The sequence below is a fragment of the Indicator indicator genome, chromosome 17 (genome assembly GCF_027791375.1).
Source record: "Indicator indicator isolate 239-I01 chromosome 17, UM_Iind_1.1, whole genome shotgun sequence".
In the NCBI taxonomy this organism is placed as follows: Eukaryota; Metazoa; Chordata; class Aves; order Piciformes; family Indicatoridae; genus Indicator; species Indicator indicator.
This window is the reverse complement of record NC_072026.1, coordinates 23,189,965-23,757,799: the sequence shown is the minus strand read 5'-3', so window position 1 is coordinate 23,757,799 and position 567,835 is coordinate 23,189,965. Positions and strand designations below refer to the sequence as shown.

The 567,835-nt window shown below is 48.9% G+C and overlaps 4 protein-coding genes across 4 annotated transcripts; 2 read left to right on the top strand and 2 right to left on the bottom strand.

The window, feature by feature from the left end:
• Positions 1-13,838: 13,838 nt before the first annotated feature.
• HPRT1 (hypoxanthine phosphoribosyltransferase 1) lies at positions 13,839-38,830 on the bottom strand. Its single transcript, XM_054388503.1, has 9 exons — positions 38,804-38,830; positions 36,601-36,707; positions 34,487-34,670; positions 28,409-28,474; positions 26,706-26,723; positions 22,713-22,795; positions 18,751-18,797; positions 16,209-16,285; positions 13,839-14,525 (listed from the first exon to the last, which is right to left on the bottom strand). Exons 1-9 carry the CDS (start codon positions 38,828-38,830, stop codon positions 14,478-14,480), a joined length of 657 nt encoding a protein of 218 aa, XP_054244478.1. The 3' UTR covers positions 13,839-14,477.
• A 28,537-nt stretch (positions 38,831-67,367) lies between these two features.
• On the bottom strand, positions 67,368-89,447 carry PHF6 (PHD finger protein 6). Its single transcript, XM_054388616.1, has 10 exons — positions 89,310-89,447; positions 89,004-89,105; positions 84,409-84,542; positions 84,023-84,066; positions 72,356-72,522; positions 72,020-72,163; positions 71,156-71,260; positions 68,965-69,098; positions 68,178-68,307; positions 67,368-67,862 (listed from the first exon to the last, which is right to left on the bottom strand). The coding sequence occupies exons 1-9, from the start codon at positions 89,445-89,447 to the stop codon at positions 68,178-68,180; spliced, it is 1,098 nt and encodes a 365-aa protein (XP_054244591.1). The 3' UTR covers positions 67,368-67,862.
• Positions 89,448-166,929: 77,482 nt separating this feature from the next.
• GPC3 (glypican 3) lies at positions 166,930-411,923 on the top strand. Its single transcript, XM_054388590.1, has 8 exons — positions 166,930-167,092; positions 180,704-180,865; positions 271,829-272,523; positions 309,669-309,802; positions 314,117-314,242; positions 332,860-332,980; positions 367,034-367,190; positions 411,760-411,923. Exons 1-8 carry the CDS (start codon positions 166,930-166,932, stop codon positions 411,921-411,923), a joined length of 1,722 nt encoding a protein of 573 aa, XP_054244565.1.
• A 30,751-nt stretch (positions 411,924-442,674) lies between these two features.
• On the top strand, positions 442,675-550,166 carry GPC4 (glypican 4). Its single transcript, XM_054388620.1, has 9 exons — positions 442,675-442,843; positions 491,063-491,221; positions 513,336-513,727; positions 533,510-533,675; positions 544,176-544,306; positions 544,502-544,648; positions 545,067-545,203; positions 547,407-547,582; positions 549,949-550,166. Exons 1-9 carry the CDS (start codon positions 442,675-442,677, stop codon positions 550,164-550,166), a joined length of 1,695 nt encoding a protein of 564 aa, XP_054244595.1.
• The last annotated feature ends 17,669 nt before the right edge of the window (positions 550,167-567,835 follow it).

The window sequence follows — 567,835 nt, the reverse complement described above, 5'->3', positions numbered from 1 at the left end:
GAAGGTGGTGAAGTTTCAGGGCATCTTTGATTTTTGGTTGCATGAAGTTTCATCCATTGGAATAGAAAATAATTGTAAGTATTGATAGTAATAATTGAAAAATAATAATCATAGTAGAATTGAAAAATAATAATGATAATAATAATGACAATGGATGCTTTAGATTTTTCAAAAGTCAAAACAAGCCAAATAAAAATACTGTGAGGAAAAACTTTTTAACAGGTTTGATGAACTGTTGGCAGCTGAACTCAGCTGATAGCATTGCAACTCCCACCAAGTCCTTGGATGTTCAGCAGCCCCTAAGAGGAAAGTACAAAGTAACATTTCCCTGGAGACTGTTGGGAAGGGCCCGGAAAGGGCTGCAGGATGGGCTGCAAAAGCAGCAGGGCTGCTGCTAAAACTGAAAGGAAGATTTGCTGAGGCCAAACTATTTGGGAGAGGAGGGGGGAACACAGTTAATTTCTGATTTTTGTTGCTAGAACTGGTTTGTTTGCACTGTGTAACTGCTTGTTTTCTTATAGTTACAGATTTTCTGATAGCACCCATGAAGAAAAAAAAAGACTCTGTCCTGTGGTGGTAATGCATGCATGGTGAATGGCTTCATTGTAGAGTGTTCTTCAGTGCCTTTTGTATCATGGTTGTTTTTTTGTTTTTTAAACAAATTAATATATATATATATTCATAATACCATTTGGAATGTCAACATTCAGTGGGCTTTGAGGAGATGTAGCAGCACATCATGGTTTGTAGGGACAAGGAGATACAGACCATTCTGGGCTGCCTCATTACCTCAAGGATAAGACAAGAAAGTGAGCTTCTGGTTATCATAGATGTGGAAGCTAACACATTCCCATGTATCTGTTTAGCCCAGTTGAACACCAGGTATGTGTAGAGAATGTTTTCTTGGAGCTTGTATCTGTGCACAACCTTTGCAGCTACAAATAAAGTCCCTCTGAGTGTGTGTGTGTGTCTCAGCGGGGCTGGCCCTGCAGGCAGGAAGGACTTGGAGCTCCTTTTTGTTCTCCATCGTGGGCATGGGCTGAGGTTGGCTTCAGCCCTGTGCCTTCAGCTGGCACCTTACCCCCTCACCTACTGCCCTTTGCTCCTTTCCCTGGGAAAGGACCAGCCACAGTCCTGTGTTGCCCTGTGCCTGGGAGGGAAAGGGAGTGCCTGGAGGCGGTGGAGAGGCAGTAGGATGGAGAGCTGTCAGCAGTGCTCTAGCAGCACGTAAATACTGGAGTTTGGGATTGCCTGTTGCTCTCCAGTATTGCATTGCTGCTTTAGTGAGGCTGGAAACTGGTCCCTGCTGCAGGAGCTGGTGCTCTGGCTCTTGGGGTGCCTCCAGAGCACCCCCATGGTGCCTTCCAGGCTGCTGCTCGGGGGGCTCTCAGATCCCCCACCAATAAACCACTGCGGAGGCAGCAACCAACGAGGGCTTGGTGTCGTTACTGGGGGGATGGGTGAAAGGGGAGGGACCTGCACGCTGACAAATGTGCTGGGGGGTTACTCCATGCCCCACCCCAGGGATGGGAGTGGGCAGAGAGCAGTGTCGGGGCAGAGGGGCCTCGGCTGGGAGCTGGTCTGTGGGGAGGGAGGGCCTGGGGTTGTACGGTGGCAGTAGGTGACAAGCTGGTCCTGGCCTCTGGGTGCTTTCTCCTAGCTGCAGCCTGCCTCTAGCAGTTGGGATGGGGCCGTTATGGGGGTTTCAAGGGCTCGCAGGAACGGCTTTTCAACTGGGTGGAAAGAAGGAGGGGCCCACAGTTGTGCGTGGGGTGCTCTAAGGAAGGGATCAGCTTTCCCCAGACAAGCAGCACCCCCGCAGCCACCCCCAGGGTACCCAGGTCAGGCACAGCCAGGGTCGGTGGTGCTACCGGTGTGCAGCAGCTGGCAGCATTTGGGTGATAGTGGGAAGAGGGGTGGGTCTGGAGGGCCTGGGGCTGAGGGTTTGTCCGCAGTGCCATCCCTGCAGCAGTCAGCACCTCTAGGGCAAGCCCAGCTCTGGAGGTGTTTCCAGCCCGGGTGGATTACTTCCTTCGCCCTTAGCATCGCACCACTTGCAGCTTCCTAACCCTGTCGTGAGCAAGGGTTAAATCCAGGGACCAGTGTGGGGTCGGGGATGCTCTTCCTGGGAAGGGCCGGGATGGTTCCTTTGTGGTTGAGCATGCATCTTCCGTGGTGGGAATGAGGTCACCGATCCTCTGACTGACGGTGCAGCATCGCTGACCTTCATCGCAGAGGCTGCTGTCGAGTGCTGACGGTTCTGAATCCCCAAAGATTTGATTTCTTCAACTATTTTTTAGGAATATAAGGTCAACAGTTGCGGGGTGGGGAAACATTCTCTTGCTGATTGACAGCTTAATCTTGGGGGTGGGTGCTGGTACCACCAGGAGACTGACGCAAGGAACCCTCCCCTCAGCACACAAATGTCGTTTCGAGCACAGCACGAAGGGGGTGCAAAAGCCCTTTGCATTCAAGGGAGCAGCTGCTCAAAGCCTCCTACCCAAACCCAGGTCAAAGCCACTCTCTTTAGACCCAACCAACCCATTTCAGGTACTGTCTGGTACCTGCAGAACAGCCTATGACTGCTTGCTACAAGTCAATGCCACATAAAATCCTTTTTCCCAGGAAAACAATTGGATTAATAACCTGGATTACAGGAAAATTGGTCTGTGGAGTGGCTGATTGCCTGCTTCTACACTCGTGTTAATTTTACACCAGGTTTTTAAAGAGAAGTTTTCTGTTGTCAGCAATTACAGGTGAAGTGTAGTTCAAAACCATTTCCCTCCCTCTTTTTGGCCTTTTTGCTGTGATCAGTTTGATTTTACCTGGCTAGAAAAAGAAATTCCCAGTGGTCAGTTTAATTTTACTGTAGAAAAAGAGATTTCCAGTGATCAGTTTGGTTTTACTCAGCTAAAAAGAGATTCCCAGTGATGTTTGATTTTACTGTAGAAAAAGAGATTCCTAGTGATCAGTTTGATTTTACTCATCTAGAAAAAGAGATTCCCAGTGATCATTTCGATTTTACTGTAGAAAAAGAGATTTTCAGTGATCAGTTTGATTTTACTCAGCTAGAAAGAGAGATTCCCAGTGATCAGTTTGATTTTATTTGGCTGGAAAAAGAGATTTCCAGTGATCAGTTTGATTTTACTCAGCTAGAAAAGGATATTTCCATCTTGTTCATCAACAAGATACTCCTAAAACTGCTTTCAGGCTGTCTCCTGCCAACCAGCCACAGTGACAATAAGAGGGCAGTAAAAGCATCTCGGAGCAGCGGGTAAGAATGAACTGCGGGGGCTAAATCAAACCAGTAGGAAAAACAATCCCAGAGGGGTAGAAATCACGCCTGTGGAGGTGGCTGACCTGTGAGCACGGAGCACTAAAAGCCAAGGGGGTCCCTGTCCGAGGGCGATGGCTGCCGTGGGATCCCAGAGGGATGTGCCCTGGTCGGAATATCTGCAGGGATGTCGGGACCAGGCAAAGCAGAGTCCTGCGGTGATGGGCAGGCAACATCAGCTCCGCTTTGCTGCTTCCAGCCCCTTGTCTCTGCTCCAACTACCTCAGGATATTGCCATTTACTAATGAAGAAAGCCCAGGGGGGAGCCACCCAGCTGTGCTTTGCTGTCGAAGAAGCTGGGGAAGCTCCTGCGATTTTTTTTTTTTTTCCTTAACTATAAAAGTTCGCCTTCAACGTGTTAGAAGGGTGACTTCGCTGTTGCATCCGAGCACAAAGCAACCAACAACCCAAAGCAACAACCAAGCAAACCAACACCCAAAAAAGCAAGGAAGGCAGTTGCAGAGCACCCCTGGTCTGACTTCAGTCACCCAGAGCTCCCCCTGCACCACGCTGCGTGACTGGGACAGCCGTGGGCAGCATCGGGCAGACTCGCAGAGGGGCTCTGCATAGGCACAGCAGCCTTCGGCAACGCCGCTCTGCTTGCACAGGATAAAGCAAGATGGAATTATTGTTTGTTCAGATGAGAAGTTTGCTGCAGCAGGAACAAATTCAACTGCTGTGGAGGGAACGAAAAAAAAAAAAAAAAAGATCTTTGAGCTTGCTCAGTGATTTTGAGTGTGATCTTATAAAGTAGCTGGAAGAGGGGGCAGTTCCCTGGGGTGGGTAAGGAGATGCAGCACATGGTGGGTAAGGAGACACAGCACTGCCTGGCTGGCTGGGTTTAGGAGATAGGCACCAGACAAGCTCATTAACTGAACATTTCTACAGCAATCTTCCTTTTAATTTCACTCAGACCAAAACCCTCCCCCATCCTAAGCCTGTTCCGTGACCCTGCTCACAGTACCAGGTACCTCCATTAGAGAGGCAGTGGTGTGGGAGGCAGAGGAGGTGCTGCAGATTACTGTAAACACTGGAAGAAAAAAAAATAAAAAGCAACCCTCAAAGCCACCTTATCTACCTTCAGTGTTCTTCTGCTCACCTCCTTTGATGCAGCAGGAATTTTTGGCAAAGGATAGGGGCTCCTTGTGGTATCCAGCGTTATCTTGCCTTCCTTGCTCTTCTTGTCCCCCCCATCTGCTTTTCCTCAGCTCCCATCCCATGTGCCAGGGCTGGCCTCTGGAGGTGTTTGTGCAGTGCTTGCACAACAGCAGCTCCCAGCGCTGGGCATGACTACGTTCAGGTCTTGCTTTTTGCATCAAGGCTGAGAAGAGGAGCTTTCAATGTCACTTAGGACTTTCAATGTCCCTTAGCAAGGGTCATTTTGTCCATGCCACAGCTGTGTGCACAGGTGTGCAGCTGGTTCCCGTGGGAAGCAGGCAGTGCCCCTGGTGCAAAGCTGCATGGACAACATCTCCTTGGGTTAAATTCCAGGTGAAGGGCAGGAGCCACCCAGCAAAGCAGAAGCCAGCTCACCTGCTCCCCCAGGAAGGGCTTGCTGAAGCGGGAGTACCATGGCCAAACCATGCTGCTGGTGCCCTGATGACTGTGTGGTTCTTCACTGCAGACTCATCACGTGCAAGAAATTGTAACTTAAACCTTTTCCTTTCTGAAGCAGATGCTGCTCTGGGCAGTTTCTCACATGAACACACTCTTGTGTGCCAGTCAAGTGGCAGAATCATAGAATTGTCAGGGTTGGAAGGGACATCAAGGATCATCCAATGCCAACCCCCCCCTGCCATGGGCAGGGACACCTTACACTACAGCAGGTTGTTCACAGCCACATCCAGCCTGGCTGAAAAAACCTCCAGGGATGAGGCTTCCACCACCTCTCTGGGCAACCTGTGCCAGTGTCTCACCACCCTCATGGGGAAGAATTTCTCTGTGACATCCAATCTGAATCTCTCTATTTCTACTTTTGCTCCATCCCCCCCACTCCTATCACTCCTTGACACCCTCAAAAGTCCCTCTCCAGCTTTCTTGTAGCCCCCTTCAGATCCTGGAAGGCCGCAAGAAGGTCTCCTGGGAGCCTTCTCTTCTCCACACTGCACAACTCCAACTCTCTCAGTCTGTCCTCATGGCAGAGCAGCTCCAGCCCTCTGCTCATCCTCATGGCCCTTCTCTGGGCACATTCCATCACCTCCAGATCCTTCCTGTAATAGGGATCCAGAACTGGACACAGTACTCCCGAATAGCGAAGGCTGCTCAAAAAAGGACTCAAGTAGAACACAGAATAATTTCTGAACTGTCCAGAGTTCTCATGCCTTATGGCCTGTGAGAGAAAACAGCTTCCCCCTCATCCTGCCATGACCTGAGTGTGCAGGACTGCTGGGCAAGGTGTGATGGGAGGGAGGGGACTGGGTGCCATGGGAGATGCAGCTAGACAAGAGCGGGGGTTGTGGTTATTCATTACTACAAAGCACAGGATGGGGTTCTCAGTGCAAACCTCAGGAGTTCACACTGCAAAGGACATTTCTTCCTCCTCTTTTGTGTTCTCTGCTGTTGGGTACTTTGCGCTTTGTGTATGAAATAATAAGGGAAAAAATAAGAAAAGGAAACTGGAAAGGAAAGTTCTGATAAAGGCACTTAAAAGCACTCACATCCCCATACCCTCTTCCCCCCCCTGCCTAGGGCTGGCTTTATCACACTCCAGCTCCTCAGATGGAGACATGCACTAGCACTGGCACCAGCATTGGCACCAGCTCTGGCAGCACTGCCCTGGCACCTTCCAGCCCCACAAATTGCCCAGAAGATAGTGCAGGAAAGGCAGTGCCTGCTAGCAATGCCAGGGAAGCCTGTTCCCAGGGAAAAGGATGTTCTCCCTCACTGAAGGGCAGCTGAGCCAGTCCTTCATGCTCATGCCAAACCCTACCTGACTGTTCCACAGGCTGCACACCAGCCATGCTGAGGACAACTTGCCTGAGGGATGTTGGGGCTCAAGCCACAAAGCAGCCCCACACCAGCATCTGTGGCTGCCACACCACTTCCAGGGCATTGCCACACTCTCCCATGTGTCTCTGGAGCTGACTGAGAGGATATCTGATCAATGCTGATCAATAGCTAAAGGGTGGAGGGCAAGAGGATGGGGCTGAGCTCTTTCCAGTGGTGCGCAGTGACAGGACAAGGGGCAGTGGGCACAAATTGCAACCCAGGAGGTTCCACTTGAACTTAAGGAGAAACTTTTATGTGAGGGTGCTGGAGCCCTGGAGCAGGCTGCCCAGAGAGGTTGTGGAGGCTCTTTTGCTGGAGACTTTCAAAACCCACCTGGACATTGTGATCCTGTGCAACCTACTGTGGGTGGCCCTGCTTTAGCAGGGGGCTGGACTGGATGATCTGTAGAGGTCCCTTCCAACCCCCACCATTATGGGATTCTGTAATGGATAGAGAGATGTGCTGCTTGCAGTAGCAGGATTTAACAGATGAAATAGTTGCTTCAGTGCTGTGTGTAGCAAAATACTGTTGGAGAACCATACTTGGTCTAAGTCTCTTCCAGAAGCAATCCTGTAGCATTCCCACGGGTGCTCCTGAGCTTCAGGATTGTAAATTGAGCATAGCCAAGCTACTGAGCTGTAAGAAGCCTACCCAAGAGCTGGGACTGGAGTCCCTTATTTAATAGCTAGCTCTGTATTTGCACACAGACACTCTCTACAGAGGTGTCTTCCTGACTACACTTGTGGAGGGCAGGGCTGGGGAATCACCACCTACAGGAGGGCTCAGACTGCCTGGGAACCCTCCCCAGCCCCTAATGCCCAAAAAGCTGTTGCTTACACACACACAGACTTGCTGTAGGCAACACAGAGATGTACAGCAGACACAAGATGGTTGGCTCTTTTCCTGTTTATAGTGAGGAAAAAAAATACTGATGCCACCAAGAACCACTTGTTAGAGGCATACCAGCCTCTTACTGGAACAGCTAACCCAGCTGCAGCTTGCTTTACTCACCACCACAGGCCTGCCTCTGCTCCGTGGTCCTGCATTGGCACCTTTTGAGACGCTCCAATCCACCAGCTGGGTGTTTTGCTGGAGCAGAACAGCCTGGAACAAAGCCTGTACACAGAAGTCTTTGCAGCCATTCACAGGTATCCCCAACACACACTTTTCACCAGCATTTTATCCCCTGGCAGGGATCCTCTTCTCAGCTTCCAGAGGGATGGAAATCCTCACTGCCAGTTCTGCTATCCTGCTGAATCACTCAGGGCTTTTCTAGCCCGATCTTCACCTTGCTGCCCGCAATGACCGTGGCCTTACTCAGCGCTGCTGGCATCTTTACAGAGCTAGGAAGCAGTTTCCCCATTGAAACAGCCATCAAAATATATCTGCTTGTGAAAATAAATAAACTCCTTAAACACTAAGAAAAGAAAAAAAAAGGAAGGAAAAAGGGGGAAAGGAGGAAAAGAAAAATTTGAAAGAGAAGAGGGGAAAGGGAGGAAGAAGGAAGAGGGGAAAGGGAGGAAGAAGGAAGAGGGGAAGGGGAGGAAGAAGGAAGAGGGGAAGGGGAGGAAGAAGGAAGAGGGGAAGGGGAGGAAGAAGGAAGAGGGGAAGGGGAGGAAGAAGGAAGAGGGGAAGGGGAGGAAGAAGGAAGAGGGGAAGGGGAGGAAGAAGGAAGAGGGGAAGGGGAGGAAGAAGGAAGAGGGGAAGGGGAGGAAGAAGGAAGAGGGGAAGGGGAGGAAGAAGGAAGAGGGGAAGGGGAGGAAGAAGGAAGAGGGGAAGGGGAGGAAGAAGGAAGAGGGGAAGGGGAGGAAGAAGGAAGAGGGGAAGGGGAGGAAGAAGGAAGAGGGGAAGGGGAGGAAGAAGGAAGAGGGGAAGGGGAGGAAGAAGGAAGAGGGGAAGGGGAGGAAGAAGGAAGAGGGGAAGGGGAGGAAGAAGGAAGAGGGGAAGGGGAGGAAGAAGGAAGAGGGGAAGGGGAGGAAGAAGGAAGAGGGGAAGGGGAGGAAGAAGGAAGAGGGGAAGGGGAGGAAGAAGGAAGAGGGGAAGGGGAGGAAGAAGGAAGAGGGGAAGGGGAGGAAGAAGGAAGAGGGGAAGGGGAGGAAGAAGGAAGAGGGGAAGGGGAGGAAGAAGGAAGAGGGGAAGGGGAGGAAGAAGGAAGAGGGGAAGGGGAGGAAAGAAGGAAGAGGGGAAGGGGAGGAAGAAGGAAGAGGGGAAGGGGAGGGAAAGAAGGAAGAGGGGAAGGGGAGGAAGAAGGAAGAGGGGAAGGGGAGGAAGAAGGAAGAGGGGAAGGGGAGAAAGAAGGAAGAGGGGAAGGGGAGAAAGAAGGAAGAGGGGAAGGGGAGAAAGAAGGAAGAGGGGAAGGGGAGAAAGAAGGAAGAGGGGAAGGGGAGAAAGAAGGAAGAGGGGAAGGGGAGAAAGAAGGAAGAGGGGAAGGGGAGAAAGAAGGAAGAGGGGAAGGGGAGAAAGAAGGAAGAGGGGAAGGGGAGAAAGAAGGAAGAGGGGAAGGGGAGAAAGAAGGAAGAGGGGAAGGGGAGAAAGAAGGAAGAGGGGAAGGGGAGAAAGAAGGAAGAGGGGAAGGGGAGAAAGAAGGAAGAGGGGAAGGGGAGAAAGAAGGAAGAGGGGAAGGGGAGAAAGAAGGAAGAGGGGAAGGGGAGAAAGAAGGAAGAGGGGAAGGGGAGAAAGAAGGAAGAGGGGAAGGGGAGAAAGAAGGAAGAGGGGAAGGGGAGAAAGAAGGAAGAGGGGAAGGGGAGAAAGAAGGAAGAGGGGAAGGGGAGAAAGAAGGAAGAGGGGAAGGGGAGAAAGAAGGAAGAGGGGAAGGGGAGAAAGAAGGAAGAGGGGAAGGGGAGAAAGAAGGAAGAGGGGAAGGGGAGAAAGAAGGAAGAGGGGAAGGGGAGAAAGAAGGAAGAGGGGAAGGGGAGAAAGAAGGAAGAGGGGAAGGGGAGAAAGAAGGAAGAGGGGAAGGGGGAGAAAGAAGGAAGAGGGGAAGGGGGAGAAAGAAGGAAGGAGGGAGGGGAAGGGGGAGAAAGAAGGAAGAGGGGAAGGGGAGAAAGAAGGAAGAGGGGAAGGGGAGAAAGAAGGAAGAGGGGAAGGGGAGAAAGAAGGAAGAGGGGAAGGGGAGAAAGAAGGAAGAGGGGAAGGGGAGAAAGAAGGAAGAGGGGAAGGGGAGAAAGAAGGAAGAGGGGAAGGGGAGAAAGAAGGAAGAGGGGAAGGGGAGAAAGAAGGAAGAGGGGAAGGGGAGGAAAGAAGGAAGAGGGGAAGGGGAGAAAGAAGGAAGAGGGGAAGGGGAGAAAGAAGGAAGAGGGGAAAGGGAGAAAGAAGGAAGAGGGGAAGGGGAGAAAGAAGGAAGAGGGGAAAGGGAGAAAGAAAAAAGAGGGAAAAGGGAGAAAAAAGGGAGGGGAAGGAGAAAGAAAAGGGGGGGAAAAGGGGGGGAGGAAAAAACCTGAAAATAAGGAAAAAGGAAAACAAAAAAGGTGCAAAGGCAAGAGGGAAGAAGCAAAGCAAAGCCCGTGTGCTTTTTTATCTGCTCATAAAGGTGCTTTGCATGCCACTGAGCAGCGCCCGGGCATGAAGGGCAGCCACAGCACATCCCTCACCGAGTGCTGAGCACTCAGCTCCCGCAAGCGGTGTCGGCGCCTCCCGGCTGGGTTGGGGCCGCTCCGCGGGACGTTCCGTGTCCTGCCCATGCAGCACTGCTGCAGTCGGGATCCACACTTCCAAGGCAACTTCAACATCCTCATTGCTCTCCACTTCAAACTCAGCATTCACCTCCAGCTCAGCAGATTCTTACCAGTGTGACTTTGTGAAATTAAATAAATTCAAAGTCATTAAGCATTAAGAAGAAAAAAAAGGAAGGAAAAAAGAGAAAAGGAAAAAGGAACAAAAGAAAATCTAAAAAGCATAAAAAGGATAAAAGAGAAAAATGGGGAAAAGGAGAAAAAAAGAAAAATTGGGAAAAAAGGAAAAAGAGAAAAAGAAAAAAGTAGAAACAAAAAAAGGAAAACAAAAATAGGGGGAAGGGAAAACGGGAAAAAGAAAGGAAAACGGGAGGGGGGGGAAAAAAGGAAAACGGGAGGGGGGGGAAAAGAGGAAAACGGGAGGGGGGGGAAAAGAGGAAAACGGGAGGGGGGGGAAAAGAGGAAAACGGGAGGGGGGGGAAAAGAGGAAAACGGGAGGGGGGGGAAAAGAGGAAAACGGGAGGGGGGGGAAAAGAGGAAAACGGGAGGGGGGGAAAAAAGGAAAACGGGAGGGGGGGAAAAAAGGAAAACGGGAGGGGGGGAAAAAAGGAAAACGGGAGGGGGGGAAAAAAGGAAAACAGGAGGGGGGGAAAAAAGGAAAACAGGAGGGGGGGAAAAAAGGAAAACAGGAGGGGGGGAAAAAAGGAAAACAGGAGGGGGGGAAAAAGGAAAACAGGAGGGGGGGAAAACGGAAAACAGGAGGGGGGGAAAACAAGGACAACAGGAGGGGGGAAAACAAGGAAAACAGGAGGGGGGAAAACAAGGAAAACAGGAGGGGGGAAAACAAGGAAAACAGGAGGGGGGAAAACAAGGAAAACAGGAGGGGGGAAAACAGGAGGGGGGAAAACAGGAGGGGGAAAACAGGAGGGGGGAAAACAGGAGGGGGGAAAACAGGAGGGGGGAAAACAGGAGGGGGGAAAACAGGAGGGGGGAAAACAGGAGGGGGGAAAACAGGAGGGGGGAAAACAGGAGGGGGGAAAACAGGAGGGGGGAAAACAGGAGGGGGGAAAACAGGAGGGGGAAAACAGGAGGGGGGAAAACAGGAGGGGGGAAAACAGGAGGGGGGAAAACAGGAGGGGGGAAAACAGGAGGGGGGAAAACAGGAGGGGGAAAACAGGAGGGGGGAAAACAGGAGGGGGGAAAACAGGAGGGGGGAAAACAGGAGGGGGGAAAACAGGAGGGGGAAAACAGGAGGGGGGAAAACAGGAGGGGGGAAAACAGGAGGGGGGAAAACAGGAGGGGGGAAAACAGGAGGGGGGAAAACAGGAGGGGGGAAAACAGGAGGGGGGAAAACAGGAGGGGGGAAAACAGGAGGGGGGAAAACAGGAGGGGGGAAAACAGGAGGGGGGAAAACAGGAGGGGGGAAAACAGGAGGGGGGAAAACAGGAGGGGGGAAAACAGGAGGGGGGAAAACAGGAGGGGGGAAAACAGGAGGGGGGAAAACAGGAGGGGGGAAAACAGGAGGGGGGAAAACAGGAGGAAAACAACAGGAGGAAAACAACAGGAGGAAAACAACAGGAGGAAAACAACAGGAGGAAAACAACAGGAGGAAAACAACAGGAGGAAAACAACAGGAGGAAAACAACAGGAGGAAAACAACAGGAGGAAAACAACAGGAGGAAAACAACAGGAGGAAAACGAGGACAACAACAGGAGGAAAACGAGGACAACAACAGGAGGAAAACGAGGACAACAACAGGAGGAAAACGAGGACAACAACAGGAGGAAAACGAGGACAACAACAGGAGGAAAACGAGGACAACAACAGGAGGAAAACGAGGACAACAACAGGAGGAAAACGAGGACAACAACAGGAGGAAAACGAGGAAAACAACAGGAGGAAAACGAGGAAAACAACAGGAGGAAAACGAGGAAAACAACAGGAGGAAAACGAGGAAAACAACAGGAGGAAAACGAGGAAAACAACAGGAGGAAAACGAGGAAAACAGGAGGAAAACAAGGAAAACAGGAGGAAAACAAGGAAAACAGGAGGAAAACAAGGAAAACAGGAGGAAAACAAGGAAAACAGGAGGAAAACAAGGAAAACAGGAGGAAAACAAGGAAAACAGGAGGAAAACAAGGAAAACAGGAGGAAAACAAGGAAAACAGGAGGAAAACAAGGAAAACAGGAGGAAAACAAGGAAAACAAGGAAAACAGGAGGAAAACAAGGAAAACAGGAGGAAAACAAGGAAAACAGGAGGAAAACAAGGAAAACAGGAGGAAAACAAGGAAAACAGGAGGAAAACAAGGAAAACAGGAGGAAAACAAGGAAAACAGGAGGAAAACAAGGAAAACAGGAGGAAAACAAGGAAAACAGGAAACAAGGGGGAAAAAATAAAGAAAAAATGTAAAGAAAAAAATAAAAGAAGGAAAAGGAGAGAAAGAAACTGAGACTAAGCAAAAGCAAGAAGTCCCCAGAGCAGAGGCAGCCACCTGTGGGAGCAAGGCAGCAGCGTCAGTGCTGCGTGGCAGGGGAGCACTGCCAGGCTGCACAGCAATGCCAGGGGTGGGACAGCAAAGCCCCTTAACATTCCCCATCACTTCCCCTGCACCCCTCTGTGCTTCGTAAAGCTCTGGACTACAATGGATGGCAAAGGCCACAGACAACCTTCAAATGCAAGATTTCTTCTGTGCTTGAACAATCTGTGCCTGGGTTGTGTAAAGCTGCCAAGGTGCGAGGGAGCCCCCAGCCTTCCACCTGACAGACCCCACCCAAAGGAACAGGGACAGTTCCAGCTTCTCTCAAGTGAGGATTTACCTTCCTGCACTGCAGGCAGAGGTGCTGTGAAGGGCTGCAGTAAGTCAGATCTGTCTTATCAAGGGTGAGAGGGTGGAGACCTTTTCCTCTGAAGGGTGGTCACAGAGAGTAACAAAAGCTTTTGAAGGAGGAATCCCTCCAGGGTGCTAAAATCTCTCTGACAAGTGCCTCTGTGGAGGTAAGTGCAAGAAAAAAAGGAAAGAGAGCAAAGTGCCTGCTCCCCAGCATTTGGAATGTGGGATCCATCAGTAAGGTTTGGTTTTGTTGTTTCAGTGTTGACTTTTTCCATCAGACACAGAAGAGGTTGTTAGGAGGCAGACCTGGGCTCCTGCAGCATCACCTGGGCTCTTGCAGCATCACTGAGGCAGACCTGGGCTCTTGCAGCATCACTGAAGCAGACCTGGGCTCCTGCAGCATCACCGAGGCAGACCTGGGCTCTTGCAGCATCACTCCCAGGGCCAGCATAGCTCAAGAGCATCTTCCCAGACCTCTTCTGCAAGCACACCAGGTTCACACAGGAACACATACAGGCAGGTTTTGAATCTCTCCAGAGATGGAGACTCCACCACCCCTCTGGGCAGCCTGCTCCAGTGCTCCAGCACCCTTAAATTCAAGAAACTCCTCCTCAGGTTTAGGTGGAACTTCTCATGTTCAAGTTTGTGCCCCTTGCCTCTTGTCCTGTCACTGGGCAGCTCTAAGGTCCCCCTGGAGTCTTCTCCAAAATGAGTGGCATAGATGTCTGGGGCTTATTTTAAAGAGACAACCTTTATTTAAAGTACTTTGCTTTGTAGAACTTCAGAAAGTAAACATTACAGGTTTTTTTTTTTATTATTACTTTTTTATCTTTCCCCACAAATATATTAAAACTGTTTCCATTTTAAAGGCAGTTCCACTGACTGATGGATAACTTTAGAGAGAGAGGAAAAAAAAGAAAGAGAGTCTGACAGGCAGCTCAACTACAACTATATTCTAAACATTCTGTTTTGTCATCCTATCTCCTTAAAAAAAAAGAAAAAAAAAGAGGAAAAAAAAAAAAAAGAGACATTTTTCCCTCAGACTTCCTTTACAGCAATAAGGCAACTCCAGGAGACCTGAATGAGCTCCTTGGAGATTACAGATACTGTAACTGGCTGCTCCTCATGCTTTAGAGCACCCAAAGATGCAACTCTCCATTAAACCACAATCACATTTGTGCATTAAAATACAAAAACTTAAATTACAGAACTGTGGTTTGGTTGGTTTTTTTTTGTGTGTGTGTGTGGTTTTGTTTTAATATTACTAATACACTTGCCTAGCATAAAAATATTTTACATTTACAGTACTTGAACTATCTCTCAGTTCTGGGTCGATGAGGTTGAAGCAATTTACCACTGCAAGAGTTTATCAGACTCTGGAGCTCAACAAACAGCACAACCCAACCAGGGGCAGCAAGAGTAGAGTCATAGTGCAAATCAAAATAAGGAGTGCAGAGCTGCACTGCTTGCTTTATGTTTTTTCCAAACAGAAATGAACAAGAGGAACTCTTCTATGATACATGCAATAAATTATAGTAAGCTGGGGCCTTCTACAATTTTTAGCTGGTGTACCAGAGGTGAAAGATAGGACTCAGTAAACAGACAAACAAAAGTTTCCAAGCTCTGTTGTGGTAGCACTTCAAATCTGCTCTCATGCTTTGTACTTCTGCTTGCCTGTCTCGCTGATCACACAGATGTGCTGGAAAACAAGCAAACAGAAAGCTCCTATTAGGACACTGCTGGCAGGCACCAACACCTCACGCCCTCATCACTCAGTGATGTGGTTAGGAATAGAATGCAAGCATGCTACACACGCTTCAGTGTGAAAGAATCACAGAAGGGGTTGGGTTGGGTTGGAAGGGACCTTAAAGATATCTTGTTCCAGCCCCCTGACATGGGCAGGGACTCCTTCCACTAGGCCAGGCTGCCCAAGGCTCAGGGCCACCTCCCACTAGCCTGGGTTGCCCAAGTCCTCCTCCAATCTGGCCTTGAACACCTCCAGGGAGGGGGCATCCACAACTTCCCCAAGCAACTTGTTCCAGTGTCTCACACTCTTGTGATCCTCTTTATACAGAACAACTTAAGCCTCTGTCTTTGTCTAAAAACCTCACCATTGCTTGCTTTCTCCTCCCCTCAATTGTCCCACCCAATATATGGTGGTTTGGTGACACCCAGATCACACAATCATAGACTGGTAAGGGGTTGTTGGAAAGGGTCTCTAGAGATCATCAAGTCCAACCTGCTGCAGTCAGCGCAGGTCACACAGGAACACATCCAGATGGGTCTTGAAGTCTCCAGAGGAGACTCCACAACCTTTCTGGAGCCTGCTCCAGGGCTTCAGCACCCTCATAGTAAAGAATTTTTTCCTCATGTTGAGGTGGAACACCCTGTGTTCCAGTTTGCATCCCTTGCCCCTTGTCCTATCACCAGGCACCACAGAAAAGAACCTGGCCCCTTCTTCTTGACACCCACCCTTCAGATGTTTGTAAACATTGATGAAATCCCCTCTCAGCCTTCTCTTCTCCAGGCTATACAGGCCCAGGTGTCTCAGCCTTTCCTCATCAGACAGATGTTCCAGTCCCTTCATTATCCTTGTAGCCTCCATTGGACACTCTCCAGTAGCTCCCTGTCCCTCTTGAACTCAGAAGCCCAGAGCTGGACACAATACTCCAGGTGTGGCCTCACCAGGGCAAGGCAGAGCAGAGCAGGAGGAGAACCTCCATCCACCTGCTGGCCACACTCTTCTTAATGCACCCCAGGATACCACCGACCGTCTGGCCACAAGGGCACATTGCTGTCCCATGGACAATTTATTGTCCTCTGGGACTCCAAGGTAAAGACAGCATGGAGCTGCTTCCCAGCATGTCACCCCTTACCTGTACTGGTGCAAGGGGGCTGTTCCTCCCCAGGTGCAGGACCCTACACTTATTCTTGTTGACCCTCATGAGGTTCCTCTTTAGCCAGGTCTACAGCCTGACTAGGTCTCACTGAATGGCTGCACAGCCTGATGGTGTCTCAGCCACCTCTCCCAGCTGGGTACCACCAGCAAACTGGCTGATGCAGAATTAATGACTTAGAATAAAAAGATCTCTCTTCCCTAACTCTTTCCCACTTGTTTGTAGCAGACATCTGGTGAAATAAGAAACTCCACACTATTCCATAGGTGACAGGAAATGTGTAAGCTTCTACTCTGCAGGCAGCCAAATTCATGTTGGTTTCCCAAGAGCTCCAAAAGGCTGTCCTTGCTGCTCTAGCTTTTGCTCTCATTGTTGCATCACCAATGGAACATGGTTTACAGAGGAGGGAGACTGATGTGGGGAGACTTCCTTCCTCCTCCTGAGTTTTAAATGGACAAAAACAGATGGGAAAAAACCCAACTTACGTTCAAGTCTCTGAAGTATTCATTGTAGTCTAGGGCGTATCCCACAACAAATTTGTCTGGCACTTCGAATCCAACAACTGGAAAAGACCGTAAGTCACCAGCACGTTAGAAAAGAACTTCCTAGAGCTCACTAGACCTTTGTACAGAGGCAGCCTGGCATTCTGTAGATAAGTTAAGCATCCTAACCCATTCATTTCTTCCCCTCAGGTTGACATTTGGGCTATTTTACAGTTTTAACTGACTTTACTGATTTAATTTTCTCAACTAAAGGAAAAGCTAAGCAGCTGTGTTTCATGGCTCCCACGCAGCAGCACGGTGCTAAGCACTTCAATCTACATGACAGGGTATTCCCATCACAACAAAAGCTGCTCCCAAATTTCCTGCAGCTTTGTAAATACACACACACACACACACAAAAAGAGCCAATGCTTCCCAGCACTTCCTAGCAGCTTGATGTGCCAGTGGAGAAGCAGTAGAAGTGATGAGCACAGCACAAGTTCCCCTCCCAGGATGATTCCCAGCTCTGGGAGTGGGACCCATGCCTCGGGTAGGGCTGCAGGCAGGGCAGCCTTTTCATGCCACAAATGATGACACCATTGATGTATGGCACATTGGGTTGCAGCTTTGAGAAGGCAGAACTCTACCAGAGGCAGCTGCTTCTTGTAGCAGGTAAAAAGGATGTGGAGGCCATCAGAGGAGGAGGTCTTTGCCTATAGCTACCCCTGACTGTTGCTGCTGAATCTTCCAGATGAGCTTTGCCACTGACTGGGGCTGATGTCTAGACCAAACATTTCCACATCCCCTAACCTTGAATTCCCTTCCTCTTTCTGCTTACACTCTAAACACCCTACCCTTCCTGAATTCATATTTTGCCTTCCTGTTTTGCATTATGCAAAGCAGTAATGAGGAAGCAGGTTCAGTCACCAGCTCCTCCAAAACTATGGATGTGCAAGTCCAAGAGGACTTTCTGTGGAACGTTGGGAGAGTGGCCACAGAGTAAAGTGAGTATCAGACCCACAGTTACTGCATGGAAGCCAATCCTTGGTCCAGATGGACTCCACTCCTGCAACTTGCAGCCAATGCTGTGATATGTAGGAGCATACCCTGACTGCTAAAGCACATCTTAGCTGCTGGCTCCATGGCACAGAGGATAGTGAAGAGCAAAGAGCACTCTGATCTTCATGGAGTCACTTAGCAAAATTTCAGAAACAGGTGGTGGGTTTTGTGTGTTTGGTTGTGAGCTTTTATTTCCCAGAGAAGCTGCCTAAAAAGAGGACATCAGCTGTTCCACAGGTTGCCTAAGCAGTCCTTAGGGCAGTTTGTGGGTGGTCAGGCAGTATCAGTCTGATCTGTCCACTCACACCATAAAATAACCCCAAAAATATGAAATAATATTAAAATGCAAACTTTCCAAACTGCTTCCTCCCCTGATGCTACAATAAAAGACTCCTGAGCACAGGAAAGCTGCACAGCTTTTCTCTCCCTGGCTGCAATGAGGGTCTAAGGGAAAACAGGGAGATAAATCGTGCAATTCAAAGACAAGGCTGGGTGGGCTTCTGGAAAAATGAAGATGATTTTTCAGATCTACTTGGCCTCACAACACAGAGATAAAGCAGGGCCCAAGCCATTCCTGCCTTCTTGTCTCTCCTTTCAGAGCTCACGTGGCCTGCACTGAACAGGTTGTCACCATGGACAGATGGCAAAACAAGTCACCTGCTGCAAGATGCTCAGCAAGCCAACCATTAACCCAGCTAAGCCTCTAATGAGATCTGGGGAACAAGGAACATCCCTGCCTGAGGGGGACACCTCAGCTGAGCTTTAAGGCATGGAGAAAACCTCATTCCAGAGCACTGGAGGACGAAAAGGGTGAGACTCTGCTGCTAAATTCACTCCTCTTCCACAGTGAAAGCACATGGCCCAGATGAACAGGAATCTGGCCTTTAAAACACATAGCCCTTCCCAAGGCAGGAGGAGCTGTCTGGTACCACTGCCTGCTGTGGATCCTTCTTTATGGTCTTGGAAGAGACCAGGAGGGGTCAGACAGGTGAAGGTAAGAAATGAGTAACTCAGATGCCCAGACATTACTGGTTTGTGCCAATCTTTTGTCACTGTAAACCTTTCTCAGATCTGCTACCTCATGTGATCCTGGGGACATTCACACAACATGAGGTGGCTCCATTTATGCACCTGAATCACCCCCAGAAGTGTCAAAGGTAAATCTAGCAGGTTCTGCATATCAAAGCAGACTGACTACAGTCTGGGGAGAATTTGCAGATGAAAAGGATGCAACCTGGAACCAAAATATCAAAGTTTGCTATTCATGTAGTAAAAATATTACCAAAAGTTAAGAAAGAAAGGATCAGATTAGCTCTGTTTAAAAAAAAGGCATTCCAAGTAATTTAAATTCTCTAAGTAAGAGCAAAAAAAAAAAAAAAATTAAAAAAATTACTTGGAATGTCCTTGGGCTTGGACCAAAGGGTACAACAATACACTGACATGCTTTTAAAAATGAGTAATAAAAAGTTGTCAAGGAGTCACTTACAGTCTGGCCTGTATCCCACACTTCGAGGAGTTCTTTTTACCAACAAACTGTCAAAGAAAACCAGTGTCAAAGTGAGGCATGGGAAAAGCACCAGGTACAAAGAGAAGAGACTGTTTTGATGACAGACAACTTGGATCTGGCCTAAATGTGCCTAAGTGAAAGCATAACTACACATATTCACATCCACATCCAAAGCAGCAGATCCAGAGAGGTGATTCTGCCACTTTGCTCTGCTCTGCTGAGACCTCCCCTGGAGTGCTGTGTGCAGGTCTGGAGCCCTCAATATAGGAAGGATCTGGACTTGATGGAGAGGGTCCAGAGGAGGGTCATGAAAATGCTCAGGGGGTTGGAGCAGCTCTGCTGTGAGGACAGGCTGAGGGAGTTGGGGGTGTTCAGCCTGGAAAAGGGAAGCCTGCCAGTACCTGAAGGGGGTTACAGGAAGGCTGCAGAGAGACTGTTTGCAAAGGCCTGCAGGGACAGGACAAGGACAATGGCTTCAAACTAGAGAAGAGCAGATTTAGATTGGATGTTAGGAACAAGTTCTTCACTATGAGGGTGTTGGAACATTGGAACAGGTTGCCCAGGGAGGTGATTGAGGTTCCATCCCTGGTGATATTCAAGGTGAGGCTCAACGAGGCCCTGGGCAGCCTGATCTAGTTGGGGATGTCCCTGCTGACTGCAGGGAGGCTGGACTGGATAACCTTTGGAGGTCCCTTCTGGCCTGGACCATTCTACAATTTGGAACTATTGTTTGTTGGTGCAGCTGATCAGAATGAAAAGATCAAAATGAAGAAATCAAAAATGAATCAAAAGAATCATGACTGGTTCACAACCTAAAGGGTAACTATAAGAAGGCTGGAAGAAAGAGGGCTAGGAGATACTGCTTTGGATGGATTTTCATTGTGGAAGGTGACTTCCTGGGTTTCATAGGTGTTAGGAACTTCAGGCACAGTTTAGCTCTAGGTAAAGAGGTGACAACTTGGGCTCTGGCCAGACTAACTTTTTTCATTAGTATTCTGAAGCAAAAGTTCAGCTGCTTAAATGTAACCTCAATTGCACTTGCACAGTGTGTCCTCAACTGCTTTTCACTGGCAGTGCTAATTACCCCCATAAAGCACAGGTAATTGCTTCTGATGAGCAGCTCATACAAACCAGCTTCACTTTTCCAGACTGAATAGTCAGAGGTGTAAAAAGCATAGAGATACAGAGCCAAGGGTATTGTAGTAAGAAGAAAGTCCTGCTAGCTTAATTTGATTCACTCACTATCCATTTGAGCAGTTCTACAGCCTCAGAGGCCTGCCATTTGCCTATTTTTGTGATACAGGCTTTGGGAGGATGGCTGAATGTAAGGACTGAGACCAGCAGAACTCTGGGCATTAAACACAGACTCTTCTGGATCACTCCTGAAGGCAGGGCTTCATTTGCCAGAGTCACAGTTTCCATTATTAGACAGTTTCTGAAAGTTCTAAGTTGTGAGACTTCATTTTTTTTTTTTTGAGACTGGGTGTAGGATTTGAAGGAAGAAACTCCCAAATTGTATTAGCATTAATTCCCATCTCCCTGCTGCAACTGCTTCACTGTCAGACAGAGAGAAAATAAAAAAAAAGAGAAGAAAGAGAAGAGAGGCAAGTGAAGTAACTACAAGCTGTCTAGACTGATCATATTCACCTGCTCAGCTCTTTGGCAGACCCAAATCACTGCAACAGGTTTAAGCACCAGGAAACTGCCCTTTGCTCCTGCTCTATTATCCTTGTACAGTGCAGTGTTGTTAGGAGACAGGAGCAAGTATTTAAAGTCTGCCACACTTCAACCAGCCAGGGAGAAATCCGCAACAACCTCACCTTCAGCAGGTCACCTCCAGATTGTCAGCAAGAAGAGCTATTCTCATAGGTCTAGCAACTGCTTTGGCCATTGTTATGGCAACACAAGTGATCAGATATTACAACACAGCTCTGCTTTCCCTCTAATCCCCAGCCATGGTTATGCTTTTATTGTAAAACACACACCCACAGCAGAGCAGCACCAAAGGTGCCACCTAAAAACAACTAGGAAGAATGTTAATTGGCTAATAATATAATATTCTCCTCACTATTTCTTGTTAGCTACTAACTGATTAAAGATGTAGCCAAGTCAAAAAGCCTGGAAGAGCATATCACAGAATTACAGAGTCCCAGAATCAACCATGTTGGAAAAGACCTCAGAGATCATCAAGTCCAACCTATTACCTAATCCCTAACGCCTTCTGACAACTAAACCATGGCTCCAAGTGCCACATCCAACCTTTTTTTTGAACACCTATGGCTGAGTAACTCTCAGGGAATGACCTCTACAGCTCAGCTGCACTATACAAACAATGAAGTTAGTGTACAAATCAAGTTAATTCTATAATTAAAGAAGGAAAAGTGAAATCAAACCAAGCCAAACGTCTCTATTGCACAGGTACAGCACTACAGCTCACTGAAGTTGCAGACATCTGCATGACCAGAAACATGTTTGGATAGATACTACACACACATAAGTGACAACAACTGCCTTTTTTTTTTATCCCCTTCTCTTGGAAAGGTCTAAATGTATGAATCAAATTTGTGTTGAAAATATCCCCACTGACTTCAAGAGGCTTTTGTGGAGTTTTACTAAGCCCAAAAGATTTAAGTTCTTCTATATACTTCTAAACCTAAACTAGGTTTCAGTGGTAAAAGCCTAGAGATCTTACCATAACATGATAAGGCAAGACAAGCACCAGGCATGCACAGGCTGTCCCCTTCTGAAGCACTAAATTCTTCCAACAAGAAGGTTAGAAAGAACTGATGACACAAACCTGGGTGGAGTGGCTGACACACAGGAAGGTTGTGCTGCCATTCAGGGAGACTTAGGCTGGAAAGATTGGGCAGGGAGAAATTGAATGAAATTCAGCAAGGGCAAGTGTAGAGTCTTGCAGCTGGGGAAGAAGAGTCTCATGGAGCAGGATAGGTTGGGGACTGAGCTGTTGGAGAGCAGTGAAAGGGAAAAGGACCTGGGGGTCCTAGTGGATGGAAGGTTGACTATGACCTAGTAATGTGCTCTTGTGGCCAAGAGGGCCAAGGGCATTCTGGGGAAGATTAGAAGGGCTGTGGTTAGTAGGTTGAGAGAGGATCTTCTACCCCTCTCCTCTGCCCTGATAAGGCCTCATCTGGAATATTGTGTCCAATTCTGGGCCCCTCAGCTCAAGAAGGGCCTCAGGGAACTGCTTGAAAGAGTCCAGTACAGATTAAGGGAGTGGAACATCTCCCTCATGAGAAGAGACTGAGGGAGCTGGGGATCCTCATCTTGGAGAATAGGAGCCAGAGAGGTGACCTCATTCATAATGCAGAGCCACAAAGATGATTAAGGGAGTGGAACATCTCCATCACGAGGAGAGACTGAGGGAATTGGGGATCTTCAGCTTGGAGAAGAGGAACCTGATGGGTGACCTCATTCATGTTTATAAAGATGTAAAGGAGCCAGGATCTTCTGAGTGATGCCCAATGAAAGAACAAGGGGCAATGGGTAGAAGCTGAGGCATAGGAAGTTCCATGGAAACAGGAGGAAAACTTTTTTCCCTATGAGGATGACAGAACACTGGAACAGGCTGCCCAAGGGGGTTGTGGAGTCTCCCTCTCTGGAGATATTCAAAACCTGCCTGGATGTGTTCCTGTGTGATCTGCTCTAGGTGCCCCTGGCAGGGGGTTTGGACTGGATGAGCTTTCAAGGTCCCTTCCAGACCCTAACATTTTGTGACTCTGTGAACAGTGTTTCCCCCCCAGCCTTTTGAAATTTAAACAAATAATAAACTCCAGCAGACTGCACCATATCAGACTCCTGCAGGAATGTTCCCTTCAATTTCTCACATATTCTACCTCCCCCTCCCTGCCCCCCATTTTTTAAACACTTTTAAACTCTTTACATGAAATACAGCACAAAATAACCATCATTAAAATTTTTACCTGGCTACTTTCACCATCTTTGGATTGTATTGCTTAAGGAGAGACAGCAATGTTTTCATTGTTTTACCAGTATCAATTATATCCTGAGGGAAAACAAAAACAAAACTCAGGTCAGAAAGAATATTAAAGATCCCCAGGCAGCATTTTCAAGCTGCTCATCCACAGTAGCATAAAAACCTGCAAAATAACTGATGGTGATGCTAACACCATGGTGTGCTTGCACAGCTGTGCTCAGTACAGTGATCATGCCCATTAACAACAGTTGTTAATTGCTGTGGGTTAACTGTGACTTGGAGAGCAGTTACTGAACCCTGACCTCCTCGGCTCCTTTTGGAGGTTTTTATGGCTTGTGCTCCTGGTTTGTTTAATTTGAAGATGCTCAAAGCAATATTAATCTTGCCACTGAGCTCAGTTGTAGAGACAGATGTGTCCTAGGCTGCACCAAGAGGAGTGTGGCCAGCAGGTCAAGAGAGGGGATTCTGCCCCTTTGCTCTGCTCTTTAGAGACCCCACCTCCAACACTGCCTCCAGTTCAGGACACAGAGCAAGGAGGACTGGATGAGTCCAGAGGAGGCCACAAGGATGATCCAAGGGCTGGAGCACCTCTGCTATGGAGATAGGCTAATGGAGCTGGGGCTGTTCAGCCTGGAGAAGACTCCAGGAGGGCCCTAGAGCTGCCTTCCAGTACCTGAAGGGATTCTACAGGAAGGTTGGAGAGGGACTTTTCCTAAGGGTGTCTATGGACAGGACAAGGGGGAATGGTTTTATCCTGAGGGAGAGTAGGTTTAGATTGGATTTTAGGAAGAAGTTCTTTACTATGAGGGTGATGAGACTCTGCAATAGATTGCCCAGAAAGGTTGTGAATGCTCCCTCCATACAGGTGTTCAAGACCAGGTTGGATGAGGCCTTGAGCAACCAAATCTAGTTTAGAGGTGTCCCTGCCCAGGGTCAGGGTGGTTGGAGCAGATGGTGTCTTCCAACCTAAGCCCTTCTATGATTTTATGTGTACAGCAGAAAGAAAACAAGGGAAATTAAGCAGAATAACTTATTATTGCAACTAGAGAAAAAAGGAGTGCAATTTGCATTACAGATCCAAGAAACAGCTGAAGGAATTGCATTGGGAATAGCTGGGTGCAGTTCTAAAGTCTACACTCAAACACACTGAAGTGAACTTGGACACATCACCTCAATCCCATCCACTGCATGTAGAAGCAGAAAAAAAAAAGAACACATGGCTTACAGCAGCAGACACAGACTCCTCATTTGGTCTGAAATAATCACAGCATCTTTAGAGGGACAGTCCCCACCCTGCCCTGAAATCAAACCTATTTGGAGTGAAGCAGGGAGATACCACGGAAGCAGCAATGGTCTGGTTTCAGCTTATTTTTCCCTGACTCCCAATTAAAATAGAAATCAAACAACACAACTCAACAGGGCACCCATAGTAATCACATCTTGAACACTGAGTGCCTTTAATCGTGGCTATAAGCTCAACAGTGAGGACACAGTAAATAAACAGAAGTAGCTGCTTCCGCACTCTGAACTAACTCCAGAACCTCTTCCTGGTTTTATACTCTGACGATCTGCTTATTGGAGGTGAATCTCTATTGTGCTCACTTTTTTTGCACATGGAAGGGATGCTGTATAAAAAAAAAAAGCCCAGTGCTCTGGAGCACAAAGAGATGAACTCCATAATAAATGTGCTTTTTTATTGTTTGATGGTGTGATTGGAAGAAGGGTTCCTATTTGACACTGTGTCAGACAAGTCACTGGATAGATGAGTCACTGAACAAATGAGAAACTAACCTAGTTAGCTGTCTGGGGCTTTAAAGACACAGATTCATCTGAAATGGAGCAGATCCACAATGAAATGCATCTGCCTAGCTGAAGCAAAATACACTTCAAAGGATGCCACTGGTCACAGATGCCTGCTGTATACAAACTGTTTGGGTAGGAGCTTTGGAACTGAATGTGCTTCCTGTGGAATAATGAAACCTCAGATTTAAAAATAAAACCCAGCCATACACAAACTCCCTGTTTTATGAGAGGACACATCCTTCCCTTTGGCTGCTGAACCAGTTGCCATAGCTGTTTCTTTGTTTACAAACAAATCATTGCCATTATTTGGAGTCTTAAGACATAGAATCACACAATTGTTTTGGTTGGGAAAGCCCTCTAAGATCACTGAATCCAACCATGGACCTAAGACCACCATGCCCACTAAAATGTGCCCCTGTGTGCCATGGCCACACATTTCTTGAACACCTCCAGGGATGGTGACTCCACCACCTCCCTGGGCAGCCTGTTCCAATCCCTGACCACTCTTGCAGCAAAGACAGTTTTCCTCATCTCCAGTTTAAATCTCCCCAGGCACAGTTTCAGCCATTTCCTCTCATTCTATCACCTGATACCAGGGAGAAGAGACCAAGCCCCACCTCACTCCACCTGCTTTCAGGGCATTATAGAGAGCAATGAGGTCTCCCCCCTGCCTCCTTTTCTCCAGTCTAAACACCCCCAGTTCCCTCAGCTGCTCCTCCCCAGCCCTCTTCTCCAGACCCTTCCCCAGCTTCGTTGCCCTTCTCTGGACAGGCTCCAGCACTCAATGTACTTTTTGGAGTGAGGGCCCAAAACTGAAGCCAGTACTCGAAGTGTGACCTCACCAGGGCTGAATACAGGGGCACTTTTCCTGTCTACTGCTGCCTGCTTCCCTATCCTGAAACTGGCAATCTTACTCCAGAACAGCCTTTGTCAGAATAGTACTGAACAGAACCAACACTGTCCACCAAGACAGAGGTCTGAAAGCAAGAATTAACCACAATACCTATTATGAATCATACTGAGGTGTAATGCCCCTGATACCATCCAAAGAACCACCTCTACTCAGCACTGGTGAGGCCACACCTGGAGTACTGGGTTTGGTTTTGGGTCCCTCACTCCAAGAATAGTGCTGGAGGGTGTCCAGAGAAGAGCAATTAGGTTGGTGAAGGGCCCTGAACACAGGTTTTATGAGGAACAGCTGAGGGAGCTGGGGTTGTTTAGTCTTCAGAAGAGGAAGCTGAGGGAAGACATCATTGCTCAAGGACTACCTCAAAAGAGGCTGGAGCCAGGTGGGGATTGGTCTCTTCTCACATGCAACAAGTGACAGGACAAGAGGAAATGGCCTCAAGTTGTGCCAGGGAAGGTTCACGTTGGATACTAGAAAAAATCTCCCAGAAAAGGTTCTCAGGCACTGGTACAGGCTGCCCAGGGAGGTGGTGGAGTCTCCATCCCTGGAGGTATTTTAAAAGATGTGCAGATGTGGTGCTGAGGGACGTGGCAGTGGTGGGATTGTGAACTCTAGGCAAGCAGTTGGACTTGATGACCTCAGAGGTTTCTTTCAGCCTCACCTCTCCTATGATTCTGTGACAAGACAGAGGAATGGGAACCTGGCAATTGCAAAATACTAATTGAGAATTCATAGAATCATTAGGGTTGGAAAAAACGTTTAAGATTATCAAGTCCAACCAGCTGTTGGTGTTCTCTGTGTCACCATTCCCTAAGCAAATGACACACAGGGACACTGGATTCAGACCTGTTCTTCCTATATTTTAGGATATTCCTAGGAACTTCTTTCTACCTCTGCAGCTTTAATTTCCTAGCTTGCTGTCCTAAACCCAGAACAAGAACATCCTTAGTCACTTTCTTCAGGCTACTTTTCAACATTTAAACAAACAAACAAGCTATTTTAGAACTGACAGAATCCCAGAAACTGAAAGAAACTGCAATCAATTTTACATGGAGATTGTCCTTGTTAAATTTAGCAGCTGAATGCAATTTGAGAATTCAAAGCAGAGCTAATTTCAAGTTCAGAAACCACTTGCAAAATTCAGGGCTAGAATCAGAAGCTGGAAGCCTTGAAATCAGGGATTGTAGGTTTTCTGGCTTAAGAACAACTGTTAGAAGATCTCTCTTACCAGTCACACAGTAGACCTTCAAAGTGGAACATAATACTTACTTCTACGATCAAAACATTCTAGTGGGAAGGAAAAAGGAGAGAGAGAGAAAAAAAAGAGATAAAAATCCATTAATATCTAAGGAATATGTCACGTGAAAATACATATTAATCCCTACAACTTATTGTTTTTATTGCAGTTAAATATTTGCAGCACTATTCATGTTTACACATGTAACAGTGAATTCTAGGCAATTAACATTTGTGATGCTCTAGTAACAAGCAGCTGGCAGTGGGATTCTCCTCCACATCTCATGCTGAGTACAAAGTGGTCTTTAAATTATTTAGACTTTGAGGATTCTAGATATATGTAAAAGAGATCAACAGAGAGTCTACACAATCCAGAGAGGTGATTCTGCCACTTTGCTCTGCTCTGCTGAGACCTCCCCTGGAGTGCTGTGTGCAGGTCTGGAGCCCTCAATATAGGAAGGACCTGGACCTGATGGAGAGGGTCCAGAGGAGGGTCATGAAAATGATCAGGGGGTTGGAGCAGCTCTGCTGTGAGGACAGGCTGAGGGAGCTGGGGGTGGTCAGCCTGGAGGCTCTGGGGAGACTTAATAGCAACCTGCCAGTACCTGAAGGGGGCTATAAGAAGAACAGGGAGAGGCTGTTTGCAAAGGTCTGTGGGGACAGGACCAGGGGCAATGGCTTCAAAATAGAGAAGAGTAGATTTAGATTGGCTATCAGGAAGAAGTTCTTCACCATGAAGGTGATGGAACACTGGAACAGGTTGCCCAGGGAGGTGGTTGGGGTCCCTTCCTTGGAGATATTCAAGGTGAGGTTCAAGAGGGCTCTGGGCAACCTGATCTAGTTGAGGATGTCCCTGCTGAGTGCAGGGAGGTTGGGCTGGATGACCTCTGGAGGTCCCTTCCAGCCTGGACCATTCTATGATTCTACAATTCCCTGATTTTATGATTTATGCTGAAGTGTGGAAAGATCCCAGATGTGTAAAGAGAAGGGGAAAGCCATGGCAAAGCAGGAGGTACTGATGCTTTAACCCCAGACATCTGGCTCAATGATCTCCACAGAGTCACTGGAGAAAAGCACATTTCCAGTTCTCCCATTTCCTCCTCTTATCACATGAACCTGTTCTCTGTAACAGGAAGCTTCTGGACTACACATCTCAACAGTAGGAATTCTCATCACTACTTCACTGAAACACCAGCACAGCAAATAAATCATGCTGCTGTCTTCTAAAGGGAGTTTGTAAACAACAGCTCACACAAGATTATTCTTCTCAGGCACTGCAGAAAAACAAATCTCTTCAAACTCTCTTGATACTGAAGATGGTGAACATAGAATTATAGAATTGTCAGGCTTGGAAGGGAGCTCAAGGCTCATCCAGTTCCAACCCCCCTGCCATGGGCAGGAACACCTCACACTACAGCAGGTTGTTCACAGACACCTCCAGCCTGGCTGCAAAAACCTCCAGGCATGAGGCTTCCACCACCTCCCTGGGCAACCTCTGCCAGTGTCTCACCACCCTCATGGGGAAGAACTTCTTCCTAACATGATGAAGCTGGTTCAGACTAAACCAAGGGCTTTGGTGGGGCTCATCCACTCTCTTTGTGTACAGTGGCAAATATTTAAATGCCATTTGTCAGTTTTCCCTTCACACCCTAAGAGAGCAGCCTTAAAAGCATGCAGGTAATAGGAATTCTCTTAGTGGGTTGGGTTGGTTTCAATCATACAAAGAGCCACCATACCTTTCCAGTCAAGGTTGAGAGGTCATCTCCACCAATGACTTTTATATCCCCAGTTGACTGGTCATTCTAAGAAAGAAGAGGGTGAGGATTAGTATTAAAATAATAATAATAATAATGATGATAATGATGATAATAATAAATTTTCATAATAATTCTAACAATAATAATTTTCATAATCATTCTAATAATTTTCACAATAAAGATAACAATAATCAGTTTCACAATAAAGATAACGATAATCAATTGAATAATAAAGGTAATAAAGGTAATAATAGTGGTAATAACAACAATAACAACAATAATAATAACAACAAACATTTTCATAATAATTCTAACAATAATAATTTTCATAATAATTCTAATAATTTTCACAATAAAGATAATCAGTTTCACAATAAAGATAACAATAATCAATTGAATAATAAAGGTAATAATAATAAAGGTAATAAAGGTAATAATAGTGGTAATAACAATAACAACAATATTTTCATAATAATTCTAACAATAATAATTTTCACAATAACTCTAATAATAATTTTCACAATAAAGATAATTATTATCAGTTTCACAATAAAGATAATGATAATCAATTGAATAATAAAGGTAATAATGATAAAGGTGATAAAGGTAATAATAATAGAAATAACAACAACAACAATTATAACAATAATTAGAACCACCCCCCCTACCCTGCTTTGGATAATAATAATAATTAGAACCACCCCCCCACCCTGCTTTGGAAGGGGCTTGGACTCAATGATCCCTGGGTGCCCCTTCCAACCTCTGTGTTCTGTGATTCTATGATGATGATGATAATGATGATGATAATAATAATGATAAAATATCATAAAATTAATAATGGTTATATAACAATATAAAATATTGCATAATAATTAATATACTTATATATTATTATATAATATATAAATATAATTATATAATGATGATGATGATGACAGAATAACAAGAACTTTTTTTCTCCCTTTCAGAGACACCCAACAGCATCTCTCTGCCAACTAAGAAATCAGAAGTGCTCAACTTCAACGATGGCATTTCAGTTTAAAGATTGTTTGACAAGAGATCTGCAGAAATGCAGGCACCACCTCTCATCTCTGACTATTATACATACACATGGATCTAAAAAGATAGGATTTGCCATGCATTCCCTACAGATATGGAAATCAGGCAAAAAGCATCCCAGTTTCCAAGCTGCCTGCTGCTATATAGCTGCTCATTTCCATTTTAAACTTTAATGCTTCAGAAAGCCTTCCTCTTTGAATAAGCAATCATAACAACAAGAATAGCCAGCAAAGGAGGCACAGCTTCAGATTTAGAAACAACACAAGCTACAAAGCCAGCCAGAAAAAGCTTATGTTTGCTTTGCTTACAACAAATATTGGTAGCATATCAAATTACTTCTTACAGTAAGGGAACAGCAACATAGGTACAGCTCTGCAGCACAGCATGTGGCTTCAGTAAAGCTAAACTTTGATACAAACATAAATTAATTGCTATCTAAGTTAAAATGTATTGGAAATAAATTCTTTACAGTGAGGGTGGGGAAACATTGGGACAGGTTGCCCAGTGAAGTTGTGGCTGTTCCCTCCCTGGAGGGAACCAAGGCCAGGGTAAGGGGTTGGAATGAGATGATCCTCAAGGTCCCTTCCAACCCAAACCATTCTGTGATTCTATGTTCAACATGATTGCTGCAAGACCCAGCAGACAACTGCTGCTGAACGCCTGAGATAGTGGTTGGATCAAGCACAAAAATGTGATTTAGTTAAGCACTGTATCCACAAAGCCAAAGGACATTTCCTGTGTTCACCCTATCTTAAAATTATCTTAAATAACAGCTTTTCCTTGTTTATGTTAGAGGATTCTCTCTTATCTGTTCCTACACTAAGAGGGATTTCATCTTCTTTCCATGGAGCGATGTAAAAAAAAAAAAAACCAACAATAAAAATCATTCCTTGCAAAACAGTGATGGAGAAAGATGGGACAGGTATTTGTTCCACTAAAATGATGTGCACAGATGTCAGACTCGTAATTCTCAGTAAATGCATAAGATCAGGTTCCTGAGTTTGAAAATCTGTTTGGCTACAAAGCAACACACTGCACTCAGAAGAAGAACACCACAAAGCTACAGGCTACTGCAAGCCTTTGGATTAGGCATAGTAAAGTGTGATGATCAGCAGAGTAAAAAATCTAAACTACAGATGTTTTCCTCTTCCCTCCCACCCATAAACATACAAATTGCTACAACTTTTTAATGCAAACCATCAAACCTGACTGGCATACAAACCTGCATTCCTATGCAGGTACTGAGTTCCTGAGCAATGAAAGGATAAAAAACAGTTAAAAAGAACTTCCAGCTCTGGTTGTAACCAGATTGTCATTGGAAAGAACTTTGTTTAATAATTAAGCCACATTTTAATTATGTTCAGAAGCATTATTTCTGATATCAGGCCTGGTAAGACAGAATCACAGAATGGTAGGGGTTGGAAGGGACCTCTGGAGATCATTGAACCCAATCCCCCTGGCAAGGCAGGTTCACCTGAAGAAGGTCAAAGACTTCAATGCTTTGTGGTTTAACATGTAAGAGTCCTACTCTTTTCACTGCCTTCCCATTGTCACTGATGGAAAACAATAATGCTTTATAAGGCCATAAACCCTGACTCAAAGTGACTTCAAGACCACCTTTCAGAAGGTCTTTTAAGCTCCTGACAGTATTTGCTCCAAGGCTTGATTAACAGCTGTGAGCTGAACAGCTAACCAGAGCTGACCGTGACAATCCCTCTTCTCCCAAGCAACAGTGCAACACATCCACTGCCTTTTGGATGCCCTTCATGACTACATGAGGGATGCTTGCTCATTTCCAAGCTGAAATGCAGGAGACTGGTGAAAAGCAATGCATTCTTCTTGTAGCACAAACAGAATAAACTGTTTGTCAAGAATACTGAGATCTGGATCTGTTCATAACCACTACCTTTCCATTTCTTACCAGCGTGCCAGATCATTACAATTCATCCATAAGGACTCAAAAAAACAAAATGATGTTATGAGCAAAGTTTAATCACAGCTTGATCATGTCAGTATTCTTGGGAGAATTATTTTTGGGTGCAGAACAGTATGAGCTCTGAACTGCAACACAAAACCTTCTCCCCCCCCATATGCTTGTAAATATTAAATGATGGGTTTGAAACAAGAATGGAACCTAATTACATCAATTTTTGAACCATTACACAAGTTCAGCTGCTTTGTTTATGCACCCAGGGTATTTTTAACATCTTTTATCCCATCTGTAAAGACAGGCAGCATGATCTAGTCGAACAAGAAATCTAGCTCCACTTTTAACTGTTCATTAGAGTTTGTGATGGCTTTCACAATGCCAAATGCAGATTGCTCCTTCTAGCAAAGCACAGATTAAAATAACTGAGCTGATTTGGCATTCTGACACTATTAGTGATGGAAGACCCAGTCAATCTGTTACATACATGTTCATGTTAGGACAAACTTATCCAGTCTGCCAAGTTATGCAATTTAAAGGACGTAAATCTGGATATTAATAACCACCTAAGAGTCCACAGAAATTAAATGCTTGTAAATACTGTAGTGGAGGCATCAGATAACAGGAGCTTCTCACTCATCTAGAACAAGAAACTGACAAAATCAAACCACCACACCCTCCCCCATGCCAACACCTCAGGCAAAAAAATTTTGCTTAGGCAGCTTTCTGTCCAAATTTCTCCTCTTTTCATCTATTCATATTTACTACAAACTCAAGCTTTTAATTTCCATCAAAACTATTTTGCTGCTCACTCCCCTGTGAACATCAAGGCATGGTATAGTTCTGGGGAGTAATAAAAGCAGCTGTAGTAAAGAAATGAACCAAAGCATACCAAATGCATCACTATGAGCAAAGAAAACATGCATGTAGTAAGGCTGACTTGCTTTTTAACAGGGTTTTTTTTTCCAGGTGTTTCTCCCATAGTTTTTTCCAAGTTAGTCAGAAAGTGGAGAGTGTGAAAAGGTGTAGCCTTACTTAGTCAAGTAAGTTATTGGAAGGGCTCCTTGAAGGAAGCAGAAGATACACATTTTCCTCACCAAAATAAAAAGTAGGAGTCATCATTTCCTATTCTCTGAAGAAGAGAAGGCTCTAGGGAGACCTTTACAGTGGTCTTCAGGAGAGCTGGGGAAGGACTTTTTACAAGGGCCTGTGGTGACAGGATGAGAGGCAATGGTTTTAAACTACAACAGGGTAGATTTAGATTGGATATTACAAAGAAATTCTTTACAGTGAGGGTGGGGAGACACTGGAACAGGTTGCCCAGGGAGGCTGTGGATGCCCTCTCCCTTGAAGGTGTTCAAGGCCAGGTTGGATGAGCAACCTGGGCTGGTGGGAGGTGTCCCTGCCCATGGCAGGGAGGTTGGAACTGGATGATCTTTAAGGTCCCTTCCAAACCAGACTATTCTACGAGAGTATAAATATATTATCCTGCAACAGAGACATTCAGCTTTCTCTTGTGGCTTTTACAGGCAGAATATAGAGGCATGTAGTAGCATAGTGGTTAAATGGGCAGGCTGCAGGATCCTGAACTCTGGGAGGAGCAGAAGGAAAGGGTGTCAAACAGCTCTCTCCACTGCTGCAAATACGGTGCACAAGCACAGACAGCACCTTGTGAGGTACAACCAAAGGCTGGCACAAAGCTTTCTGCCCAGCCTTGCCTTCTTGTTAAGGTGCATGACTAAACTACTGCGTTGAGTTCAGCAAATGTGAGCAGGGTTTCCAGGTAACCCCTGGACAGTCAGTTGTGTGTATGCCTCAGGTAGCCAGAGCTGCTCCTCCTGAAAACTGACTTGACCAAAGCCCGGCACAGTGCTGGGCTTCGCCACAAAATGTTAACAGCAATCATGAATTTATGGAGTTCTTTGACAGCTCCAAACTAAGTCTGCAAATAACTCCATCTCTGGTTTCACAGTTTAACAGAATGAAGGATGAAGCTGAGTTTCCAATTTAGTAATCTCTATTTTTTTTTTTCTACTGGCATGAGCACTCAACTACAACTGGGACAAGTAGCCTGTGCTGCTGATTCGAACACAAAGTTGCTGAGACAGAATTAACAGCATAACCTCACAAAACAATTCATTCAAACACTCTGAAATAATTATTTCCATGCTACAAGTGGAACAAATCATAAATTCCATCCTAAAAACATGAGACTAGGCTGTCAGTGAAAGAATGACAGAATGGTAGGGGCTGGTTGAGACCTCTGGAGATCACTGAGTCCAACCCCTTGCCAAGGCAGCTTCACCTAGAGAAGGTCAGGAAGGACACAGTACTAACATACATCTGACATCTGCTTCTTCCTTTGACCTGCACAAAGACAACCTCATGCTTTCAAATGTACACATCACCTCATGCTACAGAACATTCAGTTTCCCTATAAAGTTAAATCTTTGTGTTCAGAATGAAGATGAATTATTGTGCAACAATGCAAACCCCAGGCAACCTGTGTCTGTTCTTGACAAGGTTGTGCCATAGTCAGTGGCCGTTAATCATCAATCCAGGGGGTTGAATCTAGTGTTTCCTCAAGGTCAATCACAACTGATTTGTTCATTGTTTGGCTGAGCCAAACAAAAGATGGGGTAGGGAACTTGGGTATAACTATTTTTGTAGCTTTCAAGTCTTCCTGTCCAATGAATGGTGTCCAAGCTACATAAAAATTCCCAGAGTTACATTTATTGTAACCATAGTTGCAGGAGAATCCTTTGTATTATTCTAGAGGCACAGCTTTAGAGGTGGGGTAGTGGGCAGAAGGAACTGCTTAAGAAGCTAAGAACATGGAAACTGTCCCTCTGCTCTGCACAAAGATTTTAGAAGGCTGCAGATACATCAAGGTCTAAAAGAAAACATTATACAATGAAGTAGAGAAAGAGTAAATTAGTTTGTGACTCTCAATTCCCTTCATTATTTAATAGTAGCACATTCTGGCAGTAACAATATTAAACCACCTCTGCTGCTAATTTGAAATTAGTCAGATACACATAAAAATTTCACAGTACTGCAGAGATACTTACACAATAACTCTTCAGCCTAATGAAGTCGACAGTCATGGGGATTGATTTATCACTGTTTCTGTTCAGTGCTTTGATGTAGTCTAATAAATCAGCAAAAAATTTATAGCCACCTTTGAGTACACAGAGTGCTACAATGTGGTGTCCTCCCATGCCCTTCATAATTTCTCGTGCCAGTCTCTCCGTCCTACACAAAACCAAGAAAGAGTTAGCTGTGGGAACACGTTTCACTTGCTTACTAGAGCAGCAGCCTTTTCTACTGCTACCAGCAGCAAACACATGCAGCAAACCTGGAAACACATTTTTTTTTTTGCACAGAAATATTTGCCTACCACTGTGGGCACTTTCACACACTTTCACATAGCTAAGTTTTGCTTTTCAAGGTTACTCTAACAGTGGCACTTCCAAAGGCCTCTGTTTTCAAATGTCGCCCTTGGCCAAAACAAATCTTAACACCATGAAGCTGTTTCACTGCCAGAGTCCAGCACAGAGCTGCAAAAATGGTTAGGGGAGTGGAACATCTTCCTTACCAGGAGAGACTGAGGGAGCTGGGGCTCTCTAGCTTAGAGAGGAGGAGACTAAGGGTGACTTCATTAATGTTTATAAAGATGTGAAGGGTGAGTGCCAAGAGGCTGGAGCCAGGCTCTGCTGGGTGATGCCCAATGCCAGCACAAGGGGCAATGGTGGAAGCTGAGGCACAGGAAGTTCCATGGAAACGGAAGGAAACATTTTTTCCCTATGAGAGTGACAGAACACTGGAACAGGCTGCCCAGGGGGGTTGTGGAGTCTCCTTCTCTGGAGAAGGATATTCAAAACCTGCCTGGACGAGTTCCTGTGTGACCTGCTCTAGGTGACCCTACTCTGGCAGGGGGGTTGGACTGGATGATCTTTTGAGGTCCCTTCCAGGCCTTAACATTCTGCGATATGTGACATGAAAGATATGAAGGTGTGTCTTCTCCTTCCAAAATAGGAAGGGGAAAGCTTCCATGCAAGAAGCAACATAAGCTAACCAACGAACCAGGCAGCAACCTGCGCTGAGGAGCAAGAAAATTCTCAAATTGTAAACCGATGCATTTATGTTTATTTGCTGAGCTAGACTGCCAGAAATTTGTCCTGACTGCAACATACAATACCAGCAAAGCAGAGCAAGAGAACACTGCACCATTTTTTTTCCTGCAATCATTGTTTCTAAATTTATTTTGTACTTTATTTTAGAAAGCAATATATCTATTGTGCTGCCAGCAGGTTTGGCAGAGGAAACTGATCGTTATAAGATTGCATCAAGTTAATTGATGTGACGCTACTTTGTCCAATTTTTCTCTCTACAAGGACTTCCAGTGCAAAGGCTTTACAGTATTTTTAACACACACATACACACACACTTGATAGGAATATTTATTGTATCTAACCAAACAGCACTATGCAAAATCTAGATGCATTCCTGCCCACAAGATCGCCAGGAAGATCCATGCAGCACCACTTTTAAATTGTCTGTGTGTCTCCAACAACTGGATTTGTTGTTCAGTCTCTTAAAGGGAATTAGCAACCAGCAACCACAAGATAAAACCAAAATTATAGGGCTTGTGCACCCATGTCTGATCACACAAGATAAAACTTTCACCGTACATACTCCAAAAAGCACAGAAGTGACAGACTGGTATTTGCAGAGGCTAATGTCTTTCCCAGAAGGTAGAAGGTGGCTATCTACCCTATGAACATGCAAAAGCCCAAAACAATGTGATTAATAATTTACTTTTATTAATATCCTAAGGAAATTCAAAAGACTGTAATTGTTTCACTACAAATTATGTCTTCTAATTATGTTTTAAGAAGGTAAACCATCAAAGAGACGCTGGAAAGAAAGTTTTAGATTGCCACATACCACAAAATCTCATTTGGGAAATCATGATGAAATTCCAAACATTAGCATAACTGCAAACAGACCAACTCTCAGAAGCCAAAACAAGAAAGAGTTAATTAGCACTTGTAGTTCTTAGCCTCTAATTAAATGTAATCTATTTAGACAGTCACCAGGCAGTAAAACTATCACTGGAAGATTGTTTATTCCAGCATCAGGGAATCAGCTGGAGCATTGCACTGTCTGAAGTCAAACCAACCTGTCCATGATGAGCCCATGAGGAATATAGACTTTTTCCAAGTCATCTGCATAATGTTTAGGTATGCAGAACAAGTCCAGGTCGTAACCTTGTTCATCATCGCCAATCTGAAAAGGAAAGAAGGTGAGGTTTCCACAAAGCCTTATAGAAAGTCTGTGGGGAGAAACTGCAAGTCCTCTGCTTTCTTCAGTAAACTACCAAGCCCATAATCATCAGGATCACCTTGCTTTCCCTCTCTGTAACAACATTAGTCACACCAAGTGCTGCATCAGGTGCAGCCTAACAGAACCTAAGCTCACCCACAGCTGTTTGAAACACCGCACGAGCTGTTGTGCAACACAACGTGAGGCAGAAATGATGTCCTAACAACATTCTTCTACATCAGAGAGCAGGAAAATGAAGCTGCTACTTACTGCACCACAAGCAGTCTTTTCATTCCACTAAAAAAAACCACCAAACCCTATTAAGGAGGTTTTGAACACCTTTGTGTAATACAACACCTGCATTTGCGATTAAGCAAGCAGAGGCTTTGAGATGGACATCTTCCAAATCTCCACAACAGCAAATCACAACCAAACACAAGAGCCAGTTTCCAGGACAGGACAAGACAGCTAACACGTGCATGACAAGTCATGCTGCTGTGCAGCAAACCTTCTTAGACCAGCCATCTGCAAACTGGGAAGGTTCAAGATCTTTCAGAATGTGAAGTGAAAGCCTTACTTCAGCAGCTTGTTCTGCACGGGCAAATTCCCTGGGTGGAACAGCCTGCAATACTAGCAAGTGTATACTAATTAGGACAAGGGATTAGCATATGTATATAATTATAACCAAACACTGTAGAGGCTGGGGGCATATTGTCACAACAGCCTTTCCCTGAACCTTAACCCTGCTGCAACAATGGCATTGTGGTTTTTAATTATTCCACTCTCCAGTTATGCAGCTTAATGATTAGGTGTAAAATGAAGAATTTCAGAAGGAAAACTGAAGTGGCAGTTCACCAGGACAGGCATTTTAAGTATCTATCTTGCTTACTGTTGCCCTTGCAGGACATAATCTTATTTCTGTGTCCAAGGAACCAGTTACCTGCCCTGTGATCAGACAGAGACAGCTGTTTACACCGTTTTGTTGTGTAAGCCCTAACGAGTATTTCTCCTTCCCATCCAAAACAGCTCCACCAGACCCTGTATGAGCTACCCAGGGCCCTAGCTCATGTGAGTCCCCGAGCAGTGTCCCTGCAACCCAGAGCAGGCTGTGACTTTAATAGCAGGTCCTCCACCCACTAAATGCATGGCATTTTGCTGTGGTTCAGACCCATCGTTACATCTAGAATGTCTACTAAACATTCCTCGCTGCTTTTGCTAGGGAATGGACCCTTCCTACGGATTTTTATCAGCTTATTTTTATTGACTGCAGGGATTTACAGTCACAACCTCGGGGCCGGCAGAGCTCTCAGCCCATGAGACGCCACACGGATTTCATGCGCACCTGGCTTAAAAAAAAAACAAAACAAAACCAAAAAATAATTATAAAATGAATACGTAAGAACCTTAGCAGATACGGCAATGACAAAAAAAAAAAAAATCCTCCGAATGCTCTTCCGCCAAAATTACATCCTAACTTAAGCACCGAAGCACTCTCGCTGCCAAGCCGGTGCCTCCCCAGCACGCTGCGAAAAGCAACAGGAATAGGAAGTTGTGCAGCGCAGGGCTCTGCGTGCTGGAAGTTGTTTCACCTTCATCTCTCGAGGCGGCAACTCCGGCTCTGCCCAACGTCCTCCGCCTTTCAGTCCTTCCGAGACGCCACCCGGGACCGCGAACCCTCCCTGCCGGCTTGCTGCCCGGCGGCCCGAAGCGGGCACAGAGGCCTCTGCAGCGCTCGGGGCACGGGACCGCGCCATGCCCGACTGAGCGAAGCCACAGAGCCCCGGGCCCAGCGCCGGGAGGCCGTTGCTCCCTTCAAGGTGACTCGGCGGGGCGGCGGCCCCCGCCGCTGAGGAACGACTCCTGCCCGGCTCTCTCATAAATCACCAGGGTTTTTGGGGGGCAGGACGGACCACCCCTCACCCCGGCGACGGCAGGGCGGGAGTCACCCCCGTAAGGCGCCCGGCAGACCCCGGCTCGGCGCGGAGGCGGCGGCAGCGGGCAGGCGTCCCCGCGGTAGGGGGGGAGGCCGCGGCGGTGGCGGCGCCGAGAGCCGCACTCACCACGATGCAGGGGCTGGGGGTCGCCATGGAGCGGGACGGCCCGCCGGCAGAGGCTGCGGGCGGCGAGGTGGAGCGGCGCGGCGGTAGCGGCAGCTGGCGGCAAGGAGGCGCCGCGCCCCGCAGCGGCCCCGGCGCCGCCTCCGCTCCCTCCGCGCTCCCCGCCCTCAACATGGCCGCGGCGCCGCCGCTCGCTCCGGCGGCCTTCACTGGCCCCGGCCCAGCGACGGCACGGGGATGGAGAGAGCGATGGGGATGGGATGAGCATGAGCGTGGGGCGGCCCCGCCTCGCCGGCAGCCGCCTCCCGAGAGCTGCTCTCGGCCGCTACCCCGGTCTGGGTGGTCTTTGCTCGTCGCTGGTGCCCGCTCCTAGCCTGAGCCGTCTCCGTGCTAAAAGGACCTTCAAGACCATCGAGTCCAACCATCAACTCACCACTAAACCATGGCCTTAAGTACCATTCCTGCACATTTCCTCAACACCTCCAGAGATGGTGCCTCCACCAAGTCCCTGGGCAGCTTGTCTTTCTCTCGCTAGGGCTGTCCCCATGCCGGGAGAGGGGCAGGAGGCCCCCGGGCACACACCTATCCCTATCCCTATCCCTATCCCTATCCCTATCCCTATCCCTATCCCTATCCCTATCCCTATCCCTGGGTCTCCAGAGCTGAGGTGTCCCTCTCCTCCAGCACGATGTGGGGATGTCCAGCGGTCCCTTCATGTCTCCCTAGGAAAGTCACCCGTGTCCCTGCGGGGGAATGGCGTGTGGAATGGCGGTCATTCAGAAACCCAAGCACAGGGGATGCTCTTCCTTCTCGTCCCATCATTGAGGTTGGAAAGGACCTTCAAGACCATCGAGTCCAACCATCAACTCACCACTAAACCATGGCCTTAAGTACCATTCCTGCACATTTCCTCAACACCTCCAGAGATGGTGCCTCCACCAAGTCCCTGGGCAGCTTGTTCCTATTTTCCTAATATCCTACCTAAACCTCCCCAGGTGCAACTTGAGGCCATTGTCTCTCACTAGTTTCTGTGGAGAAGAGACCAATCCCCACCTGGCTCCAACCTTCCTTCAGGGAGCTGTAGAAAATGAGAAGGTGTGTCGGTGTGAGCTGAAATCCCCCCCCCCCCGACAATAACCAGGCTAGCTCAGTCTGGAAGCAAATGAAAAGCTGTATTTACAAGCAGATGAAATGCAATGAATATGTACAAATATACAAAATTCACAACACTTACAAATATATACAATCAACAGAAAAACACACCCAAGCTCCCTTTGCTTCCCCCCCAAGGGGACCCTCCCAAAGGGGGCCTCCCTCTCCCAGGAGCTTCCCCCCCCAGACCCCCCTGGACAGAGAAGCAGAGTTTAGTTAGAGCAGAAAGTTGTTAACTTAGCTGCCAAGGTCAGTACGTGTTATCTTCAGCCAGAAGAGAAGAAGAAGAAACAGCAGCCAGACAGCTCAGCAACTGCCCCCACTGCCGAACGCAGAATGTGCAGAATGCCTACTTTGTTTTGGGTAATAGTTCTTAAACATTTCTATCTATCCAATGGAAGTGTTTAGAACAATCGTTATTTTGCTTTCTTACACCCAATAGTGAGTTATTTACATTCTTTCACTTTCTCTGTTCTGAACTTTGCAAGGAAAAATTAAAAAGACAGTTTCAAACCATCACAGTCCACCCCTTCTAAACAATTCCATTGGCTGCTACTATCATTTATCTAATCTAAAATAATATCTACAACACTAGGTGAATAAAGACCATAGTCCATTCTGGCTATCTCAGATGTAGATGATTCAAAAGAGTCAAATCACAGGAAAAACAGCAAACAGCTTGTTTCCTCGCAGATGGAGCGAAGGAAGGAACAGGGACTCTCAGGTGACTCAGGGCTCTCAGGGTTCGTGCACCGTAGATCTCATGGACTCTCCTCTTAGGCGCGATGCTGTGTCTGCGCAACACTCTGAATTTAACCTCTCTCAGCCAAAGTTAGATTTCTTTGTGGAATACACTGAATTTCACCATTTTCTTGCATCACCCAATAGGTGTGACCAGGACCTTCAGCAGAAACCACCCCTCGGGCAGGTTTGGCCTCTCCTGAAGGAGAAAATACCCAAACAGTTTTGCCTAACAGATTCTTTTCTCTGATAACAGGAACTCTATCACCTTCTTCCTTTCGCAAGAAATCTGATTGGGCAGGTCCAGCTCGATTCACTGATCCTCTACTATTCACCAACCAGGTTGCTTGTGCTAAATGTTTCTCCCAGTTTTTCAAAGATCCACCCCCCATGGCTCTGAGAGTGGTTTTCAGCAAACCGTTGTAGCGTTCCATCTTTCCTGCAGCTGGTGCGTAGTAGGGAATGTGGAATATCCACTCGATGCCGTGCTCTTTGGCCCAGTTTTTTACAAGATTGTTCTTGAAATGAGTTCCGTTGTCTGACTCAATCCTCTCTGGAGTTCCATGTCTCCACAGGATTTGTCTCTCCAGGCCAAGAATGGTGTTACGTGCAGTTGCATGAGGAACTGGGTAAGTTTCCAGCCATCCAGTGCTTGCCTCTACCATAGTCAGCACATACTGCTTACCAGATCGAGAACGAGGTAGAGTGATGTAGTCAATCTGCCAGGCTTCACCATACTTGTACTTGGACCATCAGTCACCGTACCACAAGGGCTTGATCCGCTTTGCCTGCTTAATAGCAGCACAAATGTCACAGTCATGGATGACTTGTGTGATAGCATCCATGGAAATGTCAATGGATCTGTCACGAGCCCATCGGTAGGTTGCATCTCTGCCTTGATGTCCTGACGAGTCATGGGCCCACCGAGCTAAGAACAGCTCACCTCGGTGTTTCCAGTCAAGATCAGGATCAGGATCAGAGTTTGTGTCCACCTGGGAAACTCTTGCAGCTAGATCTGCCTGATGGTTGTGGTGTTGTTCCTCAGTAGCTTTGCTCTTAGGAATGTGAGCATCGATGTGTCTCACTTTCACTGGGATTCTCTCAATGCAAGCAGCAATGTCTTGCCACAGATCTGCAGCCCAGATTGGCTTTCCTTTCCTCTGCCAGCCATTCTTCTTCCAGTCTTTCAGCCAACCCCACAAGGCATTGGCTACCATCCACGAGTCAGTGTAGAGATAAAGCTTTGGCCATCTCTCACGTTCAGCTACGTTAAGAGCTAGCTGGACAGCTTTTACCTCTGCAAATTGACTGGATTCTCGTTCTCCATCTCTCGCTTCTGCAACTCTGCGCGTTGGGCTCCACACTGCAGATTTCCATCTCCGCTTTTTCCCAACAAGACGACAGGAACCGTCTGTGAACAAAGCATATCTCTTTTCATCATCGGACAGATCACTGTAAGGAGGAGCTTCCTCTGCACGAGTTACTCTCTCCTCTGGAGGTTTAGCACAGCTTGTGCCTTCTGGCCAGTTTGTGATCACCTCCACCAAACCAGGCCTTTCGAGATTTCCCATTCGAGCTCTCTGTGTTATTAGAGCCATCCACTTAGACCAGGTAGCATCTGTTGCATGATGTGGTGAAGAACCTTTGCCTTTGAACATCCAATTCAGAACTGGCAATCTAGGAGCTAGAAGAAGTTGTGACTCAGTTCCGATCACTTCAGAAGCAGCTTTCACTCCTTCATAAGCAGCTAAAATCTCTTTCTCTGTTGGAGTGTAGTTTGCCTCTGAGCCTCTGTAGCCACGACCCCAGAAACCAAGAGGACGTCCTCGTGTCTCCCCTGGAGCTCTTTGCCATAAGCACCAGGTTGGACCATTGTCACTCGCGGCTGTGTACAGAATGTTCTTAATGTCTGGACCAGTTCGGACAGGTCCCAGACCCATCGCTTGGACTACCTCTCGCTTGATCTGGTCAAAGGCTGCTTGTTGCTCAGGACCCCATTGGAAACTGTTTCTCTTTCGAGTCACATCATAGAGAGGTTTCACAATCTGACTGTATCCAGGAATGTGCAGTCTCCAAAATCCCACTATGCCTAAGAAACGCAGAGTTTCTTTCTTGTTGGTGGGATTTGCCATGGTGGAGACTCTGTTTATCACATCCATTGGGATGTGACGGCGACCATCTTGCCACCGCACTCCCAGAAACTGGATTTCTCTGGCAGGTCCTTTCACCTTGTCTCGCTTGATAGCGAAACCAGCTTGCAAGAGAATGTCAAGGATTTTGTTACCTTTCTCGAAGACTTCTTCAGCACTCTCACCCCAGACGATGATGTCATCAATGAAGTGAATGTGTTCTGGAGCTCCACCTTTCTCCAAAGCATCATGGATCACTGCATGGCAGATGGTTGAACTGTGAATCCACCCCTGGGGCAAACGATTGAATGTGTACTGAATGCCTCTCCAGGTGAAAGCAAACTGAGGCCTGCATTCCTCTGCTATGGGAATAGAGAAGAAAGCATTAGCAATGTCTATGGTAGCATACCATTTGGCCCGCTTGGATTCCAGCTCATATTGGAGTTCCATCATGTCTGGTACAGCTGCACTCATGGGTGGAGTTACTTCATTCAAGGCACAGAAATCAACTGTCAGACGCCACTGTCCATTCTGCTTTCTCACAGGCCAGATTGGACTGTTGAAAGGTGAATGAGTTTTGCTGATGACCTTCTGACTCTCCAGCTGACGAATCAAGTTTTGAATGGGCACCAAAGAGTCACGGTTGGTTCTGTATTGTCTGTGATGCACAGTTTGAGAAGCAACCGGCAGCTTTACATCCTCTATCTCATGTTGTCCCACAACTGCAGATTCATCTGAAAGCTCAGGTCTAATGGACAACTTCAATTTTCCTCCATCAATTTCTACAGTTGCTATTCCAAAAGCCCATTTGTAACCCTTAGGGTCTTTAAAACGCCCTTCTCTCAGAAAATCAATTCCCAAAATACAAGGTGCATTAGGACCTGTTACAACAGTATGTTTCTTCCACTGCTTCCCAGTTAAACTTATATCAACCTCTATCTTAAACAACTCTTGAGATCCACCAGTGACTCCCTGAATAGTTATAGATTCTCCCCCTTGATAATTTGATGGTATTATGGTGCACTGAGCTCCTGTGTCAACCAAGGCCCTGTACTTCTGAAATTTTGAAGTGCCAGGCCACTGGATGTACACATCCCAATAGATTCTGTTATCTCCATTATCCCTTACCTCCCCCTGGCGGAAGGCAGGGCACCCCTAATGGTGGGGATTACCTCCACATGTACAGCTGGCACAATGTCCAGCATCAGAATTAGGATCACTGTTGGAGCTATCAGAGTTGTTCTGGGAAACTGAGGAAGCGACAGCTACCCTCCTGGTATTGCTACCTCGGGATCTGCCCCTCTGCAGCTCCCGTAACCTCTTGAAAAGATCAGAAGTTGGTTGACCATCCCATCTGTTCATGTTCTCACCAAACTGATCACGCAGAGTTATCCAGATACTGCCACGTGATTGCCTCTGCTGTCTGTTTTGGTTTGACCTATTCTGGAATGGCCTTCTTGGAGCACGTCTGTTCCTAACAGCTGAAACTTGTATCCATCTGGAGGAAGAGGAATCAGAATCATCCCCCTTCATCAAGTTGGATATGGAGGTTTTAAATTCCTCCTTCAGCTCTTTCATGCAATTCTTTATTTCTCCAGACAAAGTTTCAATGGCTGAAACCAAAGAAGTACGTGCGAGACTATCCTCCAATTGCCTCATTTGGTCAGTGAAATAGCCAACAGTGGGAGGCACTCCACCATAATTTCTTGCCACAATCCTGCTTGCCAGAATAGTAGCATAATTAGGAGGAGCAAGCTTAATGAGCTTTTTGGCAAGGCCTGTTCCAACAGGAATTTCATCAGGATTCAGAGTCTTATGATCTCCATACATTACTTCTCTCACAGCAAACTCTCTCAGACGCTTGATTCCCTCAGCTATTGTGGTCCAAGGCTTAGGGTTCCATGGTAAATCATCTCTGCTGGGGTACCTCAGCGAGACTGCCAGTAGGAGGTGTGCCCACAGAGAAGCTTTACCAATGCACTTGCCTAGATGCCCGTCTATGCCTGTATCCTTTGAGAGCATCCCCAACTGAGAGGCCGACTTGTCACCTACCACCAATGCTGGGGCTCCCATATCAAAACACCTGGCTAGCCAAGACAGGACTGGCTCGTTATCTCCTCTGATGTAATCCTTCCTCACATGTCTAATTTCCTGTCTGGGTGCATTAGCTGACTGTATGTCATCCTCATCATCATCATCATCATCATCCTGAGGTCGCTGTCCCCATAATCCTATTTTAATCCTCCGTTGAATTTCCTTGAGTTCAGAGGCACTGCCGGCAGTTGCTAATTCAGCAGGGTCTACATCTCCATCATCCATGTGGGGTCTCAAGAGGTCTGCCAGAGTTTTAAGGCTAACCTTCTCTTCCTCACCAGAAGGATCTTTCTTAACAGAGGGACCCTGAGTAGAAGGACCCTCATCTCCATCTGCACCATCTCCTGCAGCATCTGCATCTCCTCCTGCAGCTCCTTTCTGCTTACAGTGGCCACCAAATTTACTGGATTGGCTTTCACATTCACAGCAGAGTTGGAGGGAGTAGAGGAATTTTGTGCAGGGTTAGCAGGAGCAGAGGGAGTCTGTGCAGGGTTGGTAGGAGGTGTGCTTTGAGATCCTGCAGCCACTGCTGCGTCCATCTGGGCAGCAGAGGGAGGAGGAGGAGACTGTGCCTCGTTAATGGCATCTGCCTGCACAGCTATGTCTGTGCAGCCATTTCTCTCTGTGTAACTATGTCTGCCTGCACAACCATTTCTCTCTGTGTAACTATGTCTGTCTGCGCAGCCATTTCTCTCTGCGTAACTATGTCTGCCTGCACAACCATTTCTCTCTGTGTAACTATGTCTGCCTGCACAACCATTTCTCTCTGTGTAACTATGTCTGTCTGCGCATCCATTTCTCTCTGTGTAACTATGTCTGCCTGGACAACCATTTCTCTCTGTGTAACTATGTCTGCCTGCACAACCATTTCTCTCTGTGTAACTATGTCTGTCTGCACAACCATTTCTCTCTGTGTAACTATGTCTGTCTGCGCATCCATTTCTCTCTGTGTAACTATGTCTGCCTGGACAACCATTTCTCTCTGTGTAACTATGTCTGTCTGCGCATCCATTTCTCTCTGTGTAACTATGTCTGCCTGCACAACCATTTCTCTCTGTGTAACTATGTCTGTCTGCACAACCATTTCTCTCTGTGTAACTATGTCTGTCTGCGCATCCATTTCTCTCTGTGCAGCTGTGTCTGTTTGTGTACCCCTGTCTGCCCGTGTATCCCTCTCTGCCTGTGTAATCGAGTCTGTCTGTGTCACCGAGTCTGTCTGTGTAACTATGTCTGCCTGTGTACCTGAGTCTGTTATCTCAGATTCTGGCAAAGGTCCTGCAGCTACTGCTGCTGGCTCTGAGTCAAAACTATCGGCAGCTTTCTCACAAACCTGAACTGTGATTTCCTGGTCACCGTAATCAGAATCAGAAACCAATTCCGAACCTCTCTGAGCTTTTCTATGTTTCCTTTTACATCTACGCAGGTCGGAAGAGTGAGTAGCCTTACGTCTTTCTTGACACAGTGCTATCAGCAGCCATATGATTATTCCAAGAAACAACAAAATTAAGGCTAGCACAAGATATCTAGGGTACCACTGGTTCCAAAGACCCTCTGTAGTTGTAAGAGGAGTAACAAACTCAAATGTGTCTGCTAGCAGATTCATAGTTGAGTTACCATATCTTCTAAGCCCAATAAGACCACAACAGAATTCAACAGCATTCAGTAACTTGTTCTTAACCCAAAGAAACGACTTATATGCCACATATCTCACAATCTTGTCTATCATGCAAGAAATGGCCCATCTGTAGACAATCACACTGATAATAGATAAAATAGAATGACTCAGAACCCAAAACAGCTTCATTTTGCTTCCTAATCTGAGCAGGAATAAATCATACAAGCAATCGAGCCCCACGTTGGGCGCCAAAAATAAAAAGTGAGTCGGTGTGGGCTGAAATTCCCCCCCCACCGACAATAACCAGGCTAGCTCAGTCTGGAAGCAAATGAAAAGCTGTATTTACAAGCAGATGAAATGCAATGAATATGTACAAATATACAAAATTCACAACACTTACAAATATATACAATCAACAGAAAAACACACCCAAGCTCCCTTTGCTTCCCCCCCAAGGGGACCCTCCCAAAGGGGGCCTCCCTCTCCCAGGAGCTTCCCCCCCCAGACCCCCCTGGACAGAGAAGCAGAGTTTAGTTAGAGCAGAAAGTTGTTAACTTAGCTGCCAAGGTCAGTACGTGTTATCTTCAGCCAGAAGAGAAGAAGAAACAGCAGCCAGACAGCCCAGCAACTGCCCCCACTGCCGAACGCAGAATGTGCAGAATGCCTACTTTGTTTTGGGTAATAGTTCTTAAACATTTCTATCTATCCAATGGAAGTGTTTAGAACAATCGTTATTTTGCTTTCTTACACCCAATAGTGAGTTATTTACATTCTTTCACTTTCTCTGTTCTGAACTTTGCAAGGAAAAATTAAAAAGACAGTTTCAAACCATCACAGAAGGTCACCCCTCAGCCTTTTCAGCCTCCAGACTAAAGAGCCCCAGTTCCCTCAGCTGCCTCTCACAAGAATGTCCATGTTCTTGGAGGGGCTCCACTGATAGACTCCCCACACAGGACATTAACACTCCTGCCGGGTGTTGCTCAGGCCCCTCTCCATCACCTGTCTTTCACCATGGCTTTATGGCACCTTGAAAGGAGAAATAAAGAAGAAAGAAAATTTGCCTTCCTACAAATTATGGGATTTGGTGGAGTATTGTTTTCCTCAAGCATGGGAAATCCATTCCCCAGTCGGGGTGTGGGGAAAATACACCTAAATACTCATGAGACCAGCACGCAGGGATACTGGGGTGTTGGGGCACCTCAGGGTCCTGGGCAGGGCAGGGCTGCCTGCTTTGACCTCAAAACACTAACGATGCTGGCAGCTTTGTGTCAGGATAGTGGAGATAACCCAGTGTCATGCTTCAGGCCTCCAGCTGATCATTTGCAGGAGTCAAGTCCCTGGCTGCATAACTGAATGTATCAGTAGGATATTTCTCCTCTGCTTTCCTTTGCAGCTTTAGAATTCTGATGTAGGCAGAATCATACGAATGATCAGGAGGCTGGAAGCCCTCTGCTGTGAGGACAGGCTGAGAGAGTTGGGATTGATCAGCCTGGAAAAGAAAGGCTCCAGGGAGACCTTCTGGTGGCCTTTCAGTGCTTAAAAGGGCTGATCAGAAAAATGGGGACAGACTTTTTAGCAGGGCCTGTTGTGACAGGACAAGGGGTGATACTTTGAAACTAAAAGAGGGGAGAGTCAGACTAAAGAAGAATTTTGTTTCTCCGAGAGTAGGTTGCCTAGAGAGGCGGTAGAAACATTCCAGGTCAGGTTGGATTGGACCAGAAATCTAATCTGGTTGAAGATGTCCCTGCTCACTGGAGGGAAGTTGGACTAGGCGGTCTTCAAAGGTCCCTTCCAACCCAAAGCAGTCTGTGATTCTGTGATTAATGTAGGCACAGCTACCAGCTGACAGTTGCTCAGCATGGTGCAGGGAACCCTCTGCAGATGCCACGATGTGTCTGACAGAGCAGGGACCTGATTTAAAAGGAGGGGCATTAGTTGGAAGTAAGTGTGCCTTTTCCCTAGGCCAGGAAAGTGACAGGTGACACTTCCCCATCCATAAATGAGAAGGGATCCCCTGTCACCTCCCTGCACAGGGTAGACAGAAGATGCCCCTTCCATTTGATGCAGGATAAGGCTCAACTGTGCCTCCAGATGCTGTCCACATCTTTCATTGTCTGAAAGAGAAAAGAATTGATCTTGAGGTAAAATAATAAGCATTGAAATGTCTGCATAGCTCTAGTGGTCTCAAATGGGAAAAGAATCTCGAGTGCCAACTATTCCTGTAGGTCTGGAGTGAAGGACAGGGCAACAGTGCAAGGGGGAATTCATGGTTGCTTGTAGTGAACAATTACGTGTCAGGTGAAGACTCCTCCCTTCATTCTCTGAGGGATGGAGACTGAGTTTTATTTTATGCTGCATAAATGTTGCAGCCCCTGTTCTGAGGGCAGCTGCTGGACGTGTGCAAGGAGCAGCATTCCTTAGCTGACCAAGCCTCATTCCATGTGTGCCAGGAACATCCTCACGTTGGCACCATTGGACTGGAACATGCTGCAAAAGCCACCTCCTTGACATGCTGACACCTCTTATTGGGAAAAGATTTTAGCTAATCTATGTGGTTGGGTTTTACTGGTTAAGGGATTGATAACAAAGAGTGTAAAAAACAGCCACTCTGAGTAATAGTTACTGGGGTTAGGCACTTGGGTCAGGAACAGTTTGAGGGGTTTAGGGCTGCTAGGGACTTTTGCTTCTGTTATCTAGCTGCTGCTTCTGGCTTTGGTTTAGGGATGCTGCTAGGGATCACAGGATGGTAGGGGTAGGGAAGGACCTCCAAAGGTCGAGTCCAACCTCCCCTGCCAGAGCAGGGTCACAGAAGCTAGCACAGGTGGCACAGGAATGCATCTAGATGGGTCTCGAAAGTCTCCAGAGAAGGAGATATGCTCAGGACTTCTACTTCTGTTAGCTGCTTCATCTGTTAAGGGCTTCTGGGGCTTCTTCTGTAAGTGGGACTCTGAGACTCTGCAATGCTGGGAATTCTACAACACAGCAATAAAGGTCTTCTGGGAAGACTTCTGAGATTCTATGCTCTCTGCATCTCTGGAATCTCATTGCGATATGGCAGTGGGGTTCATGCCATCATTTGTCACCCGATGGCCTCCAAATCAGGGAGTACAACACATAAACACTCTGTCACAAGGATAATGGTTCTTAAAATTAACTTTATTTGGACAGGGCTGGAGCATTCACCTCTTGCTACACAGCTAGCATTATTACTGTCAACTCAGAAAACAAAAAAATCAATGAAACAACCGATTCCAGCACATTTCAACTAAGCAAACAGGCACAATCCCTAGCAAACATGGGGTTGTTGCAGCTAGGTGTGCAGCTACAGTTTGGGTGGGTGAGCTCTGGAGTGAAAGGAGCCTTTATCAAATGGCCTGGAGCAGCAGAGTGAAATACGCCCTGCAGCTAACTAGTATCAGGAGCATGTCATAGCTGGCCTGCTTCCAGAAGGCTGGGAAGAGCAGCAGCTGCCCTCTCAAGTTCAGGGAGAGCTTGACATTATTGGGCAGTAGACACTATCTGTCAAGAAACTATGCAGCTGCAGGAGTGTTTCAGGGTCTGACTTTGTTTTAGTAACTGAAGACACTTCTCATTACTGACCAATATCAATGTCTGCCACTGAGAGAAGCATCCAACGGCACCTTCTGACTGCATGCAAAAGTTGTTGGCTCGACTTCTGTGCAATTTCTCCCCATCAGACAAAAGCCTTAGTCCTGTTTTGCCCTTCTGGGTGAGCAAGTACTTTGTTCCTCCTGCCAACCAGCACATTTCATAGATCCAAAGCATTCCTGGTCCCGCTGGCACCCATTATGAAGGGAAGAACAGACTTACAGAGCAGAAATATTTGCTGATGCTACAGCAATTGGTTAGCTGAGATCAGCAGCAGGTTTAAGTAGATGATCAGTTTTGTTGTGGCTGGTATGGGGGCCACAGAGGTTTGCAGGGCTGGGTGAAGGGAGGGGGTTCAGAGGGATCTGGGAGCTGTGTGTTTTCTGGTTAGATGATGCACTAGGTGGGAGAGGCAATCTTCTGCTTTCTGTGAAATGTGCAGTTTTGTGGAAGGCGAAATAATTGAATATTTTATCTCTGAGAAGATCCCTGATTTCATAATTATTTCATCCTCTGTTGCCAGTCAGCCATACCTGAGTGCTTCAGGCTCAGCGACCCACAGCCTGGGGGAACACCAATTGTATAGAACTTCATTAAACAGGCTTTTAAAAGCCTTGCTCGGCAACCACATGCCCTAAGTGGCAGGACACCTGGAGATAAAAAACTGGGTATTCACCCTCTGGCAACACTTGAAATAGTCTGCTCTGACTCAGATCTGCAGGTCACCCTTTCACCAATCCCATTTTTTTCCTCTCAGCTATGCCATCGCTGCTAAGTGACTCAGGCAATCAGCAGAATTTATCTGCTGGGGGGTTTTGTTGATGTGTTGTTTTGGGGTGGTGTTATGTTTTCACATGACAAGCCTCCTAAAAAAAACCCAAAGAGCAAGGCAAAAGCACAGCAGATTTTCAGCACATTAACAAGTGAGACCAGCTTTGTGACCAGGAATCAGGCTGTGTAGACACAACTGGAAAAAAAGAGTTCAAGGCATGCTAGCCCCAGTTCTGAGAAAAGCACCAACATTCCTAATCAAAAGGAAAATCAAAAAGCAGTATCTCATTAGATGATAGAGAGAACATTAATGAAAACAGGAATTTGAGATGGAAGTTTCCTATCTTCATAGAATTGTCAGGGTTGGAAGGGAGCTCAAGGCTCAGCCAGTTCCAACCCCCCTGCCATGGGCAGGGACACCTCACACCACAGCAGGTTGCTCACAGCCACATCCAGCCTGGCTGCAAAAACCTCCAGGGATGAGGCTTCCACCACCTCCCTGGGCAACCTGTGCCAGTGTCTCACCACCCTCATGGGGAACGACTTCTTCCTAACATCCAATCTGAATCTCTCCACTTCTAGTTTTGCTCCATTCCCCCCAGTCCTACCCCTACCTGACACCCTAAAAAGTCCCTCCCCAGCTTTCTTGTAGTCCCCTTCAGATACGGGAAGGCCACAATAAGGTCTCCTCAGACACCTTCCTTGTCCAGACTGAATAGTCCCAACTCTCTGTCTCCATAGGAGAAGTGCTGTGGTCCTCTGCTCATCCTCATGGCCTTTCATCATGGCTACAGAGAAATCCCTCCACTCTGACTAGTATTTAAATAGCCTACAATTACTTTTGTAGCCTAATGTCTCAAATGGAAGAAAATCATAGAATCATTGAATGGTTGGGGTTGGAAGGCACCTCCAAAGGTCATCTAGTCCAATCCCTCTGCAGTCAGCAGGGCCATCACCCACTAGATCAGGTTGCTCAGAACCTTGTCAAGCATGACCTTGGGTATCTTCAGGGATGGGGCCTCAACTACCTCTCTGGGCAACCTGTTATGGAAGCCAGATGTACCAAAACAACATTTAGCAAGAGACAAACCCTTCCTAAGAAACTGGGAATAGATGTTCATTGCAAAATACCTATTTGAATAATGTTATTCCTGTCCTCCTTCTTGTTGACTTCGGCTGAAATTAGTCACCCAAGTGATTCTCAGTGGGGACAGTCTCCATGGATCTTGGAAAATGGTGTCTATCTGCTCAGTTATTTCAAGACTGGGGTTTCCTGGATGATGAGAGCTCTCCAAGATTTATTTTCCTGCTCAGCTAAGCAATGAGAGGTTACTTTACCAAAATGAAAATAAGCAAAACCCCTGGAGCTGTTGGTAGCTTCGTGTTTCACATGAATCTTTGCCTCTTAAGCCTTTGTAGGAAAAAGTTTTTCCCATTCCAGGTAGGGAGCTGGAGGAATTACAGACTTTTGCTCTTTATTCAGTAGTGCAAGGAAGGGTCACTGACACACCATGGAATCATACAATTGTTTTGGTTGGAAGAGAACTTTAAGACCATTGAGTCCAACCATAAACCTATCACCACCATGGCCACTAAACCATGTCCCACAATGCCACATCCACAGGTTTCTTGAACACCTCCAGGGATGGGGACTCCACCACCTCCCTGGGCAGCCTGTGCCAATCCCTGACCACTCCTGCAGCGTTTTTCCTGATGTCCAGCCTAAACCTCCCCTGGTGTAACTTGAGGCCATTTCCTCTTGTTCTATCACTGGATACCAGGGAGAAGAGACCCCCTCCCACCTCACTCCAACCTCCTTTCAGGGAGCTGTAGACAGCAATGAGGTCTCCCCTCAGCCTCCTCTCCAGACTAAACACTCCCAGCTCCCTCAGCTGCTCCTCCCCAGCCCTGTTCTCCAGACCCTTCCCCAGCTTTGTTGCCCTTCTCTGGACACACTCCAGCACCTCAACATCCTTTTTGGTGTGAGGAGCCCAAAACTGAACCCAGTGTTTGAGGTGTGGCCTCACCAGTGCTGAGTACAGGGGAGTACAGGGGAGTACAATCACTTCCCTGCTCCTTCTGGCCACACAGTTCCACATCCAGGCCAGGATGCTCTTGGCCTTCTTGGCCACATAAGCACAGTTCATACAGCTGTCAACCAGCAGCCATAGCTCCTGGGGGTCCAGGGCCACCATTTACACAATTACTACAAAACACTCCAGGTTGGCTTATCCCAAAACAATAACCATCCTCAGAAACACCAAGCTGGATGGCTGCAGACAACACCAGGCTTTGGTGTTGTCATTTATGGCATTTACCAGCTTCTGTTTGCAAACACCCATTTCAGCAGGACCAGACACACCACAGCTGTCACAACGCAGGGAGAGGCTGGCACTTGGCACTATGCATACCTAAAGACACACTAAAGTCCTGCCCAAAGGGATTTCCTGAATGCCAGCACGTTGCCAAGGTCCAGCAGAAACTGAAACAAGGATTATGTTAAAATGGCAGGAAGCACACTCAAGCAGAGCTGCTGGCATGAGCTCAGTGCTGCCAGACTTCAAGCACAACCCCATGTCTTAGGTTGACAGTTGGGCTTGATGATCTTAGAGGTCTTTTCCAACCAAAACAATTCCATGATTCTATCACTTATACATTTGGAGGCACCCAAGACATTGAGCAGCCCAATGACCATGCACATGGAGCTTCTTTCCTCCCACAGCTTCCAAGGTGTGGGCTTGCTCCTCTGTTCTCTCTCCAGAGAACTTGCTCCCCAGGCACAGGAGGGCTGTGAGAAGTAGCTTGAATGGGGTGGAAGACACACCTGAAAGTGGGAGACATTGGTTTTGTTTGAACCCATCCATCCCGACACAAAGGCTGAAGCCTGAGCAATGTTTAACTACCAGGAAGGTTCTTTCTTGTTTTGTTGTTGTTGTTTGGAACAGCTTTTTTTACAAGCTCAGCTTGGCTGCCTGAACAATGCAGCCTGATGAGGTTGTCCACTTTTCAAGCAGCAGAAGGTAAAAAAACAGCAGTTTTGTGTTTTTCTTCTTTTCAAGCATGGCAGCAGCTTTGTGCTTACTGCAAAGAGCTATGAAGGTACCTTGTTAGCTGTATATGCAGCATCTCTGCCACCACACGAGGTGAGCCAGCAGTATTTATCACAGGGGCTGGAAGGGACCTCAAATGCTCATCCAGTCCAACCCCCCTGCCAGAGCAGGGTCACCTACAGCAGATCTCCCAGGAACTCATCCAGGTGGGTTTTGAATGCTTCCAGAGAGGGAGACTCCACAACCCTCCTGGGCAGCCTGTTCCAGTGTTCTGTCACCCTCACAGGGAAAAAAATTCTACTTCATGTTCCCATGGAACTTCCTGTGCCTCAACTTCCACCCATTGCCCCTTGTGCTGTTTATCAGAGATGTTGTCACATGACACCAAAACCCCTTGCACAAGGACACCGTAAAGCCCAGGCTGACCTCCTTTCACTCCTCCCACCCTCAGTCCTTTGACTGAACACATTACTCTGAAGTCACCTGAGGTCCCCAGCAACCCCTTGCAAAAACAAAGCAGAACAAAGAGCAGGGCTAAAATCAGTTATGAAAATCAGATTCCTTCCTTCCCTACGCAGCAAGCACTGGTGAGAGGAACATCTGCTCTGTGCCAGTAACAAGAAAAAAATATTGCTGCCCTCATTCACAGAATCACAGAAGGGCAGGGCTTGGAGGGGAACCTCTGGAGGTGATCGAGTCCAACCCCCCTGCCAAGGCAGCTTCACCTAGAGAAGGTCACACAGGAACACATCCAGGCAGGTTTTCAAAGTCTCCAGAGATGGAGACTCCACCACCTCTCTGGGCAGCCTGTTCCAGTGCTCCAGTATCCTTAAATTCAAGAAGTTCCTCTTCATGTGTGGATGGAACTTCTTATGTCTACATTTTTGCCTGTCACCCCTTGTCCTCTCACTGGGCAGCACTGGGCAGCACTTGCCTCACATCTGGGTGACCCAGAAGCTTCTGGGTGACCAAAATGAATGTGACTGATGCCAGCCACGTTACTGTGCTGCCTCACTCAAAATCAGGTGGACTTTGTGAGCACAAGAGGGGACAGATGCCCACATGCAGCAACCTCCTAGGACTACACAGACATAAAAAGACTTCTAGCAGGTAGGCTGTGCATGGGAAGTGTTCAAGCTCCTTCACTTAGTGAGCACAGCCTCCATTGTTTTTTAGGCAATGTTTAAATGAAAGTGTGCTAGCAAGGAAGCCCTGCAGCAGGACTTGAGCCCAGGGTATCTGCATTGGAAGTTTGTTTCATAGATTCACAGAATGGTTTGGGAGGACCTCAAAGATCATCTTGTTCCAACCTCCTGTGGCATGGCCAGAAACACCTTCCACTAGAGCAGGCTGCTCAAGACCTCATCCTGGCCCTGAACACCTCCAGGGAGGGGGCATCCATGACCTCCCTGGGCAACCTGCTCCAGTGTCTCACCACCCTCACGGTCAAGAATTTTCTTCCTGTTTGTACCATACCTTCAGTTGAAGTCTGAGGGAAAGCTGGACAACTCCAAACAGTTTGGTGCTGGCAAGAGGTTCTCTCACTGGGGAAAGGGGAGTGAGAGTGAGATGTGAGGCTCTCCACCTTGCTCAGTTGCATTCTGAGGAACCAACAGGTTAATCTGCTACCATCAGGCACCTGAGTGCTGCCCCTATGTGCAAAGCCCAGGAAGCCTTTCTCAAAAGCTGTAGAAGTCTAACTGTGCCCCATGCCTCAGGAGAGCTGTCTGTACAGCCACAGGCAGCTGAGCCAGATGCAAGGACTAGTTAAAAAAAGGCAAACTAAAGCTGGAGCTTGTTGATACCAGCATGGACACGGGTTAACAGGTTGTCACATGAGGACAGAAACTCGAGAGAAGGCAAGAGGAGGCGACAAGGCTGCTTCAGCAGGAGGGGAGAAGAATGAGGAAAACCAGCAAGAGAGCACAAGGCAGCAACCCTATCAGATAACTGCTGCTGGAAGGCTCTTTGCTGAGGCCTGCAGATCCTGCTGGCACCGGCTCAATGCAGACTAGGCATCAGGTGGCAGAGCTCACACGCCGAGGCCCCTGCCTCCCATGTGGAATGTGGCAGCCGTTCAAGTATCTCAGAAATCTTCTCTGGGCAGACTACAAGGGAAGCAGAGATGAGAAGCACGTGCCAGGCTGGCAGGGAACAGCACTGCAGGGCTCCCCTCTCCTTTGCAAGACCTTTGGAGCTGTATGGCATGAGCTGGTATCAGATCCTCAGATGTTAAATGCTCTTCTAGGACTAACACTGGACCCCAGATTTGGGGTTGGGTTAAGGGTGCAAGACTGGGTGAGATGCATGGTGAAGAAAGTCAGATAGTTCATTCAAGGAGTGCTTTTGAACCCAGTTTATATTTACAAGGGGAAATAAGTGAATTTCTGGGGTTTCAAGATAAACAAGCAGGCAGCAGGGAGCCAGAATTCCTATGTACTGACACCCACCCAAATCCTGCTCGGCCCAGAGGGAAGCTCCTTCAGAAATCTCATGAGATATGGATGGGAAGGGGGAAGAGCTGTTCTCAAAAAGACTGCTGAGCCCCATAGCAAGGGGAGAAAACAACCTTTCTTCTGGGACACAGAAAACAGGACCTCATCTGAGCCCTCTTTCCAGACAGCTAGAAAGTCCTAATCAAAAAAAAAAAACCAAAAAAAAAGAGATTGATGCTTTTTGAACCTGTCTGGCTCCAGCCACTGACCCTACTTAGCAAACTGTGTGTTCAGTTAATTGCAGAGCAGAGCACCTGCACCTACAATTGCAGAAGTGTAAGATACCATAAACTGCTCCACAGGGATGGCAACAGGAGAATTTTGCTTCAAATAACACTTTTAATGATTTTTTTTTCTTTCCTGCCAAATCTCTGAACTTAGTTTTATCTCTGAGCTGAAATCCACTCCTCAAACTGTCCCTCTCTGCTATCTGAAGGAGGAATGCAAGTCTGACACAATGACAGCATCAAGAGTTTTTTAAATTCACCAAGGATTATCTAAGTCTCAGGTTGCTGAGTCTCTCCAGAGTCTGGACAGGTTTTCCAAAACTCAGTTCTCTCTTGGTGTAAATATTGTTTGGCATCATCAGAAAGGCTTTCCAAGGGGAAGTCAGACAGACTAGAGCTCCTTGGCTCTTTGAAGCCCTGCCAGGCATGTCTTCAATTACAAACTTACAGACAAGTGTGGTCCTGCTACTGATGAGAGTTTAAAAAGAATCTGAAGTACAATGACGCTGATCTTCTGTTTAATTGCTGCACAAATCAGATAATTGGATGCAGAGGATTCAAAGAAAAGCTGAGGATCTGACAATGCACAGTCAGGGGGGGAGAGGGGAGAAAGAAACAGCCACACAAAATTATTGCACTTGCAGTGATTCCTGTGAAGTAGCTGAAAACGATCCAGAGATTGAATTGTGTCGTGGGAAATATCCTTGCTACAAATGAGAAATTGTGATGTAAATGTGACCACTGAAGCAAGGAACAAGGAAGCTTGATGCTTAAACTGAAGCATCACTCTTCATAGTCAAAACCTATAGAATCATAGAATTATTTTGGTTGGAAAAGCCCTTTAAGATCATTGAGTCCATCCTTCAACCCAACCCCACCACGGCCATTAAACCATGTCCCAAAGCGCCACTCACTTTTTGAACACCTCCAGGGATGGGGACTCCACCACCTCCCTGGGCAGCCTGTTCCAATCCCCAACCACTCTTGCACCAAAGACATTTTTCTTCATCTCCAACCTAAACCTCCCTCAGCACAATTTCAGGCCATCACCTGATACTAGGGAGAAGAGACCAAGCCCCACCTCATTCTAACCTCCTCTCAGGGAGCTGTAGAGAGCAATGAGGTCTCCCCTCAGCCTCCTCCTATCCACACTAAACACCCCCAGTTCCCTCAGCTGCTCCTCCCCAACCCTGCTCTCCAGACCCATCCCCAGCTTTGTTGCCCTTTTCTGGACACTCCAGCATTTCAGTGTCCCTCTTGGAGTGAGGGGCCCCAAAATGAACCCAGGACTCAAGGTGTGGCCTACAGGAGAATGTGACAGGATTTATTTTGGGGCAAAATGTGGGCACTAGTAAGCAGACAAAAATCTCTGGAAAATCTGGCAAAATCAAGTACCTCACAGGCCTCAAGGACTGAATTAATCACTTCTGTCACACAGCACAGCTACCCAGAGGCTTGTGTCTTGTGTTGATTTTTTTCAACCCTGTTTCACTGAAGAAACTAACTTTCCAATTTCATATCATCACATCAGGATCTAAGGATGTTAACAGCAATCTGGAGAGTTTAACAGCGCTCCCCCTTTTTTTTTTTTTCTCTTTAGCACTGCTACTGCAGTTCTTACTCTGCAGCAAAGCACTTTATGGATGTGCCACCTGAGTATTTCAGTTTTAGATTAAAGGCCTCCTCCCCGCTTTGAACTTTCCCGACTTCAGGGACTGCCAGCACCAGTCTTAACTGTGATTTTAAGTAAAAAGAAGCAGAACTTGTTTCCCCAAGTAAGCTACCTGCACTCTGGAAGAAGCTAGAACTGATACAAGCAGCACGGAGTAACAAGAATAAAAGTGTTGCTGAGTGTGTGTAACTTGGGTGGCTTCTTGTTTTGGAGAGGTATGTAGGCTCAAAACGAGAAGGCAGCTGCATGGCTGCCTGCCAGAAGGAAGTTCACAGCAAAGCTGTTTGCACAGCAGCAGCCTATTTTTAGCATACAGTTAAGGAGGGTGTTTTTTCCTCCCCCTGCCCCAAAAGCTTTTGTAATACCCTCCACTGGCAAGCAGGAGCTTGGTGGGAGAGTCTTTGCACATCTTGCCTTCCAGTACCTGAAGGGGGCCACAGGAGAGCTGGGGAGGGACTGGTTATAAGGTCTTGGGCAATGGCTTGGAGCTGGAAGAGGGGAGATGGATGGAGACTGGAGATGAGGAAGAAATTCTTTAGAGTGAGGGTGGGGAGACACTGGCACAGGTTGCCCAGGGAGGTGTTCCAGGCCAGGTTGGATGAAGCCTTGAACAACCTGGGCTGGTGGGAGGTGTCCCGGCCAGCAGTGTGCACTGGGGTGTTGCATGTGTGCCAAGCAACCTGCACATCCATCCAGGGAATAAAAAGCAGGGCAGCACCAAGTCCTGCTGGCTGTCTGCTCAGCTGGAATGTTGTTTTAGGGAAAATAAAAGCAGAGAACTCACTTTAAACAAAGAGAAAATTTTTGGCAAGAAATCTGCCACAACACCTGGGTAAGAGATCAGTCACTCCAAACCCTGCATCACCATCCCAGCAAGTATGCACACAATTAAGAAGCATCAAGGAGCTACTCCCACCCCTATGTCTGCATAAATCATAGAATTACTGAATGGGTTGGGTTGGAAAGCACCTTAGAGATCATCTAGCTCCAAACCCTCTGCCATGGCCAGGGACACCTTCCACTAGCCCAGGTTGCTCAAGGCCTCATCCCACCTGGCCTTGAAATCACTGCTGCCACTTTGCTTATTCTTACACAATAGAAATGGACATTCAAGGTGTGGGACATCATCACTCAAAAAGCTGGGAGTGCTGAAAGTGGAGAGTGCTTCATGCTGGGTGGTGTCAGAAAGTTGGTGCCAACTATGTGGGCATGTGGCCCTCCATGGGAGCGTGCCAGTGTCCCCACAGATGTCATAATCACCACAAGTGCTAGTTTTAAGGGAAAGATGCAAAAGGAAAGGCATGGCTTTGAGCCTTGAGGTCAAATAGCTCAGCAGCTCTGCCAGTACAGTGTTTTGCTCCAGAAAAGTAGTTCTCCAACTTCCCTGCAGAGGTCTTAGTGTGAAAATCTAAGAGGATAGCCTTAGAAATATAAGCAAGGAGGCACTTCAGTTAGTCTAGTCCTTGGTTGGTGCACCAGCCCCATAAGATGCCCACTAACTTTTCTTTAAAATCCCAAATTCCAGAGATTCCACAACTTTCCTGCTGTCAAGGCCAGCTGCCCATTCTGATGTCTAAAGCTAAATGTCTCCCGCTGTGAGGTCACCTGTTCTTCTTGTCCTACCTGCAGCAGAGTTGGGAAGTGTTTATTTCCTCCTCCTTTGCAGATACCTCTTACTGATTTAAAAACCTCTCTCCCCCCACCTTGAAACAAATCCTGTCATTTATAGTGGTGAGACATTGGAACAGGTTGCCCAGGGAGGATGCCCCCTCCCTGGAAGAGTTCAAGGCCAGGCTGGATGAGGCCTTGAGCTGCCTGGTCTAGTGGGAGGTGCCCCTGCCCTTGGCAGGGGGGTTGGAACTAGATGTTGTTCAAGGTCCCTTCCAACCTAAACCATTTCATCAATCTATGAATCCCTCTCTCTGCTTTTCTCTGCTTAACTCCAGCTGCTCCATGTTTTCCTACAGAGCCTGGTGCTGACAGCTGGGTACTATGTTGCAAGGAAGACTTTCTGCTACCACATGATGAAGAAGGACCATATCATGCATCTTGCAAACTGTTCATACATTCCCCAGTGTATGTCTTTAGGTGTGTTCAGGAACAGGATGCTGTTGAATCACATTCAGCTGGTAACTGGCTGTAACCCCAAGAGAGCTTTCCTGTACAACTGCTGCCCTAGCAGCCTGTCCTGTCCCATCCTGTACTTGTTCAGCTGATGGTTGCTTCTGCTGAAGTGTACAAATATGCACTTGTCAAAGCCATTGCTGGAGTCACTGAATCACATTCTAACTCTTTTGAATTTATCAAGTTCATTTTGAATCACAATTGCCTTCTGCTTGATCAGGTGGCAGCTCACTTCTGGTGCTCCCTACAAATGTAATCAGCACATATAATCTAAACTGTGAATGAAAACACCAAACAACATCAAATCAGAGCAGAGCTGTGGAGAATACCACTCAATACAGCCTTGTCAGTCATCTGACTGCAGATGATTACTAATTAATAATTACTCTGACTAGGGGTTTCCAAACAGGCTTTATAATCTCCCTTTTAATTGGTTGTCACACCACGTGCTCCTTCTTCCTTATGGCAAGTCATTAAGAGACACTTAAGCTGTGCCCACTGCTTCTCCTCTGCTCAAGAAGCTTCTCACATTGATACAGAAGAGGAAACATTAGTCTGACACTGACCTTTCTTTTAAAACCTGATATTCCCTTTTTCATTAATTTTCCAGTTTAAACTATTAATCCCAAATTACAGTCTCACAGTATATCAGAGGCTGGAAGGGATCTCAAGATATCATCAAGATATATCAAGATATCATCCAACCCCCCTGCCAGAGCAGGATCACTTAGGGTAGTCTGCACAGGAATGCATCCAGGTGGGTTTGGAAAGTCTCCAGAGAAGGAGGCTCCACAACCCCCCTGGGCAGCCTGTTCCAGGGCTCTGTCACCCTCACTGTAAAGAAGTTTCTTCTCATGTTGAGCTGAAATCTTCTACGTTCAAGTTTGAACCTGGTGTTCCTTGGCTTATCACTGTGCACCACCCAAAAGAGCCTGGCCCCCTCCTCCTGCCCCCCACCCCTCAGCTATTGATAGACATTGATCAGATCCCCTCTCAGTCTTCTCTTCTCAAGACTGAATAACCCCAGGGCTCTTAGTCTCTCTTCACAGGGGAGATGCTCAAGTCCCCTACTCATCCTCATGGCTCTGAACAGACAGGTGGAAGCAGAGAGACAAGCTGAGCTTTCACTGTTACAGCATCCCCATTTGTCTCTAATCATTGCATCATTGAATCCTAGAATGCTTTGGGTTGAAAAGGACCTCCAAAGGTCATCCAGTCAGCAGGGACATCCTCCACTAGATCAGAGCTTTGTCAAGCCTGACCCTGAATATCTTCAGGGATGGGGTTTCAATTACCTCTCCGGACAACCTGTTCCAGTGTTCCACCACCCTCATGGTGCAGAACTTGTTCCTCACATCCAATCTAAATCTCTTTTCTCATTTCAAACCATTGCCCTTCATCCTATCACTGCAGACCTTCACAAATAGTCCCTCTGCGGCCTTCTTGTAGCCTCCTTCAGGTACTAGAAGGCTGCTCTAAGGTCAGCCTGGAGCCTTCTCTTCTCCAGGCTGAATAGCCCCATCTCCTTCAGCCTGTCCTCATAACAGAGGTGTTCCAGCCCCCCGATCATCTTCATGGCCCTCCTCTGGACCCACTCCACCAGGTCCATGTGCTTCCTGTGTTGAGGGCTCCAGAACTGGACACAGTACCCCAGGTAAGGTCTCACCAGAGTAGAGAGGCAGAATCTCCTCTCTCCATCTCTGGCCATGCTGCTTTGGATGCAGCCCAGGCCACCATTGACCTTCTGAGCTGCAAGTGCCCATTGCTGGCTCATGTCCAACTTCTCTCCCACCAGCAACCACAAGTCCTTTTCTGCAGGGCTGAAACTAATTCACCATAGAGGCTATTTGATCTAGGAAGGAGGACAAGCTGTGCTTGTGCTGCAATCTCTTACATATGGCAGAATAAGCAGAGCTTGTCTGAGAGGACATGAGAGTCCATTAGGACTCTGCTCTAATGAGCATGTGGACAATGAAAGTCTTTTGCTCCTGTGTCCCTGGGTCCTTCCTCCATTGTTCCAAGATTTCAGTGACCAGCTCTCCCAGCGCAGTCCCATCCACCAAACAGAGAAGGCTCCTCCCCAATATCCTGCACTTCCTCCAAAGATCCCAGCTGACTAAATTGAAACACACAAAGCCATACAGCAAATAAACATGCAATCTGTAGTTATTTCCAGGGCACCAAAAGCTATGTCATGAAACAACTCCCAACATCAACTTTTATCATCAAAGTCTTAAATTAACCTCTTCAGGAAACCTTTGCAAAGATGGAGGTGGAACCACAGTATCAATAATTCCACCTTATTGACAAGACCTGATCATTTGGCAGCTCTTCTTTGAAGCTGATGCATGACAAGTTGGTTGTTTTTTTTCCTGCCACAAAAGTCTGTGCTGCGATTTTTCCCAGGTCATAGTAAATATCTACTATGCTCATTAAATCAACTCCTTGTTTAAGGTGATGACATAGGAGTAGTTTTTAGCAAACAGAATCTTCATCAATAAGGCCAATAGCACCCTGCCTCCTATGGAGTCTTCCCATCACCTTTCTGGATTTTTTATGAACACTGAAAAAAGTATTTGGACAAATCCAGCATTTTCCAAGTGGCCTTTTCTTTTGTTAATCTCTTACATCACATTTACACAGTTCTAAAGTGCATCCTGGATGTAGCTGCTCTTCCGCAGTGTTACTAGATTACACTCTGCATTCCTTCTGCATCTTAAGTCTAATTTAATTCATGGCATCTTAAGTCTAAATTAATTCATGGCATCTTAAGTCTAAATTAATTCATGGCATCTTAAGTCCAAACTAATTCATGGCATCTTAAGTCCAAATCAATTCATGGCACCCTAATTCCAAATTAATTCATGTCATCTTAAATCCAAATTAATTCACTACTGAAAAAAAGAGGAAAAAAATTACAAAGGGGAAAAGTTCTTGAAAGATGACCATGGAACCCTTCAGTGAGCCAGTCACTTCACATTAACAACTACTGGTAAATACAAAGCAACTTACCCACTGCAGCAAGGTAAGCAGAATACACAAGTATGCAGAGTTAGCACAGAGTAAGTGGCATGCTGTCAGCAGGCATTCTCTCATCTCTCCTGGTAAAATGTTCATGGGCCTGTAATCTCAAAAGGAAATCCTGCATTTCTGAATTAAAAGGAGTTTGGCTAAGTTATGCTTTACAGAAAAAGGACAGATATGCAAAGATGAAATTCATAACTCATTTATTGAATATATATATATGCAAGGATACCAATAAAAAGAAACTAATACTGCAAACTACAACTTTGGAAGTAAAGCCAATATAACAGGAACAAAATATACAGAACATTATAGATAGGAATGCATTTACCCTCTTTCATACATTCCCTGTCTTTACAGCTAATGTAAATGTTAAGCTAGAGCAAAAGCTGCACATGTTAGCCTAACCTGAGTGCTTTTTGACAAGCAATGGTTCTCCAGGATCCTTTAAGGGTTGAGATGTCACTGCTGACTCATGAGTGTGCATACAGATACAGATACACAAACTGCTTCCACAAGTCTAGAAATCAAGAGCTGTGTTCTGTTTTGTAACCTCCATCACTAACAAGAGTGGAATCTCTTTCTGGTGAGATGGAAGAAGAGTTACAATTTGCTAGAAAGTACTTTCAGTTCTCTTCAGATTAATTTCATTTAATGAGGATTAATTTTCTTGTCAATCTGATTCAGCATATTAATATTTTTGGAATGCACTGATTATCACCTACCAGATAAGTCTGATTTTTCAAAGAGATGATCACCCCTTCAACTTTCACTCTGGTTTAGCATGAAGTTAATTTTCATGTGGGCAGCAGTAAGAAGCAAGAGCTCTCCCTTTCTATCACGTGTGAGTGCAGTCACCCCACTCTAGATCAGCACTGCTCAGATTGTACCTAACACTGACTTTGTGGAGTGTAGGAGTTAACTCCTCCTAGAGCCTTAGCACAGAACCTCCTGTGGATCAAGACCTGCTGAATGATAGACCTTTTGAACCCCTGATCTATTTTATCCTAGCTACCTGTGCTGACACTGATATCAAACCAACCTTTCACTCCTCCTTGAAATGGAGTGAGGGCACAGCTCACTATCACACCTTGAGACTGGTATTATACCAGCTGCATCCTCAAGTTAAGGTGAACAATATCCTTCTGATCCTGTCCTTCCTTGGTACAGCACAATGGCAGATCTGTTAACACAGAGACACAGTGAGCTGGGGAGATCTGGTCATACAGAGTTACAGCCAGCTTGGGGAGAAACCTCCCTTCTTGGAGGGTTCCAGGAGTCTCAAACAGCACAGGCTACCCTTGTAAGCACAAGAAGTGCCCAAAGGTCAAGGAACCCCCCCAAAATTTAAAGGAAAACCAGTTTCATAAGACAAGTTTTGTTAAATTCATGAGTTCTCTGATTGTGAGATGAAAGCAGAAGGTGCCTATTAAAACCAAAAATGTCTCAGTAACAAATAGGCTGCACTAATTTAACTAGCTAATTGAAACATACCTATTTCACCTAGAGAGCGCTTTCATTACTTCTAACATTTCTGGGAAGGCAGTAGATGCTCCAGAATAATCTTCAATATATGCTTGCAAAGGTTACATTGCTTTACCCAATTAAAAAAAGAAAAAAAAGAAAAGAAAAAAGAAAATTAAAATAAAAAAATTTAAAAATTTTCAGACTGTCTTGAAATTCCAAGCTAAAATACACATAAAAAGACAGTAATGGCAGTATTTTGTCTTTAAAAAAGGATGTAAATGTTGTATACTATCATACATTGTCATGCTTTCTTTTAAAACTACAATTAGGGATGTAAGAGAAGATGTACAGTAAATACACTGCTGAGGTACATTGCTTCTAAATATTAACACCACGACAGAATTACTCCCCAGCAGGTGATGCTACTTGGGAACATATAAATACAATTTTTACATTGTAAGGCACTTTTACCCAGCATACAGGAGTTGAAGTCAGTTCTGACAAATTTGAGGCTTGTTTAAAGAAAAAAGGTTTTCTTCTTTTGACTTTGCTTCCAGGAACGAATGAATGAATGACAGTTTATAGTCAGCCCATCTCAGCACAAAGAGGTAACAGGTAAACCAGCCACTTCACTTCTCTGCTACCTGAAGGGAACGTGCTGTTCTGGTTCTTCAAGGCATGGAAATGGGGTAATTGATTTCATAACAGGTGAATGATTGGCCTGGATATTATGCTAAGCAACTGACACACTAGGAATTAGAGCTCAGTCTCCAATACAATCAGTATGCTGGCAGATCTACCCCATGCAACCTTAGTTAAAACACAGTAGCTGCAAACAAAGTGCCTTTTATTTTTTGTTTTGTTTTGTTTATTTCCATGGGAGGGCCATGTCTGAGGCACGGAACCTAGAAGTAATTTAAACACTGGAGGATGTTATTTTGCATTCTAAACCTGTTCAGAGTGGCTGGAAAAAAAAATGCTCACCTTCTAGGAGAAACAAAACCCCTCGATAAGACAATTTCAATAATCCATCTGGCATTGCAATTCAAGTCACGCTTTTAATTTTTCCAAGTTACAAATACAAAATAAAAACCATCCATGGCATCATGGTTTAGAGCATTAACTGAATATTTTCTGTACACAGCCAATATTTCTTTCCTAAACAGCATTGTTCTCCAGGAAAGCAAACAGAATTGATTGAGTTCTAACAGGTAAAGCGTTAGAAACTCCAATATACAGTCATTGAGTCCCTCAAGACATCAAGGGAATGCATAAGAAGACAAATGACACACGTTAAATCTTTGTTTTAAAAATACAGGTGTAAAAAAGAAAAAAAAGGCTACAGAAACTCAGGTTACAAATGAACTGGTTTTGCAATACCAATCACAGAAGAACTGTAGCAGTTTATATGTCAAATCAAGTGTATTTTGCTTGTTTCCTTCCTTCTGATCCAGGAGTTTTTGTTGGGAGTTCAGAGTGAAACAAGTCAAAACCCTAAACAAACACTAAGGTGATGCGGTAGCAACAGACGAACAGGTGGACTAGATTCAGCTTTTTTGGTTTTATTTAAGTCTGAGAATGTGCTTTAACAGACCAATTGAAGAAGCTAGTAGCCATTAGAACTGACAAGGTGTTCTGAAAGCAGTCAGAGGACTGTGGTTTGGTATAGCCTAGATCTGATTTTTCTCTAAAGTAACATCAAACTCTAGCAAGTAGAATTCCATGATGTGACTGTTGACTTCACAGAAATAAGAAAAAAAAAAACCCAATAATCACTAAACCAATAAGGATGGTAAGGAAGGTTTCTCATATAGTGGTCATAAGATGAAAAAAATAAATACCAATCTAGCAAAAAAAAAAAGGTTGTTTCCTCATTCTTCTTACAGAATATGGGACCTTTATGCATATTCTGGACAAAACATGAAGTGTTCCACCCAACACAGAACACTTGAGGTATGGACGTCAGGTATGGTGGCTAAATTCCATAGTGAGTTAAGAGTTGTTACTCTCTGAAGTAAGAGATTGGGCTGCAGAGTTTTTTATCTGCAGTGTTTTAAATCACACTGAGTGAAGGGTCCTTTGCAAATGAGGGACACAGAAAGAGGTGGGGTGGTTGGGGAAAGAACGAACTACAGCCCTTTGGCATGAGTTCTAAAGCTCACACAGCTCAGAACCACCAGCTGCTCGAGTGAACCTGCCGTGAACAACGCTGGGCGGAAGGAGCAATCCCAACAGGAACAACCTGAAATGTTCAAGCAGTGCCTCGCCGCACACTGAGTCCTTTTTCTACTGTGTGCTTCCCAAGCAAAACCAGACAGCGGCTCCCTCATGTGCAGCCTCCAAAACTTGGGGATGAAGCAAATGCAAAATTCACAAAAGTACCAGCTTGGTGCCACCACAAACTTGTCCGTGTTGGGAATTCAACTAGATAAGACCTTCCCTCGTTGCGTTAATCCACTAAACCACTTAACACATTCCAAATCTTAAGGTTTTTGTTGTTTTGTTTTTATTTATTCAGTCCAGAAATATAGATCTTACTTCATTTCAATGTCTGCCTTAACTTTTGACACTGTACATATTACATATCATTTATATAAGGTTCCTTTTTTTTTTTTAGTTTCTTTTTGTTTCCTTTTTTTGTTTCTTTTTGTTGTTGTTTTGTTTTTGTTTCCAGACACTGCAGACTACAAACTACATAATATTGACATGTAAAAACTCTGCCACTTACTGAAGGCTCACACACATGAACGTTTCAGGCAGTTCAATGAAATTTCTAACAGAGCTGGGTAGTAAAAAGTTACTGACCCTTTTCTGAGTTTAGAAAACAGTTTAAAAGAATTAGTAGTTATGATGTCTTAGCCATTCCCAGTTCTATAACTCTGTCCCTTGAACCTGTTTAAAAAATGATGAAAACAATAGTAAATGGAAAATCAGAAAGAAAAGCATTCAGCAGCTCTGACATTACATCTACATTTAGCCACAAAAACGAGGCCCTCCCTTCCTAGACTGTGACAGGAGTTTAACTGGAGTTAAAAACCAAACCAAACCAAACCCAACCCAACACATCTCCCCATTTTCTCCTACAGTATGCCAATCAAACAGTATTTATCTGCAGACACTAGATTTAAATACTTCACTGCAATTAACTACATGAAATGTATATTGCATGTCAGGCTGGGTAACATCTGTCAGGAGTAACTTCCATACCTAGTTTCCATTGAGCTGCTGCTGAGGAATGTCATTGTGGTCAGTGCCTGATTTGCCACGGCTTTTACTCTCTCTTTCTTCATCCTCTTCATCTCTTTCATCGTTTCCACTATGGTTTTTACAATAGAGTCTAGCACAAGAAGAGAAACAGTGAGGAGTTTTACTGAGGTTATCAAAACAAGACTTTCCTCTCAACTAGTCTGGAGATGTGCTACAAGTCGATTGTAAACTCTTTCAACTCATTCCTGGTTTTCAGGCAAGCATCAGTTACACTGAGAAAGAAAACAAGCTTGAAGATCAGCCGACAAAACCGATCAGCTCTGGTTTTCATGAGCTGCTACTCTGCTGCTCAGAGAATGCCCTCTTGTGGGCACAACCATGCTGGCAACTCAACTGCAGCCCAGTCCCCAACACCAGCAGTTCAGCCAGTACCCAAAGTTCTGGGCTCCAAAAAAAAAAAAAAAAAAAAATTCCCCAAATAAGCTACAAAAGATATGAACATGGAAGAATCATGACACAGATTAGCCAGGGTTTCCTCAAGACAAATTAATTGAGGAGGAAATAGTTAAGTCAATGAATCATCTCCTTTCTCATACTACAATAACTAAGCTAGCAGAACAAGTGAATTATGTTGCACAACCAACAAATACTTAACCCCCCACCATTATGAAATGAAATAACATTCTCCTTTTTAATAACATACTTGACTGGCCAAGTTAGGCATTAAAAATGCCAGGAAATATCTTCACTTTCTCATTAGAAATTCAAGAATTAGGTAGGTCCTTACTTATAAATTCCTCGTGACATATTCTCAATGTATTTAGCTTTGTCTTCTACTCCACAGTGGTAATGGTATGTTTTTATGCAGGCTTTAATTTCACACCCAATAGTAGCACCAGGCTGGCTGCAAAGTGTGCATTTCTGTGCAGGAGAAAGAAGAGAATGGCACTGTTCAGCCTCTCAGGCTCTTGGCACTCAGGTTAGCGTTCATCATGTTTACGGCTACTGTTTTTGAGCAGAGTAATTTCTCTGGCAGATCATCCTTCTAGTGAAAAGGTACTCAAAGATCATTGTAAAATAGGATCTGTACAATCCTAACCTACTAAAATGTGAACTCTGGGATTTACAGAATCACAGAATTGTCAGGGTTGGAAGGGACCCCAAAGATCATCCAGTTCCAACCACCCTTCCATGGGCAGGGACACCTCACACTACATCAGGTTGCTCAGAGCCACATCCAGCCTGATCTTAAAAACCTCCAGGGATGAGGCTTCCACCACCTCCCTGGGCAACCTGTTCCAGTGTCTCACCACCCTCATCGGGAAGAACTTCTCCCTAACATCCAATCCGAATCTACCCATTTCTAGTTTTGCTCCATCCCCTCTGAGTCCTATCCCTACCTGACACCCTCAAAAGTCCCTCCCCAGCTTTCTTGTAGCTCCCTTCAGATACTGGAAGGCCACAAGAAGGTCTCCTCGGAGCCTTCTCTTCTCCAAACAGAACAATCCCAACTCTCTCAGCCTGGCCATTGCATTGAAAATGACTACATGATTGCACCTATTGTTGCATTTCCAAGATCATTTCATTGCCACTGAAGTTAGTGTGTTAATATATGAATAATCTTCAATCACACAACCACAGAATGGTAGGGGCTGGTAGGCACCTCCAGAGATCATCCAGTCCAACCGCCCTGCCAAAGCAGGGTCAGCCTAGAGCAGGTCATACAGGGACATGTCCAGGTTGGCTTTGAAAGTCTCTAGAGAAGGAGACCACAACATCTCTGGGCAGTCTGCTCCAGGGCTCTGTCACCCTCAGACTGAGGTGGAACTTCACGTGTTCTGGCTTATATCCATTTTTTTCTTGTCCTATTGCCAGGTGCCACTGAAAAGTCTGGCACCTTCCTTTTGACACTCACACCTCAGATATTTATAGATATCAGTAAGATCCACTCTCAGCCTTCTCTTCTCCAGACTAAACAGTCCCACTTCTCTCAGTATTGTTTTTTTTTCAAGGAACAACAGAGTTAGGAGTTGTTTTGTTCCTGCCCTCTCCTCTGTTTTAAAACCATCCTGAATTGTAGCAAAAACACAATGTGACATTTTACCAACATCCAACATCTCAGCTATGAGAAGCCCAACACAAGAGAAACGTAGACCTGCTGGAGGAAGATGATCAGAGAACTGGAGCACCTCTCTTACGGGGACAGGCTGAGAGAATTGGGGCTGTTCAGCCTGGATAAGAAAAAGGCTCCAAGGAGACCTTATAGTGTCATTTCAATGTCTGAAGGGCACCTCAGGAAAGCTGTGCAGGGACTGTTTAGAAGGGCTTGTAGTGTCAGGACAAGGGGCAATGGTTTGAAACTGAAGCAGGGCAGATTTAGGTTGAACACTATGAAGTTCTTCACAGTGAGAGCAGTGAAATACTGGAACAGGTTGCCCAGGGAGGTGGTTGAGGCCCCATCCCTGAAAACATTCAAGGTCAGACTTACGTAGCCCTGGGCAGCCTGATCTAGTTGGAGGTGCCCCTCCTGACTGCAGCTGGGTTGAACAAGATGACCTTTGAGGGTCTCTTCCAACCCAATGCAGTCTGTGAATCTCCTCTGAAACCTTAAAACATTTTCATACTAAAGCACCAAACCAGTCTGAAACACTTCACTGCAGGAACACTTTCAAAGGTTTTTTGTAGTTTCACACAAGTGTGCTTTTAGCAACACAGGATCCAAAGCTGCTACTCTCCTAGCTACAGGAAGGCTAATAACAATTTACTATGTACACTGACATACTATGTACATAACAATTTACCATGTACCCCAAATATGCCCAACCACCACTCACTTTTAGAGTGACTGCTATATGGCTACCTGTTCCCTAGAGCATCAATACACTCACAGTTTGTGTTTAGAAACAGATGGGAAAGATTGTTTCACAAAAGGGAGGAGCTAGAGCTATATATACACCTTAGCAGAAGCAGATACATACCATTCTTTTACCTCTCTTGATTTCCTGAAGTACAGTTTTAATATCAAAATCACCAAACTCTGCCCTTGAAGTTGTTGTTAGCTGGACAGTGCCAGAAGAGAACAACTGTAAAAGAAGCAAGGCAAAAGAATTTCAGATTACCAACAGCATTAGAGTATCTGAGATAAGCAAAAGAATTGCAGATCACCAACAGCATTAGAGTATCTGAGATAAGTTCACACTCCACAGACTACTTGGACTCCTGATTCATTTTGAGGTACAACAGGAACAACTGAGGTTTGTTATTCTAAGTTCTGCTTTATTCACAGAAGGAGTTATCTGAAAGCAGCACTGTCTGCTCCTGTTCAGCTCCTGAAATGAGCAGATACTTTTCAGGCTGGCAGGTCCACAAATGTGACCACCTAAAGGCATGGGTTTTCTAGAACTGCCATGTCCCATTCTACTTGAGTCACTGAATCCACTGGTCAGAAAATTCATCAAGCTCAGGGATTCTTCCCAGATTTTTATCTGTCTGAGGAGTAAATGTATTTTATTTTTGGAGTGGATGGTTGTACCTAAAACTGTTTTCTGTTTGCTTTCTAAATATTGTGTGTGCATTTAGACACTAGGAAGCATTTTTAACAAGCTGAAGAGTCTCCCTGAGTTAATTCCATCTCTTACCACATAGCCAACTTTTATCCATACTGCCTGCAGTGAAAATAAATGAATTGCTCACTTTGCAACACTTCACTGCTTCAAGAGATCATCAGCACACAGACAATACTCCTGCATAATTACATGTGAGGGTACTGTATTAAAGTCTACAATAGCAATTCAGACAACACTCACATAATTAGACTGGTTAACAACAATACTGTTACTCACCATGCACTTATAGTGTGCTGCAGCCTTTTTGGCATTAAATATATGAAGCTTTCCTCTAGCTTCATTTTCTTCTTCACCTGCATGACAGAATCCACATTTAGGTTTTGTATCACTGGGGCTGCTTCTGTGGGGAGACCTGTCTCTCTGAAAGAAAAACATTTTACTAAAATATACTGCTGGGTTACAAATCAGGTTGTCATTAAAAAAAAAAAAAAAAAGCCTGTGGCCACCAGCTGGAGGCTCAGACAAATGCAAGTACTAATCAAAATCATATTTGCAGAGAAGAAAAATATTGCAATTCTGTCTTCTAAGAAGTTTAGCATATTTACTGCTTACATAGGAACTGCTTTCTATTTCATCTGTGCCATGTGAGGACGTAGATCTAGTGTCTTCTGATTGCCCTTTTAAATTTGTTTTTCTTGGCTTTCCCTTACGACCCCTCCTTTTTCCTTTGGGAGGTGAAGGCTCCAACTCATGTTCATTGATACTTTCTTCTAAATCTGCTTTAGAAGTTAGAAAACATCATCAAACAACGTTCTCCAAAACTTCATGCAAAATGAAACAAACAAACAAACAGAAGTCTCAGAACAACAACAACAAGAAACAGACAAGAAAAAACATAACCTGGATTTGCTGTGTTTAGGTCAGAAGTAAAAATAGTAACTGTTCCCCATTTCTTACAAACATGCAACTGCAGGTTCTGAAAACATTCTTTACTTCTTTATCCATATCATACAGCTTTGCATCTTTATAACAGAACATATGAAGATGGTTTAGCACTTCTTTACAACTTTCAGACCCAAGATGTGTCCTCAGACACTGAAAAGAACTCATGGAAACTACACTGAAACCAAAAAATATTTTCAACCATGAAAAAGAAAAAGCTTTTAATCAAAGAAGCATAACTCCAGTGTTAATTGCTCTTGATATTATGGCAGTGTTTCTAAATAACACCTCTCTCCTTGTTTTATTAATTGATGCTTTATGAATTGACTCAAAAGACTTAAGAAAAAAATTCAACCCTTTTGGCTAAAATATTTGGTTTCAAAACAGAAATGCATTTTGCCACCATGAAACAAATCTAGAATTGCATTGTAGTTACAGTATGTTTTTACATCTACAGCTAAAAGCAGCCAGCAGTTTACAGAAAATCATCCACCCTAACAATATCTCAAATAAAATATTTACAGACTATTAAGAATCTAAGAATGTATATTTTTAGTACACAGACTGCACCAGGTTGGAAGGGAGCCTCAAAGGTCATCTTGTCCAACCCCCTGCATTCAGCAGGGAACATCTCCAACTAGATCAGGTTGCCCAGGGCCACATAGAGTCTGATCTTGAATGTGGGCCCCAACCACACCTCTGGGCAACCTCTTCCAGTGTTTCACCACCCTCATTGTGAAGAGCTTCCTCCTGATGCACAGCCTAACTCTCCCCTGCTCCAGTTCCAAACCATTGTCCTTTGTCCTGTTGCCACACACCCTTCTAAACAGTCCCTCCTCAGCCTTCCTGTAGGTCCCTTTCAGATACTGAAATGCAGTTCTAAGGACTCCCTGGAGCCTTCTCTTCTCCAGACTGAACAGTCCCAATCTTGCAGCCTGTCACCAAAGTGGAAGTGCTCCAGCTCCCTGATCACCCCACTGCAGCAGGTCTGTCTCTCTTGTGTTGAGGCCCCCAGAGCTGGACACAGTACTGCAGGTGAGGTCTCACCAGACATGCCAAAGAGGTTTTGACAAGTTCCTTTGAAAATGTCAGCTCAGCTGCTGATCACTTCATAGAACTGCAGCCCAGTATTCTGGCAGACTGTCCTTTTGACTCCTCAAAGCCCTACAGTTAACACAGATCAGTTCTGCAAACTGAAGATTGCTTCCAATATGATCTAGTTAGGTTATAGCTGATATTGAACAACCAGCTTTATTCAGTTGCTAACAACTTCCCTGATTATCAGCTGCCCACAGGAGCATCCTTTAATGTCTAAGACCCACCTCTGCTCAAACTGCAAAGGTATTTCAGCAGACTTGTGTAAAGAAACAATCCAAACCACAACCACCAGCATGAGCCCCAGGAACGGAAGGAAAACCTCAGCAGAAGGTTCAGAACAGCTCCTCTGTACATTAATGGGCCACTTGCCTGCTGTGGTATTATTATTATTACTTCATCATTGCTATGACACTCAGCATCATGGTCTCTGTATCCAGGCAGGATGTCTTGAAATATTTCGAGACCACAAAGACATCTTACTTAGATGTCTTTTTTTTTGTCTGTTATCACATAACAATCAAATCACATTTCTGTCTCGTGATTAACAGCAACCCAGCTGCACAAAAGTTTGAAGTCAAAGACTTGAACAGCCACCAACTTGGAGCAGCAGATAACTGAACTGCTGGCCCCAGGCCTTACACACAGGTATACCTTATTAAGCTTTACTCTGTCACATCTGTCACTAATCCCTCAGAAAGCTACAGCTTCTTGCACATTTATTCATGAAGGACAGAAGACTAATCCAAATGCATCACAACAGGTTACACTGAAACATAATTCCCCCAAAGCTTTACTCTGCTGTGTGCTTAGAAAGAGGCAAAAAATTAAATTAATACAAACCTGCGAATTATTTTGGCTCAAACCAATGGATTATGCAGCTGCACACAGCTATTCCCAAGTTGCTGCTAAATTACATCCATCTATCTGCTACAACATTCCTAAGCTTTTATATAGGAGCTATTCTTTCCTAATTAGATGACAAAAGCAGCATTTATTTTACTCTGAATAAATAAAACCCATGATGACATGGATGATCTAATGAAGTCACACATTATACATTTTCTTCTCAGCATTCGCTACCTCACATTATTTTTCATTTATCACTCCCCAAGCAAGATTATGCACTTTAGACACTGTATCTCTCAGACTGCAGAGAGCAAATCTCATTACAATCTCAAAACCCCACTCAGAAAATAATTTTATCTTGTCCCTCACCACTTGAACTCTCCACCAATGTATTAAAAGAAACCTGTGAATCATTGCCTCTACTTTTAGAATCACAGAATGGTTTCAGGTGGAAAGGATCTTCAAAAGTCATCTAGTCCAACCCACCTGCAGTCAGCAAGGACATCCTCCACTAGATCAGGTTGCTCAGAGCCTTGTTGAGCCTCACCTTGAATATCTCCAGGGATGGGGCCTCAACTGCCTCTCTGGACAACCTGTTCCAGCGTTCCACCACCCTCCTGATGCAGAACTTGTTCCTAACATCCAATCTATACCTACTCTTCTCTAATTTCAAACCATTGCCCCTTGTCCTGTCACTGCAAGCCTTTGGAAACAGTCCCTCTGCAGCCACCTTGTAGCCCCCTTCAGGTACTGGAAGGCTGCTATTAGGTGTCCCCAGAGTCTCCTCTTCTCCACCTCCCTCAGCCTGTCCTCATAGCAGAGGTCTTCCAGCATCCTGATCATCTTTGTGGCCGTCCTCTGGACCCACTCCATCAGATCCATGTCCAGGCTCCAGAGCTGGACACAGTATCCAAGGTGAGGTCTCAGCAGAGCAGAGAGGCAGGATCCCCTCTCTCCATCTCTGGCCATGCTGCTTTTGATGCAGCCCAGGCTGCCATTGGCCTCCTGGCCTGCAAGTGACCATTGCTTGATCCTGTCCAGCTTCTCACCCACCAGCACTCCCAAGTCCCTTTCTGCAGGGCTGCTCTCAATTTCATCATCCCCCAGCCTGGATTGACACTTACTATTGCCCTGACCCAGGTGCAGGACTTTGCATCTCAGAAAATTTAAAGAACAAGTAGATGGTTATTCTGGAAAAAAACCAAAAAAGTCTTGCCAAAATGTGAGTATTGAATTCATGAGCCTTTAAATAACATCACTAAGGAGTTAAAAACATTCCTTCCCAAAGAATTTCACCCTACTGTACTTGATAAAGCAAAACGCACTTCATTCACTGACATTCCTTACTTTTGCAGTCCATTCTGTATTGCTTTCCACATCTTAGTCCACCCATATTCTCCAAACAACATTAAAGCACACCCTGAATTCTCTACAGTCACACTTTCAAAAGTGGGAGTGAACCACAACTGCTTAAAAACCAGGCACACATTAGGCAAAGCAACTTTTTTATAACAACTACCACAGCCTCCTTATAAAATAAGTTCTTAACTGCTATTTGATTTAGTCAACAATTATTAGAATATTTAAGATGTAAGAAGTAAAAATGCTGGGTTTGGAAAAGATGGTTTCAGTGTCAGGTAAAATACCAAGATTTCACAGGTTTCCCCAAAGGAGAAGTCCTTTTCTGTGCTCAAAACTAGTACTTTCAAAACAGTTCAGCTCCTTGAACTTCAGGTGCTATGTGACCCCTTCATTAAAATAAAGTTCCTTGCAGATTTAGGTCTCCTGTACAAGTGACATGGACCTACACATTAATACCACTGGGAAGTGAGGATCTGCTCTGCCACATCTAACTGCAAGACTGATATCTCAAAACATTAAAGTTGCTCTCATTTTTAACAGCACTAACAGCACAAGAAGAAAGAGGTTGTAACCAGCTTTAAAATACTCCTGCCTTGGATGGTCTTTATTGTTTAATAGACAATTTGGTTTGTGCCCTACCCCTCCCCTCAAGCCCACTGCCAGCTTACCCTGTTTCCCTGGCATCTGATGGTTGGGTGTTTCCAACTTCTCATGTCAGCTTGAACTAAGGAAAACACAAAAAGTTGTTCAACTCCTCCCTGACCAGATGAAGTTTTATCATGGATATCACTCACACTCTGAATGCCCTGAGATTCCCTAGATGTTCTTCAGCTGCCCCCCATCCCATAGCCCATTACTGCATTGCTTTTTTTTAAATCATCACATTATTCTCAACCTAACTGTATCTAGTCTTGAAAGGAGGTGTCCCTAAGTGCTGTATCTGAAAACATAAACTTAGTATGCAACATGGTCTGAGCAGGAGGGGTGAGGGTAGAAATCAAGAGGAAAACATTCTACATTTTAAAAAGCATCTAAGAACACTATATTGTAAATTCTGATGAGCTAAAAGATGAGCAGCAACAAGCCCCAAATCTGAATTTTAGAAACCCATAAGCACTACAAAGTACCACAAAAGGAGGACTAGCAAAATGCTGTATTACATAAACTGTTAACAGGGGAGACTCAGCTTCAGAGAGAAATCTAAACATTCTCCTTTGATCATGATGAGAAGGAAAAAGGATCAAGATGTTTTGCTGTTTAAAAGAAGGCTTGGCAGAGAAAGAGATTGAGGTATCACTGATCTATTCTGTATCATGCCAGCTGGAAATATACATGGAATCACCCTTTCCCAAAACCTAGAGTAAAGCAAAGTAATAAAAGAACTATGTGATTTAAAGGTTTGGAAAGAACAAATAAAAAGAGGATGTGTATGACAAAAGCTAATACTTCTCTCTGGATCCACCTCTTACATTACCTTAAACAATAGGCTGAGCCAGAAGCAAAGGGGGCTAAGTCTGTGTGAGGAAAATAATAAACAAAACTGACTGGCAATAATCTATTTGCAAGTAGGACTGTACATAAAAAAGAAGCCAAAATGCATAATGAAGAAATGGCTTTGACATGCTGTTATGTAAATCTGCAATCACACAGATGTATTTCAAGTTCTCCAGCGTATTTGGGATAAAAGAGAAGCACTACAGATTACAAAAGATCAAAATTCATCTTCCTAGGTTTTTCAGAAACAGAATATAACAGAGAAAGAAAAAAAAGCACTTCAGCACGTTAAAGAAAGATGTCCTTAAAATCTGGCTGAAACCAAATAAGCCATGTGGCAAGGTCATTATTTTAAGTTGAAAAGAAATAAAAACCCACCAGAAAACCTTATTATCCCAGCTGTCAATCATAAAAATGTGACTGCATCTATAAGCATTAAAAAGAACCAGAGATTTGCATTAAAGAAAAAAACTAAAATCATAAATCTTGCAAGCAAATATTGAATCAGGTAAACTGATGATGAAATAACAGTAGCTTCTCTCAGCAAATTCTGTGAAATCACCAATCAAAATGATGAATAGAATTTTTGAAGGGAGAAAAGATTAATTAGATGAAACACATCTAAACTGGAGAAAGGAAGAGTTAAGAGGGGAAAAAAATTAAATGCCCCTTAGGTCCCACCACCAATATGTTTTCCCAAAGTACCAAATCAAGGAACTGATGACTCTTGTCCAAAAGCTATTTTTGACTGCATAACATCTATGTTATCAAGTCTTTGAGATTATTTCTTTAATGAAGTACACTTAACATGGAAGATTAATCAAATAGTCCTTATTAAACCATACAACCTAAATGCTTTTTCCACACAATCACTGGCAGAGCCTGAAGGCAGACAATACTCTCAGGTTATCTGCATAATCAGAAAGGGTGTGAAAACTGGCATAGATAAACCTTTTAAGTGTGAGTTAGCTGACCAAGTTTCTATTTGTATAATGCCCTGCCTAGATAGGAAGGAGAATTATAATGTAAACAAACACAGGGCAGCTCCTCAGATAGGACATTCAGTACTTTCTTCCTTTTCCATGAGCTGTGTACTTTTTTCCTTAGGATCCTAACACCATTGTGATGCTTCTGCAAAACACCTCCTCTCACTATGTATAGATTTGGTGCCACGTTCAGAGCAGCATTTTCCAGAAGACAGACAACAAGAAGGCTGAGTTAGCAGAGCCCAGGAAGAATTTGTTGCTATCCACCAGCAGAACTGAAATGACTCCCAACTGCAAGGTTACAGCAGCTTTTCTTTCTGGCTGTATTCATTCATCTGCACAGTGTTAGGCGAGATTCTGCTGTGAACAACGTTACACAAAGTGCAACTATGAACAAATTAAAGAATCCAAAGATTAAGTAATATTTAATTCTTTACTAATTTAAAGAATCCAAAGATGAATCAGGATGTCACCTAACTAGAATGTCAAAGAGTTCAGACAATTCTCCTGCCAGCCCCTAGCTTACACAGTGCTTTGAAAAAGTCCTCGGTCTGCTGTAGATTGCAGCATCTCTAAATAGATTTCACAGAGAAATATTATCCTGACTCAATATACTGAGCAGTATGAGAAGCAGAGATTTCATGTTTGATCTTTAGAATAACATGAAAAGGATGCTGAGACAGGGAATGTCCCTTATTTCCATTGTGGAAACATAATTCCCTGAGGCTTTGAGCAGAGCTACAATAGGAATTATCGACACTTTATTTTCTGACCCCACAGTTCCCAAGCATCTGTTTTAAACATTTACAATAGAGAGTCACATGGCTGTCTTCATTATTCTTTGTTTTACTACTATGTAACATAGAAGAATGAAACTACATTCTTAGCTTAGCTTCTATTAAACAATTCCTGATCAGCTGAATTTGTTTGAAATTCAAACACAGGGGCCAGGGTAGCTCCACCTTCAAGGAACTGAAAGACATCAGATTTTAATTCCTCCCCCCAACAATTATTTCTGGTACATTGGAATAAATTCCAACAAGCAGTTCCAAAACCTTAGTTCAACAATACTCCATTTTTCAAAAAGAATAAATGCAAATTGTATCAAACTGAACAGGAATTCAGCTATTAGTTAGCTGTGACAGTTGGAGAGCACTGGTAGCGATTCCTGTAACCTATTAGGCATTGAAAACAGACTTGCCTAAACTACAAATTAAATTACTACTTGAAGTTCAGGTCAGATTATTTTGTGAAGATTTGTAACAGCAAGACAAAGATCAAAACAGGAAGCTTTCAGTAGCTTGGTCCTCTGAGCAGGTGTCTTCCAATCTGCTGGCCCTATAGCCACAGGGTGAGTGTGAGAGCATCTCACTTTTACTGTGCTTTGTCCAGCTAGTTGTGAACACAGCACAGCAGAATCACTCTAGAAATAAATATACACAAAGGAAACACAGGACAAACACATTTTACCTGCTCTATGTCACCTCAAAGGCTAGGCCATACAGCTCAATTAGATAAACCCAACAAGAGAATCAATTTAAGGGCATGTGATTTTGCTGTCATGTTTTGTCTTTTTATATTTAAAGAAAACAGAAGGTAGTTCAGCAACTCCTGTCAGTTAAAGGAAAATTAACTCTCACCACTCATTAATTTGGTCTTGATGAGTAGAGAGATACTTAGTCTGATGAATTCTTGCACCACTTGAACTTGATTACAGCAATATATGAGAGGTTTTAATTGGGTAATTTTAATTCTAGCACAGGTCCTTCAACTGTATTTCCATGCAGCCTCAAAAACTGTTCCTTAACTGTTACTAAATAGTTAACAGATACTATTTTTAAACTCAAACTTCTAACATTAGCCAGACCTCAGAATTGAACAAGTATGAGACAGCCCCCCCCACACCTCCCCCACGCACTGATTTTATAGTGAAGGGAGAAAAACCCCCAAATCTCACTATTATGTGGGCAGGATTGCCTACAGAAAATAAACTGCTCTGGACTGCACCAAACCAAACACTCCAAAAAACTCTGCCAACATCCATTCACAGAAGTGACATAATAAAAATATTTGGACTGCAACAATTAAATTTGGATACAAAGAACAAAGGATAAAATCCCAGATGTTCTACATTCACTAAGAAAAAAAAAATCACCAGCATCCCAGAGTAGGAGCACTAAGTTTCCATTAAAAAGGATTGGTAAGTCCAGTGTCTTTGTGCACCTGCAGTGAGTGACACAAACACAGATGAGCTTTAACTACTCTGTTCTGAAAACAGTGTTGAGAGCAAGGATTCACAAAAATGAAACAGAAACAAGAGGTGGGGGGGAAACTGCTGTGATGCATCTAGCATCCCTACCTAGCCAATTCAGTCTTCTCTGCAAGTCCTTTCTGGTTTCACACACCACCAGTCTTTCACATTTAAATTCCTCACATTTTCCTCAAGAAACAGGCCAACAAAACACATATATAAAGCTTCATCTTAAAGCTTAATCTCACCATCCAACACCTCCCAGTTACCACTCCACTGAGCAAACTTCAGCACTGAAATACTGAAAAAAAAATCAACCCTTAAAAGCCTCTTCTAAGTCTGAAAACCACCCTGTGTGTTTCTGGCTTCCAGAAGCAATTGGTTTTCACTGCAGCAAAATATCATTGCTATACAAGTCCATAATATATAAATTCTATAATATTCTGTAATCTGTATCTATATAATAGCCTATAATATAGCAATTCTATAATATTCTATTCTATGTAATAGCCTATAATACAGCTATTCTATAATATTCCATATTCTGTGTCTATGTGATAGCCTATAATATACCAACTCTATAATATTCTATATTCTACATCTATATAATAGCCTATAATATACCAATTCCATAATATTCTATTTTCTACTCTACATAATAACCTATAATATAGCAGTTCTATAATTTCCATGAGACAGATGCAATATATATATATTTAGTATCTTTCATTTAAAGGTGGTCTATCACAAAAAAAAAAAAAGTGCCCCACATCCTGGCAATATCAAATCCATAATTGTACAAAATATTCTATGAATACAGTTCCCTAAACTACATGGACGAAAACCAGAACATATTCTTTGGGAAAGAAGAGAACATATTTCTTTGGTAAAGAAGACTAGGTAAGATTTTAGTCAAATATTAAACAAAAACCCACAGAAAACAAAAATATGAAGCACAGCTACACATATTTCTAGAAGTGCAAAGCATCACTAAATATTTCAACCTAAAGTGTGCAAAGTTGAATGTTAAGTAAGATACTGTTGGATTCTCTGAACTCAGGTGTTTCTGACTAATGTTATTTATTCCTCTTTCACCTACCCTCGAATCTAAAAGCCTCATTTAGTGTTTTCATAAACTGCCATTATCAACATTTAGGAAAAAAGCCCCTCTGCCACTAATTTTTGCCCTGTGATCTCATTCAAACATATCCAGATAAAATTTACAACCATCTGCTCTTAGGCAATGATGTTGTCTAATTGGAGACAATGCTTTCTGAAAGCTCTTAAAAGAAAAACAGCAGATCAGATCCTGCAAGGAATTCCAAGTAGAAAAAAGTAATCTATTGGCATTGGGCTGCATGCAGAATTGGAGGCATTTTTCAATAGAAGTCAAACACTGAATAAGAGCTTATGCCGAAATACCAGTGAAAGAGATTCATCTCTCTCTCTGAACTCAAGTATCTTTCATAATCAGTTTCTGCTAAGAAGCAAAACAAACCCCAAAGCAAAGAAATAATGTGCCAAACTGCAAGACAATGCAGCCCTGACCCTGTGGAGAGTTAATGTAACATTGATACTGCTTTTCTTGTTTCAATCTAGTAACAGCAAAATCAGAGAGTGTTTATAACAAAGCATATGACAACAATTGTTTAGAATCCTGGAAAGGTCTGGGTTGGAAGGGACCTCCAAAGATCATCCAGTCCAACCCCCCTGCGGTCAGCAAGGACATCCTCCACTAGATCAGGTTGCTCAGAGCCTTGTTGAGCCTCACCTTGAATATCTCCAGGGATGGGGCCTCAAAAACCTCCCTGGGCAACCTGTTCCAGTGTTTCACCACCCCCCTGGTGCAGAGCTAATATCCCAATATCCAATCTAAATCTCCTCTTCTCTAATTTCAAAACATTGCCCCTTGTCCTATCACTGCAGGCCTTTAGAAACAGTCCCTCTCCATCCTTCTTGTAGCCCCCTTCAGGTACTGGAAGGCTGCTCCAAGGTTTCCCTTGACCCTTCTCTTCTCAAGGCTGAACAATCCCAGCTCCACCAGCCTGTCCTTATAGGGAAGGTGTTCTAGTCCCCTGACCATCTTCATGGCCCTCCTCTGGACCCAATCCATCAGGTCCACGTCCTTCCTGCATTGAGGGCTCTGAAGCTAACTTTAAAGAAATGAATCAGTTTTCATTTGGCATTTTTAACTGCTTTCAATATCTTTCTGAACACTGCAGTAACATCCAAACTGTACCATTAGTATCTACTACTGTATTACCCTAAAAAACCCTCCATTTAGCAGAGACTTTATTAATTGATGAAATTTAAGAAAATCTTCAGTGAAGAGTCACATACTCCTCGTTAGATAAATACAATGACATTTCTGTTCAAAGTGATGCAAAGCATCAACTGACAGCTGTTTGCTTACCCAAATTCAGATAGAGTAGGAACAAGGAAAAGCACCTGCACAAATACACAACTGCACAACTAGTTTGGAATTTTAACCACCACTCGTGTACATTTGCAGCATATCATCCCTCATGCATTTCACAACTCTGCCCTGCAAGATGCACAGCTTTTATGGATAGAACCATATAGGATTTTTTTTTTGTTTTGTTGTTGTTTATCAAAATGACTCAAACAGATCTGTAAGGCAGGTCATTACAATCTTTTTCATTTACTAGTGGTCCTTCTTATTTGAAGAGTTAAACTCTTCTAATAGTTAAAAAAAAGCAGTATTTCAGGAACATTAGCAAAAATCAGCTGTTACCTGACAAAATATTTCAGATGTTAATATTGCGAATATTTAACTGCAAATACAAGCCAGCTTCTTCCCAGAAGGGGATGCATTATTTTTACCCAAACTTTGATTCATAGAATGGTTTGAGTTGGAAGGGACCTTAAAGATCATCCAGTTCCAACCCCCCTGCCGTGGGCAGGGACACCTTCCACTAGCCCAAGTTGCTCAAGGCCTTATCCAACCTGGCCTTGTATACTTCCAGGGAGGGGGCATCGACAACCTGTTGCAGTGTCTCACCACCCTCACTGTCAAGAATTTCCTCCTAATCTCATCTATCCAATCTTTCCAAGAGCCTAAAATTTATCTTTTAGGTTTTCTCCACCAAAACCAAGAATTTTGAGAGAAAATACAGAAATCAGATGTGCTTCCAAACTCATTGTTTCTCAAATTATAATAATTAAAAATAAAAACAAAAAGGTTCTCATTTTTACTGAAAACATTTCTAGCCTCCAGAGAAATTCAATGTAACCAAGTATCTTGCTACAATGGGAAAAATTTATATTGAATAATTTTACCTTCAGAGTTATGCGTAGTTTTCTTGTGTTTTCGACATAAAATCCTATAAACAAAGTAGTTGAAAACTGTCAAGTCAGTCACGATTCACAGATTATTTACTCATCTTTTCAATTTTAAATGCCAGTACATTTTTTTTTGTGCCTTCTCCCCCTTGTAGGACTCACTGATATACAAATCTTGCAGTGAAAATATGCTCTTTTTTTTTCTAGCACATCATTAGCGATCTTTTTGCAATAGTTCTGGTTAGATTCCAAAGTGGGGTGTTGTTTTTTTTTATTATTTATTTTGCTTTGTTGTTGTTGTTTTTTTTTTTTTGTTTTTTTTTTTTTAAACAATGTGAAATATAAAATACAAAAATAAACGTAGGAAAATAAATAATAGTTACATGTAAATGCCTTGTGAGGGTTTCTCTCTTATCTGAGCTTTATCATGCAAAGCACAGTAGTAGTGATATGTCTTGTGACATGTTTTTACATCACAGCCAATGGTTGCTCCAGGGCAATGGCATAAAGAGCACATCTGGAAAGAAAAAAAAGAAAGCACAATTCTTGTTACTGTTGGCTTAGTATTTCTGAGTTTTTAAAAGAATAGAGTTCAAAACAACATGAATTTTAAAATATAGTTAGCTCTCCTTGTGACAAAGTAAGTGAAGATACCCAATTAGCATTACTCTTTCTGCTCTCAGGTGCTTTTCAGAATTTATTTTAAAACCAAGGAGAAATTATTATGCAACAGTCCAATAACCATCATATGCTGATCACCAATTCAGTAGAGTCCTTCATTTCATGTGGCTCCTGGAACTGACACAGCTATTCACCACTCCCAAAGGATAGTCTGCTTGTACCAACCATTTCAGAACTATTAAAATCACAAACTGTACCTGTTTAATTCAGAATGACATTATGAAAAGAACCCCAAAACACTTTTTGGCAATGAAATTTGCAGTCAAAAGTACTGATGACCTCCAAATTTACCTTAGCCTCAGCAGATAACTTTATCTTTTTTTTTCTATATGGTTATTTCTTTAAGGCATTTCCAAAACACTGAATTTAGGGAAATATTTGGTAAATAGAATGATTTTATTTCTATTAGACTAAATTTTCTTCTTCATACTTATATTGTACAAAAGGTTAAATGGAAGCCTATTACAGAATCACAGAATGTTAGGGGTTGGAAGGAACCTCTGGAGATAACATTGAGTCCAATCGCCCTGCTAAAGCAGGATCACCTAGGGCAGCTCACACAGGAATGAATCACGATGGGTTTTGAAAGTCTCCGAAGGAGACTCCACAATCTCTCTGGGCAGCCTGCTCCAGGGCTCTGTCACCCTCACAGTAAAAAAGCTTTTCCTCATGTTGAGGTGGAAGTTCCTGTGTTCCACTTTGTATCCATTGCTCCTTGTCCTATCACTGGGCACCACTGAAAAGAGACCATCACCTTCATCTTGACACCCATTTCCAACTAATAAATTCTTCTCATATTAGACTCATCATTGCTTAGGCTACACCACCATGCTTTTAAATTGTTCACTCTCCTTCTTACACTGTGTTAGGAAGGAAATAATTGACAGCATCACAATATTTTCCTCTATTATTTTTTACTGACATAATATTTCACGCAAAATCTCAGAATTTTGCATTAAGCTTCCCAGTCAAGACAACTGGAGCTTTTTGTTTGCATCCTGCATGTTGTCTATGTCCCTTCTAAAAGGGTATAACCAATTCCAAACCCTTAAGAGTGCAGTGTAGGATATCCTCTACATATATCTTTGTGGAATACACTTTCTTGTTAGTTCTTGTTAGTCTCAAATATGACAAATAAATATACCAAAGTTATGTATCACCATCCTGGCTTTCAATTTTAACAAAGTTAAGAGTAAAAATGTCAAAGCTTTGGATCATCTCCATTTACTCCTCTGCAAGCTCTGAAATGGTACAGAGTTAGAGACTGTTCTCTAGTTGTTACCTAAACTGTATGGGCATTTAGCTCATCATTATACTTTATGGCTAATATATAGGAATGGTGGATTAAAGTTCTTTATAAAAGCCTAAGTTGAAATTATATCCAATCAATTTTAGTCAATACTTCAGTATTTTGAAAGCCAGAAATGAGTAAAAGTAAACTTTATTTTTATATACACCGTGATGTATGAACAAAACATGGTACAGGAATTTTTATAGTGATTTATTGGTCTGTATTTCCTGACAGTAATAAAGTATTTATTCCATTGATAAAAGTCCTGCTGTCTAGAAGGTCAACAGATGAATCCCCAAGGTGTGTGCCTTTGTGGCCAAGAAGGCCAATAGCATCCTGGGATGGATTAGAAGGGCTGTGGTTAGTAGGTTGAGAGAGGTTCTCCTCCCCTTCTACTCTGCCCTGGCAAGACCACATCTGGAATATTGTGTCCAGTTCTGGCCCCTCAGTTCAAGAATGACCTCAGGGAACTGCTTAAAAGAGTCCACTGCATAGCCACAAAGATGCTCAAGGCAGTAGAACATCTCCCTTATGAGGCAAGGCTGAGGGAGCTGGAGCCCTTTAGCTTGGAGGAAGCTGAGGGGTGCCCTCATTCATGCTGATAAAGGGCAGCGTCAAGAGGACAGAGCCAGGCTCTGCTCAGTGATGTCCAATGATAGGACAAGGGGCAGTGGGTGCAAGCTGGAGCAGAGGTGGTTCCACATGAACATAAGGAATAACTTTTTCACTGTGAGGGCGACAGAGCCCTGGAGCAGGCTGCCCAGGGAGGTTGTAGAGTCTCCTTCTCAGGAGACTTTTAAAACCCACCTGGATGTGTTCCTGTGTGACCTGCCCTAAGTGACCCTGCTCTGGCAGGTTGACTGGAGTAGATGATCTTTTGAGGTCCTTTCCAACCCCTAATATTCTGTCATTGTGTATCATGTATATGTGAAGTCTGACAGGCTGCAAAATAGGTAAGCTCTTAAGAAACAACAAAAAAACCCCCTCCCATGCACATACATAATGATATCACTGCCTTGTACTCCCAGATATTTAGACTTCAGAAGTTTTCATGACTGGCCTGTTAAGGTTTAAGCCTACCAACTTCTCAGATAAATATACCACCATCAGAAAGGCTCTATGTGTCAGTCATGATCCCTGCAGTAACAAACAAGTCTCACTTTTCAGTGTGTATCTGGTCAGCAGCAGCACCTCGTGAAGGAAGGCAACTACGTAAAATCTGCTGGCAGACAAATTTAGTCCAAGCTATCAATATAATTACTTAACCCAGTGCACCACGCTGAGATATTTTTTGCTCAGTGTGTTCCCACATAAAAGAACAGGCTAGAACAGAAAGCAGACCTTTGAGAGGGTATCTGGGCTAACTATAAACATTTAGCTTTAAAGGCTTCCTATAAAAGCCAATGGAGGAAGGCAGATTCCTCCAGAGCTGTTGTTCTCTGACAGCTACAGAGATAAGGGACCTCGGTTAAGATCTGAAACAGTCTTGTAAATTTTCTCCAAATAGGAAACATCTCAGGCCTGTGAATCTACCAGGTTAACCAGATCCAGTATTTCTGCAAAAAGCTGAACAAAGTGCCTGCTACATACAGCTAGAGAGCTCCAAGAATATACCAAACCATAGCATCACTGAAAGGAACACCAAAAGATTCAGAAGCAGAAAACCAGAAACCATCAATAATACAAAAAGAAATAACCCTCAAAAAAGATTTTAGACACCCAAGAATCAAAAAAGTTGTTTTTTTTTATGATCTGTAGTCCTATCATGTTCTTTGGAAATTCTTAATCACAATGTGAATGACTTGTGAAAAGTTACTTCTTCATGCTTCAGCTAATTAGAGCAGCAAATAAAGTGCTGGGAAAAAAATATTAAATCATTATTAAATAATTGCACTTCTACAATAATGATTTGAATTACTCTTAGTAGTCCAAGAACTGGTAAATACGTAAGAGAGCTTCACATAAGTTGAAAAATTTTAATGTAAAACAGTGAACTGATTTGCTTGAAATATATTTAGAAGCCTCATTCATTTTCCCCAAGTGGAAAACAAGCAGTTCTAAATTAAATGAAACAAAACCAAAACTAATGAATCACCTTCTTAAGAATTAAAAAAAAAAAAAAAAAAAAAGTCATTACTGCTCAATTCTGATGAATTTGGCAGAGCTGTAATCACTGTTGGACCCACATACCTCACAGACATCTATATTCCTGGAATCATCTATTAAGTCAATATAAAAGGAAGTAATAAAATTAGCTTTGGTAGCTAAAACCAGATTTTGGCAGCAAAACCAAGTACTGGTAAAGGTACAACAATACCCCCATGAAGTCCCTAGAATATGGGATTCTTTCTGAAATCTAACAGAAAATGTTAAATAGGAACTACTGGATTAGAAATAGAAATTTAGCAAATGGTATTGTTTAGGTGCAGCCCATCAGAAAAAAGGGGCATATTCTGTAAATCAATTTGCAGATATGCTTGAAAAAAATACCTATGTGCTACAGCCATCTACAGGGAAAAAAAGGACTGCAAAAATAATAATTCTAGATTTATTTTCTACTAATTCCATGATTAAGATACAAGTCTCAAAATAGTATGTTTACATGAGAGCAGAACTTGACTGAAATAAACTACTGAAATAAACAAACTACTTTTTATCCTTTCCTAAAGACACTTCAGGGGTTGGTTAACTGACATTTAAATTTAACTTCAATAGAAGTATAATCAAGTCCACTAAACTTTTCACTAGACCAGGTTGCTCAAGGCCTCATCCAACCTGGATTTGAACACCTCCAGACCTCCCTGGCCAACCCATTCCAGTGTTTTACTTTTTTTTTTTTTTTTACTTCAACATCTTCTGCAAGTCATCCATTACCTCATTGTTCACACAGAGGTAGCACTTTAAATAAACCCAACAGATACAATAACCTTGAACAACTTCATGGTAAAATTCACAGAAGGGAAGAAAACCTTGCCTTCTATTTTCAAGAGCCAAAAATAAACTTACCAGTTTTGTGCCTCTTTTTATTTCTTTCTGAATATCTTCAATTGAGAATCCACCAAGACTCTCATTATCAGTGTGTGAAGATACCAGTGCAGATGAGAACAGCTAGAATTACAAAAACAGAACTTTTTTTTAAGTTTTAAAGGTATAAGTGATATAGAACATTTAGACACATGAAACCCACAAAGATGTCAAATTACAGCCATTGATCATTTGTGCCAATGCCACAGCTGGGTGATTTTTTCATTTGTTTGCAGTCTTTTTACTAGCCCACGACCTTCCTTTCTTTTTTTCCTGTGGGTTACTTACCATACATTTGTGATGTGCTGCCACCTTCTGGTTTTCTGACATCAATAATTGTCCACATTCATTATCTTTATTAGATCTACAAAAACCACACTTCCTTTGTCTTGAAGAGACTTTTTTCTGTCCAACTGAGCTTGTCATGATTTTAAATGACCTTAGAATGCCACTTCAATCCTCTCAATGCTACAGAAAAAAAAGGTGTGATCAGCAGGTTAACAGCAACAAAAAGGCAATTTAACTTACACTTTTATAAACATAATTTCGGTTGCCTGAAAGTGCCTTGTCCCTCTTCATTCTTTTCTTTATGCTACTTCAATACAGCCAAACAAACATGCACCCAGCAGAGGCAGTTCTTTGCCAGCTTTTGATGAAATTTTATTGCCAAGCAGAGTCAGCTCTTTAGGTAAAAATGTTTGAGTATTAATATAAAACCTTGGGTACCAATATAAAACTTGGGGTATCAATATGAAACCTTGGGGTACCAATATGAAACCTTAGATATCACCACAAAACTTTGGATATCACCACAAAACTTTGGATATCACCACAAAACTTTGGATACTAAATAAAGCTTCAGTGGAAAAGTAGGAATAAGCTGAAAATATCATCAGGGGAAAGTTACTGCAGCTCTTTCATCCCATTCTGATAATTATTACTGCAAAAAGATTTGTAGAAAAGGCAGCACCTGTGCATGCAATAAAATTCATGCTACTGAACTTCTTCAAAAGACAAGCAAGAACCCCCTCAAGAGTCCAGCACAGCATCCAGAAAAGGTTTTGAGCATAAAAGCTCAGAGAGTATCATCAGCAGAGAACTAGCCTCAGATGAGGGTAGAGATGAGAAGATAAAATGTTACCATTTTAGGCACCTCACAGACGCACTGCGGCTAAGTCAAGCAGCATCGGGAACAAAATTTCAGCCCCATCTATGAGCAACACCCTGCCACAGAAACCTTGCAAGACCCACAGTTAATTTAGCAGTACCAAGCATCACAATTTTCAGCAAGCACGTGAGAGCTGCTGTTCTCATCTTAGGAAAGTAAAACTTAAAATTAAACTCGACATGAATCACAAACTTGACTCGAGGTCCGGATTCCCTAACCAGGCAGGAGCAGACACTGTAAGTTCAAAAGTTAAAATACCTAATGAGCCTTAGCTCAGCATTAAGTAGTTGGTGTTCATTTGCTTCTACATCTCTCAAGAAAGAAAATATTGTCCTCTTCAAACAGACTCACAGCTTTTTACTTTGGAGATTTGAGCCTGGCTGTCAGAATTTGCCACAACTGCAACAAAAGCATCCTCCTCAGCCTCTGTCTAGATCAGACTCATCTAAATAAGAAAAGTCCCCACACAGTTTGATATTTCTGATGGGGAAAAAAAAAAGGAAAAAAAAGAATAAATAACATCCAGCAGAGCAGAAATATATCTGGACCATGCTATACCAGTGAACCGCACGAAAACACATGACTGACTGCTGACATTTGCATAGGCAAACCTGTCTGCTTCCAGTGCTCTCCTAATACTAACACCACTCCTATTTCTCTAATTGAAAGCAGAGAAATGTTATTAAGTTTCTGTCAGTATATACTACCGTTGAAAGGCAATCCTGTTACAGTCCCACTCTTCCGTTTTGACAGATTGTCACAGGCTGAGGTTTAACTGTTTGTTCTCTAATGTTCACAAAACTCCTGCATCAAAAGGTGTCCTGTCCTGTATCTGTGGCCTTTGCTTTACCAACAGCTTCATTTGCTTTCTTTTAGAACCGGGAAGCAGTTTAGCAGTCTGTGACTGCAGACTCATAAGAAGAATGCATAGATTTCAGATCTTGCTGATTTGCACAAAAAAATGTGCCAATCTGGATAAACTAGTCACACCCTCTTGCAGTGGCAATAGAGAGTCTTTAAGTGTTAAGCACAAAAGAATTACTATACTGTATTCTTCTAAAGAAAACAAAACAAGACCATTCTGCAGCCCCTCCTGAGTAGAAAGAAGGAATGGATCCTGAGGGATAGATCCAAGGATGTTCAAATGTGTGTGAGTGTTAATTGTTTTATTTTCAAAAAACTTATTTAAAAATATTATTTATTTGGAGACAGGAAAAAAATACAAAGAGAAGTAGGAAATAATAACACAAAGCTTGGTTGCTCTCGGGTCATACTCAATAGCTGAACATAAATGACACAGTGATGGGTTAGAAATATATTAAGAAAATTCAAAATGCAAAAAAAATCTGGGTTTGGTATAAATTATTTGATATACACACAGTCATTTGGATCTACCTGTTTCATTGTGTGTTTGGTTTACATTAGCAATATATTGATGGCAATTAGAGCAGTTCTGAAAAGGAAGATCAGGAATTCCCTTCAAAACACATGGGCAGGTTGTAGTGACTTACAGGAGTAAGAATTGCTGCTCTAAACCCCAGCTATCCTTAAACTTCACAAGCAAAATCCTGGTTTAGAAAATGGAAATAATTTATAGGACACATAAAACTTTATTAAGTGGCTCTCCTCATCTTTCGTTTAGAAGTACTTTCCAAGAAGCAAGATGATAAAGAACCCTCCTCACAGCTTTTATGCCTTCTGGTGCACTAACAGACAGGAGAAGTTTGCATCACTACATCAACAGGAGAACCTGACATACCCTAACCTCTTCAAGTCCTCTTGCAGAATTCAATCTTTCAGGGCTCAGAGTGAAGTGAATTAAAAATAATGCAAATATTTACCTGATGATGCATGGATGTTGATGTTATTAAATGAACAAATAAAGTTAAATTAGCAAATATTGTGTTTTGGAATACTTAATTATAAATAACACTTGAAAAAGTATCTGAAATGCAAACAGAACAAAAAGCAGCAGAGGGGAAACTCAGATTCTTTTTACCACCAGATTAAATGACTCTGAAAGCTCTGAAGATACCTAAAAGTTTTCTTTCTAATCCTCCACTCTCTGCATTTGTGCTTCCTGTGTCAATAGGCATTAACACTATTTATACATTTCTAAAGACTGCATTAAAAAAAAAAACTGAGCATGAGAAATATTTCAGAAGCATTTAATCTGTAGACCTCTCCCTAAATTATGTTTGCTTTCTCACAAATGTGAGAAACCACAAACCAGGGATCACCTTTCTTTGTGACAAAATGCAGTTCTCACCCTGTCCATTTAAAAATATCAATTTCCTGAAAAAGATGATCCAAGGTACACAGCTGTAGCACGGACCCAGAATTCTCAATGCAGTCAAAATTCTTGTTTCAAGTTAAATCACCCAAAAGCAACTAATCCTGTTTGCCAGGGAGCAAACTACGTTTCATTGGAACAAGAAAAATAATGCAAGTTAAAGCCAGCTCAGTATTTTTGTTTTCCATGTTTGAGGAGCTAACAAATGAGTAAGACTTATAAAACAGTGTTCAAAGTATCAGCCTTGTGAGAGAAAGGCACAGACAGGATCAGAGAAAGTGGTGGAGTCACTGACTAGGAGATGATGCAGTAGCTGTACCAAAATGGAACACGTGTTCCACAACACACTGATTATTACACACAGAAATGTTCTCCACAGGCTTGGACTAGAAAAAAAAAAAAAAAAAAGGGAAAGTTAAGTCTACCCCAAAACCACAGAGGAAGAAACTCCTTCAGTGATTCTCCAGTCAAAAATTTGGGCTCATTTAGCCTTCGTGTTTCTTAACATCCACTAAAGGTCTTCACCCTGATGCTGCCTCTAACAGCACCTTGATTTTTATCTTTAAAAATAGCACATTTTGGCGAACTCATACATCTCATACCCTGATCTGCTAAGCTCCAGGCAACACAGTTTGTAATGCAGAAGAAAAGCGCAAGTTCAGTGACTCTCAGGCAAAGAAGGATGCTCTCGGTGCATGATGATGTCGTTCAGCACCAAAGAATGGAAAGTAACCTGGATTTTAATTTGTTTATTGCCTGAAATATCTTTCAAGAGCCTGTTTATAGGAGCTAAGGCCTCACTTGTACATCCAACAAAGGGATGGTGACCTCTGTGCTAGACTTTCTCAAGTAAAGTTTGTTTGGCTGTCTTTGCACGATCACAAAATTACTATTTTTTTTTAAAGATGATTTGTCTTTATCCATAAAGTAAATTTGAGATGCTCAAGGAAAACCTACACAAGAAATAGACAAGCTTTGTAAAATTTCATTACAGGTGCTGAAGTGGCCTGGGCTCTCAGGGAAGGAAGGCTACAGAAAATATCTGCCTTAAGTTGTTTTCAAGATGCTGACTAGAGGGACCAGATTCTTTCCTCAAGAAATCTTCAAGTGCTTTCTAGTTTCTAGGGTCAATCATCCATTATTGGGGGCATTATTTTGGAGAAGAGGGGCGAGGAGGGAAGCTGGGGAGAGAGGAGGTATCCTGTTAGGTGTGTAGTTGAGAATCCAAAGTCACAAGTCCCATGGAAATCTTTAACCGAGAGTTATGTTCACAGAGCATCCTACAGCCACTGTTAGTAGGATAAGAACTTATCCATACAACTTCTTTTTAAAAAATAATAATAAAATACATAGAGAGGGCAACGGCGAGGGGACGAAAGGCCCAAACCTCCAACCCCTAAACAATAAGAACGGAGTAGGTAACTAAAAACCCCACAGAAAGAGCCTGCGGAAAGGCAGAGCTGGCAGGCAGCACAGACCGTTCCGCAGGAAAGTTTACATTCTCCCACGGGGAGCGGGAGAGGGGCTGATAGCGGCACCTCTGCGGCTCGCTTCCCCAGGGGGGATCGGTGAGACTACGGTACCATTCTGGGCTTGGAGTGCCGCGAGTGTCCCCGCAAGGGCCCGGCCACAAGCAGCGGCGGGGCCTGAGCCCTGTACGACGGAGGGCCTCATGAGGGGGTGCTCGGTAGGACGCGGGGCTCTCAGAAAGCGCGATCCGTCCCTCCGTTCCAGCCCAAATTTTGGGGGAAATGGGACTCGGGAGACAAGGGGGGGCGGATCCTCAAGGGAAGGAGGGAGCGGGCCGAGGCGGGCGGAGCGAGCGGCTGCCGTCGGCTCGGCGAAGGGAAGGGGGGGCGGGTAACGGCACCGGGGGGGCGCCCCCTGAACAGACAGCGATGGGTGCCGAGACCCTTCCGGGGGGTGGGTGACTCGCTGAGGCCCAGGGACCGCCGGCGGCCGGTGGCGAGGCAGCGGGAGGGCAGGGCGGGCTCCCCGGGCAGGGGAACTGAGGGCGGGCGGAACAGAGGGATGCCGTGCCTGCCCCGGGAGCGCGGCAAAGAGGCGGTTGGGTGGGCAACGAGGCGGTTGGGCACTCGGTTGGTCACTCAGTCACTCACCCGTGTGGCGGGTGGGGAGCCGGGGAGAGGAGCAGTTCGGGTACACCCCCACCCCCCCCGTCACTGCCGGTCGCTCACGGCCGCTCTCTCGCTCGCCGGGACCGTCCCTTTCATTCGGGGCAGGGGACGCTGCGCCGCCGCCGCCACCGCCGCCGAGCGCAAGCACGCACGCACGTACGTACGTACGCACGCACGTACGCAAAAGCGGGCGGACGCACGCACGGCGCGCTCGGGCCACAGCAGCGCGACGCTGCGGGGCGGTGCTCGATTGGCGCGCGAGGCGGCGAGGCGGGAGCAAGCCGGGCCCTGGCGGCCCCTTGCGCGCACGCGCGTCGCCGGTTTCTCCGCCAGGCCCACGGGGGCGAGAGAAGCCGGGAAACGGAAGGCCGCGGGGCGGGCGGGGACTGTGCGCATGCGCACTGGACACCCGCGGCCGTTGGACGTTTTGGGCGGGGGGGCGCTGGCCGCAGTGCTCCGTAGGCGCGCGGCAACTGTGTGCGCCTGCGCAGTGGGCCGCGGGGCGGGCGGCAGCTGCGGCGGCGCCGCGCGAGGGGACTGGCTCGTGCGTACGCAGGGCGAGCTCGGAGGGCTTCCCCCCGGGGCGCTGCCTTCCGGCACAGCGCTTTAGATCCGCCTGTGGGGCCGCGTCCTGGTTGTCGCAAGAATCGTATTTTTGGGTTGGAGGGACCTTTAAAGGTCATCTGGTCCAGTCTTCTATCAGAAAGTGATAAGAGGAAATGGCCTTAAGTTGCACCAGGGGAGGTTTAGGTCGGTTGTTAGAAGAAACTTCTTCGCTGAAAGGGTTCTCAAAGACTGGCACAGGCTGCCCAAGGAGGTGGTTGAATCCCCATCCCTGGAGGTGTTTCAGAGAGGCAGAGATGTGGTGGTGAGGGACATGGTTTAGTGGGCGTGGTGGTGGTGGATTCATGGCTGGACTTGATCATAGAAGTCTTTTCCAACCAGAATGATTCTGTGGATCTCTGGAGATACTTAAACCCCTCCTGGATGCATTCTTGTGTGATCTACTCCAGGTGATCTTTTTCTGGCAGGGGCCTTGAACTGGATGCTCTTTTGAGGTCCCTTCCAACCCCTAACATGTGATTCTGTGATCTCCCTGCAGTGAGTTGTGTCCAGCCTGACCTTGAATGCTTCCAGGGATGGCATTCCTGCCGTCTTGCTGACCAACTTGTTCCAACAGAGTGTTTCACCACCCTTTCTTTTCCAAATGTTTCCAGTGATGGGGCACAACTAGATCAGGTTGTTCAGGGGCCCATCCAGTTTGCCATTGAATGTCTCCAGGGATGGGTCCTCCACCACATTCTGGGCAAGCTGATGTGGTATTTCACTACCCTCACTGGAAAAAATTTCCTCCTAATGTCCAGCCTAGATCTACCTGACTCTAGCTTTGAACCATTGCCCCTTTAAACACTGGAAGGCCACAATAAGGTCTTCCTTTTTTCCTGGCTCAACAGCACCACCTCTCTTATGGGAGAAGTGTTCCAGCCCTCTGCTTATCCTCATGGCCCTTCTCTTGGACATCTTTCAGCACCTCCAGATCCTTTCTGTAACAGACTCCAGAACTGGACACAGTGCTCCAGGTGTGGTCTCAGCAGAGGGGGAGAATCCCCTCCCTGGCCCTGCTGGCCACACTTCTCTTGCTGCAGCCCAGGCTCTGCTTGGCTCTCTGGGCTGCAAGTGCTCACTGCTGGCTCATGTTGAGCTTCTCATCTACCGACACTCCCAAGGCCTTTTCTCCAGGACTGCTCTTAAGCCAGTCCGTGTCTAGCCTATATCAGTGCTTGGGATTGCCCCAACCCAGATGCAGGGCCTTGCACTTGGTCTTGCTGAACTTCATGAGTTTGACTTGTGCCCAGCTCTTCAGCCTGTCAGGGTCCCTCTGGATGGATCCCTTCCCTCCAGTGTCAGCCACACCACACAGCTTGGTGTTAGTGAACTTGCTGAGGGTGCACTCAGTGCCACTGTCCATGTCACCAATGAAGAGGTTAAACAAGACTTGTCCCAGTACTGATCATTGAGGGACTTGACTTGTCACTAGCCTCCACTTGAACATCACAATACATGGATGATTTACACTCCTGTCCCTGCAGAAATTGTTCTGCCTTCTTGCTCTGTTGTTCTGTGCCTGTTACCTATTTCAATCTTGCTATGCTGTTCTTTTGCATTTCATTAATAAAAAGTTGTTTCTTCATTTAGTCCCAGAAAGCACTACATGTCACGAGGAAAATGTCTTCTTTCTCTTTGGTGTTCTTTGGTTTTTACTTTTCAGTGCATGCTAACTGAATATCAGCTATTGGGAGAAGAAAATAAAACAAAACAAAGTCAATTGCTTTATTGTTTTTTGTTTGATTTTTTTTCCTTGGAAAAAAAGCCTCTTCTAGTGGTTGTGCTTCCTTCCCAAGAGAATTATTCTTGTTTCCCTCTGGCAATATTTTTGTCCTTCTTAGGAACAAGGAGTTTTAGAGGGTAGCATTAAAAAATACACACACAGCTGAAGATAATTGTGATTGTCGTTTGCTGTGGCTCCTGTTGAAATATGTGCTGCAGAGCTAGGCAGCAAAGGCTTGCTGTGGAGGACCCTACTGATTTCATGCTCTAGCAAAAGGCTGAGAACCAAAGGTGTGGAGTGTGTGATGGGAGGGGAGGCAACATTTCACAGAATCACAGAATGGTAGGGGTTGGAAGGGACCTCTGGAGATTGAGTCCAATCCCCCTGCTAGAGCAGGGTCACCCAGAGCAGGTTGCACAGGACAGTGTCCAGGGTGCTTTTGAAGGGCTCCAGAGATGGACACTCCACAATATCTCTGAGCAGCTTGTTCCAGTGCTCTACCACCCTAAAATTCAAGAAGTTTCTCCTCATGTTTAAATAGAACTTCCTGTGTTCAGGTTTGTGCCTATTACCTCTTGCCTGTCACTAGGCACCACTGAAAAAAGCCTGGCCCCATCCTCCTGACAACCCAACCTTGAAGTATTGATAAGCATTGATAAGATCCCACCTCAGTCTGCTCTTCTCCAGGCTAAAAAGCCCCAAGTCTCTCAGCCTTTCTTCATAAGAGAGATGTTCCAGTCCCCTAATCAATAATCCCCTAAATTATTTTTATTAATTATCAGATAGTGACATTTGGTCCTATTTCTGCTTTTCCAAGCACAAGTGTATTCTCCTTTCTTTCACAGGGACCTTAAGGTAGCCAGTGACTTTATTCTCTTAGGGCACAGTGTTTAAGAGCACTCTAGGGATGCTGTACCTCACATGAATACCAAATTCTTCTGTGCTTAGTATCACTGAGAGCCTCAGCAAGGCAGAGGAATTAGTGAGCCCTAGAAATGGCACATCCAGCTGACTTCATGATGTTTTCACAGTATCACAGCACATTAGAGGTTGGAAGGGACCTCCAGAGATCATCCAGTCCAACCCCTCCTGCCAAGCAGGGTCACCTAGGGTAGTCCACACAGGAATGCTGTCCTGAAGGGTCAACCCCCCCAAACATGCCCTAGCCCAGACAACGGCTAAGCACCTGTGAATGTGCTAACCTGGACACTTCCTGGGGTCCAGATGGCCAAGGTAAATGTCTAGCACCTGTGATTATAACTGTAAGCACCCCTGAATGTGTGTGCCTCTTGCCACGTTTGGATAAGCCCCATCCCATAGGTCCAGCTCTCAGGTTTCTGTGTTACCAAAGGGTATTAATTGTCTTGGGACAATTAATTATTTATTATATATATATATATATAAATAAAAATATTTAAACCATCCTAGAAGTCAGGCAGCTTGCCTTGTGCTCATCCAGGCAGCAACAAGAGCGAAATGCTGCCTGAGTGGCAGCTGAGGGCCTGCTTACCACAGACAAGAGCTAAATGCTGCCCTGAAGAACCTGCTCTAGCAGACCAACAACTTCACCCAGGCCTTGCCCCCGGACCAGGGCAGAAAGGGGAAAAGCTCCAAGGGAACTGAATCCCAGAAGAGGCTACAGCCCAGCCAGGGAGCACACAAGAAAGAGGCTCTTAGCCCTCTCTGAGCCAAGGACAAGCTCCAGACTGTGACTGGGCACACAAGAAAGAGGCTCTTAGCCCTCTTTGAACCAAGGACAAGCTCCAGACTGTGACTGGGCACACAAGAGAGAGGCTCTTAGCCCTCTCTGAGCCAAGGACAAGCTCCAGACTGTGACTGGGCACACAAGAGAGAGGCTCTTAGCCCTCTCTGAGCCAAGGACAAGCTCCAGACTGTGACTGGGCACACAAGAGAGAGGCTCTTAGCCCTCTCTGAGCCAAGGACAAGCTCCAGACTGTGACTGGGCACACAAGAGAGAGGCTCTTAGCCCTCTCTGAGTCAAGGACTGCTCGAATCATAGCCACAGCCCCTGGGGAGATACCGGACAGAGGAGCAAGTGGTGAGTCCCCTACCAGTCTGCCATGGAATCCCATTTGTGGGAAACCCTCAGCTCACAGCACCTGTATGGCCACTTTGAATTGCTGTGTTGGAAAGGTTAGACCTGTGCTTAAATCACTTAACAGTGTAAAACACACAACCAAATAGTTGAACCTTGTGAATGCCTTTTTGTAAGTAAGTTATAGTGATGTTTGAAGATACCACCAGCAGTAAATATTAATTATAAAATATATAAAATATGCTTTTTTATTAAAAATGCATCCAGGTGGGTTTTGAAAGTCTCCAGAGAAGGACACTCCACAACCTGTCAGGGCAGCCTGCTCCAGGCCTCTGTCACCCTCACTGGAAAGAAGTTTCTCCTCATGTTGAGCTGAAACCTTCTATATTCAAGCTTGAACCTGTTGTTCCTTGGCTTATCACTGTGCACCACTGAAAAGAGATTGGCCCTTTCCACTTGACACCCACCCCTCAGCTATTGATAGACATTGATCAGATCCCTCTCAGCCTTCTCTTCTCCACACTAAACAGCCCCAGGGCTCTCAGTCTCTCTTCACAAGGGAGATGCTCAAGTCCCCTGAGCATCCTCCTGGCTCTCTGTTGGACTCTCTGCAGCAGGTCTCTGTCTCTCTTGAACTGGGGAGCCCCAAACTGGAGCTCATGAATAATGATCCCATGCAGCAGGATCACAGACGTAATTGTAATTCCAACTCCCAGGCTATGGCTGGACAATTGCTTGCAGTGGGCAAATGACAACACAAGTAGATTCTGACTTCACACTAAAATATTTTGACCGTGTTGGGCAAGGAGCCCAGCAGGCATTAACCACTACAGGAGCTTACAGAACTTCTCAGTGCCTTGTGTTTGGCAATTTCAGCACCCACAAAATCAAATCATTTACTTTCTTACATTTCAAGAGGACAAGAAATATCGTAATCAGGAAGCTAAAAAGACTGAAATGACAAAATAGAGCCTGTCATGTGTTCACAGATACAGCATTAACCCGGTTGCTTTCTAAAACTCAGGCTTGTATAGAAACCATTCATCTTTCATCAAAGACATGATCAGGTTTTTTTTATTTTCTATAGCCCAGCTGTAGTGGAGTACATTTTACAGTGAATTCAGTGTCTGCAGCTAGTTTGTTTGATTTCTTTCCTAGTCAAAAAGATGGGAAATAAACCCTCATTTATTTCCCACGAAGCAGTGCCTGGTTAAAAGAGAACCCAAACATTCTATAAGGTCTGTAAGAACGTACTGGGGGGAGCTATTTAAGAAAAGGCATTTTAAAACAGGTTGACTCCTTTAAAAAAAAACCCAACTCCTTAGCTGCTGTATTTCTGTTAACATGATTTAAGTACAATGCAAACAAGTGAAGTCATAGAATCATAGAATTGTCAGGGTTGGAAGGGACCCCAAAGATCATCCAGTTCCTACCTCCCTGCCATGGCCAAGGACACCTCACACTACATCAGGTTGCTCAGAGCCACCTCCAGCCTGGCCTTAAACAGCTCCAGGCATGAGGCTTCCACCACCTCCCTGGGCAACCTGTTCCAGTGTCTCACTGCCCTCATGGGGAAGAAGTTCTTCCTAACAACCAATCTGAATCTACCCACTTCTACTTTTGCTCCATTCCCCCAGTTCTATCACTACCCAACACCCTCAAAAGTCCCTCCCCAGCTTTCTTGTAGCCCCCTTCAGATACTGGAAGGCCACAAGAAGGTCTCCTCAGAGCCTTCTCTTCTCCAGACTGAACAACCCCAACTCTCTCACTCTGTCCTCATAGGAGAGGAGCTCCAGCCCTCTGCTCATCCTGGTGGCCCTTCTCTGGACACCTTCCAGCACCTCCAGATCCTTCTTGTAATAGAGGCTCCAGAACTGGACACAGTGCTCCAGTTATGGTCTCAGCAGAGTGGAGCAGAAGGGGAGAATCACCTCCCTTGCCCTGCTGGCCACGCTTCTCTTGCTGCAGCCCAGGCTCTGGTTGACTTTCAGGGCTGCACATTGCTGGCTCATGTTGAGCTTCTCATCCACCAACACCCCCAAGTCCTTTTCTCCGGGGCTGCTCTTAAGCCAGTGCGTGCCTAGCCTATATCTTCCAGGATTACAAAATGTAGAGGTTCTTTTCTCACTTAATTCATGCTACTTGGGTTAAAAAGAAGCTGGTTTAGACAATGCTCCAGCAGAGCAGTGTGTTAGCTCTGTGAGATGTTCTGATGTGCACCATGGTGTGTATCCATAAGAACACTACTGAGAAGTTCAGTGAGCTCAAGGTATGGCTTTTCTAGGTGCCACATTTGTACTGCTCTCTTCTGGGACAACAGCATGGCTCCATTAATACACAAACAGGAGCTCTCCCTGGAGCATGTCCAGGGAAGGGCAATGAAGCTGGGAAAGGGTCTGGAGGACAGGGCTGGCTGCTGAGGAGCAGCTGAAGGTACTAGGGGTGTTCTGGAAGAAAGGAGGCTGAAGGGAGACCTTCTCACTCTCTATAACTCCCTGAAATGAGGTTGCGGTGAAGTGGAGGTTGGTCTCTTCTCCCTGGTATCGTGTGGTAGGACAAGAGGAAATGGCCTCAGGTTGCACCAGTGGAGGTTTAGATTGGAGATTAGAAAAAAAAATGTCTTTGCTGCAAGAGTGGTCAGATACTGGAACAGGCTGCCCAGGGAGGTGGTGGAGTCATCATCCCTGGAGGTGTTCAAGAAATGTGTGGCCACGGCATCTGGGGCCATGGTTTAGTGTTTGTACTGGGTTGACAGTTGGACTCAATGATTTTAGAGGTCTTGTCCAACCTTAGTGATCCTATGACTCTGTGGTTCTATGACCTAAATCCAGATTTATCTTTCTGTGGTGACTAAAGAAATATTCTGTATCTTGAGTTTTCACATGATGTGGGTTGTATGCCTCATAAAGATGTTATGCTACAAGTCACTTTGAGGAGAATGTCTCTTCATTCCACTGCTGTTTATTCCTCTGCTTCCTCCAGAGGCAAAGGCTTGCAAGGAGGAGAAGATTCTTTCTACAGGCTCATGCAGCATCTAGCATGACAGTGTCCTGGTATAACAGCATCCAGGGCCTCTAGTTACTAAATTGTACAGACACTTAGGATATAAATTTTTTAGATGTAAGGACAGAAATCTGGGTTTCAGTTACTGGATTTCTTACCTATATTATGGTGTGGAATTCAGGATTTGACAAAGGAATAAGCTTGTCCTGCTCTTGCAGAATTCACAATCTGGTTCTTAAAAGCAGGTAAGTATTACAAATCAGTTATGCTATGATCACAAAGATCACAGAATCACAGAATGTTAGGGACTGGAAGGGACCTCAAAAGCTCATCCAGTCCAACCCCCCTGCCAGAGCAGGGTCACCTAGAGCAGATCACACAGGAACACATCCAGGTGGGGTTGGAATGTCACCTAGAGCAGATCACACAGGAACACATCCAGGTGGGGTTGGAATATCTCCACAGAAGGAGACTCCACAACCCCCCTGGGCAGCCTGATCCAATATTCCATCACCCTCACAGTGAAAAAAATTTTCCTCATGTTTCCATGGAATTTTCTATGCTTCAGCTTCCACCCATTGCCCCTTGTGCTGTCATTGGGCATCACCCAGCAGAGCCTGGCTCCAGCCTCTTGGCATTCACCCTTTACATCTTTATAAACATGAATGAGGCTTTCTCAAGAGGAGAGCTTCAGTGGGTGGTTCTGTTGTCAGGGCAAGATAAGCTAAGGTGTCCATTATGAGATTCATCCACTGCATCTGCACAGCTTTAAGTTCACCTGCACCAGGAGCTGACTCCAATTGCAGTCAAAGCATGAACCCATCCTGTTGTTAAGAAGTAAGTAGTTGTGCTTATGGTAGGTAGCAGGTATGTCAGGTACTTCATATCAAAAAGAGCTGTTACAGAAGACAAGGTCTTTCTATGAGTCTGGTGGGTCACTGACTCTAGATAAAGTGCCAGCAAGAAGTCAGAGTTTTGCACCATTTGTGAGGTGTGAAAAAAAAGAAATCATTACTCAGCTTCTTCTGTGTCCAGTTCTGGGACCCTCAATTCAAGAAGGATGTTGAATTGCTCAAACATGTCCAGAGCAGGGCCACAAAGCTGGGGAGGGGTCTGGAGCACGAGGCTGGTGAGGGGTCTGGAGCACAGCCCTGTGAGGAGAGGCTGAGGGAGCTGGGAGTGTTCAGCCTGGAGAAGAGGAGGCTCAGGGGAGACCTCATTGCTCTCTACAACTACCTGAAGGGAGGTTGTAGCCAGGTGGGGGTTGGGCTCTTTTCCCAGCACCAGAACAAGAGGACACAGTCTCAAGCTGTGCAGGGGGAAGTTTAGGCTTGATCTTAGAAAGAAGTTCTTCCCAAAAGGAGAGATTGGCCATTAGAATGGGCTGCCCAGGAAGGTGGTGAGGTCAATGTCTCTGGAGGTGTTTAAGAAAAGTCTGGATGAAGCACTTAGTCCCATGGTTTAGTTTATTAGTTAGGGTTGGGTGATGGTGATCTTGGAGGTCTCTTCCAACCTGGTCGATTCTGTCTGTGTAAAATGAAGACTCTGAGAGGAACTGCATGAAACATGAATGCTTCACATGTGGCTTAACCAGGTGGACTTCACCCCCAGCATCAATGGGTTTTGTAGGATTTGTATTTCCAAACCAGAAGAGAACCATTTCAAACAAATCTGAAGAGGATTTAACACAAATGATACTCAGTTTGATTTCTGCTGCAGCTAATTCAGGCTGCACTCTTGTTTTATATAGGCAGCAGATGTCTGTGTTTAGTCAGTAACCGGAACATGCAAGCTGCTGAGGCTAGAGGTAAGATCAATGTGAAGAGCAGTGAAGGACATCAGAATCATTTAAGTTCTAATATTTTAACAAGATTGGTTTTTTTTCTGCTAAAAAGTACACCAACATACAATAGCTAATGCTACTGTTATTTAAATAAGCACCTTTAAGCCTCTGAATTCAAGCAGTCAAAAGGGCTGGCTGGTTCTTGGAACCATTGTCAGAGCTATTGTTTCAAGCCATCTGTGGCTTATGGAAAACATCTTCTCCTCATTTGTATTCAATATATTGTTAAAACCCATCAGCACTTCCTTAAAAATAAACAAACAAGTCTCAGATTGTAGACCTCAGTGTTCCCCAACAGCTATGAATTTAATACACCCTTGTGGGTTTGGGTTTTTTTTGAAGAGCTGGAAGTATCCAGTAAAGATGTCTTAGAGCAGCAGTTCTGAGTGAACTTTCTGAATGAGCTTTCTGAAGTTTCTGAATGAGTCCAACACTGTATTTGTCTCTTTGTATGTTAAGAACCACTGTCAAATGTAACTGGAAACACTGGTTTGTGAGTACCAGCAATGGCTTTGTAGACTGTCCTGGGGGACAGTCTACAAGGCAGAGAGATTGGCCATTGGAATGGGCTGCCAAGGGAGGTGGTGGAGTCACCATCCCTGGAAGTGTTTAAAACAAGGCTGGACGAGGAACTTAGTGCCATGGTTTAGTTGATTAGATGGTGTTGGGTGATAGGTTGGACTTGATGATCTCAAAGGTCTTTTCCAACCTGGTTAATTCTGTGATTCTGTAGTATCTGCACTAGGTGAGTAAAACTGATGTGAAGTGTGAGTGTCAGAATGACATTCAAGAAGGATGGGGAGAGACTGTTTGCAAAGGTCTGCAGTGACAGGACGAGGAGCAATGGCTTCAAACTAGAGAAGAGCAGATTCAGATTAGAAGTTAGGAACAGATTCTTTGAGGGTGGTGGAACACTGGAACAGGTTGCCCAGGGAGGTGGGAGAGGCCTCATCTCTGGAGATATTCAAAGTGAGGCTTGACAGGGCTCTGGACAACCTGATCTAGTTGGGGATGTCCCTGCTGACTGCAGAGGGGTTGGACTGGATGACTTTTGGAGGTCCCTTCCAACCCAGCCCATTCTGTGATTCTATGACATTCAGAGTTTAAGCCATTCAGAGAACAGTCCACACTTCTGGCCAAACTCCCTCAAAAGAGGCAGATGCTCTGTGTATAGGATTTGAGATTTGCCTCTTGCACATGGATCACAGAATCATAGAATTGTTGTGGCTAGAAAAGACCTTTAAGATCATTGAGTCAAAAAACTGACCAAAGACTACCATGGCCATAAATCCATGTCCTGAAGTGCCATGTCCACATGCTTTTTAAAGACCTCCAGGGATGGTGAGCCCACCACCTTCCTGGACAGCCTGTCCCAATCCCTGACCACTCTTTTTTCCATATTTTTCCTAACATTCATTCAACCTAAACCTCCCCTGGTGCAACTTGAGGCCATTTCCTCTTGTTAAAACAGTTGATAGTAGGGAGAAGAAACCAACCCCCACCTGGCTCCAGCCTCCTTTCAGGGAGTTGTAGAGAGAGCAATGAGGTCTCCCCTCATTGCCAGCCTCCTCTTTGCCAGACTAAACACCCCCAGTTCCCTCAGCTGCTCCTCCCCAGCCTTGTTCTCCAGACCCTTCCCCAGCTTTGTTGCCCTTCTCTGGACATGCTCCAGCACCTCAATGTCCTTCTTGGAGTGAGGGCCCTGAAACTGAACCCAGGACTCAAGGTGTAGCCTCACCAGTGCTGATTACAGGGGCACTTTCACTTCCCTTTACCACCAAAAATTTAGATTCTTCTGACTTCAAGAGGAGGTGCAGCTGTGTGATCTTTATTAACTTCATTAGTGGTGTGTCTTTATTAACTGGGAGGGCAGGGGGTAGGGGAGAGCTTTTACTTTTCAACCACATCAGCAACCTGATCTGACCAATTTCAGGCTGGCACCACTGCCTGAGCCAGGGAGTGACAAATGTGTGGTTAGGGAGGGAACTCTCCTTCACCAGCAACACAACCCTAGCTGGGACTGACACAAGGGTGGGCAGGCAGTTTGTCAGGCTATTTTTTTAAGTACAATAGGACAATTTTGGTTTATGACCCAGGACAGTCTGTTGCTTGGGAACTCACCTGGCCACTCAAGATAGCTTTCTGAGAGCCTCGAGAAAAGTGAGATGCCTGATTAGTCAGAAAAGAGAATGATAGGGGTTGGAAGGGACCTCTAGAGATCATCCAGTCCAACCCCCTGCCAAAGCAGCATCACCTAGGGCAGGTCACACAGGCACATGTCCAGGCAGGTTTTGAAAGTCTCAGAGAAGGAGACTCCACAACCTTTCTGGGCAGCCTGCTTCAGAGCTCCAGCACACTCACTGTAAAGAAGTTTCTCCTCACGTTGAGGTGGAGCCTTCTGCATTCCAGTCTGTGTCCATTGCCCCTTGTCCTATCATTTGGCACCACCAAAAAGAGCCTGGCACCTTCATCTTGACACCTACCCCTCAGATATTTATAGACATTCGTAAGATCCCCTCTCAGCCTTCTCTTCTCCAGACTAAGCAGCCCCTCAGGTCTCTCAGCCTTTCTTCATAAAAGAGATGTTCAAGTCCCTTAATCATGCTTACAACTCTCTGTTGGCCTCTCTCCAGCAGATCCCTGTCTCTCTTGAACTGGGGAGCCCACTCTTAGTGCTCAACACACCACTGTCTTTCCCTCCCACAACAACAGGACACGACTGACTTGTTGCCAGACCTTGTCCCAGAAGCTGCTTGGCTTCAGGCTTAGCTGCTATAAATCAGCATGCACGGCTCTCAATTACTTTACACTCCAGCCACATTGTCTGTGTGAATGGTGTGTAACAGCCAGCAGAAAAGCTGCAAACAAAGCACGTGCTCTGCCTTTGTGCCTTATGGCAACAGCCATGGGTTTGCTGCACCAAAGTTGTGGACTTTCCAGCAAATTCCCCTAGCACCGCTGCACAGCCTTTGGGGATTGCTGTTAACCACCTGGCCAGCAGCACAGAACCATCTGAGTGTCCTCCAAAGTGTTTTGGTTGGTTGGTTGGTTATGTTTGTGGGGGTTTTTTTTGTTGTTTTTCAGTACTTCTGAAGAGTTGACAAATGGTGTTGTGGGGTTGCCTCCCTCCACACTCTTGTATCATCTTGGAGAGGATGAAATTTAGTTATCACATGAACTCCTGCCTGGCAGGAAACCAGCCCTCTGACAAGAGGTACAGCAAAGGCTTGGAATAATCAGGGGGATCTGTGTGTGGGCTAAAACTCACCAGTGTTTTACAGGTGGAATCAAAGAGTTCTTGCCAGTTATTAGCTTATCCCTTTGTGGCAATGCTGTGCTGTAGTTATCAGCAAGCTATTGATTGATTAAACTCCATTGAGTTCAAGTTTAACAAATGGAAAGCAGTTCTCGTTACAAACAATCTGGGAGGTACCTTTGAAAAGCAGCACAGCAACTGCAAATTCTGTTTTATTGAGCTTTTCCTCCAGCAGTAACTATCACACCAACAATAGGACATTTGGGACACTGGGAATGTTTAAGCTTGATAGCCTAGCCTGAGGACTGCAGTAAGCTTTAATAAGACTATCAAAATCATTGCCTGGAGAACCATTTAAGGTGGTTTCACTTGACACAGGTCTGAGATGGACAGAGTTTTATAGACCTGAGGATCAGATTCTCTGCCAGTGTACACTGCTGTGCTTCCCTGGACTGAACCTGAGCAGGAATTCTCATAAATAACCCTTTGAGTATGAAAAAAGAGAAATGTGTTAATCAGATTAAATGCAGTGCTGGACTTTTCAGTTTAAAATAGTAAGCTTTACCTTCAGCACTGTAAAAATCTAGCAACTGTGACAGTGCCAAATTTGTGTGCCAGTATCTCACCTTTTTTTTTTCTGTAAGCTAAGCAAGTGACATTCTCTACACAACAGAATGGAATAAAGTCACAGAAAGCATTTAAACAGCCCAGGAAAGCCCCCAAAGTGATCACTCCAAAGGGGTTTTAAATAAAAGTGGGTTACAGACTGTAGGTTTCTCCTTCCAGAAGTGATGGAAGAAGGTGTAACACTGTGAAACATCTGCACGAGGACCCCAAGGACTGAAATCAGTAAATGGCAGGGGAGGGGAGAATTAGGCCGTGGTCAATACCACAGGCAGGAGAAGAAGTTTTCATTTGTTTTAGCTTCAAGTCAAAGCTGCTTCTAAGTCATCAAGAGAGAGACAGGAATGCAGTTGTGGCTGAGGGTTTGGGAGGCAGAGGATGAGGGAGAAGATTGGCAGCAAGGATGCCCTTGGCCACCACTGCAGTTTTGCTTGACAAAAGAAGAAATGAATACTGAGCTGTGCAGAGCTCAGCTCTATGCAGAGCAGCCTGGAGAAGACAAGCCTCAAACACGGGACAAGAACAAAGGCCAAAGAAAGCTGCTTCAGCCTCAGAACTGGATGCTTCTGCTTAAAAGATCCTAAACAGTTCAGCAGCCTCTGCTCCTGCCTCCACTTACCCAGCTCCAGCCTTGACTGTAGGGCAGCAGTAACAAGATAAAATAAGTTTAAATCTTTGCAATTAGTTCTAATTTCTTGTATCTGTTTTTGGTTCTTTCAATTTGCCTCTTCCCAGTTTCTTTGCCAGTTTGAACATCCCTAACCCTAACCCTAACCCTGCCCCCCTCCCCTAAAACTCAGCCTCTTCTGACAGGGTAGTTTGGTCCTATAGCTTCTTATAACTTGATCTTTTTTTTTAAAGCTAGCTATTGTTTAATTACTACTTTGAAGTCAATTTAGCAGAAAAAAAATCCCTAGTTTAAGGTGGCTTCTTGCATCCCCACCAAGCTATTCAGCAGGGCATTCATCCAGGATACAAAACTGGGCTGAAGCTTTACAAGCTGAATGGATCACTCCAGTAGAGATTTAATTTCCATGAAATTCCTCCATGAAAATCCACTCACTCCTCTTAGATCTGACAGACAGGCACAGACCAGACACTACCTTTGAACTGGGTAATTTTTAAATGCATCCCACCCCTCTTTGCCCCCCCCCCCCCCCCCCATAAATATGAATTGCTGAGGCTCAGAGCACCCTGGCAGATTTTAAGCCACAGAGTGCAAGGAAGGGGTGAGGGGGAAGCAAAGTCAGCCACATGACTCCTTGATGGCCACACTTGGGGCAGTGAGGTGAATTAACCCAAAAGCCACCTGTCCTGCTATGGCTGACTCCACAGAGCTGTCCTCACAAGGGGAGCAACTTTGGCAGCTGAGGTACCCATCTCCCTGCATGCTTGTGGGGAGACACCAGGCAGAAACCTGTGGCAAGCCACTGCCTGGGTCAGAGAAGGTCCCCAGAAGTTCTGGATACCTCACCTTTATATAATAATAGAATCATAAAATTGTAGAATCATAGTCATTGAATGTTAGGGGTTGGAAGGGACCTCTGGAGATCATTACTTCTCTCTCTCATAGATCCATAGAATGGTTTAGGTTGGAAGAGACCTTAAAGATCATCTTGTTCCAGCCACCCTGCCACTAGCAGGGACACTTTCCACTAGATCAGGTTGCTCAAGGACTCATCCAGCCCAGCCTTGAACACCTCCAGGGAGAAGCTAAGCTGTTGCCCCAAGCACAGATGAGCCCAGAGCTGCTGCCCAGGCTGTTTCTTCTCTTGCAGGAAGAGCAAACTGGGTGTGAGAGCCACCTGCCTTTGACAGGCACCACATTATCTTCAGACATGTCTTTTCCTCTGGTTTTAAAACATTTCCACAGTCCCTTTGCAAAAACTGATGAGCATTTAGTGAGTCAGTTCTTCAGCCCCAAGGCTGGGTGATGAGAAGCCCAGCACAGGTCACCAGGGCAGCTTCCAGGGACCTCTTTCACCTGACTGCAGCATCACCATGACTGGGTCAGAGCTGAAAGGTTCCTGGATGCACAACATGAACCCCAGCAGCAGGCATGGTGGTGGATTTTCTTCTTTCTCTCCCCTTCCTTCTCCCAGCAGCTAACAGGGATTCCTTCTCTTGTGTGTGTTAGGAAATATTTACCCTGCAGTCATCTAGTGCATGGCTTCATGGTTGGGCCCAAGCATGGGTTTAAGTGGTTCTAAAGCTTTGACATTCCAGGCACACCAGAGTTTTTCAACATGGAGTTCACTTTTCACAGTTTCCAATTCACTCCTGATTTTCCCAAGTGCTGCTGTGTCCTTCCTCCTTCCCAAGCCTTATTTCCCATCTTCAGCCACTGCTTACACTCCACTCACAGTAAATCCTTGCTGTTTAAATGTGAGTTCCAAGCTGCTTCTCTTGCCTGGAGCAACTCTTCATTTAATCTCCAGTTTGCTGGCTTTTCACCCTTAAGCCTGGTTTTAAACCACCAACTTCCAGATCTTTCCCATCTGCTGCAGCAGAGGGGTTTGCACCATACCTGGTGGCTCAGCTTTTCCCTTCTGCCATTCACCATTCCTGCCCACCTCTCCCACCAACCCTGCCTGGGTTTCCACCAGAAGCTGGGAATGCCTCTGCATTCCAGGCACAATGATCCTCTGTTCCCTCTAAGCTTTCTTCAGCTCCAACATCTAAATCACCAGCCCCACAGCAGGCAGAATCCCCTCCTCTTTCCTTCTTGGCAATGTTTATCTTTGCACCTACTCTCGTTTAAGTTCATGTGCTTGAACAATGTGTTTTGGGGACCCATTCTTTTCCTTTTCAACCCTTTTTCCTCTACAATTTTTGTAATTGCTGTATTGTTGAGGATTTTTTCACTCCCTTTACTCCCTCCAAAGCCAATTTTTCAAACATCAGTGATTCAGAGTGATTGACTTGACTTAACAAAAAAAAAAAATTATCTGTGCTGAAATGAAGAGAAAATAGCTCCTCCCAGTGTTTTCTCTCCAAGTTTGTTTCCTATCACACAGAGGAAAAAAAAAGAAGAAAACAAACCACCCAAAAGTCAGAACAATATAATTGCACTTTGATGATGATTTTTTTTTTAATTGGAGAAAGGTTAAAAACTTTGAACACCTTTCTGTCAGAGTTCTGATGTAAGGGTGTGGTGAGACACTTGCAGACTGAGGTGGTTTTATTCCATGTAAGGGTCTTAGCAACATCACAGCACTGAGCTAGAGAGGAGCTTAGTTATGTTTGAGCTGCTGGTGTGATAGGAAAGCTGTTGGTATGGTATCTGTTGGAGGAAACATTTTAGAGCTACTCTTTCACTCCACCAAATCAATTGTGTATGGTTGGTGCACTTCATGGTTTACATAAAGCAAGATCTGGAAATAGGGTTTCTGATGTAAGGCTGTGGTGAGACACTTGCAGACTGAGGTGGTTTTATTCTATGTAAGGGTCTTGGCAACATCACAGCACTGAGCTAGAAAGGAGTTTAGCTGTGTTTGAGCTGCTGGTGTGATAGGAAAGCTGTTGGTATGATATCTGTTGGAGGAAACATTTTAGAGCTACCCTTTTACTCCACCAAATCAATTGTGTATAGGTGGTGCACTTCATGGTTTAAATAAAGCAAGATCTGGAAGTAGGAGTTCTAATGTAAGGCTGTGTTGAGAAATTTGCAGACTGAGGTGATTTAGTTCAGTGTGAGGGTCTTAGCAATATCACAGCACTGAGCTAGAGAGGAACTCAGCTGGATTTTAGCTGCTGGTGTGATAGGAAAGCTGTTGGTGTGATATCTGTTGGAGGAAATATTTTAGAGCTACCCTTTCACTCCATCAAATCAAATGTGTATAGTTGGTGCACTTCACGGTTTAAATAAAGCAAGTTTCATAGAACCTGTGTTTGAAACCTTACCTTCCAAACCGTATTTGTTGGTAACTCTCCCTTCTTCATTTAATTGCAGCACCACTCAGAGCTCTTCACAGGCATTTATTTTGGTTTACCATTTGCATTGGGCCCTGAGTATATGAAAGGCTGCTGCGATCCAGGCGCTAAGTGCTATTTAAGAGCTGTGGAGGTGTCAGACCTGATTATGCTGAATTACTAGAAAGCTATACATAGTAGAGACAGGCAGTGTATGCTGCCTCTGGTAACCTTGACAATTGCCCTTTAATCCTGACCTACAAGATTCCTGATATTCCAGTCATAGTCCATTCTTTGCATACAGACTGAGCAGAGCCAGGATTATACAGAAATGGCAGAAGTGTTTTGCTAGGCAAACAAACTGCTGTGGGAACTTCAAGGCTATCATCTCCAAAGCCACAGAATTTAAAACTAACTCAGGATGTGAATCAAAACCTCCAGAGTGAAAAAAAAAAAAATATATATAAAATTAAACTTGTGGAGTACATTATTATCCTATTTACTCAGAGTTATTGGTTCAGGTATGTTTCATTGCATGGTAATTGCTGAACTGAGGAGATGAAATAGCAGTTTAACGTGCTGCTAAAAATAGAAAAGTAGTAAACTTGGCCTGGATTTACATTAAAATCCCATAAGAACAACTGCATGAGGTGAAATATATTGACAAAAGATGGTGGTAACTGTTTGTCTGCTCTCAGACTTGGATGATCTGCACAGAATTTCAAATTGATAAGTATTATAAGTAGAACAAAATAGATGTGAGGGAGATTCCTGACACAGGCTGTGGCTAAGGGAAGGTAATAACCAAATAACAGCAGCACTCTTTCACTTAACCTGAAGCAAACACTTGGACAGCAATGAGTTCAGAGGTGCTTTATTTTATGTCGAGGCACTCCTGTATGGTCTGAGTATGAATAAATTGAAACAGAAAGGCTGCAGAAAGGTTTTCTCCTATTTTGGGTTCCATATAAACACCTCCATCACGCTACAGGAGGATCAGTGTGAATTGAAGGCAATTTGAAGTCCTGAATTTCCGTCTCCATTGACTGAGGATTAATAATCATGGAATTTGTCTTCGTCCTCTGTGGGATTTGGATTTTCCTGATCTAGCAGTTATTAGGCAGTAGTACAGTTCATAGAATCACAGAATGGTAGGGGCTGGAAGGGACTTTTGGAGATCAAGTCCAACCCCTCTGCTAAAGCAGGATCACCTAGGGCTGGTCACACAGGAACACATCCAGGTGGGTCTTGGAAGTGTCCAGGGAAGGAGACTCCACAACTTCTCTGGGGAGCCTGCTCCAGGACTCCAGCACCCTCACAGGAAAGAAGTCTTTCCTCATGTCAAGGTGGATGTTCCTGTGTACCAATCTGTGTCCATTGCTCCTTGTCCCATCACAGGGCACCACTGAAAAGAGCCTGGCCCCCTCTTCCTGACACCCACCCTTCAGATATTCATAGACATTCATAAGAGATCAGGGTATTGTAAGGCAGTGTTCAAGAATGGGAAGAGAAGAAGCAAGACAGGTTGAAAGAGGGGAAAAAAAAAAAGACAGAAGAGGAAGGAGACAAGGAAGGAAGAAAGAAAAGAAATCTACTCTGCTCTCATGAGACCTGAAGGGTCTGGTGTCCAGTTCTGGGGCCCTCAACAGAAGAAGGAACCGTTGGAGAGGGTCCAGAGGAAGCCATGGAGGGGGCTGGAGCACCTCCTTATGAGTATAGACTGAAAGAGTTGGGGCTGTTCAGCCTGGAGAAGAGGAGGCTCCAGGGAGACCTGAGAGCAGCCTTCCAGTACCTGAAGGAGGCTACAGGAGAGCTGGGGAAGGACTTTTGACAAGGGCTGGAAGTGACAGGATGAGGGACAATGGCTTTGAGCTGGGAGAGGGGAGACTGAGACTGGAGATGAGGAAGAAGAGTGAGAGTGATCAGTGAGAACAGCTTAAAGGAGGGTGATCCATATATTGAAGCAGGGGAAATACACCTGGTATTAAGGATCAGTGAATCTGGTCTGCTCACCAGGCTGGCACTACATCTAGCCTATGTTTGGGCATTCCAATGCCCAATAGAGAAATTGGTTTCATTTAATTCTGGTAAATTAGAAATGCCTTCCATTTCCAAGGCAACAAGGTACCTGAACAACAAGAATGAAAATATCTTCTGGGCATGGAATACTTCCTAGAGTTTGTTCTTTCTACTTCCAGGTGCCCTCCTTTTGCTCTGAGGAAAACCAGCACTGCATCTTGAGAATACAGGGTTGAATTCTTTGAAAGGGGCAAAGGGGAATATAAGGGATCCATAAAATATCTTTTAAAAAAGTCTTATCTTGTTTTTCAGGGCAGATTGAGAAAGCTTTGGGATCCCTTTCAGTACAAACCCCATTCATTTACAAACTGCAGTGTTTATGTTGGGAAGTGCATCCTGCTCTCTCTGTAAGCAAAATGTCTTTATCTTGACTGAGCCTTCTCCAAAAGGGAAGTAAAAAAAAAAAAAGAGAAAGAAGAGAATGGATCCCAGAAACCTCTGCCTTGCCTCCTAGGGAAAATAAGAACATTCAGCAGTCAACTTACTACGGCTCTAAAGCTTCTCCAAATTAGACTGTCACACCTATAATTTTCTTTTTTCATGATGAAACTAAAAAGGGCAACACTTGCTTACAGATAAAACACTTTTCATGGAATATTTTACTTTGGGAACGAGCTTATTTTCTGTCTCTGAAGGATGTGCTCAGCCTAACTCCTAAAGCAGAGGGGAGTCTGACAGTGAAGGCTCCAGCCCAGAGCATCAATCAATAAATCAGATGCCTTATCTCAGCCTCCAGCAGCAGTAACTCTTCTCTTTTCCAGCCCTTCTCCCCACCCAGGATGCAACCATGTGTTTGTTCACTTCAGCTTTTACAGCCCTGCTCCAGGCCTGCTCCAGCTTCCTGGATGTTAGGAAGAAGTTGTTCCCCATGAGGGTGGTGAGACACTGGCAGAGGTTGCCCAGGGAGGTGGTGGAAGCCTCATCCCTGGAGGTTTTTTCAGCCAAGCTGGATGTGGCTGTGAGCAACCTGCTGTAGTGTGAGGTGTCCCTGCCCATGGCAGGGGGGTTGGAACTGGCTGATCCTTGAGGTCCCTTCCAACCCTGACAACTCTATGATTCTATGATTCCACTGTTCTCCACCCAGTAGCTTCTATTGCTCTTGCTAGGGCTTTGAAAACTGCTTTAGACTACTCAAATGTGCATGTAGGAGGGGAGAGCAACTGCCAGCTTTCTTCTTTCACAGCACTGACTTTATCCAGGGCATGACACTGTCAAGCCACGGATTCCAATAATTAGGTGCTGGGCTACATCTCCTCTGAAAGAACTGTCTTGGTTTAGAAGCATGGTGTACTAACTGAAGCTGTGGGGTTATTGAGAACTGCTATTGGAAATAACATCTATTGAGCACAAATAATTTTAATTTAGGAATGGAGCACAGAGGTGTAAGAAATGTGCTCCTTTCTTTTTTGAAAGTTTTCAAAGAGGAGCAATTAAATCTCCTGACACAAATTCAGGTTTCATTAATCTTTTTAAAGGAGAGTCCTTAAGAACTATGATTTAACTGATTTGAGTTGTTAGCATTGTTGGAATAGTTGTTTAGAGTTAGTAGAGTAGAATTTGTTAGTGCTTCTCAACAAGATCCCAAATGCAGAGTAAAGCCCTTTTAAAATACACCAGAAAATTGAACCAATTCTACTTACAGCCAGATAATTAAAAAAAAAAAAAAAAGTTGCTTTTTGGTTGTTTTGGTGATCATTGCTTGAATGCTGAGGATTAATTCAGTGACTTTATGAATAGATATTTATTAATGTTTGGATATTCTAAGCAAGTGTTTAATGCTATCTTCTGCCTTAAACTGCAGTTTAAACTGTAATTTAACACTTTGTTTAATGTTGTCCTCTCTCTTGAGCTGCAATTTTAACTGTAATCAAGCAAAGTATTCAGCTGAAGTTCTGCTACACAAAATGCTCTCTGTGCCTTACCAACTTTAGGGTCCTTTAACAGCCTTTTTATACGGAATTTTAGGCTGGGAGGAACAAAAGGATGCACTTTTCACGACCCTGGAACCCTGTGACCACTGGAAAATCAAAAGCGTGGTGACACGAAGGAAAACCATTGTCCACAAAAATACGCTCTTCAAGGGGCACCAGGAATGCACAATAAAATCCCAGTTTCCTTTGTGTAGCTGTTTATGCCTATGGCTTGCATCATCCACAGCTCAAGAAAAGATCTAAACTAAGAAGGGATCCTGGTTTCTAAGGAAATTCCATATTCTGATTAAAAAAAAAAAAAACAACAAACCCAACAAGCAACCTCTATGTGAAATAGAATCTTCTAAGAATTCATCATCTCTTCACAAACGAAATCTCTAACTCTGAGGTAGGGAAAATCCTTCAGCCTGCTCTGCGGGAATCTGAGAGGTAGATTTAAAAAGTGATCTCAGCAAAGAGGAGCAGATGGGGAAAAAAAATGATTTGTCAGGACTGGAGGATTTAGTGAATTTGTTGCCTTCTAACTCTTGCATTACTAGAAGGTAGCAGCATGTAAAAGCTTAATGAGCGAATCAGCTCCACTTGGAGCTCAAAACACTTCAAGTAAAAAGACAGGAAAGATAAAAAAAGAAGGCAAGCAAACAAAACCCACACAAAACCCACACACAAAACCACACAAAAACCAGACACAAAAAACCCCACACAAAACCCCCACAAAATCCCTAAACAAAAAACCAAAGCAAAACAAACTAAAAACCCAACCAAACAAACCCAGCCCTCCAAAAAAACAAACAAAAATTACTCCTCAAAAAACCTAAACCAACAAACCACCCCCCAAAAAACAACCAACAAAAACCCACATAAAACCAAAGCAAAACAAAAAAAGCAAAGCAAAAAAAAAAAAAAAACCACCAAAAACCAAGAAACCCAAACCCAAACCCCTAACCCTCCTGGTTTGAAATTCTTGATTACCCCAAGCTGCTATTGAAGCTGGTAGCCTTTTTTTTTTCCACTGAAAACTGAACAACAAAAAAAGCAAGTCAAAATGATAGATAAATAAAACTATGTCTGAGCCTCCTGTTACAGTCTCTGAAAATAATTCCTTGTGTCATCTATTGTTATACAAAATTGTCAAAAGTTATTGTTAAGTCTTGTTTCTTTTTCTTTTTTGTTTTTTCCTCCCTCCAAGATTTTCTAATTCAACTTGAAATCAGTGAAGAGAAGAAAAAAAAAAAAAAACCCAAACACAAAAACCCCAACCAACCAAACAAAAAAACCCCCAAAACAGAAATCCATTGATTTTAATAAGCTTTTTATCAGGGGATGCAGCCTGGTAATTCATGCAGGGCACTGCCATTACATTTTCTTCTAATCAAATCGGTTAATAAAAATGTTTCCTGGTAAACTATGCAACTGCCACACTTTTGTTAGGCTATAGGTGGTACTGAGAGATTTGCAGAGCAGGGTTCAAAGCTGAGCTAAGTTTAGACAATGAAAATGGTCAGCAACTCCTTGTAAGCAAAAGTGAAATCAGCTCTGATTGTTCTCATTCCTTCTTAGAGGCTTTCCAAGAAAAGTGGCAAACGAGTAGTTGGTGAAACAAAACAAAAAAGTAAACAACACGGTTCAAAAAGCTAGAACTTTGAAATTCAGCATTTAAAGCATGGAAATGGAGAAGGTTTTTTAAATTTTTTTTTAATTTAAGATTATTTTAAATTGTGAGAATTGATGTGTGAGAATTTATTTATTTTATCAGTGCTGCTACATCTTAGCCTTTTATGTTGCAACCTTTGGTCACCTCTGCAGAAATATCTAAATCAATCCCTTTTGAAAAAGAGAATTAAACTGCCCTGTAAGCAGGAATTAATATTTTTATTTTTTTAGCTTTCTGTGTGATCTTTTTTTAACGATTATTTGGTGGTTGTAGATTTTCCAGCGGTACAAAACTCCTCACACTGGTGCTGCAACGGCTTGAAAGCAGCAGCACAGCAAAAGCCCTGCAGCTAAAAACTTCTTCAAAAGCTCAAACCTACAAAGCGACCTCTTGAGCCCTGAGGTACTTCATGGCAGCCTGCAACATTTGGACGACAAGTTGGACTTAATCCTAGTCGTGGTTTCAAACGGTTTGTGGAGTGATTTCATCTCTTTCCTACGAAGTAGAGAGTAAATTGATATGGAATTCTGTGTAATCCTGTAGCAAAAAGTAGAGAAAAATGAAAGAATTGAAACACTCCTTAAGGCTGATGCAGTTCCCTCCCCCCCCCGTTTAATCAAAACTTGATGTTGCAGAGGACAAAAGGAAGGATTAAAATCACAGACAAATCTTCAGGGAGAAAGACTAAAAACAGAGGCAAATCTTAAGGGGGAAAAAAAAATCGTGTTAGAATTCGTATTATTCTCACTGCATCTTCATAAAGTTTTATGTTTAGCCCAGTGAGGAACTATTTACCTTCCAGGCAAGCAAAGCACCACCAGAAAAAAACGTGGGGATGCCACAAGCCAGAGCAGTCATCGAGACTGCTGAACGCAGCACTCAGCAGCAGGAATGTAAGAGAACAGGATCTGGCTAACTGAGTGATTTAGGAAGGAAAAAGTCAAGCTAAAGCAAAATAAACAACTTAGAAAGGCATTTTTTTGTTTGTTTGAATGCTCCATGTTACACCATGGGGAAGGTACAATGGCTCTGAAACATCCAAATGTTTAAATCATCCAGAGGTGCACCTGGAAAATCCTGCTTCAGAATCTGTGGTTTCAGGCTGTTTGTTTTTTTCCCCCATGGAAATGTGTGGGAAATTGCAAATAAATTTAAATAAAATGAGTGTGCTCTTCTAATTTGCATTTAAATCTTTTCGCTTCCAAATGACACAGTTGTGGTTGGTTTGGGTTATTTTTGAGCAGAGCAGCTGAGATCCAATGCAGAGGTACACGGCAGAAAGACATACTTTTAAATCACTACCCACAGATCTTTTTGCTGCCTTTTAAATACAAAATTCGAGGTCCATTTTAAACAAAAGGACGCACTTTGTACGACCTTCGGAGCCTGTAGCCATTGGGGGAAATCAAAAGGATGGTGACACTAAGGAAAACCATTGTCCAGAAAAATAAGCCTCTCTGAGGGGCACCCAGAAATCCACCAGAAAAATCCCTGTTTCCAAGAAAATTCAAGCATTTCCATCAAAAAACGCCTGGTAAGATAAATAGAATGTCCTCATAAGCCACAGATTCTGGATAATACAAAATGTCTAAGCCCACAGTAAACAAAGCCCCAAGGAAAACTAACATCTCCTAACTCAGGCTTCTCAAGTCCCAGGTCATGACCCAGCGCCTTGTCGCAAGGTACCTCAAACGGCGTCTCTGAGCTGAAACTGCGCTCATTTGGTTTGGCAAAATCTCTTTTGGACTTTTTGCTGCTGGGCAAGGGGCTGGCAAAACTCCCCCAGACATCTCCTTGCCGTTAGGTGTGACTTTTTAGCATTAAGAGTGATTCGCTGCCATTTGGGATTCCAGCAGAGCATGTGCTGATGATCTGAGACAGCCCCCAGCCTGCTAGCTGCTTCCTTGCTATCTGCTCAGAATCTTGGGGCAGTTTCATTTCTTTCCTAAATTGTTCAATGAATCCATTTGGAAGCTCAAAAAAAGAAAAAAGAAATTAAAAAAAAAGAAATTAAAAATCAGTAGTAAATGCAATTGGCATTTTTATTTGGTGCATTTATCTTTCTTTCTCAAGCTTGAATCAATTTGGAAAATAATAATAATAATAATAAACAGCAAAAGTAACAATAACAATATTGATATTAGTAACAATAATAACAATAACAACTCCACCACCACAAATATAATAATAATAATAACAACAACAACAATATCATCATCATCATCAGGCTGGATGTGGCTCTGGGCAACCTGATCTAGTGTGAGGTGTCCCTGCCCACGGCAGGGGGGTTGGAACTGGCTGATCCTTGAGGTCCCTTCCAACTCTTAACAGTTCTATGATTCTATGATTCTATGATCAATAGTAAATGCAATTGGGATTCTTCCTCAGGGTTTTCAATAAATCAATTTGGAAATTAAATAAAAATAAAAATAAAACCCCCAAATCAATAATAAATGAATCTGGCATTTTTTTTCTTTCATTTCTCTTTCTTTCTCAAGTTTTTCAATTAATCAATTTGGAAAATTATCATTATTATTATTATCATCATCACTATTATTATTATTGCTATTACTATTAATAATAATACCATCACCAATAGTAAATACAATTGGGAATTTTTATCTGGTGCATTTCTCTTTCTCTTCCCAAGTTCTTCAATAAATCAATTTGGAAATCTAATACTGATATTAATACTAATAATATCAATGGTAAATGAAATTGGCATTTTTATTTGGTGCATTTTTCTTTCTTTCCCAAGTTTTTCAATTAGTCAAATTGGAAATTAAAGAAGAAGAATAGTAATAATAATAACAATAATAATATTTAAAAATCAGTAGTAAATGCAATTGGCATTCTATTTGGTGCATTTTTCTTTCTTTCCCAAGTTTTTAAATAAATCCATTGGAAATTTAATAATAATAATAATAATAATAGTAATAGTAATAGTAACAACAACAACAAATCAATAGTAATGCAACTGGCATTTTTATTTGGTGCATTTTTATTTGGTGCATTTTTATTTAGTTCATTCTTTCCTAAGTTTTTCAATCAATCAATTTGGGAACTAAAAAGAAAAAAAAAATAAATCAATAGTAAATGCAATTTGCATTTTGTTTTATAATTCTGTATTGAGACTCTTAATTTTTCAATTACTTCTTCTTCTTTTTTTTTTTTCAAATCGATTCCCTTCAGATTTTTCTAATGATTGCCTGGCAGAAAAATCCTTTCTGATAGATTCAAGAAGAATGAGGAATTTGGTGAAAAATAGGTGTGGCTATGATGACAAAGTCCTTTGCAGAGTGCCTGGTTTTACCCTGAGTCCTGCCTGTGGCACTAAACTCACCTCTTTTTTTTTTTTTTTTAATTCTTTTTTTATCTCAGTCCTGTAGGAGGCAGAACACAGCAAATCTTCCTTCATTTTAGGTGTCCTGAAGGCATTTTTGTTACTGAATGCTTTGCTAGGCACTACTGGCAGGGATGAATTGAACAGAAGTTCCCCACAGCAATATTTTTTCAGTTGATAGATACTTTTTCGAGGCTCAGCCTGCAAATATTTACAAGCAGAAGCAACTTGACTTGCAAAATATTTACCTGCATGAGTAACTTTAATCAAAAATATTTACCTGCACGAGTGACTTGACTCAAAAAATATTTACCTGCACGAGTAACTTCACTCACATAATTAAACCTTTAGGCATTCCCAGACCTTGCTTATAATTTCCATGAAAATCTAAAGAAAATCCTCCATGATTTTTCCCCAGGAGTTAACTAAAGGGCACATGGAATAGGTGGACCTGGGAAGTAAGTTATTGCCTCTCCAAATCTCAACCCATTGGCTGTAATTTTGACTTTCATCCTTACAAACCCCCAGTGATTAAAGTCACAGTGTCAGGGGGTCGTTTGGAGAGCTGAATCCCAACACTCTGAGTGTTTTCACTCTGGGTTTTTTTTTGTTTTTTGTTTTGATTTGGTTTGTTTTCTGCAAAGCTGACAACTCCTCAATGCAAACTGCAAATTTGCCTCAGCTGCTTGCATATGGCTTGTGTTTAATTAGAAAATAATTTAATGTAATGAGCTGCACAGTAAACCATTCTTAAACATTAACATAACTTGGTGTCCCGAGAGATGTGATTTACTGCCTTTCACCCAAGTGCCCTGTTTGGATGAATGAAGTCACATCTCAGAAGCACTGCTCTTAAAATACACTTAATAGGTTCATTTTTACAGTAGGAGTAAATGTGTGCAGACACAGGGAGTGTCTTTCCAAAGGCAGCAGCTTTCAGATCGAGAGAAGGAGAGATGAGTTTTTTGCACATCTTCTGCGGCAGGAGCTGGCATCCTGCCTCCTGTGCTCGAGGTGGCATTGGCAGGACAGAGGGCACTGCATCCACTTGCATATTGTTCTGGCTGGAAGCCAATTTTACTAGCTATGGAGAGGAGCTTTTCCTGTGGTGCCTGATCCTGGACTGCCATCAGATCCTGGATTGCCATCGGATCCTGGACCTCCACTGGATCCTGGACCTCCATGGGATCCTGGACTGCCATGGCATCCTGAACTGCCATTGGATCCTGGACCTCCATCCAATCCTGGACCTCTGTCCAGTCCTGGACCTCCATCAAATCCTGGACTGCCATTGGACCCTGGAGTTCCATCGAATCCTGGAGTGCCATCAGATCCTGGAGCTCCATCGGATCCGGGACCTCCATTGCCACCGCAGGGCTGCTGCTGCATGTTGTCACTGCCAGCAGACCACAACTGGGGAGGTGTGTGGGGTCCGTTTCAGCCTCTGGCTTCACCTCCGACGTGCCTCTGCCTCCCTCTGTGACATCAGTCGCGGTCCGGGAATGCTGCCCTTGCTCGGTGCTGTACTGCAGCCTGCGTGCAGCTGGGGGCAGAGCCACACTGGCTGCTGCTGGCAGCGGGGAGATGCCGCTTGCCGCAGGTTTTTGCAGCCGGAGCAGGTTCTGGAGGGAGCATTTCCACCCTCTTTCCTCGGATAGACTTCTCGTTACTGCGCTCTGATGCAGCAAGGCTCATCCCTCCTAGAAAGCAGAGCATTTTTGCCCAAAACGCTGTGTCTTTGCCTCTTTATATGCGAGGGTGATGGAGCCCTGAGGCAGGCTACCCAGAGAGGTTGTGGAGTATCCTTCTCTGGAGACTTTCAGAACGTGTTTGGATGCATTCCTGTGTGGACTACCCTGGGTGACCCTGCTTTGGGAGGGGGGGTTGGACTGGATGATCTCTGGAGGTCCCTTTCAACTTGTAATGTGCTGTGATACTGTGATACTCCAAACTGTATCCAGCCTTAATCTTATTTCCAGGCTGGGCTGAGGTGTATTCATGAATTCATAGAATTGTTTTGGCTGGAAAAATCCCCCAAAGTAGCACATTTCCCCACTATGCTGAGATAAATTCCACGTTCTTCCTCATGTTAAGACTTGTTTACTTCCTGCCACATTTTTCCTTTCTAGGCAGTCCATTTTCAGTTTGGGATAACAGGATCATCCTTCAAGCATGCACCTCCAAAAATGTGTTAATCTACTTGTTAATGTATTTTACCTTCTTAGCAGGGACCTAGAGCATGCACAACACATGCACTGGAAACCAGCATTCCCTCAGGATGAGAGGTGAGATCCTGTGTTATGCCTCTAGCCATAGCTCTGGGAACATATAGCAGGCTTAAACTGGTTTTATGCCCTTCTAATCCTTAGCTGCTCTGCAGGATGGAGTGGAGACACTGGTGCTCAGTCAGCCTGAGGTCTCAATGTGTTTTAATTGCCCTGTAAACTCCTTGATTTTCCAAAATGGTATTGCGAGGGGCAGCAGTCTCTCTGAGAGACGTCTCCTGCTGTCCAGCTCCTACACAGATGTTTGGAAGCAGAGTCACTGAAGGGAAGCTTTGACAAGCTGTACAATGAAATGCTTCCTCCAAATGGATGTAAGAGCTGCTTCACACTGCCCTGCTCTGCGGAGCTCATCCTGATGTACAGGCTTTTGAATTTAATGGCTACATAACACTGATTTCTCTCTAGGACATCTGCTTTCATGAAGTCAATGCTCTTGAAGATGTGCTGATCTTCATAGAATCATAGAATTGTTAGGGTTGGAAGGGACCTCAAGGATCAGCCAGTTCCAACCCCCCTGCCATGGGCAGGGACACCTCATACTACATCAGGTTGCTCAGAGCCACATCCAGCCTGGCCTTAAAATCCTCCACACATGAGGTTTCCATCACCTCCCTGGGCAACCTGTTCCAGTGTCTCACTGCCCTCATGGGGAAGAACTTCTTCCTAACATCCAATCTAAATCTCCCCATTTTTAGTTTTGCTCCATTCCCCCCAGTCCTATCACTCCCTGACACCCTAAAAAGTTCCCTCACCAGCTTTCTTGTAGCCCCTTCAGATACTGGAAGGTCACAAGAAGGTCTCCTCAGAGACCTTCTGTTCTCCAAACTGAATAGCCCCAACTCTCTCAGTCTGTCTTCATAGGAGAGGTGCTCCAGCCCTCTGATCATCAGTGCTCTGAAAGAATGATCTGGTGCTGCAGGGCCTCAGGGATGCTCTAGGTGCTGGTGGGGCCTCATGCAGCAGGAGCATGCTGCCAGTTACTCATGGTTTGTAAAGCCTGCCCTGCCTCTCTGCGTGTTTCGTACACTTAACAGACCACTTGAGAGCTTCTGTCTGCAGTGTGCATTTCTTTTTGCATTCAGCTGGAGGAATTCCATGTTGGAAAAGAAGTAACAGCTGGATTTTTGGCTGTGCATGATGACAAATCACCATCCCTCTGTCTCTTTGTAGAGGCTGTCTGTCAGGAACAGCTCTCAAAAATCTAATATCTGCATACACAAGCTGATCAGCTGGGGAAAGGAAAACATGTCCCTCTGTGCAAGAAGGAACATTTGGACAGAGAGTAGCATAAAGACCTTGTGACACATGGGAAACATGAGGACAAGCTCCGGGTGTCTCAGGCTTCTCATCAGGTCCTTACTTCAAACACTGTCCATGCCTATAGACTGCAGGGAAAAATGTAGGCAATATTTATTGTAGTGCATCCTGCAGTAACTGAGCTCACCAAAAATCTGAATTTTATGTGTGACCTGTAGCCAGACAGTAATTTATTGACTCATTTCTAAAATGCCACATGGTGCAAGAGGAGTGCACTTGAGACGGCGATGGCCCAGCTAGAAATGAGTTGTGCCTGTTTTGAAGCTTACACACAGTGAAGAAGTTCACACAAGTCCCATTCTGTACCACTGGCTTGAAGGAGTTTAGTGTGCACCACAAAGTCTGTGCATGACCAGGACCAAAGGTTTTCCTGCCCTTGTATTGGGACTGGGCTCAATCATCAGCAGGACCATTCATGTCTCAGTTACCCAGCACGTGCGTAGAACATTTGCAAGATCAGATTCATGGTGCAGCTTGCCTTTGGAGCTGGTTTTGATGGAAAGGTGATGGCTTCTCAGGACAGTCTGCAAACTCACATCCCCCTCTGCTGAAGGTGCTTGCAGTGTTCTAAAAGGCCTAAGCACGTAGCTAGACATGTGGCTCAACCAAAAATGAAGATTTACACAAAATTGAGGCAGCTCACAACCTGTTCTGGTTGGCACCTGTGGAGAAATCAAATCTAGGAAGCAATTTTACAGAAGGGGAAGTTGTGCACTGTTACAAAATATAAATTACTTCAGGATTAATGTGCAGGGATGCATGCATGAATTAAAATGTCATGGTTTATACACAAATAAGAAAAGCTATTGAAATACCAGTAAGATCTGGCAGGATTGAAAACCTCTCTGTGGGAAGGATAAATACATTTGGGCTGAAACGAAGCAGAGAAATCGTGATACAACAAAACCCTTCAGAAACTGTAATAAATACAAGAAAACCCTTCAGAAATGGTAAGAAATACAACAAAACCCTTCAGAAATGGTAAGAAATACAACAAAACCCTTCAGAAACTGTAATCCAACAAAACCCTTCTGATGAGAAAGGGCAAATCTCAAACCACAGAAGCTTTAATGAGGCATTTTGGGGCAGGTAAAATCCACGATCCTATCAAAATGGCAGAGGTGTGCCTCAAGATGTATTTAATAATTACCTAGAGAGTATGTCAGACAGAATCTGTGGCCAGTTTGGCTACTCATTCAAAACTCTGTCTTCAAAGGACTGATTTTCACATGAAGAAAATGCAAACCCTGTTACTGGGCAAGTTAATGTGAGAAGCACTTCTGATACAGCAGCTCAGCACCATACAAGGTCCTATCCTGTGAGCACTACATGGATCTTTAGTCCTGCAAGTAATTGCCTTTTCAATTAGACATCTTATATCCAGATTTCAGGATTTAACCCACCTGGAATCAGAAAGAATCATAGAATGGCTTAGGTTGGAAAGGACCTTAACGATCATCTAGTTCTGACCTGCCTGCCATGGGCAGGGACATCTTCCACTAGAGCAGGTTTCTCAAAGCCTCATCCAGCCTGTACTCAGTACTGTGAAGGGATGAATGCATTTAACTTCCCATGATGTAAATGAAAGAAGCAGCAACTCACAGAATCAAAACCTGCAGTAACTGCACAAAAAAGCTGCACAAAAAGTTTTTTTAAACCTGCTAGAAAATAATATAAACATAGAACAAACTCCTGTGTGACCTACTCTAGGTGATCCTGCTCTGGCAGGGGGGTTGGACCAGATGATCTTTCAAGGTCCCTTCCAACCCAAACCATTGTATGATTCTTTCTGATTTCTGTGATTCTCTGTGATTCTGTGAGAAGGATTAGAAAGCTAAATGCAGAAGATGGAGTATTTACCTAGCTACCAAACTAGGAAAAAAAAGAGGAGACAGCTTTTGTTCTTGAAATTCACATTTTGTTTTAATAAAGGTTTACAATAAATTTTTGATCACAAAAGAGATATTAAAAAGACAGGTTCAGGGTATCAGCATGCAGCAGGTCCTTTACAGGATATCAGAGATGCAACAGATGTGACTTTAGTTAATCACAGCATAGAATATTACACTAAAAAAAAATTAAAAACTTAAAATATTAAAAAATCAAAATCTTAAAATATTTTTTAAAATAGAAAGAATTATTAAAACTAGGCATAAAATCCATGCTGTTACTATCCATTTGTCTCTCATTTCACATGCAGATTGGTCTGACTTAGGAGAGAGTCTGATGATTTTATAAAGCACATTGCACAGAAGAAAAATGCAGATTAACAAAGCTTACTTGTACCTCATTTTTTTTTCTACTTACAACAGTTTTATAAATAAATAGAAATGCAAAGGTGAAGACCAGGTTTAAATCTGATTTACTAAGAAAATGACCAAATTGTGAAATCTTTCTAAGGAAACGTCTCTTATCAGCAATCTTTCACAGAGAGACGTGCAAATCTGTAGAAATTGTTCAGAAAACTAATCCTGACTTATTTTTTTTCATAGGCACCAAGGAAAAATTTGGAATTGTAATCTCTTAAATATTTCTTTTTTATTCTGTCCTCACAAAAAGAAAATAACTTTCTTTCTATGCATTTTTTTCAGCTGAATGCTTTAAAACAAAAGCAGCTCAGCAGCAAATGACAAATAAAGCCACAGTTAGGTGAAAAGCCCAAAGTATGCAGAAGACAGAATGAAGATGGATTTTTTGTAAGGAATTCCACTCCTGCAAAGATTTAACCAAAGCTGGGATTGTGTGAGCATTCCCAGAAAAAGCCAGCAGTCTCTGGAGGAGCAGGAGAATAACTCTGTAGCTAACCATTTTAAATAATTTTAAAAATAATTTAAACCAATCTTAAACTATTTAAAAAATATTTTAAACCCAATTTTTAATAATTTAAAAATTAATTTAAAACAACTTTAAATTATTTTAGAAATATTTTAAATAATTTAAAATATTTTTTAAAATCAGTTTTAACAATTTAAATATTTTTTAAAATAAGTTTTGACAATTTAAATAACTTCAAAAATAGGTTTTGACAATTTAAATAATTTTTAAAAATAAGTTTTTACAATTTAAATAACTTCAAAAATAGGTTTTGACAATTTAAATAATTTTTAAAATAATTTGGACAATTTAAATAACTTTAAAAATAACTTTTGACAATTTAAATAATTAAGATTTTTTAATTTAAAAAATAAAAAATATTTTAAAACAATTTAAAATAGTTTTAAAAATTAGTTTTAACAATTTAAAAATATTTTTTTCCTCTGCATTGCTTTTGTTTCTTTTTAAGATGACCTCATCTTTCCCAACATTTTCTTCCAAAAGTATAAAATATTATGTCTGAAAAACCTCCCACAGCTGACTAGAAAAATAGGGATTTTGGACCCTGATTTCATGCTGCTGTTTTGCAAGTTTAGGAGAAGACCTTCTTAAGGCTTTCAACTGTTCCCAGTTTGGAGGAATATGTGAGATTGTACTAATCTGACAGAAACCTGACAGCAACTGACAGGCAATTCTGGCTAGTTTGTTTTGGAAAAAATTAAAAAGAGAGAGAATTTTCTGTTTCACAAGGATACATCTCCTTACTTGTTGCTGATTCTCCTTTCTCTTATGCAGCCGGGGAGCTCAGCACAATTCACTGCACTTTCTTCAGCATGGATAAAAAAAGACCAGACAATAGTTCTGCTTCTTGAAGGAAAGAGAAGCAGAGGGGACAGTCCAAGGCAATCCTTGAATGCAGGGTTGAGTATGAATGAATCAGTAACCAAGAAGAGAGAGAAGAGGATTTGATCTGCAGCACTAAGAGAAGTGGACAGAAGGAAACAGAAATAGCTTCTCAGCATGCATGCATGCATGCACATGATTCCATCCCAGGTAAAGAAGAGTAAGAAAAGAGTGAGCTTTGTAATTTCACAATTAGTTCTGAAAGTGATTTTCAGGATTTTTTTTCCCCATTTTTATTTTTGTATCTCTGTAGAGTCTGTAGAGTCTTCAGAATGGTCTTCCTAACCTGGAACAAACCCTTAGCACCAGAAATGTGCTTTACAAGCACTACCGCCCATGCTAGCAACAGCACAAAACTCTGCACAGCTAACAGAGGAGGAGAATGGTTTGGCTAGATAATGCCCTTTAAAATATGAAGAAATGTTCCAGCACTTTTTTTTTCTTTGATTATTACTGGTGTTTTTTTTTTTTTTTTTTTTTTTTTTTAAGGAACTAATGTATTTGCAGACCCTAAGACTCCCTCCCAAGACACACAAAAACACAAGTCAAAGGTCAGTAGGAGGATGTAAAAATACCATTTAATCTTATCTGGGCAACACTTCACATAGCCTTATTTCACCATCTTCAGGCTCTCTGTTGAAAGACTAATTTCTTTCTGAGCTGACAGAAAAAGGTAATCAATTTGAAGCAAGAAAAGCTGCTAAACTGACACCTAACCTTATTCCTACACCAGGTCTGAAGAACAGGACGTGGCTTTTTATATTAAACAAAAACCTCAGCACGAAGCATGCAGTTCTTAGATAAAGTTTCCTAGTACTGTGTCATGTTTAGTGCTTATTTGCTACAAGGTTTGAAGAGTTTATTTTGACAGAGTTGGAGACATGAAGCACCTATAATTTGGAATTTTTCTCTCCTGTTGTGCATATATGAGTTACTGGGACTGTATTTTTTCATTACCCTGTCAATTCACTATTCCCTATCTGCAAGGGCAAATTTACACACCCATGCAAAATCATTGATTTTCTTGCTTAGCATTTTGCTCTCTTTCACCATTAGCGGCTTGAGACTTTCAGAAAAGTACTTTTGCCTGATCAGGAGAAAACACCAATTTCGAATTTTCCTGCATCCTCCATTACACGAAATCTCCCCTGCAGCTCCAAATCAGGAGTCAGTAGATTCCTTATCTGCCCCAGACTCTACGAGATAAAAAGTTTGCAAAGGGCAACCCGACCGAGCGTTTTGACCGACAGTGAAGAAACGAACGGCAGTTTTGAGAACAAATAACCAAACCACCTCCGAAGTAGGTCTGCTCGTGGCGAGGGAGCCCTCCCGTCTTGCCCCGGGAGCGCTTTGATACGGTGGTGGCTTTGTTTTAGGCCTCACACGCACACGCATGCAGGCGGGGAGGGAAAGCAGGGAAGCTCTGCAGAACTTTGCCCTTCAAACCTGAAAAGAACTTGGCTGCAGAATTGGGAAAAAAAAAAAAAAGAAAATAAAAGAAAAAAGAAATTAAACAGTAGTAAATACAGGCGGGACAAAAGCCCTTTTCTCCGTTGTGTAACGAATGTAATACTGATAGATTACTCCTGGGTTTCCATGGGGACCTTTTTGTTCTAACTTCAGATACCAATGATTAGGGTTAAATGAGGCACCTCGTATATATATATATATTTTCTTGAACCAAACAGAGCAGCCAGAGTAGTTCATTATCGATTGATTTGGGGAAGGGGGGGAGAAGAAAGGAGGGGAAAAAAAGACGATCTAATCCTTGAGGAACAGCGGCTGCTGGCAGGGCACAATTAGCACATTTTTAACATTCCTGCGAGGGCTGCCCGCCAAGGCAGGCTGACCGCTCTACCCTGGCCGGGGCCAGGGGTCCCCAACACTGCCTGGCCTCTGGCAAAACCCCTTGGGGTGCACCCTAGGGTGGTTCAGATGCAGCAAGACTTCTTGGGGTGCACCTTGGTGGGGTTCAGTTGTAGCAAGACCTCTCCGGGTGCACCTCGGTGAGGTTCAGATGCAGTGAAACTCCTCAGGGTGCATCTTGGTGGGGTTCAGGTGCAGCGAGACCTCTTGGGGAGCTTCTTGGTGATGTTCTAGCACAGGAAGCCCCATAGAGAGCAGAAGAGGGCAGCCGGCTGCGGCAGGGGATGTATCACTGCGGGCCTGGCCTGCTGCCGTACAGGCCAGTCTAGGCCGGGCCAGGCTCTCTGCTGCATCACTTCGGGGTTTTTCACCCCAAAACGGCCACAAGTTCGCACCCAGCAGGGGGCCCGCAGTGAGCGTGGCCACGCGTGGCCATGCGGAACTGCAGGGTCGCAGCGGTGGTTTGTATTTCCACGAAGGGAAGAGCGTGGAGAGCCGGCTCGGCCCCCCGCCACGCCAGGGCCCCCTCCGGGTGCAAAGCTGGCTGCCCCCGGCCGGCAGCTCCCCGACCCTTAGTGGGGCGGCCGCCACGACCCCATTAAAACACTCTCTCTAACGCTTTCGCCCCCACCACCCGGGCGAGCGGGCAGATAACCCGCTCCCCGCCGTCTCCCGGCCACGCCGTGGAGCGCTGCCCGTCCCAGGCTCTCTCCCGAGGTCTCCGGCCATCGCCATCCTCCCCAGGCGGGGAGGAAGAGGAGACCGGGACGGCGGTGGCTGCCATTGGCCGGTGAGCCGCGGCTGCAGCTGCAGGACACAATTAATTATGCTAATGGCGTGGGGAGCGGATGTACTTTTTTCCCCCCTTTATTCCTCTCTCTTTTTTTTGGCTGGTCGATGCGGGAAGGAGCCGCCCTGGGCTGGGATCACATGATATTGTCTTCGCGCCACTTTCGTAAAACCCTTTTTATTCCAGGGCTTTGCTCGGGCTCAAAGGTAACGTGTTTATCTTTTCATTTTCTTGTTCTTTCCTTTGCGCTTCGTTTTTCCTTTCCTTTCCTAAAGGCCGGCGTGACCCCGAGGGTGCTCCCCGTGTTTGCACGCTTTTCATAATTTATTATTTAATCTTGGGTTTTTTTTATTTTCGTTTTTACCTCCCGTGCGGCTCCCGAGATCCGCCGCAATCTCTACCGGGCGGCACGGATTGCCCGGGACTGGGAGACGCGCGGTCGGGCAGGCAACACTGAGCCCCCCAGATCCCCGTCCCCGCCGGGGTGGGGGGGCGGCAGCGCCTTACCGGAGCTGACCCCCACCCACCTGTAGGAGTGCGCGGAGCGCGTCCTGCCTCCCGCGTGGGCCCGCGGCTCGCACGCTACATTCCCGTACTCCGTACCCCGGGGCCACCCGCTGCAGGCGGTGCCCCCCTGCCCTCCACACCCCGCGCCCATGGCCGGCGGCTCCCGCCGTTCCAACAATGGATGGGGTCGCGGCGGGAGGCCGAAAGTTGGGGTTCCCCAGCCGGCCGCGTTGCTGTGCGGTCTGGGGGCGGCGGAGGCATGGGGGTACCCCTCCTTGCTGTCCCCCCTGCCCGTTGTACACCCCGCGTCCGGCCTCTGTGTGTGGAGTGCGTGTGTGGGGGGGTGGTGGGTGTCGCGCGCGCCGCCCCCGCGTGGCCGGCGCGTGGGGGGAGGAGGGGGGGGGGGGGGCGCGCTCGCGCGGGGTGAGCACATGGCGGCGGCGGCGGCGGCGCGCATGCGCGGGGCGCGCGGGGTGCGCTGGGGCTTGTAGTTGGTGCGGGGCCGGCCGGCAGGCGGCGCGCGGCGGGTCTGGGGTGCGCGCGCGCTCGCTAGCTCGCGGGCTGGCGCGCGGAGGGGGCGGGCAGGCGGGAGCCCGGACCACGCGCTCGGCAGCCGCCGCCGTCGGGGCACCGCGCTCCGAGCCCGCCCGGACACAGCTCGCCGTCGGCCGCGGGGAGAGAGCGGGGCGGCGCGGGGCAGGTAAGGGGTTGGCGGAAGGCGAGGGGTTGGAACGGCGGGAAGCAGCCCGGCAGTCCCCGTCGGGCCGGGACAAAGGGGCCGCCCGCCGCCGTGGGGAGCCGCCCTCGGTGTAACTTTAGGGCCGGGCTCGCAGCTCTGCCTTCCTGGGGAGGGTGGAGGAGCGGGCCCCGTTTGGTGGCGGGGCGGTGGGGCAGAGGAAGGGGTCGGCCGGGCGGCTTGGCGCGTTTTTGGGGCTTTGAATGGAGGACTGCATTTCCCACCGTGCTTTGTTCCGCCGCTTTCATCGCTGCCGCCCGGACGGGGCGGGCAGCACGTGGCGGGGCACCCCCACACCCCCTGCGCGGTGGGGCGGGGGGTAGGCAGCGTGCCCGGCGGATGCGGCACCGTGCTGAAAGCACCGGTGCTCAGCGCCGGCCGGTGGGTACCCCTCGGGGGTGCTCCGGTTGCGCACCCCGGAGGTAGGGGTCGCGGCGTGCACGTGGCGAGCGCGGTCGAGTAATCCCCCTGCCCGCCTTCCCCCTTACCCCCCTCCCCGAGCAGATGGTCAGTGCGAGGGAGATAACGGCGGACTGCGGTGCCCCGAGGGGGGAGAGATAATGCCCCGCTGGAAGTGGGGGCCCTTCCCCCGGCACAACCCCCCTCGCCATAAACACCCAGCGTGGCTCCGCTTCTGTCCGAGCTGCTTACAGCGGGGCAGGAAGGAGCTGGGAAGGGCTGAGCTGCGCTGCCCCTGGGCATCCCCAATTAAAAAAAAAAAAAAAAAAAAAAATAAAACCTTTCCACCTTCGCGGGTTCCTAACGCTGGGGCTTGACAGCGTGGCTCCGGAGGGAAATTTAAATTTCTTGATAGATATTTTAAAAAAATGCTTTCCCTTCCCTTCCTACGAGCAGGGTCGGCGGCTTTTGTGCCGCGCTGCATCATCTGGAGGACAGATACTCCATTATCTGGTGCGGGGCTAGGGGGGGAATGGGGGGGGCGTGGGATCATGTGTCACAACTTTTTTTCTTCCACTACTGGGTGGGAATGTTTGGTGGTTGGGTGATGCAGATACTCGGTGAAGCTGTGAGAGAAAAAGGTCAAGTAAAATGTCTCATGTGCTTGTAGTGAGGCACCAAACCCACGGGTGTGGGAAACTGAGATGTTTGGGTAGCTCTTAGGGTGCTTTTTAACTGCCACTAGAAAGCAGAGGAAGCCATTTTCACCTTAATTTTAAGCGAAGCGCTTTCCCTTGCGTGGTGTGCTCTCAGTTTAAATTGCCTTCTCAAAACCCTCAACCCATTTCTGCCCTCTCTGCTAGATCAAACAGCAAATCCATATCTGTGTTGTGCCACGTTAATGTTCATCTTCTCTCTTGGCAGGTACTCCTGGCTCCTGTGCTTCAGCTGAGACACTTCTGCCCCACTTTGGCTGCGCTGAAAGGAGGAGACCTTTTGAATGGAAGAGTTTCTCCCTGGTGATGGGCCTTGAGTTGTGCAAAAGTGCTTACAGTGCAGGTAGAGGCTAGGATCTACTGCAGTATAAGCACTTCTGGCATTACCGTGGCGATTCAGTAACGATGGTGGGGCATGGAGCTGACCAGGATTTGTTGTTCTCCTGCTGCCTGAAAGCCATATCTTTGCACGTGGTCCTTGTGTTAAGGTGCATCTAGTGCAGTTAGTGAAGTAGCGTAGAATCTACTGCCCTAAATGCTCCTTCTGGCACAAGCTGCTGCCTACACGTCCAAAATGACCACATCCATCTGGCTTTAGCTCAGCAATTGCACTTCAGGTTAAAGTGTGGTGGTGGTTGTGTGTTTTTTCCCTTCCATCCTTTCCCTCCCCCTTCACTGAAGGCAGTTGGCTCAGGAAGTAGTTTTGTCCTAGCAGTATCAAAGTGCTCATAGTGCAGGTAGCTTTGAAATGGACCTACTGTAATGTGGGCACTTACAGTACTGCTAGATAAAGTGCATCCTAGCTAGTGACAGTGTCTGGAGAAGACGGTGCTGATTACAGTCAGTTTTGCAGGTTTGCATCCCAGCTTACTAAAATCGCTGTGCAAATCCATGCAAAACTGACTGTGGTGGTGGAGAACCTGTGGTCAGTAATGGGGTTTGAAGCTTGTTTGTTTGTTTCCATTTTCCCTCCTTGTTTGTTTGTGTTTTTGTTTGTTTTTTGTTTTTTTTTGTTTGTTTGCTTGTTTCCCCTCACTCCCCATGGAAGATCTGAAGATAACCTTGCCGCTGGTTTCTCCCTGGGTGGGGATTTGTTGCATTACTTGTAGCTATGTGTAGAGTATTGCACTTGTCCCGGCCTGTGGAGGAAAGGAGGACTTGTCTTCGGGCTGCAGGCTGCCCCAGCTTTGCTCAGCATGGTAAGCTTTGTTTTGCTGTTGTCGGGTGGATCACGATGCAATTTTGATTAGTTTAGCAGGAGAAAAATTGCACGGTATCCATCTGTAAACCGCAAGACCTTCAGCGCTGGCAAGGGAGCTTTGGTCAGTAACCAGGCACAGCTCAGTCTCTACCAACGTCTAGGATGCCTTGCTGGTGACTCTCTGCAGCTTGGAAGCATGGGAAGAAAGAAAAACTTCTCCAAATGTTAAGGTTTGTTGACCAAAAATAACCCAAGCCCAACCGACCACTAAACGAAAAACCCCAGTCCCTGGAACAGTTGGAACAGGGGTCCAGGGAAGGGCATTTGGGGACTTCTTGATTAACCCTCTGGAACAGGGGTCCAGGGAAGGGCATTTGGGGACTTCTTGATTAACCCTCTGGAACAGGGGTCCAGGGAAGGGCATTTGGGGACTTCTTGATTAACCCTCTGGAAGAAGAGTCCAGGGAAGGGCATTTGGAGACTCTCTGATCAACCCCCTGGAACAGGGGTCTAGGGAGGGGCATTTGGGGGACTTTGTAATCAGCCCCCTGGAACAGTTGGAACAGAGGCCCAGAGGAGGGCGTTTGGGGACTTTGTGACCAACCCCCTGGAACAGTTGCAAGCAGGGGTCCAGAGAAGGGCATCTGGGGACTTTGTGTAAGAACATGTAAATTACTGTGGTGGACTTGCCAATAAAAAGATTGTTTTTAAAATAAAACCTGTGTTTAATAATGCCTCTGACTTGAAATATGGTTGCAGTAGACAAGTGGAAATACAGAGGTCCTCCCTTTCTAGCCTTGTTCTGCCTCCTCCAGCAGCCTCCTCCTCAGTTTGGAAGAAGGTGGATCTGCTATGGACCTCTTGCTGCTGCTGTTTCTGCTTATAGGAGGCTCTTTGCTGGTCAGGGAGATGTTGCTCCCCCAGGGCCGAAGGATGTCCTTAGATGCTAAGTGCCCTTGAGCAATAGTCACACCCTTTTTTTTCTTTTGCTCTTTGACTTGTTAAACCTTGAAGCTGGGAGTGGAGCTGCAGTTTGTCTTGAACTGCTGCCCTGGGAGTGGGGAGACCTTGGTTTGTCCCAGCTTCAGAGGCAGGCAAAACGGTATGAGCTGCTCTCACTGCAGGGGCTGGAGGTGAAGTTCCCTTGCACAAGCTGAATGAGCAACCTGAAATGTTGTGCTCTGCTGTTGAGTGTTGCTGGTGGGACAGTCCTTGCTGACCAAGTGATGAAATCTAGATGCTCTTGGGCAAAGGAGGGAGCTGAGCCTCAGCTGTGTGCTGTGGGTGTGTGTGCAGTGATGTGCCTGGGGGGAGCTGTGATGCTGAGGCTGCTGTTCCTTTGCTGTAATGTGTAAAATCTTGGGAGTTTTTTTTTTTTGGGTGGCCTACCTGCTAAGGGGAAATTGTGAGTGTCCTGGGGAGAGAGTTGCTTGGATGTTCAGACTTCAACTCTTTCCTGGTCTACCTTAAAAACGATGGTTGCATGCGCATTTTGTGACAGAGACTTGCTCCAGGGCTGCAGCTTCAGGTGGTTGCAGCTGGCCCAGCACAAATAGATGTCTGGTTGAGTGGGCAGCACCAGTGAGTTTACAACATCCCTCCTTCCCACAGATAAAATACTTGGAGCTCTGAAAAGATTGTTTGTGTCCCTGCCTGTGGCAGGAGGGTTGGAACTAGATGATCTTTAAGGTCTCTGCCAACCCAGACCTTTCTGTGGTGCTGTGTTTTGCTGATCTGGCTGATGGTGGCCAGTGCAGCTGGGCTGCTACCACAGTGGGTTCCTGATGCAATCCTGTCTGCAGGATCCTGTGTCCAGACAAGGTCCAAGGGGGTGGTTATGCACAGCAGGGAAGAAAATGTGCCAAGCAGAGCTGTCCTTGCTTAGCCCAAGCACAACCACAGAGCTCCTACAAGGGCTCCCCTGCTGCAGCTGGTGGCTCTGGATGAATTTTTTCTAACCCAGCATTTAATCTGAGGCTGAGTTGTAATCTTGTGCTCTGGAGAGCTGTGATCTGAGCTTCCCTGTGCAAACAGAAGGCAAAGATGTTCCCTAAGTGTAGATCTCTTCTGCACCACTTGTTGACAGTGAGGAAAAATGAGTTGGAGTATGTGCTAATTGTAATTTACTGTGGTGCCTCAACTGAGAGGAAGGCATCAAGCTGTGTGCACGCCAGGAGCGAAGCCCAAGTTTGCTACTGTCTTAATGTGCTTTTGGGAGATGCTCCAAGCCTGGCTTTGTATTGCTGACACTGGAGCTGTACCCTGGCTCTTGCACTAGGGCTTACTGATGATGCTTGAGTGAATCAGGTTTGTGTGGATGGTGTGGGTGCTGGAGGAGACTTGGTGCCTCCAGTGGATGTGCTTACTTGGCCAGTTTGGTGCGAGGTGCTGGTGTGGCCATCCCAGGATGTCTTGCTGCCAAGGGCTTCTGAGCACTGTGGTATGGCCAGAGCTTGAGCCTACCTAGACTGAGCTGTTAGCAGATGACCCATAGCTTCAGCAGTAAGCAGGGTGAGTGAGGGGGATTGTTGTGGTCTGATCCTGTTCCACATCTTCATCAATGACATTGATGAGGGGACAGAGTGTCTGCTCATCAGGCTTGGTGATGATACCAAACTGGGAGGCTTGGCTGAGGCACCTGAAGGCTGTGTGAGACTTGGACAGAGTGAGAGCTGGTGAGAGAGGAACCTAATGAGGTTCAACAAAGATAAGTGCAGAGTCCTGCAACTGGGGAGGAAGAATAAACTGCAGCAGGACAGGTTGGGAGGGGATCTGCTGGAGAGCAGCCCTGTGGAGAAGGGCCTGGGAGTGCTGGTGGACAAGTTCTGCGTGGCACAGCAATGTGCCCTGGGGGCCAAGAAGGCCAATGGGGTCCTGGGGTGTATTAGGAGGAATGTGGCCAGCAGATCAAGAGAGATTCTCCTTCCTCTCTACTCTGCCCTCATGAGACCTCACCTGGAGTATTGCATCCAGTGCTGGGCTCTCCAGTTCAAGAGGGACAGGGATCTGCTGGAGAGAGTCCAGTGGAGTGCTACAGGATGATGAAGGACCTGGAGCACTGCCTGATGAGGAGAGGCTGCTTAGTCTGGAGAGAAGACTGAGAGGGGATTTAATAAATATTTATAAATATCTGAGGGTTGGTTGTCAAGAGGGAGGGGACAGGCTCTGCTCAGTTGCACCCTGGGATAGGACAAGGGGCAGTGGATATTAACTATAGCACAGGAGGTTCCACCTTAACATGAGGAGGAACTTCTTCACTATGAGGGTCACAGAGCCCTAGAACAGGCTCCCCTGGGAGGTTGTGGAGTCTCCTTCTCTGGAGACATTCAAGCCCCATCTGGATGTGTTCCTTTGTGACCTGTGCTGGATTCTCTGGTCCTGCTCTGGCAGGGGGGTTGGACTGGAAGATCTCCAGAGGTCCCTTCCAACCCCTACCATCCTGTTAGTGAAAGCTCTCCCCTACCAGCAGAGGTGTCTGCTGCTCTGGCCAGTGTCCACACAAGCTGTTCCCAGCCACAAGCCTGCGGTTTGCAGTTGGGGTGGAATTTACTGAGAACTCAAAGTGCTGAAATTTGGAAGTGAGCTGAATGCTCCTGGAGTTGTAAACCAGCTCAGGCTTCAGGAGGAAGCAGGATCCTCTCTTCTCTTTAGGAGCAGCTTCTGCAAACCAATGCCCTATGTGTGCTTCCTACCCAGAGCAAGTTGTTGGTGGTGCCAGACTCTGGTATTCAGGCACTGGTGGGTGGTGCATCTCCAGAACCTGCTGAAGCTTTCCTCCATGGTGAGGAGGGGCTGACTCAAAAGAGTATCAGCAGTGCACAATTTGTAAGTCAAACACGTTGCTGTCACCACCTCTGTGTCTCCAAGGCCAGTGAGGTAGAGTATGGTATGAGCAGAGGCTGCAGAAGCTTCATGTGATGGTAGTGTGCTGACTCGTGAACCCTCAGTCACTCTGCATCTCCTGCTGAGGTGTCTGTCTCATCTGTGGCTGCTGCTGTCCTTTCCTTTCTACACCTGAGGAGCAATTTAAGGTTTGTGTGAATGACAAGAGGATGGTATAGTGAAGGATAAGACTAAATGGCCTCAAGTTGCACCAGGGGGAGGTTTAGGTTGGGTATTAGAAGAAAACTTGGCTGAAAGGGTTCTCAAAGGCTGGAAAAGACTGCCCAGGGAGGTGGTTGAATCCCCATTCCTGGAGGGGTTTGGAAGAGGCAGAGATGTGGTGCTGAGGGCCGTGGTTTAGCACCAGCCTTGGTTGAGGTAGAGAATGGTTGGACTGAATGATCTGAAAGGTCTTTTCCAAGCTAAACAATTCTATGACTCTGTGAGTTGCAGAAACCACTTTCTGAGCAGGTCACCCCTAGCCCACCCAGCCCTGGAGCTGTGTCAGACCTTCAGCCTGTTCCCTGCTGCTCTAATCCCTGTGTGACTGCTTAAGTTTTCACTGAAGTGAAAACTTAACACTTTCACTACTTAAGCTGAGAAATGCTGAACTTGACTTTTGAAGTAACAAATGACCTGCAGCACTGCACAGAATTGCCTTGTTTTAAGCCCAGGACATTGCTCTGGAGGATTTTTCAGGAGGTGTCCTTGCTTTCCAGGGTTGTGGATGCCCTGCATAAGCATGTGGAACCCAGGAAGAAGGGGGGGGGGAGGGGGGAAGGTACAGAAAAGCCCCATGAGCAAACCCAACCCCGAAGCAAACCAGCCCAAGAATGGTAGGTTGGGGCAATGGTTTGAAAGTAGAGCAGGGTAGATTTAAATTGGACATAATAAGTTCTTTACTGTGAGGGTGGTGGAACACTGGAATGAGTTGCCCAGGGAAGTTGTGGACATCTCACCCCTGGAAGTGTTCAAGGCCAGGCTGAATGAGGCTTTGAACAGTCTGGTCTAGGGGCAGGTGTCCCTGCCCATGGCAGGGGGTTGGAACTAGATGATCTTAAGGTCTCTTCAATGATTCTATGAAGGGATGAGATCTCCTCAGCCACGTATTCTCTGCTGCTTTTGCTGTGCTGTTTTTCAGTGAGAAGTTTGGGGTTTGTATCCCTGAGAAGTGTTGCAGCCACCTGGCTGTTGGTGCTGAGGGCCTGTGACTGTTCCAGGAGCTGTCCCACATCTATTTCTGAGGCTGGAAAGTCAGGAAGGAGTCAGCACCTGCATTTTGTCACTGGAAGAGGGTATAAATAGGCACCAGCACACTCAGATGTGAGGGCTTCTCATGGAAAGAGAGAGACACCTCTTGTTCTAGAAGCTTCAGGGGGCTTTTAGCTTTGCAGGGCCCAGGCTATTTTTACAGAGTGGGAATCTTTCATATTATTTCAGTCTCCTTCCTGCCACACAATGCTTGCTGTTACTCAATCTGCCTGTGGTTATTCCCAGCTGAAATCAGTGTTTGTCTTGTGGAGCATCCCATGGATGCTTTCCCCTTCTCTTAAAGGAAACTTTAAAAAAAAGAAATGATCATTCTGAAGTATCAAGAATGATTTTTAACAAAAGTACCTTCTGCTGTTGGTGGCCTTCAGGGTGAGTTTTCATACAGCATGTTCATGTCTAAGCTGGTGTGCTAAGCCCAGGTAAGCATTTCAGACTGGGGTGCTTGTTGCCCTTCATCTCTGCTTGTTCACATAGAATCATTTCAGCTGGAAAAGACATTTCAGATCATTGAGTCCAAACATTCTCTAACTCTGCTGAGGCTGGTGCTAAGCCATGTCCTCTGCACCACACCTTTGCCTCTTTGAAACATCTCCAGGGATGGGGATTCAACCACCTTCACAATTTACCTTGTCTAAAGTAGTTGCAATGCGTGTCCATGAAATCCAAATTTCATTTCCATTTGCTCTCTACAACCCCCTGAAAGGAGGTTGTGGTGAGGCTGGTGTTGGTCTCTTCTCCTAAGCAACAAGTGATAGGACAAGAGGAAATGGGCTTAAGTTGTGCCAGGGGAGGTTTAGATTGGGTGTTAGGAAAAATGTCTCTGCTGCAAGAGTGGTCAGGCACTGGAACAGGCTGCCCAGGGAGGTGGTGGAGTCACAATCCCTGGAGATGTCCAAGAAACCTGTGGCCATGGCACTTTGGGACATGGTAACAAGTGGTCATGGTAGTTGGGTTACAGCTGGACTTGATCATCTGAGAGTTCTTTTCCAGTTTTAAGGATTCTGGGACTCTCTCTGTTGTTAGGTTTAAATCACAGCTGACAGAAAAGTGGGAACATTGCTGATTTATTTAGAGTGCTCACTGAACCAAGTGCAGTGCAGATCCAGACCTGCTCTCAACCTGGACCTGCTGGCTGAGAAAGCAAATCCCTTTGTTGCCCTCAGTCTCCTCTCTAGCTGCACTTGTGTTCCCACTATGAAATCCCCTGTGAGGATGTGAAGACTGAGAGGGGATTTAATAAATGTTTATAAATATCTGAGGCCTGAGTGTCAAGAGGGAGGGGACAGGCTCTGCTCAGGTGCAGCTTGTGATAGGACAAGGGGCAGTGGATATCAAGTACAGCACAGGAGGTTCCACCTCAGCAAGAGGAGGAACTTCTTCACTGGGAGGGTCCCAGAGCCCTGGAACAGGCTGCCCAGAGAGGTTGTGGAGTCTCCTTCTCTGGAGACTTTCAAGCCCCCAATACCCACATGCATTCCTGTGTGACCTGTGCTGGATTCCATGGTTCTGCTGTGGCAGGGGGCTTGGACTTGATCTCCAGAGGTCCCCTCCAATCCCTAACATCCTGTGATGCACCAGAGTGACACACCTCCTCCTGGGCCTTTTACATCTGCTTATTGAGCTCAGTTACTGTGCTTCTGCAGTCAGTGCCAGCTGCTGGAGCAGGAGCACCTTTGCCATTGCAAGTGGGGCTTGTGAAGCTCAGGGGTCATTTGCCTAAGGAATGGGTAAAATTGTAGGGGCTTGCAGTGCTGAACCAAAGGGGAAATCACCAATGCTGGGTTTAGGTAGATGTATAGGATAGGAAATCAGCTTTTCCTGCTCTGGTGATGCAGAGCTGGAGTAAAGTGTTGTGGGTTTTCTTTTAAAAAAATTATTTTAGTTTCTCTCTTCCCCTCCCCCCCCCCTCCCGCCTTTTAGTTAGTTTCTCTTTTCACCTCCCTTTTACTCAGTTTCTCTCTTCCCCCCCCCCTTTTAGTTAGTTTCTCTCTTCCCCTCCCTCTTTTAGTTAGTTTCTCTCTTCCCCCCTCATCTTTTAGTCACTTTCTCTCTTCCCCCCCCCCCTCCCCTTTTAGTTAGTTTCTCTCTTCCCCGTCCCTCTTTTAGTCCCCCCCTCCTTTCCTGCATTTTTTTTTTTTTTTTTTTTTTTAAGAAATGGGAATGGTCTCTTTGGTGCAAAGTGTCCTTCTTCTGTTTTCTGCGGGTGGGGGGCACCAAACCTGCTTCCTCAGTAGGTGCCCTGCAGCAATAGCAAATGGCTGGCAGGGCCGATTGAAAGCTTGAGAGAGGTAACAAATCTCTTAGGACTTCAAAGGTCACGCTTTGTCAGCCAGCCTGCCGGCCTGCCCAGAGCTTCGCTGCAGCAATCAAAAGAAAATTAAGATCTTCCTGCCCTAAACACAGCCTCTTTCCTCTCCCAAAGCTGGACCACTCCTCCGCCTTCGTTAGCAGCAAAGCCTGGAGCCAGCAGCGGTGCAGATGCTCGTTAAGTGCTTTAACAAACACCACTCCTCAGAGCAGCACCGAGCCCCAGAACATCCATCTGGGATCGTTTCCAGTGCTCTGAGATAGGCACTTCAGTCCCTGAGAGCAGTTTGAAAATCCCAGCCCCTGTCCTTGTGCTGAGGTTAGCTCTTGGTAATGGTGATGTGGCTCCTGCCGCAAACTGATGCTGCTGGGAGCTGACTTCTCAACTTTCCACCTTTCTTGGAGGGTTTCTGCATAAAAAGCTTTTAGAATTACAGAATCACAGAAACATTCAGGTTGGAAAAGACCCTCAGGATCACCAAGTCCAACTGATAACTCTACAAGGTTCACCCCTGAACCATATCCCCAAACACCACATCCAAATGACCTTTCAACACTTCCCTGTGCAGCATATTCCAATGCCTGACTACTCTTGCTGGGAAAATTTTTTTGTTGATGCCCAGTCTAAACCTACCCAGTCACAGCTTGAGGCCATTCCCTTTTGTTCTATCACTAATTACCTGTGAGAAGAGACCAGCACCAGCTTCTCTACAATGCCCTTTCAGGTAGTTGTAGACAGCAACGAGGTCTCCTCTCAGCCTCCTCTTCTTCAAAGTAAACAGCCCCAGCTCCTTCAGTTGCTTTTTGTAAAATTTATTCTCCAGGCTCTTCCCCAGCTTCATTGCCTCACCTGGGGTGCTGCCCACGTGGAAACCATGGAGCGCTAATTTGACAAACTATTGCCACAGTGGCTAAACTTCTCTGCTAAATATGTGACCAGAAAGGAGCTAATTAGATGGGGAAAACCAACCAGAACTGGTGGCTATGTAGCAAGGGGACAAGGGACAGTGGTTTGAAATTAGAGCAGGGTAGATTTAGGCTGGACATTAGGAGTGATAAAATACTGGAACAGGTTGTCCAGAGATGTGAGACCTCATCCCTGAAGATATTCAAGGTCAAATGTGATGGGGCTCTGAGCAACCTGATCTAGTTGGAGATGTCCCTGCTGACTGCAGGGGGATTGGGCAAGATGACCTTTGAGGGTCCCTTCCAACCCAATGCATTCTGTCATTCTGTGTGGAAGGAATCAGGGACTAAGGGGAAAGTGCTGTGCCAGGAGGTGGAAGTTTTGTCCTGCCCATACTCTCCAGACATCACTGCTCCCTTGGGGAGGCTGCAGGACTGGCTGATATGGCTTCTCTCTTTCTTTTTTTCCCCATTTTCCTTTATTTTCTTATTCTAAGGGGTCTTTTGTATTGCCAAAAGTGTTCTGCTGTGACTGATGACAAATCTGGATTTGCAGTGACATAGAGGATTTATTCTGAATGATCCTGCTCTAACAGAGGGGTTGGACTAAATAATCTTCAAAAGTCCCTTCCAACCTTCACCATTCTGTGAGAAAAGGATACAGAAAGGTGTGAGAAGAATTGACTCTCTGCTTTCTCCTTCACCTTCTGCAAACTTCCACGTCCTTGTTTTGTGATTTCTGCTCAACCAAAATGATGTTGATGATGAAAACCTCACAAATCATCCTCAGAGCTGTGGAACGCTGTGCCTGAGGGTTACCCCTTCAATCCCAGAGCAGCACATGACATCTTAACAGATAGATTAGCATTGGTTTAGTTCTCTTGATCATGATACAGTGCAGAAAGAAGGGTGAGATGGCTGCTCAGTCTCTCCTGGGGAAACTTCATGGTAAGTGCTTTAGAGACCCACAGAATCATTTTGTTTGGAAAAGGCCGTTCAGATCATGAAGTACAACTGTTCTCTAACTCTGCCATGGCTGGTGCTAAGCATTGTCCCTCAGCACCGCATCTCTGCCTCTTTGAAACACCTCCAAGGGTGGGGATTCAACCACCTCCCTGGGCAGTCTGTTCCAGTCCCTGAGATCCCTTTTATTGCAGAAATTACTTCTAATGTCCAACTAAACCTCCCTGGTGGAACTTGAGGCCATTTCCTCTCATCCTGCCACTTGCTACTAAGGAGAAGAGACCAACACCCACCTGGTCAGCAGATCCAGAGAGGTGATTCTGCCACTTTGCTCTGGTGAGACCTCACCTGGAGTACTGCATCTAGGTCTGGAGCCCTCAATATAGGAAGGACGTGGGCCTGATGGAGAGGGTCCAGAGGAGGGTCATGAAATGATCAGGGGGTTGCAGCAGCTCTGCTGTGAGGACAGGCTGAAGGAGCTGGGGGTGTTCAGCCTGGAGAAGAGAAAGCTCTGGGGAGACCTAATAGCAGCCTGCCAGGACCTGAAGGGAGCTACAGGAAGGATGGAGAGATACTGTTTGCAAAGGCCTGTGGGGACAGGATGAGGGGTGATGGCTTCAAACTAGAGAAGAGCAGATTTACATTGGATGTGAGGAATAAGTTCTTTACTATGAGAGTGGTGGAACACTGGAACAGGTTGCCCAGGGTGATGGTTGAGGCTCCTGCCCTGGAGATATTCAAGGTGAGGCTCGACAGGACTCTGGGCAGCCTGATCTAGTTGGGGATGTCCCTGCTGACTGCGGGGAAGTTGGACTGGATGACTTTTGGAAGTCCATTCCATCCTGGACCATTCTATGACTCCCGGCCCCGGCAGGTTCCCTGGACAGCTTCAGTCCGGTGCCTTCATCCTCCCGGTTCCGCATTCACCACATGAGGGCAGGCTGCTGCTGAGCAAAGAACCGCAAGGACTGCAGCTCACCCAGCCACCTGCATCTCCAGCCCCAGCCTCTCTCCTGTTCGGGAAGGATTGGGCACTGCAGCCTCGGCACAGCTTCAGCCCCCACAGTCCAAGAGTCCTGCACTTGGGTCACAACAGCCCCGTGAAGGCTCCAGGCTTGGGGCAGAGTGGCTGGAAACTGCTCAGCAGAGAAAGACCTGGGAGTGCTGGGTGACAGCCAGATAAAGATGAGCCAGGGGGCGCCCAGGTGGCAAAGACCACCAGCATCCTGGCCTGGGCCAGCAATAGTGTGGCCAGCAGGAGCATGGCAGTGATTGTCCCCCTGGAATCAGCACTGGTGAGGCCACACCTGGAGTCTTGGGTGCAGTTTTGGTGCCCTCACTCCAAGAAAGACATTAAGGGGTTGGAGGATGTCCAGAGAAGGGCAATGAAGTTGGTGAAGGGTCTGGAGAACAGGGCTGGGGAGGAGCAGCTGAGGGAGCTGGGGATGTTTAGTGTGGAGGAAAGGAGGCTGAGGGGAGACCTCATTGCTCTCTACAACTCCCTGAGAGGAGGTTGCAGTGAGGTGGGGGTTCAGCTCTCCTCCTTAGTGACAAGTGACAGGATGAGAGGAAATGGCCTCAAGTTGCACCAGTGGAAGTTTAAATTGGATATCAGGAAAAATGAAAGAGTGGTCAGTGATTGGAACAGGCTGCCCAGGGAGGTGGTGGAGTCACTATCCCTGGAAGTGTTCAATAAACCTGTGGCCATGACACTGTGGGACATGGTTTCGTGGCCATGGTGGTGTTGCGCAGAAGGTTGAACTGGATGATCTTAGAGTTCTTTTCCAACCTTAATGATTCTAGGATTTTTGTGAGCTGTGGTGAATGAGGATGAACGTGCCTGTAGCCTGCACATTCAAAGTCCACCTGAGCATCATCATCATCATCATGACCCCTACTCAAGAAAACATCTCCAGTGTTTGCTGTAACTATTTCCCTGCCTCATTATTCCTCTGGGCAAACTCCATTTACTCTAGTGGCATCAGCTCTGCATAATAAATGTCTCTTCTCAGTGTGCTGCTGCTGCTCTGCCAGCCTCAGGTGAGTGGCCTTTGATCACCCTGGCACCTGCATCCTCCCCAGTGCAGGCATGCTCTTGGCAGTGTCACCATGCTGTCACCCAGCCCCATGGGGATTTACCACCACTGTCTCACCAAGCTGCTGGCTGCTGTGTGAGTTAGCTCAGCTCCTGTGATTTTAAAGAGAATGGAGTTCATTGAACTGTAGAAAGGCAAGGATTGGAAGGTACCTCCAGAGATCATCCAGTCCCAACCCCCCCTGCTTAGAGCAGAATCACCCAGGGCAGGCCACACAGGAACACATCCAGATGGGTTTTGCACCTCAGTAAAGGACAGATGTGGAGGTGCTGAAGTGAGTGCAGAAGAGGATGAGGAAGCTGTGAAGAGCCTGGAGAATAAATCTGATGAAGAGAGACTGAGGGAGCTGGGGATGGTTAGTTTGGAAAAGAGGAGGCTGAGGGGAGACCTCATTGCTGTCTACAGCTCCCTGAAAGGAGGTTGTGGAGAGGCTGCTGCTGGTCTCTTCTCACAGGTCATTAGTGACAGAACAAGAGGGAACAGCCTCAAGCTGCCACTGGGTAGGTTCAGATTGGACATTAAGAAATATTTTTGCCATCAAGAGTGGTCAAGGATTGGAATGTGCTGCCCAGGGAGGTGGTGGAGTCCCCAAGCCTGGCTGTGTTTCAAGGTGGTTTGGATGTGGTGCTTGGGGCTATGGTTTAGGGGTGAGCCTTGTAGAGTAGGGTTCTGGGTTGGACTTGGTGATCCTGAGGGTCTTCCAACCTGAATGTTTCTGTGATTCTGGGAAAGTCTCCAGAGAAGGAGACTCCACAACCTCTCTGGGCAGCCTGCTCCAGGGATCCAGCACCCTCACAGTGAAGAAGCTTTATCTCCTGTTGAGGTGGAGCTTCCTGTGTCTCAGTTTGTGTCCCTTGCCCTTGATAGTTAATAATGCTGCCTCTGACTCGTGTCTAGTCCTCTCCTTAACTCTTTTCTTTTTTTTGGATAGAAATGTCCCAGCAGATACCCAGAGGGAATATGTTGTTTTAAGCAGAAAGCAAGGTGGATTTCATAGAATGGAGTCCTTTGGGTAGGAAAAGATCATCAAGTTCTGTTTGTCAGTGTGGCAAATAACACTCCTGGGTTTATGACTTGGAACCAAAGGAAGAATGCTTGGGGTGGTGTCAAAGGAAGATGCTGATGTCTTTGTGGTGGCTGCACAGGGACTGAGAGTGGAGCAGGGGCAGACCTATGAGTGGCACCAAGGAAAGTCCTCTGAGATGTTTCTTCTCCCAAACCCTCTTCATTTGTGCTAACAGAACACTTCGCTCTCACAGGCAGTGTGAGCAGCAATTTATGGGTCTGAAGAAATCCTCCTGCTCTCACACCCCAGTGTCAGAGCAGCAAATGTCTGTTGACATGGGACAGGATAATCAGAAATGAGGACTGAGCTCATGCCCCACAGTGATTTCTGGTGGGGCAAAGGCTACCAGATAGCCTTAAACGTGTCAGAAGTGTCACAGTGACTGCAGTAAAACACAACACTCCACCTGTTAGCTTGAGAACTATTCAGTCAGAAGGTGTGGTGGGAAACCCCTTCAGCATGGCTATGTCCTGCTTGCCAAGAGTTCCAACAGATTTGTTGCCTTTTTGCAGGCTTTTCCAAACTTCACCTGGATAAAACTCCCTAATTTAAACCCCTGCTCCCCCATGTCCCACGATGGCTGCTTGGACAGGTGTCCGAAGGCTGCTGGTTCTTGGAGCCCTGGCTGCCCCCTGCTGTGAGTGAGTTTGTGCCATCCTGCTCCTGCTGCTTGAACCTCAGTTTCTGTCCAAGCCCCACTGTTGGCTTTGCATCACTCCAGATCATCCTAGTCACCTCATCCTAGATATGCTTCTTATTTGCTTGCTCTCTCCAATTTTTTTTTCATGTCCTCTTATGTGAAGCATTTTGGAGGACAGCTCCCAAGAGAGGTGGTTGGAACCCCATCCCTGGAGGTGTTTCAAAGAGGCAGAGGTGTGGTACTGAGGGACAAGGGTTAGCACCAGATTTGGTAGAGTTAGAAAATGGTTGGACTCAATGATTTAAAAGGTCATTCCCAATCAAACCCATTCTATGATTAATGTCTTCTATGACTGAGTGCACCCTCAGCAGGTTTGCTGATGACACCAAGCTGTGTGGTGCAGCAGACAGCTGGAGGGAAGGGATCCATCCAGTGGGACCTGGACAGGCTGGAGAGGTGAGCACAGGACAACCTCAGGAGGTTCAACAAGACCAAGTGCAAGGTCCTGCATCTGGGTCAAGACAATCCCAAGCACCAATCCAGGCTGGGCAGTGAGTGGCTGGAAAGCAGCCCTGAGGAGAGGGACTTGAGGGTGCTGGGGGAGGAGAAGCTCAACAGGAGCTGTCAGTGAGCACTTGCAGCCCAGAGAGCCAAGCAGAGCCTGGGCTGCAGCAAGAGAAGTGTGGCCAGCAGGGCAAGGGAGGTGATTCTCCCCCTCTGCTCCACTCTGGTGAGACCCCACCTGGAGTACTGCATCCAGTTCTGGAGCCCCTATTACAAGAGGGATCTGGACATGCTGGAAGGTGTCCAGAGAAGGGCCACCAGGATGAGCAGAGGGATGGAGCTGCTCTGCTATGAGGAAAGACTGAGAGAGTTGGGGCTGTTCAGTCTGGAGAAGAGAAGGCTCTAAGGAGACCTTCTTGTGGCCTTCCAGTATCTGAAGGGGGCTCCAAGAAAGCTGGGGAGGGACTTTTTAGGCTATCAGGTAGTGATAGAACTGGGGGGAATGGAATAAAGCTGGAAGTGGGGAGATTCAGACTGGACGTGAGGAAGAAGTTCTTCCCCATGAGAGTGGTGAGACACTGGAATAGGTTGTCCAGGGAGGTGGTTGAGGCTCCATCCCTGGAGGTGTTTGCAGCCAGGCTGGATGAGGCTCTGGCCAGGCTGATGTAGTGTGAGGTGTCCTTGGCCATGGCAGGGGGGTTGGAACTGGCTGAGCCTTGTGGTCCCTTCCAACCCTGACTGATTCTGTGATTCAGTCTGGCTGAGGTATTGCAGCTCTGGGGGAGAAACGTGTCCCTGGACACAACCAGCTCATGGGCAGAGGATGGGGCAAGCAAACACAACACAAACTCCTAGCACCATCCTTCTCTTTCTGATCCTCACTTCATTTGAGCTCTTTGAGCCTGGGTGTCTCTGCAGTTATGCCAGTGTGACCCCTGAGATGAATAAGTGAACCCTGGGAGTGAGGCTGCTGGAAGCAGAGAGGATGCTGGTGCTGATGGAGAGAGAGCAGCAGTGATGCGGTGCCCTGACTGCTGACAATTTCCTTCCCTCCTCCTGTATTTTCCCCTCCATCCAGGGTGACATAAATAATTGCTGCTGAGCAGCTGGGCTTTTCCCAAGCTGGAAGCAGGTGGTTTCTTTGGTGGCTTTGCTCTCACTGTTGCCTGTGATGAGTTGCAGTGCAGAGCAGCATCTCGGGAAGGAGATGGATGTGGTTGGATAGGTGACTCCTTGCCTCTTGCCAGACCTGGATGTGGCCAGCCAGCCACAGTGTGGGCAGAAAAGTTATTTCTTCTTGAAAGAGATTGTTCTCCTCTGCTATGGCTCTCCCATGGATCTCCAGGTGTAACCAGCTGGCAGGTGATGATGGAGTTTAAATCCGGAGCAAACCTCTTTGCAGGGTTGTGGGAAGTTGGTAGAAGTGGAGGAAAGCTTTCCAGACACTCTGGGGGAAATTCTGGCTCTCTGGTAATATTCAGGGACTGAAGGTAAACCAGATAATTACCACTAGTTTCATCTGGGCCAGGATCTGGGTCAGAGTGAATGGGGTTAAAGGCTCAGAGCAGTGATGCTAAGCTAAGCTCCACCACCCCATTTCCGGCACTGCAGCCCTGAGGACTAAGCTCTATTGTAGCAGGGTTTAGCCACATTAAATTAAGTTCTTTTGTTGCAGATCTACTGCTGTGGTTGGCACAGGAGCTGAAATGCCATCAGATGATGCATGAGGCATTTGAGTCACTCTGGCACAAGCTGTCCCCACTCACAGCCAATCCTCACTTCCCATGGGATGTAGGCTCACAGGTAACACACTGGGCTCCTTCCTCACCTCTTAGCCCAGTCAAGAAGCTGGGTATGGAAACAAAACTGGGCTTCCTGTTGCTAGTCTGGGAACACTGGTGATCCCTCTGGGTCCCTCTCTGTGGGCTGACCTCAGCATGCTCAGCTTGATGCCAAGCAGCATTACCGCCGTGCCACGCTCTGCTGCAGATCTGGCCTCCTTTGAAAGAGCTGCAATTACATCTTAAGACTCAGCACTTTGCTGCATCCAACCTTGTGAGCACTCAAAAGGCTCCTCCAGAATGGCATAAAATGTCCAAGGAGAGAGACCAGCTGACTTAGGCTTTTTTAAAACCCCTCTGTAGATGCATGGTCACTATGGGGACAGAAACCCAGGACAGTTTCTGTACTGATTGCTTTCCAAACCAGGTTCAAGTGCTGCCCCTTTGATGCTGGCTCTAGCAACCCTTTTATTTTTAACCATCTCCTCCTCATGGTTAAATACAGTAACTTCCCTTCAGATAAAAAAAATAAAAAAATCTCTAGCACCAATGTCCTTGAGTACTTTGGGATTTGGCCTGCGTTCAGGCCAATTCATAAAGCACAGCTCCAATGTTCTCGCAGTGCCAAGTTCGTGGTGCTCCTTCTAGCCAAGATGGGGAGAAGTGATTTCACAAATTCATACCATGCTTTGAGTTACAAGAGACCTCCAGAGGTCATCCAGTCCTCAGCAGGGACATCCCCAACTAGACCAGGTTGTGCACAGCCCCACCAAGCCTGGCCTTGAATGTCTCCAGGGATGGGGCAACCTGTTCCAGTGTTCCACCACAGTCATAGGAAAGAATCTCTTCCTAATGTCCAATCTAAATCTCCCCTGCTCCAGCTTCAAACCGTTGCCCCTTGTCCTGTCACCACAATCCCTTCTAAACAGTCCCTCCCCAGAGCTCTTGTAGGACCCTTCAGGTACTGGCAGGCTGCTGAGAGGTCTCCTTGTCAATATTGAGCTGCTGGGGTGAGCTGCTGCCCAGGTTGGTGCCTCTCAGGGTTGTGAGTGCCACAGGGGAGCCCTGGCTGCCTCTTGGACACAGTCCTGCAGAGAGGATGAGCTGCCCAGCCCTGCTCCTGGCTGGGACTGACTGCTGCACAGGGGTTGGAGCCTCTTCCCCCAAATGCACCTTGATTTGCACTTTTCCCAGGCTGTTTTTGGCTGTCCATGTTTACTGGCTGGCTGCTTGGTGGTGGTATAGAGAAGCTGTGAATGGCAAAGCTCCTGTTGGTATCCCCCTCTGCCTGCTGAGCCTCAGGAGGCTTTTGCTTTCCAACCACTCTGTCAGCTTCTGTATGGTCTCACCTTGTCTTCATCATGTCAGGGGGAAATGTTTCACTTTGAAGACAACAGAGCAAGACCACAACACATTTTATGCTAGGAGATGATTAGGAAGATGCTGAAGGGCTTGGAGCATCTCTCTTATGAGGAGGGGCTGAGAGACCTGGGGCTGGTTAGCTTGGAGAAGAGCAGCCTGAGAGGGGATCTGATCAATAACCAAAGAGGGGGGGGCAAGAGCATGGGGCTGGGCTCTTTTTGGTGGTGCCCAGTGACAGGACAAGGGGCAATGAGGACAAATTGGAACCCAAGAGGTTTCACTTGAACTTAACAAGAAAATTCTTGACTTTGAGGATGCTGGAGCCTTGGGGCAGGCTGCCCAGAGAGGTTGTAGAGTCTCCTTCTCTGGAGACTTCCAAAACCTCCTGGACATGATCCTGTGCGACCTGTTGTGGGTGACCCTGCCTTAGCATGGAGGTTGGACTACCTCTCCAGAGGTCCCTTCCAACCCCTACCATCCTGAGATTTTGGGACATGCAGCCTGCTTCATGATCAGAGGAAGCAAAAGGTAAAATCCTCAAATAAACCATTGTAAGAAACTTCAGACCTATAGTTAAACACCAAAGGAGCTTTGGTTTGCTCTGCTGTGTCACAGGGAAGCTCATGCAAGTCCTAAGAGGTGTTCTGAGTTCTCCATGGTAGTTACAGACCCTTGCCCTGCAAAATACTATGAGGGATGCATTTCTAGACTCTAGCAATCCAGCTGATGTAGACATGGCAATCCCTGAGCTGGCAGGCTGCAGCTATGGGCTCTCCATCCTTGACATCCTGCCACCCAGAGCAGGTCCTGATCTCCTGTGCTCCAGCTCAGCCAGCTGCTGCCTTCAAGTCAAACCCTGAAGCTGAGTATGGTTTTGTCCAAGCTCATCCTGGTATGAGGTTACTCTACTCTATGCTTAAAAGCTGGAAGTGGTGTTAATTTAATAACTGTTCTGTGTTTCCACAGCAGATGTTGACATTTCACTGTTGTCCCAGAATGAAATGTCAAGTTATTCCCGTTCAGAGCTACCCTTGGAACACTGAGGGATTCCATCTGCAGCTGTATTTGTAGCTGCCTGCTGCGGCAGTGTTTCTCAGCAGGTTTGTAAAGGGGCTGTGGGGAGTTTGTGTGGGTGCTAGGGAGTTAGACTCAGAGAATTGCTTTGGTTGGAAAACACCTCTAAGATCATCAAATCCAACCCAAAACTACCATGATCACTAAACCATGTCCCACAGTGCCATGTCCACACATTTCTTGAGCACCTTCAGGGATGGGGATTCTACCACCTCCCTGGGCAACCTGTTCCAATCATTGATCACTCCTTCAGGAAAGACATTTTTCCTAATATCCAACCTAAACCTCCCCTGGTGCCACTGAGGCCGTTTGCTCTCATCCTGTCACTTGCCACTAGGGAGAAGAGACCAACCCCCAGCTCACTGCAACCTCCTTCCATGGAGCTGTAAAGAGCAACAAGGTCTCCTCTCAGCCTCCTCTTCTCCAGACCAAACACCCCCAGCTCCCTCAGCTGCTCCTCCCCAGCCCTGTTCTCCAGATCCTCCCCCTTCTTCTCTGGACCTGCTCCAGCACCTCAATGTCCTTCTTGGAGCGGGGGACCCAAAATTGAACCCAGGACTCCAGGTGTGGCCTCACCAGTGCTGATTCCAGGGGACAATCACTGCCCTGGTCCTGCTGGTCACACTATTGCTGATCCAGGCCAGGATGATGGTGGTCTTCTTTGCCACCTGGGCACACCCTGACTCATTTTTATCTGGCTGTCAATCCGTGCAGCCAAAGCCACTGTTTTGCTGGGCATGTGCAGTGGAGAAACGAGAGATGGGTTTTGGAGCAGAGGGCACTGAGGGATGGAAGTAGGAAGGCAAACCCTGAGGTCTCCACCTTGTGATGTCTTCAGGTTGAATTCAGATGCCTCCAGAGCAGTGTGGATGAGTGAGGGGAAGTGGCAACAAGGAGGCAGTTTGAAGCTGTGCTCTACAGGAGGTCAGATAATCCAACCAATGGAGACTGAGTTAATGTCCCCTCCAAAAAAGGCCTCAGGTGATTCCAAATACTTCCAGAAGACAATCATAGAAGGGTCTAGGTTGGAAGGGACCTCCAAAGCTCATCCAGTCCAAACCCCTCTGTAGTCAGCAGGGACATCCCCAACTAGATCAGGTTGCCCACCTTGAATATCTCCAGGGCTGGAGCCTCAACCACCTCCCTGGGCGACCTGTTCCAGTGTTGCACCAGCCTCATGGTGCAGAACTTGTCCCTAACATCCAATCTAAATCTACTCTTCCCTAGTTTGAAGCCATTGCCCCTTGTCGTATCACTACAGCCCTCTTTGGCTGATCTCAGCCCAGTGGTGCCATGAAACCTCTTGCAGCTTGGCCAGTTCCCACCTGCCACAATCTGTGCCCTGGGGCTGACTTGAAATGACAGAGCAGAAAATATCCCTTTTTGTTTTTTGGATGATGGTGGAGGGTGGGAGCTTGCATGGACTTTGTTGCTTCCAGCTGTGTGAGGAAATGCTGCTGCTGATCATACAAGAGCACAGAGACTCCTTTATTTCTGCAGAGTCTGCAAATGAACAAAGCTGGGTAATAAGACATAATTTGAGGAGCTTTTGTTATTATTATTATTACATTTAGTGGTAGGGTTGATTCTTTAATGCTTTACATGTTGTTGGGTTGTTGTTTTTTTTTTCCTTTCCCTACCCTAGACAGATTAGCTTATATTACAAAAAAAAAAAAAAAAAAGCTATTAGTTTCCTCAGAAGATTGCTGAGTTTTCTTGCCAAATTGCTAAATTACCTTTTCAGTTTTATGGAAATGCTCTTTCATTTGTGCAGAATCCTCCCCTCAGCTGGTCAGGCCAATCTCATCATGCAAGACTATTAGGGGAACTAATTGGATTTGTCCCTGCTTGTACATTTCTATCAGGGGGATCTAATAAAGGTGGAAATCCATTTGGAAATGAAGCAGGCAGCAGCTTTGTGTTCTCAGCACCTGGGGGTTTGTGTGTGGGGGGGGTGGAAATTGGTGTTGCAGCTGCAGCCCAAGTGCAGCCCACAGGTATTAGCTGACTTTTTTTTTTTTTCCCCTTTGTGGACAATAAGTTCATCCATGGGACAGCAATCCATAGGACAGTAAGTTATCCAAGGGACAGCAATCTGCTCCACAGTAGGTTATCCATGGGACAACAAGTTCTCCAGGGGACAGCAATGTGTCCCTGTGGCCAAGAAGGCCAATGGTATCCTGGGGTGCATGAAGAAGAGTGTGACCAGCAGGTTGAGGGAGGTTCTCTTCTCCCTCTACTCAGAATCATAGAGTCAACTAGGTTGGAAAAGACCTCAGACATCATCAAGTCCAACCTATTACTTAATACCTACACCTCCTGACAACTAAACCATGGCTCCAAGTGCCACAGCCAAGCTTTTCTTGAACACCTCCAGGGATGGTGACTCTGCCACCTCCCTGGGCAGAACATTCCACTGGCTAATTACACTTTCCCTGCCCTAGTGAGGCCACACCTAGAGTATTGTGCCCAGTTTTGAGCTTCCCAGTTCAAGAGGGACAGGGAACTACTGGAGAGAGTCCAACATTGGCTGTGAGGATGATGAGGGGACAGGAACATCTGTCTGATGAGGAAAGGCTGAGAGACCTGGGGCTGTTTAGCAGGGAGAAGAGAAAACTGCTTACAAATCTCTGAAGGGTGGGTGTCAAGAAAAAGGGAGCAGGCTCTTTTCAGTAGTGTCCTGTGATAGGATAAGAGGCAATGGATACAACTGGAACCCAGGAAGTTCCACTTCAACATGAGGAAGAACTTCAATGTGAGGATGACCAAGCCCTGGAGCAGGCTGTCCAGAGAGGTTGTGGAGTCTCCTTCTCTGGAGACTTTCAGGACCTGTCTGGATGTGTCCTGTATGACCTGCCCTAGCTGATCTTGTTTTGGCAGGGAAGTTGGCTGGGATGATTTCCAGAGGTCCCCTCCAACCCCTACCATTCTGTGATTCTGTACCATGCAACTGGATGACCTCTGGAGGTTCCTTCCAACCCAGACCATTCTATGGTTTTGCTCTCAAAGTGAACTATTTTATTGATGAACCAGGGTTTTGCTTTCCAGGGGAAGCTTGAACCAAAGCTCCACCTTCACCACCATCACCACTCCCCTTGTGAATACTCAGTGCTGGTCCCTGACAGCATTGGGCTAGTTCCATATAACTCAACAATTCTCATTTGATAGAGCAGTTTCTAGCAGAGCCAAACCTCTTTCTTCCCAAGTTCTTCCTTCTTACTTTGCTCAGGTCACAAATGAGGACAAATCCCTGCAAGATCTTGGGTCAGGTCTGAATTCTGCTTGCTCCACTCTGCCACAATCAGCAGGACATTTACTGCTGGCCTCAGAGAAGGTGCAATGAGAGCAAGGGAGGGGGGCACAGGGAAGGAAAACCACTTGGCTTTAAGCATGTGCTGTTTAAATTATTCAGTTTCTCCTAAACCAGCCTGCTGAATAATGCATCATGGTCACTTTTATTTCTAAATGCTTGCACTTAGAGTGAGGCTAAAATGAAGTCCTAAAATACCACTTGTGCTTGGGTTGCTCTGGAGATGCCCACTGGTCCCAGCAGTGCTTTGGTCCTGGCAGCTCTGTTCTCCTCTCCCATGTCTTAAGGCTCTGGGTCCTGTGTTTGTGCAGTGCCACCTCCAAGTGCTGCCCAGCCATGTGCCCTGCACCTCCTGTACCTTCACACTGCTTTTAACCACCCCAAAGCACTCAAAATAACAAGCTCAGGCTCGTTTCTCTTTGCTGGCCAAGCCCTCTGGAGTGATTTGTCAGCAGCTTTATTCTGTCTTCATTAAAGTGGAGTTTTGACCTAATTTCATTAATCCCTGAGTTTATGGAGCACCTCTGAGGTGCCCTACACCGGAGCCACAAAGTGGTGATGGAGCATAGTGACTTGTTCCCCTTTTCTTTCCCATCCTGTCCCCCCCTCAGAGAGATTTCTGTGCTTGAGGAGAATTTCTGCTTGAGACACCCATAGCTCAGGTGTGGGGGTTGCAGTCTCAGAGGACAGAAGAAGTCAGGAGAAACCAGCTGTGATTCACACTTCCCTACTTCTCAATTTCTGCTTAATGTTTGAGATAATAACATTCACAACCTCCCCCACCCCCTTCCCCCCCAACCCTCCAAAGAGCTGTTTGAGAGGCCTGACATTTATGCATTGCATGCAGGAATGATTTAGCATTTCAAAACAACCCAAATCTCTCTCTCTCTGAGGTGATTCATTATTCTAACTGATTGGGAATGAGACAAATGTGGACGTCTGGTGAGGCTCCTTTTAAAAGCAAACGTCCCCTCTGTCAATACTTTGTCCTCCTCCACGGAGAGGTGAAAGCAGCAGGATAATGAGGTGGTTGCTACATGCCTTCAGATGCACAAGTGTTAAATCTTCCTGGCTTGGCTTGGTGTGGTTTTGATTAGATTATCTGGCTTGTGCAAGAAGATTGGAGCATCTCTCTCATGAGAAGAGATTGTGAGACCTGGGGCTCTGCAGCTTGGAGAGTAGGAGCCTGTGGGGGGATCTTCTTATTGCTGATCAATAGCTAAAGGGTTGGGGGCAAGAGGATGGGGCTGGGTGCTTTTCAATAGTGCCCAGGGACAGGACAAGGGGCAACAGGCACAAACTAGAACCAAAGAAGTTTCACTTGAACTTAAGGAAAACCTTTGCTGTGAGGGTTCTGGAGCCCTGGGGCAGGCTGCCCAGAGAGGTTGTGGAGTCTCCTTCTCTGGAGAGATTCCAAGCCCACCTGGATGTGTTCTTATGCAGCCTGCTCTGGGTGACCCTGGTTTAGCAGAGGGGTTGGACTTAGATGATCTCCAGAGGACCCTTCCAATCCCCACCATGCTGGGAAGCCCTCTGAGATCTGTTAATGTCTTCACAGATGCAAGTGAGAATGCTGGGAACAAAAAGCCCAATGTATGCTGAGCTCTGAGCTCAGCTAGCTGGGAGGAATGCTTGGACAGCTTATTGTGTAGCTGTTGCTGCTGCTGCCATCAGTTTGGGAAGGATCAGGCCACAAATGCAGCTGAAAAGAACTAATCAGTGCCAGGTCATGGTCTCCCAGTGTGATGGGCTGGAGCAGGGACAAAGGCCAAAGGAGCTCTTGATGGCAAAGCTTGTGGGACTCTCACCTGCCAGGCAGAGAAGGGCTCTGGGATACAGCCAGCCACACTCAGCACTGACATCATGTCTGCACTGGGAGACCTGGAGCAGTAAGCCTGGATGAGGCAATTAGTGCCATGCTTTAGCTGATGAGATGGTGGTGGGTGATAGGTTGGACTTGATGATCTTGAAGGTCTTTTCCAACCTGGTTAATTCTGTGATTCTGTGAGTAGAAGCCCAAGGAGGCCAAGAGAGCCTCTGAGGAACAAGAGATGTCTGCAAAAGAGGGGCAGATGGGTGCTGTGCCCCTTGTGAGCTGAAGGTGCAGCTAGTGAGCATCATGCTGCTTCCCTGGCTGCTGGATGGTGCTCACAGCAACTCCATGGAGTCTGGTGGGAACTTGGAGAAACTGGTTGCAAAAGCAGAAGCTCCTTTGGTTTGCAGTTTTCCCCTCTCACCATTGAGCAGTGACTTTTCCTTAATGGGAAAGAAGTGAGAAGTTCAAAGGGGAACGAAGGATGGAGGGGGAAGAAGAAGATACTGGCTCCCCCCCAGTGTCTTCCTTAGTTGCTATACATCAAGTAGCAGAGATGTTGCCCATCATGCTGCACACTACAGGAGCCCATTACTGGCCCCAGAGTCCCCCTGTTGCTGATGGAAGCTCTTCATGCTGCTTCAGATTGCTTGGTTCCAAAGTCTCCTCCCTTGCCAGGGCTCAGTGCCCGTTGGGACCACTCCAAACCCGCTGGCTCCAGCTCTGACTCCTGAGCTGTGCCGGGGAGCAGGAGGAATGCTGTGTCCCTACAATTTCTTCAATTATTGGAGATGAAAGTTGCAGGAAGTCACTCATCCACTCTTCTACCCTCAAAGCAGCATTTGGGGAGCAGTCTAATGCTTCTGACACCTTTGGCAGCACTTTATTACCATGTGACTGGAGACAGCTTCTGCGTGAGCCAAGCAGAACTACTCCTCAGTTATATCTCCTCACAGAGTTTTTGCATACAATATTAAGCATTAACATAATTTAACAAGGCATAAATCAAGTTTTACTGTGCTGCTACTGCAGAAGATAAAAGCACTCCTGGAAAGGCACCTGAATACCTTGTGACCTCCTCTGGAGAGGGAGCAGCTTCTGTATTCAGTGTAAGTTCTGTTGTTTCTGCCTCAAATCTTGTCTCACAGCTTGTGTGCTCTCCACATGGTAGAATGGCACTACCTGGGGCTGTTTAGGCTGGATAAGAGAAGGCTGAGAGGGGATCTGATCAATGTCTGTCAATAGCTGAGGGGTGGGGGTCAAGTGGAGGGGGCCAGGCTCTTTTTGGTGGTGCACAGCATTAGGACAAGTAGCAATGGATACAGACTTGAACATAGAAGATTTCAGCTCAACATGAGGAGAAACTTCTTTATAGTGAGTGTGACAGAGCACTGGAACAGGCTGCCCAGGGAGGTTGTGGAGTCTTCTTCTCTGGAGACTTTCAAACCCACCTGGCTGCATTCCTGTGCAGACTACCCTAAGTGATCCTGCTCTGGCAGGGGGGTTGGACCTGATGATCTCTGGAGGTCCCTTCCAGCCTCTGACGTTCTGTGATTCTGTGGCTTCCTCAGGGTGTGGAGCCACATCACCCTTACTTGGACCACCTGGTCTGCAAAGAGCCAGTCTGGCTTTGCACTTTGACCGAGTCCTGTGCACCCCACTGCCTGTTCTTTCACCTACTTGCTCTGTGCTGTTGAGCCTGTGCTGGGAATCACAGAGTCATAAAATCATTTTGATTGGAAAAGACCTCCAAGATCATAAAGTCCAATCATTCTCTAGCTCTGCCAAGGCTGGTGCTAAACTATGGCCCTCAGCACCACAGCTCTGCCTCTTTGAAACACTTCCAGGGATGGGGATTCAACCACCTCCCTGGGCAGCCTGTGCCCGGCTTTGAGAACCCTTTCAGTGAAAAAGTTTCTTCTATTATCCAAATTAAAATTCCCCTGGGGCAACTTGAGGCCATTTCCTTGTCCTGCCATTTGTGACTAGGGAGAAGAGACCAAGCCCCACCTCATTCAAACCTCCTTTCAGGGAGCTGTAAAGAGCCAGAAGCTCTCAAGTGTGTTTTTCAGGAAGGTTCTTGTGGGAGCAGAGAATCATAAAGTCATTAAGGGCTCTTAGAGGAAAAGACCTCGAAGTTCATCAGGTCAAACCATCACCCAACACCACCATGGCCATTAAATCATAGAATCATAGAATCAAGAAGGCTGGAAGAGACCTCAAAGATCATCGAGTCCAACCTGTCACCCTAAACCTCATGACTATCTAAACCATGGCACCAAGTGCCACGTCCAATCCCCTCTTGAACACCTCCAGGGATGGTGACTCCACCACCTCCCTGGGCAGCCCATTCCAATGGCCAACCACTCTCTCTGTGAAGAACTTTCTCCTCACCTCCAGCCTAAACCTCCCCTGGCACAGTTTGAGACTGTGTCCTCTTGTTCTGCTGCTGGTTGCCTGGGAGAAGAGACCAACCCCCACCTGGCTACAACCTCCCTTCAGGTAGTTGTAGACAGCAATGTGGTCACCCCTGAGCCTCCTCTTCTCCAGGCTAAACACCCCCAGCTCCCTCAGCCTCTCCTCATAGGGCTTGTGCTCAAGGCCTCTCACCAGCCTCGTTGCCCTTCTCTGGACATCTCCCAAAGTGCCAAGTTTCTGGAACACCTCCAGGGATGGGGACTCCACCACCTCCCTGGGCAGCCTGTTCCAATGCCTGACCACTCTTGCAGCAAAGACATTTTTCCTAAGGTCCAACCTAAACCTCCCCTGGTGCAACTTGATGCCATTTTCTCTCATCCTGTCACCAGCTCCTAGGGAGAAGAAACTGACCCCTACCTGCCTCCAACCTCCTCTCAGGTAGAACCAGGTCGCAGCTAAATGCTGAGCACTTCCCATGCCTGCTCCGAAGCTGTCAGGCTGCTCACTCAGTGTAGAGGTAGTTCACAGCAGTGCTCTGTGATTTTACATCCCAGATCCCCCTGCAAGCAGGTTGTCCCCAGTGTGACAGCCCTGGCTTGGTAGCTGTCAGCAGCACTTTATTTTCGTACGCAAATGCTCTGGGTTGGTCCTTTCTGGGCTGTCTCCTGGCAGCATCTCTTCAGCTGATTAATCACTGGGAGATGATAAATGAAAATATCAACTTGAGGAACGCCTGCCCTGTGCTCCCAGCAGAGGCAGTAGTGCACGGTGAATAACTTTCTGCCATCTCTTCTGCTTTGATTCCCTCTCTTCTGCTTCGATTCCCTCTGTAGAGCTGCAGCTCAAGCAGTTCTCTTGCGCTCAGGAGCTCGGGTGGTGCTCAGCCTCACTTGCTGCCAGCTGGAGAAGAGACAGGGATTGCAACTTGAGCAGTGGTGAGGAGTGTGATGAGCATCCTTCCTCCCTGAGGGCCAAGTGCCATGAGCAGCATGCCCCAAACATTGGCATGCTGTGTGTTTCACCCCTTCATGCTGTCCATAGGGTCCTCCAGAGATGGGGAGTGTGTAGAAGAGCTTCCAAACCTCATCAGGTGTTTGTGTGCCTTTGGTTGTACAAAGGGAGCAGAACTCTTCAGGTAACTGTGTGGTGAGCTGTGCACAAACTGGAACACGGGAGGCTCCATCTAAACATGAGGAAAAAATCCTTTGCTTGAAGGGTAATGGAGCACTGGAGCAGGCTGCCCAGAGAGCTTGTGGATTCTCCTTCTCTGGAGAGATTCCAAACCCACCTGGACATTGTGATCCTGGGCAAACTACTCTGGATGACCCTACTTTAGCAAGGGGGTCAAACTAGATTCCCCAGAGGTCCCTTCCAAACCCCACCATGCTGGGATTCTGTGTATCTAGGTATCTCTTCAAAACTTAGCCTTTATCCAGAGTTAAGAGCTGGTTTGGAAAGGTCTGGGTCAGGCTGGGATTTTATCCCATGAAATATTGTGCAGTTACAGTAAGTTTTGTGCCCTACAGCGGGAGAGAAACCTTTTCAAATGCTTTGTGCAAAAAGAGGGCAGAGGTTTTCCAAGGCTCTGGGAGACATTTCCAAAGTGAGTGTGACTGAAATGGGCACATACTTGCAAAAAAACCCCAACCCTTCCAGTTCTGAAGTACCTCATTTTTGGATAGGTAAAGTGATTTGTCTGTGCATTATTGAGGTACAGCTCCATTGGCATCTCCAGTGTCTTTTAAGAGATGCTGCTCTCTGAAGGCTTCTCTGCTTTTCTGCTCCCACCAAACTCCAGAGAGCTGGAGATTTATCAGCCCCTGCTTGTTGGGGTGAGGAAAAGGCTAGTGCTTTATGGATCTATCAGCGTTCCTGTGTGGCACATGGAATACAATATCCTGCCAAGGCAGGGAGGGATGTCTGCTACCTGACAATCCATCATTTCTCCCAGTGCCCGGTGGCAAATGCACTTTTCTTTTTTTCCCCATCAGTCAACATGCAAGTGCCTGTTACACAGCAAAGAGCTTCTCCCTTCTCCTCCTCCACAAACAGTTAAGAAACTCTGCAAATGCAGCTTTTGGGGGACGAAGAGGAAGATGGAAAGGGTCGTTTTGACAAGGAGAAGCCAGCACTGCCTGCAGCTCTTGTTTTCAGCAGGACATGTGGGCTCTCAAGCGATGCAGCTGGGCCATGGTCATCACCACAATAGGATCACAGCAGGGATGGGGAAACCAAGCCAAATGTGCCCCATGTAGGCTGCCAGGTACTTGTTGAAAAATGTGCAGATGTGTCAAGAGATGCTCCAGGTTTTGGTGGTTTTGTTGTTGTTTTTCCCTGCCCCGTGGTGATTTCCTCTGCTGCAGGCACAGCTCAGTTGACCTTGTCCCCATGGAGCTCATCCATCCCTTCGACAGTGGAAATGCAACGTGTTGATAAGCCTAGTGAGTGTCTACTGGGGAGTACCAATCCCCTTTCTCCACCTCTCCTTGGTGTTTTAATTGATTCAGGGTTTTCCCAGTGGAGAACTCCAGAAAGAGCATTTGATAAAATCAGCTAAACGCCATCCTGCCTCTCATTACTTACAGGCTGGAGGCAGGTAGATGATTAAGTGAGATTTTTATGGTGTGAGCAGTTGTAACAAGGGAAATTATCAGGTGGATATGAGACAATGACTTGGCTCTCACTACATCTGCTGGCAGATAACTAACCCAGTGACTTTGCTTCTGATCTTGGAACAAGTCTTCTGCTTTCTCCTCCAGGACAAACCTGCATTTGCCATCCTCCCACCTTAAAGGGGCAAATCACAGGGATGTGTGGCACTCAGGAAAAGGGCTTCAGACTTTCTCTGGGCTGGGTGTAGTCCTGCTGGAGGGGAGAGCATCTGCAATCATCACCTGGAGAATGCCTCTGCAGGCACAGGCTGGAGAGCATCCTTTGGGCTCAGGAACTTGCTTCTGACATAACTCCTTGTTGATACAGAAACTTTATTTGGCAGAGGGTCAGGCAGGTCCAGTAAGGACCAGTAATGATGTTTTCTAGTCTGGTTTGAAAAGGGACACCCTCACCTTAGCAGAGATTCCTAACAGCCACCTATTTGGCCCTGGCTGCATTTCTTTGCTGTAATGATGTGCTTGACAGTATCTGTGTACTTACCTGGAACAGTAAAAGCCTCCTGCACTTAAATGAAATACTCACAGCAGGTTTCAAGAGGACCACAGGAGATGCTTGAGTGCCTTTTAGACAACTGTAATTCAGACCATAAACTTAATGTGGATTGCAGCAGCCTATAGAGAGCAGCGCTTCCAGCACCACCCTTTGTGTTCTGCTATTCAGTTCAAGTGATTCCTAAAGCAATCCTCTACCATGAGCCCCAAACTGTTGCATAAACATAACAAATCCATCACCAGGTCAAGGAAGGAGATGCAGAGAAGCAAACTCTGCAGCGAGAGGCAACTCACATGTGTGACGGCTTCTCACTTAAAGGACCAGGAGAGATGAAATGGTGGAAAGAAACACAGAACCAGAGGATTGTTTTGCTCAGAAAAGACCTCTAAGGTCATTGAGTCTAACTGCCAACCCAACACCACCATGGCCATTAAACCATGAAAATCCTCATCTGTATCACCGAGTGTCCACCCACTCATTGCTCTGCTGAAACTGGGTATAGCTTGCACTGTGGAGCACCTGCACCTCTGGTGTGGTGGGCTGAAATCACCCCCAAAAGAACATTGCCAGGCTAGTTCAGATGGAAAGCAAATGAAGCTCTGTTTACAAGCACACTAAACCCTAGCAATATGGAATGCAATGAATATGCACAAAGTTACAGTATTTATATATATTTACAATTTATAAACGACACAAGAACCCCTCTCCCCTGGACAAAACCAAGAAGTTACCAACAGCTTCCTCCTCTTCCCCCCTTTCCCTTCCCCTGTACATGAGACAAAAAGGAGAAAAGCAAAAAAAAAAAAAAATTAGTACTTAGCCACAACAAAGAAAAGCAGCCAAGGTCAGCAAGCCAGCAGAAGCACCAGTTAGTATCTTCTAGAGAGAAAAAGTCAAAACCAGCAAGAGTTAATTTACCCAACTAACTTTATGTTAGTAATCAGACCAATGGTATTATTTAGCCCTTGTCATTATTTTCCCTTTGCATCCAATGGTGATTTATTTATATTCTATTGCTTTCCTACTCGATCCATGGAAAATTTTTCCTAGGTGCAGCCTAAAGCTACCACCTCTGGGCAAAATGGAATTTCTGTATTCCTCCCAGTTCTTGCAAAGCTTTCTTGCTGCCTGGTCACTGTCAGTTTTGTCAGCTTTGCTTGACAGACAGAATAAACAGCAACATGCTCTGACAGTCACAGAATCACACAGAATCAGAGAATGGTTTGGGTTGGAAGGGACCTGAAAGATCATCCAGTTCCAACCCTACTGCCATGGGCAGGGTCACCTCCCATCAGCCCAGCTTGCTCAAGGGCTCATCCTACCTGGCCTTGGACACCTCCAGGGAGGGGACATCCACAGCCTCCCTGGACAACCTGTTCCAGTGTCTCCCCACCCTCACTCTAAAGAATTTCTTCCTCATCTCCAGTCTCGATCTCCCCTCTTCCAGCTCAAAGCCGTTGTCCCTTATCCTGTCACTGCAAGCTCTTGTTAGAGTCCGTCCCCAGCTCTCCTATAGTCCCCTTCAGGCACTGGAAGGCTGCTTAGGGTCTCCTGGAGCCTTCTGTTCACCAGGCTGAACTGCGGCATCCTGTCCCCATAGGAGAGGTGCTCCAACACTCTGATCATCTTTGTGGCCTCCTCTGGACCCTTTCCAGCAGCTCCAGGTCCTTCTTGTGCTGGGGGCACCAGAACTGAAGGCAGTGCTGCAGATGGGGTCTGAGCAGAGCAGAGGGGCAGAATCCCCTCCCTGTGCTGCTGCTCTCCCTGCTTTGGATGCAGCTCAGCACACAGCTGCCAGTGACCATTGCTGGCTCCTGGGCAGTTTGTCATCAACTGACACCCCCAAATCCTTCTCAAGCCATCCTCCACCCAGCCTCTATTTGTGCTTGAGATTGCCCTGACCCAGGTGCAGGGCAATCACTATGGTTGATTAAGATCTTCAAGACCATCAAGTCCAACCATTATCTAATTCTACGTTTAGCTCTACAATGTATTCCCCAACAGGACATGGTGCACATTCCAGCTTATTAGTCTCCTATCCATAATATATTTTAACAGTCTCTTTCCTGGCAGGCCTTTTCTTAGAACAAATACACAGGTTGGATTTTCATTTTTCATCCCCCTTCAAAATTTCAGAGTGATAAAGAGCTGGTAGTGAGCCACCAGCAATAATTTGATCCTGGATTTGCACTGGAAATTATAAATATTATTTCCCCCCACCCTGTTCTCCTGTTAATGTTTGCTCCTTCACTGTTTTTTCTCTGCAGAAGCAGCATGGTGCAGGCTGGGGGTGAGCAACGAGGAGACAGTCTGGGCAAGCCCAGTTTGGGCAGTTTTTCATACCTGGTCCTTGCTGTTTTAAAGGAGCCTTCCCTCACTCCTCACTGCCTGTGCCCCACTTTGTAGAGCTGCCTGCTGGGCAAAGAGCAGCATGGCCCTTCCCCCTGCATGTGCATCACCAATAGAAGGTTTTTTTGCTGGGGGATGGAGCTGGGCTGTCCTGGCTGCAGCAAGGATCCTCATGTCACTGTAGCTGGGGGACACAGATCCTGTTGGGGCTTCGTCTTGGTGAGTAAGGGATTTCCAATGGCTCCAGCTAGAAACTGGTGGGGAAATGGCCTCAATGGACCAATACAATCTACCCAAGGATGGCTGCCTGTCTCCAGTGTAGCCACTCTGGTAATGTGTCTAGTGCCCACCCATGGGCACCCTGGGGCCCTCTCAGAGACCAGGTTATCCAGGGCTTCACTACTATCCCTGGGAGCCTGTGCTGAGCACTGCTTTGCTGTCACTGCAGAATTCCCAGGTGAGTTCCCTCTCTCTCTGTTGATTGAATGGACATGGGGCTGGTTGCAGCATGTGTAACTGAGCCCTGCCTTGCAGCTCAAACTGGGAACCAGGAGGGCTTAAGAGATGTTTCATGTGCAAAATGCTGGGCTGGATTAAGTAGCTGCTTCACTGGTGAGGGGTCTGGAGGACAGGTCTGGTAATGAGTGGCTGAAGAAACTGGGGTTGTTCAGCCTGGAAAAAAGGAGGCTGAGGGGAGACCTTCTGGTTCTCTACAACTTCCCAAAAGGAGGTTGGAGCCAGGTGGGAGTTGGTTTCTTCTCCCAGGGAGCAAGTGATAGGATGAGAAGAAATGGCCTCAAGTTGCACCAGGGGGAAGTTTAGGTTGGACATTAGAAGAAACTTCTTCGCTGAAAGTGTTCTCAAAGGCTGGAACAAGCTGCCCAGAGAGGTGACTGAATTGCCATCTCTGGAGGTGTTTCAGAAGGACAGAGATATGGTGCTGAGGGACATGGTTTAACACCAGATTTTTTTAGGGTTAGAGAAGGCTTGGACTCAGTGATCTTACAGATCTTTTCCAACCAAAACTATTTTATGACAAGAGGAAACAGCCTCAAGTTATACCAAGGGAGGTTTAGGCTGAACATCAGGAACAGTTTCTTCCCTGAAAAGGTTGTCAAGCCCTGGAACAGGCTGCCCAGGGCAGTGGTTGAGTCCCCATCCCTGGAGGGATTTAAAAGCCATGTAGATGTGATGGGGAGGGACATGGTTTAGGGGTGGACGTGGCAGCGCTGGGTTAACAACTGATGATGATCTTCAAGGTCCTTTCCACTCTAAGCAGTTTTATTCATGGAATCATTAAAGGGTTGGAAAAGACCTTTAAGATCCCGAGTCCAACCATTCTCTAACTCTGCCAAGCCTGGTGCTAAGCCCTTGTCCTTCAGCACATCTCCGCTCTGTGACACCCCCTATGCTGTCTGTGCTCGCAGAAACCAACCCCCAGCCTCGCGTACCCGTGAAGTGCAAAAACACTGAGCCGCCCACTGCCCGTAACCCGCAGCGGGGCCGGTGCCTTATCCTTCCCTGCCGGGCAGGGACGGGGCGGAGCCAATGAGGGGCTGGGGCGGGGCCGCGCGCCGGGCCAAGGTGGGCTCTTGGGGAAGTAACCAATCAGCTTGGAGGCCGTTTGGGCGGGGGCCAATGAGGGCGGGGTGGGGCTGAACCAGTCCGGTCCCGGTGATCCGGGAGCGCGGAGGCAGGCGCGGAGCTGAGGTCTGCTCCCGCAGCTAGGTCTCTACGTGGCTCAGCCGGGCTGAACTCCACTCCCGCAGCCCGGTCCCTGTGCGGCCCGGCGGGCGATGGGTGCCGCAGGGCTATAAGAGCGGAGTGCCCCGGCAGGATGTCCGAGAGCGGCGGAGCGTTGCTGCTGGTGTTGGTGGCTGCGCTGCTCGGTGCCCCGGGAGGCGCTCAGCTGGCGGGGGAAGCCGCTTGCCGCCCGGTCCGTGCCGCTTTCCACGTGTTGCAGCCCGGAGCCAAGTGGGTGCCAGAAAGCCCCGTGCCAGGTGAGACCGCCCGGCCCTGTGGGCTGCCGCCGTTCTCTCCCGGGGCTCGCCAGGGATGCGTCGTGCTCGGGGTGGGGGCCGTTTGGGTTCTTTGGATGAAACGGTCGCAGCTCCTGTGCGGCTGCGGAGCCGGGTGCGGACAGCTGTGCTTTCCCGGTAGCTCAGTGGTGGTGGTTACGGCCGCCGGGTTCCGCACTCCGGGTGCGCCCAGTTGCATCCCGCTAGGGTCAAACGGAGCCTTGCCGTTCCGTCCCTGGGGTGGAAACCTCCTGTGTTAGGCAGATCTTTTATGGCTCTTGTTATGTTTGGGGAGGATTAGGGGAGTGTCTTGCTGCCTAGCGGTGGCCGAAGGGCAAAGCCGGTCTGCAGGGCAGCACCAGTCAGTTGCTCTGCCCGGGGGTCCGGTGCGAGGTGCCCGGGGGAACGCGGAGCCGCTTTCATAGAACCGCGGAATCGTTTCAGCTGCAAAAAAGCTTTAAGATTATCAAGGCAGTGCACCGTCTCCCTGGCACGAGTACGATCAGCAGATCACCTGAAGGCGGTCCCGCTCTGTAAAGCCACCCTTAGACTGTCCAGTCCCTCATCCCCAGCCTCAACGGCTGTTACAGCCCCCCGAAAATGGGTCTGGAAATACGTGGCACGGGGTTCCCTGAGCTGTACCTTGTCGGTGTGATGATCCAGGCAGGAGCTTATTTGGGTTGAAAAAGACTTTTAATATTAAGTCTGACTGTTCTCTAACTCTACCAAGTCGGGTGCTAAACCATGTCCCTCAGTACCGCATTTCTGCCTCTTTTAAATGATCTGAACAAGGTGCAGATGCTCCGCAATTAGTGTTACAGGTGGCTGCCTGCGTGATACCTCCCCACACCTCCCCACCTCCGCCCTACGAGGCTCCTTTCAGCAGGTGTGCCTCGTTCCTGTTTTTAAATATAAGCAAAGCAGTTGAATTTCCTGCCTTTTGAAGGTCCTTTTTTAGGTTTTTGGGATGTGGGGAGCATGGGCCCCTCCATGTGGGTGCTGTGTGCTGGGAATGTGTGCACAGAGGGATGGTTTTGGTAGCTGCGTTAGACAGCAGAAATTCAGTCTCCTCCAATCCTGCAGCCTGGCGTCTGGGTTGTTGTAGTGCAGGAGCACGCTTGGAGGTGGGCAGCAGCACGACCTAACTACTGTCAGCTGTGGCTGATTCTCTGGAGTAGTAGGAGGATGCAATTCATGGCAACAGCTTGACTGGAGCTAGATGAGAGGGGCAAAGACAGGGTGATGGGAGAGTGCTTCTCATGGGTTTTTCTGAAGCTGAGGCTGGATGCCAGCTCATGAGCCAGCCTCTGCTTCTGTGCTGGGGTAACGACTCACTAATAACTGAATTCTCTTTTTCCTTATGCTGCCTGTCTGCGTTTGCTGGCTCTGGTAGATCCGGGGAGCTCGGGAGCTGCCGCGGTGGGTTAAAGACGCAGCTGCAAATGCCTGCCCCGAAAAAGCTAATTATCAAAGTATGGGAAGGCAGAGGTAACAGGGAAACGTGATAGGCAAGGGAGGTGCAGTGAGGTCATCGCTAAGCAGGAGCTGCTTCTCGCAGCGCTGTGCTCACTTCTGTTTCTTGCGTTCAGTATGGCACTGGCTACGGGAGTTGCTTCGGCCACGATCTGCTCCAGCTCCGGAGAGGAAGGGGAGAAGCAGATTGCATAAGGCTAGGACTGCACGCTCTGTCTGCTGGTGCAAATCCCCAATCCTTCAGTCTTTAGGACTGTAGCAATGCCTCATCTTACCAACAGCTGGGAGATCTAGAGGAAAAATTTCGATGTCAGCCCTGGTGGAAGCAGGACCTCCCTTGTCCCTTTCTATCCTTGCATCCCCTCTGCATATAACTTTTTGTCTGCTCAATACTCCCTTCAGAGTAGCTGCAGGAGCAGCATTTCTCTTTTCTCTCAATTCCATGGGGCCTCGATCTCGTGGTCAGTGCTGGAAATAGTTTGTGATGAAATGTTTGTATGGAGAGTTGAAGGGAAGAGAAAGAGCTGCTCTTATCACCTCTGAAATGACAAATTCTGTTGTTTGTTTGTCATCAAAGAAAGAAATGTCTTCCCTTCTTTTGTGAAAGTCACTGAAATGTTTGCTCTGATCTCTGGGTAAATTTCTTGCAGCATATTTTCCCAGGGAAGGGTGATAGAGGGGCAGGCAGCCGGTGTGCTTTCAGGAGGGGCTGCTGGGCTGTCTGTGCTGCATTGTGGTCTTGGTGGCATCCTCCATCCTGAGCTGGGCTGTGATTACAGCAGGTGCCTTCACTGAGGAGGCATTTTCCTCACCCAGCAGGGTTCAGGTTGCTGGAGGCACTTGGTTTGTATTCTTGCTCCAGTGGGAGCTCCAGCTGCATCCCTGATACTCAGAAGGAGTAAGGAGCCTGTCGCCTCTCTGCAGAGCCTGTGGGTAGCTGGATCAATATCTCGTAACAGGGCTGGTGTTTCAAGTGAATGCTTCCAGCTTGTTGTGGTGATAAAGTTGCCACATATCAAATCGAAAGTGGATTTTACATTTGCCTAAGTACATAAACTTGATCATAATTAAAGCAGTGACTGCTTGCTTATACCTTGGCTCTGGCCCATTCTGTGTGACTCTGGGTAGTAATTACACTTTGGAGCACTCACTTCCCCTGGTAGCAGCTGCATAAATCTCTGTAATAGGGGAACATCACTCAAAGACTATTTTCCAGGCTTCTGTTTATTGCTTTTCTGCCTTTCATACATCTGTCAATTAAAAACAAAAGTTTTGGAGTTCCCAGCCATAAATCACCACGGAATCAATTCTGAGAACCTCTCCCTATAGATCATAGCACACTGGAGAAACTGAGGGTTGAAACAACTTACTGAAAACGTGGTTGGGTTGTTTTTTTTTTTTTTTTTTTTTTTTGACACAAACAGGAAACAATCACTCCTGAAAACCTCATTTTCAGTTGGGGCTGAAGGTGGAAGCAGAAGAAACACTGCTGAGCTGCCATCCACACTGGAGGAATGTCTCATGGCTCCGTTTTACTAGCTCAGAGGTGCATGGGGAGGAGGGGCATGGGCTCAGTGCTCCCTGTAGTGGAGTCGGGGATGGAAAAAAAAAGGCTGTTCTGATGAAATTGGGGGATGTTTCATGCTGTTTCATGAGCAGTATTAACGGTCCAGGAGTAATCCTAGCTGAGGGTGTGCAGCAAGCAGAAATTCAGTCTCCTCCAATCCTGGGGACTGGGTGTTTGTTAGTGCAGGAGCGTGCTTGGAGGTGAGGAGCAGCACGACCTAACTACCATCAGCTGTGGCTGACTCTCTGGAGTGGTAGGAGGATGTAATTCATGGCAACAGCTCTACTGGAGCTAGATGAGAGGGCTTGTGCTGGAGAGGGGCAAAGACAGGATGATGGGACTGTTTCTCATGGGTTTTTCTGAAGCTGAGGCTGGATGCCAGCTCATGAGCTCTGCTTCTGTGCTGGGGTAACGACTCATTAATAACTGAATTCTTTTTCTTATGCTGCCTGTCTTGGTTTTCTTCTTTCTTTTGTCTTACCCCTGAATAATTTTTCATATGTAAACAGTAATGGGAATTTCCTTTTCTCTCTCACTTTCTTTTTTTCCCCCCCGGTCTGTTTTTCTCTCCTCTTTGCCATCTGCATTTCTTTGAGCTTGTGGTGACATTCCAGGTAATGGGACTGGTATGTGTGAGTAGAGAGGAATGAGCAAGTTGTTGCCTTGGCAAAACAGGGACTGGGAAGGGATGTCTCTGTCCCTGGTTGTGTGGAAGCTGAGGAATAGTTTTCTCAGCAGAAGTACCTGCCAATGAGTCTGTTTTCCTCCCCCTGTTGCAGAGTGCAGTTTCCAGCTTTTTTTGTGTGTTCTCTTTGGTGGAAGCAAATATGGATTCACCCTAAGAAAAGAGAGGACAAGAGGACATCAACCTTTTCCTTTTGGAGCTGAGGTGTAAAGCTTTACAACTGGCTCAGCTTTCTTCTCTTCTGTTTTTTTGTTGCAGCTGATATGAGGGCCAACAGACAACTGAAAAACTAAAAACCCCCAACTTTTTCCACTGGGCTCAATGTGCCTTTGCTCAGAAGCAGACTCCCTTTGTGCTGCTTCTCTTTTCTTCTCTTGTTGTGTTTTTCTTTTCCTGAGTGAGACTAATAACATTCCTCCCTGTGCAGCTTTCCCCTTTAGCTTAGTGTGGTGGTTTAAGATCTTAGTTTACCAGATAATTGAGTTTTCTGTTCTTAATTATTTCAGGTCTGCAAGTTGCTCTCTTGGTAGTTATGAGTGCAGGAGCAGAACCCTAAAACACAGTAACCTCCCCAGGCAGTGCTTTTATAGCAAGATCATTAATTTTATTTTGCTTCCCAGGGGTTAATTTTAACAACATCCTGAAGAGTGTTCTTCCCAGGCTTTGGAATGGCTGTAGGGTGTGTGCATGTGAGTGGAACAAATGTGGATGGTGAAATGGGCACCCCCAAATTAACTCTCCTGTTTCTGATGACAGGATTGTTGATGCATTTGAACCTTTGCTAGGAGGAATCTTCCTCTGTAAAACCTCTCTATTTTCTCCATCAGGTGATAGGATGAGAGGAAATGACCTGAAATTGTGCCAGGGGAGGTTTAAGTTGGAGATTAGAAAGGGTTTCTTTATGGAAGGAGTGGTCAGGCATTGGAACAGGCTGCCCAGGGAAGTGGTGGACACTGTCCCTGGAGGTGTTTAAGAAACCTGTGGCCATGGCACTCTGGGACATGGTTTAGTGGCTCTGGTGGTCTTAGATTGATGGGGACTTGATGATCTTGGAACAGGCTGCCCAGGGGAGTTGTGGAGTCTCCCTCTCTGGAGATATTCAAAACCCACCTGGATTCTGTGTGATCTGCTCTAGGTGATCCTGCTCTGGCAGGGGGGTTGGACTGGATGAGCTTTTGAGGTCCCTTCCAGCCCCTAACATTCTGTGATTCTGTGATCTTAGAGTTCTTTTCCAACTGAAGCAGTTCTATGAGTCTTCCACTAAAAGATGTGGTGGGGTAAAGCATTGTATTTGCTTGGCAATCAATCTGGCCAACTCCAAGACTTGGGGAAGAATCCAGAGTCAGATGGCCTGGTGAAACACAAGATGGACTAGAAAAATAAAGGCTGATAAAGCAGTAATAAATATCCCATGAATGACCCATTCTGTTCCATCTTTAATCACCTATTGAAGGGGGGTTGGTTTAGAATTTATCTCTTTAATTAGGTTCAACAAAGATCAGCACTTAACCTGGATTCTGAACATTTGTGTTTCCTCCCTCCTCCCCTAGATGCTGAGCTTTAAAAGCCTGTGGCAGATGCATGACTTCCCCCCCTCCCCCCCCACCCCCGTCACAAAACTTAAAAGGTTTTTAATGAGAACCCATATATTGAAATAGCTCGGGGGGAAAGCCCACTGGATTTAAAGGCTGAATCACTGCTTGTAGCTGTTTAAAGCATGGTGCTGACTGTGAAACAATGGGAGAAAGGAAGTTAGAGAATCACAGAATTGTCAGGGTTGGAAGGGACTTCAAGGATCATCCAGTTCCAACCCCCCTGCCATGGGCAGGAACACCTAACACTACATCAGGTTGCTCACAGCTGCATCCAGCCTGGCTGCAAAAACCTCCAGGGGTGAAGTTTCTACCACCTGCCTGGGCAACCTGTTCCTAACTTCTTCTTAACATCCAATCTGAATCTACCCATTTCTATTTTTTTCCATTCCCCCCAGTCCTTTCACTCCCTGACACCCTAAGAAGTCCCTTCCCAGCTTTCTTTTATCCCCTTTCAGATACTGGAAGGTCTCAATAAGATCTCCTCAGAGCCTTCTCTTCTCCAAACTGCACAACCCCAACTCTCTGTCTGTCTCTATAGCAGAGGAGCTCCAGCCTTCTGTACATCCTCATGGCCTTTCTCTCTCTTATCATAAAGCAGCAGCTTTCTTATGGCTAACATTAGCAACTCAGTGAGCCAAGAGGGTGGGGAGGAAGCCCTTTGACACTCCCAGACTGCAGAAGGTGAAGGGTGATGCTGTGTGGGGCTGCAGAGCCCTCCTGCTCCATGGGGAGGAGGCAGCAGTAATGGCACATGAAGCAGGGACAGAGTCTTACTCTGGAATTGCCTGGGGTGAATTAGAGGGGGCTGTTAGCCTGGTCCAAGCTGCTGTTGGATTTTTGGGGACTGGCTTTTGTGCCTGCATGTCTTCATAGATTCATAGAATGGCTTGGGTTGGAAGGGACCTTAAACATCATCCAGTTCTAACCCCCCTGCCATGGACAGGGACACCTCTCACCAGTCCAGTTTGCTCCTGGGCTCATCCAGCCTGGTCTGGAACCCCTCCAGGGAGGGGACATCCACAACCTCCCTGGGCAACCTGTTCCAGTGTCTCACCAGCATCACTGTCTTGTCTGCCTGTAGCTTACAACAGGATTTGAGCTATCCTGGGATGCTTAAAATCCCAATAGAATCCTTCAGCCTCACAGCTGCCTGCAGATGATCTCAAAGGTTGGTTTGGTGGGTTTTTTTTATTTGACATTTAATCCACTGAAATTATTTCCACTTCTGCTGTCCTAGCCACCTATCAGTGAGAGTAATTGTACATCAAAGTCAAATGTAATGCTTGAAATTGACTGCCACAAAGTCTTCAGTGAAAATTCCTGTGTCAGGAGGAGGAAGAAGGCAGAGTGGAATGACTGCAGCTGGAGGGATCAGTTCTGTCAGCCAGGAGCATATGCACAATTACTGGAGCATTTACAGGGCTGTTCCCCAAGATGGCATAAATGGCACAGTGAATGCCAGGCTGGAAGGGACCTCAGGGATCATCTGGTCCAACCTTTCAAGGTAATAGTAAAGTTGAAATGAGCTGGCCCCAGCACCCTGTCAGGCTGAGTCTTCAAACTGCCCAGTGGAGGGCAATCCACTGCTTCTCTTGGGAGATGATTCCAATGTCTGAATGGTCTCATGGGGAACCATTTTTTTCTGGAGTCCAAGGGGGATCTCCCAAGCAGTAACTTGTCCCCATCCCCCCTTGTCTGTTCCATGGCACTCCTTGTACAAAGGGAGTCAGAGGGCTGGAGCACCTCTCCTATGAGGACAGGCTGAGAGAGTTGGGGTTGTGCAGTCTGGAGAAGAGAAGGCTCTGAGAAGACCTTCTTGTGGACTTGCAGGATCTGATGGGGGCTCCAAGAAAGCTGGGGAGGGACTTTTTAGGGTGCCAGGTAGGGATAGGACTGGGGGGAATGGATCCAAGTTAGAGGAGGGGAAATTTAGATTGAATGTTAGGAAGAAGTTCTTCCCCATGAGGGTGGTGAGAGACTGGCAGAGGTTGCCCAGGGAGGTGGTGGAAGCCTCATCCCTGGAGGTTTTTGCAGCCAGGCTGGATGTGGCTGTGAGCAACCTGCTGTAGTGTGAGGTGTCCCTGCCCATGGCAGGGGGGTTGGAACTGGCTGAGCCTTGAGATCCCTCCCAACCCTAACAATTCTGAGAGTCTCCACCCTGCTGGTACCCACCCTTTATGTACTGATCTGTGGTGAGAAGGTCTCCCCTAAGCCTCAAGGCTGAACAACTGCATCTCTCTCAGCCTTTCCTCACATGTCAGGACTGCCAGGCTTCTGATTATTCTTGTGGCCCTTTTCTGGAGGCTTTCCAGCCTGCCCACATATTTTTTTCTTGTACACTGAGGGTCAAAACTCCACACTGTGCTCCATGTGTGTGCTGACCAACACTGAGCAAAGTGGGACAAGGACTTCGTTATCTCTGCTGGTGATCCCTTGTGGATGCAGCCCAGCATCCTGCTGGCTTTCTTTGCTGCTGCAGCAGCACTGTTCACTCATGCTGAGCTTGTTATCCACCAAGACTCCCAGGTCCCTTCCCACAGGGTTGCTCTCCAGCCAGGTGGATCTCAGTCTGAGCTGCACTCCTGGGTTATATGCTCCCTACATTTGTGCCTATTGAATTTCACAAGGCTTTTGCTACTCCTTCAGCCTGTCCAGGTCAGTGCTTGATGGTGCCAATGGAAATGGCTGAAACCAGCTCCTCATCCATGCCAGCTGAGTGTTGGAGGGTGAGGCTTCCATGCATAGCATTGCACCAGTGTTAGTGGCTGGACTTGTATGATCTTAAAGATCTTTTCCAACTGAACCAATTCTCTGCTGTTGCTGATCTTGCCTAGGTTGGTATGTGAGCATCCAAATGCAATTTAATAAAACCTGGGAGTAATCTGGGGGACACATTTTCCAAAAGAAAAAAAAAAAAAGGAATCTGTAGTGATTGATGATGAGAGGAGGAGGTTGTTTGCAAGGGCATTAGGAGGTGTAATGGCTTGAAACTTGAAGCAAAAGGGAGGTGTGTAGGTGGGGGAGATAAAAACAGCCTTAGCAGTGAGGGCCATTAGGCAACAGCATGGACTTTGCTATCTCCCAAGTGGGAGCTATCACTGGAGGTGTTTGTGTTAGATAAAATACTTTGGGGAGTGGGAGTGGGTTGGGAGGCAGGGGGTAGGATTTGATGACTCACAGGAACCTTCCCTTTGCATTTATAAGACCAGGAATGTGTGGCAGTTTAATTCATGCTGGTGCTGGTAGCCTTGTGGTGTGTTTCTTTCTGCATTCACCCTGCCTGTGGAGCACTCAGGGTTTGCCCTGCTCCTGGGCTGCAGGATCTGGGTCTCTTAGGTGGTGCTGCAGCGTGAGTGCAGAAGAGGCTCACAGAATCACTAAGGTTGGAAAAGATCTCAAAGCTCACAGGATGGTAGGGGTTGGAAGGGACCCCTGAAGATCATCATCAAGTCCCCCCCCCCCCGCCAAAGCAGGATCACCTAGAGCAGGTTACACAGGTGCACAACCACGTGGGATTTGAAAGTCTCCAGAGACAGAGACTCCACCACATCTCTGGGCAGCCTGCTCCAGGGTTCTGTCACCCTTAAGTTATAGAAGTTCCTCCTCAAGTTTGGGTGGAACTCCTTATGTTTGAGTTTGTGCCTGTTACCCCTTGTCCTGTCACTGGGCACCACTTGAACAAAGCTTGGTCCCATCCTCCTGACACCCATCCATGAAGTATTGATCAGCATTGATGAAGTTTCCTCCTCAGCCTGTTCCTCTCCAGACTAAAAAATCCAAATCTAATCAAATCCAACTATCAACCTCTCCAAGCAACAGCATGATCAGACCCCCAACATATCCAAGGAACAACAATGTGCTCTTGTGGCCAAGAGAGCCAATGGAATCCTGGGGTGTATCAAGACAAGTGTCCAGCAGGGCTAAGGAGGTTCTTCTGCCTCTCTACTCTGCCCTGCTGAGACCACAGCTGCAATCCTGTGTCCAGTTTTGGGCTCCCCAGTCCAAGAGAGACAGAGACCTGCTGGAGAGAGTCCAACAGAGAGCCATGAGGATGCTTAGGGGACTTGAGCATCTCCCTTGTGAAGAGAGACTGAGAGCCCTGGGGCTGTTTAGTCTGAAGAAGAGAAGGCTGAGAGGGATCTGATCAATGTCTATCAATAGCTGAGGGGTGGGGGGTCAGGAGGAGGGGGCCAGGCTCTTTTGGGTGGTGCACAGTGATAAGGAACACCAGGTTCAACCTTGAACATAGAAGATTTCAGCTCAACATGAGGAGAAACTTCTTTACAGTGAGGGTGACAGAGCCCTGGAGCAGGCTTCCCAGGAAGGTTGTGGAGTCTCCTTCCACCTGGATGCATTCCTGTGCAGACTACCCTAAGTGATCCTGCTCTGGCAGGGGGGTTGGACCTGATGATCTCTGGAGGTCCCTTCCAGCCTCTCATACATTGTGATATTTGCAGGTCAAAAAGCATTCAGGAGGCTCAGGGAGACCTTATTGCTCTCCAACTACCTAAAAGGAGGTTGTAGGTGGGGGTTGGTCTCTTCTCCCAAGCAAGCAGTGACAGACACAGGCTCTAGCTACTCCAGGGGAGGTTTGGGCTGGGTGTCAGGAAGAAATTCTTCCCAAAAAAGAATGATTGGCCTTTGGGATGTGCTGCCCAGGGAAGTGGTGGGTCACCATTCCAGAAGTGTTTAAAAAGAGACTAGATGAGGCACTTAGTGCCATGGGTTAGTTGATTTGGTGATGTTGGGTGATAGCTTGGACCTGATGATTTCAAAGGTCCTTTCCAAGCTGGTTAATTCTGTGATTCACTGTCCCCATTTCATTGATGTCTGCTGGGGCTAGGGTCAGCAGGGTAGGGTGATGGTTCCTGGGGGACTGAGGTCCTGAGCATCAGAACTTTTTTTCCTTACTCTTGGGATGTACAGCTGGGACTGTTTGGCTCTGCTCACCATCTGGGGAAGCCAGATCTAGAAAATAGCTGGCAGATGGGAGTCAGGCCCCCATTCCCTGGCCCCCTGCCCCCAGAAGGAGCTTGTCCCTGGTAGCTGATAAAAGCCTGTCCTGCCTTTATTGACCTGTTGCATTTACTGTGACGTTTCTGGTCACCAGTGTTAGTTGGCTGTCACTGTAAAGCATTTTAAGCTGTCAGAGTTAATTCCCAGGCTTTTTCCTCTACCTCCTCCTCCTCCCTCTCTGTGATTGCCCTGCTACAGCATGTGTCTGTCTTCACCAAAAACAAAAATCCATTTAAGGAGAGAAATTTGCTTAATTGCTAAAAAGAAGGATGGGATGTGAGGAGATGACCTTGCTGCTTCCTATTTCTAGCTTTGACTTGCATGGATCTCCTAATTGCTAGCTCTCACATTTTGTATTGGTGTTGCCATTAATCATGGAAGGCTTTTTTCTTTTCTTTTAAATACATTTTAATGTGCAATAAATGTTGGAGGAAATAAGCTTTGTATGAACAAGAAATTTCTGGCTGCATTGTGTTAAAGGGACCTGCTATGGCTTTTTGCAGTGTAAATTGTTCATTTGACTTGAGCAAACCTCTTTGACTTGCTGTTGTGTAAGAGCTTCTCTTGTTCTCCCTCTCTGCTCTGCTCTTTTGAGACCCCACCTGCAGCACTGCCTCCAGTTCTGGTGCCCCCAGCACAAGAAGGACCTGGAGCTGCTGGAGAAGGTCCAGAGAAAGCCACAAAGATGAGCAAAGGGTTGGAGTACCTCTGCTATGGGGACAGGATGCCAGAGTTCACTTGGAGAGAAGAAGGCTCCAGGGGGACCTTAGGGCAGCCATCCAGTACCTGAAGGGGCTCCAGGAGAGCTGGGGAGGGACTATTGACAAAGGCTTGGAGTGACAGAATGAGGGACAATGGCTTTGAGCTGGGAGAGGGGAGATGGAGACTGGAGATGAGGAAGAAATTCTTTAGAGTGAGGGTGAGAGGAGATCCTGGAACAGGTTGCCCAGGGAGGTTGTGAATGCCCTCTCCATGGAGGTGTTCTGGGCCAGGTTGGGTGAGACCTTGAGCAACCTGGACTGGTGGGAGGTGTCCCTGTCCCTGGCAGTGGAGGATAGAACTGGATGATCTTGAGGGTCCCTTCCAACCCAACCCATTCTGTGATCTATGATTAATGCCATGTCTTGCTGTCACCTGGTTTTGGGGTCCATCTTGTATTTTTGAAGCATGAAATCCCTGTGGATGTGCTCCTCTGGGGTGGGTTAGTTCCCAGACCCCTGTGACTCGGTCTTTAGACGCCAGCAATTCTGGCTCCATTGGGGATCTTGCTGAAGGAGTTTGTGCTGAGGCTGTGGGTGGAGATAGAGCTAGGATGGTGCTGTAGGTCCAGCTGCTTTCACTTCCTTTGCCATGTGTTATTTTGGAGCAGGGCTTGCATAGCTTTAAAGCTCCTTTCCACTGGTGCAGATGAAGAGTGCTGGGGAAGGGTTGGGGCTGGAGGGGAGGAAGGTTTCTGCTGTCTTTACTCCCAAGGGCTGGCAGCTGGTTCTCCCTTGCTGGTGTGCATGGCTCTTCTTCAGTAAGTACACAACTGAACTGACATTAATATTAATCCTGCTTTTCTAGAACACCCTGGCAAAAAATGACTTTTGACACTTTACAGTGCTTAGTGAGAGAGTGGATCTGGTAAAAGGTTCTTGAGGAGAAGCTGGAAGGCTGTGTGATCCTGCCCAGAGCAAGGGTGTGAATTACCAAACGTTTCTTTATGGAGGTAGGAAAAAAAGCTTCATAGAATTATTGTGGCTGGAAAAGGCCTTTAAGATCACTGAGTCCAACCAAACTCTGACTATCAAACCTGGTTCTAAACCATGTCCCTCAGCACCACATCTCTGCTGCTTTTCAGCACCTCCAGGGATGGGGATTCAACCAGCTCCCTGGGCAGCCTGTGCCAGTGGATGGGGGTGTAGGAGCTGGAGATGCAGCATGCTGGCAGGCATGCATAGCAAGCTCCTAGGGGCTAGCACTTGAGACCTGGCTAAATGGCAGAGCTCAGAAGGTTGTGATCAACAGTGGAGGGTCTAGTTAGAGACCTGAAGCTGGTGGTGTTGAGCAGGAGTCAGTACTGGGTCTGGTCTTGTTCAACATCTTCGTCAGTTTGCTGATGATAGCAGACTGGGAGCAGTGGCTGACAGCCCTTCAGCCTGTGCTGCATTCAGTGAGACCTGGCCAGGCTGCAGAGCTGGGCAGAGGGAACCTCATGGAGTTCAACCACGGCAAGTGTAGGGTCCTGCACCTGGGGAGGAACAACCTCCTGCACCAGGACAGGTGAGGGGTGACCTGCTGGGAAGCAGCTGTGTGGAGAAGGACCTTGGAGTTCTGGTGGACCAATTCACTATGATCACCAACGTGCCCTCATGGCCAAGAAGGCCAATGGTGTTCTGGGGCACATGAAGAGTGTGACCAGCAGGTCAGGGAGGTTCTCCTCCCCCTCTACTCTGCCCTGGTGAGGCCACAACTGGACTATTGTGTCCAGTTCTGGGCTCCCCCATTCCCAAGACAGGGAACTGCTGGAGAGAGTCCAACAGAGGGCCACAAAGATGCTGAGGGGCCTGGAGCCTCTCGCCTATGAGGAGAGGCTGAGAGACCTGGGGCTGGTTAGCCTGGAGAAGAGCAGCCTGAGAGGGGATCTGATGAATAGCTGAAGGGTGGCTGTCATGAGGATGGAGCTGGGCTCTTTTCAGTGGTGCCCAGTGATAGGACAAGGGACAATGGGCACAAACTGCAACCCAGGAGGTTTGATTTGAACTGAATGAAAAAAAATTTGACTTGGAGGCTGGTGGAGCCCTGGAGCAGGCTGCCCAGAGAGGTTGTGGAACCTCTTTCTCTAGAACCTTTCAAAACCCACCTGCACAGTGTGGTCCTGTGCAACCTGCTGTGGATGACCCTGCTTTAATAGGGAGGTTGGACTGGCTGATCTCCAGAGGTCCCTTCCAACCCCTACCGTTCTGTGATTCTCTGTGACTCTGACTCTGCCACACCAGTCTTATCCTTATCTCCTTCTCTGGAGACTTTCAAAGCCCACCTGGATGCATTCCTGTGTGGACTACCCTTGGTGACCCTGCTTTGGCAAGTGATCTCTTCCAAACTCTAACCTTCTATGATTCTGTGATCTTTTTGCCAAGCTGCTTGCTTGGGACAAGAGCCAGAAATGTCCTCCAGCTACCCAAACAGTAACTGCAGTGTTGCCAGCTGTTGGAACTGCTTTCCTCTGCAGTTCCTAACACAGATTTTTCTGCCCTCCTTGTGTCTCTCTGCAGGGTCTGATCTGCAAGTATGCATCCCCAAGGGCTCCACGTGCTGCTCCAGGAAGATGGAGGAGAAGTACCAGGCGACAGCCCGCCTGAACTTGGAGCAGCTCCTGCAGGCTGCCAGCATGGAGCTCAAGTTCCTCATCATCCAGAACGCTGCTGTCTTCCAAGGTGAGCACTGGGGGTGGCCCAGGCAGTTTCAAACCATCCCCTGGCAGTTGGAAGTGCAGGTGGCAAGAAGAGGAAGATACTTCTGCTCCTCTTCCTCTGGCAACTGGAAGTGCAGGTGGCAGGAAGAGGAAGATGCTTCTGCTTCTCTTCCTCTGGCAACTGGAAGTGCAGGTGGCAGGAAGAGGAAGATGCTTCTGCTCCTCTTCCTCTAGCAATTGGAAGTGCAGGTGGAAGGAAGAGGAAGATGCTTCTGCTCCTCTTCCTCTAGCAATTGGAAGTGCAGGTGGAAGGAGGAGGAAGATACTTCTGCTCCTCTTCCTCTAGCAATTGGAAGTGCAGGTGGAAGGAGGAGGAAGATGCTTCTGCTCCTCTTCCTCTAGCAATTGGAAGTGCAGGTGGAAGGAGGAGGAAGATGCTTCTGCTCCTCTTCCTCTAGCAATTGGAAGTGCAGGTGGAAGGAGGAGGAAGATGCTTCTGCTCCTCTTCCTCTAGCAACTGGAAGTGCAGGTGGCAGGAAGAGGAGATGCTTCTGCTCCTCTTCCTCTGGCAATTGGAAGTGGAGGTGGCTGAAAAAGGAGATGCTTCTGCTCCTTTTCCTCATCCCCTGGCAATTGGAAGTGCAGGTGGCAGGAAGAGGAGATGCTTCTGCTCCTCTTCCTCATCCCTTGGCAATTGGAAGTGCAGGTGGCAGGAAGAGGAGATGCTTCTGTTCCTCTTCCTCATCCCCTGGCAATTGGAAGTGCAGGTGGCAGGAAGAGGAGATGCTTCCGCTCCTCTTCCTCTTCCTCTGGCAATTGGAAGTGCAGGTGGCAGGAAGAGGAGATGCTTCCGCTCCTCTTCCTCTTCCTCTGGCAATTGGAAGTGCAGGTGGCAGGAAGAGGAGATACTTCTGCTCCTCTTCCTCTGGCAACTGGAAGTGCAGGTGGCAGGAAGAGGAGATGCTTCTGCTCCTTTTCCTCATCCCCTGGCAGTTGGAAGTGCAGGTGGCAGGAAGAGGAGATGCTTCTGCTCCTTTTCCTCATCCCCTGGCAGTTGGAAGTGCAGGTGGCAGGAAGCTTTCTGTTCACTTGGTTTGTTATGTTTGTAGACATTGGATATGCTTGTTTAGGACAAAAGTCACATGTGGTGGTTTGGTTTCTGCAAGGCTTGTCCCAAACATTCCCAGCATTATTTTGGTTGCAAAAGACCTTTAAGGTCATCAGCTCCAACCGTTCTTTAACTCTATCAAGGCTGGTGCCAAGCCATGTCCCCCAGCACATCTCTGCCCCCAGGGATGGGGATTCAACCACCTCCCTGGGCAGCCTGTTCCAGTGTTGGTTTGCTGTAGCTGAAACAGCAAATATGAATGGAAAGATTAAACCTCTTCAAGTGTAAATGGGAAAAAATAAATGAAAACCTACTTACCCTAGAGTTAAAATATCTCTGCAAGCACTGTCTTGCCTGATTTGTGCCAGTCCTGAAAACCCGGGGTGCAGTCACAACCATCTGGTTGTCACTCCAGGCACACCCTGAGTGGAATGTGAGTTTTGGACTTGAAAGGGCAGTTCATCAGACTTGGAGACTTGTGTGCTTTTGTTATCTTTAAGTGTAGTCTCCAGGCTGGACATGAGAAGAAAAAAAAAAAAAATCAATGAAAGGGTTGCCAGGGACTGAAACAGGCTGCCCAGGGAGGTGGTGGAGTCACCACCCTTGGAGGTGTGTAAAAGCTCTGTGGATGTGGTGCTTGGGGATGTGGCTTAGTGGTGGACTTTGTATAACAACTTTAAAGGTTGGAGTCAATGATCTTGAAGTCTTTTCTAACCTAAATGGTTCTGTGATAGAGGAATGCTTTTTTTTTTTTTTTTTGGTAGGTGGATGTTTTGGTTGCTTGTTGTTGTTGAAGAGGATCCTGCTGGCTGCAGTGCCAGAGGCTGTCCTAGCTGTAGAAATTGTGCTTGGACCCACCAGAATGGTGGTGGTCTGACTGTTCTGTTTCTTGGTACTGCTCATGGTAGGAGGTGAATTATCTCAAGCCATCACTAAAGGTGCTGGTGCTGGAGTGCAGTGTCTCCAATGGCTCAGTGGCCAGGTGGAGTGGGTGACATGTGGTGTCCTTCCGGGCTCCACAGTGGGGCCAGTGCTGTTTGATATCTTCATCAGTGCTGTAGACAGCAAGAGTGAGGGCACCCTCAGCAAGGCTGCTGATGACAGCAGGCTGAGTGGTGCAGCTGACATGGTTGAAGGATGGGATGTCATCCAGGGGGACCTGGACAGAGCAAGTGAGCTCAGGTGAACCTCATGATGTTCAATAAGGTGAAGTGCAAGGTCCTGCAGCTGGGTCAGGGCAATCCTTGTTGTCAGTCCATGCTGGGGGATGATGGAGTTGAGAGCAGCCCTGCAGAGAAGGTCTTGAAGATGCTGGTGGGAGAGAAGCTGGACAGGAGCCAGCAATAGGCACTGGCAGCACAGAAGACCAATGGCAGCCTGGGCTGCATCCAAAGCAGTGTGGCCAGAGCTGGAGAGAGAGGATCCTGGCACTCTGCTCTGCTGAGACCTCACCTGCAGGGCTGGGGCCAGCTTCCACACAAGAGGGACATGGACCTTCTGGAGTGGGTCCAGAGGAGGCCACAAAGATGATCAGGAGGTTGGAGCACCTCTCCTGAGAAGACAGGTTTAGAGTTGGGGCTGTTCAGCCTGGAGAAGAGAAGGCTCTGGGGAGACCTAGAGCTGCATTTCACTATCTGAAGAGGACCTTACAGGAAGGCTGAGGAGGGACTGTTCAGAAGGGCATGTGGGGATAGGACAAGGGCAATGGTTTGAAACTGGAGCAGGGCAGATCTAGGTTGGACATCAGGAGGAAGCTGTTCACAGTGAGAGTGGTGAAACACTACAACAGGTTGCCCAGAGAGGTGGTGGAGGCCCCATCCCTGGAGACATTTAAGGTCAGACTCATTGTGTCCCTGGGCAGCCTGAACTAGGTGGAGATGTCCCTTCTGCCTGCAGGGAGGTTGGACAAGGTGACGTTTGAGGGTTCCTTCTGACCTGCTGAGTTCTGTGATTCTTAATCAAACTCTGCCAGTATGCTGTTTGCTTCCTTCCATGTTGCCAGGGTAAGGGCTCTGAGAGCTGGTTGCAGGTCAGCAGGCTGGGGGCTGCTCTGGATTGTAGGGTGCCCACCACAGGGATGTGCCTGGGACTGACTTCAACTCTAATGGAGCTGCTGGAGCAGTCAGGGAAGAAGAGGCACTTGTGACCATTGCTGGAGCCTCTGTGGTCCCTGAGCATCTGCTGTAGGTCCTGCTCCCATGTGGTATTTCTGCTCAAAGCTGGAGACAGGTGCCCTGTGGCTTCAGGGAGGGGGGCTGCAGGAGTGGGATAGCTCAAAGCAGTGCCAGCTCTCACAAGCACACTCCGGCAGAGGAGTTGGAGGGGACCTCTGGAGATCATTGAGTCCAAACCCCCTGCCAAAGCAGGGTCACCTAGGGCAGACCACATAGAAACTCATCCAGATGAGTCTTGAAAGGCTCTAGAGAAGGAGACACAGGGATTTCTCGAGATATCATCTAGTCCAGCTCCCCTGCCAAAGCAAAGAGCAAGTTCTCCGTATGGACCTTGCATTGAGTCAGATCCTGGCATCAGCTGGAGATCCTGCACACAGGATGGTTAATTGCACTGTTGTCCAGAGCAGGGTGGCACATGGGTGTCCTAAGCCCTCACACTGCAGAGACAACCCTGCAATCCTTTAGAGTTAATTTGATTGTTTTTAGCCTGGCATCTAAAGGGGCTGCTGGTCTGACAAACAAACAAACAAAAAAATCTCACACAGATGTTATTATTTTGCACCAAATTTAATTTCTTCCTGCTGAAGCTGGAGTGGCTTCTCTGTTGATAAAGATCAAGGGGAATTGCCTGGCATTTACAGGCAATCTCAGCCAGGCCTCTCTGTTACAATGTTCACTTAGCAAAGTTTGATTAGATTATTAGTTTTAGACCCTTGGGCTTTTGCTTTATTGCAGTGAAGAAGGAAAAGTCCCAACCAAAAAAAAAGAGAAAATCCTTCTTTCACTAAATTCAAATGGGACAATTAGCTCCTGGTCTTACCTTGCAGGCATTTTGGAATCATATGGAGATGATTTAAGTGGTGATTGAATCCTTTGGAAACTGGCTGCATTTGACAGTGATGGAATGGGTTGGAGCTGCCTTGGCTGCAGTTTAGATCTCACTTGAGTACAGAGCTTTCTGCTTTCACAGGGTGCACCTCTGCTGGCATCCCTCCCCCATGCTACACCTCTCAGCTTGGGTTTTCAGCTGACAGCAGCTCTGTTGCCTGTCATGATCCTCTTCAGTGATGATCTGGATGAGGGGATTGAGTAAGTTTGCAGATGACACCAAGTTGGGAGCAGGTGTGGATCTGTTAGAGGGTAGGAGGGCTCTGCAGAGGGACTTTGCCAGGCTGGACAGATGGGCAGAGTCCAAGGACATGAGATAGAACAAGTTTAAGTGCCAGGTTCCACACATTGGCCACAACAACCCCAGGCTGGGGACAGAGTGGCTGGAGAGCAGCCAGGCAGAGAGGGTACTGGTGGCCAGCAGCTGAACATTGAGCCAGAAGTGTGCCCAGGTGGCCAAGAAGGCCAATGGCATCCTGGCCTGCATCAGCAATAGTGTGGGCAGCAGGAGCAGGGAAGTCATCCTGCCTTGTGCTCAGCACTGGTTAGACCACACCTTGAGTGCTGTGTCCAGTTCTGGGCTCCTCAGTTCAAGAAAGATGTTGAGATGGTGGAAGATGTCCAGAGAAGGGCAAGAAGGCTGGGGAGGGGTCTGGAGCACAGCCCTGTGAGGAGAGGCTGAGGGAGCTGGGAGTGTTCAGCCTGGAGAAGAGGAGGCTCAGGGGAGACCTCATTGCTCTCTACAACTACCTGAAGGGAGGTTGTAGCCAGGTGGGGGTTGGTCTCTTTTCCCAGGCAAGCTGCAGCAGAACAAGAGGACACAGTCTCAAGCTGTGCAGGGGGAAGTTTAGGCTTGGTCTTAGAAAGAAGTTCTTCCCAGAAAGAGAGATTGGCCTTTGGGATGTGCTGCCCAGGGAGGTGGTGGGGTCATCGTCACTGGAGGTGTTTAAGCAAAGCCTGGATGAGGCACTTAGTGCCATGGTCTGGGTGATTAGTTAGGGTTGGGTGATCAGTCGGATTTGATGATCTTGGAAGTCTCTTCCAACCTGGTTGATTCTGTGATTCTATGAAGCTTGGCTGAACCACCTCACTTCCAAACTTTCTGATGTGTCTTTTGACAAGTGACATTTAGTACTGCTCTGGGTTCTCATCCAAACCAGCCAGGGATTGCTTTGATTGGGAAACACCTCTAGGATCATTGAGTCCAGCCATCAACCCAACGCCACCATGGCCATTAAACCATATCCCAGAGTGCAATATCCACACATTTCTTCCACACCTCCAGGACTGGTGACTCCACCTCTTCCCTGGGCAGCCTGTTCCAAGGTCTGACCACTCTTGCTGTTGGGTATTTTCCCACTTGTGGGAGAATCCTGTTTCTCCTCCCTCTGATGCAGAACCCTGGGTGGTTCTGGCAGAGCAGGCACCATGGGGAGGATCTCACCTCCCCTTGCATACTGAGGCAGGATGAGGGCAGAGCTGTAACTCTTGGTCCTACCCAGGTGGTTCTGCAGGCTGCAAATCCCCCATTAGGCTTAAATGTAGCAGTTAAGGTTATTTATAGTTATTTAGACTCTCCATTCATATCTGTCAGGAGTGAAGGCAGTTTTGACATTGCAAGCTTCTATCAGGTTATCTTTAATCAGTTTAGAGGCACCTAAGCCACAAATGGATCAAATAGCCAAACCTAACGGTGGAGTCCTCTAAAGCCTGACTGAATTATTTATGGTGTTATGATGAAAATGTCTGGGTTTTATTGGGTTTTCTTTTGAAGAACTTGATTCTGCTTGAAGTCTGGAAGATAAAAGATCAGTGATTGTCTCTCCAAGTTTCTTATTCCAAATCCTTCAAGGCTTTCCTTTTCTTTTTTTTTTTTTTTTTTTTTTCATGAGCTGCTGTTGCTACTTCACAGTCAAGGTGAGGGAATTGAGATTTCTTTTATTCTGTTAAAGAGGTTTAAATGTTTAAAAAACAAAACAAAACAAACTTTTACCTTTAATTATGCCATGCATGAGTAAATCAGAGATCCATGTGACATCAATTAGGAGAGAAGCCATAGGCTGGGGTGGGAGGTTTTTTTTGTGCAGGTTAATCATGGAGAGTCCACTGATGGCAGAGCTGCTGTCATGATTTAATACTCCATCATCTCTGAGCCAATTAAGTCTGACACTGCAGGAAGGTGTTCAGGGTGTTGGCAGAAGAAAGAGCTTTGGATGAGCTTCCTCACCATGCTGTTCTGCAGGACTGGCACTTGCAGGGTGGGGAGGGAGTGTTTAGCCTGGGAAGAGCAGCCTGAGAGGGGATCTGATCAATGCTGATCAATAGCTAAAGGGTGGAGGTCATGAGGATGGGGCTGGGCTCTGTTCAGTGGTGCCCAGTGACAGGACAAGGGACAATGGGCACAAACTGCAACCCAGGAGGTTTCACTTGAACTCTAGGAGAAACTCCTTGACTTTGAAGATGCTGATGCACTGAAGCAGGCTGCCAGAGAGGTTGTGGAGTCTTCTTCTCTGGAGAGATTCCAAACCCACCTGGACATGGTGATCCTATGCAGCCTGCTGTGGGTGACCCTGCTTTAGCAGGGGATTGTTCTGGATGATCTCCAGAGGTCCTTTTGAACCCCTAGCACTCTGTGATTCTGTGAGGGGGGTGCTATGGGGCAACTGGGAAAAGTCTCTTAGCTTGGGAAGTGAATAACTATTTTTGGATGTATAAAGCAGTAGAGGTGAGAGATGCTGAGAGGCAGGAGGTTTTGGAGTTGAACCAGCCCTGAAGAGGGGAAGATGTGCCCTAGGGACCAGAGTGCCACAATAGTGTATGCACATGGGTTTGGCTGTTTAACCAGTGTACAGGTTTGCATTGTTGGCAGGGCTTCTTGCACAGCTTTTTTGTGTACCTGGAAGGGGGCTTCCAGTACCTGAAGGGACCTACAGGAGAGCTGCAGAGGGACTTTTGGCAAGGGCTGGGAGTGACAGGATGAAAGGCAACGGCTTTGAGCTGGAAGAGGGGAGACTGAGACTGGAGATTAAGAAGAAATTCTTTAGAGTGAGGGTGGGGAGACACTGGAAGGTTGCCCAGAGAGGGCACCTCCCTGGAAGGTGTTCAAGGGTTAGGCTGGATGGGCCCTTGAGCAACCTGGGCTGGTGGGAGGTGTCCCTGCCCATGGCAGGGAGGTTGGAACTCAGTGGTCTTTAAAGTCCCTTCCAACCCAAACCATTCCATGATCCTATGACAATGGTTAGCTGAATAAATGTAAAACAAATGAACAAAAGATTCCTAGCAGTAGTTCAGTGTGGTATGGGTGGGGGTGGTGAGCTTCAAAGGTGTTGTGAGAAGGTGAAGTCTTGCTTGTGGGCTTATACAATATTAAAGCTGACATTTTTGAGTTGGACTCAGAATAACTTTTTTTTTTGTTTTTAAAGATTATTAAGGCTCTAATTACACCTTGTAAGTAAATAAGCACCAGAAATAGATCTCTGGTGTCATCATCTAATTCCTGTGGTTAATTAGTCCTCTGCTTTAGCCTTGCTGCATCCTTCCCTCCACCTCTTTTTCCCCAGTGACGGTTCTTTCTGAAAATTTGTTTTGCTGTTGGTTTAATGAATTAATTTTAATTAATGTGTATTTAAACCAGGAATTGTCTCACTGGGTCAATTCAGGCTGCTATTCTGCCTCTGGCAGTGGTTCCTGCCAGATGCTTTGGATGCATGAAGTTCCTGGTGGAAAGCTGGTGATATGTTCCCCAGGTTGATAATGATGTTCTAAACCAGTGATTGCAGGTAGGTGGAAAGAGAGGTCTGCATAAGGAGAGCTCTCTGGTTGTCAGAATTGGTCCAGGGAGGTCATGTTTCCTTTCAAATAACTAGAAGTTATTGTTCATAAATCAGAGTTAATCTGTTTATTACACCAGCAGATGAAGCTGGCAGTCTGGGGTGGGCTATAATGCTTTAGCTTTAGGAGCAGAGCTGTGATAGTAGCAGCAGTTCCCAATGATTTGAAATTGGGGGGGGAAGGGGATCAGCAAAATGCAGAAGTTCTGTGGAGGCTCTGGGCATTAAAAATGACTGCTGAGGATTGATGGGTTTCTTTAACAAATTGTAAAATCCATCATGCAGGAGGTAGGGCACGAAACTGCCCTCCTGAGCTGCATAAACCATGGGCTGGTAAGTGTTGCATGACACGTGCTGCTGAGAAGGGAGGTTTGAAAGGGCTTGGATTTGCTTTTGTTTCTTCTTGCTGCCAGCATGGCATGGGCATGCAGCTTGCCAGGCTCTAGGTCTCTGGATGGGTCTCAGTGCTCCTCACAATACTGAGCCCAAGGCAGAGTTTAGTAGTAGCAGTGGGATTGTGAGCTCTAGGTGAGCAGTCAGAGCTGATGGTCATAGAGTCATAGAAATGTCAGGGTTGGAAGGGGCCTCAAGGATCATCCAGTTCCAACCCCCCTGCCATGGGCAGGGGCACCTCACACTACAGCAGGTTGCTCACAGCCACATCCAGCCTGGCTGAAAAAACCTCCAGGGATGAGGCTTCCACCACCTCCCTGGGCAACCTGTGCCAGTGTCTCACCACCCTCATGGGGAAGAACTTCTTCCTAACATCCAATCTGAATCCACCCATTTCTATTTTTTTTTCTATTCCCCCCAGTCCTATCACTCCCTGACACCCTAAGAAGTCCCTCCCCAGCTTTCTTGTAGCCCCCTTCAGATCCTGCAAGGCCACAAGAAGGTCTCCTCAAAGCCTTCTCCTCTCCAGACTGAACAGACAAAACTCTCTCACTCTGTCCTCATAGGAGAGCAGCTCCAGCCCTCTGCTCATCCTCATGGCCCTTCTCTGGACACCTTCCAGCACCTCCAGATCCTTCCTGGAACAGAGGCTCCAGAATTGGACACAGAGCTCCAGGTGTGGCCTCAGCAGAGTGGAGCAGAGGGGCAGAATCCCCTCCCTCACCCTGCTGGCCACACTTCTCTTGCTGCAGCTCTCTGGGCTGCAAGTGCTCACTGCTGGCTCCTGCTGAGCTTCTTATCCCCCAGCACCCCCAAGTCCCTTTCTTCAGGGCTGCTCTCCAGCCAGTCCCTGCCCAGCCTGTATCAGTGCTTGTGATTGCCCTGACCCAGACGCAGGACCTTGCACTTGGTCTTGTTGAACCTCATGAGGTTCATGATCTCAAAGGCCTCTTCTAACCTCAGCAGTTCTGTGGTTCTGTATGGGGCTTCCGCACTTGCCTGGGCTCCCTCTCCCCTGTCTCAGTCAATTCCGGAGTGGTCTCATTTCCCTTGATCTTCCAAAGTCCTGTTGCATCTCACACAGCTTTCCACAGCCCTTGCTCAGAGCTGCTGGAGAGCTTGGTGTGCATCTTGGGAGTGCCTCCATTGCAGGAGGGAGCTTGTTGGCTTTTGTTGCTGTTTCCCTGCCATCCCCATTTGGGCTCTGCAATGCACACCCACAGCCTCTCCTGCTCCCATCTCTCTTTCCATGCAGAGTGGGCCCCTCTAGGGTCCCCACGTTGGGTATCCATAGGTTGGGTGCTGTAGGAAGAAGCTGTTGGCAGAGGGCTGGCAGCAATTTGCTGGCACATCTGTGGAGGTGTGATAGGAGATGTCCCTAGCCTCCAGCTCCTGCTTTTGGATTTTTGGAGCCTGTGTGGCTTTGACAGGTACAGCTGTGGGAGGTTGCATGTGGTTGAGGTCCTTGCCCTGTGTCCTGCCTCTCTTTTTCTTTTTTTTTTTTTTTTTTTTTAATTCCTGCAGTTAAATCCTGCTGATGCCCTTCCCCTCATGGATGAAATGAGGCTTGGAGGTTAATAGAGGACTTTTTGGAACTGTCTTCCTGCTGCTTCAGCAGCTTTTAAACCGTGCTTGGTGTCTGGGCTTAGGGGTCCCCAGTTGGAAGTGTGCAGAGGAATTCCTGGATACCTGGCAATGCTGGGGTAATGGTTGGACCTGATGATCTTGGAGGTCTCTTCCAACCTAAACAATTCTGTGATCCCACTGCTGCCTTTGTGCTGTGAAAGGGGTGCCTGAGGAGTGTAGAGAGGCATTGACCATGGGCACCCTGGAGCTGTTCCCTGGGCAGGGCTGTGGCAGGGGCTGTACCCACTTTGTTTTTTCTTGTGTCTGTGATGCTCCACCTCCATGGGAGCTGTGGACCTTTTGGCTGTGGGGCCTGTGGTAGGGCTGAATCTCTGCAGGAGCATGGTGGCCTTGCTGAGATGCTTGCAGTGTCTCCTGCAGCTCTTCTGCCTCTGCTCTGAACCTGTGCTGGCAAAACACAAGGCTCTGCCTGCACTCCCCTGCCTGGAGCCTGAATCAGGAGCTAACCAAGGAGCAAGTTTCCTTCAAGGCTTCCCCTTCCACAAGTGGGCTGCTTTCTGTAATTACCTCTTGAGCAGCAACTTATCTCTTTTTTTAAGTACTAACATTCTTAAAACACGTCCTAATGCTATAAAGCAGTCAAATTACATCTTTCTAGCTTGCAGTAAGCTCCTATAAATGCTATGTTGCCCTTGAACGAGGTGTTTACAGAGCTGCTTGGTGCCATTCAATTAGTGGGTTTAGGTTTGATTTTTTTTTTTTTTCTCTCCCCCCATTTGTAATTCCAGTACAGAAATGAGCCTGGGTGGTATCTTCCATCTCTTGGTCTTAAAGGATAGATAGAAGCAATTCTTTATTGTGCAAGGGGTTCAAAATGCAAATGAGAGCTGGGAGGAAAGGAGGTAAAGGAGCCAGCACCCAGCAATAAAAAGCAGGGACTGTAAAGAAAACATTTTGCTAGATTGTCATCTACTTGACTTTTAAAGCAGCACTAAGAGAGAGCAATAAAGTGGCCAATGGTGCATTTCATCTGAGGGAAATGAACTCTTGCTGAGCCAATTAAAGTGTCGGTGTGCCGTGCTCTGCCATTCCCCCCGAGCAGGCTGCATCACCTCAGGTGTGTTTTACTCACTTGGGCTTCACCACTGATGTGAAAGCAATCTTGGCAATTTATCATCTTGCAGTTTTATTCTGGGACTATATCCATTTGTGGGGAAAGCACAGCTCAAAGAGTGAGGGCAGGCTGCCCAGGGAGGTGGTGGAGTCATTGGTTGCCCAAAATGGGGTCTGCAGATCTCTTTGGGAACAGACCCTTGCATGTGGCAGCATTGCTCCACTGGCAAGCTCCAAGACACTAGAAGCCTCTCCTCCCAGGTGATATCAAGCTTTTAGGGCTTGAATTCAAATGCATTTGTTTGAAACCTGAGTTCAGACTGCTGTCCTTGAGCAGCAAAAGATTTGAGCAAGATGCTGTGGTATTAGCACATTTCCAAGAGATTTGAGCAAGGTGCTGTGGTATTAGCACATTTCCAAGAGATCTGAGCAAGATGCTGTGATATTAGCCCATTTCAGAGTGATCTGAGCAAGATGCTGTGATATTAGCCCATTTCAGAGTGATCTGAGCAAGATGCTGTGATATTAGCCCATTTCAGAGTGATCTGAGCAAGATGCTGTGATATTAGCCCATTTCAGAGTGATCTGAGCAAGATGCTGTGATATTAGCCCATTTCAGAGTGATCTGAGCAAGATGCTGTGATATTAGCCCATTTCAGAGTGATCTGAGCAAGATGCTGTGATATTAGCCCATTTCAGAGTGATCTGAGCAAGATGCTGTGATATTAGCCCATTTCAGAGTGATCTGAGCAAGATGCTGTGATATTAGCCCATTTCAGAGTGATCTGAGCAAGATGCTGTGATATTAGCCCATTTCAGAGTGATCTGAGCAAGATGCTGTGATATTAGCCCATTTCAGAGTGATCTGAGCAAGATGCTGTGATATTAGCCCATTTCAGAGTGATCTGAGCAAGATGCTGTGATATTAGCCCATTTCAGAGTGATCTGAGCAAGATGCTGTGATATTAGCCCATTTCAGAGTGATCTGAGCAAGATGCTGTGATATTAGCCCATTTCAGAGTGATCTGAGCAAGATGCTGTGATATTAGCCCATTTCAGAGTGATCTGAGCAAGATGCTGTGATATTAGCCCATTTCAGAGTGATCTGAGCAAGATGCTGTGATATTAGCCCATTTCAGAGTGATCTGAGCAAGATGCTGTGATATTAGCCCATTTCAGAGTGATCTGAGCAAGATGCTGTGATATTAGCCCATTTCAGAGTGATCTGAGCAAGATGCTGTGATATTAGCCCATTTCAGAGTGATCTGAGCAAGATGCTGTGATATTAGCCCATTTCAGAGTGATCTGAGCAAGATGCTGTGATATTAGCCCATTTCAGAGTGATCTGAGCAAGATGCTGTGATATTAGCCCATTTCAGAGTGATCTGAGCAAGATGCTGTGATATTAGCCCATTTCAGAGTGATCTGAGCAAGATGCTGTGATATTAGCCCATTTCAGAGTGATCTGAGCAAGATGCTGTGATATTAGCCCATTTCAGAGTGATCTGAGCAAGATGCTGTGATATTAGCCCATTTCAGAGTGATCTGAGCAAGATGCTGTGATATTAGCCCATTTCAGAGTGATCTGAGCAAGATGCTGTGATATTAGCCCATTTCAGAGTGATCTGAGCAAGATGCTGTGATATTAGCCCATTTCAGAGTGATCTGAGCAAGATGCTGTGATATTAGCCCATTTCAGAGTGATCTGAGCAAGATGCTGTGATATTAGCCCATTTCAGAGTGATCTGAGCAAGATGCTGTGATATTAGCCCATTTCAGAGTGATCTGAGCAAGATGCTGTGATATTAGCCCATTTCAGAGTGATCTGAGCAAGATGCTGTGATATTAGCCCATTTCAGAGTGATCTGAGCAAGATGCTGTGATATTAGCCCATTTCAGAGTTCAAAGCCCAAAGCTTGCAAGCTGGATTGCTGGTGCCACCAATGTGTCCAGAAGTCACCCTGGCTTCTACATCCCCAGGTAATCCAAGGGGGGTGCTGCCAGCTCCACACACTGGTGTAGAAAGCTCTCACCTGCCCTCACTGAAACAAGCCTGGTCCGTTTTTTCTTGACATCCACCCTGCAGGTATTTGTAAACATTAAGATCTCCTCTCAGCCTTCTCTTGTCCAGGCTTAACAGCCCCAGGTGTCTCAGCCTTTCTTCCTCAGAGAGATGTTCCCATTCCTTTATCATCTGTTGGACTCTCTCCAGTAGTTCCCTGTCTTGTCTGATGTAGGGAGCCCAGAACTTGACACAATACTCTGGATGTGGCCTCACCAGGGCAGAGTACAGGGGGAGAATCTCCCTTAATCTGCTGACCATGCTGTTATTAATGCACTCCAAGAGACCTTTGGCCTTCTTGGCCACAAGGGCACACTGCTGTCCCATGCAGAACTTCCTGTCCACCAGCACTCCCAGGTCCTTCTCCATGGGGTTGCTTTCCAGCAGGTCAACCTCTCACCTGTACTGCTGCAGGAGGTTATTCCTCTCCAAGTGCAGAGGAGGCTGAGTGGAGACCTTCTCACTCCCTACAGCTCCCTGATCCCAGTGGGCATTGATCTCTTCTCCCCAGTAGCAAGTGCTAGGATGACAAGAAATGGACTTAAGCTGTACCAGGGGAAGTTTAGGTTGGATACTAGGAAAAATGCCTTTCCTGCAAGAATGGTCAGGCATTGGAACAGGCTGCCCAGGGAGTGGTGGAGTCCCTGGTTGCCCAAAAAGGGGTCTGCAGATCACTTTGAGAATGGACCCTTGCACATGGCAACATTGGGGGCTCCACTAGCAAGCTCCAAGACACTGGGAGCACCTCCTCCCAGGTGACATCAAGCTTAAAAAGCTGATTTCAGCCCAATATCACTTGAAACCTGGTTTCAAACTGCTGTCCTTGAGCAGCAAAAGATTTGAGCAAGATGCTATGATTGTAGCACATGTCAAAGATAAAGCCCAAAGCTTGCAAACTGGATTGTTGGTGCGACCAATGTGTCCAGAAGTCACCCTGGCTTCTATATTTCGCGGGTAATCCTAGGGGATGCTGCCAGCTACACACACTGGTGTAGAAAGCTCTCACCTGCCCTCACTACGAGGAAAATCTCCAACCTAAACCTCGCCTGGTACAGTTTAAGTCCGTTTCTTGTCATCCTAGCACTTGCTACTGGGGAGAAGAGATCAATGCCCACTGGGATCAGGGAGCTGTAGGGAGTGAGAAGGTCTCCACTCAGCCTCCTCTGCACTTGGAGAGGAATAACCTCCTGCATCAGTGCAGGTGAGAGGTTGACCTGCTGGAAAGCAGCTCCATGGAGGAGGACCTGGGAGTGCTGGTGGACAGGAAGTTCTGCATGGGACAGCAATGTGCCCTTGTGGCCAAGAAGGCCAAAGGCCACCTGGGGTGCATTAAGAAATTGTGGTCAGCAGGTTAAGGAAGGCTTTTTCCCCCTCAACTATGCCCTGGTGAGGCTACACCTGGAGTACTGTGTCTGGTTCTGGACTCCCCAGTTCAAGAGGGACAGGGAACTGCTGGAGAGAGTCCAATGGAGGCTACATGGGTGATGAAGGGATTGGAACATCTCTCTGAGGAGGAAAGGCTGAGAAGAGAAGGCTGAGAGGGGATCTTATTTACAAATATCTGCAGGGTGGGTGTCAAGAAACAGGGACCAGGCTTGTTTCAGCAGTGCCCAGTGATAGGACAAGGGGCAATGGGTACAAACTGGAACCCAGGAGGTTTCACTTGAACTTAGGGAAAAACTTCTTTGCTGTGAGGCTGCTGGAGCCCTGGAGCAGGCTGCCTAGAGAGGTGGTGGAGGCTCCTTCTTTTGAGACCTTCAAAACCCACCTGGAAGTGTTTCTGTGTGACCTGCTGTGGGTGACACTGCTTTAGCAGGAGGGTTGGACTGGATGAGGATCTCTGGAGGTCTCTTCCAACCCTTACCATTTTGTGATTCTATCATTCCATGATAGAATTCCACTCCAGACCCCTCTTCCCCCCCTTAAATCTGTTAGTTAGAAAGTGAAGATGAGAAACAAAAAAACCCCAACCCTCTGAGACAAGGCATAGCAAAAAGCAGTGCAGATCAATTGCAAACAAATTCCACTGCTGCTGAGCTCTCCCCAAATGTGTCATCTTCAAATCAGAGCAGTTAGGATGGAGTGTAATGTAGATTTTTTTTTTTTTTTTTTTTTTTGGACTGCAGTGAGACTGCCTCTAGGAGTGCAGCTCAGAGCTTTGGAATTCTCCATTTCCAGGAAACAGGTGAGGAACAGATTGCAGTAATACAGCATCTTTGTGTTGCTCACAGGGCTGTTATGATTGCAGTGAAAAATGATCTTGCTTTTCTTTGAAGGGGGAAAAGGAAATTGAAAGAGGGCTGATAATCTGTGTAAGGAGATTTGGCTTCCCCTAAAAGGGGAGGAAAGGAGGCGAAGGCTGCTGGGATCGATGCCTTCATTGGAATCTCTCTCATTAAAAATGAAATAGCCACTGAATTTCTGAGGAGTTAACTTGAAATGCCACACAAGCTCTGACTGCCTTTTAATTGTAAAAACTTATTGCAGTCACAGAATTGTTGAGGTTGGAAGAGACCTTGGAGGTCATGGTGGCCAACCCCTCGCCCAGAGCTCACGATCCACCTCCACTGCTGAGCCACTGCCACTCAACCACATCCCTCAGCACCGCATCCACACAGCTCTGAAATACTTCAGGGGATGGTGACTCCACCACCTCCCTGGGCAGCCTGACCCACTCTTGGAGGAAAGACATTTTTCATAATATCCAACCTTATCCTAGATTAAGAGAATTCTTTTGGATGGAAGAGACCTTTAAGATCCTCCATTCCAGCCATTGCCCAACTCCACCAAGGCTGGTGCTGAACCATGTCCCTCAGCAACACATCTCTGCTTCTTTGAAACATCTCCAGGGATGGGGATTTAACCGTCTCCCTGGGGAGCCTGTGCCAGGCTTGGAGAGCCCTTTCAGTGAAGGAAGTTCTTCTGGTGTCTCACCTAAACCTTCCCTGGCACAACTTGAGGCCGTTTCCTCCTGTACAACCACTTGTTGCATGTGAGAAGAGACCAACCTCCAATTTACTCCAATCTCCTTTTAGGGAGTTGTAGAGAGCAATGAGGTCTCCCCTCAGCCTCCTGTTCTGAAGACTAACCAGTCCCACCTCCCTCAGCCACTCCTCATAAGACCTTTCACCAGCTTAGTTTGTTTTTTGGGCTTTCTCCAGCACCTCAATGTCTTTCTTGTAGTGAGGACAATCTCCATATGCTTCAGTCTCTCATGTAAGTCAGCTCTTAAATGTATTGCCTCATGAATTCCAAAGAGGTCTTTAAATGGAAGAAGATGATATCCCTAGTCCTTCAGCACAGAGCAGGGCAGGGGGGGAAGTCCTGTTTGTGCCAGTGGAATCTTCCCTGGTTCACTTAGGTGCACAGCTTCATGGAGTCGTTTAGATTGGAGAAGAGCTTCAAGGTCATTGAGGCCAACCATGAACCTCCTCTACGAAGTCCACCACTAAGCCAAGCACCACATCTGCATGGCTTTCGCATTCATCCAGGGATGGTGACTCCACCACCTCCCTGGGCAGCCTGTTCCAATGCATCACCACTCTTAAAGTGTTGTTTTTCTTTTTTTTTTCTTTTTTTTTTTTCCCTAGTGTCCAACCTTAAACCTCCCTAAACCTGGTACAACCAAGTGCACCAACCTAAACCTGGTGCAACTTCAGGCCATTTCTTTCTCATCCTATCACTTGTTACTAGGGAGAAGAGACCAACCCCTCCCTGGTTCCAACTCCCCTTCAGGGAGTTGTAAAAAGACAGAAGGTCTCCCCTCAGCCTCTTCTTCTCCAGCTTCCCTCTGGATCAGGCTTTGGAGGTTGTTATTTATGCTGTCAGTTGTCAGGGAAGTGTTTTGGTCTATGACATTTGGCTGCACAGCTGTGAGTGAACTTCTTCTGGTACCCTTGGGAATGATGATCTACTTTGTGAGGGCTGGGTGGAGGTCTTTGAGGTGGCCTGAGAAAGGTTTTCAGGCATAATGTGATACATTGACCCCCCTTTGGCTGGGTAGAAGCAGGGCTAGGAGGCACAGCTGGTGAGTGGTTCTGCAGCTGAGCCTCTTCTTGTGTGGAAAAGGCATTAAAAAAAGAAAAGGGGGGGGGGGAAGAAAAGAAATTAAATATACAGTCTTGTCTAAAGAGATAAATGAGCAGGAGAATGCTTAATCTCTTGCACAGCATTTCTGATGACTGAAATGTTTAATCTAAGGAGGAGCTGGCTCCTGCTGTTAGTGCATCAGTATGAAATGAAGAAATGTTGAAAAGTTTTATGATCTTATTTGTTTTCCTGAGGAAATAGCTAGAGGCCAGCACTGAGAGGTGGTCTTCTGCTCAGCCTCCTGTGGAGGACAGGGTGATAAATGCTGATATTCCCTCTTTTTGCAGAAGAGAATCATGAAATCATTAAGGTTAGAAAAGATCTCTAAGCATATCAAGTCCAACCATCAACCCAACCTCATCATGCCCACTAAACCATGGCCCAAAAGTGCCCTGTGTTTTAGAACACCTCCAGGGAGGGTGACTCCACCACCTCCCTGGGCAGCCTGTTCCAGTGCCTGATCACTCTTGGAGGATATTTTTCCTAACATCCAACCTAAATCTCCATTGGTGCAACTTGAGACCTGTCATAGTTGTGCTAACTCTTGAGACAAGAGACCAAGCCTCACCTCACTGCAACCTCCTTGCAGGCAGCTGCAGAGAGCAATGAGGTCTCCCCTCAGCCTCCTCTTCTTCACCCTAAACACCCCCAGCTCCCTCAGCTGCTCCTCCCCAGCCCTGTTCTCCAGACCCTTCCTCAGCTTGGTTGCCCTTCTCTGGATACCCTCCATCCCCTGAAGAGCTGGTTGGAGGAGGATGATGTTTGACCATCAAGCTGTGTGTGGTGTGGTTCTTGCCTGCTCTGCAAAAGCAGTGCCAGGGGTGTATTGAGCAAAAGGTGTGAGAGTCTCACACCCTGGACTGTCCCAGGATTAGGCAGTGAGCTGCTCGTAGGTGAGATTAGGGGGGAAGGGATGATTGCTGTTGCTTGTGGTGCTGCAGGAGGAGGGCAAGGCTGCTTGGTGAGCCATGTGTTGGGCTTTACCCTCTGTGGAGACCAGGGGGACAACCAAAAGAGGATGACTTGTCTGTGAGCAGGTGGGGTGTTGCTGTGGCATGTGCTGGGGTGCTGAACACTGAGAAGCTTTGTGGGGTTGTGATCACAGAAGCATTCAGGTTGGAAAGACCTCAATGACTCCTATATGGCAGCACCTAAAACTGAACTGAGGACTCAGGTTGTGACCTCATCAGTGCTGAGTCAGGGGGACAATCACTGCCCTGCTCCTGCTGGTCACACTATAGATGATCCAGGTGAGGATGCTGGTGCCCTTCTTGGGCACCTGGGCACACCCTGGCTCATGTTCAGCTGGCTGTCAAGGAGCAACCCAGATCCTTTTCTCCCAGGTGCCTTCCCAGCCACTCTGCCCCAGATTTTTATAGTAGTCTCAACTCAGACAGCAAAGAGACTTCTTCACCCAAAGTATCTTGCTGAATGTGCAGGATCAAGGTGTCCATCACCCTACCACCACTGAAACATTCAGGTTGGGAAGACCGTCAGGATCACCAAGTCCAACCCAGAACCCCACTCTACAAGGCTCACCCCTAAACCATATCCCCAAGCACCACATCCAAACCACCTTGAAACACTTCCAGGCTTGGTGACTACACCACCTCCCTGCCCAGCACATTCTGTATGGTGCATGTGTGAGCAGCCCAGAACCTTCAGTGGTTTGCTGGAGGTTCACATAGAATCATAGAATAGTCTGGGTTGGAAGGGACCTCCAAAAGTCATCTAGTCCAACCCAGCTGTGCAGCTCCTAGCTGGAGGGGATGGGGAAGATGGAAGATGGGGAAAACACAGGGTGGGGAAAGCAGACATTGCCATGACCAGGAGGGTACTCACTCACTGCAAGTTTTATGATGTTAGTGTTGTGATCAATGAAGAAAGTGCTTACATATAAATGGAGAGTCTGGAGAAGGGGGAAGGGTCTGCCTCGGGGAGCACTTGTGCTGATATAGGCTTTGTTGTCCTTGGGAATGAGCTTTGTGCTGTCTGAAGGAAGATGAAAGGTTCATTTCCATCCAGAGTGGCTCTTCTCATCTGTGTTTGCTGAGAGCTGGCACTTGTGTGCTGGAACTTGCAGCACCTCTGAAGCTGGAGGTGATAAGCTGTGGAGGTTGTTTTTTCTCTACCCTCTCCCCTTTTCTTTGTTCTTAGGCTGTTTGTTTAGATAATGGCTTGGAAATTACATTAGTTAAACCTCTGTGTCACATTTTGCTACCAGTGAAGAATAAGTAATGCCTTTGACATTTGGGGAAATGGTTCATTTTTAATTTATTTTTTTTTTTAACCGATATGGTTCAGAATCTACTTCTTGAACTAATGGACAGCATAATGCTGTGTGTTTGGTGTTTTTGTTTTTGTTTTTTTTTTTTTTTAAGTGGGTTGCACAGAGATTTCTTTTTCTTTTCACCTTGAAGATGCTCTGCAGAGTGCACTGTGTTGCTGGTACGAAATAAAAGCAAATACTTCACATCAAATGGGAAGGCAGCCTTTGAACTGGTGAGAGGGTGAAAGCCGTTTCTTTCTCTAGCTTGTGATACTTCACTGTGACATAAGCATGAAAAATAATTAGGCTCCCCTAGGAAGTAAATATTTGATCCTGAAATGCATCTTGGAGCTAGAGAGCTGGGAGAAAGGAAACCTCTTCAGATGCAGATTGATTCTCATTGATTCGTCTCCCACCAGCAGCTAGATCACAAAACAGCATTCAGAGAACTGCACCAGAAGAACATGGTGGAGAGTGAAAGATTTGTGAACAAAGCAGACAGTCTCTGCAGCCTCTTATTTGGTTGCTTCTGTCCTGTGCATGAGAATGCAGCCTTTAGTTACAGCATCATGTGTCACTTTCCATGAGCATTTCCCTTTTGTGAAGGCACAGAATGAATGTCCCTTAATGAGCCAATGCCTTGAGTTAGAATGGACCTGAAAGATCATCCAGGTCCAACCCCACCTCCCACTAAGACCAGGTTGCTCAAGGCCTCATCCAGCCTGGTCTTAAACACTTTCAGGGATGAGGTTTCCACAAGCTCCCTGGGCAACCTGTTCCAGTGTGTCCCCACCCTCACTCTGAAGAATTTCTTCCTTGTCTCAATCTTCCCTCTTCCAGCTCAAAGCCATTGACCTTGTCCTGTCACTCCCAGCCCTTATCAAAAGTCCCTCCCCAGCTCTCCTGTAGCCCCCTTCAGACACTGGAAGACTGCTCTGAGGTCTCCTTGGAGCCTTCTCTTCTCCAGGCTGAACAGCCCCAACTCTCCCAGCCTGTCACCATAGGGGAGGTGCCCTCTGAGCATCTTTGTGGCCTCCTCTGGTCCTTCTTCAACAGAACAAATTGCTTCTTGCATTGTGTGCTCTAGAGCTGGATGCAGCACTGCAGGATGGGGTGCTTGGGTTTCTTTCTCTTTGTTCTTCCATGGCTGGTTCTTACACTTTCAAATGACAGTTAAGGACAGGACTCTTCAAAGCTCTCAATTTCATGTGACTGTTTGATTTTTCTGCTGTTCCATGCTGCTCAGTGCTGAGTGGTGGCATGTTTCTTCTGCAGGGAGAGAAACTGAAATGCAGAAGGAGCCTAATTAAGACCTGTTCTGATTATGTTCACTGCAGGGCAGCAATATGAGAGATGTAGGTCTGGGTTTGTGTACAGCCTCTTTGATTTCACCTTTCAACTCCCAGAGCTGGCAAGGCAAGGAGTTGAAAGAGCAGTGCCCAACTTCCAAGTACTTCAGGTTTGTCTTTAATAAAAAGGGGCAATAATGCACCAAAACCTGGGGTCCCTTTTAAAAAGCAGGAGGTCTTAAGGTTAACCCTCACTCCCTCCAAAAAAAAAATGTCAGCTCTTATTCTCTTCCCTCAAAGCTACAAGTGAGTTGGATCTGGGTACATTAGAATCAAAGAATCAGTCAGGGCTGGAAGGGACCACAAGGATCATCCACTTCCAACGCCCTGCCATGGGCAGGGACACCTCACACTAGATCAGGCTGGCCAGAGCCTCATCCAGCCTGGCCTTAAACACCTCCAGGGATAGGACCTCAACCACCTCCCTGCACAACCCATTCCAGGCTCTCACCACCCTCATGGGGAAGAACTTCTTCCTCACATCCAGTCTGAATCTCCCCACTTCCAGCTTTATTCCATTCCCCCCAGTCCTGTCACTACCTGATAGCCTAAAAAGTCCCTTCCCAGCTTTCTTGGACCCCCCTTCAGATCCTGGAAGGCCACAAGAAGGTCACCTCAGAGCCTTCTCTTCTCCAGACTGAACAACCCCAACTCTCTCAGTCTGTCCTCATAGGAGAGGTGCTCCAGCCCTCTGCTCATCCTGGTGGCCCTTCTCTGGACACCTTCCAGCATGCCCATATCCCTCTTGTAATAGAGGCTCCAGAACTGGATGCAGTACTCCAGGTGGGGTCTCACCAGAGCATTCTTTCAGGTACAGCAAAAAAAAAAACCCAAACAATCCCAAAACCCATTTCAAACTCATTGCATCCCCAAACTGTGACCAAAAGCTTCATGTTTATATAGATTTCAACAAAACCCTCTCAAAAGTGAAGCTCTGTTTCAAAGTGTGGGGAATGCTTCAGCTAATTAAAGGAAAAGGTCAGTAAGACTTTTTTTTTAAATTGTAGGCAAAAAAACCCCCACCAAACCAAAATCCACATACACAAAAAAAAACCCACAAAAAGCAACCAAACTAAAAAGCAAAAAAATGAACCCCAAACCTCTAGTCTCTCTTCTCTGCTTGCTTCTCAGAAGCAGTCAAATAATTTTGACTGAGGTGAAAATTTGCCTGAGGCAGACAAAAAGCATGTGAGGTTGCAGTCCAGATGGTTAGAGCTTGGTGAAATTATAGGTGAGTAGGAACAGGGTCTAAAGATCAGGAAGAAATTTCTAGGAAGAAATTCCTTGCAGTGGGGGTGGGGAGACACTGGAACAGGTTGCCCAGGGAGGTTGTGGATGCTTCTTCCCTGGAGGCGTTCAAGGCCAGGTTGAATGAAACTTTGGGCAACCTGAGCTGGTGGGAGGTGTCCCTGCCCATGCCAGGGGGGTTGGAACTGGATGATCTTTAAGGTCTCTTCCAACCCAAACCATTCCATGAGGAGAAGCATTAGGCAAGTTTAATGTGCCAGGCTAAGAGAGCTGGGGCTGCAGAAGGGGAGGCTGAGGGGGATGTGATCACTGCTTACAAATATCTGAGGGGGGTGGGTGTCAGGAAGATGGGGCCAGACTCTTCTCAGTGCTTCCCAAGGACAGGAAAAGAAGAAATGGGCATCAACTTGAACACAGGAAGTTCCATCTAAACGTGAGAGGGAACTTTGTGTCTTTGAGGGTGGTAGGGCGCTGGAGCAGGCTGTCTGGAGAGGTGGTGGAGTCTCCACTGATGGAGATGTTTTCCTGTGTGATCTGCTTTGGGTGATTCTGCTCCTGCCCAGGGGGATTAGACTTGATGATCATAGAATGATAGAATCAGTCAGGGTTGGAAGGGACCACAAGGCTCAGCCAGTTCCAACCCCCCTGCCATGGGCAGGGACACCTCACACTGCATCAAGCTGGCCAGAGCCTCATCCAGCCTGGCCTTAAACACCTCCAGGGATGGAGCCCCAACCACCTCCCTGGACAACCCATTCCAGGCTCTCACCACCCTCATGGGGAAGAACTTCTTCATGTCCAGTCTGAATCTCCCCACTTCCAGCTTTATTCCATTCCCCCCAGTCCTGTCACTCGGGGGATGATCCCCAGAGATCCCTTCCAACCCATTCTGTGTGAATGGGGATCCAATCCTGCCTCCCTGCTCTCTTCCAGGCTTCGCATGCCCCTTCTTCAGGAGAACATCCAACTTTCCAGCCTGCTCCCAAGGCAGAGGCACTGTTCATGTGGTGCTCTCTGTATCTCAGATGTGTTTGCTGTTCTACCTCCTCACTGGCTAATACTTTGTGCAGCCTGCTGGCCCCCTCCCCTCCTTGGCCATGGCTGGCAGCTCCCCGCAGCGTGCCCTGTCTCCCTCTCCCGGAGTGAGATGCTTGAGGAGGTCAGGCAGTGTTAACAGGCAAGCAGATCCCTGATTTTTGTTCCTGCTTATGGGCTCTGACATTTCTGGTGTTTCCTGAAGTGCAAAACGTTCCAGAGAAAAAAACAACAACTTGGCTTTTGCTGAAAAATTCATCACCTTGGCTCTTTTTCCCTTTTGCCCTGGGCTGTTGTCAGAGGAGGGAGCCACCAAGGGTGAGGGGGAAGGGAAGGTGGTGAAAGGGCAGCAGCAGCATTAGAGAGAGAAAAATCTGCATTAAGGTGAAAAGATCTATTTAAGCACTGATTGCTGGGGAATGGTGGCACCTCTTCAGAAGGAGTTGCCTTCTGTGCACTTACTGTCTACAGTTAATTTATACAGCTGGGTTTATCTGCTTCAGAAATTAGTCTTTCCTCTAATTACAGTTGAGGGAACATGACTTCCTCTGCTCTTCAGTGGTGCTCTCTGTTTCTCTGCTCCTCTCCATGCAAAAGCACACACCTTGTAGAGGAAAGTACCTACTGCTGCTCCTTGGAGTGTGTGGAGGTAGAGGTGGAGGAAACCAGCTGGGTTCTGTGCATGTGTGCACCTCTTGAGAGCTGGAGATGTAGTAAGAAGTACAAGGGGAGGCAAAACACCAAAGGGTTGCCCTGGTGATCCTTTCAGTGTTGGTTTTCCTTTTGTCCTTGGAAAGGAAGGGAACATCAGTGTAGACACTGGGGAATGCTGATGTAGGTTCTTGCTGAGATCTAGGCTTAGGGGGGACTTGTCCATCTGAATTACAATGATGTAGCCTTGGCTGCATGTAGCTCAGTGGTGGAATTGGCCATGGTTTAATGGCCATGGTGGTCTTAGGTTGATGGTTGGACTCAATGGCCTTAGAGGTCTTTGCCAACTGAAACAATTCTATTCTGAGACCACTGGATGAGTCCTGCTCTGCAGCTTATCTCACCTAAGATAACTGTTTGTACCCAGTCCCTCCAAGGGGCAGTGGTGCTCATGTCTGACCTTGCTTCTCTCTGGGGTTTGCAGTCCAAGTGTATAGAACAGGTGACAGCAGTTAAGTGTGGACAGAAAGGGGATGCAAAGGAGGTGCAATGATGGACGTGTGGAGAGCTGTGGGCTCAGCATCACAGCAAAATAATGTGGGAAGGAAAAACCTGAAGGCACAGAAAAAAGTAGCTTTGCTCATGTCTCTGGCAGCCCTTTAGGTGAGCATGGGAGGGAGTTTAATAGTCAGGCAGATTTCATAGGATCACAGAATGGTAGGGATCAGAAGAGACCTCTAGAGATTGAGCCCAACCCCACTGCCAAAGCAGCACCACCTAAAGCAGGTTGCACAGGAATGTGTCCAGGTGGGTTTGAGGAGACTCCACAACCTCTCTGGGCAGCCTGCTCCAGTGCTCCAGCACCCTCACAGCAAAGAAGTTTATCCTTAAGTTCAAGTGAAACCTCCTGGAGCCCATTGCTCCTTGTTCTGTCACTGGGCACCACTGAAACGAGCCCAGCCCCATCCTCATGACCCCTACCCTTTAGCTATGGATCAGCATTGATCAGATCCCCTCTCAGGCTGCTCCTCTCCAGACTAACCATCCCCAGGTCTCTCAGCCTCTCCTCACAAGAGAGATGCTCCAGGCCCCTCAGCATCTTTGTGGCCCTCTGTTGGACTGTCTCCTGTAGTTCCTTGTGCTTGAATTGAATATGGCAGTTTGATGGACATGGACCCTGTGTCACAGCCCTTCTGTTAGCAACAGCTTGGCCAGTTTAGGAGGCAGAGTCCATCACCACACTGTGGTTCTTCTTTTTTCCCACACTGGTTCTTTTTGTTTTTCCATGGCAGGATGCTCTGTTCACAGAGACTGGAATAATTGCTGCCTAGGAAAATGATGTGTGGCTAGCAGATCCAGAGAGGTGATTCTGCCACTTTGCTCTGCTCTGCTGAGACCTCCCCTGGAGTGCTGTGTGCAGGTCTGGAGCCCTCAATACAGGAAGGACCTGGACCTGATGGAGAAGGGTCCAGAGGAGGGTCATGAAAATGATCAGGGGGTTGGAGCAGCTCTGCTATGAGGACAGGCTGAGGGAGCTGGGGGTGTTCAGCCTGGAGAAGAAGAGGCTCCAGGGAGACCTAATAGCAGCCTGCCAGGACCTGAAGAGGGCTACCAGAAGGATGAGGAGAGACTGTTTGCAAAGGCCTGCAGGGACAGGATGAGGGGTGATAGCTTCAAACTGGAGCAGAGCAGGTTTAGATTGGGTATCACGAGGAAGTTCTTCACTGTGAGGGTGGAGCACTGGAACAGGTTGCCCAGGGAGGTGGTTGAGGCCCCATCCCTGGAGATATTCAAGGTGAGGCTTGACAGGGCTCTGGGCAACCTGATCTAGTTGAGTCCCTGCTGACTGCAGAGGGGCTTGGACTGGATGAGCTTTGGAGGTCCCTTCCAACCCAAACCATTCTATGGTTCTGTGAAAATGTCTGTTTTATTACTTCAAATGGTCTTGGAGAAGAAATGGAGGTGGAATGTAGGCTGATAATGTGCAAGAAGAGAAGGAACAGGTCTGGTACCCAGAATTTGCTTGGCCATTAGTACCCTATGAGTTTTCCCCCTGTGTCTAATGAGACGAGGAGCATTGGATGCACTTAAAAGGATGTGTGCTATTAAAATGATATCTGACAACTCTTCCTTCCCTCCTCATGATGCCTCTGTTAATGCAGGCAAAACGTAAATGAGGAGGATGCCAACCCTCCCTTTTGTCTTGAAGAGGTTTTTCAGCTGCCTGCTGAATTGTATGGGAAGGTGAGCAGAGTGTCAGAGCAGTGGTGGCACCCAGATGCTTCCAAATGCTTAATGGCACAAAATAAGGAGTCCTTAGCTTGTTTGTTTCCCTACTAGTAATGACCATTTGGGGCTAAGTCAGAGCTGCTCTTTCAAAATGCAGTTCTTTGTCCTTACTACATAATTGCTGCCTCTATTTTTTTTCTTAATGCATTGTGGTGGTGTCCTGTAGAATATTTCTTTCAGGTTTGTAAGGAGCATCCTGGCCTGGATCAGCAGTAGTGTGGCCAGAAGGAGTAGGGCAGTGATTGTGCTCCTGTGCTCAGCACTGGGGGAGGATACACCTCGAATAACGGGTTCAGTTTTGAGCCTGTCACTCCAAGAAAGATGTTGAGGTGCCAGAATGTGTCCATAGAAGGGCAATGAAGTTGGTGAAGGGTTTGGAGAGTAGCTGAGGGAGAAGGGTGGGGGTTGGTCTCTTCTTCCTGGTATCAGGATGAGAAGAAATGGTCTCAGATTGCAGCAGGGGAGGTTTGGGTTCATGAAATCCTATCTCCAGTCTAAGTCTGCCCTTCTTGAGTTTCCATCCATTGCCCCTCATCCTGTCACTGCAAGCCCCTCCCCAGCACTCCTGTAGCCCCCTTCAGGTACTGAAGGCTGCTTTAAGCTCTCTGTAATGTGATGGGTTGAAAATTTCCCCCCAACATGAAATTTGCCAGACCAGCTCAATTGGAAGCAAATGATAGCTGTATTTACAAGCAAAACTACAATCTCCAATGGAATGCAATCAAAAGGTACAAAATATACAATATTTACAGGGATTTACAATTAATGAACAGCACAAGGATCCCCCCGGTCAAAGACCAGGGGAGCTGCTAAGAGCTTCTCCCTCCCTGCCTTCCCCCTTCCCCCCTCACTCCCTTGTACACAAAAGGGACAAGAGAAAGGAAAGACAGAGAAGTTAGAACTTAGCCAAGACAATGCAGCCAAGGTCAAGCAGAAGCACAAAGTTAGTATCTCCCAGCCTGAGGAAGTGAGAAGAGAGAGAGAAATTGTTTTGCAAGCTAGATCTTATGGTAGATACTTCTCCAATGGCATTGTTCAGAACTGTCATCACTTTCCTTTTTATACCCAATAGTGATTTATTTACATTCTATCACTTTCTGTTCAAGATCTGTGAAAAATTTTAAAGGCATAGCCTAAAACTATCACATTCTCCCTGGAGCCTTCTCTTCTCCAGGCTGAACAGCCCCAACTCTCTCAGCCTGTCCCCACAGTGGAGGTTCTTCAGCCCTTCTGGTCATCTTTGTGGCCTTCTCTAGACCCACTCATGTCCTCCTATGTACCTTCCACAGCCAGGCATCTTGTGCCAGCCCATCCCTTCATCTGTCTTCTATAGATGAAGTTCTTGTCCCTCTCTACTCTGCCCTGCTGAGACGACAGCTGTAATACTGTGTCCAGTTTGGGGCTCCCCCGTTCAAGAGAGACAGAGAGCTGCTGGAGAGAGTCCAAGGGAGAGCCAGGAGGATGCTTAGGGGACTTGAGCATCTCCCCTGTGAAGAGAGACTGAGAGCCCTGGGGCTGTTTAGTCTGGAGAAGAGAAGGCTGAGAGGGGATCTGATCAATGTCTATCAATAGCTGAGGGGTGGGGGTCAAGTGGAGGGGGCCAGGCTCTTTTGGGTGGTGCACAGTGATAAGCCAAGGAACAACAGGTTCAAACTAGAACATAGAAGATTTCAGCTCAACATGAGGAGAAACTTCTTTCCAGTGAGGGTGACAGAGCCCTGGAACAGGCTGCCCAGGGAGGTTGTGGAGTCTCCTTCTCTGGAGACTTTCCAAACCCCACCTGGATGCATTCCTGTGCAGACTACCCTAAGTGATGCTGCAAGGGGGGTTGGACCTGATGCTGTCTTGAGGTCCCTTCCAACCTCTGATATACTGTGAGACTGTCATCCCACACAGCCCTGGGGCAGGGCTGTGACCTCCTTCAAGCTATTTAACCAACTCCCCAGCTTCAAACACAAGGTTAGCAGTGGTGCAGCAGGCTCCTAATTATTTCAAACCGAAGGTTAATGAAATAGTTATGACCAGGGTTGTGTAATGTGATTGCAGCAGCTAGATAATTAAAAAGTAAAAAAAAAAAAAAAAACAAAAAAAACAACAACCCAAACCAGCAGTACAATGCATCTTTGATGTGGTGCCTGGGGAGGAGACAAGAATCTTGTTTTATAATCACTTAACAGCAGTTGAATGAGCCAGGAGCTGCAGCAGGCTGGAGGGTGTGGGGAAGTGCAGTGCTGATGGAGAATCCACTTGGATTAAGGAACCAGCTCAGCAAACAGCAGCTGGTTAGCACTGCTGTGAGGGGGCTGGAAACATCAGGAGGTCACTGCACCTGAACTGCCCCTTGCAGAGATCTAGAGAGGTGATTCTCCCACTCTGCTCCGGTGGGACCTCACCTGGTGTAGTGCATCCAGCCATGGGACCCCCAACATGAGAAGGACATGGACCTGCAGAAGTGGGTGCAGAGGAGAGCCATGAAGGTGATCAGTGGGCTGGGGTACCTCCCCTGTGGGGACAGGCTAAGAGAGAGTTGGGATTTTTTTTCTGCCTGGGGAAGAGAAAGCTCCAGGGAGGACATGGACTTGCTGGAGTGGGTCCAGAGGAAGCCACAAAAGTGATCAGAGGGCTGGAGGACCTTTCATAGGAAGGCAGGCTGAGAGAGTTGGGATTGTTCAGCCTGGAGAAGAGGAGGCTCTAGGAAAGAGCATTGCAGTACCTGACAGGGAGCAACAGGAAGGCTGGGGAGGGACTGTTTAGAAAAGCCTGTGGTGATAGGATGAAGGGCAATGGTTTGGAATTGCAGCAGGGGAGAGTTAGGTTGGACATCAGGAGGAAGGTTTCTTCATAATGAGAGTGGTGAAATACTGGAACGGATTGCACAGAGATGATGTGGAGGCCTCATCCCTGGAGACATTTGAGGTCAGACTTGGCGTGGCCCTGAGCTTCCTGATCCAGTTGGAGATGTCCCTGCTGTGACTGCAGGGGGGTTGGATAAGATACCCTTTGAGGGACCCTTCCAGCCCAGTGCATTCTGTGAAGCTGTCCAGTTTGCTTGTAGCAGAAGCTGCAAGAGTGGCTGAGTGGCAGAGAAGAATGGGACAGAGATGTGAACAGATGTTGGATTCAATGATCTCCAGAGGTCCCTTCCAACCACTACCATTCTGTGATTCCAAGGGTGATCATCTGAAAGCTAAAGAGGCTTCTTACCTTGACAAGTCACTGATGAGCAGACACATCTGATTGCTATGTTGAAGGAAGCAATTTTGCATGGTAAATACTGTCCTGCAAGTATTTTATTTATTTATTTATTCATTAATCATTATTTTCCCCCCCTTTTTAGTCCTTTTATTTTAGTTTGTTTTTTGCTTTCCTGTAAAAGGAGGTGAGCAATTGTTCTGTACTGACAGCTGGCTTGTAAATCAGCTGCTTGCCAGATGAGGAGAAGCTGGAACTGCCTCCTAAGCACTTTCATGTTTGGTGATTGGGTTTAATTCCGGAATATTAAGAACCTCTTTGCATTGGTGCAAAGTTAAATAAACCACAGCCTCTGACAGGTGCTGAGACAGGCACAGGAGGAATCACTTCTCTGAGGGGGGTGGGGGGGATTTTGCTGAGAAAAAGGCTTGCAGAGAAACTGCTGCAGCTCCCAGGGAAGCGGGGGAGCACTGGCTTTTGGCTGCTGCTTTCATTGTTTAAGGTCAGCCCATGTTGATCTAAATTGTGCAACTAATTCCATCAACAAGCAAGGCTGTTTGCCTAGCAGCTGGAATTTTAAGCTGGGTGCTGCTTCGGCTGCCTCTCTCTCCCTGGTTTTGTGTTTAGGTTGCACCTGAAAAAATAAACTGCTGTCTGTGTGAGGAGTCAGTTTATTATGCTTACCTTGCTGGAGAGGTGTTGAGCTGCCTGTTTCCCTTCTGGCAACTTTTTTATTGGTGTTTTTATGGGTCCTTGCTGTAGTTGCCATTCATTTCGTGTGACTTCAGAGCTGGTCTCCCAGTTGCTCTGTTTCTTTGATTGCAGTGAAAGGAGACAGCTTCTTCTCCTTGCTTACTTGTGGCCTCCCTCCCCTGCTCACCAAAGTCCTCCACAGAGTTAGTTTTGATGCCTTTGCAAATATTTTCAGTGTAGAACATGGCAAGAGTGATGCTGAGTTGAGAATCCAGGGGCAGATCAATTTGAGAGCTGGACAGCAAAATGCCTCTTAGCTAAAAACCTCTGTTTCAGCAAAGCCCAAATGTCACAGCCTCCCTTTTCTCATAAACCCAAGCTGTTGGCTTCCAGCTGAGGTGACCAAGGAGATCTGCAGGACTGCCTTCTCCTGGGTGTCACAGAATGGTGGGGGTTGGAAGGGACCCCTGGAGATCATCCAGTCCAATCCCCTGCTAAAGCCAGGGTCACCCACAGCAGGATGTACAGGAAAGCAATGTTCAGGTGAGTCTGGAAGCTCTCCAGAGCAGGAGACTCCACAATCTCTCTGGGAAGCCTCCTCCAGTGCTCCATTCCATACAATGAATGTTGTTTCATGCCTAGTTGTGTTTTGCTGGGGCAAACTGACAAAGCAGCCAACAGCAACTTGGGATCATAGAACCATTTTGGTAGGAAAAGACCTTTAAGGGGTCACATAAACCTAATTACATGAAACAGTTGCTTTGGTGCTGGGTGGAGAAGTTGGTGACCACCAAAGGCTTGGATGTCAGCTCCCAGAAATCCATCTGCTCACTGCTGTTGAGCTTCTCTTGTGGCTGCAGTCAGAGCTTTGGGCTCTGTCACCCTCACTGTAAAGAAGTTTCTCCTCATGTTGAGCTGAAATCTTCTATGTTCCAGTTTGAACCTGTTGTTCCTTGGCTTATCACTGTGCACCACCCAAAGGAGCCTGGCCCCCTCCTCCTGACACCCACCCCTCAGATATTGATGGACATCGATCAGGTCTTCTCCAGCACCCTCACAGCAATAGAAGTTTCTCCTTAAGTTCAAGTCAAACCTCCTGGGTTCTGGTTTGTACCTGTTGTCCCTTGTCCTCTCACTGGGCACCACTGGAAAGAGCCCAGCCCCATCCTCTTGACCTCCACCCTTTGGATCTTGCTAGGCATTGATCAGATCCCCTCTCAGGCTGCTCCTCTCCAGGCTAACCACCCCCAAGTCTCTCATCCTCTCCTCATAAGAGAGCGGCTCCAGTCCCCTCAGCATCTTTGTGGCCTTCTGTTGGACTCTTTTCAGTAGCTCCCTGTCCCTCTTTACCTGGGGAGACAGGGAATCACTTTTCCCTTCTCTCTTATATTGCTCTGAAATCTAAACTCAGATAAGCTTTCATTAGGAGATGGAGATAAGTGTCTTGATAGGATCTGATCTTTCAGCAAAGTGATGATTACAGTGCAGGAAACTTCTTTCCGTTAATAGATATCTCCTCCATCTCCCTCTTTTTGTGTTCTAGTCAGGACAGCTTTTTTCTTGCTGTCTGCTTCCCTTACAAGAAAAGAAAAAAAAGGGGCAAAGCCAAAAGCAAGAACAAAAGCAAACCCAAACCAAACCCAAACAAAGAAAACACAAAAGAAAACCAACCAACCAAAAAAAAATAGCCAAACCAGAAATACTCCAGAAACTCCCAAACCAACCAACTAAAAGCCCCAAAATTCCAACCAACACCCCCCACCCCAAACAACAAAACAATAGAAACCCCAAACCACCACAAAAATTTGGAGAAGTAGTTCAGATCAGCTTCTTCCATCAAGATATTTGAGATGTGGTTTAATGGCCATGATGGTCTGAGGTTGACAGCTGGGCTTGATGATCTTAGAGGTCTTTTCCAACTGAAACAGTTCTATGATATTAGAATCCTTGAATGCTTTGGGTTGGAAGGGACCTCCAAAGGTCATCCAGCAGGGACATCTTCCACTAGATCAGGTTGCTCAGAGCCTTGTTGAGCCTCACTTTGAATATCTCCAGGGATGGAGCTTCAACTACCTCCCTGGGCAACCCTTTGGGTCTGCATCTCAAGCCTGCCTAAGGAAAAGCTCCCACCCCTTGGGGTGGGGGTCAGGAGGAGGGGGCCAGGCTCTTTTGGGTGGTGCACAGTGATAAGCCAAGGAACAAGAGGTTCAAACTTGAACATAGAAGATTTCAGCTCAACATGAGGAGGAACTTCTTTAGAGTGAGGGTGACAGAGCCCTGGAGCAGGCTGCCCAGGGAGGTTGTGGAGTCTCCTTCTCTGGAGACTTTCCAACCCCACCTGGATGCATTCCTGTGCAGACTAACCTAAGTGATGCTGCTCTGGCAGGGGGGGGTTGGACCTGATGATGTCTTGAGGTCCCTTCCAACCTCTGATATACTGTGAGACTGTGCAACAGGAGAGCTGGCCCCAGGGAATTGATTTCGTCCTGCCAAAGTGGCCAAGAGTGGCATTGCTGCAGCCACCTGGGATGGGAGAATTGCTGCTGTGCTCCTCGGAGGGCGGTGACATTTTCCTGTCTGTTTGGCTTTCCAGGTAGCTAAGATGTTAAATGGAACTGAAGCAAGGTTCTGAGATTTTTATCTGCCTTGAGCCTGTTGTCTCTGGTGTTGCCTTTCTGCTGGAGCCCTGCTAAGTGGTTAATAGGTGCAGTGGCTTCTGAGATTACAAGCACTTTGCTGCAAACCCCATTCTGTAGCTTGATATCCTCAGGAGAGAGCAATGCTGGAGTGTTGAGAGACTGGATTCTCTTTCACCCACCTCATATTATTATTACAAATCATATCTTAATGAAACAGGGATCCATGTGTTAGTGAAGCCCTTGTGCTGGCAAAGAAAAAAAAAAGATTAAAGACGCCTTGGAGTTGTGATCATGTTACAGTAATTGCCTGGGTGGTAGCTTTGAGGCTTTTTCACTTCAGTTGCTCCTTGTTGATTGAGCAACCCTTTTGTGGAGGTTATACATCTCAAGAGCTCTACCAATAAAGAACTAAATAGCCTAATAATGTTTCCAGACAGAGCATTGCTTCATTGCTTTAGGAGAGGGCAAGCTTTTGTCCAAACCCCAGTCCACCCTAGGAAGCCTCTAAGGACTTTTAAGACAGTCCCCCACAACATTCTTCTCTCTAAACTGCCTGAGCACTCACAGAGTCACAGAACTGTCAGGGTTGGAAGGGACCTCAAGGATCCATCTGAGTTCCAACCCCCTGCCAGGGTCTGGGACACTTTCTACTAGATCAGGTTGCCCAGAGTCGCATCCAGCCTGGCCTTAAAAACTTCCAGGGATCATAGAATGATAGAATTGGTCAGGGTTGGAAGGGACCACAAGGATCATCCAGTTCCAACCCCCCTTGCCATGGGCAGGGACACCTCACACTACATCAGGGTGGCCAGAGCCTCATCCAGCCTGGCTGCAAACACCTCCAGGGATGGGGCCTCAACCACCTCCCTGGACAACCCATTCCAGGCTCTCACCACTCTCATGGGGAAGAACTTCTTCATGTCCAGTCTGAATCTCCCCACTTCCAGCTTTATTCCGTTCCCCCCAGTCCTGTCACTACCTGATAGCCTAAAAAGTCCCTCCCCAGCTTTCTTGGAGCCCCCTTCAGATATTGAAAAGCCACAATAAGGTCACCTCAGAGCCTTCTCTTCTCCAGACTGAACAGCCCCAACTCTTTCAGTGTCTCCTCATAGGAGAGGTGCTCCAGTCCTCTGCTCATCCTGGTGGCCCTTCTCTGGACACCTTCCAGCATGTCCAGATCCCTCTTGTAATAGAGGCTCCAGAACTGGATGCAGTACTCCAGGTGGGGTCTCACCAGAGCTGAGTAGAGGGGGAGAATCACCTCCCTTGCCCTGCTGGCCACACTTCTCTTGATGCAGCCCAGGATGGGAAAAGTTGGGTGGAAACTGACTCCTGAAAAATCAACTGGCCAGAACACTGCTTGTATTCTGTGCAACTCCTCAAATCTAAGAAGAGAGTGGGCAATTTAGTAGAGAGATCTTCTAAACTCTTTGGAGAGGTAGAATCATAGAATGTGTTGTGTTGGCAGGGACCTCCACAGGTCATCTAGTCCAAACCCCCTGCAGTGAGCAGGGACATCTCTGACAAGATCACATTGCGCAGGGCCCTATCAAGCCTGATCTTGAACATCTCCACCACCTCCCTGGGCAAGCTGTTCCAGCGTTCTACCCCCCCCTCATTGTGAGGAACTTCCTTCAAAGCTCCAACCTAAATCTGTCTTGCTCTAGTTTCACACCATTGCTCCCTGTCCCATCACTCCATACTCACCAGTTCTGGTTGGCTTTTCCATCTGACTGTCTCCTTTCCATTCCCTCTTGTTGTATGGCTACTAGTCCCTCCCCAGCTTTCTCAAAGGCCCCCTTCAGGTACTGGAAGGCTTAAAGGAAGATATTTTTCTCCTAGACATGTTGGTTATTCAGATTGGTCAGAGGAAACATTTCAAAGTTTTTTTGCTTCCTGGTTGCAGCTGAAAACCTTACAAATATTTTTTTTTTCTTGCAGCTGTATCCGAAGTAAAGCCCTGATAGTGCTTTTTAGCTGTCACTTGCAGGGATCAAAGGATGTTTAAGTCATTTGGAAGGGGTGAGTTTGTCAGATTGCTGAAGGACAGCTTCTTGGGGAACAGCAGAAGCAGAAAGTCCCCACAAAGCTGTTAATGACATTTTGCTTTCAAATCCAAGCCAACACTGTAGCCCAGGAGCATGAAGTGTGGTGATATCTACAGGGCTTTGAGGTGTGGTGGGAGGAGGGTTGTCTGGAGCTGAAGTGTTTACCAATCCAAACATTTATTAGAAAGGCTTAGAAAGGCTTATAGGAGTTCAGTCTTTCAGGAAATTACCAACTTGCAGTGCTGCTGGCAGAGCTTGGTGTTTAGTTTGAAAAAGAGGAGGTTGAGGGAAGACTTCATTGTTGTCTACAGCTCCCTGAAAGGAGGTTGTGGAGAGGCTGCTGCTGGTCTCTTCTCACAGGTCATTAGTGATAGAACAAGAGGGAACAGCCTCAAGCTGTGACTGGGTAGGTTTAGACTGGACATTAGGACATTTTTGCCTTCAAGAGTGGTCAGGGATTGGAATGTGCTGTGCAGGGAGGTGGTGGAGTCCCCAAGCCTGGCTGTGTGTAAAGGTGGTTTGGATGTGGTGCTTGGGGCTATGGTTTAGGGGTGAGCCTTGTAGCATAGGGTTCTGGGTTGGACTTGGTGGTCCTGAGAGTCTTCCCAACCAGAATGTTTCTGTGATTCTGTGGTTGTATGGTGATGGACACCTTGATCCTGCACATTCAGCAAGATACTTTGGGTGAGGAAGTCTCTTTGCTGTCTGAGTTGAGACTACTATAAGTCTGGGGCAGAGTGGCTGGGAAGGTTCCCAGCAGAAAAGGATCTGGGTTGCTCCTTGACAGCCAGCTGAAGATGAGTCAGGGTGTGCCCAGGTGCCCAAGAAGGGCACCAGCATCCTGGCCTGGCAATGGTGTGACCAGCAGGAGCAGGGCAGTGATTGTCCTCTGTCCTCAGCTCTGGTGAGGTCACACCTTGAGTCCTGGGTTCTGTTTTAGGTGCTGCAATATAAGAGTCACTGAGGTGCTGGAGCGTGTCCAGAGAAGGGCAGCAAAGCTTTAGAAGGGTCTGGAGAAGAGGGCTGGTGAGGAGCAGCTGAGGGAACTGGGGGTGTTTAGTGTGGAGAAGAGGAAGCTGAAGGGAGACCTCATTGCTCTCTACAGCTCCCTGAAGAGAGGCTGAAGTGGGGTTTGGTCTCTTCTCCTTAGTAAGAAGTGATAGGACAAGAGGAAATGTCCTGAAGTTGCACCATGGGAGGTTTAGGTTGGATATAAGAAGAAACTTTTTGACTGAAAGGGTTCTCAAAGAGTGGCACAGGCTGCCCAGGGAGGTGGTTGAAGTCTGCATCCTTGGAGGTGTTTTAGAGAGGCAGATATATGGTACAGAGGGCCATGGATTAGCACCAGGCTTTGTACAGTGGGAGAATGGTTGGACTGAATGATCTTAAAGGTCTTTTCCAACTGCAGTGAGTCTGTGACAAGCTAAAAGTGGCCCCTGCAGGAGAGCAGTGTGGCAGTATCTGCCAGCAGGGTTTGCTGGCCTCATGGCAGAGTGCTGCAGCTCATTAATGCTGCTCCTTTCTGCATGGAGATGGACCCCAGCTGTGCTTTCTTGAACTCAGGTTCATCTGCTGGGGTCCCAGCTCGTTAATGAACTGTGGAGCCCAGCTCCTCAAATTCCTCAAAAGGCTGGGGATGACCTTTTGTGGCTTTTCCTTTGTGCCTGGAGGATGTAGCAGCTTTCCATGCTGTGGCAGGCTAGAAGAAAGGTGATGGGTTTATTTTTCAAGGAAGCTCATCTGTGCAGGCTTGTAGGCTGCAGAATGCAGGCAGTGCTGAGATTCCCAACTGGGCTGGGGTTTTACCTGCTCTGAACCATGTTTGTATTGCAAAGACAAAGCTCTGGTAGTGGACTTCACAGCATCACAGTATCTCAGAGGTTGGAAGGGACCTCAAGACATCATCAGGTCCAACCCTCCTGCCAGAGCAGCATCACTTAGGGTAGTCTGCACAGGAATGCATCCAGGTGGGGTTTGGAAAGTCTCCAGAGAAGGAGACTCCACAACCTCCCTGGGCAGTCTGTTCCAGGGCTCTGTCACCCTCACTGGAAAGAAGTTTCTCCTCATGTTGAGCTGAAATCTTCTATGTTCTAGTTTGAACCTGTTGTTCCTTGGCTTATCACCACCCAAAAGAGCCTGGCCCCCTCCTCCTGCCCCCCACCCCTCAGCTATTGATAGACATTGATCAGATCCCTCTCAGCCTTCTCTACTCCAGACTAAACAGCCCCAGGACTCTCAGTCTCTCTTCATAGGGGAGATGCTCAAGTCCCCTAAGCATCCTCCTGGCTCTCCCTTGGACTCTTTCCAGCAGCTCTCTGTCTCTCTTGAACTGGGGAGCCCAAAACTAGACACAGGATTGCAGCTGTGGTCTCAGCAGGGCAGGGCAGAGAGGTAGAAGAACTTCCCTAGCCCTGCTGGACACCTTTCTTGATGCATCCCAGGATCCCATTGGACTTAACCCCCAAGCACTGAGAAGCAGGAGACAGAGTGACTGCTCTCTAAACCTCCCTTTGGAGTGTTTTCATTGCAACCTAAGTGACTCTTGTGGTAATAGATGATAACTGAATGGGGCTTGACTTTTAAGAGCTGATGTTAAGCTTCCCCAGCTGGGCATGGTGTTGTGAGCAGCCAAACTGTGTGCTTGCAAAATCAAGGCTTAACCCTGCCAAGTTTTACTCTAGAATCATAGAATTGTTTCTGTTGGGAGAGATTGAGTCCAACCTTCAACCTAACCCCATGGCCATTAAAACATGTCCCACAGCACCATGTCCACATGTTTCTTGAACACCTCCAAGGATGGTGACTCCACCAACTCCCTGGGCAACCTTCAAGATCATCCAGTTCCAATGCCCCTGCTTGTGAGCAGGGACACCTCCCACTAGACCAGGTTGCTCAGGGCCTCATCCAGCCTAGTCCAGCATGGAAGTGGGCAAGGGAGCCCTGGGGCTTCTTAATCTGGAGAAGAGAAGTCTGAGAGGGGATCTGATCAATGTCTATCAATATCTGAGGGCTGGGGGTCAGGAGGGAGGGGACAGGGACAGGCTCTGCTCAGTTGTACCCTGGGACAGGACAAGGAGCAATGGATGGAAACTCCAGCACAGGAGGTTCCACCTCACCATGAGGAGGAACTTCTTTACTGTGAAGGTCACAGAGTCCTGGAGCAGGCTGCCCAGAGAGGTTGTGGAGTCTCCTTCTCTGGAGCCTTTCCAGCCCCATCTGGATGTGTTCCTGTGTGACCTGTGCTGGATTCCATGGTCCTGCTCTGGCAGGGGGGTTGGACTTGATGACCTTCAGAGGTCCCTTCCAACCCCTAACATCCTGTGAGCCTGTCAACCTGTTCCAGTGTCTGATGATCTCCAGAGGTCCTTTCCAACCCTATCATTCTGTGACTCACCCACTCCTCCTCCCTCAAACTGCTGCAGAAAGTGAGTGAAAGCTTTGCAGATGTAGCCAACATTTCCATTCTCTATCAGTCAAACCACTCTGAGCTCTGGAAGCTCTGAAAACCAGTAGCTGGATAAAACTTAGTGGAAAGAGTGTGTGGGGGGGAAATATCTTGTTCAGTAAGGGCTGTTTACAAAGTGCTGTGACCAACTCTGTCACCCTGAGCAGTGCAATGTGCTGAGCCAGCTTTGGTAGCTCACATACTTCAGGTGGCTTAAGTGTTTCCATGGCTTAAAAGAAGCAGAGGATGCTTTTTGATGTGTTGGGTTGGTGGTTTTTTTGGGAAGGGGGAGGAAGGAGTTGGTGGTGGTTGGCAGACTGCACAGGGAAAGGTATTTCTTGCAGTTGAAAAATTCTTCTGCTGTCTGTGCTCCACTTACATCTTAGATTTCCTGTGGATGGGTGTGTTCTAATTAATGCCTTCTTTTGGGTGTCAAACAACCTGTGCATTTAAAAGGTGGCATCTGGATTAACTCAGCTACAGGTTGGCTTTGGTGTGGTGTTTCTTTGGGTCTAAAACACCCTGGCAGTTCATCTCTGTGGCAGCCAAACAAGGAAATTTATGGAGGAAACCACTGTTCATTCCCAAAGTGTCACTGGTAAATGAAGCTGAGTTTAAGCTTTTGATTTCCTCCCCTCTCCTCTTCCCCCTCCCCCCCACCCCAACACCCACTCTTTGCATGATGGGAGGTCCATTTCTCAATAATGAAAGCAGTTTTCTTACAAAATTCAATTAAATGAAATATCAAACATAAATCAGAGTTGAGCCCTCATTGAGTTCCCATCTGTTCCTGTTGCTGCTCTGATAACACTGGGAAGAAGCAGACATTCCTCAAACTGCTCTTTTTGTTTCAATATTATTAGTAGTCCTTTTTTTTTCTGGAGGGAAAAAAAAACCCCACATAAAATAATAATGGGAAACAGTTAGAGAAGCTTAGTGAGCTGCAGAGCCAGTCTTTGATGATGCTGTGTCTCCTTAGTTAACAGATCATAAAGTCCCAGAATGGTAGGGGTTGGAAGGGACCTCTGGAGATCATCCAGGCCACCCCCCCCTGCTCAAGCAGGGTCACAAAGAGCAGGTTGCACAGAAACACTCCCAGATGGGGTCTTGAAAGTCTCCAGAGAAGGAGACTCCATCACCTTTCTGGGCAGCCTGCTCCAGGGTTCCAGCACCCTCACAGCAAAGAAGTTTCTCCTCATGTTGAGTTTTCCCTTAAGTTCAAATGAAACCTCCTGGGTTCTAGTTTGTGCCCAGTGCCCCTTGTCCTGTCACTGGGCACCGCTGAAAAGAGCCCAGCCCCAGCCTCTTGACCTCCATCCTTTAGCTCTTGCTGAGCATTGGGAAGATTCCCCTCTCAGGCTGCTCTTCTCATCAGAGAGATGCTCCAGTCCCTTGATGTAGATGCTCTGGATGCAATGTAGTAGAGTGGAGTGACCTGAGAAAGGACTTTCTGGTCCCTCTTCTACTTTACTGCAAGCTTAAATTCACCTCTGTCTGGCTGCTTGTCCACTTTGGCTCTGTGACCAGCAGGAGCAGGGAAGTCATCCTGCCCTGTGCTCAGCACTGGTTAGACCACACCTGGAGCGCTGTGTCCAGTTCTGGGCTCCTCAGTTCAAGAAAGATGTTGAGATGCTGGAAGGTGTCCAGAGAAGGGCAACAAAGCTGGGGAGGAGGGGCCTGGAGCACAGCCCTGTGAGGAGAGGCTGAGGGTCCTGGGGGTGTTTAGCCTGGAGAAGAGGAGGCTCAGGGCAGACCTCATTGCTCTCTACAACTCCCTAAAGGGAGCATGTAGCCAGGTGGGGGTTGGTCTCTTCTCCCAGGTAACCAGCAACAGAACAAGAGGACACAGTCTCAAGCTGTGCAGAGGGAAGTTTAGGCTTGATTTGAGAAAGAAGCTCTTCCCAGAAAGAGAGATTGGCTGTTGGGATGGGCTGCCCAGGGAGGGAGTGGGGTCAGCATCCCTGGAGATGTTTAAGCAAAGCCTGGATGTGCCATGGTCTGGTTGATGAGCTACGGTTGGATGATCAGTCGGACCTGATGATCTTGGAAGTCTCTTCCACCCTGGTTGGTTCTGTGACTGACACTTGGAGGTGTGACAGTCTCTCCCAGAGCACAGTGGGGCTTGTAGAAGCAAGGAATGTTTTTGGGAAAAGCTCCTTTCAGGGCTGACTCCATAGAGCATGGAATGGTTTGTGTTGGATGGGACCTTGGTCGTCTAGTTCCAACCCCCCTGCCGTAGGCAGGGACACCTTGCCCTAGCCCAGGTTGCTCAAAGCCTCATCCAGCCTGGTCTTACCCAATTCCAGGCATGGAACTGGGCAACCTATTCCAATGTCTCACCATCCTCATAGTAAAGAACGTCATCTTAATCTCCAATCTAAATCTACCCTGCTCTAGACTTGGAGCACAGCTGTTGGCCATGCCCTGGAGACTCTCATTCCAGTGTCACCTTCACACCTTTCTAGGGGGTCTAAAACTTCACATTTAGATTTGAAAGAGAATTTCAAGGCAGCACTAATGCCTTTATTTGAGACACTGATCCATTTGGATCAGACAGGAGGGTCAACAGCAAAATGTTGGGGCTGCAAAGCCCTCCCTCAACTCCTGAATTGTGAAAATCTTCTCTGCCAAAACCAGTGTTGTTTTTTTATCTTTTAAAGCCATTACTCCACTTACTTTATTTTTAAGTTGTTTTTTTTTTTGTGAGTTTAAAAAGCTGCTGGTAAAGCTTTTAGTGTGAAAGTACTTTATTTCCCTCCCCCTTACTCTGTGTTAAAATAAGATCATCTAAATGGCTAAGAAGGAAAGGTAGGTTAAAATAATCCAGATATATCTTGGGGGGGAAAGGAGAGGGGAAAAAAAAAATCTATTTCAATTATGTTCTGTGTGCTTTTAGTGGAAACTATAAATTCTAAAGAATTAAGAGAGCCATAAAGATAAGTGTTAGAGGAGAGCAGGGCTCACATTTCACCTTCAGAGATTAAAATATTTGCTGTGAAATCAGATGTTCCAAGGGTCACTGCCTTGCTTGTGGTCATTAATAGCAGGAGGTGACTGTTGGAAGAAGCAAAGGGAAGCCACTTCCCATAACATTTAGTGCAATTTACTGAAAATCCCTTTCCCCTGCAATGGTTTCTTAATGCCAGGCTGTGTGCTGAGGGCAGCTTGGCTTTGTGTTTCAGATTTGCATGTGGACAGACCATCTAAAGTGGTAACTGCCTTGCATGAAATATTGATTAAATTGGCATAAAATTAAGTTCTTTTTTTTTCTCTGTGTGTGTGTCTAAAAAACCAAACGAGTTTTAAGCAAAATGTTCACAGGCTCACAGGATGTTAGGGGTTGGAAGGGACCTCTGGAGATCTTCAAGTCCAACCCCCCTGCCAGAGCAGGACCATAGAACCCAGCACAGGTCACACAGGAACACATCCAGATGGGGCTGGAAAGGCTCCAGAGAAGGAGACTCCACAACCTCTCTGGGCAGCCTGTTCCAGGGCTCTGGGACCCTCCCAGTGAAGAAGTTCCTCCTCATGGTGAGGTGGAACCTCCTGTGCTGGAGTTTATCTCCATTGCCCCTTGTCCTATCCCAGGGTGCAACTGAGCAGAGCCTGTCCCTGTCCCCTCCCTCCTGACCCCCAGCCCTCAGCTATTGATAGACATTGATCAGATCCCTCTCAGTCTTCTCTTCTCCAGACTAAACAGCCCCAGGGCTCTCAGCCTCTCCTCCCCAGGCAGTGCTCCAGTCCCTTCAGCATCCTTGGAGCCCTCCCTTGGACTCTCTCCAGCAGATCCTTGTCCCTCCTGAACTGGGGAGCCCAGAACTGGATGCAGTATTCCTGGTGAGGTCTCACCAGGGCAGAGCAGAGTTGTAGCTCAGATACCAGGTGCCACTTCCCCATCCCCTGTGCTCCTGCCTTGCTGTGTCTCCAGGGCTTGGTGTCTCTGCTAAATGCTGTTCAGCTCAAATTCTGTGACAAGTAACAATTACTTGAGACAACTACTGGCACTGTGCTCAAAACCACTCCCAGCCTTTCATCTAACAGCGTTTTCCACCAGAAAGCCAACAAAGCAGAGCATGCCTGGCCTCCTCCTTGGAGTTATGGAGGGAGAGGATTGCAGTGAAATGACCTGCATGGCAATTCTAGATGTGAGAGTTGACATTGGAGCTGACTTTGGGCTTTTGGATGCTCCCTGGATTACAGTGGAATGATCTGCATGGCAATTCTAGATATGGGAGTTGACATTGGAGCTGACTTTGGGCTTTTGGATGCTCCCTTTGCTCATTTATTGCCTTGCTACTGGATTTCTGTGGTTCCCATCCTGTGCAATGTGGCTGTGGGTGTTCCTGCACTGCTAATACTTTTATCTTCTCCCTGTATTGCTTTTGCATAAGGCTTATGGTACTCCAGTTCACATTCCCTATCTTCAGTGAGATGGTTTTGATTGGAACAGACCTTTAGGATCATGAAGTCAAACCATTCTCTCTCTGTCAAGTGCTGAACCTTGTCCCTCAGCACCACATCTCTGCCCCTTTGAGACACTTCCAGGGATGGGGATTCAACCACCTTCCTGCACAGCCTGTTTCTTTGAGAACCCTTTCAGTGAAGAATTTTCTTCTAATGTCCAATCTAAACCTCCCCACCTGCAACTTGAGGCTGTTTCCTCTTGTCCTATCCCTTGATATCAGGGAGAAGAGACCAACCCCCACCTCACTGCAACCTTCTTTCAGGGAACTGGAGAGAGCAATGAGGTCTCCTCTCAGCCTCCTCTTGTCCAGCCCAAACCCCCCCACTTCCCTCAGCCACTCCTCACAATATCTGTTCTCCATTTATTCCCAGTTCCTGGACAGAAGTGGAATTGAGTTCCTGAAGGCAGGGAGCAGAGAAGGGTCATCTCCTCTGGGGTCTACATTCAGACCAGCCTGCTCCCCATTTAGCATGAGGACTAGCACTGGTTCTTTGGCTCCTATCACCCAGCAGTCTGGATAAGCCTTGTGTGTCTGGAGAAGCTGCACCAAATGTAGCTCCAGAATGGTTTTCTTTTTCATTTCTCTGGCCTATAATGGGAAAAAAAAAAAAAGAATTCCAGAAAGCCACCTCCAGTGCCTCAAGAGAGTGCAGACATTGCCTGCCATGTCTCATGAGCCACCTTTCTAATAACAGCCTTTTATTTCTGAGCCCCCCCAAGAGGCTGGCTGTGCTGAGGTGGATTTTGTTTTTTACATCCTGACATTTCTGCTTTGCTTTGCGAGAGGAGTGATATGCAGGAACCCAGCCAGGATGCTCCACTGACTTTCTTGCACTGAATGGCATAGACCCTGGGGGCTGCCTGGCAACAGCTGGGCTGAAAGATGAACATCTCAGTCCCAGGAGTCACCTGCTGCTGCAGACTGGTCAGCAGATACAGCTGTTCAGCTTTGTGCTTGGCAGTTTCTGGGAAATGGAAGTTAGGAGGGAAGGGATGCAGCAGGAATCAGCTTTTTCCTCTTAGCCTCCTGCTTTTGGAGAGAGTTCCCTGCACTGCAATGGACTGCAGGAAGGCTGGAGAGGGACTTTTCATAAGGGTGTCCAGCAATAGGCCAAGGGGGAATGGTTTGAAGTTGAGGGAGAGGAGGTTTAGACTGGATTTTAGGATAGAAGTTCTTCAGTAGGAGGGTTAGGGACAGGTTGTCCAGGGAGGTTGTGGATGCTTCCTCCCTGGGGATGTGTTCAAACCCAGGTTGGGTGAGGCCTTGAGCAGCTGAGTCTAGTTGAGAGGTGTCCCTGCCCATGGTAGGGAGGTTGGAGAAGATGATCTCTGAGGTCCTCTTCTGTGGTTTTTGTGCCACATCTTGTGTGAACTTGAATACCAGAATTATTTCTGGTAGTTCTCTGCTCAGGGATGCCTTGCTCACAGCCTGGTCTGCCAATAGATACTGAGCTTTATTTTTTTTTTTTTTTTTGGCTGGTGGGGTTGTGTGGTCTCAGAAGTGATGCTTTGGACTTGCTAGCCTCTGGATTGCCTGTTGCTTCAACCACAAGAACCATCATGTAGCTTTTGGCTCAAGGAGTGAGATTTAAAGTGTTGCTTTTAAAAACAATTTATTATTTTTTTTCTCCCATCACTTCTCTGTTCTGATCAGAAGCTAAAGAGTAGAAGTCAGCAGGATGGGGCTGGGCTCTTTTCAGTGGTGCCCAGTGATAAAATGGGAACAAACAAGAATCCAGGAGGTCTCACTTGAACTTACAGAGAAACTTCTTTGCTGTGGGGTTGCTGGAGCCCTGGAGCAGGCTGCTGAGAGAGGTTGTGGAGTCTTCTCCTCTGGAGAGGTTTCAAACTAGCCTGGAAATTATGATCCTGTGCAACCTGCTCTGTGTGACCCTGCTTTGGCAGGGGCTTGGACTGGATGATCTCTAGAGGTCCCTTCCCACCCCCACCATGCTGGGATGCTGTGATTAAAGAAAGACTGTGATAAAAGGGGGAAAAAATCTGCCCCTTAGGAACCTTCTGTCCAAGTATGACCTCTTCAGTCTGTTCACTGAATAATTTAAGCTGGAATGGATGTCTGGAGCTCATCTGGTCCAGCTGCCTTCTCAGGGAAGGGTTTATGGTTTCCATTGCCTGTGGTGCTCAGGGTACTGCCCCAGCACCCCTCTGTAAGCTCTGGAGCTGGCTTCTCCCATCATTGTGAGCTTTGTTTCATGTGATTTGTGTCTCCTGCATCTGAGCTCCTCTGCCCTATCATGATCTCTCTCTCTTTGTTGCTGGATTTCTGCCTTGGTGTGTTGCTGTTTTCAAAGCTGCCTTCTCAGATTGGATGTTAGGAAGAAATTCTTCCCCATGAGGGTGGTGAGACACTGGCACAGGTTGCCCAGGGAGGTGGTGGAAGCCTCATCCCTGGAGGTTTTTGCAGCCAGGCTGGAGGTGGCTGTGAGCAACCTGCTGTAGTGTGAGGTGTCCCTGCCCATGGCAGGGGGGTTGGAACTTGAGGTCCCTTCCAACCTTAACAATTCTATGGTTCTCCCTCAGCTCTGATCCGTGCAGGTTCCTGTGGGTTGCTATGGATTTAATTGGTGCCTGGCATGATTTTTTTCCTCTGTTCAACTTGTTGAATTGACTTGGGTCAGTAAGTTTACAAGGGGACACCAGTTAAACCAATAGAACCAGCTTGAAATGATTACCAGATGCCACATGCAAAATGCATGAGTTAGCAAAAATGGTTTAGGGCTTATGGGGCTCAGTAAAGTCTGCCTGCACATAACTGTGAAATAGTAAGCTTCATCCTGACTCCTGATATCATTAAATGTGATTAATCTCTGCTTCTGACACCATCCTCCAGTGAGCAATGCCTTGACCATGCATGATTCCAATGCAGAAGATTTTGAGGGGTCACAACAACCCCATGCAATGCTTCAGGCTTGGGGCAGAGTGGCTGGAAAGCTGCCTGGCAGAGAAGGACTTGAGGGTGCTGGTTGACAGCTGGCTGCATATGAGCCAGGGGGTGCCCAGGTGGCCAAGAAGGCCACCAGCATCCTGGGCTGGATCAGCAATAGTGTGGCCAGCAGGAGCAGGGTAGTTATTGCCCTCCAGTGCTCAGTGCTGGTGAGATTCAGTCCTAGGTTCAGTTTTGGGGCCCTCAGTCCAAGAAGGACATTGAGGGGCTGGAGCATGTCCAGAGAAGGGCAACAAAGCTGGGAAAAGGTCTGGAGAACAGGGCTGGGGAGGGGCAGCTGAGGGAGCTGGGGGTGTTTAGTGTGGAGAAGAGGAGGCTGAGGGGAGAGATTCTGTCTGTACAACTCCCTGAAAGGTGGTTGGAGTGAGGTGGGGTTGGTCTCTTCTCCCTAGTGACAGGTGATAGAAGGAGAGGAAATGGCCTGAAATTGTGCCAGAGGAGGGTTAGTTTGGATATCAGGAAAAATGTCTTTAGAGAAAGAGTGGTCAGGGATTGGAAGAGGCTGCCCAGGGAGGTGGTGGAGTCCCCATCCCTGGAGGTGTTCAAGAAATGTGTGGCCATGGCACTTTGGGGCCATGGTTTAGTGGCCATGGTGGTGCTGGGCTGATGCTTGGACTGGATGATCTTTTCCAGCTGTATGAGTCTGTGATTCTCTATCTGGACTGATGTGTGCCCATTTCCAGTGCCTGCTTTCACAAGGTGCATTTCATGCCTTGAGACTCTGCAGACCTCTCTCAGATGCATCCACCTGGTGCTTGTTCTCAGCCTTGGGATGTTTCCAGTTTCTCATTCTCCATGAGTGATGTACGCAGGTGCTACTGGAGCCTTCCTCTCGTGCCTGTTATGTCTTGCAGTCACTGGCACAGAGGCATGTGTGATAGAGACTCATCAGAGTCATCATTTCTCTGCATTCTGAACTGTCTGCTTTGTCTGTAAACCTCTTTTTGATCTGAGCCTGTTTCTGGCTACCTGACTCATTATTTACTTTCCTGTAGCACTTGATTCTGAAGATCAAGCTGCTCTCCTGTTTAATTCATGATCAAAACACATTAGTCTTCATATTTGTCTCACTTTTCAGCTCAGGATGCATAACAGCAACCTAAACCCCACCCAGCCTCCCAGTACTGCTGCTTGTCTTGATCTCAAACTCCTTGCAGCTCACAGTTTCTGCTCACAGCTACAGGTTGGCTGTTGTGGACTAGGTGTGAGTCTGTCTTGGTTTGTCACCAGAAAACCTTTGATCACAACCAGGAGAGAAAAATAATTTTGTGGCTGCTTCCTGGTACAGCACAGAATTACAGAATGGTGGGGGGGAGGGGGTGGGGGTGGAAGGGACCTCTGGAGTCATTGAATCATAGAGTGGTCCAGGCTGGAAAAGACCTCCAAAGGTCATCAGTCTGACCTCCCTGCAGTCAGCAGGGACATCCCCAACTAGATCAGGTTGCCCAGAGCCTCATCAAGCCTCACCTTGGATATCTCCAGGGATGGAGCCTCAACTACCTCCCTGGGCAACCTGTTCCAGTGTTCCACCACTCTCATAGTGAAGAACTTGTTCCTAACATCCAATCTGAAATGTGCTCTTCTCTAGTTTGAAGCCATTGCCCCTGGTCCTGTCCCTGCAGGCCTTTGCAAACAGTCTCTCTGCAGCCTTCCTGTAGCCCCCTTCAGGTCCTGGCAGGCTGCTATTAGGTCTCCCCAGAGCCTTCTCTTCTCCATGCTGAACACCCCCAGCTCCCTCAGCCTGTCCTCATAGCAGAGCTGCTCCAACCCCCTGATCATTTTCATGACCCTCCTCTGGACCCTCTCCATCAGGTCCAGGTCCTTCCTGTATTGAGGGCTCCAGACCTGCACACAGCACTCCAGGGGAGGTCTCAGCAGAGCAGAGCAAAGTGGCAGAATCACCTCTCTGGCTCTCTGGCAATGCTGCTTTGGATGCAGCCCAGGCTGTGATTTGCCTTCTGTGCTGCAAGCTCACACTGCCTGCTCCTGGCCAGCTTCTCCCCTACCAGCACCCCTAAGTCCTTCTCCAAAGGGCTGCTTTCTAACACCTCATCCTCCAGTCTGAATGCCTTTTACAGACTGCCCAAGGTGGTTGAATCCCCATCCCTGGAGATGTTTCAAAGATGGAGAGATGTGGTGCTGAGGGATGTGGTTTAGCACCAGCTGTAGTAGAGTTAAAGAATGGTTGAAGTCAATGATCTTAAAGGTCTTTTCCAGCCAAAACCATTCTGTGATTCTAAGCCAGCTCAGACATTCTCTCTGTGGCTGTGGTGGTGTGGGAAGGTGGCTGCACAGTGCTGCAGTGATGGTTACTGTGGTGCTGGGTTTTGGTGAGCTGGCATGGGGGCAATGTGTGTCCAGGTGGCCAAGAGAGCCAAAGGCATCCTGGCTGGGATTAGAAATGCTGTATCCAGCAGGAGCAGGCAGGGGATTGTCCCCTGGGACTCAGCTCTGGGGAGGCCACACCTGGAGTGCTGTGTCCAGTTTTGGGCACCTCAATGCCAGAGAGATGTGGAGGTGCTGGAGCCAGGGCAGAGGAGGGCAAGGAAGCTGGGAAGGGCCTGGAGAAGAAATCTGATGAGAAGAGACTGAAGGATGGTTAGTGTGAAAGAGAGGAGGCTGAGGGGAGACCTCATTGCTGTCTACAGCTCCCTGAAAGGAGGTTGTGGAGAGGCTGCTGCTGGTCTCTTCTCACAGGTCATTAGTGACAGAACAAGAGGGAACAGCCTCAAGCTGCCACTGGGTAGGTTTAGACTGGACAGTAGGAAACATTTTTGCCAGCAAGAGTGGTCAGGGATTGGAATGTGCTGTGCAGGGAGGTGGTGGAGTCCCCAAGCCTGGCTGTGTTTCAAGGTGGTTTGGATGTGGTGCTTGGGGCTATGGTTTAGGGGTGAGCCTTGTAGAGCAGGGTTCTGGGTTGGACTTGGTGCTCCTGAGGGTCTCCTCCAACCTGAATGTTTCTGTGTTTCTGTGAAGCATAGGGAGATAATTCAATTAAAAAGGTAATGCCTCTTCCTGGAGGCTCTAGCTGTTGATCCTCCCATCCCCTCCTCTCTTTTAGCCTGGTCTGCAGGTGGAGGGAGGTGCCTTTATTAATTGCAAGGGATTCAAGCCCGGGAAGTTGCTGTTCCCGCTGCAGGTTGTGAATAAACATAACGACTGGTTGGGTGCTGCTGAGCACAGTGATAATCGCAGAGCATTAAAGGACCTTGAGAGGAAATCCCTTCTGAGCACCCCAGGGCTGTGAAGGTCAGGGTTTAGCAAAGCTTGGAATTCCCAGGGCTTGAGATGCAGATTGCACACCAAGTCCCTGTCGGCCTCCTAACAGCTCTGAAGCTTTTTCCAGCACGCAGGGGCGTGGAAGTTTGGAGCATTTCTCTTGGAATTAGTGAACCATTCATGAATCCAGGTTGTGAATTGAGCTATTGCAGAGATCCTTTCATTCCATTTGAGGACTCAAGGGCTTTGCTGGTTAGCAGCAGTGGTAGCTTTCCCCCAACCTCTGGCATGCTGGTAACAGAACCTCCTGGCTGCCAGTTGTACACAATTACTGAGAGAAGAGGTTTAGCTGTTTGGGTTTTGTTTCTGTTTTCCAAACAAAAGCTTAGCCTAGGTAACTGCAGGGAGAGGCTTGAAAACCCAACCCAGTCTTTGCTTTGCAGGCTTAGATCTCAGCAGACAAATCAAATGAATTTGTCTTGTTTTTATTAAATGGCCTTGGGTTTATTTATTTATTTATTTTTAATCCTAATGACCTTTTTTTTTTTTTTTACTGCTTTGGCTTGGCACAAAGTGAGCACAGACTTCAGTGCTCATAAAGCCCCCGTTGCAGAACAACACTGCCTGTCTGTCCTGAACCCAGCTCTCCCCTGAGCTGATTTCCCCTGTCTCTGCCTGCATTGATCTTGCCACTCACTGCTGAGGGAGGTCTCAACCTGCTGTGCTTGTCCCTGTGCTGCTTGGGGAGCACTCTACTGTGTGAGCTGCTGGTGAGAGGGGACTTTTGGGGCATCCTGGTAGGGCAGTCTGCTCTAGGGAGGATCCCTGGCTCTCCTCTGCCTATACATCACAGCTCCTTGAACCCCCTGCCAAATTCTCTTGTGCCATGGGAGGTGATGGCATTTGGAGAGTAGATGCACTTGGGTCACAATAACCCAACAAATGCTGCAGGCTTGGAGCAGGGTGGCTGGAAACTGCCCAGCAAAGAAAGACCTGGGGGTGGTGGTTGACAGCTGGTTGAACGTGAGCCAGGGAGTGCCCAGGTGGCCAAGAAGGCCACCAGCATCGTGGTCTGGATCAGCAATGGTGTGGCCAGCAGGAGCAAGGCAGTGATTGTCTCCCTGTGCTCAACACTGGGGAGACCACACCTTGAGTCCTGGCTTCAGTTGTGTGCCCCTCACTCCAAAAAGGACACTGAGGTGCTGGAGTGTGTCCAGAGAAGAGTAATAAAGCTGGTGAAGGGTCTGGAGAACAGGGCTGGTGAGGAGCAGCTGAGGGGGAACAGAGGTTATTTAGTCTGGAGAAGAGGAGGCTGAGAGGAGACCTCATTGCTCTCTACAACTCCCTGAAAGGAGGCTGGAGCCAGGTGGGGGTTGGGCTCTTCTCCGAAGTAAAAAGTGACAGGATGAGAGCAAATGGCCTCCAGCTGCACCAGGGGAGGGTTAGGTTGGATCATATGAAAAATGTCTTATCTGCAGCAGTGGATTGGAAGAGGCTGCCCAGGGAGCTGGTGGAGTCCCCATCCCTGGAGGTGTTCAGGAAAGGTGTGGCCACGACACTTTGGACCATGGTTTAGTGGCCATGGGGGTGTTGGGTTGCTGGTTGACCTTGATCATCTTAGAGGGGGTTTTTATCAACTTCAATGATTCAATGATTCTCTGGCCAGACATGTATCACTGTGTTGCCCCTATGAGTGCCCTCCTGTCCCACCCACTGGCTCCATCCTCACCAAGTGGCTCAGCCCTTGCCCGTGGCAGCCGGCGGCGGCTGGGGGCATGCCCTGTCACTTCGTTTCCCCAGACCTAAGGGGATCACACTGCTGCTGCTGTGTCACTTTGACAGATTCTTGCACTCCACCTGCTGAAAGGCCTTCCCAGGGTTCCATTTTAACTGAGGTTTCTCATAAAAAAAAAAAAGACTTTTAAAAAACCAGAAACTCCCAGGAGCACAGCCTGCCAGGGGCTGCGGGAGGTGGGGGCAGGAGCAGGCAGCTCTGGGCAGCAGTTTCTCTTCAGCTAGCCATGGCTAATTTTAACAGGCACTGCAGGCAAGAGCTTTGCTCTTTCTGCCAGCAAAGTCCTGCTTCCTGAGAGAGCTGCTTAATTGCAGCAGTTTTGCTTGAGTCTGTTTGAAACTCTTTTTCTTTCTTTCTTTTTTTTGTTGACTGGAGGGTATGAAATGGAATTGGATCTCTCTGGAGCCTTGAGCTTGGTCAGTGTGGAAAGAGGGGAAAGTTATTGTCAAGTGGAATAGTGGTGAGAAACTTGCAGCAAGCTTTGCCTGGATTTAGACCCCAAAATACCCCTTGTGCTGCCAGGCATGTGGCTGGTGTAAGGGAGCAGATCTGAGCCTGTTGTTTGGGCTGTAGCTACTCACAGAACCAGGCAGCTGCTGTGTGGATGCATAGAATGGCTTAAGTTGAAAGAGACCTTAAAGATCAGCTGGTTCCATCCCCCATGCCATGGGCCACCAGACCAGATGTGCTGAGTCTAATGTGCCACTTACAAACTAAACCAAGAAAGCATTCTCTTCTTCCTCCCCTGATTTTTTTTCACCACAAAACTGTCTGTATTATCATAGGATCGTGAAGGGTGGAAAAGACCTCTAAGATCATCAGGTCCAACCTTCTGCCCAACACCTCTGTGACCACTAAACCATGTCCCAAAGTGCCACAGCTACTCAGTTTTTGAACACCTCCAGGGATGGGGACTCCACCACCTCCCTGGGCAACCTCTTCCGATCCCTGACCACTCTTGCAGCAAAAACATTTTTCCTAATATCCAACCTAAACCTCCCCTGGTGTAACATGAGGCCATTTCCTCTTGTCCTATCACTTTTTACTAGTGAGAAGAGACCAAGCCCCACCTCACTCCAACCTCCCTTCAGGGAATTGTAGAGAGCCAGAAGGTCTCCCCTCAGCCTCCTCTTCTCCAGATTAAATAACCTCAGTTCTCTCAGCTTCTCCTCCCCAGCCCTGTTCTCCAGACCCTTCACCAGCTTCATTGCTCTTTCTCAACCTGCTCCATCCCCTCGAGGTCCTTCTTGTAGTGAGGGCACCAAAGCTGAACCCAGGACTCCAGTGTTTGAGTCCAGGGGGACAATCCCTGTTCCTGCTTGTCACATTATTCCTGATCCATGCCAGGATGCTGGTGGCCTTCTTGGCCACCTGGGCACACCCTGGCTTATGTTCATCCAGCTATCAACCAAATCTTTCCCTGCTGGGCAGTTTTCAGCCACTCTGCCCCAAGCCTGGAGCATTCATGGGGTTGTTGTGACCCAAGTGTAGGACCTGGCCCTTGCCCTTGTTAAACCTCATACAACTGACCTTAGCTCCTTGATCCAGCCTGTCCAAGTCCCTCCAGCAACCCAACACTCCCTCCCAGCTTAGTGTCACCTGCAGGCTTACAGAGGCTGCCTCTGTCCCCTCATCCAGATCACTGCTAAAGACATTAAGGACAAGTGGTCCCAGCACTGAGCCCAGGGGCACACCACTTGTGACTGGCTCCTAACTGGGTTTAACTCCCTTTACCACAGCTCTTTGGGCTTGGCCATCAGCCACTTTTTTAACCCAGCAAAGAGGATCCCTGTGTAAGCCATGAGCCACCAGCTTCCCCACCAGCTTCCCCACCAAAGTCCTGTGGGAGACTCTGTCAAAGACTTTACTACTACAACTAGGCTTGCTTCAGTGATAATTAGTGAGACAGGAAAACCTGCCCCACTAAATCATGAGCTTAAACCAGAATCTTTGTCACAAAGTTGTTGCTTGTTCCTTGTTTCACCACTTGTGTGCTGCATGGTGCTTATGGGGCTGTGTTGGTCCAGAGTCACAGCTCTCCTCTGAATGAAAAGATTTTTATCTCAGTCACATGAGAAGAACATTTTACAAGGGAAAGGGACTTTATACAAGGGCTTGTAGTGATATGATGAGAGGGATTGGATTGGGGCTGGAAGAGGGGGGAGTGAGACTGGAGATGAGGAAGAAGTTCTTTAGAGTGAAGGTGGGGAGACACTGGCACAGGTTGCCCAGGGTGGCTGTGGATCACAGTCTCACAGTATATCAGAGGTTAGAAGGGACCTCAAGACATCATCAAGTCCAAGCCAGAGCAGGATCACTTAGGGTAGTCTGCACAGGGATGCATCCAGGTGGGTTTGGAAAGTCTCCAGAGAAAGAGACTCTACAACCTCTCTGGGCAGCCTGCTCCAGGGCTCTGTCACCCTCACTGGAAAGAAGTTTCTCCTCATGTTGAGCTGAAATCTTCTGTGTTCAAGTTTGAACCTGGTGTTCCTTGGCTTATCACAGTGATGTCCCCTCCCTGAAGGTGTTCAAAGCAAGGCTGGATGAAGCCTTGAGCAACCTGGGCTGGTAGATCTTAGGAAGAAGTTTTTCCACCTGAGGGTGGTGAGATACTGGCACAGGTTGCCCAGGGAGGTGGTGGAAGCCTCATGCCTGGAGGTTTTTAAGACCAGGCTGGATGTGGCTGTGAGCAACCTGCTGTAGTGTGAGGTGTCCCTGCCCATGGCAGGGGCTTGGAACTGGGTGCTCTTTAAGATCCCTTCCAACCTCAAGCATTCCATGAATCTATAATGTATTTTTTCAGACTAGAGCAGGTATTGTCTGTCTTGGGATTTTTAGCAAAAATTCATTCAAGAGACCTAAAAAATCAGAGAGGGGAAAAGACAAAATTCCATCCATCTATCTATCCATCTATTCATCTATCCATCTATCCACCCACCCATCCACCCACCCATCCATTTATTTAAAACATTTTGGTTTTCTTTCTCTCCCCCCTCTTCTGAGAGAAATTCAAATATTCTCTTCCTGCAGATGGAGAATGCCCCATATGTGGCATTCCCTGTGTGTGAGTGTGCAATTACACATTTCATCTTGAGAAGTTTGATGCATTTCTGTAGCCAACTGTTTGTCACTCATCAGCTTCAGCCCCCTCCCTTCTCCCCCTCTCCCAAGAGCCAGGGTCAGTCCTCCTTAATAGCATTTGAGGTTCTTTCTTCTCAGCTGACTGACAGATCTTGGCATGTTCATGTGGAGGGTGGCTTTGGGTGTTGGTAGATGGTGAAGAGCAGTTGATGGAGCAGCAGCAGTCGCAGTTAGGCTGTTTGTCATTAAGCTCAGGAAAGAAAGAGAAAAAAAAAGTGTCTAATTCTGATAATGAAGAACACAGAAGCAATGCTGGCAGCTTGCTTTAGCCCTCAATCCTTTGTTTCCTCATGGGAAACCGAAATCTGAAGGGTGGGAATGCTTTGGAGAGGTTTCATCAGTGGGAACTTTGGGGTACTTGTGTGAACCAGAATGGAAAAAAAAAAACCAAACAACATTGAAGCAATTAATAATAGCATTTTGCAAGAATCTTGGCTGCCTAATAATAATAGTAATAATAATGACAACAACAACAACAACAACAACAACAACAACAACAATAATAATAATAATAATAATAATAATAATAATAATAATAAAATCCCCTAGTGCAGAAGGTTGGTGAGCACTGAGGAGGTCACACCTTGAGTCCTGGGTTCAGCTTTGGGGCTCTCAGTCCAAGAAGGACATTGAGGTGCAGGAGCAGGTCCAGAGAAGGGCAACCAAGCTGGGTGGAAAGGGTCTGGAGAAGCTGGTGAAGAGCAGCTGAGGGGAGTGGGGGTTGTTTAGTATGGAGAAGAGGAGGCTGAAGGGAGACCTCATTGCTCTCTACAGCTCCCTGAAAGGAGGTTGGAGTGAGGTGGGGCTTGGTCTCTTCTCCCTAGTATCAGGTGATAGGAAAAGAGGAAATGGCCTCAAGTTGCAGCCAGTGAGGTTCAGTTTGGACATCAGAAGAAACTTTTTCACTGAAAGGGTTCTCAAAGCCTGGCACAGGCTGCCCAGGGAAGTGGTTGAATTCCTATCCCTGGAGGTGTTTCAGAGAAGCAGAGATGTGGTGCTGAGGGATGTGGTTTAGCAGCAGCCTTAGCAGTGTCTGAGAATGGTTGAACTCAATGATCTTCAAGGTCTTTTCCAACCAAAACCCTTCTGTGATTCTATGCCAGCTCAGACTTTCTCCCTGTGACTGTGGTGGTGTGGGGAGGTAGAGTTAGAGAATGGTTGGACTGAAAGGTCTTCACCAATCAAAACTACTCTGATTTTATGGCACTGCTGGAGCTCAGCACATGGGGACTGTGTTGGACTGCAAGAGCTGTACTCCTGCTTTGTGCTTTTTTGTTTTTTAAGTGAAGAAAACTTCTGTTTTCAATCCCAGGTGACTTCCCTGTGGATGCCTGGCATTGCCATTCTGTCTTGCATCACTCACCTGTTGGTATCAGAGGAGGGGGATCTGGGGGTGTGTTGATAGAAGCCTGATGAAGGATAAGGTGGATACCTGGGCTGGTTTACAGCTCCTGTTTGCTTCCAATGTGGCAGATTTGGGTGAGCAAGCATCCAGCTAACCCATCTGGTTAGGATTTAGAGGAAACAGAGGCAAAGCAGGAGAAAGCCTGCTCTGTCAGTAAGTGTAGTGTTAGAGGACACAGCAGGAACAGTTCTAATCCACCAGCTGCAAAATGATCTCCACCAGGAAGCACTTCTCTGCACTTTGCACTCTTTGTGCATGCACCTGAGTTGAGAATGGTGGTGTTAAAGCACCTGTGAGCAGAGTGGTGTGTATGTGGACAGGTGTGAAGGCTCTTAATGCCTTGTCCTAAAGGATGCAAGGGGAGGGGAAGTTCCCTCTCCACAGGCACAGCTGGGTGGACTGCTCAGAGCACTTGCCCATTGTTTTACTGGGATTTTTGGGTTCACTTGGGGCTACAAGCCAGGAATCAATCATTGTATAAAAGCTCCTTGTTTTGAACAAGGACCCCTTCTCCTTGTTCAACCTGGAGAAGAGAAGGTTCCATGGAGAGCTTAAAGGCTACAGGAGAGCTGGGGAGGGACTTCTAGTAAGGAACTGTGGGGACAGGCTCTTGGGCAATGGTTTTAAACTAGAGCTGGGGAGCTTTAGATTGGACATTAGGAAGAAGTTCTTTACTATGAGGATGGTCAGACACTGGAACAGGTTGCCCAGGGAGTCTGTGGATGCCTCCTCCCTGGAGGTGTTGGTTAGATGAGGCCTTGAGCGTCCTGGTCTGGTGGGAGGTGTCCCTGCCCATGGCAGGGGGGTTGGAACTGGATGATCTTTAAAGTCTCTTCCAACTCAAATTATTCTATGCATCATAACACAGTTAACAGCAGCAACCAGTTGCAATTCCAGGTCCCAGTAAACTGCTGTAAGTAGCACAGTGCAGCAGCACAGCTGAAGGCAGATGTCTTTTGTTGGTAGAGGTGTGGAGGAGGAGCAAGAAGCACAGATTTCCTGCTGCTGATCATTCTCCTTTCTGTCCTCTGCCCTCTCTACTCATCTCTGTGGATTACTTTTTTCCTCTCCTTTTGTCCTCAAGTTGAAGGCATCTCAGCCCATCTTGGCTGTTTTTGTTCCTGGTCCTTTGCTCCCCTTAAAGGTGTCCCAGGGCTGAGGACAGAGTGTGGGTATGACAGTGGGAGGACAGATGTGCTCCAGAGCACATGTCCCTTCATGACCTTCAGAAGGGTAGAACTTCAGGATTGCTAATTCATTTGGTTCACTATCTCCTTGGGTGCTTTCCAAGCAAGGGAATTCAGACATTGTTTAAAGAAAATACATAATAAAAAAATATTTCCCCCATGGGAACAATAACTGGCTAACAATTGCTGCCTTGCTGCTTTTATCTCACTCTTCTCAGCCCCCTGTGTGCTCTTGAGCAGCCTGGGGGCTGCTCTGATGTTGTGCCCCTTCCCATTGTCCTCCTACCAGCTGCAGAACAGAGAGCTTTGGGGACAGCTCCTGCCCCTCAAGCTGGGATGCCTGCCACATCCCAATGGCAGTTCAGTGCTGGATAGGAAGCTATTAGCTTAATCTGCTCCAAGAGGGTATTAAAGACCTCTTTGTAGGACACTGCTTGGGCTGCTGGTTCAATGCATGAGCTGATTGTGGAGAGATGAGGAAGAGGATTCCTGCCAAGGCAAGTTTCTAGCATTTCTTTTAGCAGCTTCTTAGCTGAGCATTCTTTGGTGTGTGGGTGATAAAAATCAGCCTGGCATCCCTCCTGCAGGACTGCAAACCATCTATTTTGAAATGCAGTAGATGTGCAGTTGCCATCCTGCAGTCTTAGGTTCCCCATTCTGCTCAGAAAGTCCTGACAATGATGCAGTCAACATAAACTGAGTGGATGCTGCCTCAGACCTGTGACATACAGGAACCAGATTTTTATTCCAACTTGGTTTTGTTGCCAGAGCATGAATCATAGAATTATAGAGTTCTCAGGGTTGGAAGGGACCTCAAGGCTCATCCAGTTCCAACCCCCCTGCCATGGGCAGGGACACCTCGTACCACAGCAGGTTGCTCACAGCCACATCCAGCCTGGCTGCAAAAACCTCCAGGGATGAGGCTTCCACCACCTCCCTGGGCAACCTGTGCCAGTGTCTCACCACCCTCATGGTGTAAAACTTCTTCCTAACATCCAATCTGAATCTCCCCATTTCTAGTTTTGCTCCATTCCCCCCAGTCCTATCCCTCCCTGACACCCTCAAAAGTCCCTCCCCAGCTTTCTTGTAGCCCCCTTCAGATACTGGAAGGCCACAAGAAGGTCTCCTCAGAGCCTTCTCCTCTCCAGACTGAACAGCTCCAGCTAGAAAGACAGTACTGCATCCAACTCTGGAGCCCTCAACCCAGGAAGGACATGGACTTGATAGAGCAGGTCCAGAGGAGGGCCACAAAAATGCTCAGGGGGTTGGAGCAGCTCTGCTATGAGGATAGGCTGAGGGAGCTGGGGGTGTTCAGCCTGGAGAAGAGGAGGCTCTCGGGGGACCTTAGAGCAGCCTGCCAGGACCTGAAGGGGACCTACAAGAAGGCTGCAAAGAGACTGTGTGCAAAGACCTGCAGGGACAGGACGAGGGGTGATGGTTTGAAAGGAGAGCAGAGCAGGTTGAGATTGGATGTGAGGAAGAAGCTCTTTACCATGAGGGTGGTGGAACACTGGAACAGGTTGTCCAAGGAGGTGGTTGGGACCCCATCCCTGGAGATATTCAAAGTGAGGCTCAACAGGGCTCTGGGCAACCTTCTCTAGTTGGGGATGTCCCTGCTGGATGCAGAGGGAGTTGGACTGGATGAGCTTTGGAGGTCCCTTCCAGCCCAGCCTATTCCATGAGCAGCCAGGAACTTCTTAATGTTCAAAGGGCTCTGAAACCCAATAATTCTACATGTCAAGTTAATGTGCTCTGGGAACAACGTGACTCAAGGACCTGCTTCGAGCATCAAATTGGTTCTGCTGCCACAAGGACTTGTGGGATTCTCTGAGGCAAGCAGAGTGGGGAGACTTAAGAGTTTATTGCATTTTTTATCACTTTCTTCTCAAAGTAGAATTCTATTTTATATTTTATTTTATTATTTATTTTTTACTTTAACTTTTATTTTATATTTTATATTTTATTTTATATTTTATTTTGTTTTATTTTACTTTACTTTTATTCTATTTTGTTTTATTTTACTTTACTTTTATTCTATTTTGTTTTATTTTACTTTACTTTTATTCTATTTTGTTTTATTTTACTTTACTTTTATTCTATTTTGTTTTATTTTACTTTACTTTTATTCTATTTTGTTTTATTCTTTTTATTCTATTCTCTTTTATTCTATTTTGTTTTATTCTTTTTTTTATTCTATTCTATTTTATTCTATTTTGTTTTATTCTATTTTATTTTAATTTAATTTAATTTCATATTTTCCCCCCATGCCTCACAGTATAGAAGGGACCTCAAGAGATCATCAGGTTCAACCCCCCTGCCAGAGCAGCATCACTTAAGGTAGTTTGCACAGGAATGCATCCAGGTGGGGTTGGAAAGTCTCCAGAGAAGGAGACTCCACAACCCCCCTGGGCAGCCTGTTCCAGGGCTCTGTCACCCTCACACCAAAGAAGTTTCTCCTCATGTTGAGCTGAAATCTTCTCTGTTCAAGTTTGAACCTGGTGTTCCTTGGCTTATCACTGTGCCCCACCCAAAAGAGCCTGGCCCCCTCCACCTGACCCCCACCCCTCAGCTATTGATAGACATTGATCAGATCCCTCTCAGCCTTCTCTTCTCCAGACTAAACAGCTCTCAGTCTCTCTTCACAGGGGAGATGCTCAAACCCCCTAAGCATCCTCCTGGCTCTAGTTTGCACTTTGTCCTCCCATTTCACCATCACATTGCCTGTACTCCAGCCACTGCCTGAATGCTCATTTCCAAATGGGTTTGGGTTTGTCATTCCTAGGGTGCAAAAGAGATGAATCACAAGTTGTAGTTCTCCACAACCTTGGAGCACAGAAGAGGCATCAATCATGGCAGCCTTGCTTTCCAGCTGCTAATTAAGTGTGGAGGTTTGAGCTGCTGATGTGTGGAGGCTTTAGGGCTGGGAAGTTTCTGTTCCTGCCTCTCACAGAAGAGTTAATGAAGAAAGGGCTTGCTCATAACTTTTCATGCAGCCATGACTGGATTTATGAGATGGTGGCACTGCTGGAATAATTAGGAGGTTTCTATTATTGATGGCTTGAACCTTCCAGAGAGATGTCTTAGCTGGAAGAGCTCAGACAAACAAGGACCATGCCAGTGCCTCATGCAATGGCTGGGAGTGTGCCTGAGCCCTGGGTGGGGGGAGGGCAGGTCCTTCCCCACGTCTGCTGTGTCCTGCTGAGGCCATACCTGGAGTGTTGTCTCCAGTTCTGGGCTTCCCAGTCCAAGAGAGAAAGGAAACTGCTGGAGGGAGTCCATCACAGGCTATGAAGATGCTGAGCACCTGTCTGAGGACGAAAGGCTGAGAGACCTGGGGCTGTTTGGCCTGGAGAAGAGCAGCCTGAGAGGGGACTGAAAAAGAATTATTCTGAGATTGAGGACTATGGATGGAGCCATAGATGGGTTATAGATTGGTGCTGACACAGGGCAAGGGACACGAACTAGAACCCAGGAGGTTTTGCTTGAGCTTAAGAAGAATTTTTTGACTTTGAGTGTGCTGGAGCTGTGGAGCAGGATGCCCAGAGAGGTTGTGGAGTCTCCTTCTCTGAAGACTTTCAAAACTCATCTGGACCCTTGATCTCCAGAGGTCCCTTCCACCTCCCCCCCCCTCCCCCCCCCCCCATTCTGTGTGGTGCCTGCCTGGGATCTGCAATCTGCTGGGAAGTGGAGCACATCATCAGATGAAGCTTCTCTTGCTGCTAGGCTAAACGTGGTCCTGTAGGAGTCAGGCTGGTTGGTACAGAGTGAGGGAAAGGATCTACAAAAGTGCTTAACTCTGCTCCCTTTTCCTTGGGCACTTTGAGGTGATGCCCAGGGTTAGGTGCATCACTTGCTGAGGGGTGGGGAGGTGGCACTGTGTACCATCATCACTGCCCCTGGGCCATCAGAGGAGAAGGGTTGAACCAGATGAGCTAGGAGGAATACTCAAATACTATTTGCTGGGGTCTGGGTTTTTTTGCCTCATTTTTTTATTTGCATTGATGATGCTTTGGCAGCACCCCAGGGAGCCCAGAGAAGTTGTGGAGTCTCCATCTCTGGCATTGTTCACAAATGCCATCTCAGGAGGCATTCCAAACCCACCTGGATGTGTTCCTATGTGATTTACTCTAGGTGGTCCTGCTCTAGGAGGAGGGATGGACTAGATGATTGTCAGAGGTCCCTTCCAGCCTCTACCATTCTGTGATCCTGTGGCCCTGCGCTAACGCCATGGTGCACTGTGCACCACCAGAGCTGTGGCCATGGAGCAAATGTCACTACCCACAACTGCTGATGAGTTTGCTGGTACCAAAGGAGAGTCCCTTGCCTCATGGTAGCAGAGTTGGTCTTGCAAGCTCTCCAGGGAGCCTTAGCCTGCAGGCAGCTGGTGAGGGGTCTGGAGCACAACCCTGTGAGGAGAGGCTGAGGGAGCTGGGGGTGTTCAGCCTGGAGAAGAGGAGGCTCAGGGCAGACCTCATTGCTCTCTACAACTACCTGAAGGGAGGTTGTAGCCAGGTGGGGGTTGGTCTCTTTTCCCAGGCAAGCAGCAGCAGAACAAGAGGACAGAGTCTCAAGCTGTGCAGGGGGAAGTTTAGGCTTGATCTTAGAAAGAAGTTCTTAACAGAAAGGGAGATTGGCTGTTGGGATGGGCTGCCCAGGGAGGTGGTGGGGTTGACATCCCTGGAGGTGTTTAAGCAAAGCCTGGATGAGGCACTCAATGCCATGGTCTGGTTGATTAGTCAGGGTTTGGTGATAGGTTGGACTTGATGATCTTGGAGGTCTCTTCCAACCTGGCTGATTCTGTGATTCATCAAGGGCTGGCAAGGCAGTGTGCTGGACCTTGAGCTCCCTTCCAAGCTGGTATTCTGTGATGGGACCAAGCAGCTCTGTGTTGTCCATCCTGACCCCCAGGGACGCTGGGGACTTTGGGCAGCCTTGTCGACCTGCTGTGATTTGTAAAGCGTTTTGATTAGGTTCCCCTCAGCTTAACCTTCCACTCCTCCTGCACGTGTGCCTTACTCACTGAAAGGGACATGGGGCAAATCTGTTCTTTCTGCCTTTGACTTATGCTGTCCTTCTCTTGGCCCTTGGTGTCATCAAGGAAAAAAAAATTGGTATTGATTGGAGGCTCCGCCGCTCCGTCGCGCTGTGATTTTTCCTCCTTGCTAGCAGAATAGAAATCGATGGGAGGCAGCTGCCTGCGAGCCAGGGCTGTCAGTTCCTTCTTGTAAACCCAGGGAGAGCTGGTCAGATCAGTCTGTCTGCTCTTCCAAACCTGACATGATTGAATTGTCAATAAAAGGCATTTTACAGGAAGGGAAGGGCTGGCTGGAAATGCCTGCAAGCCTCACTAGCTCGCAGGCAAAGCCCAGCAAGAGGCTCAGCTGTGGTTATGTAATGCCAGCAACCAGAAAGGTTTGGGGCTTTGTGTGCTCCTGACAAATTGGTGAGACCTCACCTGGACTACTGTGTACAGCTCTGGAGCTCTCAACACAGGAAGGACATGGACCTGATGGAGCAGGTCCAGAGGAGGGCCATGAGAATGATCAGGGGGTTGGAGCAGCTCTGCTATGAGGCCAGGCTGAGGGAGCTGGGGGTGTTCAGCATGGAGAAGAGAAGGCTCTGAGGACACCTAGTAGCAGCCTGCCAGTACCTGAAGAGAACTACAGGAAGGCTGGAGAGAAACTGTTTGCAAAGATCTGCAGGGACAGGACGAGGGGTGATGGCTTCAAACTAGAGCAGAGCAGATTGAGATTGGATGTTAGGAACAAGTTCTTTACTGTGGGCCTGGTGGAACACTGGAACAGGTTGCCCAGGGGGAGGTGGTTGAGGCCCCATCCCTAGTGAGACTCAACAGGGCTCTGGCCAACCTGATCTAGTTGGGGATGTTGCTGCTGACTGCAGGGAGGTTGGACTGGATGAGCTTTGGAGGTCCCTTCTGGCCCAGACCATTCTATGATTCTATGCACGTGGGGAAGCCTTTCATGGCAGCTTGTTTGACAAAAGAATTATCCTGAGGTTGAGGAATATGGATGACTTCTTCTGAAAGGAGGATGCCTTCTTCTGACATGAGGATGGCTTATATATTGGTACAGGCACAGAGCAACAGGCACCAACTGGAACCCAGGAGGCTTCACTTGAACTTAAGGAGAAACTTCTTTGCTGTGGAGGGTGCTGAAGCCCTGGAGCAGGTAGCCCAGAGAAGCTGTGGAGTCTCCCTCTCTGGAGACTTTCACAACCTGCTTGGACTAGGTGATCTCCTGAGGTCCCTTTCAACCCCCACTGTTCTGTGATTTCTATGAGCCCAAACTTCTTTCTTCCTGTGCAACCTGCTCTGGGTGACCCTGCTTTAACAGGGAGGTTGGAGGAGATGATCTCCAGAGGTCCCATCCAGCCCTCACCATGCTGGGATTCTGCAACCAGTAGAAATAGCAGAGGACATGTTTGAACTGAACTTAATGCCCTTTCAGTGCATTAAGAGAAAGGTTAGCTGTGTTTCTGTTTGCTTGGAAACAAAGGGTGCAGGGAGGAGTGGGATTGATAGGTTGCTAAAAGAGACTCTTGTCTAGAGTCTCTGTGATGAGGCAGGCTGAGAGAGTTGGGGTTGTTCAGCCTGGAGAAAAGAAGGCTCTGGGGAAGAACCTTCTAACTGCATTGTAATACCTGAAGGGGACCACAGAAAGGCTGGGGAGGGACTGCTCAGAAGGGGCTGTGGGGATAGGATGAGAGGCAATGGTTTGAAACCAGAGCAGGGGAGATTTAGGTTGGACATCAGGAGGAAGTTGTGCACAGTGAGGGTGGTGAGACATTGGAACAGGTTGGCCAGGGGATTGGTGGGGGCTCCATCCTTGGAGACATTCCAGATGACTTGATGTGTCCCTGGGCAGCCTGATCTAGTTGGAGGTGTCCCTGCTGACTGCAGGGACATTGGACAAGATGACCTTTGAGGGTCCCTTCCAACCTGATGCAATCTGTGGATCTGTTGGGCTGGTGGGCAAGGGAGTCAGGCAAGAGGGAGGGGAGTCAGGTGAGAGGGTGGGAGCTGGCTTGAAGGAGGGCAAGGGCAGATCTGTGTCCCTGTCACACCAGCTGCCCCATGCATCTCCTTAGAGACTTTCCCCAGGCTCTGCTGGAGGAATCCTTAGTCTCTGCTTTGCATTTCTGCTCCCTTTTTTCCCTGCTTGGTTGTTTCTCCTGGGCCTTGCTGATGGCTGGTAGCTTTTCAAGGATGCAGTAACTCAATGGCTTGTGATTGACCATGCTCTTAATCTCTTTATTGGGTGGCACCAATTTAGCTAAATCCTAAATCCATTAGGTGCTCTCCAATTGCTTTACAAACACTGGGAGGAGGTGTTTGCCATAAATCCAGCCTAATTCCATCAGCAGACAGGGGTTTAAAATTTCAGGCTCTGGCTGGAAGAAGAGTGGAGTGTGGCAGGAGTGGGTTTGCCCAGGAATGTGATGGCTGCTGAGCAGCAGTTTAGCATCTGCTTGTAGTGCTCTTTTCCTACCATCTAGCTGATGTTGCTGTTTCTCCATGGAGAGAAAACCTCTGAGAGCAGATGCATGTGGTAAGAAACCAGCCCCCTTCACACAACCCAGTGAGTGAGGAACAGAAAGTGATGTGCTGATTGTTTATATGGTTTAAAAAACAAACAAACAAACAAACCAGCAAAAGTGAAAGAAACTTGCAAACACTTTCAGCCTTCCCCATCCCTCCTCATTTATCCAGCAAATGAAGTGTGGTGGAAGCCTTTGCCTGGCTGGCAGTGGCCATCAGAGGGCTCTGGTAGGGAACAAGGGAATTGAGTGCACCCTCAGTGAGTTTGCAGATGACACTAAGCTGGGGGGGAGTGTTGGGCTGCTGGAGGGTAGGAATGCTCTGCAGAGGGACCTGGACAGGCTGGCTGGCTGGCCTGAGGCCAAGGGCAAGAGGTGGGTCCTGCACTTGGGTCACAACAACCCCATGAATGCTCCAGGCTTGGGGCAGAGTGGCTGGAGACTGCCCAGCAGAGAAAGCCCTGGGGGTGCTGGGTGACAGCTGGGTGAACATGAGCTCTTCTTTTTTCCTTGCCCACTTCATGTTGTTTTCATGCTGCTTTAGGCCAGCAGAAACACTTTGCACATAACAGCAAGCTGGGGGCAGGTGTGGATCTGTTAGAGGGTAGGAGGGCTCTGCAGAGGGACCTTGCCAGGCTGGACAGATGAGCAGAGTCCCAAGGACATGAGATTGAACAAGTCTGAGTGCCAGGTTCTACACATTGGCCACAGCAACCCCAGGCAGTGCTACAGGCTGGGGACAGAGTGGCTGGAGAGCAGCCAGGCAGAGAGGGACCTGGGGGTGCTGGCGCACAGCAGCTGAACAGGAGCCAGCAGTGTGCCCAGGTGGCCAAGAAGACACAAGCCCTGTGAGGAGAGGCTGAGGGAGCTGGGGGTGTTTAGCCTGGTGAAGAGGAGGCTCAGGGGAGACCTCATTGCTCTCTACAACTACCTGAAGGGAGGTTGTAGCCAGGTGGGGGTTGGGCTCTTCTCCCAGGCAAGCAGCACCAGAACAAGCGGGCACAGTCTCAAGCTGCACCAGGGGAGGTTTGGACTGGATGTGAGGAAGAAATTCTTCCCAGAAAGAGAGATTGGACATTGGGATGGTCTGCCCAGGGAGGTGGTGGAGTCACTGTCCCTGGAAGTGTTGAAAAACAGCCTGGATGAGGCACTCAGTGCCATGGTTTGGTTGATCAGATGGTGTTGGGTGATGGGTTGGACTTGATGATCTCAAAGGTCTTTTCCAACCTGGTGAATTCTGTGATTCTGTGACAGTAACTGTTGCTTATAATTCATTCAGGATTGAATGATTCAGGAAATTAGCTTTCCCCCCTTAATTTTCCTGAAGTTTTCTTAGTTCTCCTTGATTCTGCCTGAAGTTTGGCTGTTTCAGGCAGTGTCATCTGCTTCTGCTGCTGGGGAGGGTGGGCAGCCCCAGCCCTGGCAGGGGAAGTCGTGGCTGTGTCTTCCCAGCTCTGGCACCACTCAGCCTGCAGAGAAATATGTCCAAATTTCCAAGTGCGACATCTGGGAGGAATTATTTGTGGTTTGGGGCCTTTGGGACTCACATCTTGTGCTTATGTGCTGCTTGTTAGCTTCTGGGGCATGAATTGCATGGCAGGCTGAGAAATGGGGGCTGAAAACAAGACCCCTGCCTTTTAAAACTGGTTGTGTTTGTTGATAGCTAAAGGCTGGGACTGCCCCAAATCAGGGTAAGGCTACCCTGGTACTCTAAAAAAAAAAAAAAAAAACAAAACCAAAATAAATGCACCATATCTTAAGCTAGAAAGACTTTGGGAGACTTTGTTTAGTTTTAGTTTTGCTGGAGACGTGGTGCTGAGGGCCATGGTTCAGCACCAGACTTGGTTGGATCAAGAGGAGTGTGTCCAGCAGAGTCAGGGAGGTTCACCTCCCCCTCTACTCTGCCCTGGTGAGGCCACACCTGGAATGTTGCATCCAGTTCTGGGCTCTCCAGTTCAAGGGGGACAGGGATCTGCTGGAGAGAGTCCAAGGGAGGGCTCCAGGGGTGCTGAAGGGCCTGGAGCACTGCCTGGTGAGGAGAGACTGAGAGCCCTGGGGGTGTTTAGTCTGGAGAGGAGAAGGCTGAGAGGGATCTGATCAATGTCTATCAATAGCTGAGGGCTGGGGGTCAGGAGGGAGGGGACAGGGACAGGCTCTGCTCAGTTGCACCCTGAGATAGGACAAGGGGCAATGGATGGAAACTGCAGCACAGGAGGTTCCACCTCACCATGAGGAGGAACTTCTGCACTGGGAGGGTCCCAGAGCCCTGGAGCAGGCTGCCCAGAGAGGTTGTGGAGTCTCCTTCTCTGGAGCCTTTCCAGCCCCATCTGGATGTGTTCCTGTGTGACCTGTGCTGGATTCTCTGGTCCTGCTCTGGCAGGTGGGTTGGACTCGAGGATCTCTAGAGGTCCCTTCCAACCCCTAACATCCTGTGGGCTGTGAATTAGAGAATGGTTGGACTTGGATGATCTTTGGAAGCCTTTTCCAGCTGAAAGAACTCCTTGGTTCTGTGAAGTCTTCATAGGAAAGATGAATTTGCAAGCTGTTCTGCTGTCTCATTTGAGTGGAAGCTTGTGGTTTGCAGTTCCCATAACCTCAAGGCATTACGAAACAGTGATTGAAGCCCTAGGAACAATGTGAGCAGCATTAAAATTGGTGAGCTTGAGGGGGAAAAAAATAATACATTGTGAGGTTTCTCTTTAATTTACTTTTCTTCTCTTCCAGCACTACAGGTCACATTTTCAAGCATTTTCCCACAGCAGTCAGGGCTTGGATTGTTTTGGTTTTCAATTGCAAACCGAGGTCTTGGGTGTAATCTGCTCTTGCCAAAGCTAAGGAAGCTTCAGGAAAACAAGGGATTAGGCAAGATGGGAGAGCAGTTCCAGCAGCTGGGAATAGATTCAGCCTTTGTCAGGGGTGAAAAGGTGCTACCAATACCTCTTACTGGAGCGTGGGGAATACACCAGGTTGAGTCCTGACTGTATTTGTATACCCCAGATGGCATGGCATGAAAACTTGCAGCAGAGAGCAAGCTTCTCATTGCATGTGTGCTTAATAATTAGCTCTGTTTGAGCTCTGAGGGGGGTCGGGGGGGGGGGGGGGGGATACTCTGTGGGCTGATTAAACAAATTGGGCAGGAATTTAGATGGTACTTATCAGAGAATCACAGAATGGTTTGGGTTTGAAGGGACCTGAAAGAGTCATCCAGTTCCAGCCCCCTGCCATGGGCAGGGACACCTCCCACCAGCCCAGCTTGCTCAAGGGCTCATCCAGCCTGGCCTTGAACACCTCCAGGGAAGGGACATCCACAGCCTCCCTGGGCAACCTGTGCCAGTGTCTCACCACCCTCACTCTAAAGAATTTCTTCCTCATCTCCAGTCTCAGTCTCCCCTCTCCCAGCTCAAAGCCATTGTCCCTCATCCTGGCACTCCCAGCCCTTGGCAAAAATCCCTCCCCAGCTCTCCTGTAGCCCCCTTCAGGTACTGGAAGGCTGCTCTAAGGTCTCCCTGGAGCCTTCTCTTCTCCAGGCTGAACGGCCCCAACTCTCTCATCCTGTCCCAATCAGAGAGGTGCTCCAGCCCTCTGTTTATCTTCAAAGCCTCCTCTGGACCCTCTCCAGCAGTTCCCTATCTTGTAATAGGGGCACCAGAACTGGACACTGTACTCCAGGTGGGGTCACAGCAGAGCAGAGGGGAAGAATCAGCCCACTCATAAGGGTTAGGAATACAGGAACACAGCAGCTCCTCTGAGCAGCAGAGATGTAGGTGACACAAGAAGGATGTGGAGGTGCTGGAAGGTGTCCAGAGAAGGGCCACCAGGATGAGCAGAGGGCTGGAGCTGCTCTGCTGTGGAGACAGACTGAGAGAGTTGGGGTTGTGCAGGCTGGAGAGGAGAAGGATCCAAGGAGACCTTCTGGTGGCCTTCCAGGATCTGAAGGGGGCTCCAAGAAAGCTGGGGAGGGACTTTTGAGGGTGTCAGGGAGGGATAGGACTGGGGGGAATGGAGCAAAACTAGAAGTGGGGAGATTTAGATTGGATGTTAGGAAGAAGTTGTTCCCCATGAGGGTGGTGAGACACTGGCACAGGTTGCCCAGGGAGGTGGTGGAAGCCTCATCCCTGGAGGTTTTTGCAGCCAGGCTGGATGTGGCTGTGAGCAACCTGCTGTAGTGTGAGGTGTCCCTGCCCATGGCAGGGGGGTTGGAACTGGCTGAGCCTTGAGGTCCCTTCTAAACCGAACAGTTTTATGATTCTATGACACTTTTAGATTTTTAATGTTGTTAACCATCTAGGTAAATAGTCTACAAGTGAAAAAGAGTGGGAAATTCATGGGCAAGTAAAAAAAGTCCAGTGCAGACTTCATGGAGACTTCAGAGGCTTAGTAGGGTATTAAAGCTTCGTCCCAAGGGCCTGAAGTACAGAGGATGCTTGATTTGGTTTGTGCCTAAGCGGTCTTTGTTTAGCTGATAGCTGCTAACTTTGTTTAACTGCTAACACATGTTGTGCTCTTCCTGGTCTTGACCTTTCCCCAGTTCAGCTGGCTTCAGATGAAAGTGTTTATGGGGAGAGTCTGCAGCTCTGGCATCCTTGGGCTGTTTGTCTGAGCCAAGGGGATGGGGGGTTGCTGTCTGGGGGGAGTTATCTGCACCTTTGCAAGTTCTAATGACTCGCTGCAGAGGGTTTTTAACATCTTCCAAAGCAGGAAGCCAGCTTTGGGTTTGGTTTTTGTCACTGTGGTTTGGTTCCACTTTAGATTTCTTGGGCATGGAGAATGCCTTCATCAGTTTGTACCAGAAGGAGGAGGGAGGTTGGCAGAGCAACCTCTGACTTGGCAGAGCAGGCTGCTGGGTGCAAGGGTGAAATGAAAGGAGGCTTTGTGCCTGGCTCTGCATGCTGCAGGGAAAGGCTGGGTCTGTGGCTGTGGGGGCTTGCTTTGAGCTGCTGCTTCTGGGGTGCATTCAGAGGAGTGTGTCCAGCAGATCTAGGTGCTCTTCCCCCTCTACCCTGCCCTGGTGAGGCCTCACCTGGAATATCGCATCCAGTTCAAGAGGGACAGGGATCTGCTGGAGAGAGTCCAAGGGAGGGCTACATGGATGCTGAAGGGCCTGGAGCACTGCCTGGGGAGGAGAGGCTGAGAGCCCTGGGGCTTCTTAATCTGGAGAAGAGAAGTCTGAGAGGGGATCTGATCAATGTCTATCAATAGCTGAGGGCTGGGGGTCAAGAGGGAGGGGACAGGGACAGGCTCTGCTCAGTTGCACCCTGGGATAGGACAAGGAGCAATGGATGGAAACTCCAGCACAGGAGGTTCCACCTCAACATGAGGAGGAACTTCTGCACTGGGAGGGTCCCAGAGCCCTGGAACAGGCTGCCCAGAGAGGTTGTGGAGTCTCCTTCTCTGGAGCCTTTCCAGCCCCATCTGGATGTGTTCCTGTGTGACCTGTGCTGGATTCTCTGGTCCTGCTCTGGCAGGTGGGTTGGACTGGATGACCTTCAGAGGTCTCATTCCACCCCTAACATCCTGAGATCCTATGAAGTCAGGAAGAGCTTTTCCAAAGTCTGTCACAGCAGGTGGACAGCATTTGGGGAGCAGTGGCAGCAGCAGAGCAAGGCTGTCCCTTCTGCTCACTGGCAGCATTTTCACTCTGCCTTTGACTCAGGCTCCATGAGCCTGCTGCAGCTGTCATGCTAAGCAGACTTCTGTCTGCCTATGATGCTGTTGGCTCTTATCACTTGCTGTCCCATCTGTCCTGAAGATGAAGGGCCTCTGCCAAGTGTTTTGTAGTGGAAAAGCAGGTGGGGAGTGCAGGGTGGGGGTTGCAACATGGTGTGGTCAGCTGTGGTTTTTCAGGAATCATCCAATCATTAAGGTTGGAAAAGCTCCCTGAGACCTTCAGGCACAACTGTCAACTCAATGCCACCATGGCCACTAAACCATGTCCCCAAGTGCCATGTTTGCATGGTTTTTGAACACCCCCAGGGCTGGTGACTCCACCTCCTCCCTAGGCAGCCTGTTCCCAATCCCTGGCCACTCTTGCAGGAAGGTCATTTTTCCCAATATCCAAACTAAACCTCCCCTGATGCAACTTGAGGCCATTTCCTCTCCTATAACTTGTTAGCAGGGAGAAGAGACCAGCACCCATCCCACTCCAACCTCCTCTCAGGGAGCTGTAGAGAGCAATGAGGTCTCCCCTCAGCCTGCTCTTCCCCACATTGAACACCCCCAGTTCCCTCAGCTGCTCCTCCCCAGCCCTCTTCTCCAGACCCTTCCCAAGCTTCACTGCCCTCCTCTGGTCCTGCTCAAGCACCTCAATGACCTTCTTGTGGTGAGGTCCCCAAAACTTCCAGAGTAGAGGAGACTGTGGAAGGGAGGAGAATCCATGTGAAGGTTCAGAAAAAGCTGTTGCCTTCTCTTACTCAGCAGAATATCTCTGTAGAGGGAAGCATGCAAGCACTTACTCAAAAACTCAGCAACATTAAATACCTGAATCTGGGCCTTTTGAGACAGACCATGGTGCAGTATGTCTTTGAAATGACCCTCATGGGCTCTGCCATCCCTGTCCAGCAATAAACTAATTCTCAGGACTAATGGGCAAATTCTGCAAGGCATGAATTCCCAACTTAAATAGATTTATAGTAAGCTAATAGATTTCCCCCCGCTCCCCCCCCTCTTGCAACCTATTTGTGGTAGCATCATCTGAACATGCACAGTAATTGGAAAGGAAAAAAAGTCAGGTGATGTGATTTATAATCTTCTCTGACCTGCCTTTGTCATGCTTAGGGAAGGTTCCAAAATAAGCATAATGTTTGCAGTAAGGAAAGAACTTGAGTGGAAGTGTTCAGGTGGAAGGTGACAACCTTCATTTGGAAAAGAAAGAGTCTGGAGATATGAGAATCACGGAAGAGTGGAGGTTCAAATGAACTTCTGCAGATCATCTAATCCAACCCCACTGCTAAAGCAGGGTCACCCAGAGTAGGTTGTACACGATCACCATGTGCAGGTGGGTTTGGAATCTCTTCCAAGAAGGAGGTTCCACAACCTCTCTGGGCAGCCTGCTCCAGGGCTCCAGCACCCTCACAGCAAAGAAGTTTCTCCTTAAGGTCAAGTGAAACCTCCTGGGTTCCACTTTGTGCCCATTCCCCTTGTCCCACCACTGAAAAGAGCCCAGCCCCATCCTATGACCTCCAGCCTTTAGCTATTGATCAGCGTTGATCAGATCCCCTCTGAGTTTGCTCTTCTCCAGGCTAAGCAGCCCCAGGACTCTCAGCTTCTCCTTCTCACAGAGATGTTCCAGACCCCTCAGCATCTTTGTGGCCTCTGTTGGACTCTCTCCAGCAGTTCCCTGTAGCACATGAACTGGGGAGCCCACAACTGGTCACAATACTCCAGAAGTGGCCTCACCATGGCAGAGCAGAGGGGGAGGAGGACCTCCCTCATCCTGCTGGCCACGCTCTTCTCAATGCACCCCGGGAGACCATTGACCTTCTTGGCACACTGCTGATCATGGTGAGCTTATTAGCAAATTAGAAGCTAATAGACAGACTATCAAATGTCACCAAGAGGGTCCCACACTTATGCCCTGGGAGCTGCAGAATGGAGGGGTTAGCACACTCCAACGATGGAGATGAATCTTCAGCTTTGATAGATCATACATTCAGTGCTGGCTTCCACAGGCAGCCCTGGAAGTCTGGGGGCTTAATTTTAGTGGATTATGCTGCAAGTATCCCTAGCAGGTTCTCCTTCCCCTATACTGTGCCCTATAGCCTGGCCACATCTGGAGTACACCCCAGTTCAAGAGGGACAATGTCCAACACAGGCTATGAGGATGATGAAGGGACTGGAACATTTCTGGTGAGGGAAGGCTGAGAGACTTGGAGCTGTTTAGCCTGGAGAAGAGCAGGCTCAGAGAGGATCTCATCAATGTCTATAAATATCTGAAGGGTGGGTGTCAAGAAGAAGGGGCCAGGCTCTTTTTTGTGGTGTCCTGTGATAGGACAAAGGGCAATGGATGCAAACTGGAACACAGGAGGTTCTACCTCCACATGAGGAAAAAATTCTTTGCTGTGAGGGTGCTGGAGCCCAGGAGCAGGCTGTCCAGAGAGGTTGTGGAGTCTCCTTCTCTGGAGACTTCCAGAACCCATCTGGATGTGTTCCTGTGTGAGCTGTCCTAGGTGGTCCTGCTCTGTCAGGATCTCCAGAGGTCACTTCCAGTTGCTACCGTTCCATGGTTTTGGGATGTTTTTTTCCTTACTCCTTCTGTTATCATTATTTATAAACAAGCAGTGTTATTGATCAGGAGATTACATGTTGAACCATGTGGTTCAAAGCAGGGCTTGCTCTGTTGCTGAGCAGCCCAGCTGCCAGCAAACTTTTGGGGAATGCATCAATCGATCCTCTCCCTGTTGCTCTTTAGAAGCAGAACAAACTGAATTTTAATTCCGTGGGAGCAGGGCTAAAGTTGTGGCCCCCCTGCCATGTTCCAGGGATTTAAGCCTGTGAGGAACTTTGGAGAGATGAATGGTGCCATTGCTTTGCAGAGGGTTATTCATGTGCTTGCAGGAAAGCTCATCTGGAGCGGGTGGTGGAGCTTTGGATCGATTTCTGGCAGCGGTGGCTGTGAGCCTTGCTCTTGAAAGCCAAACCATCATCTTGAGCTCCAGTTGCAACAGCTGCCATGCTCTGACAGGGGACAGGAAGGTGACCATAAACCATCACATCCTTTTAAAATGAGTCTTCATCTAAATGGGGCTTTGAGCCAGGGCAAGCAGGATGCAGGAGCCATGGGGGATGCTGGGGCTGGCCCAGCCGTGGACTCAGCTGGTGCCACCAGGATGTGATGTCTCACCTTCTGCTTCTTGCCTGGGCCAGGACCTACCCAAGCATCAATTTGAATCACAGAATGGTAGGGGTTGGAAGGGACTTCTGGAGGTTATTGAGTCCAGCCACAGGCTCACAAGATGTTAGGGGTTGGAAGGGACCTCCGAAGGTTATCGAGTCCAACCCCCCTGCCAGAGCAGGAATGTAGAATCCAGCACAGGTCACACATCTAGATGGGGCTGGAAAGTCTCCAGAGAAGGAGACTCCACAGCCTCTCTGGGCAGCCTGTTCCAGTGCTCTGGACCCTCCCAGTGAAGAAGTTCCTCCTCATGTTCAGATGGAACCCCCCAGCCAGGGCAGGATCACCCACAGGAGGCTGCCCAGGACAGTGCCCAGGCAGGTTTTGAATGACTCCAGAGGTGGAGTGCTCATTACCTCTTGTGCTGACACTGGGCACAACTGAAAAAACACTGTCCCCATCTTTCTGACACCCACTCTTTAAGTATTGATAAGCATTGATAAGTTCTTCCCCCCAGTCTAAGCCCCAAGTCCCTCAGCCTTTCCTCATCAAGTGAGATGTTCCTGTCCTCTCATCATCTTCAAGGTCCTTTGCTGTACCCTCTCCAGCACCTCCCTGTCCTCAGGAAGCATTGAAAGAAGTTGGCTGCACTTGGATGATCCATGGTCTAATTTCTGTGTTGGAAACCCAGAGGGACATCAACTTAGAAATCACTAAACTGCTTTTAGAGAGCCTGGGCACTGTTCTGTGTTTTGGAAACAGCCTTTCCTTAGGGGGAGAGAGAGTCAGATGAATGTTGGCTGCTGTATGTTGCTGAAGAAGTTTGGCCAGCACAGGTAGGAAGCCAGAAATCCAAAATAAAGGGGCTGGAGGGACTTCAAACATCACCAACAGGTGCCCTTGAATCAGTGCAAGTCCTTCCTGTTACTCTAGGGATCAAGAACTGATCTTTTCTATTTGCTTTTCATCAGACAAGTGGAGAGAACTTTAAAAGCGAATTTGGCCAGGGGAGATTAGAAAGGAAGGAATTTGCTTCTTAAATAAATAGTCTGCTCTCCATTGTGGGAGACTTAACAGGCTGATAAAAGCCCTCTGGAATGAAAGGCAGCCTGGAAAACCCCTCTCTCAGATCTGCCTTGCTCTAAAGTTACTGAGACCAACACATTTCCAAAGGCTTTTTTGTTTGTTTTTTTTTTTTTTTGTTGTCCTTTGACTTTTTGAAGACCAGCTTGGACCCGGTGGCTTGCTTTATCTTCATTTATTTGGATGAGTAAAGGAATTTGCTAGACATGCAGGTTTGTGAGGGTTTCCCCCCGACCCTAGAAATTGCTTGTAACTTTTAGTTTAAGATAAACAGAGGAGCTACGCAAACTAGTGTCCTGATCTTTAGAAAGGCTGGGCTTGTAAATTTGGGAGGGAATTGCCCTTTGCTCGAAATGAGGCTCCTCATTCATCTTTTACCAGGCATGCTGCTTTTACCACTCTCTTTCTAACCCTATTAGGGGGAGTTTGGAATCTGCAATTAGTAAAAGATGGCTGAGGAGGGATGGAGGGGACAGGGGAGTGACCAAGTGCTGGCTTCCTTGTGTCTTGTCTCTGTTTGCTGATGAATTTTGTGGTAAAAATAAACCCAGAACTGTGCTGTGGTAAAATACTTGGCTCTGGGGTATCTCTGTTTGCTCAGTGACCCAGAGCAGAGGTTGTGCTCCCTTTCCTGGGGTTTTTAACCCCATTCCTGCTGGGCTGTGCTCCTTGCCTGGGCAACTGGCCCAAAATATGATGGGGATGGAGATTGTTGTCTCTGCAGCAAATTGGAGAGGCAAGAGAGACTAGAAGCAAAGAGCACAAAAATTTTGGAGTTGCAAACAGAATGCAAATAGTGAAGGTGAATGTGGCCCATGGAGGTGATATGAGTTCTGGGCAGTGAGAGAACAAAAGTGTGGTTGGTCCTGCCTTCAGTAATTTAGGTTTTGTTCTGTGGGGGTGGATCTCCCCTGGAGAGGGAAAGAGGAAAATGGGAAATATTTAGAATGTCTGTGTTTTGACATGTGCCTGATAGCAAGCTGCTCATCTGTTCACTGGGTTTGGTTTTGGGCTCCTCACTTCAAGAAGGACATTGAGGGGCTGGAGTGTGTCCAGAGAAGGGCAGCAAAGCTGGGAAAGGGTCTGGAGAGCAGAGCTGGTGAGGAGCAGCTGGGGGAACTGGGGATGTTTAGTGTGGAGAAGAGGAGGCTGAGGGGAGACCTCATTGCTCTCTACAGCTCCCTGAGAGGAGGTTGGAGTGAGGTGGGGGTTGGGCTCTTCTCCCTAGTGACAAGTGATAGAATGAGAGGAAATGGCCTCCAGTTGCATCAGGGGAGGTTTAGGTTGGATCTTAGAAAAATCTTTGCTGCAAGAGTGGTCAGGGATTGGAAGAGGCTGCCCAGGGAGGTGGTGGTCACCATCCCCGGAGGTGTTCAAAACCCATGTGGCCATGGCACTTTGTGCCATGGTTTAGTGGGCATGGTGGTGTTGGATTGACAGCTGGACTTGATGATCACAGAATCAGAGAACTGTTTTAGTTGGAAAAACAATTCTCCATGGGCATCAAGTCCAACCATTGACCTGACTCCACCTTGGTCTTCAAACCAGGTTAGGTTCTCAGCCTGGTGCTATGCTACAAAACGGACTTAGCTTCTCTCTCAAAAGCCATCCCTTTGAGGGGAAAAAAGGCAGTTGTGGGCCATACTTATATGCTCTTAGAGGTCTTTTCCAACCTCAGTAATTCTATGACTCTGTGATTCACCCCAAGATCTGTCAGCTTAAGATGGAACCATTTGGACCCCAGCAATCTCTTCCCTGGGGAGTAGATTTGTTTCCTGCTCCTTCTGCTCTCAGATGTCTCAGAAAGCACTGGACAAGGACAAAAACAGTTTCATTTGCAGTAAATCCCTTCTGCAGGAGCTGTGTTCACCCCACACAAATAGTGAGTGCAGACTTTGATGTTTTCCAAGGCCAAGATTTCTGTTTATCCTTGGGCACTCCTGTATCTGGGCTCTGCTATTCCTCTGCCCTGTGGTCCTGTTGCATACTGCATCCCTAAACTGGTATCCAGTGATGGAAAGGAGCCTGAACTTGAACCCCAATCCTTATGTGGGCTTCAAGCACAGGATCACAGGATGGTAGGAGTTGGAAGGGGCTTGTGAAAATCATGGAATCATAGAATTGTTATGGCTGGAAAGGACCTCAAGGCTCAGCCAGTTCCAACCCCCCTGCCATGGGCAGGGACACCTCACACTACAGCAGGTTGCTCACAGCCACATCCAGCCTGGCTGCAAAAACCTCCAGGGATGAGGCTTCCACCACCTCCCTGGGCAACCTGTGCCAGTGTCTCACCACCCTCATGGGGAACAACTTCTTCCTAACATCCAATCTGAATCTCCCCACTTCTAGTTTTGTTCCATTCCCCCCAGTCCTGTCACTACCTGATATCCTAAAAACTCCCTCCCCAGCTTTCCTGTAGCCCCCTTCAGATACTGGAAGGCCACAAGAAGGTCTCCTCAGAGCCTTCTCTTCTCCAGACTGAACAGCTCCAACTCCCTCAGTCTATCCTCATAGCAGAGGAGCTCCAGCCCTCTGCTCATCCTCATGAAGATCATTGAGTCCAACCCCCCTGCCAAAGCAGGACCACAGAAGCTAGCACAGGTTGCCCAGGAATGCGTCAAGATGGGTCTTGCAAGTCTCCATGGTTTGGGTATGGGGAGAGGTTTATCTTTCCTTGGTCTGACAGGGTAGCAGCACAACAGAGCTGTTTTTTTTTTTTTTTTGCTGCATAAGCCTCTTCTTTCCCTGTCCTTTCTTTTCCTACTTGTCCTCCCAGAGCTTGGAGCCTACTTCTCCCATCTCTTCTTCATCCCTACTCCCCTTGGTGTGGATCAGGACTCATGTTCACCCCTCCCCCCACCCCTGCCAGCCCTGACTGTTTGCATTTTTAACTTTGCCTTTATTAAACATTCAGGAATCTCTTCAGCATTCACACATCTGTCAGGGCACAGAGCAGAAAATTTCTTGGGGCTCAGGAAAGCAAATTCTACAATAGATCTGCAAGCCATGTTGAATGGAAAGCATCACAGCCAGGTGTCTGAGCACTGAGCCTCAGGAAGGGTTTTACTGCAGAGTCATTCTTAAGAGCTTTGCACTGAGCTTGTTCAGTTTTGAGCTGTATTAGTTCTTTTAGACTGTGGATTTCCTGTGGTGGAGTTGATATTCTCACACAGGGATCGTGGAACCATGGAATGGCTTGAGTGGGAAGGGACCTTAAAGATCAGAATCCCAAAAGATATCTGGTTGGAAGAGACCTCCAAGCTCATCCAGTCTAACCTTCAACCCAGCTCTGAAGGGTCAACACTAAACCATGTCCCTAAGCTCCAGGTCCACAGCCTGCTTGAACACCCCCAGGGATGGTGACTCCTGGGCTGCCCTGGGCAGACCATTCCAGTGTTTGAAAACCCTCCCTGGGAAGAAATATTTCCTAACATCCAGCCTGAACCTCCCCTGGCACAGCTTGAAAACCACCTGCCACAGTCAAGGACCCCTGCCACTAGATCTGGTTGCTCAAAGCCTCATCCAGCCTGGTCTTAAACACTCCCACAACTTCTCTGGGAAACCTCTTCCAGTGTCCCACCACCCTCACAGTAAAGAACTTCTTCCTAATGTCCAATGTAAATCTGCCCTGCTCTGGTTTCAAACCATTGTCCCTTGTCCTATCACTCCAAGCCCTTCTAACCAGTCCCTCCCCAGCCTTCCTGGAGGTCCTCTTCAGGTACTGGAAGACTGCTTGGAGTGACAGGATGAGGGACAATGGCTTTGAGCTGGAAGAGGGGAGACTGAGAGTAGAGATGAGGAAGAAATTCTTTCCAGTGAGGGTAGGGAGACACTGGAACAGGTTGCCCAGGGAGGTTGTGGATGTCCCCTCCCCTTCTCTTCTCCAGACTGAAGAACCCCAACTCTCTCAACCTGTCTTTGAAGGAGAGCTGCTCCAGCTCTCTGATCATCTTACTGGCCTGCCTTGGACCCTCTCCAACAGATCCATGTCCTTCTTGTGCTGGGGGCTCCAGAGCTGGACACAGTACTGCAGGTGAGGCCTCTCCAGAGCAGAGCAGAGGGGCAGAGTCACCTCCCTCATCCTGCTGGCCACACATCTTTGGATGCAGCCTAGGACATGGTTGGATTTTTGGACTCATCCCTCCAAAGAAAAGCTACTTTTCGGCATCCCCTCCAGCATCTGTAACCTTAACTTTTGCTGTTGTGAGATGTGGATATCTGCTTGGATACAGACTGCTGTGCTGACCTCCCTCCAGGCAGGAGTTGGTGCAGGTCAGAGGTGGGGAAGCTGCATTTCTTGTCTCCTCCTTTTGGGGCTTTTTAACAGCTTGTGTTGCTGGTGGGCTCTGTTGCTCTGCATTAACAAAGTCTTTGTGTGGAGCATATAAATAATGAATGGGTGAAGCACAGTGTGACTAATTGTCCAGAAGCTGGGCTGCTCCCCAGAACATCACAAGAAGGTCTTTCCAGGCTGTTTGAAGATGCCAGCTTAGAGCACTTTCATTAGAAACTTCAGGGAGTGTCCTGCCAGGGTACTGGAAAGCTGAATGATTAAAAAGAATAGGCACAGATAATCAGGAGAAGATTCTTCTCTGACCAGAGCATAATGATTTGGCTTTGCCTGGTGGGCAGCACTGGCTTTGGGGACTTGTCTCTTGGCTCCCATGGGAGTGAGGGTGATGGGCATGGGGCTGGAAGGAGCCCAACTCTCATTTAAAGGTTGGACTGAGCCCACACCAGGCTGTGTGGCCCAGTTGATATAGTTGGTGACAAACTCCCCAGGAGCCAGCAATGGTCCCTGGCAGCCCAGCAGGCAGCTGTGTGCTGAGCTGTATCCAGAGCAGGGAGAGCAGCAGCACAGGGAGGGGATTCTGCCCCTCTGACCCCATCTGCAGCACTGCCCCCAGCATAAGAAGGACCTGGAGGTGCTGAAGAGGGTCCAGAGGATGCCAACAAAGGCTGGACCACCTCTCCTATGGAGATAGGCTGAGGGAGTTAGCGTTGTTCAACCTGGAGAAGAGAAGGCTTCAGGGAGACCTGAGAGCAGCCTTCCAGTACCTGAAGGGGGCTCCAGGAGAGCTGGGGAGGGACTCTTGACAAGGGCTTGGAGTGACAGAATGAGGGACAATGACTGAGATGAGACTGGAGATGAGGAAGAAATTCTTTAGAGTGAGGGTGGGGAGATACTGGAACAGGTTGCCCAGGGAGGCTGTGGATGTCCCCTCCCTGGAGGTGTTCAAGGCCAGGTTGGATGAGGCCTTGAGCAACCTGGGCTGGGGGGAGGTGTCCCTGCCCATGGCAGGGGGCTTGGAACTGGATGAGCTTTAATGTCTCTTCCAACCCAAACCACTTAATGATTCTATTCCATTCTATGCTCTTTATGGTGGAGCAAAGGTAGGAAGTGCTTCAAATTTAGAAGAGAGAATAACCAAACAGTTCTGGGTTTCATTACTGCTACTTTGAAGCCAACCTTCCTAATCTGGGGAGCTCCAGTCCATCATTTTAAGAGTGAAAGTCTTGTAAAAGTAATGCAAAAAGCTGTGTTAGAGTGGTTAAAAAAAAGAAAGGCATTTCCTAAGCTCTAAACCCAAATGTGCTCAGAGAACCAAACCTTGTAAAAAGCAGCAGTGGCACCATCTGATGGGGTTTGTAATGCTGCAGACAAAAGTAATTAGGGCTACTTAGAAGAGCTCTCGTCTCCAGATAACGTCGTTAAAACCTCACAGTGCAGCGTAAATCATAACAGAGCAGATCTGGAGCCTGCCCTTGTTGCTGCCAGAGGGAAATCTCCTGCCTTTTTGTTTGCTTTCTGCCTCTCCATGTTTGGCAAACCTTTCCCAAGTTGGTAAATAAATGCTGCCTGCTGTTTGACAAATGACTGTCCTGCTTCAGCTCCCCACCGGTGCTTGTGGCAGCCAGGCTGTGATTGCCAGCAGTTGTTTCTCTCTCTTGGGGAGCATTTCTGTGGGTCTTGCAGGAGGCTGAAGCTGTCTGATTCATTGGAGATACTAAAAAAAAAAGTATTTCCTTCTGTAGAGCTCACTCAGGTGTGGGTGCCCATGGCTCCTTCTGCTGCTTCTGAGCTGTATCGTGGCTGCTGCTCTGCCTGAAAATGTTCTCACAGAATGTTAAGGGCTGGAGGGGACCTCAAAAGCTCATCCAGTCCAACCCCCCTGCCAGAGCAGGGTCACCTAGAGCAGATCTCATAGGAACTCATCCAGGTGGGTTTGGAATGCTTCCAGAGAGGGAGACTCCACAACCTCCCCTGGGCAGCCTGTTCCAGTGTCCTGTCACCCTCACAGGGAAATAATTCTTCCTTCTGTTTCCATGAAACTTCCTATGCCTCAACTTCCACCCATTGCCCCTTGTGCTGCCATTGGGCATCTCCAAGAAGAGCCTGGCTCCAGCCTCTGTCAAGTTCACAACCCCCAAAACTGTCAGTGTTTTCTTGATGAACCTTTGCATTCTATCCATGGATGTTTGAGGGGCTGAGCATTTGTGATTGTTAGATGTCTGGAAGCCCTGGGTCTGAAGGGCATCAGTCATTGTGCTTAGCTCAGTTAATTAACTGATTGATTTTCCACTTGTGGTTTTGCCCCTGGATGGAAACAGTTCCCCCTGGCTGAGAAATTCATGTGGCCAGCAGGAGTAGGGAAGTGATTGTCTTCATGTACTTGGCACCCACACCTTGAGTCCTGAGTTCAGTTTTGAGGCCCTCACACCAAGAAGGACATTGAGGGGCTGGGGTCTGTCCAGAGAAGGGCAATGAAGCTGGGGAAAGGTCTAGAGAACAGGGCTGGGGAGGAGCAGCAGAGGGAGCTGGGGGTGTTTAGTGTGGAGAAGAGGAGGCTGAGGGGAAACCTCATTGCTCTCTACAGCTCCCTGAGAGGAGACTGGAGTGAGGTGGGGGTTGGGCTCTTCTCCCTAGTAACAAGTGATAGGACAAGAGGAGATGGGGAGGGTTAGGTTGGACATTAGAAGAAGCTTCTTCATTGAAAGGACTCTGAATGCCTTTTACAGACTGCCCAAGGTGGTTGAATCCCCATCCCTGGAGATGTTTCAAAGATGGAGAGATGTGGTGCTGAGGGATGTGGTTTAGCACCAGCTGTAGTAGAGTTAAAGAATGGTTGAAGTCAATGATCTTAAAGGTCTTTTCCAGCCAAAACCATTCTGTGATTCTAAGCCAGCTCAGACATTCTCTCTGTGGCTGTGGTGGTGTGGGAAGGTGGCTGCACAGTGCTGCAGTGATGGTTACTGTGGTGCTGGGTTTTGGTGAGCTGGCATGGGGGCAATGTGTGTCCAGGTGGCCAAGAGAGCCAAAGGCATCCTGGCTGGGATTAGAAATGCTGTATCCAGCAGGAGCAGGCAGGGGATTGTCCCCTGGGACTCAGCTCTGGGGAGGCCACACCTGGAGTGCTGTGTCCAGTTTTGGGCACCTCAATGCCAGAGAGATGTGGAGGTGCTGGAGCCAAGGCAGAGGAGGGCAAGGAAGCTGGGAAGGGCCTGGAGAAGAAATCTGATGGAGAGAGACTGAAGGAGCTGAGGATGGTTAGTGTGAAAGAGAGGAGGCTGAGGGGAGACCTCATTGCTGTCTACAACTGCCTGAAAGGAGGTTGTGGAGAGGCTGCTGCTGATCTCTTCTCACAGGTCATTAGTGACAGAACAAGAGGGAACAGCCTCAAGCTGTGACTGGGTAGGGTTAGACTGGACAGTAGGAAACAATTTTTTCATGTCAAGAGTGGTCAGGGATTGGAATGTGCTGCCCAGGGAGCAGCCTGGCTGTGTTTCAAGGTGGTTTGGATGTGGTGCTTGGGGCTATGGTTTAGGGGTGAACTTTGTAGAGCAGGGTTCTGGGTTGGACTTGGTGATCCTGAGGGTCTCTTCCAACCTGAATGTTTCTGTGTGTGGTTCTGTGTCAAAGGGAAGACAGCACCTTTCCAAACAGCTTCAGTCCCTTGTGAAGCTACCCTTGGTGGTGATGGATGGGGCTGGTTCTCTCTCTGGAGCTGCTGTGCCTCTCAGGAGGAATGCTGCGTGGGAACGGCTCTCTGGGGCCGCCGCCAGCTCCTTATGGTTCAGCAGACTGCATCACATAATCTCTTAAATAAACTCATCGAGCCCCAGCCTGGGCTGGAGCCTCCTGCAGCCTGGGGAAGCCAGCAGGTTAATCCAGAGCTCCTCTGGCCCCAGCATCGGTCCCTTTGAAGCAGCTGCAGCTCCTTGTGGGGGCAGCTGGCTCTGGTGCTAAGCAGCAGCCTCATTAGCGGAGCTGAGGACGCTACGACTTCCTTCTCCTGCCAGTAATTCTCACTCAGGGCACTGCTATGCTCTTTTACAATTTAGTTTCTTTTCTCTAATTGCCAGTTTGCAGTGGCCATGCAGCTCTCCCTGGGCTGCCTTCTGGGGAACTTTAGCATTTTGAAAGGAGGATTAGTCTTCCCCTCCTGGCCGCTGGCACCAGGCAGTTAATTCCTCTCCAGGTGCTTGAATGAGAGTCAGGGAATCATAGAATGGGTTGGGTTGGGAGGGTCCTTAAAGATCATCCAGTCCCAACCCCCCTGCTGTGAGACACTTCCCACCAGCCCAGGTTGCTCAAGGTCTCATCCAACCTGGCCTTGAATGTCTCCAGGGAGGGGACATCCACAACCTCCCTGGGCAACAGAGTCCCACCAGCTGCACTCTAAATAAAGAGTTTGTTCCTCATCTCCAGTCTCAATCTCCTTTCTTCCAGCTCAAAGCCATTGCCCCTTGTCCTGTCACTCCCAGCCCTTGTCAAAAGTCCCTCCCCAGCTCTCCTGGAGCCCCCTTCAGGTACTGGAAGGCTGCTCTCATGTCTCCCTGCAGCCTTCTCTTCTCCAGGCTGAACAACCCCAACTGTCTCAGTCTGTCCTTCTTAGCAGAGCAGCTCCAACCCTCTGCTCATCCTGGTGGCCCTTCTCTGGACACCTTCCAGCACCTCCAGATCTTTCCTGTTGTAGGGGCTCCAGAACTGGACACAGTGCTCCAGGTGGGGTCTGAGCAGAGGGGGAGCATCACCTCCCTGTCCCTGCTGGCCACACTTCTCTTGCTGCAGCCCAGTCTCTGCTTGGCTCTCTGGGCTGCAAGTGCACACTGTGCTGTTAAGGGATTTACTCTGTTTCAGCTAGACCTGCAAACCAGCTGCTCTCAATTGTGGCTTTGGAAAAATCTCCCTGAAATAGAAAGAAGAAAGAAATGATTAAATTGTCCTCCAGCAACAAGAGTTTCAATAATGCCATGGTATGAGCAGGGAGGATTGTACCAGCTTTACACCTGAGCACAAACTTAAGGCCTGTGTGAATGTTGAGAGGATGACAGGGTGAAAGATGAAGGGAAATGGCCTCAGGTTGCACCAGGTGAGGTTTAGGCTGGATCTTAAAAGAAGCTTCTTCCTGAAAGAGTTCTCAAAGCCTGGCACAGGCTGCTCAGGGAGGTGGTTGAATCCTCATACTGGAGGTGTTTCAGAGAGGCAGAGATGTGGTGCTGAGGGCCATGGTTTAGCAGCAGCCTTGGTAGAGTGAGAGAATGGTTGGACTGGATGATCTGGAAGGTCTTTTCCAACTGTAACCATTCTATGAGTCTGTGACTAACCCACGAAGTTTCTTCCTCTTTGAAATGCTCAAAATCTGGCTGTGGGTCACTTCTGCTGCTGGCAGCTGGGGTTGAATTCTCTTGCAGCCAGCCCTTTGTGAGGAGTTTTTCAGAATAAGTAACTGCAAGGGCAGTTGGGGGCGAGAGATTTTTTTGTTTGTTTGTTTGTTTTGGAGGAGGGGGGGAGAGATGTGCAAGACTTTTTATTTTCCCCAATTTTATTATTTCTTGCATCTATTAATACAGTCTCACAGTATATCAGAGGTTGGAAGGGACCTCAAGACATCATCAGGTTCAACCCCCCTGCCAGAGCAGGATCACTTAGGGTAGTCTGCACAGGATGCATCCAGGTGGGGTTGGAAAGTCTCCAGAGAAGGAGACTCCACAACTCCCCTGGGCAGCCTGTTCCAGGGCTCTGTCACCCTCACTGTAAAGAAGTTTCTCCTCATGTTGAGCTGAAATCTTCTATGTTCAAGTTTGAACCTGGTGTTCCTTGGTCTATCACTGTGCATCACCCAAAAGAGCCTGGCCCCCTCCACTTGACCCCCACCCGTCAGCTATTGATAGACATTGATCAGATCCCTCTCAGCCTTCTCTTCTCCACACTAAACAGCCCCAGGGCTCTCAGTCTCTCTTCACAGGGGAGATGCTCAAGTCCCCTAAGCATCCTCCTGGCTCTCCCTTGGACTCTCTCCAGCAGGTCTCTGTCTCTCTTGAACTGGGGAGCCCAAAACTGGACACAATATTCCAGGTGTGCTCTCATCAAGGCAGAGTTGAGAGGTAGAAGACCTTCCCTAGCCCTGCTGGACACCTTTCTTGATACGTCCCAGGATCCCATTGGCTCTCTTGGCCACCAGAGCACATTGTTGTTCCATGGAGAACTTGCTGTCCACCAGCACTCCAAGGTCTTTCTCTGTGGAGCTGCTTTCCAGCAGGGCAACAGGAGGCTTTTTATAGTCCCTGTTGTGAGCTCATCTGTGATGGATGTATGCAAAAAGCTGCAAGGCACATGAAGCAGACCCTCCTAGCCAGTGATTATGATAAAAAATGATGTGCATGTCATGACCTCTAAAGCAGTGGGACTGTGTGTGCATGCTCTTCTGATAGGCTACTGCTTCCACACTTCCTTGCTGAAGCCTGGCTCACTCTAGGAGCTTTGCATAGGAGCTGGGAATATTTTTCTAATCATCAGAGAGTCTCTCGGCTCTGATGATAACTTGCAAAGCACTGAGGAGTGAGGGAAGGGAAAAGGGATGACTTTTTGGAAAGGAACTAACAGAGTAGAGGTTAAAGGTGAATGATGAGGCACAGCATGAAAATCCAGGCAGCATATGCAGGGCTGTTAAAAAAAAAAAACAAACCACCAAGCCACTGGTCAAAAAAGTTCTTAGTGTTCTCTGAAGCAAAAAGTCTTCTGGAGCTCTTGAGGATAAAGAAGGGGAAGAAAAAAAAGTTTCCTAATCCATTTGCCCTATTTAAAGAGACTTTTTTTTTTTTTTTGGTTTTCAAACTTTTAACAACAGTGCAACCAGAATTGGCTCTGCTTGCACACAGCCTGCACATTCACCCTGCCCTGTGTCAGCCAGGCCATTGTGAGAGCAGAGAGAGGAACTCTGTGTCCTTGCACCACTGCATCCAGTCTTGTTTAGTGTCTTTACCAATGATCTGGATGAGGGGATTGAGGCACCCTCAGTAAGTGAGGGGTCCCTGCCCCCATGGCAGGGGGGTTGGAACTAGATGACCCTTGAGGTCCCTTCCAACCCTGACAATTCTGTGAGTCGAAGCTTGCAGGTGGCACTAAGCTGGGCAGGAGTGTTGGGCTGCTGGAGGGAAAGAAGGCTCTGTAGAGGGACCTGGCCAGGCTGGATTGATCGGCCAAGGCCAATGGGATGAGATGCAACAAGGCCAAGAGCTGGGTCCTGCACTTGGGTCACAACCACCCCATGAATGCTCCAGGCTTGGGGCAGAGTGGCTGGAAACTGCCCAGCAGAGAAAGCCCTGGGGGTGCTGGGTGACAGCAGTTGAACATGACCCAGGGGGTGCCCAGGTGGCCAAGAAGGGCACCAGCAGCCTGGGCTGTACCAGCAATAGTGTGACCAGCAGGAGCAGGGCAGGGATTGTCCCCCTGGACTCAAAATTGGTGAGGCCACATCTCGATTACAGTGTTCAGTTTTAGGTCCCTCACACCAAGAAGGACATTGAGGTGCTGGAGAATGTCCAGAGCAGGACTACAAAGCTGGGGAAGGGTCTGGAGAACAGGGCTGGTAAGGAGCTGCTGAGGGGACTGGGGCTGTTTAGAGTGGAGAAGAGGAGGCTGGGTAGAGACCTTCTAGCTCTCTATAGGTCCCTCAGAGAAGGCTGGAGCCTGGTGTGGGGTTGGTCTCTTCTCCCTAGTGACAAGTGCTAGGATGAGAGGAAGTGACTTCAAGTTGCACCCGGGAAGGTTTAGGTTGAATCTTAGATGAAAATTCTTGACTGAAAGGGTCCTCAAAGGCTGGCATAGGCTGCTGAGGAGGGTGGTTGAATCCCCATCACTGGAGGTGTTCAAAAACCCTGCAGACTTGGCTCTTTGGGACATGGTGTAGTGGTGGTGGGTTTGTGGTTGGACCTTAGTGATTCTGTGATCCCTCAGTCCATGGCGTTTGGAAGGGTTGCTGTCATCTGGGGATGCAGGTGCTTGCTCTGGGCTTGCTGGGGCAGTCCTGACATGGGTGTCAGGAACTGTGGGCAAAATGTTTCGGTGGGATGCACAGCTGGGAGGTGTGGAGGCACCAGGTGGGATGGAGACACTTCTAGCAGAGCTCTGTTGGTAGCTTCAGCTTTGAGCACTGCTTATGCCAGAGCTGCCTGCATGTTGGTGTGGGGAGCAGCAAACAGCACATGGTCCCTGTCCCACCTGTATGCCTGTGTAGGGTGCATGCTGGAAGTCCCTGGAGATGTGATGGTCTCAAAAGCTCTTGAGTAACACGAAAGGTTGTGCAGGGCAAGCAGCAAGGCCTGGCCCTGCTCATGACCCCCCGTGGAGACAAGTTGTGCCATGCTTAGCTGCATCCCAGCCCTAACAAATGGGAAAGAAAAAAAAAACAGTTTGGGTTTTAAAAATTCAACATTCTCTTGAATTATTGACCAGGAATGATTTTCATGCAGGTTGAACCTGGGTGTGTGTCTGCAGAGTGATGTAGCTGGGAGCAGTGACATCGCAGGGGGTCGGTGACCTGCAGGCAGAGAGGTTGTTCATTACTGTTAGCATTCTCTGAGTGGTGCCCTGGAGGGTGGCACACAGCCTGCTAGAGAGTTGGCCAAAGCAAAAGGCTTTAGTGGTGGCCTCCCCTTCCAACGCTGTGACTTGCAAACTGGGGTGTGTGGGGGTTGGTTGTGTTTACATCACAGGAGCACAGGATGTCAGGGGTTGGAAGGGACCCAAAGAGATCATTGAGTCCAACCCCCCCCTGCCAGAGCAGGACCAGAGAATCCAGCACAGGTCACAGAGGAACACATCCAGACTGGCCTTGAAAGTCTCCAGAGAAGGAGACTCCACAACCTCTCTGGGCAGCCTGTTCCAGTGCTCTGTAACCCTTACAATGAAGAAGGTCCCCTTTGTGTTGAAGTGGAACCTCCTGTGCTGCAGCTTACATCCGTTACTCCTTGTCCTATCCCAGGGAGCAAGTGAGCAGAGCCTGTCCCCTCCCTCGTGACACCCACCCCTCAGATATTGATAGACATTTATTAGATCCCCGCTCAGTCTTCTCCTCTCCAGACTAAACAGCCCCAGGTCCCTCAGCCTCCAGTGCTCCAGTCCCTTAATCATCCTGTAGCCCTCTGCTGGACCCTCTCTAGCAGGTCTCTGTCCCTCCTAAACTGGGGAGTCCAGAACTGAACACAGTACTCAAGATGAAGTCTCACCAGGACAGAGTAGGGAGGGAGGAGAACCTCCCTGGCTCTGCTGGACACTCTCCTCTGAATGCCCCCCAGGACCCCCTTGCCCTTCTTGGCCCCCAGGGCACATTGCTGTCCCATGCAGAACTTGCTGCCCACCAGCACTCCCAGGTCCTTCTCCTTGGGGCTGCTCTCCAGCAGATCCCCTCCCAACCTATCCTGCTGCAGTTTATTCTTCCTCCCCAGGTGCAGGACTCTGCACTTGTCCTTGTTGACCCTAATTTGGTTCCTCTGTGCCCAGCTCTCACTCTGTCCAGGTCTCACTGAATGGCTGCACAACCTTCTGGCGTCTCAGCCAAGCCTCCAAGTTTGGTATCCTCAGCACACTTGCTGAGCAGACTCTGTCTGTCTGTCTGTCTGTCCCCTCATCAATGTCATTGATGAAGACGCTGAAGAGGACCAGACCCAGCACTGATCCCTGGGGGACTCCACAGGTCACAGCTCTCCAGCTGGACCTGGCACCATTGACCACCACCCTTTGGACTCTATCTTGTAACCAGTTCCTAATCTATCTCATTGTCTCCTCTTCCATCCCACACTTCCTGAGGTTGCTCCCTAGGATGTCATGGGACATAGCTAGGTGTATTCTTTCAACTTGGGAGCCCAGAACTGAAGGGCAAGGAGAAGGATTGGAGAGGCTGAAGGACTGGAGAGAGTCCAGCAGAGAGACACTAAGATGCTGAGAGGACTGGAATATCTACCTTAAAAGGAGAGGTTGAGAGACCTGGAGCTTTTTAGCCTGGAGAAGAGCAGCCTGAGAGGGAATCTGGTCAATGTTGGTCAATATCTAAAGGGAGAGTGTCAGGAGGATGGAGCCAGACGCTTCTCAGTGGTGTCCAGTGACAGGACAAGGGGCAAGAGGCACAAACTGGAACCCAGGAGGTTCCATGTAAACATAAGGGAAAAAAATCCACCCTTTGAGGGTGCCAGAGCACTGGATCAGGCTGCTCAGAGGGGTTGTGGAAAGTCTGGAGACATACAAACCCACCTGGATGTGTTCCTGTGGGTTTTGCTTTGGGTGATCCTGCTTTAGCAGGGGGGTTGGACTAGGTGATCTTCAGAGGTCCCTTCCAGTCCCTATCAGTCTGTGATTCTGTGGTTTTAAAAGCCTCCTGAGGGCAAAGACTGTGATTAAGGAAATAACTGCAGTGGCTCTGCTGCTGGAGACTTGCCTTCTTGCAAAGTGGAAGAGGTGGAGGCAGAAAGTCCTCAAGTCTTTGATGGTGGAGAGGCAAATGTTCAGTGATGGTCTCTGTGTAAGACCTGAGCTTCACAGGGCAGTTTGGCACAACCTGATGTGTGGACACTCTGTGGCCAGCAGTCAGCGTTGCTTTGAACCATGGAGCAGCTCACATCCAGGGCAGATGAAGTGATGGATCACAGAATTATAGAATGGTTTGAGTTGGAAGGGACATTAAAGGTCATCTAGGTCCATCTCACTGTCATGGGCAAGGACACCTCCCATTAGACCAGGTTGCTCAAGGCCCTGTCCAGCCTGGAAGGAGGCATCCACACCTCCCTGGGCAACCTGTTCCAGTGTCTTCTCACCCTCACTCTAAAGAATTTCTTCCTCATCTCCAGTCTCAATCTCCCCTCCTCCAGCTCAAAGCCACTGTCCCTCATCCTGTCACTCCCAGCCTTTGTCAAAAGTATCTCCTCAGCATTTCTGTAGTCCCCTTCAGGTACTGGAAAGCTGCTCTAAGCTCTCCCTGGAGCCTTCTTTCTCCAGGCTGAACAGCCCCAACTCTCCCAGCCTGTGCCCATAGGGGAGGTGCTCCAAACCTGGTGTTTGGGAAAGCTACAGCACTGCAGGAGCTTCTCAAATGGCTTTGAGGACACTTAAGTGCAGAGTGGGTGCTGGGGATTGAGTCCAAATATCCTCTCTGATTAAGCTCCTGTAAATATTTTCCTTTTCACAATGGATTGTCAGCATTTATTGTTTCCTGGTTTTATCCACTCTACAGTTTGTCAAATATTCATCTCTGTCTTAAATTAAGTCTCAAGACAGAATTCCTGTTAATGCCAGATCAATATGAAAGAGAGAGAGAGAGAAACTGCCGTCCAGCCCTTTTCTGGAATCAATAACTTCTTTAAAAGCTGTGTGACCAGCAGGTCAAGGGAGGTTCTCCTCCCCCTCTACTCTGCCCTGGTGAGGCCACAGCTGGACTATTGTGTCCAGTTCTGGGCTCCCCAGATCAAGAAGGACAGGGAACTACTGCAGAGAGTCCAATGGAGGCTAAAAAGATGCTGAGGGGCCTTGATCGTGGAGCATTCTGTGAGGAGGAAAGGCTGAGAGCCCTGGGGCTGTTTAGCCTGGAGAAGAGCAGCCCTAGAGGGGATCTTTTCAACAGCTGAAGGGTGGAGGTCAAGAGGATGGGGTTGGCCTTTTTCAGTGGTGCCCAGTGACAGGACAAGGGACAGCAGGCACAAACTGGACACAGCAGGTTTCAGTTGAACTTAAGGAGGAACTTCTTTGCTGTGAGGGTGCTGGAGCCCTAGAGCAAGCTGTCAGGAGATGTGCTGGAGCCTCTTTCTGTGGAGACTTTCAAAACCTGAGAAGCTCAAACTGTGCCAACAGTGTGCGCTTGCAGCCCAGAGAGCCAACCAGAGCCTGGGCAGCAGCAAGAGAAGCATAGCCAGTAGGGCAAGAGAGGTGATTCTCCCCCTCTACTCCATTCTGGTAAGACTCCACCTGGAGCACTGTCCAGTTCTGGAGCCTCTATTACAGGAAAGATCTGGAGGTGCTGGAAGGTGTCCAGAGAAGGGCCACGAGGATGAGCAGAGGTCTGGAACTCCTCTGCTATGAAGACAGATTGAGAGAGTTGGGGTTGTTCAGCCTGGAGAAGAGAAGGCTCTAAGGAGACCTTATGTGTCTTTCCAGTATTTGAAAGGGGCCTCAAGAAAGCTGGGGAGGGACTTTTTAGGGTATCAGGTAGTGATAGGACTGGGAGGAATGAAGCAAAACTAGAAATGGGTAGATTCAAATTGGATGTTAGGAAGAAGTTGTTCCCCATGAGGGTGGTGAGAGATTGGCACAGGTTGCCCAGGGAGGTGGTGGAAGCCTCATCCCTGGAGGTTTTTCTGGATGTGGCTGTGAGCAACCTGCTGTAGTGTGAGGTGTCCCTGCCCACGGCAGGGGAGTTGGAACTGGCTGAGCCTTGAGGTCCTTTCCAACCCTGACAATTCTGTGATTCTATGTTCCTATGCAACCTACTCTGGGTGACCCTGTTTTAGCAGGGAGGTTGGACTAGATGCTCTCCAAAAGTCCATTCCAGTCCCTACTGTCCTCTGCCATTCTGTGATTGTATGGTAACTAGGTTGGTTTCTCTGGCATTTGAAGGTTGGTTTCTCTGGCATTTGAGGGTTGGTTTCTCTGGCATTTGAGGGTTGGTTTCTCTGGCATTTGAGGGTTGGTTTCTTTGGCATTTGAGGGTTGGTTTCTTTGGCATTTGAGGGTTGGTTTCTTTGGCATTTGAGGGTTGGTTTCTTTGGCATTTGACTCAAGCCATGTGTGTCTTTCCCCTGGAAGCTGCTGATGCAGCTGAGGTTTGCTGGTGTTTGACCCAAGGTGGGTCAAGGATGGGAGCAGGCTTTTGCAGCAGTGATGCAGTGTAACACTTTCCTCCTTCCTAAGCTCATCAGCTTTTAGTAACTTGGTTTTTTTTTTTTTGTTTCTTGTTCTGTTTTGCAGAAGCCTTTGAAATTGTCGTTCGGCACGCAAGGAACTTCACCAACAGCATGTTTAGGACCCACTACCAGAGCATGGGGCCCAGAGCTCTGAAGCTGGTTGGAGAACTTTTCACTGACGTCTCACTGTACATCCTGGGCTCTGACATCAGTGTCAACACCATGATCAATGAATTTTTTGATGGCTTGTTCCCTTTAGTTTATACTCAGCTGATCAATCCCAGCTTCCCCCATCCCTCCGCGGACACGACCGAATGCCTGCGGGTGGCCGGCAGAGACCTCAAAGCCTTCGGTAACTACCCCAAGGTGATGATGACCCAAGTGGCCAAGTCCCTGCAGGCCACTCGAGCCTTCCTGCAGGCCCTCAACCTGGGCATCGAGGTGATCAACACTACTGACCACTTGAAATTCAGTAAGGACTGCGGGCGAGCCCTGCTGAAGATGTGGTTCTGCTCCCACTGCCAGGGGCTGCTCCTGGCCAAGCCCTGCACCGCCTACTGCAGCCTGGTGGTGCAGGGCTGCTTGGCAGGCGTGGGGGAGATCGATAAACACTGGAGGGAGTACATTGGCTCTCTGGAAGGGCTGACCAAAGGCATGCGTGGCATCTACGACATGGAGCACGTCCTGCTGAACCTCTTCTCCGTGGTGCGGGAGGCCATTGTCTACACGCAGAAGAGCGAAGGGAAGTTCTCCGCAACTGTGAGTGCTTAACCTCCTCCCTTGCTTCCTTCAGCTGAGCAGTAATCAATCAACCAACCAAGCAATGCCCCACCTTGGGCAGCGGTTAATTAATGTGGGGGGTTGGAAATTCCACCCCCCTCCCCCCAGTGTTCAGTTTGCCAGCCCAGCCCAGCTGGAAGCTGTACTTACAAGCAAAACTACGATTGACAGTGGAGTGCAATCAGTATAGAATTGTTAGGGCTGGAAGGGACCTCGAGGCTCAGCCAGTTCCCACCCCCCTGCCATGGGCAGGGGCACCTCACACTACAGCAGGTTGCTCACAGCCACATCCAGCCTGGCTGCAAAAACCTCCAGGCATGAGGTTTCCACCACCTCCCTGGGCAACCTGTGCCAGTCTCTCACCACCCTCCTGGGGAAGAACTTCTTCCTAACATCCAATCTGAATCTCCCTACTTCTATTTTTGCTCTATTCCCCTCAGTCCTATCACTCCCTGACACCCTCAAAAGTCCCTCCCCAGCTTTCTTGGAGCCCCCTTCAGATCCTGGAAGGCCACAAGAAGGTCTCCTTACAGCCTTCTCTTCTCCAGACTGGACAACCCCAACTCTCAGTCTGTCTCTGTAAGAGACAGGGAGGTTGTGGATGACATCCTGGAGATGTTCGAGCCCAGGGTGGACAAGGCCTTGGGCAACCTGATTTAGTGAAGGTTTCCTGGCCCATGGCAGGGGGATTGGAACTGGGTGATCCTTGAGGTCCCTTCCAACCCTAACAATCCAAAGGCCAGACTGGATGTCGCTCTGAGCAACCTGGTCTAGTGTGAGGTGTCCCTGCCCATGGCAGGGGCCTTGGAACTAGATGATTCTTGAGGTTCCTTTCAACCCTGACAATTCTATGATTCTATGATCTTTAAGGTCTCTTCCAACCCGAAGCATTCTGTGATACCCCAGCATCTTCAGTACTCCCTGGACAACTGTACTTCTCTTGAGTAGCTCTGTGTTTGTGTAGCTGAGGCTAAACTCCAGCAGTTTAGTCCTTGGTTTAGGACCAGGCTCGGTAGAGTTAGATAATGGTTGGGCCCAGTGATCATAAAGGTCTTTTCTGACCAAAACAATTCTATGATTCTGTGAACCCTTCCCCATCAGGGAAAAGGATCAGAAAAAGGAGAGCAAAGCTATGGGTTGACATGAAAATGGATTTAATGAAGCAAGAGAAATAATACCAATGCTAGTATAAAGTACATAAAGTTATATTCAGCTCAGTGGAGGCACAGCAGTCACACTAAACAGGAAAGCAGTTCTCAAGAGCAGGAGAAGAAGGAAGAGCAGCAGGGTGAGGAGGAGCCACCAAAGCAAGAGGTGGAGACCAAGCAGGAGGCTCCTCTCTCCTCACCAAACAACTGAGTTTAATGCCCGCTCAGGTCAGCTGTCCTGGCTGACTCCAAACTGTAATGACCTGCAGGCCATGCTTGGCCTGGGATTCAGTCCCAGCAAAAGCAGGGCACCCAGAAAGGCTGATCCAGCCCTCCAGGTGGAACTTACCTCCTTTGACATCATTAAAATTACTTCCAAACAGATGCCAAGTGCAGGCATGTACTGTGGCATCCCCTGCTTCCTGATTTCGTAGAACCCCTGAATGGTTTTGGTTGGGAAAGACCATGAAATCATGAAGTCCAACCACTCTCTAACTCTACCAAGTCTGATTCCAAACAATTTACTGTCTAAGAGCTGCTCTTCCCTCTTTCTGGTAGCTCATTCCAGTTTTAAGCTGCATTTAATCCCAGGGGTGAGGTTATTAGGAGTGAGCTGACTCAGTAAGAACATGTCATATGAATTTCTGAACTTCCCATGAAAGTCAGGCTTCCTTGTTCAGCAAATCCTGCAGCTCCACTGGGACACCCGGGACAAATGGACTCTGGTAACACAGCACTTGTTTTGCAGAGGAGGTTTTACTTGAGACACAGCTTAGGTGCTCTGTGCAGATAGGGCAGAGCTGGGGATAGAGGCAAGTGGGTGGGAATGCTGTTAGAGTTTGCTTAAAGCTAATGATGATTAAAATTATAGAATCATAGAATGATTTGTGTTGGAAGGCAACTTGAAGATCATCTACTTCCACCCCTCCTGCCATGGGCAGGGACACCTTCCACTAGCTCAGGTTGCTCAAAGCCTCATCCAACCTGGCCTTGAACAACATCAGGGAGGGGACATCCACAGCCTTCCTGGGCAACCGGTGCCAGTGTCTCCCCACCCTCACTCTAAAGAATTCCTTCCTCATCTCCAGTCTGATCTCCAATCTGAGAGCAAATGGCTTGAAATTGTGCCAGGGGAGGTTTAGGTTGGAGATTAGGAAAAAAAGAGCAGTAGCAGCGGAGTAATCCTTCACTTGGGGACATGGTATCCTACTGGGATTTGCACCTCCTTGGTTCCAATCCAGACCAAAATGGCAGGTCCGAGGATGAGACCTCTTGTGATGTGCTCATGCCCAGCTTCTGAAAGGAGCCACTAAGGGAATTGGGATTGTTTAACCTGGAGAAGAGAAGGCTGAGGGGAGAGCTCATTGCTCTCCACAACTCCCTGAAAGGAAATTGGAGTGAGGTGGGGGTTGGGCTTTTCTCCCAAGTAATTAGCAATAGGATAAGAGGAAATGACCTGAAATTGTGCCAGGGGAGGGCTAGGTTGGATATTGGGAAAAATGCCTTTGGAGCAAGAGTGGTCAGGGATTGGAAGAGGCTGCCCAGGGAGGTGGTGGAGTCTTCATCCCTGGAGGTGTTCAAGAAGCATGTGGCCATGGCACTTGGGGCCATGGTTTAGTGGCCATGGTGGTGTTGGGTTGATGGTTGGACTGAATCTAACAAGCACAAATCTATGATTCTATAAAAACTTGTCCACGTTGCACGAGCCTGTTGGATCTGGAAAGATCAACTGATGCATTCAGCTGTGAGCAAAAGCATCCAGCAACCTTTTCACTACCAAACCTGCCATGCTTGTGATCCCTGAGGCAAGAAGAGAAGTGTTGCCCTCCCTGGCTGTGTGCCAGGCTTTGCACAGGGAGGGAGGTGTTCAAAGAAAAAGCTTGGATGTGGCACTTGGAGCCATGATTTAGTTGTCAGGAGGTGTTAGGTAATAGGTTGGACTGGGGTTGTTTATCCTGGAGAAGAGGAGGCTCAGGGGTGACCTCATTGCTCTCTAAAACTACCTGAAGGGAGGTTGTAGCCAGGTGGGTGTTGGTCTCTTCTCCCAGGAAATCAGCGCTAGAAGAAGAGGACACAGTCTCAAGCTGTGCAGGGGAAGTTTAGGCTGGAGGTGAGGAGAGAGTTCTTCACAGAAAGAGAGATTTGCCATTGGGATGTGCTGCCCAGGGAGGTGGTGTAGTCATCATCCCTGGAGGTGTTCAGAAAAGGATTGGCTGTGGCACTTGGAGCCATGGTTTAGTTAGTCATGAGGTGCTGGGTGATAGGTTGGACTTGATGATCTCTGAGGTCTTTTCCACCCTTGTTGGTTCTGTGATGATCTCTGAGGTCTTTTCCAATCTTGTTGGTTCTATGATTCTGTGATGATCTCTGAGGTCTTTTCCAACCTGGTCAGTTCTGTGATTCTGTGATCATGTGCCTTGCTGTAGGATCCTGCAAGGGTAAGTGTCTGTCCTCCCACCTCCTATTTCCTTCTTTTATTGGCACAACAATAAAGCTGCCCTGGTTCTTGGAGGTGTCCTCATGCACAGTGAGGGAACGTGACTGGCAGTTATGTTATAGACTACCGAGACCTTGATCTCTCTCCAGAGAATGTGTTTATGGGAGGATGAGTAGATGGAGTGCCACTAAAGCCAACACAAACCATGGCAGTGAAGCCATAATCTGCTCATCCTCTGCCAAAGGAGAATGTAAATTGACTTCCTTTTAGAATGAAAAAAAAAAGTCATCACTGAGCATTGCAGAACCATTCAGTGCTTCCCTGCTCGCTGGAGCTGTTTGAATTCATTAGTGCCATGTGTAGGAAGGTATCTCTTGAAACATAACTCCTCTGGATTATTTAATACTTGAGTAACTCTTTGATTTGCTTCAGAGACCTTTTTTTGAGTCATCAAAGTGCAAGGAAAAAAGGAAAAATAATAATATAACCCCCTCTAAGCTGAGGAAGCCAATTGCCTGGCAATTGTCATGAAAAGAGAAAGGTCAGTGGGTTGCTAAAGTTTATTTTTAAAATACTGCTGTTGCTCAGCTAAGGCTCTTGTGTCAAGAGCCCACAGCTAATTTTCTTAGGAGTGAAGTTGTCAGCTGTTCAGCAGAGGAGTGAGGAAGCAGTAATGGAAGTGCTGAGGGTCTGAAGCAGAGCATTGCAGGTGGCCTGACTCCCATAGCTGGTCTGCACCTGGAGTAAATAGCTCTGCCTGTGAGGGAGAGAGTAGTGATAGAAACTGATCTTTCTTTCCTTTTCTTTCCTTTTCTTTCCTTTTCTTTCCTTTTCTTTCCTTTTCTTTCCTTTTCTTTCCTTTTCTTTCCTTTTCTTTCCTTTTCTTTCCTTTTCTTTCCTTTTCTTTCCTTTTCTTTCCTTTTCTTTCCTTTTCTTTCCTTTTCTTTCCTTTTCTTTCCTTTTCTTTCCTTTTCTTTCCTTTTCTTTCCTTTTCTTTCCTTTTCTTTCCTTTTCTTTCCTTTTCGTTCCTTTTCTTTCCTTTTCTTTCCTTTTCTTTCCTTTTCTTTCCTTTTCTTTCCTTTTCTTTCCTTTTCTTTCCTTTTCTTTCCTTTTCTTTCCTTCTTCCTTCCTTCCTTCTTTCCTTTTCCTTCCTTTCTTCCTTTTCCTTTCCTTTCCTTCCTTCCTTCCTTCCTTCCTTCCTTCCTTCCTTCCTTCCTTCCTTCCTTCCTTCCTTCCTTCCTTCCTTCCTTCCTTCCTTCCTTCCTTCCTTCCTTCCTTCCTTCCTTCCTTCCTTCCTTCCTTCCTTCCTTCCTTCCTTCCTTCCTTCCTTCCTTCCTTCCTTCCTTCCTTCCTTCCTTCCTTCCTTCCTTCCTTCCTTCCTTCCTTCCTTCCTTCCTTCCTTCCTTCCTTCCTTCCTTCCTTCCTTCCTTCCTTCCTTCCTTCCTTCCTTCCTTCCTTCCTTCCTTCCTTCCTTCCTTCCTTCCTTCCTTCCTTCCTTCCTTCCTTCCTTCCTTCCTTCCTTCCTTCCTTCCTTCCTTCCTTCCTTCCTTCCTTCCTTCCTTCCTTCCTTCCTTCCTTCCTTCCTTCCTTCCTTCCTTCCTTCCTTCCTTCCTTCCTTCCTTCCTTCCTTCCTTCCTTCCTTCCTTCCTCCCTCCCTCCCTCCCTCCCTCCCTCCCTCCCTCCCTCCCTCCCTCCCTCCCTTCCTTCCTCCCTTCCTTCCTTCCTCCCTCTCTCCCTCTCCCCCCCTCTCTCTCTCCCCCTCTCTCCAACTTTCTTTCTCTTTTTCTCTCTTTCTTATCTTTCTTTATTCTATGCAAGATTAAAACCCCAGCTCAAGTCTAAGCCCAGTTGGCATTTCCAAGGCAGTAAGAAACAAATAATCTCAAAGAAGAAGTCTTATAAGGGACCTGAGATTGTGTAGTTTGGAGAAGAGAAGGCTGAGGGAAGACCTCATTGCTCCCTACAACTCCCTGAAAGGAGATTGGAGTGAGGTGGGGATTAGTTGCATTTATTTATTGGGGTGGTTTTATTTTTGTTTTGTTTTGGTTTTTTTGTTTGTTTGTTTCTACCTGTGCTGGAATGAAAGTTTCTCTGTTAAACTTAGCAGCACATAGTGAGTTTCAGAGAATGTACCTGGAAGCAAACAGTTGTATTCACTGCTATCCTGTAAACAGGATTGTTTTGGTGACACCTTTGTCATATCAAAGCCTAAAATGCTGCAGGAGCTGCCTTTGAAATCGTGGGGCTTTGCTCTCATGCTGCCTTCTCATCTCAATCTCTTTTATACTGACTTTGGCCACCACTGCTTCTGTCAGCAAAGTTCAGTTTGCCTGGATGTTATTAAGGATAATGACCACTTATTTAATTGCCATTAAAATCCCCTGGTATTATGGAAAACTTCTCTTCCATGCCTGTAGTGATTATAGTCAGAATAACAACACCTCTGCCCTTGCCTGTCCTTTGGGCTGCTTTGGGTTTCCATGGTGTTGGTGGCACTTGTGCAGCAGTAGTTTCTCCTCCTGGTGAGGGGAGACCTCATTGCTCTCTACAACTCGCTGGAAAGGAGGTTGGAGTGAGGTGGGGGTCAGCCTTTTCTCCCTAGTATCAGGTGATAGAATGAGAGGAAATGGCCTGAAGTTGCATCAGGGGAGGTTTAGTTTGGATATTGAAAGATGTCTTTGCTGCAAGAGCAGTCAGGGATTGGAACAGGCTGCCCAGGGGAGGTGGTGGAGTCCCCATCCCGAGCTGTTCAGGAGAAGTGTGGACATGGCACTCTGGAACATTGTTTAATGGCCATGATGGTGTTGGGTTGATTGTTGGACTTGATGATCTTTGAGGTCTTTTCCAATCAAAACAATTCTATGAGGTCCTCCGGTGTCACCCAATGGAGCATCCATCCTCCAGTGTGGCTGCTCCTCTGTGTTCCTTTGCCTGACTCTAGGTTTGGGCATTTGCACAGAGACCTAGACCCCTCCCTCCCCACCTTTACAGCTTGCAGAAGACCTGCCTACAAAGGGTAGGTGAACTTGAGCTCCAGAGGTGTTGCTGAGCCTCCAGGCAGGATTCTGAGCAGCTCTGCAGTCCCCAGGATGAGAAGTCATACTGCTGTTAATCTGCTCTGTGTTAATCTGTGTGCCTCCAGGCATGCATTTAAATGTAAGCTTACGAGCCTGTGTTGCTCCTGGTGTGTAAACAGCAGTGCAGAAGAGTGAGTTCAGTCATCTGGCAGGAGGCAATTCCCACCCCAAGCCTTGCTTCAAGAGCTGATTTGCCAGCCATGCTGTGTATTAGGGCCTTATTATTTCTACAATTTGTCTGGTTCCAAACTTCACCTCTAAAATACGCTATTAAAATACTTTATCAAGGAGGCTGAGGCTCAGGGCAGATTTGGGGGAGGAAACCAATGCCTATCTAGGGCTCTATCAATATTAATTTTCCTATCTGCTACTTCTCTCCCCCCCCCCCCCCCTTTTAAAAATGTGCTGAAGACATCCACCTCTTGTAGATATTTTAATAATGAATGTAGGGAAGAATTGATTTCAGTCTGTTTGTGCTTGCTGCCACAAAGACAGATGCAGTATAAACTTGATACAACACTCAAGTTAATGCTTTGTCTGTTCTAATGCTGCTGGAACTACAAGAGACAAGAGGGCTGAGTGTCTTCCTTGGCTCATAGTTGATCTCCTCTGGGGTTCCTACCTTAAGCCAGCACTGTAAAATCTTTTTGAAAGGTTGCACACCTGAGGTGGGAAGGTGATGGATTTGAGACAGATATGAATTTGTCTACCTAAATATTTTCTCAATGCTTATCCCCCAATTCCTGAGAACTCCTCAGGGTTTTGAACCCATCCCAACAGAGCTGAAAACAGCAAGCAACTCACATCATAGTGGGGCAGGAACCCTAAAAGAAGGGGGGGTGGCTTGGGGTGAGGCCATAGCCATGTGTTGCATTGCATGTGAGGAGGATGCACTGCAGGTGGGAGATGTTGGGCAGAGGGATGTGGGGTTTGGCTGCCTTAGATGCTTTGTCCTGTGTCCATCAGGACCTGTGTGCCCTCCTAGCCCTTTGAATGGAGGTGGCAGGACTTCTCCTGCCCTTTAGCTGTTGTGTGGAGCCTATGTGTCTGGACATGCAGCTGCAGCTGTTGATCCTCACCTTGCACTGCAGGACGCTTGCCTGGCAGGACCTGGAAGTTCTCCTCCCCCTCTACCCTGCCCTGGTGAGGCCCCATCTGGAATATTGCATCTAGTTCTGGGCTCCCCAGTTCAAGAGGGACAGGGATCTGCTGGAGAGAGTGCAAGGGAGGGCTCCAAGGATGCTGAAGGGACTGGAGCACTGCCTGGTGAGGAGAGGCTGAGAGTCCTGGGGGTGTTTAGTGTGGAGAGGAGAAGACTGAGAGATTAATAAATGTCTATAAATATCTGAGGGCTGGGGGTCAGGAAGGAAGGGACAGGGACAGGCTCTGCTCACTTGTATCCTTGGATAGGACAAGGAGCAATGGATATAAACTCCATCACAGGAGGTTCCACCTCAACATGTGAGGGTTCCAGAGCCCTGGAACAGGCTGCCCAGAGAGGTTGTGGAGTCTCCTTCTCTGGAGACTTTCAAGCCCCATCTGGATGTGTTCCTGTGTGACCTGTGCTGGATTCTCTGGTCCTGCTCTGGCAGGGGGGGTTGGACTCAATGATCTCCAGAGGTCCCTTCCAACCCCTGACATCCTCTGATCTTGTGATCCTGTAATGAGGGTTGGGCACAGCAGATACTGTAGAGGTGATGTGTCTGAAACATGCCTGAATGTGGGAAGGAGAAGAAGCTGGAAAGGAATAGAAGATCAGTCTTACAAGTCTCACACAAAAAGTACTCCAAGAAAAACGATAGCAACTCACCACCAAAAGAACCAAACCAAAAAACATCTCAAGAAACTGCTGAGGTGTGGTGCTGAGGGCCAGATTTGGTAGAGTTAGAGAATGGTTGGGCTTGATGATCTTAAAGGCCTTTTCCAACCCAATCCATTCCATGGTTCTCTACCCTTGTTGCCATGCAAGTGATTCAGTGCATTGCTGGCACAGTGATGCTGATGTGGTTTGCCCTGGATGCTGCCTGGGAGCTGCTTTTGGAGCTGGCTTAGCTGCTGACTTGTTGGAGGCAGCTTTGCTTGGTGGGGTGCAGCAGCAGCAGCAGCAGGGAGCTCCAGCTATCTGCTAATGGATTTCTTTCTGTGCTAGAGCTGGCAAGAGACTTGTGAGGAAATCTTTGCAGCACTGTTCAAGGAGCCCTTCCCTTCAGGACAGCCAGATCAGTGCCTTTGTACTTCAGCTGGGGGCTGCTTTCTCTTCGCATTGCTCATGGGATAGTCAGGAGTGCAGCTGCTCTATTTTGAGTGTCTTTATCAGCAAGGCTTAATCCTCAGGCTGTTCTCTAATGCCTGCTGGCAGCTAGCTCCACTTTTTCACTGCAAGCTGGAAAGGAGGGTGAGGTTTTGGCTCTCAGTAAGCTCAGACCCACTCATAGCTATCCCAAGGTGTATTTATTATCTGCTTTCATATCTTTATGTGCTGGGTGGTATAACCTACCTGATGAGTTGGGTTAAAGCTGGTTCTGCTGTAGGATGAAAACAAACCTGAGCACTGAGGGCAGTATCAGCAACTTTCTTGATTCTGTGAGAGATTCTTGATTCTGCTCTTTGAGAGCATTCGGATTCAGATGCTGGAGGTTTCAGATGTTCAGGGGTTTCTGCTATAGTCAAGGGAGCACATGGCAAGGCATTGAACCGTGAGGTCTTGGCCATAGAACCACAGAATGGTTTGGGTTGGAAGGGACCTTAAATATCATCCAGTTCCAACCCCACTCTGCCATGGCCAGGGACACCTTCCACTAGCCCAGGTGGCTCAAAACGTCATCCAACCTGGCCTTGAATACCTCCAGGGAGGAGGCATCCACAGCCTCCCTGGGCAACCTGTGCCAGTGTCTCCCCTCCCTCACTGAATTTAGGGCATGCGTCTCATTTCTGGAAGGGACTTCAGCATGGCTATCACTTGGCTCTCCAAGGAACTGAAGCTCAGAAGTTCTTCTCAGCCTAGTCAAACATTTTGCTTCATGTCTTACCTCAGGAGGGAGGCTGTTGGTGTCACACTTCATCCCCTCTTGACAAGAGCTTTGCTTCTAGAGGACACAGGTATCACACTTTGGTTGGCCTTGCCCTTTTTCTGTTGGGGTCTAACTTGGGCAGAGTGGTGTGCTGGTGTCTCCTTCTGCTTGCCCTGCTGACATGGTGTGAGGGTTTGGGTCAATTTGTAACTGAATTGGGTCTGGATGTATCAGAATGAGCATGTGGGGCTATGCTGAGGAGGGTGCTGGGCTCACCTAAGTAGAAGAACATGAGCCAGCAGTGTGCCCAGGTGGCCAAGAAGGCCAATGGCATCCTGGCTTGGATCAGCAATAGTGTGGGCAGCAGGAGCAGGGAAGTCATCCTGCCCTGTGCTCAGCACTGTTAGACCATACCTTGAGTGCTGTGTCCAGTTCTGGGCTCCTCAGCTCAAGAAAGATGTTGAGATGCTGGAAGGTGTCCAGAGAAGGGCAAGAAGGCTGGGGAGGGGTCTGAAGCACAGCCCTGTGAGGAGAGGCTGAGGGAGCTGGGGGTGTTTAGCCTGGAGAAGAGGAGGCTCAGGGCAGACCTCATTGCTGTCTACAACTACTTGCAGGGAGGTTGTAACCAGGTGGGGGTTGGTCTCTTCTCCCAGGCAACCAGTGACAGAGAGGACACAGTCTCAAGCTGCACCAGGGAGGTTTGGACTGGAGGTGAGGAAGAAATTCTTCCCAGAAAGAGAGATTGGACATTGGGATGTGCTGCCCAGGGAGGTGGTGGAGTCACCATCCCTGGAAGTGTTTACAAAGAGCCTGGATGAGGCACTCAGTGCCATGGTTTAGTTGATCAGATAGTGTTGGGTGATCAGTTGGTCTTGATGATCTCTGAGGTCTTTTCCATCCTAGTTAATACTGTAAATCTGTGAAGCAGAGGAACAGCTGAGGGAGGCTGGAGTGAAGTGGAGGTGAGTCACATGCAGCAGGTTACAGAAAAGGAGGCAAGGGCCACAGGTTTCTTCCCAGCAAGGGTTCTCAGGCATTGGAACAGGCTGCCCAGGGAGGTGGTGGAGTCAACATCCCTGGAGATACTTAAAAGACACATGGGTATGGTGCTGAGGGATGTGGTTTATTATCATCAGTGGTGGGATTGGGAGCTCTAGGGGATTGTTTGGACTTGATGATCCCAGAATCAAGCAGGTTGGAAAAGACCTCAGAGATCATTAAGTCCAACCTATCACCTAATCCCTAACACCTCCTGACAACTAAACCATGGCTCCAAGTGCCACATCCAAGCTTTGTTTGAACACCTCCAGGCACAGTGACTCCACCACCTCCCTAGGCAGCACATCCCATGGCCAATTACTCTTTCTATGAAGAACTTTCTCCTCACCTCCAGCCTAAACTTCCCCTGCACAGCTTGAGATTGTGTCCTCTTGTTCTGCTGCTGCTTGCCTGGGAGAAGAGACCAACCCCCACCTGGCTACAACCTCCCTTCAGGTAGCTGTAGACAGCAATGAGGTCTGCCCTGAGCCTCCTCTTCTCCAGGCTGAACACCCCCAGCTCCCTCAGCCTCTCCTCACAGGGCTGTGCTCCAGACCCCTCCCCAGCCTTGTTGCCCTTCTCTGGACACATTCAAGTGTCTCAATGTTCTTCTTAAACTGAGGAGCCCAGAACTGGACACAGCACTCAAGGTGTGGTTTAACAGTGCTGAGCACAGGGCAGGATGACTTCCTTGCTCCTGCTGGCCACACTGTTCCTGATGCAGGCCAGGATGCCATTGGCCTTCTTGGCCACCTGGGCACACTGCTGGCTCATGTTCATCACAAAGGTCTCTTCCAACCTGAACAGTTCTGTGATTCTATGTGACCAGGGATGCTCAAACTTGCCAGCACAAAGCCAGAGGAGATGCCACTGAATATCAGCAGAGGTTTAATTTAAATCAGTGTTTGATTTTGCTTCTGCCTGTGCATTTTTCTGTGTTGTCCTCTCCTATTTTTTTCTTTTTGCCTTCCCTCTGTCATTTTAGCTGGGCATGTTGTAGCCTGTGGCATGCTGTGCTCTTTCAATGGAATTTGCACTGCTGCTTGTTTTTAATTAAAAGCAGAAGGTAAGGAAGCTCCCTCCCCCCTGCATGCACACACAGCAGCACAGGCAGCAGCATCTTCCAGGGTGTTTGATGCCCATCCCAGCTTTGTGCTGCAGCTTGCACTGACTTCAGGCAGAGGCTGATTGCTCAGCTGGTGGCAACTTCTTCCCTACTACTCTGAAACTTAAAAAGAGCTTTTTAAGGCTGCTGCATTTTAGGGGAGGGCATATCACACAAGACCTGCTGAGCCTGGCTTGCTCTCATGGTGTGCTGACTCCAGAGTCAGGGAGAGGCACACAGGTCACACGCAGTGGGACGTCTTGCATCTTCTCCAAGCTGAGGTCAGAACAAGCTTAAGGATCTTCTGCAGATAATTGCTGGCTCTGTTTGCATGTATCAGACCTTGGCTTGTTCTTTGTTTTAGTGGAGGTGCTGATTGGTTCTTGTGCAGTTGGCTCCCAAGTGATGGAGAGGACATTTAGAATCAGAGAGTCGTAGAATGGTTTCGTTCTCTGACTCTACCAAGGCTGCTGCTAAGCCATGGCCCTCAGCACCACATCTCTGCCTCCTTGAAACAATTCCAGCCATGGGGATTCAACCACCTTCCTGGGCAGCCTGTTCCAGTGTTTGAGAACCCTTTCAGTGAATAAGTTTCTCCTAATATCCAACCTAAACCTCCTCTGGTGCAACCTGAGGCCATTTCCTCTTGTCCAGTTGCTTGTTACGAGGGAGAAGAGACCAACCCCCACCTGGCTCCAGCCTCCTTTCAAAGAGTTGTAGAGAGCAATGAGGTCTCCCCTTAGCTTCCTCCCCTCCACACTAAACACCTCCAGTTCCCTCAGCTGCTCCTCCCCAGCCCTGTTCTCCAGAATCTTCCCCAGCTTGGTTGCCCTTCTCTGAACCTGCTTCAGTCCTTCTTGGTGTGAGGGGTCCAAAACCAAGCCAGGGGAAGTTTAGGCTGGAGGTGAGGAGAAAGTTCTTCCCAGAAAGAGTAATTGGCCATGGGATGTGCTGCCCAGGGAGGTGGTGGAGTCACTGTGCCTGGAGGTGTTCAAAAAAAGCTTGGATGTGGCACTTAGAACCATGGTTTAGTTGTCAGGAGGTGTTAGGGATTAGGTGATAGGTTGGACTGGATGATCTCTGAGGTCTTTTCCAACCTGCCTGATTCTGGGATTCTGTGATAATCAAGGTGAGGCCACACCAATTCTGAGTCCAGGGGGACAATCCCTGCCCTTGTGCTGCTGGTCACACCATTGCTGCTGCAGGCCAGGATGAGCACTCAGGCAGACCTGGGCATCCCCTGGCTCATCTTCAGCCAGCTGTTGACCAGCACCCCCAGGGCTTTCCCTGCTGGGCAGTTTGCAGCCACTCTGCCCCAAGCCTGGAGCATTCATGGGGTTCTTGTAAGCCAAGTGCAGGACCCAGCACTTGGCCTTGTTGAGCCTGAAACAATGGACCCCTCTCCATCAATCCAGCCTGGCCAGACCCCTCTGTAGAGCTCTCCTACCCCCCAGCAGACCAACACCCCCTCCCATATTAGTGTCATTTGCAAACCTACTGAGGATGCCTCAATCCCCTCATCCAGAGCATTGATAAAGATACTAAAGGGAACAGACCCAGGTACTGAGCTCTGGGGAATACCACTTGTGTCTGAATTTAGTTTCAAGATGTCCCTGACATCATAGCAGAGCTAGCAGAGGTAGTGGTGCAGGATATGGCCTTGACATTTGGAAATTAACTCTATTACACACCTTTCTGCACTGCACAGAAAATCTGATCTCCCTCTTCTGTTTCCTGGCTCACATCACAGATGCCTTTGGCAACTGGATATGAGATGCTTTGGGATGTAGGGAAGGAGAGAGCTGGTGATCACCTAAAGCAGACTGTGTGTGTTGCAGAAGGGGGTGTCTGTTCCTTGGGCACTGGGCTTCAGGCTTTGGAAGTTCCAACTGTCTCATTCTGTAATAAATTGTAGTGGTCAAGGCCATGATGTGAAGTCTTGAAGTAGATTGGATTTAAGTGGAAAAAAACCCTGAGCTTCAGGCTGAATCCAAGATCACAGCATTAGAAAGTTCCCTTCTGGGTGCTTGAGGCTTCTGCTGCCTCTGGCTAGAGAGAAGAAGGATTTTTTTTGGATCTGAGGGTTGTAAGACACTGGCCCAGGTTGCTCAGAGAGGTGGAAGATGGCCCATTCCTGGTCCCATTCCAGGTCAGGTTGTGTGGGGCTCTGAGCAACCTGCTCTAGTTGCAGCTGTCCCTGCTGACTGCAGTAGGGTTGGACTTAGATGATCTTTGAAGTCTGCATCCCACCCAAACCAGTCTGTGATGCAGGAGCCTTGGATGGGTGCTGGCTTGGGAGGAGCAGCCCCTCCATCCCAACTGGGAGGGCACAGCCCATTTGCTTTGAGGGGATGTGCAGCTTTACAGCTTGAACCTCCTTCAGATCTACCCCAGCCTCATGCTGAGGCTCCTTGCCAAGACACCTGAGAGATGCTACAAGCTGGTGCATGGCAGAAGTAGGCTTTTAATTTTGGGCTGGCCTACATGGCCTCTAAGAAGCCCACAGAGGAACTACATCCATGTCAAGAACTGCTGTTCTTGTTTAGCTTGGTGCAGACCATCCCTCCAGACAAGCCATTGCTCCTGTGCTTCCTGGGGAACTGGAGAGCTGCCTCTGGGATTCTCTGTCAAAACTGGCAGACCATCTGCTTGGGTAGGGTGCCTGGAAGGGTGTGCAGCAAAGAAAGATCTGGGGGTGTTGGTCAACAGTCAGCTGAACTTGAGCCAGGGTGTGCCCAGGTGGCCAAGAAGGCCACCAGCACCCTGGGCTGGATCAGCAATGGTGTGGCCAGCAGGAGGAGGGAAAGGATTGTCCCCTGAACTGAGCACTGGTGAAGTCACGCCTTGATTACTGTGTTCAGTTTTGGGCTCCTCACTGCAAGAAGGGCACTGAGATGCTGGAGCATGCCCAGAGAAGGGCAACCAAGCTGGGGAAGGGTCTGGAGAACAGGGCTGGGGAGGAGCAGCTGAGGGAACTGGGGGTGTTCAGTGTGGAGAAGAGGAGGCTGAGGGGAGACCTCATTGCTCTCTACAGCTCCCTGAAAGGAGGTTGGAGTGAGGTGGGGGTTGGGCTCTTCCCCCTAGTAACAAGTGATAGGACAAGAGGAAATGGCCTCAGGTTGCACCAAAGGAGGGTTAGGTTTGAGATTAGGAAAAATGTCTTTGCTGGAAGAGTGCTCAGGGATTGGAACAGGCTGCCCAGGGACGAGTCCCCATCCCTGGAGGTATTTAAAGTGAGTAGACCTGGCACTGGGGGACATGGCTTAGTGGTGGAGTTGGTTTGAGGGTTGGACTTGATGATTTTGGAGGTCTTTTCTAACCTTACTGATTCTGTGACTCTCTCTTGGTTTTGTCAGAGAGATTCTCTCCCCCTCCCCCAGGTATCAGCCTTGTGGAGGTGGCTCCCTTGCTGGCTGTCCAGATTGCTGCAGCCTCCTCTGACCTCTATTAACGTGGATGCCTTAACAGCAAAATATCTTCTGGCCCATTTCCTTGCCTGAAGATTTTTATCCTTGTTAAGGCCTGCCAGGTTTATGCTCACCAATATCCATCTCTTGCTGCTCTTTATGCTAAACCCTCTTTTGGCCTCATTATCCCTGCCTGCAATTTCCACACAGGCCTCCGTCTGGGGTCATTCCCAGGGCATCCTTCATCTTCACCACCTTGAGTTTACTTCCAGTGACAGTAACCCTCTTGAGTCCTGCTGCCTTAAAACCAGGAGTAACTCTTCCCATTAGCAGTGCTGATGAAGGAGCCAAGGACAAAACACAGAAGCTTAGAAGCCACCCTGTGCAAAGCAGGAGGAGTGCCCAGAGCTGCCCAGCTGCAGCTGTGGTGTTTTGTTTTGTGCTGAAGGGGATGGATGAGGGGTTGGGTTGCAAAGGATTACAAGGGATCAGGATTGGGCCCCATCCTGTTCAATGTCTTTATTGATCATCTGGATGAGGGGATTGAGACCATCATCAGTAAGTTTGCAGATGACACCAAGCTGGGGGCAGGTGTTGATCTGTTAGAGGGTAGGAGGGCCCTGCAGAGGGACCTTGCCAGGCTGGACAGATGGGCAGAGCCCAAGGGCATGAGACTGAACAAGTCTGAGTGCCAGGTTCTACACTTTGGCCACAGCAACCCCAGGCAGTGCTACAGGCTGGGGACAGAGTGGCTGGAGAGCAGCCAGGCAGAGAGGGACCTGGGGGTGCTGGGTGACAGCAGCTGAACAGGAGCCAGAAGTGTGCCCAGGTGGCCAAGAAGGCCAATGGCATCCTGGCCTGGATCAGCAATAGTGTAGGCAGCAGGAGCAGGGAAGTCATCCTGCCCTGTGCTCAGCACTGGTGAGACCACAACTTGAGTGCTGTGTCCAGTTCTGGGCTCCTCAGTTCAAGAAAGATGTTGAGTTGCTTGAACGTGTCCAGAGAAGGGCAAGAAGGCTGGGGAGGGGTCTGGGACACAAGGCTGGGGAGGGGTCTGGAGCACAAGGCTGGGGAGGGGTCTGGAGCTCAGCCCTGTGAGGAGAGGCTGAGGGAGCTGGGGGTGTTCAGCCTGGAGAAGAGGAGGCTCAGGGCAGACCTCATTGCTCTCTACAGCTACTTGAAGGGAGGTTGTAGCCAGGTGGGGATTGGTCTCTTCTCCCAGGCAAGCAGCACCAGAACAAGAGGACACAGTCTCAAGCTGCACCAGCGAGGTTTGGGCTGGATGTGAGGAAGAAATTCTTCACAGAGTGGTTGACCATTGGGATGTGCTGCCCAGGGAGGTGGTGGAGTTACCATCCCTGGAAGTGTTTAAAAAGAGCCTGGATGAGGCACTCAGTGCCATGGTTTAGTTGATCAGATAGTGTTGGGCGCTAGGTTGGACTTGGTGATCTCAAAGGTCTCTTCCAACCTGGTGAATCCTGTGATTGTTTGGCTTCATTTTTACATCTTAATGTCAAGTGGCTGTGTAGTAGCAGGCATGAAAGGTGTCATCCACAAATACATGGTATAAAGGAAAGACCTTACAGAGTGCAACTGATCCTCTACCTGAAGGCAGGTACAGAGGAGCTGGAGAGGGACTGTTTATCAGGGCCTGAGGTGGTAGGACAAGGAACAAAGGTTTGGAACTAGAGCAGGGTAGATTTAGATTGGACATTAAGAAGTTCTTTCCTCTGAGGATGGTGAGGTGCTGGAACAGGTTGCCCAGAGAAATGAGTGCCTCATGCCTGGATGAAGCCCAGACTGGATGAAGCGTTGAGCAACCTGTTCTAGTGTCAGCTGTCCCTGCCCATGGCAGGACGGGGTTGGAACTGCATGATCTTTGAGCTCCCTTCCAGCTCAAACCATTCTAGGAGTCTGTTTTTAACTGAAGAGGAAAAAAATAGTATTGCAAGCAACTTGAGGCAGCTTTTTCTTGCTGCCAGCAGAGCTTTTTGAGCAGCCCTCTTGGCCTCTTCAGGTTACTGCACAACAAACTGGTGGTCTTTTCCATTCTCCATCCCTACCTGTGGTTTTCACTCACTAATAAACCCCTGAGGGCACGAAGCTTGCTGTTGGAGGGTGAAGTTTGCTGCTAGCTGCATTATTCTTCCCCAGGCTTATCTGAGGGAGAGGAGGCTGGCTGCAGAGAGCTGTGCTGATAGCCTCCAGCCACTTTGGCAGAGAGAATTCTGTTTAGAAAGCAAAAAAAAAAAAAAAAAAACAACAAACCCCAAACAAACAAAAAAACACCCCCAAAATAAAAATAAAGAAAGAGTAAGGCAGCAGCTGGGGAATTCAGCAGCTCTTAATGCAGCTGAATCTTTCTAACCTCATACATTTTCCTACCTAATTCTCTTCTGTGCCCATCAGTGGTGGTAGAGGTGATGCTCTCAGCCACTGACCTGCAGAAGAGTGAGTGAGCCTGGGGGTTAGTGAGGAGAATCTGGGGGTGACTGATGTGCTCTGAGGTGTGTGTTTCTAAAGCTTATTAACTCTGGGGTTGCAGGTATTGATCTGTACCACTGTACAAATAAACTTGCTGCTGCTGCTGCTCTCCAGAGCAGGGAGAGCTGAGATTTCCACAGGCAGCTGGCAGTGCTGGTATTTGTCTCCCATTCTCTGTCTCCTGCTGAGGGACAGCCCCAAAACCAGGGAGCAGGGGGTGCTTGAGGGCAATGGCAGCTGCATGAGATGATGTTGGGATGGCTTGGCTCCAATGAGCAAAATGGTACCAGTAACTCAGAGCAGATGGTCCCAAAAGGGCATGCCTGACACTGCAAAATGTCCAGGACATTCCTGAGCCTTGCTTCATGCAATTCCCATTGCTGGTCAGGAGCCAGAAAGGCCTTCAGTAGCACTTCCTACTGGAAGATTTAATGCAAGGGCAACCAAACTCATGAAGGGTCTGGAGAAACAGGTCTGGTAAGGAGCAGCTGAGGGAACTGGGGTGTTTGGAGAAAAGGAGGCTGAGGGGAGACCTCATTGCTCTCTGCAACTCCCTGTGAAAGGAGGTTGGAGCCGGGGGTGGGGGGGGGTGTTGGTCTCTCCCTGGTAACAAGTGGTAGGATGAGAGGAAATGTCCTCAGGTTGCACCAGGGGAGGTTTAGGTTGGATATTAGGAAAAATGTCCTTTCTGAAAGAGTGGTCAGGGATTAGAAGAGGCTGCCCAGGGAGGTGATGGAGTCCTCATCCCTGAAGGCATTCCAAAAATGTGTGGACCTGACACTGTGGGAGCTGGTTTAGTGGTAATGATGGTATTGAGTCGATGGTTGATCTTTCCCAACCTTAATGATTCTGTGATTCTCTTCTGTGATATTTACCTTCTCAGTGAGATGTGGAAATGTCCACTGAGATGAGTGGATAGTAAAGAATATCATAGAATCACAGAATCAGTCAGGGTGGGAAGGGACCACGAGGATCATCCAGTTCCAACCCCCCTGCCATGGCCAGGGACACCTCACACTACAGCAGCCTGGCCAGAGCCTCATCCAGCCTGGCCTTAAACACCTCCAGGGATGGGGCCTCAACCACCTCCCTGGACAACCCATTCCAGGCTCTCACCACTCTCATGGGGAAGAACTTCTTCCTCATGTCCAGTCTGAATCTCCCCACTTCCAGCTTTGTTCCATTCCCCCCAGTCCTATCACTCCCTGACACCCTCAAAAGTCCCTCCCCAGCTTTCTTGGAGCCCCCTTCAGATCCTGGAAGGCCACAAGAAGGTCACCTTAGAGCCTTCTCTTCTCCTGACTGAACAGCCCCAACTCTTTCAGTCTGTCCTCATAGAAGAGGTGCTCCAGCCCTCTGCTCATCCTGGTGGCCCTTCTCTGGACACCTTCCAGCATGTCCATATCCCTCTTGTAATAGAGGCTCCAGAACTGGATGCAGTACTCCAGGTGTGGTCTCAGCAGAGCTGAGCAGAGGGGGAGAATCACCTCCCTTGCCCTGCTGGCCACACTTCTCTTGATGCAGCCCAGGCTCTGCTTGGCTCTCTGTGTGTCCCCCCTCCCAAACCCATTAGAAGCAGTTAGTTCATTTGTTTAACCTAATGCTTCCTTCCCTTCCCCTTTGTCTTGCAATTGCTGCCTATCAATTTCTTGGGACCTGCTTGAGTCGTCAGACTGAGGGCTGGAATCGAAGGTGTTCTAAAGTTGAATTCATTTCATTTCTTGTCTGCAAACAGCCTCTTGTTTGAGGCAGTCACTTTAACATATTAATCAGAGCCATCAGGCAGCATTGTAATGAGGATAAAAGAGCAGGCCAACTTCCATCAGAGAGATGTTCTCCATCAAAGCAGAAGCTAATCTAATGTGTTCTGAGCTCTTCCGTGATTCAATTGTGCTAACCACAGTACATGTAAAAAACAAGCTGTGTTACAGCCAAGCCTCCTCAAAAATAAAAGCCCCTGCAGGTATTTCTGGCTTTAGAGAAAAGGGATGATTTACATTTTCAATAAGCCTGATCTGTCTTTCGGGGGGAGGGGGTGGGGGGGGGAAGAACAATCATCTGATTTATCATAAGCAAAAAAAAAAAAAATAGAATGGGAGTATTTTTTTTCCTTTTTTTTTACCTTGTCTGCCATGTTTTGAGTAAATTATCTTGTGCTGATCTTTAATTGTCCAGTTTTGGGCTCCCCAGTTCAAGAGAGACAGAGATCTGCTGGAGAGAATCCAACAGAGAGCCTTGAGGATGCTTAGGGGACTTGAGCATCTCCCCTGTGAAGAGAGACTGAGAGCCCTGGGGCTGTTTAGTGTGGAGAAGAGAAGGCTGAGAGGGATCTGATCAATGTCTATCAATAGCTGAGGGGTGGGGGTCAAGTGGAGGGGGCCAGGCTCTTTTGGGTGTTTCACAGCCAAGGAACAAACTTGAGGTTCAGACTTGAAGATTTCAGCTCAACATGAGGAGAAACTTCTTTACAGTGAGGGTGACAGAGCCCTGGAGCAGGCTGCCCAGGGAGGCTGTGGAGTCTCCTTCTCTGGAGACTTTCTAACCCCACCTGGATGCATTCCTGTGCAGACTACCCTAAGTGATGCTGCTCTGGCAGGGAGGTTGGACCTGATGATCTCTTGAGGTTCCTTCCAACCTCTGATATACTGTGAGACTGTGATTGGATTAGGCTGGGACTGACTGTCCTGGGACAAAGCAAAGTGTGGAGCTCGTAGCTTCAAAACTATGAAAAAAATCTCCAGTGATGGTGACTCCACCACCTCCCTGGGCAGCACATTCCAATGGTAAATCTCTCTCTCTGTGAAGAACTTCCTCCTCACATCCAGCCTAGACCTCCCCTGGTGCAGCTTGAGACTGTGTCCTCTTGTTCTGCTGCTGCTTGCCTGGGAGAAGAGCCCAACCCCCACCTGGCTACAACCTCCCTTCAGGTAGTTGTAGAGAGCAATGAGGTCTCCCCTGAGCCTCCTCTTCTCCAGGCTAAACACCCCCAGGACCCTCAGCCTCTCCTCACAGGGCTTAATGATTCTATGAAGGTGCAAAAGGTGGCTATTGAGGGGAGGTTATTCCTATGAGAAGGTTAAAATAAGTAGAGTTATGGTCATTTGTAAGGGACAAGTGGGGAGGAATGATGGGCACCAAATCCTTGGGGTGGGAAGGGTTTTCCGTTCTGCACAGGGAGGGAGGAGGGTGTTTCATAGGAAAAAAACAGCATTATTGGCATAATAATTGTTGGATGGTTTTAGAACAGGCAGCAGATCAAGAGAGGTTCTCCTTCCCCTCTACTCTGCCCTGGAATGTTGCATCCAGTTCTGGGCTCCTCAGTTCAAGAGGAACAGGGATCTGCTGGAGAGAGTGCAAGGGGACAGGGACAGGCTCTGCTCAGTTGCACCCTGGGATAGGACAAGGGGCAATGGATGGAAATTCCAACACAGGAGGTTCCACCTCAATGTGAGGAGGAACTTCTTTACTGTAAGGGTTCCAGAGCCCTGGAACAGGCTGCCCAGAGGGGTTGTGGAGTCTCCTTCTCTGGAGCCTTTCCAGCCCCTTCTGGATGTGTGCCTGTGTGACCTGTGCTGGATTCTCTGGTCCTGCTCTGGCAGGGGGGTTGGACTCGAAGATCTCCAGAGGACCCTTCCAACCCCTGACATCCTCTGATTTCTTGAAGGATAAATCTGAGGAGCTGTGTGTATCTGTGAGTGTGATCTACAGAGGTCACAGAGCAGGTGTTGCTTTTGCCAGGCTTGTTCAGACACCAGTTAAAGCAGCCTTAATGGTAAGCCTGGTGTGCTCTGGTGTGGATAAATATCCCACTTGCTATTAGATTGCAGTTAGAGAGAGAACTAATTAAGGAGATGGGAATATCATCAGGAAAGAGTTTTTTTTATGAGCAGTGACTTGAGAAAGATCCATATGAAAAGTCATTGAGGAGCAAGTTAATGCTGTGCTTCTAAGGACATTACCCTTCCACTCAAAGATTCTGCTCAAGAACAAACAGTGTACAGTAGCTAATTGCTGGCTGACACATTGGAATGGCTTTAGGCTTCCAGAATTGGATCTGTCTGGTAGAAAAGAGGGGAGGGGAGGAAGGGAGGGGGGAGGGGAAAGGAAAGGAAAGGGAAAGGAAAGGAAAGGAAAGGAAAGGAAAGGAAAGGAAAGGAAAGGAAAGGAAAGGAAAGGAAAGGAAAGGAAAGGAAAGGAAAGGAAAGGAAAGGAAAGGAAAGGAAAAACAGAAGAGAAAAAAGAAAAGAGAAAAAAGACAAGAAAAAAGAAGATAAGAGAAAAGGAAAAACAAGAGAAAAGAGAAGAGAAAAAAGAGAAGAGAGAAGAAAAGAGAAAAGAAAGAAAGAAGAGAAAAGAGAAAAAATAGAAAAGAGAAGAAAATATAAAAGAGAAAAAAGAGAAGAGAAAAGAGAAGAAAAATAAAAGAAAAAAAAGAAGAGAAAAGAGAAGAAAAAATAAAAGGAAGGAAAAAAGAGAAGAAAAAATAAAAGGAAAAAAAGAAAAGAAAAAGAGAAGAAAAAAAAAAGGAAGAAAAAAAGAAGAAAAAAAAAAGGAAAGAAAAAAGAAAGAAAAAAAAAAGAAGAAAGAGAAAAAAGAAGAAGAAAATAAAAAGGAAGAAAAAAGAAAAGAGAAAAAAAGAAAAAAAAAAAAAGAGAAGAAAAAAAAGAAGAAAAAAAAAAGAAAGGAAAAAAGAAGAAAAAGAAAAGAAAAGAAAAAAAAAAGAGAAGGAAAAAAGAGAAGAAAAAGAAAGAAAAAAAAAAGAAGAAAGAAAAAAAGAGAAGAAAAAAAAAGGAAGAAAAAAGAAAGAAAAAAGAGAAGAAAAAAAAAGGAAAGAAAAAAGAGAAAGAAAAGAGAAGAAAAAAAAAGGAAAAAAAAGAGAAGAGAAAAGAAAGAAAAAAAAAAAAGGAAGAAAAAAAAGAAAGAAAAAGAGAAAAAGAAAAAAAAGAGAAGAAAAAAAAAAGAAAAAAAAAGAAAGAAAAGAAAAAAGAAAAAGAAAAAAGAAGAAGAAAAAAAAAGAAGGAAAAAAGAAAGAAGAAAAAAAAAAGAAAGAAAAAAGAGAAGAGAAAAGAAAGAAAAAAATAAAAAAGGAAGAAAAAAAAAGAAGAAAAAGAGAAGAAAATAAAAAAGGGAAGAAAAAAAGAAAGAAAAAGAGAAGAAAAAAAAAAGGAAGGAAAAAAAAGAAAAGAAAAAGAGAAGAAAAAATAAAAGGAAGGAAAAAAAAGAAGAGAAAAAAGAAGAAAAAAAAAAAGGAAGAAAAAAGAGAAGAGAAAAGAAAGAAAAAAAAAAGGAAAGGAAAAAAAAGAAGAGAAAAGAAAAGAAAAAAAAAAAGGAAGAAAAAAAAAAGAAGAAAAGAAAAGAAAAGAAAAAAAAAAAAGGAAGAAAAAAAGAAGAGAAAAGAGAAGAAAAAAAAAGAAAGGAAAAAAGAGAAGAGAAAAGAGAAGAAAAAAAAAAGGAAAAAAAAGAGAAGAGAAAAAGAAGAAAAAAAAAAAGGAAAAGAAAAAAAGAAGAAGAAAAGAGAAAGAAAAAAAAAAAGGAAAGAAAAAAAGAAGAGAAAAGAGAGAAAATAAAAAAGGGAAGGAAAAAAGAGAAGAGAAAAGAGAAGAAAATAAAAAAGGGAAGGAAAAAAGAGAAGAGAAAAGAGAAGAAAATAAAAAAGGGAAGGAAAAAAGAGAAGAGAAAAGAGAAGAAAATAAAAAAGGGAAGGAAAAAAGAGAAGAGAAAAGAGAAGAAAATAAAAAAGGGAAGGAAAAAAGAGAAGAGAAAAGAGAAGAAAATAAAAAAGGGAAGGAAAAAAGAGAAGAGAAAAGAGAAGAAAATAAAAAAGGGAAGGAAAAAAGAGAAGAGAAAAGAGAAGAAAATAAAAAAGGGAAGGAAAAAAGAGAAGAGAAAAGAGAAGAAAATAAAAAAGGGAAGGAAAAAGGAAAAAGAGAAAAGAGAAGAAGGAAAGGGGAAGAGAGAGGAGGAGAGGAGGGGAGAGAAAGGGAGGGGAGTGGAGGGAAGAAGTCACGCAGTAACTTTTTAATTATTTAACGCTGTATTTCTGAAGGCAGAACTGAATCTCAGCTGCTGGCTGCAGGGGGAGTTGGCTGGGTAGGGGTTGATGATATTTGCAGCCCAGCTGGCAGGCTGCTCCTGAGTCACCGATTAGAGTCTGTCCCCTCCTCGCTGCGTTACCCTCCAGACCCATGGCAGGGAGCTGCTTTTGCACTCCAAATGAAGCTGCTAGGAATTTATTCCTCTGAGGCTGGTCCTTTCTGTGGCACGAACTCGATGGGATGTTAAAAGCCTCCCAGATGTGCCAAGGAGGCCAATTGACCCGAGGGAGGAAACGAACAAGTGTGTGGTGCCTGCAGCCAGCAGTGCTGCCCAGCTTTGCCCAGGGCTGCTTCTCATCCACCCAGCCTCTGTGGGAGCCCACAGCAGGGAGCCTGAGGTCCCATCTGACCCTTCACAATTCTGTGATTCTGTTTACAAGAAAGATCTGGAGGTGCTGGAAGGTGTCCAGAGAAGGGCCACCAGGATGAGCAGAGGGCTGGAGCTGCTCTGCTCTGGAGACAGACTGAGAGAGTTGGGGTTGTGCAGTCTGGAGAGGAGAAGGCTCCAAGAAGACCTTCTTGTGGCCTTCCAGGATCTGAAAGGGGCTCCAAGAAAGCTGGGGAGGGACTTTTGAGGGTCTCAGGGAGTGATAGGACTGGGGGGATGGAGCAAAACTAGAAATGGGTAGATTCAGATTGGATGTTAGGAAGAAGTTCTTCCCCATGAGGGTGGTGAGACACTGGCAGAGGTTGCCCAGGGAGGTGGTGGAAGCCTCATCCCTGGAGGTTTTTCTGGCCAGGCTGGATGTGGCTGTGAGCAACCTGCTGTAGTGTGAGGTGTCCCTGTCCATGGCAGGGGGGCTGAAACTTGAGGTCCCTTCCAACCCTGACAATTCTGTGAATCTGTGAACCTCTGCAGGCATTGGGGCTGGAACCTCTGTGGACAGCAGTGAACCTCTGTGGGCAGGGGACTGAACCCTCTGTGGACAGTGGGGAACTTCTGCAGGAAGCAGTGCTGGCACCTTGGTGGGCAGTAGGGAACCTCTGTGGGCAGTGGGGCTGGCATCTCTGTGGGCAGTAGGGAGCCTCTAGGCCATAGGACTGGCACCTCAGTGGGCACTGGGGAACTTCTTTGGGCATTGGGGCTGGAACCTTGGTGGGTAGTGGAGCTGCTTAGGAAAACTCCACAAGCAAGAGCTGAAAACTAAGCAACTGCTTTTTCCTTGACTCTCCCACTTGGCTGACTGGTTGAATCCAAGCAGAGAGCCACAAAAATGCTAAAGGGAATGGAACATCTTCCTTAGGAGAAAAGCCTGAGGGAGCTGAGGGCTCTGGAGCTTGGAGAGCAGGAGCCTGAGAGGTGACCTCATTGCTGGTGCTAAAGATGTGCAGAGGGAGTGCCCAGAGGCTGGAACCAGGCTCTGCTGGGTGATGCCCCATGGCAGCACAAGGGGCAGTGGTGGAAGCTGAGGCATAGGAAGTGCCATGGGAACAGGAGGAAAGATTTTGTCACTGTGAGGGTGACAGAACACTGGAACAGGCTGCCCAGGGGGGTTGTGGAGTCTCCCTCTCTGGAGATATTCAAGACCCACCTGGATGTGTTCTGTGTGAGCTGCTCTAGGTGCCCCTGCTCTGGCAGGGGGGTTGGACTGGATGAGCTTTGGAGGTCCCTTCCAGGCCTTACCATTCTGTGTGTGTCTGTGTGTGGTGGCTGCAGGGCTCTGTGAGTGTTCCTAGCACATGTTGTAGCAGCCCAGGCTGGGTGTCACCATGGGCACTGGTGTGACAGGCTCTCTGTTATTCTAAGCATTAGTGTTTGTGTGCAGTTTGCACATTATAGTCTTGCATTATTTAAAGGCCATGCATTATTAAACCTTCTTCTCCTCACCATGGAGAGTAGGTCATTTCCCACCACCCCTGCTGCTCTGCACCAGTGACTTGGGATGTTGTCTCTTCTGTAATCCTTGTGAGGTGGTGCCTGAGTAATAGCCATGGTAATGCTGCAGAGCTGATGAATGGCATTTAGCACTTCATTACTGAGGAACCTTAGGGAAATGTGTGTAGAAGACATCTGTGTTCTGCTGAGTTTCTTCCTTCTGCTCCAGTGCCTGGATCCAGAAAAAAAATAATTGCCTGGATCAAGAAGAAAAATCATTACTTGGTTAATAATGTTGTGCCTCCTAAAATCAAGGCTTGTAAATCCATTTTTATGCCCACATTCATATTTTCTGCTGTGTGAAGAGCAGGGAGTTGTCTCTTTCCCCTCTTCCTGACAAAATGTATGCAATGATTACAAGCCTCTAAGAAGAGTGTTTGTCCCAGCTGGGTGTTTCTTGACTGCTGTTCAACATCTTGGTCAGTGATATGGACAGTGGACACCTGAGGGCACCCCCACCCTCTCACATATCCTCACACTGGTGGTCCTGGGTGGTGAGAAGCTGTTGTCCAGCCTCTGTTGTCCCTTTCTTTATCCAAGGTAAAGAAAAAACAGAGTGATGTTAATCACTAAGGTCCTGAGAATGATTAGCCCATTTAAAGACTTCACCTGAATTCAGGTGGGTGGTGAGATGTTGCACACTCAGCAAGTTTGTGCATGACACCAGGCTGTGTGACCCACCTGGCATGCTGGAGGGCAGGGATGGCATCCAAAGGGACTTGGGCAGGCTTGAGAGGTAGGCATAAGCCAACCTCAGGAAGTTCATCAGAGCCAACTGTTAGCTCCCTACACCTGGGATGAAGCAATCCCAAGCACAAATCCAGGCTGGATGATGTTTGGCTTGAGAGCAGCCTGGAGGAGAAGGCCTTGGGGGTGTCAGTTGGTGACAAACTCCCTTGGAGCCAGCAATGGTCACTGGCAGCCCAGCAGGCAGCTGAGTGCTGAGCTGCATCCAGAGCAGGGAGAGCAGCAGCACAGGGAAGGGATTCTGCCCCTCTGCTCTGCTCTGACCCCACCTGCAGCACTGCCTCCACTGCTGGGGCTGTCAGCACAAGAAGGACCTGGAGCTGCTGGAGAGGGTCCAGAAGAGGCCACCAAGATGATCAGAGGGCTGTGGGGACAGGCTGAGAGAGCTGGCTCCAGGGAGACTTATAGAGCAGCCTTACAGTACCCACAGGGGGCTCCAGGAGAGCTGAGGAGGGACTTTGAATGAGGACTGGGAGTGACAGGATGAGAGGGAATGAATTTAAACTTGAGGAGGGCAGATTGAGACTGGAGATGAGGAAGAAATTCTTTTCAGTGAGGGTGGTGAGACACTGGAAGAGGTTGCCCAGGGAGTTTGGATGCCTAATTCCTGAGAGTGTTTAAGACCAGGTAGGATGACACCTTGAGCAAGCTGGGCTAGGGAAAGGTGTCTCTGCACATGGCAGGGGGGTTGAAACTAGATGATCTTTAAGGTCTCTTCCAACCCAAAGCATTCATGATTCTCTTGGTCAGCATTGATTGGAGGGTGGCTGCAGTAGGTGGCAATGCTGTGGCTGGGGGAGTGTGGCAGATTTAAATCAGTCACTAAAGCCCTGGGGAAATTAACACAACAAAACGTTGAGCACAGACCTAAACATTTACATACATTAGCATTTTTATTACACCTGTGGAAGTGCTGAATGGGCTTGGTGCCACCAGTGTTGGAAAGTTTATGCTCTATCTCCCATCACTGCAATGTATACTTTTTTGGTTTTAAGCCCTTTAGAATTTAATTAAGCTGATTTCTGGAGCAGCACCTGAGGAGATGCATTCAGGCTTGCTGGTGGCTCTGGAGATAAGCAGGGCACAGATGTGTTCTTTAGAATCATTGAATTGTCAGGCTTGGAAGGGACCTCAAGGCTCAGCCAGTTCCAACCCCCCTGCCATGGGCAGGGACACCTCACACCACAGCAGGTTGCTCACAGCCACATCCAGCCTGGCTGCAAAAACCTCCAGGGATGAGGCTTCCACCACCTCCCTGGGCAACCTCTGCCAGTGTCCCACCACCCTCATGGGGAACAACTTCTTCCTATCATCCAATCTGAATCTCCCCACTTCTATTTTTGCTCCATTCCCCCCAGTCCTATCCCTCCCTGACACCCTCAAAAGTCCCTCCCCAGCTTTCTTGTAACCCCTTCAGACACTGGAAGGCCACAAGAAGGTCACCTCAGAGCCTTCTCTTCTCCAGACTGAACTGCCCCAACTCTCTCAGTCTGTCTCCATAGCAGAGCAGCTCCAGCCCTCTGCTCATCCTGGTGGCCCTTCTCTGGACACCTTCCAGCATGTCCATATCCCTCTTGTAATAGAGGCTCCAGAACTGGATGCAGTACTCCAGGTGGGGTCTCAGCAGAGCTGAGCAGAGGGGGAGAATCCCCTCCCTGGCCCTGCTGGCCACACTTCTCCTGATGCAGCCCAGGCTCTGCTTGGCTCTCTGGGCTGCAAGTGCTCACTGACAGCTCACGTTGAGCTTCTCATCCCCCAGCACCCCCAAGTCCCTCTCCTCAGGGCTGCTCTCCAGCCAGTCCCTGCCCAGCCTGGATTTGTGCTTGGGATTGCCTCGACCCAGCTGCAGGACCTTGCCCTTGGTCTTGTTGAACCTCCTGAGGTTGGCTTGTGCTCAGCTCTGCAGCCTGTCCAGGTCCCTCTGGATGGATCCCTTCCCTCCAGCTGTCAGCAGCACCACACAGCTTGGTGTCATCAGCAAACCTGCTGAGGGTGCACTCAATGCCTCTGTCCATGGCACCAACAAAGATGTTGAACAAGACTGGTCCCAGGACTGAGCCCTAAGGGACTCCACTTGTCCCTGACCTCCACTGGGACATGGAGCCATTGACAGCCACTCTTTGGGTGCACCATCAAGCCAGTTTTTTATCCATCTTGTGCTCCACCCATCAAACCCATGTGTCACCAGTTTGGAGACCAGGATGTGGTGCAGGACCGTGTGGAAGGCTTTGCTCAGGTCCAGGTCAATGACATCAGTTGCTCTCCCCTCATCTATTAATGTTGGGACCTTGTCATAGAAGGCCACCAGGCAGGCAGGATTTGCCCTTGGTAAACCCATGCTGACTGTACCCAATCACCTCTTCATTATTCTTCTGTCTCAGTAGTGCCTCCAGGAGGATCTGCTCCATGATCTTACCAGGCACAGAGGTGAGACTGCCTGGCCTGGAGTTCCCTGGTTCTTCCTTCTTACCCTTTTTTGAAGCACCAGTGCAGGTGGTTGTGTCACTGAGGCTTTTTCACCCTTACTGGTCAAGCTGTGTTGCATTGCTGAACGCTGCTCTGGGTTTAGTGGGCACCAGTTAGTTCCTCAGAAGGCAGCAGCACGTTTCCTTGAGGTCTGTGGTGGTCTCTCCTGTGCAGTACCACAGCCAACCACCCTTTGAGAGGCTGTGTTTCAATCAATTACAGCAGTTAATCACTTTTCAATTCAATGGGCAGCTTCTCCCCCAGGAATCTTGGGAATTAGGTAGAAAATGACACAGGTGAACTCCAGAGAGCCAGAGAAGATTGCAGGAGGAAATCTTCAAAAATGAGGCCATCCCCTTGAGGGGGAAAAAAAAAAAAAAGAAAAAAAAAATTGCTGTGTCTTCCTGGAGAATGAATCTGCAAGCAGAAGAGTTCACAGAGAAGACAGATGGAAACTCCATGCAAAGTTGAAGCAGAGGTCAAAGAGAGCAAACTCTCCTTCAGAGTGGTGGAGCTCATGGGCTGAATGAGAAGCAGCAGGAGCAGCAGGTATTCAGGAGTGCCCTAATGCACTCTCTTCTCTTCCAAAGAGAAGCTGATTAGCTTTTCTTCTGAAAATTTCCTAGAAAATTACCTTGAAAATGCTCTTACTCCTCAGGTGGATGCTGGGGCTGGTGCTGAGGGTCACACGTGTGCTGCTTTTCAATCTTTCCCCCCCAGATTTGCTTGCTGATGTGCAAGGTGAGAGGGGTTTGGCTCCTGTGGTCACCCTGCCTCATGCCTAGGCAGCAGAGTGAATTCCTCAGTGGTCCTGGTGCTCTGAGTGATGCCACCCTGCTGTGGCCAGGGGAGAGGTGCCCACAGCTGCCCCCAGGCTGTGGTCACAAGTCTGTGGGAAGTGGCTGAGGGAATTGTGCTTCCTTAGTTAGGAGAAGAAGAGGAGGCTGAGGGGAGACCTTCTCCCTCTCTACAGCTCCCTAAAAGGAGGTTGGAGTGAGGTGGGGGTTGGTCTCTTCTCCCTAGTAACAAGTGATGAGAGGAAATGGCCTCTAGCTGCCTCAGAGGAGGTTTAGGTTGCACATAAGGAAAAAGATCTCCTCTGTAAGGGTGATCAGAGATTGGAACAGGCTGCCCAGGGAGGTGGTGGAGTCCCCATCCCTGGAGGTGTCCAGAAACATGGAGATGTGGCACTTTGGGGCATGCTTTAGCAGCCATGGTGGTGTTGGGTTGCTGGTCAGACTTGATGATCTTAGAGGTCTTCTCCAGCCTTAATGATTCTATGAACCTTCTGTGATATGATTGAATCCTAGCTGGGTGGTCTTCAGTTTCTGTTGGCCTGCAGGCACCCATGTGAACCAGTGCTGAAGCTTTACACCCTTGCAGCTGGCCTGGCTGTAAGCATCCATGGTGGTGGATCCAGTCCCTGGCTGCTCAGAGTGCAGCTGCATCATTTCCACACTGCCAGGAGCAGGTTCCCTGCAGTCCTCTGCCACCTCTTGCCTCAAATGGGGAAGCATTAAAGCAGGCTGAGAGTGCTACTTCATCAGCTTGGTCCCCATGCTCCTCTCACATCAATGTTGCCTCTAAAGCTGAGCCATTACACAGCATTTGGCTCCCAGAGGTGGCAGGAGCCAGCTGCTTTCCATCTGGCACAGAGCCCATGGACAGCTGGAGAGCCCTGGGGTCCCCAGGAGCTCTGCCCCACCACTGGGCACAGTCATTCCCTGCAGCTGGAATAACTAAATGGGGCAGTGAGCAGTGGCTGGCAAGAGGCAAAGTGTTCCCCTGGTGGCCTGGGTCACACTTTTTATGAAGGAGGGTAATGAAATGGGGTAATTAGGCAGCTTGTTAATGAGCTGGGGCTGGGAGGCTTTTGCTTTGGCTGTTGCAGCTTGTAGAAGTTCAGGGCTTTGGGGACCTTAGGAATGCCTACAAAGATCTGAGGGGTGGGTGGCAAAAGGAAGGTGCTAGGCTCTTTGTGGTGGTGCTCAGTGATAGGACAAGGAACAGTGAGTGCAAGTTGGAACACAGGAGGTTCCACCTCAACATGAAGAGAAACTTTTTGACTGTGAGGGTGACAGAACACTGCAACAGGCTGCCCAGAGAGGTGGTGGAGTCTCCTTCTCTGGAGACTTTCCAAACCCACCTGGATGTGTTCCTGTGTGACCTGCCCTAGGTGCTCCTGGTTTGGCAGGGAGGTTGGACTGGATGATCTCTAGAGGACCCTTCCTATCCCTATCATTCTATGATTCTGTGATTTGCTTGGCCTTGTGGCAGCTCTCTGCCTGGCAGATTCTCTTAAAAACAAACCCAACCCCTTGTTGCCTAAACCCCACACTACTTTAAATTTACTCCTTTTATCTTCATGGCCTGATGTTTCCATCTTCAGCCTGCTCTGCTCCTGTGTGTGTGACATGAAAGAAGAAACTGAATGCCTCTTGCTCTGAATATGCTTTAGATAAGGTCTGGTGTATATTTGTGACCCTGCTGATAGTGTGTTGAATCCAAGGTGATGGTTTCATTCTGGTCATCTGCTTAGAATTTCACATGTGTGTCACTGTGGGAAGAGGTAGCTAGATGTTGTGGTTGATGCTTGATACTGTGTGCTCTGGTGAGACCCTACCTGCAGCACTGCATCCAGCTCTGGAGCCCTCAACACAAGCAGGACATGGACCTGATGGAGAGGGTCCAGAAGAGGTGATATCAGAGAGCTGCAGCACCTCCCCTGTGGGCACAGGCTGGGAGAGTTGGGGCTGTTCAGCATGGAAAAGAGAAGGCTCCAGGGACATCTTAGAGCAGCCTTCCAGTACCTGAAGGGGGCTCCAGGAGAGCTGGGGAGGGACTTTTGACAAGGGCTGGGTGAGGGACAATGGCTTTGAGCTGGGAGAGGGGAGATTGAGCCTGGAGATGAGTAAGAAATTCTTTAGAGTGAGGATGGGGAGACACTGGCACAGGTTGCCCAGGGAGGCTGTGGATTTCCCCTCCCTGGAGATATTCCAGGCCAGGTTGGATGAGGCCTTGAGCAAGCTGGGCTGGTGGGAGGTGTCCCTGCCCATGGCAGGGGGGTTGGAACTGGATGATCTTTAAGGTCCCTTCCAACCCCTAGGATTCTGTGATTCTCTAAACAAATAAGCAAAAACTTAAGATGCACTGCTCAGACTTTCCACCTTCTACCCGTAAAGATTTCATCTGCTGTCCCATGGCAGGGCCACCACGACCCTGGTTTGTGTTTTCATCCCTGGGAGGAGGAGTCTTTGGGACAATTGGACTTGATGGTCTTAAAAGCTTTTTGCAACCAAAAGGATTCTGTGATGCTACCCAGAGACACAGTGTGGGGCTGTGAGGATGCAGCTGAGCAGGAGGTGGGAGCAGAGGAGCTGCAGTAGCTTCAGGGCTGGGTGGGAGGCAAGGCAGCTTTGGTGCTGGGATCATGCTGTGGGGTGGTGCCATTGTTTGGGCTGTCACTCAGACCCTCCCCTCCTATTCAGCACATGTCAGCATCCTTGGGGAAAAAAGCCTTCATCCTGGACTTGCTCTTCTTTCAGGGTTCAATAGACTTTGGCAGCTGAAAGAGAGGCTTTGGAGAGGAAAGGGGGAGCTTTGCTCAGAGCTGGGGAGGGCCAAAGGGAGTCAACACCACCAAAGGGCAGTGTAGGGAATCCCACCTCTTTCAGCTCCTCTCCTCTGCTTTGGGTACCAGCTAGAACACAGGAGGTTCCATCTCAACATGAGGAGAAACCTTTTCACTGTGAGGGTGCTTGAAGCCCTGGAGCAGGATGCCCAGAGAGGTTGTGGAGCCTCCTTCCCTGGAGACTTTCAAGACCCATTTGGATGTGTCCCTGTGTGACCTGCCCTGGCTGACCCTGCTTTAGCAGTGGAGTTGGAGTTGATCTCTGGAGTTCCTCCCAGCCCTTACCATTCTGTCATTCTATGATTCTATGATATATTCTTCTGTGAGAATTGGCTTTAGCAAGGTGGAGAGGAAACACAGACAAAGGAGGGCAGAGAAGAAAATCCCAGGTAGGATGCCCTGGGCAACCTGATCTGACTGCAGAGAGGTTGGGCTGAATGACCTTTGGAGGTCCCTTCTGGCCTGGACCATTCTATGATTCCATGCTGCAGAAACTTCTCCCCAGGCAGCTACAGGAGGAGCCACTCGAGCAGGAGGAACTGCAGGTGCAGAAGGGACCAGTGGCAGCAGCTCTTCCCCCTGCCCAGCTCCCAGGAGGTTTCTTTTTAGAATCATGGAATCATGGAATCAGTCAGGGTTGGAAGGGACCACAAGGATCATCTAAGCTCCAGAACTGGACACAGTGCTCCAGGTGGGGTCTCAGCAGAGTGGAGCAGAGAGGGAGAATCACCTCCCTTGACCTGCTGGCCACACTTCTCTTGCTGCAGCCCAGGATCTGGTTGGCTTTCTGGGCTGCAAGTGCACATTGACAGCTCCTGTTGAGCTTCTCATCCCCCAGCACCCCCAAGTCCCTCTCCTCAGGGCTGCTCTCCAGCCAGTCACTGCCCAGCCTGGATTTGTGCTTGGGATTGCCTTGACCCAGATGCAGGACCTCGCACTTGGTCTTGTTGAACCTCCTGAGGTTGGCTTGTGCCCAGCTCTGCAGCCTGTCCAGGTCCCTCTGGATGGATCCCTTCCCTCCAGCCTGTCTGCTGCACCACACAGCTTGGTGTCATCAGCAGACTTGCTGAGGGTGCACTCCATGCCACTTTCCTTCTTCATGCTGTGGCAGCCTGAGCAAACAACCTGTGCTGCTGCTGCTAATGAGAGGGGCTGACATGCCTAATTTATTTGCTCACCCAGATGCAGGGTGTAATAGGACAGGATTAATCTCTTCTCTTTGCACATCAGATGCTTGTAGCCTGTGGGCTGCAGGGGTGAGTTTGGCCCCTGGGGTGCAGCTGGCTGGGAGCTGGAGCTGGCTGCCTTGCTTCAGTGTGCTGTGAAGACTAATGAGGTGGTTCTGTGATGCCATTCTGGGAGGTGCTGCAAGGGACAGGTGTTTTATGGGTATGTGGCTGCTCCCAGGCCTGGATGTGGGTGGTGGGATGAGGCTTAAGAAAAGGAAGAGTTGGTATTAGGTCACAGGATGTTAGGGGTTGGAAGGGACCTCTGTAGATTGAGTCCAAACCTGCCAGAGCAGGACCATAGAATCCAGCCCAGGTCACACAGGAACACATCCAGATGGGGCTTGAAAGCCTCCAGAGAAGGAGACTCCACAACCTCCCTGGGTTTTTGTGGTGCCTTTGTGGTCCTGGCACCTGATGGAGCTCCCTTCACATCCCAGCATGGATGAGTGATGGAATCAATGTTGGAAAAGAACTCTAAGGCCATCAAGTCCAACCATCAACTCAATGCCACCACGGCCACTAAACCATCCCCCCAGGTGCCATGTCTGCACATTTCTTGAACACCTCCAGGGATGGGGACTCCACCACCTCCCTGGGCAGCCTGTTCTAATCCCTGACCACTCTTGCAGCAAAGACATTTTTCCTAATCTCCAACCTAAACCTCCTCTGGCACAATTTGAGGCCATTTTCTCTCGTGTTATCACTTAGCTGGGAGAACAGAGTGACCCCTACCTCACTGCAGCCTCCTTTCAGGGAGCTGTAGAGAGCAATGAGGTCTCCCCTCAGCCTCCTCTTCTCCACACTAAACACCCCCAGCTCCCTCAGCTGCTCCTCCCCAACCCTGTTCTCCAGACCCTTCCCCAGCTCTGCTGCCCTTCTCTGGACACACTCCAGCCCCTCAATTTCCTTCTTGAAGTGAGGGGCACAAAACTGAGCCCAGGATTCAAGGTGTGGCCTCAGTTTGGTTGTGTATCCTGAGGCAGCTCAGGATCTGCCTGGGCTGCTCTGCAGGTGGCCAGGGATGAGGATCATGCACATCATCACTAATTCAAAAAAATCAGGACCCAAGATGCAGGAAGCACTGTGGCTCCAGCCCAGTCATACCATGGGAGGTCTTGATTAACACAGCTCTGTTAATGACACAAATTAGCTCATTAGCATACAGATAATTCAGTAACAGGCTTCAGCAGCAGGAGAAGGGATTCCAAATGCCTCATTAAAGCTCTCCCATGCAGCCAGTGTCCCAAGACAGCCAGCAGGACCACAGCCACCACTGCAGTGCCTGCTGTGGGTAAATTTGCAGCTGTTTCTTTTTCTGGGAGATCACCAAGGGACAAGCATCCTCCATAGGCACCACTGCTGCTGGGGAGCTCACCTTTTGGACCACCCTGTGCTATTCTACAGGATTGTTTGATCTCGCCAGGCTGGATCAACCTGCCAAGGTCTGTTGTATGAGGTTTAATGGAGCCAAGGGCTGGGTCCTGCACTTGGGTCACAACAACCCCAGGAGGGCTCCAGGCTTGGGGCAGAGTGGCTGGAAGGGTGTGCAGCAAAGAAAAGCCTGGGGGTGTTGGTCACCAGCCAGCTGAAAATGAGCCAGGGTGTGCCCAGGTGGCCAAGAAGGCCAGCAGCAGCCTGGGCTGGAACAGCAATGGTGTGGCCAGCAGGAGCAGGGCAGGGATTGTCCCCCTGTGCTCAGCACTGGTGAGGTCACAACTGGAGTCCTGTCTGCAGTTTTGGGTCCCTCACACCAAGGACATTGAGGTACTGGAGCAGGTCCAGAGAAGGGCAACAAAGTTGGGGAAGGGTCTGGAGAGCAGGGCAGGGGAGGAGCAGCTCAGGGATGTTTACTGTGGAGAAGAGGAGGCTGAAGGGAGACCTCATTGCTCTCTACAGCTCCCTGAAAGGAGGTTGGAGTGAGGTGGGGGTTGGTCTCCTTTCCCTAGTAACAAGTGATAGAATAAGAGGAAATGGCCTCAGGTTGCACCAGGGGAGGTTTAGGATGGATTGTAGGCAAAACTGTCTTTGCTGCAAGAGTGCTCAAGCTTTGGAAGAGGCTGCCCAGGGAGGTGGTGGAGTCCCCATCCCTGGAGGTGTTCAAAACCCATGTGGCCATGGCACTTTGAGTGGTGTCAGGTTGCTGGTTGGACTTGATGCCCTTAGAGTGCTTTTCCTACACTTGATGACTCCCTGATTCTATGCCACTGCTTTCATCAGGGCAGGAGCAGGGAACATCTTGAGTGCCCCCTGCCAGCCTGCATTCAGTGTAGTGCAGGGAGATTTGCTGTTCAGCCCTGCAGCTCAGGGACTTTGATAGCCACAGGCATGCTTTGGTGGCCAAAAACCTCACCTGAAGTTTCCTGCCTTCCCTCTCACAGGGTGGGTTTTCACACAAGAGCAAGACTGCATCCTTAGGGCAGCAGTTTGCTTTCTGGTGCTGGTGTGAGCTGTAGGAGAGGTGAGGAGAACAGGATAGCAGACAGCTCATGTGCAGGTGCCAGTCTGCATCCTGGCTCTTTCCCCACAGTGTTCCTGGTCCTACCAGAATCACAGAGGGCATGGGGTGTGCAGGGACCCTCAACAGTCATCTGGTCCAACCCCCCTGCAGTCAGCAGGGGCATCTCCAACTAGATCAGGGTGCTCAGGGCTTCATGAAATTTGACCATGAACATCTCCAGGCATGGGACCTCCACCACATCTCTGGGTAACCTGTTGTAGTATTCCACCACTCTCACTGTGCACAACTTCCTCCTGATTTCCAACCTACACTTCCCCTGCTCCAGTTTCAAACCATTGCTCCTCATCCTATCCCCACAGGCCCTTCTGAACAGTCCCTCCCCAGCCTTCCTGTAGGTCCCCTTCAGGTATTGAAATGCTGCTCTAAGGTCTCCCAGAGCCTTCTCTTCTCCAGGCTGAGCAGCAGTCCTGTGTGAACCACCCTGGGTGACCCTGCTCTGGCAGGGGGGGTTGGACTCAATGATCTCTGGAGGTCCCTTCCAGCCTCTAATGCACTGTGATGCTGTTGGTACTGTGTAACAGCCCCAACTCTCCCAGCCTGTCCCCACAGGGGAGATTCTGCAGCCCTCTGATCATCTTTGTGGCCTCCTCTGGACCTGCTCCAGCAGCTCTATGTCCTTCCTGTGTTGAGGACTCCAGAGGCAGACACAGCACTGATGTTCCAACCTACATCTCCCCTGCTCCAGTTCCAAACCATTGTCCCTTGTCCTATCCCCACAGGCCCTTCTGAACAGTCCCTCTCCAACCTTCCTGTAGGTCCCCTTCAGGTATTGAAATGCAGCTCTTTAGGTCTCCCCAGGACCTTGTGTTCTCCGTGCTGAAGACTTGCTCATGCTGCTGTGTTTGTGTCTCCCAGCTCAGCAGGTTGTGTGGCCAGGCTCAGCAGAGGCAGCACCGCTCCGCTCAGTACCCTGAAGACTTCTTTGTTGACAGGAAAGTCCTAAAAGTGGCTCCCATCCAGCAAGAAGAAACTTTGTCCAGCAGGAGAAGGTGAGAATGCTCAGGCTGAGTGGGATGGGCTGCAAGAGTGACTCATAGAATGTATCAGGTTGGAAGGGACCTCAAAGGTCACACAGTTCCAACCCCCTGCCATGGGCAAGGACACCTCCCACCAGCCTCATTCTACCTGGCCTTGAACACCTCCAGGGAGGGGACATCCACAGCCTCCCTGGGCAACCTGTGCCAGTGTCTCCCCACCCTCACTCTAAAGAATTTCTTCTTCATCTCCAGTCTCAATCTCCCCTCTCCCAGCTCAAAGCCATTGTCCCTCATCCTGTCACTCCCAGCCCTTGTCCAAAGTCCCTCCCCAGCTCTCCTGGAGCCCCTTCAGGTACTGGAAGGCTGCTCTGAGGTCTCCCTGGAGCCTTTTCTTCTCCATGCTGAACAGCCCCAACTCTCTCAGCCTATCCACACAGGAGACATGCTCGAGCCCTCTGATCATCTTCATGGCACCTCCTTTGGACCTTCTCCAACAGTTCCATGAACTTCTCTTGCTGGGGGCACCAGATGTCCTTTGAGGACTGTCAGGTCTAGTGAAGTCTGCTGTGATGAATTCTGTGAGCTCATAGCTCACAAAGGAGGAAGAGTTTCTCCTATTTCTTCTCAGCCTGGTGAGGAGTTCTACTCCCCACAGAAGTTTCCTTACATCTGTTCTTCCCAGCACTACGGGGAGCTGTGGAACAGAGAGCAAGGCAGTTCCTAGGAGGTCAGGACCTAAGTGTGATTGGCAGCATAAGGATTTTCCTGCTCAGGGTTTGGAGTAACTGAAGACTGAGGTCTCACCTCCTTTTGGCTTTCAAAATGGACTTGGTTGGGCCTCCTGCTCCACCATAAGCCCACTGCAGGTGATGACCATAGGAGGTGCTTTGTACAAGGAGGTGGTTCATGCAGGAGATGGCCATAGGAGGTGGTTCATGCAGGAGATGGCCATAGGAGGTGGTTCATGCAGGAGATGGCCACAGGAGGTGGTTCATGCAGCAGATGGCCATAGGAGGTGGTTCATGGAGATGGCCACAGGAGGTGGTTCATGCAGGAGATGGCCATAGGAGGTGGTTCATGCAGGAGATGGCCATAGGAGATGGTTCATGCAGATGGCCCCAGGAGGTGGTTCATGCAGGAGATGGCCATAGGAGGTGGTTCATGGAGATGGCCACAGGAGGTGGTTCATGCAGCAGATGGCCATAGGAGGTGGTTCATGGAGATGGCCACAGGAGGTGGTTCATGCAGCAGATGGCCACAGGAGGAGGTTCATGCAGCAGATGGCCACAAGGAGGTGGTTCATGCAGCAGATGGCCACAGGAGGTGGTTCATGCAGGAGATGGTCATAGGAGGTGGTTCATGCAGGAGACGGCCATAGGAGGTGTTTCATGGAGATGGCCACAGGAGGTGGTTCATGGAGATGGCCATAGGAGGTGTTTCATGGAGATGGCCACAGGAGGTGGTTCATGGAGATGGCCACAGGAGGTGGTTCATGCAGATGGCCACAGGAGGTGGTTCATGCAGGTGATGTCCATAGGAGGTGGTTCATGCAGGAGATGGCCACAGGAGGTGGTTCATGGAGATGGCCACAGGAGGTGGTTCATGGAGATGGCCACAGGAGGTGGTTCATGGAGATGGCCACAGGAGGTGGTTCATGCAGATGGCCACAGGAGGTGGTTCATGCAGATGGCCACAGGAGGTGGTTCATGCAGATGGCCACAGGAGGTGGTTCATGCAGATGGCCACAGGAGGTGGTTCATGCAGATGGCCACAGGAGGTGGTTCATGCAGATGGCCACAGGAGGTGGTTCATGCAGATGGCCACAGGAGGTGGTTCATGCAGGAGATGGCCACAGGAGGTGGTTCATGGAGATGGCCACAGGAGGTGGTTCATGCAGGAGATGGCCGTAGGAAGTGGTTCATGCAGGACATGGCCACAGGAGGTGGTTCATGGAGATGGCCACAGGAGGTGGTTCATGGAGATGGCCACAGGAGGTGGTTCATGCAGGAGATGGCCACAGGAGGTGGTTCATGCAGGAGATGGCCACAGGAGGTGGTTCATGCAGGAGATGGCCATAGGAGGTGGTTCATGCAGGAGATGGCCACAGGAGGTGGTTCATGCAGGAGATGGCCACAGGAGGTGGTTCATGCAGGAGATGGCCATAGGAGGTGGTTCATGCAGGAGATGGTCATAGGAGGTGGTTCATGCAGCAGATGGCCACAGGAGGTGGTTCATGCAGGAGATGGCCATAGGAGGTGGTTCATGGAGATGGCCACAGGAGGTGGTTCATGGAGGTGGCCACAGGAGGTGTTTCATGGAGATGGCCATAGGAGGTGGTTCATGGAGATGGCCATAGGAGGTGGTTCATGCAGGAGATGGCCATAGGAGGTGGTTCATGCAGGAGATGGCCATAGGAGGTGGTTCATGGAGATGGCCATAGGAGGTGGTTCATGCAGGAGATGGCCATAGGAGGTGGTTCATGGAGATGGCCATAGGAGGTGGTTCATGGAGATGGCCATAGGAGGTGGTTCATGGAGATGGCCACAGGAGGTGGTTCATGCAGGAGATGGCCACAGGAGGTGGTTCATGGAGATGGCCACAGGAGGTGGTTCATGGAGATGGCCACAGGAGGTGGTTCATGGAGATGGCCACAGGAGGTGGTTCATGGAGATGGCCATAGGAGGTGGTTCATGGAGATGGCCACAGGAGGTGGTTCATGCAGGAGATGGCCACAGGAGGTGGTTCATGCAGGAGATGGCCATAGGAGGTGGTTCATGCAGGAGATGGCCATAGGAGGTGGTTCATGGAGATGGCCATAGGAGGTGGTTCATGGAGATGGCCATAGGAGGTGGTTCATGGAGATGGCCACAGGAGGTGGTTCATGGAGATGGCCACAGGAGGTGGTTCATGCAGGAGATGGCCATAGGAGGTGGTTCATGGAGATGGCCATAGGAGGTGGTTCATGGAGATGGCCACAGGAGGTGGTTCATGCAGGAGATGGCCATAGGAGGTGGTTCATGCAGGAGATGGCCATAGGAGGTGGTTCATGGAGATGGCCATAGGAGGTGGTTCATGGAGATGGCCACAGGAGGTGGTTCATGCAGGAGATGGCCATAGGAGGTGGTTCATGCAGGAGATGGCCATAGGAGGTGGTTCATGGAGATGGCCATAGGAGGTGGTTCATGGAGATGGCCATAGGAGGTGGTTCATGGAGATGGCCACAGGAGGTGGTTCATGGAGATGGCCACAGGAGGTGGTTCATGCAGGAGATGGCCATAGGAGGTGGTTCATGGAGATGGCCACAGGAGGTGGTTCATACAGGAGGTGAATGTCTGAAGCACTCCTCCAATTTGTGCCAGGGAGGCTGGGGGCTGAGCTCCCACCCTTTGGAGGGGCTTTGACTCCCCATGGTAACCCTTGTTTATTGGCAGGGACAGTGATGGTCAGGTTGGTGCTTGTGCTGTCCTAGCAGGCTGTGTTGTGGTGAACTGAGGGAGGATTTGGGTGGCCCTGGGCCTCCCTGGCTCTGCCTGCACGGGGCTGGCAGACTGATCAGGGCAGAACCCTGCTCCTGGTTAGCAGAGAGGCAGAGCATAGCAGTGCCTCTACCTTGGCTGCTACTGGGGTAGCTTCTCTGTGCTTCGCCTGCCCCCAGCTGGCAGCTGGAGGTTTCGTCTGGAGATGGAGCCCCACGAGGTCCCCAAGCAAAGGGGGATGGAGGGAGCTGGGCACCCCTCTGCACCCAAGCCTGCCTAAGCTAGGTGCTGGCAGGGCATGGAGGATGGAGGTGCCACCACTGCTCCAGTGTGAGGTGTCCCTGGCCATGGCAGGGGGAGTGGAATTGGATGATCCTTGAGGTCCCTTCCAACCCTGACAATTCTATGATTCTGTGTCAGGCAGAGTGACCAGGCTGTCCTTTCCTCAAGGGCCTCCCAAGCCTTCTGCAAAGTGGAGAGGACTGCTGGCAGCTGCTGAGGTGCACCCCATGTCTGCATGGCCTGAGCCAGCAGCACCTTTCCTTAGGTGCAGTGAGGACTCAAAGTGTGTCTGGCTTTAATGGGTGCTGCATGGCTGGGCCAAAGCTCTGCTACCCCAGCAGCTCTTCTGTCACAGCAGCTCTCCTCTCACAGGCAGGGCTGCCCTGAGAAATATGGATTCAGCCCTTGACTGAATAATATCAGTCAAGGATTGATGCAAACTGCTACCTGAGGTCAGAGATAAGCCTCATGGGCTGCACCCAGCTGCTTTCTTGTGGTGTTTGTGTGACTCCCTTCCCTGGTTTAAATGCACCTTTTTTTTTCTTTTTTTTGCTCCTCTCTCTTCCAGAGAACTTATTAGGAAGCTGAAGTCCCACAGCAGTTTTTACAGCAGCTTGCCAGAGCACATCTGCAGCCACAGCTCTGCTGTTCAGAATGACTCTCTCTGCTGGAACGGACAAGAAGTCGTGGAGAGGTGAATGACATCTCCCTGCCCCTCCCTCAGCCCAGCACTGCTGTGCTGTTGTCACCCAGGCACAGGCCTGTTCCCTGCCCAGGGCACTGCTCCTTCCTTTCCCTGAGGAAGCTTTTGCAGAGCCCTGCTGCAGCTCAGATGGACGTGCAAAGGCTGCACAGAGAGGAGAAGTGGTTGTGTGCTGCCCTCCTCTGAGTTTTCTGTGCTCTGCTGTGAAAAGCCTCCAGCCATGACCGGTTCTGGTGGTCAGGGTGGGTTGGGAGTGGTGAGGCAGAGAGAGGAGCAGCAGCAGCTCAGGGTAGCTGTGCTTCTGTGGGGAGGCTGCCACCACAGTGCCAGGGGTACTGTGGGCATGGCCACCAGGCACTGGGTTGGGGTGGGGATGTCTCCAACCTGTCTGGGATCTTAGGCTTGATCTTACAAAGAAGTTCTTCCCAGAAAGAGAGATTGGCCATTGGAATGGGCTGCCCAGGGAGGGGGTGGGGTCCCTAGAGGTGTTTAAGCAAAGCCTGGATGAGGTACTCAGTGCCATGGTCTAGTTGATTGGATAGGGTTGGGTGATCAGTTGGACTTGCTGATCTTGGAGGTCTCTTCCACCCTGGTTGATTCTGTGCTTCTCTGTGCAGTGATAGCAGAACAACAGGGCTGGCAGCCCCTATCCTAGCCAAGGAGTGACAAGGAAGATTCCCCCCTTGCTGGCTTTCTCCTTGACCATAGCTCTGTGCTGGAGGAGGTCAAGACCACTGAGCTCCAGTGATGCCACCACTGCCAATCTGACCATCTCCCAACAGTGAGCCCTGGATGGGCATCTCTAGATGGAGATAAGAGGATGAGAGGAAGTGGCCTCAAGTTGCACCAGGGGAGGTTTAGGTTGAATGTTAGAAGAAACTTCTTCACTGAAAGGGTTCTCAAGGCCTGGCACAGGCTGCCCAGAGAGGTTGCTGAACCTCCGTCCCTGGAGGTGTTTGAAAGAGGCAGAGATGTGGTGCTGAGGGCCATGGTTTAGCACCAGCCTTGGCAGAGATAGAGAATGGTTGGACTGGATGATCTGAAAAGTTCTGTGATTTATAGCAGGGCCCAGCTCATGGCCTGGCAGCTTTTCCCTGCCCACTTCTGAAGATGTCCTGGTGGTAACTGTGAGGTTAATGAGGATGGGCAAATAGGAGGATTCATAGCTTGAAGGGTGAGGAAGGGTTAATAGAAACAGTTTTTTCCTTGCAAAAAAGTGCCCCTTGGGAACGTTGAGGAATGTGGAAATAGAACTTGGAAATGTTTCTTATAATTCTACATAAATCTCCTCTAATCACCCTGCTTTGCAAAGCATCCTTTGCTAGGAAGTAGTTTGCATAAGGGAGGAAAGAGAAACCAAACCAGTCAGTGGGGAAATGTTGAGCTATTAATTATGACTTCTTGATCAGTCACCTCGGGTGGTAATTAGCCTGGGCTTGCAATACTGACCTGAAACACTGAAAAGACCAAAATAGCATCAGACTATATCTGGGGGAGAAAAAAAAAGAGGAAAATAAAAGAAAATTGCTGAAGCATCTAAGATCAAGGCTGAATAAAATGACCTTACCCTGCCTAAGGAAAAATGTAGCCTTGCTCCATAGTAATTTCTAGAAGATCTGGAGGTTCCGTGCCTAAGTAAGTTCAGTTGGGGAAAAAAAAAAAAGAGAGAAAGATTTCTTTCAGTCTTGTCTCACTGACTGCTCATTGGAACTTCTTAAACAGTGCTAGAGATGTAGCAGGTTGGCAGGGATGGACCTAGGGGGAGATCTTGTTTGAGTGGAGCCACAGCTCTCTGGAACACAGATCCTGCTGACACCATGGCAAGATGAAGGGGCTGAGTCCAGGCCCTCCTGAAAATTTAAGTTCAGAGTTGTTTGCAGATTAGAATCATAGAACTGTGGAGGTTAGAATCAGAGAATTGTCAGGGTTGGGAGGGACCTCAAGGATCAGCCAATTCCAACCCCCCTGCCATGGGCAGGGACACCTCACACTACAGCAGGTTGCTCACAGCCACATCCAGCCTGGCTGCAAAAACCTCCAGGGATGAGGCTTCCACCACCTCTCTGGACAACTGTTCCCTGGGCAACCTGTGCCAGTCTCTCACCACCCTCATGGGGAACAACTTCTTCCTAACATCCAATCTGAATCTCCCCATTTCTATTTTTGCTCTGTTCCCCCCAGTCCTACCACTCCCTGACACCCTCAAAAGTCTCTCCCCAGCTTTCTTGTAGCTCCCTTCAGATCCTGGAAGGCCACAATAAAGTCTTCTCAAAGCCTTCTCCTCTCCAGCCTGCACAACCCCAACTCTCTCAGTCTGTCTCCATAGCAGAGCAGCTCCAGCCCTCTGCTCATCCTCATGGCCCTGAATGCTGTTAATCAGCATGGTGTGTAGCAGAGTAGCACATCATAGAATGGTTTGGGTTGGAAGGGACCTTTAAAGGTCACCTACTTCAACCTCCAGCCCTCTGCTCATCCTCATGGCCCTTCTCTGGACACCTTCTAGCACCTCCAGATCTTTCCTGTAATAGAGGCTCCCGAAGTAGACACAGTACTCCAGGTGGGGTCTCACCAGAGTAGAGCAGAGGGGGAAAATCACCTCCCTGGCCCTGCTGGCTTTTAGAAGAGTCTTTTGAGATCATGAAATCTAAACACTCACCTGGACCTCTCAGTTTCACCACAATTTCTTTTCCCAGGATCTGTTTGCAGAATGGTTCAAATGATGGTGCTGAGGTACATGGTTTAGCACCAGACTTGGTAGTTAGATAATGGTTGGACTTCACTGAGCTTAAAGTTTTTTTTCCAGCCTACTCTGGAGAGGTCCAGAGGAAGCCACAAAGATGATCAGAGGGTTGGAGCATCTCTCCTTTGGGGACAGGCTGAGGGAGTTGGGGCTGTTCAGCCTAGAGAAGAGAAGGCTCCAGGGGGAGCTTAGAGCAGCCTTCTAATACCTGAAGGGGGCTCCAGGAGAGCTGGGGAGGGACTTTTGAGAAGGGCTGGGAGTGCCAGGACAAGGGACAATGGCTTTGAGTTGGAAGAGGGGAGATTGAGCCTGGAGATGAGGAGGAAATTCTTTCCAGTGAGGCTTGGGAGACACTGGCACAGGTTGCCCAGGGAGGCTGTGGCTGCCTCCTCCCTGGAGGTGTTCAAGGCCAGGCTGGATGAGGCCTTAGGAAACCTGGGCTGGTGGGAGGTGTCCCTGCCCATGGCAGGGGGCTTGGGACTGGCTGATCTTTAATGTCCCTTCCAACCCAACCCACTCTGTGATTCTGTGCAGTTAAAATGCTCTCTAAAGCCAACTGCATTGCTTCACGTGGAGCCAAATCTGAGAGCTTCACATGCCTGGACTTTCCAGTGGCATCTCCTTCAGAGAGCCTGGGAGGATTCCTGCAATTCAGGAGCATTTAGGAGGATGGTGGTGGAGTTCTCAAGCCACCACTTTTTATTTCAAGTGTTTTCCCCAAGAGGGAGCCAAGCAGCTTCTCACCACAGAGGAGCTCTTTTGCAGGCTGCTCTGAGAACGTGCCTTAAGTACTGGAGCTGTTTCTGGGGTTGCTGTAGCACTTTTCCTGCTGGAGTGATGTGCACTTGTGGGTCATCAAACTCCATCCTGCTACATTCTGTAAGCAACTTGGTGAGTTTTTCAGTATCTTTTGTTAATTTCAGAATGCTGCCCTCATCAGCTGGCCCCCACATGTTACAGCTGCCAAAGAGATGCTTCTGCTCCTCTAGGGCATAGAATTGTCAGGGCTGGAAGGGAGCTCAAGGCTCAGCCAGTTCCAACCCCCCTGCCATGGGCAAGGACACCTCACACTACAGCAGGTTGCTCACAGCCACATCCAGCCTGGCTGCAAAAACCTCCAGGGATGAGGCTTCCACCACCTCCCTGGGCAACCTCTGCCAGGCTCTCACCACCCTCATGGGGAACAACTTCTTCCTAACATCCAATCTGAATCTCCCCATTTCTAGTTTTGCTCCATTCCCCCCCCAGTCCTATCACTCCCTGACACCCTAAGAAGTCCCTCCCCAGCTTTCTTGTAGCCCCCTTCAGATCCTGGAAGGCCACAAGAAGGTCTCCTGGGAGCCTTCTCTTCTCCAGACTGCACAACCCCAACTCTCTCAGTCTGTCTTCAGAGCAGAGCAGCTCCAGCGCTCTGCTCATCCTTGTGGCTCTTCTCTGGACACCTTCCAGCACCTCCAGATCCTTCCTTCTGGCTCCAGATGGATGCAGTTGGTGATTTGCTTGGGCAAATCACATTTTCCTGGCTGCAGGTTCAGCAAGCTGAGCAGGAGGTGACACTCATGCCTTGCACTTAGCCTGCTGGGTGTGGTTTCACCTTGGAACAGGATTGTCCTGAGTATGAGTACTCCCTGAGACCCTTTCAAGTTTCTGGGACATCTATAGTGAGACCTACGACCACCCACGTCCCTGAGGAGTTTCAGCTAGGGCTCAAAAGTGATTCCTGTGCCTTACCATAGGGATGGAGTAGAAAGCAGCTGCTCAAGCTGCTGAGATCTTGGCAGCATGAGGTGAAGACTGGGGAGAGCAATGGTTGGATGTCATGTTTCCATCCATGTCTATGGAGAGAGTCCAGCAGAGGGCCAGGAAGATGATTAGAGAACTGGAGCATCTCCATTAGGAGGTGAGGGTGGAAGACCTGGAGCTCTTCAGCCTGGAGAAGACTGAGGTGGCATCTTACAGCTGCATATAAATATCTAAGGGGTGGGGGTGCAGAGGATGGGGCTGGGCTCTTTTCAGTGGTGCCCAGTGAGAGGACAAGAGGAAAAATGGACACAATCTGGAACCCAGGAGGTTTCACTTGAACTTAAGGAGAAAATTCTTTGCTGTGAGGGTGCTGGAGCCCTGGAGCAGGCTGCCCAGAGAGGTTGTGGAGTTTTCTTCTCTGGAGACTTTCAGAACCCACCTGGACATGTTCCTGTGCAGCCTGCTGTGGGTTTTTCTGCTTTAGCATGGGGTTGGACTTGATTGTCTCCAGAGGTCCTTTCCAACCTCCACCATTGTGTGTTTCTGTGGTTCTATGAAGGAGCTGCCCAAGCAATGTGTTTGGTGCTCCCCAGGGAAATCTTTACTTTGAGGGTGCCAGAACCATGGAGCAGGCTGCCCAGAGGTATTGTGGAGTCTCCTTCTCTGGAGAGACTCCAAGCCCACCTGGATGTGTTCCTGTGCAACCTGATCTCCCAGGTGGCCAAGAAGACCGATGGCATCCTGGCCTGCAGCAGCAATAGTGTGGGCAGCAGGAGCAGGGAAGTCATCCTGCCCTGTGCTCAGCACTGGTTAGGCCACACCTTGAGTGCTGTGTCCAGTTCTGGGCTCATCAATTCAAGAAGGACATTGAGAGACTTGAAGGTGTCCAGAGAAGGGCAACAAAGCTGGGCAGAGGTCTGGAGCTCAGCCCTGTGAGGAGAGGCTGAGGGAGCTGGGGGTGTTCAGCCTGGAGAAGAGGAGGCTCAGGGCAGACCTCATTGCTGTCTACAACTCCCTAAAGGGAGGTTGTAGCCAGGAGGGGTTTGGTCTCTTCTCCCAGGCAACCAGCAGAACAAGAGGACACAGTCTCAAGCTGCACCAGAGGAGGTTTGGGCTGGATGTGAGGAAGAAATTCTTCCCAGAAAGAGTAATTGGCCATTGGGATGTGCTGCCCAGGGAGGTGGTGGAGTCACCATCCCTGGTGGTGTTCAAAAAAAGTTTGGATGTGACACTTGGAGCCATGGTTTAGTTGTCAGGAGGTGTTAGGTAATAGGTTGTACTTGATGATCTCTGAGGTCTTTTCCAGCTTGGTCGATTCTGGGATTCTGTGACTGGATGAGCTTTGGAGGTCCCTTCCCCCTCAGGCCATTGCGTGATTTTTCTGAGCACACAGAGCAGTGCTTGAGTCTTTTGCTGCATGGTTGAAGAGCTGAAGTGGGAGTGCTTAAAAAAAAAACCAAAACAACCCAAAGACAACACATTACTGCTTTTCACACTTTAAGAAGTGTGCCAAAGCATCCTGGGCTTTTATGGGATGCCACAAACCTTCACAGCAACAGCCACACACCACACACTCCACTGCTTGTGAAGAGCTTGTTGAAGGGTCACGGTGCTTGGGTGTTTGTGGCAGCTGGGGACCAGAGCTGCTGGACCTTCCTCTGTCTCAGTGCATCCCTGGCACCTCTTGGCAGCTTTCCTGGGCTCAGTTAACTGGCAGGCACATCCCTGAAGTGGCAGAGCTGGACATGTTGGCAGGGTGGATGTGAAACAGCTTCAACCTGCAGAGGTTTCAGTGAGGGTTGTCATTGTGCCCTTCCTTGCCTCTGTCTTCACACTTCATCTCCTCACATATCCTCACACTGGTGGTGTTGGGTGGTGAAAAGCTGTTGTCCAGCCTCTGTTGTCCCTTCCTTCATCCAAGGTAAAGAAAAAGCAGAGTAGTTTTAATCACTAAGGTCCTGAGAATGATTAGCCCATTTAAAGACTTCACCTGAATCCAGGTGAGTGGTGAGATGTTGCACACTCAGCAAGTTTGTGCATGACACCAGGCTGTGTGACCCAGTTGACATCCTGGTGGGAAGAGATGGCATCCAGAGGGACTTGTGCAGGCTTGAGAGGTGGGCATAAGCCAACCTCAGGAAGTTCATCAAGGCCAGCTGTAAGCTCCTACACCTGGGTTGAGGAAATCCCAAGCACAAATCCAGGCTGAGTGAGGAGTGGCTCAAGAGCAGTCTGGAGAAGGATTTGGGGGTGTCAGTTGGTGACAAACTCCCCAGGAGCCAGCAGTGGTCCCTGGCAGCCCAGCAGGCAGCTGAGTGCTGAGCTGCATCCAGAGCAGGGAGAGCAGCAGCACAGGGAGGGGATTCTGCCCCTCTGCTCTGCTCAGACCCCACCTGCAGCACTGCCTCCAGCTCTGGTGTTCTAGTCTGTAGTTGTGCTTAGCCCCACAGCAGAGCTCAGATCATTAGGATCTTCCTGAGGTGGTTGTGTTCAGAGTTGGTTTTTCAGCAAGGGCTGCACAGCAGCACATTATTCACTGTGACATTTGTCATGGAAAGTGTCACCTCCCTAGCAAGAGCCAGGGAGCCCCAGTGAGGAGGTGCTGCTGACCAGCATCAAGACCTGGAACTGTTGGAGAGGGTCCAGAGGGGGCCATGAAGATGATCAGAGAGCTGAAGAACCTCCCTATGGGGCCAGGCTGAGGGAGTTGGGTTTGTTCATCCTGGAGAAGAGAAGGCTTCAGGGGGACATCAGAGCAGACTTCCAGTAGCTGAAGAGGGCTCCAGGAGAGCTGGGGAGGGACTTTGGACAAGGGCTGGGAGTGATAGGATGAGAGACAATGGCTGTGAGCTGGGAGAGGAGAGATTGAGACTGGAGATGAGGAAGAAGTTCTTTAGAGTGAGGGTGAGGAGACACTGGCACAGGTTGCCCAGGGAGGTTGTGGATGTCCCCTCCCTGGAGGTGTTCAAGGCCAGGCTGGATGAGGCCTTGAGCCACCTGGGCTGGTGGGAGGTGTCCCTGCCCATGGCAGGGGGGTTTGGAACTGGATGAGCTTTAAGGTCCTTTCCAACCCAAACCATTCTGAGGTTCTGTGATACAATTCTCTGCTTTTCAACTCATCTTTGTCTCCGTGGCACTTAGACATCTGAGTCTCAAAGGTGATTTGAGCCTCATCTCTAGAGTCAGGGGTTTGCAAGGTTTAATACTAAAAGCCTATTAAAAACCTGGCTTCTGAGAGCTGAATAATCTGCTTACAGCAGTGTGTTCTGCTTCCAAGCTGTTCTGAACAGGGGGACAGCCACTTCTGCCCCCCAGCAAAACTTGTAAGCCCATTAAGTGGTGCTCCCAGCTGCTCCCACCTCCAGATTTCCTCAAGCCGCACTCATGCATTAACCTCCATCACCCATGGAACTCTTGTTCTCTTTATACGAATCCCAAATCCATGTCTTTTTAGCACCTTGCCAGATTCTCCTCTTTGCCAGCTAGGAAGTCTCTGATTTCCCTGCTGTTTGCCAGTGTCCTGTGGTTTGTTTTAATCATACAGATCATAAACAGGTAGAGCACAATGGGAAGCAAGAGAGAAAAAAAAATTCTGTGAGATTCTGTGGTTGGAACAAAGAAAATCCCCCCCCCAGCAGTAACCTCTTCAGTTCCTGAAGGGTTGGGTGAGTTCTGGCAGCTGAGGTGATGGAGTCCCGAAGGAGGGAGGCTTTGTAGCACATCTCACCTGGCTTTGTAGCCAATGCCAGGGCAGTAGGCAAGTGCAGAGGGTCCTTGGGTGGCCACAATGAGTTCCAGAGTATTTCAGAAATGAGGACCATGAGTTTTCCTCTCTTAAGCCTGCTGCTTGCTCTCAGCTTTAGCCAATATCACAGAATCACAGAGTGGTGAGGGCTGGAAGGGACCTCCTGAGATCATCAGGTCCTGGTGCGTCTAGAGCAGGTTGTCCAATACAATGTCCAGGTGGGTTTTGAAAGTCCCCAGAGAAGGAGAGTCCACAACCTCTCTGGGCAGCCTGCTCCAGGGCTCCAGCAACCTCACAGCAAAGAAGTTTCTCCTTAAGTTCAAATGAAACCTTCTGGGTTGCAGTTTGTCTGCATCACCCCTTGTCCTATCACTGGGCACCACTGAACAGAGCCCAGCCCCATCCTCATGACCTCCAGCCTTTCGCTATTGATCAGCATTGATCAGATCCCCTCTCAGGCTGCTCTTCCCCAGGCTATACAACCCAGGGCTCTCAGCCTCTCCTCCTCACAGAGATGCTGCAGTCCCCTCAGCATCTTCATGGCCCTCCAGGAGTTCCCTGTCCCTCTTGAACTGGGGAGCCCAGAACTGGACACAATACTCCAGGGGTGGCCTCACCAGGTCAGAGAAAAGGCAAAGTTTTCCACAACCTCTTTGTCTTGAACTTCGTGAAGTAAGAAGGGAGGGAGCCTCCAGGCTATCCTACAAACTTCCATTCTTTTGGATGAGAAGGAGCAGGAAGGGCTGGTGGATGGGAAGGAGCAGGAAGGGGCTGTAGTGGTGCTGGCCCCACAGCAGAGCTCAGATCTTCCTGAGGTGGTTGTGTTCAGAGTAGGTTTTCATCAGGGCTGCACATCAGCACGTTTTACACAGTGACATTTGTCATGGAGAGTGTCACCTCCCTAGCAAGAGCCAGGGAGCCCCAGTGAGGAGGTGCTGCTGACCAGTGTCAAGACACATCAAAAAACAAAGTATTTTGGGCTTTGCTTATGAAGTGTCAGCCAGACCATGCTCCTCTTGCAACACTGACAGGCCCTTGGCACAGGGACCCTCTGGGACCATGGGCTGGACTTGGAGCACTGTGCACATTTGCTGTTCAATGTTCACAGGGTGTTAGGGGTTGGAAGGGACCTCTGGAGATCCTCGAGTCCAACCCCCCTGCCAGAGCAGGACCAGAGAATCCAGCACAGGTCACACAGGAACACATCCAGATGGGGCTGGAAAGGCTCCAGAGAAGGAGACTCCACAACCTCTCTGGGCAGCCTGCTCCAGGGCTCTGGGACCCTCCCAGTGAAGAAGTTCCTCCTCATGGTGAGGTGGAACCTCCTGTGCTGGAGTTTCCATCCATTGCCCCTTGTCCTATCCCAGGGTGCAGCTGAGCAGAGCCTGTCCCTGTCCCCTCCCTCCTGACCCCCACCCCTCAGCTATTGATAGACATTGATCAGATCCCTCTCAGCCTTCTCCTCTCCAGACTAACCACCCCCAGGGCTCTCAGCCTCTCCTCCCCAGGCAGTGCTCCAGTCCCTTCAGCATCCTTGGAGCCCTCCCTTGCACTCTCTCCAGCAGATCCCTGTCCCTCTTGAACTGGGGAGCCCAGAACTGGATGCAGCATTCCAGGTGTGGCCTCAGCAGGGAATCACCACGTTGGTATCACCCTGGCAGAGCTGTCAGATGGGTTTTGTGGGGTGGCTTAAGTGCCCTGCAGAAGGGGAGGCTTTCATTGGCCTATATTGAAAGCAGCCTGAGATGGCTCTGAGATGTCTTCTTTTTCTGCACTGTGGCTGGAGCACACAGGAGGAAGGAACTTTGGCTTTGCATTGCAATTGGCCCTGTGAGACCCCCAGCTCTGCAGCAACTTGCTGGGGCACCAAGGAGCTTGCATCAGGACTTACCCTGGCAGCCCCCTGCCCTCCAGCTCAGTGGAAGGTGGGGGGGAGGGCAGCAAATGCATCTCTCTGCTGTAGCAAGGCTTGGCTGAGGCTGCAGGGAGGGCTGCCAGCTGCCTTTTCCAGCTTTCCTCTGGCATTTCAGGAATGCTGGACCCTCACTGAAGCTACATTTCAAAGCCTTGGGTTGGCTGTGTGCCACCCTGGTGCTCAAGGCAGAGGGGCAGAGCTGAGGTGCAGCAGGAGGTGTTGGGGTGGCAGTGTGGCCTGGAGCCACCCAAGCCATGCAGGAGCCATGTCTCTGGCTCTTCAGGTGCAGTGTCCTCATGCACCTCACTGCAGTTCATGCAGTGCCCACTGCCTTGCTCTCTTCAGATGCCCTGTGCAATGATGCAAGTGGCTCATTGGGGGCAATGAGCCACTTGCATCATTGCACAGGGCATCTGAAGGAGCCTAGGGACACTTGGCACCAGGTGGTGGCACTCTGCTGCTCCAGCATGGCTGGTTTAGGGAGCTTTGCTTCAGAGAGTCACAGAATGGTAGAGAAAGGACCTCCAGAGATCATCACTCCCCCCCTGCCAGAGCAGGACCACCTAGGGCAGGCCACACAGGAAGACATCCAGGTGGGGTTTGAAAGTCTCCAGAGAAGGAGACTCCACAAGCACTCTCTGAGCAGCCTGCTCCAGGGTTCCAAGCAGCCTCACAGCTGTTGGGTCCTCTGCTGGGCTTTTCCCCCTGCTGGGAGAGGGTGATCTGAGGTCTTCACCACCCCAGCAGAGCCTTCTGGAGCATGGTTTCAGTCCTGGGACACACAGTTCTGGAGTACTGCTGCTGTAGTGACTGTGTTCCTCCCTCCTGGATGACAGAAGGCTGTAGGCTGCAGAAATCATCTCTGGCAGTCCCTGTGTGGGTTTCAGAAGAAAGTTTCACCTGTTCAGACCCAAGCTGGTGAGTTGCTTTGTGTAAAACTGTCCAGTAGAGACATTGGGAGCCAGCAATGTGGTCAAGAAGGCCAAAGGCATCCTGGGGTGGATTAGAAGTGGTGTGGTTAATAGGTTGAGAGAGGTTCTCCTCTCCTGCCCTGGTGAGGCCACATCTGGGATGTTGTGTCCAGTCCTGGGCCCCTCAGTTGAAAGAGGACCTCAGGGAACTGCTTGAAAGAGTCCAGCACAGATGCTGAAGGGAGCGGAACATCTCCCTGCTGAGGACAGGCTGAGGGAGCTGAGGCTCCTGAGCCTGGAGAAGAGGAGACTAAAGGGGAACCTCATCCATGTGTTGATACAGATGTGCAGGGCAGTGTTGGGAGGACAGATCCAGGTTCTGCTCAGGGATGTCCAAGGACGGACTGTGGGCAAGCTAGAGCAGAGGAGGTGCCATGGGAACAGAAGGAAGAACTTTATCACTGTGAGGGTGACAGAGCCCTGGAGCAGGCTGCCCAGAGAGGTTGTGGAGTCTCCTTCTCTGGAGACTTTCCAACCCCACCTGGATGTGTTCCTGTGTGATCTGCCCTGGGTGACCCTGCTCTGGCAGGGGGGGTTGGACTGGATGAGCTTTCAGGGTCCCTTCCAACCCCTACCATTCTGTGCTTCTCTAATGTAGGTAAGCAGTGGATGGGTTTGGTTCTGCTCTTGCTGAAACCTGGGGGAGATTTATCCTTCCAGTGGAGTCTCAGAAACCACAGGAGACTTTTCCGCAGGGTACTTTTGAGTCCTGTTGGTGTTTGAAATGGAATTCACAGTGACAAGAATAAAATGGTAATTTCCTTGAGGTCTGGGGGAAAAAAAGTCATCTGGCTGGTGGATCATAGAATCACAGAATCAACAAGGTTGGAAAAGACCTCAGAGATCATCAAGTCCAACCTATCACCCATCACCTCATGACTAACTAAACCATGGCTCCAAGTGCCACATCCAATCTTTTTTTGAACATCTCCAGGCACAGTGACTCCACCACCTCCCTGGGCAGCACATCCCATGGCCAATTACTCTTTCTGTGAAGAACTTTCTCCTCACCTCAAACCTAAACTTCCCCCTGGCACAGCTTGAGATTGTGTCCTCTTGTTCTGGTGCTGGTTGCCTGTTGCTGTAGCCCCACCTGGCTACAGCCTCCCTTCAGATAGTTGTAGAGGGCAATGAGGTCTCCCCTGAGCCTCCTCTTCTCCAGGCTGAACACCCCCAGCTCCCTCAGCCTCTCCTCACAGGGCTCTGCTCCAGACCCCTCCCCAGCCTTCTTGCCCTTCTCTGGACATGTTCAAGTGTCTCAATGTCCTTCTTAAATTGAGGAGCCCAGAACGGGACACAGCACTCAAGGTGTGGTCTAACAGTGCTGAGCACAGGGCAGGATGACTTCCCTGCTCCTGCTGGCCACACTATTGCTGATGCAGGCCAGGATGCCATTGGCCTTCTTGGCCACCTGGGCACACTTCTGGCTCCTGTTCAGCTGCTGTCACCCAGTACCCCCAGGTCCCTCTCTGCCTGGCTGCTCTCCAGCCACTCTGACTCTAGGATGTTTGTGTTCAGCCTCCAGATGTGTTTGTCAGGGTGGCATGAAGTGGCTGTGTGACAAGTAAGCAGCAGGTCTAATGGCTGCCTGGTCCCAGTGCCTTGCTCCCCTCTAGACAGTAAAGGCCAAGTGCCAGCAGGGCTGGGCAGAGCTGGGCACCAGCAGCCTCCCACGAGATGGTGCTGGGAGCATGCAGTCCCAGCACTCCCTGCCAGCAGAAGTGCTCTGAGGAGCAGCTGAGGGAGCTGGGCTTGTTTAGTCTGCAGGAAAAGAGGCTGAGGGGAGATCTCACTGCCTTCTGTAACTCCCTGAAAGGAGGTTGGAGCCAGGTGGGGATTGGTCTCTTCTCCCAAAGAACAAATGACAGGACAAGAGGATGGGGGAACACTGCAACAGGTTGCCCAGGGAGGTGGTTGAGGCCTCTTCCATGGAGATATTCAAGGTGAGGCTCAACAGGGCTCTGGGCAACCTGATCTAGTTGAGGATGTCCCTGCTGAGTGCAGAGAGGGTTGGACTGGATGACCTTTGGAGGTCCTTTCCAATCCAAACCATTCTACGATTCTAAATGGCCTCAAGTTGCACCAGGGGAGGTTTAGGTTGGATCTTAGGAAAAAAGTTCTTTATGGAAAGGGTGGTCAGGTGTTGGGACAGACTGCCCAGGGAGGTGGTGGAGTCCCCATCCCTGGAGATGTTCAGGAAACCTGTGGCCATGGCACTTTGGGCCATTGCTTAGTGCCCATGGTGGTGGTGGGTTGCTGGTTGGGCTGGATGATCTCAGAGGTCTTTCCAGCCTTAATGATTTTGGGATTCTGTGAGAGCAGACCTTCTCCTGGGCATGGGCTGCTGCAGGATCCAGCCTGCTGCAGGATCCAGCCTGCTGCAGGATCCAGCCTGCTGCAGGATCCAGCCTGCTGCAGGATCCAGCCTGCTGCAGGATCCAGCCTGCTGCAGGATCCAGCCTGCTGCAGGATCCAGCCTGCTGCAGGATCCAGCCTGCTGCAGGATCCAGCCTGCTGCTCCCACTTCTCCCAGTCACTTCTCTTCCAGCCTACAAGAGATCTCTGACAGCAGCATGTAAGAGCCTTTCTGAGCTGGGCACAACTGTGTCTCACATGTAGCTGTGTTCTATACTTCCCAGGATAATGCCACTATTAACTGCCCCCCTCCACCACTACCAAATCAACACAGTTTTTGTTTTGCAGCATGTTGAGTCCTAATGGGAGGGCCCAGCATGGGGAAAGGTGTCTGGGTGGAGAGCAGAGCCTGTAGGCTTGGTACAGGGCACCTGAGCAGCACCATCCTGCAGCTGAAGCCCTGGGTGCTGGATTGCCTGGGCCTGTGTTGAGGAGCTGCTGGGGCTTGGGATCCCCAGGTTGCTGCCTCTGCTTTGCCGTGACGCTTCTCCTGTATCTGGACAAGCTGTTCATGTCTGGAAGCAGGAATATGTCTAGGTGAGTGCACAGAGGCACAAACACCTCCTTTCTCTCATCATTCTTCATCTGTTGCCTCTTTCTGTGAAGCATGTTGCAGGGTTGCCAGCCCTCAGCTGAGCTGGGTGTAGTGAGTACTCAATGCTGGCAACCTGAGTGGGGATGCAGAGTGCTGCTCTACATTGGGTCTAAGGCCAATGGGATCAGATTCAACAAACCCAAGGCCAACCTGGGTCACAATGACCTGATGAAGGCTCCAGGCTTGGGGCAGAGTGGCTGGAAACTGCCCAGCAGAGATAGACCTGGGGGTGTTGGTCAACAGCTGGCTGAACATGAGCCACTGTGTGCCCAGGTGGCCAAGAGGACCACCAGCAGCCTGGGGTGGATCAGCAGTGGTGTGGCCAGCAGGAGCAGGGCAGGGATTGTCCTGTACTCAGCACTGGTGAGGCCACACCTTGAGTCCTGGATTCAGTTTTGGGCTCCTCAGTGCAAGAAGGACATTGAGGAGATGGAGTGTGTCCAGAGAAGGGCAACCAAGCTGGGGAAGGGTCTGGAGAACAGGGCTGGTGAGGAGCAGTGAGGGAGCTGGGGGTGTTTAGTGTGGAGAAGAGGAGGCTGAGGGGAGACCTCATTGCTCTCTACAGCTCCCTGAGAGGAGGTTGGAGCCAGGTGGGTGTGGGTCTCTTCTCCCAAGGGACAAGTGGTAGGGCAAGAGAAAATGGCCTCAAGTGCAGGGTTCTGTGGTTCTAGAGAACTTCTGCTCTGAAACAGATCTGCAGTGGAAATCAGGCCCAGTCCTGTGTTGGAAGTGGTGTGAGTATTTCAGGTCAGGGGCAGACTCCTGCTGTACCAGAATAAATCTGGGGCTGCCTTTGCATCCCCAGTTGGTTTCATTCCTAACTCAGAGTCTGAGTGAGGCCAAACCCCTGTGTATCCCCAAAGCCCTCTGTGTGACCCTAGAGATGCTGTGGCTCAATGTCCCTATGCCCTTTACTTTCTCCCCCAGCAAAGCATCTTCCTTTAGCTGGTCCCACCAGTCCTCCCATCTTCCTCTTGAAATCCCTGCTGAAATTCCACTCCCTCCCTAAAGCCTCTGAAAGGGGCTGACTGGCATTGCCTGAGCATAGCCAGGGGAGCAGATCTGGTAGAGAGGGGTGGCAAGTGACTGGGGCTGGTGCTGGGAGCTGGGCAAGGACATGATGTGCAGGAGATGGCTTGCAGGAGGGAATATTCATTGTGTTTGCCCACAGCACTGGGACACAGAGGTACAGGAAGGCAGACTGATACCTGGCATTATCTCATAGAGTTCTGGGGGTTGGAAGGGACCTCCTGAGATCATCAAGTCCAACCCCTCTGTTAATGCAGGTAGACCTAGGTCAGGTTGTTCAAGAATGGGTCCAGGTGGGTTTTGAAATTCTCCAGAGAAGGAGACTCCACAACCTCTCTAGGCAGCCTGCTCCAGGGCTCCAGCACCCTCAAAGTGAAGAAGTTTCTCCTTAAGTTCAAGTGAAACCTCCCGGGTTGCAGTTTGCCCCCATCACCCCTTGCCCTATCACTGGGTACCACTGAAAAAGGCCCAGCCCCATCCTCATGACCTCCAGCCTTTAGCTATTGATCAGCATTGATCAGATCCCCTCTCAGGCTGCTCTTCTCCAGGCTACCAGCCCCAGGGTTCTCAGCCTCTCCTTGTAAGAGGTGCTCCAGTTCCAGTTCCCTCAGCATCTTTATAGCCTCTGCTGGACTTTCTCCAGTAGTTTCCTGTCCCTTTGGAACTGGGGAGCCCAGAACTGGCCACAATACTCCAGGTGTGGCCTCACCAGAGCAGAGCAGATAGAGAGGAGAAGCTCCCATGACATGCTGGCCACACTTCACTTCTCAGTTGGGCTGTGCCAGGGTTTGGCAGCCTGCACTCAGTCTGGCAGCTCTTGGAGGTGAGAACGTGTTGTGCCTGCAGAAAGCTGCAGCCCTTCGCAGGGGCTGTGGTGAATTCCCACAGCTCAAGAAGGCACCAGTGTGCTCCCTGCTGCTGCTGTGGCTGCCAGCAGTCAGGGGTGCCAGCTGCTTGCTTTGAACCCGAAGCTGAGTTGGAGGTTGGTGTGGATGCAGAATCACAGAATCAGCCAGGGTGGAAGGGTCCTCCAGGATCATCCAGTCCAACTGATCACCCAACCCTATCTAATCAACCAGACCATTAGTGCCTCATCCAGGCTTTGCTTAAACACCTCCAGGGATGTTACCCCTACCACCTCCCTGGGCAGCCCATTCCCATGGCCAGTCTCTCTTTCTAGGAAGAACTTCTTTCTAAGATCAAGCCTAAACTTCCCCCTGCACAACTTGAGACTCTGTCCTCTGGTGCTGGTTGTCTGGGAGAAGAGACCAACCCCCACCTGGCTACAACCTCCCTTCAGGTAGCTGTAGAGAGCAATGAGGTCTCCCCTGAGCCTCCTCTTCTTGTGTCACATCCTGAGCTGTTACCCAGCTACTGAGCATAGAAACATCTTCCTCCAAGGGCAAGCATACAGCAGCCCCTCTGTCCCTCACCTTCAGCACTCTGACCAGCTTGGCCGTTCCACAGGTTTTGCAGCAGGGAATTTTTATTTCTTTCCTAATGGCTGATGAAAAAGCTGAGCCCAGGCTTGGCCACTCTCCTCTGACAGCTCAGGGAGGGCTCCTGTGGAGATCTCTCTGCCAGCTCCTGGTCTGCTTTACAGGTGGTTGAAGTCCTTCTGCCCCTGTACTCAGCACTGCTCAGACCACACCTTCAGTACTGTGTCCAGTTCTGGGCTCCTCAATTTAAGAAGGACACTGAGATACTTGAACATGTCCTGAGAAGGGCAATGAGGCTGGGGAGGGGTCTGGAGCAGAGCCCTGTGAGGAGAGGCTGAGGGAGCTGGGGGTGTTCAGCCTGGAGAAGAGGAGGCTCAGGGCAGACCTCATTGCTCTCTACAACTACCTGAAGGGAGGTTGTAGCCAGGTGGGGGTTGGTCTCTTCTCCCAGGTAACCAGCATCAGAACAAGAGGACACAGTCTCAAGCTGTGCAGGGGAAGTTTAGGCTGGAGGTGAGGAGAAAGTTCTTCACAGAAAGAGTAATTGGCCATGGGATCCCTGGAGGTGTTCAAAAAAGGATTGGATGTGGCCCTTGGAGCCATGGTTTAGTTGTCAGGAGGTGTTAGGTATTAGATAATAGGTTGGACTTGATGTTCTCTGAGGTATTTTCCAACCTTGTCGATTCTGGCATTCTGGAATTCTGTGAATCCCTGTCCCTGGAGGTGCTGAGAGGCAGAGCTGCAGTGCTAAGGGCCATGGGTTAGCACCAGCCTTGGCAGAGTTAGAGAATGGTTGGACTGGATGATCTGAAAGGGCTTTTCCCACCAAAACCAGTCTGTGATTCCATGTGAATTCAGGTGTCGCACGGTGCAGAGCCCAGCACCATACCAAAGCCAAGGGACCTCCTGTTCGAGCAGCTGCTTTGATCCCCGAGGCTGGCTCTCGTCAAAGCCGGAGCTCAGGCTTGTTTGACAGCACCTCTGCTCCATTAGCGTCGCCCACAGCAGCGATTCCGTCCTGATGCTTTAATTCTTTGTCATCGAAGCCACACATCAGCGATAGCCTTTGTTTTGCGAGGGGGTCGCTGTGATGCTAATCAGCCTGCAGTTGACTGGGTCGTCCCACTCCGTTGTTGTTGGCTGCGGGCACCACGCTGCTGCTCTTGTGCTGGAGTCTCTGTGGTCTGCCAAGGTTTATTTTAAACAAACAGTAGAGAGCCAGGATTTCAGAGCCAGCTTTTTGGAGGACTCTTGGGTGCAAGTTATGTGGAAATATTTATACCTCTTGTATACTGTTTAACGTCTTCCTTGGTTACTAATGGACTGGGAAGGACTTCGTTGTCCTCAAGTGATACAAGTACATCCTCTCTCTGCTTTGCAAAGGCAGAGCAGAAATGTTGATGGGAGTCTTCTGCCTCCTCTTTCTCTGCTGCTCTTTGTTTTGGAAGGGGCTGGTGCTTATCTTGGGCTTTCTTTTGCTTGTACTGAACTTTAAAGATCTCCCCTCTTATTAGTCCGTCACATCAGGGATTCATAGAATAGTTTGGGTTGGAAGGAACCTTGAAGATCATCTAGTTCAAATCCCCCTGCCAAGGGCAGGGACACGTCCCACCAGCCCAGGTTGCTCATCCAGCCTGGCCTTGAACACCTCCAGGGAGGGAACATCCACAGCCTCCCTGGGCAACCTGTGCCAGTGTCTCCCTACCCTCACTCTCAAGAATTTCTTCCTCATCTCCAGTCTCAGTCTCAATCTCCCCTCTCCCAGCTCAAAGCCACTGTCCCTCATCCTGTCATTCCCAGCCCTTGTCCAAAGTCCCTCCCCAGCTCTCCTGGAGCCCCTTCAGGTACTGGAAGGCTGCTCTAAGGTCTCCCTGGAGCCTTCTCTTCTCCAGGCTGAGCAACCCCAACTCCCTCAGCCTGTCCACACAGGGGACATGCTCCAGCCCTCTGATCATCCATCATCCATTCTCTCTCATCCTATTACTACATGGTCTCTTTTTTTTCTCATTCCCACAGGTACAGTCTCCAAATGACAAAGAATGGAGGAAAAGCTCAGCCTGGCAACCCTGAGATGAAGATGAAAGGTCCCGAGCCAGTGATCAGCCAGATTATTGACAAGCTGAAACACATCAACCAGGTTTGTTGCAGGCATGCCAGCAGGGCTGGCTCCAGAGTGGGTGGTTTCTAAATCAGTTTGGCCTCCCCCACACTTTCTAAGGGATCAGCCACAGTCTGGAGCATCTCCATCTTCAGCAACTGCATACAGAGCTGCTGCCACCTCAGCCTCGCATGGTACCAAGCTCACAGGGCATGTGTGGCAGGTCCTGATCAGTGAAACACTGGAACAGGTTGCCCAGAGAAGTTGTGGATGCCTCATCTCTGGAAATGTTCAAAGCCAGGCTGGATGAGGCTTTGAGCAACCTGGGCTGGTGGGAGGTGTCCCTGCCCATGGCAGGGGGGTTGGGTCTGGGTGATTTTTAAGGCCACTTTCAACTCAAGCTGTTCTGTGATGCATAGCATTATGGTGTTCTGTGGTTGCAGCAGGAGCTTCAGGGTTCATGTCCTGCAGTCTTCCAGGGCTCAGCCTGTGTCCAGGCCATGCAGTGATGCATCCCCCCAGTGCACTTCTGCTGGGCATCCATTTGCGCAGTGGAGGGCCAGGAAAGGTGGAGCTGCTGTGGTGCCCTCAAGCATGGGGAACTGGCAGGGGTTTATGTGGCATATGCCTGATGTCCCCTCTGGCTGGAGGAGTCCATTTTGGCACTGCTTGTGGCTAGCAGGGATAGTCACCTGCTTCTTTGCTGTATCTGCCTGGGCATCCACTCCCAGAGACTACTGGGGAGTTACTGGGAACGTGAAATGGTAGAGCTGGATGAGACCCTTTCTGCTGGGGACCGAGCTTCCTTCCCACGGTCTCAGACCTGGCATCCTTGCTGGGACAAGCAGCATCTTGTCTCTCCCCATCGTGCCAGGCCAGGTTAGGTCTGTGAACAAGCCCCAAGGGATTAGGTGGCACCTCTGTGCTTCAAACAACTTGCAGCTGTAAACCTCCCAGAGCTCTTCTGCAGTGTTGCCTCTAGGCCTGCCACGATGGAGTCCAGCTGCGGACTCTCCTCTCTGTGCCACTGAGTAACTCTCAGAGATGTTTGTCAGCAGGCTGATAACTCAGACCTCTCTACTTTCCAGGAACACAGCACTGGATCCTTGCAAGGCAGATACTCGAGCAGCAGTAGAATCATAGAATTGTTAGGGTTGGAAGGGACCTCAAGGCTCATCCAGTTCCAACCGCCCTGCCATGGGCAGGGACACCTCACACCAGATCAGGTTGCTCAGAGCCACCTCCAGCCTGGCCTTAAAAACCTCCTATGTGTTGATATGGCTGAGCTGCCCAGTCTCTCCTGAGAGAGCTCTTGTTCAGGGTAGCTCCAGCAGGATGCTTTGGGCAGCAGCAGGTTCCTGGGGCTAAGCCCAGCTTTTGCTTCCCAGCAGGGTGGGCTGCGAGGGCAGCTCTGGAGTTGCTGGCTTCAGCGACTTTTCTGCTAACCTCTGCTTTCCTGCTCCCAGCACTGCCAGGGACTGTTTTCACAGCAGCTCCCGGTTTGACACCCTCCCCTGTACCCTTCCTCCCCCTGTGCTCTCCCATGCCTCATTAGATGCTGTCTGGGCAGGGGATGCAGTGAAAGATTTGGGGTCTCTGCCACGCAGGAGCCGATGTGGGCAGCGGCGGTGCCGCCCGCGCTGCCTTCCTGCATGACTCCTGGAGCATAGCCGTGCCAGCTGCCAACAGCTCAGGATTATTAAAAAGCTGGGGGGAGGGGGTAAAAAGAAAGTAAAAAAAAAAAAATATATATAGCCTAATCAGCTAAATGGGGTAGAGGGCAGGCTTCAACCTGCAGGTGATAATGATATTTTGCCATTGCCAGTGAGAAAGTGGCACCAAACAAAACATGGTTATTAGTGTTCCTGAAACTGCTGACATCGAGTGGTTGTGAAACGCTGCCTGCCAGACTGGGTCAAGTTAGGTCTTTGCTGAGCAGTTCAGGCTGCTGAGGAGCAGAGATCTGTGGAACAAGAGCCCTTGGGTAAACATTGCCAGGCTGAACTGTTTGCTGCGGCAGAGCGTCTTTGCCAGCTGCTGCCCCGAGGGAAACAGTGGGAAGGGGGTGAATACAATCACCAAGCTCCCAGTGCTTCCCCTCCTTGGCTTGCAGGGTGGGACTGCAACATGTTGTAGGGAGCTGGGGAGTTTGTCATAGAATTCCAGCAGGGCTAGGGAAGCTCTTCTCCCCCTCTGCTCTGCCCTGCTGAGACCACAGCTGCAATACTGTGTCCTGGTTTGGGCTCCCCAGTGCAAGAGAGAATCCAATGGAGAGCCAGGAGGGTGATTAGGGGACTTGAGCATCTGCCCTGTGAAGAGAGGCTGAGAGCCCTGGGGCTGTTTAGTCTGGAGAAGAGAAGGCTGAGAGGGATCTGATCAATGTCTATAAATAGCTGAGGGGTGGGGGACGAGTGGAGGAGGCCAGGCTCTTTTGGGTGATGCATGAGGAACACCAGGTTCAAACTTGAACAGAGAAGATTTCAGCTCAACATGAGGAGAAACTTCTTTCCAGTGAGGGTGACAGAGCACTGGAGCAGGCTGCCCAGGGGGGTTGTGGAGTCTCCTTCTCTGGAGACTTTCCAAACCCCCCTACCCTAAGTGATGCTGCTTTGGTAGGGGGGTTGGACCCAAAGATCTCTTGAGGTCCCTTCCAACCTCTAATGCACTGTGATACTGTGAGACCTGGTTGGGGAAGAACTCAAGATCACCAATCCAACCATAACCCAAAATCTCCCTGTATACAACTGGTAGACCACGTTCCTCAGCACCTTGTCCAAATGTCTTTTAAACACCTCCAGGGATGGTGACTCCACCACCTCCCTGAGCAGCCTGGTCCAGTGCCTAGTGACCTTTTCAGTGAAGAATCTCTCCCTGATATCCAATCACAGCCTCCCCTGGTGCAGCTTTGAGGCCATTTCCCTTTGTCCTATGGCTTGTTACCTGGGAGAAGAGACCAACCCCCACTTCACTCCAACCTCCTTTCAGGGAGTTGTAGGGAGCCAGAAGGTCACCCCTCAGCCTCCTCTTCTCCAGGCTGAACCACCCCAGCTCCCTCAGCCACCCCTCATAGGAGCTGTGTTGGTTTGGTGGCCATGGTGGTGTTGGGTTGTTGGTTGGACTTGATGCTCTTAGAGGTCTTTCCCAATCTTAATGTCTCTGTGAATCGAAATGGTGTAAATGTTAGGGTCTGAGAAATATCAAATCCTCCTACAATGCTGTTTGATAACAAGGGGGAATGGGGAATAAAATCAGGAGAGAAGGGGGAGTGAGTTGTGAAAATGAGTTATGGACCTAGCTGTGCCTGTGGAGAGTCTGCAGTCTGTGCTAAGTGGGGAAGTGACTGCAGAGGTCACTTCAATTTGGGATTTGAGCTCACCATCACACTTGTTTCCTTGGCTTACCACAGTTTTGTGCTCTTCTCCATGTCTGGAATGCATCTTGAACACCCAAGAGTAGGAACAGTGGAAGGAACAGTAGCTCTGGATCAGTCAGAGTTGTGTTTCTCAGGTGTTGGCTTCAGATCTGGGAAGCAGTGGGGAATGCCAGGCTATGGAGTGGTGAAAATCTCCTTATCTACCAAGCTCAAGCCAACAGTGGCTTACAAAGGGATTTGGAAGATCCCAGGATCTTTTGGAGAAAAGAGCATCCTCACAAGTGCTTGCAGTGCTCAGAGCTGGGAAGTGGATTCTCCATGTGCCCATCTGATGGCTTGCTCCCAATGTGTTGTGTTAGGGATGCAGCTGGGATGTGGTAGGGGTGGGTAGACTCATTTCTGGTACGGTTCCACAGCTTTCACTTGTAGATCTTTGCTGATGTCTTTAATTTCTGGGTGACTTGACTTTGGTTTTATTCCAGGCTGCTCATGCTGCTGAAAAAAAAAAAAAATCCCAGAATCACAGAGTGAGAGGGGTTGGAAGGGACCTCTGGAGATCATCTAGTCCAACCTCCTTGCTAATGCAGGTTCATCCAGAGCAGGTTGCACAGGATCTCATCCAGCTAGGTTTGGAATGATCCCAGAGGAGGAGACTCCACAACCTCTCTGGACACTCCAGCACCCTCACAGAAGTTGTTCCTTAGGTTCTTTCAGCAGCACACCACATTTTCAAGCCCACTTGAGTGTGGGGAATGTGTGGTGTGTGGAAGCCCTGCTTGCTCATTAGTTCAAGTCTTCGCAAACTGAATCTGGGTAGTTGTGAGCATCTGTGTGAGAAATTAGAACCACAGAATGGTCTGGGCTGGAAGGGACCTCCAAAGCTCATCCAGTCTGACCTCCCTGCAGTCAGCAGGGACATCCCCAACTAGATCAGGTTGCCCAGGGCCTCGTTGAGTCTCACCTTGGATATCTCCAGGGATGGGGCCTCAACCACCTCCCTGAGCAACCTGTTCCAGTGTTCCACCACCCTCACAGTAAAGAACTTGTTCCTCATATCTAATCCAAATCTGCTCTTCTCTAGTTTGAAGCCATCACCCCTGGTCCTGTCCCTGCAGGCCTTTGCAAACAGTCTCTCTGCAGCCTTCCTGTAGCCCCCTTCAGGTCCTGGCAGGCTGCTCTTAGGTCTCCCCAGAGCCTTCTCTTCTCCATGCTGAACACCCCCAGCTTCCTCAGCCTGTCCTCACAGCAGAGCTGCTCCAACCCCCTGATCATTTTCATGACCCTCCTCTGGACCCTCTCCATCAGGTCCAGGTCCTTCCTGTATTGAGGGCTCCAGACCTGCACACAGCACTCCAGGGGAGGTCTCAGCAGAGCAGAGCAAAGTGGCAGAATCACCTCTCTGGCTCTCTGGCAATGCTGCTTTGGATGCAGCCCAGGCTGTGATTTGCCTTCTGTGCTGCAGTCTCACACTGCCTGCTCCTGGCCAGCTTCTCCCCCACCAGCACCCCCAAGTCCTTTTCCTCAGGGCTGCTTTCTCTGCCCTCCTCCCCCAGTCTGTATTGACAGTGAGGATTGTTCCAGCCCAGGTGCAGAGCCCTGCACTCTCTCTCACTGAGCTTCTGTAGTTTACCATGAGAATGGTGTTTGTGCATTTAGAATGAAATCCATGGGGTCTGGAAGGAGGACAGAAAACCTAACCCAGAGAGAAGAGGAAGTGAAAGTTTGCCAGGTTGTATGAGTTTGGTTCGAGCACCTTTTTTTCTTGCTTGGTTTTGGCTTTTGTTTGTTTGCTTTTTTTTTTTTTCTGGTCTAGCTAAAATGAATAACTGAATGAAGCAAGGCTGCCTGAGGAGTGTGCTGACTCCAGCAGGTCTTTCCTGGGTGAAGTCACTTTGGTGGTGCCATTTTTGTTCAACTGAAGGTTTGATTTTTTTTTTTTTCGGGGGGGTGGGCTGCTGGGAGGATGGTTTATTATTGCCAGATTTTTTTTTTATGTATTTATTTATTTATTTTTACTCATTTACTTATTTACTTATTTGACTTACTCATTTATTTTTACTTATTTATTTTCCCCCAAGTTTGATTTGAGTTATTTTTGCCCAGAGGCACCAACAGCCCATCCATAAATATTAGCATTATTATCTCAGCTGGGAGGCCAAGGGTCACCTTCAGGAAAATGAGTTGGAGTTGGTTCCTAACTTTTCTTTCCCAGAGTGGATGAGGGTCTGTTTCTAGCTCAAAGTGTTTTCACTCATCCCACACCAGAAACTCTATAGCAACTGAAAGGTTCTTTAGTGTCAGCACAAGGACTGCCTCAGGGTTTTGGAGGTTTTTTTGTGACTTATCATCCTTACACACACACAAAAAACACCCAGGGTGCAAGGTGAGCTTCTGCTTCTGGTCACTCCATTTTTGTTCCACCACAAGGATGTTTGGATGGTTGACAGGTGGTGGATGAGCTTCAGTTTTTAACAGATAAGCCTGGGGGTGGGAGCTGTGGTGTGCCATGTCCCACACCCTAAGTGATCTGCACTGCTGGTGACCAGCTATTGATCATCCTCCAGGAAAGGTTTTAGGGAGTGAACCTAAGAGATGAGATCTTCACCATGAGAGTGGTGAAATCCTGGAATGGGTTGCCCAGGGAGGTGGTTGAGGCGAGGCTGGATGAGGCTCTGGCCAACCTGACGTAGTGTGAGGTGTCCCTGGCCATGGCAGGGGGGTTGGAACTGGATGATCCTTGTGGTCCCTTCCAACCCTGACAATTCTATGATTCCATAATGTGAGGATAAAGCAGGGATGGAAACTGAATGGGCCAGTGTGACACTGTTAGCCCTTCAACAGCATCTTGGCCTGGATTGGCCATAGTGTGGCCAGCAGGACCAGGGAAGGGATTGTGCCTCTGGACTCAGCACTGGTGAGGTCACAGCTTGAGTACTGGGTTCAGTTCTGTACACTTCCCTCCAAGAAGGACCTTGAGGTGCTGGAGCAGGTCCAGAGAAGGGCATCAAAGCTGGGGAAGAGTCTGGAGAACAGGGCTGGGGAGGAGCAGCTGAGGGAGCTGGGGGTGTTCAGTGTGGAGAAGAGGAGGCTGAGAGGAGACCTCATTGCTCTCTACAGCTCCCTGAAAGGAGGTTGGAGTGAGGTGGGGGTTGGGCTCTTCTCCCTAGTAACAAGTGATAGGACAAGAGGAAATGGCCTCTAGTTGCACCAGGGGAGGGTTAGGATGGACTGTAGGAAAAATGTCTTTGCTGCAAAAGTGGTCAGGGATTGGAACAGGCTGCCCAGGGAGGTGGCAGAGTCCCCATCCCTGAGGGTGTTCACAGTCCAATCAGACATGGAACTTTGGACCATGGTTTAGTGGGCATTGGTGGTATTGGGATGCCTGTTGGACTTGATGATTTTGGGGGTCTTTTCCCATGTAAATTATTCTATGATTTGTCCTGTCCTTCTCTCTCCCAACCTGACTTGTGTGCTGTCTGCAGTGCACACAGGACTCTGACACTGCTGCTGCAGATGCTTCATTCCCATCCTTATTGCACTCACCTGGGTTAAGCTTGTGCCCAGTTCCAGTCCTTTTCAATGCTTAGATAAACCCTGGTATTTATCATGGGACCACCTCTGGGAGAAAAAGCACAATTTGGGAAACGAAAAAGGGGAGGGGGAGGAAAAACTCCACCAAAAAAAGAAAAAGAAAAAATGAACAATAAAATCCATAAAAGGCAGCTTAGCTGGGGGAGATGTGCCTTTACAAGACTGAAGGGCCTGGAAACATCTTGTACACTTCCAGACACTGGAGTTAAGGGCTCATTTAGAATATTTCAGACACACTGGAGCTTGACAGTTCTTGGGTTGGCACATCAAACAATCTGTAATTTATTGCCCTGTGCAGGGACAGCCTTTTTATCATGCTGCATATTCTCCAGCCAGAAATCTAACTACCATATAAACTCTTGGAAAAAACAAACAAGCAAACAAACAAAATCAAAAAAACCAAACCCTTTTGGGGGTGGGAATCCAGGCAAGATGCTTGTGCAGACCCCTGAGAAACCCTCTTTGATTTATTTCCTTGGAAATGAGAACACACAATTCCTTGGAGTGTTACAGCTATTTCCCCACCCCCCCCCCCCAGCTCCATCCCTGCCTCCCAAAGCAGGATCTTGCTGCTTTTCTTCACATGCTTGGGTGTAAAGACCCAGGTCCTGTGGTGAGCCCTGTGTGAAAGTGCCTCCTGTCACTCTTTGTGGAGTTTACAGGAGGATGGGAACAACACTGAGAGGTTTTTATGAGGCAGTAAAACAGGGAGCCAGAGCTAGGAGGGCACAAAAAAAAACCCAGAAAAGACAGAAAAAGGAGACTCAGAGGTGTGAGTGACCAAAGACAAAATAGACTTCAAGTCTGCAAATAAAAGGAGAAAAGGGGGGGGGGTGGGGGAGGGAAAAAAGGCAAAACAAAAAAAAGCATTTAAATAGCCATGTTTGAAGCTGGTTTGATCAATATGTCCTAGATTTGTTTGTGGGTATTAATGGGCTGTTGCCCTGCAGCCTGGCTGCTGGGGAGAGGGCATGGTGGAGGTCACCCAGAAGTTAATTTGGAAAGAGGCCAAAGGGCCACAACTTGATTGGCTCAAATGTAAACCAAATAGGTCTGGGAACAGCTCCCTGCCCTTGGGCCTGAGTTTCTCTCAAAGTGCAGGGCATGGTGGAGTGCCAGGGGCTGGGGAAGGGGTTTTGACCCCCGCCATGGAAGGATGATGCTTGAGGCAGCAAAGGGATGGATCCTGACCCTGCGTGGGGCACACAGGGAGCCTACGGCAGGGAGCAGAGTGAGGGAGGTTCATTTCCCCCTCTCCTCCCCCTTGGTGTTCCTTAGATGGAAGGAGCCTGGACTGATCTTAGGGCTCCTCAGTTCAAGGGAGGGGGAATTTCAAACCCACCACAGAGCCCCAGGAACAGCTGCTGTAGTCTGGTATCCTGAGGTGCATCAAGCGTGGCCAGCAGGGCTAGGGAGGTTCTTCTCCCCCTCTGCTCTGCCCTGCTGAGACCACACCTGCAATCCTGTGTCCAGTTCTGGGCTCCTCAGTGCAAGAGGGACAGGGAACTCCTGGAGAGAATCCAATGGAGGGCCAGGAAGATGCTGAGGGGACTGCAGCATCTCTGTGAGGAGAAGAGGCTGAAGGACCTGGGGTTGTATAGCCTGGAGAAGAGCAGCCTGAGAAGGGGATCTGATCAATGCTGATCGATAGCTAAAGGGTGGAAGTCAAGAGGATGGGGCTGGGCTCTTTTCAGTGGTGCCCAGTGAGAGGACAAGAGGAAAAATGGACACAATCTGGAACCCAGGAGGTTTCACTTGAACTTAAGGGGAAAATTCTTTGCTGTGAGGGTGCTGGAGCCCTGGAGCAGGCTGCCCAGAGAGGCTGTGGAGTTTTCTTCTCTGGAGACTTTCAGAACCCACCTGGGTGTGTTCCTGTGCAACCTGCTGTGGGCTTTTCTGCTTTAGCATGGGGTTGGACTTGATTGTCTCCAGAGGTCCTTTCCAACCTCCACCATTGTGTGTTTCTATGGTTCTATAAAGGAGCTGCCCAAACAATGTAGTTGGTGCTCCCCAGGTACAGGGCAGCTTGGAGTGCCTGTGGGTGCTCCCAAGGGACATGTGGGGTCTTGGAGAGCCACCTGACCAGACCCTGTCCTAGGAAGAACAAAGCAGAGAAAATGATCAAGTTTATTATCAGAGACTCTGGGGAACTGGAATTGTTTTGTTTTAGTGGGCATGGTAGTGTTGGGTTGATGTTTGTAGAGGTTGGACTTGATGTTCCTAGAGGTCTTTTCCAAGCTGAATGATTGTTTGATTATTTCAGGAATACATTTCCCCTTCAGGAAAATCCCTGACTTCAGCAGATTTGGTTGAATCACCTCTCTCTCTGTAGCCTGTTATGCTTTGTGAGGTTTGTTTTTCCCCACTGCATTTTAACTCCCCAGCCTGAGGAAGCAGCATAATAGTTAGAAAGAATAAAAAGCACCAACTGCCAAACTATTCCACAATGCTATGGACAACACTTTTAACTTAAAAATACAACATTTATCCTGCAGTAAAACAAGTGGCTTTTGAGTAATTTTCCACTTTTAAACTTAAGGAAGTCAATACTGGACTGTCTGAAGTGTTCCATATGTGCAATCTAATGCATCAGGTCCTGGGGGTCCTGGTGGATGGGAGGTTGACCATGAGCTAGCAATGTGCTCTTGTGGCCAAGAAGGCCAATGCCACCCTGGATGGGTGACAAGGGCTGTGGTGAGTAGGTCAGAGAGGTCCTCCTGCCCCTCTGCTCTGCCCTGGTGAGGCCACATCTGGAGTATTGTGTCCAGTTCTGGGCCCCTCAGTTCAAGAAGGACCTCAGGGAACTGCTTGAGAGAATCATAGAATCAGTCAGGGTTGGAAGGGACCTCAAGGATCATCTAGTTCCAATTCCCCTGCCATGGGCAGGGACATCTCACACTAGATCAGGCCAGCCTTAAACACCTCCAGGGATGAGACCTCAACCACCTCCCTGGGCAACCCATTCCAGGCTCTCACCACTCTCATGGGGAAGAACTTCTTCCTCACATCCAGTCTGAATCTCCCCACTTCCAGCTTTGTTCCATTCCCCCCAGTCCTATCACTACCTGATAGCCTAAAAAGTCCCTCCCCAGCTTTCTTGGAGCCCCCTGGAAGGCCACAAGAAGGTCACCTCGGAGCCTTCTCTTCTCCAGACTGAACAACCCCAACTCAGTCTGTCCTCATAGGAGAGGTGCTTCAGCCCTCTGCTCATCCTCATGGGCCTGAGAGAGTCCAGCAGAGAGCCACAAAAATGCTAAAGGGAATGGAACATCTTCCTTAGGAGAAAAGCCTGAGGGAGCTGAGGGCTCTGGAGCTTGGAGAGGAGGAGCCTGAGAGGTGACCTCATTGCTGTTGATGAAGATGTGCAGGGGGAGTGCCCAGAGGCTGGAGCCAGGCTCTGCTGGGGGATGCCCAATGCCAGCACCAGGGGCAGTGGTGGAAGCTGAGGCATAGGAAGTGCCATGGGAACAGGAGGAAAGATTTTGTCACTGTGAGGGTGACAGAAACCTGGAACAGGCTTCCCAGGGGGGTTGTGGAGTCTCCCTCTCTGGAGATATTCCAACCCCACCTGGATGTGTTTTGTGTGAGCTGCTCTAGGTGCCCCTGCTCTGGCAGGGGGCTTGGACTGGATAATTTTGGAGGTCCCTTCCAGCCCCTGGCATGCTGTGATTCTGTGAAATCCTCAAAAGAGAAGGTAACAAACACCCCAGTGACTTGGACACACCCTTATTTTGGTCAGCACTATGAACCAGTTTGCAGCAATTAGAAGATCAGAACCACATGTCCTTGTAAGCAACCAGGCATTGCAATTATTGCTTACGAAGGCTGTTAAATAAAACTACAGGAGATTATAGATGTATATTTTTATTTTTTAATTGGGATGATAAATGCTTTTTTGGAATGGATCAGCTAATTCTCCTTCTTTTTTTTTTTTTTCTGTACTACACAAACTAATCTATAGCTCCACCAAGTCTAGGCCTGGTGCTTAAAGGCTGACTCCATCCTGCCTTGGAACTGTGCCTGGGCTCTCCTTGACGTGTTGAAACAGAACATGTGGAGTTTGGGATGTGGCTTAATGTGGCCACAGTGCTGTTAGGCTGCTAGTTGGAATTGATGATCTGAGAGGTCTTTTCCAACCAAAATGGCATCCTGGCTGGGATTAGAAATGCTGTGTCCAGCAGGAGCAGGCAGGGGATTGTTCTCTTGTGCTTGACGCTGCTGCGTTCAGTTTGGGGCACCTCAATGCCAGAGAGATGTGGAGGTGCTGGAGCCAGGGCAGAGGAGGGCAAGGAAGCTGGGAAGGGCCTGGAGAAGAAATCTGATGGAGAGAGACTGAGGGAGCTGGGGATGGTTAGTGTGAAAGAGAGGAGGCTGAGGGGAGACCTCATTGCTGTCTACAGCTCCCTGAAAGGAGGTTGTGGAGAGGCTGCTGCTGGTCTCTTCTCACAGGTCATTAGTGACAGAACAAGAGGGAACAGCCTCAAGCTGCCACTGGGTAGGTTTAGACTGGAATGAACAGGATGGTGTGGGTGCCAAGTAGGGCTGGGGGATCCAGCACAGCCTGGGCAGTCCCCATCTGCTTCTGGCTCATCCCCTGAGCCCTGCCTCAGGGGATGCTGATGCCAGAGAAACACTGCTCTGCCCTTGAGCTGCTGCAGCTCTTCCTCCTGCTTTGCACTTCAGAGAAGCACAGAATGGCTTAGGTTGGAAGGGACCTTAGGGATCATCTACTCCAACCTCCCTGCCATGGGCAGGGACACCTCTCAACTAGACTTGTTTGCTCAAGCTCTCATCCAGCCTGGCCTTGAGCATGGAGAAGAAATCTTATCAGGAGCCACTGAAGGAGCTGGGGCTGCTTAGATTGGAAAAGAGGAGGCTGAGGAGACATCTCATTGCCCTCTACAACTCCCTGCAAGGACACTGTAGAGAGGCTGCTGCTGCTCTCTTCTCACAGGTCATTAGTGATAGAACAAGAGGGAACAGCCTCAAGCTGCCACGGGGTAGGGTTAGAGTGGACAGTAGGAAACATTTTTGCCATCAAGAGTGGTCAGGGATTGGAATGTGCTGCCCAGGGAGGTGGTGGAGTCCCCAAGCCTGGCTGTGTTTCAAGTTGGTTTGGATGTGGTGCTTGGGGCTATGGTTTAGGGGTGAGCCTTGTAGCATAGGGTTCTTGGTTGGACTTGGTGATCCTGAGGGTCTTCTCCAACCTGAATGTTTCTGTGATTCTTTGTGACTCTAAATTCTGTAACATGCCAGCTAAAGGCTCTCCAGCTCCTCATGGAAGTGGCAATGGCAGGATTTTGCCAGGCCCCTTCAGTCAGGGGAAGTGTGACAAGAACATAACTAAACATGAGCCTATCATGCTTTTTTTTTTTTTTTCCTCTGAAAGGGTTGTCAGGCACTGGCACAGGCTACCCGGGGAGGTGGTTGAATCACGATCCCTGGAGGTGTTTAAAAGCTGTGTAGATGTGGTGCTTGGGGATATGGCTTAGCTGTGGACTTGGTAGAGTAGGGTTAATGGTTGGACTCAATAATCTTGAAGCTCTTTTCCAACCTAAATGATTGTGTGATTCTGACTGTTGGGCTGTTTTGTTTTAAACTCAACCCCCTCCTTCTCTTCTTCAGTGGGAGCTGCTGTTTGCCCACACCAGCCTTCAAGTCTCTATCTGCAGCCATCCTGGCTGTATCAGGTTTGTTGTGGGAACACTATGGCTGGAGGTCCCCTGGAATACCTTTTCTTTAACAGCCAGAGATTAGCTGGACCTGGTGTGTTGGCCAGTGGTGTGATCTGGGCTGTGTTTGCTGAGGTTTCTTGCCTGCTTTACCTGTGGTCTTGCACTGCACAGAGAAGCATCTGAGGTGTGCTGTCAAGCCCCAGGCTTTGATTGCCTCTGCAGTTCCCTCTGCCGTGGAATGTCAGGCATTTCCCATGTGCAGGAAGGCAAGGGCAGTAAACAGGCACCTTTCTGGTGCTGCTCAGTGACAGCAAAACTTTGGGCATCTCCTATAAGCTGCATGAAAGTGCTGGAGCCAGTTCTCTTTAGCTTCTTTAATGTGCAGACAAGGGGATTGGGGCACCCTCAGTGAGTTGGCAGACGGCAAGAAGCTGGGAGGGAGTGTTGGGCTGCTGGAGGGTGGGAAGACTCTGCAGAGGGACCTGGCCAGGCTGGATCAATGGGGAGAGGTCCATTGTATGAGGTTTAACAAGGCCAAGTGCTGGGTCCTGCACTTGGGTCACAACAAACCCATGACTGCTCCAGGCTTGGGGCAGAGGGGCTGGAAACTGCCCAGCAGAGAAAGACCTGGGGTGGTGGTCAACAGCTGGCTGAAGATGAGCCACTGTGTGCCCAGGTGGCCAAGAAGGCAACCAGCAGCCTGGGCTGGATCAGCAATGGTGTGGCCAGCAGGAGCAGGGATTGTCCCCCTGGACTCAGCACTGGTGAGGCCACACCTTGGGTACTGGGTTCAGTTTTGGGCTCCTCAGTGCAAGAAGGACATTGAGGAGATGGAGTGTGTCCAGAGAGGGAGAACAAAGCTGGGGAAGGGTCTGGAGAACAGGGCTGGGGAGGAGCAGCTGAGGGAACTGGGTTTGTTCAATGTGGAGAAGAGGAGGCTGAGGGGAGACCTCACTGGTGTCTACAGCTCCCTGAAAGGAGGTTGGAGCCAGGTGGGGATTGGTCTCTTTTCCCAGGTAACAAATGATAGGATGAGAAATGGCCTCAAGTTGCACCAGGAGAGGTTTAGGTTGGCTATTAGGCGCCATGTGCCCCTTTGATTCGTAAGTAATTGGGACTGCAGAGATAAGATTCTCTGTTTCCTTCCCCTTTCTTTTATTTGTCCTTCCCCAGGCAATGAATCTCTGGAACAGATGGGAGGGGACTGGGAGAGATGGGTTCCTTTGTGAAACTATGTGTCACCTTCAGTGGTAAGAAAAGGAATGTCTCACCTGCCTTTTTGCTAACCCCACCTGCCTTTCCAGGCTTGCTTTATTCATCTGTGGTGTTCCACCTCATATCTAGTACAGGAGTAGATGTTCAGCTCAGTTCATAGAATCATCAAGGCTGATAAAGACCTCTTAAGATCAAGTCCAACCACCAGTCCCACTAAACCATGTCCCCCAGTGCCATGTCTGTATGGTTTTTGAACACCTCCAGGGATGGGGACTCCACCACCTCCCTGGGCAGCCTCTTCCAATCCCTGACCACTCTTGCAGCAAAGACATTTTTCCTAATCTCCAACCTAAACCTCTCCAGGTGCACCTTGAGGCCATTTCCTTATGTCCTGTTGTTAGTACTTGGGAGAAGAGAATTATAGCAGCAGCAAAGCTGTCCCAGGTGGTGAATCCAGCTCCTTGCTTTTCCTGGCAAGACCAGGAAGCTTCTGGGATGGGTGGCAGCTTTGGCTGGTTTCCACATCACTTTTTTGTCTTACATTCATAACCTTTGAGTAACATAAATAGCATTTTAGCACTATCCTTCCCTGAAATCCCCTGGTTGCTGTGGTCTTCTGCATGAAAGGGAGATTCTACTTTACCCCTGTGCCTTCAGCTCTGACATGCAGTCAAGTGCCTCAGGTGTGCCCTACAGGGACCAGCCTCCAAACAATGCTGTGGAAATCAGCTGGGAAGAAAAACAAACCCCAAACCTTTTTTGGGGTGGGGGATTTGTTTGCTTTTGTGTCCAAACCATTCAGCAGAGGCAGGGCAGAGCTTGAAAACAAACACCAGATATCCTGTATCAGTGCTGGAGTTTATCCTGTTGTAGGGGAAACCAAACCTGGAGGACTCCTTGTGCAGCAAAACATGGTGTGAGTGGTAGCAAATGAGCAGTTAATGACAGTTATTCTCAGCCTCCTTAATTGGATCAAGCCACAGCCCTGTGCTGTGCCTCTGACTGGTGATCAGATCAGGAGGTGTCCTCCCAGGTGGGCTCAGGAAGGCAGCACCCAGCTCTTTCTCACCTTAGTGGCAGGTTTCTCATTGAGGGGTTGTTTCTCCAAGATCTGACTCAAAGTCAAGGCTTTTGAAGTTGTCAATATCCCAGAGGGACAGGATGGCAGCCAGGGGGTCCTGGACAAGCTGCAGAAATGGTGCCCAGGTGAACCTCATGAGGTTCAACAAGAGCAAGTGCAGGGCTCTGCACCTGGGCTGGAACAATCCTCACTGTCAATACAGACTGGGGGAGGAGGGGAGAGAAAACAGCCCTGAGGAAAAGGACTTGGGGGTGCTGGTGGGGGAGAAGCTGGTCAGGAGCAGGCAGTGTGAGCTTGCAGCACAGAAGGCAAATCACAGCCTGGGCTGCATCCAAAGCAGCATTGCCAGAGAGCCAGAGAGGTGATTCTGCCACTTTGCTCTGCTCTGCTGAGACCTCCCCTGGAGTGCTGTGTGCAGGTCTGGAGCCCTCAATACAGGAAGGACCTGGACCTGATGGAGAGGGTCCAGAGGAGGGTCATGAAAATGATCAGGGGGTTGGAGCAGCTCTGCTGTGAGGACAGGCTGAGGAAGCTGGGGGTGTCCAGCCTGGAGAAGAGAAGGCTCTGGGGAGACCTAATAGCAGCCTGCCAGAGCAGGCCTAGAAGGTGACCTGTGGGCTTTTTGGCTGCAGACCAAATCTCATTGCTTCTGTTCCCCAGAAAAAAAAACTCCTTAACAATAATGTGACCCCTGTGACAAGCCAAGGGCTAACAGGCACAAACTTGAGCATAAGAAGTTCCATCTAAACATGAGGAGGAAATTCTTTAATTTGAGGGTGATGGAACACTGGAGCAGGCTGCCCAGAGAAGTGCTGGAGTCTCCATCTCTGGAGACATCTTCCTGTGTGGCCTTCTTTAGGTGAAGCTGTCTTGGCAGGGAGGTTGGACTCAATGATCTCCAGAGGTCCCTTCCAACCCCTGCCATTCTGTGATTCCAGCCTGACCATACTGGGACCACTGAGTGATGATGTTCTCAGGGGAAGGGCAGCAGCACTGTCAGATGCTGGGCATAGTGGTGCAGCTCTGGTGGGAGGTCCTCTCTGCACCCTTGGGGTTTGCCTTGGGAGCATTGTGTCAGCTGGGGCCATGAACTCATAGCTCACCTATGAGATTCCCACTCCTTCCCTAGCAGTTCCTTGTCTTGGGAAGGTTGGAGAGGAGGATTTCTCTAGTGAAATTCTAGCTCTAGAGTTCTAGCTCTGTGAAGACAGACTGAGGGAGTTGGGTCTTCCAGCCTGGGGAAGAGAAGGGGAAGGGGAGAAAGAGAGGGGAGACCTTAGAGCAGCCTTCCAGTTCCTGAGGGGACTACAGGAAATCTGGGGAGGGACTTTTGACAAGGGCTGGGAGTGACAGGACGAGGGGGAATGGATCTGAGCTGGAAGAGGGGAGACTGAGACTGGAGATGAGGAAGAAATTTCTTTAGAGTGAGGGTGGTGAGACACTGGAACAGGTTGCCCAGGGAAGTCATGGATGTCCCCTCCCTGGAAGTGTTCAAGGCCAGGGTGGATGAGGCCTTGAGCAACCTGGACTAGTAGGAGGTGTCCCTGCCCATGGGTTGGAACCATTCTATGTTTCTCAGTTAATGCTGTTGCTCATCAAATTTCATAGATCAGTTTTGACGCACATCTGATTGCACAGGCTGGGCTCTGTTCTAGTGCTCCTGCTGCTGGAGCAAGAGATGGTCCTTGGAGCAGGTGCTGGGAGAGATGGAGCTTGGAGCAGGTGCTGGGAGAGATGGTCCTTGGAACATGTTCTGGGAGAGATGGTCCTTGGAGCAGGTGCTGGGAGAGATGGAGCTTGGAGCAGGTGCTGGGAGAGATGGAGCTTGGAGCAGGTGCTGGGAGAGATGGAGCTTGGAGCAGGTGCTGGGAGAGATGGTCCTTGGAGCACGTCAGACCGTGAGATCAAACAGGGCAGTTCAGGTTGCAGCAGTGTTTGGGGCCCTTGGCCCTGCTCAGCTGTCTTACCAAGGAACACTGCTTCACAGAAGGAAATGTGCCTGGCTGCCCCTGCTGAGGCCACGTGTCAGAAGATGCTGCCTGGTGAAGCACAGTCAGCAGGGATGGTGGGAGGCAGCTGACAGGGGATGGGTGTTGGAGGCATCAATAAATAGCAAGATGGACAGGAAGGGACTTCTTATTTTTGGCAAGTCCCCTGGAGTGCCTCCTGCCTGCAAGTGGGGAAGGAGCTTGCTGACCTTTGTGTGCAGCACATAAGCTGAGGGTAAGCCTCCTGTAGGTTCATTTCAGGGCTTCCTCTGCAAGTGTTGGGTCTCACTGGGGGAGGGAGGAAGGTCACTGGCTTTGAACCTGAGTTGCTTCAGCTGCTCAGTTGATGGCTGTACATCTGTGGGGGCTTCTCCTGCCTTTTGCCTGCAGCTCTGGAGGCTTGAGCCTTGCAGAACGTGTTTCTGTTGACTACATGTAGTAGCAGGGATGAGTTGCACCCCAGTGTACCACCAGTGCCCGTGCTGGAGCCTGGATGTTTCCTAATCCTGTTTGTAGAGCCATCTGGGGAGGCAGGTTGCTGATACTGGCACTGGAAAAGCTGTGGCTGTGAAGTTTTCTTCTCTTTGGGTTTTAGCAAGCAGCAGCCACGCTCTGAATGCAGAGGAGAGCTGTGACTTGGCCCAGGAGCAGTGGAGGAGGGACCACAGAGGCTGGAGGGACACCATTCCCATGATTGCTTCTGGTTTGCTTGGTCTTGTTCCATGTGAAGTCCATGAATACTTATGGCATAGGATCCTGGGGCTCCTTATTCCAGCTGGACACCTTCCCCAGCCACACCAGCCCCATGCTGCCTGTGACCCCTCTGCTCTGCTTTCTACACAGGGTGGAGTAGTGGCTTTTGGGTGGCAGAGGTGGCTATAGGGTGCTGGAGGTCACCAATCTCCCCACCTCCCAAGAAGCACATCCCAGGCTTAACTGGGCATGGCCTGTCCCACTGTGGTGGCCAGCAGGTCTCCAGGGAGGGCAAGCTGCTCACTCCTCCCTTGCTAACAGGTTTGAGGGGTGTTTGCCATGGAGTTGTTCTCCTCCTGCCTGATTTAAGTCTGTGCTGAAGCCACCAGCTTGGTTATCAGTCCTGCACTGGAGTCGTCTTGTCTGACAGGAGGTATCTGTCTTGTGAGACAGTCAGAGTCCCCTGTGACAGCTCTGTGGAGCTGGGGACATTCAGCAGAACATCTTGCAGTTGTTTTGGGGGGGCTCTCAGTGCCTTGGGGTGAAGGGAATTCAAAAGGAGAACCAGAGAGAGCTGCCCCTGGGAGGGCAGAGTGTGACCTGGGTGACAGGGGCTGGTGTTGGAGCAGAAACCTCTGTACCAGACAAGGTGGTGCAAGAAAATAAGGCTGAGAGCCCTGGGAGTGTATAGCCTGGAGAAGAGCAGCCCAAGAGGGGATCAGATCAATGCTCAGCAAGAGCTAAAGCATGGGGGACAAGAGGATGGGGCTGGGCTCTTGTCAGTGATGCCCAAAGTCTGGACAAGGCGCAATGAGCACAAACTGGAACCCAGGAGGCTCCATCTGAATATAAGGGAAAACTTCTTTCCTGTCAAGGGTGCTTGAGCCCTGGAGCTTGCCCAGAGAGGCTGTGGAGTCTCCTTCTCTGGGGACTTTCCAAACCCACCTGGCCTCTGTGATCCTGTGCAGCCTGCTCTGGGTGGCCCTGCTTAAACAGGGAAGTGGGACTGGATGCTCTCCAGAGGTCCCTTCCAACCCCACCACGCTGGGATTCTGTTATTCTATGGTACATATCCAAATCCATGCTCTGAGAAGTGCCTCTCTGCTGGCAGCTTGCAGGGAAGAGGGGAAGCGACTAGAACGGAGCTTTGCGTCTCGTTTGTGTGTCGGAATGAGAAGCGAGGGGGGGGGGGAGGAGGTGAGGGGAATCAAAACCCTTCCGGCACAGCTCTCAGCTTGCTGTTTCCTACCTGGTGCCAAGGACGAGATGTTTGTCTCGCAGGCAGCCCCTGCAGACGTCGCTGACAGCTGGGGAGTGGCCACGTGTGCTGCAGCCTGAGCCAAGAGGAAATCTCTCAGCCGCTCCGACCTGGGCTGCGCTGGGCTGGGCTGGGCTGGGCTGGGCAGCCAGGAGGCTGCGGGGAGCCGCTGGCTGCTGCACGCCCTGCTGTGGGCACATTGGTGCTCCCCCTGCAGAGACATGGGGCTTGTTGAGAAGGTGGTGTGATACCTACATGGCCTCCTCCTAGATGGTCTTGCATCTAGAGCATCTCCCTTCTAGTTCGTTCACAGAAGTCACACAATCAATCAGGTTGGAAGAGACTTCCAAGATCATCAAGTCCAACTGAGCACCCAGCCCTAACTAATCAACCAGATCATGGCACTGAGTGCTTTGCTTAAACACCTCCAGGGACATCGACCCCACCCCCTCCCTGGGCAGCACATCCCAATGGCCAATCTCTCTTTCTGGGGAGAATTTCTTTCTAAGATCAAGCCTAAACCTCCCCTGCACAGCTTGAGACTGTGTCCTCTTGTTCTGGTGCTGCTTGCCTGGGAGAAGAGACCAACCCCCACCTGGCTACAACCTCCCTTCAGGTAGTTGTAGAGGGCAATGAGGTCTCCCCTGAGCCTCCTCTTCCCCAGGATGAACACCCCCAGCTCCCTCAGCCTCTCCTCACAGGGCTATGCTCCAGACCTCTCCCCAGCCTTGTGCTCCAGACCCCTCCTCAGCCTTGTTACCCTTCTCTGGACACATTAGAGCAACTTCCTTCTCAGGCAGTCTGGAGGATGTGATGGTGATGAGGTGGTTGATTGCTCCACCTCTACACACATTGTCTTCTTGTTCCTTGTGCTCCTCTTTGGCTTGCTGTCACATGTTTTATCTGTCTCCTGTCTCCTGGTGATGTGTTGCTTTGGGGCTTTTTCTGAGTGGTGTTTGAATGGCAGAGCAGGGTTCTGCCCCAACATAACCAAATGAAATGTGGAAAATATGGATAATAGCAATGATGGGTCCAGGCCCATGTAGGCTTCCTCCCACACCTCTCCCTCACTCAGTTACCAACGCCCTGAGGGTTGATTGCTTGACAGGTGGAGAAATTGGTCCAGGTTCTCCTGTCTAGTCATTAGGAGTGAGTGGAAAGGAGTAGGGAAAGCAGTTGGGGCTGCTGTTAAGAGACTGAGAAACCTGGTGGGAAGAAGAGGAGAGATACGATGCCAGTGAAGAAATGGTCTGCTAAGGACTTGAGACAGGCCCTGAGGATCACAGAAACACAGAAACATTCAGGTTGGAGAAGACCCTCAGGATCACCAAGTCCAACCAAGAACCCTATGCTACAAGGCTCACTCCTAAACCACAGCCCCAAGCACCACATCCAAACCACCGTGAAACACAGCCAGGTTTGGGGACTCCACCACCCCCCTGGGCAGCACATTCCAATCCCTGACCACTCTTGATGGCAAAAATGTTTCCTACTGTCCAGTCTAAACCTACGCAGTCACAGCTTGAGGCTGTTCCCTCTTGTTCTATCACTAATGACCTGTGAGAAGAGACCAGCAGCAGCCTCTCTACAGTGTCCTTGCAGGGAGTTGTAGAGGGCAATGAGGTCTCTCCTCAGCCTCCTCTTTTCCAATCTAAACAGCCCCAGCTCCCTCAGTGGCTCCTCATCAGATTTATTCTCCAATAAGATTTCTTCTCCGTGTTCTAGGCCAGGCTGGATGAGAGCTTGAGCAAACAAGTCTAGTTGAGAGGTGTCCCTGCCCATGGCAGGGATGTTGGAGTAGATGATCCCTAAGGTCCCTTCCAACCTAAGCCATTCTGTGCTTCTCTGAAGTGCAAAGCAGGAGGAAGAGCTGCAGCAGCTCAAGGGCAGAGCAGTGTTTCTCTGGCATCAGCATCCCCTGAGGCAGGGCTCAAGGGACAAGCCAGAAGCAGATGGGGACTGCCCAGGCTGTGCTGGATCCCCAGCCCTACTTGGCACCCACACCATCCTGTTCCTTTCTCCTGCTGCACAACACCAAGCCGTAAATAGCTGTGGGGTGAAGGGGAAGGAACTGGCTGTAAGGTGACTCAGCTGATCCTGAAGCCTCAGGGATCTCTTTCACATGTGCTGGGTGGTAAATGAGTGTTTGTCTGGCCTGGGGAAGTGACACCTCCCCTGCCTGGGGGGCAGCAGGCAGGAGCTGCTCCCTCTGCCTGCCATGGTGCCAGCAAGGGCATCCCCTCCCCATCCCTGGGAGCATCCTGTCCTGGGCATCTGGCTGCCATCAACAAAGCAGAGCAATTCATAACAGCTTGGCATCTGCTTCTACTGCCAAGAAAGATTTGTTGTGCAGTTTGGACTCATTTTAATTACCACCAGCTTGCTCTGTCTCCCTTTAGCCATAGGGATGATGTCAGGTTTGATTGCTAATCTGGAATGAGGCTGATGATCCATGAAGCAGGGCCAGCCTTTGGCCAGCAATTCATTGCTGTCACCAGCTTCTTTGTGCTATCAGGAGAGTGACCAGGGAAAATGATTTACTGGCAGATGAGAGCATCTCCTGTGGAGCCTGTGAAAGCAGGAAAGAGGGTTCTGCTGCACCAGTAGACTCTGGGTGATGCACAGGAGGGATTTTTCTGTTCCAGGAGATGGTATTTTGAGTGGTGCCCAGAGTCTGGACAAGGGGCAGTGGGCACAAACTGGAACACAGGAAGTTTCACCTCAACATGAGGAGAAACTTCTTTACTGTGAGGGTGATGGAGCCTTGGAGAAGGCTGCCCAGAGAGGTTGTGGAGTCTCCTTTTCTGGAGACTTTCCAAACCCATCTGGATGCATTCCTGTGTGACCTGTCCTAGGTGGTCCTGGTTTGGCAGTGGGGATGTACTGGATAATCTCTGGAGGTCCTTTCCAACCCCCACCATTCCATGATTCTATGGTTCATTCATTCTATGATTCCATGATTCTATGGTTCTATGGTTCTATGATTCCATGGTTCTATGGTTCTGTGATTCCATAGTTTTATGATTCCATGATTGTATGTGTCCATGATTCTATGGTTCCATGATTCTATGATTCCATGATTTTATGGTTCTATGATTCCCTGATTCTATGTTTCCATGATTCTGTGATTCCATGGTTCTATGGTTCCATGATTCTATAATTCCATGATTCCATGGTTCTATGATTCCATGATTCTATGTTTCCATTATTCTATGGTTCCATGGTTCTATGATTCCATGATTCTATGATTCTATGTTTCCATTATTCTATGATTCCATGATTCTGTGGTTCCATGATTCTATGGTTCCATGGTTCTATGATTCTATGATTCCATGGTTCTATGGTTCCATGATTTTATGTTTCTGTGGTACCATGATTCTGTGATTCCATGGTTCTATGATTCTATGGTTCCATGGTTCTATGATTCCATGATTTTATGGTTCTATGTTTCCATGATTCTATGGTTCCATGGTTCTATGATTCCCTGATTCTATGATTCCACAATTCTATGATTCCTTGATTCCATGATTCCATGAGTGCTGGAAGTAAAGTCTAAAACACTTGAATGTCTGAAGAGCTGCAACATACACTCGGAGCTGCAGGTCACCCCCTTTGGCACCCACTGCCACAGGCTGCTGTGGAGCCTCAAGAGCATGAGGAGGGCATCCCATGGCCATCCCTTGGCCACCCTGCCCAGAGCAGACAGGAGGTGCTGCCTGGGGCTTGCTGTGCTGAGCACAGCTTCAGCACTGCAAACCCTGCGACGTCTCGAAGCAAACAGCACAGGGCAGAATTTGCTTTTAGAGCAGCTGATAAAACATCTGCCATTCCCAACTCCTTCTTTTTCCAGGCACTGGAAATGACTCTTCCAGCTCCAAAGCCTGCTTCCACCTTATTCACATTTGATTAGTGATCATTCCTTGTTGTGCTGAGCATGAGACAGGAGTACAACTGGGAGCAGGTTTCTCCTCTGCCACATCTGTGCTGCCAAGGTGCATCCAACTGGAAGGGCCAGAAGGAAGGCACAGTTTGTGTGTCCTCCTGCCCAAATGAGCTCTTCTAACTATACTATTACCTGGAAAAGGTGGAGCAGATGGTCTTTGGGGTCCCTTCCAACCTGGCATTGTGTTACTCTGTCTGTGGCCTGATGTGGTGGTCTGAAGGGCAGTGATGCCCAACTCTATGTACAGCTGTTGGCTCTTGCAGGACAGAAGTACAGCTCCTGGTATCTGCAGATATTTAAAGACTTGTAAATATCCTGATTTTTAAAGGACCTTTGGTGCTCAGGTCCAGGGAATATTGAGTTTTTCTGTCATAAGAGTCCTGTTCTGTTGCCATCAAGAGGAAGAAACTCTCTAAAGCTTGGAAAGAAGCAAGTGAAGATGGAATCATTAAGGTTGGAAAAGACCTCTAAGGTCATCAGGTCCAACCTCCCACCCTACACCTCTGTGACCACTAAACCAAAGTGCTATGGCCATAAGTTTTTTGAACCTTTCCAGGAATGGGGACTCCACCACCATTCTGGGGAACCTGTTCCAATCCCTGACCACTCTTTCAGGAGAGACATTTTACCTAATCTCCAACCTAAACCTCCTCTGCTGAAGCTGAAGGCTATTTCTTCTTGTCCTGATGTTAGTCACCTGGGAGAAGAGGCCAAAACTGTAGAGGGCAATGAGGTTTACCCTCAGCCTCCTCTTCTTCAGGCTAAACAACCCAAGCTCCCACAGCTGTTCCTCACCAGCCCTGTTCTCTAGACCCTTCATCAGCCTCCTTACCCTTCCCTGGACACATCCCAGCACCTCAATGTCCTTCTTGGTGCCCCAGTGTCCTACTGTGGTGCCCCAAACTGAACCCAGGACTCAAGGTGTGCCCTCACCAGTGCTGAGTTCAGGGGCATGATCACTTCCTTACTCCTGCTGGCCACATTGTTGCTGATCTAGACCAGGTTGCTGGTGGCCTTCTTGGCCACCTGGGCACACACTGACTTGTGTTCACCCAACTGTCACCCAGCACCCTCAGGTCTTTCTTTGCTGGGCAATTTCCAACCACTCTGCTCCAAGCCTGGAGCCTTCATGGGGTGGTTGTGACCCAAGTACAGGCCCCAGCATTTGGCCATGTTGAATCTTGTGCAGTTGACCTTAGCCCATTGATCCAACCTGTCCAGATCTCTCTGTAGAGTCTTCCTACCCTCAAGCAGTTCAACACTCCCACTTATGTTGTGTTGAGTTCCTGCTGGTGCACAGAAAGGATCCCAGGCTCACAGGATGTTAGGGATTGGAAGGAACCTCTGGAGATCTTCCAGTCCAACCTCCCTGCCAGAGCAGGGCCATAGAACCCAGCACAGGTCACACAGGAACACATCCAGGTGGGGCTTGAAACTCTCCAGAGAAGGAGACTCCAAAACCTCTCTTTGCAGCCTGCTCCAGTGCTCTGTGACCCTCCCAGTGAAGAAGTTCCTCCTCATGTGGAGGTGGAACCTCCTGTGCTGCAGTTTCTATCCATTGCCCCTTGTCCTAGGATAAACTGGATGGAGCTGGGAAATAGGGAATCTCATGATAGCGAATCTCATGATGCAGCTTGGTTACAAAACAAAGGATTTGCTAATAAAAGATAGTTTTTTCCATGTTATTTCTAGGGCTAATAAGCAGAGGAAGTGGAGAGAATCGATTCTCCTGTTGCATTCTTGGGCACACCACGAAAATGGGAAACACATGAGCTTTCAGCAAAGGCCACAGCTCCAGCTTCTTAAAACAAAACAAAAAAATAAAATGGGTTCTGTTCCCTGGTTCTTGCTTGTGAGCAGATAATGACCTTTTAGAGAGCAAAGCAGCCCCAGCTGTATTTTCACCCTGGGAATGTACTTGTGTGTGTTGTGATGAGCTGTGAACAGGGAAGAGGATCGTGTGAAAATCTGCACCTTCCCCATCATGCTGCCCTGATTGAAAAAGCCACCCAGAAATGAGGCACTTTTGTCAGGGTCAATGTCAGGGTTGACTATAAGATTTCGTTCTTCTCTCCACCCAAACCAGGGCTTTCCAGAAGGCCTGGAAATCTTGGCCTTCTGGGAACTTTGGGAGCTGTGTGGGAAGTATAGAGGCATCTCTTAGGAGAGGTCGTGGGATCTCAGGGTGCTGGGCCATCTCTTTTCAACTACACTATTCCCTAGACAGGTTGGACCAGATGATCCTTGAGGTCCCTTCCAACCTGACATTCTGTGATTTTCCTCCTCTGGAGTCTTTCAAGACCCATTTGGATGTGTTCCTGTGTGGCCTGCCCTTGGCGAACCTGCCTTGTCAGGTGGGGCTGGACTTGTCATCCAGAGATCCCTTTCAGCCTCCACCATTCCATGATTCCATGGTTCCATGGTTCTGTGATTCCGTGGTTCTATGATTCTGTGGTTCCATGTTTCTATGACTCCATGATTCTATGGTTCTGTGATTCCACGATTTTATGATTCTATGGTTCTGTGATTCCATGATTCTATGATTCCATGGTTCTATGATTCCATGATTCTATGATTACATGGTTCTATGGTTCTGTGATTCCATGATTCTGTGATTCCATGGTTCTATGATTCCGTAGTTCCATGATTCTATGATTCCATGATTCTATGATTCCATGATTCTATGATTCCATTATTCTATGATTCCATGATTCCATGGTTCTGTGATTCCATGGTTCTGTGATTCCATGATTCTGTGATTCCATGGTTCTATGATTCCATAACTCAATGATTCCATGGTTCTATGATTCCATGATTCTATGGTTCTATGATTCCATGATTCTATGATTCCATGATTCTATGATTCCATGGTTCTATGATTCCATAATTCAATGATTCCATAATTCTATGATTCCATGATTCCCTGGTTCTATGGTTCAACGATTCCCTGATTCTGTGGTTCCATGATTCCATGGTTCTATGGTTCTATGATTCCCTGATTCTCTGATTCTGTGGTTCCATGATTCCATGATCTGTGTTGAGTACCTGAAAGCCTGTGGCCAGAGTGGATGCCTTGCAGGACGCAAGGGGAACTGACACCTTTGCTCCTCCAGAACTCCTCCTTCCCAAGGCTCCTGAAGGCAGGCATCCCCACTTTTGCAGCCAGTGATGAGTTGGTGGATTTGGGTGAGCTTTGAGAGGTTTCTCACGAGGCCAGGGGTGGATTTCACTGCTGGTTGGAGTTCCCAGGCTCCCTTTCATGATGCTGAGCAGCACAGGGCTGTGCAGCTGGGGATGCAGAGGAGTTTCTGCACCGAGGCACTTTTTCTGCTGGCCATGAAGACTTGCTTATTAAGCCTGTGTTACAATCCTGAATATTATTTTAGCTGCAAGTTCAGTCTCCATCCTCTCCAGCTCTTTAGGTTTGATCCTCTTCCAGGGGCTTAATAAAAACATGCAAAGAATTTCAGCAAAACTCTGTGGAACACTTTTATTGCATTCTTTCAGTCATGCAAAGCTAAATTAAATGACAGCTCTGTGCACCAAAAGATTACAAATATCAATCAGGCTTCTCCTCTAAACTCAAGAAGGAATTAAATGTGTTGGTTTTTTTTTCTTCTTTGCTAAAAGTCTTCTGTTCCCATTTAATAATGTATTTGGTTGTTCCTTCTCTCTCTCTCTATTTTTTTTCCCCTGAAGTGTGTTGAAAGGGATGATTCTGCCCTAAAGGAGGGCAGTGCTTGCAGCTCACTCTCCTGCATTTATTTGATCTGAGTTTGTGGGCACAGCTTCGTGGGTAGTGCTCAAACTGAGATTTGCAATATGGTGGGTGTAGTTCCCAAAGAGGAGAAAACAGCTCTTAAAAGTCCAGGCCAAGAAACACAGTGCTGATTTCTTGTCAGGAAAAAAACCAAAACAACAAAACCAAAAACCCAAACAACCCAAAGAGATTAATGATAAAAAGCACGGCACAGCCCGTGCTGTTTGTCTTCAAATTGGATAAACAAAGCCAGGTGGCTCAGTGGGCTGAGGAGCTCTGAGTAAAGTGGTTGTGAAGAATGAGGAGTTAGGAAGAGACCAACATAGGGTGGCCCATCCAGATCCAGCTGAGTCATTACCCCATGGTGCTCTGTCTGGTAGCTGTATGGTTATGAAGCCTTTATGGTGTAAATCCCTTCCTTGCACCCTTCCCCTCTGCCTTGTTGTTGAAGCTAGAGAGAGCCCACAGGACAGAGCCAAGAGGCAAAGATGTGTGTGGAGCCCAGCTGGGTGGAGGTTTCAACCCACCACAGGCTGCCTGGTGCCCCAGCAGCTGCTGTGGAGATACCTTGGCACTGCCTGCCTTACCTGTGCAGAAGGTCAAAGGGTGAGACTGGAAACAAAACTGGTGGGCATTCCTGTGTGGCCTGCCTTAGGTGATCCTGCTGTGGCAGGGGGGTTGGACTGGGTGATTCCTTCCAACTTCTAGCATTCTGTGATTCTGTGACATAGAATCAGAGAATGGTTTCAGCTGGAAAAGCCTTGCAGGTCAAGGAGTCCAAACCTTTTCTAACTCCACCAAGTTTTTTACTGAGAAGGTGGTGAGACACTGCAACTGGTTGCCCAGAGATGTGATGGAGGCTTCTTCCCTGGAAGTGTTTAAGACCAGGCTGGATGAGGTTTTGAGCAACCTGGTCTAGTGGGAAATGTCCCTGCCCATGGCACTGGGGTTGGCATTCAATGATGTTTCAGGTTCCTTCCAATCCAAACCATTCTATGATTCTGTGAAGTCTGGTGCTGAACCATGGCCCTCAGCACCACACCTCTGCCTCTTTGAAACACCTCCAGGGACGGGGATTCCACCACCTCCCTGGGCAGCCTGTGCCAGGCTTTGAAGAAGTTTCTGCTAAGATCCAACTTAAACCTTCCCTGGTGCAACTTGAAGCCACTTCCTCTCGTCCTATCACTAGTTACTGGGGAGAAGAGACCAACCCCCACCCCGCTCCAACCTCCTTTCAGGGAGCTGTAGAGAGTGAGAAGGTCTCCTTTCAGCCTCCTTTTCTCCAGACTGAACAACCCCACTTCCTTCAGCTGCTCCTCCCCAGCCCTGTTGTCTCCCTGAGCTGATGGAACCAAGGCTGTGGCCCATACCTTTCTTGCCATGTTGGTCTTTTCCAGCCTAAATGATTCTGTGGCTCTGTGCTGGTTGTGCAGATGGGAGATGAGACTTTGGAGCCATGTGTGTGTGCATGGACTCCCACAGGTAGTGCTCCAGTTGCCCTCAGGCACCTTGGGCTGTATTTTTGCCAGGCTGGTTTAGCAAAGAAGAGCAGAGAGGGCTGTAAACTCTTGCAGCTGGATGAGCTGTGATGAAATGGAGGGTGTCTCACTCTTTCATGCTACTTCAGTCATTACTGGGCTGCGTGTTTGCCTGCCTGCCTCTCACCATGGGCTTGAAACCACAGGACATGAATAAATTGTAATGTCAGGGTACAGTCAGCTCTGCTTGCTATTTCAGGATGGGCAATCAGTGTTTCAGCCCACCAGAATATAATTGCATCAAGTGTGCAGACCAACAGGGAGGTTGTGGTGTCACAAAATGGTTTTGGTTGGAAAAGACCTTTAGGATCATCCAGTCCAACCATTCTCTCACCCTACCAAGGCTGGTGCTAAGCCATGGCCCCTCAGCACCACATCTCTGCCTCTTTGAAACCCCTCCAGGGATGGGGATTCAACCACCTCCTTGTGCAGCCTGTTCCAGGCTTTGAAAACCCTCTTAGTGAAGAAGTTTCTCCTAATGTTCAACCTAAATCTCCCCTGGTGTAATTTGAGGCCATTTCCTCCTGTCCTATCACTTGTTACTGGGGAGAAGAAACCAACCCCCATGTGCCTCCACTCTCCTTTCAGGTAAGTGTAAAGAGCCAGGAGGTCTCCCCTCAGCCTCCTGTTCTCCAGATTAAACAACCCCAATAATGGGCAATGAGAAGGTCAGTGGCTGCTGCTCCAACCACAGCTAAGGTATCTGGCACTCTGGAGGTGTTCAAAGCCAGGCTGGAAAGGGCCTTCAGCAGCCTGGGCTGCTGGGAGGTGTCCCTGCCCATGGTGGGAGGATTGGAACTAGCTGATCTTTAAGGTCTCTTCCAACCCAAACCATTCTGTGATCCTATGACAGCATTCCTAGACCTGGATGCACCAATGGAGCTGGGTGGGACTTCCACCCCATCCTAGTTCTCCTGCTCATGGTGCCAGTAGGTTTTGTCTCATGAGCTTGATTTCTTCCATATCCAGACCTGGATGCAGCAATGGAGCTGGGTGGCACTTCCACCCCATCCCAGTTCTCCTGCTCATGGTGCCAGTAGGTTTTGATTCATGAGCTTCACTTCTCCCAGATCCAGCTGTGGAATTTGCCTCCTGGAAGCCTCCTGTGGCTCCCAGCAGCTGGGGAGCGTGTGGCTGAGGATGCAGTTTCTGCCCTGGAAAAGGAAGGAGTAGCACAGCACAGGGACACCACTTTCACTCCCTCCAAAGTTTTTCAGTTTCTCAGAAAGTCCCTGTTTTCCTGTGGCTGCAGATGTGGAGAGATGAAGCTGCTAATTTATGGCTTGCCAAGAAAGAAGCAGTAAGACAAGAAATGCTCAGTAATTTCAGTGTTTGGAAACACACAGCTGACAAATCCTGCTTTCCTCTTGCCCTCCTGCTGAGCTTATTCAATCTGAAAATATCCCAAAGCTTAGTTCTCTCCGCCAGCAAGTTCTCTGCTCCTTTGGGGAAGTGATGGAAGTTGTGCTGCTGAGCTGCATGGTGGAGTCCCAACAGGCTGCCTTGCTCCATGCCTTGGATGTAGAGGAGTGAGCATCCTGCAAGGGCATAGATTTGGTATTAGAAAGAAGTTCTTTACTATAAGGGTGGTGAGACACTGGCACAGGTTGCCCAGAGATGTTGTGGATGCCCCCTCCATGGAAGTGCTCAAAACCAGGCTGGATGAGGTGTCCCTGCCCATGGCAGGGGGTTGGAACTGGATGATCTTTGAGGTCCCTTCTAACTAAAGCCATTCTATGATCCTACAGAGGATTAAGCATCCTGCAGAGGAATGGGGTGAGGGGTTTGGACTAGATGATCTCCACAGGTCCCTTCCAGCCCTTCCTGTTCTATGATCTGATGATCCTGCTGCTGAGCAGTCATGGTCTCCTTCCACCATTGTGGGCTTGGTTCTTTAGCAATGGTGCCCTGGGACAATGAGTTCAAACTGGTGCATGTTGTGGTGAGCTGTTGTGTGGGGGAGACTCTCATTGTACCTCAGCTGATAATGCTCTCTGTTGAGGGCTGCTCTTAGCTGTGAGCTCCATTTGGAAGAGGGAAATTAAAACGATGGAGTAAAGGCTTGGGCAGCTGGCATGTCTGGGTTTTTAGTGAGGTCTTAAAATCATAGAATCACAGAATTGTCAGGGCTGGAAGGGACCTCAAGGATCATCCAGTTCCAACCCCCCTGCCATGGGCAGGGACACCTCACACTACAGCAGGTTGCTCACAGCCACATCCAGCCTGGCTGCAAAAACCTCCAGGGATGAGGCTTCCACCACCTCCCTGGGCAACCTCTGCCAGTCTCTCACCACCCTCATGGGGAAGAACTTCTTCCTAACATCCAATCTGAATCTCCCCATTTCTAGTTTTGCTCCATCCTCCCCAGTCCTATCACTACCTGATATCCTCAAAAGTCCCTCCCCAGCTTTCTTGGAGCCCCCTTCAGATCCTGGAAGGCCACAAGAAGGTCTCCTCAGAGCCTTCTCTTCTCCAGCCTGCACAACCCCAACTCTCTCAGTCTGTCTCCATAGCAGAGGGGCTCCAGCCCTCTGCTCATCCTTGTCTTCCTGCCAGGAGGAAGAGCACTGCATTTGCTTGTTTTTATCACCTCACAGAATTGCTTGAGTTGGAAAAGACCTTTGAGATGATCCTATAAGATCTTGGCTGAATCATAGAATGCCTTGAGTTGCTAGGGACCTTAATAATCATCCAATTCCAACCCCCCCTGCCATAGGCAGGGTCATCTCCCACCAGCCCAGCCTGCTCAAAGCCTCATCCAACCTGACCTGGAACACTTCCAGGGAGGGGACATCCACAACCTCCATGGGCAACCTGTTCCACTGCCTCCCCACCCTCATAATGAGCAACATCTCCCTCATGCCCAATCTGAATCTACCCTGCTCTAGTTTCAAACCATTGCCCCTTGTCCTGTTGGTTGGTTTGTAAACCTCTAAAGAAAATAAACTTCCTGGAGAAAAAATGCACTTAAACAGCTTGAGCCAAAGGCTGTGGCAGGCCATGGCAACACCCTCCCTGGTTTTTAGGGAGCTGAGCTGTGTTTGGTTCTGTACCCCAGCAGCAGGACCCAGCAGGGCTGCTCACTGGGCAGCCTGGTGCCAAGGAGAGCTTTGCTGGAGTGGGTGGGGGGAAGCTGGAGGGGCCTGGCTTGGAGCTGTTTGGTTTTCATTACCTTCTGCTCCTCTAACACAAACACAAAGGTATGTGGACATCAGCGTGGACAGAGCAAACCAGATGCCCACAGCATTCCTCCCAGCCTGTATAAACTTCAGCAGGCTACATACTTCAGAAACTCTTTTCTAAGGCTAGCTTAAGAGTTTAACAATGCAACCTAGATTCCAGATATTTAAAAAAAAAAAAAAAAAAAAAGATGCCCTGGAAAGCATGGAGCTAACTCAACCCCTCAAGTATGCCCAATGCTCCTATTTTCCAGTGTCTTCTCTGCTATTTAGCCTTTTCTTCCATTTATTTATTCATTTATTCTTTAGATGGCTTTTTTTTTCTTTTTTAGTGCTGAGATTCACTTCAAGAAGGCTTTTGCCAGCAGAGTGGTAGTGATGGGAATTTTCAGGGTCTATTAAGCTTCTGACTCAATGCTTTTCCAAAGGGGATCTGGGGCTGTGATGGAATAGCTGACAGCTTGCAACAGCAGAGAAGTCAGCAGGAAGAGGAAGCCAATAGCTGGGAATGTGTCTACTCCCTCCCTGTGCTGTGGAGGGGCAGCTCCCACCCGTGTTTGGAAGGCAATCCTGACCCCCCTACTCAGGGCAGCTGTTTGAGTCTCCATCCTGGGGAGCTGCAACCTCTCACCATTGATTAGGACCCAGCTTTAGCTCAGGGAAGGGTCTGGAGCGTTTAGTGTGGAGAAGAGGAGGCTGAGGGGAGACCTCATTGCTCTCTACAGCTCCCTGAAAGGAGGTTGGAGTGAGGAGGGGGCAGCCTCTTCTTGATGACAAACAACAGGACCAGAGGGAATGCTTCCAAGCTTCACCAGGAGAAGTTCAGGATGGATGTTAGGAAATATTTCTTCGCTGGAAGGGTTCTCAAACATGGGAATGGTCTGCCCAGGGCAGTGGTGGAGTCATCATCCCTGGGGGTGGACCTGGTGCTTAGGGACATAGTTTAGTGTTGACCCTTCAGTGCTGGGTCAAAGGTTGGACTGGGTGAGCTTGCTGGGGCTCTTGCAACCAACCATATTCTGTGATGCTGTTTAAAACATCCTTGAGAAGATCCTTTTGTCATGTGGCTTGGCTGTCCCACAAACTTTGACTAGCATCCTCTGTGCTTCAAGAGTAAGGAATGAGATTTTGGGGGTATTTTTGTGGACTGGGCCTCTCTGTGGAGAAGGACCTGGGATTGCTGCTGGACAAGTAAGTTCACCAGGAGCCAGCAATGTGCCCTTGTGGCCATGAATGCCAATTGTATTCTGGGGTGCACTCAGAAGAGCGTGGCCAGCAGGTCAAGCGAGGTTCTCCTTCCCCTCCACTTTGCTCTGGTGAAGCCACATCTGGAGCACTGTGTCCAGTTCATGACTCCCCAGTTCAAGAGGGAAAGGAAACTGCTGGATAGAGTCCAATGGAGGCTACAAAGATCTTGAGGGACATGGAGCAACTCGGTGAGGAGGAGAGGCTGAGAGACCTGTGTCAGTTTAGCCTGGAGAAGAGCAGCCTGAGAGGGGATCTGATCAATGCTGATCAATAGCTAAAGGCTGGAGGTCATGAGGATGGGGCTGGGCTCTTTTCAGTGGTACCCAGTGATAGGATAAGGAGCAATGGGCACAAACTGCAACCCAGGAGGTTTCACTTGACCTTAAGGAGAAACCTCCTTGCTATGAGGGTGCTGGAGCCCTGGAGCAGGCTGCCCAGAGAGGTTGTGGAGTCTCCTTCTCTGGAGACTTTCAAAACCTGCTTGGACATTGCATTGGACAACCTGCTCTAGACATACCAGGCCTTGATCTCCAGAAGTCCCTTCCAACACCCTCCTCTCCCCGCCTCCCACTCTGTGATTCTGTAACCTGAGGGATCTGCCTTTTCCTTTCAGCTGTGTTACTTCTCAGATGGGAGAAAGCAGTGGGAATCCCTCAACACAGTTCCCTCTTGCTACTGGCTATTTCCCCATCTGGCCTAACTTTGCATATGTGTTTTGTAGCTGACTCCAGACTTTGGTGGCATTGGGGTCTGGTCAGGCTGGCAGACATTCTGTAGCTCATGCAGTGCTCACTGGGCAGAAGCTGAGGGGCAGAGTTATTCAGTGTGGTTTTTCCTTCTCTTCTTTCTTCCATTGAAGTTTTGTGTTTGGTTTTGTCCATGAATGGACCTGAGCTTGTCAGGGCTTTGGCATGGTCCAAGAGGAGGGCTACAAAAATGATCAGGGGGTTGGAGCAGCTCTGCTATGAGGATAGGCTGAGGGAGCTGGGGGTGTTCAGCCTGGAGAAGAGAAGGCTCTGGGGAGACCTAATAGCAGCCTGCCAGGACCTGAAGGGGATTACCAGAAGGCTGGAGAGAGACTGTTTGCAAAGGCCTGTAGGGACAGGACGAGGGGTGATGGCTTCAAACTAGAGCAGAGGAGATTGAGATTGGATGTTAGGAACAAGTTCTTTACTGTGAGGGTGATGGAACACTGGAACAGGTTGCCCAGGGAGGTGGTTGAGGCTCCATCCCTGGAGATATTCAAGGTGAGACTGGACAGGGCTCTGGGCAACCTGATCTAGTTGGGGATGTCCCTGCTGGCTGCAGAGGGGCTTGGAGTGGATGAGCTTTGGAGGTCCCTTCCAGTCCAGCCCATTTTGTGATTTTTCTGAGCACACAGAGCAAGGCTGGACTAGATGAGGTCTCTTCCAACCTGGGTGATTCTATGACTCTATAAGGAGCATGATGGGCTCCTGTCCCACTGCCCTTCTTTTCACCCCACCCCCAGCAAGCAAGGGAGGAGGGTGGAGGTGAGCTGGTGAATGACTGTGGCCCCTCCTGTCTTTCAGTTGCTCAAAGGGATGGCTTTGCCCCACCGAAAAGCTCCAGGCAAAAGCCCAGAGGAGGAGGAGGAGGAGAGCGGAGACTGTGACGATGAAGATGACTGCAGCAGAGGCTCTGGGGATGGAGAGCTGCGAGTGAGGAACCAGCTCCGGTTCTTAGCAGGTGATGGGGGCAGTGGTCCTGCAGTGCTTGCCCTGCTGAGGGTTCTCATCTTCCTACCCTCCTCTGGCCCCCCTCCAGCAGTTCCATGTCCTTCATTTGCTGAGGGTCCCAGAAGGTCTTGGTGAAGGTGCAGAGAGCTGCTCTCTGGGTCCACTCACTGCAGGCACCAGCAGTGCTCAGGGGCTGGTGATGCCCAGAACCATTCTGGGTGGCCTCAGTGCCACCAGGGAGAAGCAATTCCACTGCTTTTCCAGTTTGGGTTTGCAGGGGTGTATTGAGGGCCACCCATGGGAGGGGGTTTGAGACAGGCTGAAAACCTGCTGTAGGTCCCAGAGCCACCTTTTGCTCTCCTTCCCTCTGCTGCCCGGAGGTGAGCTTCTCTGCTCTCTAGAGGACATCAGAAAGTGGGTAAGGCTATTTCTGATTCAGGGTATGGAGACCCATCCTCAATTTTCACAAAGACCCCAGGCTCCTTCTGCAGAAGTGATTTAGGTGCTGAGGAGCCTAAAGCTGCCTCACTTGCCAATCTGAGTCATGCCTTTGGCTGCTCTGAGAGCAGCCATGAAGCATTCCCAGCCCTTTGAGGCTATGCCATCAGTATCTTTATTGATGATGGAGATGAAGGAATTGAGTCCATCATCAGTAAGTTTGCAGATGACACCAAGTTAGGAGCAGGAGTTGATCTGTTGGAGGGTAGAAGGGCCCTGCAGAGGGACCTTGTCAGGCTGGGTGGGTGGGCAGAGGCCAATGGGATGAGATTGAACAAGGCTAAGGGCAGGGTTCTACACTTTGGCCGCAACAACCCCAAGCAGCGCTACAGGCTGGGGACAGAGTGGCTGACGAGAAGCCAGGACAGAAAGGGACCTGGGGGTGCTGGTTGATAGTAGGCTGAACATGAGCCAGCAGTGTGCCCAGGTGGCCAGGGGAGCCAATGGCATCCTGGCCTGGATCAGGAATAGTGTGGCCAGCAGGACAAGGGAGGTTCTTCTTTCCCCTGTGCTCAGCACTGGTCAGGCCACACCTTGAGTCCTGTGTCCAGTTCTGGGCTCCTCAATTCAAGAGAGATGTTGAGGTAGTGGAAGGTGTCCAGAAGGGCAACAAAGCTGGTGAGGGGTCCGGAGCACAGGCCTGTGAGGAGAGGCTGAGGGAGCTGGGGGATGTTTAGCCTGGAGAAGAGGAGGCTCAGGGGTGACCTCATTGCTGTCTACAGCTACCTGAGGGGAGGTTGTAGCCAGGTGGGGGTTGGTCTCTTCTTCCAGGCAACCAGCAGCAGAACGAGGGGACAGTCTCAAACTGTGCCAGGGGAGGTCTGGGCTGGATATTAGGAGGAAGTTCTTCACAGAGAGAGAGATTGCCCATTGGAATGTGATGCCCAGCAAGGTGGTGGAGTCATCATCACTGGAGATGTTCAAGAGAAGCCTGGATGAGACACTTAGTGCCATGGTCTGGTTGATTGCTTAGGGCTGGGTGCTAGGTTGGACTGGATGAGCTTGGAGGTCTCTTCCAACCTGGCTGATTCTATGATTCTATGATTGATTCTGTGATAAGGCAGTCCCTGGTCGCTCATCGGGAGAGGAAAGCAAAGGACCAGCTGCAGTTTGGGAAGCTGCTGATGCCATTGGCCTGTGTGCCTTCTCCCCAACCCACTAACCACTGTCATCCTGCTCCTGGCTCCGTGGAGCTCAGCAGCACCATGTGCTTGGCTCACAGGAGCTCTAGGAGCAGGCTGTCAGAGGCTGTGTGAGTCAGGGATGAGCTGGTGCCTGCTGGACGTGGGGCTGCGGGCTGGGGGCTCGGCCCTTAATTAATGCTGCTATGTGGAGCTCTTTAAGAGACCAGACAACTGGACCTGGATAAAATCAGCTTTACAGCTTTGAAGTTTAAGAGGCAAATTTGGGCTCTTGAAATGAAGCACAGATGTTTATAAATTCCCTTCCCTTGGAGCGGTATAATTAAAATATCCCTAATGAAGTGAGAGGTGAAATATGAAATGCCAGTTTCATATCAAAGCTTATTGACAGATTAGGTACAATATCTACAGTACATGTATTTAAATAGCAGGTAAAGGGAAGGGAAAGGCTTTGTAAGTGCTCCAGTCTAAGGCTGGGAGAGAAACACAGAATTTGTAGGATAAAATGTACTTTCCACCTCCAAGGGCTGAATTTCAGAGTGTAGGTTAAAGAAATGCAGGTGATCCCCATGGTGCTGAGTGGAGAGCAGAGATAGGTGTTTCATTTTCTGTGTGTCTCACCTTCATGCTTGCTTTAATCTGCTTCTAATTTCCTCTGATAGCCTTCCCCATAACATCATCAGTGACCCCTGAGCCTGCGTGTTTTAATCCTTTCTGCCTTTTTCTCTCACCCTAGGCTGCTTTAATCACTTGTATTGATCTCCCCAACCACCTGCCTGTCTATCAGTAGATTCATGGTTTGGGTTGGAAGGGACATGCAAAATCATCTTGTTCCAACCCCTCTGCCATGGGCAGGGTCATCTCCCACCAGCCCAGGTTGCTCAAGGCCTCATCCAACCTGGTCTTGAACACCTCCAGGGAGGGGGCATCCACAACCTCCCTGGGCAACCTGTGCCAGTGTCTACCCACTCTCACTCTAAAGAATTTCTTTCTCATCTCAGCCATTGTCCCTCATCCTGTCACTCCAAGCCCTTGTCAAAAGTCCCTCCCCAGGTATCCTTCAGGTACAGGAATGCTCTCCCTGGAGCCTTCTCTTCTCCATGCTGAACAGCCCCAACTCTCACAGCCTGTCCCCACAGGGGAGGTTCTCATCTTCTTACCCTCCTCTGGACCCCCTCCAGCAGTTCCATATCCTCCTTTTGCTGAGGGCCCCAGAACTGGATGCAGTGCTCCAGGTGGGGGTCTCAGGAGAGCAGAGAGCACTGCAGCCCTGTCATGTTGCTGTGGTAGGTGGAGGTGTAACATGAAAAGAGGACTTGTCCTCCTTGTGATGCTCTGCTGGAGGCTGTTTGCTGCTGCTTTTGCCACAGCCTGGCTAAATATTAACTTGAAAGCAGCAGAGGCTCTGGGGCATCCTGTTCCTGGCAGCTGAAGTCTTTCTGGTTGCTGAGAGCAGGAGGTTTTTCTCCAGCATGGCTTTGAAGCACTGCCTGGCCTTGGAGAACACATTCTATGCCATCATGGTGGCCAAGGGAGACTTGCTGGTGCTTCCTCACTTGCCCATGCTGCTGTGCTGGCTTTCTGTCTTTTGCTTTGGAGCAGAGAGGTGAAGCTGATCTGACAGTGACAGGATCCTCTTTGGTTGGTATTGGATGTAAACTGTGACTCTGTTGAAATGTGATGTTGGAAACAAGCCCAGGAAAAGTTGCTGATGGTGTGGAAATGCTCCCTTTCAACATTTGGGAGAATGATACTTTGAAAGGGTATTTTTCAATTAATTTTTTCTCCCCCCCTCCCTTCTCATCATATCATATCACATGAAATAAAAGGGACCAGAAACCATTCCCCCCCATTCCTCCCTTCTCCTTTCCACAGATTCCAAATTTTAGCTTAGCATGCCCAGTTGAAATTCTGCCAGCCTTTGAAATCTGGAAATGGTTTGCAGCATGAACTTTTACGTTTAATGTGGCTTTATCTCCCTCCTTCCCAAGGTGGTTACCCCAGAATGGAGGCAGAACGAGCTGGGAGTGGTGGGCATTGAGTTACTGACCCCATGGTTTGATCCCACGCTGCCTGCTCTGCAGCCTGAAGGCAGGAACACAAGTGGAGGGCTGAGGGACACAGCTGGATGTCTGGGGGGGTCTGTGTGACAGTGGTCAGACCCCAACCCTAACTCTGAGCTCACTGGAGAGCGTCTGCTGAGCCTCAGTGCTCTGCAGTCAGGGAATGCAGATTGGGTGCTTTGCTTTCCTTTCCTTGGAGGCTTTGTTCAGCTTAGGAGAAAATCTCCTTGGCCCTGTGATGACAGTGGAGATCTTCTCCGTCATGAAGGTCATTTGTAAAGGTTCAATAAGGCCAAGTGTTGGGTCCTGCACTTGGGTTACAACAGCCCCATGAATGCTACAGGCCTGGGGCAGAGTGGCTGGAAACTGCCCAGCAGAGAAAGCCCTGGGGGTACTGTTTGACAGTTGGGTGAAGATGAGCCAGGGTGTGCCCAGGTGGCCAAGAAAGCCACCAGCATCCTGGGCTGGATCAGCAATAGTGTCACCAGCAGGACCAGGGAAGGGATTGTCTCCCTATACTCAGCACTGGTGAGGTCACACCTTGAGTCCTGGGTTCAATTTTGGGTCCCTCACTCCAAGAAGGATATAGAGGGGCTGGAGCATGTCCAGAGAAGGCCAACCAAGCTGGGGAAGGGTCTGGAGAACAGGGCTGGGGAGGTGCAGCTGAGGGATGTTTAGTATGGAGAAGAGGAGGCTGAGGGGAGACCTCATTGCTCTCTACAGCTCCCTGAAAGGAGGTTGGAGTGAGGTGGGGATTGGTCTCTTCTCCCCAGTAACAAGGAATAGGATGAAAGGAAACGGCCTCAAGTTGCAATTAGGAGAGGTTTAGGTTGGATATTAGGGAAAATGTCTTTGCTGCAAGAGTGGTCAGGCATTGGAACAGGCTCCTCTCCCTCTCCCTCTCCCTCTCCCTCTCCCTCTCCCTCTCCCTCTCCCTCTCCCTCTCCCTCTCCCTCTCCCTCTCCCTCTCCCTCTCCCTCTCCCTCTCCCTCTCCCTCTCCCTCTCCCTCTCCCTCTCCCTCTCCCTCTCCCTCTCCCTCTCCCTCTCCTTTTTCTCTTTTTCGATTTTGCTAAGTCTTCTATTGTTTGTCACATCTGCAACACATTAAGGGACTCTGAAGGCAGATAATGTTTACACTAAGGGGGAGGACAGAGCTCTCACAGCTCAGGGAAGAGCTCATCCTGTTTGTCAATGGAGTAACCCTGCAGTAAGCACCCTGGCCAGGCAGCTCTAAAAATAGAGCTGTGTACATCCACATGTAGATGTTTATGCCACAGCAATGGCAAACCATGCCTGCAAAGAAATTATTTTGCCCCAAATGCCTTCCAAGCTCTATGACCCAAACATGTGCTTGCCCTGTGCTGGGATCACTCAGCCTGCATTTGGGCACCTAAAGCCAGCAGAGCCCAGGGTGGCTGCTGCTCCAGACAAGCTACCCACTAATTAGCTCATCCCTGTTGGTCTTAATTGTGATGGCACCCAGAGCTGACCAGCTCGTTGCCAGGAAGCCTGAAAATAAAACATGGGTACTGGAGAGGCTCCTGCATGGCATGGGTGGCTTTAGCCGAGGCTGAGGGAGGAGGAGGTGAAGGCTTCTCAGTACAGTGTGATCCAGCTCACCTCTGTGAGGCTGTTGTGCCCCTGGATGTCTCAACAAGCTTTGCCAGGAGGAAAAAAATCAGAGTCACAGAATGGCCTGGGTTGGAAAGGAACCTTAAACATCATCCAGTTCCAACCCCCCTGCCATGGACAGGGACATCTCCCACCAGCCCAGGTTGCTCAAAGCCTCATCCAACCTGGCCTTGAACACCTCCAGGGAGGGGACATCCACAACCTCCATGGGCAACCTGTGCCAGTGTCTCACCACCCTCACTCTAAAGAATTTCTTCCTCATCTCCAGTCTCAATCTCCTCTCTTTGATCTTCAACCCATTCCCTCTCATCCTATCCCTTCAGAGCACCACCCAGAGAATATTCTGAGCACTCCAGCAAGTAAGGGTGTGGGTGTGGGAGGATGAGTGGAAGACTGACCCTTCTGAAATGTCTGTGTTAGGCAGTAACAGAAGTTGTCTTGGGAACAGATGGATTTGGCAGAATGAAGTAGAAATAGTTTGTCCTGGGAAGGGAAGTTGGCCTCATCCCATGAGATACGTAAGGATAGATGTGTGCAGCCAGGATACACAGAGATGGCTCCTGTTCTGCTTTTGAACATCTCCAAATATTCCATGCTTTTGAGGTCCCAGTGCTGAGATCTCACTCCTGCAGCTCAGACTTTGGTCACCTTCCTTTCATCACCCTGGTTTCTCCCAGGTTTCTAGAGGTGCCATCAATTTAACTCCTCTCCACCCCTCTGCCATGACAAGGGAACAGGAGATGTTGCTGCTACCATGGCATTTGAATTGCTTTGTCATGGGGTGCAAAAGGCTGCTCCTTTTGGGGAGCAAACTGGTCCCAGAGGGTTTCCCTGCCAGGGCACTGGCTGTACATGGCAGTGTGGGAGAACTTTAAGTGCAGCTTCCTCACTTCTGCAGCCCATTCCTGTGGGAAGGTTTCCTCAGCAGTGAGTATTCCTGCTGGAAAAGGGGGGTGCTCCCAGCCTGGGAGGAGCAATCACAGTCTGGGGGGGCTCACTCCGTGCCTATGCTTGGAGACAGACCGACAGGAGTTAAAGTGTTCACAGGATCAGCTCTTCCTATCCTTTATCGTGGTGATTGCTTCTCAGGGTGTCCCTGAATGAGCAGCTAAGTATCCGCTGATACTGCTTGGCACCAGCTGGTGCTGCATCTTGGGATGTTCTTCTGCCTGCTCAGAAAGGCTGCAGTGGAACATTCACCTCCTGAGGACAGGCTGAGAGGCCTGGGGCTGTTTAGCCTGGAGAAGAGGAGACTGAGAGGGGATCTCATCAGTGCTGATCAATAACCAAAGGGCGAGTGGCAGGAGGTTGGAGCCAGACTCTCCTTAGTGGTGTCCAGTGACAGGGGCACTGGGCACAAACTGGAACCCAGGAGCTTCCACATAAACAGAAGGGAAAAAAAAATCTTCATTTTGAGTGTGGCAGAGCCCAGGAACAGGCTGCCCAGAAAAGCTTTGGGATCACCTTCTCTGGAGCCCCTTCTAAACCCACCTGGATGTGTTCCTGTGGGATTGAATCTGGGTGACCCTGCTCTAGCAGAGCAGTTGGGCTTAGAGATCTCCAGAGGTCCCTTCCAACCCCTGCCATGCTGGGATTCTGTGAAAGACATTTCCAAATGCCTGCCTGGCTTTTAAAATGCTCCTTCCTGGGGTGGAAGGTAGCCCCATGAGTGTGGGTTTAGCTGACAGCACAGGGCCATGCTCCTGTCGTGCCTACCCCCTGTACAGCCTGCGGGCTTGCCTTGTCCTCCTGGCAAACCTCACAGTGTGTTGGTACCCCGTCGATATTTAGTGTGTGTGGCTCTGCTCAGCCTTCAGCCCTGGCTGAGGCTGTCAGCCTGACACAGCCTCAGCTGCTGCTCTTGGCTTTCCTACTAAAAGGAATTTTAACAGCAGTTTTTGTAGCAGCAGCTTTTTTCTTCCTTTTATTTTTTTCCTTTTCTTTTTTCCTTTTTATACTTTTTTCTCTTTTTTCTTATTTCTTTTTCCTTTTTCTCTCTTTTTTCTTTCCTTTTTTCCTTTTTCACTCTTTTTTTCCTTTTTTTCATTTTTCCCTTTTTTCTTTTTCTTTTACTCTTTTTTCTTTTTCTTTATTACTTTTTCTTTTTTCCTTTTTTTCTTTTTCCCTGTTTTTACTCCTTTTTCCAATTTCTTTTTTCCTTTTTCATTTTTCCTTTTTTATTTTTTCTTTTTTTCTTTTTTCTTTTTTCTTTTTTCCTTTTTCCCCCCTTTTTTCTTCCCCCCTTTTTTTCTTTTTTCATTTTTTTCTTTTTCCCTTTTTTCTTTTTCTTTTACTCTTTTTTCTTTTTCTTTATTCCTTTTTCTTTTTTCCTTTTTTCTTTCCCCCCTTTTTACTCCTTTTTCCTATTTCTTTTTTCCTTTTTAGTTTTTCCTTTTTTATTTTTTCTTTTTCTTTTTTCATTTTTTATTTTTTCTTTTTCTTTTTTCATTTTTTATTTTTTCCTTTTTCTTTTTTCCCCTTTTTTCTTCCCCCCTTTTTTTCTTTTTTTATTTTTCCCTTTTTCCCTTTTTTTCTTTTACTCTTTTTTCTTTTTCTTTTTTCCTTTTTTGTTTTTTCACCTTTTTACTCCTTTTTCCTATTTATTTTTTCCTTTTTTCTTTTTCATTTTTCCTTTTTTATTTTTTCTTTTTCTTTTTTCCTTTTTTCTTCCTTTTTCCTTTTTCTTTTTCCCCCTTTTTTCTTCGCCCCCTTTTATCTTTTTTCATTTTTTATTTTTCATTTTTTATTATTTTTTCCTTTTTTACCCTTTTTTCTTTTTTCTTATTTCCTTTTTTACTCTTTTTTCCTTTTTAATATTTTCTTCCTTTTTTTTACCCTTTTTTCTTTTTTTCTCCTTTTTGATTTTTTAATCCTTTTTCTTTTTTTCTTTTTCCTTTTTCTTTTTTCCCCTTCTTTTTCTCCCCCTCCCCTTTTTTCCTTTTTCTTTTTTCATTTTTCTCCCCCCCTTTTCTTCTTTTCTGTTTTCCCCTTTTTTCCCCCCTTCTTTTTTTTTTCGTTCTTTTTTTCTTCCAAAGAGGGTGCTTGTTGAGTGCTTGACTGAAGCCTGCTGTTGTTGTACAAGACATTCATCCTGTCCCAGGGTGAAGAAATGACAAGGCCAAGTGTCAGCTGGATTGTCCTGATGGAAGAACTGGAATCATACCAACTCAAACAGTGCAAGAGCTTGATTATGGTTTTTCTGTTTCCACTCTTTGTGTTTGCTGAGATTTCTCCTTTTAGTGAAGAGACTCGGAGGCTGGCTGAACATGAGCCAGGGTGTGCCCAGGAGGCCAAGAAGGCCACCAGCATCCTGGGCTGGATCAGCAATAGTGTGACCAGCATGACTAGGGCAGTGTCTGTCCCCCTGGACTCAGCATTGGTGAGGCCACATCTTGAGGACTGTGTTCAGTTCTGGGCTTCAAGAAGGACATTGAGGTGCTGGAGCATGTCCAGAGAAGGGCAACCAGGCTGGGGAAGGGTCTGTAGAACAGGGCTGGGGAGGAGCAGCTGAGGGAACTGGGGGTGTTCAGTGTGGAGAAGAGGAGGCTGAGGGGAAACCTCATTGCTCTCTACAGCTCCCTGAGAGGAGGTTAGAGTGAGATGGGGATTGGTCTCCTCTCATGCAACAAGTGACAGGACAAGAGGAAACATCTTCAGGTTGCACCAGGGGAGGTTCAGGTTGGATATTAGGAAAAATGTCTTCCCAGAAAGAGTTCTGGAAGGCAGTGTCCCAGGCTGCCCAGGGAGGTGGTGGAGTCACCATCCCTGGAGGTGTTTAAAAGCAGTGTGGATGTGGTGCTGAGGGATGTGGTTCAGTGGCAGTGGCTCAGCAGCAGTGGTGGATTGTGAGCTCTGGGTGAGCAGTGAACTTGGTGATCTCAAAGGCCTCTTCCAACCTCAGCAGTTCTCTGGCTCTGTGATTCTGTGGTTTGCTTGGAAGCTGAGAATTCGTTGTCACTGTCCAAATTCAAGCTAGAAGATGGAGAGAGGATCACATGTGGCAGTTTGCTGAAGCTCTAATTGAGTGGCAAGTTCATTAATTCACTTTTGATGTCAGCCAAAATGATTTTCCTCTTTTCATTGACAGAGTGTGAAAATGATTGGTGGCATTCAGAGATGAGCTTGGCAGCATCACTCAGCTTCCTCTTTGTGCTGCTGTGACTCTTCCAGACCTCACCTTGCACAAAAGGTCTACATTGGTAAGGGCTCTTGCAACTTTTGTGCTGTGGGTTCCTCCGGAGAAACAGTGAGGCCACAACTGAAGAAGTTGAAGTTCATTGATCAGAATCAGTTTGCCCTTTGAGAACAGCTCCACATATGCAAAAAGCCACCTCTGAAATCCCCACGGGATCCCACTGCCTGTGTTAATCTCATGCTCCTACCTTTCTGGTGCCAATTTTTCTTCAGTTTTAATGTTGGTTTGTTGGCTGTTTCAATATTGTGCTTGGAGTTTGCAGATCCGAGTCACACAGAACCAATCCCAGAATGATAGGGGTTGGAAGGGACCTCTGGAGATCATCTCCTCCAACCTCCCTGCCACAGCAGGTTCAGCTAGAGTGGGATGTGCAGGATTGCAATGTCCAGGTGACTTTTGAATGGCTCCAGAGATGGAGACTCCACCAACTCTCTAGGCAGCCTGATCCTGAGCTCTACCATCCTCGGTTCCTTCCTCCTCATGTTTAGATTGATCTTCCTGTGTTCAGCTTTGTGTCTCATCCTGTCCCTGGACACCACTTGGAAGAGTCTGGCTCTATCCTTCTGACACCCACCCTTTAAGGATTTATAAGCATTGATAAGTTCTCCCACTCAAGTCTTCTCCAAGCTGAAAAACCTCCAAGACCCTCAGCCTTTCCATACAAGTGAGATGTTCCTGTCCCCTCATCATCTTCACAGCTCTTTGCTGTACCCTGTCAAGCAATTCCCTGTCCCTCTTGAACTGGGGAACCCAGTACTGGACACAATACTCCAGATGTGGCCTCAGCAGGGCAGAATAAAGGAGGAGAACCTCCCTTGACCTACTGGCCACACTCTTCTTGATGCAGCCCATCTGAGCAGTTTGCACCTGGTGTTTCTGACCCAAAACAAAGAGGTTATTTTAAGCAAGATTGGTGGAGGCCATATAAGTCCTGCTATCCTTATATCCATAAATCCAAGTGTGAGCAGACTCTGGCCCCTATCCTGCTTTTGGAAGCCCAGATCCTCACAGGCAAGGCTGGTTCTTTGGCTCAGTACAAGGTGACTGGGTGAGGTTGAAGGGTTGGAGACACTGCAGGGCAGATGAGATTAAGCTTCTGCTCCTGCATGCAGGATGTGAGACCTAGGGCTCTTTAGTCTGGAGAAGATTAGACTGAGAGGATATCTTATGAATGTGTACAGATATCTGAAGGGTGGGTGTCAGGAAGAAGGGGGCAGGCTTTTTCAGTGGTCCCCTGTGATAGGATAAGGGGCACACAAGGGACACAAACTGGAACACAGCAAGTTCCATCTCAACATGAGGAAAAACTTCTTTCCTATGAGGGTGCTGGAGCTCTGGAGCAGGCTCCCCAGAGAGGTTGTGGAGTCTCCTTCTCTGGGGACTTCCAAAACCCACCTGGATGTGTACCTGTGTGACCTGCCCTGGGTGACCCTGCTTTGGCAGGGGGGTTGGGCTTGATGGTCTCCAGAGGTCCCTTTCAAGCCCTACCATTCTGTGATTCTCTGATTCTATGTCCAAATGAAGAGAAGTCTTTGATAATCTCTGGTTGCTTATCAGTGCCAGATGCTTATGATGCCAGTCTGCTGGCAAAAGCTTCACCCTCTGGTTGGCTTACAGGTTTGAATATAACAGCTTGGGTTGTGCCAGAACATCTAAGGAGCTACTTTTCAACAGTGTCATTTGGGAGCTAATGTATCTTTAAATTGCTACTGAGTGCAGTGTTATACATGACTGAACACATCAGAACCATTTCAAGTATGCACAGATCTGCCCAGTCACAGTGGTGATGGTCATAGTTATCTCTAAAGGATGATGGATCTGTTCTGCTGTGCCTGGAAAAACAGGAACTCTTCCCAAGCTGGGAAACACAATCCCTGACTCGGATACAAACATCATAGAATCATGGAATGGTTTGGGTTGGTGTGGTGGTTTGGCCCTGGCCTGGAGGCCAGATGCCCACCAAAGCCGCTCTATCACTCCCCCTCTTAAATGGACAGGGGGAGAGGGGAGGAAGAAGAAAAAAAAGAAATTGACCAAAGCTAATAATAAGATAGAAGCGAATTTAATAACAATAATAGGCAAAAGCAATAGACCGCGCGGAAGCAAGAGAGAGATGTTAGTCTCTACTTCCCATCAGCAGGACGATGGTCGGTCTTGGGAGGATAGACACCATGGACCAATCCCCCCCGACTTCCTCTTATCGGGTAATGCCGGGGGAGTACCCTGTAATGTGAGTTGTATGTTGCAGAAAGTCAGAAAGTGAGAAGGATTCAAACTGATGGAGGCCTGCGAAGAACAAGAGCGACCCAATGGCTGAGACCAAGCTGGTGTTGGTGTCCAAGAGTGGAATATCCTGCTTCTCCTATCCTGAACACTCCTAAGTAACATCTGGAGGAGCAGAAGAACTTTTTTTTTATATATTTATATGGGTCTCTTTGTGTGAAATATTGAGATGGTTTAAGTATGTAGATTGAATCACGAGTACGAGTAAGAAAGGATTTAAGCGTAAGTGAGAATCAAATGAGATGATGAAAGGTACTGAATTGTGTAGAACCTGAGCGTGACGCAAATGGTATGGAATAAGGGGTGGAGATTGTATTGGGTTTGGCCAAGCTGGAGTTAATTCTCCAGTGCTGTGTTTTGCAGCAGCAGTTGATAACATAGCAATGTTTTGGCTACTGTTGAATAAGTACCCAGGCTATGTCTTTTCAATGTTTCCCTGCCCCAAGAGTACATTGAGGGATGGGCAGGATCTTGGGAGGGGACATGGCTGAGCTGGCATACCTGGACTGGCCAAAGAAGTATTCCATGCCATATGACGTCAGCTCAGATATAAGAATGAAGTAAAAGAAGGAAGTGGGGGGATTGGTCCATGGCGTCTATCCTCCCAAGCAACTATCAAGCTTAGAGAGCCCTACTTCCCGAGACCGACCATCGTCCTGCTGATGGGAAGTAGAGACTAACATCTCTCTCTTGCTTCCGCGCGGTCTATTGCTTTTGACTATTATTGTTATTAAATTCGCTTCTATCTTATTATTAGCTTTGGTCAATTTCTTTTTTTTTTTTTTTTTTTTTTTTTTTTTTGGATTGGAGAGTGATGGAAAGTTTAAAAATGGAAAAGCAATTGGTGAAGCTACAGAGAACTACAAACTACAAAGCATAGTGACAAAGAGTATCCCAAAGCGTACAGAACCCCTCACAAAATTCCCAGAGGCTTCCCAATCCTTCCTTTCTTCCCACCTGAGGGTAAACCCAAACCCCCCAGGGCTCCTTCTTCCCCCTCCCACTGCTAGGCAAGTCTCAGGCTGGCCAGGTCTGAGACTGCCCCCCCCTCCATTCTCCTCCTGGCATTAGGGCTAGACAGCCCTAAGAGGCCTTGAGGATACTCCCCCGGCATTACCTGATAAGAGAGGACATCTCCCAGGGGAGCAGAGAGGGAAGAAAGAGGAAGAGAATGACTTTGCAGATGGCCTTATAGGGTGCAGGACTTATGGGTAGAAATACGCCATTTCCTGTATCCACCCCTGTGGATGGGCACCCAGGACACCAGAGGTGTGTCTCATGCGGCAGTGGCAGGGGGCACCCAGCCCAAACTGCCACAGTTGGAAGGGACCTTAAAGATCATGGGCACAAGCCAGCCTCAGGAGGTTCAACAAGACCAAGTGCAAGGTCCTGCAGCTGGGTCGAGGCAATCCCAAGCACAACTACAGGCTGGGCAGTGACTGGCTGCAGAGCAGCCCTGAGGAGAGGGACTTGGGGGTGCTGGGGGATGAGAAGCTCAACATGAGCCAGTAGAGAGCACCTGCAGCCCAGAGAGCCAAGCAGAGCCTGGGCTGCATCAGGAGAAGTGTGGCTAGCAGGGCCAGGGAGGGGATTCTCCCCTTCTGCTCAGCTCTGCTGAGACCCCACCTGGAGTACTGCATCCAGTTCTGGAGCCTCTATTACAAGAGGGATCTGGACATGCTGGAAGGTGTCCAGAGAAGGGCCACCAGGATGAGCAGAGGGCTGGAGCACCTCTCCTATGAGGACAGACTGAGAGAGTTGGGGCTGTTCAGTCTGGAGAAGAGAAGGCTCTGAGGAGACCTTCTTGTGGCCTTCCAGGATCTGAAGGGGGCTACAAGAAAGCTGGGGAGGGAGTTTTTAGGCTATCAGGTAGTGATAGGACTGGGGGGAATGGAACAAAGCTGGAAGTGGGGAAATTCAGATTGGATGTGAGGAAGTTCTTCCCCATGAGAGTGGTGAGAGTCTGGAATGGGTTGTCCAGGGAGGTGGTTGAGGCCCCATCCCTGGAGGTGTTTAAGGCCAGGCTGGATGAGGCTCTGGCCAGGCTGATGTAGTGTGAGGTGTCCCTGCCCATGGCAGGGGGTTAGAACTGGATGAGCCTTGATGTCCCTTCCAACCCTGACTGATTCTATGATTCTATGGTTCTGTGATCATCCAGTTCCAACCCCCTGCCATGAGGTTTCTACCAGCCCAGCTTGCTCAAGGCCTCATCCAGCCTGGCCTTGAACACCTCCAGGGAGGGGACAGCCACAGCCTCCCTGGGCAACCTGTTCCAGGATCTCCTCTCACCCTCACTCTAAAGAATTTCTTCCTCATCTCCAGTCTCAATCTCCCCTCTCCCAGCTCAAAGCCATTGTCCCTCATCCTGTCACTCCTAGCCCTTGTCAAAAGTCCCTCCCCAGATTTTTTTGTAGCCCCCTTCAGGTGCTGGCAGGCTGCTCTCAGGTCTCCCTGGAGCCTTCTCTTCTCCAGGCTGAGCAACCCCAATCCCTCATCCCTCCTACAGAGGAAGTTCTCCATCCCCTTCATCATCTTCATGTCTTCTTCTGAACCCTCTGCAGCAGAGACTTCCATTTCTTTTTGTACCTTTTTGTCACTGTGGAGAGACAAAATAGTTTAACTGGATTTCTTTTTAAAGGGGGGTGGAGGGGGACAATAAAAGGAATGTTTCAGCCAGCAGCAGCCCAGATGCTGCTCAGTAATGTCCCCACCAGCTCCCCTGCCGCTGATAGCCCTCAGGGCATCAGACCTGCACCATTTGCCCTACAAAGAGAGGTTTGTCTGTGAGCATGCTAGCAATACCAGGTGGTGATTGACTTACCATGGAGGAGAAGGTGTCCCTTTCATGAGTGGCTTGGCTTTTGTTAATGCCTGGCCTTGCTGCAGGTAAGCTGATAAGAGAGATTATGGGGATGTGATCAACGAGGCCATGGGGCAGAGCAGAAGAGAGCTCCAGCCCCTCAGTGTGTCCCAGCCACTGCCTGTGCCCAGCGTTCCTGCAAGTGTCCTGACAAGAGTCAAATTGTATCATTGGAACAGACCTTTCAGATCACCCAGTCCAACCATTCCCTAACTCTACCAACTCTGGTGCTAAACCATGGTCCTCAGCACCACATCCCTGCCTCTTTCAAACACCTCCAGGGATGGGGATTCAACCACCTGCCTGGGTAGCCTGTGCCAGGCTTTGAGCACCCTTGCAGTGAAGAAGTTTCTCCTCATGTCCAACCTTATCCTCCCCTGGTGCAGCTTGAGGCCATTTCTTCTTGCCCTATCACTTGTTATGTGGAGGAGAGACCAACTCCCAGGGGACACCTCACAGGTGTCCAGGTTGCTCACAGCCACATCCAGCCTGGCTGCAAAAACCTCCAGGGATGAGGCTTCCACCACCTCCCTGGGCAACCTATGCCAGTCTCTCACCACCCTTCTGGGGAAGAACTTCTCATTAACATCCAATCTGAATCTACCCATTTCTATTTTTGCTCCATTCCCCCCAGTCCTATCACTCCCTGACACCCTCAAAAGTCCCTCCCCAGCTTTCCTGTAGCCCCCTTCAGATCCTGGAAGGCCACAAGAAGGTCTCCTCAGAGCCTTCTCCTCTCCAGACTGAGCAATCCCGACTCTCAGGCTGTCTCCAGAGCAGAGCAGCTCCAGCCCTCTGCTCATCCTCATGGCCCTTCTCTGGACACCTTCCAGCATGTCTGTATCCTCCTTGTAATAGGGGCTCCAGAACTGGATGCAGTATTCCTACCTCATTGAATTGAGCTAGGAGAGAGTTCTGGGCTCTCAGCTGTGGCTGCTCCACTGCTGCCATTCACCTTGCCCTGAGGGAGGTGTCAAAGAGGGCAGATGATGCTTCACCTGGACCTTGGAATCCAGCACTTCCTGGAAAACATTGGGGTACAACTTTCAGAGCACTTAGAGGGGAGAAGGTGGGGAATGCTGGAATTCTCCAGACTGCCTTAAAAATCCTGCCCTTTCGGTTCCCCTCTTCAGACCTGAACATGTGTGTGTTGCTGTGTAGGATGTGGTGGTGACCTGGCAGTGTGAGTTCCAGCAGCCACTGAGGGCTCTGGGGAGCTGTTGTTTGTTTAGATGTGGTTCAACAGAGCCTGCATGGCAGTGATCTCCTTTCCCAGGATCCAGCAGGTTCCCACTTGCTGCAGACAGGACCAGCATGTTATTGAAAAGGGAGTTTTCCTCATCTTTCCATAAATATAGCTGTTTGTATCTAGGTGCTCACCAAGCCTGATTAAATCAAGCTGTCAGGGGAAATATCTGGAGGATGTCTGCAGCTCTCCAGACAGCCATGCTCCCTGGGAAGTCCTGGGCTGTAGCCTGAGTGGAGGAAAAGGTAGTACCTGAGCTGGAAATGTGCACTTGCAGCCCAGAAGGCAGCTGTGTTCTGGGCTGCATCTAAAGAAATGTGGCCAGCAGGATGAGGGAGGGGATTCTGCCCCTCTGCTCTCATGAGACCCTACCTGGAGTGCTGCATCCAATTCTGCTGCCCCCCACCACAAAAAGGACCTGGAGCTGTTGGAGAGGGGCCAGAGGAGGCCACCAAGATAAGCAGAGGGCTGGAACACCTCCCCTGTGCGGACAGGCTGGGAGAGTTGGGGCTGTTCAGCATGGAGAAGGCTCCAGGGAGACCTCAGAGCAGCCTTCCAGGATGTGAAGGGGCTCCAGGAGAGCTGGAGAGGGACTTTGGACAAGGGCTGGGAGTGCCAGGATGAGGGACAGTGGCTTTGAGCTGGGAGAGGGGAGATTGAGACTGGAGATGAGGAAGAAATTCTTTAGAGTGAGGGTGGGGAGACACTGGCACAGGCTGCCCAGGGAGGCTGTGGCTGTCCCCTCCCTGGAGGTGTTCAAGGCCAGGCTGGATGAGGCCTTGAGTAACCTGGGAGGTGTTGGCAGGGGGCTTGGAACTGGATGATCTTTAATGTCCCTTCCAACCCAACCCAGACTCAGCAGTCCCAGCCCATGGTTCCTTCTCTCTTCTCCTCACCCCTTGCTTTGCCAGCCAAGCAGTGCAGGTGTGGCTCCAGGCTGCAAATCCCTCGTCAGGCAGTGCAGTACCAGGGCAGGATCAGTTACTGAGCCAACACTGCTCTGCCTGCTCCAGGGCTGGAGCATCCATCAGCTGTCAGGACAAGGCTGTGTCCTGCTGCCCTAAGTGTGCACATCTGCTGGGGCTGACCCCAGCAGCAACATGAACTGCTCCAGCTGTGTCCATCGGAGCGCTGGACCATTCCCAGGTGGACCTCCAGCAGATCCCTCATCCCTCATGTGGCTGGGATGGAGGAGCTGTGAGCTAGAGAGGGGAGTCATAGAATCACAGAATCCTTTTGGTTGGAGAAGACCTTTAAGATCATTGAGTCCAACCATTCTCTAACTCTCCTCCCTGCTGGTGGGCTGTGCCCTGCCCTTCACCATCCAGCCCCCTCCCATGGCTTGCATGGTCTAAGGAGAGCCCAGAAGGCTTTCTTCCATGCCAACAAAGTTCAGGCACCTAAGCACTTCTGAAGTCCAGCAGCCTTGCCAGCCATTTCTGGCTCTGTGGTGCATCTCACTTGGAGCAACAGTGACTTGACCCCAAAATTTAACTTCCTCCCCCTCCCCCCACATGTTGCTTTTAGGGCAAGTTAGAAACTTTCTGCTGTGAAAGACTTTGTGGTGGAAAATGCCTCTCTGCTGGGACTGGGATGCAATGAAACATGCTGGGGCTTTTGGACAGGGTTTTTTTTTTTAGTTTGGGAAAGGGATGGAAACCTCCTTCTCTGCTCCTGCTTGCCTGTAGAGCAGGGTAGTGCTGTCAGCTTTCAGCCCAGAGCAGCTTCTTGTCTAAAAGCCTGCTCCAGGTGATGGTTTTCATTACACCACAAGGAAAAAAAAAAAACAACAAACCCTGAAATCCAAATGAATTGATTGGCCTTTGCTGGAGTGCTGGCTCCTTGTTGGGCTTTATTTAAACAACAGGAAATTTGGAGGAGTTTTGCTGTTGTTCTGCTGTGGGGCAGTAGCACATTCCCCCTTTTCTGGGGGACTGGAAATGTGGAGTTTGCAGCAGCTTCTGGTGATTCAGAAAAGGTCTTCAGTGGCATTTGGGGCTCTCCATGACATTTTGCTGTCTGTTCTTCCTTTTGTTTTGTGAGTTCGTTGCTTCCTGTAGGACGTGGGATGATGCTCTCTGCCTTGCCCTCCCATGGGAGGCTGGGTCTGTGTCCACCATGGATCTGGAGTGCAAATGCAACACCTGTGTGTACTTGCAGCCCAGAAGGTCGATCACATGCTGGGCTGCAGCAAAAGCATGGGCAGCAGGTTGAGAGAGGTAATTCTGCCATGCTGCTCCACTCTCCTGAGACCTCACCTGCAGTGCTGTGTCTGCCTCTGGAGACCTCAACACAGCAAGGACATGGAGCTGCTGGAGCAGGTCCAGAGGAGGCCACAAAGATGATCAGAGGGCTGTAGAACCTCCCCTGTGGGGACAGGCTGGGAGAGTTGGGGCTGTTACACAGTACCAACAGCATCACAGTGCATTAGAGGCTGGAAGGGACCTCCAGAGATCATTGAGTCCAACCCCCCCTGCCAGAGCAGGGTCACCCAGGGTGGTTCACACAGGACTACTGCTCAGCCTGGAGAAGAGAAGGCTCTGGGAGACCTTAGAGCAGCATTTCAATACCTGAAGGGGACCTACAGGCAGGCTGGGGAGGGACTGTTCAGAAGGGCCTGTGGGGATAGGATGAGGAGCAATGGTTTGAAACTGGAGCAGGGGAGGTGTAGGCTGGATATCAGGAGGAAGTCATGCACAGTGAGGGTGGTGAGACACTGGAACAGGTTGCCCAGGGAGGTGGTTGAGGCCCCATCCCTTGAGACATTCAAGGTCAGGCTTGATGGATTCCTGAGCAACCTGATCTCATTTGGGGTGTCCCTGCTGACTGCAGGAAGGTTGGACAAGATGACCTTTGAGGGTCACTTCCAACCTGATGCATTCTCTGGTTCCATGATTCTTTCCTTCCCTACACCTTCCTTCCTCCAAGGACCCTTCCTGCATATCTCCCAGCAGCTAGGAGCCGGTGCCCAAAGCGCTGCCCTGGGGCCTGATCTTTGCTGGCTGGTGAAGAACCCTGGGCACTGCTGCATGCACAGGGCTGCTGCTGCATCCCTTGACTGGCTGCTCCACTGGTGGTTCCATGGCATGACATGCAGGAGCTCATGTTGTGATGGCAAGCACTGGTGGCTGATGTGTGACTGTGGCTGTGTGGGGATCGTCAGCTGGACAGACTGCCAGGACATCTGTCCCTGTCTCAGGCCAGTGCAGGGATCCCAGCAGGATTTCTGAGGTGTAAATTGCAACTGCAGTGTGATGTGGTACACCTGCTTTTGCTTCCTTCCACCCCCTTCCTTCCTGTTTTAATTGGTTATCTTGAGTCTCTGTAAAAGCACAGAACAGCAGGGGTCGGGAGGGACCTCTGAGATCATCGACTACAGGGTCACCCAGAGCAGGAATGTGTTCAGGTGGGTTTTGAAACTTTCCACAACCTCTCTGGGCAGCCTGCTCCAGGGCTCTGCCACCCTCAAAGTGAAGAATCTTTACCTTTATTTGGAACCTCCTGGGTTCCAGTTCATGCCCATTGCCCCTTGTCCTGTCACTGACACCACTGAGAAGAGGCTGGCTCCATCCTTCTGACACTCCCCCTTTAGCTATTGATCAGCACTGATGAGATCCCTCCTCAGCCTGCCCTTCTCCAGGCTAACCAGCCCCAGGTCCCTCAGCCTCTCCTTGTAGAAGAGTTGCTCTCAGCATCTTTGTGGCTCTCTGTTGGACTCCCTCCAGTAGTTCCCTGTCCTTCTTGAGCTGGGGAGCCCAGAATTGGATGTAGTATTGCAGATGATGCCTCACCAGGGCAGAGCAGAGGGGGAGGAGGAGCAGGGGCCTGCTAGCCACAATAGTTGGGCTTGAAGCTATTTTGGAGTTGCTTGTGTCCCATGGTTACTGGAGACACTTCCTGCCTGGAGCGGCAGACATCTGCTGCAGCTTGGGTTTGGACTTTTGTGTGCTCAGCAGCCTGCACTTGGCAGGTGGGAGCTGGTGGTAATCACCAGGGTCTGAGTAATATCCTCCTCCTCCTGAGAGCTTTGCAGCTTTGTTACATTTGCTCATTTTGTTGTGGTCCTGTGGAGAGCATTCCAGTAAAAGGTGGACGGAAAACCAACAGTTGTGTGCTCCCTGAAGCCATCACAGAGCACAGCCTGCAGTGCCTCTTCCTCTGGCCTCCTCTGCATAAATCATCTGCCAAGGCAAGTGCAGAGTATGTGGAAGAACCTATCTCTACCCAAAACTCTTCCCTCTCAGGTTCTATGTCCCCACTTGTGCTCCAAGGGCTGCTGTCAGGGAGCATCTGATGTGTTGTCACCTTCCACTGCCCTTCCTGGGGCTGGCAGCATCATCTGCATCCCAAGTGAAGTACAGCTGCTGCTGCTGCAAAGACTAAAAGGTCCATGGGAGAGCCATGAAGATGATCAGGAGGCTGGAGCACTTGTGAGGACAGGCTGAAGGAGTTGGGGCTGTTCAGCCTGGAGAAGAAAAGGCTCCAGGGAGACCTTAGAGCAACCTTCCAGTACCTGAAGGAGCCTCCAGCAATGCTGGGCAGGGACTCTTTGTCAGTAAGAGTAGTGATAGGACAAGGGACAATGCTTTTAAACTAGAGCAGGGTAGAGTTAGACTTATTAAGAAGAAAAAGGTAGATTTAGATTTATTAAGAAGAAATTCTTTACTATGAGGGTGGTGAGACACTGGAATGGGTTGCTCAGATAAGTTGTGGATGCCCCATCCCTGGAAGTGTTCAAGGCCAGGTTAGATGACACTTTGAGCAACCTGGGCTAGGGGGAGGTGTCTCTGCCCATGGCAGGGGGGCTGGAGCTGGATGATCTTTAAGGTCCCTTCCAACCCAAAGCATTCTCTGATTCCACAAGGTGTGCCCAGCACCATGCAGCCAACACCTGACGGTGCATGGCCACCTCCCTGTGCCTGCTGTGTGGTGTCTCCATGAGTTCTTTAGTCAGGGGACTGTTCAGACGTGGGGCAGTGGCAGACAGCAGGTGTGGAGTGGTCACAGGGGTGTCCTGCTGCTTTCTGGGGAGGCATTCATCCTGGATGGACAAGCTATGGCAGGGAGCTGCTGCAGCTGGGAGCAGGGAGCAAAGGCTTTGCACACCCCACAGTCCCCTCCTGGGGTGTTCCTGCCCAGCTGTGGGCTTCGGTGGCAGGCAGAAAGCTTTGTCCTGGTGGAGTGGGGTGTGCATGTCCAGACCAGTTTGAGTCTTGCAGCTCTTGCAGGGGGAATGGAAGTCCTGAATCTGCCCTGTCCAGGCATCTCTTTGCTGGTTTTGGTTCCCCCCTCCTACCCCTATTTGCATTATGTACATGAGGAGCACTGGGGGATGCTCTCCAGCCACTCCAAGGGATGAAGCTGAATGGTTTCCCCTGGGCTCCAGCCTGGCAGTTCAGCTCTGCTGACCCTTGTAGTTCCAGTGAACAAATACCAGCTGGTGGGTCAGGTTTTGATCTTGGAGGTTCAAGCTGGTAGGTCAGGTTTTGATCTTGGAGGTTCAGCTGATACCTTTCCCTCTGCTTTGCTTCTCTAAATGTTTTTAATGGCAGCACTGAGAGGCTGAAGGCAGCAGATATGGGGCAGCACCATGGGCAGAAGTAGGTCTGGGGCAGCAACAAGTGTCCCCCATGCACAAATAATTCCCCTGAACTTGGTCCTTGGGTGACCATGGGCTTTGGCACCAGATTAAATATCTTGCTGATGCTTCAGGTGTCTGCTGGGCCAGACACTTAATGCTATTAGCAGACACTAAAGAGGTCTTTCTTAGTTAGTGGTCTTAATTTGTTAAATCAGGCAGCAGAGCTCTCAAGAAGAGTTATGCTGGGGAAAGGGAGCTGAGCAAGCTCTAAGTTTCCAATTTCTGCTGGATCAGGCCCCTGGAGATCCCTGTGATCTGGTGCATTGGAGGCAGTGCTCTTGCAGTGACTCATAAACAGATGTGCCCAATTTAAACTGCAGCTTAATACCTTTGTTTAAGGAAAAGAAGAAGGAAAAAAAATAATTTGGTGTAGGTTTTGTTGTTTGTTTTTTTTTTTCCCAAGACGAATGTGTTAAAGCAGATGTTTCCAGGAAAACAAATACTTGTGTGCTTTGCAAACAACTTCCTACTGCCAGAACTCATCAGACAATGCAAGGGAAAATGAAAAATGATTCTGGGTACCAACCAAAAGATAAAATCCAAAAATAGGGACACAGCAAGGAGGTGGCTCTGCAGGTGGCAGGAAAAGAACTGCTGTGCTAGGGCTGGGGAGCAAGAGCTTGGAGAGTGATTTGGGGTGGAACAAGGGGTCTGAGAGATATTTTGGGTGGTGCAAGAGGTTGGAGAGTGATTTTGGGTGGAACAAGGGATCTGAGAGATATTTTGGTTGGTGCAAGAGGTTGGAGAGTGATTTAGGTTGCAGCAAGAGGCTGGAGAGTGATTTTGGGTGGAACAAGGGGTTGGAGAGTGATTTGGGGTGGAACAAGGGGTCTGAGAGATATTTTGGGTGGTGCAAGAGGTTGGAGAGTGATTTTGGGTGGAACAAGGGATCTGAGAGATATTTTGGGTGGTGCAAGAGGTTTGAGAGAGATTTAGGTTGCAGCAAGAGGCTGGAGAGTGATTTTGGGTGGAACAAGGGGTTGGAGAGTGATTTGGGGTGGTGCAAGAGGTTTGAGAGTGATTTTGGTTGCAGCAAGAGCTTGGAGAGGGATTTTGGGTGGAACAAGGGGATGGAGAGTGATTTGGGGTGGAGCAAGAGGTTTGAGAGAGATTTTGGTTGCAGCAAGAGCTTGGAGAGGGATTTTTGGGTGGAACAAGGGGATGGAGAGTGATTTGGGGTGGTGCAAGAGGTTTGAGAGTGATTTTGGTTGCAGCAAGAGCTTGGAGAGTGATTTTTTTTTTGGTTGGAACAGAAGGTTTGAGAGAGATTTTGGTTGCAGCAAGAGCTTGGAGAGTGATTTAGGTTGGAACAAGAGGTTTGAGAGAGATTTTGGTTGCAGCAAGAGGTTGGAGAGAGTTTTTAGTTGGAGCAAGAGGTATGAGAGTGTCTGTGCCTGGTTTCCATGCCTTTCCATAAAGAGTGTTTTTAGAGCAAACCCTTGGAGGGCTCCCTTTAGGGGGACTTGCTGGGACATGTCCAGAGGAACTGAAAGCATCCCAGGAGGAGGAGGCCACCACTGCTGAGCAACTCAGGGGTGTTTTTTCAGCCCACCCACCAGTGCTCTTGAAGCCTTGTTTCTCAGCTCAGTTTTGGCCATTGGTGAATGGAGGCTTGCACTCAGCTCTAAGACACCAGGAGGCTTCAGTGTTTAATTAATCTCTGCAAAGCAGAGGGAGTAATTAGTGCCTGTGGTGTTCTGTGGGACCTTTGGGTGAAAGGCAGCATGCAGTCACCTCTCCAGAGCAAGACTGCAGGCTGGGTCTGTGAAAGTCCTGGCTGGGTGGTGCCACATGCCATGCATGGCCATCCCAGGATGGCTGCTTGTCCTCTCACAGTGTTTTGGAGTCCTTTGGTCCTTGCCAGTGCTGTCTTGGGGAGAGCCATGGGCCCATGGAGGCTAACACATCCTGTACCCCCTCTATGCTACAGTTCTCCTTGACCAGTGCAGATTATTCTGGGGACATGGAGCCAGGTGGGGGGAAAAGAAACCCTCCCCTTGATCCTTAAAAGGCTCTCTCTGTCTGCTTGCTGGGTGTTTCTACACAGGCTTCTGTAATTTGTTCCTGAAATACCTTTGGGGTTTAGCTGATTGTTTGAACAAAGGAGGGGGAAAAGCTGCACTTAAGCCCAGGTGAGAGAATTGGACTCAGGTGAACCTCCTGAGGTTCAATGAGGCAAAGTGCAAAGTCCCTGCACCTGGGTCAGGGCAATCCTCCTTATCAATCCAGGCTGGGGAGTGATGGGATTGAGAGAAGCTCTTCAGAGAAGGACTTGGGGGTGCTGCTGGATGAGAAGCTGGACAGGAGCCAGCAATGGGCACTGGCAGCCCAGAAGGCCAAGGGCAGCCTGGGCTGCATCCAAAGCAGTGTGGCCAGAGCTGGAGAGAGGATTCTGCCCCTCTGCTGTGCTGAGACCTCACCTGCAGGGCTGTGTCCAGCTCTGTGGCCCTCAACATAAGAGGGACATGGACCTGCTGGTGTGGGTCCAGAGGAGGCCACCAAGATGATCAGAGGGCTGGAGAACCTCTGCTATAGGGACAGGCTGGGAGAGTTGGGGCTGTTCAGCCTGGAGAAGAGAAGGCTCTGTGGAGACCTTAGAGAAGCATTTCAATAGCTGAAGGGGGCCTACAGGAGAGCTGGGGAGGGACTGTTCAGAAGGCCCTGTGGTGATAGGGCAATGATTTGAAATTGGAGCAGGGAAGATTTAGGTTGGACATCAGGAGGAAGTGGTGAAACACTGCAACAGGTTGCCCAGAGATGTGGTTGAGGCCCCATCCCTGGAGACATTCAAGGTCAGGCTTGATAGGGTCCTGAGCAACCTGATCTAGTTGGGCATGTCCCTGCTGACAGCAGGAGGGTTGGACAAGATGCCCTTTGAGGGTCCCTTCCAACCTGATGCTTTCTGTGATTCTTTGAAATCACCACTGGCTGCTTAGTGCAGAGTTTGGATTAAACCATCCTGCAAAAACTAAGCAAACTGAGTTAAAAAAAGGGGGGAAAAGGGGGGAGGGGGTCTGCATTTTGGTATCTTAAGGCCAGCCAGGCAGGTTTCCTTTCCTTCCTTATCTCTACAACGCTTTGCTCGCTGTCACTCTTGTTTCTGTGGGTGCCAAACATCAAGGAGAGGAGAACAGATTGCAGGTACTCTGAGTTCCAGCACTGTCAGCTGTCCTTATGTAAAGAAGCTGCTTTTAGCCAAGTCTTTGAAATCACCTCCTCATTGATCAGCTGGCAGGTGTAAAACTGTGTCCCCTGTGTGTTTCCCCCCACCCCTTTCCCATCCCCATGGGCTCTCTGGGTGATCTGCAGGGGTTTTACAGCATTAAAGGAAAGGAATGAACACTTTTCAAAGTGCAAAGGTTGTATTGCCTAGGAGTCAGGCAGGATAGTTGGAAGGGGAAAGAAATGTCAATAGAATGAAATTCTTAAGCAAGATTATTGATATGACAGGACTAAAGAGCCTGGGATTCTGTGAAAAGTGCCTCTTTTCTTCCCTCTAATAAGTCCATTACTTGCACTCAGGAATATTTTAAAGTCCTTTTCATGCTGAATCTGGAGTTGAGCATGCTTTGCATTTCAAGCTTTGTCTATGAATCAGGAGAAGCCAAAGTTATTTCTGCTTTAAAATAACAGGAGCAGGGAACAGCTAATCTCCTTTCATCCCCCGAGCCCCTTACATTATTTTACTGGACGGAGTTTGTGTTGGCTACAAAACAGGGCATTCACAAAATCTATGAGAAGGAATTCAGGCTAAGAATGAAGCCTAGATTGCAGGATGCATAAAGCCTCCTTCTCCTGAGGCCATTAAGAAATTCCAAATCAGAGCTGGTCTGAAGAGTGACATTAAATTAGCCTTGCTAATTCCCAGTAGCTCAAGCTGATAGGGGAGTTGACACATCGAGCAGATGAGGCCTTCCCATAATTACAATCTCAATGTGCTTTTCAGCTAAGGTGAGTTGGCACCAAAAAGAAAAAAAGAAAAGAGAAAAAAAAGAAAAGGAAAAAAAGAAAAGAGGAAAAAAAGAAAATAAAAAAGAAAAAAGAAAAGAAAAAGAAAAAAGAAAAAGAAAAAATAAAAGGAAAAAAGAAAAAACTTAAAAAGCAAAGAGAAAAAAGAAAAGGAAAACAGAAAAAAGAAAATAAAAAAGAAAAAAATTTAAAAATCAAAGAAAAAAGAAAAGGAAAACAGAAAAAAGAAAAAAATTTAAAAATCAAAGAAAAAAGAAAAGGAAAACAGAAAAAAGAAAAAAGAAAAAAAAAAGAAAAAAATTTAAAAATCAAAGAAAAAAGAAAAGGAAAACAGAAAAAAGAAAAAAGAAAATAAAAAAGAAAAAAATTTAAAAATCAAAGAAAAAAGAAAAGGAAAACAGAAAAAAAGAAAAAAGAAAATAAAAAAGAAAAAAATTTAAAAATCAAAGAAAAAAGAAAAGGAAAACAGAAAAAAGAAAAAAGAAAATAAAAAAGAAAAAAATTAAAAATCAAAGAAAAAAGAAAAGGAAAACAGAAAAAAGAAAAAAGAAAATAAAAAAGAAAAAAAATTAAAAATCAAAGAAAAAAGAAAAGGAAAACAGAAAAAAGAAAAAAGAAAATAAAAAAGAAAAAAAATTAAAAATCAAAGAAAAAAGAAAAGGAAAACAGAAAAAAGAAAAAAGAAAATAAAAAAGAAAAAAAATTAAAAATCAAAGAAAAAAGAAAAGGAAAACAGAAAAAAGAAAAAAGAAAATAAAAAAGAAAAAAAATTAAAAATCAAAGAAAAAAGAAAAGGAAAACAGAAAAAAGAAAAAAGAAAATAAAAAAGAAAAAAAATTAAAAATCAAAGAAAAAAGAAAAGGAAAACAGAAAAAAGAAAAAAGAAAATAAAAAAGAAAAAAAATTAAAAATCAAAGAAAAAAGAAAAGGAAAACAGAAAAAAGAAAAAAGAAAATAAAAAAGAAAAAAAATTAAAAATCAAAGAAAAAAGAAAAGGAAAACAGAAAAAAGAAAAAAGAAAATAAAAAAGAAAAAAAATTAAAAATCAAAGAAAAAAGAAAAGGAAAACAGAAAAAAGAAAAAAGAAAATAAAAAAGAAAAAAATTAAAAATCAAAGAAAAAAGAAAAGGAAAACAGAAAAAAGAAAAAAGAAAATAAAAAAGAAAAAAAATTAAAAATCAAAGAAAAAAGAAAAGGAAAACAGAAAAAAGAAAAAAGAAAATAAAAAAGAAAAAAAATTAAAAATCAAAGAAAAAAGAAAAGGAAAACAGAAAAAAGAAAAAAGAAAATAAAAAAAAAAATAAAAATCAAAGAAAAAAGAAAAGGAAAACAGAAAAAAGAAAAAAGAAAATAAAAAAGAAAAAAAATTAAAAATCAAAGAAAAAAGAAAAGGAAAACAGAAAAAAGAAAAAAGAAAATAAAAAAGAAAAAAAATTAAAAATCAAAGAAAAAAGAAAAGGAAAACAGAAAAAAGAAAAAAGAAAATAAAAAAAAAAAATAAAAATCAAAGAAAAAAGAAAAGGAAAACAGAAAAAAGAAAAAAGAAAATAAAAAAAAAAATAAAAATCAAACAAAAAAGAAAAGGAAAACAGAAAAAAGAAAAAAGAAAATAAAAAAAAAATAAAAATCAAAGAAAAAAGAAAAGGAAAACAGAAAAAAGAAAAAAGAAAATAAAAAAGAAAAAAAAAATCAAAGAAAAAAGAAAAGGAAAACAGAAAAAAGAAAAAAGAAAATAAAAAAGAAAAAAAAAATCAAAGAAAAAAGAAAAGGAAAACAGAAAAAAGAAAAAAGAAAATAAAAAAGAAAAAAAAAATCAAAGAAAAAAGAAAAGGAAAACAGAAAAAAGAAAAAAAGGAAAAAGAAAATTAAAAAATAAATTAAAAAAAAATTTAAGATAAATAAATAAAAGGAGGGAAAATGCTCTTTCTGTTCTGGCTTGTTTTGAGATGAATATCTCTAAAGAACAGCTAACTGGCTGTACTGCACCCATAAGGTTTCCCCTGGTTTGCACTGCTAAGTTCATTTGGCCTCTTAATGTACAAGTGAAAAGCAGAAAAGAGCCTGAATTTTCCCCCTGCTTTGTTCTTTCTGTTGTCTGCTTTCAAAGGAGCACTGATGCTGCTGGTGCTCCTCCTTCATTTGCTTTTGTGGTTGTTGCTTTTTTTTTTTCCCCCTCAGTTGTTTATTTACAGGTAGTAATTCCTGCTGGGAAGAGGAAGAGTCTCTGCCTGTGTTACCCTCCTTTGTCTGGGGAAAACCCTACAGCCTTTCAGGGATAAATTCAGGTTAGAGCAGGTGGAGCAATGATACAAAGCTGCAAACCCCCATCCCATCACAGAATCACAGAACGCAGCTGGCTGCAAGAGACCTCCAAGCTCATCCAGTCCAACCTTCAACCCAGCACTGAGGGGTCAACACTAAAACATCTTCCTAAGGATCAGGTCCACACTCTGTCCACACCTAAGCCCAACCATTATCTACCTCTACCAGGGCCACTACTACACCACATCCTTGAGCAACCATATCCAGAGAGATTTTCAATCCATCCAGGGATGGTGACTCAACCACCTGCCTGGACAGCCTGCTCCAGTCTTTGATAACTCTTTCAGTGAAGAAGTTCTTCCTGCTGTCCAACCCTTATTCATAGAATCATAGAATCAATCAGGTTGGAAGAGACCTCCCAGCTCATCCAGTCCAACCTATCCCCCATCCCTATCCAATCAACCAGATCATGGCACTAAGTGCCTCATCCAGGCTTCTCTTGAACGTCTCCAGGGATGGTGACTCCACCACATCCCAACGGCAAATCTCTCTCTCTGTGAAGAACTTCCTCCTAACATCCAGCCTATACCTCCCCTGGCACAACTTGAGGCTGTGTCCCCTCCTTCTGCTGCTGGTTGCCTGGGAGAAAAGACCAACCCCCACCTGGCTACAACCTCCCTTCAGGTAGTTGTAGACAGCAATGAGGTCTGCCCTGAGCCTCCTCTTCTCCAGGCTAAACACCCCCAGCTGCCTCAGCCTCTCCCCATAGGCTTATTCCTCTGGAGAAGAAGTTGATTTCCAGAGTCCCAGCACAAATATACCTTCCCAGAGTGATGGAAAGGTTTTGAGGATATGTTTTCAAGAAAGTAGGGAAGGAGACCTTTTACAAGGGCTTCTAGTGACAGGACAAGGGGCAAAGGCTTTGAGCTGGAAGCGGGGAGATTGAGACTGGAGATTAGGAAGAAATTCTTTCCAGTGGGAGTGGTGAGACACTGGCACAGGTTGCCTAGGGAAGTTGTGGATGTCTTCTCTCTGGAGGTGTTCAAGGCCAGGTTGGATGATGCTGGGCTGGTGGGAGGTGTCCCTGCCCATGGCAGGGAGGGTTGGAACTGGATGATCTTGAAGGTCCTTTCCAACCTAGAGCTTTCTGTGATGCTCTGAAAACCATGAAACAAAGAAACCCTGAGTGCATTATTTCAAGGGGTGTTCATTGTATTAGAAGTGAGCTGAGCTAACCTAAAGGTGACCCTGAGCATCCACCCCAGCACTGAACTCAGGCTGCAGTGCTCATCAAATGTCCTTTTGGTCAAGCTCTAAATGTTTCAATCCTCCTTCTGTGAGCATCCTTCAGTGTACCTAACTCTGTAGCTCCAAAGAGGCCTCTGCAGCTGCACAGCTGCAAGTCAGGAACTGAACTGTGTGTACTCTGCTGGGAATACTGATATTACAACCCTTCCCTTCGTGGTCCAAAGAAAAATGGAAGCACACACACACACAAAACACCAAAAAACCTCTCAGGAAAGAAAAACTCCCCACAGACAATCATCCTGCCACCACTGCCTGTGGGGACTTGAGTCAGACTGGTCAGCAAAGTGCTGGGTTCCAGCTGTTAGAATAACAGTGGCATGGCTGCTAAATATTTTGATAGCATCAGCACAGGAGTGTTTGACCTTTCTCCTGCTGATAACCACTGGCACAGCCAAGTGGATTTTTAGAAGCCACTCTGATTGAAGAGAACATCTGATCACGAGTGGTGCTCCCCAGGGCTCAGTGCTGCAGCCACTTCTCTTTAATGTCTTTATCAGTGGTCTGGGTGAGGGGAATCGAGGTACCCCCAGAGAGGCTGCAGATGGCACTAAGCTGGGAGGCAGTGTTGGAGGCTTAGGAAGGCTCTGCAGAGGGACCTGGCCAGGCTGGATGGATGGGCCAAAGGCAGTTTTGTGAGATTCAACAAGGCCAAGTGCTGGGTCCTGCATTGGGATGCTAGTTGACAGCCAACTGAACATGAGCCAGGGTGTGCCCAGGAGGCCAAGAATCCTGCCTGGATCACCAATGGTGTGACCAGCAGGAGCAGGGCAGTGATCATCCCTCTGGACTCAGCACTGATGAGGTCCTGGGTTCAGTTTTGGGCACCTCAGTGCAAGAAGGACATTGAGGAGCTGGAGCAGGTCCAGAGAAGGGCAACAAAGCTGGGGAAGGGTCTGTAGAACAGGGCTGGGGAGGAGCAGCTGAGGGAGCTGGGGGTGTTCAGTGTGGGGAAGAGGAGGCTGAAGGGAGACCTCATTGCTCTCTACAGCTCCCTGAAAGGAGGTTGGAGTGAGGTGGGGGTTGGGCTCTTCTCCCTAGTGACAGGATGAGAGGAAATGGCTTCAGGTTTCACCAGCAGAGTTTTAGGTTGGACATTGGAAGGAACTTCTTCACTGAAAGGATTCTCAAAGCCTGGCAGAGGCTGCCCAGGGAGGTGGTTGAATCCCCATCCCTGGAGAGGTTTTGAAGAGGCAGAGATGTGGTGCTGAGCGTCATGGTTCAGAACCAGCCTTGACAGAGTTAGAGAATGGTTGGACTGGATGATCTTAAATGGTTCTGATTCTCTCCTATGATTTTCCTGCTGGGCATCCACAGTGTTTGGTGCAGCTCTCACAGCTCAGAGAACCATGGTAGGACATTGCAGGGTCCCACAGAGCTTGCAGGAGGCTGGCAGGCATCTCCTACTCTCTGATGCAGGCAGATTTCCTACCTTCCAAGCATCTCAACCATAGGCTCAGTGCCATGCAGCAGATAAAGCCCCAAAACTGGGGCAAAAACTGGTTGGAGGAGCTGTGCTCTTCTCAGAGGCTGGTGGAGGGGGGATTGGTGTGCTGAGGGGGTGCAGGGCATGAGCCTGGCCCTTTTCTCTTTTCTGGGAGGGTGGGAGAAGAGAGAGGCTGAAATGCAGTTCCTGATTTCCAGGAAACTCTTATCTGTGCTTGCTGTAATCCTTTCAGAGAGGATTTCCAAGGGATTTGCAAACTGGATTATGGAGCTGTTGATTTTGATTGTCCACCATGATTGTGACATTCCTGAGAGGGGTGCAGATAGGATGGAGGGGGAGGCATTAGTGAACTTGGGCCTTGGAGCCTGCTTGTGTTGTCACCCCCTTGTTCCACTGCTGGCTGTGCTGATGGATGTGCCTCCAGAAGAGCAGGGATGCTCCCATGTGAGCTGTGTGTCCCTGGCACTTTCCATGGCTGCATGTTTGAGCTGCCCCAGGGAGGTGCTGGGCAGGAGCCTGGGGCCAGTCTCCACACTCCCTTGTGGGAGTGAGCCAGTGAAGGTCATCTCCTTGAGCTCCACTCTGGTCCCAGCCATGAGCACTGCTTTGATGAAGTCCCAGCCCTGGGTCCCCATAGGTTGCCCCTTGGCATCAAGGAAAGAGCAAGTGTGAAGAGATGGATCCAGCACAGCCCAAGCACTGCAGCTGCAGTGTCCTGGCACTCAGTTTCACCATGAGCTGCCACCACTATCCACCTCTAGCCTTCAGCTCCATTGTGCCACTGGTGCTTTGGAAGCAGGGTTTGCTCTCAGTCCAGGGAGGAGGCAGGGAGCAGGGAATGGCCCTGGTTTGGTGTCAGGTGTTGTGGGTGCCTCATCCGTGGAGGTGTTCAAGGCCAGGCTGGATGAGGCCTTGAGCAACCTGGGCTGGTGGGAGGTGACCCTGACCATGGCAGCGGGTTTGGAACTTGATGATCTTTAAGGTACCTTCCAACCCAAACCATTCTAGAACTCTGTGGTTGATTCATTCTATGTTAACCCCACCCAGGAAGCGGCAGGGGTTCATTTGGGTCTTTCTCTATAGCCATGCAGAAAGCAGTCCCAAGCCAGGTCCTGGTCTGACAGTCCCACAGCACTTTAGATGTTGGAAGGGACCTCAAGAGATCATCAGGTCCAACCCCCCTGCCAGAGCAGCATCACTTAGGGTAGTCTGCACAGGAATGCATCCAGGTGGGGTTGGAAAGTCTCCAGAGAAGGAGACTCCACAACCTCCCTGGGCAGCCTGTTCCAGGGCTCTGTCACCCTCACTCTAAAGAAGTTTCTCCTCATATTGACCTGAAACCTTCTATGTTCAAGTTTGAACCTCTTGTTCCTTGTCCTGTCACTGTGCCCCACCCAAAAGAGCCTGGCCCCCTCCTCCTGACCCCCACCCCTCAGCTATTGATAGACATTGATCAGATCCCTCTCAGCCTTCTCTTCTCCAGACTAAACAGCCCCAGGGCTCTCAGGCTCTCTTCACAGGGGAGATGCTCAAGTCCCCTAAGCATCCTCATGGCTCTCCCTTGGACTCTCTCTTGCACTGAGGAGCCCAGAACTGGACACAGGATTGCAGCTGTGGTCTCAGCAGGACAGGGCAGAGCAGAGGGGGAGAAGAATCTCCCTAGCCCTGCTGCCCACACTTTTCTTGATGCACCCCAGGATACCAGACTACAGCAGCTGTTCCTGGGGCTCCTTCCAGCTAAGAAAACATGTCCAGAAGCTGATCAGAAGTTCCAGACCTATGAACCCAGCCCTTCTTTTTCTACATAAAGGGGGAAAAGTTGGGTATGGTGACATTTCCCAGGGCCCCCTTCACCAACCTGTTTTTATAGGCTGCTGTCAGGTTCATATTGGTTTAATGCAGGGCCAAGGGTTTCTGTGTTTCTTTATTTTAGCAGCTTAATGGAATTTAAAGAGCTTGGCACTGCTGTAGCCTCTCAGTTCCCATTCCTTAGCAGGTCTCTCACCTCAGCCCATGACCTATAGAAATCATAGGATTGCTTCTGTTGGAAAGATCAAGTCCAGCCATCAACCTTTCCCCACCATGGCCACTAAGCCATGTCCCCAGGTGCCATGTCCCCAGGTTTCTTGAACACCTCCAGGGATGGGGACTCCACCACCACCCTGGGCAGCCTGTTCCAGTGCCTGACTGCTCTTGCAGGAAGGACATTTTTCCTAATCTCCAACCTAAACCTTCCCTGGTGCAACCTGAGGCCATTTCCTCTTGTTCTTGATAGCAGGGAGAAGAGACCAAGCTCCACATTCAAACATTCGTCCCAGCACAGGCAGCTCTTCATCCACTTCAGTGAACTCAGCCAGTGCATGACAAAGAAAAGAGCAGCCTGAGAAGGATCTTCTCAATGTCTGTGAATATCTGAAGTGTGGATGTCAAGAAGAAGGGGGCAGGCTCTTTTCAGTGGTGTCCTGTGATAGGACAAAGGGCAATGGACACAAACTAGAACCCAGGAGGTTCCACCTCAACATGAGGAAAAACTTCTTTGGTGTGAGGATGCTGGAGCCCTGGAGCAGGCTGCCCAGAGAGCTTGTGGAGTCTCCTTCTCTGGAGACTTTCAAGACTCATCTGGATGTGTTCCTGTGTGACCTGCCCTGGGTGATCCTGCTCTGGCAGGGGGGTTGGACTCTTTGATAAGAGCACAGAACCTCAGGGAGTTTCTCCAGGAGCAGAGGCAGTCTGAGCAGTCTGTACAGCACCATGCCTGAGCCTTCCTGTGGCCTGAACAGGTAAACCTGTGCCAAACCCAACCCAAATTCTTGGTGAGCTGACATCTCACTCCAGATAGTTTTCTTGGTGTCACCTGATGCAGCCAGGTGGAGTCTTGCTCAGTGTGGTTCATGGGCTGGGAATACTGCTCAGGCACTTTCTTTACATGTGTGCTGAAGGAGCAAAACAGCAGCTGCCTTTGGTTTTTCTGCTCCTTACCAGCACAAGGCAGTGAGGGATGTCCAGGGATTTCTGACTGAGCATAGATAGACATTGCACAAAGTCCTAATTCCTCCTCATTGAAGAGGAGCATTCCTGGTTGCTTTCTTGGAGCATCAATGCCACAAACCTCAGTCTTTGTGGCCTGGGCCATGGTCAAATTTGGTGTCCACACTGAGTGAGTCACAAAGAAAGCTGTCAGATGTTCCTGGGTGCTGTAACACCACCATGAGTTTTCTGATCAAGCATTGAGAAATGTCCTTCTGCCTTGAGGGCTGCTTTTAGCAGCTGGCAGGGATGTGTTCACCTTAGGACTGTGTCTCTACAGTACATGAATGTCCTGAGCTTGGAGATCTGAAGGACAGAAGGTAGCAAACAAGAGCTGCATGTCCTGGTCATATCCAAAAAAAGCTTTTGGGGGTGTGAGGTTGAGGGAGAAAATGTCAGTTTGATGTGATGATGTTGGGTTTGGTCATCAGAGGAAACATGAAGCATTTCATTTTGCTCTGCTGTCACTGGGAATGCTACTGCCCAAAATCAAGGCTGTCCTGAGATCATAGAGTCACAGAATCATAGCATGGTGGGGGTTGGAAGGAATGTCCAAAGGTCATCCAGTCCAACCCCCTTGCCAAAGCAGGTAGGCTCAGGCATGGTGCTGTACAGACTGCTCAGACTGCCTCTGCTCCTGGAGAAACTCCCTGAGGTTCTGTGTTCTTATCAAAGAGTCCAAGACCCCTGCCAAAGCAGGATCACCTAAGGCAAGTCACACAGGAACACATCCAGATCACTCTTGAAAGTCCCCAGAGAAGGAGACCTCACAACCTCTCTGGGCAGTCTGCTCCAGGGCTCCAGCACCCTCACAGTGAAGAAGTTTCTCCTCATGTTGTGGTGGAACCCCCTTGTATTCCAGCAATTTGTGTCCATCGCCCCTTGTCCTGTCACAGAGCACCACTGAAAAGAGCCTGAACCCTTCTTCTTGACAGCCACCCCTCATGACCTGAGATGTCTCAGGTGACCACAGAGCGTTCTGAAGGGATTGCTTTTTGCATTTAGATCTTGAAGTTCTCCAAAGAGGGAGGGGGTGACTCCATACCTGGCTGGGCTGAGGTACATGGGGCATCTGCAGGAACATTGCTGCCTCATGAGTCACATCACTTCCATTCATACTCTGCTATTTCCAGCTTTTTTTCTTCTTTTTTTTTTTCTTTTCTTTCCCCCCTTGGAAGATGCTTTTGCCTGTCCATGTTGGCTCCCTGTTTTTCAGTTCTTCTCGCCTAAGTTCCTCTAGGGAGCAGCTCCTTTCCCAGACAGTCCTGCTGGGTATCAGTGCTGCTTTATCATCCAAGTGCCATGGCTCTGATGCTTCCAATGAGTGATGCTGTGGAGATTTGTTAGTTTTTGATAGATTACAGGAGGGCACTTGGCTAAACACATTTTTTTTTTGTGGCTCAGCTCTGCGAGTGCAGCCCTGAAACTCTTTCCCTGGCTGCCAGAGGGAGGATGATTAATGCAGCTGCAGACACCAGTGAATGTAGAGCACACCAGGAGCAAAGAGGAGTTTAATGTCTACCTTTGCCAAATAAACATAGGCCTAGGTCTGAAATGAGAGCCCTTCCTCATCACCAGCCTCCAGCCCAGGTGGGGTGGAGGAGCACTCACTTGACTTGGGGTTGTGGTGCAGCACAGAATCACAGAAACATTCAGGTTGGAAAAGAGCCTCAGGATCACCAAGTCCAACCCAGAACCCTGCTCTACAAGGCTCACCCCTAAACCATAGCCCCAAGCACCACAACCAAACCACCTTGAAACACAGCCAGGTTTGGGGACTCCACCACCTCCCTGCCCAGCACATTCCAATCCCTGACCACTCTTGATGGCAAAAATGTCCTAATGTCCAGTCTAAACCTACCCAGTCACAGATTGAGGCTGTTCCCTCTTGTTCTGTCACTAATGACCAGTGAGAAGAGACCAGCAGCAGCTTCTCTCCAACCTCCTTTCAGGGAGCTGTAGACAGCAATGAGGTCTCCCCTCAGCCTCCTCTCTTTCACACTAACCATCCCCAGCTCCTTCAGTCTCTCTCCATCAGATTTCTTCTCCAGGCCCTTCCCAGCTTCCTTGCCCTCCTCTGCCCTGGCTCCAGCACCTCCACATCTCTCTTGCATTGAGGTGCCCCAAACTGGACACAGCACTCCAGATGTGGCCTGAGCAGAGCTGAGTCCCAGGGGACAATCCCCTGCCTGCTCCTGCTGGACACAGCATTGCTGATCCCAGCCAGGATGCCTTTGGCTTTCTTGGCCACCTGGGCACACTGCTGGCTCCTCTTCAGCTGCTTGGCCATCAGCACCCCCCCAGGTCCCTTTCTGCAGTGCAGCTTTGCAGCCACACTGCCCCAATCCTGCATCATTGCTTGGGGTTGTTGTGCCCCAAGTGCAGTACCTGGCACTTGGCCTTGTTGCAGCTCCTCCTGTTAATGTTGGCCATGGATCCAATCTATCCAAGTCCTTCTGTAGAGCCTCCCTGCCCTGGTGCAGATCAACCCTCAGCACCTAACTTGGTGCCCTCTGACAACTCACTGCTGACACACTCTGTGTCTTCATCAAGGTCATCAATAAAGATGTGAAGCAGAAGTGGTCCCCACACAGAGCCCTGAATCATGTGATGTGTTGGGTCTGGGGGGCTGTTTGTGTCCCTTTGTCCCATTGAAAGCTTGAGGATCTCTGTGGATGAGACCTTTGTGGTAGTGCTGGATGTTGTGGAGCCAGGGTGTATGTACTGACTGCCTTGCAGAGTTCAGGGCCAATTGCCATATGTGGACATGGCACTATGGGACATGGTTTAATGGCTATGGTGGTCCTAGGCTGACAGTTGGACTCGATGATCTTGGAAGTCTTTTCCAACCAAATCTGATTCTAGCCCAAGCAGCACCTGGCATGTGTCTGATCTGGGGCTTCCTTACCTCTCCATGCTGGATGACTTGGTTCCCTTCAGATCATCCTACTTGTTGCCCTCCAGATTGCTTCAATGTGGGGGGAACTTTCCCTGCATCAGTGCTGGGTTTGTGGTCTTTGGGTGGTTTGCAAGCACACACTGCAGGCTGGAGGTCATCAGTGGCATGCCAGCATAGAATAGAACCATAGAATGGTTTGGGTAGGAAGGACATCCAGTCCAACCCCCTCTGCGGTCAGCCACTAGATCAGGCTGCCCAGAGTCCTGTCCAGCCTCACCTTGAATATCTCCAGGGATGGGTCCCCAACCACCTCCTTGGGCAACCTGTTGCAGTGTTCCACCACCCTCATGGTGCAGAACTTATTCCTCACATGCAGTCTAAATCTGCTCTTCTCTAGTTTGAAGCCATTGCCCCTCATCCTATCACTGCAGGCCTTTACAAACGGTCGCTCTCCATCCTTCTTGTAGCCCCCTGCAGGTTCTGGAAGGTCGCTCCCCGGAGCCTTCCCTTCTCCGACTCCCTCAAGCCTGTCTTCCTCGCGGAGGTGTTCCAACCCCCTGGGATGTATCCCAGAGACAAGCGAGGGAAAAGTCTCGGTTTGCAAATCAGCAATCCCCAACCCAAATCCCCTTTGGGTGGCTGCCCAGGAAGTTGGTTTCCCCTCTCGCTGCGGAGACGCAGCAGGATGGAGCCACCGGCAGCAGGATTGAGCCACGGGCAGCAGGATGGTGCCGAGATGGATTTTTGGTTTTCATCCCTTTGTTTTGTTTTGTTTTGTTTGTTTTTTTTTCTTTTCCCTTCCCAAGATCCATATTGCCAAAAGCCACACCTCCTAAATTGCTGCGGAGGAGGAAGGAAAGCAGCGGCACAAGACCATGCAGATGCTGGGCACCCATCCGGGTGCTCTGCCCCAGCCGTGCCAACACAAGCGGCGCGGCCAGCCCAGGGCTCGGCGCTTAATCAGGCACCGGCGCGGCCACGCCTACGGCTGGGCTGCTGGTGCTGCTGCTGCTGCTGCTGGTGCTGCTTGTGCTGCTTGTGCAAGAAGGCAGCTGGCAAACCTGTTGCTGCTCCAGGATTTGAAGTGGTAATAAAGCCAGAGGGTAAAACCTCCCTGGTGAGACGAAACCGTGCTTGGTTAGCTGTTTGGAAGAGTTTAAAGGGCTGGTTGGGCTTGAGAAGGATGAGAGGGGAATCTTGTGAATGCCTGCAAATATTTGAGGGGTGAGGGGCAGGGTGAAGGGGCCAGGATCTTTTCAGTGGTGCCCTGTGATAGGACAAGGATCAACAGGTACAAGCTGGAACACAGGAGGTTTCACCTCAACACGAGAAGAATCTTCTTTACAGGGAGGGAGATGGAGCCCTGGAGCAGGCTGCTATGGTAGTTTGCCTTTACCTGGTTGGTGAATAGTAGAGGTTCAGTAAATCAAGCTGGACCTGCACAATCAGATTTGTTACAAAAGGTAGAAGGTGATAGAGTTCCTGTTGTTTGAGAAGAAAAGAATATGTTAGGGAAAACTGTTTGGGTATTTTCTCCTTCAGGAGAGGTTAAACCTGTCCGAGGGGTGGTTTCTGATGAAGGTCCTGGTTACACTCACTGGGTAATGCTAGAGAATGGTGAAATTCAGTGCATTCCACAAAGAAATCTAACTTTAGCTGAGAGAGTTTAAATTCAGAGTGTCTAGTACAGATACAGCTCCCAGAGAGGTTGTGGAGTCTCCTTCTCTGGAGACTTCCAAACCCCACCTGGGTGTGTTTCTGTGTGACCTGCCCTAGATGATCCTCTTCTGGCATGGGTGTTGGACTGGATGATCTTCAGAGGTCCTTTCCAACCCTTAACATTCTGTGGTTCTGTGTTTTAGAGCAGCAGGGGGTTGAGGATCCTGGCTGTGCCCATGCTGCTGTGGCTGCCTGCTCTGTGGAGCTCCATGGAGGGATTTGGGTGTTGACATCGTGGAGGCACAGAGATGTGTTTGTGGTATGAGCTGTTTGCATCAGAAAGGCAGGAACCTGGAGGCTGAGGTGAGCAGAGCTTTTGGTGTTCCAGCAGGGAGAGCTTGGAATGAAATTAGACTGTTCTTCCAGGTTCCAGGTGCAAACACCTGTGAGAGTGAAGTGGGTGGTGCCCTGGAGATGGAGAGAGTTGGGAGCCAGGGTGAGGCTGTCTGCTCTGTGGAATCAACAGCTCTTAGGTTTTGTATTGGAATAGGTAAACAGTGGGGAGACACTGGAACAGGTTGCCCAGGGAGGTTGTGGATGCCCCCTCCCTGGAGCTGTTCAAGGCCAGGTTGGATGAGGCCTTGAGCAACCTGGGCTGGTGGGAGGTGTCCCTGCCCATGGCAGGGGGTTGGAGCTGGGTGATCTTCAAGGCTCCTTCCAACTCAAGCCCTTCTATGATTCTGTGAGGCTTGCTGCCTAAAAATATTCAAGAGAGCAGTGCAGCCTGGAGACGGAGGGTGGTAGTTTGAGCTTTCCTAGTCCAGCCCTGAAGGACATGCAGAGGCAGATGTCCCCAGCTGCCTACAGAAGCTGCAGGAGCTCACCAAGCTGCCCTGCTTGTCCCTGGCATTTCTGCTCCATGTGTTTAGTGCCTGTGGTCATGATCCACTCCCTGGCCCCTTCACACCCCAGAGCTTCCATCATCTGCAAACAAGAGCCATCACCACGTCCCTGCAGGCACTTTGGCTCACTCCTCAGCCCCATGTGGTGAGCATCCTGCGCTGGGCGTGGTGGTGCCTGCTGTGAGGGATGCCCTCTGCACCCACAGCTGCTGCACAGGGCACCAGCAGAGCTATCAAGTGGCTTCCACACGTGGCCATCCATTACCACTCTGTTACTATATTAGGTCCATTGCTGGAGCCATCTGCCAGGGCAGGCTTGGCAGGCAGGCAACCCAGATGCCTGTGAGCCTGCGAGGTGACATTCCCTGGCTCTGGGCAGCAGCAGTGCCAGCCAGCAGGAGCCAGGAGCTGTCCTCTTGGAGGTCATTTGGCAGTGGCATTTGCTAGCACTTCTGTGCTTCCAGATTTCACAGAATGCATTGGGATGGAAGGGACCCTCAAAGAATTGGACATCAGACATCCCCAAATAGATCAGGTTGTGTTCAGGGCCCCAGCAGGTTTGACCTTTGAGTGTCTTCAGGGATGGGGCCTCCACCACCTCTTTGGGCAACTTGTTCCAGTGTTTCAGCATCCTCATTGTGAAGAACTTCCTCCTGATGTCCAACCTAAGTCTCCCCTGCTCCAGTTTCAAACTGCCCCTCGTCCTATCCCCACTAAACACTCCTTCCCCAGCCTTTCTGCAGCCCTCTTCAAATACTGGAAGGCTGCTCTAAGGTCTGCCCAGAGCCTTTTCTTCTCCAGGCTGAACAGCCCCAACTCCCAGCCTGACTTCACAGGAGAGGTTCTCCAGCCCTCTGACCATCTTTGTGGCCTCCTCTGGACCTGCTCCAGCAGTTTGATGTCTTTCTTGTGTTGGGGGCCCCAGAGCTGGACATGGTGCTCCAGGTGCCATCTCCACAGAGCAGAGTACAGACTCTGTGTTGTCCTTTAAGGGGTGCAAAGGGGAGTTCCAGTAGGCAGCAGTGGATTTGGCACAGGAGCAAGGATGCCTGCGTGCCAGTACTTATCCTCCCTGCTGCTTCTGTGCCAACTGCCCTGGGACTTATTATCCCAACCCAAACCTGATCTCCTCCTGCTCCAGCCCTCTTTTGTAGCCATCTCCAAAGCTGGTGTGGTTCAGCTAAAAGAGCTTTCTAATGATGCCTGCCCAATAAGCTTGGGCAGAGTCAGGAAGCCTGATTCTAGTCCTAATCCGTGGCAGAAGCTGGGGCTGTTTAACCTGGAGCAGAGCAGCCTGAGAGGGCCTCTTCTCACTGGTTATAAATATCTGAAGGATGAGTGTCAAGAAGAAGGGGCCAGGCTCTTTCCAGGGGTGTCTTGGACAAGGGGCAATGCACACAAACTGGAACACAGAAAGTTCCACCTCAACATGAGAAAAAACTTTGCTGTGGGGGTGCTGGAGCTCTGGAGCAGGCTGCCCAGAGAGGTTGTGGAGTCTCCTTCTCTGGAGACTTTCAAGACCTGTCTGGATGCCTTCCTGTGTGACCTGCTCTTGGTGACCTGCTCTTTGGCAGGGGGGTTGGACTGGATGATCTCCACAGGTCCCTTCCAACCCCTGCCATTCTATGATGCTGTAAGAAATGGCACTGCTTGGTTTGGTGGCTGCAGAAAGCAGAGCTGGTGGCAGGTTCCTGTCATCCACACTGCCAGGCCACTGAAGCTTTGTGCCATCCTGAGAGCAAAGCTCAACAGCTTTGTGCTTGAGGGGCTTTTGTTACAAAGGATGCTTCTGGAGGAACCTGCATGTGTTGGGATGGAGACCTTCCACCAGCTGTGGAAGGACTCTGAGATAGGGCCTGGCACTCTTGGTTTGCGTACAGGGAGGGTGGCAAAGCAGAGCTAATGAGTGACTCTTATTTTAAGGGGATTATCTAATCCACAGCCTAGAGGACAAGAGGGCCCAAAATGAGTGAGGATTGAATATGTAATTAGTGCAGATTGTTGGTAATGCCCTCTGGACTCCTACTGATTATAAGCAGAAACAGATTTTCTTTATTACTTTTTTTTCCAGTTTCCCTCCCACCAAAATAGAAACAACAAAAAAAAGCCTTTGCAGACCAAAGGGCCACACTTTGTAGTAGAAACTGGTTGCAAATCATAGAATCCCAGAATTGTTTTGCTTGGAAAAGCCCTCCAAGATCATTGAGTCTAACCTTCAACCTAAGACCACCATGGCCACTAAACCAGGTCCCAAAGTGCCATGTCCAGCTGTTTCTTGAACACCTCCAGGGATGGGGATTCCAGCCTGTTCCAATGCCTGTTAAGGACCTTGCTGAAACACTCTCTGGGTTCAACTTCCTTTACTAAATTAAAGGCAAGAGAAGATAGTCCCCATGGATTTTCCTCCTCTTGCTAGGATGCCCAATAAGAGACTATTCTGCCCCAAAAGCTCTGCTGAGCAGTTGCAGGTCACTGGCCTGCAAGCATGTGGGTGCCTGATGGTGCTGTGACCTCTGTGGGGCATCTTTTAGGCTTTAGGGGGGTCTTTGAAGTGCATGGAAACACCTTCCAAAGCACACCAGGGCAGGCTGTCATTGCCCTGCTGGGATGTTGGACCAACTGAGGTGAAGCAACCAACTGCAAAATAGTCCTCTGTGATTTCATTCACTCAAAATCCCTTCACTTGTCCTGAAGAGATAGGCTTGGGAAAATGGGGTGGTGCAGCCAGGCTGCTCCCAAACTGCCCCAGAGTCTGAGCATCATCCCGTGTGCCACCAGTGGTGTTCCCCAGGGCTCAGTGCTGGGGCCACTTCTCTTTAATGTCCTTGTCAATGGTCTGGGTGAGGGGATTGAGGCACCCTCAGTAAGTCTGCAAATGGCACTAAGCTGGGCAGGAGTGTTGGGCTGCTGGAGGGTAGCAAGGTTCTGCAGAGGGCCCTGGCCAGGCTGGATTGATTGGCCAAAGCCAATGGGATGAGATGCAACAAGGCCAAGTGCTGGGTCCTGCACTTGGGTCACAACAACCCCATGAAGGCTTGGGGCAGAGTGACTGGAAACTGCCCAGCAGAGAAAGACCTGAGGGTGCTGGCTGAGAGCTGGGTGAGCATGAGCCAGGGTGTGCCCAGGTGGTGGAGTCACCATCCCTGGAGGTGTTCAAATCCATGTGGACATGGCACTCTGGGATGTGGTGTCGTGGGCATGGTGGTGTTGGCTTGATGGTTGGACCAAATGATCTCAGAGGTCTTTTGCAACCAAAAAGATTCTGTGGCTGTTGTGTTCTGTGCTTGGGAAGAGGCAGGGGGTGGGCAGAGGTGGCCTCCCTTTCAAGGTGAGACCTTCTCCTGCTCTGCCAGGGAGTGTGGAGCCCTGGAAGGCAGTGGCACCTCCATGCTCACAAGAGGAAAAGCAGGAACGTTAGGGAGAAGAGGAATGGCAACGTTTTGTGGGAATCTCCTGCAATCAGACTCTACCAGGCAGGTTTTGCTTGCACCTGGCCCTTTGTCTGTGTGGATATCTGCTCCCTTGCAGCCATTTCTGACCTTCTTTGATGGCCTGGGCTGACTCACTCGTCACACTTTTTGTTTTGCAATGTTTGGGTATTTTTGATGAAGAAACACTGCCTGTTTGCCTTGGCAGTGGTGCTGATGGGATTGGTGTGGTGTTTTTCAGCCAGAGTGTTTATTCAGCCTCTTGGATTCTGTCTCAGGGGTGGGGTGGGATGATCCAAACACGTCAGTGTGCTGGGGATCCATGAGGGCTTGTGAAAGCCTTGAGCCAGGGTCTCTTCTGATGGAAACCACCAGCTCCCTCCACTTCCAAAGGCCAGGCTCTGGGGATGGGACAAATAGGCTTAACTGATTCCCATCCAGCTGGGGAGCGTGCACACCACGGAGAGATGGCAGCAGCATGGGAAGGAGACCAAGGAAAGGTGCAAAGTCCTGCATCTGAGTTGGGGCAATCCCAAGCACCGATCCAGGCTGGGCAGGGACTGGCTTGAGAGCAGCCCTGAAGAAAAGGCCTTGGGGGTGCTGGGGAATGAGAAGCTCAACAGGAGCCAGCAGTGAGCACTTGCAGCCCAGAGAGCCAAGCAGAGCCTGGGCTGCAGCAAGAGAAGTGTGGCCAGCAGGGCCAGGGAGGGGATTCTGCCCCTCTGCTCCACTCTACTCAGACCACACCTAGAGCTCTGTGTCCAATTCTGGAGCCTCTGTTCCAGGAAGGATCTGGAGGTGCTGGAAGGTGTCCAGAGAAGGGCCACCAGGATGAGCAGAGGGCTGGAGCTGCTCTGCTATGGAGACAGACTGAGAGAGTTGGGGTTGTTCAGTCTGGAGAAGAGAAGGCTCTGAGGAGACCTTCTTGTGGCCTTCCAGTATTTGAAGGGGGCTACAAGAAAGCTGGGGAGGGACTTTTTAGGGTGTTGGGTAGTGATAGGACTGGGGGGAGTGGATCCAAGCTAGAGGAGGAGAGACTGAGATTGGATGTTAGGAAGAAGTTCTTCCCAATGAGGGTGGTGAGACACTGGCACAGTTTGCCCAGGGAGGTGGTGGAAGCCTCATCCCTGGAAGTTTTTGCAGCCAGGCTGGATGTGGCTGTGAGCAACCTGCTGTAGTGTGAGGTGTCTCTGCCATGGCAGGGGGGTTGGAACTGGCTGATCCTTGAGGTCCCTTCCAACCCTGACAATTCTGTGATTCTGTGAAACCTGACCTTGAGTCAAGCATGAGTGCACCCTCTTGGTCCAGCTGCTCAGCCAGGTACAAATGCCCCAGGTAGATGGGGCCAAATGGCATCTTAAAACACCTTTTGGTTTTTGTTCTTGGCCCTCAGACTTGCTGGTTTCTTGCCCTCCCACATTATCTGTTTGAACTTTTTTTATCCCTCTTTGTCCCAGGGAGAGAAATGTGGCTGTGTCTTGTTGGTCCTTTGCAGCCAGTGCTGGGTTGTCATAAGCTTTTCCCTTGTTAGTGTCAGGCTTCTCTGCCAGGACCGTCCAAACTTTTATCCCAGGCATTTTCTTGGGTTGGAACTCCCATGTGCTTCATCCCAAAGCTCTCATGTTGCAGCAGCAGCATGCCTGGAGTGCATGACCCAGACATGTTCCTCGCTCACCAATGCTGTGCTGAGGTGAGCAGGGGCTGGGATGGATGTGTTGCAAGGAGCATATTTTGCACACAGTTGTGTAAGGCTGCAGAAGCACAAAGCTCCTCAGGTCCTCCCACCAGGAGGTATGTGGTGAGCAAGACCTTGTGCTGCCCCTGGGTTGGGGAGGACTATTTGTGATCGCCTGGATTTCCTCCCTCCTGCCCATGTCCCTGCTCTTTTCCAGCAGAGGGTTTGGTGTAGGCTACCAGGAGGCTCTCTGGAGCTATGGCTGGGTGCAGGAGTGACAAGATGTTCACTAAGCTCTTCTGGACCATCCATCCCTGTTATGATGCTTTCCACTGCACACAGACCCAGCAGTCCCCAGCTGCTGAAACGGGCTGCCCCAGTGTTGCCGGTGGGGGCTGGATGTGCCACCACCTGCTGCTAACCACCCTTCTCCTTCTGCTTTCAGAGCTGGCATACGACCTGGATATGGATGACACCTCTGCAAACAAGCAGCTTCTGAACCAGCAAAGCAAAGACAGTGCCACAGTGCCCAGGAGCAGGGCCCCCCATCCCAGGCCTGCTGCTGCCATCGCCCTGTTCCTTCTGCTGCCGCTGCGCCACTGGCTGTGAGTGGCGCTGGTGGCATCACTTGGGGTCTCTCCATACCTTTTTTTTCTAATGAGGAAGACATTTGAAACCTCTGAGGAAGACCTTTGGAACCTCTTCTGATTATATATATGCACATTTCCAAAGATAGAGCGAATGGCTTGAGTTGGGTTCATAGCTGACCTGGTATCTCCACACCGAAACAACCTCCCCAGCAAAGCTTTTGCTCACGGGAAAGGACTAAACCCATTGCAGGGCTTTGTGAAGGTAATCCTGTTTGACATCAGAAGGCTTACAATAAATTGTGTTCCTCACAGTTGTTTTGAAGCCTGAGGTCTCCCTTGCTGTTAAGCTGAAGACCACAGTTCACCTGAAGTTGTTGGAGTGTGCACAGGGGACATCTACGATCCATGAAAGGCTCCCAGCAGCCAGCAGCCCCTGGATCCTAGCTGACCTCCTGCAGAGTTTTGTCTGAAGTTCAAACAGATATTTTTTTTTCTACTTTCTCCAAATTCCTAGGGACCTGCCCAGGCACACAACACAGAGGGGTGTGTGAAGAGGGGAAGTCTGACATGTGGCAGGAGGGAAGCTACTGTCTTGTCCTGCATTAGGAACGTCACAGAGACATCTCTGGTGGGCATGAAGCACACCTGCAGCATGGCAAGTTGCTCCTCACCTGCCAGCCAGCTGCTGTTCAGGCCCTTCAGGTGTGGGTGGCTGGTCTCCACCAGCATCCCTGTGGCCCATGCAATGCCCTGGGTTTATTCTTCCCCTTTCCCACAGGAAATCTGCACAGCTAGCTGGAGCCCAAGGACAGAGGGGTGGATGTGTGCTGCCGGGATGAGCGGTGGGCGCCCAACGCATTGTGCTACGAGGGAGGAAAAGAAAAGGATTTGCAGGAGCCCCAGGCAGGGCAGACTCTTACTCATCTCTTTCTTTGCATGTTCCTTTACTTAAGCTATCTCAAAAATAAAGATTGGTTGCTCTGTAAGCAAGGGGCTGTAAGTAAGCCTCCCCTCTGTGTGTGTGTGAGACATGATGCTCTGCTTTCGTTCCTGGAGTGGGCAGCTTGGAAATGCCAACAGTGCCCGGCTTGGGGGCACCACAGAAAGGCTTGGCTTAGTCTGATGAAACAGATGGGCTGGGGCCAGGGAGTGTTGCATTTGGGTTGGTTCCTGGCCAGGGTGGTTACAGGTTGCTGTTGGAGATGCTGCCTTTACTAGAGCGATTCTACCTTTGGTTATCTTAAGCCCCAGGTTGTGTGTGTGCCTCCAGTGTTCTTGTGCACCACACTTTTTTAAACACAACCTGAGGTTTCTGAGAAAGGAGGTCAGTCCAAACTGTGCAGTCAGCTGTTTGGAGGCTGAAAACTTTGCCCAAAGTGGTGGGGCTGATCTGGCTGCCCCTGATGTGAAGCGCTGGTGAAGGGGCTGGAGAAGAGGGCTGGAGAGTAGCAGCTGAGGGAGCTGGGGGTGGAGAAGAGAAGGCTGAAGGGAGACCTCATTGCTCTCTACAGCTCCCTGAAGAGAGGTTGGAGTGAGGTGGGGGTTGGGCTCTTCTCCCTAGTATCAGGTGCACCAGGGGAGGTTTAGGTTGGAGATTAGGAAAAATGTCTTTGCTGCAAGAGTGGTCAGGGATTGGAAGAGGCTGCCCAGGGAGGTGGTGGAGTCCCCATCCCTGCAGGTGTTCCAGAAATGAGTGGCCATGGCACTGTGGGACATGGCTCAGTGGCCATGGTGTTGACAGTTGTACTTGAGGATCTTGGAGGCCTTTTCCAGCCAGAGCAATTCTACAGTTCTGTGACTCCTGGTTCACTGCTCCTGGTGCAGGGGAGTGGATCTGGGCTAAGCCCCAGCTGGTTACTGCTCAGAGATCTGTCCTCTGGCCCTCACCCACATGAGGGTGAGGCTGGGGCTATGTGGGCAGTGCTGGTGCCATGCAGTGTTTCTCTAAGTGCTGCTTTTGCAGGCCCATGCCAGTGTCACCCCTGGGTTTGTATTCCACAAGCTCTCACCACATTGCAGCCCTCTCAGGACTGCTGCTTGCAATCCTGGAGAGCCCTCGGGCTGAAGGGGTCCCCAGTGCACGGGGATGGTGTGGGGAGATCCACTGGCAGAGGCATCTCTTCCCCCTCCTGCTGCTTTGCTCTGGCTTTGCCCAGCTCTTTCCCTCCTCCCTGCTCCCCATGCTGCAGCTGGCCCTGCTCAGCAGCCTCTGCTCCACCAAAGGGAATATTTTATCAGTGCCACCTGAATTCCCATTGCATCTTCCCTTCTGATCCTTCTCCTTTCATCTTCCTGCAGCTCTGGGGGTGGGAGCAGACCACTGGGATTATTTGGGGAACAATGTGCTGCCTCTGCCTTGCCAGGTATTGCTGGGAGCAGCACAGGGACACCCTCTCTTCTCAGATGGGGCTGGGCTCCTTGCAGTGGTGCCCAGTGATAGGACAAGGGGCAGGTGGGTACAAATTGGAACCCAGGAGGTTTCACTGAAACTTCAGGAGAAAATTCTTTGCTCTGAGGGTGCTGGAGCCCTGGAGCAGGCTGCCCAGAGGGGTTGTGGAGTCTGCTTCTCTGGAGAGATGCCAAACCCACCTGGGCTTTGTGATCCTGGGCAAGCTACTGTGGGTGCTCCTGCTTTAGCAGGGGGATTGGACTGGATGGTATCCAGAGGTCCCTTCCAACCCCCATCATGCTGGGATCCTGGGATTCTGTGATACTGTGTTGAAAATATTCTATGTGTTGCTGGTTACCCAAGAAGGTGGTGGAGTCCCCATCCCTGGAAGTGTTCAAGAAACCTGTGGCCATGGCACTTTGGGACATGGTTTAATGGCCATGGTGGGGTCAGGTTGATGGTTTGGCTCTTAGAAGGCTTTTGCAACCTAAACAAATGTGTGATTCTGTGGTTCTACAGGCAGTAGGGTGGGATGGAGGCACTGGCTCTACTGCAGTGCATGTCCAATGTACAGGCTGGCCCTTGCTGCAGGTCTCAGAGAATCACAGAATTCACCAGGTTGGAAAAGACCTCAGAGATCATCAAGTCCAACCCATCACCCAACACCATCTGATCAACTAAACCATGGCACTGAGTGCCTCATCCAGGCTCTTCTTAAACACTTCCAGGGACAGTGACTCCACCACCTCCCTGGGCAGCACATCCCAATGGTCAATCTCTCTTTCAGGGAAGAATTTCTTCCTCACATCCAGCCCAAACCTCCCCTGGTGCAGCTTGAGACTGTGTCCTCTCCTTCTGTCACTGGGTGCCTGAGAGAGGAGACCAACCCCCACCTGGCTACAACCTCCCTTCAGGTAGTTGTAGAGAGCAATGAGGTCTGCCCTGAGCCTCCTCCTCTCCAGGCTGAACACCCCCAGCTCCCTCAGCCTCTCCTCACAGGGCTGTGCTCCAGACCCCTCCCCAGCTTTGTTGCTCTTCTCTGGACACCTTCCAGCATCTCAACATCTTTCTTAAACTGAGGGCCCAGAACTGGTGACAGGACTCAAGGTGTGGTCACCAAGCCCAGTGAGCTTTCCCACTGATTCTCAGATGCTGTTGCTGCTTCTTCTCAGTGGCAGACCCCCCTGCAGCATGCTGAGTCTGGTTTCCCATTGCTGTTTAAAAAAGCTGTGCTTGTGGGAGGCTTTGGTATGATCAGAGAGTGCAAAAACCCAGCCTTGGAGCTCACTGCCTGCTGAGTTTATCCAATAATGCACCATGGCTTGAGGAAAAGCTGCTGGATTTCATCTGGGGTGGGTTCCTGCATGTGTTTTAACACAGCTTTTTGCAAGGGATGCCCTGGCCAACGAGGTGGAGTAGAGCTGGTGTCCAGTTTTGGGTAGTGGTGTCATGAGAAATAAGGAATAATTGGTCCCTGTTTGTTCCTCCACCACACACCAGCTCTGCTTCCTGTGACCTGTGTTGCCCTGGGATGGGACATGTCCAGTGGGAGGTGGTCACTGTCACTGCTCCTATGCATTGTGTTCACAGAACCAACCATAGAATCACAGAAGCATTTAGGTTGGAAAAAAAAATCATCAGCCAGTCCAACCCTTAACCCTGCCCTACCAAGTCCAGCACTGAGCCATATCCCCAAGCACCACATCTACACAGTGGTTCACCCAAACCATCTCCCCAGGTGCCATGTCTTGAACGCCTCCAGGGATGGTGACTCCACCACCTCCCTGGGCAGCCTGTTCCAATGTCTGAGAACCTTTTCTGTGATTTTTTATTTTTTCCCTAATGTCCAACCTGAACTTCCCTTGGTGCAGCTGAGGTCATTCCTTCTTTTTCTGTCTCTTCTTACCAGAACCATTTCAGTTGAAGACCTTCAAGATCACCAAATCCAACCATTCTCTAACTCCACCAAGGCTGGGGCTATACCATGGCCCTCAGCACCACATCTCTGTCTCTTTCAAACACCTCTACAGGTGGGGATTGAACCATCTGCCTGGGCAGCCTGTGCCAGGCTTTGAGAACCCTTTCAGTGCAGAAATTTCTTCTAATGTCCAACCTAAACAACTTGAGGCCATTTCCTCTCCTTCTATCACCTGATACCAAGGAGAAGAGCCCAACCCCCACTCACTCCAACCTCCTTTCAGGTAGCTGTAGAGAGCAATGAGGTCTCCCCCTCAGCCTCCTCCACACTAAACACCCCCAGCTCCTTCAGCTGCTCCTCCCCAGCCCTGTTCTCCAGACCTTTCCCCAGCTTCTCTGGACCTGCTCCAGCTCCTCAATGTCGTTCTTGGAGTGAGGGGCCCAAAACTGCACCCAAGACTCAAGGTGTGGCCTCACCAGTACTGAGTCCGGTGGGAAATGCAGAATCCAGAGGGAGCTCCTGGAGCTCCATGCCTTGTCCTAGGGCTTGGAGGTTTAATCCCTAAGGCACAGATGAGATTATTTCAATTTATTATTATTATTATTGTTGTTGTTGTTGTTATCATTATTATCATTGTTATTATTATTTCTTAATTAATAATGGGTGTATGTATCATGTATAGATAGCTGAGAGGGTGCAGGGCTTGAGCTGGCTGTAGGTGCCAGGGCAGTGCCTGGACCTGCTGGCTCTGGTGCTGGTGGGGGCAGTGTCTGGCCAGTGAGGTTTGTGGCCAGAGTAAATTCCTGTCTGGTTTTCTGCCAGTGAAAAGCAGCTGAGCAGAGAGGTTTATGTCACACAGGTACTTCTAAAACAAAAAAAAAAAAAAAAAAGGAAGAAAACCCTTTTCTAGATGATTTCTAGCCAGAATGGGTCCTGAACTGTTGCTGAATCTGAGTCCCCAGTGTCCCTGGTCAGAGCCAAGGTGCAGAGTGGCTGGCAGAGGACACCACCACGTCCCAACAGTGTCTCCTGGGCTTATTAAAGCCTTGTGCCTGCACCAGCTAAAGGCCCAGTGACCTTGGGGAAGGTGGCTGAACCCTTAACCCCTGCCAGTTAACCTTAATGCTTCCTGGCAGGTTTTACAGCTCTGGTGGCAGCAGCAGGGGGGCTGGGAACCTGCTGCCACTGTGTGTGTCCCATGTGCAGGCAGGAGTGACCAGCACAGGCAAAACCACTGCATCTCTGCTCTGCTCTTCTGAGCCCTCCACCTGCAGTACTGTGCCCAGCTCTGGAGCCCCCAACACAAGAGGGACATGGAACTGCTGGAGAGGGTCCAGAGGAGGCCACAAAGATGATCAGAGGGCTGAAGAACCTCCCCTATGGGGACAGGCTGAGGGAGTTGGGACTGTTCAGCATGGAGGAGAGAAGGCTCCTGGGAGACCTTAGAGCAGCCTTCCAGTACTTGAAAAGGGCTCCAGGAGAGCTGGGGAGGGACTTCTGACAAGGGCTGGGAGTGCCAGGATGAGGGACAATGGCTTTGAGCTGGGAGAGGGGAGATGGAGACTGGGGATGAGGAAGAAATTCTTTAGAGTGAGGGTGGTGAGACACTGGCACAGGTTGCCCAGGGAGGCTGTGGATGTCCCCTCCTTGGAGGTGTTCAAGGCCAGGCTGGATGAGGCCTTGAGCAAGCTGGGCTGGCGGGAGGTGTCCCTGCCCATGACAGGGGGGCTGCAACTGGGTGATCTTTAAGATTCCTTCCAAGCCAAAGCAGCCTGGATCTGTGACCTGTGGGTATGTTTGCAAGCAGCCTGGAGCGGGCAGTGGAGCCAGCACCACCTTTCCCCCGGTGTCAGAAGGTGGTGCTGAGCTGCAAACCCCTGCTGAGCCTGTGCAACGTGTTTCTGTGCTAACCAGGCATCAAATTAGAATCTAAACCCCAAAACATTTGGGCTGGATGGGAAGTCCCAGCTCATTCATCAACTGCCTAATAGTTCAGTGCTGTGGTGGTATCATCTAACGTGCTGAGCAGCTGCTGCACACAGCTGCTGCCTGCGGCTCCTGCTGCTTTGGGAAGTGAAATCCACAGTGTCTGGGCTTTGGCTTTCAGGAGCTCCTATTTTTTTTTCCTTTTCTCAGAATTGCTCATTCATCTCCATCAGCAAAGCCCTCGAGTGAGAAGCCAGCAGAGGTGTGAGCCTAGGTTCACCAGGGCTTCCGGCTGAAACCAAATCCCCCTGGCACCGAGGGCACAGAGAGCACCAAGCCTGCCAGTGGGGTTGTCCCTGCTGGTTTGCATGGGGGATGCAGGGAACCCCCTGCTGCCAGCTGCTTGGATTGGCTCTTCAGGCAGAACCTGTAAGGGTGACAGAGCACTGGAGCAGGCTGCCCAGAGGGGTTGTGGAGTCTCCTTCTCTGGAAATTTTCCAGCCTTGTCTGGATGTGTTCCTGTGTGACCTGTGCTGGATTCTATGGTCCTGCTCTGGCAGGGGGGGTTGGACTGGAAGATCTCCAGAGGTCCCTTCCAAGCATTAACATCCTGATCAGGGAGTTGGGGCACCTCTGCTATGAGGAGAGGCTGAGGGAGCTGGGGGTGTTCAGCCTGGAGAAGAGAAGGCTCTGGGGAGACCTAATAGCAGCCTGTCAGTACCTGAAGGGGGATATAGGAAAGATGGAGAGAGACTGTTCCCAAAAGCCTGCAGTAACAGGATGAGAGGCAATGGCTTCAAACTAGACAAGAGCAGATTTAGACTGGATGTCAGGAAGAAGTTCTTCACTATGAGGGTGGTGAAACACTGGAACAGGTTCCCCAGGGAGGTGGTTGAGGCTCCTTCCGTGAAGATATTCAAGGTGATGCTCAACAGGGCTCTGGGCAACCTGATCTAGTTGGGGATGTCCCTGCTGACTGCAGGGAGGTTGGACTGGAGGAGCTTTGGAGGTCCCTTCCAGCCTGGACCATTCTATGATTCTATATTTCTGTGTTCCTGTGAACCACTGTGTGCTGAGCTATGGGTAGGGCAAAGGAGATGCCACCAACCAAGAAGACAGTTCCCAGCACCTCCCCAGCCTCAGAAGGTTCTCAGTTGGAGCACAGGCCAGGGCCCTGGAGAGATGGAATGCTGGGGAGTGCTGTGTTGGGAGGCAAGGAGGTGATATGCTGCCTGCCCTGCTGGTCTGTGGAGGGACCTTCTCAGCTGCATAGAGGAACGAGCAGGGTGCTGGTGAGGGCCAGACATGGGATGCTACATAAGTCTCTAAAACAAAGTACAGGAAACCACACAAAGACCTCAAAATGCTCAAACCAGAGCCCCATGTGCTGCTGAGCTGCCTTGTTCCAGCACTGGAGAGTGTAGTCCAGTGTGGAACCAGCCATAGCCAAGGCATAGGACATGGTTTAATGGCCACAGTGGTCTCAGCTTGACAGCTGGACTTGATGATCTTAGAGGTCTTTTCCAACCCAATTCCATGATTCTGTTTTAAGACCACTGGGTGAGTCCTGGCCCTGCAGCCTACCTCACCTAAGATAAAGCATCTCAGTTTGTTCCCAAACACTTGGGTGCCTGGCTGGGAATTTCCCTGACCTTCCCAGCAGCTTGACAGCTTAATGATTGACAAATGCTGCTAAAGCTTTACCAGATCACACCTCAGGAGCAGGTGTCTGTTCCCACATACCTGAGGGGTTTTCTGTGTGAGCTTCACAGCTGGTGGTAGCTCAGCTGGGCACCAGCAAATTCCTTCTGTGGTATTGCTGTCTACAATTACCTGCAGGGAGGTTGTAGCCAGGTGGGGGCTGGACTCTTCTCCCAGGCACCCAGTGACAGAAGGAGAGGACACAGTCTCAAGCTGCACCAGGGGAGGTTTGGGCTGGATGTGAGGAAGAAATTCTTCCCAGAAAGAGAGATTGGCTATTGGGATGTGCTGCCCAGGGAGGTGGAGGAGTCACCATCCCTGGAAGTGTTTAAAATAAGCCTGGATGAGGCACTCAGTGCCATGGTTTAGTTAATGAGATGGTGTTGGGTGATAGGTTGGACTTGATGATCTTGGAGGTCTCTTCCAACCTGGTTGATTCTGTGATTTGTTGCTTTAGCAAGGAGCCAGGGATGGAGGTGTCAGGGGGCTGAGGTCTGCAGCCAGAAGTGAAACCATCAGGTTGGAGGATGCTTGTGGGTCCTCAGCAGGGGAATTGGGATTTTCTATTAGGGACTAAGATGCTGAGGGGACTGGAACATCAGCCCTGGAAGTTTTTTAAGGCCAGGCTGGATGTGGCTGTGACCAACCTGATCTGGTGTGAGGTGTCCCTGCCCAAGGCAGGGGCGTTGGAACTGGCTGATCCTTGAGGTCTCTTCCAACCCAAACCCTGTGATGCTATGACTCTGTGATTTGGGAGAAGTCTTCTGTGTCCCTGTGGCTGCTGAGGAGCATCTCAAATAACCCTGAAGAGTCCTTCAGTCAGGCCTTGATAATGTCATGATTATATGAGCTGGGGCTGGTTAGCTTGGAGAAGAGGAGGCTGAGGGGGATCTGATCAATGCTTGCAAACATCTAAGGGCTGGGTCTCAGGAAGATGGGGCCAGTGGTCCCCACTGTCAGGACAAGAGGTACTGGGCACAAACTTGAACATAAGAAGCTCCATCTAAACATGAAGAGGAACTTCTTGAGGTTGAGGGTGGCAGATCCCTGGAGCAGGCTGCCCAGAGAAGTTGTGGAGTCTCCATCTCTGGAGACTTTCAAGGACCACCTGGATGTGTTCCTGTGCAACCTGCTCTAGGTGATCCTGCTCTGGGAGGAGGGTTGGAGAGAATGGTCTCAGAGGTCCCTTCCAACCCTTACCACTCTGTGATTCTGTGAGTTGGTGAAGCTCTCCATGTGAAACAAGCCAAGTGGTGTGTGTCATTCAGCTCCAGCCTGCAGCTTGCTCGTGGGAGACCTCACTAAGAAGTAAAAGCAGGAATAAAAAACAAAGCAAAACAAAACAAACCCCAACCACCCTCAAAGCCACCACCAACTCCCTAAATAAGCTTGTCAAAACATTACTGAAGGGCCATTCCCTGGAGATGAGGTAATTAAAATCTGGATGAAGCAGGCCTGGCATGTTTATAGAGTGGGTGACTGTTGCTGCCTTCAGATGCAAAGCCCAGCAGAGAAGCAGTCGGTGCTAATCAAAGGGAGTTCATTTCAGCAGGCTTTGTAGCCTTCTGAAAATAAACCTCTTGGTGGGGTTCTGCTGAGAGTGTGCTGGGATCTGAAGAACACATCCACAGGATCACAGAAGTGTCCTTTTTTGGTTGGAAAAGACCTTGAAGGTCATCGAGTCCAACCGTTCGCTAACTACTAAATTTGGTTTCCCTCAGGTGGCCTCTGACCATCACGAGGTAAGAAGGAGGAACTTGAAGCTGCTGCTCAGAGCAGAGGGTAGGTTATGGACAGGTCATTAACAGGTGACACCTTGCAAAGATAAAAGCACCCAGAATCATAGAATCAGAGAATTGTCAGGGCTGGAAGGGACCTCAAGGCTCAGCCAGTCCCAACCCCACTGCCATGGGCAGGGACACCTCACACCACAGCAGGTTGCTCACAGCCACATCCAGCCTGGCTGCAAAAACCTCCAGGGATGAGGCTTCCACCACCTCTCTGGGCAACCTCTGCCAGTCTCTCACCACCCTCATGGGGAACAACTTCTTCCTAACATCCAATCTGAATCTCCCCACTTCTAGTTTTGCTCCATTCCCCCCAGTCCTATCACTCCCTGACACCCTCAAAAGTCCCTCCCCAGCTTTCTTGGAGCCCCCTTCAGATCCTGGAAGGCCACAAGAAGGTCTCCTCAGAGCCTTCTCTTCTCCAGACTGAACAACCCCAACTCCCTCAGTCTGTCCTCATAGGTGAGGTGCTCCAGCCCTCTGCTCATCCTTGTGGATGATCTCCAGAAGTCCCTTCCAGCCCCCACCCTGCAGGGATTCTGTCACTTCATCCTTCACCCCTGAGAGGACAAGGAGCAGATACTTTCACCTTGGGTCTCAGGGACTCTTCTGAGTTCTCATCTTAGACATTCTCTTGGGGAACTTGAGCAGGATGAGAAGGTGGTGCAAGCCCTATGAGGAGAGGCTGAGGGAGCTGGGGCTGTTTAGCCTGGAGAAGAGGAGACCTCATTGCTCTCTACAACTCCCTGAGGGGAGGTTGTAGCCAGCTGGGGGTTGGTCTCTTCTCCCAGGCAACGAGCAGCAGAAGGAGAGGACACAGTCTCAAGCTGTGCCAGGGGAGGTCTAGGCTGGATATTAGGAGGAAGTTCTTCACAGAGAGAGATTTGCCATTGGGATGTGCTGCCCAGGGAGGTGGTGGAGTCACCATCACTGGAGGTGTTGAAGAGAAGCCTGGATGAGGCACTTAGTGCCACGCTCTGGTTGATTGGATAGGGCTGGGTGCTAGGTTGGACTGGCTGAGCTTGGAGGTCTCTTCCAACCTGGTTGATTCTATGATTTCCCCACAGCTCTTCCCAACAGACAACAGCATTCCCAGCAAAGCCTTTGTGCCCAGCTCCTGGCAGGACTTGGAGTGAAGCATGTCCCAGCCCTGCAGCCCAAGGGAGTTGGAGAGCTACAACAAATGCAGGCTGCTGTGGGGTGTTTCCTGCTGGGCATTGGCACCTGAGACCACTTTATGGCAATGGAAGGGCCACATTAGGGACTCCTCAGCGTTATTTCAGATGGTCCTCAGGGGACACAGGGACACAGAAGGCTTCTCCCAAGTCACAGAGTCAGAGCATCATAGAAGAGTTTGGGTTGGAAGGGACATTAAAGCTCATCCAGTTCCAAGCCCCCTGCCATGGGCAGGGACACCTCCCGCCAGCCCAGGTTGCTCATCCAGCCTGGCCTTGAACACCTCCAGGCAGGAGGCAGCCACAACCTCCCTGGGCAACCTGTGCCAGTGTCTCCCCACCCTCACTCAAAAGAATTTCTTCCTCATCTCCAGTCTCAATCTCCCCTCTCCCAGCTCAATCATCCTGTCCCTCCCAGCCCTTGTCAGAAGTTCTTCCTCAGCTCCCCTGGGGTGCATGGCTCTGAGCCCAATGCATTTTGGTGCTGAGGACCAGGGTGCACAGCAACCCCTGCCTCAGGCACCATGGTGAGGGCTGCCCAGTCCTGTCCCTGAACTGGTGCCTAGGGGCATGATGTGGCTGTGGTGCCAGCAGAGCAGTGAGGTGTGGGCAGGGTGCTCTGCTCACCCATGAAGGTGCAGAGAGGCTGGGGGCTGGGGAGGGGCTGCATTGCAGGTCCACAAGCAGGAGCCTGGAAAACCAGAAACCTTCCCTTCTTCAGTCCCTCTTCTTGCACATTTCCCTGTCACAAAGCACAGAGCCAGGTGCTCCCTGGGTGTGTGACAAGTGCCTGTGGGCATATCTGCTGCAGCAGCAGGAGGATGTTGGTGCCACTTCAGAGGCTCTGCCACCCTGGCCACCTGCCCAGCTCCCCAGGGCACAGGCTAGAGGTGCTGCTCCAGCTCTGTGCAATGGAAACCCCCTCCCAGGAAGCTGGTGAGAGCCAAGCTGGAGCCTTGTTGCTGTCACTGTGGTTAGAGATGTGACAAAAGCCCTTGGAGGGGGTGGGAGGGGTGATTGTCTTTGCCAGTGTTCTGCTTTCCTCCGGGCAGCATGACCCAGCTCCTGCTCACCCACTGGGAAGAGGTGGCTGGGCTGATCCACACCATTGCTGACTGCACTTTCCCCTTGCCTGCAGCAGTTCCAGCCCAGCAGATGCCTCTCTGAAGCTGGCAGCTCTGTAAATTGTCCCCTGCCCACAGCTGCTGCTGCTTTCTGGGCCAGGTGTAGTCAGGAATGTCTTTCACATGGGGAGGAAGCACCAGCTGGGGGAGGGGGAGTATGGCAGTGTCCTTGCCCTCTCAGCACTTCCATATGCTCCTACAGAGAGTGAGAAGAACCAAGCCCCAAGGTAGGAAATGGTGACTCTGACACCCCCACCCCCAGCCCCCATCCCTTTTTCAGCCTCTTTGAAAGCCATGGGGGAGGGCATAGCCATGACTGGAGTTTCTGTTCTGCTCCATGGTGGTGCTGCTTGGGTTGGACCAGTCCAGAGGTCCATAATGAAAGGCTGCTGCAGGAATGGAATCTTCCTAGGCACAACTCCAGGATTGGGGCAGAGTGGCAGGAAAGCTACCCAGCAAAAAAAAGACCTGGGGGTGTTGCTCAACAGCTGGGTGAACACAAGCCAGGGGGTGGCCAGGTGGCCAAGAAGGCCACCAGCAGCCTGGCCTGGATCAGCAATGGTGTAGCCAGCAGGAGCAGGGCAGGGATTGTCCCCCTGGACTCAGCACTGGTGAGGCCATGCCTTGAGAACTGGGTTCAGTTTTGGGGCCCTCACTCTAAGAAGAACATTGAGGAGCTGGGGAAGGGTCTGGAGAAGAGGGCTAGTGAGGAGCAGCTGAGGGAACTGGGGTTTGCTTAGCCTGGAGAAGAGGAGGCTGAGGGGAGACCTCATTGCTCTCTACAACTCCCTGAAAGGAGGCTGCAGTGAGGTGGGGGTTGGGCTCTTCTCCCTAGTCTCAGGTGCTGCAACAAAAGGAAATGGCCTCAGGTTGCCCCAGGGGAAGTTTAGGTTGGACATTAGAAGAAATTTCTGCACTGAATGGGTTCTCAGAGGCTGGCACAGGCTGCCCAGGGAGGTGGTTGAATCCCAACCTACAGAGGTGTTTGAAAGAGGCAGAGATGTGGTGCTGAGGGCCATGGTGTAGCCCCAGCCTTGGTGGAGTTAGAGAATGATTGGACTGGGTGATCTTGAAGGTCTTTTCCATGAAAAGAGGGATTGCCTTCAGAGCCCTGATGCTCAGGCAGGAAGGCTGGGTGCAGAAATGAGCTGAGCTCCACACAATGGCTGTGTCCTATGGCTCCAGCACAAACGTTTAACAGCCACTTACCTGCTGGTGAAAGAAGAAATAGAGAGGTGGATCTTGCCCCTTGCAAACAGGACCTGTCTGTGGCCTGCCAGTGAGGGGAAGGGATTTGCACCCTGCTTTATCTAGGGGTGTGAAAGCTCTGCTGTGTTTATGGAAGCTGCCCTGCTGCAGACACCAAATGTCCAACCACAAAAAAACCCCCAAGAACAAAACAACAACAAAAGGTAAAGCAACAGGGAAGAAAAAAAAAAAAAAAGGAAGAAGAGAAAGGAAAAAAAACCCAAAAGCAGAGAAGTGGAGGCAAGATCTCGTCACCAGTGACCAAACTCTAGCTCTGTGGCAATGCTGGAGGGGAAGCTACTGGTGGTCCTCCTTCCCCTCATACTGTTCATGAGCCTGAAGGAGTTCACCATGAATAATTTCTGTTCCCAGAGACAAATGGAGAAGCTTACTGAAGCTGGGGACTAAGTTGTTCCCCTGTGGGGCCACCATGCAGATGACAGACACAGCTGGGAGAGGTGGCAGTGGCTGCCACAGGATCACACAGAAAGGTTCAGGTTGGAAAAGACCTTCAGGAGCACCAAGTCCAACCCAGAACCCTATTCTACAAGGCTCACCCCTAAACCATAGCCCCAAGCACCAAATCCAAACCACCTTTACACACAGCCAGGCTTGGGGACTCCACCACCTCCCTGCCCAGCACATTCCAATCCCTGACCACTCTTGATGGCAAAAATGTTTCCTACTGTCCAGTCTAAACCTACCCAGTGGCAGCTTGAGGCTGTTCCCTCTTGTTCTGTCACTAATGACCTGTGAGAAGAGACCAGCAGCAGCCTCTCCACAACCTCCTTTCAGGGAGCTGTAGACAGCAATGAGGTCTCCCCTCAGCCTCCTCTCTTTCACACTAACCATCCCCAGCTCCTTCAGTCTCTCTTCATCAGATTTCTTCTCCAGGCCCTTCCTAGCTTCCTTGCCCTCCTCTGCCCTGGCTCCAGCACCTCCACATCTCTCTTGGATTGAGGTGCCCAGAACTGGACACAGCACTCCAGGTGTGGCCTCCCCAGAGCTGAGTACAAGGTGGCATGAGCTGATGTCCTCAGCTTTGGAGGCAGAGCAGAGGGTGAGGGAGAAGCAAGGAGTGTGCTGGAGGTCTCAGCACAGGGTGCAAGAAGGGGACTGAGGGAAGGAGGGGACCCCGAGCTGTTCTGTGTGTGGCTTTCAGACAGCATCAGTCACTTCCCCCTGCAGAGACTGCCACAAGAGTCTCACTCCTGAGGAGGAAGAGAGCCCTGCTCTGTGGTGGCATGGTAATGTAATAACAGTAATGAACCCCCTGCTCTCTGGTCCTTCCTAGGATGATGGGCATGGGTTTTGAGCTGGAAGAAGGAAGATTGAGCCTGGAGATGAGGAAGAAATTCTTTAGAGTGAGGGTGGGGAGACACTGGCACAGGTTGCCCAGGGAGGCTGTGGATGCCCCCTCCCTGGAGGTGTTCAAGGCCAGGCTGGATGTGGCTCTGAGCAAGCTGGGCTGGTGGGAGGTGTCCCTGCCCAAGGCAGGAGTGTTGGAACTGGATGATTTTGAAGGTCCTTTCCAACCCAAACCGTCCTATGCTTCCTGCAAGCTCACTCAAAGCTCTCCTCTGCTGCTTGCCTGAACCCCTTTTCCTCACAGCCTCCAAAGAATGATCACTTTAGGCAAGCTGCACATGATTTTTTTTTTTTCAGGAGCCTGATGGATCCTGCTGCTTCTGGCAACTGTCTGGCAGAAGGAAGCCCCTGGTCCTTGTGACCTTGATCTGCTAATGAAGTCTCTAAAGGAGCATCTGAAGGTTCCTCTTTCCCCTGGCTGTGGGGTAAGTGGACTCCCAGAGCCCTCTTGAGATGCTTTTTACCACCTTTTTTGCACAGCCTCCTGCAGCACTGTGATCAACACTCTGCTGTTTGCTCTTGATCTTATTCCTGATGGTGTGAGGCAGGCATGAGGATGGTTTGCAGGGCTTCTGGCAGTGTCTGGTCAGGCTCCTGGTAAGGGATTCACTCCTGAGCACCTCCCTTTGTCCCCTTTGTCACTCCAAAAGCCAAGGGAGATGTGGCTGTGTGAGCAGGGGCAGCTGTGGCTCAGACAATAAAATTGCTGCTACCTGAGGTGCAAAGGTCAGAGCAAGCCATCACCAGCTTCGGTTTTGGAGGTTGCTGAGTGCATGCAGGAGGGATGAGGAGATCCTTCCTCATGTGTCTAGTCCAGCCCAACCTGCTCTGCCCCTTTTGGTGGGGGTCCTCTGCCACGAGTGGTGCTCATCCTTGAGGAATGTTTGACCAAGGAATTTGTGCTTTTCATGGTGCTTCATCCCAAGGCAGCCAAAAGTGCTCCATAAAATTTGCTTTACTCAGTGTTCCCACGTGTGGCAAGCACTGAGCTGAGCACCTGGGATGGAAGCTGCTAATGCTTCACCCCCACCTACCCTCACCTGTCTCTCCCCTCCCCCCCCATCATTTTTCAGTGCTCCCTTCCAAGGTGCCCTGGGCAGGTACACACCAACACTAATTTCCAGGCTAATTAAAGCCTTCATTTTAACTTTCCTCCCTCCCCAACTTGAAAGCAACCTTCTGAGCAAGGCCAGATGCTCTTGCTTTGGAAGCATGCTTCTGTTGGGGGGCTTGAGAACATCCTCTAGCCCCTCTGTTGCATCTCCAGTGGGGACATGCATGGCTCATTGCTCCAAGCAAGAGGAGGATGGGAGGCAGGAGGGGCAGCTGGAGAAGCAGCCCTGCTTCACCTCACCTTCCCTGAGTCTGTTTTGGGAGCAGGCTGCCCCTGGGCATCCTTTGCAAGGTTCTGTGTATGCTGAGGAGAGGAGGGCAGGGTTGTAGGACTGGGGATAGAGAGGAAAGGACACAGTCAAAAGGAGAGATGGGACACTCCCTGGAGGTGTTCAAGGCCAGGATGGATGAGGCTTCGAGCAACTTGATCTAGTGGAAAGTGTCCCTGCCTATGGAAGGGGGTTGGAACTGGTTGACCTTACAGGTGCCTTCCAACCCAACCCATTCTATGATTCTATGACACAGTGGGAAACTGGCAGCTCTCCTTCAGGATCCAAGCTGAGCCTCCTGTCTGCACAACCCATCCCTGGCAAGAGAGCAGCAGCAGCTGCACCAGGTCCTGCAGCTGAGATGTGGCTTAAGTCAGGTCCTTTCTAACCCCTAACATTCTGTGATGATTCTGTGACTCAGGAGCACATCTGTGACTCTGGGATGTGTGCTGCCATCCAGGCTCTGGAAAAAAAAAAAACCACCCATAGGAGCTGATGTCATTGTAAATGTCACAGTATCGTCATCTCAGCAGCATGTGAGCTGCTGAATGAGGCTCCAAGGCTGCCAGGCCTGCCTTAGAAACCAAATTAAATTTAAGAGGATTTTTAAATTAAGAATTAATTAGTTTGGAATTCCATTCCTGCCATCTGTTTGGGGGTTTTTTGGTTTGGGTTTGGTTTTTGTTTTTTTTTGCATGTTTGGGGTGTGAGTTTTCCATTTTCCCACTGCAGTAAGTGGGACATGAAGAAGGAGAAGGAGGAGGAGGGAAAAAAAACAACCTCTTTACAGAGCTGAGACAACAGTTTTAAGTGCTGTGGAACCTCAACTGCCCAAGAGCCAGCACTGCTGATGGTACTGTCAGAAGAGGAGTGAGCACACCTAGTGCCTTGCTTTCAGTGCAACAGGAATGTTGTGAGCCAGAAGGACATTTTCCATGGGCAGCTTCTGCTTGGCTGTTATTAACAAAAAACTGCTGAATGTTGGGAGGGTGGAGAGGTGTTCCCCTGCCTCCTGCAACAGCCTGTGATGAGCATCTGCACTGTGGGCTCTGTGGGAGCTGGTTGGTTTGGGGGGGCAGGGTGGTGGCTGTGCTGCAGGGAGGGGAGGTGGTGGTTCTGCAGCCAGGCAGTTTCATACCATCACAGGGTTGGTTTGGCTTGGAAAAGACTTCCAAGATCATTGAGTCCAATCATCAACCACCACCATGGCCACTAAACAGAGCACCCCAAGCTGAACCCAGACCAGATCAAGGTGCACACATCTTGTTCTCTCCTGGTGAAGGTCCTGCTTGAGTTCAAGCAGTTGCAGAGGAGTGCAGGCTGCCATGGCAGCAGCAACATCCCACAGAAAGCTCTGTGCAAAGGAATCAAACTCATCTCCTTCCAGATATCCAGGGCCCACAGTCACTGACTTGGGATGTCACTACCTCATTTTTCCTCTTATTTTCCACCTTTTTATCTCCCCCCATCCGTTTTTTTCCCCCTGACTGACTAGGTTCAAGGGCTTGCCTGAAATCAAAGTATTGCATGAAGAACAACTTTTCTTTTTTCTTTTCCCTTTCCTTTCCTTTCCTTTCCTTTCCTTTCCTTTCCTTTCCTTTCCTTTCCTTTCCTTTCCTTTCCTTTCCTTTCCTTTCCTTTCCTTTCCTTTCCTTTCCTTTCCTTTCCTTTCCTTTCCTTCCTTTCCTTTCCTTTCCTTTCCTTTCCTTTCCTTTCCTTTCCTTTCCTTTCCTTTCCTTTCCTTTCTTTCCTTTCCTTTCCTTTCCTTTCCTTTCCTTTCCTTTCCTTTCTTTCCTTTCCTTTCCTTTCCTTTCCTTTCCTTTCCTTTCCTTTCCTTTCCTCTTTCCTTCCTTTCCTTTCCTTTCCTTTCCTTTCCTTTCTTTCCTTTCCTTTCCTTTCCTTTCCTTTCCTTTCCTTTTCCTTTCCTTTCCTTTCCTTTCCTTTCCTTTCCTTTTCCTTTCCTTTCCTTTCCTTTCCTTTCCTTTCCTTTCCTTTCCTTTCCTTTCCTTTCCTTTCCTTTCCTTTCCTTTCCTTTCCTTTCCTTTTTTTTTTTTCTCTTATCTCCACCCTGTCCTGGATGTGGCTGGAGGCTGTGGGCTCTCCCAGTCCATGGGCTTGATTTCCAGGGGACAGGAGCATGCAGGACAGCCAACCTCACCACACAGCCCTCCATGGCAAGGACAGCCATGGCAGCACATCAAAGGGCCACTGGCTGCTCCTGCCATTCCTATCTGGCATGGGACCACCCATGCTGCCCAACATATCTGAAAGGGGCTACAAGAAAGCTGGGGAGGGACTTTTTCGGCTATCAGGGAGTGATAGGACTGGGGGGGATGAAGCAAAACTAGAAGTGGGGAGATTCAGATTGGATGTGAGGAAGAAGTTGTTCCCCATGAGGGTGGTGAGACACTGGCACAGGTTGCCCAGGGAGGTGGTGGAAGCCTCATGCCTGGAGGTTTTTGCAGCCAGGCTGGATGTGGCTGTGAGCAACCTGCTGTGGTGTGAGGTGTCCCTGCCCATGGCAGGGGCGTTGGAACTGGCTGAGCCTTGAGGTCCCTTCCCACCCTAACAATCCAATGATCAGTCAGCCCAGGCTGGATCTCGCCACTGGCCACCTCCCTGACCCTGCTATCTGCCTCCTTGCACCCTGGGATTCAAGTGCAAGTGCCTCAGGCTGTGGGCTTTACAGCCCCTAGCACTGCTCAGCCTCGAGGTTAGCCCCAGGCTGGTGTGGGATGTCCATCCAGCTGCCTAGAAAGGTTGGACCAGATGGTCCTTGAGATCCCTTCCAACTGGGCATTTTGTGATTCTGTGATTCAATCATTCTATGATTTAATGATTCAATTATTCTGTGATTCAAGGATTCAATGATTGAATGATTTTATGATTCTGTGATTCAATGATTCAATCATTTAATGATTCAGGGATTTATGATTCTGTGATTCAGTCATTCAATGATTTAATGATTCAATGGTTCTGTGATTCAGTGATTCAAGGATTCAGTGATTGAATGATAGAATTATTTATGATTCTGTGATTCATTCAATGATTTAATGATTCAGTGATTTTTGATTCTGTGATTCATTCAATGATTTAATGACTCAATGATTTTTGATTCTGTGATTCAAGCATTCAATGATTTAATGATTCAATGATTTTTGATTCTGTGATTCAAGCATTCAGTGATTTAATATTTCAGTGATTCATGATTCTGTGATTCTGTGAATCAGTCATTCAATGATTTAATGATTCAGTGATTTATGATTCTCTGATTCTGTCATTCAGTCATTCACTGATTTAATGATTCAGTGATTTATGATTCAATCATTCACTGATTTATTGATTCAGTGCTTTAGGATTCAATCATTCACTGATTTATTGATTCAGTGATTTAGGATTCTCTGATTCTGTCATTCAATCATTCACTGATTTAATGACTCAGTGATTTAGGATCCAGCGATTCATTGAGTTAATGATTCTATGATTCTGTGATTCTATGATTTGATGATTCTCTGATCCTGGGAGACTGCTGCACACCGACTGCTTTCCATCAACCTGCACAATAACCACTGTCTGATTATTATTTTTTCCTTTTGTTTCTTTGTTTGTTTGTGTTTCTTTTCTTCCATCTTGAACACCTCTTGCAACAAAATGACTTTCATTCCCCCCCCCCCCCACTCCCCTTCCTCTCTCCCCAATCTATGCCCACACCACAATATCGGTTAAAAATATCATCTGTGAGCAGAAAAGGCAACTGAATGAGCACGTCAAAGCCAGCTGCCTGGAGCCATTGGGTTGGGAGCAGAAGCAAGGCTAGGCCCTGGGCCCATTATCTTGCTGATATCTAATGCCACCACTTCAGAGTGTGAGAATGGAGACTTTTTCCCCCCCTCCCCTCCCGCAGCCCCCGCTGGTGGTTGGGAGCACAAAGGCCTCCATCCAGCCCAGCTCTCCAGACAAACTGTTGACATGCTGCTCTCAGATTTCATTCCTGGAAATCTGGAGCTTTATGCTGAACAAATAACATGATCTTTTTCCTTCATCTGGAAAGGATAAAAACAATGGCTGGCACCGGGAGCAGCTCGCTCTCTCTTCTCCCCTCCCTCCTTCCTCCCAAGCCTCGACGCGCTCCCCGCCAGTCGCAACTCGCAGATTGTCATCTGAAAACTTTAAACCACCACGGGGGGAAGGAGGGAGGGGGTGGAGGGGAGTGAGCAGTGAGAGAGGAGGGGAAGGGAAAGAGTTTTTTTTTTAAAAAAAAAAAAAAAAAAAAAAAAAAGGATTGTAAGCAGCACTGATAGAACCATCGATGGCTGGCAGCCAAAAGGCAAAGTGTTTGCCAGCTGGGGGGGCACATGGGCAAGGGAGCAGTGCCCACCCCCACAGTGCATCCCTGCTGTGGGGTGGATGCTGCCCTGCTGCTTCCATTCAGAGGCAGGACAGTAGGAAGTGTTGAACCCTCTGAGAGCAACATTGCACTGGGACTGGCATCGCAGCTGGGATGGGGACTCAAACTGTGACATTTCAGTCCAAGGCACAGTCTGGTGAGTCACACAGGATCACACACCATGTTAGGGGTTGGAAGGGTCCTCAAGTCCAACCTCCCTGCCAGAGCAGGACCAGAGAATCCAGCACAGGTCACACAAGAGTGCATCCAGATGGGGCTGGAAAGGCTCCAGAGAAGGAGACTCCACAACCTCTCTGGGTAGCCTGTTCCAGGGCTCTGGGACCCTCCCAGTGAAGTTCCTCCTGATGGTGAGGTGGAACCTCCTGTGCTGGAGTTTCCATCCACTGCCCCTTGTCCTATCCCAGGGTGCAACTGAGCAGAGCCTGTCCCTGTCCCCTCCCTCCTGACCCCCAGCCCTCAGCTATTGATAGACATTTATTAAATCCCCTCTCACTCTTCTCCTCTCCAGACTAAACAGCTCCAGGACTCAGCCTCTCCTCACCAGGCAGTGCTCCAGTCTCTTCAGCATCCTTGGAGCCTTCCATTGGTCTCTCTCCAGCAGATCCCTGTCCCTCTTGAACTGGGCAGCCCAGAACTGGATGCAATATTCCAGGTGAGGTCTCACCAGGGCAGAGTAGAAGAGGGAAGTCCTCACGCAGCAGGACTTCAACTAGCACTCATCCTGCACCCCTTCTCCCTCACAGGCTTTGGGTTTGGCACGGCTCTCTTGGTGAGAGGATCCACATCACCTTGTCCAGCCAAGCTGTGAGGCAGAGGCAAGCACTGTGTGCACTGCCAACACATCCTGCCTGCAGCAGGGCTCCTTTTATCGGGTCTTGTTTCTTTCACCTGTGAAAACCACACACATTTGCCACTCTGTGTTTACAAATTCTCCTGTAACAGCCTTTAAACAGAACTGCCAGAGTCACAGAGTGACAGACTCACAGAAACATTCAGGTTGGAAATGACCATCAGGAGCACCAAGTCCAACCCAGAGCCCTACTCTAGAAGGCTCACCCCTAAACCGTAGCCCCAAGCATCACATCCAAACCACCTTTAAATATATCCAGGACTGGGGACTCCACCACCTCCCTGGGCAGCATATTCCAATCCCTGGCCACTCTTGCTGGGACAATTTTTTTCTCCTAATGTCCAGTCTAACCCTACCCAGTTGTAGCTTGAGTCCCTGGGGGCTAAAAAAAATGTAGCATCATGTTAGCATCATTTATTTTTATTTCTCATTATTTTATTGATACTGAAACCCTGCACAGGCCAGGACTGGGACCCACTTGGAGCCAGTGCTCCCACTGCTGTCTTTTGACTCATTTTGCCTCTCTCATCCCAGGTGATATTAAAGGGGGTTAGGCATTTCTGCTCTCCTCTGCTAACCATCTCCTCAAAGGTGCTGATGTGGGTCCCTGTTGTAATGAGGCAGATGTCCACAAGCAAAGCAATTGCTGGAGTGGTGCCCAGCTAGAAGTACTTTGAGAGGAATGAAAGGCCCTAGGTGAAGTGCTGGGTAAAGCAATTAGGATCTCTGGAGCTTCCTCTGGCAAGCTCACGTTGATCTTTCCATGTTCTAAGAAACCAACTTGGACCTCTCTGCTTGACCATCACAGTGCAGGTCTGTCCATAGAATCATAGAACTGTCAGGGTTGGAAGGGACCTCAAGGCTCAGCCAGTTCCAATCCCCCTGCCATGGGCAGGGACACCTCACACTACAGCAGGTTGCTCACAGCCACATCCAGCCTGGCTGCAAAAACCTCCAGGGATGAGGCTTCCACCACCTCCCTGGGCAACCTGTGCCAGTATCTCACCACCCTCATGGGGAACAACTTCTTCCTAACATTCAATCTCCCCATTTCTAGTTTTGTTCCATTCCCCCCAGTCCTATCACTCCCTGACATCCTAAAAATGTCCCTCCACAGCTTTCTTGTAGCCCTCTTCAGATGCTGGAAGGCCACAAGAAGGTCTCCCTGGAACCTTCTCCTCTCCAGCCTGCACACCCCCAACTCTCTCAGTCTGTCTCCAGAGCAGAGCAGCTCCAGCCCTCTGCTCATCCTCATGGCCCTTCTCTGGACACCTTCCAGCACCTCCAGATCCTTCCTGGAACAGAGGCTCCAGAACTGGACACAGAGCTCCAGGAGTGGTCTCAGCAGAGTGGAGCAGAGGGGCAGAATCCCCTCCCTCACCCTGCTGGCCACACTTCTCTTGCTGCAGCCCAGGCTCTGCTTGGCTCTCTGGGCTGCAAGTGCTCACTGCTGGCTCCTGCTGAGCTTCTCCTCCCCCAGCACCCCCAAGGCCTTTTCTTCAGGGCTGCTCTCAAGCCAGTCGCATGAAGGAGCACAGCTTGACCCCGAGCACAGACAGCACCAGTGCTGCCAGTGGAAACCAGCCTCCTGCCTAGAACCGGCAGCTGGGGTCAGTGGTGATGTCAGAGGGCACCAGGATGGTCTTGCAGACAGCTGCAGAGCAATGGGCTCCCTCCTCCCCTGCCTCTGCTCTGGGGCTTTTCAGCTGGCACGAGGGAATCCAGGTAATGGATTGATATTACTCATTCCAAATCAGTGCCAATTGGCTGAAGAATCTGCTGCTCTCCTCACCACCCCTCTCCTTTCCATGGTAGGAGATCATTTTCTGCTGCTCCAGGCAGTACTTGGGGTTTGTTCTCCTCTGCCCCAAGTCTACAGGGACTGAGGCTCCATGGCTGGTGGGGCCACTGACAGCAAGAAGAGCTGTGCTGGCTACACGTGCCAAGAGCTCTGCCAAGGGCAGGCTATGTTTCCTCCATGTACAGGAGGTAGGAGGGGGGAAAAAAATTACCCAGCTTGACTCTTGGCCAGGGAGGTTTAAGCTAACCATTGAGAAATGCTTTTGTGCAATAAGATCCTGAGCTGGTAGCTGGGACAGGCTGTGCAGTCTTGATCAAGGAGGGGTTTTGAGGAGAGAGAGATCAAACAGCTTGAGGTCAGTCCTGCCACACCAGAGAGGCTGGCATCAGGTATCTGGAGTTTTTTCCAGTCCTAATCTCTGCAGCTCCAGAGTTTGTGAACCAGCCCAGCTGGGAGAAGTGCTTCTCTCTGCACCAGGAGACTGCACATTTCACAGGTGAGACTAACCCAGGTGGGCAAGCTGGAGGCTGTGGGCTGGCTGTGCCATTGCTCACAGCACCCACAAGCCTTGCTCTGGTTCAGCACCCACCCAACACTTCAAAGGGATAAACAAATCAGCCCAGGCAGTGAAGCAAATCATAGAATGGGTTTTGGTTGGAAAAAACATTTAAGATCATTGAGTCCAACCATTCTCTAACTCTACCAAGTCTGGTGCTAAACCATGGCCCTCAGCACCACATCCCTGCCTCTTTGAAACACCTCCTGGGATGGGGATTCCACCACCTCCCTGGGCAGCCTGTGCCAGGCTTTGAGAACCCTTTAGGGCAGAAGTTTCTTCTAATATCCTGAACCTGAACCTTCCCTGGGGCAACTTGTGGCCATTTCCTCTCATCCTATCACTTGGTACTAGGGGGAAGAGACCAACATTCGTGAGTGCACAATAGCCCAAAGCACCCAGGGGAGGGCTGAGCAAGGAGTTGCCACTTGGAAGGGATGGAAATGCAAGAAAGACTTGTGGGCTTCTTTCCTCCCCAGATGATGCTGCCCTCCAACTGCTGCTCCCCCTCCACCCACTCCACCCTATGCACTCCCATCCCCTTCACCATCTACAGGAAGATTATGGAAGTGTGAACGGAGAAGTCAGCATCATGGCTGTAATTCACAAAAAGTAAGGCCTGGGTAAGGCAAACAGGGCCCCATCCTGCCACCCAGCAACTTTGGAAATTGGTGAGAGAGCACTGGGACAGGCTACTCAGAGAGGTTGTGGAGTCTCTCTCTCTGGAGATACTCCAAACCCACCTGGATGTGTTCCTGTGTGATCTGCTCTAGGTGACCCTGCTCTGGCAGGGGGGTTGTACTGGATGAGCTGTTGAGGTCCCTTCCAGCCCCTAACATTCTGTGATTCTGTGAAGTAGCTCCCTGGGACAGGGCCAGAATGGGGACATGTCTCTGGGGATGCTGGGCTGTGGGAAGGGGTCTGGCTGAACCAGTGTGTATCCAAGATATAAGGCTGGACCAGATGATCCTTGGAGTCCCTTCCAACCTGGCATTCTGTGATCCAAGATACCAGCTCAGCTGCTAGAGTCAGTCCAGTGAGCTACATGGTGGCCATCAGGGAGATGCAGCTCAAGGGGACCCTCTCTGCACCCCCATGCAGAGAGGAAGCTGTGGCCAGCTCTGCAGGGATGGTGACTGACGTTTGCTTGCCAGGAATCTGTTGGGGAATATTTTTATCCTCTGGGTGTGAGTGTGCTACACGTCAGAGCCATCTGCCACACAGTCATTTTGGGGAGAGCTGGGAAGTGCAGGCATGAAACCCTGTGAAAGTGAGTGCATTCCTGTGCCTTTCAAAGCTGCCTGTCCCCAAGTCTCCTCCCTGTGGTGTCTGGGGACAGAGCTGGGATGACTTCTTGTGCTGCTGGGGGAAGAGACAAGCTCTTGCATTCCCTAAAATGGAGATGGGCTTAAGCTCCACAGAGCAAGCCCCATGCACTGCAGGCTGGTTTGGACACAGCAAGCTGAATGACACCCTTGCAGCAGCCTCCTTGCATGCCCAGCCTATTCCTCACCATCCTCTTAGGCTCTTGCTTCAGTGTGCAAAGTACCTTGCACCCTGTTGTGGCAGAGCCTGGCTGGTGTTGGGCCCCCTGCAGAAGGCAACTAGGAGCTAACTCACCCCTTATCCCAGGCAACTACTGCAGGAGGTTGCTATCTGCTGGGTGAGGTGAAGGAGCCCCAGGATAAAAATAAGTGGTAAAAATAAAAGGAGACAGCAGCCCCTGCTGAAACACTGCATCTGCCTGCCCTAAAATATCAGGCCATTGACATTTGAGACCCAGATTCAGAACATCAGTTTGCAACTAGCAGAATCCACCCCCCCCACCCCCAATCCCCAAGACAGATGCCATGGATTAAACAACTCCCAGGTTGGTGGTATCTGGGGGTTTATCAAAGGAGACTTTTTCCACCAGAGCCTTCCTGGTTCCAGCCTGCTGGAGAGCAATGTGCTTGGTTTGGGTTTACAAGGAGCCATCTCCTGCTGACCAGCTGGAGCTTGGAAGAGTTGCCTGTCCAGTTCCCTTTCAACACTTTCTAACCTCCTTGTGGCCCAGGCTTCCCTGCCAGGGTGTAGGATTTAATCACCTTTAATGATAGCCAGCCCAAGGTCTGCACCCAGCCGGGTTTTCCTCAAGGGCTACATCTGAAATCTTTACTTGAGTACAACCCTCCAGTAAATTCCCTGCCAGATGACTTGGAAACACCACAGGGCACTGGCAGACCTCTGGCCAGGACCAGAATTAAATCAAAATGAAAGCTTAAGCCCTTGTAGGATCCCACTAGGATTTTTTGGATGTGATCAGTGCCACTGCTAGGCTTGGGGTTCCCCTCTGCTCTCAAGATTTCTCAGTGCTCAGCTCCCATCCAGCCTGAAGTTAGCAGTGTGAACTTGGCTGACACCAGTAAGATTTATACTGGTTTAACCTGAACCCTGTGAAGGGGTTGTGCCAGTTCCTCTAAAGTGGATTCAAATTAAATCAACAGGACTTGGTTGTGTGGACAAAGGCTTGGGCAGGATGAGCCCAGCTGAAGAGGGGAGGGGAGGTGGCACACAGGAGGAAGGTAAAGAGAAACTGTGGAAGAGCTGGATCTCCTTTGGTGACTCCTTCCCTGCCCTTCCTTGTCTCAGAAAAGCTGGCAGGGCTGCAACTTTTCTGCTGAAGGAGATGACAGGAGTTTGAAATGCCAAGTTGTACAAGGCCTGTGGCATATGCTGGAAGAGGCTCCATGCAGACATGATGTCACCTTGTCTCCAGCTCTGGCTCCTGGGCCAGTGGCACTGTGCCACAGCCAGCCTTGCTCAGCCCAGGGGTGCCCATCTCAGTGGTGGGGATATGTTAGGGGTTCCCCCCCAAACAGCAGAGGAGACTCACAGGTGACTTTGTGAAAGTGAGGGTTCCAAAAGCCCTGCAGGTAGCATGGGCTCAGCTCTCTGCCAGGCAGAGGTGGGGGCAGGAGCCCCAGAGTTGGGCAGCATCCCATCCACCATGGCATGTCTCGAGGTATCTTCTAGGGCTGGGAAAGAACCACTGAGTCCAGGGCCAGAAATATGAACAGGGAGAAAGGAGAGTTTTGGGGGAGTCAGAAGTCTTCACCCTGAAAAACTCCTCTCAAAGTGTTCTTAAAATTAAAGTGCAAGGGTTTTTTTCCTCTGCTTTTCTCTGTCTTTTTCTCCTGGGAAAAGGAGAGAAGTGGGAAAAGGGAATAGCTTGAGTGGTTTGGGGTGAGGGGCTGCAGAGATTCTGCCAGATGTGAAGAAATGCTGGAGAAGGCAAAAAAGCTCCAAGAAAAAAATTTTTTTCTCTTTTTTCTTCTTTTTCTTTTCTAATTATTTTTCTTTTTTCTTTTTTTTCTTTTTCTTTTCCATTCTTTTTCTTTTTCCACTTTCTTTCTTTTCTTTCCTTTTCCTTTTTCTTCTTTTTATTTTACTTTTTCTTTTCCTTGTCCTTTTTCTTCTTTTTCTTTTTCTTGTCCTTCTTTTTCTTTTTTTCTTTTTCTTTTTCTTTTTGACTTTTCCTTCTTATTATTATTTTCTTTTTCTTCTTTTTCTTTCCTTCTTTTTTTTTTTTTTTAGAGAAAGGCTACTTTTCCTTTCCTTAAAAAAAAAAGAAAGAGAGAAAAGAAGAAAAAGAGAGTTTTTCATGAAAAATTTCAGGCAGTGCCATTGTTTTGCTGCAGCCTTTGATTTAACTACTTGATCAAGTATTTGACAAAACCCTCCGTGTTTTTCAGGAGGTTTCTTAAATCCCGCCGAGGTATGGGATTATGAGAAACAACAACTGGCAAGCTGTCTCTAACCCCAGAGACTTTCTCACTCTCGTTTTCTCTCTCACTTTGGAATAAAAAATGCAGTGCTCCCTGCTGAGTTCTCTTTAAAATTCACATTGTCTCTTCAAATAAAGGCTGGGAGGGAGAGGTAGTGCTTTGAAAACCAGAACTCAGTCATACATTTGCAGGGCTAGATCCTAGAGGATTATTCTCTCTCAGGACACTTTATAACTTCATGAGAACCTCTGGCCTGGCTTGTCTCACCAGCTTGGTGTGAGTGGCCCCGGGCAGATGACAGGGGTGACTGAGATCCCGACACCCCATTCCATCAGGATTTGTCTCTGGAGACTCTTTTAAACCATAATAAAGCAAACTTCAGCTTTGCCCCTGGGGACGGCATGGCTCATTTCCTGTAGGGACAGGGGATGCTCCTTCCATCGCTGCTGGAAGAGAAGCCTTGCTACACCAGGCTGGGCTGCAGGGCAATGTGGCTTTCCCTTGCTTTAGGTGTAATTCCTCAAACCCCAAGGCTGCAGGGCAGCTGCTGGCATCTCTGCTGGAAAGCTCAGAGCTGAGCCAGCATCTTGTTCCCAGGAGAAGTGCCTGGTGGGACAGTGTGGCCTGAGAACAGCCTTCTCCTCCCACCCCACCAGTGTTCCTCTGAAAAAGAGGCTGAGAACAAGAGGGTCAAGCCCTTCCCCAGCACAGCAGTGAGAGAAATAAAGGAGCATAGTGACATGGAAACTGCTCTCACCAGGCCATGACACTGTCATGGGGCAAATGATACCATGCTGAGACACAGCCCTGGGTGTAGACACACAGACACTGCAGCAGGACAGAGCTGCCTTTTGCCTTTTAGGGCAGCAAAGCTGGTGAAGGATCTGGAGAGGAGATCTTATGAAGAGTGGCTGAGGAAACTGGAATTGTTCAGTCTGGAGAAGGGGAGGCTGAGGGGAGACCTTCTCACTCTATGACTCCCCTGAAAGGAGGTAGGAGCCAAGTGGGGGCAGGTCTTCTCTCCCTGGTATCAGGTGACAGAATGAGAGGAAATGGCTGAAATTGTGCCAGGGGAGGTTTAGGTTGGAGATGAGGAAAAATATCTTTGCTGCAAGAGTGGTCAGGGATTGGAACTGGCTGCCCAGGGAGGTGGTAGACTCCTCATCCCTGGAGGTGTTCAAAAAATGTGTAGACGTAGCTCTTTCAGACATGATTTAATGGCCATGGTGGTGTTAGGTCGATGGTTGGAATCAGTGACCTCAGAGGTCTCTTCCAACCAAAACAATTCTATGACAATTCCATGCCTGTGCAGCAGCCATACCCAGAGGACACCAGGACCTCCCCAAGCCAGACAGGGAGCAAAGTCTCCTTGTGCAGACCTTTTAAGTGACGTTACAGCCCTGTGACATTACGACAGTGCCTGTCATTCTTGCAGTGCTATTTCTGTGATTTGCAGCAGACAGGAGCAAGCAGCAATTGCTGGACTTCAATCCCTGGTTCAAGGGGTTGGTTAGTGGAGGTTTGTTTACATCTCTGTGTGGTTCTTTGTGCAGGGCCAGGGTATGAAGAATGGCCAGAGCACCTTTCTGTCTGTTTCTGAGGCTTCTGTCCTGCCAAACCCTTGCAAACAGAAGATTGGTGAAAACAAAACAAAACAGTTGAGCTGGAGGAGTCTTTCACACACATGATTCAAACCTGTCACAGCAAAGTCAGATTTCATCAGCTTAGTGAACCTATTACAGCTGTAGCAGAGCTGAACCACCTTCAACTCCAGTTAAGGATCAACAGCCAACCCAGCCCTCTCCAATCCTTACCAGGGAATTCCTCATTCCTTTGTGGGTCACTTTGGAGGAGGGATGAATGGGAGCATGGATGTCAGGCAGGAAGACCCCATGGGCTGGGAATGCTCAGACCCAGCTCCAGCATTTGGCCAAATGTGGTGAATGGAGTTAAACCCACCTGGTAGCTGGTCACAAGTGGTGTTTCCCAGGGCTCAGTACTGGGGCCAGTTCTCTTTAATATCTTCATCAATGATCTGGACAAGGGAATTGAGACACTCTCAGTAAGTTTGCAGATGGCACTAAGCTGGGAGGGAGTGTTAGTGTGCTGTTGGGCAGGAAGGCTCTGCAGAGCTGCCTGGCCAGGACAGATTGATGGCACAAGGCCAAGTGTATGAAATTCAACAAGGCCAAATGCTGGGTCACAACAACCCCATGAATGGTCCAGGCTTGGATCAGAGTTGATGAAAACTGATCAGCAGAGAAAGGCTTGTGGGTGGTGGTTAACAGCTGGGTGAACATGAGTGAGTGTGTGCCCAGGTGGCCAAGAAAGCCAACAGCTGGGCTGAATCAGCAATAGTGTGACCAGCAGGAGCAGGCCAGTGATTGTCCCCCTGGACTCAGCACTGGTGAAGCCATGCCTTGAGTGCTGGGCTGAGTTTTGAAAGAAGGACATTGAGGTGCTGGAGCACGTCCAGACAAGGGCAGCGAAGCTGGTGAAGAGTCTGGTGAGGAGTGGGTGAGGGAAGTGGGGTTGTTTAGTATGGAGGAGGCTGAGGGGAGACCTCATTGCTCTCCACAACTTGCTGAAAGGAGGTTGGAGTGAGGTGGGGGTTGATCTCTTCTTTCATGTAACAAGTGATAGGACAAGAGGAAATGGCCTCAAGTTGTACCAGGGGAGGTTTGTGTTAGATCTTAGGAAAAATGTCTTTGCTGCAAGAGTGGTCAGGCATTGGAAGAGGCTGCCCAGGGAGGTGGTGGAGTCCCCATCCCTGGAGGTGTCCAAAACAGATGTAGACATGGCAGTTCAGAACACGGGTTAGTGAGCATGGTGGTGTTGGGACTCTCAGGGTCTCTTCCAACTTTAATGTCTGTGTGACTTAAGGGGGAGGAGCAGGCAGTCCCCAGGCTGGTGGGGAGGTGCCCGCGGGCAGAGCCGGGCCCGGGTGGGACTGCCGGCGGGGCGCGGCCGCAACATACCCCAGTCGGGATCGGGGGAGACCGCTCGGGGGCATGCCAGGCCGGCGGAGGGGGCGGACAGCCTCGCAGTCCGCTCCCCCTCACTTGGGCAGGCGGATCCCAGCTCCTGGTTTTCCCGGGGGCTGCAGGGGCTTGTCCTGGCGCTGCGCGCTCCTGCTTGGCTGCCGCCCTCCCCGCCTCCCTCCCTCCTCCTCCACCCCATGTGCTTCCTGCCGGGCCAAGTTTCCAGAGCGCCGCCGCACGCCGGGCCAGCCGAGCCGAGCCGCAGCAGAGCGGGGTGCACGGTAACGGGCGCGGCTCCTGCGCGGCGGGGCAAGGCTCGGCGGAGGGCAGGCTCCGGCCTCGGGCCGCTCTCGCCCGGCCCCGGCGGCGGCCCCTGCCCGTCCTGCACCATGCCGCGGCGGCGCGGCTGCTTGCCGCCCCTGGTCTGCACTTTAGCCGCCCTCAGCCTGCCGCTGCTGCTGGCCGCCGAGCCCCGCGCCAAAAGTTGCTCCGAAGTGCGGAGGCACTATGCCGCCAAGGGCTTCAGCCAGAGCGAAGCGCCCAGCTACGAGATCAGCGGTGAGTCGCAATCAGCGCCGCCGCCTTTGTGCGAGCTCGGCCCGGCCCCGCGAAGCGCGGGATGTGCGCCCGGATTATCCCCGGCCCGGCTCTACCCTCACAGTGAGGCATGGCCCGGCCCGGCTCAGTTCGCCTGCCCTTTGCCGGAGCTTGGCTTGGGGCGCCCGGCCCGGCTCGGCTCGGCTCGATTCGCCTGCCCCTTTGCTGGAGCTGGACTTAAGGTTCCTGACCCGGCTCGGCTCGGTTCGCCTCCACTTTGCTGGTGCTGGCCTCGGAGTGCGCGGCCCGGCTCGGTTCGCCTCCTCTACCTCGGAGCTGGGCTCGGGGCGCCTGACCCGGCTTGGATCGGTTAGCTTCGCTGGAGCTGGGCTCGGAGCGTCTGGCCCGGCCCGGCCCGGCTCGGCTCGGTTCGCCTCCCTTCTTCCCCAGAGCTGTGCTCGGAGCATCTGGCCCTTCTCGGTTCGCCTCCTCTCTCAGCCAGAGCTTGGCGCTGGGCCGCCGGCGTGGCTCGGTTCGGTTCGCCTTTTCTGCCCCGGAGTTGGGCTCGGGGCGCCCGGCCCAGCTCCGTTCGCCGCCCCCGAGTTCGACGCTTATCCCGCCGCGGTTTGCCAGGGCGCTCGGTAGGATCCGGTGTGCGGCTGGCCGGAGCCTGGCGCGCTGGGGGCTGCCCCCGGTGGTGGGGCGGCGGGCGGGACCGCGCCTGTTGCCGGCTGCGCTCCCCGGCCGTGTGCGCGGCGGCGGAGCGGGCGCTGCCTGCCCTTGGGCTGCCTTTCTCCCCGGCAGGGAGTGAGGCGGCGGCGGCGGGCGGCCCCGTCCCGCCCCGGTGCCGCCGGCCCGGCGGGCTGCTGGCGAAGGGACTGGGAAATGGTTTCTTCTTTTTTTTTTCTCTCTTTATGTTTTACTTTTCCTGTCTTTTTCTTTTCTTTCTTTTATTTTTTCTTTCCCTCCACCTTCGTCCCGAGATACTTGCGCATCCCGGGGACAGGAGGAGTGCTCGCAGCCGGCAGCAGTAGGAAATGGTAGCTAATGTGCTCACACCCAAAACATTTTATTCTTTTTGTTTCATCCTTCATCTCCTTCCCAGGGCCGCTGCTTTTATTTCCCCTTCTGAATGACCTACTGGACCGCATTCTCCGCGGAACAAAGGAAGTGCCTTTTTAGCTGGAATCCTCGGAGACCACCAAGGACTCCAGCTCATGCACTGCAATTTCGCACTACTTTTCAACAATAACAAAAATGCATGACTGAATGGCTCAAAAATGTGGAGTGTTAGAGGCATTCATTTCGGTCTAGGACACTGTCACAACACAGACAGACCCCAAGTAAATACCTTTAGACGGCTGAGATAGAAGCTGGGGGTAATCTTTACCATTGGTGTGCCCTCCAGATATGCATACATTATCCTTTTCACTGACAAAACTAAAATGATTTCAGTGGGTTGTGCTTTTATATTGTCAGGCTAATGATATGCGTTTAGCCTACATCTGTTGGAATAAAATTGCAGGCCCGTTTAGTTCTCCAAGAAAATATTTTAATGAGAAACGTCTGACTGCTTGCAGTTAAAATACTCTCGCCCCTTTCACCCCCTCCCTGCTTCGTAAAACGGGCTCTAATAAATAGGCTGGAATTTGATTTGAGTCCAGCCCTTGTTGGTGTAGGATCAGGATGTGAGCAGCCTTCCTAGTATTGGGAAGGAGTCACCTAGTCCTTATTTTATACATCATTTAAGATGACTTGGTGAGCTTTAGAGGATTGTCAGGAGTAGATCATCCTGACAGCTCTTCCATTGGAGGCTCTAAAACTGCTGTCAGTTTGACCCTGTGCTTTTGAAATGTGGGGTCAGAGAAATGTGATGAGCAAGGTAAGATTATTTGACAAAAGAAGGGCTTCCTGCAACGACAGGCTGAAAATGTTGTCTGGCTTATGTTGCTTGTTCCAGGGCCGTGGGGTGTTTGGAAAGCCACAGGTCTTGCAAAGTTAGGTTTTGAGTGTCATCTTGCTCCACAGGGCTGTTTCAGAGAGGGTGGTAGAAGCCTTTAAAGGAGGTTTGCTGTGTACAGCTTTCAAGTGTGGTGTTACCTCAAGTGTGACTATGCTTAAATTTAAACCTCAAGTGGGGTGCTACACCTGCTGCAGTTTCACATTCCCCTGCAGATTTGTGTGGTTTTGGGGGGTGTGTGTGTGGTGTTTAGAGGCTCTGGATCTCCCCTCTTGCCACTCAGCTGGATGCAGACAGGCAGCCACTAACTGCTCATCCCACTGCTGCTTTTCAACTTTCTGAGCTGGTGGGGCTTCACCTGCTGTTGCCTTTGTAGGCTCAGCACAGGGAACTGGTGTGCTGTGGGCTGGATAGGAAATGCCACTTGTGATAAGGCTGGAGGCAGAGGTCTGACACCAGGGTGGAAGGTCCATTGTGTGTATTGCATCTGGAAAAACGAGTCACTTGCCAAAGCTTTCATTTCAGTTGGAGTTTCAGGTGATAATAGTGGCTGTGCTTTCCTTCAGGTGGGTGAGGGAGTTGGGGAGGCAGTTAGCTGGGAGCTTGGCTAATCGCTGAGAACGAGATAAATGAGTATGGGAAAGAGCTCTCTGCTTGGACAAGGATCCCATTGGGGTGATGGTGGAAACGTGATTTCTGCTGTCTGGGTTGGAAAGGGTTCAACAGGCTGTGGTGCTGGCTGGTTAACGTATGGAAACATGGTTGCTGCTGGCATGAACTCAAGTCTGAAGTCCATTATTCTCCCATTCCCTTACAGAAGTGTGTCACGTCATGGTGCACAGACAGAAACTTTCTAGCATGTTCCCCAAAAAGTGTCTTAAAAGCTGTGGCAGACTGGTTTTTCTAAGTGTAGTGATTTCTTTCCTGTTGAAGGCAAGGCTTGCTGGTCCTATAGGATATTGGCCTTGAGTTGCTGAAGTGAAGCAGCTGGGCAGCGTGGGCAGATGTGCCCCTGCACCGAGCTGTATGCCAGCAGGTGAAACTCCTCACTGGATGGGCACAGGAGTTGTTCACGGTTTAGCAGCATCTCGTATGGACTTTGGTCATGTTTATCTTTTCCTGGAGCAGCAGGTGTGTACAGCTGTTTGTCTTTTTTTTTTTTTTTTTTTTTTCTTTCAAGAAAGGGCCCATTCCAGCAGTCTCTTTATCTATATCATTGCTGTTTTGGTCACATTAAAGGGCTCTTGCTTGTCCATAATTACCTAGAAGTTCAAGTTAATATTTGTTTAGACTAGGTTTAGGATGCAATTAGAATATGCATAAGTGGCAGGTTCTATCTTGCTGAAGTACACAAACATTTCTCAAAGAGGTGTGCAGCAGGTCAGCTCATCACTTGCTTGATAAGAGGTGTGAAATGTGTCATTTGCAGCATGGAATGTATAAATTGTTTCCTTTTATGCCGACTTGGTGTTAGAGGTATGAAGACAGACTTACTGCTACAGATCTGCAGGGAAGCATTTCCTAAGTCATGGCTTTCTGATGCCTTGTATCCGAGTGATCTTCAGCAGCTTCTGCACCCATAGCCCTGTGATGGATGCAGAGCTCATGGCAGTGGTGAGATGCAATCTTGCTGCTGTTGCTGGTGCTCCTGTAGAGCTGTTGTAGGTGGTTCATGTGTGAAACTTGACTCTTGGTAATGTATAGAGAGTATGTGGGGAGAGCACCAGCCTCTAATTGGCTTTGAGGTTACTTTAAAAGTTTCCTAAGGAAAGGGCATGTCTCAGGAAGGTCTTGGTCCTGCAGCCTGCAATTGCTCACTTTGTTCATATGCTACTTGGAAAGTATCTTACCTTATTGAGCCCACGTGTCTCTGGGTGATGGAGCAGGACTGCCTGGGAGTGAACACTGCTTACCCAGTCTGGTGAGGCTGCAGAATGAAATGCAAAGCCAGAGGTGGCATCCGGAGACCCTCAGTAGGTGGCTGTGATTTAAAAACAAAGAAATCCCAACTGTTTCTTTCAGGAGGCTCCTTCTTGCCCTCAGGTGTTAAACGGATGGAAATTCCTTCCCTTTTCTTGCTAATTGGAAGAAATAGATGATTCTTTTCCTGAAAGAAAAGGCAAAAAAAAACCCTTGGCTGTTAGTGGAAAGCATTATCAGTTAAGCTGTGAATGTCCTGCAGCACCCCTCCCTGGCACTGCTGTCTTGCTTTTGTAGTGGCATGGAGGCAGGCTGAGTGGGAGTTGCCCTGCTGGGGATGAGCACAGAGCAAGCCTGGAGCCCACCTCTGCAGGGAGCTGGGCAGAAGCAGGTACTCCATGTTCAGTCTTTGTGAAGATGCTGGATGGGATCTTTGCCTCTGTTTAAACCCAGTTCATGGAACAGCTGCATTTACCTGTTAGGAGCAAGGGAGAGTGGCTCTCACCATGACAGAGGAAATCACTTGGCTGTTGACTTTTGGACTCATGGGGTTTTGCCCAAAATCACTTTGGCAGAGGCATCCTGATGTCCTGCTGCTCACTCCTCCCAGATGTGCCATCTTGGTCAATCAGGAAGGCTGCTTTTCTGATTTAATGATAAAGTTCAGCAGACACTTCTTTAGTTTTTCACAGGCTTCTCCATGCAGCTTCTTCCAACTGAGAAACAAGTTTCTGGATCACATCCAGGATGTGTTCCTTGTGCCGTCTGGCACTGCTGAGCCTGTTTCAGTCAACTTGTGCTAGACAGCTTCTGGGCTCACTGGGGTATGAGAAGAACCAAGTAATACCAGGTCTTACAAGTATCTGAAGGGTGGGTGTCAAAAAGGGGCCAGTCCCTTTCCAGTGGTGTCCTGTGATAGGACAAGGGGCAATGGATACAAACTGGAACAGATGAAGTTCCACCTCAACATGAGGAGAAACTTCTTTGGTGTGAGGGTACTGGAGTCCTGGAGCAGGCTGCCCAGATAGGTTGTGGAGTCGTCTTCTCTGGAGGCTTTCAAGACCCTCCTGGATGTGTTGTATGACCTGCCCTAGGTGCTCCTGCTTTGGGAGGATAATCTCCAGAGATCGCTTTCAACCCCTACCATTCTATGATTCAGATAGGTAGATTCAGATTGGATGTTAGGAAGAAACTCTTCCCCATGAGGGTGGTGAGACACTGGCACAAGTTGCCCAGGGAGGTGGTGGAAGCCTCATCCATGGAGGTTTTTAAGGCCAGGCTGAATGTGGCTGTGAGCAACCTGCTGTAGTGTGAGGCGTCCCTGCCCATGGCAGGGGGGTTGGAACTGGCTGAGCCTTGAGGTCCCTTCCAACCCTGACAATTCTATGATTCCTCACCAGCAACCTGGCCACCAGCTGTAGCTCTTCTCAGTGACTAGTCTAGTGAAGGCATAGGTCGGGGGCAAGCAGGGTGGTTTCTCCTGCATGGCATTCATCAACGGAGCAATCATCAACGGAGCAATTGCCTGACCATGCGTAGGTGGGGAGGTGACCGTCGGAGAACGTCCTCTCTGCAAACGCCAAGTGCTGGCGTGGAAAATTAAACGAGAGACTCGCTTGAAGTATTTTTAGCTGCTTCTAATGTCATTTAGCAACTGGAAACAGCGGGGAGGGGAGGGAGAGCTGGCAGCCTGTCCCAAGTTGCCCGCAGGCCACCGGCGAGCAGCCTGGCATCCGGCGCTGGCGGCTGCGTGGCTCGGCAAGAGCCGGCGGCGGCGTCCCCCGGGCTGAGGCGGGGCTCCGGCTACCCCTCTCCTGGGACTCAGCTTTTTCCCGACGGATCCGCAGCGCGGGATTTTTGTTCGACAGCAGCAAGCAGCGGCGCCGTGTCCTAGCAGCCGGCAGCGGTTTAGCAGCGCAGCGCTCGCAGAGGTCCGGGTTGAGTGGGAGTATCGTTTTCCTTGGCAGCCGCTTCATAGCAAGTTCTGGTGTGTGTGTGTGTGTGTGTTTTTTTTTTTTTTTTTTTTTTTTTCCTCCTGCCAGAATAAGCAGTCATTACATTCCGTACAATTCATAGTCAAATTATTATCTATTGTTAAAAATCGCCTTAATTATCAGATGTTTCCTTTAGGCGCCTCGCCGGTTTGGAAGGGGCTGAATAGCCGTGTGTACACTGCGCGGCCGGCCCGCGCCGCCCAATGTTTTCAGCGCCGTTTTTGTAGGTTCAGGGAGATCTTCTGGGGCTTTCGTGTGTCAACAGGCTTTGGATTCTCGCCGAAGTGGCAGCAGAGCGAGGCCGACACGGCAGCAAGGCGCTGGGTTTCATAGAATCGTAGAATGTTGGGTTGGAAAGGACCTTGAAGATCATCCATGGGCAGGGATGCCTCCTGCTAGCTCAGGTTGCTCAGCCAGCCTAGCCTTGAACACCTCCTTCCCTGCACAGCCTATTCCAGTGTCTCACCACCCTCACTGTAAAGAATTTCTTCCTCTCCTCCAGTCTAAATCTCTCCTCTTCCTGTTCAAAGCCATTGCCTCTCATCCTAGCACTTCAAGCCCTTGTTAAAAGTCCTTCTCCAGCTCTTCTTGTAGCTCCCTGGAAGGCTGCTCTAAGGTCTCCTCAGAGCCTTCTCTGGGCTGAAAAGCCCCAACTCTCCCATCCTGTCCCCGTAGGGGAGGGGGGAATCTCAGCCTCTCCCTTTCACCATGGTGTTTATCCTTGATACCTGCTTTATCCTTGATACCTGATACTTTGATACCTAAGGAAGTTCAGGATGAACTACTCCTTCATGCAAGCAATACACCTATTGTAGATGCCTCTAGTGGGAGAAGGTCCCAGGAGTGGCATCTTCTGTTTCGGAGGCATGAGTGGCATCTGCCCAGGTGGGCTGGGACCTCTGTCAGGAGTCTGGAAGGGTCCCAGGTTATTTGAGGTGGTGATGTCCATGGTGTTAGCCTGCTGTGTGGTGTTGGCTGGTGGCTCGTGCAGAACCCTTCATCCTGGTTACCTGCAGTGGGTTGCTTGCCAGCCTTGGAAGCATGCTGGAACCTGTGTGGGTGGAGGACTGCCAGTGATTCTCAAGAGGTATTGAACATGTGGTTCTCCCCTCCTGTCCCCTCCATGTGTAGCTGTTCCTCTGATAAGTCCAGGGGTGCTGCCCATGGGACTTCTATGGACATGCGGGTGTGGAGGTCCAGTCGCTCACATCTCTTTCCTGCTCTCCTCCCTAAACTGCAGGTTTGGGCAGCCCCAACAAGGACCATCAGGATTATCCTATCTGCTAAAATCCTTCACCTCCTCTCAGAAAAGGAGCAACCCTCCAAGACCTGATTTTTTGCTTTTGTTCTGCCACTTTTTTTTTTTTTTTTTTTTTTTTTTTTTTTTTTTGGGAGGGGGGAGGAAATTCTTGTTAGCCGAAGAGGTCAGGGTGTGCATCTCCTTGGGCTGCCAGCCCTGGTCTCCGGGGCAATAACCTCCTTGCATTCTTCACATTCCTCCTGCTTTCTCTTTCTTTTGAGATTATGAAGATAACTTCCTTCTCTCATTGCTAAGCAATGTGAGGACCCTGCAAAACTTGTACATTTTTCTCCTTGCTGCCTAAATTGTGTGCTCCAAGGTACGCCCCATCGCAAACTCTTCTGGTGCTCTGGAAGAGGCAATTTGTGCTGGGCACTGGGATTTGTGCATCTTGGGAGGAAAGCTGCTAATTGTATTATTTATTTATTTACTTGTCAAGTTTCCAAGCTTTTTAATTAAAAAGGGAATTAGTTTTCTTTCTTTTTTTAGCCTATCTTACTTGCTTCTCACTTGAAAAATTGTAGTGTTTCCTGAAACTATTTGGCTTTTGTAGCAGAGATTTTGGGCTGTCTGTGGGTTATTTTTTTTTTTCTCCTTTGCCCTGCAGAGGCTGTGGCTGAAGCATTGTGTTTGTTCTGGTTTTTTTTTTTTTTTTACCTTCTTGTTTACGTTTTCTTGGTCTGGGAAAGGTACTTGGATAAAAGCAGCGTGATGGAAAGAATGGAGCCAGTGAGGAGATGTCAGAGAGGCTTCAGATGTGTGAGGCTGGTGGCAGGCTATCAGCAGGTTATTTGCCCCTGCAAGGATGTTGCTCTTGGTGGGTTTTCTGAGAATGGTGCTTTCTGTTTGCAAATGGCCATGGCCAGTGTAGGCTCCTCTTCCTCACCAGTTCATGCTCATCTAACATCCCTGTGGGGCCTGGGAGAGTGGTGAGATGGGATGGGGAAGCGGTGGTGGTCCCCAAGGGCAGTGGTGTGTCATCTTCCTGGCAAAGTCTGGTGCTTCTAAGGGTGGAGACGGTGCTTGAGAAGTGTGTGTGTGCCTATTGATGGGATTGGGTTCTGTTAAAGGCTGCCCAGTTCTGATTGTAGTGTGAAATTAGGATTGTAGTACCTCTTTCATAGAATGGTTTTGGTTGGAAAAGCCCTTTAAGATCATCAGGTCCAAACGTTATTCTAACTCTGGTGCTAAACCATGTCCTTCAGTACCACTTCTCTGCCTCTTTGATATACCTCCAAGGATGGGGATTCCACCACCTCCCTGGGCAGCCTATTGCAGTCTTTGGGAAGCCTTTCAGTGAAGAAGTTCCTTCTAAGATCTAGCATAAACCTCCCCTGATGCAACTTGAGGCCTCTTGTCCTATTGCTTGTTACTAGGGAGAAGAGACCAACACCTACCTGGCTCCAGACTCCTTTCAAATAGTAGTAGAGAGCCAGAAAGTCTCCCCTCAGCCTCCTCTTCTCCAGGCTGAACAAACCCAGTTCATAGAATCACAGAATGGTTTGAATTGGAAGAGACCTTAAAGACCATCTAGTTCCAACCCACCCTCCATGGGCAGGGACATCTTCCACTAGATCAGGTTGCTCAAGGCTTTGTCCAACCTGGTCTTGGAGACCTCTAGACTAAGTTCCATTAGCTGCTCTCCAGACCCTTCCCCAGCTTTGTTGCCCTTCTCTGGACACGGTCCAGCACTTCAATGTCCTTCTTGGAGTGAGGGCTCAATAGTGAACCCAGTACTTGAAGTGTGAGAGGGCTGCTGCCACTCACCTTGTGCAGTTCCTGTCTGCTCTTTGCCCATGTAAGACGTTGCGTGATTCTTAATTCCTTTTTTTTTTTTTTGATAAATGCTTCTCTTTTTAATTTTTGTTCATCTTTTAAGCAAAAAAAAAAAAAAAAAAAAAAAAGGAAAGAGATCTGTTTACTTCCAGTCTTTTCTACTCAGAATTTCTGTGACTTGAGGCAATTCAGTGTCCGATGGACTGGGACATGTGCGTTGGCTGAGGGACTTGGCTCTGTTTTGGGGTAGGAAAGGTACAGGTCAGCAGAGAGGAGCTGCCCTGAGCAAAGGATTTGGAAGGAATATTTCCCTTAATGTTTCTAATTTAGAAGCTGAGAATCGTCTGGGTTTTAAGCAAATTCAGATGGGAGCAAACAATGATGAAATGTTTAAAATATGTTTCAACATTTTTGTGGGCATAGGAACAGTTCTTACACAGGCTGCAGCTTTGGGGAGGCAAAAAAATATCTGCCCCTTGCACGCTGTCAGCATCGTTGCTGCCTCTTTTTTTTGTTGTTTTGTTTTTCCCCCTTTTTTTTTGTTTGTTGGGTGTTTTTTTTAATGCTTATAGGAAATTGGCTTTGCTAATTGAGTTTCTGCAGAACCACAACATCCAATAGCTGCTGCTTTCCGGGGCAGGGGGGGAAGGGGTCACGCTTAGGTTAGTGGAAGTCAACTTGCAGTCACTGTTAACCTCTCGTGGTTTTGTAGTCCTATTCTAGGAATTGCTGGTGATTGGAGTTGTGTTGGAGTTAACAACTTCAACAGGAAACCCCAAAATGTCAGGGTGTCTGTTTTGTTTTTTTTGGTTTTGCTGTTTTTTTGCAGAGAGCTCTGACCGCTCGGGCACCTCGTGGCATAGCCTTTTGAGGGAATCCTTTCTGCAGTGGAAAATGTAGTTAAAGCCTTTCCAGCCTCTTGACTTTCCTTTTGAAAAAAGCTGAAATAACCTTTGGGGAATTGTTTACCCACACTGACTTACAACATCCTCCTGCTTGGAAGCACTGTGCTGGGTGCTTGGTGTTGGGTCACATCGCCCTACATGGCTGGTCCCCTGCCAGAGGCTCTGATGGAGGAGCAGCAGTACCCCAGACCTGGGGTCTTTCAGAGGCTCTGAGGCAGGATTAGCAGTGCCCCAGACCCCCAAATCCCTGAGGCTTGCAGAGGCTCCAAGAGAGGAGCATCAATGCTCTGGACCCCCAAAGCCCTGTGGCTTGCAGAGACTCTAAGAGAAGAGCAGCAGTGCCCTGGACTCCCAAATCCCTGAGGCTTGCAGGGGCTCTAAGAGAAGAGCAGCAGTGCCCTGGACCCCTAAAATCCCTGAACCTTGCAGAGGCTCTGAGAGAGGAACAGCAGCACCCCAGACCCCCAAAACCCTGAGGCTTGCAGAAGCTCTCATGGAGGAGCAGCAGTGCCCTAGATCCCCAAATCTGTGGGGTTTAGAGGATTTGCTGGCACTGAAGGGCCAGCTCTAAGACATGATGAGTTGGGGCTTTAGCTTGGTAGCATTGACAGTTTGGTATAAAAAGCCCTGTATTGCAGGCTGTGATGACAGGGGGTGATAAATCACTCTTGGCTGGTGCTCCAGGTTCTAAGAATGGTGTTTTCAAAAGATTACATGGGGTTTAATACAAACTTTCTGCCTTTTTTTTTTTTTTTTGTACTCTTCCTTTTCTTGAAGTGTGGAGCCTGTTTTGATTCAGCATTTTTTGGAACCTGAAGACAGAGGCAGAATTTTTACTGGGCTGAAATGCAGGTTGTGGGTTTTTTTTTCTTTCCCCCCTTTGCTTTTCCTACAAACACAAGGATCTCATTTGAGTGTCTTGATAGGCAAGTGGCTGGCAGTGTCTTCTTTACAAGGGAGCTTGCTTGCTTGTTTGTTTTAGAGATAAATTTGCACCCCCCTCCCCCTTCCACCCCCAGGAAGATTAAAGAGCAAGCAGCTTGGCCCAGCTGTAGTGAGTGCTATTAGGAAGAAATTTGTGATAGGGACAGACTTGCTGTGATAGCAGTAAGGGAGAAAAAATAACCTCCTGCACCCTCCCTGGCTTGCCTTGGCCCCTTCCCATGGGAGGAAGGCATTTATGTGATCAAAGAAACTAGCACAATTACAGGCCTGATGGAAAATCATTTCCCTTGCCAGCTGCATGTGGGCACCTGGGCAGGCTTTACCTTTGCCCTGAGTAGTGCAGGGTGGGGTTTATTTCTATTTTTTTTTTTTTTGCCCATTTGCTAACTTTTGGGCTGGCAGGCTTGGGGGAGCAAGGGGTGCCCGATGGGACAAGGCAGTGAGGCACCAGTGGCAGTGCCAGTGCAGAGGTACTGGGAGCAGAGCAAGCAGCTGGCAGAAACCTGGCATGCAGATCAGAGGTCAGAGTGGTGCCACTGGTTTGGTTTGAACTGGAGGGAAGCAAACAGGCTTCCTCCTGAGCTTTGGCTCAGTCTGGAGGCAGAGCTGAGGGTGCCACAGGACTGTGGGCTTTCCTTCTCGGTGGGGGCAAAAATGGCTTTGATAGTGTCTGCTAATGATTCAGGGCTGTTTACATAATAATTGTGGTTGGCTTTCATTAGCTCTCATAATGAGATTGCTTTCTTCTCCTGCAATCACTGCTGGTTTACTTTTACACACCGCGGTGCTTGCGCCAGGGCGAGGAGGCGGCGCCAGGCCTGTAAGCTTGGCCTGGCCTCCCTTCCCTGGCTCCAGGCGTGGAAGCTCACAGCTTGTCATTGCCAAGGAGAGGAAGGGAAGGGGGCTTGCATCGCTGGGACAGCCTCTAGAAGAGCAGTGTGGCAGTTTGGAGTATCATGGTGGTGTGTAGCACTGTGGTGTCTCAGCAGAGTTGGGTTTCAATCCGTTTGGGATGGTTGCTTGGTACAGTGCTTTGTCTTTGTATTAAAAACTCTAGGATTTAGCTATGTGCAAGGAAGAGAATCTGCTGACCTGCTTCCACCAGGAGGAGAAAAAAGAACCAAGTCCTTTAACCTTCAAGATCCTCCATATCAGAAGCACCAATCTGTGGCAGTCGATGTCTGTGATGGGTGGTGTTTGTGTATGGGAAGCTGCTGGATGAACTGCTGCAGCCTACCCTTGGTAGAGCTACTTGTTTGCTTCCCATGTTGGAATAACTGTGAAGGGTGGCATTGCTGTAGGACAGGATGCCAGCACCTGCCCTCCCCAGCAGGAGAAAAAACTTCCCTGTGAGGGTGCCGGAGCCCTGCAGCAGGCTGACTGGACAGGTTGTGGAGTCTCCTCTGGAGACTTTCACGACCCATCTGGGTGTGTTCCTGTGTGACCAGCCCTAGGTGACCCTGCTTTGGCAGGATAGTTGGACTTGATGATCTCTGGAGGTCCCTTCCAACCACTACCACTCTAGAATTCTATGATCCTGCCATCAGAGCAACGGTGCCAAGGAAATGGCAGGCAGCGCCGGGGGCATGGCACCCACTGCAGAGCTGCTCTTAAATAAATGATGGTACTGGGGGACAGCACAATGTGCTACCTTTTGAAAAGGTAAGGCTGGCTTTGGCTTGGTTCTTTGTATTTTCCTTTTTAGCTTCACAGCAGGTGTGCTAGGGGTTCAGAGCAGCTCTGTTGTACTGCTAGGCAGGGCACAGTTGGCATAGCTGATCCTGGGGGCACAGCTGTGCTGCTCCAGAGCAGGATGAGCCCCTGTGGGGTAGTGGGTGCTGCTGGGGGGCTGCATGCATGGCTTTGCAGATGCCACTTCCCTGTCCCAAGGGTTGCAGACCCTCTCCTCTTTGGCTGCTGGTGCCCATTTCTTTAGAAATATGCCCCAAACGATTTGCCTCCAGGGGCAGATCAAGGGCTCCACTCCCTCCGGGGGATGAGCAGAGGATGAGTTGGCTTTCTTCTCCTTTGAAAACCAAAGGTGGGGAAGGTGGTAGTGCTCTCAGCCACAGGTCTTCTGCTAATTAACATGAGTTAATGTTAACATGAAGAGCTGTGGCTTGGTGTATAGAGGGGCTCAGGGCTGCTTCTGCACTGTGCAACCCAGCATGCCAAAAGGACATGGAGATCTTGGTCCAGAGGTCCTGTGGAGCAAAACTCCACATAACTCCAGCCCTCCACTTTTATTAAAGGCTCCTTTATGCTGTTTTTTTGCTAAGCCCTGCAAGAACAGCCAGCCTTTTCAGCAGCCTGAGAACCTCCCTTACTGGGAAGGCTCCTTGCACAGGGAGCAGTGTGGCTGGCACAGTGCTGCTCCAAACCAGCCCTGCAAACCTCCCTGACTGGGAAGGCTCTGGCATGGGGAGCAGTCTGGCTGGCACAGTGCTTCTCCAAACTGTCTCTGAAAAACCTCTTTTACTGGGAAGGCTCCAGCAGGGTGCTGCTCCAAACCAGCCTTGAAAAACCTCCCTTACTGGGAAGGCTCCAGCAGGGTGCTGCTCCAAACCAGCCTTGAAAAACCTCCCTTACTGGGAAGGCTCCAGCAGGGTGCTGCTCCAAACTAGCCCTGATAACCTCCCTTACTGGGAAGGCTCCAGCAGGGTGCTGCTCCAAACCAGCCCTGAAAACCTCCCTGACTGGGAAGACTCTGGCATGGGGGAGCATCCTGACTGGCACAGTACAAAGCAGCCCTGATGCAGCTTTGGAACCAGTCTGAAAGGGGGTGAGGATGCTGGATGAGCCTGGTGCTCCTTGCCAGCTTTTGCCAGCCTTGCCAAAACCAGAGCTGGGTCTGCCAGCTCCATAGGACACCTCAAAATAGCTGTGGCAAGTAGGGGTTAATTTTTAGGTATTAAAATATGCACAAAAGGTTAAAGGAGACTTCCTCCTCGTCAATGAATTACGGCTTTAAAATATTTGCATTCTTTCCTGAAAGATTTAGGAATAATTATATAGCACTCAGGGGCAAGGCATTGCCAGATAAACTTAACAAGTCTATAATTTGTACTGGGGGCAGGGTTTCCTGTAAATGATAGCTTTGTTTAATTTTACAATGCTGCTTCCAAATGTTTGGCAGGTCTTGAGTCCAGGCCTGCTGCTACGCTGACCTGTGAATCTGGATGAGCATTTGTTTGTTTGCCATCACAGACAGCAAAAGCTGCTCCATCAGCCTACAACTTGGCATCATCCCCCTTCCAACTTCCAGCCATCCTTCCTTCCTCCCCCAGGCAGGTTTGGGAGCTGGTGTAAGGGGTGAGCAGCTTTCCAGCTTCTCTCAACCAAGTCTCCCCTATGAAGAGAGACTGAGAGCCCTGGGGCTGTTTAGTCTTGAGAAGAGAAGGCTGAGAGGGATCTGATCAACGTGTATAAATATCTGAGGAGTGGGTGTCAAGTGGAGGGGGCCAGGTTTCCTTAGCTGGAAGGAGCCCCAGGAACAGCTGCTGTAGTCTGGTATCCTGGGATGCATCAAGAAAAGTGTGGCCAGCAGGGCTAGGGAGGTTCTTCTCCCCCTCTGCTCTGCCCTGTCCTGCTGAGACCACAGCTGCAATCCTGTGTCCAGTGCTGGGCTCCCCAGTGCAAGAGAGAATCCAATGGAGAGCCAGGAGGATGCTTAGGGGACTTGAGCATCTCCCCTGTGAAGAGAGACTGAGAGCCCTGGGGCTGTTTAGTGTGGAGAAGAGAAGACTGAGAGGGATCTGATCAATGTCTATCAATAGCTGAGGGGTGGGGGTCAAGGGGAGGGGGCCAGGCTCTTTTGGGTGGGGCACAGTGATAAGACAAGGAACAAGAGGTTCAAACTTGAACATAGAAGATTTCAGCTCAACATGAGGAGAAACTTCTTTACAGTGAGGGTGACAGAGGCCTGGGACAGGCTGCCCAGAGAGGTTGTGGAGTCTCCTTCTCTGGAGACTTTCCAACCCCACCTGGATGCATTCCTGTGCAGACTACCCTAAGTGATGCTGCTCTGGCAGGGGGGTTGGACCTGATGATCTCTTGAGGTCCCTTCCAGCCTCTGATACACTGTGAGACCGTGAAATCCCTGAGCTGCTCTAGGATCTCCTCCTGCTCTGCCTTTGCTGGTGTTTTTTTTTTTTTTTTTCTTCCTTCATCCTGGGGTTGGGAAAGGAACGCTGCAGTTGCAAGGCACATACTTTATTTCCATTACTCAAAACTGGAGTCATGCATACTTACAGCCAAAGACACTTCAGCAGCTCTGGGGATAACAAGATAGCTGACAGACTGGAATGTGGATTTATCAGGGGTAAAAACTGGCAAAATTCCTGATTTCAGATTATTCTTTTTTTTTTCTTTTTTTTCTTTTTTTTAAATCTGCCCTTCATGCTCCTCCTGCATGAGCCCACCACCAATTTTAACCCCTTGTGTTCTCCCAGCTGCATCCAGGGCTGTGTGTCTTCTGGGATTCAGTTGCTCAGTCCCACTTAAGTTCCTAGGTGGTGTGTGTTTTCCACAAATGTTTTCAATGTGTTGTGTGTTTTGTTTTGTGGTTTTTTTTTTTTGTTTGTTTTTTTTTTTTTTTTAATTTTAAGGGGTGGGTCATTGTACCAGATGTGTGCCTTGAGTGACCACAGAATGGAAGTTTTACTGCTTGTTGCCTTTGGACTGGCAGTTTGGGAAACTACTGGGCAGTTCACATTAGGAGGATTGTGCCATGAAATCCTTGGGATTTGATTCATATTAATTTCTTTCAGAACAAGCCTCTTTATTGGCTTCAGTAACATTTTTGAGGTCGGGCTACTTTTCCTGTGCCTTTGTTAGGACCTGGAAATATTTATATTGCTGTGAGGAAAAGGTCATCTTCTGCTCCTTGGCTTTACAGTAATGCATATATGTATAAAAATAAATATTTTGAGACATTAAGCTGGAGGGAAGGGAGCCACCCAGAGGGACCTTAACAGGCTGAACCAAGCTGGTCTCATGAAGTTCAACAAGACTAAGTGCAAGGTCCTGCCCATGGGTCAGGGCAATCCCAAGCACTGATACAGGCTGGGCAGGGACTGGCTGGAGAGGAGCCCTGAAGAAAAGGCCTTGGGGGTGCTGGGGGAGGAGAAGCTCAGCAGGAGCCAGCAGTGAGCACTTGCAGGCCAGAGAGCCAAGCAGAGCCTGGGCTGCAGCAAGAGAAGTGTGGCCAGCAGGGCCAGGGAGGGGATTCTGCCCCTCTGCTCCACTCTGCTCAGACCACACCTGGAGCTCTGTGTCCAGTTCTGGAGCCTCTGTTCCAGGAAGGATCTGGAGGTGCTGGAAGGTGTCCAGAGAAGGGTCATGAGGATGAGGAGAGAGCTGGAGCTGCTCTGCTCTGAAGACAGCCTGAGAGAGTTGGGGTTGTGCAGTCTAGAGTAAAGAAGTCTCTGAGGAGACCTTCTTGTGGCCTTCCAGTATGTGAAGGGGGCTACAGGAAAGCTGGGGAGGGACTTTTGAGGATGTCAGGTAGTGATAGGACTGGGGAGGGGATGGAACAAAACTAGAAGTGGAGAGATTCAGGTTGGATGTTAGGAAGAAATTCTTCCCCATGAGGGTGGTGAGAGACTGGCACAGGTTGCCCAGGGAGGTGGTGGAAGCCTCATCCCTGGAGGTTTTTGCAGCCAGGCTGGATGTGGCTGTGAGCAACCTGCTGTGGTGTGAGGTGTCCCTGCCATGGCAGGGGGGTTGGAACTGGCTGATCCTTGAGGTCCCTTCCAACCCTGGCAATTCTATGATTCTTTTTGGGGACAAAAGTTACAGCAAAAGACCCACACTTGGAAAGTTAAAGAGCTGAAGTGAAATCCCTCCACTACAGGAGCTAAGTTCAGAAGGGAAGCTAAGCTGTTTCAAGTTAAAATTTAACCTTTCCCAATTCTTCTGTGAATTCTTCAGGGCAGCAAGACCTGCCCTGGTGGCAGGCCAGCACGGGAGCCCTGGGAGAGAGGGCTGTGACGTGGCTGTCTGCAGGGTGGGTGGATGGGGAGCTGGTGGTTGTGCCTGTGGTTGTGCGTCTGGGTCGGCAGGGAATGAAGAGAATTTCACTTTTTATTGGCAAAGGAAAGGGTTGCTCAAGGATTGCAAAACACTTTGTTTTGGAAAAAATGTCACTCTGCAAAAATAGCTGGAGAGCAGGAGGGGGGGGGGGTGCTGTCTCCAAGGCTGTGACAGGCTTGAAAATGTTCTTCTTTTGACTGGGGGCTTGGGTGATGCTTCAAGGCTTCAGTCCCACAGTACATTAGAGGTTGGAAAGGACCTTAAGAGATCATTAAGTCCAACCCCCCTGCCAGAGCAGGGTCACTTAGGGTAGTCTGCACAGGAATGCATCCAGGTGGGGTTGGAAAGTCTCCAGAGAAGAGACTCCACAACCTCTCTGGGCAGCCTGCTCCAGGGCTCTGTCACCCTCACTGTAAAGAAGTTTCTCCTCATGTTGAGCTGAAACCTGCTCTGTTCCAGTTTGTCTCCATTGTTCCTTGTCTTATCACTGTGCCCCACCCAAAAGAGCCTGGCCCCCTCCTCCTGACCCCCACCCCTCAGCTATTGATAGACATTGATCAGATCCCCTCTCAGCCTTCTCTTCTCCAGACTAAACAGCCCCAGGGCTCTCAGTCTCTCTTCACAGGGGAGATGCTCAAGTCCCCTAAGCATCCTCGTGGTTCTCTGTTGGATTCTCTCCAGCAGGTCTCTGTCTCTCTTGAACTGGGGAGCCCAAAACTGGGTGCAATATTCCAGATGTGGTCTCAGCAGGGCAGAGTAGAGGGGGAGAAGAACCTCCCTGGCCCTTCTGGACACACTTTTCTTGATGTACCCCAGGATCCCATTAGCTCTCTTGGCCACAAGGGTACATTGCTGTCCCATAAAGACAGTAGTAGCTTGGGATTTTGTCCCAGGGTGTCCAGGCTGGAATCACAGAATTGTCAGGGTTGGAAGGGACCTCAAGGATCATCCAGTTCCAACTGCCCTGCCATGAGCAGGGACACCACACTCTAGATCAGGTTGCCCACAGGCACATCCAGCCTGGCTGCATAAACCTGCAGGGATGAGGCTTCCACCACCTCCCTGGGCAACCTGTGCCAGTCTCTCACCACCCTCATGGGGAAGAGTTTCTTCCTAACATCCAATCTGAATCTACTCATTTTATTTTGTTTTTTTTTTTTCATTCCCCCACAGTCCTATCATTACCTGACACCCTTAGAAGTCCCTCACCATCTATGCTTCTTCCATCCATGCCTGTCCCTTTGGTGATACAGGATAGGACACTTGGCCTTTTTTTTTTTTTGTTTTCCCCCCCCTTTTGTTTTTCCCCCCCCCTTTTGTTTTTTCCCCCCCCCCTTTTGTTTTCCCCCCCCCCTTTTGTTTTTCCCCCCCCCTTTTGTTTTTCCCCCCCCCTTTTGTTTTTCCCCCCCCCCTTTTGTTTTCCCCCCCCCCCCTTTTGTTTTTCCCCCCCCCTTTTGTTTTTCCCCCCCCCCTTTTGTTTTTCCCCCCCCCCTTTTGTTTTTCCCCCCCCCCTTTTGTTTTCCCCCCCCCTTTTTGGTTTTCCCCCCCCCTTTTTGGTTTTCCCCCCCCCCTTTTTGGTTTTCCCCCCCCCTTTTTGGTTTTCCCCCCCCCTTTTTGGTGGTCCCCCCCCCTTTTTGGGTCCCCCCCCCCTTTTTGGGTCCCCCCCCCCTTTTGGGTCCCCCCCCCCTTTTTGGGTCCCCCCCCCTTTTTGTTTCCCCCCCCCTTTTGTTTTTTCCCCCCTTAAGAGGGAGTAGATTTAAAAAAATCCCAAAAATCTGGACTGGTGGGCAAGAAACACTGCTGGCAGGCTGCACTGAAAGCACCTGGGCATGGTCAGCACTTTGACTCTCATGGGAGAGCTGCTGGCTCCTGGTTTCCTGCCCAGCATGGCTTCCCCCTGCTTCACCACAGCTGTTTCTCAGGGTGCCTCTTGGCCTCCTTTTATCCTGGAGCTGTTCAAGAAACATGTGGCCATGGCACTTTGTGACATGGTTTGGTGGCATTAGGTTGCTGGTTGGACTTGATGCTCTGGGAGGTGTTTTCCAACCCAAACAATTGTGTGATTATAGAATCCACAGGCCAGGTTCATCCCCATAGTGGGAAGCGGCTCTGGTCACAGCCCAGTCACCCACTGGAGGCACCCAGCCCACACTGGAGTGCCACCTGGTTCTGCAGCCTTGTCTCAGCCCTGCCAGCATGGCTTTGTGTCACCTGCAGGGCACTGAGTGCCTCCCTGCTTCCCACCTCTCCTCGAGGCTGTTTTTAGCCAAAACCTTTTTATAGAGTGCTTGTGCTGAGGGAGGCAGCTGGGACAGCACAGCAGCAACAGCTGTGAGGAGGGGCTGGGAGCCCCTTTACCTGCCTGGGGAGGATTCTGCATCCCATCCTTCTCAGAGACCCTGGGGGTCACAGCTTGCCAGGGGCTGTTTGCCTTCCTGCCAGTGGATTTGGGATGGTACAGCCTGGGTGGTGGATGGCAGAGGTGTTGTCTGCACTCAGTCTTCCCCCCAGGTCAGTAAACCTCTTTGATGCCTGCCAGCAAAAACCTCGATGCAGTTGTCCCCTGGTATGCTGAGGTGCTTTCAGCTGGGCATGTTGTTTTTTCACCCTGCTGAAGCTGTTGTGCACAGCAGCTGGGCTTGTGCAGAGAGGGAATCGACATTCAGGTCTGTGGGTGGACAGTCCCTGTGCAACTTGTGGCTGAGGTCTCCCAGATTTGCCTTTTCCAAAGAAAATGTGACCCTTTGCTTGGTTAGAGGGAAGGGAACCTTCCAGAGTGGGTGCAGGATCTGTTGCTGGCTGTAGGATGGGTGGGTAGAGAAACCAAAATGATAGTTTCAAAGAATCACAGAATGGTCAAGGTTGGAAGGGTCCTCTGAAGATCATTGAGTCCAACCCCCCTGCCCAGTTAGGGTCACCTAGGGCAGGTCACACAGGAATGCATCCAGATAGGTCTTGAAAGACTCCAGAGCAGGAGACTCCACAAACTCTGTGGGCATCCTGCTCCAGGACTCTGCTACCCTCAGAGTAAAGAAGTTTTTTCCGCATGTTGAGATGGAATTTCCTGTGTTCTCATCTTAAAAGGCTGAAGTTGCCTCCTGTGCCCTCCTGTCCATCCTGCAGGTGATTGTCCTTCACCTGCGACCCTGGTGTACCTCATGGGAGGATTTTGCTGAGAGTGTCAGGCAGTGATGGGACTGGGGGGAATGGAGCAAAACTAGAAGTTGGGAGATTCAGATTGGATGTTAGGAAGAAGTTTTTCACCATGAGGGTGGTGAGAGACTGGCACAGGTTGCCCAGGGAGGTGGTGGAAGCCTCATCCCTGAAGGTTTTTGCAGCCAGGTTGGATGTGGCTGTGAGCAACTTGCCCTAGTGTGAGTTGTCCCTGCCCATGGCAGGAGGGTTTGAACTTGGATGATTCTTGAGGTCCCTTCCAACCCTGACAATTCTATGATTAGAAAGTTGGTGGTGTAGAAGCTGGCTTGCAAGTCGTTGAAAAGATGCTGAGATTCCTCTGTGGTAATGTGAGGAGGAGGAGGAGGTGGAGGGGTGCCTGTGTGAACCTGGCAGCAGATAAGGCTGGTGTTCACAGCTGGAACAGATGGAGTGGCCTGGAGAAGCAGGACTTGTTAATTTTGTCCTGCCCTTATCTTAATCCTGCCTCCCTGCTCTCCCTACCTCCTTTCTCGCCTCCTCCAAGGGAAGCTGTAATGCTCAGCCTTGCCTTTTCCACAAACACTGGCAGGCTGCTGGTTCCAGAGCTGGGGAATACATTGGGAGTCTGTTTCCAGCAGCAGGATGGGATTTTGGCTGCGGGTCGCGTTCTGCTGGCTGAGCACAGTGCCCTGCTTGTGTGAGCTGAGGGGCTTCTGTAACACACGCCTGGGTTGTTCAGAAAAGGCCTGGTGGGAGCAGCAGGCAAGGGCTTAAAAAACACATTTTTATTTCTGCAGGTAAAAACCTTGCTGGAAACCCAGCTGTGGTCCTGGCTTGGAGGAGCTTTGTCTAGGGGAAGAAAAAAGCTCAGATGTTGGGAGGGGTAGTGGATGGTTCAAACTGTCAGAGAGTCCTAGAATGCCTTGAGTTGGAAGGGACCTTAAAGCTTATCCAGTGCCAGTCCCCCTGCCATGTGCAGGGATACCTCCCACCAGCCCAGGTTGCTCAGAGCCACATCCAGCCTGGCCTTGAACACCTCCAGCATCCACAGCCTCCCTGAGCAACCTGTTCCAGTGTCTCACTAAAGAATTTCTTCATAATCTCCAATCTAAATCTGCCCTTCTCAAGCTTTAATCCATTGCCCCTCCTCTTTCCCCCCCCACCCCCTTTTTTTTTTTTTGGTTAAATGAAAAGTTCTTAGGGAATTGTCAGATTCCCAATCCTAGAGTGGTTGGAAGGGAACCTGGTCTTGAACACCTTCAGGGAGGGGACATCCACAACCTCCCTGGGCAACCTGTTCCAGAGTCTTACCACCCTCACTCTAAAGAATTTCTTCCTCATCTCCAGTCTCAATCTTCCAGCTCAAAGCCATTGTCCCTCATCCTGTCACTCCCAGCCCTTGGCAAAAATCCCTCCCCAGCTCTCCTGTATCCTTCTTCAGGTACTGGAAGGCTGCTCTAAGGTCTCCCTGGAGCCTTCCCTTCTCCAGGCTGAACAGCCCCAACTCCCTCAGCCTGTCCTCACAGGGCAGGTTCTCCATCCGTCTGATTGTCTTGGTGACCTCCTTGACCTGTCACCTATGCTGGGGGCTGAGCTCCCATTCTAGTGCCACTGCTCCCCCAGGTGAGAATTCAGTGACCCAGACATGGAGCTGTGCCATGGTGGCATCTCCTCATGGACACCCGGCCTGCCATGCCCAAGGTAAAGCAGAGCTGGACTGGGTGCCTCCCATCTCTCCAGGGCCTGGAAGGGGTTTGCTCCCCCTTTTTTTTTTTTTTTTTTTTTTTTTCAGGGCTAACTCCAGTGCTGTGCCTCTTGCTGGAAGGAATTTCTCATGTTTCCCTGGCTCTTTGCTGTGCATGATGGCCACATTTCAAAGGTCTTGGGAAAGTTGCACCTGGAGGCTGTTTTGTGGCTGGACTTCCCCTGTCTCCTGTTGTGCTGCTGCTTTGCCTTCCTCCCTGTGATGCTTCAGGCTCTGCTGTGTGTGGGTTTGTAGGTTTGTCTTGTTTACAGGAGCAGTTCTCAAGAGTTCAGCTGACAGGCAGCTTTTCCTCCTGGTGTGTCTTCTTTGTGTATGAAGCTGCCTTTCCCTGCTTGCAAACAGCAGCCTTGGGATGGATGTGTGGGGGACCTGTTTGGGTTTCAATCTGACCCACCTCCTTGGTTCTTCCCCTTTGAGCAGTGTATTCTTTCTTGCCTCTTCCAACAACAGGCTGCCCAGAGAGGTGGTAGAGTCTCCTTCCATCTCTAGAGTCTTTCAAAGCTCACCTGGATGTGTTCCTATGTGATCTGCTTTAGGTGATCCTGCTCTGGCGGGGGGGGGGGGGGAGGGGTTGGACTTGATCATCTTCAGAAGTCTCTTCCATTCCCTACCATTCTGTGATGAGCTTTTGAGCCATTCAAATTGGAAAGTGATGTCAAGCTGTGGTGTCCTGCTGCAGACATCAGTGTAGGATTATTTTAATTTATTATTTCTCCTCCCCCCCCAATCTCATAAACACAGATTGCTCATTCATTTTTCAGGCAGCCTCTCTTTGATGGCCTGGCAGGCTAGGACCTGATAATCACAGAGGGCAACAGAGCTGGGGAAGGGTCTGGAGAACAGGGCTGATGAGGAGCAGCTGAAGAAACTGGGGGTGTTTAGCCTGGACAAGAGGAGTCTGAGAGGAGACCTCATTGCTCTCTACAACTCCCTGAAAGGAAGTTGGAGTGAGGTGGGGTTGGTCTCCTCTCCCTCGTATCAGGTGATCAGACAAGAGGAAATGGCCTCAAGTTGTGCCAGGGGAGGTTTAAGTTGGATGTTAGAAGAAAATTCTTCACTGAGAGGGTTCTCAAAGAGTGGAACAGGCTGCCCAGGGAAGTGGTGGAGTACCAATCCTTGGAGGTGTTCCAGAAATGTGTGGCCATGGCACTTTGGGACATGGTTTAGTGGCCATGGTGGTGTTGGGTTGATGATTGGACTGAATGGTCTTAGAGATCTCTTCCAAATGAAACAGTTCTATGACTCAGTGTCCTGCTGGCCCCTGGTAGCTGTGAGGGTGGGATGGGGGAGCTCAGAAGCCTTGGTCCTCCAGCTGTGGTGGAAGAGTTACTGCCTCATCAAGCTCTGCTGCCTCTCCCTTCCCAGAGCCCTTCAGCTGGGCTTGTTTCCCCAGCCCTGGTTTGCACCTGATTGACACAGGCTAATTATTTCTGAAACCCCTCTAATTGGTGCCTCTTTCTGGTCCAGCTGGAATTGGGGAATTGTTTCCACAGTGATGAACAGCAGGAAGACATGGGGCAGAGCAGCCTTCCCTTCTTTCCTGGGCTGGTGGGCTGGAGTCAGGGATTGGCAGCATTGCTGGGGTCACTGAGGGAGCCAGAAAAGCCTTCTCATGCTTCTGTGGGCAGGGCAGACAAAAGCCACCTGCATCAAACTTGCTGCTTTGCTGGGTGATGCTGGTATGCAGCTATGTAGTGAGGTGTAGTGTGGGTTCCTGCTGATAAACTCAGAGTTGGGTTGTGGCTGTGATGCTCTAGAGGAGCATTTCTAGGATTATGGCAGTGGTTCCTTCAAACTCCTGTTCTGGAAAGCTGCTCAGCTGTGGGAGCTTCCTAGCTGAAAGAGTGTTCAGAAACTGGCTTAACCATGGAGAGGGCTTTGCCTATGTCTGAGCTGAGAAGGTCATCCTGCACTGCAGGGGGACAACCAGGCAGCTGCAAGCATGGGGCAGCACGAGTGGTCTGCCTCACCTTTGGTGCCAGAACAATCTCCATGTTGTTGTGGAAAACTTCCCACTTAGAACTGAAGTCTCATTGATGTCTGCTCAGGACTTGCTCTTTGAACTGAATTTTGTTTTCAAAGCAAATGAGACTTTTTGGTCCTTGATGGGAGGGGGAAATAACTGCTCCACCAACTTGCATCTCACTTGGCCCTGCAAGGATTTTCCAGGCAGAGATGTTTGGGTTTGGTGTTTTTTTGTTTTTTTTTTTTTTTTTTTTTTTTTGTTTTTTTTTTTTTCATCAGGAGCAGTGTAGCTCTCTCAGACTGAGACTGTGATTAATTTCCATGGTGTGGGGCACAGCCCCCTATATTGCAAGCTTCAGACCACAGCCTATAGGTCTCTTGATTGGCATTGAGCAAACAAGTTAGTGGAAGGAGCCCCTGCCCATGACAGGGGGTTGGAACTGGATGACCTTTGAGGTCCCTTCCAAGCCAAACCATTCAATGAATCTCTGTATGTGATTCTACAGATCCCTCTGCTCTTCCCTGGACCACAGATCACAAAGTGAACACAAAATGCTTGATAAGAGCCAAATTGTCTTGGCTCTCTGTCTTGTTGTCTTTGCATCTTGTGGATGCATTTGAACACCTGGCCTTTTGTCTTGGTGTTTTCTGGAGGCTCTTTAACCTGCCTCAAATTCTGAAGCTGTCTGCAGTGTTGCAAGAGTCCAGTGCAGAGCTGTGAAGATGATTAAGGGAATGGAACATCACCCTTGTGGGGAAAGGCTGAGGGAGCTGAGTCTCTTTAGCCTGGAGAAGAGGAGCCTGAGGGTGACCTTATTAATGTTTCTAAAGATGTGCAGGGCAGTGTCCGGAGGACAGAGCCAGGCTCTGCTCAGTGATGTCCAATGGTAGGACAAGGAGCATCGGATGCAAGCAGGAGCAGAGGAGGTTCCACATAATACAAGGGGAAACTTTTTCACTTTGAGGGTGACAGAACACCGGAGCAGGCTGCCCAGAGAGGTTGTGGAGTCTCCTTCTCTGGAGATAGTCAAAATCTACCTGGGTGTGTTCCTGTGTGACCTGCCCTGGGTGATCCTGCTCTGGCAGTGGGTGTTGGACTCAATGACCTTTCAAGGTCCCTTCCAACCCCTAACATTCTTTGATTCTGTTACTCTGCTTGGCAAGCTCTGCAGGGAGGGGAAGGTTTATTCATGTGTGTTTTCCATGGATAAATGTCCTCATGAAGCACTATTGACACATGGAAATATTGGTGGATGCTTAGAGGAGAGAATCAGCTGCTTTGTGAAGCTGTGTGCCAGGTTCCTTTGTCTGAGTACCTTTACAAAACCCAGTTGTAGCAAAACATATTGTGTGTGTGTGTGGGAAAATAAAGAAAAAATATAAAAATGCATATTTCTGTGGTTTGAAAGGAAGAAAAATCCAACCCCAAGCCCCACCCAGCCCTCCTTAGTAAAAGTTTTGTGCACATCGGAAACAAAGGCATCAGCATTTGCTTGTCAGAGCTAATAAAGTTTGCTTGGATCTTAATTTGTCTGCTTGATTTCACAAAGTAATTGAAACTTCCTTTTTGCTGCAAGGTCTGTGGTGTGGGGTTTGGGTTTTTTTTTTCCCTTTAAAAAAAAAATCTTAAAAGAACATCTTTTGGTCAGTGAGTTGATGGAATTCTGCTCAGAAGGCAGGCATGGATGGAGGGCACTGAGCAAAGCGGTCAGTCCAAGCTTGTAGGACAAATCACTCACGGCTGCAGGTCGCTCCTTCAAGTTGAAAACCACCTAGACCAAATAAACCTTGAACTTAGAGGCTTTATAGCAGCTTTTGAGCATGCTAAGGGAAGCTTTCTGTAAGTGCAGCAAGCTGATAAAAACCTTGCAAACCAGGGTTCCCATAAAGCCAAGAGTGCTTCCACTGGAGGTGATAAAAGCCACATCTGGTAAGCTTTGCTTGCTACCTCCTGATGACCTGGGAGCAAACAAATAAGTCCTGCCCCAGAGGAGGGGACACCAAACTGCTGGTGCCATACTCTCACCATAAAGGAGGACTCCCCCCCAAAAAATTTGATTTGAGAGCAGACCTTTGGCTTTTGAAGAAGGAACCACCCTCCAGCTCACATATGCAATTGCATGGCTTTGGTGTCTCGCTGCCTGCCTCCTGCCTGGGGATGGCACAGGGAGTTTTAGAGGTTAGGGGTGAGGAGGGGCCTGAGGTAATTGAAAGCAAACAAACAGTGAAGGCAAAAAAAAAAAAAAAAGGAAAAGAAACATAAAACAGCAAAGCCCTAAAGCCACAAAGAGAAAACAGATTTCCCAGATTGATTAGTTCAGATTTGTTTATTTGAAGTCCCAAAAGTTCACATCGTCTTCCCTTTCGGGGTGTCTCTCCACTTTGGCAATATGTTAACCATCTGTTTGCAGATCTGCTTTTCCCAGGGAAAAAAAACAGGGCTTTGGTGTCTTGGTGTTGCCTTTAACTTTATATTGGAGGAGGGTGGCAGGCTCCAAAGACTTATTGGTAGTCTTGGCAATGCAGGTTCTGCTGCTTCTTGGAGAATTATGCTCTGAAAAACTTCAGGTTTGTGGAGGATTTGTAGAATCATGGAAGATTTGGGTTGGAAAGGATCTTAAAGATCATCCAGTTCCACCCCCCCTGCCATGGGCAGGGATACCTCCCACTAGCCCAGGTTGCTCAAGGCCTCATTCAGCCTGGCCTTGAACATCTTGGGCATGTTAAAGAGTCCTGAGTTAGGTCCTGTTACTCACCACTTCTGTTTTCCATGTCCTTCCTGGAGAAGGGTTATAGGAATATTGATGCACTTCCTGGCTTTGGAAATGAGTGGGGACCTGATCAAGCCTGATTTCACTGTTGGTTTGGACAGGAGGGTAACTCCTACCCTCAATAACAGATTAATAGTGCAGCTGTAGGGTATTTCCCAAAATCAAGTTGTTTGAGTATTTTGGTGCCTTTTTTTTTTTTTTTCTTGCTTTTCTGTTCTTCTGGCACTTAGAATCCCAGCATGGTGGGGGTTGGAAGGGACCTCTGAAGATCATCATGTCCCATTCTTGGGACAGTAATGTGCCATTGCAGCCAAAAGGGCCAATGGCATCAAGAAAAGTGTATTCAGCAGGTCTAAGGAGGTCCTCATCCTCCTCTATTCTGTTCTGATGAGACCACACCTGGAATACTGTGTCCAGTTTTGGGCTCCCCCAATTTGAGACAAGGATCTGCTAGAGAGAGTCCAACAGAGAGCTACAAGGGTGACTCAGAGACTTGAACATCTCTACTATGAAGAAAGAATGAGAGCCCTAGGGCTGTTTAGTCTGGAGAAGAGAAGGCTGAGGGGGGGGATCTTATGAATGTCTGTAAATACCTGAGGGGTTGATGTCAGGATGAAGGTGCCAGGTTCTTTGTGGTGGTGCCCAGTGATAGGACAAGGAAGAACAGGTATAAGCTGGAACCAGGAGGTTCCACCTCAGCATCAGGAGAAACTTATTTCCTTTGAGGGTGCTGGAGCCCTGGAGCAGGCTGCCCAGAGAGAGGTTGTGGAGTCTCCTCCTCTGGAGCCTTTCAAACTCCAACCTGGATGCATTCCTGTGTGGCCTGCCCTAGGTGATTCTGCTTTACCAGGGGGTTGGACTTAACAATCTCTGGCAGTCCCTTCCGATCCCTAACATTCAGTGATCTAGTCCAACCCCTCTCCTAAAGCAGGGTCAGCCAGGGGAGCTTTGCCCAGGACTGCAATGTCCAAGGTGGGTTTGGAATCTCTCCAGAGAAGGAGATCTATATATTTACATATATGTTTAAACACATTTGGCTTAAACCCCCCCCAGGCCCCCAGACATAGGAATTACAGCTCCAGCTTATTAACTGTTGGCCATTAATGAGTAAGGTCTAAATGCTTCGATTGTGCCTGAGACTTTTGAGCTGAATCCTTTGCATAATTTTAGCAGGGCAAGAATGTCTCCCAAGGACAAGCAGTAGGTTCCCAGCATTTTTGCCCTGTCTCTCCAGGAAGGAGTAAGAACATTTTGGGTTGTGCTGATACCATCTCGTGCCTTAGTGCTATCAAAGCAAGGGGGAAGCTCCCCACCGCTCTGGCAGCCCAGCTCTGCTGTTCTTTCACATCCAGGCCTGTTGTTTATCTTTAACCAAGCCTTGAATAAACTTCTCAAATAAATGGATGTAGGAGTCCAGCTTGGTCTCCTTTGGCAGAGGTTTGCTGGAGTGACTCAAATGTTATAAATATGAAAGGAGCGAGACTTCAAACGCTGCTTTTGGACCAAGCTTTCACAGTTGTCTCCTAAAGCAGCAAAAAGGGGAGGAGGGGAGCCTTTCCTTGGAGAGTCATAGGATAGTTTGGATTGGCAGGGACTTTAAAGATCAGCTAGTTCCACCGTAGGAAGGGACACCTTCCACTAGATCAGGTAGCTCAGGCCCCAACCAGCCTGGCCATGAACACCTCCAGGGAGGGAAACATCCACAACCTTCCTGGGCAACCTGTGCCAGTGTCTCACCACCCTCACTCTAAAGAATTTCTTCCTCATCTCCAGTCTCAGTCTCAATCTCCCCTCTCCCAGCTCAAAGCCGTTGTCCCTCATCCTATCACTCCCAGCCCTTGTCAAAAGTCCCTCCCCAGCTCTCTTGGAGCCCCCTTCAGGTACTGGAAGGCTGCTCTAAGGTCTCCCTGAACCTTCTCTTCTCCAGGCTGAACAACCGCATAGGGGAGGTTCTCCATTCCTCTGATCATCTTTGTAACTTCCTTTGGACCCTCTCCAACAGTTCTGTATTGTCTTGTGTTGGGGGTCCCAGAGCTGGATGCAGTGCTGCAGGTAATGTCTTGCAAGAGCAGAGGCAGAATCCCCTCCCTCATCCTGCTGCTCACTCTCTTCTGGATGCAGCCCAGCACAGGGTTGCCTGCTGGACCCGTTTCCTTCTATTTAGCCTCCTCCCCCTCCCCCTTTACCCTTTTCATCTGGACCCTTCCTTCACGTCTGCCTTCCTGATTAAGAACTAATCAGTGAAGATAGATTAGTCCAGGAGCGTTGCAGCCCTTGGGACACGCGGAGCTCCGTCGGGTCAGGAGCCGGGAGGCACCGTGGGGTCACCATCACTGCCGGGGCGGCGGAGCCGGCCGAGCCGTGCTCGAGTGCACGGAGGAATGCGGTAACAGGATTGGAAGGAAACGTACAGAACTAACGAGGATTAAGGCTAATTGTCCTCCCAGGGGCAGCAGGATGTGGCTGTGCAGGGAGGTGACCCTGTTCTGCAAGGGGAAAGTCATTGGGGTCTCTGTGCAGGGGACTAGGGTACATTTGGTTGGCTTGGGTGTTGTGTGGAGATGTGGAAAGTAGTGGATTGGAAAAGGGGGAAAGAGAAAAAAGGGAAAAGGATGTGGCTGTGCAGGGAACTGACCCTGTTCTGCAAGGGGAAAGTCATTGGGGTCTCTACTCAGCTCTGGTGAGACTCCACTTGGAGTGCTGCGTCCAGTTCTGGAGCCCCTGTTGCAAGAGGGATCTGGACATGCTGGAAGGTGTCCAGAGCAGGGCCACCAGGATGAGCAAAGGGCTGGATCACCTCTCCTATGAGGACAGATTGAGAGAGTTGGGGTTGTTCAGTCTGGAGAAAAGAAGACTCCGAGGTGACCTTCTTGTGGCCTTCCAGTATCTGAAGGGGGCTACAAGAAAGCTGGGGAGGGACTTTTGAGGGTGTCAGTTAGTGACAGGACTGGGGGGAATGGAATAAAGCTGGAAGTGGGGAGATTCAGACTGGACATGAAGAAGTTCTTCCCCATGAGAGTGGTGAGAGCCTGGAATGGGTTGTCCAGGGAGATGGTTGAGGCCCCATCCCTGGAGGTGTTTGCAGCCAGGCTGGATGAGGCTCTGGCCAGGCTGATGTAGTGTGAGGTGTCCCTGGCCATGGCAGGGGGGTTGGAACTGGATGATCCTTGTGGTCCCTTCCAACCCTCACTGATTCTATGATTCTTTGCAGGGGACTAGGGTATGTTTGGTTGGCTTAGTTGTTGTGTGGAGATGTGGAAAGTAGTGGATTGGAAAAGGGAGAAAGAGCAAAAAGGGAAAAAGATGTGGCTGTGCAGGGAGATGAACCTGTTCTGCAAGGGGAAAATATTGGGGTCTCTGTGCAGGGACTAGGGTACGTTTGGTTGGTTTAGTTGTTGTGTGGAGACATGGATAATAGTGGATTGGTAAAGGGGGGAAAAGCAAAAAGGGAAAAGGATGTGACTGCAGGGAACTGACCCTGTTCTGCAAGGGGAAAGTCATTGGGGTCTCTGTACAGGGGAGCAGGTTACATTTAGTTGGCTTAGTTGTTGTGTGGAGACACGGAAAATAGTGGATTGGAAAAGGGGGAAAGGAAAAAAAAAAAAAGAAAAGGGAGGAAGCAAAAAAAAGAAAGAGTTCTTCCTTGAGGCCTTCAAGGCTGTTGAAGCAAATATTTCTGTAGCTGGTGGGAAACTTCCTACAAATGCATGATTCTTGCCGTGCCTGGGCTCTGTTTTTGCTGGCGTTGCACAACTGTCGCTTTATGCAGGGAGCTGACGTCCCCCAACTGCTGAGTGCTTGTCCTGGGGCTGAGCTGAGCCTGGTAGGAGGCCTCCTGCTGAAACTCTTGGCATGCCAGGGTGTTTGTTTTGAGAAGTGGCATGGTGCTGTCAGACCTTGCCTCTCCTCACAGGTCAGGCTGGTTGCTCTGGTCTTGGCTTACTTCAGGCCATAGTATCCCTTCGTTTGGGTGAGGGGAGGTTTGGGAGGTGAAGGCTCTCAGGGTTGGTCCTCAGTGAGCTGCAGTGGTGTGAAACGCTGGCTGGAGCTGACCCTCCATCAAGCAGGGCCTGATGGAGCTGGGTGACCAGACTGAAGGAGTTAATCACATTCTGTTTCTGTGCTCTGGGGAAGATTTATCCCTGCATGGAAGAAGTGAACTTTGCTTGTGGCTCAGCTAGAGAATGGAGGGATGATGCCCTTCAGTCCTGCCACACCAGCAGGACCCAGGACTGGGCTGGCAGTGCACTGCTAAGGGTAGATGAGTCATGGGCATGGCTTTGGGTGGTGATGTTGTGCTACTGGGTCAAAATTGATCTCAATCAGGACAGAAGAGAATGTTGCATGTGGTTGCTCTCATCTAAGTGCTACTCTTGGACACCAGCCTGGCAACCCCCTGATTATTTGCCTTAATGTCAAGAGAGGGGACTCACTGGTGGCTGTGGGGCCTGCTGGGCAGGGTGGATTTAGACTGGACATTAGGACGAAGATCTCTGCTGTGAGGGTGGTGGAACACTGGGATGGGTTGCCTAGGGAAGTGGTGGAGGCCCCATCCCTGGAGACATTCAAGGTCAGGCTTGATGGGGCTCTGAGCAACCTGATCTTGTTGGGGATGTCCCTGCTGACTGAGGGGGTTTGGACAAGATGACCTTGACAGGTCCCTTCCAACCCAATGCATTCTGTCTATGACTCCATGTGTGGTGCACAGTGCTGGGTAGAAGCAATTTTCCTGTTGCTGAAGGAACAAAGTGAAGACAAAATGAGGCTGTGGCATTGGGTTGCCAGATGGACTCCACCCTCTTAGAGGTCTTTTCCAACCAAAACAACTCTGTGATTCTATGTGGTGGCACTCACCTGTGGCTCTAGGCAGGTGTGGATTGTCAGCCTGCCCAAGCTGACTCTCTTGGCCCTCCTGTTTTAGCCGTCCCTGACAGAAGCAGCCCACAGCTCAGTGTTTGCTGTCTCTGAGGTGCTTTTAGGGAGGGGAGACACCTGGGATGTGCAGTGGTTGCAGATTTCCTGGCATGAAGCGCTTGATAGATTAGAGCTGGAATTTGCTCCACCTGAACCCTCAGAGCTTTGAGTCTTTGTGCTTGTACTGTCAGCTACCAGAGGTCCTAACTCCTGCCTTCCTCCAACACCTCTTGCAAAATCAAGAAGACAGAGTGGTTCTGTCAGTGCTTGGGCTTACTTTTGTTCCCCCCAACCCCCAACCCCCAACCTTGAGTGTGATTCTCAGAGGCTGATGGCAGTAGGTGCTGGGAGGGGTGGCTGATGGCACATGGAGTGGCAGGAAGAAGGAGATAAGGAGCCTGGTGCTTTGGTCTAAAGTCCAGGGTGCCTTTGCAGGGTGGGAAGTAAAAGCCTTGCCACTGGCAGGGGTGTGCAGCAAGGGGCTTGTCTGAACTTTGCTGTCAAAGCAAGGTGGGGCAAAAGTAGATCTCCTGTCCATGTGGGTGGCCCTGACTGCTGCTGGCTCTCTTGTGAGCCCCTTGAACACTACTCACTGTCCTCCCTGTGCCAAACCACCCAAGGCAGGGTGAAGGACTGTCTCCTTATGGATGAAAAACATCAGCCTGCTCCTTTCCAGATCTTTGAGTATTCATTTGGATGTTGCCCTTCAATAGAGCAGTTTACGGCTTGGTGGTGCAGGGTTTTTTGGTTGTTTGGGGTTTTGTTTGGCTGGTTTTTTTCCTTCTCTTTTTCCTTCCCTTCTGTGTGAAGTTGATCTCAGAATTGCAGCAGGTTCCACAGTGCCTCTTTGGGATCATGCAATAAAGAATTACTCTTCATGCAATTCAGTTAACATCTCTCTTATATTCCAATCCACAGATAAGATGAACTTTTTTTTTTTTTAAATTTCAGTCAAAAAACCCAGGAAATTGTGGCTGAATTTCACGAGCTTTGTTTCTTGTTTAAGGAATTAAAAACGTTTTTAGCTTTTGGGGCTTTGGGTCATAGCTGCCATCTCACATGCCCTTAGTGCTCCTATTCTTTCTGAGGTGATTTCAACAGGTAGAAGTGGTAGCTTCAACTTGTGTGGTGGCTTGGTTTTGCTTTTGCAGGCAGGAAACCTTCTCTTCTGTCAAGCCTCTGAGTAGCTGTTAGCATTTTGAAAGGTGGGAATTGGTGGGTCCTGCACTTGAGTCACAACAACCCCATGAATGCTCCAGGATTGGAGCAGAGTGGCTGAAAACTGCCCAGCAGAGAAAGACCTGAGGGTGTTGATTGGCAGCTGGGTGAATATGAGCCAGGGTGTGCCCAGGTGGCCAAGAAGGCCACTAGCATCCTGGGCTGGATCAGCAATAGTGTGACCAGCAGGAGCAGGGAAGGGATTGTCTACCTGTACTGGGCACTGGTGCGGCCACACCTTGAGTCTTGGGTTCAATTTTGGGCCCCTCACTCCAAGAAGGACATTGAGATGCTGGAGTCTGTCTAGGGAAGGGCAAGGAGGCTGGGGAAGGGTCTGGAGAACAGGACTGGGGAGGAGCAGCTGAGGGTGTTTAGTGTGGAGAGGAGGAGGCTGAGGGGAGACCTCATTGCTCTCCACAGCTCCCTGAGAGGAGGTGGCACCAGTGCCTTGGCACACTACTGCTGGCCTTGAAACGTGCTGGTGCCACCATTTGGGAGAGCTGTGGCTTTCCATGGCTGTGCAGCTTCTAACTGGGGAGATCACTATCAGACAAGAGTGCCTCCACAAGACCATCAACACCTTCTTTTGAGAGTTCTTTAGTCATTTGTTTGGGTGGTTTTTTAATGTTTTTTTCCCCCAAGAAAGCCAAGATTCCCAGAATCACTCAGGCCATATGACCTCAAAATGCGGTTGAAGCTTTCAAGGGTCTCCTGCTGCCAAAGCCTGGGATTCGCCAGCAGATGACCAGGCTGCTGGCACAAATAGGTGAGCTGGGGTGCATCTCACAAGGAGCTACTGTGAGGCTCTGAAACGTGGTTTTGTGCATTGATGCTGGAATCAGCTCTGCTGGAAAAAGGGAGGGGGGAAAAAAAAGAAAAAATCCTGGAGAAGTGGTTGCCAGCTCCTGCTGCCTGCCCGTGTGTGGTACCTCCTGCACCAGCCAGCAGCCCGGGAGGTGCCCTGCGGAGGGTCTGGGGAGCAGAGAGGGAGAAAGGCTGAAGGTGGAGAAAGGGAAATGATGTTGAGAGGGTGAAGTACTGGAGTTTGAATGGCAGCATTTGTGACAGCAGCCCTTTGGGTTAAAAGCTGCTCTTTTGACCAATAGCCAAAAGGTTTGATGCAAAAAAACAAACAAGCAATGTTCTTGGCTTTGTTTTGCCTTCTGGATGGAGAATTTGAGGAAAATATGAGAAGTCTGACAAAGAAAATAACTGTCTGCCAGCCAGACCTCTCTTCTATTTACTGTTCCTTGGGCTTGAGGTTTCAGTGATTCTCTGTATTTGCTGTTCCAAATGGATTTTTTCCTTTTCTTTTTTTTCCCCCTTTTTTTCCTTTTCATGTTTCTTCTTTCATTTTTCCCTTTTTGCTTTTCCCTTTCTTTGCTTTTCCCTTTCTTTGCTTTTCCCTTTCTTTGCTTTCCCTTTTTTTTGCTTTCCCTTTTTTGCTTTTCCCTTCCTGCTTTTCCACTTTGCTTTTCCCTTTTTTGTTTTCCCTTTTTTGTCTTTTCCTTTTTTTTGTCTTTTCCTTTTTTTTGTCTTTTCCTTTTTTTTGTCTTTTCCTTTTTTTTGTCTTTTCCTTTTTTTTTGTCTTTTCCTTTTTTTTTGTCTTTTCCTTTTTTTTTGTCTTTTCCTTTTTTTTGTCTTTTCCTTGTTTTGTCTTTTCCTTTTTTTTTTGGTACTTTCCCGTTTTTTTGGTCTTTTCCTCTTTTTTGGTATTTCCCCTTTTTTTTTTCTTTTCTTTTTTTTTTAAATTTCTTTCCCTTTACTCCTTTTTTTCCCCTTTAGTATGAGACACTGGAACAAGTTGCCCAGGGAGGTTATGGATGTCCCCTCCCTGGAGGTGTTCAAGGCCAGGCTGGATGAGGCCTTGAGCAGCCTGGGCTGGTGGGAGGTGTCCCTGCCCATGGCAGGGGGGTTGGGACTGGATGAGCTTTAAGGTCTCTTCCAACTGAAACCATTCTGTGATTGTGAGTCATTAAAAAGTGTGTGTGTGGGGGAGGAAAGGGGTGAGAGGATGGAGGGGTTTCTACCTTACCCACAATTCTGATTTTTGGGGGGCAACCTGCAAGCTTCTACCTCCCACCAGCAGCTGGCTGGTGTCCCCAACCCATTCCATTCACATGCATATGACTGCAGTTTGTTGGTGGCTGCTGGAGGGCCAGCAGCACTCTCTCCCTCAGCCATCCCAGAGGTGCATCTCTTGTCTATCTACCCTCCTCATCAGAGAAGTGGAAAAAAACCACCAGAGATGCTTTTCAGCATGAGTTGTCTGTTGTGTAACACCTCTCACTCAGGGCTCCTGGGCAGAGACACGTTATGAAAACTTATTTCATGCCTAAAGAATTTCGTGATAATGAAGAGAATTTGCATTTCTGAAGTTCTCACTCGGCACTGTCAAGTAGGGAGGTTTGCGTTTGTCTTTTGGGTTTTGTGGGTGGGTTTTTTAATTAAGAAACACCTCTTGGTTTTCATTGAAGGTTTCTATCATAGCTCGAGCCAGGGAGTATCCTCTACTTACCCAGAGGTATTTTACTCTCCAGGTTTGCTTAAATAATAAGTTTAATTAAATAGTCGTGCTTTGTTTGTGGGTTGTTGGGGTTTTGTTTTTTGTTTTTTTGGCCTTGCCTCCTTGGTATATTCAGGTCTTTGTGTGGTTTGCCTCTCTTTTGATGTTTACAGAAATGCATTATCTTCATCTGTCTGGTTTGTGTTTGGTGTGCCACTAATTGGCTCAATATCCTCTTGGTTGGAATGAAAGCAGAGTGCTCCCAGGGTGGATGTTTCCAGGGTGTAAAGCCTCACAGTGCTCAGGCCACCCTGTTGGGAAGTGCTGTGGAAATGGAGCAGTGGTAGCATTTGTCCTCAGGTGAGCAGGCTTTGAGTTTGAATGAACTCCTAAAACCCTGCTGAAGGTGAGATCCTGCATCCTCCTTGCTTGGGCATCAACTGCAAAAGATGCAGTACTGGGTTCAGTTGCACTGTAGAGAGTTTTTGGGTTGGTCCTTGGGGATCTCCAGCTGAATCTCTCAATTGCAGGAGATCTGGGCAGGAGGGGACCTCAGTTGGCTGGTAATGCTTTGGGACCTTCACCTGAACTTCTTCATTGGCCTTGGAAGGAGGGTCCTCAGCTGAGTGGTGATGCTTGGGAACCTCCACCTGAACCTCTCCATTGCCCTTGGCAGGAGGGTCTCTCCCTTGACTGGTGATGCTTGGGGACATCCACCTGAGCCTCTCTATTGCCCTTGGCAGGAGAGGTGGGCAGGAGGGGACCTCAGTTGGCTGCTAATGCTTTGGGACCTTCACCTGAACTTTTCCATTGGCCTGGGAAGGAGAGGCCCTCAGTTGACTGGTGATGCTTGGGAACCTCCACCTGAACTTTTCCACTGCCCTTGGCAGGAGAGGTGGGCAGGAGGGGACATCAGCTGATCTCTCCAGAATGCAGTGGAGAATGGAGGCAAGTCTTTGTCTCTTGTTTGGGGCTGAAGAGCTGAATTAGGGGCATGGGAAGGGTTCTCCTGGTCTGCCTCCACCCTGGAGAGATGTCCTGAGATTGCTTTGGTCAGCTTTAGCGGGCAGTATTTGCCCAGACATGGTCCTTCAGGGACCTGACTCTGTCATCAGCTCGAGGCCAGGCTTTGCAGCAGTAATTTGGACTTGGAGGGGTGGAAGGCAAGAGCCCTCTTTGTGTCCTAAGTTGCTCTTTCCAGTAGAAAATGAAGGTTCCTAATGTGCTTTTGGCTTAATGTACACACAAGGGTATAAATCTCTCTTGTTCTCTCCAGGCCCTGACTCTCATTGGCAGTAAATTTGGGAACCCAAAGCTGTCAACAAAGCAAAATGGAGAAACAGAAGCCAGACAGACCTGGGGTTGTGTGGGATATTTTAAGTAAGTGTAGGTAGGTGCTGTGGAAATAATGAGGAGCCTTTGTTGTGTGGCAGGAGGAGGCACCGGAGCATTGTGCATGCCGCCGGTCCCCGCGCCCGCCCCGTGGATTAGCAGCTGAGTTAACAGAGGCAGGAGAGCTGGCCTGGAAATAGTTCCCTCTTGTTAAGAGCAGGTTAAAGGCCTTTGGGTTGAGTATCAAAGAGTCTGCTTTGACTGCTTGACAAGTTTGCAAAGGGAAAGCAGAAAAAAAAAAAAAACACCCAACCACCAACCCAACCCCACCACCTGACTCAAATCATTTCAGTAGTCTAAAGCTTTCTCCAGGGGGCTGGGGAAAGTTTTTTCCTGTGCCCTTAGAGCAATCAGCAAAGACGTGGAGCCTGCAGTGATTAACAGCCCAAGGGGAAGCAGGGGCTGAAAGGGGGGGAACAAGTGGCTTTAACATTCATAAGGCAAATAAACCACTGGTGTAAAAGGGTTGCTAATTGCCTGAGATGTTGAGCACGCTGTGCTCCGGCACGTGCTGCCCAGTCCGGCTGCTTCCGTGCCCAGCTTGGGCAGCCCTCTGCACCCCAGGGTGGCTTCTGGCTTCGGATGTCCTGGGTGGTTGGAGGGGGAGAGAGGTGCATGTGGGTATGAGCAGCCATGATTCTGCCACTCTGCTCTGGTGAGACCTCACCTGCAGTGCTGTGTCCTAGCTCTGCGGTCCCCAACACAAGAGGGACATGGAACTGCTGGAAGTGGGTCCGGAGGAGGCCCCAAAGGTGATCAGAGGGCTGGAGAACCTCTGCTGTGGGTACAGGCTGGCAGAGTTGGAGCTGTTCAGCCTGGAGGAGAGAAGGCTCCTGGGAGACCTTAGAGCTGCATTTCAATATCTGAAGGGGCCCTACAGGAAAGCTGAGGAGGGGCTGTTCAGAAGGGTGGGGATAGGACAAGTGGCAATGGTTTGAAACTGGAGCAGGGAGATGTAGGTTGGACATTAGGAGGAGGTTCTGCTCAATGAGTGTGGTGGGATACTGGAATAGGTTGTCCAGGGATGTGGTGAAGACCCTATCCCTGGAGACATTTAAGGTCAAATTTGGTGGAGGCCTGAGCAAGCTGATGTAGTTGAGAGATGTCCATGCTCACTGCAGAGGGGTTGGACAAGATGACTTTGAGGATCCCTTCCAGCCTGATGCATTCTGTGATGATCCATGGGCAGGGCTTCTGTGGCTGGGGAAGGGCTGGAGTCCCCATGCTGGCTGCTGCCCTCCATGGTGAGGACCTGGTTTAGGGTACATGGAGTGCCCTCTGGGGTTTTTTTGGTGCTTTTTGGGGTTTGAGATCCTGATGGGAATTGCAAATGTTTTGAGGAGAGGAGGGAAGGAAGGAAAGCTGACACTGATTGCATGATGGTGGTCTTTAGGATGGGAAGCAGTTCAGTTTGGACATGGGGTGTGTTCTTTTGTGTCTCATGGTGACAGGCAAAGGGAGGAGGCTGCCCAAAGCACTTCTGGAAGTGTGCAGTTGAAATGGTGGTTTGGGCTGGCAATAGCATTAAGGGAGGTCTGGCTCTGAACGTCCTAACCTGGTTGGACCCACTCTGACCAGAGGGTACCAGCATGACTGTGCCATTGGAGGGTGTGAGCTTGGAAACTTCTAACTCTGCTGCCTTTGGTGGATGCATCACCTCTGTTAGCAGGACCTCAATGCTGTTTTCCATCTCTTCCTTCCTGGCACACGACTGACTCCACAGGAGTTTTCTCCCCAGTAGACTAACACCAGCGCCACAGCAGCACTGCTTCAAAGCAAGCAGAGAGGAGTGACCACCTGGTGGAAAAGGGCTGCTCTGAGCCACCAGCTAAAAAAAATTGGGAGTTTCCTGCTTGTTCCAGGCAAAAGCACACCTTGGAGCAGCCTGTATGTGTGACAGCCAAGGAAGGGACAGTAGGGTCTCTTTTCTCCTCCTTTTGGTGTTTGCAGCTTGGTGCCATTTCACCTGGAAATGTTTCTGTGCCAAGACATTGGCTGTGTTTCTCCACAGCAGCAGGTGTGAAGATACTTAGATATTTAGTCTGGAGAGGAGGAGGCTGAGGGGAGACCTCATTCCTCTCTACAGCTCCCTGGTAGGAGGTTTGAGCCAGGTGGAGGTTGGTCTCTTCTCTCATGTATCAGGTGATAGAATGAGAGGAAATGGCCTGAAATTGTGCCAGGGGAGGGTTAGGCTGGACATCAGGGAAAAAGTCTTTCCTGCAATAGTGGTCAGGGATTGGAACAGGCTGCCCAGGGAGGTGGTGAAGTCCCCATCCCTGGAGGTGTTCAAGAAATGTGTGGGCATGGCACTCTGGCACATGGTTTAATGGCAGTGGTGGTCTCAGATTGATGGTTGGACTTGATCTTGGAGATCTTGTCCAACCAAAACAATTCTCTGGTTCCCTGTCTAAAAGTAGCATAAGCAGTGATTGTGGTGACCCAGGCCTTGCCTTGCAGGTCAGGACTGTGGCTGGGGAGGATGTGTGGCTCCTGAGGTTTCGGGCAGCACCATCACACGTGGAACAGAGCTCCCAAGCTGCTCCTGGAGGTACTGAGCATCCCTGCCTTGTTTTGTAGCCAGGAGAAGGTGGCAGTTTGGGGTGGTTTAGGTACATGTGCTGGTGAGTGGCTGGGCTGGTTGGTTGGTAGCCTTGCCTGCCTCAATGCCTCGGCTGGAGGTGGATCACAAGCTGGGGCTCTGCTTTCTTCTTCTTAGCCCTTGCTGCCGCGGGGCCGGAGCAGCACAGCCCTGCTCAGGGGTGATGCTAAGTGCTTCTGGTCAGCTTTGTTGGGGGTTTTGCAAAGCTGTGGTGGCATGTCAATTAGAGATGATGGGTGGAAGCCTAATATTCTGTGATAATTGGAAGGCAAGTCTAGTGTGAAATGGGATTAGAGCCTGGCATTACAGTCTGGGATTCCTTTTCTGGTTGGTTCAGAGGAAGTCGTAAAGCTTTTAAAGGTGACACAAGCTGGTGTGTGCTGGTGGAGGGAAGGGGCAGAGTGTGAGGCTGAAGTGGTGGCCCCAGGTCTTCCAGCAGTGTTGGACTCCCACTCCTCCACCAGCCCACCTTCCCCCACTGCTCATTTTCTCATGTGGAAGCAAAGTCCAACAGCTACATCTCTGACCATAAGGAGCTTTGGGCTTGTTTACTTAGCTGCAGTGAATCACAGCCTGGTAGGGGTTGGAAGGGACCTCCAGAGGTTATCTAGTCCAGCCCCACTGCCAGAGCAGGATCGTCTAGGGCAGGTCACACAGGAACACATCCAGGTGGGTTTTGAAAGTCTCCAGAGAAGGACACTCCACAACCTCTCTGGGCAGCCTCTCAAGGCTCCAGCATCCTCACAGCAAAGATGTTTCTCCTGATGTTGAGGTGGAACCTCCTGGTTCAGCTCATGCTTTTGCAGGGCTAGAGGGAGTACTCTAAAGAAATAACATCCCCTCTCCCCTTGCCTCCTAGCAAACCACTCCTGAAGGTTTCACTTGGTTTTGCAGCTAGCTATACTTTTAAGTATGAGCTTGGTCAGGGTGTGGAGAAGCAGGCTGGGAAGCCACATTGGACTTCCAGAAACAACATTTTGAAAAGGCCTTGGAAAATTGCTGGATGAAGGGAACTGCTTTTGAAGGTGATGGAGCCCCTGGGTTGACACTGCACTGCTCTGCTCATGGGATGAAAACTTGTTTTCCAACACCTTGCAAAAGAGTTCCTTGGTTTGGATGAAACTCTGTACCTGGAGTCTGCTGAATTTGGATTTGATGACCTGGTTCTCTGAAATGTGGTGTTTGTGTAATGGCTTAAGTCATAAATTGGTACGATTATCTTTTTGAGCACAGTTCCTTGGAAGTGCAAATGGTGACACCGCGTCCCACGGCATTTCTGCCTTTAAACACCACCTCCGTTCCAGAGGGTGCTGCCAACTAGCCAAGGGGTGAGCTCCTCTGTAATGGGGAGTCTGGGAGAGTTGGAGCTGTTCAGCTTGGAGAAAAGAAGGCTCTGGGGAGACCTTAGAGCAGCCTTCCAGTACCTGAAGGGGCCTAGAGGAGAGCTGCAGAGGGACTTTTGACAAGAGCTGGGAGTGATAAGATGAGGGGCAAGGAATTGAAGCTTGAGGAGGGCAGATTTAGACTGGAGATTAGGAAGAAATGCCAGGATGAGAGAAAATGGCTTTGAGCTGGGAGAGGGGAGATTGAGACTAGAGATGAGGAAGAAATCCTTTAGAGTGAGGGTGGGGAGACACTGGCACAGGTTGCCCAGGGAGGCTGTGGATGTCCCCTCCCTGGAGGGGATGGATGGATGGCCTTGAGCAACCTGGGCTGGTGGGAGGTGTCCCTGCCTATAGCAGGGGTGCTGGAACTAGATTAGCTTTGAGGACCTTTCCAACCCAATCCATTCTATGAATCTCTGACTTTAGGTCCTTCCTTTCTCCCTCTGTGTTCATATGCACCATAAAACAGAGAGAAGGTCTTGCTGCAGCAGGCCATGGGGAAGATGTGCTGCAGGTCCCTAACAAGCTGCAGCCACTGTGTGTATACGGGGCAGATATTTGGAGTTGTTCTCTGCTACTTAAGCTCTTTTTACTATGCAGCCCCTGATGTGATGATTGCATTCCTGGCCAAACAATGCAATAAAAAGCCCAACTTGAAAGGAAGCTGTGGCAGGGTTATATTTTTTGCTGTGCTCACGTGGTGATAAATTACAAAGGCTGCTGAGTCTTTAACATTCAACAGCAGATGAAGAGTTGCCTTCTTTGGGCATTGTTTGATGAGTTTTATCTTGGGAAATAATTATTGCCAAATGTGTCCTTGTCAGGGAGCACACACCAGGAATGTTCTTCACACACTGCACACAAACATTGGATCTCTGTTTAAGTGAGCCTGAAATACTCTTTTTTTTTTTTTCATTCATTTTCTTTGGGGAAGTTCACTGCCAGGTGGGAAGTCAAATCATGGAATGGCTTCATTTGGAAGGGAATTCAAAATGCATCTAGTTCCAACCCCCCTGCTGGGGCAGGGATACCTCATTGAATCATAGAATTGTCAGGGTTGGAAGGGACCTCAAGGATCATCCAGTTCCAACCCCCTGCCATGGGCAGGGACACCTCACACTACAGCAGGTTGCTCACAGCCACATCCAGCCTGGCTGCAAAAACCTCCAGGGATGAGGCTTCCACCATCTCCCTGGGCAACCTGTGCCAGTCTCTCACCACCCTCATGAGGAATATCTTCTTCCTAACATCCAATCTGAATTTCTCCTCTTCTAACTTGGATCCATTCCCCCCAGCCCTGTCACTACCTGGCACCACAAGAAGGTCTCTTCAGAACCTCCTCCTACATCAGCTTGCTGAAGGCCTCATCCAGCCTGTTCTTGCAGGGGATGAGGTGTCCACAACTTCTCTGGGCAACCCGTTCCAGTGTCTCACCACCCTCGTAGCAAAGAACTTCTTCCCAATGTCCAACCTAAGTCTCCCCTGCTCTAGTTTCAAACCATTGCCCCTTGTCCTATTGCCACAGTCCCTTCTAAAGCCGAAGAGCATTGTCTTTGCTCCTGGCTTTAGGTTGGTGTTTGCTGTGTAGGTGACTGCTCCATGCTGGTATGCACCACTGGCAGCAGCTGCTTGCCAAGTGCCACTGCTCCCATTGCCCTGCACGCCATGGTTGTGGCCCTGCTGTGCTTCAAAGCTGTTGTCTGGTGACGCTGTGCTTCAGGGCATGGGAGGAGTCCTGGGGGTGGATGCTGAGAGCTGATTTGAAGGGGTGACCTCATTCATGTTGCTAAAGATGTGCAGGGGGAGTGCCCAGAGGCTGGAGCCAGGCTCTGCTCAGTGATGCTCAATGCCAGCACCAGGGGCAGTGGTCGAAACTGAGGCATAGGAAGTGCCATGGGAACAGGAGGAAAGATTTTGTCACTGTGAGGGTGACAGAGCACTGGAACAGGCTGCCCAGGGGGGTTGTGGAGTCTCCTTCTCTGGAGATATTCAAGACCCACCTGGATGTGTTCTGTGTGACCTGCTCTAGGTGACCCTGCTCTGGCAGGGGGGTTGGACTGGATGAGCTTTCAAGGTCCCTTCCAACCCCTAACATTGTGATTGATTCTGTGATTGATTCAGTGATTCTGTGGTTGATTCATTGATTCAGTGATTCTGTGATTGATTCAGTGATTCAGTGATTCTATGATTGATTCAGTGATTCTGTGATTCTGTGATTGATTCTGTGATTCTGTGATTGATTTAGTGATTCAGTGATTGATTCAGTGATTCAATGATTCAGTGTTTCAGTGATTCAGTGAAGTGAAGGCTGGAGATGAGATTTCTCCAAATGCTCTGTGCCTGTTGCTTTGCTCCAGGTGAGGACATGTTCTCAGGGATGTGCTAAGGACAACCCTTCTCATGGGTAAACTGGAGCCCTCAGTGTTTTCTGCTGACTTTCCATTATATCTTCATGTGGTAGAAGAAAGCTGCAAGAAAGGCAGCTCAGAGCCCTAACTTTCCTGGTTTTTAACAGTGGTTAACACACTGCATCCTCCTACGATTAGCACTGGAGCTGGAGCTCCTCAGCTCCAGACAGAGCTAATTCTTGGTCACAAGCCAAGAGCACATAGTGCTGACATGACTGAGAAATATCTCCCATAATTAGATTGCTTGGTCATTCATTTTTGAATGTCTGACTTGCATTTTGGAGCCTAATTTCCTAATGATCCACCAAATGAGGTCTGGGCAGGCTTGATTTACTGTCAATAGTATTCTCCTTGCTTGGCTTTGTGTGTGTGTCCCTAAGAGGCACTCTGTGAATCTGGGACAAGGGGGATCAAAGCCAAATTTATTCATAGATTCATAGGAAGGTTTAGGTTGGAAAGGACCTTCAAGATCATCTGTTTCCAAACCCCCCCCTTCCATGGGCAGGTACACACCTCCCACAAGCCCAGATTGCTCCAAGGCCTCATCCAACCTCACCTTGAATACCTCCAGGGAGGGGGGACATCCACAACCTCCCTGGGCAACCTGTTCCAAGGTCTCACCACCCTCCCTGTAAAGAATGAACACGTTTAAAGTATTTAAATGAAGAAGGATTTAATTTTATAAGGGTAGGTGGGAAGGTAGCTTGAGCTCAGCAGCAGATAGGTACACATTGCAGCTTTAGTGAAAAACATTGAGCTGGTAGTTTTGTACTCATCAATAATTTAGAGTTGCTGTTAGAACTCCCAGGGCAACTGGGACCACTTCTGAAATGCTTTCAGAGCGTTGCTAGAAAACAGAAACCTCTCTATCAGTTGATTTGACTTTGGCAAGCAGGCTAAAAGGCTTACCCTTCCAGCACAAAAGAATGGAAGGTATGGAACTTATAACCACCACAGGCAGGCATGCAGCGTGGAGATGACACTGAAATCATGAAGTGCATTTAGGGTAAAATATTTCCAACCTAATTCCTCCAACAAGAGATTTAAGGGTGGGATGGGGAAATCCCAAACAAAACCCCAAGTGCAACAAGAGCTTGGAAAGGGAGTTGTTTTGACACCAGCAAAGGAGGTGTTGCTCAAGCTGTAGTTAGCACTTTGCTGCTGTTTCTGTTTCCCCTTGTGTCACAGAGCTGTAGTCATCTATTGGAGCTGGAGCAGAGATTCAAAGTGGTGGTGCTTGGACACTTTGGTTTGTTAAATGCTTGCTGGTAAGGCAGGCTCAGAGAGGAGTGCCCAGGTGTTCTCTGTGATGCATGGGGTAGGCAGGATCTGAAAACCCTGGGTGAGCCTCATCCAGATGAGGAAAGGCTGAGGTTCACTGGGTTTGTTCAGTCTTGAGAAGAGAAGGCTTAGGTGAGACCTAAGCACCATGGTGCAGGACACAGAGGGTGGCTGCCAGCAGGATGGAGACTCCCTTTATATAAGGAGTCCCTTGGAAAAGACAAGGGGGATGGGAACAAGTTACTGCTGGGGACATTCCCTTTGGATTCCAGGAGAAAATGTTTGCCATGAGTACAGTCAGAGCCTGGAATCATCTCCCAAGGGCAGCAGTGGAGTGCCCTGCACTGGGCAGTTTGAGACTCAGCTTGCCAGGGTGCTGAGCCAGCTCATGGCAACTGCACTGTCACCTAGAAAAGTTGGAGCAGAGGATGCTTGAGGTCCCTTCCAACCTGGCATTCTGTGACTCAGTGAGATTCTCACCAAGCTAAATGGAGCTGCATCCTTTGGTGCTGTGCCCCTTAAGGTATTTGCTGCTGGGCACTCTCCTCTGAGACAGAAAGAATCACAGAATCACTAAGGTTGGGAAAGTCCTCTGAGATCATCAAGTCCAACCTTCTACCCAGCACCTCCATGACATGCCACGTCCTGAAGTGCCACATCTACTCATTTCTTGAACACCTCCAGGGGTGGTGAGTCCATCACTTCCCTGGGCAGAAGTGGGAGTCCATGAAAGAAGAATTTATCTGTAAGGGGACACCCAGATTTTTGTTCTCAGAAGGCTGTGCCTCAGCCATGGTGCTTCCTGCAACGGACTTGGAGCTTTCTGTAATTCAACAGCAGGGAACAGTCCTGTGCAGTAAATTAACTCTGGCAGAGTTATCTGTTGGTCAAGGTCTCTCTGTAATGCCAGGCAAAACAAACAGACCCTGTTAGTGCAACAGGAAAACAGATTTAGGAGGAGAGGTCCTTGGGGATTGCATAGATGTATAGAGAAATATATCTTCTTCTAACAGGGTTTTAAAGTGTCTGAAAGGAGAGTTACTAACATTTCTGGGCTAGACAGTAAGGCAGAGTGATGCAAAGGTTCAGTAGCTGGGCAAATTTGGGGCAAAGTCAGTTGTATGAGATTCAGCAAAGCAAAGTCCTGGTCCTGAACTTGAGTCACAACAACCTCATGAAGGCTCCAGGCTTGGGGCAGAGTGGCTGGAAAGTGCCCAGCAGAAAAAGCCCTGGGGGTGTTGGTTGGCAGCAGCTGAAGATCAGCCAGGGGGTGCCCAGGAAGGCCACCAGCATCCTGGCCTGGGTCAGCAATAGTGTGGTCAGCAGGATGAGGGAAAGGATTGTCCCCCTAGACTCAGCACTGGTGAGGTCACACTTTGAGTCCAGTTTTGGGGCCCTCACTCCATGAAGGACATTGAGGTGCTGGAGGGTGTCTGGAGAAGGACAACAAAGCTGGGGAAGGGTCTGGAGAACAGGGCTGGGGAGGAGCAGCTGAAGGGAGCTGGGGGTGTTCAGTGAGGAGGCTGAGGGGAGAACTCATTGCTCTCTACAGCTCCCTGAAAGGAGGTTGGAGCCAGCTGGGGGTTGGTCTCTTCTCCCTAGTCTCAGGTGATAGAGAGAAAATGACCTGAAATTGTGCCAGGGGAGGTTTAGGTTTGATATTGGTAAAATGTCTTTGTTGCAAGAGTGGTCAGGGATTGGAACAGGCTGCCCAGGGAGGTGGTGGAGTCCCCATCCCTGGAGCTGTTCAAAAAATGTGTGGCCGTGGCACTTTGGGACGTGGGTTAGTGGGCATGGTGGTGTTGGGTTGATGGTTGGACTTGATCTTAGAAGTCTTTTCCAACCTTGATGACTCAGTGATTCTGAATGACAGTAGAAGATCTTGCACAATGAAGACAGAGAAGCAACTGCTGATGTTAGTCATGTGCAGGCTTTGTTTTGCACCACACAAAACCTGCTTCTGTTTCTCTAAACACACCTTGGTGCTCTAGCAGGTGGGATGGCTCTTCAGTGAGTGCATGGTTCACAGCCTGTCCAGAAGAAGTTGTTCTCTGTGGAGTGGGCTGACAAGACCTTTGCAGCTCTGGAAGTGAATCTTTGAACCTTGGTAGTGGATGGAGGTTGTTGGTGTCTTCCTGGGTGTGAGCAGATTAGGGAAGAGCCTTCACTTCTCCATCTGCTTCCTCATGAGGAGGGATGAGGTTTGACAGGAGGGTGTGAAATGGGAGAGAAGGCAGCAGCTTACATGTAGGCTGTGTCTTTTAAAACACCATCTGATTTGGAAGGATGAGTTTCTCATCCTTGCTGCTTTGTTTGGATCATATCTTCAGTGTTGAGAAAGATTTGCACAGTTTGCCCAAGCTTGAACCACTCTGGCATCAGCCCACCTGCCTGTGATGGTGCTGTGTTAGGGGACCCCATCAGCAAAGCTGGAGCTGAGGGATTGCTGTGTGAAGAGATGATCCTGGCCCACAGAATTTGACAGCAGCATTTTATTACTGAGGCTAGGAGAAGACAATTTCACCTTGCACTGCAGCAAGATGCTCTAAAAGTAAAGGGTGTGGGGCCAGAGCCTCTGCCGAGCTTGTGTGTGGAATTAGAAATGTAGCTATGGTAGGTTCATGGAATGGTTTGGGTTGGAAGGGACCTTAAAGCTCATCCAGTTCCAACCCCCCTGCCATGGGCAGGGACACCTCCCACCAGCCCAGGCTGCTCAAGGCCTTGAACACCTCCAGGGAGGGGACATCCACAACCTGTGCCAGTGTCTCCCCACCCTCACTCTAAAGAATTTCTTCCTCATCTCCAGTCTCAGTCTCCCCTCTCCCAGCTCTCAAAGCCGTTGTCCCTCATCCTCTCACTGCCAACCCTTGTCAAAAGTCCCTTCCCAGCTCCCCTGTAGCCCCCTTCAGGTACTGGAAGGCTGCTCTAAGGTCTCCCCAGAGCCTTATCTCCACTAAAGAACATCATGATTCTTCTGAGCAGGCCAGCTTCAGCCAGATGACTCTTAGGAGAGAACTGTCTTGAGAGTTTGGGGGAAGGGAAATCTGTTTGGATTCTCCAAACACCCAATTTCACCCAGGCTGATGACAGAAAACTGTAGGGTTTGGAGCTGTGGAGGAAAACAGACCTTTTTCCAAAGCTGTTGCATAAAATCAATGTATTTTCCTACCACTGATAACTACTTCTGAGGAAAATTACTTCTCCTGTGATAATTGGAGGGGGGAGTACAGGAAAAAAAAGATTTCTCTGGTCCAAAAGGATTATTGCCATTGATATTGTGTTGTATAGTCACTGAAGTAATTAAAGTAGCAAAGAAACAGGTCTAGAGAAGGGCCACAAAAATGATTAGGGGGCTGGAGCACCTCTCCTAGGAGGACAGGCTGGGAGAGCTGGGGGTGTTTAGCCTGGAGAAGAGAAGACTCCACAGAGACCTTAGAGCAGCCTTCCAGTACCTGGAAGGGGCTATAGGAAGGCTGCAGAGGGGCTGTTTACAAGGTCCTGTGGTGACAGGACGAGGGGCAGTGGTTTGAAATTAGAGAAGAGCAGATTTAGATTGGATGTGAGGAGCAAGTTCTGCACCAGGAGGGTGGTGGAACAACTGCAACAGGTTGTCCATGGAGGTAGTTGAGGCCCCGTCCCTGGAGATGCTCAAGTAAGAACCTGATCTAGTGGAGGATGTCCCTGCTCACCACAGGGGGATTGGCCTAGATGGCCTCTGGAGGTCCCTTCCAACCCAAACCCTTCTGTGATTCTATGGTATCACAGAATATGTAGGTCAAGTGATGGTTCATCTGCAAGATGAGTATCTGTTTATTAACTGAGTAAATCAAAAGGACCCTTTGCAATATTCTTGCAGAAGGCCAGGCCATGGTACTTGCCTGCACTGCTGTGAAGGGTCCTCTACAGCATCACATTTCCATATGCCTGATCCCAGTGCTCACAGGCAGGGACTTTCTCCTTGCACCCCCTGCTTCCCAAGCTGGCCTCTTTGCCTTTGCACAGAGAATCCTTTTAACTTTTTTTTTTTTCCTCTTCTTTGCTTTTCAGGGGACCACTTGAAAGTCTGCTCACAGGGCTACACATGCTGCTCTCAAGAGATGGAGGAGAAGTACAGCCAGCAGAGTAAACATGACTTCAGGAACGCTGTCGTAGAGCTGAGCAATCACCTACAAACCATGTTTAGTTCCCGGTATAAGAAGTTTGATGGTAAGTACAGAAACCTTCAACTTGCTCTCCTTGGGACAAAAAGTAAAAAAACCCAAGCAAACAAACTCTCACCTTGGTGAACAGTCACTAGTGGTGTCCCCCAGGGATCAGTGTTGGGCCCCATCCTGTTCAATATCTTTATGGATGATCGGGACGAGGGAATTGAGCCCATCATCAGTAAGTTTGCAGATGACACCAAGCAGGTGTGGAGATGTTAGAGGGCAGGAGGGCTCTGCGGAGGGACTTTGCCAGGCTGGACAGATGGGCAGAGTCCAAGGGCATGAGATGGATCAAGTCTGAGTGCCAGGTTCTACACATTGGCCACAGCAACCCCAGGCAGTGCTACAGGCTGGGGACAGAGTGGCTGGAGAGCAGCCAGGCAGAGAGGGACCTGGGCGTGCTGGGTGACAGCAGCTGAACAGGAGCCAGCAGTGTGCCCAGGCAGCCAGGAGAGCCAATGGCATCCTGTGGCCAACAGGAGCAGGGAAGTCATCCTGCCCTGTGCTCCACACCTTGAGTGCTGTGTCCAGTTCTGGGCTCCTCAGTTCAAGAAAGATGTTGAGATGCTGGAAGGTGTCCAGAGAAGGGCAAGAAGGCTGGGGAGGGGTCTGGAGCACAAGGCTGGGGAGGGGTCTGGAGCACAGCCCTGTGAGGAGAGGCTGAGGGAGCTGGGAGTGTTCAGCCTGCAGAAGAGGAGGCTCAGGGCAGACCTCATTGCTCTCTACAACTCCCTGAAGGGAGGTTGTAGCCAGGTGGGGGTTGGTCTCTTCTCCCAGGCAACCAGGGACAGAAGGAGAGGACACAGTCTCAAGCTGCACCAGGGGAGGTTTGGGCTGGATGTGAGGAAGAAATTCTTCCCAGACAGAGAGTTTGGCCATTGGGATGTGCTGCCCAGGGAGGTGGTGGAGTCATCATCCCCAGAAGCATTTAAAAAGAGACTGGATGAGGCACTTAGTGCCATGGTTTAGTTGTTGGGTGATAGGTTGGACTTGATGATCTCAAAGGACTTTTCCAGCCTGGTGAATTCAGTGATTCTGTGACTCTCTGGGCAGTTGTTCTGCTCTGCCTCCCCCCTCTCTGGGGTAGTTCATGACTCAACGGCTTAGAGGGCAGAGCATGACTTGTTTTGCAATCCCCATGAGAAATATTTGCTGATTATGCCTGCTGCTGGTTTCCCAAAGAGAGAGATTTTGCTTTCTGGTTCTGCCTTTGAGAAGCCATCCTGCTGTCAGTGTGAGCTGGCAGAGGGCTGTGTTGGTCCATCCCTGTGCCTGCAGCCTGCACCGTCTCACAGCCCTGCTCCACAGAAACGCTGGCGAGAACCAGCAGGGTTTGGACCCACCTCATTCAGCTGAGCACAGCCCTGGTTTTGTGTGGAGGCCAAGGGTTCAAGTGTGAGGCAGGGTCAGGAACAAAATGAAGAAGGGCTGGGCTGGGTTCCCATCGCTGGAGTGCTGCTGGCTGGCTGCTGGCTGATAAGCAAATGATTGGTCTCGAAGTTGCACTGGCATCCATGGTGCTGGCCTGTCAGACTGGATCTCCAGAGGGCTTGCCTGGCTCATTAGGGAGAAACTCCCTCTGGAGGCAGCTGGCACACACCTTCCCAGCACTGCCCACCTTTCATGCACCTGGAAATAGCTGAAGCTGGCTTGCTGAGGCTGTCGTTCTGCTCAGGTTTCAGAGAGTCACAGAACGGTTTGGGTCAAAAGGGACCTTAAACATCATCCAGTTCCAACCCTACTGCCATGGGCAGGGACACCTCCCACCAGCCCAGCTTGCTCAAGGCCTCATCTAACCTGGTCTTGAGCACCTCTGGGGAGGAGGCATCCACAGCCTGCCTGGGCAAACAGTTCCAGTGTCTCCAGTTCTTCCTAATCTCCAGTCTAAATCTGTCCTCCTCAAGCTTTGATCCATTGCCCCTCATCCTGTCACTCCCAGCCCTTGCCAAAAGCCCCTCCCCAGCTTTCTTGTAGCCCCCTTCAGGTACTGGAAGGCTGCTCTAAGGTCTCCCAGGAGTCTTCTCCTGGCTGAACAGCCCCAACTCTCTCAGCCTGGTGCTCCAGCCCTCTGATCATCTTCATGGCCTCCTCTGGAGGGTGATTCCCCTGCATAGCTCCCCTGCACCTTTTTCTCCCTTGTTTTTCCATTGGTTCCAAATAGATTTTTCTACTAACATCCCAAAGTTTGTGCCTTGACCTTCCTGGGAACCTTCTCTCTACAGTACTGCAGCAGGTAGCAGCCCCTTTCTTCCCAAAGGGATTGGCACAGGGGTGAGAGAAAAAGTCCCTGGGTACGAAATTGCAGTGAGTCAAAGTGGAATTACATAATCACCTTGATAGCATCTCAATCTGCTAGCTAAATATTTCCCTCTTAACCTCTGCTGTCTCTACCTGCTGGTACACTAAAGGGGTGAGAGAGAGAAAGAGAGAGAGAGAGAGAAGCAAAGTGTCTAGACTTGCAAGCTTATTAAATGCAGAACAAGACACTTAATGAAATCCAGCCCTGAGATAAGCCCTTTCAAAGAGACCAGAGGAACAGCATCTGCTTCACCTCAAATGAACGAGGAGGCTTTTGGGGAGTGCTGCACTGAAAGCAAAGAGCACTGCAGGGCTGCCTGCATTAGCATCCCTGACGTGCTGCAGACGTAGTGCTAGGTGTGGCTGCCTGTTTGTGGGGTGAGAGATGGCTCTAGGGCTGCGTGGCAGCAGGGGGATGTTGAACTAAGCTGGGCTGGGTCCCTGTCAAAGCAGAAAGCTTCAGTCTAGGTGAGCTTTGACAGGCAGCCCTGTGCCAGCTCTCCAGTTTGTCCTGCGTGGTTTGCCTGGCAGGCTGCTTTGTGCCAGGCTCGCCCTGATCTTAGCCTTGCCAGGCAAATCTGGAAGGGGATGGTGGCGTCCTGTTCCTGGATGTGCTGTGCCCAGCCTGTCTCTGAAGGGTGTTTCTCTGCCCTGTAGGAAGCTGATGAAGGAGAATTAGCAACTTCCTTAGCTTCTCCCAAAGCCTAATGGCCCTCCCTGTCTTTGAGCATCTGCTGGTACAAGATCTAAATCTTCATTTGCTGCAGACAAAGCTGATTTGGGGATTTATTTTCTTTTTTTTTCTTTTTCATTCATTTCACCTGGTGTGGAAGCAGAGATGAACTGATCACCACCCTCCACCATGACTGCCTCTTGCCCTCAAGCCCAGCCATCTGGAGGCTGAAGGCACCCCTTCCTCAGCAGCACTCTTGCTGGTGGCTGGGGCAAGTTGAGGAGTTTTCCTTTCTGATTTCCTCAGACTCTTCTGGAGTGCCATGCTCTGGATTGCTGTGGTAGTTTTGTTTGTTTAAGAGCCTGCTGTTAAGTGTTTGCCTACTTGTGGTGTGGTGGTTCCTTCCTTCCTTCAGTCCTGGTGCTTGGTCATATTCGAGTTCTCCTTGCCCAGTGTAATTCTTCCTACTCTTTCCTTTGCTGTTATGTGCCCAAAGTGCAAGGAGGGACAATCAAGACCCATGTGAGTGTCCTGACCTCTAGGGATGAGGTGGGAAAAGCAAGAGATCCTTCCCAGAGCTGCTCTTTTTCATGAGCCCATGCTCATTTGCAGCTCTTTAGGATTGCCTCGTGGCTGTTGGCTAAACCCATTCCAAGGAAAATAAAAGCTGGCACTGAAGAGCTCTGCACCTTCTTCTGCTTAAGGAGAAATCATAGGATCACAGAATCATAGAATTGTCAGGGTTGGAAGGGACCTCAAGGATCATCTAGTTCCAGCCCCCCTGCCATGGGCAGGAACACCTCACACCACAGCAGGTTGCTCACAGCCACGTCCAGCCTGGCCTTAAAAGCCTCCAGGGATGAGGCTTCCACCACCTCCCTGGGCAGCCTTCTTCCTAACATCCAATCTGAATCTCCCCATTTCTATTTTTCTTCATTTCCCCCAGTCCTATCCCTCCCTGACACCCTCAAAAGTCCCTCCCCAGCTTTCTTGGAGCCCCCTTCAGATGCTGGAAGGCCACAAGAAGGTCTCCTGGGAGCCTTCTCCTCTTAAGACTGCACAACCCCAACTCTCTCAGTCTGTCTCCATAGCAGAGCAGCTCCAGCCCTCTGCTCATCCTGGCGGCCCTTCTCTGGACACCTTCCAGCCCCTCCAGATCCTTCCTGGAACAGAGGCTCCAGAACTGGACACAGAGCTCCAGGTGTGGTCTGAGCAGAGTGGAGCAGAGGGGCAGAATCCCCTCCCTGGCCCTGCTGGCCACACTTCTCTTGCTGCAGCTGTGGAGTGGGACTAAGAATCATTGAAGTTGGAAAAGGCCTCTAAGGTCATCAAGTGCAACCTTCTACCCAACAACTCCATGACCACTAGACTATGTCCTGAAGTTCCCTTATCTTCTCATTCCTTGAACACCTCCAGGGATGAGGACTCCACTACCTCCCTTGGCAGCCTGTTCCAATCCCTGACCACTCCTGCAGCAGAGACATTATTCCTAATATCAAACCTAAACCTTCCCTGCTGCAACTTGAGGCCATTTCCTTTTGTCCTGCTGTTAGTTACTTGGGAGAAGAGGCCAACACCAGCCTCACTCCAACCTCCTTTCAGGGAGCTGTAGAGAGCAATGAGATCCCCTCTCAGCCTCCTCTTCTCCAGGCTAAATGACCACAGCTCTCTCAGGCTCTCCTTGTAAGACCTCTTCTCCATGACCTCTTAAGTTATTCCAGAGGCTGAATTCACCTAAGTAGTCTCCTGGCAAGTGGGAGTGACTTTTGCAAGGTGACACATCCTCATGCTGGGAAAGGCTGCTCCAGGATGGCAGCAAACTGTCACCTCCAGCCCTTTGGAAATCTTTGTGCTGGGTTCTCTGGCTGCTAATCTCTCAGCCTTGATGTTCAGGTCTGAGAGGAGAGGCAAACCCTTGCTGCTTCTTTTCTGTGCTTGACCTTTGCAGCAGTTGCTGCTTCAGAAGGACAGTGGAAGTGCTGGCATGTCCTTTGGGGGGAGGCTGTGATGCCCCTTGGCTTTTGGAGCCTTTGCCTCAGCTGTTGCTGGAGCCCTGTGTGCTGTTGGAACTGTTGCCAGAATTGCTCTGATCTGACACCAAAGCCTTGCAGAAGTGGATTAGCTCCTCTTAATCAGGCCCATGGAACAGGCTGCTTGATTATCCATCCCCAAAGGGCTGACCAGAAGACATTTCAGCTCCTAACAAGGAATGTGGCAGTGTCAGGTCCTCCTGCCTGCCCAGTTTGCAGGCTTGGAGAAAACTGGAGCTTTGGACTCTTGTATCTTACATATCACAGACTCACAGAATAATAGGGGTTGGAAGGGACCTTGAGAGATCATCTAGTCCAATCCCCCTGCCAGAGCATCCTGTCTAAATATCTGCTTGCATTGCAGCCCTCTGTGCTCCTGGGGGTCTTTCCTAGAATGGTTGGAAGGGAACCTGGCCTTGAACATCTCCAGGGAGGGGGCATCCTGCCTGCTTGGGCAACCTATTCCAGTGTCTCACTGCCTTCACTAGAAAGAATTTCTTACTAATCTCCAGTCTCAGTCTCCCCTCTCCCAGCTCAAAGCCATTGTCCCTTGTCCTGTCATTCCCAGCCCTTGTCAGAAGTCCCTCCCCAACTCTCCTGGAGCCCCTTCAGGTACTGGAAGGCTGCTCTAAGGTCTCCCCAGAGCCTTCTCTTCTCCAGGCTGAACTCCCTCAGCCTGTCCCCACAGGGGAGGAGCCCCAGCCCTTTGATCATCTTTGTGGCCTCCTCTGGACCTGCTCCAACAGTTCCATGTCCTTGGGAGTCTGACAATTGATGTTCTTACAGGTGAAGATTTGCCTATATTTTTTTCCCTTGGCGTACCTGATCTCAGGTACAGTAGTGGGGCTTCACTGAGCAATTAGTGGGTGAGACTGAGAGAGTTGGGGTTGTGCAGTCTGGTGAAGAGAAGGCTCTGAGGAGACCTTCTTGTGGCCTTCCAGTATCTGAAGGGGGCTACAAGAAAGCTGGGGAGGGACTTTTGAGGGTGTCAGGTAGGGATAGGACTGGGGGGAATGGAGCAAAACTAGAAATGGGGAGATTCAGATTGGATGTTAAGAAGTTCTTCCCCATGAGGGTGGTGAGACACTGGCACAGGTTGCCCAGGGAGGTGGTGGAAGCCTCATCCCTGGAGGTTTTTGCAGCCAGGCTGGTTGTGGCTGTGAGCAACCTGCTGTAGTGTGAGGTGTCCCTGCCCATGGTAGGGGGGTTGGAACTGGCTGAGCCTTGAGCTCCCTTCCATCCCTGACAATTCTGTGATTCTGTGACAGTGACAACAACAGGAAAGCCACCAACCTGTGTGACTGTGATCACCTCTTGTGCCACAGAAGCAGCTAATAGCAGTCAAGGCTTTACATGTGCACCACACCACTACCACCTCCCTTTTGTTTTGTGGGGGGGAGTGGTGGGGCTTGGGCTGGTTTCTTGTTGTTTTGTTTGTTGGTTGCTTGTGTGGTTTGGGGGTTTTTTGAAGTTTTTTTGTTTAGTTTTTTGATTTGCTTTGGTCTTAGGAAAAACCTCTTTTGCCTTGTCTCATCTTCACCAGTTAGTGCCCTTCCCCTCCTTCTCCCAGGGATTAATAACATTCTTAGGGTTAACAGTGCCATTAAGACTGCATCAGCACTCAGTCCCATTTATTAAACTCCAACTTTCACCTCTTTTGCCCTCTCCAGCTGAAGTTTTCCATGCTGGGGGCTGTGCTGGCCAAGCAGGGCTCTGAGGAAATTGCTCAGCTGTTTGGAGGAGCTGGAGCAAGGACAGGACATAACCCATAACTCTGCAGCATTTCCGTTCTTCTCTTGCTTCCTAGATAAGATGTCCTTAGCTTTTGCTTCTTAAAGATACCTCCTGAATCTCTCAGGAGTTGTAAATCATGTGCTAGAGCAGAAATGATTGTTATTTTAAGTTGTTTTTTTTTTTTTTTTTTTTTTTTTTTTTTTTTTTTTTTTTTTTTGGTAGGCTGGTTGCAGAGTGATTGGGGTGGACAGAGCCCAAGCCCCAGGGGCTGCTCAGCCTCTGCACTGTGGTGCTAGGTCCAGCAAGTGACTCTTTGTTCTCTATTCATAGAATCATAGTCAGGGTTGGAAGGGACCACAAGGGTCATCCAGTTCCAACCCCCCTGCCATGGGCAGGGACACCTCACACTAGATCAGCCTGGCCAGAGCCTCATCCAGCCTGGCCTTAAACACCTCCAGGGACGGGACCTCAACCACCTCCCTGGACAACCCATTCCAGGCTCTCACCACTCTCATGGGGAAGAACTTCTTCCTCACGTCCAGTCTGAATCTCCCCACTTCCAGCTTTGTTCCATTCCCCCCAGTCCTGTCACTGTCTGATAGCCTAAAAAGTCCCTCCCCAGCTTTCTTGGAGCCCCCTTCAGATCCTGGAAGGCCACAAGAAGGTCACCTTGGAGCCTTCTCCTCTCCAGACTGCGCAACCCCAACTCTCTCAGGCTGTCTCCAGAGCAGAGCAGCTCCAGCCCTCTGCTCATCCTGGTGGCCCTTCTCTGGACACCTTCCAGCCCCTCCAGATCCTTCCTGGAACAGAGGCTCCAGAACTGGACACAACAACTGGACACAGTCCCTGCATTTCTCAAGTGCTTGGCCAAGTCTTGGCCATTTCTTCTGTATGCTCTGGGTTTTAGAGAAGGCAAGAAAGGTTCTGCAACCCATGTCACAGCATCACAGAGTGATAGGGCTTGGAAGGGACCTGTGCAGGTCATCTAGTCCAGCTTTAGGTTGTGCCCTTGATGCTCAGAGGATGTGGAGGGTTCTGTCCTCTGCCCCCACTCCTGAGCTCCAGCTCATCCCCCAGCAGCCAGCCCCATCCTCACTCCTACATTCTTTAGTCATTCACCACACTAAAAGCCATGTCCCTTGGCTGGTGTTTCTTTGTGACCAAGGAGCTGGTCCTATCCCAGCACCACACTCAGCCACAGCAGGATGGAGCCTTCCCAGGCCTGCTTTCTTCCAGCATGCCACAGCCCAGCTCACCAAGATGCAGTGAGGCCCTTCTACCATGTGGAGCTGCTCTTGGTTTCTGCCAGCATCCTGGTGGCAGGATGAAGCCCATGGGCTTGAGCTTGTGGAGGAAAAGGTGAGTGCCAGCCCCATCTCCCAGCACCAAAGAAGTCACCTGCCTGCATCTGCAGCCCTCAAAACTCAGCCAGCCCAGCCAAGCTTCTCAAGGAGCAGCAAGGGCAGAGTCCCCCCCTCTGAAAATCCTCTGAGCTCTCTTTCCTGTCATTGATTTCAGTGTCAGGTACAGAATGTTGTCCAGGAAGGCTGTGTACAGGAGAGGAATGTGAGATGGGAGGTTTGGTGTTCCCAGTGCCCAAACTGAAGGAAGGATTTGGCCAAAACAGTACAGCCCAAGCCAGCATCTGGGAAGCTGGTAAATGCTGAGTCCTATTTCTGATCCACTCTCTTCTCCATTAGCATTTGAGATAAATACAGAGCTGTAAAGTGAAACCACCTTGGGACAGTGAGTGGAAAGAAACCCAAACTGGCCAGGGGTCCCCAAGACTGTGGTGCTGCCACCCCTCTGCTGTGTGGGGAGAGGACAGAGGCTGGAGAGGAGCCCCTCTTTTTGGGCTCTTTGATGGTGTTGGGCAGAGTAGCTGCAGCAGCAAAGCTTGGGTGTGCTGTGCATAGATTCATAGAATGGTAGGGGTTGGAAGGTCATCAAGTCCAACTCCCCTGCCAAAGCAGGATCACACAGGAACACATCCAGGGAAGTCTTGGAAGTCTCCAGAGAAGGAGAGTCCACAACCTCCCTGGGCAGCCTGCTCCAGGGCTCCAGCACCCTCCCTGTAAAGAAGTTTCTGCTCATGTTGAGGTGGAACCTCCTGTGTTCCAGTTTGTGCCCATTGCCACTCATCTTATCCCAGGGCACCACAGAAAAGAGCCTGGCCTCTTCTTCTTGACACCCACCTTTCAGATATTTATAGACATTTACAAGATGTGGATGAGAAGCTCATCAGGAGCTGTCAATGTGCAGCTGCAGCCCAGAAAGCCAACCAGATCCTGGGCTGCATCAGGAGAAGTGTGGCCAGCAGGTCAAGGGAGGTGATTCTCCCCCTCTGCTCAGCTCTGCTGAGACCACACCTGGAGTACTGCATCCAGTTCTGGAGCCTCTATTACAAGAGGGATCTGGACATGTGGAAGGTGTCCAGAGAAGGGCCACCAGGATGAGCAGAGGGCTGGAGCTGCTCTGCTATGGAGACAGACTGAGATAGTTGGGGCAGTTCAGTCTGGAGAAGAGAAGGCTCTGAGGTGACCTTGTGGCCTTCCAGGATCTGAAGGGGGCTCCAAGAAAGCTGGGGAGGGACTTTTTAGGCTATCAGACAGTGACAGGACTGGGGGGAATGGAATAAAGCTGGAAGTGGGGAAATTCAGACTGGATGTGAGGAAGAAGTTCTTCCCCATGAGGGTGGTGAGAGCCTGGAATGGGTTGTGCAGGGAGGTGGTTGAGGTCCCATCCCTGGAGGTGTTTGCAGCCAGGCTGGATGTGGCTGTGAGCAACCTGCTGTAGTGTGAGGAACTGGCTGATCCTTGTGGTCCCTTCCAACCCTGACTGATTCTATGATTCTAAGATCTCCTCTCAGTCTTCTCCAGGCTAAACAGCCCCAGGTCTCTCAGCTCTTCGTCATCAGATGTTCCAGTCCCTTCTTCATCCTCATAGCCTCCATTGGACTCTCTCCAGGAGTTCCCTGTCCCTTGTGATCTGGGGATCCCAGAAGTGGGCACAATACTCTAGATGTGTTCTCACTAGGGCAGAGTAGAGGGGGAAGAGAACCTCCCTAGACCTGCTGGTCATCCTCTTCTTAATGCATCTCAGGATCCCATTGGCCTTCTTGGCCACATTGGTGTCGCATGGATCCCAGGCTGGCCTTGATCTTGTGGTCCAAGCCCTGTGTGCATGAGTTACTTCAGGATCTGACCTGTGGCTGAGTCTGAGTGTCTGGTAAGGGGGGCATTGGCCAGATAGCTTCCAAACTCTGCTGAAATGGGAGAACAACTCTGGAATCTCATTTCTGAGTTTGGTTTTTGTTGTTGAGATAACCCTTGGCTTCCAGCTGCTGTCTCCAGGTAGGAGTTAACAGGGAGGTGTGCTGGGGACAGCAAGACACATGGCTGGGAAGTATTAATAACCAGGAATGAGGCAGAAGGGAGGAGGGGAAGCTTTTGGTGGTCTCCTCTCTCCTGCTGCAGTCAGCCTGGAAGCAAACAGTGAAAGATGAGCCCTGCAGGTGCCCAGCTTGCTGCTCCTATAGTTAGAATCTGGCAGAGCAGGGGGCACTCTGCCCTACCAAAATAACTGCCCTTTGGGGACCTTCAGCTGGCATTTATTCTTTGATTGGAAACTGCCTGCCAGAGCAGAGACCTGAGGTTTCATCCTGCTCGTGTGCCAGGTTCCCCCCATGACTGTGGCACCCAGGACCACAGAATTAGTTGTGGCTGCCAGCTCAATTCTATCTGCAGCAGGCAGCTCCAGGTGTTGTGGCACAGCAGCTGTCCTCCACAGCTGCTTGAAAGGAGGTTGGAATGAGGTGGGGGTTGGTCTCTTATTCCTAGGAACAAGCTATAGGACAAGATGAAATGGCCTCAGGTTGCCTCAGGGGAGGTTTAGGTTGGACATGAGGACGAATTTCACCCTCAAAAAGGGTTCTCAGAGACTGGAACAGGCTGCCCAGGTTGAATCGCTGTCCCTGGAGGGGTTTAAAAGCTGCAGAGATGTGGTGCTGAGGGAGGTGGTTTAGCACCAGAGTTGGTAAGAGACAGAGAATGGTTGGACTCAATGACCTTAAAGGTCTTTTCCAACCAAAATGGTTCTGTGACTTGGTTTGGGGCCTCTACTTACCCTGGGGTAGAGGTAGAATGATTTGGGAGGAGTAGCACGAGGGAGCAACCACCAAACACACTTCCTTTAGAAGATCCTACCTGGGGGCTCTTGTTTTGCTCTCCCACTCACTGCAACAGTAATGCAACAAATTGTCTGTGCCATGGAAGTGTCTTTGCTCCTTGTGGCTTTGTGTGTATTGGCTCCTCTGCATCTGCAGGTTTTTAGGAGGTACATAAACCACTGTGAGGTTTGAGTCTTGCTCATTCAGAAGGCTGATCTGGTTGCCCAAAGAGGTGGTGGAAGCCTCAGCCCTGGAGGTTTTGAAGGCCAGGCTGGATGTGGCTCTGGGCAACCTGCTGTAGTGTGAGGTGTCCCTGCCCATGGCAGGGGGGTTGGAACTGGCTGAGCCTTGAGCTCCCTTCCTGTGACTCTGTGATGCTTGTCTGATAGTGGTGAGGACCAGACCTCTGTTTTCTATGCTCAGGAGAAGGTCTATAAACCACCCTGAGTTTCAGTCATGCTCATTGAGAAGGAAGATGCTTTTGGGAGGCTCACAAAGATCCTGTGGTCAAATCCTCTCAGAAGGAGGAGATCTCAAAGTGGGGGAGGCTCCTTGCCCCATAGATTGGAGTGAAACAAACTCAGAAGAAACTAGATTTTGAAACTGAGCGAAGACTTCAGCAAAGCCACTTTATGTGTGGGCTTGGAAGGCATCAAGCCGCTCAGGTTCAAGGAGGTCTAGTGTTAGGATGCCAGGAAAAGGCTTCTTTGGGTTTTCCCCCAAAGCAAAGATGCAGGCAGTGTGCTTTCTGCTTGGCTACAGGAAACAAGCCTGCTGCTCTCTGGTTACTAATTGCTGTCACCCAGTCAATGAGCTATTGTTTGGCTGGTTAAAATTAACTCTCTCTTCCTCCTTCCTGCACAAAGGACTCACCTAGGGCTTGGATTGCTTGCAGAGTCCTGGGAGCTGTTCCCTTGGATGGTCGTTTGTGGCATTTTTGGGGTCTTGTGTTGGGCTGGGGGATGTGATCCACTGGTGCAGAGCTGGAGCTGTTTGGTTAGTGTTAAATGTCCTGCAGTGTCTCAGGGCTCAGCTGTTTGCATGCTGGATGAACAGATAAGAGAGGTGGCCCTGGCTGGAAGAGCTCTTGGAAAAAAATTGCTTTTGGTCAGGGATTGGAAGAGGCTGCCCAGGGAGGTGGTGGAGTCCCCATCCCTGGAGGTGTTTAAGAAACCTGTGGCCATGGCACTGTGGGACCTGGTTGAAGGGCCATGGTGATCTTAGGTTGATGGCTGCACTGAGAGATCTTAGAGGGCTTTGCCAGTCCAAACAATCCCACGAGTCCATGAAATACAGCAGAAGGAGGGCAACTGAGGTAACAGGAACGAGAGAACAGTGCCCAGCAGTCAGCAGCAGCATGGCTCCTCCTCAGGCTCTTCAACAGCAGTAGGAAGGGAGGCTTGGAAGGATGTGGATGTGTGAAATACCCTGGTGAGTGTCCCAAAAAGCTCCTCTGATTTGAAGGTGAGAGGCAACCTGAAGGAAGTCGCTTTCAGATTTTGCAGGTGGTGATGGCTCTCTGGGGTGGGAAGTTGGTGTGTTGGTAACCAATGGAGGTGGATCAGCAGGCTAAAGCAGCTGAGAAATAATAGAAGTGTTTGAGAGATCTGTTAGGATCATGGCATCACAGAATTGTTTGGGTTGGAAGAGCCCTCTAAGATCATCGAGTCCAACCATCAGCCTAACACCACCATGGCCACTAAACCATGTCCCACAGTGCCTTACATAGCTGACATGGCCTCAATATGGTGTCTGGAGAACAGGCCTTGTGAGGAGCACCTGAGGGAGCTGGGGGTGTTTAGTCTGGAGAAGAGGAGGCTGAGGGGAGACCTCTTTGCTCTCTACAACTACCTGAGAGGAGGTTACAGCCACATCAGGGATTGGTCTCTTCTCCCTAGTAAGAAGGGATAGGATGAGAGGAAGCAGCCTGAGGTTGCACCAGAGGAGGTTTAGGTTGGGTATGAGAAGAAACTTCTTGACTGAAAGGGTTCTCAGAGCCTGGCACAGGCTACCCAGGGAGGTGGTTCAATCCCCATCTCTGGAGGGGTTTGAAGGAGGCAGAGATGTGGTGCTGAGGGCCATGAGGGTTTAGCAGCAGCCTTGGTAGAGTGATAGAATGGTTGGACCAGATGATCTTGGAGGTCCTTTCCAAAGGATTCAATGATTCTATGAATACCCCACTGGGGAGTTCAGTTGCAGAACCAACCCCAGGTTCTTGTGAGAAAATTAACCCTGTCCTAGCCAAGCCCAGGACACAATCTCTGCACTTTCTTCCCCCTCCTCCTTGATGGCTTCTTATTCTTTTAATGAGTCTCAGTATGCTGGTGGTGATCTCATGCTGTGTTATCTCCTGCCCTGCTTTTCTGAGCTCCAGCTAGCCCCATGGTGCAGATGAAGATTATGCTCCTGGGTCCTCCAGAAACAACAAGTTCTAGAAATCTTGGGGGGTTGGTTTTGTCTTTAACTCCCTTGAGTCTGCAGCCCATTTGTTATTACTGTCTTGAACCCTTTCACTAATCAAGCAAAGTCTGGCAAGATGATGCTGTCCCTCCTAGCTCTCCCAGGGTTCACATGCTGGGGCTGTTGCTGTGACCCTGGCATGATTTTTAAGCCTGTACTTCTTCAGCCTTCACAGAAGAGTTCTCTTCCCATGTCAGTAAGTGCTAACACATGTTTGAAAAGAGGACAGAGGAACAGCTTGTGGATTTTCCCTGCCCTTCCTGAGCTGATGTGCAATAAATATGTTAGCAGTGTGTATTCATCAGAGTCTCAGCACTGCTGGAAAAAGGTTGTTAAGCTCTGGGTTGCTTTTCCCTGGTGGCAATTACAAATGCAGTAAGTGCAATGGATGGAGGAAGTGAAGGCCTGTGAAAAATAATGAGGCACATGTAGGAGAATGGAAAGTATCTCCTGGAATAGGTGGCATGCCTAGGGATGGCTTCTCCTTCAGGGGAAGAGGAGCTGGGAAACCTTTGTCTCTTTTCCTCTAAGTTCCTTTAGAACTGCTCAGGTTGGCAGAGACCTTTGAGATAATCAAGGCCAACCACTCTCCTAGAGCTCACAATTCCATCACTGCTAAGCCACCCCCACTAACCCACATCCCTCAGCACCACATCCATGAGTCTTTTAAATCTCTTTGGGGATGGTGACTGCACCACCTCCCTGGGCAGCCTGGGACAGTGCCTGAGAACCCTTGCTGGGAAGACGTTTTCCTGTTATCCAACCTGAACCTACCTTGGCACAACTTTTCTGCTTCTTCCTTTGTCACCAGTGTTCAGAGGGAGATGCCAACCCTCCCTGTGGGTGAAGAGCAACATGTCTCTCTGGTGTGCTCATCTCCTTTCTAGGAGCTGCCCCCTCCCTGGAGGTGTTCAAGGCTAGGTTGGGCAGGACCTTGAACAACCTGCTCTAGTGGAAGGTGTCCCTGCCAAGGGGCAGGGAGGTTGCAACTGGGTGATCTTTAGGGTCCCTTCCAGCCCAAACCATTCTAGGATTCAGTGGTCTTTAGGCTTCCCCCAAGTGCTGGGTATTGAAATTGTGCCTTGAAATTGAAACATCTTAAAGGAATCAATAGCTGGAGGTTGCCTGACTGCAGATTGCTGCCTCTTTGATCTCTCAACCTTAACTGCATTGGAGATGCCATCTTCTTTTGAGTGTCAGTCCACAGTGTCCACAGCACTGATTCTGCAATACGGACAAATGCTGAACTTTCTTCCTGGTGTTAGCAGATGTTCTGTGGCTCTAGTGCTGCTGAGCAGCTCAGCTGTGCTGCAGACAGCAGCCCTGGTACCCTCACCCTTGCACTGAGCATCACCCTGAGCAGCAAGAGCACTTTGCATCAGCAGAGCTTACCTGAGATGGGTTGAAGCAGGAAAATGTAGACTTGCTCCTGGATCAGGTTGGACCACAGCTGGCTGAACCATCTTAGCCTCATTGAATCATTAAGGTCAGAAAAGATTCTTCTCACTGGTCCCCAGTGAGGACAAGAGGTAGTGGGCAGAAACCTGAACATAGGAAATTCCATCTAACCATGAGAGCACTGGAACAGGCTGCCCAGAGAGGTGGTGGAGTCTCCATTTCTGGAGACTTTGAAGGACCACCTGGATGTGTTCCTGCCTTGGGTGATCCTGCTTTGGCAGGGGGGTTGGCCTAGATGATCTTTGGAGGTCCCTTCCAACCACTAACATTCTGTGATGCTCTGATTCTCTGTGACCTCTGAGATCATCAAGTCCAACCTTCCACCCAATCCCTCCATGACCACTAGACTGTGCCCCAGAGTTCCACATCTACTCATTTTTGAACGACCCCCAGGGATGGTGACTTCACCATTTCCTTGGGCAGCCTGTTCCAATGCCTTGTCTGTGGTCCTCTCTGTGTAACCCAGACATCTGTCCACACTCTGCTCTTAGCCAGGAGAGCCAGGGAGACCTTCAAGCCATGTGCTGCTCCCACAGGTCAGTTTGTGAAGCAAAGTTTTGATCAGGCATTGGAACAGGCTGCCCAGGGAGGTGGTGGAGTCATCATCCCTGGAGGTGTTCAAAAAAAACCAAGTGGATGTGACATTTCAGGATATGGTCTTGTGGTCATGGAGGTGCTGGCTAGAAGCTGGCATTTGATCTTGGATGGGCTTTTCCAACCTGGAAACACTGGAGGTGTTCAAGAAACCTGTGGCCATGGCACTTTGGGACGTGGTTCAGTGGGCATACATTGATGGTTGGGTTCAATAATTTTGGAGGTCTTTTCCAACTGATTCTAAGTCTGTTTATGGACAGAGGGGGGAGTTCAAACCAGATAACTGGATGGGGTTGGGGGGAGAGGAAAGGGGAACCTGCCAGCCCTCCAGAGAGCAGCGTCTCGGAGAGCAAGCAGCTGAGCGTGATTTGCTCTGTGTGTGTGTGTGTGTGAGAAATGTTTGCCCTTGACAGCTTTTCACAGGAAGCCTGTCAGAGTGATAATTTAATGAGTACAGATTGCTTGCAACACAGCTGTAAAAGGTGCTTTTTACAGTGCTGTAAAATAAGCAGGGCAAGCCTTGGTGTGTTTGCTTTGTTTGAGAGCGAGTCAGCTCCCGGCCACAAATGCAAGGTGGTCATTTGTTTTACCCAGCACACAGGCAAGATGTTAAGAGAGGGACCTGCCATTTTTCTTCCTCTGGTGGCAGAGTTAATGCTGGGTTACCTTGGTGTTTGCTGATCAGCTCGTTTCTGTGAAGGGGAGAATTAATATCTGATTAGATGTAGGGAGATACCAGGCAGATCAGCAGTTCAGTCAGGAAAGGGTTTTTGGCCTTGCTTCTCTTTGTTGCAGGTGTCCATGCCCGTGGGATGCACAGAGAGGAGCTTTGTGCCACAGGCTCACAGAACCAAGCAGGTTGGAAAAGACCTCAGAGATCATCAAGTCCAACCTATCACCTAATGCCTGACACCTCCTGACAACTAAACCATGGCTCCAAGTGCCACAGCCAAGCTTGTTTTGAACACCTCCAGGGATGGTGACTCCACCACCTCCCTGGGCAGCACATCCCAATGGCCAATTACTCTTTCTGTGAAGAACTTTTTCTCCTCATCTCCAGCCTAAACTTCCCCTGGCACAGCTTGAGACTGTGTCCTCTTGTTCTGCTGCTGCTTGCCTGGGAGAAGAGCCCAACCCCCACCTGGCTACAGCCTCCCTTCAGGTAGTTGTAGAGAGCAATGAGGTCTGCCCTGAGCCTCCTCTTCTCCAGGCTGAACACCCCCAGCTCCCTCAGCCTCTCCTCACAGGGCTCTGCTCCAGACCTCTCCCCAGCCTTTTTGCCCTTCTTTGGATGACACGTTCAAGTATCTCAATGTCCCTCACTGTGCCCAGGATGGTTTCTTGATGGGGGGGACAGAAACTGAAGATGCAGGCTTGAAGCATGCTAGCAGCTAGAGTAAAACTTTTGGTGATTTCAAAGGTCTCTTCCAACCTCAAGAGTTCTATGATTCTATCTGTATCGTATCACAGAATCACAGAATACGTCTGGTTGGAAGAGACCTTCCAAGATCCTCCAGTCCAAACTTCAACCCAGCTCTGAAGGGTCAACACCAAGCCATGTCCCTAAGTGCCAGGTCCACACACTGCTTTGAACACCTCCAGGGATGGTGACTCCACCACTGCCCTGGGCAGACCATTCCAATGTTTGAGAACCCTTCCAGTGAAGAACTGTTTCCTGAATCTCCCCTGGTGCATCTTGAAACCATTTCCTCTGGTCCTGTCACTTTCCACCAAGGAGAAGAGACTGTCCCCTCCTCCCTCCAGCCTCCCTTCATGGAGGTGTAGAGAGCAATGAGGTCTCCCCTCAGCCTTCTCTTCTCCAGACTGAACAACCCCAGCTCCCTCAGATGAAAGGAGGTTGCAGTGAGGTGGGGGTTGGTCTCTTCTCCCTAGTTTGAGGTGATAGAATGAGAAGAAAAGGCCTGAAATTGTGGCAGGGGAGATTTGGATTGGAGATTAGGAAGACTTTCTTTACTGGAAGATTGGTCAGGCAGCAGAGGGAGGTGGTGGAGTCCCTGGAGCTGGCCCAAAAACGTGTGGACATGGTACAGCTGGACATGGTTTGATGGGCATGGTGGTGTTGGGTTGAAGGTTGGACTCGGTGATCTCAGAGGGCTTTTCCAACCCAAACAATGCTGTGATGCTATGATGGATGAGTTAAAAAGGAAGAACAGGGGAGAGGTCCATGAAGCCAAAGACCTTTGGGTCATTTTGGAGCAAAACTCCACACCACACAGCGTTGGGAAGGAACTAAGGCAAGCAAGGGTAGGTGCCACCAGGACACACCATCATGTGCCCCAGGGGGGGACACTGGCCCCCCATGGTGTGGGCACAGCCTCTCAGCCTCCTCACAGCACATCATAGGCTATCATTTTATGTATGCCACCAGCAGGCTTCTGTGACTCACATTCAGTAAATATTTTTTAATGAAACATGCCTCCCTGGCTTTTTTTTTATTTTATTTTTTTAATCCTCAAAGGAGTAATCTTTAGAGCCAGAACTTGTGAGAAGGGAGAGGGGGGACTATTTTGGCCCAGTGTGAATTTCAACCTTGTTAAACTGTGTTGAAAGTATGCTGAAGTTCAGCTTCTTCCTCTTCAAAGTGCTCCAGTACAAACAAAGCCCTAACACAGAAAACATTTGCTGCAAAAAACTGAAACATTCTTGGAGTTCCTGACCAAGAAAGTCATGGGGCTCGGTGCCTGACATGGCTGTATATAATGCAGCCTCTTAGGAGCACAAGAGAAATGATCCAAGGAAGAAGAGATTGATTTCAAACACCCAACACCTCCTCTGTCCAGTATCAGCAGGAACCTCCACTCTGGTTCCCATGACTGGCATTTCCTCTCCAGGGCAGATATTTTTTCTGTGTGGCTGTTGAGTTTATACTACAGAGATTAGCTTGGTGTATATTAATTTCTAATTCACTTCATCATTTTGAAGGCTCACTTCCTTCCTTTGCTCTCAGACCTTTTAGTATCTCTCAAACAAGTTGTTGATTTAAAGACTTTGCACGCCCAGGCACACACAAGAGCTGGGAGATGCAGCAGCAAACTCTTCAGAAAGGAATTAGAGTTGGAAATTCTCATGATGGGGAAATCTCTTGCACAGCTCCAACCACCAGCACTGCTGTAAGCCAGGGGAATTATCTCAACAAGTTCTTTGCCATAAGGGTGGGGAGAAACTGGAAAAGGGAGGTGGTGGAAGCCACATCCCTGGAGGATTTTAAGGTTGCCCAGGGAGGTAGTGGAAGCCTGAGAGAGTTGGGGCTGTTCAGTCTGGAGAAGAGAAGGCTCTGAGGAGACCTTCTTCTGGCCTTCTAGTATCTGAAGGATCTAGAAGAAAGCTGGGGAGGGAGTTTTTAGGGTGTCAGGGAGTGATAGGACTGGGGGGGGGATGGAGCAAAACTATAAATGGGGAGATTCAGATTGGATGTCAGGAAGAAGTTCTTCCCCATGAGGGTGGTGAGACACTGGCACAGGTTGCCCAGGGAGGTGGTGGAAGCCTCATCCCTGGAGGTTTTTGCAGCCAGGCTGGATGTGGCTGTGAGCAACCTGCTGTAGTATGAGGTGTCCCTGGCCATGGCAGGGGGGTTGGAACTGGCTGAGCCTTGAGCTCCCTTCCAACCCTGACAATTCTGTGATTCATATTAACCATAACCAGTTTATTCTCCTGCCCAAACTCATTTCATTGGTTACACTCCAAAGTGGAAGTTGAATAAACTGTGTCCAGGAAGCTGAACAGACTATAAACTGTAGAGCACTTCATCTCTCCAGCTGGGCTAGAACCAGCTATGTTCATTAATTATCCTGAAGAAAAAAAAAATGCAACCTAATGAGCAGCAGCTACCTGTGCACCTGCAGTCTTCCAGCCAGCAGCTGCCCAAAAGGAAGGTAAATAAAGGAAATTAAAACTTCCCACCCCACCCAACCACTTCTAAAACCCCAGGTCCTTTTCTGCTGGGCAGTTTTGCAGCCACTCTGCCCCAAGCCTGGAGTGTTCATGGGGCTGTTGTGAGCCAAGAGCAGGACCCAGCAGCTGGCTTTGGTAAACCTCATACAGCTGACCTCACTGTGGCAGTTTTAGGCTGTGCCTAGAAAATTTTCCACAGATCTTGAACAGAAAGTGATGGAATGTAAATGAGTCACCACTGGATGCAGAAGGGAAGATAATGATAAATTCTAAATAATCCCATTGGTCTGAAAACCAACATAAAGTGAGATCTGGAAACTAACTCTCTCTCTTCTTGCTTCCTTCACTCTGGCAGATACTAGCTCTGGCTTCTGCTGGCTTTGCTGACCTTGGCTGCATTGCTTTGTTGTGGTTAAGTACTAACAGCAACTCTCTGCTTTTCTCCCTTCTTCTCTAAGCTCGTGGCCAGGGAGGAAGGGAGCAGGGAGGGGAAAGCTGTTGGTAACCCTCTGGTTTTGTCCAGGGGGGGTTCTTGTGTTGTTTAGAAATTGTAAATACATGGAAATATAGTACATTTTGTACAGATTCATTGCATTTCATGGTTTAGATTGCAGTTCTGCTTGTAAATACAGCTTCATTTGCTGCCAGCTGAGCTGGTCTGGCAATTTTATGCTGGGGGGGGCGGGTGGTGAATTTCAACCCACCACACCTCAGCAAGGCAAAGGCTTTGTGGTGGGCTGGTCTTTGCTTAGCCCCACGAGCCAAGGCTTTGGTGGCACTGTCTGGGTAGAGGATGTTCTTTAAGCTGCCCAGGCAGCTGCATCTGGTGTGCCACACACTGTCAGGTCAGTTGGTGATGAGTGATGCAGGAGTGTGTGGCACTGCCAGTCTGCGGCGACAGCGCTTGGGCAGCAGCTGCCTTCTGGCACGAGGCAGCCTCAGGCTCTCGGAGGGGGAGCCAAAGTGGGGGATTGGCTTTTAGAAGTTGATGAAACCCAAGGGCCCTCTTCTGCCCTTCATCAACAGAAAAATCTCTTCTCAGTCTTGTGCCAAGTGTGTAGCCCTTGGATTTAGAGTAAATGCTGGCTCGATTGTGGAGTTGTTTTGGGGTTTTTTTTTGGTGGTGTTGCAAAAATCTGAAGTCCCCATCTGCAATTGAGGCCAATTAGGTAATTAGAGACAGGCCCTGCCTGGAGACCTGACAAACTTGCAAGACAGGAGAAGGAACCAGCAGGTAGATTTTTGTGGGTTTGAATTGTGTTAAAATGTGTTCATTTTGGAGGCTGATTTACAATCACCGACTCCAAAGAATTGACAAGGACTGAAAAAGAGCCATTTGTGCCAAACCTTATTTAAGAAAAAAGCTTCACCTTTATATTTTTTTTTTCCTTTGTGCTCTCTGAAAGTCTTGCTCTTTGAAATGATTTCTTCTAAGCCAGCTGGCTGGACACATAAACTCCTCTTTTTCTCTTTTTGCTGGCTTTTGCCATGATGGCCAGTTTTGTTTCAAAAGAAATCTCACTCACACAAGTCTTCCAATCTGGAGAGAGGTTGCTGAAGTTGGTTTGTGAAGAGTAATCCAAAATTGTGAGATGGAGAAAGTGTTGGAAGATTTTTAGGGAGCCCCTTAACTTTCCATTTCATTTGGGTGATGGTCTCCTTATGCTGAGTTTCCCAGTTAAGCAGTGGCAGTGGTTGTAGGAGTGTGTGAACATACAACCCAGTGCCCAGTAACTTCTTTGTAGTGAGGGTGCTGGAGCACTGGAACACAATCACAGAATATCTTTGGTTGGAGGAGACCTCTGAGATCATTCAGGCCAACTTTCAACCCAGCACTGCAAGGTCAATGCTAAACAATGACCTAATGAGGTCCACATGCCACTTGAACACTGGCTCTGGCAGGGAAGTTGGACTAGATGGCCATTGGAGGTCCCTTCCAACCCCTAACATCCTGTGATCCTGTGAACCCCAGGGATGGTGACTCCACCACTGCCCTGGGCAGACCATTCCAATGTTTGAGAACCCTTCCAGTGAAGAACTGTTTCCTGAACCTCTCCTGGTGCACCTTGAAACTATTTCCTCTGGTCCTGTCACTTTCCACCAAGGAGAAGAGGCTGTCCCCTCCTCCCTCCAACCTCCCTTCATGGAGGTGTAGAGAGCAATGAGGTCTCCCCTCAGCCTTCTCTTCTCCAGACTGAACAACCCCAGCTCCCTCAGATGAAAGGAGGTTGCAGTGAGGTGGGGGTTGGTCTCTTCTCCCTAGTTTGAGGTGATAGAATGAGAAGAAAAGGCCTGAAATTGTGGCAGGGGAGATTTGGATTGGAGATTAGGAAGACTTTCTTTACTGGAAGATTGGTCAGGCAGCAGAGGGAGGTGGTGGAGTCCCTGGAGCTGGCCCACACACTGCTTGAACACCCCCAGGGGTGGTGACTCCACCACTGCCCTGGGCAGACCATTCCAATGTTTGAGAGCCCTTCCAGTGAAGAACAATTTCCTGATATCCATCCTGATCCTCTCGTGGTGCACCTTGAAACCATTTCCTCTGGTCCTGTCACTTTTCACCGAGGAGGAGAGGCTGCCCCCTCCTCACTGCAACCTCCCTTCATGGAGTTGTAGAGAGCAATGAGGTCCCCCCTCCAGAGACGGTGACTCCACCACCTCCCTGGGCAGCACATTCCAATGGCCAATCACTCTTTCTATGAACTTTGTTCTCCTCACCTCCAGCCTAAACATCCCCTGGTGCAGCTTGCGACCGTTGTCCTCTGAATCTCCTCTCCCTCTTCCCCAGAGTTCTTCAAAGAGCTGCTGGAGAACGCGGAGAAGTCCCTGAACGACATGTTCGTGCGGACCTACGGCCGCCTCTACATGCAGAACTCAGAGCTCTTCAAGGACCTCTTCGTGGAGCTGAAGAGCTACTACGTGGGGGGCAGCGTCAACCTGGAGGAGATGCTGAACGAGTTCTGGGCACGCCTGCTGGAGCGCATGTTCCGCCTGGTCAACCCCCAGTACCACTTCACCGACGAGTACCTGGAGTGCGTCAGCAAGTACACGGAGCAGCTGAAGCCCTTCGGGGACGTCCCGCGCAAGCTGAAGCTCCAAGTGACCAGAGCCTTCGTGGCCGCCCGCACCTTCGCCCAGGGGCTGGCCGTGGCCAGGGACGTCGTCAGCAAAGTGTCCGCGGTGAGCTCTTCTCTTTTGGGTGGTGCCGGGGTGGTGGATGGGTGCCTGTCACCCTTACTAGGGGCCTTAAGGGTGGTGCTGGTGGAAGTTGAGCACAAGGTGGGAACCAAACAGCGGTGCTGTTCTGTGATCATAGGGTGTTAGAGGTTGGAAAGGAGCCTCTGGAGATCTTGCGAGTCATAGAATTCACCAGGTTGGAAAAGACAGTAGCACAGTAGCACAGTCTCACAGTATATCAGAGGTTGGGAGGGACCTCAAGAGATCATCAGATCCAACCAGCCTGCCAAAGCAGCATCACTTAGGGTACTCTGCACAGGAATGCATCCAGGTGGGGTTGGAAAGTCTCCAGAGAAGGAGACTCCACAACCTCCCTGGGAAGCCTGTTCCAGGCCTCTGTCACCCTCACTTTAAAGAAGTTTCTCCTCATGTTGAGGTGAAACCTTCTATGTTCAAGTTTGAACCCATTGTTCCTTGTCCTAGACCTTTGAGACCTTGTCCAAGACCTTCGAGATCATCAAGTCCAACCTATCATCCAACCCCATCTGATCAACTAAACCATGGCACTGAGTGCCTCATAGAATCATAGATCTGTTAGGGTTGAAGGGACTCCAAGGATCATCCAGTTCCAACCGCCCTGCCATGGGCAGGGACACCTCACCCTAGGTCAGGTTGCTCAGAGCCACATCCAGCCCATCTTACTTTAAACACTTCCAGGGAGGGTGACTCCATCACCTCCCAAGGCAGCACATTCCAATGGTCAACATCCCTGCCAGGACAGGGCCATAGAATCCAGCGCAGGTCCCACAGGAACACATCCAGACAGGGCTTGAAAGTCTCCAGATAAAGAGGCTCCACAACCTCTCTGGGCAGCCTGTTCCAGGGCTCTGGGACCCTTACAGTAAGGAAGTTCTTCCTCATGTTGAGGTGGAACCTCTTGTACTGTAGTTTCCATCCATTGCCCCTTGTCCTATGCCAGGGCACAACTAAGCAGAGGCTGACCCTGTCCCTTCCTTCCTAACCCCCAGCCTTCAGATATTGATAGACATTGATCTGATCTCCTCTCAGTCTTCTCCTCTGCAGACTACACAGCCCCAGGGCTCTCAGCCTTTCCTCACAAGGCACAGTCTGGGGACACCACCACTAGCAGCAGGGATGTTTCCCAGATTAATGCTGTCTTCCTGCCTAGGGAACATCAACAAGCAGGAATTAAATCCCTCCTGCAGTGGCAATGACCATGTTTGCTTGTCTAATGGCCACATCTTCTTCTTCTTAATACTGCCTTCTAATTACAGGGAGTCACAGGTTCCCTGGGCATCCATTAAGGGGCAGCTGATGATTTGCTCCTTGCTCCTAGGTGCAGGGAGAGGCTGTTGGCACGAACAAAACAGGACCTGGATGATAACAGCAAGCCTGATCCATATGCACAGGGCAGGAGTCAGTTGTCCCTGGTGCCACACAGGCAGCACAAGTTAGACTTTTGTCCTAGATTCACATTTTTGGGAGGTCAAACAGATGTGATGTGTTGGCCACTTAGATATCATAGAATTGTTTTGGTTAGAGAGGACCTAAGATCATTGAGTCCAGCCATCAACCTAACACCATCGTGGCCTTCAAACCATAGCCCAAAATCCAATCTCCAGACAGCTCTTGAATGCCTCCAGGAGGTGTTAGGTATTAGATGATAGGTTGGACTTGATGATCTCTGAGGTCTTTTCCAACCTGGCTGATTCTGGGATTCTGTGATAAGGTAAACACTGAATCAAGGGAATGTTAAGGGGTTGGAAGGGGACCTCTGGGGATCATCCAGTCCAACCCCACTGCCAAAGTAGGGGGCACCCAGGGCAGGTCACACAGGAATGCAGCCAGGTGTGTTTTGAAAGTCTCTGTAGAGAAGGAGACTCCACCACCTCCCTGGGCAGCTTCCTGTTCTTATAAACCACTTTGGAGAGGTTTAACTGGGGTGATTTTTTGGTTTTTTACATGACATTTGTCTTTAATTTGTACAATCCTAGAACCATAGAATGGTTTGGGTTGGAAGGCACCTCCAAAGGTCATCTAGTCCACCCCCCTGCAGTCAGCAGGGACATCCTCCACTGGATCAGGTTGCTCAGAGCCTTGTTGAGCCTGACCTTGAGTATCCCCAGGCATGGGGTCTCAACCACCTCCCTGGGCAACCTGTTCCAGTGTTCTACCACTCGTATGGTGCAGAACTTGTTCCTAACATCCAATCTAAATCTTCTCTAATCAAACCATTTCCCCTCATCCTGTCACTGCAGGCCTTTGCAAACAGCCCCTCTGCAGCCTTCTTGTAGTCCCCTTCAGGTACTGGAAGGCTTCTCTAAGGTCTTCCTGGAGCCTTCTCTTCTCCAGGCTGAACACCCCCAGCTCCCTCAGCCTGTCCTCATAGCAGAGCTGCTTCAACCCCCTGATCATTTTCATGGCCTCCTCTGGACCTGCTCCATCAGCTCCACGTCCTTCCTGTGTGGAGGGCTCCAGAGCTGGATACAGCACTGTAGGTGAGGTCTCAGCAGAGCAGAGGGGCAGAATCACCTCTGTCCATCTGCTAATTTAGTCTGAGTTGTGTGGTGTAAGGAGCAGGTGTGCTAACTCCCTTGAAATGACTGTGTAAGAGAAATATTAGTGATTCCCTTTTAACACACTCAGCTTATTTCCTGTGGGCCACAGAAGATTTAGTGCAATAATTTAATGGGGCAGAAAGAGGTTTACTGTCCCTCTACCTGGTTACAGAGGAATAAAACACCAGGCTGAAAGGACAGGCAGTGTTTGAATCACCCTAAGTGCCAAGAAGGGAACAAAATAAAAAAAGGAACAAAAGAGAAAATCAAAGCTGGTCAGCTGCTCTCAGGAGCAGAATGCAATTTTAGAGGCAGCACAAGCAGTGTTGTTAAGTGAGATAAGCATTCCAATTGCTTTGTCTCACAGGGGTAATGTTTAAATATGGTCTCTCTGGAAATGAAACAATAATTAAAAGCCTGCTTGCAGGTTAATTTTTCTTGAAGACACATGAGAAAAGCAGCCTGAGATAACCTGCATGTGTGATGGGGCAGAGAATATCAGCAAGAAAAGAGTTGCCCTCCTAATAGAGCCAGGCTCCAGGAGCAGGTTGTGATTTAATAGCAGTCCTTGGACACCTTGAGTCTCCATTTACTGGAGATGACTCCAGTGTGAGGTGTGTCTGCATGCTGCTTGTTGAGGTGGAGGATGGGTGCTGTGGAGCTCCCTTGGTGACACATGGGGTCCCTCTTTCACAGATTTCACAGACTCACAGATTGCATCAGGGTGGAAGGGACCCTCAAAGGTCATCTTGTCCAACCCTCCTGCAGTCAGCAGGGACACCTCCAACTAGATCAGGCTGCCCAGGGACACATCCAGTTTGGTCTTAAATGGCTTCATGGATGGGACCTCCACCACATCCCTGGGCAACCTCTTCCAGTATTCCACCACCCTCATTGTGCAGAACTTGCTGCTGATGTCCAATCTCAATCTCTGCTGCTCTATTTTAAAACCATTGCCACTTGTCCTATCTCTCCAAGCCCTTCTAAACAGCCCTTGCTCAGCCTTCCTGTAGTTCCTCTTCAGATATTGAAATGCAATTCTTAAGGCCTCCCAGGAGCCTTCTCTCCTCTGGGCTGAACAGCCCCAACTCTCTCAGCCTGTTCCCATAGGAGAGGTTTTCCAGCCCTCTGATCATCTTGGTGGCCTCCTCTGGACCCACTCCAGCAGGTGCATGTCCTTCTTGTGGGGGGGGCCCTTTATCTGGACACTACTTCAGGTGAGGTTTCACCACAGCAGAGCAGAGGGGCAGGATCCCCTTTCTCCATCTCTGGCCATGTTGCTTTGGATGCAGCCCAGGCTGCCATTGGCCTTCTGGGCTACCAGTGCCCATTGCTGGCTCCTGTCCAGCTTCTGCCTCACCAGCACCCCAAGTCCTTTTCTTCAGGGCTGCTCTCAATCTTATCCTCCCCCAGCCTGCATTGATATTGAAGGTTGCCCTCACCTAGGTGCAGGACTTTGCACTTTGCTTTATTGAACCTCATGAGGTTCTCCTCAGCCCAGCTCTGCAGCCTGTCCAGGTCCCTCTGGATGGCTCCCATCCTGTCCTTCACTTACCAACCACACCACTCAGATTGGTGTCATCAGCAAACTTGGTGAGGGTATCCAGTCTCAGGGATGCTCTCCTGTGTGGGGGAAGGAGATATGGAAGGGAGAACCACTCCTGGCCAAGCTTTGTGTCGCCACGCCAAGTCACTGGCTGAGCTTGCTGACCTCTTGGTTGGGTTTTCAGATTTGGTGGCTGTTGTTTCTGGCTCTGGGGCAGGTATTATAGAATCACAGAATCAGTCAGGGTTGGAAGGGACCACAAGGCTCAGCCAGTTCCAACCCCCCTGCCATGGGCAGGGACACCTCACACTACATCAGCCTGGCCAGAGCCTCATCCAGCCTGGCCTTAAACACCTCCAGGGATGGAGCCTCAACCACCTCCCTGGACAACCCATTCCAGGCTCTCACCACTCTCATGGGGAAGAACTTCCTCATGTCCAGTCTGAATCTCCCCACTTCCAGCTTTATTCCATTCCCCCAGTCCTGTCACTAACTGACACCCTCAAAAGTCCCTCCCCAGCTTTCTTGTAGCCCCCTTCAGATCCTGGAAGGCCACAAGAAGGTCACCTCGGAGCCTTCTCTTCTCCAGACTGAACAGCCCCAACTCTCTGAGTCTGTCCTCATAGCAGAGCAGCTCCAGCCCTCTCCTCATCCTGGTGGCCCTTCTCTGGACACCTTCCAGCATGTCCAGATCCCTCTTGTAACAGAGGCTCCAGAACTGGATGCAGTACTCCAGGTGTGGTCTCAGCAGAGCTGAGCAGAGGGGGAGAATCACCTCCCTTGCCCTGCTGGCCACACTTCTCCTGATGCAGCCCAGGCTCTGCTTGGCTCTCTGGGCTGCAAGTGCTCATTGACAGCTCCTGTTGAGCTTCTCATCCACCAGCACCCTTAAGTCCCTCTCCTCAGGGCTGCTCTCCAGCCAGTCCCTGCCCAGCCTGGATTTGTGCTTGGGATTGCCTCGACCCAGCTGCAGGACCTTGCCCTTGGTCTTGTTGAACCTATTGTGGTCAGGGGATGAGACTTCCACTGCTGGAGAGTGCAGATGAAGTATTTGGATGGGAAGTCCATCCACTGAGCCCCAGCAGGGCTTTGGGAAATGTGCAAGCACTTGCTAGGCAGTGAGTGTGCGTGGCTGAGGGATCAGGTTTATGCTCCATCTGCTCAGAATTCATCAAACTTTCTCCAGACTCGACGCAGGACCACGGAGGGCTTCAGTCCTCACATCTGGTACGAATCAGAGTCGTGAACCCGAGGTGGCGTCGTGATTTCTCTTTCCCTTTTGAAGATCCTGGCGTGTAGAGTTGCATTCAAGTCTAGAATTAATTGCTTGAGTGTGGAAGGTTAGCCAGAGACCCACTCAGCTGCAAAAAAAAAAAACCAAAAAGAAAATAGCTGGCACGCCCTGGATGCTCACCACCCTTTCCACCTCACCCCCACGGGTTGCACTGGAAATCCTGCAGCAGATCAGCTTGTTGAAGCCTCTTCTGCTGAGTACCTGAGCTGTCGTTGCAGCAGTGGAAGGAATAATTATCTTCTCTGTAGTGTTTTCATCTTGTTGGGTGGAAAGCTAACACCACCCTGCTGCAGGACACGCTGGGAAAGTCTATCCAGGAGTTTAAAAGCTGCTCTGCGGTTGTGTTTTGGGGCTTCCCCCATGACATCCAGATGAGCCCAGCTCTGCTCAGCTCAGGGTAATGACTCTGGTGACTTTGTTTCCTTAGTGTTTTCATTCAAGAGTTGGAGTGGGATGACTGCTTATAGCAGGGATTAACTTGAGGGATCAATCTTCTCTTCTCCTTTGTGGAAAAGAAGCGTCCAAAGTAACGCAAATTACTTGGAATGCTTTTTTTGTAACACTCAAAAAAAAAACCAACTGAAGTGAAAATCCTCAGGAGGAAGAGGAGGAATCAAAGAATCATTTCAGCTGGAAAAGACCTTTAAGATCATCAGATCCAACCATTAACCCAACAGCCACCAGGTCTGCTGCTAAAACACGATTGAAAACATGCAAACTACTGCCAGACTCAGCTGTTTTCTACTTTCCTGGGGTGCTATCAGGACAGCAGAGAGCATTTTACAGTAGGATGGCCTTAGATAGCTTTTTAAGGCTCCTATGTATGTTTTACATCTTCACTAAGCAGATGAATTTAGGAAGGTCTCTTCTCTCTAGTATCAGGTGATAGGATGAGAGGAAATGGCCTGAAATTGTGCCAGAGGAGGTTGGGATTGGAGATCAGGGAAAAGGTCTTTGCTGCAAGAGTGGTCAGGGATTGGAAGAGGCTGCCCAGGGAGGTGGTGGAGTCCCCATCCCTGGAGGTGTGGCACTTTGGGACATGGTTTAGTGGCCATGATGGTGTTAGGTTTACAGTTGGACTTGATGGTCTTGGAGATCTTTTCCAACTGAAAACAATTCTGTGGTTCTGTAATACTGGAGAGCTGCAAGTGTGTTTGATTTCAGAGCCAGAGTGCTAGAAGAGCATTAATTCAGCATTGGATCAGAAGCCCTGTACTGCTGCCCAGACACACAGTGCAGAGCAAGCACAGGCTTCTTTCAATGTGGCTAAAAAACACAGTTCTGATGCTCAAGCCTTCACCCCTCCATTTCCCTCCTTTGGACCCAAAAAGTACAAAATTCTCCAGATCCATCCTGAACAGCTTATCTGAGAAGAAAAGCCAGGATGCCTTTTTTTCTTGCCTGCTAGAGATGTGTCCTGCATCTGAGGTGGGCTGCAAGGGGCTGGGGGCCTCCAGTGCTTTCCTCTGTCATGTGCTGACGCCTGGTGCTTTCCCTCTGACCTTCCTGCCCTCGCCTTGAGGAGACGGAAATCTGCCCCCCACCCCCTAATTGCTCCTTTGCTGCATAGCCCTGGCCAGGACCTAAAACCAGCCAGGTCAAATTGCTGCCAGCAGTGACATTTCCTGCCCCAGCCAAGGGTGGAAAAAAAAATTAAAAAGGCAACAAATAGGAGCAAAGCCCAGGGTGACCCAAACATGAGAACCTACAACTGAGCAGTTCTCAAGTGGCAGAGATGTTCCCTTAATTAGTTACATGCAATTAAACCCACAGCCTGGGCAAGGGTCAGGATGCTTTGGAGGGCAGTGTGCCATGGGGCTTGTTTGGTGCAGGTCAGCTAAAGGCGTGGGGTGGAGGTCTCTGCTCTGAGGAGAAGGTGAAGTCAGGGACTGAGCCTCCTGACAGTGCTTTGGAGAGTCAGGCGGAGCCTGTCTGAGCCAAGGGGTGGGAGGGGAGGTCAGGCTGCAGTGAGGGAAGTGAAGGACAAAGCATGCAGCTATGAGGCATTGAATCCCTGCATTTGCACCACCATCTCTGCAAGAGCTGCTCATGGGACCTCCTGCAGTTGCAGTGGTGGTGAGAGTTTTCTGCAGCTCCCCCCTCCTCAGGAGATTTATGCTGAGGAGCTCTTGTTCTGGGGTTCTTTCACCACTTTTCCCTCTTGCCTTTGTGTCCCATCATTTGAGGACCTGCCAGGAGTTTGAGACTCCCAAATCACCTTCCTGACAAGGTGTGTGCTGAACCCACGTGAGGTAACAGTTGCCACCAAAGCATCTAGGCTGCTGGAAGGGATCTTTGGACCCTGTCTGTTTTGTCCAGGGCAGGCAGCAGCTTCAGTTGTACCCAAGAAATGCTTGGAAGCACAGATAGGAGCCATAGGGAATCAAGCACAGCTTTGTGTGTGTTCCTAGTACACCTACCTCATCATCTGCTGTCCTCAAGAGGCACTCCTAGCCAAGAGGAAGCTGCTGGAGATGTTGGCAGTGGCTGAAGGAGGTTCTCAGCTTCCTTGCTGTCAGCATTTCTTCTCTGAGGAACTGTGATGCATCCAAGGAGGAAATTTTCTTCCATCTGTTTCTGAAAGAGAATCACAGAGAGGGGACAGGTGATTGCTTTTCCACTCCAGGCCACTCCAAAGCTGGAGCTAGAGCCTGGTGGCTTTTGAAGCCTCTTTGTCCTGAGCTACTTCATCTCTAACGAGGCATCCATCGAGCACAAGGTGATCTGCTGAACCTGCCTAAACCCCCCACCTACTGCTGACCTCCTGGCCAAGAGGGCCAACAGCATCCTGGGGTGCATCAAGAAGAGTGTGTCCAGCAGGTCTAGGGAGGTTCTCCTTCCCCTCTACTCTTCCCTGGTGAGACCACACCTGGAATACTGTGTCCAGTTTTAGGCTCCCCAGTTCAAGACAGGGAGAGAGTCCAATAGGGAGCTACAGGGGTGACTTAGGGACTTGAACATCTCTCCTGTGAAGAAAGAATGAGAGACCTGGGGCTGTTCTGTCTGGAGAAGAGAAAGCTGAGAGGGAATCTTATCAATGTCTATAAATACCTGAGGGGTGGGTGTCAGGATGAAGGTGAAAGGCTCTTAGTGGTGGTGCCCAGTGATAGGGCAAGGAACAACAGGTACAAGCTGAAAACCAGGAGGTTCCACCTCAACATGAGGAAACAATTCTTTCCTCTGAGGCTGCTGGAGCCCTGGAGCAGGCTGCCCAGAGAGGTTGTGGAGTCTCCTTCTCTAGAGACTTTCAAAACCTGCCTGGATGCATTCCTGTGTGGACTACCTTGGGTGATCCTGCTTTTGGCAGGGGGATTGGACTTGATGATCTCTGGAGGTCCCTTCCAACCCCTAACATTCTGTGATTCTGTGACCTGTGGGAGCTCCCACACCTCCAGCTGCATCTCCTGAACTGTGGCTTCTGCCTTTTTTGGCATGAATGCTGAATGTGGACCAGACACCAGCTTTGGGGAAGCCGTGATGAAAGCAATGAAGCAAAGAATTAAGGTCTGTATCCAAAAACATTAGGGCCCTGAGCTCCCATTTCAGTAAAAGTTGTGCTCCTGCTACACTTATATCTATTTGAGGATCTGAAAATGTAGTCAGAGAGCAAAGGTCCAATCTCCCTTGGTATGGTTTTTGGCCTTGGTTTGACCTTAGTCCTTCTACAGGAAGAAGTTTGTATTCCTCCATCTAACAAAGTTGGACAGCCTTTGGGCAAGGGCAAATCCCCTCAGGGCAGTGACAGAAATGAAATGTGCTGCTTGCATGCATTGAGGGAAGGTGAGGGCAGATGCTGCTGCTTCTTGGGCAACTGAGAAACAGCCAGAAGAGCCAAGGAGCAATTTTGAAGTGGTGCAGAGTCACCTCTCAAGAAGCAGAGCTGTCCAGGCAGCAAAGCTGTAAGCCAGGGGGGGCAGACCGAGGAGGGGCTGCCATGCACAAGGACGTTGCCTTCCACGTGCCAAGGGCAAACATTGGTGCAGAAAACAATACCAAGCACTTCTCCACATCAAAGATGACCCTGAGAAGACCTGCCAAGAATGTGGCTGCATCTGCCTTCAGCTGCAGCCGTCTGAGGGGCTGTGCTAGGCGTAGCCTTCAAAGCATGCTGGAGCAGCAGGCAGCAGGGATTTAAGGGGCTGAGGGCATGCCTGGATGCGGGCTCGGAGCTGATGGCAGCTTGCAGGAGCATTCCAGCCCACTGGGCTGCTTTCTCATTTCCTTTTCTTTCTTTGACTCCCCCTGCACTGTGGTTCTGCTGCTGCTTTTGAAAATGATGTGAGGGACAGCTAAGGAAGTAGCTGCCAAGATAGATGCTGGCATTGGTTTGGCTCATTAAAGCAATCAAAATGCTCCTAATTACCTGCTGTGCCTCTGGGCTGGGGAGAAGAGAGGTGCTTTGGAGAACAAGCTTTGTTTGAAAGGCACCTTGGTCCTCAGGACAACCAGAGCAGGAGATGCAGATCCTGGTGGCACTCTGGAAGTGTTTTGGTGGAGGAGGCAACCGCTTGGCTCTGCATGGGCAGGGGCTGCTGACAGGGAGGACAAGCACAAGGAGAAGTCAAGCACAAACAGCTATTAAGAAGGAGCAGGTTGAGTGACTGATGAGAGGCAATGGCTTTGAGCTGGAAGAGGGGAGATTTAGGCTGGAGATGAGGAAGAAATTCTTTCCAGTGAGGCTGGGGAGACACTGGCACAGGTTGCCCAGGGAGGCTGTGGATGCCTGCACCCTGGAGGTGTTCCAGGCCAGACTGGATGAGGCCTTGTGCAAGCTGGGCTGGTGAGAGATGTCCCTGTCCATGGCAGGGGGGTTGGAACTGGATGATGTTTAAGGTTCCTTCCAACCCAACCCATTCTGTAATTCTATGATTCATTTAGAAATGGGGGTTCTGGTGGGGGGCAGAGGGTGAGAGGCTGGGGAGGACTCCACCTCACCCACAGTTCTGATTCTGGAAATGGATGATGTTTAAGGTCCCTTCCAACCCAAAGCATGCTGTGGTTCTATGATGTGCTTCCCAGTAGCTCTGCTGTTGCTCTCTGGCAGCAGCACATCCAGAGGAGGGGTGAAAGCTGCAAGCAGGGAGCGGAGCGGAATTGGACTCTTGAACTTTTCCTCCTACAAGATAAAGCTGCAGCAGACATCGCCATGGGTAGCGAGTGCTGACGTATCACAGAGCCCTGCAGCTCCCAAAGATCACTGCTAAACGTGCTCCCTTGTGCAAGACCTTGGAGGCCCAAAGCTGTGGCTGAACCAGATGCTTTCTACATTATTGATGTGCTAGCAGCAGGCCAGCAAAATTGCCTAAATGCGTAGTTAGGTCCAAAATAGTTTCATTGTAATGTTTGGGGTGGGGAAGCAAACCAAGAGCTGCCTGAGTGATCTTCTGCTCCACAGGGAGCTGGATGCCTGGACTGACACGTGCCAAGAGGGCTGGAGCACCTCTGCAAAGGGGACAAACTGAGGGAGTTGGGGTTGTGCAGTCTGGAGAGGAGAAGGCTCCGAGGAGACCTTCTTGTGGCCTTCCAGGATCTGAAGGGGGCTTCAAGAAAGCTGGGGAGGGACTTTTTAGGATGTCAGGGAGTGATAGGACTGGGGGGAATGAACAAAACTAGAAATGGGTAGATTCAGATTGGATGTCAGGAAGTTGTTCCCCATGAAGGTGGTGAGAGACTGGCACAGGTTGCCCAGGGAGGTGGTGGAAGCCTCATGCCTGGAGGTTTTTGCAGCCAGGCTGGATGTGGCTGTGAGGAACCTGCTGTGGTGTGAGGTGTCCCTGCCCATGGCAGGGGGGTTGGAACTGGCTGAGCCTTGAGGTCCCTTCCAACCCTGACAATTCTATGATTCTAAGATTATGCTCTTGCAGAACAGGAAGGAAAAAATGATGCAAGTAAGGTTGGATTGTCCCAGAAATGAGTGATTCCTCAGTTGTCTGAATTGGCTGCTCACCTGCAGCATCCCACAGTCCTGAAGGACAGCATTGGAGGTAGTTTCTGAAGCCATCTTTCTGTGTCACTGAGAAGTTAGTCCTTCATAGAATCATTAAGGTTGGAAAAGACCTCTAAGTTCTATAGATTCATAGAATGGTTTGGGTTGGATGGGACATGAAAGCTCATCCAGTTCCAATCCCCCTGTCATGGGCAGGGACACCTCTCACCAGCCCAGGCTGCTCAAGGCTTCATCCAGCCTGGCCTGGAACACCTCCAGGGAAGGGAAATCCACAACAGGGCAACCTGTGCCAGTGTCTCACCACCCTCCCTGTAAAAAATTCTCTTCCTGATACCTCGTCTGAGATCATCAACCTTCTGCCAAACACCTCCATGACCACTTCAGTTTTCCTCATCCAGTGTTACTCAGCTGTTGTGTTTTGGGGTTCAGAGAGAACCCAGGTAAAATCAGCAGCAGTTTCACTGCGTTTCTGCTCCAGTTGTTGGATTTCTGTGTTTTCTGGTGGCCGTGCTGCTGGCATGGCAACGCTGCTGTTGTGCAAGCTTGGAGAAGAAGCAAGCCTGAGTTATCAGTGTTATTATAAATAGTTATTAAAGCTGACAGGATTTCAAATGTTGCTATTAACATTCTTAATGTTAACTTGAGGGGAGAGGGAAAGAGTATAAAATGTGGCTTTGGCAGCTGGTGGGAGTTCTGTCATCCTCCCTCAGCCTATTCCTTGCCTGGGGAAGGAGGGGGGGAAAAAAGAACCTGGTTGTTTCTCTGAACTTGATCTGCGTGCACAGATCTGTTTATCTTGAGTTGTGGTGGCTTTGTTGGAGGCTGTTCAGAAGGCATTTCACATGAGAGGTGTCTGCTTTAAGGATGAAGTTTCTGCCAAATGTATGCAGCCATGTATGTGCAATTGCCAACAAGTTGGAAAAGGCTAAGGATGCAAGGCAAAGGGTTTTGTAGAGTGGTTTGGGTTGGAAAGGACCTCCAAAGGTCAGCCAGTCCGACCCCTTTGCAGTCAGCAGGGACACCTCAACCAGATCAGGTTGCTCAGAGCCTTGTCAAGCCTCACCTTGACTATCCCCAGAGTCAAGGGGGCCTCAACTACTTCCCTGGGCAACTTGTTCCAGTGTTCCACCAACCTCCTGGAATAGAACTTCTTTCTTTGTAACATCCAATCTAAATCTACTCAAACCATTGCTCCTTGTCCTATCACTGCAGCCCTTTGGAAACAGTCCCACTGTAGCCTTCTTGTAGCTCCCTTCAGGTCCTGGCAGGCTGCTATTAGGTCTCCCAGAGCCTTCCCTTCTCCAGGCTGACCACCCCCAGCTCCCTCAGCCTGTCCTCGTAGCAGAGGTGCTCCAAGCCCCTGCTCATTTTCATGGCCCTCTTCTGGACCCACTGCCCTTATGGGAGACTGCAATGGGACAGGTATGACAAGGCACCAACAAACCCCAGGGTTGATTATACCAAGAGCATGTAAGTTTTACAAGAAGGTGTTGTCCCTTCACCAGCCAGTGGAAGCTGGGGAGGAACCTTAACAAATATGACATGAAATCATAGAATAGAATCATAGGATCATTAAGGATGCAAAAGCCCATCCAAGATCAAATGCCCCCTTCTACCCAACACCTCCAAGATCATGAGACCATGCCCTAAAGTGTCACATCTGCTTGTTTTTTTGAACACTTCCAGGGATGGTGACTCCACCACCTCCCTGGGCAGTCTGTTCCAATGCCTGACCACTCCATGACTAAAAAAGTTCTTCCTAGTATTTGAATGAAGCCCAGAACTGTTTGCCTTTCACTTGGGCTTTGTGGTTTGTGTGCGAATTGGGCTTTTTAAGGAGCGAGTTCAATGCGAGTGTGAAGACTTGGTGCCCAAACACATCTGTTAGCAGCTTTTAATCTTCACCTTTGAGAAAGTCCATAGATAGGGACAAATTGTGATTTACATGATGAAGCTGCAGGGTGATGGATTGCTGGGGTGGTGTGGAGTGCCATGGAAAGGAAATAAATTTCACAAGATAAAAGGAGGGAGCTGGAGTGCATTTACTTCTCCTAGAAGCTTTCACATGTTGCGTGCACTACAGCATGCTGCTACCTGGGCTCAGATCCACCAGAGTAAATCCTCTTCAGCAAATAAAGCTTGGTTTGGGACCTTTGCTTTGTTAGGAAAGAGATTATTTGGGTTTGAGGGTCATTCTAGAGTAGAGTTTGATTGAATCTGAGTTGCTTTCCAAGATAAACACCCCCCCAGAACAAAGCATATCTGGGTTTACTGTTACATGCAATGGTGTTTTAAGAGCTTGCACCTGGTGTGGCAGAGCAGACATTAAAAGCTTGTGAAGAATTGCCAGGGCAGCATATGGCACATCCCACTGACAGCTCCAGAGCTGCTTTGGAGCGGGCACGGGCCCCTGGCGAGGGAGTGAGGTTCTCACTGCACCCACACGCAGCAGTTGAGAGTCTATCCCTGGTGTAACCAGGGCTAAGTGCTCACCATCTTCCCTGAAGCATCTCTCTCCCTCGCAGCTGAGCTCTTCTCCTGCATTCATGCTGCTTTCTGACATGGTAAAAATGCCAGAGCTGGACTGATGGATTACCCCAGTGTCCTCCTGCATCAGTACTGCAAACTGAGAGCTTGCCTGAGGGTTAAAGAATCAGGGAATGGTCCAGGCTGGAAGGACCTCCAAAGGTCCTCCAGTCCAACCTCCCTGCAGGCAGCAGGGACATCCCCAACTAGATCAGGTTGCCCAGGGCCTCATCAAGCCTCACCTTGAATGTCTCCAGGGAAGGGTCCCTAACCACCTCCCTGGGCAACCTGTTCCAGTGTTCCACCACCCTCATAGTGAAGAACTTCTTCCTGATATCCAGTCTAACTCTGCTCTTCTCTAGTTTGAAGCCATCACCCCTGGTCCTGTCCCTGCAGGCCTTTGCAAACAGTCTCTCTCCAGCCTTCCTGTAGCCCCCTTCAGGTACTGGCAGGCTGCTATTAGATCTCCCCAGAGCCTTCTCTTCTCCAGGCTCCCTCAGCCTGTCCTCGTAGCAGGCTCCAACCCCCTGATCATTTCTGTGGCCCTCCTCTGGACCTGCTCTCTCAACTCCATGTCCTTCCTATATTGAGAGTTCCGTCACTACTGCTCTGTCCAGCAGTCACCGCAGGCTGGGACTTGTCTTTCCCTCACCCCCTTTGCCATCAGCTCTCTGGTGGGCTCAAAGCCACAAACTCACTTGGGGAAGAAAGCAAAACCCTGTTTGCTTTTACATTCATCCTGGGTCTTTGTTGAAAGGACTTAATCCAAGTGCCCATCCCATATCAAACCCCACCTGGATGCATTCCTGTGCAGACTACCCTAAGTGATCCTGCTCTGGCAGGGGGGTTGGACTTGATGATCTCTTGAGGTCCCTTCCAGCCTCTGAGATACTGTGAGACTGTGATATCATCTGCTGTGGAACGCAGGCAAGCAGCTCCAGTTTCCCCTGCATCTGCTGGGATTCATAAAGAGGAACCCCTATGAAATATCAAAGCAGGGGGATGCTGCAGGACTGTGAGCCCTGGAACCTAAGATGGGAAGGTGACTTCCTGAAGGTCACTGCTGGGTGAGTGGGTGGCTTTTTTTTTTTTTCCCAGCCTGCTGCCATGCAATCCCTTTCATAAAGCTGCAGCTTTCCATGATATTTTCCTTGGATATTAGGAAAAAAAAATGTCTTCACAGAAAGGAAGGAGATTTAGCCTAGAGATTAGGAAGAAATTCTTTACACTAAAGGTAGTGAGACACTGGAACAGGGAGGTTGTGGATGCCCCCTCCCTTGGAGGTGTTTAAGGCCTTGAGCAACCTGGGCTAGGTGTCCCTGCCTGTATCAGGGAGGGCTTGAAACTGGATGATCTTTAAAGTCTCTTCCAACCGAAACTGTTCTATGAATCTATGGAATACTGTGTCCAGTTTTGGGCTCCCCAGTTCAAGAAAGACAAAGAACTGCTGGAGAGAATCTAAGGGAGAGCCAGGAGGATGCTTAGGGGACTTGAGCATCTCCCCTGTGAAGAGAGCCTGAGAGCCCTGGGGCTGTTTAGTCTGAAGAAGAGATGACTGAGAGGGATTTGATCAATGTCTATCAATAGCTGAGGGGTGGGGGTCAGGAGGAGGGGGCCAGGCTCTTTTGGGTGGTGCACAGTAATAAGCCAAGGAACAACAGGTTCAAACTAGAACATAGAAGATTTCAGCTCAACATGAGGAGAAACTTCTTTAGAGTGAGGGTGACAGAGCCCTGGAGCAGGCTGCCCAGAGAGGTTGTGGAGTCTTCTTCTCTGGAGACTTTCCAAACCCACCTGGATGAATTCCTGTGCAAACTACCCTAAGTGATGCTGCTCTGGCAGGGGGGTTGGACTCAATGATCTCTGGAGGTGCCTTCCAGCCTCTGATACACTGTGAGACTGTGAAAGGGTTCTCAGGCACTGTTCCAGGCTGCCCAGGGGGGTGGTGCACCTGGAGGTGCATGGATGTGGTGCTGAGGAATGTGGGTTAGTGGCTTAGTAGCAGTGGTGGATTGTGAGCTGTAGGTGAGCTTGGACTTGATGATCTCAAAGGTCTCTTCCAACCTCCACAGTTGTATGGTTCCATGACAGGACTGGGCTTCCTGTTCCTGTTCCTTCTCCTGTTCCTCATTCCTCTTCAAACTGCTCTAGCACCTGGCTGGTGCTCTCCACATTTTCCCAGTTTTCTTCCCAAGGAGCATGCAAACCACTCCTTTGTGCAGACCACTCCTAGGACAGCCAGAATCTGCTGCTAAGCCTCAGGACTAGGTGTGGTGGTTCCTGGCACCTAGCACCAAGTGACTCAGGAAGAGCTTTTTATCAGAGAAACAACTGAATTATTAATCTTGGGACATCCTTCAGAGCTCTGTCTCTGGGTGTGAGATGTTATTTCATTCCCTCTTACCTCCCTTCCCCCAGCCCTTTTTTTGTTATGCAAGGCCTGCACCATCTGGATGGCAGATGATACCTTTACATTTGTCTGCTTGCAGTTTTCCAACCATAAATCATCTGCTGTAGCTGGTTTGTGTTGCTCCAGCTCTTCCCAGGGCCTGAACTAGCTCTGCTTTAAAGCCACGCTGCCCCAACAGGGAGCTTTCTGCTGGGGCTCCTGCTCCTGCTGTGCTTTCCTTCCAGATCTATAGATGTGTGCCTGCATGGCTCTGGAGCCTCTGAAACAGCTTCTCCCAGCCACCACAAACAGCTTTCTATGTTGGGTCTCCTTTTGCTCAGCCAAACAGGCTCTGTGCAGACAAAAGAGTAGGGTAAAGAGGTGTCTGAATCACAGAATCACAAAGTGTTAAGAGGTTGGAAGGGACCTCCAGAGAAGAGGGCTCTTACAGTGGCCTTCCAGTACCTGAAGGGGGCTACAGAAAAGCTGGGAAGGGACTTTTTACAAGCACCTGTGATGACAGGATGAAGGGCAATGGTTTGAAACTAGAGCTGGGTAGATTTAGATTAGACATTGGGAAGAAGCTCTTTACTATGAGGATGGTGGAACACTGGAACAGGTTGCCCAGGGAGGTGGTGGACTCCCCCTTGTTGGACACACTTTGGTACATGTGTGCTGTTGAATTGATGGTTGGACTTGATGATCTGAGGAGGTCTTTTCCAACCTTAGAGATTCTGTGATTGAACTGAGATTCCTGGTTACAGAACCCAAAGACCTGGAGAGCAGCTTGGGTGAGTCGATGTGTCCCTGTGTCACAGAGCCACAGAATGTAAGAGGTTGGAAGGGACCTCCAGAGATCATCAGGTCCAACCCCCCTGCCAGAACAGGGTCACCCAGGGTAGTCTGCACAGGAACACATCCAGGTGGGTTTGAAGGTCTCCAGGGAAGGAGACTCCACAACCCCCCTGGGCAGCCTGCTCCAGTGCTTCATCACCCTCACTGTAAAGCAGTTTCTCCTCATCTTGAGGTGAAACCTTCAGGTTTGTATCCATGATTAGCATTGCTGGCCCAGCAAACAGCAGCACTGAGCTCCAGCTGCTGCAGAAAATTGTTCTGCTGTCTTTCTAACCAGCTCCCCTGCCTGCTGCAGAGACACCATGGCCTTTGTGGAGCTCTCATGAGCACGACTGATTTTTGTGTCATCTCTTCTCAGAAGAGGGTTCAAAAATCTACTGATGTTATTAGCAAAGCCATCCTGATTATCATCATGGAATCACAGAATGCTGTGAATTGAAAGGGACCTTAAAGATCATCCAGTTCCAACGCCCCTGCCATAGGCAGGGACACCTCCTCCTAGAGCAGGTTGCTCAAGGCCTGCATGTAGTGGGGGGTTTCTGGTTTCTTTTTGTTGAAATCTGTTGTCTTCTACTTTCCTGTGCTGCCAACAGGTTTTTGCACCAGAAGATCATGTTCAGGACAAGAGGCAATGGGCACAAACCTGAACATAGGAAGTTCCATCTAAACATGAGGAGGAAATTCTTTACATTGAGGGTGGTGGAGCACTGAATCAGGCTGCCCAGAGAGGTGGTGGAGTCTCCTTCTCTGGAGTCATTCAAAGGCTGCCTGGATGCCATCCTGTTCAACCTGCTCTAGGTGATCCTGCTCTGGCAGGGGGGTTGGACTCTCTCTCCAGAGGTCCCTTCCAGCCCCTAACATTCTGTGATTCTAAGATTCAGTTTCTCCATAGCCCTGGTGCTGAGGAAGGCTTTGCCCTAGCTGAGGTCCTCTGTGTGTGTGTGTGGTATCAGGTCTGCCTTGCATACAATTATCTCCATCCAGTCCTGTCATCCTCTCTGCCATGAAGTTGTTTTCCACAGCTCCAGCAGGCCGTTTGCAGTGAATGGCTTCTGTCTTCCTTGGGGCTGTGTTTGTCTCCTCCTTCAGCACAGCCTTAGACCATAACTTAGAGTGCCCTCCATAAATGCCTTGCAAGAAGCCTCAAGTGCATTGCCTAAACCACCAGAGACTGCTTCTCTTTTGTTACTCCATCTCTGATCCCATCTTCATTTGCTGTGTTCAAGTGTGGCTAATTAACACTTCCCCTTGCTCTTGAGGGAGCTTAGTGCCTTAGAGGGACCCACCACAGGCTCACCACCAGTACATGGAGTTAGAGTTAATGGTCCTCAGCCCAGCTGGGTGGAAATGGTTTCAATGAGTGTTTTGAAGCTGGGCCAGAGAGTGAATCAAACATGACTGACCATGAGTCACTTTGGAGAATGGCCTCATGGAAGGCTCAGAGGGTGACGTCCCTGCTGCAGATAGCTCTGCTTGCGCAGGCAGCAGATGCACCTCGGCTTCAAGGGGCCTCCTGGCTTTTCCTGGGCTGTGGGGCTGGAGCTGCCAGCTCCTTTGGGTGTGGGGAGCAGGCTTTCTCAGCATGCTGAGTGCTGAGTGTGAATGACCCTGGGTGTCTGTCATGTAAATGCTGTGGTGCAGGAGTTGGACATGAAATAAAGGAGCTGCTCTCTCTGCCCGAGAGCCCTGCTGGGCGATTGTCCAGGAGGAGCCTCAGTGCTGAGGAGGAGGAGGGCACACTCTGGGTAGATGTAGTATGGGGATAGCAGCAGGCTTGGGACCATCTTGGCCACTTTTTCCTGAGCAATCCTGGTGTTAGCCTGTGTTTGCAGCAGGGCTTGGGCAGCACAGCCTCGCATCATGCCTCTTGGCTTGCTTGCTTCTTATCCACCTTCCCTGGTCTTCAGAGCTGCATGGCCTCCCTGGGTGCTTGTCCCTGCAGCCTGGGGAGGGGTCCCACAGTACACAAGGTGCGTTGCAGTTTTTGCAGAGGTGGAGACCTCCCATGCTCCCTGGAGTGGCAGGTACACCCAAGGAGGTGAACTGAACCACCTCATCTGCTCCAACTGGACAGCGATGCCTTATCCCACTGCATCTCACAGAGTCATAGAATGCAGCAGGTTGGATGGGACCCTAGAAGGTCATCTTGTCCAGCCTCCCTTGCAGTGAGCTGGGACACCTCCAAACAGATGGAGTTACTCAGGGCCCCATCAAGTTTGACCTTGAATGTCTCCAAGGATGGGGATGGGGTCTCCACACCCACCTGGGCAACCTGTTTCCAGTGTCTCATTGTGCTGAACTTCTTCCTGATGTCCAACCTCAATCTCCCCTGCTCCAGTTTCAAACCATTGCTCCTCATCCTGTCCCCACAGGCCCTCCTGAACAGTCCCTCCCCAGCCTTCCTGTAGGTCCCCTTCAGATACTAAAATGCAGCTCTAAGGTCTCCCTGGAGCCTTCTCTTCTCCAGGCTGAACAATCCCAACTCCTTTCAGCCTGGCTTTGTAGGAGAGGCACTCCGGCCCTCTCATCATCTTCCTGGTCTCCTCTGCACACCTCTGATCCCACCCACCCAGGGACAAGTGTGGGGAGTGTTTTGCTTTTGTGACCAAGGGCTAATTCCCTCCTCCTTCCCTCTTTGTCCTGCTGCAGGTGAACCCCACGCCGCAGGGCACGCGAGCGCTGCTGAAGATGATGTACTGCCCGCACTGCCGCGGGCTGCTCTCGGTGAAGCCCTGCTACAACTACTGCTTCAATGTCATGAGAGGCTGCTTGGCCAACCAGGGGGACTTGGATGCTGAGTGGAATATCTTTATGGGTAAGGCAAAGGCAGTTCAAGCTGTTCAAGCTGCGTGTGAGTGGATGTTGATGCTGTGTCCCTCACCCGAATGGCTGCTGGATGCGGCCCCGCTGATCTGTGGCAGGTTCTTTAGGTGCCTGTGGGTGCCTTTTCCTCCCACACCTTTGTATACAGCACACCTTGGTGCTCTTCACCTTAGTTTCTAAATAAGTCAGGGAATGGCTGAGGTTGGAAGGGACCTTATAGATCATAGAATCATAGAACTGTCAGGGTTGGAAGGGACCTCAAGGCTCAGCCAGTTCCAACCCCCCTGCCATGGGCAGGGACACCTCACACTACAGCAGGTTGCTCACAGCCACATCCAGCCTGGCTGCAAAAACCTCCAGGTCCAGGCTGGGTGGGGCTCTGACATCATCTCAGAGGTCATCTACTCCAACCCCACTGCCATGGGCAGGGATGCCTCTGAACTAGACTTGGTTGCTCAAGGCCTCATCCATCTTGGCCTTGAGTACCTCCAGGGCATTCACAACCACTCCAGGCAACCTGTTCCAGAGTCTCACCACGCTCCTGCTGAAGAACCTCTTCCTAGGATCCAGTCTAACCCTGCTCTTCCTCAGCTGAAATCCATTCCCCCTTGTCCTGTCTGTAGGCACCCTTATGAAAAGTCATAGAATCACAGAACTGTCAGGATTGGAAGGGACCTCAAGGATCAGCCAGTTCCAACCCCCCTGCCAAAGGCAGGGACATTTTCCACTAGATCAGGTTGCTTGGAGCCACATCCAGCCTGGTCTTAAAAACCTCCAGGGATGAGGCTTCTACCACCTCCTTGGGCAACCTGTTCCACTGTCTCACCACCCTCATGGGGAAGAACTTCTTCCTAACATCCAATCTGAATCTCCCCTTCTCTAGCGTGGATCTATTCCCCCTAGTCCTATCACTACCCAACACCCTAAAAGTCCTTCTCCAGTTTTCCTGTAGCTCCCTTCAGGTACTGAATAGCATCTATAAGGTCCCCCCAGAATCTTCTCCAGGCTGAACAACCCCAGCTTCCTCAGCCTATCCTCACAGCAGAGGTGCTCCACCCCTTGGATCATCCTTGTGGTCCTCCCCTGGACTTGCTCCAACAGTTTCATGTCCTTCTTATGCTGGGGGCACCCAGAACTGGATGCAGCATTCGAGGTAGGGTCTCACCAGAGCAGAGTAAGTGAGACTTCTGTTGTGTCAGTGACCTGCTGTAACAAGCTTTAGGAGGATGGAGCTGCCATGGGTGTGTAGGCTTGGAGTGTCCCTTCTTACTGAACCAAGCATATGTGCAAGCCATTCTTTCCATGCTGCTCCTTCTAAATCATTGTCACCATACAGCTGTCCTCCCAAAGCCAGCTTGCTTTCTCAGTAGCCTGGAAATGTTTAGGGAAAGCTGTAGGTCTGTGTTTTACATTTAAGGAATTGAATGGGATGTGTGTCTGAGTCTGTCTTTAAACAGCTCATTTGGCACTTGTCCACCACCTTTTGGAAATGTTGATCAGCCTTAATGTACCACTGGGTAAGTGCTTTTGCCATCCTCTTCCTCCTGTTTCCTGCTCTTCTGTGCTTTTGTAGGGCCACATCTCAAATACTGGGGTCAGTTTTGGGCTCCTCATTCCAAGAAAAATATTGAGGTGCTGGAGCAGGTCCAGAGAAGGGTAACAAAGCTGGCAAAGGGTTTGGAGAACAGGGCTGGGGAGGAGCAGCTGAGGGAGCTGGGGGTGTTTAGTGTGGAGAAGAGGAGGCTGAGGGGAGACCTCATTGCTCTCTACAGCTCCCTGAGAGGAGGTTAGAATGAGGTGGGGGTTGGGCTCTTCTCCCTAGTATAGGTGGTAGAATGAGAGGAAATGGCCTCAAGTTGAACCAGGAGAGGTTTAGGTTGGATATTAGGAAAAAGAGTGGTGAGAGATTGGAAGAGGCTGCCCAGGGAGGTGGTGGAGTCCCCATCCCCGGAGGTGTTCCAGAAATGTGTGGCCATGGCACTGTGGGACATGGCTTAGTGGCTGTGGTGGTGGTGGGTTGATGTTTGGACTCAATGATCTTAGAGGTCTTTTCCAACTGAACCAATTCTATAAACATTATTACCTGATACATGAAATTTAGGCTGAGGTGTGAAGTTCTGCCATGGGTCAAGGCTCAGCAGAGATTGAAGTAGATGATGTGAAGAGTTTTCCTTTGCACTCCTTTTCCAGGAGCTTTGATTTTCCTGTGACCCAGCAGCCATGGCAAGCAGTGGCTTCACTCCACTTAATATGTCATGAGGTGCACTTGTGGAGCATCTGCCACTGCTGACAAGGCTGTGGTGCTCTTCCCATCCCACTCATGAAGGGGAAAAAAAAAAAAGACCATTAGAAAGAAAATTCACTTAAAGGGAAAAAAAAGAAGGGAAATTGCTGCTTAACTGTCATTTCAGGCTGGACTGAAATCTTTGAACTTGTGTTCCCCTGCTTTGTGTGCTGCCTTTTCACTTTGCTGCCCATGCCAACTAGATGTGTGCAGGGTTATTATTTTCAGAAAGCTTTTTTTTTTTTTCCTTTCCTTTTCCTTTTTGGCCTGTGCATTCCATAAAGGGAGTTAAATGTGACACTAAATTCTGTTCCCAAGTCATTCTCTGCGAGGCTGACACCACCCTCCAGCCCCCCAACCTCATTCCTCCCAACCATCTCTCTCATGAGAATATTAAGTATTTCAGCTACAATTGTTGCTGAAATAGCTCAAAGCCAGGAGACTTACAAGCATCTAGTCCAAGTAGAAAAGAGGAATCCCATGAAAGGGAAGGGCATAATGCCAGAAAACAGACAAAAGCACAAGCAGCTAATTGCTGTAGGTGGTATGCAGCTAAAAACCAACCTCGGGGGAAGCCAGCGAGCCCCTGTTGCACCAGGCTGAGCAGGGGCTGGCTGCAGACAATAATTAAGATTATTAAGCAATGCCAAAAAAAAAAAAAACAAAAATAAAGCAGTGCTCTCCTTGCAGTGCTTCCTTCCCGCAAGGGGCTTCTTGCCCATTGCTTGCTTCGTCACTTCAGCCTGGCATTAAGCTTACATTTCTTTGGCAGTGTTTGGTTCTTGTGCTCTGGGTTGGTTCTTGCAGTGGAGTATGGAGGCTGAAGTTTAATTAGAGTTTGTGAGTTCAGTAATGGAACAGGTGCTGTTTATGTTCTGGATTTTGGGTTCTATCTCAGTTTGCCACTTGAGGCAAAGTCAGTTAAGCAGATCTGGTGTTTGAGGCAGGGCATGTGTCGTGAATATCCTCTGTGTGTGTGTGTGTGGTTAAAGGTTCAAATATATAAACAAAAAAGTAAAAAAATGCCCAAGTCACTCCACAACAGCACCAAAATCCCACCTGCATATGTGCTTGATGCTCTCTTGCATCAAGGGTTTAAGTACTCAGTTCTGCCACTGATGTTTTATTACCTGTCAGCACCAGATTTTGGACCTAGTGAGAGTTAAATTGGAGAATGCTGCAAGGGTGTGTGAAGTTGGGGGGAGGGGGGTGTATAAAATATTCACGCACATGTGTGGTGGGGCTATATGGAAGTCACTTATGTAAAGCTTTTCCCAACTGGGGTGTCAAACTTGTAAGGGTTTGGGGTTTTCTTTTGAGACAAGAAGGCTTTATACTTCTTTACTTCTGCAAAGTACCATTTAAAGTTGCATAAAATAATGTCTGACTTGGACTCTCTCCTCCCATTTAACCATCTCCTCTTTTGAATTTGACCACTTTGAATTTTCTTTATATTTTGATTTAACTCTTCTTTTGCCCTCACACTAATTAGAGAGGGGTATACTTTTGTTTCAAACAAGCTGGTGAGGGAAAGGGGGCTGTTGGAGCTTCCCTGAATGAACAATGTTAATCTCCACTGCCTTTTCATGTTTTGTTTTGGTTTGTTTTATTTTTTTTCTTATTTTTAACTCCCACAAAGGTTTTACTCTGCTCAAAGCTGTAAAATTCAGGGCTCCATGTACAAAGCTAGAGCACTGCTCTGTGTGCGAAGGATTTTTTTTTAAGAAAAAAATTAAATACATTTTAAAAAATGGCTGTTAATGAATGGTCAAGGTCTTCCCCCTCCTCCTCTCCCCCTTTTAAATCAGATCTTGGGGTTAAGACTGCACACTGCCTTTTGTTCTTCAAGTCAGACAGTGAGGCTGAAGATGTGGGTTTCTGATTATTGGTGGCACAATGCAGAAGAATTGCTTTCCTTCATGAGAGCGAGGTGCTTTGTCGCCAAGGATTGTCTCAATGCCACTAGCAAGGACAAATGTATGCAGGAGGAAAAGGGTCTTTAAGGGATGGCACTATATGGTATGGATCAGGGGGTTCTCCCCCCATCCCCCATCCCAAATCCACTTCTTTCTCCTCATCCCAGGGAGGAGAGACAGTCTTTGTCACGCTGTTTGTAATAATAAATGGCCAGGGTGCTTTTTTTTTTTTTTTTTCCCCTCTGCCAGACTTCTGTTGTTCTTGTTTGTTGTTGTTTGGGAAGCAGATCTGAGCCACCTCACCGTGGCTGGTAAATAGCAATTATTTTGCACCAGAGTTGGAGCACGATAATGGATGTTTATCGTCAAGTCCTCTCTGCCAGGGGTGGAAAAATCTTTTTTGGGAGCTAAGTTGTACCTCAGCTTGGTTTCTGGTCTTAGTGCAGCGTGCCTCCCCCCTTGGACCCAAGCCAGCCCTTAGGAATGTCAGATGTGGGGTGAGTGTCAGGAGGAGGGGGCCAGGCTCTTTTGGGTGGTGCACAGTGATAAGACAAGGACCAATGGGTTCAAACTTGAACATAGAAGATTTCAGCTCAGCATGAGGAGAAACTTCTTTACAGTGAGGGTGACAGAGCACTGCAACAGACTGCCCAGAGAGGTTGTGGAGTCTTCTTCTCTGGAGACTTTCCAAACCCACCTGGATGCATTCCTGTGTGGACTACCCTAAGTGATGCTGCTCTGGCAGGGGGGTTGGACCTGATGATCTCTGGAGGTCCCTTCCAACCTCTGATATACTGTGAGACTGTGAGACTGTGATGTGGCTGGTGGAGGGAATCACTGCTCACACCACTGCTGCTGGAGACACCAAGCCAGCTCCTGCTGGGAGGTAGAAGCTTGCAGGTTGCCCCCAGAATCATAAATGTGGGTGAGGTGGAGTCCTCCCCATCCTCTTGTCCTCCCCATCCTCTCGTCCTCCCTATACTCTCACCCCCCCACCCCCCAAATTCTTAATGAATCATAGAATCACAGAATGGGTTGGGTTGGGTTGGAAGGGACCTTAAAGATCATCCAGTTCCAACCCTTCTACCATGGGCAGGGACACCTCCTCACCAGCCCAGCTTGCTCAAGGTCTCATCCAGCCTGGTCTTGAATACCTCCAGGGAGGAAGCATCCATAACCCCCTCGGCAACCTGTTCCAGTGTCTCCCCATCCTCACTCAAAAGAATTTCTTCCTCATCTCCAGTCTCAATCTCCCCTCTCCCAGCTCAAAGCCATTTCCCCTTGTCCTGTCACTACCAGCCCTTGTCAGAAGTCCTGTTGCTTCAAGCCCTTGTCCCAAGTCCTTGTCAAAAACGAAAGTCGATTTTATTTACTGCTCCTATCAGTATCAAGCCCGGTTCCTGAAGATCTCCAGCCGAATATCTGCTCCAAGGGGCAATTATTGCTTTCCTTATCTTTTCCTGGGCAGCTCTGGCATCTCTGCTGGAGGCCTCATGCATTTTCTCTCTGGGCAGTCAAAGCAGGGGCTGCATTCCTGGGCTGTGATACAGGGAACGCCATGGCACCCCCGCTAACAAAGGGCCCAATTCGCTCTACATTCCCATGGTCTTGTGGATGGCCCTGCGAGGCTCAAAGTTTACAAAGACGCCAAACAGCCAGAAGAATTGGGGTTTATGTTTCCTTTCAGTCTCTCACAAACACTTTATTGATCTGCAGCCTTCCCCTGGCTGCTCGGAGAATTGAAGTAAGTTACAAAACGGAATGAATTTTCTTCTTTAAAAAAAAGAAAAAAAACCAAAACAGCTCCAAAACGCAACAACCAAGTATCAAAACAACCCAACCCCCCCTCTGCATTTGGTGTGTTTTATTATCTGTCTCTTCATAATTATTTTTCTGGGGGGAGGGGAGGGTGGTGGTGTTTTTCTGATCTGTCTCTTCCCCCTGTTTTTTTTTATTTGAAGCCAAGGAGGCTTCCTGCAAACCGCACCGGGGATGTTCTTTACGTGCTTGAAACTTTCCTCTCCTCCTCCCCTTCCCCCCCCCCAAAAAAAAAAAAAAAAGGCAGCTTTGACAATGATGAACACGTTTAAGTTGTGCTCCACTTGTTTACAAAAGTCTCCATTTGGTAGCACATCAAAAGCATTTTTTCTCCCCCCTCTGGCACAATGGTATATTCATGCTAGCAGTCATTACTCAGAGATTTGAAGCATCACTTTATTGGAGCCCACCACAATACAGTCTAAGACTCTTTGTTTCATTTGTTATTACCTTCTTTTTTTTTTTCCTTTTCCCTTCTCTCTTTTTTTTTTTTTTTTCTTAAATGCACATAGTTTGGACCTGTTTGGAGTCCCTGATGGCTACATTCCAGCCATGCCCTGCACCAGTTCCATCACTGCTGCTGCAGGATGAGGGGTTCCAGCTCCTCCTGGGGTTCATTCCCTGAGGGCTGGCACCTTTGGCTGAGCTGCAGGGGTCCTGGCTGAGGTGGTTTTTAGGATGGGTTGATTGATAGACCTTGAAGTAACACCCAGAAAATCTTCCAGCTGTTGAGTTGTCTTTAAAAAGTAGATTTACAGGCTAGGAAGGCATCTGCAGTTCATGTAGGGGTTTTGGTGTTGGATGCTGATATTGGTTTTATTATTATAATTAGTAGTAGTAGTAGTATCTGCAGTTCATGTAGGGGTTTTGGTGTTGGATGCTGATATTGGTTTTATTATTATAATTAGTAGTAGTAGTAGTATCTGCTGTTCATGTAGGGGTTTTGGTGTTGGATGCTGATATCTTTTTATTAGTAGTATTAATATCATTATTATCTGCAGTTCATGTAGGAGTTTTGGTGTTGGATACTGATTTTTTTATTAGTATTAGTATTATCTGCAGTTCATGTAGGGATTTTGGTGTTGGATGCTGATAATAATAATAATAATAATAATTATTATTATCAGCATCCAACACCAAAATCCAAAAATTATTATTATTATTATTATTAGCAGCAGTTCATGTAGGGATTTTGGTGTTGGATGCTGATATTATTTTTTTATTACTATTATTATCTGTAGTTCATGTAGGGGTTTTGATATTGGATGCTATTATTGTTGTTGTTGTTATTATTATTAATGGACGCTGGTATTATTATTAGCATTATTATTGTTGCTGCTATTATTGTTATTATTATTGTTATTATTATATTGTTATTGTTGCTATTGCTAGAACTATTATTATTATTGCTACTATTGACATTACTATTATTATACTTTTTTATTATTATACTTTATTATTATTATTATCATCATCATCATCATTATCATTATTATAAATCAGAGAAGGGTCCAGGCTGGAAGGGACCTCCAAAGCTCATCCAGTCCAACCCCCTCTGCAGTCAGCAGGGACATCCTCAACCAGATCAGGTTGCCCAGAGCCCTGTTGAGCCTCTCCTTCAGTATCTCCATGGATGGGGCCTCAACCACCTCCCTGGGCAACCTGTCCTTAATTGTGTATTTGCCATCAGTTTGTGGAGTTTTGAGTGTGGTTTAACATGGCTCAGGCCCTAAGGCAGAGCTATAGCTAAATGGTTCAGTATGTGGAATATCTTCATAGGGCTTTAAGAGGCAGCTGGAGCCCACAGAATCGTAGAATCACAGAATGGTAGGGGTTGGAAGGGACCTCTGGACATCATCCTCCTGCCAGAGCAGAGTCACCCAGGGCAGATCATGCAGGAAGGCATCCAGGTGGGTCTTGAAAGTCTCCAAAGAAGGAGACTCCACAACCTCTCTGGACAGCCTGCTCCAGGGCTCCAGCACCCTCACACCGAAGAAATTTTTCCTCATTGTGGTGGATATTCCTTTGTTCCGGTTTGTATCCATCACCCCTTGTCCTGTCACAGGGCATCACAGAAAAGAGCCTGGCCTCTTCTTCACATCCTCTTAGGCTGCTTTTCTCCAGACTAAACAGCCGCAGGTCTCTGTGCCCTTCTTCATCAGACAGATGTTCAAATTCCTTCGTCATCTTCATAGCCTCTGTTGTGCTTTCTCCCTGTCCCTCTTGATCTGGGGAGCCCAGAACTGGACACAGTACTCCAGATGTGGTCTCACTAGGGCAGAATAGAGAGGAAGGAGAACCTCCTTTGACTTGCTGGCTACACTCCTAATGCATCACAGAGGTTTTCTGCTTGTTAAAACTATCTTCTGCAATTAGGAGGAGGAGGAATGTCATGAGAAACACTTTTCAAGGGAAATTAATGGTCTGACTCTGAAACACCCTTTTTTCCTTAATGGAAGGGAACAGGCCTAGCCTTGGGAGCAAGGGTGGAGCTCCTCAGGAGAAGGGTGTCCTTAAGGCCAGAGGGGCTGTGGTGCCCTGGCCTCCTGTGTCATGCAGGCTAGGAAAAACTGAACAATTAAATGCAACTGGAAAATGATGAGTTTATGGAAGAGCATCATGAAATGGGTTTGGTTGGAAGGAGTATTAAAGATCATCTAGTTCTACCCCTCCTGTCATGGGCAGAGACATCTTCCACTAGACCAGGTGGCTCGAGGCTCCTTCTAACCTGGCTTTGAACATTTCCAGGCTTGGAGCCTCCACAACTTCTCTAGGCAACCTTTTCCAGTGCCTCACCACCCTCCTGGTGAATAATTTCTTCCTAATGTCTCATCTAAACTGAGTTTCTTCCAGCCTGAAGCCATTGCCCCTTGTCCTGTCACTACAAGCCTTTGGAAGAAGTCCCACTCCATTTCTCCTGAAGTGATGCAGGAGGGGTGACCAGCAAAGAGGGTGCCTTGGGATTGAGGGACCACTGTGAAAACCAACATTAAATAAGGATTGAGACGAGTGCTTTGCACCAAGCATGTGCCTGGAGGCACCCTCTAGAGGGTGGGAACCAGAGAGGGGGCTTTAATGCAATGCCAGCAATAATTGCCCAGAAGCAGCAGTGGCTGTTGAGTAGCTGCTGTGTTTAAGGATGTATTTGATGAGGACATGCATGTTGGCACAGGAGGAGGTGACCCAGTGTTGACTTTTCCACCCCCTTGCCTAGAGAAGTGCCAACCATATCATCAGTGCACAGCCTTTACCCTGGTCTCACACATTCTCTCTCATGCAGATTGTCCATCTGATGCCAGAAGGTGCAATCCCTTGGCCTCCCCAAGCATGGCAAAGCCTGCAGCTTTCCGTGAGGGAGAGATGGTAGAGATGAGGATCTTGGGTCTTTTCACACTGCTGTCTTATATTCCAGATCAGGATGAGGAAGCTGGTGTCTTTGAAAGGCTGAGAGATCTAGGGCTGCTTAGTCTGGAGAAGAGAAGACTGAGAGGGGATCTAATCAATGTCTATCAATATCTGAGGGGTGGGGGTGAAGAACCTCTTTGCAGTGGTGCTCTGTGATAGGACAAAGGACGACAGGCACAAACTGAAACACAGCAAGTTCCACCTCAACATGAGGGAAAGCATCTTTGCTGTGGGGGTGCTGGATGCCTGGAGCAGGCTGCCCAGAGAGATTGTGGAGTCTTCTTCTCTAAAACCTGCCTGGACACATTCCTGAGTGACCTGTTCTGACAGGGAGGTTGGACTCAATGTTCTCTGGAGATCCCTTCCAACCCCTAACATTCTGTGATTCTGTGAAAGCAGTCTTGAAAAACAAATGACACAAGGCAACCTTTACCAAAGGAGCATGGAGAGAGGAGGGTGTTAGTAATGCTTGTTCTGATGGGAGGAGATGATTACAGGCTGCCTCCTGGCAGGCTGCAATGAGTCGCCCTCATTCAAGGTAGCTTTTGATGTATGTGAGCCTGTGGCTCGGTGCTGGCAGCATTCAAGTGCCTGGTGAAGCTGTAGGCTCTGGGAACAGAGCAAAGTTGGCTGGAGGATGCACACTGCTCAGAGGTGAAGTCATGGTGGTTAATGTCATAGAATGGCTTGGGTTGAGAGGGACCTTAAACATCATCCTTTTTCCAACCCTACTGCCATGGGCAGGGACACCTCCCACCAGCCCAGCTTGCTCAAGGCCTCATCCAGCCTGGCCTTGAACACCTCCAGGGAGGGGGCAACCACAGCCTCCCTGGGCAACCTGTTCCAGCATCTCACCACGATTTCTTCCTCATCTCCAGTCTCAGTCTCCCCTCTCCCAGCTCATAGCCATTGCCCCTTACCCTGTCACTACCACCCCTTGTAAGAAGTCCCTCCCCAGCTCTCCTGGAGCCCCTTCGGGTGCTGGAGTCTGTTGACACAGGGTCATCATTGTTATCTGTTCTCCTTGAAGCTTCTCCATTAAGAGCCTTTGTTCCTCTCTATGCTTTAGATTCAATGCTGCTGGTAGCAGAGAGGCTGGAGGGTCCCTTCAACATCGAGGCAGTCATGGACCCTATTGATGTGAAGATTTCAGATGCAATCATGAACATGCAAGAAAACAGCATGCAGGTGTCTCAGAAGGTAAAAGGGCCAAGAGGACACTTGGGCTTCTTCCAGTGTGTTTTATTTCCCTATCCTCCTCAGGGCTTTTTCTTTAATGCCCTTTCAAGTCGATAGAAAACAGATATTACTTTGGGCAGGGGCTGGACTGGAGCCTGGAGAAGGGAGGTTCTTGTGAGCTCCCATTTCATAACCCTCTTTCCTTCCCTTGCCTAGGTTTTCCAGGGATGTGGCCAGCCAAAGACTCTTGCCCAGGGCCGCACCGCTCGCTCCGCCTCTGAAAGCTCTTTCACCGCTCGTTTCAGACCCTACAACCCAGAGGAGAGGCCAACCACAGCTGCTGGCACCAGCTTGGACCGACTGGTGAGTGCCATGCAGGTGCTTCACACCCCCGTACCATGCCATCTAATTTTCCACTTGTCATTTGCTGGCTTTCTTAATATTCTCTGGCTGTCTCGAGCTGTCCGAGGGCTGTAATCTGCCCGTGGCTCTAGACGTGAATTACCTCAGCAGTTGTGTGTCAGAAGAATGCCTGTTTGAAAGGCTTGCCTGATGAGTAATCTGTATTGGAGGAGAGCTGTTTAATTTTGTATTAAAAAAGTAAATCAACCATCAAAAACACAGCCTGAAGATCTGGCCCTATCCACGTCTGTTGTGATAAAAAATACCTTTCCAGCCTGACTTTTAATGAGCATTTGGTGTTCTGGATTATGTCTTCTATGTTTCTTTTGGTTTTGTTTTGGTTTGGTTTTGTTTTTGTTTTGTTTTTTAACTTTAATAGGTTACTGATGTGAAAGAGAAGCTAAAACAAGCCAAAAAATTCTGGTCATCTCTCCCTGGCAACATTTGCAATGATGAAAAGATGTCTGTGGGCAGTGTCAACGAGAACGAGTGCTGGAACGGGAGTGCCAAGAGCAGGTTTGGCCATGCTGCTGCCCCCTGGGTCACTCTGCCTCTCCCCCTCCTGCCTTTTCCTGGGTGAAGGGTCTGGAGAACAGGGCTGGTGAGGAACAGCTGAGGGAACTGGAGTTGTTGAGTCTTCAGAAGAGGAGACTGAGGGGAGACCACATCACTCCCTACAACTGCCTCAAAGGAGGTTGGAGCCAGGTGGGGTTGGTCTCTTCTCACATGCAACAAGTGCCAGGACAAGGGGAAACAGTCTCAGGTTATGCCAGAAGAGGTTTAGGTTGGATATTAGGAAAAATTCTTTACTGAAGGAGTGGTCAGGCACTGTCCCAGGCTGCCCAGGGAAGTGTGGAGTCACCACCCCTGGAGGTGTTTACAAGCTGTGTGGATGTAGTACAGAGGCAGTGGCTTAGCAGCAGTGGTGGATTGTGAGTTCTGGACTTGATGATCAAAAAGGTCTCTTTCAACCTCAACAGTTCTGTGTTCAGATGTGTGCTTGTATCTATCTGACTGCCTGGTCTCCTTTTCTCCCTCTGGTGATGCTGGTGTTGGCATCACAGCTAAGAGCAGTGATGTTCCCAGCTGTTACACAGTGATTTTTTTCTTGCAAGTCAGGTAATCAGAGGAGGGAAAACAGCATCATTCCCTGCTCTGAAAGGTATACTCCAAACACCTGTGACAGAAGACATATTCCAGCGTGTTTTGTTGCTCAGCCTCTCTACATACAAGTGCTGGGAGCTGAGGACACAAACCTGCTGGGGCTGGGCAGCTGTGCTAGTCTGCACTCCCATGCATGGGGTTATGTTAGCTTGTCTGCAGCTTCACTGGTTTCTCCTGCTGGGATTGTGAGGGATTCATAGAATTGTTTTCCTTGGAAAAGACCTTTAAGATCATCCAGTCTGACCGTTCTCTATCTCTACCTAGTCTGCTGCTAAGCCAGCACCACAACTCTGCCTCTTTCAAACACCTCCAGGGATGGGGATTCAACCACCTCCCTGGGCAGCCTGTGACAGGCTTTAAAAATCTTTTCAGGAAAGAATCGTCTCCTAGCATCCAACCTAAACCTCCCCTGGTGCAACTTGAAGCCATTTCCTCTCATTTTATCCCTTGTTACTAGGGAGAAGAGTCCAACATCCACCTCACTCAACCTCCTTTCAGGGAGCTGTAGAGAGCCCGAAAGTCTCCCCTCAGTGTCCTCTTCTTCAGTTCCCTCAGCTGGTCCTCCCCAGCCCTGTTCTCCAGACTCTTTCCCAACTTTGCTGCCCTTCTCTGGACCTGCTCCAGCACCTCAATGTCCTTCTTGGAGGGAGGGCCCCAAAACTGAACCCAGGACTCAGTTGTGGCCTTGCGGTGTGGACAATTACTGTCCCAATCCTGCTGGTCACACTATTGCTGATCCAGGCCAGGATGTTGGTGGCCTTCTTGGCCACCTGGGCACATGTTCAGCTGGCTTTTGACCAGCACCCCAAGGTTTTTCTCTGCTGGGCAGTTTCTAGCCATTCTGCCTCAAGCCTGGAACATTCAGGGGTTTTTGTGACCCAAGTGCAGGACTCAGAACTTGGCCTTGTTGAATCTGATACAATTGACCTCAGCCCATTGATCCAGCCTGTCCAAGCCCCTCTGCAGAGCCTTCCTACCTACCCTCCAGCAGACCAACATTCCCTCCCAGCTTAGTGTCATGTGCATCTCATGTCTCCTTGGTCGGAAGTACATATTGAGTACCTCAGCTTGGTGGTTAAGCTGCGTTATGCAAAGCCACAATGACACTCCTGCCTCCAAAAGTCACCCCCAAGGTTTCCCTGGGATAAGTCTGGCCTCAGAGGTTGTTTTCCCAGAAGTGTCATCTCATTGGGCAGGAGGGCACCTCAGCAGGTTGGTTTGCTCTGCTGCCTGCAGCGAGCTGATTGAAGCTGTTGTAAGCCATCATTGTTATTACAGGGCCCAGACCTTCTCTTTTCAGGCTGGGAAGAACAGGCTGGAGGAGCACAGTGTTTAATTTCACATGCTGCTCAGCTTGCAGGGAGGGCAGATGGGGTAAGAAGCTGAAAGGAGGGCTCTGTGAGGGTCAGCACGTGGAGGGGATGGCATTGGGCTCAGGGGTATCCCCCAGGCTGGGCACAGGGGGTGGGGGTGGCATTGCCGAGCAGCTGCGTTGTCACCCTTAGGTGCAGGACCCGCTGCAGCTGTGGTACCAGCAGGAATGGTTCCTTTTCAGGTACGACTTTGCAGTGACTGGCAATGGCTTAGCAAACCAGGTGAACAACCCAGAGGTAGAAGTTGACATCACCAAGCCAGACATGGTGATCCGCCGGCAAATCATGGCCCTGCGGGTGATGACCAACAAGCTGAAGAACGCCTACAGCGGGAACGACGTCGACTTCATTGACATAAGTACGTCTGGTCTTCTCCTCAGCCTCCTGCTGCTGCTTTTTCCCCCCTTTGGAATTGCATTTCCTGCTAACCCATGGTTCCTGGAGAAGCTTCAGCATGTTTGGAACGAGGGTAGGAGCTGGCGGCTCCAACAGGCTGTGTGAGGAAGGTTGTTCCCATGGAATGGTTTGGCTTGGAAGAGGCCTTTAAATGTCATCTTCTCCAGCCCTACCCCTGCAGTCAGCAAGGTCACCTTTAGCTTGATCAGCTTGCCCAGAGCCCTCTCCAGGCTGACCCAGAATGTATCCAGAGATGGGGCTTCTGCCAGCTCCCTGGGCCAGTGTCTCACCATCCTCAGTGTAAACCACGACTTCCTTCTCTCCAGTCTGAATCTCCCTCTTCTAGTTTCAAACCATCACCCCTTGTCCTGTCACAACAGGCCCTGCTCAAAAGACTGTCCTCAGCTTTCTTATAAGCCCCCTTCAGGAACTGGAAGGCTGCTCTAAGGTCTCTCTGGAGCCTTCTCCAATTTGAACAGCCCCAACACTCTCAGCCTGTCCCCCAGCCCTCTGATCATCTTCATGTTCTTGCTCCAAAGAGCTCTTTCTTATGCTGGGGACTCAAGAGCTGGACTCAGTACTCCAGTGGGGTGGGAGCAAAGGGGTACAAGCACCTCCCTCAATCTGCTGACCAAGTCTGTTTTGATGAACTCATGCTTACATCTCATAAATGATCCCAGGGAGGTTGTGGATGGTCCCTTCCTGGAGGTGTTCAAGGCCAGGTTGGATGAGGTCCTGAGCAACCTGGACTAGTGGGACCATGGCAGAGGGTTGTAACTAGATGGTCAGAATTCTTTAAGAGAAGAGAAGGCTCCTGGGAGACCTTAGAGCTACCTTCCAGTACCTGAAGGGGGGTAAAGGAGAGCCAGGGAGGTACTTGTAGTGACATGATGAGGGACAATGGCTTTGTGCTGGAAGAGGAGAGATTGTGACTGGACATTAGGAAGAAATTCTTTCTGGTGAGGGTGGGGAGACACTGGAACAGGTTGACCAGGGAGGTTGTGGATGTCCCCTCCCTGGTGGTATTCAAGGCCAGGTTGGATGAGGACTTGAGCAAGCTGGGCTGGTGGGAGGTGTTTCTGCCTATGGCAGGGGGGTTGGAACTGGATGATGTTTAAGGTCCCTTCCAACCCAACCCATTCTATCAATGAAAGGTCCCTTCCAACCCAACCCATTCTACGAATGAAAGGTCCCTCCCAATCCAACCCATTCTTTAAATGAACGGTCCCTTCCAACCCAATCTGTTTTATGAACACATCTAGGAACGAAAGGTCCCTTCCAACCCAATCCGTTCTATGAACACATCTAGGAAGGAAAGGTCCCTTCCAACCCAATCCATTCTATGAACACATCTAGGAAGGAAAGGTCCCTTCCAACCCAATCCATTCTATGAACACATCTAGGAAGGAAAGGTCCCTTCCAACCCAATCCATTCTATGAACACATCTAGGAAGGAAAGGTCCCTTCCAACCCAACCCATTCTATGAATGCATCTAGGAACGAAAGGTCCCTTCCAACCCAATCCATTCTATGAACACATCTAGGAAGGAAAGGTCCCTTCCAACCCAACCCATTCTATGAACACATCTAGGAACGAAAGGTCCCTTCCAACCCAATCCATTCTATGAACACATCTAGGAAGGAAAGGTCCCTTCCAACCCAATCCATTCTATGAACACATCTAGGAACGAAAGGTCCTTTCCAACCCAATCCATTCTATGAACACATCTAGGAAGGAAAGGTCCCTTCCAACCCAAACCATTCTATGAACACATCTAGGAAGGAAAGGTCCCTTCCAACCCAATCCATTCTATGAACACATCTAGGAAGGAAAGGTCCCTTCCAACCCAAACCATTCTATGAACACATCTAGGAACGAAAGGTCCCTTCCAACGCAATCCATTCTATGAACACATCTAGGAAGGAAAGGTCCCTTCCAACCCAATCCATTCTATGAACACATCTAGGAAGGAAAGGTCCCTTCCAACCCAATCCATTCTATGAACACATCTAGGAAGGAAAGGTCCCTTCCAACCCAATCCATTCTATGAACACATCTAGGAAGGAAAGGTCCCTTCCAACCCAATCCATTCTATGAACACATCTAGGAAGGAAAGGTCCCTTCCAACCCAATCCATTCTATGAACACATCTAGGAAGGAAAGGTCCCTTCCAACCCAAACCATTCTATGAACACATCTAGGAAGGAAAGGTCCCTTCCAACCCAAACCATTCCCCAGTTCTCCACTTAACGTCAACCAAGCCCCACCCTTGCTTTCCACCCCTGGGTTGCCGCAGCAAGTCCATCAGGTGTGTCTGTGCCCCGCAGGTGAGGAGAGCAGCGGGGAGGAGAGCGGCAGCGGCTGCGAGCTGCAGCAGTGCTCCCCGGAGTTCGAGTTCAACGCCACCGAGGTCAGCGGCAGCTCCAGCAAGAGCGACAAAACCGCCAACGCCTCCTCCTCCTCCTCCGCCCCCAGCGGCTCCTTGCCCACCCCAGCCTTGCTCCTCAGCCTTTTCTTCTTGGCCCTGCAGAGACTATGGAGATAATTGTGCAGCCTAGGCACAGGGGGGGAAGGAAGAGAAGGAAAAAAACACAAAACAAGCAAACAAAAAAGACTTTTATTCTTCGAAGTTAGAAGGCAACCTGCTTTCACTTTTCTACCATCTAGGGACTTTGCTTTTATTTTTTTTCTCTTTTTTTTTTTTGTTCTGTTTTGTTTTAAGTTAATGGACAGCAGTGTACAGTTTTTACTATGTTGCCACTGGGGTTTAAAAATACTGAGCTATTATTTTGGGTTTTGTTGGGGTGGGGTTTTTTTGTTTGGTTGGTTGGTTGGTTTGGGTTTTGTCCCCTTTGGGAATAACAGGAACGAGGACTGCAACCAACCAGTCTTGTCCCATTCACCAAGAGCCCATGGTAGAGGTGAAGAACAAAATGTATATACAAGCCTGTAGTTAGCTCTGTGTTTGTTGTCTTTATCACTTTTGGTTTGTTTTGTTGTTGTGGGGGTTTTTTCCTTTTTTTTTTCCTTTTTTTTTCTTTCAGTTGTGTTTTCTTTTACCATTTTCCCTTCAACAACAATAACTAAAAACAACCCCACCAAACCCACACGAAACCCCAACCAACAACCCCAGGGTCTTCTCTTGACCTGTAACAAGGAAGCGTTTCTGAGATGAGAACTTATCTGTACAGAAGCAGGTTTTATTTATCATGTTCTCTTCTGGGGAGAAAAATAATGACTTGCCCAAGGAGCAGAGAACACCTTTCATGTAGGGAACTTCCCATGTAGCCACACTTTATGTTTAGTTGCCTTATCTGGAAAGAAGTGGAAGAGTCCTTTGCCTTTATCATGTGGTAACACAGAAGGGGAAGGCAGAGCTGCTCCGTGTGCCAAGCGCCCCCTTTGTGCAGGGTGGGGCGATGCCAGGAGCAGGTTGGGTTTTCCTTTACAGGAGGTTTGGGGGAAATTGGAAGAGACAAGAGGGAATTCCAGTTGTGCAGAGGCCAAGAAGTGCTGTCCTCTGTTTCCTGGGATCCTTGCAATTAGCTGTAACTCCTGTAGGTCATTTCCTGACGTGCATCCCCCGTGGACATAAGGCATTAAATTTGCTCGGTGGGAAGCGACTTGTCACCTCGCAGCTCCCTGTGCCAACATGTGTCTGGTCTGCAAATTTCTTAGATGAATGCTGGATTCTTTGTTTTCATTATTTTCTTTCCCCTCTCCACCCCCTCACCCCTCCAGTTTTTAAGGAATACTTTGTGGGAGGGATGGCAAGAGGGCATTTGGTTTGGTTTTGCAAGAGTTTTCCTCCTCCGATGGGCAGCAAAAGGGAAGGAGCAGCAGGCAGCACGCCATGGCACCGTGGTGGGCAGGCTGGAGCAGGAGCTGCAAGGGCTGAGGACACCTGCTCTTTGGTTTGTTTGGTCTCCTGGGAGCTGATGCCCAGCAAATGGAGCTTATTGGCACTGCGCAAGACACTCTCCTGTCTCTCTGCCCCCTGTGCTTTGCAGCTGGAATGGTGGTGTGGTGAACAGCAACTCCTGAATAAAAGAAATGTCTATTTTTAAGAAAAGAGATGAAATATATTTTTTTTTTTTTTAAAAAGAGGTTTTAGGGAAAAGCAAAGTCTTTGGAAAGACTCAAAAAATGAATTCTGCACATCTCCTCCTGCTTTAGGTAGCCTTTAGGTCTGGCTGGATGCCAGGATCTGGCCAGAAGAGCAATCCAGAAGGGAGAGGGTTTGCTCTGTTCCACCCTGGTGTTGTAAGGATGATTTTCTATTTTTATATTGAAGCATTAATTGTTAGCTCAGGGTCAGCCTTATATTCAACTTTTTTTGGTGTTTGTTTTTTTTTTTTTATTTTGTTTTCACACCAAATTTCTGCAAAGCTATAAAGAGAAAAGGGAGTATTCTTGGCTGGTTCTAAACAATCCTGGAGGCTTAATTTTACTAGAAGTAGCCCAGTTATTTATTAAGACATGATGGTTAGTAGAGTTAAGGATATTCTGGCTAGATTATTTTTCTTTAGAAAATAAATCATGGAACCATAAAATTGCAAAGTTATAAATTTATGTGTGGGAAAGGAAAGAAAGAAAGAAAGTGGATTGTAAATAGCTAAGTTGCCTTGTGAGGAACTGGAAAATGTGCTGATACTTAGAAACTACCTCAGTTCTGAGGAATTTCCTTTCTAGCTTTGAGTGCTATTACATTTACTTGGTAGAAGTGAATCTGGTCTCCAATATGTAGCTGAAAGAGTTATCCCTATAGACCTTGTTAGAATTGGTTTTAATTTAGAGGGTTGAACTACATCCAGCTGTTTTCTTTCAGCTTAAAGTTCCCTTAACAAAGAGAAATTTTCTGAATTAAATATTGCTGATGGTTTCCATGACTTTTCCTGATTTGTTTGGTTTCATGGCATTTTTTTTGTTTTCTTTTCTGATTGCCCCCTCCACTCCCCCCTCCCCTTTTCTTTTTTTTTTTTTTTTAGTTAATTTAAATGGTTCTAAGCCATTTGAATTTTTAAAGCCTGAAAAGAAACTAAAAACCTTTAGATGCAGTCCCCTTGTAAATATATCGCAGTAAGGTCTGACTGGATAAACCCTTCTGGCTTCTACCCAGCTGGCAGGCCAGCAAAGTTAAATGAAAGGGGAAAAATAATAATAATAAAAGAAAAGAAAATGAAAATAAATAAATAAAATAATTAATTAATTAAACTTCTTCAGAGCTCAGAGAATGGTGGAACAAAAGCCCTTGTGTTCGGAAGGGCTGACTTCAACCTCTTGGCCTCAGTTGTTCATATGTAAGAAACTTGCTTGTAAATTCTCCTGCTTTCCAGAGTTTCTGCTCAGACAAAAAAAAAAAAGGAAAAGGAAAAGAAAAAGGTTTCTGAATTTATATTTATCATTTTACAACTAATTGCTTAGTAATTATTATTCCTTAGTTTGGTACAAGCCACCACCAAGCCAAAAGACCTTCCACGTCGGGGGGGTTGACTTTGCTAACAGCCCCAACCGTCCTCTGCTGTCTGAAGGACAACAGATTTGTCACCTGGGGCTACAGGAAACAAGAGTAAACATCGATGTGGGATGATCAAAAGTTCTCTTCCTGCTTTTATTTTGTGTTTGTGTGTGAAATTGGCTCTCTGACATGAGCTTGTAAACCAAACCAGACGAGCAGGGAAGGAGGCGTGCTGCTGACTGCCAGGAAGGCAAGAGCTCCCTCCCTTCCAGGATGGATTTCATTTCAGGTGGCCACCACCATGACCAGCTGGATTTAAGGAGCAATTTCCAGACATAGAATTGATGATTAATGTCACCAAGGCTATAGACAAAGAGATTTGAGGCACCCCCAGCAAGTTTTGCTGATGACACCAAGTCGAGTGCCGTGGATGATGAGAGTGAAGAATAGGATGAGAAGTGGGCTCAGGTGAAACTCAGGAGGTTCAAAGTGCAAGGTGAGGGCAATCCTGATTACCAGCCTGGGCTGGGGGATGGTGAGATTGAGAGCAGCCCTGCAGAAAAGGACTTGGGGGTGCTGGTGGATGAGAAGCTGGACAGGAGCCAGCAATGGGCACTGGCAACCCAGAAGGTCAATGGCAGCCTGGGCTGCATCCAAAGCAGTGTGGCCAGAGATGGAGAGAGAGGATCCTGCCCCTCTGTTCTGGTGAAACCTCACCTGGAGTAGTGTCCAGATAAAGGGACACCACAAGAAGGACATGGACCTGTTGGACTGGCTCCAAAGGAGGCCACCAAGATGATCAGAGGGCTGGAAAACCTCCCTTATGGAGGCAAGCTGAGAGAGTTGGGGCTGTTCAGCCTGGAGAAGAGAAGGCTCTGGGGAGGCCTTAAGAATTGTGTTTCAGTATCGGAAGGGGACCTGCAGGCAGGCTGGGGAGGGACTGTTCAGAAGGGCCTGTGAGGATAGGACAAGGGACAATTGTTTGAAACTGGAGCAGGGGAGATTAAGGTTGGACATCAGGAGGAAGTTCTGCACAGTGAGAATGGTGAAATCCTGAACAGGTTGCCCAGAGAAGTGGCAGGGGCACCATCCCTGGAGCCATTCAAAGTCAAACTTGTTGTGTCCTGGGCAGCCTGATCTAGTTGGAGATGTCCCTGCTGACTGCAGGGAGGTTGGAGAAGATGCCCTTCAAGGGTCCCTTCCAACCTGATGCATTCTGCGACTTGGTAACAAGCTTCAGATGCAAAATAAACCCAAAAGGTGGTGGTGTTGGCAGTGGGTGAGGTGATGTCTCCCGAAGAGTTGGAATCAAAAAGTAACAGCCCTGGAAAGGACCTGCTCCAACTGCTCTCTGCTTCTCCTGAAACATCTGCAGCTCTGCTGTCACAACCTTGCACACAGACTGCTCTGCTCTGGCTTCCTCCAGAGGAGCAGCCTCCAGAGCACACTTTGGGTACCAGTGAAGGGAGAAAAGCAGAGCACATCATGGCAGAGTCTCTTTCTGCTCTGGTGGGTGGTGTGGTCACAAGTTGGGAGAAATGATCAGGGCAGGCTCCTGCTCCTAGCCCTGGACATAGCCGGCCTGGCTTTTGTCCACAGGGGCAAGTTAGTATCATGGAGTCATAGAATCACAGAATGGTCTGGGTTGGAAGGGACCCCCGAAGGTCATCCAGTTCAACCCCCTCTGCAGTCAGCAGGGACATCCTCAACCAGATCAGGTTGCCTAGAGGAGCACTGTCAAGCCTCACCTTGAATCTCTCCAGGGATGGGGCCCCAACCATCTCCCTGGGCAACCTGTTCCAGTGTTCCACCACCCTTGTGGTTAAGTCCGAAGGTGCAACCTCTTGGTCCATTGGTCATTTCCTAGAGACCTGGTGGTGGTGGAGTTTCCATCTCTGTCCTCTAATTGCTTTAGCTGTATCTAAGACTTGCTGGACCAGCTAAGAGGTCTGGGTGTGCTCCTGGTTCCTTTCTCTTGAGAGAAATATGCTGGACACATTGAAGCAAGGCACATCAAAATCCCTTCAGTCTGTTTGGATGCTTTTCATTATCATGTGTCCCACACCATCACTGCACCTCTTTGTCACCCTGCCCTTAAAGCCACCTTCTTCCCTCCCACCTCTGGGCAGCCTCTGTGTGACTGGCAGTGCCCCCTCGTGGTGATGGCAGGAAACAGAGCAGTGGGAGCTGGTGTCGGGCCTGCTGCCCTCACCTGCCAGCACAAACCCACAGCATTTCTTCTTGTCCTCAGAAGCAGCACACAGTGGTGGCACATACAACCAGAGAGCTGCTGAGGTTGGAAGAGACCTTTGGGATCATCAAGTCCAAGCTCACCCAGAGCTCACAATCCACCACTGCTGCTAAGCCTCTGCCACTAACCCGCATCCCTCAGCACCACATCCATGCAGCTTTAAACACCTCCAGGGATGGGGACTGCACCATCTCCCTGGGCAGCCTGGGACACTGCCTGAGGACCCTTGATGGGAAGATATTTCTCCTCATATCCAACCTGAACCTCCCTTGGCACAACTTGAGGCTGTTTCCCCTTGTCCTGTCACTTGTTGCATGTGAGAAGAGATCAACCCCACCTGGCTCCATCCTCCTTTGAGGCAGTCCTAGAGGGTAATTAGGTCTCCCCTCAGCCTTCTGCTCTGAAAACTAAACCACCCCAAGTTCCCTCAGCTGATCCTCATCAGGCTTGTATTCAACTCTTATGACCATTCAGGCTTTGCCCTGTAGAGTTTAAAATGTCATCCTGGGGTGTTGGGGAGAAGCTCCCCACCCACCAGCCCCTGCATGGAGGCATTCAGAACCTCCAGGTCCTGCTCTCACTGTGTGTGGGGGTTCTTCCTCTTGCCCAGGGGGACCAGAGCAGCACCCTGACTTAGCAAGCTCCAGTCTAGGTGGAAAGAAGCCCACCTGGCTCCAGCTTCCTTTGAGGCAGTTGTTGAAGGTGATGAGGTCTCCCCTCAACCGTCTCTTCTGAAGACTGAACAACCTCAGCTCCCTCAGCCTTCTCCATATCTAGGAGGGTCAGATGCCCAGGTCCTGCTGCTGCAGGACCTCCAGCATCCTGGAGACCCTGAGGACCAAGGACTGTGTGTGGAAGCTGCTGGCTATGGCTACTGCAGGAAACCCAAGCCTAGATGAATGCACCTCTTTTGGTGGCTTGTTGGAAGAAAATAACTTGCACTTTGGGGTTTTCTTGGAATGCTGCTGATTTTCTTTCTCGTTAGAAGCCAGAGTGTCCAGGAGAATGGCAGAGTGCTGCTGCTTCAAGTCTGTGCCTGATGGGATGACCAACGGCCACTTATCTACAGAGGTCCATAAGTCAATACTGTGGTACCTGCAGGGCTGGCAGGAGTGTGGCCTGCCCTCTGCTGCTTCTCCTCCTGCCATCAAAGGCTCATAGCAACTTATAGATAGAGAGAGAGACAGACAGACAGAGAGGTAGAAAGCCATAGATAGAAATAAATAGATATAAAGAAAAAAATAGGTAGATAGAAATAGAAATAAATAGCTAGATAAAAATGAAGAACTAAATAGATAGATACATATAAATAAATAGATACAAATAAAGAAATAAATATGTAGAGATATAAATAAATAGAAATAAATAAATAGATAGCTAGATAGAAATAAAGAAATAAATATATATTAGAAATAAAGAACTAAATAGATATAAATAAATAGAAATAAATAAAATAGGTAGATAGAGATAGGAATAAAGAAATAAATAGATAAATAGAAATAAATAGATATAAATAAAGGAATAAATATGTAGTAGAAATAGAAATAAAGAACTAAATAGATAGATATAAATAAATAGAAATAAATAAATAAAATAGGTAGATAGAGATAGGAATAAAGAAATAAATAGATAAATAGAAATAGATAGATATAAATAAAGGAATAAATATGTAGTAGAAATAGATAGAAATAAAGAACTAAATAGATATAAATAAATAAAAAATAAATAAAATAGAGATAGAAATAAATAAATAGAACTAAAGAAGTAAATAGAACTAAAGAAGTAAATAGAACTAAAGAAGTAAATAGAACTAAAGAAGTAAATAGAACTAAAGAAGTAAATAGAACTAAAGAAGTAAATAAATAGAAATAGGTAGCTAGAGATAGAAATAAAGAACTAAATAGATAAATAGAAATAAATAGATAGCTAGATATAAATAAAGGAATAAATATGTAGTAGAAATAGAAATAACTAAATATAAATAAATAGATATAAATAAAGAACTAGATATAAATAAAGAAATAAATATGTAGATAGATAGATAGATAAGTAAATAAATAAATAGGAGTGGGATGAAGATTAATGCAGGACCTTTGCAATCCTGCCCAGGCATTTGTGTTGACCTAAGCTGCTATGGGGGGTGACTTGCAGGCAGGAGCCCCCACAGGGTCAGCACTGTCCATGCCTCCTGCCTGTGTCCCCTGGGCTGGGAGTTGCAGTCCCTATCCCAAATGATTTTGTAGTGCTGTGCTTCATGGCATCTTCCCACAAGTAGCTGTGATTTAAGGGTTTAAGGCAGCTGCAAGGTACTCGATGGTTAGAGACTGTGCAATGGTGGCACTTTGGTGGCCCCCTGAACACGAAAGGAGGCTGAAGGGAGACCCTCTTGTTCTCTACAACACCTGAAAGAAGGTTGGAGCCAGCTGAGGGTTGGGCTCTTCCACCTGGTAACAAGTGATATGATGAGAGGAAATGGCCTCAGGTTGCAACAGGGAAGGTTTAGGTTGGACATTAGACAAAAATGTCTTCCCTGATAGGGTTCTCAAAGCCTGGCACAGGTTGAATCCCCACCCCTGGAGGGGTTTGAAAGAGGCAGAGGCAGAGATGTGGTGCTGAGGCCATGGTTTAGCACCAGCCTTGGTAGCGTTAGAGAATGGTTGGACTGGGTGATTTTGAAGGTCTTTTCCAACCAAAACAATTCTCTGGTTCTATGTCTCAGCAGGAATAGAGCAGGAACGTGTCTGACCCATGGAGCTTGGAGGTCTCCCCTGGAAGCCATCTGTGTTTACCTGCCCCTAGACCTTGCTGTAACCATCAAAGCAACTTTTAAAATTTTATTTATTTATTTTAAAAGCAGCTCTTCAAATTCACAGCAGCAAACCTGCCTCACCTTGACAGCCATTTCAGCAGCCAGCTCATACCTCTGCCTCCTTGATGGCCACAGAGGAGCTAAATGGGAGCAGCTTCATCCCCATCCTGAAATCTGGGGTGCCCAATGCCCTTCTTTCATTTACTGTGGCAATGCAATCCCACTGCATAGCTCTTCCTCTTCCCTGCATGTCCTGCCACCTTGTCCTCTCCACCTGTGCCATTAATCCCCGGGATCTGATGCAAATCAGCATGCTAAAGCCCTCGTTAATTGGCTTACTGATTTCTGCTAATGAGCCTTCAAACCTTGGAGGAGGTGGAGGGGATTTGTTTGGGGCTTGAGAAGCTATTGTCAGCCGCACAATGGCTGGGCCTGGTAATTGCCTGCTGGCTGTGTTTGCGTGGAGATCGCGGTGAGGATGTTCGCAGGACTTCAAGCATCTCCTCTTTCCTTCCCGAGAAGGGGAAAACCATTCAGGATTAGCAAGGTGGAATGCAGTTGCTGGTGGTTGCTGGCAGCCCTATTGTGTGGTGGTGGTTGTTGGTCTTCCAACGTGTAAGCTCCAACGTGTAACCTGCTTTTCTTTTTTTTTTTTTTTTTCTCCTTCAGGGCTTTGTAAAGCTCAGCCATAAAAACCAAAGGCCTGCCTGAAAACTTGGCAGGGGAGGAACTGGCCAGGCTTCTTTTGTTTTGTTTGCTTTTCCCTTCTCTGGTGGGAAGGACTGAGCGTTATTTTGGGGCGGAATTGTTTCGTCTGGGGAGCCGAGCGGGTTGGAAGTGCTGCTTTGGCAGCCCATAAGCAAAGCCTTCTTCAGACCAGCCTTGCTGAAAACCCCATTTGGCAGCACCAATAACACCAGGGATGGAGCCCCAGGGAGAGGTAACTGAAACAACAGCCCAACCCTCACCCTTTTTTTTTTTTTCAAGCTAATGGTGGTCCCTGTCGAGGCCATTGCCCCCGTGCCAGTGCCACACACGTGCTGGCTGCCTTGTGCAAGAAGCAGACCTGAGGATGATTAAAGCCTTACAGGAGGCTTTTCAGTACATTTCCAGGGACTCTTGGGCTGCTGCAGTAGAAAAACTTCAGGTTTAACCAAGAGCCTTTCCTCTCCACCCCCTTCTTTTTTTCTTTTATTGCTGCCTCGGTAGGAGTGCCCCTGGTGGAAGTATTTGTGGGGACAGAGATTTACTCAGATTTCTCTCTGCTCCCAAGTCACTAACAACAGGATAAGAGGGAATGGCCTCAAGCTGTGCCAGGGAAGGTTGAGGTTGGGCAGTAGGAAGAATTTCTTTACTGAGAGTGGTCAGGCATTGCAACAGGCTGCCCAGGGAGCCATGCTGCTGCCGCCCCTGGTTCACTCTTCCCCTTGCCCCTGCATTCCCTGGGTGGAGGATCTGGAGAACAGGGCTGGTGAGGAACAGCTGAGGGAATTGGGAGTGTTCAGCCTGGAGAAGGGGAGGCTAAAGGGAGACATCATTGCTCTCTGCAGCTCCCTGAAAGGAAGTTGGAGCCAGGTGGGTGTGAGTGTCTTCTCCTGAGTAACAAGTGGCAGGACAAGGGGAAATGGCCTGGAATTGTGCCAGGGGAGGGTTAGGTTGGAGATTAGGAAAAATGTCTTTGCTGGAAAGGTGGTCAGGGATTGCAAGAGGCTGCCCAGGGAGGTGGTGGAGTCCCCATCCCTGAAGGTGTTCAAGAAACCTGTGGCCATGGCACTTGGGGACATGGCTTAATGGGCATGGTGGTGTTGGGTAGAAGGTGGGACTTGATGACTTTAGAGGTTTTTTTCCAGTCTTAATGATTCTGTGATGTAGATAAGGGACATGGAAACTGAAGCATGATAGATTTAGGCTGGACATGAAGAAGTTGTTCTTCACTATGAGGGTGATGAGACAATGGATCAAGTTGCCCAGGGAGGTGGTGGAAGCCCAGTGTGTGGAAACATTCAAGGTCAAACTTGATGGTGCCCTGGGCAGCCTGATCTAGTTGGAGATGTCCCTGCTGACTGCAGGGGAGGTGGACAAGATGACCTTTGAGGCTGATGCATTCTCTGATTCCATGATTCTCTGTGTGTGTGTGTCTGGGCTCTGGAAGCACCTTTCAATGCATGTCTCTTCACAACACTCCTCTCATTTGGGGGGAGTGAGCACCCTGCCCTGTTTGCAGGTGAGGAGCTTGGCATCCCAATAGATGCATGGGATGGTGGAGTGAGAGAAGAAGTGGTTGTCACCTGGACAGTCCTGTGTAGATGTCTACAACTGCCTGAAAGAACCTTGTGGAGAGGCTGCTGCTGGTCTCTTCTCACAGGTCATTAGTGATAGAACAAGAGGGAATGGCCTCAAGCTTCCACTGGGTAGGTTTAGACTGGACAGTAGGAAACATTTTTTCATGGCAAGAGTGGTCAGGGATTGGAATGTGCTGCCCAGGGAGGTGGTGGAGTCCCCAAGCCTGGCTGTGTTTAAAGGTGGTTTGGATGTGGTGCTTGGGGCTATGGTTTAGGGGTGAGCCTTGCAGAGCAGGGTTAATGGTAGGACTTGGTGCTCCTGAGGCTCTTTTCCAACCTGAATGTTTCTGTGATTCTGTGACTGTTGTTTGCTCTGAATTTCCTGTCCCCCAGCACAGCTCACAGTGCTTACTGGAGGGCACTTTAGGTTAAATGTCCCAGAGGAGGGGGTAAGGCACTGACTTCTGAGAGCCTCCAGTGCCTCCATGTCTTGGGGCAAGTGGACACTTTGGCTGGGGGTGTTGTAGCTTTGCTGCTTGTGCTTTTCCCATAGGAAAAAATGGAGAGGAAAAAAAAATAATTCCAAAATTGGGAAAAAAGTTCAAATACATAATCAGTGTTTATTCATTATTGCCATTCTTGGCTTGGTTGTGCATTCAGAGCACTTCAGTACTCAGTAAGAATTTGTTGCTGCAAAACAGTGGTGGGACTTGCAGGTCTGAGCAGGGTGACAGAGCCCTGGAGCAGGCTGCTCACAAAGGCTGTGGAGTCTCCTTCTCTGGAGACTTTCAAGCCCCATTTGGATGTGTTCCTGTGTGTGCCCTGCCCTAGGTGACCCTGCTCTGGCAGGGGGGTTGGACTGGATGATCTGCAGAGGTCCCTTCCAACCCCTAACATTCTGTGATTCCATGATTCTATGTCAGTTGGGAACCAGTGCTTAGGGAGGAGAACAAAGGCTCTCAGCTAGCCAGGGGCTGGCAGAGTCTCTGTTACAAAGGAGCTCTTGTCTTTAGTAGAAGTCTTCTGGAGCCTCCTTTTCTGAAAAGAATTAGCCAGATGAATTAGGCTTGTCCTGTTCCCTGTGTCTTGTGTGCTGAGTAGTTCTGACATTTTGGCTTCCTAGCCCAAGGGCTAAGGTAGATCCAGCAGATAGCTCAGCTGGTCTGTTATCAGCCAGCCCCAGGATCCCCCCTGCTTGCCCCTGTGGAGGAGGTGTGGAGGGCTGGGCTCTGCACAGCTGCTGAGGAGCCTGGTGCTGACCAGAGGGATGGGGATGAGGTCCCTGGGAAGCTTGGGGATGGTGGGTGGGCAGAGCTGCCCTTTGGTTGCCTGGTGCCAGCATGCTCTTCCACAGAGGGCATGGCTAGCCATTAGAAAAGAGGTAGGAAAAGAGGCATAGGAAGTTCCATGGAAACAGGAGGAAGAATTATTTCACAGTGAGGGTGACAGAATACTGGAACAGGCTGCCCAGGGGGGTTGTGGAGTCTCCCTCTCTGGGGATATTCAAAATGCACCTGGATGTGTTCTGTGTGAGCTGCTCTAGGTGCCCCTGCTCTGGCAGGGGGGTTGGACTGGATGAGCTTTGGAGGTCCCTTCCAGCCCCTGGCATTCTGTGGTTCTGTGATGCCCTTCCTTGAGGATGTTTTCCATCACGTTGGTACAGCCATGGCAAGGGGTGAGACTGAGGCTTACCCAGGGGCTCCCAGTAGTGTGGGGCCAAGAGGTAATGGGTAGAAATACAAAGGAGGCATCAGATGGGTGCCATGGGCAGCACTTGAGCTACATCTCTGCCACCTATTTATTTCCTGTCCCTTCTTTCACTCTGCTGGGCACTGCATCTAGAGAGCATTTAAACAGCTCCAGTGGTGGGGATTCACCCACCTCCCTGGGCAGCCTGTTCCAGTCTTGGAGAACCCTCTCAGGAAAGAAGTTTCTTCTAATGTCCAACCTGAACCTCTCCTGCTGCAACTTGAGGCCATTTCCTCTGGTCCTGTCACTTGTTACTGGGGAGAAGAGCCCAACCCCCACCTCACTCCAACCTCCTTTCAGGGAGCTGTAGAGAGCAATGTAGTCTCTGCTGCTCCTCCCCAGCCCTAATCTCCAGACCCTTCCCAAGCTGTGTTGCCCTTCTCCTTGGAGTGAGGGACCCCAAATTGAAGCCAGAACTCAAGGTGTGGCCTCCCCAGTTCTGAGCACAGGGGGACAATCCCTGCCCTGTTCCTGCTGGCCACACCATTGCTGATCCAGGCCAGGCTGCTGGTGCCCTTCTTGGCCACCTGGCCACCCCCTGGCTCACCTTCAGCTGCTGTCACCCAGCACCCCCAAAGCTTTCTCTGCTGGGCAGTTTCCAGCCACTCTGCCCCCAAGCACTGCAGGGGGCAATGAACCCAACCTCCCTGGATGCCTGTAAGCAGGGAGATGATGCCTCCACTGCAGGAGTGAGGATCAGGGCTCTCTGCAAGGTGCCTTTCCTCTTCCAGGAAGATGAGGATTTTGAGGAGCATGGAAGCAGCCCTGGAGCTTAACCTCAGCATCAGCAGCAGTCTGTGGGTGGTGAGTTATGGCTCTCCAGCACTGAGACAGAGGAGTGGCTTTAAGGAGAGCCCACAAGTTACAAGTAGGCTTAGGTTTGCTTCCCAGAACTGGTGGCAGACTTGAGGCTGCTGTTCAGGTTGCTATTTTAACTGCTCCAGATGTCAAGCAGGGCTCAGCCCAGATCAATGCTTAAGTCCCAAGGAAATACTCCTTAATTTCAAAGGAATGTGGTCAATATTTAACTGGTTTGGATCTTTTCAAGAGGTGGATGGTGGCAGTGGTCTAGCTGAGTTTATTAACTCTGCTTCTGAGGCAGTGCTTCTGTTAGCAAGAATTAATGGCTGTTAACATTATTGATTCTCATTTATTTTAACATGCAGGCCCCTGATGATATTGGTTATTTTAGACATTGTCTGAGGCTGTACTCGGCCAGGAGCTGTTGGTTTAAGGCCTGATCCCACAAGCTTTTAGCCTTCCAGTTGCTACTTAAGCCCTGACTTAGCTCCAAGCCTGTGGAGCAGCTCCTGCTGACTCCAGCAGCAGTTGGAAGGAACCTGCTCCAGTCCTGCTTCATCCAGCCCCTACAGTTTCATCTGCAGAGAGGATTTGGTGGTTCTTGCATGACCAAGGTGGATGTAACCCTTTCAGCACACCCTCCACAGCATTCTGATAATTCTGTCTGCAAACTGCCTGGAAGGGAGGTTGGAGTGAGGTAGGAGCTGGTCTCATCTCCCTAATGACAAGTGATAGAAGGGGAGGAAAGGGCCTGGAATTGTGCCAGGGGAAGGTTAGGTTGGAGATTAGGAAAAAATGTCTTTGCTGCAAGAGTGGTGAGGGATTGGAACAGGCTGCCCAGGGAGGTGGTGGAGTCCCCATCCCTGGAGGTGTCTTGTTCAATATCTTTGTCAGTGCCATGGACAGAGGCATTGAGTGCACCCTCAGCAGGTTTGCTGATGACACCAAGCTGTGTGGTGCAGCAGACAGCTGGAGGGAAGGGATCCATCCAGAGGGACCTGGACAGGCTGCAGAGCTGAGCACAAGCCATCCTCAGGAGGTTCAACAAGACCAAGTGCAAGGTCCTGCATCTGGGTCGAGGCAATCCCAAGCACAAATCCAGGCTGGGCAGGGGCTGGCTGGAGAGCAGCCCTGAGGAGAGGGACTTGGGGGTGCTGGTAGATGAGAAGCTCAACAGAAGCTGTCAATGTGCACTTGCAGCCCAGAGAGCCAACCAGATCCTGGGCTGCATCAAGAGAAGTGTGGCCAGCAGGGCCAGGGAGGGGATTCTGCCCCTCTGCTCCACTCTGCTCAGACCACACCTGGAGTACTGCATCCAGTTCTGGAGCCTCTATTACAAGAGGGATCTGGACATGCTGGAAGGTGTCCAGAGAAGGGCCACCAGGATGAGCAGAGGGCTGGAGCACCTCTCCTATGAGGAAAGACTGAAAGAGTTGGGGTTGTTCAGTCTGGAGAAGAGAAGGCTCTGAGGTGACCTTCTTGTGGCCTTCCAGGATCTGAAGGGGGCTCCAAGAAAGCTGGGGAGGGACTTTTTAGGCTATCAGGTAGTGATAGGACTGGGGGGAGTGGAACAAATCTGGAAGTGGGGAGATTCAGACTGGACATGAGGAAGTTCTTCCCCATGAGAGTGGTGAGAGCCTGGAATGGGTTGTCCAGGGAGGTGGTTGAGGTCCCATCCCTGGAGGTGTTTGCAGCCAGGCTGGATGAGGCTCTGGCCAGGCTGATGTAGTGTGAGGTGTCCCTGGCCATGGCAGTGGGGTTGGAACTGGCTGATCCTTGAGGTCCCTTCCAACCCTGACTGATTCTATGATTCTAAATGTGTGGCCATGGCACTGTGGGACATGGTTTGATGGCCAGGGTGGTGTTGGGTTGACAGTTGGACTTGATGACCTTAGAAGCCTTTTCCAACCAAAGCAATTCTATGACTCTATGATAACTCAGTGGGAAGCCAGCCTGGCTCTTAGACCCACAACCTTCAGTGATGATGAGTGGGGTGAACCTGGGCTCTCTATTAAACTATTCCTAAATCAAGCCCAGGTAGACCAATTTCCCCTTCTCCTCTGACCTTTTGTGCCTATTAAATGTATTAAGGGCTTGTAAGGCAAAAGGCTTTGTAATGAGGAACAGTCTTGAACATTTTGTTAGGGGTATGGAAAAAATTGGAAGGCTTTAAGGAAAAAAAAAAAAAAAGAAAAACAATTACCAAACAACTTTTCTCCTTTAAAATCAGGTCGAAGAACCACTTTGGAAAGCAGCTGGAGGCAGAGCTGTGTCTTACCAAGCTAGAAATGGACCCTCAACAGAACACAAAGTTCCTAAACTTATCCTTTTTTTTTTTCTTAACCAAATATCTGTTTTCAATAGCTGTTGAAATATTTTGCTTGTAGAGGTCACACATTCTTGGTGACAGACGTAGCCTTTTTCTGGTTAAAAAAACCCAAACTTTTAAAAAGCCATTTTATTTTCCATTTAAAAAAAAGGATAAAAAATATAATAAAAAATAATTTTAAAAAGAATTCTTTTTTTTTAAAGAATTAAAAAAGAATTTAAAAAATTAAATGAATAAAAAATAATAAAAAAGGAATAAAAAAGAAATAAAAAGAATAAAACATTTAAAAGATTAAAAAAGGAATTAAAAAATTTAAAAATAATTTAAAAATAATTTTTAAAATTTAAAATAATAAAAAATTTAAAAATTTAAAAAATATAAAAAAAGAATAAAAAAGGAATAAAAAAGAATAAAAATAATTAAAAATAATTAAAAAGAATAAAAAAAGAATAAAAACAAAGAATAAAAAAAGAATAAAAACAAAGAATAAAAAAAGAATAAAAACAAAGAATAAAAAATACTAACAAAATAATAAAAATAAAAACAAAGAATTAAAAAAAAAAAGGAATAATAACAAAAAAAGAAGTAATAATGTTTCCAATCACTGGTGGAATTACAGCAAAGTTACACAAGAAGAAAATCATAATCAGCCTGAAGAGATTTGGGTTTTTTTTGTCTTTAAATGAGAGGAAATAAGGACTTGGAAAAGAAACAAACCAAAACAAAAAACACAAAAACCCCAACCCAAGATGCAAAAGATCTCAGTCTGCGTCAGAGAAATCTCTCCCCATGCAAGGAAACCTTTTGCTGCCTTTGTCACCCTTTGTTCCTGTGGAAGCAAAATGTTTCTTGTTAGTGAGAAAGTGTTTGCCTTGCATGAGAAAAAAAAAAAAACCAAACAACAACCAAGCAAATGAAGATGTTTCTGAGGGGAGAATGTTCTACATTCAGTGACGCCAGGGAGCCAAAACCTTCAGCTGCAGAGCCCGCAGGCTACTGAAGCTGGGACGGTTTGAGTGCAAGCCTTTGGTGAAAGGGGAGGACTTCTCCTCCCTCCCCAGGACAGTTGGGGGTTTCTGGATAAGAGCAGGCTTTTGTTGGTGGGGGAAAAAATCCAGGGCAGGCTCACCAGGAACCGGCAATGGTCGCTGGCAGCCCAGCAGGCAGCTGTGTGCTGAGCTGCATCCAGAGCATGGAGAGCAGCAGCACAGGGAGGGGATTCTGCCCCTCTGCTCTGTTCTGCTCACACCCCACCTGCAACACTGCCTCCAGCTCTGGGGCCCACAGCACAAGAAGGACCTGGAGCTGCTGGAGAGGCTCCAGAGGAGGTCACCAAGATGATCAGAGGCTGGAGAACCTCCCCTGTGGGGACAGGCTGAGGGAGTTGGGGCTGTTGAGCCTGGAGAAGAGAAGGCTCCAAGGGAGACCTTAGGGCAGCCTTCCAGTACCTGAAGGGGCTACAGGAGAGCTGGGGAGGGTCATTTACAAGGCACAGGATGAAGGGCAATGGCTTTGAGCTGGAAGACAAGAGATTGAGACTGGAGATGAGGAAGAAATTGTTTAGAGTGAGGGTGGTGAGACACTGGCACAGGTTGCCCAGGGAGGCTGTGGATGTCCCCTCCCTGGAGGTGTTCAAGGCCAGGGTGGATGAAGCCTTGAGCAAGCTGGGCTGGTGGGAGGTGTCCCTGCCCATGGCAGGGGGTTGGAGCTGGATGATCTTTAAGGCCCCTTCCATCCAAAGCCATTCCAGGAGTCTGTGTGTTGTCAGCCTGCAGAGACCTTCATCTCAAGGGCTGCAAGCACAGTCAAGGGCAGTGGTACCCACGGGTTGCAACTGGAGCTTGGTGCCATCACCAGCTCCATTGCCCTGCCTGAGGCCACATCTGGACTGCACATCTGGTGCTGTGTACACCTGGCAGCCCTTGGTCACTGCTGTTTCTCTCTCTATGCACTAGATGGCATTGCCAACTTAGCTACAGGGCACTGGCACCTTGACACCACTGCCCACTGTGAGAGCAGCCTCCTGGGCAGCAGTGCTTGGGAAGCAGGGAAGGGCAGGGTCTGCAGAGCCCCCAGCTGCTCTGGGCTCAGCAGTGCTGGTGGTGAAAATCTGTGGGGTTTATTTCTAAGCTTCTGGGAGTGAGAAATGGCTGCAGTGTAACACAAGCTGGGTCCTGGATGCTGGCACCTGGGCATCCCAGAGCTGCTGGCACAGTTAGTGTGGCTTAGGGGATGAGTTGTGCTGACCCTTAGCAGCTCTGGTCCAGCCCAGGGCTCCACACACAGCAAGAAGTGGTCTTTGCTCAGCCCTGGAGGTGAGTTGGACAGGTCTGAGAGAGGCCAAGTCTGAATAGCAGAGACATCAGGAGTCAGCAGCACCTCCTGGTTCTCTGTTTTGGTGTCTCCAACAAGAGCCTTGAGCCTGTCCTTGCTTTCTGAGTTTCTCACCCAGCTGTGCATGCTGGGCTGATACCAGTAGCGCTGAAGCCCAGCAGAAGCTGAGGGAAGAGGGTGCACCTGAGTGGTGGTTACTGG

Bases quoted from the DNA above. Each gene is read 5' to 3' on its own strand.
- HPRT1 (XM_054388503.1), bottom strand. From the start codon at position 38,830: ATGGCGACCCCCAGCCCCTGCATCGTG. The intron at 28,475-34,486 runs GTAAGTATCTCT...CTTCTTTCTTAG, and splicing joins TTAGGCTGAAGAGTTATTGT to AATGACCAGTCAACTGGGGA. The intron at 18,798-22,712 runs GTAAAAATTTTA...TTTCTTTGACAG, and splicing joins AAGATGGTGAAAGTAGCCAG to TTTGTTGGTAAAAAGAACTC.
- PHF6 (XM_054388616.1), bottom strand. From the start codon at position 89,447: ATGACAAGCTCAGTTGGACAGAAAAAAGTCTCTTCAAGACAAAGGAAG. The intron at 89,106-89,309 runs GTAAGTAACCCA...TTGTAATTCTAG, and splicing joins CAGCACATCACAAATGTATG to CTGTTCTCATCTGCACTGGT. The intron at 84,067-84,408 runs GTAACTATTATT...CTTTGTTTATAG, and splicing joins CCCTCACAAGGCATTTACAT to GATTTTATGTCGAAAACACA.
- GPC3 (XM_054388590.1), top strand. From the start codon at position 166,930: ATGTCCGAGAGCGGCGGAGCGTTGCTGCTGGTGTTGGTGGCTGCGCTG. The intron at 167,093-180,703 runs GTGAGACCGCCC...GTCTCTCTGCAG, and splicing joins GCCAGAAAGCCCCGTGCCAG to GGTCTGATCTGCAAGTATGC. The intron at 367,191-411,759 runs GTGATGGGGGCA...TTCTGCTTTCAG, and splicing joins CCAGCTCCGGTTCTTAGCAG to AGCTGGCATACGACCTGGAT.
- GPC4 (XM_054388620.1), top strand. From the start codon at position 442,675: ATGCCGCGGCGGCGCGGCTGCTTGCCGCCCCTGGTCTGCACTTTAGCC. The intron at 545,204-547,406 runs GTTTGGCCATGC...GTTCCTTTTCAG, and splicing joins AACGGGAGTGCCAAGAGCAG to GTACGACTTTGCAGTGACTG. The intron at 547,583-549,948 runs GTACGTCTGGTC...TGTGCCCCGCAG, and splicing joins CGTCGACTTCATTGACATAA to GTGAGGAGAGCAGCGGGGAG.